Below are 485,757 nucleotides of genomic sequence, written 5' to 3'. Positions count from 1 at the left end.
GGTGGGGGGATGTGCCTGGGCTGTGGGATGGAAATCCTGTGAAATCAGATTGTTATGATCATTACACAACTACAGATGTGATAAATTCATTTGAGTAATAAAAAATTAAAAAAAAATCATTGATTAGTATTATCACAATAGAAATCGAATTCATATTCTCATGCATTTGTAGATAGAAGATAGATAGATAGATAGACAGACAGACAGACATGTATATGTAAGAGAGAAAGAGAAAAGCACACATCTGTGTTAGCATACATACCCATACAGAACAAGATAGGCTGTGGCATACATACCTTTTGATTGAAAGGTGATATAGAGATAACATATACTTAATGATACTCTCACTTCTCTACCTGTGAGGTTTGTTAAAACAATGATCTCCAAAGTTCCTCTTTCTACCTATTCCACTAAAAAAGTGTTTACAACTTTACCAACCTTATCAAAATGAGTGATTAACCCAAACTTAATAATGTGTCACATTATATAACAAGAGCTCAATTATGGATTTGTATATATGTCTGCATATTTACTTTCTCACTGCTCTAGTTTCATTTGGTTGTGACTTACTTCAAAGTTGAGCCAATGCTTTATACACATATTTGCATGCTATACAAGAGAGTGTCATCATTCTCTGGTGATGACTTTCCAGCATTCCTTCTTCCCAGGATACTATTTTCTTTTGAGGATGAAATTTATTCTAAATGACTTTCAGAAAATGTCTCACCATAAATAAAAATTTAAAAAAAAGGAAAAGTACTCGTTTCCAGCAGAGAATATATTTGTCATGTCCTATGTGATGAGATTGAATGCTATAACTGCAGCCCTTTCTCCAGCACCCAGCACTCCAGGGTAGTTTCCCATCTCAGTAAGTACCCTACTTGGTGTCTATTATTGTTAATTTTATACTAGCTTGGTTGGGCTGTGGTACCCAGATATGTGGCCAAACATTAGTCTAAATGTTTCTATGATGATTTTTCAAGATGAGAGAAACATAGAGTTCCCGTGAGGCTCAGTGGGTAAGACCCAACATAGTGTCCATGAGGATGTGGGTTTGATCCCTGGCCTTGCTCAGTGGGTTAAGGTCTGATATTGCCACAAGTTACAGCGGAGACTTGCAGATGTGGCTTAGATCAGGTGTTGCTGTGGCTGTGATGTAGGCTGGCAGCTGCAGCTCTGATTTGATCCCTGGCCCAGGAAATTCCACATGCCATAGGTGTGGCTGTAAAAAAACAAAAACAAAGCAAAACAAAACAAAAACAACAAAAAAAGATGAAATAATTAAATCAGTAGATTTTTAGGGGGATGGGAATAACATACATACACCTTTGTATGTAAAATAGATAATTAACAAGGACCTACTGTATAGTACAGGGAAATCTACTCAATAGTCTGGAATAACCTATAGGGGGAAAAAGAATGGAAATATGTATATATGTAACTAATTCACTTTACTGTACATCTGAAACTAACACAAGATTGTAAGTCAACTATACTCCCATAAAATCTTTTTAAACAAAAAAATAAGAAATAAATCAGTAGATTTTGAGTAAAGCAGATTGCCTTCCATAATGGGAATGGCCTCATCCAACCAGTTAAGGCCTTACAAGAAAAAGACAGACCTTCCCCAAAGAGGGAATTCTGACAGCAGACTACCTTTGGGCTCACCTTGCAGCATCACCTCCTCCCTGGGTCTCCAGCAAGCTGGCCCACACTGCTAACTTTGGACTTAACAGCCTCTGTGATCACAGGAAATAGTTTCTTAAATCTGTCTCTCTCTCTTCTCTCTATCTCTGTCTCTCTCCCTACCCCCCCACACACATTCTATTGCTTCTGTTTTTCCAACACCATTTCTGTCACCCAGCCATTTTAAATTTGCTTCCCATGTTTAAGAATAATGTCAAAGTGACTAACCAGACTGGGGCTCATTTTTTCCTGTTTCAAACTTTCACAGAGAGTAGGACTGGCTGTAATTTGGGTAAATGGAGAGACTGTTTCTCTGCAGTGAAGCACATCAGACTCTGTGGCCTCAAGACTCACCCTGATCACCGTTTTCACCAACTCAAAGGCATCAGATTCTGTCAATAATGTCATAGCAGAGAGCTCGGCAATGCAAGTTCTCTGCTCTCCGCTCCCCTATTGACCAGTCCTATTGACTTTGACCAGGTCAAGAGCTTTTCATTGCTTCAGTTTCCCTATCTGTTGGTGTAATGCTTATTTCTCCAATATTCTGAACTCCTTCTATAAGCAGGTGGCCCAGAAGAGCCAGTGTGGCTATTGATCCAGTCCTACTGTCACAGAAAGGCTCTGAATAACAATGGCTGAACCCATTACCCTGCTTAGTCACACATTAAAAGCCCAGAGATTACCAGAAGTATTTGGTTTGGGTTGTTCTTTGAAAGATATGACTGTTCCCACAAATATGCACAGAATACTTGTGGAGGACCCTTGAATCACAAAGGCCGGTCCTTCCCTCTTCTGGCCACAATCTTTGATGGTGATGAGGAATGTGTTTACTCAAGCCCACAAAGGAGAACTTGGTTTGCACTGTTGTAGCAACAGATTAGAATTTTCAAAGCAAGCCTGGCGTTAAGTCATTTTTTTGGAACACGCTTTGAAGCCATGCTGAAATCTTATCGGTGTGTCAAGATTTAAAAACTCCCACCTGTACATCTCCAGAGAGAGCTTCTGAGGGGCTGCCCCCTCCCTCTTTGTTTGTTGATTATGTGTGAACAGAAACAGAGCACACCCTCAGCTCTAGGCACTAGAAACCACTGTTAAGTCATTTCTATCTCCTTGTGGCCTGTCCAGTAGGCAGATTCAAAGCAAACATGAATTCCTAGGGATAGATTACAAATAGATTATGTGATTCAATTCTGCTGGCTCAGCTGCCAGGGATTGATACTCACTCCCTCGCTCAGAATCCCCAGTTTTCAAGCTGTAATTGTCCCAAAGGGAAAGCCTGCTCATTGGGCTCTTAGTAAAAGGTGCACAAAACCTCAACACCGCAACCATTTAATACCGCCAACGCAATGGTAAAGAGAGTGCAGCAGAATGGAAATATTGTCATTTCATTGCTCGTCAACAGAAAGCTCATGTGTAATATACCCATTGCAGGCAGGTCTAGAGGGTATTCATTTGTTCTGGAAAGCCATCAAATTGTTTCACTTAAAAAACTATGCAAAATACAGTCAAAAATGGGCCCCAAAGTACATTGCAAAGAAAAGATCTTCCAAAGGAGAATCAACAACCGCCTTCTCACTTTTGACCATCCCAGCTTTCTTCTCCTAGGCAACTTCTATGCCGACCAATAAAAGATCTCGGGTTTTTCCAACAATTCATCTCCTGTAGGATGATTCATTTTAGGGTGTTCATAGACCATGCTCTCATATTTTAACTTCAGCACCTTCTTTGGGCTGAATTGGATTCCTCCCACCATCTCTAACTGCATGCAACCCAAGCAAGCTGCTGAACTACAATCCACATTGCCGACACATGGAAACCAGAGAACTAAATCCAGAGAGTGTCTGACAGGGGGGCTGGTGGACGATGAAATCAAGTCACACCTCTGATCTAAACTAATGCTTATATGGATTTTGAAAAGGGAAGACTTAGAGCAAGCACAGCATAGATTTTACTTTCTAACCCACATGGCTATACTTCTCTTCCGCTCTTCAGGAAAGCTGGAGCAACATTTCTTCAACAAATAACACCCAAGAAGAACTTGCTGCCTAAGTGTTATGTTCCCAGCTCAATGTCACAATTATTTAGTGTGTTGGGCACTATACGTCTTTTAATTTCCTATAATCCCTACCCATAGTATAATGTGGAATTCCATTTATTCTATTTTAAAAGGGATGAAGTCATCCAGGATGGAAACTATGACCTGATTGAAAGCACTGAAACGCTGCTATGTCTCAGACTGGGCTCTGGCGCACGGAGAAGTATAAATTAAACTCTTCTGCAGACATTTGATCTCTTGCTATGAAAAGGGATACTGTGTTTCCTCTGTTTAACGGTATTCTCTGTCTACTGTGAAAAGAAGCCTGTTTGGTTAGAAAAAAAGTGTGGCATATTTTTTTCCACTATAAGTGGCACGGCAAATGAAATCACAGCATGCCCCGAATATAGTTCCAATAGTCTATATGAATTGTACATCTATCAAGAGAAGCCTATGTTGAAATTGTGGTCCCTTCAGATGAGAGGAATAATTTAATAACATGATGACTGATCACAGCCACATCTCTGGATGATAAGACTGGCAGCTTTTGTTGACGGCCCACCTGCAGACAGCTCTGTGCAAGGCGAGTTTAGCAGAAACAGCTATGCCTCCTAATTCCAGGGCATCTTGCTGCACCCCAGAGGCTGCCCACACACAAAGTTAGGATATCACCGTGACTGGTAGGACGTTATTCTGAAAGTGTATGCATGCTTTATCAATCAAGTAGAAACATTCTTCCATTTGCATCTGCAGAATCCTAAGTGCTTTATTAAAATCATAATCATTCCTTGTGAAAGGATGCAAACGCTGAGCATTTCTCTGAGAACATGCCATGAAAATGACCCCCCCCCCAATAAACCTCTAGTTACCATCTGGCATGTGGTAGGCTCTGTGTGGATTGAGCGAACACGGCTCTTAGCCTTGAGGAAAAACTCCAGTAGAGGTTTTCACTCTGTTCTGCCCTGGCTATGGAGGTGTTTCAGGACTTACCAAAAAACCATTTTTGATCAACTCTTTGTTATCCTAATGCCTAGAAATCTCCTTTCCTCCCACAGGGAAGATGGTAAGTTAACAAGGTGCTGCTTTAGAGCTGGGAAGACCCTTTAGATGTGCCCCCTCCCCCACTCCTCTAATCCCTGCTGAAAACATATCTGCTTCTGCTTGTTTTTATCCCGGGGTTTGGGGGAAAGTGTCCAGCTGCTTGACAGTTTGAAAACCATTCCTGGCAAGCCGGTTTTTGCCTTAAATACGTTTCATTTTTAATGGCTCGTATGGAGAGATGGTATAGATGAGGATGATGACATTGTAGGTACCACCAATCCAAAAGTTCACTTTCAGAATTCCCGTCTGGCACAGCAGAAACGAATCTGACTAGGAACCATGAGGATGTGGGTTCAATCCCTGGCCTTGCTCAGTGGGTTAAGGATCTGGCATTGCCGTGAGCTGTGGCGTAGGTCGCAGACACGGCTCAGATCTGGCGTTGCTGTGGCTGTGGCATAGGCCAGTGGCTGTAGCTCCAATTCAGCCCCTAGCCTGGGAACCTCCATATGCTGTGACTGTGGCCCTTAAAAAGCAAAAAAAAAAAAAAAAAAAAAAAAAAAAAAGGCACTTTCATGGTCATATAAGCACGTAATAAATAGTATTTGGAGTTCCCTTTTGGCACAGTGGGTTAAGGATCTGGTGTTGTCACTGTCACAGCTTCGGTTGCTGCTATGACTCCAGTTTGATCCCTTGCCCTGGGAAATTCCATGCAGTAGACATGGCCAAAAAACTTTTTTTAAAAAATTGTAGTTGGAAGAAACAAAGGATTTATTTTTCTTCACCAAAGCACCAATAACAAGTTTATTTCACTTAGTAATGATAGGAAAATAAAGCCTGACCCACATCTTTTTTTTTACCCCAACCTAATTGACAGTCCTGACTTTAGTAATCTGGAGACCCAATAAAACAATTTGGTACAGTTACTTTTCATATTGCTGTCATTCCTTCTACTAAAGTGGCTTGCAAAATTATAGAATGTGTAGCCTCAACTATTTCCTCATTATTTTGATGCTCAGTAACGTCCTATATTATGGTATTTCTCTGAAGCTTTTTTTTTTTTTTCTTATTAGGGCTGTACCTGCGGCATATGGAGGTTCCCAGCCTAGGGGTTGAATCAGAGCTGTAGCTGCCGGCCAGTACCACAGCCATAGCAATACCAGATCCGAGCCACATCTTCAACCTACACCACAGCTCAGGGCAATGCTGGATCCTTAACCCACTGAGCGAGGCCTGGGATCGAACCTGCATCCTCATGGATGCTAGTCAAATTCGTTTCCACTGAGCCATGGTGGGAACTCCTCTCTTAAGCTTAATACTACATTTATGGTGAGTTGAAGAATGATGTTTAACTTGATTTACTTAATCATTTTTGTAATGTTTCCTGAAGTTCCTTGAAGATCAGGAGCACCTGGTAAGCTTGACAAAAACACCCCTGGACCAACCCCAAACCAGACCTACTTAAGCCAAGATTATAGAGGCATGTCTAGTGATCTGCCTACCTAACAAACACCCAGGATGATTCTTATCCTCATGGAAGTGGCAAAATCTATGGGTAGAAGCTCATCTAGTTGAACCTCAATGAAAATGGCGATTTCTCTTCTCACCCTATACCTAGTTCTCCCACTGTGGAATGATTATTCAACTCGAGAGCATAAAACCTTGGAGTCTTGGCAAATGCACACAGCTGTCCCTCCAAGACCCTACCAGACTAGCTGAAGTGATCACTGGGGGATCAAAAGTTAAATACTTTACATCTGAATGACATACCAGATATGTAAAGAAAATGTGTCTTTCCAATACATTCTTACGTAACTGTAAGAGCATTTGCTTCACTCAAATATCCCTTCATCTGAATACATTTTAAAGGGAAAATAACTGCCAGAATATGGTGGCCGAGATGGAGAAAGCCAGACTGTGTTCATCTCGTTTCTGAAAAATTTTATTGTGCAATTTTGCATTACCCCCTGGCCGTGGAGATGCTTCTGAGATTCTTTTAAATTCCTCGAGACCACCGCTTCTCAGACACCAAGGAACTGGTGTTATTACCTATTTATCCTTTTGAAAGTCCTTCAACAAAATGATCGGTGTGTATCTTCGTGGGTGACGAATGACTTCTCTCAACGAATGATACATTAACTTTGCAAGAAAAGTGAAATATGGAGTGGCTGTCTGTGAATTCAAACCATGTAGACAATGAAGTGAGGAAAGGCAGGTCAAGAAAATATATATCACCAGGGTGATGAAATTCACTTTGGGACCCCAGATGCACAACTAACCAGTTCATCATTTTGGAGTTGGAACTGTGCAGACTGGCCAGTTTTATCTGCCTCCTTTCCCTTCAAAACACTTCAAAGGGAGTTCCCGTTGTGGCTCAGCAGGTTATGAACCTGACATAGTATCCATGAGAGTTCGTGTTTGATCCCTGGCATCACTCAGTGGGTGAAGGACCTGGCACTGCTGTGAGCTGTGGTGTAGGTCATAGATGTGGCTCCCGTCCAGTGTTGCTGTGGTTATGATGTAGGCTGACAGCTGCAGCTCCACAGCCGCAACTCTAATTCAACCCCTAGCCCGGGAACTACCATGTGCTGCAGGTGTGACCCTAGAACGACAAAAAAACAAAGCAAAAAACTTTTAAAGTCTCAGTCTTCTACAGGATCAAGGCCAAACTACTTAGCGTGGCACAGGACCGGGCTTTGGGGACCCAGCTTTCCTCTTCATCTTCTTTCCATCCTAACCTCTACTCATCATTCCGCATCAGTAATCTCTTGTAGATTCTTATACAGATCCTGGTATTTCCCACCCCCTCACTGGTGCAATCCCCTCTCTCTGGAGTTCCTGCCTGAGCCGCTGTCTTTAAGATCTACCTTAGGGTTCACCTTCTTAAAGAGGCCATCCCCTCTCTGTACTCTACCTTTGTCATTGAAATCATCAGTGTCATGATTCTAAGATCTGGAATATGAGTAGGGGAGAAAGGAGACCCACTGGCCTTTAAGCCTTCAACACCCAGCAGTACAGAGCCCATGGATGTTTTTTGTTTTTTTGTTTTTTTTTTTTTTTTGTCCTTGTTTGTGGCACCTGGAAGTTCCAGGGCCAGGGATCGAACCCTTGCAGCAGTGACAATGCCAGATCCTTAACCTCTAGGCCACCAGGGAATTCTGGAAGGTTCTTAAAAAGATGACTATTGATTAAAAGAATGGTAATCAATCCTGAGACTGTCTGTGAACGGTTCAAACGATGAGGCCAGATTATCCCTGCCAGTAGTGCTTTTCTGATATCCGATGTCCTTCAAAAATGACTACAATAATTTTTTTATTCCGGCCAGCAATACAAAAGACACTCCATGCACTTTTGATAGAATATATTGTTTGGTATGCAACGTGATTCTTTTTCTGCTCATTACGCCTACATTTAAAAAATTAGTTGCACCTTTTCCTTTCTAGGTGCTTAGTAACCACGTTGTTTCAGACACAAAGGCCTATAGAGCAATGCCCACTGCCCGTGAATGTGGCCTTTGTTCTCAGCGCTGTTTTGGTAGGAAATGGTTGCTATTTAGGTCTCCAAGAGGGAATATAAACTATGCTCACCTAATCAAACAGACCAGTAAATACAGCAGTTAATCTGACAACTTAAAATTCCTGAGTTGCATTCTGAGAAACAATTTAGCACCAGCGATCATTTAAAGCCTATGTAAATCATAAGCCTTTTGGATACTAAGAGGGTTATTGTATTTTATTTCATTTCATGTTATTAATTACTGCAAATGTATGGTTCTAAATCATATTTCAGCATGGAGATTTCTTGTGGGTGGAAAAGAAAAGACATCACATTGGAAAAGAGAGCATGAAAAGTAAAACCCAGATGTCCAGAGAGGGGGGAAAAGGATGGGTGAAGATCTGAAAGGGGAGCAGACCCTATCCTATTGGTGTGCTGGAAAGGAGAATTGATCCTGAGGACAGGAGAAACCCAAGGGCAGGTCTGCGATGCTTCCTGAGCTAGCCTGACCAGTGTTCTCTCTCTTCGGATAGTTACCTCAAACTAATCTGCCCTGTGGCTACGGAAGAAAAAGCAGTACCAGTTTGTTCAAGTTATTAACAGTTTTACAACGCCCTCACCAAGTCACCTTGAAGGTTTAGTCACCACTTGAAAAACAAAAGCACTGAAACAATACTTGCATTAAAAAAAAAAAAAAATCCACCCAGGTCTTAAATGCAATATACAATGATACTTTAAACCCAAGCAACAACAACAAAAAGATCTCTTTGTTCAAGGTGTGGAATATAAATATCACCATTTAGATCCTACCTGTTTGCTCACAATTACAACAGCCTCTTAAAACTATGTCCTTGCAATATATCAGGGAGCAGAGGCCAGCGTGCACACAGCACGTATTAAAAGCTCTATCTGAACTATTTCTTCTCTCTTGGAAAAAAAAAAAAAAAATCGAGTGTTTCTAGTTTTAAAGGAGCCATTGTTGCTTCTGGTTGAATGTTTATTTTACTGTCTCCTGCACAGCGGAGGGCATTTCACCTATAAAGAGTGATTATAGAGCACTGGGACAATTTGAATACTCTAATCAATGCTAGTTAAAGTAGGAATAAATAAACTTTTATGGCACCAGGGTTCCTACCCTTCATGGAAATTATTGTTAATTTATTGAATCAATAATCTTAAAACAATAAATTATGATGCCCTTTGTTTTACTAAGCCCTACTCATAGTGTGTTAAAAAGCCAGGGCTTTATAAATATTGCAACAGGCTGGGAGGAGGTTTTTTAACCAAGTCTTAGTATGTGGTCTGTTATGTAAGAGATTGGACTATAAAAGTTAAAAGTGTGTGTGTGCTGTGGGGGGTGGAGGGGAGTGAATTGAACATAAGTAGACACTAAAACAATAATAATAATAATAATAATAATAATAAATTCCTATGCCATTTAAAGTGACTGAGCAAGGAATTTGGATTCTTTCTGGTCATTAACCCATCACTGTTTAAGATAATTTGGTTTTGCTCTTCAGCTCTTTAGGAGTGATTACTTATAAGAGCATATTCATGACAAATCGGGGAGAAAGATGTGTCATAAATATGCTCTTGTCAGTAATCTGGAAGTTGCCTGTCCGGAAGGAATACTTGTCCCTGGTATTTTTCTCTTAGCCACATCCCCAGCTTTTCATCTGTTCTCTGCCAAAACCCTTTGGAAAAACAAAACTCTGCATTCATTTTGAATTTCACATCTCCTACTAGTCTGACTTCTTGAGGATAAGACAAAGTGCCTCACACCACTCCTGGCACCTGGCTGATTCTAAAACAAGTACAACGGTCCCTCTCTGGGGCCATCCTGGGGCTGCTTCTCCACCCTCCCTCCCCCCAAACACACAAGTTTAACAGGTCATGAGAATTGTATCCGTGCAATCTTTATTAGTTTTCTCATTATGTTTTTACCTTTCATAGCAATCAAAATATCTTTGGGGTACCTATTCATCCTGTTACAAAACTGTACCCAAATGCAAACTCTCTGGCTTTAAAAAAATAAAATATAATGGAGAAAAGTGCACATTTGGGGTAATATCTGCAGATGAGACATTACTGTAGAAGCGATGTCCCAGAAGCACCTAATATCCAAAGCTTTCTGTATAGATTAAGCTCCTCTAATGGCTCTACAGCTACTATAGACAATTATCTGTTCGCTAACAGCATCCCTTAAAACAGACGTAAGGGATCTTTGAAGCCAAGCTCTGCATACCTTAATTACGGAACCAATTTGGGACACTATTTGTTCCAACATTTTTTAAAGGCCTTCCCTAGATTATAAGAACACATCTAATTCAGGATTATTTTTTGTGCTTGGAGACTACAGACTTGAATGCAGAAGGTAGCAACGGCCCCCCAGGGTGCTGGTGTTTGCCACCACATTCTGCGGGGGGTTTTACAGTTTTTGTTGTAGGATTGACCTAAAACCAGAAATATTATTCCCCGGAGCTGAACTTGTGACAAAAGTTCCCACTCCTTGGGATCCAGCTCTGACTATAGGATTGTAATAATTTAGCACCTGAAGGGCCCAGCAGGGAAACTAGAAGCAGACAATTTATGGAATTTCCATTAATCCTTGGTAAACTGCTTTGAGGAACTCCCCGTGAGTTCAGTAAAATTTCAACAAAAATTCCTGGGATTCTGAAGAGTTCAAGAGACATACTTAGACCAAAGGTGGGAAAGGAAATCCAATATGTATTGAATACCTGCAACGAACCAAGAGTGATGCTAGTCCAATCAAATCCTTCAGAGCTGAGCTTTGGCAGAGGCCCTCAGTCTGATCCACTTGAAAGAGATGCTCCAGGCAAGGAAATTCCTGGACCAGGTGTGCTTTACGGGAAGGCCGTGGCTAAAGGAAAGAGTCTAGTCCAGTCCTGAATATATATACCCACAGCAGATCTAGGGCCCCTGGAATCTAGCTTGCAGGATAAGGGAGAATCAATTCCATGAGCATTAATTATGTTCAACTGCTAACAAGACTACTCAGTCAGTAAAGACTGGTTATGATAAACATAAAGGGATGCAGACTCTGTAGCCTGGCTACTGTGTGGCAAGCACTACCACAGGAGACATCCATGTGATGTCATTTACTTCTCACAACAACAGTTAAAAGTGTTGCAATCTCAGAGTTCCTGCTGTGGCACAACGGGATCAGTGGTATCTTGGGAGCGTTGGGATGCAGGTTCAATTCCCGGCCAGCACAATGGGTTAAGGATCCCGCATTGCTGCTGCTGCAGCTTAGGATATTCAGAAAGGTTGAGGGACTTGCCCCAGGTAACACAGTAGCAGAGTCAGAAGTCACATCTGGGCTTTCTTTGATCTAAAGGCCATCCTTAATGTCAAGAGGCTGTGTGGACAGACTTCTCCTAAAATTATTTTATCACCTCATTCTGTGTATCTTCAGGGACTTGGTCACTTTCTTGGAATTTTCTGTTTTACTCATAGAAATTAATTCAAACCTCATCTTCATAGATATTCCACACTCAAGTTCTTGTAAAGAATCAATATCCATTATGTAGTTACAGGATTCACAGATTTCAGTGAATTCATTCATAAATAGGAAGGTTCAATATTGATTTAACATGAGTGGGCCTATTAATATTGAAGATGATTAATTGTAGTCTTCTAGCATAGCCCTTTAATGTTTGTGTTCTTTCTCTTAGTGCTCAATGGAATGGATTTACCCCTCATGTCAAACTCAAACTCACTCAAGAAATGGGAGGAGAGGTTATATGGATATATACGTACATATGATATAATATAATATGCATATACTACATATATACATGTATATATAATAATATACACATTATATAATACACACATTTTATAATACACACTATAGGAGTTCCCTCCGTGGTGCAGCGGAAATGAATCTGACTAGGAACCGTGAGGTTGCAGATTCGATCCCTGGCTCTGCTCAGTGGGTTAAGGATCCAGCATTGCCGTGAGCTGTGGTGTAGGTCGCAGACACGGCTCAGATCTGGCTTTGCTGTGGCTGTGGCATAGGCCAGCAGCTGTAGCTCCGATTAGACCCCTAGCCTGGGAACCTCCATATGCTGCGGGTATGGCCCTAAAAAAATAAAAAATAAAAATAATACACACTATATATATTACACACTCAAAATACGTATTTTACAATATTTTACAAAAACTAAATCTTTGGGGGGAATCCAAGAACAGGCCATACATCTAGGCTTCATAGAGATGAAAGCATACTTTAAAAACAAGACATGTCTCAAAAGAACTTACAAAGCAGACTCAAAGTTTTTGGAACCAAACTTATGGTTACCATAGGGGAAATGTGGTCGTGGGGATAAATTAGGAGGTTGGGAATAACATACACACTACTATATATAAAATAGACACAAGGACCTACTGTCTAGCACAGGGAAAGCTACTCAATACTGTGTAATAACCTATATGGAAAAGAATCTGAAGAGGAATGGATATATGTCTGTGTATAACTGATAAACTTTGTTGTATGCCTGAAACTAACTTTGTAAGTCGATTATACTCAAAAAAAAAAAAAAGAAAGAAAGAAAAGATGTATCTGAGATAGCTCTGGAAATTGAGTTATTTTGTCACTTCGTGTTGGAGATACCAGCGCTCACTGCCCAACACCCCACCCGGAGAACTGAGGTTGTCACCCCCTGTCAATCTGTGTGGCTGGTGGCTGATAATTGGGTTCCTCTCCAGGAATCGCCCTTGGTGAAAGGGAGCCAACTTGCTCAAAGTTACTCTTCCTCCTGGGAGGCAACCCTCATGCAAGGAGTGGTCAGTGTGAGGGTACAAGGGCTTTCCCTCTGGCTCTCTTGGGCACAACTTTGATGCGCCATCCCAGCTCCAAAGCTCCCATTGGGTCAAATGAGGCCCTGTTGCCACTGCATCTGGGTTTTCTCTCCCTCAGCCCAATACTGCTTTTCTCTCTCCCTTTTAGCTGACTTCCTGGAGAACTGATCCCACTTAAACTCCTGCAGACAAATCTCCATCTCAGAGTCCATTTTCAGGGAACCCGACCTAAGATCCTTCCTAAGGTCTTTCTCAACTCCTCTCTGTCTTCGCTTCCACCTCTTTTGTCATAATCAACCAGTGTTGTCACCCTTGAGTGAATGCTATTTCTTTTTAATCTCATGGCTCCTATTTTTTTCCCTTCCTTCCTTCCTACCTTCCTTATTTATTTATTTGTCTTTTTAAGGGCCACACACATGGCATATGGAATTTCCCAGGCTAGGGGTTGAATTGGAACTGCCAGCCTACACCACAGTCACAGCATTGAGGGATCTGAGCCTTGTCTTTGAACTACATCACAGCTCATAGCAACACCAGATCCCTGACCCACTGAGCGAGGCCAGGGATCAAACCCGCATCCTCATGGATACTAGTTGGGATTCATTTCTGCTGTGCCACAATGGGAACTCTGTCATTATTTAAAGTTTTACTGAAGTATAGTTGATTTAGCATGTTGTGATAATTTCTGCTATACAACAAAGTGATTCAGTTATAAACATGCACACCTCCATTCTTTTTCAGATTATTTTCCCATATAGATTAATATAGAATATTGGGTAGGGTTCCCTGTGCTATACAGCAGGTCCCTGTGGACCATCCATTCCATATACAATAGGGTGCCCATTCATTGTTCCTATTTTTGATGGCTTCTGCATACACATAACTTTGGTTTACTCACAGCTTTAGTTTTCTCTTGGTCCTCATGATTTTCCCACCATCAACTTTCTTTTAGCAGTGTTTTTGTGCCAGATCACTATCTCATGTGTCACGGCCAATACTATAGATTTGGCCAGCTTTGGACCAAGGGGCTATCTTTGATCCATCTAGATGGAAGATGAAAGAGATCTCAGGTACAAAATATGGTGAGTCCTGCTTAAGGAAAAGCTCAAAACATGTTTCTTAGTAGAGGAAACCGCAGGTTTGATCATTTCTTTTAGAAGGGAAGGGGGGCTTGGCTCTCACTGTGGCTAGTATTTCCACTGCATATCTTATAGACTAAAAGTTTGTGTCCTCTCAAATTCATATATTGAAATCCTAATCCTCAATATGATTGTATGAGAAGATTGGGTCTTTGTGGGGTGATTAGTTCATGAGGGTGGAGCCCTCATGAATAGGATTAGTGGTCTTACAAGAAGAGCAGAAGCTGGCTCCTCTCTCTACTTTCTGCCCAGTGAGGATACAATGAGAAGACAGCCATCTGCAAACCAGGAATAAAGCCCTCATTAGCACCAGATCTGCTAGCACCTTCATTTTGGACTTGCCAGCCTCCAAAACTGTAAGCAATGAATGTCTGTTGTTTTAGTGACACAGGGTATGGTAATTTCTTATAGTGGCTGAAGCTAAGACCAAATCAAAAAGCAAATTGAAGTCTAGTCAACATACCAGTGATATGTAGGAATTCATCCAGCAAATATTTATTGAGCACCTATTAATTATGCTGTATTTTAGGTAAGGGAATAGAGCAGTAAACAAAATAATAAAAATTCCTGCCCTCATGGAGTTTCCACTTTAGTCTGAAGGACAGAAAAAAAGATAAGCAGTTGAAATGGAAAGAAACAACAAATATTCTCAATAAATTTTCACCTTTTCCCTGATAATATTTCATTCCAAATCCTCAAACAAAAAAGGCAAGGCAAGGTGACCTTTCACTGCCTTTCTCTATGCATCCTCTCCTGTTGGTATTTGTGGGCAGGGAACTGCCAAGAGAGATAGAAAGAAGAAGGGAAGAACCCAAATCCTTAAATAATCCACTTCAATAATAAAGTTAGCTTTACAAGGAAGCAATAAAAAATCTTAGCCTGAGAGAGAATTCCTTTTTCTCTATTCACATTGTTTCATCCAGTCATTTATAACTTTTAGCAACATATATATAGCATCTTTATGGTTTAAGCATTCCCATTTATTCATGTATTTAGTCACTCATACAGCAACATTCATTTTTTAATTATATATGTCAGGCCCTTGTATCATCGCCTATCTCCCAAATGCAACTCTGGAAGGAGAGTAAATGTTACTAGCATACCTGTTTACCAGATGAATTTGGGGGAAAATTAAGCCCAGAGGTCAACTATAAGCAGAATAGAAAAGCTTAGGCTTTAAACCCAAGCTGACTCAGGATTGTTTCAATATTTTTATATCTGTAGGAATATCTTTGCTAGAGCAAGAAGAAAAATTGAGGTGTTTTACAATAATACATGGAATACAATAGGAGGAAAAAATATACATGGATTGAAAGAAACTTAATGAAGGAACAAAAGGAGTAGCATAGAAAAATATAAGAAACAGTAAGTTAGAAAACATGTATGTATGTTAACTATGCTAACAAGATCTTCCATAATTACTAAAGTAGAGCCTCAAGACTTTCATGAGCTTTATAGCTGTTAGAGAAAAAATGGAAACACAGAAAAAAATTAATAGTGGTTTTCAATGAATAAATTCTGAGGGAGGATAAAAAGGAAAGAGGTAGAACGTACAGGGTTAAAAAAGAATTAAGAGACACATTATCAAAATGCAACATATGGACCTTACTGGATCCTGACTCAAAAAAATCAGCTGTAAAAAAAAAAAGGATTTATGAAACAATTGAAGAAATTGTGACTTTTTTGTGTATTAAGGAAAGGCTAATTGCTTTAGTTGTAATAATGGTATTGTGTTTATATTTTTAAAAGACATTACCTCTGAGATACGTACTGAATCATTTACAGTTGAACTGAAAAAAGAAGAGAAGAAAACACAATAGATATAACACTCTTGTTGTCCACATATTAACTTTGTGTCTTTGGCCAGTTAGCTCACTTTCTTCTCCTATAAACCAACGGAAATACAATATATTGCCCAGAGTTGTAGTGAAGATTAAATGAGATGTGTACAATCGATCCTCATTGTTTGTGAATTCCCTGCTTGCTAAAATTTATTTGTAGCTCCAAATTCAGTACGTTCGGTGCTTCTTGTGATCATTTACAGACAAACACATAGAAGCAAAATAAAATCTGAGTTGCCTGACACACATGTTCCCAGCTGAAGTCCAACAAGCCATACTCTGCCTTTTTGTTTCAGCTCTCATACTGTAAACAAGTGTCTTTTCTATGTTTTTAAGGCCATATGTTTTGCATTTTTGTGTTTTTTGGTTGGTAATTTCACTGTTGATAATGCCCCCAAGCCTAGGGCTGCAATGCTGTCTACTGTTCCTGAGTGCAAGAAGGTGCTGATGAAACTTACAAAGGAGATACGAGTGTTAGGTAAGCTTTGTTCAGGCATGAGTTATATTACTTTGAGTATAGCATTGTGAGTTCCATGTTAATGAATCAACAATATATAGCAAACAATATGTCTTTAAATATAAACACACATACAAAAATATTATTATGTATTTATAGGTTGAAAAAAAATGTTGCTATGACCAGAGTCTTGTAGGAACCTAAGCCTATATTTCAACCTAGGAGCAGTATTTGCTAATTCAGTGCTCATGGCAGCTATAAAATATAAGTACACCTAATAAAAAGAATTCATTGTATATAAAAGGCTTAGGCTAATGCCTTACTTAAAGCAGGAACTCAAAAACGTTTTTCCACTGCTCAAAGTGATAGTAATCATACCCGAACTCCCTTCTTCAGACTCATTTTCTGGATTCTTTATGCTTGACATAGCTCCCTAGACTGTGAGTGGATTACATTGTGTATAACATACTATTTGATCAAATAGACCATCATCGGGACCTAACTTTTCCAACTTTCCACCAATTTTGGTTTCTCTGGGGTTGCTGTGGTTAACAGAAAATGCACTGGGCTTGAATTAGAGAACCCTGGCCAGATTTTTCCTCTTGGATGAGCTGAGTGACCCACAATCATGTCTCATGCACCTAGCAGTTCTCAGCAATGACTACATAAAGAAAATCTAAGACTCCATTCTACATCAGGAGCTCAATAGAGAAATTAATTTAATCCAGAGCAGCTAAGGGAACAGATGAAAAACATGTTGGAAACTACCTCTCTTCTCTTGGGACATGGAGTGCTGCCCCACCACGCTGGAGAACTCCCAGACTAGTTGCACATCTCCCACTAGATTTGCATTTTATTCTGGGCTTCTAGATGGTTAGGCTAGAGCCACTCAACACGTTCCCCGAAGCATCAATTTTATAAGAATGTTCATTGAGGAAAATACGTAAAGCAAAATATATCCATAAGCTGTGGTTTAAAAGTCCTACATCTGAGGAGTTCCCTAGTGGCTCAGCAGGATCAGGCACTGTCACAGCTGAGGTGCAGGACATTACTGTGGTGTGGGTTCAATCCCCAGCCCTGAAAAAAAAAGTTCTACATCTGAGAATGAAGGCCATGCTTTTGGCATTCCATACTATCCCTCTCAATCACCTCGGATTTCGTCTGCACTAGTAAAGGACATTTCTCATATAAGTTCACATATTCCAGCCTGAGTGCTCACCATGTCTCTCATTTTTCTGTCTCAAGCTCCTTCCCCAAGTTTCCAGAGATTGATCAAGCTGCCAGAAAGGAAAATCTAGAAGTGCAGCAGAATTAATGCCCTTGGGTAGAATTTGCAACTAATGAAGGGTAAGTGCTCCAGCCCTCATCCTTCAGAGGAACAGTTCTGAGGAATAATACACATGGTTTTGCAGAGGGGTGACCCCCACTTGCCAGCAACAGCAAGCATTTCAGCTACGCATCCTCTACTGGCTTTCCTCCTTTCTTTCTCTCTTCCAACCCTCTCACCTTCCAAATAAACTACCTGTACCCAAGTCTTTGTCTCAGCTCTGCTTTTTTGGGCTTAAGGGCCGCCTTCTGGTTGAAAGAATGGACTTGAGCTACATTCGCACAGCACTTTACAGTAAACTAAAAAGGTGCAACCGTCTGTTTAAGGATATTGAATTGCCAATAAATATATGATAGACTGGAAGACATAATTCTCAACTACTAACTTTCAAGAGAAGTCAGAAAAGTTTCTCTCATGCACCCGCATGTTCATTGCAGCACTATTCACAATAGCCAAGACATGGAAACAACCCAAATGTCCATCAACAGATGATTGGATTAGGAAGATGTGGTATATATACACAATGGAATACTACTCAGCCATCAAAAAGAACGACATAATGCCATTTATAGCAACATGGATGGAACTAGAGACTCTCATACTGAGTGAAATGTCAGAAAGACAAAGACAAATACCATATTATATCACTTATAACTGGAATCTAATATACAGCACAAATGAACATTTCCACAGAAAAGAAAATCGTGGACTTGGAGAATAGACTCGTGGCCGCCCCGGGGGAGAGGGAGGGAGTGGGAGGGATCAGTAGCTTGGGGTTATTGGATACAACTTGGAATGGATTTACAATGCAATCCTGCTGAGTAGCATTGAGAACTATGTCTAGACACTTATATTGCAATAGAACAAAGGGTGGGGGAAAAAAATGTATACATGTAAGTGTAACTTGGCCCCCATGCTGCACAGAGGAAAAATAAATGAAAAAAAAAAAAAAGTTTGTCTCTTGGAATTTCCACTGAGGTGCAGCAGGTTAAGGTTCAGGGATTCTCTCTGCAGTAGCTTGGGTTGCTGCTGAGGCACAGGTTAAGGATCCGGTGTTGCAGCAGCAGTGGTGTAGGTCACCGATGCAACTTGTATTCAGTCCCTGGCCTGGCAACTTCCATATGATGTGGGTATAGCCAAAAAAAAAAAAAAAAAAAAAAAAAAAATCGATTTTATGGTAGCTGCTTTGGACCATGATCTAAACTTTATTCTTCTCTCTGAATAAGTATCTAGAGTGGAAAAAAATAAAATAATTCCAACCTTAATCATGAAGACTCCCCACTCATATGACTTCACAGGAGTAGATTATAGTGGACGGTCATTGCCAAGTTTATAAAACTGCATTTCAGCAGCTGGGGCTTGAGGATATTTAGTTCACTTTATCTCACTCACTGTGAGGCCGAAGGGGAAGCATGTTACAAGCAGACTCTGCCCTGTTTCTCAGGCAAAAGGAAATGCAAGGCTGATTCAGTAACCGGGACAACTGTGGCTATATAAGCCACATTATCATAAAATTAAATTCCCTGCAAATCTGACCAAAAAGCTATATACACAGGGCTTGTACAGCTCTTTCCTAGAAGATTGGAAGACCCACTGCATTAAAAAGAAACAAACAAACTACCATCACAATTAAGGCTCTTCCTAAATATAAAAAATACTCATTGCCTCCAAATTGCATAAATATATATATTTGAACACTCTTTTCCCTATTGATCATTTGTTCTGGGGAAAGGTGGGTATAAAAATTGTTGATGCTATTTCAAGGTGAAACTGAAGAAAGGAGGTGAAAGAAAGGAAATCAGTATCTGGTTTTTAACTCTTTGTCATGTAATAGAATTTCAATTTCTATCCATTAAGCTATTCCTAGTGACGTCCTGTGCCAGATTTTCTGATTCATCATCCTTCACCTAATCTTATAATCTGCATAGCATAAATTAGGGTCTTCTCTAAGTTTTATGGAGAGATTAAGTACTGACTTTGGCATGGACATTGAGGTTGCCTTTGCTTTACTGAAGTTCAAGAAAAACTGTACTGTTTGTACAAGACTTCCATCCTCATCCTCATTGGCTTGGATTTTGTTTTGTTTGGAGAGAAGTGATGAATAAACAAAACCCTTTATCAAAAGCATTGAGGAAGTCACAGTTTACGATATCCTCTCCTTTAAAAATTTAACATCGTTATTTTAATTCCTTTTATGGCCAGTGATGTGTGCATCCCAGCATCCTCTGAATGTGAAAGACTTAATGGTGAAATCAAATTGAGCCCCTGTTGCCCGACATCAGGGAACAACTTGATGGTCTGGTTATGATCACAGTGTGTGTGTTCTGTGAGTTTGTTGTAAATGAGGGCTAGATTGTTTTGGTCTTCTCTTTAAAAATACAGAGACTGGACCCAAACATTGCTATTTGATGACAAAAAAGAATCATAGGAGTTCCTGTGGTGGTGCAGTGGTAACTAGTGCCCAACTAGTATCCATGAGGACACGGGTTAAATCCCTGGCCTCGCTCAGTGGGTTAAGGATCCAGCATTGCTGTGAGCTGTGGTGTAGGTAGCAGATATGGCTCAGATCCTGAGCTGCTGTGGCTGTGGCGTGCTATAGCTCCACTTGGATCCCCTAGCTTGGGAACTTTCATATGCCATGGATGAAGCCCTAAAAAGACCAAAAAAAAAAAAAAAAAATAGCCCACACTACTGCTGTTCATCCATCTATTTATTCCAGTGGACCCTGATTTCATGCAGTATCCAAGTAATGATCCTTTTCAAACCTAGGGCATGGAACAAAATTGGTGACATGGTAAACTCTACTGAATCACATCTGTCCTATGCTCTAAGAGTCTGATTCCACCACCAGAATCCATGTGTTCTTGGCTTCTACTGCAACTCACTGGTCCAGGAAGAATTATACAAATTAGTTTGATTTTACTTTTTCTTCTTTGAAATGAAAGAGAAGCTATCAGGATATTAGTTTGAGTGCAAGACTGTGTCCATCATATTGACAGATATGCCTGAACATTTTTCTTTTGATAGAAAGCAGTTTGAAAATGTTCCATGTAAATGTTTCTGTACTATTTCTTCTGAAAATTTTCACTTCCTATTGTTCATTATGCATTAAAATGTCCCACTTGATGTGAATTGGTCTGAAGCTTATACCCTTCTTGTACCACCCTCCTCTAAAAGGCAGTACAGAGAGTTCCAAATCAAGCCACTGAGGGAGTAGTAAGAGTACATAATCCTGGTGGGTAGTGACAGATTATGTGATCTTTTAAAAAGCATAGGATTTAACATGGACTTCAATAAGAAGCACATTCTAGGAGTTTCCTTGTGGCTCAGTGAATTAAGAATACAACATAATGTCCATGAGGATGTGGGTTCAATCCCTGACCTTTATCAGTGGGTTAAGGATCCAGTGTTGCCCCAAACTGCAGCATAGGTCAAAGATGTGGCTCAGTTCTGGTGTTGTTATGGCTGTGGTTGCAGCTCCAAGCTGGGAACTTCCTTCCGTATGTCATAGGTTCAACTGCTAAAAAAAAAAAAAAAAAAAAAAAAAAAAAAAAAAAAAAAAAAAAAATTATATTCTAATATACTTATTATTATTCTAAAAATAATAAAAAAAAGTATATTCTAATATACTTATTATTATTCTAAGTATATTTACTGATTTATTCATTGCTCAAACATTTACTCATAACCTATCATGTGATCCACCTGTGTATGCCTGGGGAGTTTAAATGTAACTAAAACACATAACTCTTTTAAGAACTCATGATCTAGTGAGGAAGAAGAGTCAATAGTTACAACCAGAGAGATAAGGCTCATATAGGGTCACGAATGGCTAGATATATGGATGATGAATGCCAAGGCAGTTGTATTTTACAGTTGCATGAGAAAATGAACTTGATTTTCATTGCTTCAAATCCATATGGCCTTTCTTGGAAATGTTTTCTTGGTAAATTAAGAGGATTCAATAAAAATTTCTACCTTTTTAGACTCTGATGCCCAAGTATAGGGAAGAAAAGGAAAATGATCGATTTTTGCTCACATGGCTGCTTGATGGGCCATCATAATGGTCAGAGTCAACTCTGCAACATAACTCACAGTTCTTATCTCTGCAGCTGCACAAAGGGCTCCGAATGCTCACGCAGGAAAGTGCACAGATGATGGAAATCTCTTTCTAACAGAAATGTAGGCTAGATGTGCTTTCTGTTCCTTTAGATTTATTCTATTTTGTGGGGGCAAATTCTAAGAGGAATGGACTATAGGCTCCTTGAAAGCCTTCATTATGCAGAAAGAGCATTTGAGAAAGACTAGAATGGAGGGAAGAAGAGGAAAAGGAAGGGGAAAAGGAAGAGAAAGGGAGAGGAATGGAGGGAAGAAGGGAGGGATGACAGGAAGGAGAGAAAAATAAAGGCAAGACAGCTGTAGTATTTGGAATAAGAGGTTTTTTTTCTGCTACAAAAATAACTGTACGTCACACAACATCAATTAACACAGGGAGTAAAGAAATGCTGGGAAATAAAAGCTAGCCCACAATCCTTCTGTAAATGATTTTATCACTGGACAGTCATATATTATTAAATATACTGGGTCAATTCATACTTTGTCTACCCCAGTAGCAAAGGTTGCCTATTCATTTTTCTGAGACCAGTTCTGGTGTGTGGAGCATACCAGCCCCACTGGGAAATACCTGGGTCTTTGGAAATGAAAGCCTGATGACCAGAGCATATAGTTCTCCCCTTCTGGAGAGCGCAATACACATGAATGGGGGAGGTCACGCCCAACCACATGAACTCCTGGTAAGGATTAAGGGGGTCCAAAGGCTATCTCAGCAAGGACTTTCAGAAAGGAGAAAGTCCACTGTGTCTTGGGCCCAGACTCTGAGTGCACCTCCCCTCTTAGACATTCTTTTGCACTGCAGCTTTTCTTCCCTATAGTCAAGCAAAACAATAAAAAGACATTAACATGGTCTAAGGAGGGCGATCTAACGCCATTAAATGAGATTGTTCCCTTTTCTTTGCTTAATGTTGATTGAATGTTTCCTAGGACATGCAATTTGCCACAACTCTCTCACGTTTGTCACGGTGATGAATTAATATAGTTGTGAAGCGCATCAAATAAGATTTTTCTCCTGGAGGGAAATCACAGAAGAGAATTGTTAGGAAACAATTTTGGAAGCTGACACTAAATGGGAGTAGTCATTGTTGCTGTGCAGTTAGATAATGAAACTTCAAAAGGTTACAAATTTTCAGCATTTTTTTTTTTTCGGCCATTCTCATGGCATGTAGAAGTTTCCAGGTCCAGGGATCAAACCTGTACCACAGCAGTGACCCAAGCCACAGCAGTGACAATGCTGGGCAATGCTGGATCCTTAACTGCTAAACCTAACTCTAACCCTAATCCTCGACCACAGGGAACTCCAGTATTTTCTTTAAACTAGAATTTTATTTTGGCAAGTTATCTCTAACTAGAATAATTAGGATAATAATAATATTCACCGATATTTATTGAGGACCCACTATGTGGAAGGCACTGTTCTAGGATCTGAGGAAAAATAAGGAATAAGATTGCCCTTCTATATGGAGTCTGTTTCAACAGGGAAGACAATCAATGTGTAAACAAGCCAATAATTATATCAAATGATTGCAAATGTGTGCTTAGGAGATGATTTCAAAAAGTGCTTAGCAGAGATTAAAATACAGCCAGGGGATAGAGAATGACAGTCAGTGTGGAGAATGAGGGTCACTTCTGTGTTGTCAAAGAAGACTTTTGGAGGTGACACAACTGTGATTAAAAAGAAGGAAGATGTACAAAGGAGGGTAAAATCATTCCAAGCAGAGGAAAGAAGAAGTACAAAGGACTTGAGGCAGTTAATACTCTTGAGTATTAGAGTGTGTTCTAGGACTTGAGGCAGTTAATACTCTTGAGTATTAGAGTGTGTTCTATAAAGTTTATATAGCTTGGAGCGCTTCCACATATATGGTGCCATTTGATCCTTGCAATAACCCTGGAATAAGGACACTACAGGTAATGTTATTCTCGCCTTATAAATAATAAGTCACACACCCAGTGGAGGATCAGAGGAGGTCTTACGATCGTCTCTGTCCATGATTTTTCCAGCATGATGAACTGAAGGGAAAGAAGAGTTTATTGAGATAAGAGATGCTGCTGGCACAGCGGGATGACTTTCTGGTAATCAGGGAGAGTCAACTCTGAGCATGTGGTCATGTCTGTTTTTATAGCCCAGGGAGAGAAGAGAGGTCTTGCGATACACCTGCTGACCTGCTGATTGGTTGGGGGTGTATAAGTCCCCTATAGGGGCAGGATGAGGGGTGGGCTATTAGGGGGTAGAAAGGAGTAGACCAGGTTGCTCAAGCTGGGGGAGGGGGCACTACAACGAGACTGGTGGGGTGATGATAAGAGTCTGATAATTCTTGTCTTGGCCAGAGGCTTTGAGTTCTATCTCCTTGAAGGGGCCTTGAAATCCCACAGTGGTGCTCAGGCTTTCCATCACATCAAGATGCTTCTCTGGGTTTCACTGATCACGAAGCGTACATAGATCAACTGAGTGGGTGGATCACAATTCGTTCCATTTTTTTCTCCTCTTTTGTTCTTGCCTCGGTTACATATGCTACATTTCTGCCAGCTACTGTACGTGAACGGTCTGCTCTCCAATTAAAGCCTGACCCTCCACTTAGACCCTGGATTCCAGTCCCTCTAGCCGACCAAGGACGTCGCTGCAGAAATTTGCCCCTCCCTCCTGCATCATTAAATTTTCCCTCTGCTGTGGATCATCCCCACAGCCTATTAATATGCTATTTCTCTCATCTAAAATCATGTTCTCCTGCCCCCATTTCTCCTGTGATGGGCACTTCTTTTCTTTGCTTCTCTCTTTACTAATACTCCTTGAAAGAGTTGTTTATACTTACTGTCCTCAATTCTTTTCTTCCTATTTGCCATATTCTGCTTATTTCTGATGATCAGGATGAAAGCCTTAGCATTATCTTTAATGAATTCTCTCTCTCTCTCTCTCTCTGCCCTTATCTAATTTAGCAAGAAATCTTATTAGCTCTACCTTCAAAATAGACCCAGAATCCAAACACTTCTTAGAGTCTCCACCAGCTACTGCCCGGGTCCAAACCATCCTCCTCTCTCACCTGCATTACTAGCAGTCTCCTCACAAGCCTGCCTGCTGCTACAGGTTATGCCCAGTGCAGTAACCGGAAGAATCATTTTCAAAAGTAAGCCTTTGCTCAAAACCCTCCAGGAGCTCTCATCTCGCTTGGGGTTAAATCAAAGTCCTCACAAGGGCCTATGAGGCCCACATGATCTGTCCTGCCCCACCCCAAAAGCCCCTTTAACCTTATCTCTTGCTTTCCTCCCTCCTGCTCACCAGCTCTTGCATATGGGTTTCTAGACCCTCTCTCCTGTGCTAGAATGTGAGCCCCACAAAGACAGGGATCTTTGTGTGGTTCATTCATATGTCCCAAAAGCCTGAAACAGTGCCTGGCACAGAGTAAACATTCAATAGATTTTTGTCAAATGAATAGTCCATGCTTACCTGAAATTTTGGTGTAGATCTGCCTGGTTTTCACTAAATCTAATTAGTACATAGAACCCCACCAGATCACATTGCAATCCTAAAAATCGAATATCATTCTCTTGAAAATAAGGATATAATATGTAACACCTCATCTCACACAGACTCAGCCATTTATTAACATCTTTCTTATATGGGAAATCTGCTCCATTGACTGCTACTTTAGTTTAAGGATCTGACCTCCACATTGAGAGAATTATTTTCTCTCAATTAAAAAAAATTTTGCTTATTGTTTAAATCACTACTTGGGGACCTAGAAATAGTTAGGAAATAACTTCAAAATAAGCAATTTATCCCTCTCCAAACAGAATCAGATCTACTATTGAGGTTCTCTTCAAATCTATGAAAGTTGCTATGAGAATATATGATAGTTTTTAACTTGTTCATAAAAAATAGAAAAGGGTTACTTATGAAATAGAAACAAAACAAACATTTCCTTTCAACATGCTTTATGACTTAGTAACTGGATTAGAACTTATCTAGAACCTTTCTATATACCTCAGGTACTCAACTCATTGTGGTAATCATTTCACAGCATATACATATTTGAGTCACTATGTTGTACACCTGAAACTAACATAGTGTTATATGTCAATTACTTTCTAATTTAAAAAAGCCAAGGGTGCTCAAATACAGCCATGATAAAGGGGAAAAAAATAATGTGCCTTAGACAAACAAAAAGATGGAGAAAGTAAAGCATTTAGCATAATAAGTTACACCTCTGACTTTGATTTGAAAAATTACTGCATTGATGTCTCTATTACTTTTACCTCTACAACTGAAAATGGTTATGGTAATTTTATGGGGTTTTTGCTTTATGTTCTCAAACTGAGTTCACAATATGAGTACCTCCTTGTATTTCCTTCACTCACATTTCTAAGATTAAAAAAAAAATTATTTTCAGAATGTGTTTTACACTCTTCCAAAATTCTTCTGTGGAACTCTCTGAGCTTTGAAATCTGGTTATTAGTCCTGATACTTTCCCCATTTTCATTCTCCCTTAAAGAAGAAATCAGTAAGGAGATCCCAAACCCTCAACACATACCTGCTGCCTTCTTTGGCAGCCATGTGGTTCACAGCACAACATTCAAACACATCTGGGTGCAGGCCACCTAAACCAGGACTGTCCTTGCAGGGTTTGTCTTGCTTTTTCTTTTAAGAAATGAAACTCTCAATTTTCCACAAAGCTCTATTGAAGTCTTTACAATTGGGGATTGAAGGAAACCCAAAATTGATTGTGGAAGAGCTATTTTTGGAATATTTAGTCTTTTTTTTTTTTTGCTTGTTAGGCCTGCACCTGCAACATATGGAGGTTCCCAGGCTAGGCGTCAAATCAGAGCCACAGCCACAGCAATGCAGGATCCAAGTGCGTGGCTGTGACCTGCACCAAAGCTCACAGCAATGCTGGATCCTTAACCCATTGATAGAGGACAAGCACTGAACCCCCATCCTCATAGATCCTAGTCAGGTTCATTACTGCTGAGCCACAAAAGGAACTCCTATGGATTATCTAGTCTTAACGTATTTCAGTCCTACAGATATTTATCCAGCTTGCAAATTTGGTGCTAAGCATTAGACCAATAGGGCATGACCTTGCTTTTTTATTTTTTTTCCTTTTTAGGGCCTCACCTTTGACATATGGAAGTTCCCAAGCTAGGGGTTGAATCAGAGCTACAGCCGCCAGCCTACACCACAGCCACAGCAATGTAGAACCCTTTACCCACTGAGCGAGGCCAGGGATCAAACCTGCATCCTCATGGATCCTAGTCAGGTTCGTTAACCACTGAGCCACGAAGGGAACTCCCAGGTCCATATTTTAAATGCTTGATCTATATTGCCTTGCCAGGTATGAACTTCGTAAGAAAATGGGTTGCCTTGGTCTGAATTTTGAGAGGAAAATTAATATATTCTGGATTAAGTCTGAGTGCAAATACATTCTAATTCAGTTAAAAGATATTTACTTTGACAATTAGTTTAAAAATTTTGACTGACCATGTGAGATTTTTAAAAGACGTATTGAGTTTGATTTACCAATATTGGAAGAAATCCTAACTTAAAAAAAAAGAGGACTACATTCCAATTTTTCAATCCTTTGTTAGTTTTTCTTCCTTTGTGCACCCACTGTGCTTGTTTCTATAACATATGGGACTTCATACATTAAAGCAAAGCTGTGTTTGTTAAAAAAAAAAAAAAAATCTGCTGGTTTTAAATTCCACTTTTTATTCCATGTATGCTATACCCTGTTATAAAAAAGTTACAGATCATTGCTATTTTTGCCCAAATTTCACCCTACAGAAGTCTCTTTATTAAGAAATGAGAGTTAATGAAAAGAAAAGTAGGGCTACTGTTTATATGGCTGCAAATATCACTGGGGAAATATTTCATGTTTACATTTTGCTGGACTATTTATAGCGGGGACACATACTACAGTAAAGCTCTCTTTTCTCCATATAATGGATATCTTTGTGCCTGAATTCTATATACTTATATGGTTTACATTTTTATCCAGTCTGACCACATTTCAGTCCAGATTACTTTGTCTTCCAACCCCTGCGATATTATAGCAACACCTTCTGGCAGAACAGAGACACTGGAAATCTAGTGAAATAAAACAGCGCCTGGTAAACCGTGTCTTAGACTAAATTTAGCTATTTAACAAACCTCTCGTATCAATGATTAGAATCTGTTTTTAAAAATCCCCACTGGTGGTCTTTGAAAGCTCTCAATTTTAAGCATCAAAGTTTCTTCTTCAGAATGAATAGCTAATATCTATTGTATTTTATCCATATTTGAAATATCTAGCATGGTGTATTCACACCTCTAAATCCTCTAAAACATTTCTTGCTTCAAGTACAATATAACGTGTGACCTCTGGTGTCCCTCTGGTGGCTGTTTAAGTCAGTTTTAAAGGAGACCTTTTTCTGGTCAAGCTTCTTAGTCACCAGCCTCATCCACATGCCCTCTAACCTCTGTGACTCCCCCCCACCACCCATCCTGCGTCACCTCTATCCCTTGCCACACTCAATTTCTCACCCCATTCCTATGAAATATACAAGTAAACTGCCAATAATTTGATAAATTCCTAATACTAGGTTGTGAGAGCATTTCCCCCCTGACATTAGATTTATGATAAAATGCTCTCATGTTCTACGACACTGACAAAAGTTAAAATGCTTGCCAGTTCCCTAGTTCCACAGTTGGAAATCCTCGCTCTGGCTTCTTCCTTAAATACATTTTAGAAATTGATTTTAATTTTTAAAGAATACCTATCTTCATTTGCGTGGCCCTTGATGATTTATATTTCTTTTCCGCCCCTTGATTTAGTCCCTTTAAACATGTCTTTCATTTCACTCATTCAAGAGCTCAGGCTGAAAACAATTGTACTCAGAATACACAGTGGCTTGGGCTAATCAGTGCACATACGGTCTGTTTTTCCCCCGGCTCCTTACTCTTACCTACGCAGGAGCAAAATCTTCTCGGGATCGGCCCTTGAGTGATGGAGGAGGCTTTCAAACAGATAAAGTCTTGAATTGTGCTTAGAGAAGATTAAGAAGTTATTTACCTAAACAGAAATGAGATGTCTCCTTGACATTATATGCTGTCCCCTTGACATTTCTGTCATTATCTAGGTTTCTAGCTGATGGTCTCAGAATTTCAGAGCCTTCCGTGTTCAGTTCCCATGAGCTGGTGGGGTTTTTTTTTTAAGTGGCTATGTACTGCCTGCCTTCCCTCCCAGTTGAAAAATATTCATCCTTCAGGGCTGTTTGCTTTGATTCAGAAAATTAGTATATTTAATTTTCCGTTTAGAAAAGGAAAGGAGGGAAGCAGTGATTATATTGGTATAGAGATCGTAGAGTGCTCTTAGATCTTTCCACACACATGGCTCCCCAAACACCTCAGAATGCATCCTCTTTCCCTCTTATTATAAGAGGGCTTACCTGAGGGCCAAAATGATACATTCTACGACACTAGTCTTCAAATACAAGATGCCAACGAACCGTCTTATTAAATTGAAGAGAACTGAATATAGAGCTGTGGTTGAAAATATTAGCATAGCACAGACGATGCTTTTACAAATTATATCAAAAATCTCCATAAACAGATATTTTAGACTATTAAAAAAAAGAGTCAAATGATATAATCTTGCCCACTAGGATCTAAATATAGATTACATTGCCTTTGTTCAAAGCCAGTGCTAATAAGAAAACACATGGGGAGTGATTTGCAAGAAAAACGTGAAGGCCATTTTTCAGTGCCTTTCCTGAGTGTTGCATCACACCACAAATGAAAAAGCAAGCAACAACAGCATCACTGCTTTTGCAGAGGTCTTTTCCCTGTACTTTCTAATCTCCAATTCACTTTCATATACTGTCTGGCCTCAGGGTGTTCAGTGTTTTTGAAGGGGGGCTGGAGTTCATGTTTTAAAATTTTTAAGGAAGGTAAGCAATCCGATACAGCAAACAGAAAATAGGTTTTATTGTCGTTTGGGTTTTTAATAAGCAGTTACTCCTGAATTATAGCAACCCAATCCCCAACATCCTGGCGTTCATCACTGCTCTGATGAAGGTTTTCTGAATCCCAGACTATGCGATTTGTAGACTTTCAGGAGTAGTTATTTCAACTGTTGTCATATGGTCCTAATTATTTCAAACTGGAGGAGCTGGCTAACGACACTAGAAACATGGATGCCTAGCACCATCTATTGTTCAAGAACAAAACAACTCTACGATAAATAAAGGGGGAAATCCTTCTAGAGGTAGCAAGACTTCTGTTTATTTGTTTTGGCCGAACCTATGGCATGTGGAAGTTCTGGAGCCAGGGATTGAACCTGTGCCACAGAAGCGGTCTCAGCTGCTGCAGTGACAAAGCTGGATCCTTAACCTGCTGAACCACAAGGGAACTCCTAGAGGTAGGACTTTTAAAGGAAGTTTGGGTTTTTTTTTTTTTTTTCTTGTTACTACTGTAACAAATTCTCACAAACTTATTGACTCAAAACAACATAAATTTATTATTTTTGATTTCTGGAGGTTAAAAGTTGGCGACAGGTCTCACTGGGCTAAAATCAGGACAGCATTCCTTCCTAGAGGAGAGTCCTTGCATTTTCTAGTTTGTAGTAGACACAGCTTTTAGAGGCTATTCACACAACTTGGCTCATAGCTCCTTTCCTTCATCTTCAAAACCAGCCACATTGCAGCCCTCCAATTATTCTTACATGGTCACATCTTCCTCTCATTCTGACCTCAGCTGGGAAAGGTTCTCTGTTTTTAAGGTCTTGTGTGATTAGGTTGGTCCCACCCACCCAGCCTATCCAGAATAATCTCCCCATCTCAAATTCCTCAATGAGATCTGCAAATTTCCTTTTTTTCCACGTAAAATATCATATTCGCAAATCCCACGGTTTAGGACCCAGGCATATTTGGGGAGCCATTACTCTACATACCACAGGTCCTGTGAGTTAGAGCATTAATTAAAAACTTTGAGCAAATATCCAAAATTGAAGTCCTTCATGGAAGCAACAAAACTGTCCTTCAACAGAGGAATGGATAAAGATGTGGTACATATATACAATGGAATATTACTCGGCCATATAAAAGGATGAAATAATACCACTTGCGGCAGCATGGATGGACCTAGAAATTATCATACTAAGTGAGGTAAGTCAGACAGAGAAGGACAAATATCATATGAAATCACTAATATGTGGAATCTAATAGAAATTATATAATAAAACTAATGAAATAGAAACATATTCAAAGATTTCAAAATCAAATTTGTGTTTACCAAAGGGGAAACGTGGGCGGTGAGGTGGGGTAAACTATGGGGTTGGCTTTGATACATACACATTACTGTATATAGAATAAATGGGTAACGGGGACTTACCACAGAGCACAGGGAAATTTACTCAGTACTCTGGTAACCTATATGGGAAAAGATTTTAAAAGCAATGGATATATGTACATGTATAACTGATTTACCTTGCTGTACACCTGAAATTAACACAACTTTGTAAGTCAACTATAATCCAATAAAACATTTTTTTTAATTGAAGTCCTTGACTTTGGGTGGTGTCAATGTTGGCAGTGGTTTATTATCATTTGTGTTGGGGGCAGAGAAGAGGAAAGTTGTCTTCTATTGTTTGCAATACGTTGCATTTTTATCATTTTAGTTTTCATGAACTCAGGCTACAATGTATTAATTTCCTCTCACTAATGCATATTAGGTAGGTGTTCTTAAAATGACCATCTCTTGTGAAGATTTCCAACTACGTTTAATATTCCTTGGGGAAAGGGCCAGTCCTTATTTCTTCTTCCAATACCCAACCTTTGTCCCTCATCCTGTCCCACCATTCAGCCTGGCCACCAATGTGTGCCTGTGCACACACAGAAGCATGCGTATTTCTACAAATGATATTGGTGCACTCAATAATGTCATTTTTTTCTAATGTTAATTTCTTTGCTATGGAGGAATTCTGCTTTGAATGTCTCTTTTAGAACATATAGATAACTTTCCCATCTACCTTACAACACCAAAATGCCCTGTCTGATTAGTTATTTTTATCTCTTTTTCTATAGGAATGCCATTGTTAGATTAGTGAGGGACAAATTTGATGATCAGGACTCAATACCCAGTTTTGTTTTGTTTTTTCCTTTTTAGTGCCATACCCACAGCATATGGAAGTTCCCAGGCTAGGGGAGCTTGTGGCAATGGCAGATCTTTAACCCACTGAGTGAGGCTAAGGATCTAACCTGCATCCTCATGGATACTAGTTGGATTCTTAACCCACTGAGCCACAACAGTAACTCCTCAATCCACTTTTATGTATTTACAACAGTAATACAGACACATGAGCTGCCAGAGGCTCAGTATGCTGCTGGCATTTCATGACTAAGCTAGAAGAAGAAGCAAAGGGCAGGAGCGAGAGGGATTCTCAATAGACCTGCTCCATCCAAACCCAATTCCTATCTGACCAGAGACACTGGTGGTAGTTGAAAAAGGAAGGCAGCTTTTGTCTGAAAACATTTTTTATGTCCCTGCTACCTTATAACCAGTGCTCACCTCTTTAAGATCTATGGGGGAGGAGTTCCTGTTGTGGCTCCACATAGTGTCCCTGAGGATGCAGGTTTGATCCCTGGTCTTGCTCAGTGGCTTAAGGATCCAGGGTTGCCGCAAGCTGCCATGTAGATCTCAGATGCAGCTTGGATTCCGCATCACTGGGGCTGTGGTGTAGGCCGGCAACTGCAGCTCCAGTTCAACCCCTAGCCTGGGATCTTCCATATGCCATGGGAGTGGCAGTAAAAAGAAAAAGAAAAAAGAAAAGATCTATGGGGGGGAGAGGAAATACCTAGAATATAGTTTGCTCTGGCCACATTCACTCTGGGATGTGTTTGGTGTTTCTCACCTCAGGATGGGGAGAATCGACATTTTGGAAAGCAGCAGTCTTTTCAAGCAATTTCTCAAATTTGGTAATAAAAGAAAGGCCCTCAGTTTTTGAAAGGACTTAAAAATGAACATATCCTTTCAAGGTCAACTGGAACATGATTCTCAAAATAACTAGAAATCATACAGAGATTCAAATTTATAAATCATGTTCCCAACCATCTAACTTGATAATGACAGCAACCCTAAGGGATGGATATCATTTTAGTAGTTGAAGAAACTATTGCTCATGTCTAATTGACTAGGATTCTGTAAACACATACTTGCTGGCAAGAGTATGGAAGATGATTACTACTGTATAATTCTGGTGGAAAAGACTTTTTTTTCCCTTTTCCTCTGTGAAATAAAGTCAGTAACCCACCTTTAATTAGCATATAGATTCAGTTGCTATAGCTGAGACTCCAAATAACAGACTTTTGCAGGCTGGAGTCTATTTCTCTGACACATGTTGGTCCTGTTATGGATCCTTCTGGACGGCTATGCTGTTGGTAACAGAGGCCCCTTCAATGTTCTGCCCTGGAATCCATAAGGCAGTAGTTCTCAAACTCTGCTGCACATTGGAATCACTTGGAGATTTTTTAGGGGGCTGTGCCAGTGGCACACAGAAGGTCTGGGGCCAGGGATCGAACAGCTGTGACAATTCCTGATCCTTAACCCCCTGAGCCTCCAGGGAACTCCAGGGTCACTTGGCAATTTTTAAAAGCACTGATATCTGGCTCACAGTGTAACCTGGACATTGGGATTTTTTAAATCTCCCGGGTAATCCTAATGTGCAGCAAACTGATCCAAGTTTTCAAAGGGGCAGGTGACTCTATCAAATTGCTAAAATGTGTTTTAAAATCTTTGGCAAAATTTCCACTGTAAACAATGTATTTGAAGGAGAAGTTTAAGAATGTGAACAACAATTGAAATAAAGGGGTGTTCATCCCAGAGCTGCTTATGATAGCAGCAAATTGGAAATAACCTATGGTAGAGACTGCTGGATATTCAGCAAAATCTGTTTCCTAGATACAGCTGGACTATTTTATCAGCCTCTTCTGCTGGTATATAGGCCTGTGTTCTGGGTGATGGAATGTGGGCAGAAGTGATATGAAAATCTTCAAGTTCTTTTCCATAGGAGTTCCCGTTGTGGCTCAGCGGGTTAAGAACCTGACATTGTGTCCAGGAGGGTTCGGGTTTGATCCCTGGCCTCTCTCAGTGGGTTAAGAACATGGTGTTGTGAGCCACACGGGAAGTCCGAGTTCCCGTCGTGGCGCAGTGGTTAACGAATCCGACTAGGAACCATGAGGTTGCGAGTTTGATCCCTGCCCTTGCTCAGTGGGTTAACGATCCGGCGTTGCCGTGAGCTGTGGTGTAGGTTGCAGACGCGGCTCGGATCCCACGTTGCTGTGGCTCTGGCGTAGGCCGGTGGCTACGGCTCCGATTGGACCCCTAGCCTGGGAACCTCCATATGCCGTGGGAGCGGCCCAAGAAATAGCAAAAAAAAAAAAAAAAAAAAAAAAGAACATGGTGTTTCAGCAAGCCACGGCATAGGTTGCAGATGTGGCTCAGATCTGGCAGTGCTGTGGCTGTGGTGCAGGCCTGCAGCTGTAGCTTTGATTCAACCCCTAGCCCAGGAACTCCCATGTACCCCAGGGGTGGCCATAAAAAGAAGGAAAAAAAAAAAGTTCTTATCCATAAATACCTCCTGAGTGATCCTTCACACTCCCTTGTCCTTATGCTGGTGAAATACAAAGAATCCAGTGAAGAAACCCAAAGCCCCAGAAGATGATTAAACAAATGGCTAGAGGAAGGAACTTGGGTCCTTCCCTGGCATGACCATGGGGAAGACCATTCCTGACCAGAAACATCATGCTTCACGTGAGCAAGAAGAAACACTTACTGAAATTTTAGAGTACAGAAGCCAGAGCAGACTCTAATACAAAATTTAAAGGTCCAGTAGTAGAGATATTATTTAAAGAAACTTAAGTGAACTTTCTTAAAACCTAGATTTTGAACGACTTATTGATCACAATCTGGGCAGTAGCCAAACCAGAATAGATATAAAAGCATATACTTCCATTCTACTTTATTATCACCAATTTTAATACCAGGCTATTAAAAGAATGCACCACTGTTCATTTGACTGCAGTCTTTGTGTGGCTGAGCTAAAGTCATTCTCCTTTTGCTTTCTGACACTATAAGAGGTGACTAAAAAAGGGGCATGGGAGGAGTCACCTGTAATTAAATCCTTTAAAAATAAAATGAGGAGTTCCCGTCGTGGCGCAGTGGTTAACGAATCCGACTAGGAACCATGAGGTTGCGGGTTCGGTCCCTGCCCTCGCTCAGTGGGTTAACGATCCGGCGTTGCCGTGAGCTGTGGTGTAGGTTGCAGACGCGGCTCGGATCCCGCGTTGCTGTGGCTCTGGTGTAGGCCGGTGGCTACAGCTCCGATTCGACCCCTAGCCTGGGAACCTCCATATGCCGCGGGAGCGGCCCAAGAAATAGCAACAACAACAACAAAAAGACAAAAAGACAAAAAAAATAAAAATAAATAAATAAATAAATAAATAACATTTAAAAAAAAAAAAAATGACATGGAGTTCCCCCTGTGGCTCAGCAGAAACGAATCTGACTAGCATCCATGAGGATGAAGGTTCAATCCCTGTTCTCACTCAGTAGGTTAAGGATCTGGCTTTGCCATGAGCTGTGGTATAGGTCACAGACGCAGCTCAGATCTGATGTTGCACTGGCTGTGGTATAGGCCGGCAGCTGTAGCTCTGATTCGACCCCTAACCTGGGAAATTCCATATGCTGCAGGTGTAGCCCTAATAAATAAATATAAAATGACACATTCTGATCAGTGATTTGTCGTGGAATCATAGAAATGAAGAGTTAAGATGAATGAAGTGCTGGTTAAGCCAGTTACCCAGATGGCCTGGATTACAGCCACAATATTCCATCAAAGAAACATTCATTTTTCTCCTTGAATACCTTCCATTATGGGGACTCAAAGAACATAGAATGAAAAAAGCAGCCTAGGGTTTATGTGTCTGTTTTTGAAGCACTAATAACAAAGATAGAGGAAAGTAGACAAAAAACAAGCAAGCATTTATTGAACGTCAATTGACTGGGCCCTGGGCAAAGCACATCCAAACATATTATTTCACTTAATCTTCACAGCAACCCTGTAGTTTTGGTGTGCCATTTTTCAGAAGATCTGATGCTCAAAGAGTTGAAATAATTGATATGGTGGCCAAGTTCACATACTGCCAAAGTAACAGAGGCCCTGCTTAGCCCAGTAGAGCATACTGCCTCCTGAAGCTTGAATGGAGAAAGCAGGAAAAGGGAGGGGATAAAAGAGATTCTGCTGGAATTCCTGCTGTGGCACAGTGGGTTAATGATCCCGCTTTTCTCTGTAGAGGTGCTGGTCTGATCCCTGTCCAGGTGCAGTGGGCTAAGGATCCAGCATTGGTGCAGCTGTGCCATAGGTTGCAGCTGCAGCTCCGATTTCATCCCTGGCCACTCCCTCAGCATATGGAGGTTCCCAGGCTAGGGGTCTAATCGGAGCTGTAGCCACCGGCCTACACCAGAGCCACAGCAACTCGGGATCCGAGCCACGTCTGCGACCCACACCACAGCTCACGGCAACGCCAGATCCTTAACCCACTGAGCGAGGCCAGGGATCGAACCTGAAACTCCATGGTTCCCAGCCGGATTGGTCAACCACTGCACCAAGATGGGAACTCCTGGCCTGGGAACTTCTATATGCCACAGGTGTGGCAAAAAAAGCGGGGGGTGGGGGAGAGATTTGACTAATGATTGGTGAGGTGACATTTACATCTGTTTCACTGAAGCTCTGGGAAACAGCATCTTGGAAACATTTGGCCACTAGAATTAAACCGCTAGAATTTAAATCTAGCATTCTCTCTACTTTAGCAGTAGAGCCTTGGGAAATTTTTCCAACATCTCTAGACCTCAGATTCCCCATCTGTACAATGGAATCATATATGAGAGCTACCTCCTGTTATTATATTGAGGAAGGTTCAAGATAATGCACATAAAGTGTTTTGCATGTTTCACAGATAATGGGTAAAAGGTGCAGGGTTTGGTGTACAGAGAAGGGAAGAGTGGCAATAGCTGTATCAGCAGAGAAATTACAACACTTCAGGGTGTTCGTAGTTTTCTCAGAGATATAAGTCATACAAAAACGACACATACATGTTAAAGTTTTTAAATAGTATGCATTTTATTTCAAGTTCATGTAATTCTCATCAGGCAAAAATTCTGAAATAGCCTGTGCTTTGTATGTGAACATGGTATTACTGGCCTGTGCCTTGAAACCCATCTCTAGCCATCATTAGGAATCTGTACTTGGTATCATTCACGCTCCTCCCCTAGACACTCCTTAGTCAAGTGCTTAGACTCTCAACATAGACTCTTAGGTGTATGAATTATAGTCATTAAACACGGGGATGGGGAAGCTAATAGTTTCATTCAATGACAGAAACCATTATTTTGGCATAGTGAGCTTAGCTTTTAAGTGTACCTGACGCAGGTTTTGAATATTATGTCAAGCAAATTAAATCCTCCTTTTGCTTTCAGAACATATTAATACAAATGACAAACATAAACAAGGTCACATAGATATGTGGAAATCTGTTCAAAGAAAAACCCAGGAGCCTTTTCCCGTGTATCCTTTTGGTAATTATGTGCATGCCATGATTTCAGTGCCAAAAGAAAAGTAAAGGACTGTGTTTCTAATTGGGGATCTTTTCAGCTCAATTCCTGTTGTCTACGAGAATCAGGAAGAGATGGAATGCAACATGGAAAGAAGTGTCCTGGCGAGCTGGGAAAGAAAAGCAGTTGGAACTTTGTGCTAAACAGGAAAGCATGTAGAGTTGAGGAGAGTGTTCAACTGAGAGAATGAAGGCAGTCAAAGAAAAGCTGTGGAACTCTTTCAGGAAATAAAATCCAATGGAACTCCAATGTATAAACAAGCTAAAAATGGAATTTCTTTGCTTGAAGCAGGGTATGTAGAACTTCCTCTAATAAACCTCTTCTCTATGGAAATCTGAGTCTCTTCAAATTGCTGTTTGGGGATCAGTACTTACCTGAGTGCATGAAAATATCCTGGGAGGCTTGTTATAAAGGCAGATGTCCAGGTCCCAGCCTCAGAGGCTCTAATTCAGTAAGTCTGATGTGGGAACGACATGGCGATGCTTGTTACTGAAATGTACTCCTAGACACTGAAGTGTACAATGAGGTTTAGGAAGTGCTAATAAAGCAACCCACTATAGTCTCTCTAAGTTAAGGCTATTAAATAAGTTCTCCAAATAAGGAAGCGCTTCAGGCATTTAACAAAATGTTAGGTAGATGTGGCTAGCAAAAAAAATACTGTTGCTCTATTTTACCTTAACAGAACAGTGGAAGAAATGGAAAAGGTTAAAGTTACACAGTTAAAGGATGGTCAAAGCTTGGCCTGAGGATTTGTCAAAAATGAAAAGAAAATACAAGAGCACTTGAAGCCAGCAGAATAGCATCCCAGCTCCACTCTGCAGCAGTCGCCACCGAGAATAGCTAAAAGCATAGGCTCCAGAGTCCAATTCCTGAGCTTGAATTCATGCTTTTTTCCTTAGCTCTTTGACGTCGGCCAAGTTATTTAATCAGGACCTAAGGAAGTTCAGGGATCACAGGAAAGCTTCCACTGGAGATCTTCAGCCACCTGGAGCACCACAGTCCGTAACTCCCAGGAAGATCCCAGAAGCCAAAGAAGCCATTGCAGCTGCCACTGGAGAACAATGGCTCTCCTTTTCTGCACTTTTAAAGCCCTGTGGAAATGCCTACCATTCGGCTGAATCTAACTCAGAAACATATTGGAGAGGGATTCCGAGCATTGTATTTCTGGAGTTCTTCCCTGCAGGAGGAGAATATTTAAGGGGACATGGATAAAGCTGAGTTGCTAACAGACAATCTGGTGTACCCAGGTCTGTCTCCCATGCTTCAGTGTCCTCTGACTCTGCTGGCTCAGCCAACACGTTCTCTCCTGCTGGTTCCACCCAGGCTATTAACAGTCCAGAATTCGCCACAGCCAAATGTTTGGGCATCACCTACCACGAATATGAATGCCACCAAAGTCTGGCAAGAATACAACTGAAAGCAAGAAATTTATTAAGTTTCATGCGGGCTTACTACCTGATTTCTGCAGAGAGGACCTGATTTTTCTCAGGGCTCATGGTTATTTCCTCAGTTAACTTACACTATGTTATTTTACTCTTCTCAAGCAAAGAGAAGTGCATTTTGAGAAAATGTTATAGAAACAGTGCCTTGGGCTACTTGAAACATGTGAGTCGGTGGTTCCTTGATCATGAGTAATTGGTACTAACTTAACCCAGCCCCATCATTTCACAAATACACACCCATACAGTTATGTTTGGAAATGAAGAGACATTACTATTCCATAAAGTTTATTAATGTCCAGATCCTGATTTGTGTGCATGGTGGGGGCAGGGAGGGGGGTTATCCATTTCCTAAAATAAAATGGAGTTATAGGTTGCTTCTTCTATCTCAAAGTAGATCCCTCTTATGAAAGTTTTCCTATGCTGAAGTGGTATAAAGAAGCAATTCCCTTCGGACACATCTTGCTAATGGATGAGCAAAATGAACTGAGATAAAGCATGGATTCTCACAGACACAGTTCAAAGCTACAGTGGTAGAGGATGCCGAGATGCTGAGTGTGTTTCCCTCCAAAGGCACTTGGCCATTCAAGCTATTGGCCCTGGATGCCTCTAAAACAGCACCCTGCAAAACAAAACCTCATTGTTCTTTTCACTTTTTCCCCTTTTTTCTGAAAGTGGAAATCCTCTTCGGATTTCTGTCCATTAGTGAAAACAGGGACGAATGCAGGAATTCCCTACAAGCAAAATGGCGTAAAGCAAAGTTTGGAAATGCGGGGGATACCTGTGTGATTACATGTATAGCCCATCCCTTTTGGAAGAGGATAGATGTGCTTGGTGACACATGGTACCATGTAAGTTTTAGACATACCTCCAGGAACTCACAAAGCCATGTTAAATTTCTACTTAGGTAGTCAGTTGGCAATTAAGTCCTGGTAGGAAATAAATTCCTGGTAGGTAGTTTAGAGTATTGACACAACAAATAGTTAAACCAAACCACACTGGTATTAAAAGGAGTTTCAAATACACAATCATCCCTCAGAATCCACGAGGGACTGGTTCTAGAACCTGCCTGGACACCAGAATCTGCCCATACTCATCTTCTATATAAAATGGCAAGTACAGTCTGTCTTCCATTGTCGCAGATGCAGAGCCTGCAAATACAGAGGGACTGCACTCCTGAATGTACAAAGTGCCCATGTGAAAAACTTCCAAGATATATTTCTTTCTAAAATTTTCCACTAAATATTTGAAAAATAAAAGGCACTTCTAGAGACATGCATACATGGATCCTGCAAACTAAAACCACTAAAAAAAAAAATTGTCATAGGAGGTGTTTCAAATTACTACATCAAATTAAAAACACTTAATAACTTTTAAATGACTCAAATGCTGCATAACAGAACAACAAACAAGAATGCACCTATCTTGAAAATCAGCTAGCACAGAGTTCCAGTCCTGGCACAGTGGAAATCGATCCCTGGCCTCGCTCAGTGGGTTCAGGATCTGGTGTTGCTGTGAGCTGTGGTGTAGGTCACAGACGCAACTCTGATCTGATGTTGCTGTGGCTGTGGTGTAGGCTGGTAGCTGCAGTTCCAATTGGACCCCTAGCCTGGGAACCTCCATATGCCATGAATGTGGCCCTAAAACAAAAACAAACAAACAAACAAAAAGTCGACCCCCCCAATAAAAAAAAACCAGACAATCAGCTAGTGAGAGGAGGATTGAGAAGATATAATTCTTATTTGTGAGGCAACAGAGAATATATGTTAATTTTTAAATGTTTAGCTTCTTAGAAGAAGAGGAATTGCAGCGCTCTTCATTCAACTCAAAAAACACTGCTCCTTTGCATTTAATCACTGCTTGCTTCAAGGAGATTGGTGATGACATTTTCTTTGGTCAAGTTGTTCTTGTTTCCATCCCAAAGGTTAAGCATTATCAAATCACTTGAGAGGTGTGATTATACTTGTTTCAAATTTGCTTTTTTCCCCCCTCCCTTTTTTTTTTACAAGTGTAGTAATGTCATGCAAATTGGTATATATAATATCATCAAATTTTAGTTCACAAATGATCAAATATTGAATCTTATAACAAATCATTTCTTTAATAACAGCATTTCAGTTTTGAATGAATTTCTACTTATTTTTACATTCACTGGGGTAATGGCTATTACATAACAATGAACAAAATTAACACTTTGTAATCAAAGAGAAATCTCTAATCTTTTCTTAATAAAAAATAATCAAAGGGGTCTTGTTTATCAGCCTCCAGAAATTAATCAATGCTCCTAGTTTTTAGTTGAAATATTTCTAAAACTCACTTGTGTTCCAACTACTCATTAAAAAATTAGGAGTTCCCTGAGTTGTGGCTCAGTGGTTAATTAACCTGACTAGTATCCATGAGGATGTGGGTTCAATACTTGAGGATGTGGGTTCAATCCTTGGCATCGCTCAGTGGGTTAAGGATTGAGTGTTGCCGTGAGCTCTGGTGTATGTCACAGATGCACCTTGGATACATCACAGCTTGCTGTGGCTGTGGTGTAGGCTGGTGGCTACAGCTCTGATTGGACCCCTAGCCTGGGAAACTCCATATGCCATGGGGTGGGGGCGGGGGGGACACTAAAAAGACAAAAGACAAAAAAAAAAAAAATTAGGCAAAATTAAGGCCATTAGATGAGAGAGATCATATATTTGTAAACGGCTTGTTCATCCCTTGGTATTCAAGTCAAACTGTGAGTGAAGAAAATAGTGTGGGCCATAGAAGATGCAAGGAGAGAAGAACAATAAGGAGAGAATATTTTTAATTTCCATAGTATACCCTTATATATCTCAAACACTCTCTTAGTGAAAACCCTTCAGAGCTAATACTCCTGTTTTGAAATATTTGTCTACAAAAGTTGTGATTTATGAGCATTAGCCAGGCATTCTGCACCAGAACTTACCCTCTCATTTTGCATGGAAGTAAACAGTAATTAGGCTAACACTTAAACATAGCTAAACTAAGGAAAAATAAAAGTACATTCTCTTTGAAATCCATCAACCACCTTTTTGAAACATTCTTTTCACAGGTTTGGTGCTACCTCCGTATTCCCTTGTTTCATTTCTCTTCTGCCCACTGTGGCACCCTCTTATTCCTTCACAACGTCCATCTGTGTGACATGTGACACCTTCCTGTGTCCCCTGTTTACTCCTGAGAATTTCATGTGAATCATCTGTTGCTCAGGGTTCAGTTCCTTTCTGTCTTAATCACCTTTCATTCAAATCTCAGAATCAAGGGAATTCATTTTAACTAATCTGAAATTACAAAATAGTGTTGATACAACCAGATCTTCTGAACTTCTCTGCCTTTCCCAAGGGAGGAAAAAAATATGCATATACCTTAAATTAGAAAGTCCCTTTACCCCAGCCCACTATGATCATGTCAGTTATCTCCAATGCCACATTAAGGTTATAAAGTCAATACTGATAAACATAATAAATAAACGCAACAAAGAATTCCCTGGTGGCTCATTAGGTTAAGGACCCAATGTTGTCACTACTGTTGCTAGGGTGGCTGCTGTGATGTGGGTTTGATCCCTAGCTCAGGAACTTCTGCATGCCATGGGTGTGGCCATAAAAAGGAAGGGAGGAAAGAAAGAAAGAAAGAAGGAAAGAAAGAAAGAAAGAAAGAAAGAAAGAAAGAAAGAAAGAAAGAAAGAAAGAAAGAAAGAAAGAAAGAAAGGAAAGAAAGGAGCTCAACAAGTCTTCTAATATTCTGAGGAAGTCAGAAACCTCAGGGAACTTATCTATCCAGCTATACTTGTAGATTATAGCTGTAAATCTATGAAATCTAAGAAACATTTCCAAATTAATTCTACCCAATTCCAAAGAAGCTAAGGCAATATTTGACCCCCTTTTTCCATCTTCCCCATATTAAATAAGTTTCTTGAGGAAAGGACATATTTTGTGAATAGACTGTAAGAAGTCTCAGGGACTTGCAGTCAAGGACTAGATTCTAAAGCTAGGAAAAGAACTTTAGGAAAGTCACTGATTAAGGAATGTGAAAATATGAGCATATGCCTTTGCGTTGGGTAGAAACAAGTCAGACCTCAAAGCTAATTTAAGACAGGAAGAAGAGGCCTGCACAGATTTTGGAAAATAAAAATATAATGTGTCTACCTCAACAAAACCAATCCTGTGCAAAGTCTGATGTGAAGAATAATCTGTGGTGATTCTGGCAGCTCAGATCAACAAGGACCCCCAATCACTGGAGACAAGAGGAGTTTCAAGTGTTAAGTGAAGGAGGTAAAAGTTGGCAGGTGCATTTTATCAGGAAATGTGTGTTCAAACTATGCAAGCCATGAAAAAGATTAGATTATTTTAGGAAAACCAAAACAAAGACTAGATAAAAGTGAAAACAACAGGCGCCTGGAAAGATGGCAGAGTGAAACATTCATTTCAACTCTTATGGAGGAAGGTATAAAAACTATACTCCATAAAAGTATTTATCTCCCCTACACTGAAGATTGCAAATTTCTCCAATTAAAGGATTGATATTGTAGGAGGATAGATTTTGCTCTTTGCAGACAACAATGTCACTCTTTTACCTTTGAGAAGCCCAAAATATTGAGTGATGAGATAAGCTCCAGTACACTACACATGGTTTAGTACACTGCTTCAAGTTTAACCTTTTAGGATCTTACAACCAAAACCAAACTAAATGAATCTAGTAAAAGTGACACAATGGGGAAAAAAAAAAACCAAAATCTCCCTAATAATTCATACTTATGTACAGCTAACTTCAATAGAGCTATAACAACTAAAGACTAAATGAGAACAAAAGGTCCAATTAAAGCCATAAAAGGCTTTAGAGAGACAACTGGACCACTGATTTATTTACATTAAGGGATGGTTAACATGGTCCATATTTTTTAAACTATAAATGACAGTAGGAGATGGGATTAAGATAGTGGAATAGAAGGACTGGAGCTCAACTTCTCTCCTAAAAATAACAAAATTTACAGCCAAATGCTGAGCAATCTTCAACCAAATGGACAGGAAACTTTCAAAAAGATATCCTACTCCAGAAGACAAAGAGGAGGCCACATCAAGAGGTAGGAGGGGTGATTACATGATATAAGCAACCACACACCTCCCACGTGGGAAGCCCCACAGACTGGAAAGTAGCTGTTTCACAGAGACTCACCTACAGGAGTGAGAGTTCTGAGCCCCACACCAAACTTCTGCATGTGGGGATCTGGCACTGGGAGAAAGAGGCCCGGGAGCATCTGGCATTGAAGGCCAGTGGGGCTTGTCTGCAGGAGCTCCACTGGACTGGGGGAAAAGGAGACCCCATTCTTAAAAGGTGCACACAGACTTTCACATGTACTGGGTCCCAGGACAAAGCAAAGTCTCCATAGGCATCTGGGTCAAATTTGACTGCAGTTCTTGGAGGACCTGCTGGGAAAACAGGGGTGAATGTGGCTTGTTGTGGGGGAAGGACATTGGAAGCAAAGTTCTTGGGAATATTCAGCAGTGTGCCTCTCTCTGGAGGTGGCCATTTTGGGAAAATCTGGCCCCACCCATCTGCTCTGAGAAGCCCCAGGCAAAACAACAATCCAGGTAGGATCACAGCCCCACCCATCTGTAAACAGCAGCCTAAAGACCCCCCCCCCCCAGGCACACAGCTACCTCTAATCTCACCCAGAGACAAAGCCTCACCCACCAGAGGAATAGGAATCAGCTCCACCTACCAGTGTGCAGGCACCAGTCCCTCCCATCAGGAAGCCTACAGCAAGCCCCCCAATACCAACTTCAGCCACAAGGGAGGCAGACACCAGAAGTAAGAGAAGCTACAACTCTATTATCTGTAAAAAGGTCACCACTCCAAAATCCTATAAAAATGAAAAGACAGAACTAGAACTCAGATGAGGGAGAAAGAAAAAACTCCAAAAAAATAGCTAAGTATCAGGAGATTCTCAGCCTCTGGGAAAAAGACTTTAGACTGTTGATGCTGAAAATGATGCAAGACATCGGAAATAAACTGGAGGCAAAGATGGATAATTTACAGGAAACACTGAACAAAGACATACAAGATATAAAACTTAAACAACGAGAGATGCAAAATACAATAACTGAATAAAAAATTCACTGGAAGCAGCCAACAGCAGAACACAGGAGGCAAGAGAATGAATAAGCGAGGTGGAGGACAGATTAGTGGAAATTACAGATGTGGAACAGAAAAGAGATAAAAGATTGAGGAGAAATGAAGAGTGTCTCAGAGAACTCTGGGACAATGTTAAATGCACCAACATCCATATTATATGGGTGCCAGAAGGAGGAGAGAGAAGGGGACAGAAAAAATATTCCAAGAGATAATAGCCAAAAACTTCCCTAACATGGGAAAGGAACTACTCACTCAAATCCAAGAAGCGCAATGAGTACCATATAAAATAAACCCAAGGAGGAATACCCCAAGACACATACTAATCAAACTGACCAAAATTAAAGACAAAGAGAAAATCTTGAAAGAAGCTAGGGAAAAGAAACAAATAACATACAAGGGAACTATGATAAGGTTATTGGCAGATTTTTCAGCAGAAACTCTGCAGGACAGAAGGGAGTGGCATGATGTACTTAAAGTGATGAAAGGAAAAAACCTCCAACCAAGATTATTTTACACAGCAAAGCTCTCATTCAGATTTGAAGGAGAAATCAAAAGCTTCACAGATAAGCAAAAGCTAAGAGAATTCAGCAACTTTAAACCAGCTTTATGACAAATACTAAAGGAAATTCTCTAGGCAGAAGAGAAAAGGCTGCAACCAGAAACAAAAATACCACAAATGACAAGGCTCACCTGTAAAGGTATATATACTGTAAAGATACAAAATCATCCACACACAATTATGCCCCCAAAATCAGAAATCATGGGAAGAGGTGGATACAAATGCAGGACACTAGAGGTGCACTTGCAATTAAGAGACCAACAACTTAAAACAATCTCATATATATACACAGACTCTTATATCAAAACTTCAGAATAACTGCAAACCAAAAAATCTGCAATTGATACACAAACAAATAAGAAAAATCAATTCAAATACAACACTAAAGTTAGTCATCAAACCACAAGAGGAGAGAACAACAGAAGAAGGGAAGAAAAAAGAGCAACAAAAACAAATCCAAAGCAATTAATAAAATGGCACTAAGAACATACATATCAATAATTACCTTAAATGTTAATGGACTAAATGCCCCAACCAAAAGACATAGACTGGCTGAATGGATACAAAAACAAGATCCATATATATGCTGTCTTCAAGAGACCCACTTAAGGGAGTTCCCGTCATGGCGCAGGGTTAACGAATCTGACTAGGAACCATGAGGTTGCAGGTTTGATCCCTGGCCTTGCTCAGTGGGTTAAGGATACGGCATTGCTATGAGTTGTGGTGTAGGTTGCAGACATGGCTCAGATCTTGTGTTGCTGTGGCTCTGGTGTAGGCTGGCGGCTACAGCTCTGATTCGGCCCCTAGCCTGGGAGCATCCACATATCACGTAAGCGGCCCTAGAAAAGGCAAAAAGACAAAAAAAAAAAAAAAAAAAAAGAGAGAGAGAGAGACCCACTTCACTTCTAGGGACACATACACATTGAAAGTGAGGATAGAAGAGAATATTCCATGCAGCGAAAAAACACATGAAAAGATGTTCAACATCATTCCTTATTAGATAAATGCAAATCAAAACCACTATGAGGTACCACCTTACACCAGCCACAATGGCCATCATCAAAAAGTCAACAAACAATACGTGCTGGAGAGGGTGTGGAGAAAAAGGAAACCTATTATGCTGTTGGTGGGATTGTAAATTGGTGCAACCACTGTGGAAAACGTATGGAGATGGCTCAGAAAACTCAAAATAGAACTACCATTTGATGCAGCAATCCCACTCCTGAGCATCTATCCAGAGAAAATCATGACTTGCAAAGACACATGTATTCCAATGTTCATTGCAGCACTATTTGCAATAGTCAAGACATGGAAACAACCTAAATGTCCATCGACAGAGGAGTGGATCAAGAAGATGTGGTACATATACACAATGGAATATTACTCAGCCATTAAAAGGAAAGAAATAACAGCATTTTTAGCAACATGGATGGACCCAGAAATTATCACGCTAAGTGAAGTCAGTCAGACAATGAGACAGCAACATCAAGTGCTTTCACTGACATGTGGAATCTGAAAAAAGGACAGACTGAACTTCTTTGCAGAACAGACACTGACTCACAGACTTTGAAAAACTTATGGTTTCCAAAGGAGACAGTTTGGGGGGTGGGGGGATGCGCTGGGGTTGTGGGATGGAAATCATATAAAACTGGACTGTGATGATCATTGTACAACTATAAATGTAATAAATTCATTGAGTAATAAAATTTTTTTTAAAGAAAAAAAATGACACTGGGTTGCATCTAACTACCTATCTATGTATCTGCCTGTGTTTCTATGTATCTATCTATACATTTTAATCCAGGTATTTTCTAACTGATACTACACAAGGTGTGTGCGTGTGTGTGTATGTCTGCGTGTGTAGGGAAGACACTCAAATTAATAAGAGAAAACTCTAGTTATTCTACCTACTCTCCTCTTCCAAAGATAGATGTACCTTAAAGAGCCATATTTTTCTTCATATACCTAATGCTAGTACCATCACTAGTCAATTTATCAAAAACTTTGACTTAATATAGTTATAAATTCCACCCTTTCCATCTCTCAGAGTAATGTCACAGGTTCGTTGACTCAGAAGAAAAATCATTATTTTATTTATCATTTAAACTTCAATGGGTTTCAAGGCAAAGTAAGCTAAAATTTACCAAAATAGCTTTAACTTTGTGCCAGGAAAAAAATTTAACTCTGGGGAAAGCTAAACCAACTGGGACATTTCAAGTTGAGAAGAGTAGTTGAAAAGACAGAAAATTACCATTTTAAAATAGATATCAGGAGTTCCCGTTGTGGCTCAGTGGTTAACGAATCCGACTAGGAACCGTGAGGTTGCGGGTTCGATCCCTGGCCTTGCTCAGTGGGTTAAGGATCCGGCGTTGCCGTGAGCTGTGATGTAGGCCGAAGATGCAGCTCGGATCCCGAGTTGCTGTGGCTCTGGTGTAGGCTGGCGGCTACAGCTCCGATTAGACCCCTAGCCTGGGAATCTCCACATGCCACGGGAGCGGCCCTAGTAAAGGCAAAAAGACAAAAAAATAAATAAATAAAAATAATAAAATAAAATAAAATAGATATCAGATATCATGGCTTTATGATCCTTCTAAGCTGATAATGAGTTAAGTCATAGGATATGGAATCCAAATCTGCAGGGGACCTAGAAATTACTTTGTTAAAACTCCCATCGTCCCCCTTTTTTTTGCAAGAAGGAAAACTGTGATGTCTTAGACACCTAAACAAACACCTCCTTATTTTCAGAGTTAAAATAAAAACTACAACCTGGGAGTTAGCATTGTGGCACAGCAGAAATGAATCCAACTAGTATCCATGAGGACATGGGTTCTATCCCTGGCCTCACCCAGTGGGTTAAGCATCTGGCGTTGCTGTGACTATGGTGTAGGCTGGAAGCTGTAGCTCTGATTCAACCCGTAGCCTGGGAACTTTCATATGCCACAGAGACCGCCCTAAGAAGAAAAAACAAAAAAACATAACCCCCCAAAACTTTAGTGCATGAGACACTATTTTCACTGCAAACAAATGAGAACTAACTCAGAATACATGGGTAAAACTGCTGAAAGAAACAATACTAACCATGATAAAAACTAAATTTGGTAGTTTGGGTAACTCCTATATGATTTAACTTCTATTTAGTCTATTAAAAATAACTCCATGAGGAGTTCCCTGGTGGCTCAGCAGATTAAGGATCCAGCTGTTGTCTCTGCTGTGGCATGGGTTGCTGACTCTGGAACTTCCACATGCCTCAGGTGCAGCCAAAACAACAACAAAAATCACAGCAAAAAACAACTCCATGTGAGAATGAGGACAGTACTTGTCCTAAATGTCTGAGCTATGAAGCTTACACTTAAAACCACATTTTATAATTCAAAAAAATAGAAATATATATATTTTATACTCAGTAAGAATTCCCCACAGGAGCTTATTCTCACATATGAATTCAAAATACTTTCAAAATCTTGATCTAGCATAACAGTTCCAGGAATACCACAAACATGTTCATGCTGGTAAGTTTCTATCAAAAACGATCAGAGAGAGAGGAGCCTGGCTGACAAAAGGTCTTTTAGAGAAAGAAAAGAAAAATGCATATGTTATGACGATTCTTTGAAGCTAAGATAGAGCCAGCTCTTTATCTAAATCTTCTAAGCAATGTGACTATCTTCAATAGGTGAAAAGGCATTCCCCACCCTTTCACATTTGGAAATGCCCTCATCAATTGCAAGAACTGGAAAGTTCTGCAATAAGGAAATTCCCAAGATCTTGCTGTTTGTGTGAACAAAGTGCTTTACAAACAAGGACATTAAATGCCTCTGTTAAAGTCAAAAGTGTGCTGCCTAAAACATACAGGCCGTCGCTGTGCTGAGTAATAATCACTCTTTCATTTTTCTTGGTGGAAATACATCTGTGGCATTTAAATTCAAAGAAGCCGAATCCTCAGTAGAGCCTGTTGTCCTGTTCTATATCTGGGGAGTTTATTTGGGGAGGAAGACTGCACATCATCTGTGATCCCTTGTTGAGAATATGTCCTGTAAAGCTGGTGACCCTCTTAGGGAAAGACTTTTTGTTTGCAGTATTTGAAGGCTTAGGTCTTGGGCAAAAAGACAGCCTGCTGTGACTTACTGAGTCTCTCTTCCAGAAATTCGAAGCAGACAATGAGAATATGGTGGTGGTTATAACTCTGAAGAGCTATGTAGGGAAGTTTTCTAATAATCAATTTGGCACAGGTTTGCAGGTTCAGGCCACAGAGAGTTGTGGCACTAAATTAATTTTTCCCCCTTCTCTAACCACAATACCCAGGCCGATTCTAACAAAAATAAGGAAGGAAGTTCCCTAGGAAAACACAGTTTTCATTCCATATTCAAATTTCTCCAACTTTTCTCAAAGGACAGCTGAGTTTTAGGTCCCAAAGTGGGTCTGATCAAGGGTCCCACATTGCTGTTGGTCCATCTTTAATGGCCTTATAAATCTTAGGCAACCCTTCCAATATTGCCCCCCTCCAAATCCCTGCTTGAAGTATTTTTAAACTAAAATTATTATTGCAATCTTTGTAGATTCACATGCTATATGTAAGAAATAATACAGACATGCGCTATCTAATCCCTCCCAGTGAATATGTAATATTTTGCAATACTGTAGGATTTTATGCCAATCCGGATTTTGACACTGATACAATCCACTGAACTTACTCAGATTTGCCTCATTTAACTTGTAGTCATGTATGTGTGTGTGTGTGTTCAGTGCTACATCCATGTTTGAGTAATAATTTCAGCTAAAATATATGAAGGGCCTACTATCTGCCTGGCACCAAGTTCTTTACATGCATAATTTCACCTAATACTCACATTCAAAGTACTATACGTATCCTGGTTTTACAGATGAGAGAGGCTAAATGAATAGGCAGTGGCCAAGAGGGGCCAATTCACTTCACCACCACACCACACTTGTCTCATGGCTACGGAACATCTCTCAGTGACAACATACAGCCTTGTGGAGCTAGACAGTGTCCAGAGGCCCCGGAGGCTGGGAACACACTTCTGAAATAGCTATAAAAGTCAAGGTCTCTTACAGGGGATTTTTTTTTGGGGGGGGGTGAAATTATTCTATTGGATACTGTAGTGGGGGATACATGACAGTATGCATTTGTCAAAACCCATGAAACTGTACAACACAAAAAGTGAACCCCAAGTATGGGTTTTTATTAACAATAATGTATCAATATTGGCTCATCAGTTGTGAGAAGTGTACCACCCCACTGCAATCTGTTAATAAAGGGATGGGGAAAGGGGTGTATGGGAACTCTCTGTATCTTTGCTCATTTTCTACAAACCCAAACGAGCTCTAAGCAACAATTTATGAATTCAAAAAATAGTTCTTAAAAAAGTCAACTGCTCTTTCAGAAGGACCCAACTAACAGAGTAACTGCAAACACTTTTATCTTTGGAAAACTCCAAACTGTGGTCACTCAGCATTTGTATTTCGCCAGCTGCCTTACATTATCTGAAGTGGCAGGAAAATAGTGACAAAAACTCAGGCACTTAGAGAGTGCCCTGGGGATGTGTGTGGGTTTTTTCCCCTTCCACATCTTCCCCTGCACCAACCTCAGCGGCTGAGCAGAATGAGGGCAGTCAATGGAAAGTGTCTGTAATTCCCATCCATTCCTGGGCCCTCTGGAATTTGAACTTATGTTGACTGCATTGTCACTTGAACAGTAAATCTTAACTGTCAAAATATTCTTCAAGGCCGAGAGAGGACTTCAACATGGTCTCTTCAAATCTCTTTTCCATACTCTTTTTTGGCAGCTCTGAAAGAAAATGTTGCTACTGCATTCAAAATTATTGTTTTTAGGATTTTGTGGAAATTCACAAAGGGAATATTTTATTTCACTTTTTTTTTTTTTTTTTTTTTTTTTGGTCTTTTTATGGCCTCACCCGCAGCATATGGAAGTTCCCAGGCTAGGGGTCCAATCAGAGCTGCAGCTGCTGGCCTATACCAGAGCCACAGCAATTTGGGATCCAAGCCACCTCTGTGACCTACACCGCAGCTCACCGCAATGCTGGATCCTTAACCGACTGAGTGAGGCCAGGGATCGAACCCACATCATTATGGGTACTAGTCAGGTTTTTAACCCGCTGCGCCACAATGGACACTCTCATTTCATCTTTACCACAAGCAGAAATACTTATTTCTGATGGAAATAATAATAGACATGGGTATCATGGAAAAATATCATCTAAACTTTTAGATTAGGAAATCCGTCCTGTACCTCCAGAGTACTGCACACTTAGATCCATCAGGAAAATTGCCAGGGACTACCACTGTGGAATTTATCCCTTTGACAAACGTGCTATGCTCCCAGGCAAATTGTACCTCTACATGTTATTGTGTAAAACTGGAGAGATAAATTAATCTTAGCAGCTACTTGGAGGAAGATTATCTGAACATGCCTTACCCTCCTCCGCCCTGAATCAAAATCCAATATTAACTTGTAATCTTTTTCATTTTGCTTTGGTAATTGCACCCTTTGAAGACAATCTATGAATATGCATATGGACCTTAGGCACTTTAATTGCCATTTTGTCCAATTAACAGATAGTTAAAAATGCTTTGTGTGAGTACCTTCCCCCTTCCTTTCGTCACCAAAGAGTGAGCACTCCCGGTAAGGATGAAGGGCAGGAAGCTGTCCGCATCAATGGCAGATGTCAGAGGTGTCAAAAGCGAACACAGCCAACTTCTTCCATTCTGACTTTGTCACTTGACCCTCTAGGTTTGGCTTTTAATGATCAGCTCTTCTCCTTTAACTCATTAACCAGGTCTTGTGGAACTAGTCATGAGATGTTCCCAAAGTTTCAAAATGTTGCTAGAGTCATTTTCATGTGGAGTGTCTTGGGCAGATATTTTCAGGCAAATGAGGAGCAAATCATACCTTTGGCTAAGTTGGTGGTGAGATCCATCTACACTGCAACCCAGCCTTTCTCACATTCCATCAATAGGAGGAGAAGGGCATACCTAGCCTCAAGAAAAGGAAGCTGATTTCATAGAATAGTCAAATAAATACATTTTAAGGGATTTCTTTTTCTTATAACAACGAAAATGAGGAGTTCCTATGGTTAGCAAACCCAACTAGTATCCATAGGGATGTGGGTTCAATCCCTGGCCTCACTCAGTGGGTTGGATATCTGGTGTTTCTGTGAGCCGTGGCATAAGTCGCAGACATGGCTTGGATCTGGTGTTGCTGTGGCTGTGGTGTAGGCCAGTGGCTGCAGTACTAATTGGACTCCTAGACTGGGAACCTTAATATGCTGTGAGTATGGCCCTAAAAAGATAGAAAGAGAGAGAGAAAGAAAGAACGAAAGAAAGAAAGAAAGACAGGCAGACAGACAAAGATGATTATCAAGTTAACTTATGATAATGAACCACCCTTAAATTGTAATGACTCCATATGGGTTTATTTCTCAGTCGTGAAATACATTGTCCAACAGGGGTCAGCAGAAGAATCTTCTTCATTTAGTCTCTCAGGGCCCAGGGTGACAGAGGCTTTGTGCTAACTCATGACCCCATCATCACTGAAGCAGGGAAAGGAAGTGTGCACTCAGCACCACCAATGAAATTTTTCCACACGGAAGTGAAACCTGTCACCTCCCCTCATATTTCATTGGCTGCAGCAAGTCACTGGCCAACCTTAACTTCAAGGGAGCAGGAAATTGCAATCTTAACAGGGACCCCAAAGGGGGAAAACCAAAATATTTGTGAGTAGCTCTAATTATTACCACACTGCTTGTTCCCTGTGACTGACTCATAGGAGTTTAATAATACAACATAGTTTGATGAAGTTTGAGAATTCAGCATTGAGTGTTTTGACTCAGTGTGGGTGACCCTGAAGGTCCATGAGATGTTCTAATGCAGGAGGCAGCTATTTACCTAATGAGTAAGCTCTGTTGTTCCTCACTTGTCACACTCACTCTGATTCATGGAAGGTGATAAAAACTGTATCTCTTATAAGTACAGTTGTCTCTAATGAAAACTTGTTATTGTTTTAGGAACCAAGAAAGGCTTTGTCTTCCATTGAAGAGTTGGCATGCTTCCAGTTGTAAATTAATTAGAATCTGTTGACTCTGAAGAGAACTAGCTTATAAACTTTGAATTAGCCTCAAGAGTTGACCTGTTTTTATCTGCCTTTAACCTTGTTTTCTCCGTTTGTAATTAATTGTAAAACAATGGTATTATATTTGTCCTTATATAAACCCTCAAGCCCTTTTGTGAAAAAGATGGAGAATGAATAAAGAATTGGAGTCAGAGTTCCTGTTGTGGCTCAGTGGTAATGAACCTGACTAGTATCTATGAAGATGTGGGTTCGATCCCTGGCCCTGCTCAGTGGGTTAAGGATCTGGCGATACTGTGAACTGTGAGCTGAAGGTCACAGATGCAGCTTAGACCTTGGATAGCTATGGCTGTGATGTAGACCAGCAACTACAGCTCTGATTCAGCCCCTAGCCTGGGACTTGCATATGCTGCATATGGCTACTTGCATATGGTAACGACTGAGGGAAATGGGTGAAGGATATATGGGGCTCTTGTGAGTTATTTCTTACAGCTGCACGTGAGTCTACATTTATCTCAAAGTTAAAAAAATTTTTTTTTTTTAAATTTCAAGAGCCTCCCAAAGATGGTTGACTGCTAGTGCTGGTGTTTTAAGTCTTTTTAAAGAATTTGAAAATGTCAAGATTCTCTTTCAAACTAATTGTTTAATGAAGAGATATCCAATTTTCTATGTGGCAGAAGTCATTGTAGCAAAGACTCGGAACAAGAGTCAAGAAATATTTCCATGAATTACTAAAAAAAATAAAAAAAGAAGTTCCCATCGTGGCACAGTGGAAATGAATCTGACTAGGAACCATGGGGCTTTGGGTTTGATCCCTGGCCTGGCTCAGCAGGTTAAGGATCCGGCATTGCTGTGAGCTGCGGTATAGTTTGCAGACATGGCTCAGATCTGGCATTGCTGTGGCTGTGGCTGTGGTGTAGGCTGGCAGCAACAGCTCCAGTTAAACCCCTAGCCTGGGACCCTCCATATGTTGTGGGTGAGGCCCTAAAAAAGACCAAAAAAAAAAAAAAAAAAAGAAAAGACAAATAAAAATAAATAAAAAAGGCACAAAATTCATACATAAAGGGAGTCCTTTGACTTTTTCTTTCCTTTCCTTCCTCCTCCTCTGCCTCCTTCCCTTTTCTGCCTTCCTTCCTTCTTTCCCTTCTCTTTTTTTCTTTTAAATGATACAATGAAATCCCTTCTATAACTAAAGACTATGGTAAGCAACTGGTAAATAAGACAGAAAAGCTCTCTGTCCATATAGTGCTTATGTTTAAAGAAGGAGACAGTAAAATTGCAATGGTGAATCATGCCTTCAAGGAAAACCAAGAGAGGGCTGAGATGAGATAATGCAGGTGAAGAACCACTCTAGACAAAGGTGGTCACCTGAGGAGGTAAAGGAAGAGAAATAACTAGCACTGGGAAGGACAGGATAAGAGCACTCCAAGCAGAAGGCATAGCATGCACAAACAGCTTCAGAGAGAGATGGATCTGCATTTTTTTTTTTTTGGTCTTTTTTTGCTATTTCTTTGGCCGCTCCTGCAGCATATGAAGGTTCCCAGGCTAGGGGTCCAATTGGAGCTGTAGCCGCCGGCCTACACCAGAGCCACAGCAATGCGGGATCCGAGCCACGTCTGCAACCTACACCACAACTCAGGGCAACGCCGGATGGTCAACCCACTGAGCAAGGGCAGGGACGGAACCTGCAACCTCATGGTTCCTAGTCGGATTCATTAACCACTGCGCCATGACGGGAACTCCCGGATCTGAATATTTTTAAGAACCCGGAAGTCGACCGGTATGGCTGGAAGATGGTCAAAAGGAAAAAGCAAAATGATGTTGGAAACACTGTGGGCAGAGCAAAAGCAAAAGCCTAGTAACTCCAAGTGTTCTTACAGGTGACTGCCATCTAGGGTTGACATAACTACTGCTATTTGTTCTAAACTAAATGAGTTTGTCGTTGAACTAATGGAATTGAACTAATGACATATAGAGTTGTCATTCTTTGTCTCTCTGCTGTAGATATCACCACTGTTCCCACATTCTTCCATATTCAATTTCCAAAGAGAAAGCTAAAGAACAAGGAGGTTAATCGAATGCAAAATGGGAAAGAACAGTATTAGTACTGTTGCTAGAGCCTAACATATGTAAATAAAGCACCAGCAACAGGGAAAAATCCATTTGTTGATACACATGGACAAAATGTAAGTATATTATGATTCTCAGAGCCAGCCATTTCCACTGAGATGGACATGCTGCTCCCTGCAGCATGCTCCCTGCAGCATGTCCATCTGCCAAATATTCCACTAAATGTATTGATAACCCATTTATTTTATAATTAGAGGTTAGGCTTAAACACAGTAGTCCTTGCAGAGATAACTCTATGATTTCAATTTACATTAAAGACTAAGTGACTATATTAGAGACAGGTTACTGTCTAGATACAGAGAAGGAATCATAATTGATGAGATGATATCAAGAGGATTAAACTCTAATGGTAATATCTTATGGCAAAAGTTGGAGGGTGGGAGTTCCCATTGTGGATCAGTGGGTTAAGAACCTGAGTAGTATCCATGAAGATGCTGGTTTGATTCCCAGCCCTGCTCAGTGGGTTAAGGATCTGGCATTGCCACAAGCTGGGGTGTAGGCTGCAGATTCAGCTTGGATCCCACATTACTGTGGCTGTGGCATAGGCCTGCAGCTGCAGGTCCATTTCGACCCCTAGCCAGGGAACTTCCATATGCCACAGGTGTGGCCCTAAAAAGAAAAAAATAATAGTAATAAAAGATAACGTTGGGTGGTGGGTGCATGGGTGATGAAGGCATTAATTTTTGTAATGTTTTGGGAGTTCCCATTGTGGTTCAGTGGAAATGAATCTGACTAGTATCCATGAGGACACAGGTTTGATCCCTGACCTTACCTGACTGGTTAAGGATCCAGCATTGCCATGAGCTGTGGTGTAGGTTGCAGATGCAGCCCCGAGCTGGCATTGCTGTGGCTGTGGTGTAGGCTGGTGGCTATAGCTCCAATTTGAATGCTAGTCTAGGAAACTCCATGTGATGCAGGTGTGGCCCTAAAAAAAAAATAAATATATATATATATATATATATATATATATATATATATATATTGGATTTTTGTATATATTTCTTTTTTGGCCACATCAGAGGCATGCAGAAGTTTCTTGGGCCAAGCACTGCATCCCAGCCACAGCAGTGACAATGCCAGATCCTTAACTTGTGAGCCGCTAGGGAACTCCCTGTATATATTCCTGAATACCTCCTTTTAAAAAAACAGATGATTACCTTCAGATTCTTTCCTAAGAGTAATTTGTAATCAAGTGAGCTCTTAAAATAGAAAAATTTAAGGAGAGAGGAGGGATGGAAAAGACCATGGAAAAGACTGAGTTCACGCATGACAGATTTCTCAGAGTTGAGGAAGTTTAGAACAAGAAGAGACTTGAGTTAACTAATACAAGCCCTTCTTTTTGGAGCAGTTTCTTTGTTCAAGGTCATGGGGCCAGTTGACAGAGCTGGTGGAGAAGATAAGTGGTCAGAGCCTCACAGCCAGAACTCCTGACTTCAGTGGGTTTCTTAGCATCACAGTACAATTTTCTGGAGTTTTTTCCCCTTTGTTTCATCAGTAGTGACACCATATTTCATTTTAGTGACACAAGGACTATCTGGGAATTAGAAAGAGACCCCAGAGTGATATTTATTGACAAACTGGAGAAATTTTTTTTTTTTTTTTCTTTTTAGGGCTGTACCTACAGCACATGGAAGTTCCCAGGCTAGGGATAGAATCTGGAGCTGCACCTACAGGTCTATGGCATAGCCACAGCACCACTGAATCTGAGCTGCATCGCCTCCTATGCCACAGCTTGGGGCAACTCTGGATCCTTAAGCCACTGAGTGGGACCAGGGATTGAACCTGCATCCTCGTGGATACTAGTCTATTCTTACCCTGATGAGCCACAATGGGAACTCCTGCATTAAGTATTTTAAACAAGGAAGATGAGGGGCAAAAAGTCAACACCAATGGCTGAAAAGAAAAATTCACTGAAGAAATAACTACAGTTGAGTCTAAGAGGAGAAAAGCAATGTAGTAAAAAGAGCATCATATTGGAAAGTATAAAAGGAATGCTGCCACCTAAATGTCCATCAAAAGAGGACTGGATAAAGATGCGGTACATATACACAATGGAATACTACTCAGCCATAAAAAAGAACAAAATAATGCCATTTGTTGCAATGTGGATGGACCTAGAGATTATCATGATAAGTTAAGTAAGTCAAATGGAGAAAGACAAATATATGCTATCACTTAATGTGGAATTATAAAAAATGATACAAAAGAACTTATTAAATGTTCTTCATGGTGCAGTGGTCTGGCCATTGTCAGTGCAGCAGCTCTGATTGCTGCTGTGGCATGGGTTTGATCCCTGGCTTAAGAACTTCCACAAACTGGAGGTGTGGCAAAAACAAACCAAAAAAATAAACCGAAAAAAAAAAAAAAAAAGGACTTCCCGTGTGGCTCACAACATAACTACTTGGCGTTGCTTCTACAGTGGCTGTGGCTCGACCCCTAGCCTGGGAACCTCCATATGCCGCAGGTGCGGCCAAAAAAAAAAAAAAACAAAAAACTGAAAAAACCCCAAAAAACAAACAAACAAAAAAACTTATTATAAAACAGAAACAATTTCACAGATTTCAGAATCAAATTTTGGTTACCATAAGGAAAACTGTGCTGGGGAGGGATAAATTAGGAGGATGGGTATAACATACACATACAACTGTGTGTAAAATAGATAATTAACAAGAACCAACTATATAGCACAGGAAAATTTATTCAGTATTCTGTAATAACCTATAAGGGAAAAAAGAATGGATATTTGTTTATGTAACTGAATCATTTTCTGTACACCTGAAACTAATACAATATTGTAAGTTAACTATACTCCAATAAAAATTTAAAATAAAAATAAAATAAATATATAAAAGGAGTTCCCATTGTGGCTCAGCAGGTTAAGAACACCATATAGTGTCCGTGAGGATGTGGGTTCCATCCCTGGCCTTGCTCGGTGGGCTAAGGATCCACTGATGTGGCTTGGATCTGGTGTTGCTAAGGATCCACTGATGTGGCTGTGGTACAGGCTAGCAGCTGCAGCTCTGATTCTACCCCTGGCCCAGGAACTTGCATATGTCATATGTGTGGCCATAAAACAAAACAAAACAAAAAATTAAAAAGAATAAAAGGAATGCTCCCTGTAAGGACTCTGTCCTCTCCATTGACCAGAAGGTGACTAAAGCTCATTGTCCAAGTCTGGAGTCTAAAGGGTAAGAGACACAGAGAGTTTCAAAAGGCTTAATAGAAAAGGCACAAAAGTTAAAGAGAAAAAAATGGGACACCAAGAGGAGAACTGGAGTTTTGCCTAAAGGAGAATTATTTAACACTGAATAATAATATTCTATCGTATGTAAAGATATCATATAGGAAAAATTAGATTTTCTTCAGTTTGTAGATGTCTGTCTGTAGATATGAAAATGTCTTTGTTTGGCAGCAGAAAGGGTTTTAGACTTTAGAGAAAAAAAATCCCTAACACTTTAAACTTTAGAATGGTCTTACAGACCAGCTGTTTTTTTCTGTTCTGGTGATAGTTCAAGAGGAATATACCTATTGTATCTGTGTTGGTTTACATGTAGTCTGGCCGAGGTAAAAATTACTTGTGGTCTACAGTAGAACAAAGAACATTTCTGGTGGGAGCTAAATGTTGTAATCTATGCACATGGGTCAAAAAGAAGAATTTTCCAGCATAGCGAGGTGGAGAGAAAGAAAAGTTTATTGAGGAGTTCCCGTCGTGGCGCAGTGGTTAACGAATCCGACTGGGAACCATGAGGTTGTGGGTTCGGTCCCTGCCCTTGCTCAGTGGGTTAACGATCTGGCGTTGCCGTGAGCTGTGGTGTAGGTTGCAGACACGGCTTGGATCCCGCGTTGCTGTGGCTCTGGCGTAGGCCGGTGGCTACAGCTCCGATTCAACCCCTAGCCTGGGAACCTCCATATGCCGCAGGAGCGGCCCAAGAAATAGCAACAACAACAACAAAAGACAAAAAAAAAAAAAGTTTATTGAGATGAGAGATGCTGCTGGCACAGCTGGACCACTTCCTGATAATCGGGGAGAGCCAAGAATGAGTGTAAAAGAGTGGTCCTGTCTGTTTGTATAACCCAGGGAGAAAGGAGAGGTTTTGCAATATGCCTGCTGACTTGCTGATCAGTTGGAGAAAGAGGGGTCTTATGATAAACTTGTTGGTTGTTTGGGGGAATGAATATAAGGCCTCCATAGGGGCAGGGTGAGGTGTGGGTCTCATAACTTTACTTGTAGGGGACGGGGAAGGAGTAGGCCAATTTGCTCAAGGTTGGGGAAAGGGGCATTACAATGAGATGGGTGAGGTGATGATAAGGGTCTGCTAATTCTTAACTTAGCCAGAGGCTTTGAGTTCTATCTCCTCGAAGGGACCTTGAAGCCCAACACTAAACTCAACTGCCTTGTCTCCCAGCAGCCTAATTTCGGGTTCTAAGATACCTGCTACATTCAGAACCGGCAAAGGGCCCAGGGCACCTGCCCTACCTCGCAAAGTTACTTGAGTCCCTCCGGTTATCAGACAACCAAACGTCACTAGCAGAGAATTTCCTTTGATATAAAAGGAGGCACTTACCCAGGTTAGTGGTCCAAGAAACTTAAGAACAGCTGCAACTTGGCTAGGAATCTTGTTTATCTTAGTTGTGTATATATGCCCAGAGGCTTTCCAATGGCTCTAATATAAAGAATAAGTGGTGTGCAGGAATTCAGTAATTAAGAGTCTCCTGTTGTTTCCTGTGTGGTAATTTTCATGGAGACCACCATGATAATTTACTCACTTGAGACTGAGACCAAAAGGAAGTGCCAGAAGAAAACTCAGAAGGAATTAGCCATTCAGAAGCACATTTCATAATCAAACCTGCGTATGTTGGGTTTGGGGGAAACTCAAGGCTACCTTGAGTACGGTGATGTTAAAATCACTTCAACTTCAGAACAAATGCCCTTATTTATAAAATAGATTCTGCCTTTCAAATGAATATTTTTCTAACCTCACAAGAGTTTCTCAGTAGTACCTCTGTTTGATGTTTGCTGGGAAGTGTTCAGATCAGCTCGTACAAATGTGGGTGTGCAGATGAATTTGCTTTGCCAAACAGAAAATTCTGATTCGGTGGGTATGGGGGAGGAGGCTGAGATTCAGCATTTCTAACAAATGCCTAGGCAATGCCCAAGCTGCTTGGTCTGGTAATGATGCTCTGGGGGAAGTGAGGTTTTAGATAACTTCTAAACTCATCCAGCAGTTGCTGCTTTAGCTTTTAAAAGACACACTCTGAAAAAAAATTAATTAAATTAGGCCCAGGCAACAGGAAGCTAGGATGATTGTCAATGCTAAATGCTTCTGTCTTTTGGGCCAAGAAGGAGCTCCTGCAAATTGAGATCAAGAGCCAGCTGGCAGACAAAGCAGGCCAGGCAAGACGCCACCCAACGCTCAGCCTGAATCACCATGTCCATGAAGTATGGCGAACTCAGGTCTAATCAAGGCCATTTTTCAAGAATGAATTGTTACAGTCTGGTTGATGGGGTCCAGCCAGAGGCAGTGATTTTCTTCCAAAGGTGTCAATCTAGATGGAAACTTGATCTGTCTACGTCTGGGTGGGAAGAGCAATGTCCAGGCTTGATGTATTTGTGGGAGGAGATGAGTCCCAAGTCCTTCTAGTCCACCATCTTGATTGGACTCCCATCCGGACTTGAGAAGATGGCTGGGCTCCAGTCAGAGGGGCTGAGGCTATGAGCAGGATTACTCCTACAGAGAACTCTATCTGGGCAGAAATCCAGTCACTCAGGATGCATGGACATGTAGGTTGAGGGTTAGGGAGAAATGCAGTGGGATCCAAGGGCTCATCCAATAGACACAGATGTATGCTGGGATTAGGGCAGCAAAGTTGACTTCATGCCCCCCCAAACTTCAGCTGTTAATTCATTATCAGACCTGTTTCCAATTAACTCACGAATGAGGTGAGATGAAACTTGCAGATGAGATGACTCCAGTGGTGCTTCAAGAAAAATTTTGTATAGTGCTGTGCTGCGTGAGGTCAGCAGGGTCCAGATGACTCTGATGAGCATCTTAGCCTAGTAGATCTACGAAGCTGGTTTTTATCACCAGGAAGGCTGCTCACCTGACAATAACCTCACCCCATAATTATACCAAAAAGGGAATTCTTACCATCTACTTTCAGCTACATTGCATTCCCAGGGCATAGATTGCCGAGACCAGCTCAGCAGGATGGGGCTGAAGAACAGGTGCTGTGGAACTTAAGGAAAAAAGTTAACATGAAACAAGACACAGAGACGTTTATCTTAAGTAAAGGTGGGAACCGGGGGACTCAAGGTCTCAAGGACCAAGAGCCCTGCCTCAAGAAACCACACTGCTTTTATTGTGCTCTTGAGGATGACGTCAAGTGAAAAGTGGGTTGTAGGTGCAGGATATAGGGTTTTTTTGTTTTTTTTATTTTATAAGTTCTTTTATTATTTTAAAAGTCACTTAGCTGGTAGACGGTTAAACTTTTACTCTAAACTTTAGGCATTTAGGAATCATTAGCATTTGAGTTAGCTATCTATGCATAGCATTCCAGAGAATCCTCACTGTGCTTCCGCAAAGGCCATGCCTATTTGTGGCAACCCTGTGTGCCTAGGTTTGCACCTTGGTTCTCTTTGCTAATGCATATTCTGCTAACGACCATTCATAAACCACTTGGCCATGAGGTTCCTCTTTCTCTTATTCTTTAGAGGACATATCATGCTTGTGCAAATGGCGTGCCAATCTGCACAGGTCTGGTGTGCCCAGACCAATGTATTATGTCCTCATTCAGCTGACCCCACGAATAACCCATGCCTTTAGGTCTTTGTTCTTAAGCTTAAGTCATTTACCATCTCCGTGACTGTTTCTCAAGCAGGAAGATGAGACAAAGTAAGGAAGGACAAGACGGAGTTTTCAGCAAAGAGGCTAAGAAAATATTATAAAAACATGTCTCGCAACAATAGATCCAGGCCAGAAACACTAAGCTAACAATATTTTATGGAGTATTTAATGACTCAACATTAAAAAATATTTTTCTCAATGATGCCTGAAATTTCACTAGTGATGTCTGCCTTCATTTAATCAGCTTGGGTTGTATAATGTTGCTAGACCAGAAATTCTTATTTTCTCTTAAATGCTATGTTTGTAGTTATGTGTGCTAACTATCACTGGTGCCTTACGCAACAATTTTCTGAAAGCTACGCGTGCCTTTAGTTTAGATATTTGAGTCAAAAGGAAATAATAAAGTACATGGTTTCCTCCCTTAGAAGAGGGAGCCATAAGTTAAGGGTATTAAGAATATTGTTTATAGTCAGGGTTCTACAGAGAAATAGAGCCAACATATATGGAACTCATAAAATATTTATAATACATATCATTATTGGAGTTCCTGTCATGGATCAGCAGAAACAAATCTGACTAGTATCCATGAGGACGCAGGTTCAATCCCTGGCCTTGATCAGTGGGTTAATGATCCGGAGTTGCCATGAGCTGTGGTGTAGGTTGCAGATGTGGCTTGGATCTCACCTTGCTGTGACTGTGGTGTAGGCCAGCAGCTACACCTCTGATTCGACCCCTGGCCTGGGAACTTCCATATGCCATGGGTGCAGCCCTAAAAAGACAAAAAAACCCAACCATATATCATTATAATATATGACATGGCCTTCAACTGATTGGATGAGGCCCACCCACATTGTGGAGAGTAATATGCTTTATTCAAATTCTACTGATATAAATGTTAATCACCTTAAAAAAAAAACAAACACCTCTGCACAGCAACATCTAGGCCAGTGTTTTGCCTCGCAACTGGGCACCATAGTCTAGCCAAGTTGACATGTGAAATTAACCATCAGTTATATTCGTGGAACATGGAACATAACATGTATTTCTAAAAACTGAAAACACCTGATTTTTTCTCAGTAGTTTTATCAACTATTGCTTAATCTTGCCCTGGGCTTTTATATCCAGGCTTGAGTAGATCATGCATTTCTAACTCATCCTAAACGATTTGGGGAGCTGTATGTGCCACTTGTCCTGTGGCAAGTATTTCTACCCTGGGTCTAGAAATTACACCCCTCCACCAGGCCTAGAGGGAGGGGCTGATCACAGCATTTTCACCAGCATATTGTAAGGTATCAACCCCTCAATCTTTGGGTTTAATCACTTCTTTTTAATGATCTCATCAGATCACGCTTTGCACATGAAACTGTAAACTCTACAATACCAATTCAATCCTTATAACTCATGAGGTTAGTACTACTAGGATTTCCATTTTTTCCCACCAATTTCAGGAGCTCGTTGAAGATCACAGATCAGATAGTAGCTCGTAACCATTCTCTCCATTGTTAGGTAAGCTGCACGGTAAGAGGTTTTGTTACATCCAGCTATGTCTCCAAGCACCACCTCTGCTTATCATTATCGATACTGATGAGAAATGTCTACTAGATTATTGTAGTAACCTTGAAAACAAATGCGGTTTAATCTTTTTAATTAGCTCATTTAAAAAATAGGTGTACTGCATTTAGGAAACAATCAGCCTAAATCTTGCAAATCCAAAATGTTTTCATAAGTGAATCTCATAGGGTTTTCCAAATTCCTATTGACTTGATGAAGATAGACTTTGGTGATAATGAACCATGGTTTTTGTTGTTGTTGTTTTGGATTTTTTTTTTTTTTTTTTTTTTTTTTTTGCTTTTTTTAGGGCCGCACCTGTGGCACATGGAGGTTTCCAGACTGGGAGTCAAATGGAGCTACAGCCGCCAGTCTATGCCACAGCCATAGCAATGCAGGATGCGAGCCGTGTCTGTGACCTACACCACAGCTCATGGCAAACACAGATCCCTAACCCACTGAGCAATGGCCAGGGATCAAACTTGCAAGCCCATGGTTCCTAGTAGGATTTATTTTGGCTGTGCCACGATGGGAACTCCTGAACTATGGGTTTCAATCAACACTCTCCCAGCTAGAGAACAAGCCCAGTGATTATTCTACGCACACAGAAGAGTCTACATCTTGGCTGTGTGTTTTTCTGGTTATAGGAATGTAATCCTGTGACTTGTCACCACTTTAAATAAAGTCAAGCTACAATAGAATGTTTCTTCTAAAGATGTCATGGAATCAAGCAACTATGAAAAGCTATGTGTGTGGACTCAATTCTTGATTTAAAAACCATGCTTAAGATTAAATCAGATCAGCTTAACAGAAAAATAATTATAAAGGCTGAAAATTCCCCTCCCACCCCCATTTATTTTTACTTGTGAGTAAACTGATGTAGAAGAGACACTTTCTACCCTGAAGGAGACTGCTGTCTCATCTGATAAATCACACAAGCTCCAGTAAATATATGTCCTCACCCTCAGGAATGACAGGTCTATCTTTGTTACTCTTGTGGGATTTGAGCATTGACACTGTCAGAGAACTTGACTAATAACCTTCACCTGGACCTTCCAAACTCTGCACGTAACGTCCTGATAAAGATCTTGATAAAGGCCAATATTTTCACAGGCTGACAGGGTTGGGAGAAGAGGGTCACTGAGCACTTTGACACTTTTAAGTTCAGTTTATAGTGACTCCTTGAGAATCTTTGCTGCACTTGCAACTGTTGGGACAAATCACAAGAAAATCAATGAAATATGTGACCCTCAGATATACTGCGTTTGCCTTTATTCTCTCAAAGATATGTGCTCATGAGGGCAATTTATACACGTCATTGTTGGGCTGAAAGGACACATCTTTGTTGTGCTCTAAGTTTAAATCGAATGCCTTTCACTTTACATTGTGTGTTTTATTCTAAAGCCACTTTATGGATGTGTGTTGTTTCATCAGTGAGGAAGATTCATTTATGACAGTGAATGGAAAGAAGTAATCATTGCCTTTATTCTGTTCAAAATGCAAAAGACAAAGCTAAATTTTCCTAAAGACGGATCCATACCCAGGGGAAAGGACAATTCTTAAATGCCCATTGCATTTCTTATCCACATGTTCGAAAATATGAGACATATTTAGACTCTATCCAGATGTATGGTTCAGATCTTTCTGGCACGCTCAATTCCTTCTCTCAATGTTATTCCGGTTTAAAAATACCACAGCACATTCATATCCCATGACCGAAACCTTCAGAACATCACAAAAATGGTAATTATGCATTATTTTATGCCTTCAATAATGTCAATTTCAAGAAACTACACAAACAGGAATCCTTTAAATTGTTTTATTGATGACAGAAACAGTGTATAATTAAAGATTTGATGAGGAACCTGCAAACAATAAAGCACGTGTCTATTGCCAGCAAAATACAACTATTCCAAGTCCTTTAGACATTACAAATATAGAGTTCTTTCACACAGATGGTTCATGTGTAACAAAGCCATTTTAGAATGCTTAATTGTGCTTCTATAGAACCTTCAAAGAATGAGGTAGTTTCCTTTACCCACCATACTTTCCACATTTCCAATATTACACTTTCAGTGAGCTTGAATCCTTAACATTAACCTTTGAACAATTAATTTTTCATGAAAGCCAAGCCTGCTTTAATACAAAGTGTTTCTTTCTTTCTGCTTGATTATTCTTAATGATGATTTCAAGAATCACTACACAACTGGAGAAATTTGACATAAGCAATGGCTGGGGCTTTTTCATTACAATCTGACTTAAATGCAAGGGAACACAGTCTAAAAATTCCATAGTTAAGCTGAATCCCTCCCATTGCTGTTTATAAACTCTGATTTAAAACCTACTTCCTTGGGAGTTCCCTGATGGCCTATTGGGTTAAGGATGCAATGCTGTCACTGATGTGGTGAGGGTTTGATCCCTGGCCTTTGAACTTCTGCATGGTGCAGGAGTGGCCGAAAAAATACATTAAAAAAAAAAAAAATTACTTCCTCAAACTACTTGTTTTCTCTCTGCTACCATATCAAGTAAGCACACATTCTTCAGAATGGTGGGGTTTGGCTCCATGCATTGGCTAATTAGGTAAATTGCTGGATCTTTCACTACCGTATATCATGAGGGATCAGCTACAGAATTTCTAGATGCATATAGATTAGCTCGCTTATCTTTAAGACTTCATTCAAAATCTCCTTACAGCTGCAGAATTTCTAGATGCATACAGATTAGCTCGCTTATCTTTAAGACTTCATTCAAAATCTCCTTACAGCCATACTCTTGAGAGCATTCCAACACTCTTCAAAAACTTAGCAATGAAGCAGAAACTGAGGCAGCTTATGTACATCCTTTTCTTGCCCTGAGAATGACTTTGATGACCACTGCGAAATCAGCTTGAGGAAACTGCAACATGTTGTTGCACATTTTAGTTAAAAACGAAATGACAATGTTCAATTTCCAAATCTGCTAACCTTCGCCAAGGACAGGGGGAGGGTGGGAAATAGCATTTCCAAGAACAAAAAGCAATCACAATCTACTCTTTGCCACTTCCTTCTTTTCTTCAGCCTCAAGAAGCTCCCTACACTTTAAAAATGTTAAAGAAATGACATAATAGATCTTATAGACCATGCAATTATTAAAGTCTTAACCAAACTGGTAGCAATCTAAAGTGGTTTCCATGTAACATGACTGTCAGATCCTTATCTCAATCATGTCTGAATCCTAATATCTGATGAGTGGGCCACCATATCTAGTCACGTCCTAATTGGCATAATTTGGACTTGGCGCCTCTGTTGAAAGCTGAAGATCTCTATGGATGGCAGAATAAGGAGAAAAAAACACTCCCATGAACAACACAGAAGCAAGGTTGAATTTTTTCCTTCCTTTCCCTATTACCAGTTGTTCTTCCTCTGACGTCTTTTCTAATTAAAATCTTCTCCACTCAATTGGGTGACAAGGAACCAAGCCACTGTGCTAGTGGATAGGTAGAGAAATTTGTCAATGAAAATACATTTTAATTCACTCCCATATCATAGCTCATAATTTTTACCATCCCAAGAATGGATTCCACATTATGCCACACAAGCGTTAGGCCTTATTAATCATGCCTATTGTGGTACGAAAAATATACTTTCAGACAAAAAGTATACAGTGATTATTTAAAGCTTCAATATTTGTCTCTAGCAGATTTTAAAGCCCACTTCATTTTCTAAGACTGGATTTCATGCCTTTATCATTGCACTAGGGCAAATATGTTCACATATATCTAATCCCAGAGACTTATCAACAAACACTTTTATATCCTATTGATATGTTTCTTTATCAACTCCTGAAATTAATATCTGAGATGTCTTACTATGGTACGTATGGTGAAGATGAAAAATAAATCAATTTCCTCTACCTTTGTATTTTTAAAAGAGCTTTCTGGCAATGATAAAGAATCTCTTTGCAATACTTTCAATGGCCTTTCTTTTAAAAAACTCAAACTGTGAAAAACTCTCCTCCACCTGCTTTTTTCTGTGTAGCTGTATCCCATCATTTTCAAGCTAACAGTCTAAACAGTTTGTGATTCATAATAGACATTTTCCAGAAAAACTCACTCTAGGAACATTTTCTTTGTTTATTTCAATAATACCAGACTTTGAGAAGATCAGCAAGGATGCTGTAATTTGAGATGTTCTTTTGTTAGATGTACCAGGACAACTTCACATTGTTCCACAAGAATGCAGTTAATAAACATAACAGGTTGGCAGTAAGAAGTAAACCAGGAGGTAATCCACACCAATAACCCTAATCTACTGAGTAGCTTTGCACAAGAGGAAAGAAAGGAATTGAAAAAAGGACACCTTTCTTTCAAAAATGAGATGAGAATGTTCATTGTGATTTTTTGATGAGAGATGTGCTCTAACCTTTGTCTCCTTATGACCTAACTGTATTAAATACTACTTTTATACCTAAACTTGGTTTCACTAGGAGAGTATAAACTCCAGGAGGGTGATGTCTACATACTACTTACTTTTAACACTAACTTCCTAATCCCTACTGTGAGTTACGTGAGACACAGATCTGTGGGTTACTTGATCAACATTTATCAAGTTGACTGAGTTAATTATAATCGCTCTGATCTTTGTCAATTACTAAATCATACTTATTGAAAGGGTAATATTCCTTGCCTCCTTTTAGGAGATATCTGGAAAAGACAGGTGAACAAATTCTACTAGTGGCAAGACAATGTGATAGGTGTTATAAGGTATCTATTAAAATTACTTCTCAGGATTGCTTTTTATAACTTAAAAAGTTTTCCCACATCCACAGAAGAAATCCACAATACAAGGAATAATTCTTTGATCATATTTAGAATCAGGACATGAAATCAGGAATCCTTGTTAAAATGTTTCTCTAACCCCGTCTAAGCTTTAGTGCATCGCAGGAATATTTATTGCTCTAAATAGTCTAGAAAATATCATTCATTGAAAGTGAATGAATGCTGTTTTCTGCTTAAAATAGATTTTTTTTCCCAATCATAAGGGTAAACCAAACACATAATTTCAAAAATGAAAGTTTTAAAGAAAAGGAATACAGTGATTGAGCACCAAGTGAGACTGGGGAAAATAAGCATAAGCAGCTATAATTTTATAGCAAACTCCATAAAGCAGAGCTGAAACTGCAGCTTTAATAAAAGGTTCCTATGAGTCTTTTGATCAAGATAAACTCATTCATTTCCTTCAAGTCCCCAAATGTACTCCGATTTGAGGAACACTAGACCACTACTTTGGCTACAATTACACCAAGAAACAAAACTGATGTGATGAGGAATTACCACCCAGGGTACATCATGTAAGCTTCCCACATCTTCAGGATGGCTGACACTGCCAAGTCATATAGTCAGTTTAACACTGCACTGTCTTGCTGTTACCTCTGATCTTTTTTATTCTGGTGACAATCTTTTGAGAAAAGAATAGAGAGTATCTGGAGTTCCTGCTGTGGCACAGTGGCTCCTCAGATTGCTGCTGAGGCGTGGATACGATCCCTGGCCCAGCAGTGGGTTAAAGTATCTGGTGTTGCTATAGCTGTGGAGTAGGTTGCAGCTGTGGCTTGGATTCAATTCCTGGCCCAGGGACTTAGGTATTTTTCATATGTAGTCATTACAAAAAAAAGGGGGGGGGGGGTTGACCAGGTAGAAAAAAAGGGGATTCCCTAAAAAGGTTTCTCAGTCATTCATTGTTTGACTCTGTTCCTCTTCCTTGCACTTTTGCAAGCAAAGGTTAAAACAGGTTATTACTAGTTGAGTCATTCCTGTCAACTGCAAGTGTAGTGAGCACAGTACACAGCCCTGAAATGGACCTTTTGGTGTATTGTGAGTTAATCCTGGATAAATGACTGTCACAAAGAAAATTTCTACTAGCAAACAGCTTTAGGAAATATCTTTGTGAAATGCTCAGGTTTTGTCTAATGCCTGAATGCTTCGTTTGAAAATCTTGGTTTCTACTGATGTGTTTTGAAAAAGGCTGACAAACTTGGTCTGAAATGTAAAAACTGGAAAAAAAAAAAAAAAGTGGGAGGAAGAGAACATGCAAAATAAGTTAATCATTATCATTTTAAGTGCCACCAGTTCTGTTTATATTCATGCACATGTGAATTGCTGAATCTCATTTGATCAACCCAATTAAACATTAAATAATTGCAGCCAATTATGCAAATATCAGCAACAATATTAATTTGTTGATCTTTTTGAGCAGATTAGCCTCACATGTTCCTAATGCTAGACTATCTTACGCCTTAAATGATCAATTAGTGTTACGATAACTAAGTCTTGAAGAATGGATAATTGCCTAGTTATAATGTGTCACTCTTGCTGTATTAATTCACTGCAATTAAACAAATAGTGCACAAGGAAAAAAGATGTGCAGATGTTCCTTTTAAATCTATTTAACAAGTTAGTGTCAAGGTCAATTTCCTGTCTTATTACTTAAAGGAGAATGGCAGATTGTATGCTGTTTTAGAAGACCTTCAGTTTCTTTAAATGTATATCCTTCGTCTTCACTAAGTCAGGTAGGAAGGGCTTAAAATGCTAAGGTTTGATGAAAGAAATCACATGAACACCATGTCAGGACCTATTGTTCTCCACCTTTCATAAGGAACACGTCTCACCATACTAAATTTAGAGATGCAAAGGATAAAATGTATTTATGGCAAAAAAAATGATTTCCATTTCTCACAGGAATGCTGAGTCTGGTTATTATGTGCTGCTGGACAGGTCAGAATTACCTTAGGTCTTTTCTAGACTACAGTACTGAAAGTAAGGTCCCAGGATTTAGCCAAGGCATCGCATTGAGAATGCTACTTGGTGAACAAAGGTGTGTAGAGCACAGTGAAAGATTTTCAGTCCTGAAAAGAACAGACTCTCCCAACACATCAGATCACCAATTAAAAGCCCCCTAAAAGATATTTTTACCATTCCTTTTCATCTTGTACTTCCCTCATTTTCATTTTACCATTCCTATCTAAAAAGACCCTATGGCCAAAAGTCTTGGAAAAGAATCAAAGCCCCATTTGCTATGTGCTGCTAAATGCCTGAAGGAAAATTTTTCCAGCATGTCAAACTTTTAGAATTTTTTTCCTTGCTCTGAAAAGAGAATGAAATATGATCAGCAAGATGAAAGTTACTAAGACTGAAGGAAACCAAAACATAATGTCTGAGCGTTGACCTTTCAAGGGTAAATGTTTTCTATCAAGATTTGACTTTCCCCTAGATAAACCAGGATACAATTTTAACTCACAGCTCCTAAACAAGGAAAATATCACCTATCATTTTTCTCCCTGTACCCTAACCATTCAGCAGAAATGAGCACCTATAAAATCACAGCATAAAAACCAGAGTCTATACTTTGTTGCTGTCTACCAAAAAACTAAATATAATTTATTTTGTATTTAACACTTAACATATGTCATTTCCATTTGGTGGGTACAATATCATAACCTCTCAAGAGCTATTTCAATCCCAGACAGTCTTCAAATAAGAAATAATTCCTCCAACAAACTATGACTACCATTAGTCACTATCTCTAATGACTTTTAGCAGCCTATGGAAAATAAAGACGATATGAGGTAAATAGAAAGTCAGAAGAAAACAAACATTCTAATAAAGAGGTCACACAATATAGAAACAAAGAAGGTACACTTCTCGAGAAGGTAAATGCTCATTCATTCCTTATTATGTGCCAGGCAGGGAGATACAAAGATCTATAAGGCACAAGACCCTCAATCTTGTAGGGAAGCCTAGCAGCCAATTATAACGCAATGTGCAGAGGGCAGTGGTGGGGCTTGCTGATGCCCCAGAAGAGCTTGGCACAGACTATGACATCAGGAAGGGAGATTTTCCCTAAAATGGACATAAGGGGCCTGGAAAAAAATGTAAGGAGAAGAAATCCAGGTTCTCAAAGTCTTGATTTAAAAAAAAACAAACCAGGAGTTCCCACTGTGGCTCAGCAGTAACGAACCCAACTAGTAACCATGAGGACATGGGTTCAAATCCTGGCCCCGATCAGTGGGTTAAGGATCCAGCTTTGCTGTGAACAGTGGTGCAGGTCACAGACAAGGCTCAGATCCCACATGTCTGTGGCTGTGGCTGTGGCTGGCAGCTGCAGCTCCAATTAGACCCCTAGCCTGGGAACTTCCACACACTGAAAGTGCAGCCCTAAAAAGAAATAAAATAACCAAAACAACAGTAACAAAAAACTTTCTGAGGATAAAGATGTGTTGCAGGAGATGTTACCTATGAAATTTACTCAGCTCAGTTTTCTAACACAAACTTCATTTGGTTGAGGAGCAGAATATCTATGCTAAAGAATAACCATTTTATTTTTTAATCTGAGTGAGGTACTAAAGGAGGCACTAAGAATATGGAGGAAAAGTCTATGCTTATATGGCTTACATAATCATCTTTCTAGAGAAGGTAAGGTAAGCTTCTACGAGCCAGTTGGTAAAGTACCATTGGATGATTGTAATTTGTTTTCTCTGGCAGGAGGAAACAATCACCCTGGTGACACTGATAATACAAACCACATTGTGCACAACTAAAAACAAGTCGCTGAAGAAGTTTCTCATAATTCAAATGCAACAGTCTGTCCCAATAGCACACAGATGATGTCCTGTTATTTTCCACTCAGGACACTAGGATTGTCCAGTCGCTCTCTTCTCTTCCATACTACAACAAAAGCCAGAAAACATGCTTTAGTGTAAAAGCTAACGGTGCAGGCGTAGCTTAGAAACAAACTTAATGATATAACCACTGTTGTACAAAAAGTTTGCTACTATTTTGACCATGAAAATCATCCTCACATTAAAAACAAGATTCTGTATAGAGGAATAGTACCTGGAAATCACATTCTACCATTATTGCCGAGGTCAAATTTATAGGCTTTTTTCATTGCCATTCTGCACCGAGCTTCTCTGATGATGTCCCCTTTCACATGAATTCCCTCTTCAGTTCTAACATAACTTCAGTTGAAATGAATACAGAACATCAGAATTTCTGAATTGGAAAGAACATTAATGATCATCTAATGCAGGGGACGAGGCAAGTAAGTGGGACTGGCTCTGGATTTTACTTCAGAGTAATTCCACTTCTACTGGTTTTGTACTGTGGGATTCTTTTTCTTTTTGAAATTAAGGTAGTGTTGATTTACAATATGGCACCTGTTTCTGCTGTATAGCAAAGTGACTCAGTGACACCTATATATTGGATTGGACATCGTTCCCTGTGCTATACAGTAGGACCTTGTTGTGTATCCATTCTAAATGTAATAGTCTGCATTTACTAACCGCACAGGGAAGGTTTCTCTACTACTTAAAACTCAAGTGTGAAGAGCAATGAACTTGGAAGCCCCACCTCTCACTTAAAGACCCTAAGGCTCTAGGAAACTCTTAATCACAGCCCAGCTCCGTCTCTGTGCAAGGGTAGTCCACCTATGTCCTGCCGTCCATGTACTGTGTGCCCCTTCGAGAGCTTTAAGGACCTCAGAGGGCAGAATCGACCAAATTGGTAAAAATATGGAAGCCAAGAATGAGTCTACCTACAACCTTCTGGTTCACATGAAAAGGAGAACAAAGGAAGCCCAATAACTATAAGGGACTTACTCCACATCAGAAAGGGTTGCTGCAGAGTGTGGCCTCCTACTGTTGCCTCTGTTGGTTCATGATGACCACTGACTAAAATATTCCCAAATTCTGCCTGATTTACATAGGGTAGCAACACAACTTAAAGTCAGAGCAAAACCTTACCAAGTTTATTTTTCTTGGCTTCCTATGAATATATCACACTTTAGCCGTTAATAACTGAGCATCAGCATATTGACATTTTAGCAGATCTATAAAATTATGATTCACGACCACTGTAATTTCATCTTGAATCTCACCACTTAAAGTAAATTTGCTTTCAATTAGTCGTTTCAGTTTTAGAAACAGTCAAATTCAATTTTAACTACAATAACAATCATAGGCCATTTCCTTCTATGAACTTGTATAGTATGTATTAAGTTTTTATCTCTCTTATCCTGCAATTTGTGCTTTTATGGAAAATCAGAGCATTCAAGATGTACCCAAGAGATGTGATAATACAGGTTATTCATAATATCTAGACCTAGGTGGTTAACAGTCAAACTTCCCATTTCAATGATGGATAATGCAATTTAATTTTTCAAGGCAAAATAATTCAAAGTAGAGATGACAAATTTTAGCAGGGATAGAAATTATACGCTCTACTCAAGAGGTGTCCAGAGGAGGGGAAAGAAAACACTCGTCTGCACAGGCTAGGCTGTTGTACCTTCACCAGCGTCATTAACACAACTATAGCAACAACCCCACACCTTGAACATTTGCATCAGAGCAAATCAAACTGAGCCCGTGGGATGGTAATTTGAGTCCATGTGAAAGACTGTCAGTGTGACATGCAGAATTTGCAATCTTTTCACCAATTCCAGTGAGAACACTAAATTAACACATGACTAATGATTAACTTGTCACTTACCTTTAATGTACCTATGACAAATAATTTTACAAGGCCTAATATTTGGCTTAAAATTCTGAGCAACATAAAAGGCCAACCTGCATGTCATGTACTTTCCTCTCCACAATGCCAATAAAAATATACCCAGTGCTGCCCACCAGGTAACAATTTGGCATCTTGGTTCTAAATGGTATCCAATGGCCACACAGAGCTCTGAATGGTTCTAAATGGTATCCAATGGCCACACAGAGCTCTGAAATCCCATAACACGGGGAGAAGAGTGGATTAGGGAACAAGGAGGGGCTGGACAGCTGGTCAAGGGACTGAGTCATCAAGGTGATCTAGAATGTTCCCTGAGTAAGCATACAAGGAGAAGGACAGCTGAAGACCTTTCAGAGGAAAAGAGGTGGGGCTCTTTAACTTGAATAACTATAACCACCAAGCTGTTCCATCAAAAGCAAGAAAAATACAATAATTACTAATGGTTGTTTATTCTTACAAAGCTGTAGCCACTGGTGGGAAAACAGATTAACTCAGTCTGGTGATGTACAATCAATACAGATCCTGCTCCTATCCCATTTGGCTTCCTTTCTTACTTTATTCTTTTTTTTCTCTTTTTAGGGCCGCACCTATGGCATACAGAAGTTCCCAGTCTAGGGGTCAAATCAGAGCTGTAGCTTATGCCACAGCCACAGCAACACAAGATCCACCAAGCTATGTCTGTGACCTACACCACAGCTCAGGGCAATGCCAGATCCTTAACCTACTGAGCAAGGCCAGGGATCGAATCCACATCCTCATGGATACTAGTCGGGTTCATTACTGCCGAGCCATGATGGGAACTCCTCAGCTTTCCTTACTTTAAGCTATTTAAGATGCCCTCCTCTGGGTCTCTGCAATCACTCCTTCCCACCTTCTGAAACTACAAGAGCAGCATAGCAAGTACCTCAAACATGCTACCCTGATATTTAAGACCCGGGTTCCAGCTTTTATCTGGATCTTGACATCAGTCTTGATGAGGATCTCAATTTGAAAAGATCTAAGTCAGATTCTCTGAAGTTTTTTAAAAAATAATTTGACATTGGAGTTCCCATCATGGCGCATTGGTTAACGAGTCCGACTAGGAACCATGAGGTTGCAGGTTCATCTCTGGCCTTGCTTAGTGGGTTAAGGATCCAGCGTTGTTGTGAGCTGTGGTGTAGGTTGCAGATGCGGCTCAGGTCCCGCGTTGCTGTGGCTGTGGTGTAGGCTGGTGGTTACAGCTCCATTTAGACCCCTAGCCTGGGAACCTCCATATGCCGCAGGAGTGGCCCAAGAAAAGGCAAAAAGACAAAAACAAAAACAAAAAAATTAATTTGACATTATTCAAGACCTTCCTCCCATCTCTTCTCTGAATGTGTTAACGTAACAAACACGTTTTTGCTCTTTAGTGCCTGCTTGGTGTGTCACTCACCCATTCAATACCTTTTATTCATTTATTCAAGAGACATTACTAAGTATGTACTATGGCTCAGGCCCTGTCCTGAATACTGGGGTTACAAAAAGAGAATAAAACAACTGTAGCACACAGATAAATGAGTGTTTAATTAGAACTTAATTTACTTGTCATAAGTGATCATCACAGGCATAATGAAAGCTGGAAAAAGAAGCAGCTTTTAAGTGGGTGAATATATGTCTGTACTAAGGGGGAAAGGATGCTGTTCAAGAGAGATTTACATATTCCTGGAGTTCCTGTCGTGGCTCAGAGGCTAATAAACCCAACTAGCATCCGTGAGGATGTGGGTTCGATCCCTGGCCTCGCTCAGTGGGTAAAGGATCCAACATTGCCATGAGCTGTGATGGAGGTCGCAGACACGGCTCGGATCCCACGTTTGACAGCGGCAGTGGCTGTGGTGTAGGCGGCGGCTACAGCTCCAATTCGACTGCTAGTCTGGGAAGGTCCATATATGGCAGGTGCGGCCCTAAAAAGACAAAATAATAAATATATAAATAAAAATAAAAAGATTCCTAAAGGAGATGTGTCTTGAAGAAAAACCAACACTTTATCAAGTGGGCAAACTAGCGAAGGTACAGAAGGGTGGGAAGGAAGCAGCAGAGCATATTGGAGAACAGAGAAGACCTCAACAGCAAGAGCAAAGGTGAATGCCATGATAACTGGAATGGTAAAGAGTAATGGGGGAGCAAACAGTAAGAGTAAGAGGAAACAGGCAGCATGGTGTGTTCTCCAAGTTCAAGTTTGGTTAATTATGAACACAGAAGTGTTTTTCTTGTTCCATTAAAAAAAAAAAAAAAAAGAAAAGAAAAAAGAAAGAAAAGAAAAAGAAGAAGAGGAAGAGGAAAAGAAATTTTAAAAGGGGAAAACCCCCTCTGTCATTTCTTTCAAATGCAACCCCCTCCCCAAGAAATATTTGTAGGGCAATCTAGGACCCAGGGAACTATATGGATAATTAGCCAAAGGGGATGAACACTTAGTCTCAGAGGTCTTACGCATATACAGAAGTACAGAAGTTAAATGAAAATCAGATCTGTGATTAAGAAGGAATGTTCTCCCTAGAGAAAGAACGAGCAAGAACCTTGAGGATATTTGGTGGGTGATGTTGCGCCTCTTCAATTCCCCCAACACTTCTGAGGAAACACCACGTTTCCGTGGAACAGCAAAGAGAGCAAATGCAAAACATGATGCAATTCTATGCTTTTTCCTCCATAATTACTTAAATTATTTTTCTTGGAGAGAAACAGACAATTTAGCAGCTTGGCTGACAGCACCAATTTCCACCTCCCAAGAGAATTATTTTGTAACTATAGGTTCTATGCCCACAGGCACAAAATAATCAAAGAAGAAAGAGGTGGTCGTAGATTCCAGATAGTCCTTTTTTACTTAACAATTTGGAGCAGATTTGGTGCTTCTGGTTTGAGGTTTAATTCAGGATTGTATTATCTCATGTATCCCTTTGTTTCTTTGTTCAGTATGAAACTGAGTGTATCATTAGTTTTTAGTATTACTACCATTATACTTTACTACCAAGAGTAAAAAGAGAAATTATTAACTTCTTAACTATTTTTTTTTCTTTTGTCTGTTTAGGGCCGCACCCACCAGATATGGAGGTTCCCAGGCTAGGGGTCTAATCGGAGCGGTAGCTGCCGGCCTATGCCAGAACCATGGCAACGTGGGATCCGAGCTGCATCTGTGATCTATACCACAGCTCACGGTAATGCCGGATCCCCAACCTCCTGAGCAAGGCCAGGGATCGAACCTGCATCCTCATGGATATTAGTCGGGTTCGTTAATCACTGAGCCACGACGGGAACTCCCTAACTTCTTAATTACTAACTTCTTAGCTATAGACACTAAGTTACATAGAATATACAGAAGTAAGAGGAAAATGTTCTATTTCTTCTCATTTTCTGCTTCATATATAACTTTTATCTTTAAACTTTTTCATATGGTCTCACATTTACATTGAATAAATTTGGGAGTTCCCTTTATAGCACTTTGGGTTAAGAACCTGACTAGCATCCATGAGGACTTGTGTTCAATCCCTGGCCTCGCTCAATGGGTTAAGGATCCAGTGTTGCCATGAGCTGTGATGTAGTTCGCAGATGCGGCTCGGATCTGACATTGCTGTGGTTGTGGTATAGGCCAGCAGCTATGGTTCCAATTCGACCCCTAGCCTGGGAACTTCCATACATCACTGGTGCAGCCCTAAAAAGACCAAAAAAAAAAAAAAAAAAAAAAAACCCCAACAAAATAAGATGTACATATACACAGTGGAATACTACTCAGCTATTAAAAAGAACAAAATAATGCCATTTGCAGCAACATGGATGGAGATTCTCATACTAAGTGAAGTAAGTCAGAAAGAGAAAGACAAATACCATATGATATCACTTATATGTGAAATCCAAAATATGGCACAAATGAACCTATCTATAGAACAGAAACAAAGTCATGGACACGGAGAACAGACTTGTAGTTGCCAAGGGGAAAAGGGATGGACTGGGAGTTTGGGGTTAACAGACGCAAACTGGAGTAGATAAGCAGTGAGGTCCTGCTGTATAGCACAGGGAACTGTATCAAATCATTTGTGATAGAATGTGATGGAAGATATTATGAGGAAAAAGAATGTATACATATGTATAACTGGGTCACTTTGCTATACAGCAGAAATTGACAGAACATTGTAAATCAACTACAATAAAAAATTTTTAAAAAAGAAAAAGCGGAGTTCCCGTTGTGGCGCAGTGGTTAACGAATCTGACTAAGAACCATGAGGTTGCAGGTTCGGTCCCTGCCCTTGCTCAGTGGGTTAACGATCCGGTGTTGCCGTGAGCTGTGGTGTAGGTTGCAGACGCGGCTCGGATCCTTCGTTGCTGTGGCTCTGGTGTAGGCTGGTGGCTACAGCTCCGATTCGACCTCTAGCATGGGAACGTCCACATGCAGCGGGAGCGGCCCAAAGAAATAGCAAAAAGACAAAAAAAATAAAAAAATAAAAAATAAAAAAAAAATAAAAAAGAAAAAGCAAATGATTTGTTAAGTTAAAAAAGATTAACAATATTATGTATGACCCCATTTTGTTAGAAAAAATATTTATCTAAAAATATATAAATTCTGGAAGTTCCCACTGTGGCTCAGTTGTAACTAACCCAATTAGTATTCATAAGGATGCAAGTTCGATACCTGGCCTTGCTTAGTGGGTTAAGGATCTGGCGGTGCTGCGAGCTGTGGTGTAGGCTGCAGACATGGCTTGGATCCCACATTGCTGTGGCTGTGGCATAGCACTTCTATTTGACTCCAAGCCTTATATAAAAATTCTTACAAAATACGGAAAGTTGAGGTATCAAAAGCTAATAGTGTTTATTTTTTGGCTTGTTTTGTTTTTTTAATTTTTAAAATTTTTTGCTTTTTTGCTTTTAAGGGCTGCAGGTTTGGCATATGGAAGTTCCCAGATAAGGGGTCAAATTGGAGCTACAGCTGCCAGCCTGTACCACAGTCACAGCAACACTGGCTCCAAACCATGTCTGTGACCTACACCATAGCTCGCAGCAATGCCAGATCCTTAACCCACTGAGGGAGGCCAGAGGCTGAAGCCACCCACTCATGGATGCTAGTCAGATTCCTTTCTGCTGAGCCACAACAGGAACTCCCTTAACAGTGGTTATATCCGTGATGGAATCATAGGTAACTAGTTCTTTCTGTGCTTTCTTCTACTTTAAAGTCTTCTTTCATAAAAGTATATTTTTTCAATGAGATTTTTAAATAATCAAATGATTTTTTTAAAAAAACTTAAGTAATATACTCATGTATATTTTCCCCTTCTTTCCTTTCTTCCGCTTCCTTCTTAACATGTATCTTTTTTTTCTTATTTTTGCTTTGTGCCCATGCTAACTAGCAGGAATATTTTCCTTAAATTTAATGTGTTGACCTTGAATGGTCGTACTTACTCTCTTCTCACCATCAACATAGGATTTAGTTCTAGGCTCTCATTGAAATAAGATGGCATTTTCAATAAAGAAGCCCTTACCTGAATATCAGTCAGTTTTTCCAAGATACGGCTGGCAAGCTTAGGACCATTCTCCATAGTTGGAATGTGTATAGTCTATGAAAGAAAATCAGACAAGCAGTAATTTGAGGATATTCATGCACACGATGACTACAAATAAGACACTCGACAATTCTACTGAAATGCTATACAATTGTGTTGTGGCGTTGCTGTGGCTGTGATATAGGCCGGCAGCTATAGCTCCGATTCGACCCCTAACCTGGGAACTTCCATATGCCCCTGGAGCAGCCCTAAAACACAAAAAAATAAAATAAAATAAAATTGGGTTGTGATGATTGTTATACAGCTGTAAATGTAATAAAATTCATTGAGTAATTAAAAAAAACCACTTCTACCAAAATAAGTAATGACACTATGCTGACCTGGTTATGTATGCTACTCCTCTGTCAAAGACTTTTCTATTCTGAATTTAAATAAAAACTGAACTAGCCAATGATAGCTTGTTCATTCCCTACCAACTGATTTTAGGGCACAACTGGTTAATTTGCCATCTTCAGGCTGATTTGAGGAACCAAGGAGAAGCCAGGGGCATCTAAGATAGTGGCTAAGTGTAAAGAGCCCTACCTCTTTCAGCATCCAGAATCTACAAGGAAGAATGATTAACCCACATCTAACCCTCTTGGCAGGGAATGAGAACTCAACAGATATTTTGCCACAAATTAAAGCAAATCATTTCAGGGACATCAGTTTAAGCAAGTCTATGTATTCATAAAAGGGGCTGCGAAATCTGTCTGTTCTAAGCCAAACTTCCAAGGGCCACAGCCTCCACAAAGTTGGACAGCATGGTAAAATTCAGGGTAGACAAATTTCATGACTCGAATTTTTTTTTCTCCTTTTATGGCCACACCTGGGTCATATGGAATTTCCCAGGCTAGGGGTTGAATCAGAACTGCTGCTGCCAGCCTACACCACAGGCATAGCAACGCCAGATCCTAGCCGCGTCTGCAGCCTATGCCACAGCTTTCAGTAACACCAGATCCTTAATCCACTGACCGAAGCCAGGGATTGAACCTGCGTCCTCATGGATAGTAGTCAGGTTCTTAACTTGTTGAGCCACAATGGGAACTCTTCTAATTTATATTTTGAGTCATGCCCATTCATGCCTTGCTGCCTTGAGCAGCCAGGTACTCTTACTTTTTTTATTACATCGTTTAGGGATATAGGATAATCAAATGTAACTTTTGGTTGTGAATGCACCTGTATAACAAGACCATAAAAATGTGTTAAACTTTATCAAGTTATTTTGAGAGGTAAGGTTAATTGGCATTTAAAAATATGACCTGATGACAACTTTAGTCCATTTAAAAAGTGGACCAAGGAGTTTTGTGGTGCAGTGGGTTAAGGATCCAGTGTTGTCACCACAGCAGCTCAGGTCGCTGCTATGCCATGGGTTTGATCCCTGGCCCAGAAACTTCCATATGATGTGGGAGCAGCCAAAAAAAAGAGAAAGAAACAGTGGACCAATAATATACTACCTACATATTACCATGGTAAAATGTGGAACAGTAGCTTTATAATCAGTATGAGTATTGATATATAATAGAATAATTCTTTTCCTTGAAACAATCCATAAATGTAAAAATGTTAGGAGCCATTCCTTAAAAGCAAATTTGAAAATCTCAAGCAATGAAGCAACCATCATTAAAATCAGCAAGAAAAAAAGTCAATCCAACCTGCTGGGGAAAAATATTTATAAAAACCAACAGAGGAGTTCCCACTGTGGCATAGCAGAAATAAATTTGACCAGTATCCATGAGGATGCTGGTTTGACCCCTGGCCTCACTCAGTGGGTTGGGGATCCAGCGTTGCCATGAGCTGGATTGCAGACACGGCTGGGATCCCGAGTTGCTGTGGCTGTGGTGTAGGACGGCAGCTGTAGCTCCAATTTGATGCCTAGCCTAGGAATTTCCATGTGCTGCAGGTGTGGCCCCCCAAAATAAAATAAAAACCAATAGAATTTGTATTTAATGTGAGAAACTTAAGCCAATTCATAAATCAAAAATAAAGCCCACATGCCTTTAAGTTATGAGGTTAGATGAGGATGTTAATTATAAGTATTAAAAAGCTTTGTTATAAAGGGGAAAGCAAAATATCTAACAAGACAATGGAAGTGCAGCACATATAAACAAGACTCATTTACTAGGAGAAAGAAAATTTCTTCCCACTAAAAGCTTGAATTCCTTTTGGAAGATTTTAGTAAATGGATCAGATTTGCCAAATGAAAAATTTTTATAAAGTGGTCTAAATGATGATGATGATGAAGGAGGAAAATGTAGGAACTGATCATTCAAAAATGAATTTGCTCTCCCTGCTCCAGTAGTTTGGAAGTCCTTTTGGAAACCAGTGACTGATATTTAAGTTCTGGTAAATCTTTCCTTGGTGAGCTATAGGAAGAAATGAATATAAGTCTACTGGCACATCTCCAATCCCTAAGACAAGTGTGATAAGAAAGGACAAACTGTCGGAGCTCCTGGGAAGCCACTGGAAAGATGAGTAAGTCAGTCATTTGCTAAAAGGTTCATCAGGACCCACTGTCACAGTTAACCCAGTTAACCAAGTTATGAAAAAAATCCTTTGCATCCAAGGTCCGATTAGCATTTTTTTCGCACATTTATTTTCTTTTATTTTTTATTTTTTGTCTTTTTAGGGCTATACCTGTGGCATACGGAGGTTCCCAGGCCAGGGGTCAAATTGGAGCTGGAGCTGCCGGTCTATGCCAGAGCCACAGCAACGCAGGATCCGAGCCACGTCTGTGACACACACCACAGCTCATGGCAACACCAGATTCTTAACCCACTGAGCAAGGCCAGAGAGCAAACCCTCAACCTTATGGTTCCTAGTTGGATTCGTTTCCGCTGCGCCACGACAAGAACTCCCATTCACACATTTAAACACAGGCAAATGTTTGAAATGATAGGAGGTAAAGAAAGGCGGTCTTACCTCACCCTTGTACAGTATTTTCGAAACTGGGCAAACAACGCAGGCGGTACCCGAACCGAACATCTCCCTCACCCGGCTCTCCTCCAAGGCGGTGGTCAAGTCGTCCATGGTGAGGTACCTCTCTGACACCTTAAATTCACCCTGTTTGGAAAGAAAATAAAAGCAAAAATATTTTTAAGGAGAAAGCATGCCCCCAATGCCCTGTGGTACTGACCTTTCTACTTTACATTTTCACCGAACTCAGATAATATCACCATCCTCCTTGAAAGGAGAGCTGGAGAGAGTGGCATCATCTTATTGGGAAACACTGAGGTGCTAAGAAACCTACTCCAAGGTCACAGCATCTCTAAATAAGATGATCAGAATATAAAGTACAAGATCAGTACAAGAGAATACATGGTATCTTTGAATATAAGCCTGCTTTTCTGCCTTTCATTATCACGGCTAAAGCCTCAAAAGTTGATGTGCCCCAAGTAATTCTTAGTGTATGCTTTAAACCCTAATTTATCATAAGAGAGAATATATCATTATAATATTAATAATTGTACTTATTATAAAATATAATAATTATAGCTTGATTGTAATTTATCGAGCACCAGTAGCATGCCATGTTCTCTAATTTTTAAGATTAAGTATTTTCATCCCCATTTTACAGATGAGGAAATGAAGGTTCAAGGAAATTGAGTAACATTCCTAAAGCCACACAGCTAGAAAATGGTACAAACTGGATTTGAACTCAGGTCTGATCTGATTGGCTCCAAATTTGTCCTCTTTCTACTGTATTTTTTATGGAGGAAAAACAGAGACTGAATTTAAATAGCTGAAATATTTCATTATTTTCAAACATAAATATTATATTTGGATTTTGATAAATCACATTGTGCATTTTTTCTTCCTGAATTCACAGATTCAGCTGACCTTGTAGCGGCAATCCTCTTCCCTCTTTCTGAGGCCACATTGAGTTTCATCACAGAATTCTTGGTATAACCTCTCATCAGCTTCTGCTGAACTACTTGAACACTTTATTTGCTCATGGATAGGAAATAGAAAAAAAATTCTGATGCTTTTAAGCTATGTTTAAACTATCTGTTTAATACTTTTTCTTTAATCTGTTTAATTTCCCTTCTCCTGTGCTAGTGGTTAAAGTTCAAAGCTTGTCAAGAGGCTATTTAAATTAAGGGCAGCAAAGAATGGATACATTATCTTTAATAAGATGAGAGTGTTTTTTCAAATCTGAAAATCCACAGCAGATAAAAATGGAAATCACAGCCCTTGGCAAGACTGAAAATATTAGGAGAATGCATCAAGCTGTAAGTATGTTTGGAAGGAGAGGAAAATATGCCTGCAATAGAGGAATATAGCTTTTTGCAAGTCCCAATTGTTCTCAGATTGCAATTGCAAATATGTTGTAAAAAGGTAAATAAATAAATAAATAAACTCCAGAAAGATCAGCCAAGTTAACTGAAAACAAGCTCAGTTCTCTCTTCTAGAAAAGAGGGGGAAAAAAAATCTCTTGTAAATAAACAGAACTGTTTTTATGCTGCTCACCCTTACTGATCTTTGGACAGTTTCCCCTGTCTGGCAAATAATGGTAACCCCCCACATGCCTCTTGGCATTTATGTCTCACTGTTTTAAAAATAAATTATAGCTAAGGAGTCAAGGAAAAAAACTTCCTCCATAATCACCTATTTTTCATGCTAGCAAATCATTAGTGAGGGAAAGCATTTCCACTTGCAACTTGTCATCAAGCCTTCTGTACTTGGTGGTTTTTTCTCTTTAATAAAACAAAAATTACTGAGCTTGGAAAATACATCTCTCCAACCGCAAACATATTTAGGACAGGGCAAGCTGTTTGAAATTATACCAACAGTTTGTAAATGTCATGCCCAATGTGCCAGCCAGCATGTGGCAGTTGGGTCTTGTCTACTTCAGGGTTTTGTAGAATTATTTATAGCACAGTTTCTCTATTTCTAAAGCCTTTTCCAGAGAAACCGTACTCTCCTAGATGTGTATGTTTCTAAACATTTGTTCTGTTAGTACTGTTTGACCACAGGATGCTCAGAGCCTTATCTTGTTCCTTGGAGACCATGTCAGCACATGGGTCAAATGTTCCATCTAAGAACTTGTGCCAGATAACCAACTCATTCAATATTCATCTTGAATATGTCAAGTCATTTCCAATCCCCAATGGTTTAACACACGTGCCTGTGTCACGTGAATCAGAAAAGCTACTGCTTAGATTTTAAATTAAGCATGTGTGCGAATTTGGGATGATGGGGCAGAAAGGAGGAGGAAAGAAGGCAGCAAAATTAATAATGTTGTGTTAGTAAACATTTACACATCAGGAAAATTCTTTCATTTCTATGACAAGCATGTTCTGTAAATCAAGGATGGGAAGGACTGTGGATTATGGTCATTTAGAAACAACACACCCAGACTTGAGAAGTTAAAGGCTCCGGAGTTCCCATTGAGGCTTAGAACCCGATTAGTAACTAACTAGTAATGAACCCAACAAGTATCCATGAGGATGCAAGTTTGATCCCTGGCCCTGTTCATTGGGTTGGGGATCCAGTGTTGCTGAGAGCAGTGGGGTAGGTCGAAGACACAGCTCACATCTGGCATTGCTGTGACTGTGGTGCAGGCTGGCAGTTGCAGCTCTGATTCAACCCCTAGCCTGGGAACCTCCATATGCCACAAGTGTGGCCCTAAGAAAAAAAAAAAGTTAAAGGCTGGCAAAAAAGAAGCATGCAGAGTATAAACCAGGAGAGTTGGCAGGTGACACCTAGTAGAAAGTCTGAGACTAGTACTACAACACCTCTCCACCAGTACAACTTGCTAAACTGGTTTCTGCCTCCCCTTCCTATCAACAATAGTTATTTGATAGTCTTGCCAAGACAGTCCTTCTAGAAGAGTTCTTTCCACTCAAGATTTAAAGATAACACTGGTTGGAACTACAGGATATTATTTCAACAGAATAAGCAGAGCTTATTTTGATTACTTTTGGTTTCATGCTTATAGAAGTTGTTCATGTCAAAGGCACCCACCCAGTTGTGTGCCAGGTCCAGAATGCTCTGCCTCGTCACTCCTGGAAGAATGATGCCATCTAGCGGGGGAGTTGCCAGCTCTTCCTCTGTCAATTAGAAATTGGAATAGTTTCAAACTTTATTAGCCGAGCCTTTTATCAATAGCCATTTTAAAAAACCATTTCTCAAAACTTTATAGATAATAAGCATGAAAAGATGGCACTGTCCTGCATCGTCAAATTTCCCAAATCAACTCACACCTCAGGTAGATCCTTATGTCTAAAAAAAAAGAAGGAGCTCCCTGGTGGCCCAGCAGTTCAAGGATCTGGTGTGTGTTTTTAAGTGCTATGGCTCAGGCTGTTTCTGCGGCGTGGGTTCCATCCCTGGCCTGGGAACTTCGACACGCTATGGACACAGCCAAAAACATTAAAAAGTAAAAAATACAGGAGTTCCCGTCATGGCTCAGTGGTTAACAAATCCAACTAGGAACCATGAGGTTGTGGGTTCAATCCCTGGCCTCACTCAGTGGGTTAGGGATCTGGCATTGCCGTGAGCTGTGGTGTAGGTTTCAGACACGGCTCAGATTCCCGCGTTGCTGTGGCTCTGGCGTAGGCCAGTGGTTATAGCTCCAATTAGACCCCTAGCCTGGGAACCTCCATATGCTGAGGGAGCGGCCCAAGAAATGGCAAAAAGACCCCCAAAGAAAAAAGAAAGAAAGAAAGAAAGAACGAAATAAAAAATACATTTAAAAAATTTTAAAAAGAGAGAGTTCCCATTGTGGCTCAAGGGTTAATGAATCTGACTAGCATCCATGAGGATGCAGGTTCGATCCCTGGCCTCGCTCATAGGGTTAAGGATCTGGAGTTGCCGTGAGCTGTGGTGTAGGTCACAGATGTGGCTTAGATCCTGTGTTTCTGTGGCTGTGGTGCAGGTCGGCAGCTATAGCTCCAATTCCACCCCTAGCCTGGGAACCTCCACGTGCCGTAGGTGCGTCCCTAAAAAAGCAAAAAATAAAAAAAATTAAAAATAAATAAATAAATAAAATTTAAAAAAAGGAAATCAGTGGTCTACCATCTTCAATTTATCCTTAACCAGTAAAAAATGAGATACCTTCCCACTAACAAATGCTAAGTTATAAAATACTCTTAAGGGGAACATCCAAAGTCAAAATTTACCTTAGTGGATGAAAGCTGGTTAGTAATTAGCATAATGTAGATAGACCCTTGCTCAGAAACACTGGGTATTACCAAACCTTCTAAGAATACTGTGGAGAAATTCAGCCCTAAGAGGTGTGTGTGCCCACTCAGGCCAGTCACTGTTCCCATATCCCACAATGGCCTTTGATAAGTCTACCCAGAGTGATTTTTAAACCCGTGGAGGCACCTCAAATATAGAGATGCTGGCTTCACCCTCTGACATTCAGATGTAATGGGCTCAGGGTGGGCTCAAGCATGTATATGGCTAACAAAGAAAAAAAGAGGAAGAGGAAGAAGAAGAGGGGGGAGGAGGGGGGAGGGAGAGGAGGGGGAGGGGGAGGGGGAGGAGGAGAAGAAGGAGAAGAAGGAGAAGGAGAAGAAGAAGAAGAAGAAAATAAATCCCCAAAACAAAACAATACTCCATGGGTGTGATGCACAGCCAGCCAAGGCTGAGACACTAGTCTACTATGAGGGTGACCACAGGCATTCCTAACCATGGCCAGGGTTGGCCCGATGACTGTCTACAAGAGTCAAGGTGGCTCACCAACCACAAAGCCTCCTTGTACAAGGGTGCTCTGGTACTCCACACCCCTGTCAACCTCATATCTGGCACCCAGGAATTTGAATCTAGTGAGAAATTCAAACCTTAAACCATCACTTTATACTGATGTTGAACCTTGTAACAGATGTTGTGTGTGGTTCATCATGTGTCTGCAGAGGAATTCATAAGGTATCCTGGAAAGGATCACTGGGGAGAAAAAAAACCCCAGAAATCACACTATCTTTGAGCACCAAAGCTTTTTGTACAGCCAGAAAGGACTTTAGCAATCACCTAAGGCAATCCCTATGTTACAGAAGAAACTGAGGCCCTAAAAACATAAGTGGCTTGCTAAGGTTGATGACACTGGGGGACAGTCAGGACCAGAGCTTGGGCCACTGCCCTTTCCCTTTGTACACTGTGATCTGGGCTCAGCCATTTCACAGTGGGCACATCAGACATTCCCAGCCACCCAGCTCTCTGGAAGATCAAATCAAATCCATTCCTCCGTCCCCAAAACTCAGCAACATGCCTGGCCAAGAGTGGTATGTATTAAATGTTCATAAATTTAAAAAAAATTAATGAATAATCCTCTTTGCTAGAATAGCAGTGTGGTTTCTTTGAATTTTGTTTCTAAAAATCATCTGCTGAAAACCATGCTCTGGAAAGAAGAAAATTTGTTCTTGGCAGTGTTCTTAGGGCTACTTTTTGTAATGTTTAGAAGTGTTGATCTCAAAATAAACATGTTTCGCAAGAGTAAGCTAGCTGGATATACAAATATATGGATCTATATCTGTGTAAATACACACACACACACACATACTTACAGACAAACTCTTCTAGTGCCCCCAAACTGGACCTTCCTAAAGCTTGCTGAGCTTTAAGACTGCATAAAGTTAAATGAAAACAGCAGTCCTGCATGTGCAAATGCAGTTTCATGAAATATATTTAACACCCAAAACTGTAACCACTAGCCTGAGGTCAAGGAACAGAACATCTGCTTCTCTGCTTGCCAGACAGAGATGATGACATGACAACATTTGGGTGAGAAATATTCATTTTCCTCTGCAACCACAAACATGCTTACAAGAGCCAGAACAAGCTCCAGATTGCCCAACAGGAGGAAAGCAGAGCCTACAAACGCAGCTTGTTTTTGACAGAGAAATCATTTTCGGGAGATGAAGGCTTCAGCCGCAATAACAGCAGGATTCATCTGTGACTTCCCAAGTTCAAGCGCTAATGGGAACCAGGAATGGAAGTTTGTATTAAGTGCCTCCAACGCCCTTAGCACAATTATTCATTCATTCAACAACATACATGTCCACTGTGTGCCACTGGCTATTCTCAGCACTCAGGATATAGCAGTGAACAAATGCGATGTAACTCCCTACTTAAAAACAAATATGTTAGATGGTATGTTAGACCATAGAGGGGGGGAAAAAAAAAGAGAAGGTGATGGGGAATGCTGGGGAAGAAGTTTAAGATTTATATTAAGATGTCCAAGGAAACCTCACTGAGAATGGGGTATGCAGCAACAACTTGGAGGTGAGTGAGCATCCACTGAGGAAGAATGCTCCAAGCAGAGTTGGTATAAATGCCTCCCAAACAAACCGTGAACTCAATCACACAGCTCAGTCTTACTCTCAAGGTGGATAGCTTCAGTGTCCAATACGAGATAAAACTGTTTTTCTAACAATGAATAGCAAGTGTGTGTGATTAATTACTCATCAACAGAATGAAAAAAGAATATTTGGGACTGTGTGATCTTACAACCAGGACAACTGTTACTAGAATAAAAATTCACATGAGTTCCAGGCCAAGTGCCACAAAATAGTGCATAGCCCTGTAGCAGCCACCTTGTCCCAAAGGTACAGTGAGAATGGGTGCTCGTGGGAAGAGGGCAGCCACTTTGTCTCAGAAGAACAGTGAGTGGGTGTTCATGGGAAGATGAAAGGACTCTGCTTATACTTTCTGTTGGTAAAGTTCTGGGGGGAAAAAAAATCAGTATTTTGCTGACTTTCAACTCATTTTTCTTTGTATGTTTGTAGAGCCACATGGTATAACTCAAAGTTACTGGACTTGCTTCAATGTCTCTCTTTTTTTAAAGCCCAAAGGTTATTCCAAACATTCCACTTACTTCTCTCAGAGTACTGTTCAAACATTTATTCCATTTCCTTTCTCCTTACTTCAGATTTTTATCTGATCTGTCAGGTGAACACTCTCAAATTGAAGGAGCATGTTCACATAAAAACTAAAGTTATCTTGGGCAACTGTAACCTGAATAGTTACTCTAAAGGACGTGTATATTTTATAAGAGGCAGAAGACAAATTCATTCATTCCTAGTCTGACCTTGAACAGCCATGGTGGAAATGGTTCATGATGACTGTTTGTATAAGAGGTAATTTTTCACCAGGACAGTTTCTGGTGTTTCTGGTTAAATCATGTAATTCTGATTCAAACTGTGTTTAGATCCTGACATTCCCCAGCCATAAATAAAGATGGTGCCATTTCTGTATGATGTAACTGGTTTTGTTTGGGTTGTGTGGGTTTTTTGGCAGGGGTGGGGATGGCAGTGGGCAGGTGGAAAGAATGAGTTGAATCAATTTATTGTCTCCTAAGCGCAGAGTCCAAAACACTGGCTGTCATCTTTCAAGCACAGCTTTTGATATATGTCATACGTAATAACACAAATTTAGAAATCACAAATACTCACATTTTGTTTTAAAGAGTGCCAAGTCCTAACAGCGAGTATGGAAGAATGAGGATGACCAATATCTTGCTTTTCATATGCTCAAGGTTACCAATGGTCAACCCCAGGACAAAGTGTTCAACCCCAGGACAAAGTGTACTCACTCACCACACCTTCTATTTATTTCAACTCTGACCGGAATATAAGGCTCATCTTATAACTCTCTGCAAGTAATGCTCAAATTGGCTCAGAAGTCAGTCACATCTGAATCACTCTTTTCCTCTATTTGTAGCCAAATAATAAAAGAGTAACAGAGGCTACTATAGCTGCTCAAAAATTAAAATTTCATTTACCATTTTAACTAAAACCTATCCAAAACTTCCCAAGTTATTTGGAAACTTATCTTTTCATATTTCTAGTCTCTGCACTGAGTACTGTGAAATGAACAGCCTAAGAATGTAAACAAGCCTAAAAGTGTTTTGAAATTTTTTTGACAATTAAAATTCTAAGTAAAATAAATTCAAATATTTGTATTTTCCCTTCTACTATTGGGAAAAATACCATTTAATTCAATATCATGGACATTGCCAAAACATCACTGAATCCCTGCAGTATCTGCCAACTAATAAGAAAAAAAAGCAAAGAGAGAGAAAATGAGCATTCAGGATAGTAAAATTAAAGGTAATAAAGAAGTACTCGTTTTTAGGGTAGACATATAATAATATTCTTGAATAAACCAGAATCTAAATGCAATCCCCAAATAGACCAATTTATCCTTAAAAATAGCATCCTTTATTCAAACTGAGCACCACAGGAAATCTGGAAGGCTTCTAATGTATCATCAAAATCTGCAGAAAGGGCAATTGTTAAAGGAATTACAGAAAGAGAGTACACTAGGAGTTCCCATTGTGGCTCAGCAGTAACGAAACTGACTGGTATCCATGAGGACTTGGGTTCGATCCCTGGCCTCGGTCAGCGGGTTAAGGATCCATCAGTGCCGTGAGCTTCAGTGTAGGTCACAGATGCAAGCTCAGATCTGGGATGGCTGTGGCTGTGGTGTAGGAGGGCAGCAACAGCTCCGATTCAACCCACAGCCTAGGAACTTCCATATGCCACAGGTGTGGCCCTAAAAAGACCAAAAAAAAGAGAGAGAGAGAACATTAAATTTCCTGTCAGTAGAAAGAGTAGACTATTTTTATCACTACAGCATTTTATACATTGAATATGGTGAATGACCACAGAATTGATCTGAGACCCATCTGCAAATGCAAGGGATTTCACACAGGAAAAATGCTAAGAAGATGGCAAAGGAGATGAGGCAGCCTATCTTCAAATTGTGAATGAAGATTTAAATTCCCTAAGTTGACATCTCAATAGTACATACATCTAAAGCCAAAAAACAAAACCCAAACCCCAAATCTTTTATAAATTCTGTAAACTTCAACTCACGTTTACTGGGACAGCAAAGGACACAGATTTTGGAATTATGCTTCTTACTCTCTTGCTCTAAGGTTCTAGTTCTTTTCTTTCCAGTCCCACTGAAAATGACTGAAAAGTAACAAGGAGCTGAAATCTGAGTGAATTACCTCCATTTTCATTTATCCAGTAAAGAAAAAGATTCATAGTTCCAACTTCAGTTATCTGATTATCCTCTCCATAGAGCCACAGAACCTGCTGGCATGCATTCTCGATTGCTTCACATTGAGCAAAAAGCGATGAGCCATAATTCCTTTTAAGAAAGAGGAAACATGGGGATTAGGGATGTATTTCAGCCCCTACCACCCAGTAAGTCTTTCACGCACATGTGGATGTAGTCAATGTCCTATGGTCATAATATATACAGTCTCTAGTTAGCTGGATAATATTAAAGGAAACGCATTAGAGAACCTAAATGGTCTAACTGCACTCATTTGAGAGAGAGACAGAGCAAAGGAAAATCATGGAATCCTAACTTGAAAAGTTACAACACAGGCAAATAACCAAGGTAACAATAGTTAAAAACTAAGAGTATTTTCTTCACATACCAATTAATTTTATATGAATTATCTCATTGAAACCCCACAGCAACACTATGAGAGAGCCATGATCATTATTTCCATGGTTCAAATGAGAAACTGAGGCTTAGATTGGTACCATAGCACATTACGGCAGGGCACCAAGCCCGTGCTCTCCTGAGACCTTTTATTTATTTATATATTTATGTATTTACTTTTTATTTATTGGCTGTGCATACAGCATGTGGAAGTTCCTAGGCCAGGGACTGGACCCACACCATAATAGTAACCAGAGCCACAGCAGTGACAATGCTATATCCTTAACCCACTGAGCCAATAGGGAACTCTTGAGACCTTTTAATATAACCAAGAAATGCCTAGTACCCAATGTCTAAATTCTCTAAAAGATGAGGCAAGATGTTAAAAACCTTGATCTTAACCGAGAAGTGTTCCGAAATACTTTTTCTCTTTGATTTCTTTCAAAATCAAAGAAACATGGCATATCGCCCTGGAGTGACAAGGTTTAGTAATTCATTCATTCATTCATTCATCCATCCATTATCTGACTCTTAGGAGAAGTTTAAGTAAACTTGATATGGGAGCACTTTCCTCTGTGAATCAGAGGGTAAGATATAAGTGACATACTCCATATACACAGACACACACACACACACAGAAAAAAAACTCAAACTCAAGACAAGAAATTTAAATGTCTTGGAATTGGCTTATTTTTTTTGGCCGCAACTGCAGCATGCAAAAGTTCCTGAGCCAGGGATTGAACCCAAGTCATAACAGTAACAACACTGAATCTTTAACTGCTAGGCTACCAAGGAACTCTGGAACGGAGTTTTTAAGGAAGATATATTTTGACAAATGTCTGTCTTTTGGAAGAACTGCCTTCTAAATTAAACAGAAATATTACTGTTTTTTATAACTTAACATTTCATTTAGCATGGGTAGATTCACTCATAATGATGCCTGCCTCTCTCACTGTCCTCATTAATGAGTTCTCTAATCTTATGTTGCCTTAGGAGAAAAGGAATATAATTCTTTTTGCCTTTTTTTTTTTTTCTAGGGCCGCACTCGTGGCCTCTGGAGGTTCCCAGGATAAGGGTTGAATCGGAACTACTGCTGCTGGCCACAGCCACAGCCTTATCAGATCTGAGCCACATCTGTGACCTACGCCACAGCTCATGGCAACACTGGATCCTTAACCCACTGAACAAGGACAGGGATTGGACCTGCGTCCTCATGGATGCTAGTCAGATTTGTTTCTGCTGAGCCACGAAAGGAACTCTGAAAAGGAAGTAATATTTTTAAATTTATATTTTATTAAACTTAAATGGGAAAATTATGGAGTATAATACAAAATATGAACCAATATCCTATTTTATTTATTTATATATTTTTGGTCTTCTTAGTGCCACACCTGTGGCATATGGAGGTTCCCAGCCTAGGGATCAAATTAGAGCTCTAGCCGCTAGCCTACACCACAGCCACAGCAATACCAGATCAGAGCCTCGTCTTCGACCTACACCACAGCTCACGGCAATGCCCAATTATTAACCCACTAAGCAAAGCCTGGGATTGAACCTGAGTCTTCATGGATACTAGTCAGATTTGTTTCCACTGAGCCACAACGGGAACTCCTGAATCAATGTTTTAAATAAAATATGAGAATCCTCAAATAGATTTGATGCTTGGTAGCCTCCCTAAGCCCTTGGTTGCAGAATTCACTTTCCTCAGCTTTCAGAGGACATTAGCAAACCCATATGACAATCATTCCCTTAAGACAATCAGGGCTAGGAAATAAACCCTAGACTCATCATGAAGCCCCCAGAATTACACAGAATAACTACTAAAAAGCATTAATGTTACTTTCTACAAAATACCCACCTAGGCCTTTTAAATGATCTCTTTTACATCTGGGGAAGATTAAAATGTGTAGCATTGTCTAAGTTAAAGTGTAAGTTAAACACAAAAGCCAGAAATCAGAGTGGCTCCCTGCTAGTCTCATGTTCACAGCTCTTCTTCTCACTATACTCTCTTTGGCTCTTCCTAAGGAGCCAAGTCATCCTGTATGGGGCAACAATCAATAGCCTCTTGCTCCACCACAATTAAGGAGAAGGATGGGCATGGGACTAAGCTGCTCCTAAGTTCTTCTTTGCGTGAATTCATTCTTGTTTGCTATGACGTAAGCCTGGATCTATTGTATCCATGACTATGAGCCTTCAAAGGAGAAGGCATCTGAAGCAGGAGAGTCCTAAGCTAACACACAACCAGAAGCTTTGACAAGAGATGAGGGAAGGAGGGAAAGAGAGGGAAAGGGAAGGAAGGGAGAAATTGGGATGGAAGTGGCACAGGCAGGACACAGGCAAGGGCAGAAGAAACCTGAACAATGAGTTGAGCCCCTACTGGTCCACTGCTACCAACCTGCTTATAAGAACCAACCGTTCCCTCCTCTACTTAAGATGGTTTGAGCTGATTTTCTGACTTGTAACTCAGATTCTTGACTAATACCGAAATATTCTAGAACTATGGGAAATAGACATTATACCATGGGGCTATTGCAGTCTGGGGCATAATGAGGTTCACTCACATCAAGGTATTAAGATTCATTTAAAAGGCCCTCAGGGAGTTTCTGTGGTGGCTCAGTGGTAATGAACCTGATGAGTATCCATGAGGGTGCGGATTTGATCCCTTGAGGATCCAGCCCTGCATGAGCTGTGGTTCGGATCCCACATTGCTGTGGCTGTGGTATAGGCTGGCAGCTGCAGTTCTGATTCAACCCCTGGTCTGGGAGCTTCCAGGTGCCATGTGTGCTGCCCTAAAAAACAAAAACAAAACCAAAAACAAACAAAAAACAATAAAATAAAATTTAAAAGGCACTCAAAATGAATACTTCAAAACCCAGGTAATAAAATGTAAACTATTTTCACACAACATTGTAAATCAACTACACTTTAAGAAAAAAGATTTTTTAAATGTAAATTATTAGTCAATCTGGAGATGACACAATTCTGATATATAGGAGGCTTTCATTTTAGACCACCCATATACAGATTGATAGCAAACAGATAATAACTGGGTTAAATTATCAGAAGTTTTTAATAAGTACAACCAAAATAGCTTAAAGACTTAAACATAAGACAAGACACCATCAAACTCCTAGAAGAGAACATATGCAAAACATTCTCTGACATCAACCTTACAAATGATTTCTCAGGCCAGTCTCCCAAGGCAACAGAAATAAAAGCAAAAATAAACCAATGGGACCTAATCAAAATGACAAGCTTTTGTACGGCAAAGGAAACCAAAAAGAAAACCAAAAGACAACTTACAGAACGGGAGAAGATAATTTCAAATGATGTACCTGACTAGGACTTAATCTCTAAAATATACAAGCAACTTTTACAACTCAACAGCAAAAAAGCCAACAACCCAATGGAAAAATGGGCAAAAGACCTGAATAGACATTTCTCCAAAGAAGATATACAGATGGCCAAAAGGCACATGAAAAAATGCTCAACATCCATGATTATTAGAGAAATGCAAATCAAAACTACCATGATTCACTACCTCACACCAGTCAGAAGGGCCATCATTAATAAGTCCACAAATAACAAATGGTGGAGGGGGTGTGGAGGAAAGGGAACCCTTCTACACTGATAGTGGGAATGTAAGCTGGTATAACTGCTATGGAGAATAGTGTGGAGATACCTTAGAAAACTATCCATAGAACTACCACGTGACCCAGCAATCCCACTCTTGGGCATATATCTGGACAAAATTTTCCTTAAAAAAGACACATGCACCCGTATGTTCATTGCAGCACTATTTACAATAGCTAAGACATGGAAACAGTCCAAATGTCCATGGACAGATGATTGGATTAGGAAGATGTGGTATATATACACAATGGAATACTACTCAGCCATAAAAAAGAACAAAATAAGGCCATTTGCAGCAACATGGATGGAGCTAGAGACTCTCATACTGAGTGAAATTAAGTCAGAAAGAGAAAGACAAACACCAAATAATATCACTTATATCTGGAATCTAATATATGGCACAAATGAACCTCTCCACAGAAAAGAAAATCATGGACTTGGAGAATAGACTTGTGGTTGTCAGGGGAGAGTTGGAGGGAGTGGGATGGATTAGGAGCTTAGGGTTAATGGATGCAAACTATTGCCTCTGGAATGGATTAGCAATGAGATCCTGCTGTGTAGCACTGGGAACTATGTCTAGTCACTTATGATGGAGCATGATAATGTGAGAAAATAGAATGTACACATGTATGTGTAACTGGGTCACCATGCTGTACAGCAGAAAAAAAAAATTGTATTGGGGAAATAATAATTTTAAAAATTAAAAAAAAAAATAAGTTAAAAAAAAGTATAACCAGCCTGCAGGGAAGGTCTGGTAGAAAGAGCATGTGTTTGGGGCCAGCAGACCCAGATGCAGTTCTTTTATTTCTACTATTGGGTTATAAATGAACTTAAGCAAGTCAGTTTGTATTTTCGCTTCAGTGAATTCACCTGGCAAATAAAAATAACTTGCTTTATATACTGCAGAAGGTTGTTTGGCAAAAATAAAATAATGAAAGCCAAGAAATAGGTTATATAAGCCTGTTATATCCTAATGAAATCAAGGTTCTTTTTTTAGAATGACTGTTTTCATTGACTTTTCCCTAGCTCATAAAAAAAAAAAAAAAAATGTTGAGTTTTACCACATCTGAAAATTTCTCTCATAAATATAATGCCCTTTGGTCTATTCAAAAGCACATAGAGAATTTTCAGTTTGAGTATCTAGTCTTTCAAATAAAATTCTAAAAACAAACACATACTTTTGAGTATGGCTGAATTAAAACCATGGTTCCCTAGCATCATAGGCCTACTTGGGCAGGAAAAAGAGTTAAAGACTTCAAATGCTTCAGTGCATTGAAAGGAAAAGCGTTTTTATTTGTTCGGTGTTTGACTGATGGATCATTATATTGTATAGATGGTGTTTTTCCCCTGTACACAAGTGCATATCAAAATTCTTTCTCAGGTGTAAACTCGATTATTAATGTCTTCAGGGTAATTGACACCTCGGTAATAGATTTAGGTTTCCTCCCATGTGCTGCTAATAGTCAGAAGAGAAATACATGTCCTTGGAAGACAGAGAAAAATGAAAAAAGCGGGCAAACTGCCTACATGGGAATTTTTTAAAATATAATTTTAAATGTAATCTGGGAGATGGAAAATATTGAATACATCTCTCCAAAAGAGAAAATTTCTGTTGCATGAGCTCCAACTGATTGCTCCTAAGATAAAGAAAGTCCAAAGAATTCCCTGGTAACCCAGCAGGTAAAGGATCCAGTATTGTCACTGCAGTGGTTTGGGTGACTCTTATGGTGAGGGTTTGGTCCCTGGCCCAGGAACTTCCAAATGCAGCAGGTACAGCCAGAAAAAAAAAAAGAGAGCGAGCGAGAGAGAGAGAGAGAGAGAGAGAGAGAGAGAGAGTCCAGGACAGGAAACAAGAAAGAAAGAGAGCCTCATAATACAAATTCTTGTCTGTTGGGAGGGTACTACCGACTAGGCAGGGTACTAAGTACTTAACCCCATTATTTCATGGAATTGTTTCAACAGAAACCTAGCTTTTATTATACTTCAGAGGATTTGGAGGAAGAGAAAACTAACTGTACAAGATCACAGAGATACAAGTGCTTGACCCCCAGAAATCTGATTCCCAACCCCACATTGGTAACTGCTGGTTCTAACATCACACTTGCTGAAAGCTTCCTATATGCCAGCCAGGGTCTTAGGCTCTTCATATCATCTACCTTCATCCTTACAGGTAAAGTGCATTATTACCCTGACTTGATTTATTTATTATTTTTTGGCCATGACAACAGCATGTGGAAGTTCCCAGGACAGGAATCGAACCTGTGCCACAACAGTGACCTGAGCCACTACAGCGACAATGTCAGATCTTTAACCCACTGAGCCAGAAGAAAACTCCTACCTTGATTTTATAAATGAGGAAGGGGAGGTTTAGAAAAGGAACATGCTCAAGGCAGTTAGGTTTTTAAGCCAGGTCTTTCTGACTTCATAACTTACACTAAATGCAGAATGAAAACATAGGGGAAAAAAAGAGAAAAATTAAGATGGAGAGAGGTGGGAGTTCTCTGGTGGCTCAGTGAGTTAAGGATCCAATGTTGTTGCTGTTGTGGCGAAGGTTTGATCCCTGGCCTGGGAACTTCCACATGCCATACGTGTGGCCAAAAAAAAACCTGCCTGGGAATAAAGATCTTCCTATGAGGAAGAAGATTAGCTATAAAAAAAAAAAAAAAAATCCTAATGTCAGGCTATCTGCCAGGCCAACTAAACCAGAATCTCTACTGGGGGGGATCCAGACATCACTCAGTAGCAGAGCTCCCCCAGGTGACCTCAATTTGCAACCACAGCTGAGAACCACTGTGCCAATCCTGTTACTTTTCTTACTAATGAATATTTAGAAATAAAAGGATAATATTATCATCAGGTTCCTGGGACAGAAGTTGAACCCATGCCACAACAGCGACCTAAGCTGCAACAGTGACAATGCTGATCCTTAACTCACTGAGCCACCAGGGAACTCTAATGAGCTAATATTGATATACCAATTGTACATAGTAATACTGGGGCTCACTCTTTGTGTTGTACAGAAAGTATTATTATTATTATTATTTTTTTTTTGCTTTTTAGGGCCATACCCGTGGCATAAGGAAGTTCCCAAGCTAGGGGTCCAATTGGAGCTGCAGCTTCCAGCCTAGGCCACAGCTCACGGCAACATCTGATCCTTAACCCATGGATCGAGGCCAGGGATCAAACTTGCATCCTCATGGATTCTAGTCGGGTTTGTAACCCACTGAGCCACACGGGAACGCCCCAGTTTAATTTCCCTAAAATGATGATGTATTCTATGAGACTGCATTACACCCTCTTTATCACAAATAATAAAGAAAAACAAGAGAATTTATTTATATATTGATATATATAACAATCACTTTGCTATATAATAGAAATTAACACAACATTGTAAATCAACTCTACTTCAATAAAAAAATCAAAAACATAAAAAATAAAGAAAAAAAACTTTTAAGTTATCTCTTCATCAAGACTTGCTTATGGCAGTGTGCACTTTAAGAGTTCTAGCAGAGCAATACAGATAATACGTGGTGGTGCAGGTGCACATGCTCTGTAAAGTCTTAACGGTAAAAAACGACATCAAGAGAGCAAACAAAAGTAGTTTTCTTTCTTCTTCTTACTTTTGTCTTCTGTCTTTTTAGGTCTGCATATAGAGGTTCCCAGGCTAGGGGTTGAAGGTTGAATTGGAGATGGAGCTGCCGGCCTATGCCAGAGCCACAGCAACACAGCATCCCAGCCGAGTCTGCGACCTACACCATAGCTCACGGCAACGCTGGATCCTTAACTCACTGAGCAAGGCCAGGAATAGAACCTGCATCCTCGTGGATACTAGGCGGGATCATTAACCACTGATCCATGACGGGAACTCCCAAAAGTAGTTTTCGACCTGGCTAGCCTCAGACATAGTTAGGAAGCAGTGCTCTACTCACTACAAAAAATGATTTCTTAGTTTAATGGACTCCATCAGGATGTCTCTAACCCACCGAGGAAACGCAATTGCTGAAACTGCCCAGAGGGATAACAGGACATCGAATTTTATCACCATGCCTTTTTTATTTTATTTTTTTAATATGTTGTATTAGACTTACATGTTGTATTAGTTTCAGGTGCACAGCAAAGTGTCACCATGCTTTATTGGGGAGTTAAAAGAAGGAAATAGAGAAAGACACTGGAGGAGTCAAAGCCAGCTGTCAATGTCTCTCTCGCATCCCAGCAGCATATCCTTCAACTGTCCCAGGGCTCCGTGAATATGCATTTCGTATCAGGGCCCAGAAGACACCTCTGAGTCACCTTGAAGGCCTGCCGCTGCCCCAGGCGTGTGGTACACACAAAGGAAGAGCCACGCTGGTTAATCCAGCTATTCTTGCTTACCCATCGGGGCATTCCCGATTCATGGCCAAGTCCACCCCTGAAATTGTCTAACACTTTCAAATGCTCTTTTATTTCCAGCCAGCTACATATGGCCTATGAGACTGGCCTGACCCGAGCCAAAGCAGAGCTGTCCCTCAGCCAGCTGGCAGCAGGTACGGCTACAATGAAGACAGCACTTCACTGAAGCAGGAACCTTCCCCAGACAGGACTCCTTGGAGCCAACTGAGAGCAAGGGGCCCAGCACCAGATGCTCTTATGCCAACTGTCAGCCTGCAGCTAAGGACCTGCATCAGGGGACAGTGCATTCAAAGCATCAATGTTCCTCTCTTATAAGGGGCCACAGACGTTATCCTTTAAACAACTAACACATTTAAAACATGCAAACTAGGAGTTCCCGCTGTGGTGCGGTGGGTTAAGAACCTACTGCAGTGGCTTGAGGCACTGAGAAGCGTGGGTTCGATGCCCAGCATGGTGCAGTGAGCTAAAGGATCTGGTGTTGCCACAGCTATGATGTAGGTTGCAGCTGTGGCTTGGATTCAATCCCTGGTCTCGGAATTTCCACATGCCACAGATGTAGCTCAAATAAATAAATAAATAAATAATTTTAAAACAAATAAATATTTTGAAAAACTTATGGTTTCCAAAGGGCACAGGGTGGCGGGGGTAGGGGAGTGTGCTGGGGGTTTGGGATGGAAATGCTATAAAACTGGGTTGAGGAGTTGCTGTTGTGGCTCAGTGGTTAACGAATCCGACTAGGAACCATGAGGTTTCGGATTCTATCCCTGGCCTTGCTCAGTGGGTTAAGGATCCGGCGTTGCCGTGACCTGTGGTGTAGGTTGTAGACATGGCTGGGATCCCTCGTTGCTGTGGCTCTGGTATAGGCCGGCAGGCTACAGCTCCTATTAGACCCCTAGCCTGGGAACCTCCATGTGCCACAGAAGTGGCCCTAGAGGTGGCAAAAAGACAAAAAAAGTGGGTTGAGATGATTGTTTTACAACTATAAATGTAATAAAATGCACTGGGTTAAAAAAATTGACGCACGCAAAACAAGTAAGTAAAAACAATGAAAACTAAACACAGACCAAAAATGAGCATTACAATGTCAGTACTAATGGAGGAACTTATATTGTAGTGAAAAGGCAATACCTAAATGGTCAAAAGGGACTCTTTCCTGTAGACAGACTGACTTACCCTCCCATCTTGCAGTCCCCAGTCCCACCTTTCCAGGCTCTGACATACTTCGGATTGGCCCACAGGGACACTGGATTAAAGCTTCCACTTGAAAAATAAGGTCCCACTGGGCTCAAGATTACAAAGATCAGGGCTTTCGTAGGCTTCTTGACTCCCAGGGAAGGCTGCAATGAAGCAAAAGTACACAAACCTGTTAATTTAAAATGCAGGTCTAGAACAGATCTGTAACTATCCCAAGAAGGAGCTAAGGCTAGCTGTCAATTCTAAAGTTGAGCTACACAAAGCCTAAAGGTCTTCTCTTTTAAGAAGAAAACACCAAGAATGGGGAACTTCAGTTTCATTTTGCTCAGCTGAGTTATGATTTCAAAAGAAAAGCAAATTTGGGAGTTCCCATTGTGGCGCAACAGAAATGAATATGACTAGGAACCATGAGGTCGGGAGTTCCGATCCCTGGCCTCACTCAGTGGGTTAAGGATCTGGCGTCGCCATGAGCTGTGGTGTAGGTTGCAGACACAGCTCAGATCCTGCGTTGCTGTGGCTGTGGGGTAGGCCAGCAGCTGTAGCTCCAATTGGACCCCTAGCCTGGGAACCTCCATATGCCACACGTGCAGCCCTAAAAAGCAAAAGATAGATTAAAAGTGAATTTGTCAAATTTTTTTGGGGGGGGGAGGGGGTGGTTTTTCAAAGAGATGCTTTCTTGACCCACTTTTTAAAAATTTATATTCAGTGAGGAGAGGAGTTCCTGTTGTTGCTCAGCAGGTTAAGGACCTGACATTTTCTCTGTGAGGATATGAGTTCAATCCCTGACCTTGCTCAGTGGGTTAAGGATTCAGTGTTGCTGCAAGTTGCAGCACAGGTCACAGATGCAGCTTGGATCCAGTGTTGGCGTGGCTGTGGCATAGGCTGCAGCTGCAGCTCTGATTTGACTCCTAGCCCAGGAACTTCCATATGCTGCCAATGAGGCCATAAAAAGAAAAAAAAAATTATTTGTGGAAAAAAGTTGACACGGAAACAAAAATTATCTTAAAATCATCATTTTTTTTTAAAAAAAGCATCTGGGTTCCCACGTGAAGCTGAGGACCAAGCAAGGGATTTACCCTTTTATTAATGTAAAAATCTTTACATTTTTAGGCATTCCCATTGCAGCGCAGCGGGTTGTGAACCTGACTAGCATCAATCCCTGGCCTCACACAGTGTGTTAAGGATCCAGTGTTGCTGTATGCTGTGGTACAGTTTCCAGACGAGGCTTGGATCTGGCATTGCTGTGGATGTGGAGGAGGCCGGCAGCTGAAGCTCTGATTCAACCCCTAGCCTAGGAACTTCCATACACCACAGGTACAGGTCTGATAAGCAAAAAACAAAAATAAAATTAAAATTTTTACATTTTTGGCCACATCTACAGCATGCAGAAGTTCCCAGGCCAGGGATTAAACCCTTGCCACAGCAGTGACAATGCTGGATCCTTAACCCTCTGAGCTACCAGGGAACTCTTATCAATTTTTTCACTAGTAGGCTTTCTAACAACTAGCCATATCACACTCTTCAATGTTACATTGGTCGGGGACTGAGAAAGGGAAGAACCCAGACATGATTTCAGTCTTTGGGGGTGAAACCTAGCATTGCTTCTCTAATGCACCCTTCTGCTTCGCAGGCTGCTGGCTGCTTCAGGACATGGCAGGGCCTCCAGCAGGGGATGGACTTAGGGGAGTGTGCATTGGCACACCTGACTGCAACAGGTACCAGAGCAGAACGTGCCTTCACCACACCTGACCGTGACAGACACCAGACAGCAAGAGTGTCTTCACTAGAAGCAAAGACACCAGACAAGATCAATCCCCCACCCCAAAAGACAGAGGATGAGGTCTCAGGAATTCGTATCAGGAATGACAACAAAAGTGGCCTTTCCCCCAAACACTGGAAAGTCCTAAGTCAATGATGCAAAATCATACAAATTCCTCTAGCACAAAAGCAGTTATAAGTAATTACTGTCAGTTGTTTTTTAATGAGGAAAATTGAGAGACTGAAGAGTTTTTGAGGGCTATGTATTATAAAGGTAAAAAGGTCCCTGGGCTACCCTGTGCAATTCAAGACCACAGGAATAAGAAAACAGGTGTGCACTATTACATTTAAGTCCTGGGATATAAAATGTGTATGTCGGGAAGGTGGGAGAGAGTGGGACTGACTGAGGGAGTTTGATGCAAACTATTACATTTAGAATGGATAGCGTAGGCTGGCAACTGTAGACCCCTAGCCTGGGAATCTCCATATGCCGCAGATATGGCCCTAAAAAGACGAAAAAAAAAAAAAAATTGGAGTTTCTATCATGGTGCAGCGGAAATGAATCCGACTAGGAAACATGAGGTCCCAGGTTCGATCCCTGGCCTTGCTCAGTGGGTTAAAAATCTGGTGTTGCTCTGAGCTGTGGTGTAGGTTGCAGACCCTGCTTGGATCTGGCATTGCTGTGGCTGCGGTGTAGGCTGGCAGCTGTAGCTCGCCTAGCCTGGGAACCCCTATATGCCACGAGTGCGGCCCTAAAAAGCAAAAAAAAAAAAAAGAATGGATAATCAATGAGGTCCTACTGTACAGCCAGGGAACTATATCCATATATTCAGTCTCTTGGGATAGATCATGATGGAAGATAATAAATATAAGAAAGGAAATGTACATATATGTATGACTTTGCTGTACAGCAGAAATTGGCACAATATTGTAAATCAACTCACTTTAATATTAAAAATTTAAAAATCAAATTTAAGTAAATAAAACTATACCCAATTAACTGGAATTGTTTACAAATTATCTACATTCTGAGATTTTTATCAATGAATTTACATGAACAACTATCATGAAAAAAAACTTCTTTTTTTAAAAAGAAGGAGGGATAAATTAAGAGTTTGGAATTAGTAGATACAACTATTATATGTGAAACAGAAAAACAACAAGGTCCTACTATATACAGCAAGAGAACAACATTCAATATCTTATAATTAACTATAATGGAAAAGGAATGTGTGTAACTGAATCATTTTTATGTATACCAGAAACATAATATTGTAAATCAACTATACTTCAGTTTAAAAAAATCAAAATAAAATGTCTATGGCCAATCTTCAAATGAGCCTGGTCTGCCTGGTTGGGGATAGTGTTTGTCTTGCAGAAAATAAGAGGCTCAATTCCACCTGACTTTGTGGCTTTGGTAATATCTGATAAAACTGGCTAAAAATGACCTGGGGATATATATATATATATTTTTTTTTCCCTGAATTTCAATTAAATCTCCTCCCCCACTACCTATTAGCTCAAGGCCCCTAGCCCACTACTCATGTCCAGACCATCAAAGATCTGGTAAAATATTCATGAGCATAACAAGGTATGTTTGTATACGTGCACACTGATGCCATTGGAAAGGCTTGCAACCCTCAGAAAATGGGAAGCTGAGTTCATGGGAACACAAGGACCATGCATGGCTTGGCTGGCCACAGAGCAAATGCCTAATAGATAACCAGGTTAAAGAAATGAGGGAGGAGTACCCATCATGGCTCGACTGAAATGAATCTGAGGACGAAGGTTCAATCCCTGGCCTTGCTCAATGGGTTAAAGATCTGGCGTTGCCATGAGCTGTGGCGTAGGTCGCAGATGGGGCTCAGATCTGATGTTGCTCTACCTTCGGCTACAGCTCGGATCTGACCCCTAACCTGGGAACCTCCATATGCTGTGAGTGCAGCCCGAAAAAGGCTAAAAAAACATGAGTGAGCAAGTAACAGATTTTGGGTTTTTGCTCATTTGCGTCTGTTCTTTATCAGGGACACCCCTACAAATAAAGAGTAAGGAGCCTTAAACTCCATTTTTTTTTCTGGTTTCATTATTTGGAAAAGAAATCCTCAGAATATCACACCATCTGCCTTTTTTCCCAACTTTGGTAAAAATTGACTGTTTTATCTCTGCACTTTTATTTACCTATCAGTTAAGCAAGTACACTTCATATCGGCAGTGCTTCGATGCTTAAGACTTAAAAAAAAAATTATTGACCATTGGGATGAGGAATTAAGCGCTTCAGCATAATTTAGAAATACAACATGCAGGACACAGTCTCACTAATTTACATAGTTTCTAATGTTCTAAAATAAAATAGCTTATTTATGGACAAGCTGATAAGCATTTTATTAGATACCACATGAATACCTGGGTTTTTTTCACTCATGGATTTTTTGCAACCTACACTCTACTTTTAAAAAGTAGCAATAACTCATGATGATGGAAATTTTTTCCAGAGGTCAATTTCATGTTAATGATTTCCTTCCCGATTTTAATTGACAGGTAAGCCAGCATTTATTCCACTAGGTGGTGGTAGAGAGCAGAGATGGAAAACAGAATGCTATGCATTAAATCTATTTCTAGAAAATAGTATCTTGATAAACCTTTAAGTAATACTTTCATTCTTAGCACACAGGTAAATTATAGGCTAAATTTTTCAATGCTGAGAGAAAATGTGTTTATGTGTACTAACACTTTATTTTCTGAAATTTAAGCAAGGTCAGCTCATGTTTTACAAGCACTTGAGTACCGGTGTTGATCATAGTTGAGTCACCTTTATCCTTAAATGATTATTTATGTCAAATGTCTGCTCATGAAAAGAACTCTGATTTTACTAAAAATGGTCACACTGCTTCATGAGTGAGGATAAATAAAATGTAACTTTACAGATCAAGAAGGGAACTTGGTGGAGTTCCCGTTGTGGCTTATTGGTAACGAACCTGACTAGGATCCATGAGGACAAGGGTTCAATCCCTGGCCCGCTCGGTGGATTAGGGATCTGGCATTGCCACGAGCTGTGGTGTAGGTCACAGACGCGGCTTTCATGTGGCATTGCTGTGGCTGTGGTGTCAGCCAGCAGCTGTAGCTCTGATTCTCTCCCTAGCCTGGGAACTTCCATATGCCATGGGTGTGGCCCAAAAAAGAGGGAAAAAAAAATACATGAAGAAGAAGAAGAAGAAGGGAACTTAGTGATGTTTCTACCCTCAGGAACCATTATTTGATCCTTTGTCTTAATTCCTCCTTCTTTCCTGGAAAACAATCAAAATTCTGTGCTACTGCTAAAGTTAAAAGTTTATGACACTATAGTATTAATCAAATGGCAATGAACTAAATTCTATGATGACAAGGTCAGGCTTCTGATCAAATAAAACAGCCACAAGACATAAAGAGAAAATATGGACAATAACAGGTGATAAGTTATGTAGATCAGTTTCAATGTCCTATTTTGATTGCTTTTAAAGAATTAAAGAGAAAATATGGACAATAACAGGTGATAAGTTATGTAGATCAGTTTCAATGTCCTATTTTGATTGCTTTTAAAGAATTCTTCTCTACTAGTTTTTTTGATTATCTCAATCCATGAAGAATTGAAAGGAGCTTTTAAGAAACCTCACAGAAACATAACTCTCCCAGATTTCAGGCAGTATTACAAAGCCACAGTAATCAAGACAGTGTGGTACTGGTACCAAAACAGACATACAGACCAATGGAACAGAATAGAGAACCCAGAAATAATCCCAGACACCTATGGTCAATTAATCACTGACAAAGGAGGCAAGAATATAAAATGGGAAAAAGGCAGTCTTTTCAGCAGGTTGTGCTGGGAAAACTGGACAGCTGCATGCAAATCAATGAAACTAGAACACACTCTCACACCATGCACAAAAATAAACTCAAAATGGCTTAAAGACTTAAACGTAAAACAAGACACCATCAAACTCCTAGAAGAGAATATAGGCAAAACATTCTGACATCAACCTTTCAAATGTTTTCTTAGGTCAGTCTCCCAAGGCAACAGAAATAAAAGCAAAAATAAACCAATGGGACCTAACCAAACTGACAAGCTTTTGCATAGCAAAGAAAGCCATAAAAAAAAAAAAAAAAAAAAAGACAACCTATGGAATGGGAGAAAATAGTTTCAAATGCAACTGACAAGGGCTTAATCTCTAAAATATAAAAACAACTTATACAACTCAACAGCAAAAAACCAACAACCCATTAAAAAATGGACACAAGAACTGAGTAGACATTTCTCCAAAGAAGATATACAGATGGCCAACAGGCACATGAAAAAATGCTCAACATCCCTGATTATTAGAGAAATGCAAATCAAAACTACTATGAAGTAACACCTCATACCAGTCAAAATGGCCATTGTTAATAAGTCCACAAATAAATGCTGGAGGGGTGTGGAGAAAAGAGAACCCTGCTGCACTGTTGGTTGGAATGTAAATTGGTACAACCACTATGAAAAACAGTATGGAGGTACCTCAGAAAACTAAGTACAGAACTACCACACGACCCAGCAATCCCACTCTTGGGCATATATCTGGACAAAACTTTCCTTGAAAAAGATACATGCACCTGTATGTTCACTGCAGCACTATTCACAATAGCTAAGACATGGAAACAACCTAAATGTCCATCGACAGATGAAGGGGTTAAGAAAATGTGGTATATATACACAGTGGAATACTACTCAGCCATAAAAAGAATAAAATAATGCCATTTGCAGCAACATGGATGGAACTAGAGACCCTTGTATGAAGTGAAGTAAGTCAGAAAGACAAATACCAAATGATGTCACTTATATCTGAAATCTAATATATGCCACAAATGAACCTTTCCACAGAAAAGAAACCCAGGGACTTGGAGAACAGATTTGCGATGGCCAAGGAGGAGGGGGAGAGAGTGGGAGGCACTGGGAATCTGGGGTAAATAGATGCAAACTATTGCACATGGAATGGATAAGCAATGAGATCCTGCTGTATAGCACTGGGAATTATATCTAGTCATTGAGATGGAGCAGGATGGAGGATAATGTGAGAAAAAGAATGTATATATATATGTGTGTGTGTGACTGGGTCACTTTGCTGTACAGTAGAAAATTGGCAGAACACTGTAAACCAACTATAATGGAAAAAATAAAAATCATTAAAAAAAGAAAAAAAGAAACCCCCGTGGAAAATGAAGAATACAGAATCTCAGAGGTAAAGTTTTTAAGTTCTCACGGGACCATATTGACTCTGAAGTTGAAATTCTGATGAGTTCAAAAAAGTAAAGACTATTTTCACTTTATAAGTTATGCCTCACAAATAATAAATAAATATATATTTATTGGTATTAAATGTGCATATTTTGCAGAGAACAACAAGGACAGCTAGGGTGATGGACAATAAAGACATTTCACAATGGAAATTACCGCTTCTGTCTGTGTCTGTCAGAAAATTACTTTATAGAAAGGCAAGGTTTCGGAGGTGAGCTGATGGCAGTGAGCACTCAGCAAACTAAGAGAGGTGATATTCATCAGGCCATGTTTTGGCCTGGGAGGCAGAGAAGCACAGCAACCACGTAGACGCTAGAGAACAATTCTGCCAAGCAAGGCAAATAAGAGACAGAAGAAATAAGGTAATTGGGGATAACAGGGGAATATTTTTCTTATCTTCCCAATTTGCTTTTTTATTAAGGTATAGTTGATCTACAATGCTGTGCCAATTTCCCCTGCATAGCAGACCCAGCCATATATAAATATATATATATACGTGCACACACACACATATACATATATACATTCGCTTTCTTATACCATCTTCCTCATTGTCTATAGGGGAACATTTTTCAAAATGAACTATTTTTTGGATCCAAATGACTTTTTTTTTAATCCAAAAAACCGACTAATTAAAAAAAAAAAAAAAATCCTCAGGAGTTCCTGGCTCAGCGGTTATGAGTTATGGCTCACTGGTTTACGAATCCGACTAGGAACCATGAGGTTTCGAGTTCGATCCCCAGCCTTGCTCAGTGGGTTAAGGATCTGGCGTTGCTGTGAGCCGTGGTGTAGGTTGCAAACACAGCTCAGATCCCGCATTGCTGTGGCTCTGGCGTAGACCTGCAGCTATAGCTCCGACTTGACCCCTAGCCTGGGAATCTCCATATGCCGCGGGTGTGGCCCTAGAAAACACACTCACACACACACAAAATTCCTGCCAGTTCTTAAAAAAAGATTAGAGGGGATATGATAAAGAACATTGGACTGTTGGGACGCTGTAAGAGATACAGGACTGACTATTGGCCCACAGAGGGTGAGTCACAGAGGGGGTGAGTCACAGAGGGGAGGGACACCAATTCATGGAATATTTTTGTAGGAAAAACTAGTAGTTTTGGTTTAAGATTTAAAAAATATGCAATGGGATCGGTGATGTCTCTGCACCGGGACACAGGTTGAATCCCCGGCCCTCAAACAGTGGGTTAAAGGATTGCGCATTGCATCGTATCTGATCCCTGGCCTGGAAGCTGCCATAGGGCAGAGGAAAAAAAAAAAAAAAATTAACAGCCCTCAATAATTCCACAGTGCTTTTGATTTCCAAGCATTCCATAGTCATTATCGCATAAAATCCAACAATCCAGAAAGCAAAGGGTTAAAATTCTGATTGAGTTAGAGAAACAGGCACAAATGATTCACCCAAAGATTCAATTATTAAGTTCTAGATGGTCCACTCTTAGTCCAGAGGTCTGCTTTCAATACCAGGCTTCGAGAAAAAAAAAATCAGTGAAATTTCCTTACTCAGCCTTCACCACAGTCTTCCAGCTCTTCGCACCCAGTGCTCAAATCATTCCGTTTAGAACCCTTTCAATTCCTCCTCACTTCCCGACCTTGATGTTTTTCCTGTGCTACTTACTGCATCTGGAACAAACAGCTCCTTCCTCCCCTCTTTTTATGGTCTGAAATGTCTTCCTCAATATTTTTTTCTTTCTTTTTTTTTTCTTTTCTTTGCTTTTTAGGGCTGCACTCACAGCATATGGAGGTTCCCAGGCTAGGAGTCCAATCGCAGCTACAGCTGCCAGCCTACACCACAGCCACAGCAACGTCAGATCCCAGTCTCATCTGCAACCTACACCACAGCTCATGGCAACGCTGGATCCTTAACCCACAGAAAGGCCAGGGAACGAACCTGAAACCTTGTGGTTCCTAGTCTGATTCCCTTCAGCCGCACCACAACAGGAACTCCTCTTCCTCAAAATTTATACTGACTGCATCTGGAGATAAAGCTTTAAGTAGGTAATAAGGTTCAATGAGGTCAAAGGGTGGTGGCTGTAGGACTGGTGCCCTTAGAAGAAACACCAGAGCCTATGAGTGCCCCTCTCCCTTCAACCCCTCCCTTTCTCCCCCAGCACAGAAGGCCCTGTCAGGGCACAGTGACAAAGCAGACATCTACAGTCCAGGAAGTGTGGCTTCACCAGAAACCAACCCTGCTGGCACTTTGATCTCGGACTTCCAGCCCCTGGAGCCATGAGAAAACAAATTCTGGTGTTTAAGACATCTCATCTTTGATATTCTGTTATGGCAGCTCAAGCAGATGGAAACATCCCCTCTAATTAATACAAACCCTTCAATCTCAAATTAAATGTCACTTAAATGTCACATGAGGAAATGAGCCCCTTTTGACAAGGCTAGGTGCTTATATTACAGATTGCAGCATCTTGCACTTCTTCAAATTTATGTAAAACACTATCAAACTTTCTTATTAAAACTGCTTGTTTGTCTATCCCTTGTTAGTCTTTTTATTTGGCCATGCCCAAAGCACGTGAAGTTCCTGAGCCAGGGATGGAACCCGTGCCTCAGCAGCAACCCAAGCTGCTACAGTGACAACACGGGATCCTTAATCTGCACAACTCCATCTGTTCTTTGCTAATCTGTACACTCCATGAACTGTAAAGCCATCTTTGCCCCCTATGTTTTTATACGAGGTGTTAACTAGACATTTGTTGAAAATTTATCCATTTTGATAAGATATTGTTTATGGAAAGGGCTGTGAAAACCACCTAGATAACTACTTGCCAAACCCGAATTGGTCTTAAAAAAAAAAAAAAGAAAAAAGGCTAATCTTAATAAATTGAATGAACACTAACAGAGAAAATTTTCCTGATTTTTTGTAGTGCTGCCCTCTAGACTAACAGGGAATTAAGATGCAGACATTAAAAGAATCCTGCAGGGAGTTCCTGGCTGTGGCTCAGTGGATGAAGGTTTGATCCCTGGCCTCACTCAGTGAGTTAAGGATCCAGCATTGCCATGAGCTGTGTGTAGACTGCAGACAGATCTGATGTTGCTGTGGCTGTGGCGTAGGCTAGAGGCTACAGCTCCAATTCGACCCCTAGCCTGGGAACCTCCACATGCCGCGGATGTGGCCCTAAAAATAAAATAAAATAAAATAAAATAAAATAAAATAAAATAATCCTGGAGGAAGGCCAAGTCCAGAATTTTCTGAGGTTTGCTATACAACAGGCAGGGGTTAGGACTGAGTTTGTTTCTCTGTCCTGTTCAAAGAGAAAGATAATATACATTTAATGCTAGACAAAAAGAAAGCTAATCGCTCAATTCCTTTTTTGTTTTTAACTAAGAATAATGTAAAAACATAGTTTGGAGTTCCCTATGACTCCAGGTTAAGGATCCAGCATTGTCATTGCAGCAGCTTAGGCAGCAGCTGTGGCTCAGGTTTGATCCCTGGTCCTGGCCCGGGATCAAGGCATGGCTGAGAAAAAAAGAGAGAGAGAAAAAAAAAAAAAAAATGCTTAAAAGAAAACTAAAGCTATGGTGACAAAAACTAGAACGGTCCCGTTTAGCATTATGTAAAGGCAGTGATAATAACTGCTCAAAGGATTAGTATAAGGACTAAACTAGATAATCTGTAGAATGTTCCCAGGGCTTGATCATTTTTAAGCATCCAACAAATAGGAATTGCTATTATTTTTAATTAAATAATACTTGCTAATAGTAATAGTAATAAATAAATCCAACGTGTTCCAATACACAGAGCACTCAGATGACATTAAGATGATTTGACCAATGAACTAGTCAACATTCAACATGGGAATTGTGGAGAACGGGTATTTGGGGAAAAGACAAGGATTACTGTACTGCTGATGTGGGCAATACAGGTTGGTAAATTTGAAATCAATCATAAACAGAAATTTTATCATTAAAGCAAGTGGCCAAGAATACTTGATGAGGAAATTTTCAAGAGGAGTAAGAATTTGTCCCTCTTAGGAAATCCAGGCTTCATTTCCTTTCTGAAATAACTCAGGTACATATACACAATGGAATACAACTCAGCCATGAGAAAGAACAAAATAATGTCATTTGCAGCACTATGGAGGCAACCAGAGACTCTCATACTAAGTGAAGTAAGTTGGAAAGAGAAGGACAAATACCATATGATATTACTTCTATGTGGAATCTCAAATATGGCACAAATGAACGTATCTGTAAGACAGAAACAGACTCTCAGACTTGGAGAAAAGACTTGTAGTTGCCAAGGAGGAGAGGGGAGGAGGAGGGATATACAGGGAGTTTGGGGTTAGTAGATGCAAACTGTTACATTTAGAATGCATAAGCAATGAGGTCCTATTGTACAGCATAGGGAGCTATATCCAATGATCTCTTGGGATAGAACCCGATGGGAGACAGTATGAGAAAAGGAATGTATATTTATGTAAGACTGGGTCACTATGCTGTACAGCAGAAATTGGCATGTCATTGTAAGTCAACTGTACTTTAGTTAAAAAATAGATAATTTAAGGTTCAAAAAAATATGGTGGAGTTGTATAGATGTTGAGGGTCTATGAGGCATAACTGTTGCCTTTAACATAGATTTAATCTCGTTTAAAATCTAGGACTAACACATAAACTAATAAATAAGGAAAATAAATAAAATAGGAGTTCCCATCGGTGGCTCAGAGGAAGCCATGAGGATGCAGGTTCAATCCCTGGCCTCACTCAGTGGATTAAGGATCCGGCATTGCCATGAGCTGTGGTGTAAGTAGCAGACTTGGCTCAGATCTGGCATTGCTGTGGCTGTGGTGTAGCCAGGGATCCGATTTGACCCCTAACCTGGGAACCTCCATATGCTGCAGGTGTGGTCCTAAAAAGACAAAAAGAAAAGAAATAACTCGTGATCAGGGATCAGCAAACTTCAGCCTGCTGCCTGTCTGGGTTTTTTTTTGTGTTTTTTTTTTTTTTAAGTTTTACCAGAACACATTCTTTCACTCATGTGGGACCCATTGCTGATTTTGTGCTACAAAGGCAAAGATGAATAGCCCTTAAGGAATGCAAAGCCCAGATTTACTACTTGGCTCTTTACAGAAAAAGTTGGCCAGCCCCTTCTCTCAATGATGACGGGAAAATACCACAGGAGGGTTTGGCCTCAGACCCAAGGTCTCTTCACTGGCCTAGACTCAGCTCTCAAGCATGGACTCTGTGAGTCCATCCAGTTTGGTCCCATGAATGAGGCCAAGCATGGCACCGGGCCTGGAGCAGAACAACAAACAAAACCAACGTAGGGATGTGACAATTGTGATAGTCTTAGCCTGTGGGTTGGCTGATGGAGGGGGAGGAGCCCTCACGAAGACAGCGGTGTCACCAAAACAGTGCAGATGGGAAGCCACAAGGTGGGGTGCCTGGATGTCTCTCCATCCAGTCAATGTCACTGCCTGCTGACGCCGTCACCTTCAGACGCAGAAGCACGATCAAAGGAGAATCGGGGAGATCTTTTAACAATCAGTTTTCCCTTTCTTCTGGATCACTGCCATCAGCTTAGAAATATGCCATCACATCCCCCATCTAAAACAAACACTCCACGCAATAGTCTGTGATAACCTATTTGAGAAAAGAATCTGCAAAGAATGGATGTGTGTACATGTATAACTGAATCACTCTGCTGTACGGCAGAAATGAACACAACATTGTAAATCAACTCTACTTCAATAAAACTTTAGAAAATGAAAAAAATAAAACAAACACACACCCTTTACCACAGGCCCCACTCCAGGTATCCATTTCTCTGTTCCACTGCAGGGCAGAATTCCTCGTAAGATTTTTTTTCTTTTTTTTTTGTCTTTTTAGGGTCTCACCTGTGGCAAATGGAAGTTCCTAGGCTAGGGGTGGAATCAGCTACAGCTGCCGGCCTACACCACAGCCACAGCAACTTGGCTCTAATCCTTGTCGGGACCTACACCAGATCCTTAACTGAGCAAGGCTAGGGATCAAACCCATGTCATCATGGATACTAGTCGGGTTCGTTACCACTGAGTCACGACGGGAACTCCCCTCACATGATCTATCCACACTCAAGATCATAACCTCCCTCCTCTCACTCTTTCTTGAATCCATGACATTGAGGCTTTTAGCCCCATCATCCCACTGACAGGTGCTTATTAAGGTCACCAAGGACCTCCTGGTTGACAAACCCAATAATCAGTTCCCTAGCCTCCTCTCACTGGTCCTATGGGCAGGATTTACCACAGATCACACTGCTTTCATATTCCCCGCTTCGCTCCCAGGACACCAAGTCCTCTTGTTTCCCTTCCTACCCTACAGGCCCCGCTACTTCTCAGAACCCTTAGCCGATTCCTCCTCCTCCCCCCTCCTCTGAATACTGGCCTGCCCCCAGGGCTCAGTCCTGGCCTTCTTCTCATCTCTATCTACAGTTCCTCCCTTGACAACCTCTTCCAAGACACGGACTTTAGAGGACTTTATGCTAAAGAGCAGAATGTATCGCTTAAACTCCCAGATCTGCCCTGAATACCAGACTTGTACATCTACCCACGTACTTGACACCAACAGCTTAAATTCTTGTGTCCAGAACTGATCTCTTGATTCCACCCGTCATCATTCCAACAAATAAACACACAAAATCCTCTCCCTTGCTCTCTCTCCTCCCAACAAATGGTCCCTAACCAGCTGCAGTGGTCCAACGAGAAAACTTGCCATTCATTCTTCCTCTCACTCGCATACCCAATCCATCAGCAAAGTGTGAGCTGTAATAAACATCCTTGAATATCTGTCTTTCTGTGCACTAGGGATATGTCTCCAGCATGAAAGTTGTGAACAAAGTCCACGTTTTTTTAAAGATCCCAAATTACATTTTCATACTTTACTCAATTCACTAATTAATAACCGTTCTTAAGTCTGTTATATTGACGACATAATGGCTGATCAACAGGACACTAGTTACATAAATTATGCCACCATATCTCAGATTCTAAGATGAGCACTTTTCCACATTGAACATGCCTGAAATCTAGACTCGGCACTTTACTATTGCCAGACTTAGAAAGAGTTGTCACTACTAAACTTGGAAACAGCTGTCTATTTATTTGTTTATTTATTTTCTTTTTTGGGCCGCACCCGCATATAGAAGTTCCCTGGCCAGGGATCAACTCTGAACAGCAGCTGCAACGTACACTACAGCTATGGCAATGCCAGATCTTTAATCTACGCTGGGGGTCAAGCGTGTGCCTCAGCAGCACCTCAAGCCACTGCAGAGACAATACTGGGTCCTTAATCCACTGCGCCACAACAGGAACTCTAAACAGTTGTTTAAACTGACAGTACTTTCAATGGCTTATGGGCATTGGTGATGCTACAGACGGTGAGCTGGCCGTATAAAATGCCTTCAATATATTGCAGTCTGGGAGTTCCTATCATGGCTCAATGGTGACGAACACAACCAGTATCCATGAGGATGCAGGTCCGATCCCTGGCCTCACTCAGTGGGTTAAGAATCCAGCACTGCTGTGAGCTGTGATGCAGGTTGCAGACATGCCTGGGATCCCACATTGCTGTGGCTGTGGTGTAAGCCGGTGGTTACAGCTCCGATTCGACCCCTAGCCTGGAATTTCCGTATGCCACGGGTGCAGCCCTAAACAAACAAACAAACAAAAATGACAGTCTAATTGGTCACTGAAAAGTTATTGCACAGAAAGGTACAAAATCAAGAGCAGGGCGTGTATTTGGTTTAATGAAACAAATATTTGTAATAATATTGAACAAGTGCAATTCTTTTCTTGCAAAGCAACAATGTATTTCAAAAAATGAGGCAGGTACGACTAATTCATGAATCACTTAGAACTATCAGGAAAGTGCTGTGTCAAGAGTTTAACTGGCAATATCTCTCCATTTCAATGCACAAAACAATGCTGCCTCTTAAAATCTATGGTATCTGGGAGTTCCCGTCGTGGCGCAGTGGTTAACGAATCCGACTAGGAACCATGAGGTTTCGGGTTCGGTCCCTGCCCTTGCTCAGTGGGTTAACGATCCGGCGTTGCCGTGAGCTGTGGTGTAGGTTGCAGACGCGGCTCGGATCCCGCGTTGCTGTGCCTCTGGCGTGGGCTGGTGGCTACAGCTCCGATTCAACCCCTAGCCTGGGAACCTCCATATGCCGCGGGAGCGGCCCAAGAAATAGCAACAACAACAACAACAACAACAAAAAGACAAAAAAAAAAAAAAAAAAAAATCTATGGTATCCTATATTCAATTAAGTATGGCATAATGTACAATGGAATACCTTACAGCTAGGAAAATGGGAAAGAAAACAAGCCCATTTTTTAATGGCAAAAGACTTCCAAAGGCACTTTTCAAAAGAACTTCTGGGAGTTCCGTGGTGGCCCAGAAGAAACAAATCTGACTAGTATTCATGAGGATGCAGGTTTGATCCCTGGCCTTGCTCAGTGGGTTAAGGATCTGACGTTGCCGTGAGCTGTGTCGTAGGTCACAGATGTGGTTTGGATCCCAAGTTGCTGTGGCTTCGGTAGAGGACAGCAGCTAGAGCTCCAATCCGACCCTTGGCCTGGGACCCTCCATATGCCACGGATATGGCCCTAAAAAGACCAAAAAAAAAAAAAGGACTTCTAAGAGCCAGTCAGCAGGTGAAAATGTACGCAACAGGACCCTACTGTGCAGCACAGGGAAATGTGTTATTGGGTCACTTTGCTATACAACAGAACTTGACGAAACATTTTAAATCAACTAAACTTTAACAATAAAAATAAATAAATTTTTTTTAAGAAAGAAAAGGTACTCAAGATAATTTGCCCCCAGGGAAATGACAAGTAAAACCACAAGAAAATAAGACTGCGGAATGGGCAAAATGAATAAGACACCACCAATGTGAGCAAGATGATGAAGCGAATGGAACTTTCACACGTTGCTGGTGGACTAGTGAAATGCTACAAGCACTTCGGAAAGCAGTTTGGCAGTATTCAGGAAAGCAAAACATATCTCCCCCATTTGTCTCAGCAATTCAACTCCTAGGTAAACACCAAAGAGAAATATGTATGTCCACCTCTGCGACTCAGAGACACACAGAAGCTTTATTCAGAACTGTCAGGAGTTCCCGTCGTGGCGCAGTGGTTAACGAATCCGACTAGGAATCATGAGGTTGCGGGTTCGGTCCCTGCCCTTGCTCGGTGGGTTAAGGATCCGGCGTTGCCGTGAGCTGTGGTGTAGGTTGCAGACGTGGCTTGGATCCCGCGTTGCTGAGGCTCTGGCGTAGGCCGGTGGCTACAGCTCCGATTGGACCCCTAGCCTGGGAACCTCCACATGCCTCGGAAGCGGCCCAAGAAAGCAAAAAGACAAAACAAACAAACAAACAAACAAACAAAAAAAAGAATTGTCAAAAGCTGGAAACAACCCAAACGTCCATTTGTATGTAGCAAAATAGAATACCCCTGGGGCTCCGATGAGTGACTCTCCTGAGGGGACGGGAGGTGACACAGAAAGGTACAGCAAGGGGTAGCAACTGTACTAGCCGTGTTCTAAACTTAACTGGGGGTTGGGTCCACAGATTTTCATTCGAATTCTTTTAAAAACTGTGTGTGTAATTTTAAAAAATCCTGAGTATTGGCAAAAACTGGGCAAAAGAATTACTGCCATTTTTGTCAAAAGTAGCAATGTACAAATAAATACAGGTAAGCAGGCACGGGTGTGTGTATTTATCAATATACATCTCTGGGAGTTCCCTTCGTGGCTCAGCGGAAAAGAATCTGACTAAAATCCATGAGGATGTAGCTTCGATCCCTGGCCTCACTCACTGGGTTAAAGATCCAGTGTTGCCATGAGCTATGGGGTAGGTTGCAGATGTGGCTCGGATCCCGCGTTGCTATGGCTGTGGCATAGGCTGGCAGCTGCAGCTCCGATTAGACCCCTAACCTAGGAACATTCATATGCTGTGGGTGCAGCACTAAAAAAAACAAAACAAAAAAAATATATACATATACATATATATACACATACATATCTAGAAGGATGTAAGAAAAACTGGCAATAGGAATTCCTTGGAAGGAGGTAAACTGTAGACTCTGAATCAGAATAAGAGAAGGAAGGAAACTTCCTTTCCATTGTATACTTTTGGTACTATTTTGAACAAATTGTTCCTTCCCCTGAATCCCTCCTTTAAAATCCAAGAGATACACTGGCAAGTGTCATGTGAAAATGGCTATTTGTAAACTTGGAAGCATTATCAATGAACTTCAGACTTCGTGTTACCGTGCTTGTGTTATATAATACATATAATATAAAATATATAATATATACATCTAGAGTGATTATGTCAAATATAATTGAAAGCAGGAGAGCTGGAAGCTCAGAGAAGGAAAGGAAATAGGAAGGCGGATCTACATTAGAACAAGATGACTGACTGGCTCTGGTGTGAATTCCATTTCCACAATAAGCACTTACTGAACACACCCCTTTTTTCACAACACTGACTTCCATCTATCAGTGCATTCATTCCATGGGTCTGACATTCCCACAAGTTCCACGGTAGGAGGGAGGTGGGTTTTGCCCAGTCCTGCATCCCCAGACCAGTATAGTGACCAGGACCTAAGAGATACTACGGCATAGAGGCAAGAGCACAGGGTTTCTGATTTCACCTTTTTGGGCCTGATGGAGTTCTCTCATCTCTCAAATGATGCCAGTGGGTTGCTGTCAGTCAGTGCAGGAAAAGCATGGAGCATGGTGCCTGGCATTTAGGAGAGCTTCATGATGTCAGACCAGGCCGGGGGTTTCATCCAAGAGAACCAGGACCTCCCTGAAAGGCAGCAGGGCTTTCTTGGGATTGAAGAGTAAGATAATGGAGTTCTTGTTGAGGTTCAGTGGGTTGAGAGCCTGATACAGTCTCTGTGAGCATGTGGGTTCAATCCCTGGCCTCACTCAATGGGTCCCGTGTTGCCACAAGCTGCAGCTCTAATTCAATCCCTAGCCTGGGAACTTCCATAGGCTGCGGGTGTGGTCTTAAAAGAAAAATAAAACTTAAGTAAGATGGGCCTAGGGCATCATTCAGGGAATTATTTATTGTCTTGCTGTGTATTTTCAAACCACTCACTACAGTATCAAAAGGGGACAGGGAAATGGAATTCCAGTAAGGGAACTGGGACAAAGTGTGGTAAATGCCTACCTAATGCAGGGAACTCTGCAGGAGTTAGAAGTGAGACTGGGTATACACCTAGTGGTCTGGATAGAAATGAGAAACACAGCACTGAGGAAAACGCTGAGACACAATGAGATGTACAGGATAAAATCATTTTCATAAATTTAAATGACAGGCATCCAAGGTACTTAAAACACAAACAAACCAAAAGAATATTCATTCAATACATGAGAATGAATTCCCGCAGAGGAAGAGTAGATGAAAGTAGGGAAGGAAAAAGGAATTAAAAAAACAAAGAGGGACCACTTTCCGTCCCATGATGGTAAGTGCCAAGAACTGAAGGGTATAATTAACAAGGTGCACCAAGACCCTGAAGAATAAAAATAAAGGGAATAACAATTGTCCCTGTGATGATATTGAAATGCACAAGAACAGCCTCAAAAGGATGTCCACTGGAAGGGGTGACCTGGTAATAACAAGCTGATCATCACAGACTAGAATCAATGGAAATGAGCTATAGCACTAAAAACAGATCGCTGAGATTTGAAGAAGATGATAAAAAGGGGCTATTAATATGAAACATGTTAATAGTTATGCAAATGAAATTTTAAATTGTTTATAAACAGTGGAAAGGGATACATATATAATCTCTAATAGGACTGCAAAAGGATACATTAAATGTGTGGACAAAACCCAAGTTCACAATTACAAATTGCTGCTATAATGACTAGCTTTCAAATCTGTTTTTGTTCTTTCATTTATAGGAGCTCATTATGAAGGGAAAAGATGTATAAGCATAAATAAACAAAGGGTATAAATAAAGGAAATTCTTTTCACAGGATTTGTTATGATTAGAGGTAAAATTATATATGTAATATAAAGATTTTACAAGATAATAAAAGGAAAAGGAAGACAAGTCTATGAGATTTACATGTCCTTAAGCTCCAGGTGGAGTGAACCAGAAATCAAGGAGTGGGCCTTTGGCAGCAGGATTTTAAGAAGCAAGCTCTCGGAGTTCCCATCGTGGCTCAGCAGTAACAAACCCAACTAGTATCCATGAGGACGCAGGTTTGATCCCTGGCCTTGCTCAGTGGGTTAAGGATCCGGCATTGCCATGAGCTGTGGTGTAGGTCGCAGACCCACCTTGGATCTGGTGTGGCTGTGGCGTAGTCTGGCAGCTGTAGCTCTGATTTGACCCCTAGCCTGGGAACTTCCATATGCTCTCCATATGCTGCAGGTGTGAAAAAAGATTAAAAAAAAAAAAAAAAAAAGGGAGCGCTCATGAAAACTTCACGCTGAAAGTTTTCCAATGAAGTTGTGAATGGGGAAACTGTTTATGTGAAATGATTTAAAATGTTTTTTTGGTTTTTTTCTTTTTGTCTTTTTGCCATTTCTAGGGCCACTCCCTCGGCATGTGGAGGTTCCCAGGCTAGGGGTCTAACTGGAGCTGTAGCCACTGGCCTACCCCAGAACCACAGCAACATGGGATACGAGCCGCGTCTGCAACCCACACCACAGCTCACAGCAACACCGGATCCTTAACCCACTGAGCAAGGTCAGGGATCGAACCCGAAACCTCATGGTTCCTAGTTAGATTCGTTAACCACTGCGCCACGACAGGAACTCCTTAAAATGTTGTTCTGCAAGGTCCAAATTGTACTCTCTGCATGGGAGCCTGGTATTCACCAGAAGCAGACAGGTTCTCTACTTGAGTTCAACTCCAGAAATATATTCGGGGTGCTCCAAAGTAGAAGGGTGTGTTAGAGCCAAGGTCAGACTGTCTTGGGGTGCAGCTGGAAAAGTCAAATTCACTGGTAGCTTGCAGATGTGTGGTGGACAGCGTGGGATCTGGTCAGAGGGGCAGGCCCCAGCCAGCCAAGAGGATCGTCCCTGTCATCAGACTCGACCCTTCTAAGAACACTTATTCTCAGCCTGGTATTATTTAGCACCGTCTCACCACCCTCTCCCCAGTGGAGAGAGTGGGTAAAGGTGACACTGAGATAAATTGGAAAAGTGGAAATCCTGGAGCAATGATCAGGAGAGAATCTCAGAGTTTTGTGGTTGGGTATATTTTGCTACTGACCAAGGTCAAAGCACCTGTAAACTTATCAGAATCACCGAGGAAATAAAGGCCAGTGTATGTATGTGTTGTGTGTTTGCACCCTTGCATGCATGCACACTCATATAGCTGTACCTGCCCAGAGTTACCAAATAGGGTGAAGGTGGATAATGTAGATATTAAAACCAGCAAAATCCAGCTCCTTTAAATGTAGAGTTCTTAGGTATCCAAGACTGAACCTGTCATGTAACTTAGCTCCTTAGTTGATAAAGTGAAAACTAAGAAACTGTACACGTAACTAGATTTCTATGTTTTGTTTTTTTGTTTTTGCTTTTGGGGGGGTTTGTTTGTTTGTTGGCCAAGCTTATGGAATATGGAAGTTCCAGGCCAGAGATCAAACCTAAGCCACAGCAGTGACAGTGCCGGATCCTTAACCCACTACACCACAAGGGAACTCCTCATGTAAATCTTATTTAAATATTATGATCTCACGGTTCCCGTGATGGCTCAGTGGTTAACGAATCCAACTAAGAACCATGAGGTTGCAGGTTCGATCCCTAGCCTTGCTCAACGGGTTAAGGATCCGGCATTGTCGTGAGCTGCGGTGTGGGTCACAGATGCGGCTCAGATTGGGTGTTGCTGTGACTCTGGCATAGGCCAGCGGCTACAGCTCTGATTAGACCCCTAGTCTGGGACCCTCCATATGCCATGGGAGCAGCCCTAGAAAAGGCAAAATGACATAAATAAATAAATAAAATGATCTCATATTTTATCTAATTTCTTTTCTTTTTTTTTTTTTCTTTTGGCTTCTTAGGGCCACACCTGTGGTATATGGAAGTTCCCAGGCTAGGGGTTGAATTGGAGCTGCAGCTGCCAGCCTACACCACAGCCACAGCAATGCAGGATCTGAGCTGTGTGTGACCTATACCACAGCTCACAGCAATGCCAGATCCTTAACCCACTGAGCAAGGCCAGGGATCAAACCCGTGTCCTCATGAACATGAGTTGGATGGTTTCTGCTGCACCACAGGGGGAACTCCCAAATGTTATCTAATTTCTAACTGACAGTGAGCTGCACTTTGAAGCACTCTGGCTGTTAATTTTTCTTTCAGTTTTTAACTACCTATTTCAGAAGATATTGATTAAATTGATGCTGAAATTCTTTTTTGATATGAGAAATTGTTAGTTCCCTGGTGGTCTAGTGGTTACGTCTTAGTGCTTTCACCACAGTGACCTTGTCTGGAAAATGGGAGCCCACACTGAGAAACTACATGCCTTGGCAAACTAAAAAGAGAGAGAGAGAAATTGTTCAGTAATGTGAATGATTTTCTCCTCCAAATGTTTTACAAGAGGTTTACGTATTGAGTATTTTGTTTAATAATGTGAACTTAATAGAGAAATTCTCTATTCACTATTTAATTAGCTAATTAATTAGCTATTAATACACATTCCAAAAAAGTACTATTTATATTTATATAAATAAATATAGTAAATATAAATACTATTTTTTTTTTTTGTCTTTTTTGTTGTTGTTGTTGTTGTTGCTATTTCTTGGGCCGCTCCCGCGGCATATGGAGGTTCCCAGGCTAGGGGTTGAATCGGAGCTGTAGCCACCGGCCTACGCCAGAGCCACAGCAACGCGGGATCCGAGCCGCGTCTACAACCTACACCACAGCTAACGGCAACGCCAGATCGTTAACCCACTGAGCAAGGGCAGGGAACGAACCCGCAACCTCATGGTTCCTAGTCGGATTCGTTAACCACTGCGCCACGATGGGAACTCCTTTTTTTTTTTTTTGTCTTTTTTTTGTTGTTGTTGTTGTTGTTGCTAATAAATACTATTTATATTTATTACAATCCGAAATCTAAAAAGATTTTAATAATGGATCCAATTATTATCAAAGGCTGGAAGACATGAAGAATTGTACAAAAACATTGGAACACAGGTACTACCTATGTATAAATGTATATAATAAAAATGGATAAAGTAAATACAATGAATAATAATTTATAAATAACATTAATATATTAATAGTGATTTATTATTAATCATTCTATTATATTTGTATTTTTATATTTTATTTCATATATTATATATTTATATCATTTTATATTCACTTATATTATAAAAACCTAATTGTTAACAGTTATTAATGACTAAGATATACAGAAAATGAATAAAAATAATAATTAATGGAGAATCTATTGACTATAAAACATCTAAAGAGGCAGAGTACCTTTGCAAATATAATGAAATTCATAAGCTGGTGTCAGAGCCATTCTCTAATTATACGGCAGCTACTAAATCTTACTGAGTGTGAGAAGCAATAATTAATTTCAGATTGTTATATCACGGCTCATGAAAGTGAAAACAATGTCCTGCCCTGAGAATAATGTGTAGCTTTCAAAGATAAAAATACTTCCACCTTGGTGCTAGTTTGCAATCTCTGGAGTAAACAAAGCATTAAAGACTGTTAGATATATTTTTAATTCTTTCACAAGATCTGGGATGGTAATTCTCTTGCAAGTAGTTTATACACAAGTGAGTGCCCCATCAGAGAATAGAGACTGGGCACATGTGAGCAAGTAGGTGCTCATATCACTTAATAAATTACCCCACCATATATTTGTTCATTCGCAGAAAATGAAATACCTCTTGGATAAAAGATCCACTTAATCAGCTAATATAACCATGAAAAGAACATCAAAGAAAAATGGGGATGTTAGCCAGCAGCACACGAGTCCAAAATATCAGCCAAGTGATACAGAGATGAACTGCAATTCTTTTATGAAGGCAGAGATAGGAAAGCGCCATCAGGAGTTCCCGTAGTAGCTCAGCGGTAACGAACCCAACTAGTATCCATGAGGACGCAGGTTCGATCCCTGGCCTTGCTCAGTGGGTTAAGGATCTGGCATTGCCGTGAGCTGTGGCATAAGTCGGCAGCTGCAGCTCCAATTCAACCCCTAGCCTGGGAACTTCCATATGCCACCAGTACAGTCCTAAAAAGACCCCCCAACACCAAAAAAGAGGAAGAAAAAAAACCCAAAAAACAGCCATCAGAAAACCAAGTAACATAAAAAAGCAAGCCAAAGTCAGTCAGCCCTGATGAAAGAATCCTAATGACCTGGAACCCACTGGTACCAGTTCTCCACCCAGTATCTCACATATCAAATGTAGCCACCATGAAAAGGCAATGCCTGGTAACTGCCAGACTGGAGTACATAACATCTGTGTAGTATACATGTTTCAACCCATATGCTTCACTGAATGCTGTTTGCATCTTGCTCATTTCTGAATAACAGGTGATTTTTTTTTTTCTGCATATAACAATAATTAGAAGATTCTAGTTGACATAAATATACCAACCAGAAGTTCCTATCGTGCCTCAGTGCTTAACGCATCTGATTAGTATCCACGAGGATGCGGTTTCAATCCCTGGCCTCCCTCAGTGGGTTAAGGATCTGGTGTTGCCTTGAGCTGTGGTGTAGGTCAAAGATGCAGATCGGATCCCGCATTGCTGTGGCTGTGGTATAGGCTGGCAGCTATAACTCTGATTCAACCCCTAGCCTGAGAACTTCCATACACCAAGGGTAAGGCCCTAAAAAGACAATAAATAAATAAATATACTAACCAAATATAAATAATGTGCATCAGTTATTTCTTTCAGTTCTTTCAATTCTTACCCCACTACCTGGAAAGCTTATTTTTAAAAACTCCTGATTCTAAGGTCCAAAGCATGATCAAATGTGTAGTTGATAGAATACAGTAGGAGAACATTACTTTGGCGGGATTTTTGTCACTGAGGGTCTTAATATGGGCAGGCATTAGAATCACCATCCAAACCTACTCAACCAGGATCTCTGGGGATTAGGATAAATATGTGTATGTTATTTTACTTCATTTCATTTCATTTCATTTTGCTTTGCTTTTTAGGGCTACACCTGAGGCATATGGAAGTTCCCAGGATAGGGGTCGAATCGGAGCTGCAGCTGCCAGCCTAGGCCACAGCCACAGCAATGCAGGATCCGAGCAACATCTGTGACCTACACCACAGCTCATGGCAACACCGGATCCTTAACCCACTGAGCGAGGCCAGGGATTGAACTCACATCCTCATTGATCCTAGTCAGGTTTGTTCACTGCTGAGCCACAAAGGGAACTCCCAAATATGTGTATTTTGAACAACACCTAAGAGACTCAAACGCAAAAATCTGAGGACCACCAATACAGAGGATTATGGGGACTACAATTCAGACTATAAAATCAGATTTAAAAGCTTGTCTAACTCCAGTTATAGAATTCCAGGAGTCTAGAAAATTTATTAAGTCACAGAACTATGTATGTTAGAAAACTACAGACTAATAACCTTTCATGAGCATTGACACAAAAATGCTTAATGAAATATTTTCAAAGTGAACACAGCAAGATATAATATGAATTATTCACCACAATCAAGTAGGATTTAGCCCAAGAATACAAGGTTTTTTCAATATCCAAAAGTGAGTTAATAAAATACGCTATAGTAGAATAAAGTACAAAACCATATAATCATGTCAAGACATTTAGAAACAGCATTCAACAAAACCCGACCTCCATTTATGACAAAAACTCTCCACAAACTAGGACTAGGAGAATCAGTGGGAAAGTACCTAAGGATTACTAGTGGGTGTTGCTTTGAGACAAGTTTCAACAAAATTTAAAAATTGCTCTTTCTTCCTAAAGTTAACTAATAATAACTGAAAACTCAATAATATGAAAATGTCAGAAACTTGAGAAGATGACTTTTTAAAATTGTCCCTCCCTACAAATAAATAAATAAATAAATAAATAAAAATAAAATTGTCCCAATTCTTCAAAGCTTACTACGGAGACTAAATCATGAACTTCATTACCCAGGCTCTTAATAGTCTTTCAAAAGGCATCAAAAAGGCAGATCCTCCTTGCCTGCCTGCATGCATCTCTTATAAGCATCCTATCTCAATAAATCTATTTCTTGCCTATCAAAAAAAAAAAAAAAAAGGCATCAAAAGGATGTCAAAGGACCACGTAGGTACTTTTCCTATGGCCATGTATATAGACAGATACATAAATGCTTTCATTTGTATGACCTAGTAGAGAAACTGGTAACCATGCAGTCATCTCATACAGAGCAGAATGGCTGGGCTACAGCAGCAGCTCTGTCTCATTCTTTCCACCCCTAAAGATGCCACACCCTCCCATCTGCCACCCACATTCCATTTCCCCCCCACCCCTCATACATCCATTCTCCATAAAGGTGTATCTGCCCAGGAGAGGACGAGGACAAGGGACAGGGTCTTTGTATTTTACGTCACACACTCACCCACACAGATGGCCTTGGCCACTCCAGGCATGGCCTTCTTTTGCAAGGGCACCAACCAAAAGACTGCGACCTACCTGGAGATCTTGCCACCATGTGTTCAAACCTGCCCCTCTAGCTCTCAAGTGCCTGTGAACTTGATTTTCAACATTTTCTCTGTGGGAGGAGGGCCCTCCATTCCCAGTCATTACCAAGTAATCCCAAAACTTCGGGAAAATGAAGATAAAAAGCAGCTGATCTTTCTCCTCCAAGTTTCAAAACCTTGGAGGAGCACTGCCAAGGCAGGAGGCATTACACTGGTAAACTGAGGAGATCGTGGTTAGTGTTAATTAGGGGACAGCAAACAGCCTCACTCATTCCTTTCTCATTTCTTTTTCTTTTTTCTTTTTAGGGCCACCCCTGCAGCATATGGAAGTTCCTAGGCTTGGGCTGAACCAGAGCTGCAGCTGTGGCCTACACCACAGCCACAGCAACGCGGGATCCGAGCTGCGTCTGCAACCTACCCCACAGCTCAGGGCAATGCCAGATCCTTAACCCACAGAGCAAGGCCAGGGATCAAACCCACATCCTTATGGATACTAGTTGGATTCCTAACCTGCTGCACCACAACAGGAACTCCTCTTTTATCATATGTTGGTGTCTGTACCACAGTGGCAGAGCTGGGTAGCGAAAGGAACCCTCTGGCCTACACAGCTTAAACTATTTACTATCTGGCCCTTTAAAAGCAATGTTTATGGTCTTAATACTTAGGGGAAAGGAGCATCAATGATGCTACTGAGGGGCTACTTCAAACGACATACTAGAAATTTCACACAAGAATAAACAATGATAACTCGCCCACCAAAGTACCCCAAACAGGGAGTCAGTCTATACCTCAGTTCCAATGAACGTAGGACGAATATAGAGACTTGCAGATGTTGAATAGGGGACCCATTCTTGATCCAATTTCACAAGCTGTTGAATACACTCTAAAAGCTCTTCCTTGTCAAATGCCTGTAGGAATAAAAAACAGAATGAATAACGCAACTTTCCTCCACTGTAGCAGTAAGAAATGGCCCTCGAGCACGCTTTAGACTGTTAAAAAAGGAATAATAAAATGAAATGAGAATCTTTTTCTGTGACTTTTTCCCCACAGTTTGTGGTGGGATGATGGATTATGCACATGAGGAAGAAAAAAAGTGGTTCCCTACCTCTTACTATACCCAAGTATCAACCATAGTTGGATTATTAACTTAAATGTGACAAGACATTAAGACTTTTACAAAAAAAGAATACAGTGTCACTTTAAAGTAGAAAAGAATTCTTAAATAAGGGCCATAAAGGGAGTTCCCCTCGTGGCTCAGCAGAAATGAATCTGACTACCATCTATGAGGACGCAGGTTCAATCCCTAGGCCTTGCTCAGTGGGTTAAGGATCTGGCATTCCCATGAGCTGTGGTGTAGGTCGAAGACTCAGCTCAGATCTGGTGTTGCTGTGGCTATGGTGCAGGCCAGCGGCTACAGCTCCGATTTGACACCTAGCCTGGGAACCTCCATATGCCGCTGGTGCAGCCCCCAACAGACAAAAAAGAGCCATAAAGCACAAATCATAAGGGAGATAAAAAGATAGCTTTGAGTATTTAAAGCTTAAGAACTTCTGTCTTCAAAGCTGACAGAAGCAACAAACTGGGTGAACATATGTAACATAACCAACAAAGGATCATAACTGGAACATGTTGAGATAACCTGAAAATTAGTAGGAAAGTAAAGGGACAAATAACCCAACAGGAAATGGGCAAAAGCAAAGAGTAGTTTAATTCTAAAGTGAAAACGGTTTTCCTTTATTAGATGGGTGACAGTTTGCAAAATAAGTAGTTTCTAGTCACTTGGCAGGACAAAGAAACATACTTTCAAGAGGTGTGATAGGTTATCCAATGTAGAAATGAGTCAGAAACACACATCTGAATAGGGTTCATGATGTCAGGATTAGGCTATTTAAATACTAACTCATAATAGCAATCAGTGCTGTAATGGCACAGAAATCAAGATATGCCAATCATACAGGACACATCATCCCCCTGTTTCAACTGTGGAATCTCTGATTCTGCTGGCTAGAGGTATGATGAAATGGAAAGAAGTTGACTATGGATTTAAAAACTTGCACCCCATTTGTTGCCCTGTCCCCTTTCTCTGTGCGATTTTAGGAAAGGCGCTTAACCTCTCTGGACTCAATTTCTTCTCCGTGCAAAAGTGCTACTAAAATTCACAATGCATAACGACAATGGCTGTTATGATTAAAAAGGCAAGGAATGGAAAACAACTAACAATCTGTGGCAGAGTTGATGTCCCACAAATGTCACTTCCCTTTCCTTCTGTCCTTTTTTGAAAGGATATCCCAGTGATTTGTTGGTAATAGAAGAAGAATGCAATTAGGACCTGATCCAAAGAAATTACCTGACTTTCCCTTCTGCTCCTATGTGAGGGCCTCTGAAGGAAGGGAGTGAAGCATGGGTTACAAAAGTTAGGGAGAAGGAAGAGCCTGGCTAAAAAGGCGTCTTCTCTTGGGCTTCTTCAATGCACAGCTGAAGGTGAGGGACACAAAATATGTCAAAGGAGGAAAAGACTTCTTCTAGTTCAGAAAAGCAGCCTGGTCAAGTCTCAGGGAATGAAAGTAATCTAAGCCATCCCCTACTGAGATGTGAACTGTTAGGGTTGAAATCCGACCCTCCTTAAAATGAATTCTGCTCGTAACAATATTATAGCCAGTGTTACAGCCACTGTTATACCCAGTGGCCATAAGAAACCATTTTGATATCTTTTTAAAAAAATAAACAAATAAAACTTGGGGTAAAACATCAAAATCACTAATTAAATCACTGCATACTTGCTAATGTCTTAAGCAATTAGGCAGAACATCCCCAGATACCTGTGCGGTACACCATGTTTTCATATGGTTGTTAAATTTCATTTGTTTCAGTTGCAGGCATGAATTTCTTTTCTTCTTCTTTCTTTTTTCTTTTTTTTTTTTTCTGGCATATAGAGGTTCCCAGGCTAGAGATACGATCAGAGCTGTAGCTGCCAGCCTACACCACAGCCATAGCAACACGGGATATGAGCCTCATCTGCAACCTGCACCACAGCTCAAGGCAACGCTGGATCCTTAACCCACTGAGAGAGGCCAGGGACTGCTCCGTCACGGATACTAGTCAGGTTCATTAACCGCTGAGCCACGACGGGAACTCCCAGGCATATTTTTCTTCCTTATCCTGTTATCTCCCACATACACATTAAACCCCCACAGACACTCATAGAAACAGACTTTGGAATTGCCAAATGGTATTGGTTATTTCCTTGTATTTTTTCTTTCACTGATTAAAAACAGATCAGGAGTAACCTCAGTGCTCAAATGATTGGTACTGAATACTGATCTAAGTATTCAGAAATGATTTGCTTGGTGGGAACGTCACTGACCCACCACATCAAAAGAAACACACAAGAAACTAAGTGTACATACCGGCAGAGTTGCCCTCATAGCAGATCGGTACATTCTATCCATGTTGAGTTTTGGCCGAAACAACCGAATTTTATTATCTACTCCCCGAAAGGCCTTCAATCCTTCAAATAACTGAAGATAAGAGAAATCAATGTTAGAAGGTAACTCCATGAAAAGAACCTCTGTGTTCAAAGGACGGACTTTCCCACGGGTCCTCATCCTTCACCACGTAAAACTACTGACAGACTCTCTCAATCTTGAAAAGTCAGAGACTGGTGCTAGTAACTGGGATGAAAACATGGGGTCTTTATTAACAAAATCTGGGGGGAATTCAGAGTTACCCTTTGCTGAGCAAGAAATTGATGGGTAAATAACACAACAATGGAGGCTGGAAGAAAACATCTCCACACAAAATGGGCTGACAGTTTAGAATGTGGAAATGGGATCAGATTCCCCCATAGCACCCTTCCTCCCTCCACCCCTAAACAGCCATGTATCTTGTCATTTTATCCTGCTGACTCCAACTCCAGAAAGTGAATAATCTAGATGTGACCAGAGCTGGTTCAGCCGCCCAAATGGTAGAAACCAAGCAGGTCAAGACTATTCTATGGTAGGGCCATGTCACCTTCTCCGGCTGCTGTCACAGACAAAACACTGGGCAGGGATGGGAAAAGACTTTGAAGTTGTTGCGTACTAATAAATACAGAGGAAAATCAGTCATTTTCAAGGAACATTTTTACCACCGGTTCTCTAAGTAAATGATAGAACAAACAGGCGAAAACGAGATAAAGGTATGGAGGATTTGAACAACAGGAACAGCAAACTAACCGAATGGACACACACAACCCTGCACACACCACCTGCAGGAGGCATGTTCTTTTCACATGCTTTCCAATCTTAAGATAAGCCAGAAATCAAAACCAAAGATCCAGGTGTTGGAAAAGAAGAAACTCATTACTTAATATGACATGTAAGTCAAAGAAGAAAAATAATAGAAATTAGAAAATACTTTGAACTGAATGATAATGAAAAGCAGGGTCTTTAGATGCTTACAGCCTTAAAGCTTACAGGAGAAAAGAAATATAAATCGTGGAGCACATAACGAGGAGTTCCTGTTGGGGCTCAGTGGGTTAAGAACCCAACTAGGAACTTCTGAATACATCTTTACTCTTACAAAAATTTGTCACATCATGTAATAATCATTTGGGAAAATGTCAGTTCACTGAGTTCCACAGATCTTCCAACGGTTAACTCCTGTTAATATCACCACCAATATCTTAAAAAATAAAACATCTCTTTTCTTCAAAGAAGATATACAGATGGCCAAATAACACATGAAAAGATGCTCAACATCGGTAATTATTACAGAAATGCAAATAAAACCTACAATGAGGTATCACCTCACAAGTCAGAATGGCCATCATCAAAAAGTATACAAATGATAAATGCTGGCGAGGGTGTGGAGAAAAGGAAACCCTCCTACATTGCTGGTGGGAATGTAGGTCAGTGCAACCACGGTGGAGAGCAGTATGGAGGTTTCCTCAAAAAACTAAATATAAGAGTTCCCTGTGATGTAGTGTGTTAAGGATCTAGTGTTGTCACTACAACAGCTTGGGTTTGATCCCTGGCCTGGCAACTTCCATGTGCTGTGAGTATGGGAAAAAAACAAAAACAAAAACAAAAAATTAAATATAGAATTACCATATGATTTGGCAATTTGCCATTCTTGGGCATATACCCAGAGAAAACCATAATTTGAAAGAATATATGCCACCCAGTGTTCACTGCAGCACTACTTGCAATAGCCAAGACTTGGAAGCAACCTCAAGTCCATCAACAAATGACTGGATAAAGAAGATGTGGCACATAAATACAATGGAATACTACTCAACCATAAAAAAGAACAAAATAATGTCATTTGCAGCAACAAGGATGGATATAGAGATGATCATACTAAGTGAAGTAAGTCATACAAAGAAAGACAAACAGCATATTAGATCACTAATATGTGGAGTCTAACCAAAAAAGGATACGAAAGAACTTATTCACAAAATGGAAAAAGACTCAAACTTATGGTTACCAAAGAGTTAACAATGAGGGGCGGAATGGATTGGGAGGTTGGGATTGACATATACATACTACTATATACAAAATTGATGGGTAACAAGGATGTACAGGGAAATCTATTCAATATTCTGTGACAGCCTACATGGGGAAAGAATCTGAAAAAGAATTAATATATAGGGAGTTCCCATTGTGGTGGAGCAGAAACAAATCCAATAGTATCCATGAAGATGCAGGTTCGAGCCCTGTGGGTTAAGGATCCGGCATTGCCGTGAGTTGTAGTGTAGGTCACGGACGTGGCTCAGATCCCTCGTTGCAGTGGCTATGGTGTAGGTGGGTAGCTACAGCTCTGATTCGACCCTAACCTGGGAACTTCCATATGCCAGGGGTGTGGACCTAAAAAGCAAAAAAAAAAAAAAAGAATGGGTATATACATACGTATATTATAGCTAATTCTATTAACTATGCACCTGAAACTAACACAACATTGTATGTAAGTCAACTATACTCCAATTAATCCGTTTAAAAAATAAAAAAATAAAATAAAACCTTTTTGATAGCAGAAAGGGTCAAGCTCATGGTAGTGAACTGAATACAAGATTTCCAAAATTCCAATTTTCACTTGAGAGCTAGAATTGGCAACAAATACAGTTTGTTGTTTTGCTTGAGGTGACAGGTTCACTTCGTTCATTTTCAAAAAATCATCTGCCACATTCCCAAGTCTCAGTAACTTTACTTTGTTCTTTCAAGGACAAATGGTGCTAGATGAAAAGAGCTGCCAGTTCAACTCACAACACAAAACAGTTTCTCCTTGAAACAACCTTAGCAGTTCAGTATGACAGAAGTGCTTTATGCAAAGTTTTTGTTTTGTCACAAACACTAAAATGTTTTACGCAAGAGTCAAGATTTAATAAAATTAATCTTTATTACCACTTCATCAAGAACATTCCTGAGTAAAACCGACATTCTTTTCATACTATAACACATGGCAGTAAACAATGTAATGATGACTGACTGGCAGAGGGTTGGGTGTAAGAGTACAAATGTCAACACAGTGGGAAAAAAATAATATTTTGGTATTACTGTGAAGAGTTTTAACCTTGGCGATCTCTTGAAAGGGGAGCCCAGGGGGTCTGAGGACAATGCTTTGAGAATTGCTAACTTTTTTTTTTTTTTGCCTTTTCTGGGGCTGCTCCCGCGGCATATGGAGGTTCCCAGGCTAGGGGTCGAATCGGAGCTGGAGCTACCAGCCTATGTCAGAGCCACAGCAACATGGGATCCAAGCCTCATCTTCGACCTACACCACAGCTCATGGCAATGCCGGATCCTTAACCCACTGAGCAAGGCCAGGGATTGAACCTGAAACCTCATGGTTCCTAGTTGGATTCATTAACCACTGAGCCACGACAGGAACTTCCAAGAATTGCTAGCTTAAAGAAACATGTGAACAAGTGCACCAGCACACTATAAACAAGAATGTTCACAGAAGGAAATCACACAAATACTTGTCAACAATAGACCATTTAGGAGTGCCCCTTATGACTCAGTGGTAAGGAACCTGACCAGGAACCATGAGGATGCCAGTTTGATGCCGGCCTCACTCAGTGGTTTAAGGATCCAGCATTGCCATGAGCTATGGTGTAGGTTGCAGACTTGGCTCGGATCCTGCGTTGCTGGGGCTGTACTGTAGGCTGGCAGCTATAGCTCCAATTTGACCCCTAGCCTGGGAACTTCCATGTGCTTCTCATGAGGCCCTAAAATGCAAAAAAAAAAAAAAAAAAAAAGAAAAAAAAGACAATCTATTCACATTACAGAATGTTACTCATTCAAGAACACATGACGTGATGCCTACTGCCCTTAGACCCAGATAACCAGGACCCCTGTCCTGAGCCCCGCACTTTAGAGGGCTTCGAGCCCATCTTCCTCTAGCTGTGACCTTCTCCTTGGAACAAGTAGTTGGCTGGACCCTTTTCTAGACAGCCTCCAAATACCTGTTCCCAAGAATTCCCTGCCCGAATGGCCCTGGTCCTATTTTCAGGGCCTGAATGGGCCTCCTTAGGTTTATCCTCTTAAGAAGGATGCCCACAGCTAAGTCCAAGGGCTGGGCACAGGTCATCAGTTTGCAGAGGGTGTGGGCATCTATGTGTGTGCACAAGGCACCCTGTGGTACAGGATGGAGCCAGGACAGAAAGAGATAGAGAGGGGGGAATGATAGAATGTCTCTGTATTTGTGTCCCAGCCCTCACAGAGGTCAGTGCTGGTCCTGGCTGGATAGATCTTACATGACTTTGAGCTCAAACAAGAGCTGTGCACACGGAGTTTCTGTCGTGGTTCAGTGGCTAACAAACCCGACTAGTACCCATGTGAGGATGCGGGTACGATCCCTGGCCTCCCTCAGTGGGTTAAAGATCTGGCATTGCCGTGAGCTGTGGTCTAGGTTGTAGATGAGGCTCGGATCCAGCCATTGCTGTGGCTGTGGCATAGACAGGCAGCAGCAGCTTCGATTCAACCCCTAGCCTAGGAACCTGCAAGAGCACCCCTAAAAAGACAAAAAAAAAAAAAAAAAAAAAAAATATATATATATATATAATATAATTCCACTTACATGAAGTTCAAGAAGAGGCAAAACTGGGAATTACCACTGTGGCTCAGCGGATTAAGAACCTGATTAGTATCCCTGAGGATGAGGGTTCAATCCCTGGCCTCCCTTAGTGGGTTAAGGATCTGGCATTGCTGTGAGCTGTGGTGTAGGTCACAGACGCAGCTCGGATCTGGTGAAGGCCAGCAGCTACAGCTCCAAATTGACCTCTAGCCTTGGAACTTCCATATGGCACAGATGAGGCCCTAAAAAGCTAAATTAATTAATTAATTGATTAAAAAATAATGAAATTTAAAGAGACTACTTCAAAAACTGCTAAGTTTTATATTCATAAGACTGATGGTAGATTTGAAATGATTAATCCTTCCTCACTCTCCTAAATATTTAATATTTTATGTGTATCATTATTTCATTCTTGCCTGAAGGAGGTTATCTAATTATTTGTCCCTTAACATGCGTAACTATAACTTATTACCATCATAAAACCATGTAGTTAGCATTAAAATCTAAATGTAATATTGTATTTGATGACCCCTTCTCAATCATTAGAAGATCTAACAGGTAACTTAGTGAAATATTAACAGCGCTGGCTCTGATTGCTAATTTTCTTACCAGCTGTCCTTCCCATTTGCTCTAAGTAATTTTTTATATTGTAAGCCACGGTTACAAGTTTCATGCCAACATCATTATATTTCTAGGTCTGTATATCCTACAGCAGGCTTACTACCTAAATGATTTCTTTAAACTGACATTTTAAAAAATTCAAGATTATCTGAAAAGTTAGTTAAGACTTATATTCAGTCCACCTGTTTGCAGGTCATTTATGATTGCCTATACGTCCCTAAAGCTGTTTTAGCAGGAGGAGCTACTTAGCAAGCACATCAAGACCTAGCATGTCGCCATATAGCTTCCCATGTACTTACTTCCACTGCATAGTGGAAAGCCGACGAACCTGGATGCAAGGACAGGTTTTGAAGAGGCTTGATACGTGGTTTCTCCCATCCAGACTCTGAGGACCACTCCACAGTCAGCATGTGATCCGTAAAAACAGTTCCAAAAACCAGAGTATTGGGGTCTGGTTTTTCTTTTAAAACAGTGGCTGGTGTAATTATTAGATCTTTAGCCTGGGGAAGAAAAATAGCATCGTTAAAGAAAAGTCACTGAACGTCCACTGGCCAGATGACACAGAGGGTGTTTTGCTTTTTGTTTTTTAAATTATTCATTAATCTGTTTATTATGTACTAAATTATTCCTTTATTTGTGATGATGTAATTAACCGGGTGTCTACGTCATTATGTGAGAAGCTTCGTGAAGGCACAGATCAAGTCCTTTTTGCTCTCTTGCCCTCTCTCTCTTCCCTACCACTTCTCTTTATATGATTTTCACCACCTTTGAATCTCTTTTTCTCACTCTTGTCTCATTTACTCTCAACTTTGTCTGTGTAGTCAAATATTTAATACCTTCGTGTGGATGATCCATTTTCTTTATTAAAACCATAAACATTTGAAATTAGACCTTGGAGTGACAGATACAGTTTCAGGCATTGGCCATTAAGAAGTGAAATCATTTGTCTTTGACATGATGGCAACTACCTTAGAAATTTAACAACGCTGGGTGGGCCAAGCAAATTATGCCTACCTTCAGAATTTGGACTGTTGTTTGAAATCTCTGCAATGCGCACTATCTAACAAATATCAGACCCCAAAGTCAGTGACATTTAGAAACAGGGACAAAATAGTAGATGGAGTAAAATGATGCCAAAAGAACATCACTCTTCTTCTCCCCAATCAGAGGACCCATGTGGAACATTCTGGAAAGAACAAAGGCGGGGGTGAGGGGTCTTATTATAAAAACAGCAACACTCACAATGACTTGTGAAACTAAAATGAATGTCATTAAGAACTGAACCTCTTGGGACGGTTATACTCCAGCACCCCCAAAGAATTCTTGGCACAGCCTTTCAAAACCCTGTGGGTGCATTGTAGAAGAAAGGCAGCGGAGTGAAGCAAATGTTTTCCTCATTGAAAAGAGAAGTAGAGATGGAACACCAACATATAAATCCTCTATTCTGTGTTGAGGAAACAGTAAACAAAGGACCCTTTATTAAAAGAAAGATAAATAAGAGTAATAGGAAACAACTTCACACAGCTCCATTTCACCAGCTCTCCACAGCCGGCTTGCCCATGACAAAGGACCAACACGCAAGTGTCCAGGGCACAGACAATACCACTACTAACTTTACAAATGCTGACAAAAACCACAGGGGAAGGAGCTTTCAGACCACTTAAAACCAAAATTAACCAAGGACAGGTTTAAGCAGTTCACAGGTGGTAGGGAAGGTCAATCTTCACTTCTTTGAAAACACGAAAGCAATATTTCCCCACCAAAATTGAATATGGAGCTTCAGGAACTTCATGTTACATCATTAGCTCTTATGGATATTTTTCAAGTGATCTAATTGCTTCTGATTAATCCACTGCTGTATAGCTGCCTTAGTCATTTATTATGAATGATAATCAGTTTTTAGAATAATGTTCAGGCTAAAAATTCTAAAACAACCAGAAAGCTCACATTATGTGAAGTATAAGCATTAAGAACCACGTATTACTGTAATTTCCAGATCAGTCTGGTAATGCTAGTTTGGAATATGCCAGTAAAATGCAAAATTTGGGGAAAAAAAGAAGAAACAGATTTCCTTCTGTCAGCATTTAATCCAAGTAAGAAAGTTAACTTAAAACCCTTTACTGGAGTTCCCTTCTGATGCAGCAGGTTAAGGATCTAGCATTGTCACTGCAGTGGTTCAGGTGCTGCTATGGCTTGAGTTTGATCCCAGATGCAGAAAGAAAGGAAAAGAAAAAAGAACCCTTTACCAAGTGCAAGAAAATAAATTTATTTAAAGGGATACATTCCAGCTAAACTATTTCGAAATTTGAACCCTGTTTCTCTTCCTTTATCCTCTAAACTAGGTTGGATGTTGGGCAAATTTCTCCTGGTGGCAGAGTCCATTACCTGTGACAGAAACCTGATGACCCTCTGGTCAAAAATACTCATTCTGTGGTCTACTGAAAGTCTGTCAATCCAAAGAATTCTGGCTCAAGTATTTGCAGCTAAATCTCCAATCCTAGCCTAAAGGCCTGGCACACACAACAGCAAAGGTTTTCTTTCAGGTTTTCTTTTTTGGCAGGGGCACACCTGCAGCATATGGAAGTTCCCAGGTTAGGGTCGAAGTGGAGTTGCAGCTACAGGCCTCCACCACAGCTAAGCAATGCCAGATGTGAGCCATGTCTGTGACTTACACTGAAGCTTGCAGCAATGCCAGATCCTTAACCCACTGAGCAAGGCCAGGTATTGAACCTGTGTCCTTATGGATGCTATTTGGGTTCTTAACCTGCTGCGCCCAGTAAAGGTTTTCTTAAATGCTAAAAATAACATTTGGCTGATTTCAGATGCACTCCACAAGGAATAACAGACTCATTCACAGAAGACTGCAAGGATTTAAAGTGAGCGAAATTTTTTTTTTTAGGGCCGCACCTGTAGCACATGGAAGTTCCCAGGCTATGGGTGGAATCAGAGCTGTAGCTGCCGGCCTACACCACAGCCACAGCAACGCTGGATCAGAGCTGGGTCTGCGAACTACACCACAGCTCACAGCAACACCAGATCCTTAACCCACTGAGCTAGGCCAGAGATTGAACCCTCAACCTCATGGATACTAATTGGGTTTGTTTCTGCTGAGCCACGAAGGGAACTCCCTAAAGCGAATAAAACACTAATATGAACTTTTTATTACATGAATGGTTTCACAGTGTTCTTGCACAATGAAGCAAGAAATACTGTGATTTTGCTTTAATTAGGTGTTTGGTTTTTTTTTTAGTGGCTACGGGGATCCTTAGCTAAGAAAAATCTGAAACTATATAAATAGTTAAGACAAACTTAATGCAAATTTTCATCTATTAGATCTATTAATAAAAGTTTCTTAATAACAGGGAAGAGCAGTGAGATACAAAACAAAAACAGGAAGATCAAAGTAGGTAAAAATGAAGCTGAAAGAGTGTGAGAAGGGGTGAGTTTTTATCCATGAATTTGGGATACATCTTAAACATTGCAAACATACCTTGGCTTTTTTTTTCCAATGGAAAAAACCAATCATTTGCATGGTCCTTCAAAAGTAAAATACAGTTCAACTTCCCACCTGCTATTTCTTTCTTTTTTCTTTTTTTCTTTTTTGCTTTGTACGGCTGCACCTGTGGCACCCACTCGCTACTTCTAACATTAGCTAATCAATTCTATTAGTAGCTAATCAACAAGAAGCCAACCAAATATGATCCTCTACCTTTCAGGATTTCTAGGCTTTCTAATAACCCAACCTGCCATGAAACCAACAGGCAATGGAATATACAACTTTATTCCAATCATACATTCTGCACAACTGTGGTGGGAGTTCAGCCCCTGGCATGGGAAATTCTATACGCCAAGGGTAGGGCCAAAAACAAAAAAACAAAAAAAAGAACCACAAAAAACAAAGGAAAAAAAAAAAAAAAAAAACATGGCTCTGCCTCATATCAAACTGTAGGGTCGTCTTTGTTTTTCCTTCCCCTTTTCTTCTTTCTTCCTCATCTGCTTTATTATTCTTAGTATTTTGCCTTTTTATTCACTCAGTGGACACTGAGTGCACCAGCATAGTGGCTCAGGCACTGCACTAAATAAAGTACAGGAGACATCAAAATGCCTGCCCTGGTATATACCTAGTACATATTTTTTACTTTTCTGAATCCTATCCTTAAAATACCTTTTAAGGAGTTCCCATCATGGCTCAGTGGTTAACGAACCCAACTAGCATCCATGAATACGTGGGTTCGATCCCTGGCCTCGCTTAGTGGGTTAAGGATCTGGTGTTGCCGTGAGCTGTGGTGTAGGTCGCAGGTGGGGCTCGGATCTGATGTTGCTGTGGCTGTGGTGTAGGCTGCTGGCTACAGCTCCAATTCGACTCCTAGCCTGGGAACCTCCAAATGCCGCCAGTGCGGCCCTAAAAGACACACACACACACACACACACACACACAATACCTTTTAAGACTCACTAGCCCTGAAAGACTAAGTTAGTTAATGGCAAAGCATTTTTTATATTTTCATTCTCAACTTAGTGCTCTTGTACTAATAACTCGCTAATACTAGTTAAATTTCTGGAAATTGAATATAAATGATTATGTTACTAGGTATTAGTTCCATTTTGGTAAACTACCACATCCTCTTATAAGACATATAATTTCTTTTCTTTTTTTCTTTTTGGGGCAGCACCCACTGCATATGGAGGTTTCCAGGCTAGAGGTCCAGAGCTAAGCTGCCGGCCTACACCACAGCCACAGCAATGCCAGATCTGAGCCACATCTGTGGCCTATACCACAGCTCACAGCAATGCCAGATCCTTAACCCACTGAGTAAGGCCAGGGATTGAACCCTCAACCTCATGGTTCCTACTCGGATTGTTTCTGGTGCACCACAGCAGGAACTTGCAATCTTCCTTCATTTGACAAAAATTCCTCCAATTCTATAAAGTAAAAATAACAGCTTTTAATCTGAGTGCAAAACAAAATTACCTACAAAAACAAAATCTAAAAATGTAGGCACTGGAGTTCTTGTTGTGGTTCAGTGGTGATGATCCCACTAGGATCCATGAGGAAGCGGGTTCATCCATGGCCTCAATCAGTGGGTTAAGGATCTGATGTTGCTGTGGCTGTGGTGTAGGCTGGCAGCTGTAACTCCATTTCAATCCTTAGCCTGGGAACTTCCATATGCCGCCAGTGTGACCCTAAATGGCAAAAATAAAATAAATAAATAATTAGGTACTAGAGTCGAATAAAGTTCAAAAGTAAGGAAACAATATTAACTGAAGGTGTTTGACTACTTTTTTGGAGTAGTGCAGCTCCAAGGGGAAAAAAAGCACTGGCGTAAAAAAAAGTTTATAAGCAGTTTTAATCAATATTCTTTAAAAAACATTTTCTTTTCATTTTCCCTATTTCCTTTCAAAAGATTAATCAAAATGGCAGCATTTTTTTTTTTTTTTTTTTAAAGCAGCACCCTCGGCCTGGGGTTGGTTCCCAGGCTAGGAGTCAAATCAGAGCTGTAGCCACTGGCCTATGCCAAAGCCACAGCAACACGGGATCCAAAACGAGTCTGCAACCTACACCATGGTTCATGGCAACACCGGATCCTTAACCCACTGAGTGAGGCCAGAGATCGAACCTGCATCCCCAAGGATACTACTCAGATTCATTTCCACTGAGCCAAGACAGGAACTCCAAAATGGCAGCACTTGTAAATGATACTTCCTCCTGTGTAATTAATCTGTCTCTTCCCAATACTGCAATGTTCTCTGATGACTTCCAAGTCAGGATGTTTCATACTGTATGCTTGCGGAGGAATTTGGGAGGCCACAATGACTGGATTGTGAAATCACAAGAAATATTGACAAAAACAGGGCATATTAAAAACAACAATTTCCTGACTCAGAATGTGTGGTTGAGGAACCATTTGTTCTGAGATGAGGATGCCCCCAGCAGGCTATTCCAGTTGGATTGAGAACACCTGAGGGCTATAAGAGCCCACGTTTAAGGAACATCCAATATGGCATCAGGACTTCTCTGAATCACCACTTAAACTTACAGCTGCATCAGAAAATTGTATAACTCTGTTCTACAAGTACATTTGCCTTGCCCTGTTTTGGAAAGCCATGGATGCTATGTTTATTATCATTTAGAGACGCTTTTAAAAATTAAATAGAATATGGGCTTCGGAGCATCCTTCTCTGGAGGCAGGGGGCATGGGAAGAAATGGAAAGATAGCTGACCTCCTTGAAGAGGGCTCTGGAGTCCACAGAAAGATGCTGAAGGATTTCCCAGTAATAAGGCATCTCATTACTGGATTCTGTTGGAAAACCATTTCCTCACTTTAAAATGACTATATCAAGATAGGGGAGGGTGCAATATGAAAACTACCCAGGAAAGATGCAAAAGACAATTTTAAAGTTATAAATGGGGTTGATCAGGGAGACAGAACATGTCCAAAGCTAAGACGGTCCTATAAGAATTCACCACTTTTCTCCCCCCAGTTATCAATTTCATTTTTCATTTGCCCCATCGCACTTGTGCTATGAATTCAACTACCTTTACCATGCATGTTTTGATATGCAAATACATGAGTATAATCAATATTCTCCAACACCTAACCTATAGAAATCTAAATAAACTAAGAGAAGGTTATTTACATGATGAATTAACTTTTTACTTTGCAAACAATTCTTTGATGTATAAAAGTATAAAGGCCTTTAAGGAAAATTTCTATTTGTCTACACCCTTTGAGGAATTTACTATGACACTTAGCCAGGAGTCCCTTTTATCTCATTCTTTCAAAGACCTGTATCTCAACATCTAAGTCCCTAAAATGTATTAGAGTTTAGCCTTCCTAGTCTAGCAGAGTAGATTGACTAAAGGGTTATAGAAGACAGTGTTTTTCAAGGACAAGGAATAACATGAACAAATAAAATTTTCAAATTTATTTTAGTGAGGAAACTTATATTCTTTTATATTTTGGTTTTCAAAAAATACTGAGACCAGAGGTCTTATATTAAATTCATCTTTGGATTTCCAATGCTTCACACATAGGAAGAGCTGGGTGTGTATGAAATTGATGAGTCAAGCTGCACTCCCTCTCTGAACCCTGCCAGGATGTGAGGTCATTAGGACACTCAGTGCTATGGATGACAATTGACAGTGACTGAAACAGGCAGCAGAAGAGCAGAAGGCAGTGGAAAGGAAAAGCAAAAACCTCCCTGGTTTGGGGGTGGGGGGAGATGGAGACAATGAATTACAGAGAAAATAATAATACACCTTATATTTACGTTTTTATAATTTTTTAAAGCACTTTACAAGAGTCTCTTGCTTTTGCTCCTCACTATTCCTCTGCAAAACATGAGATTATTTAAAATATAAACCCCATGATTCAGCGATAAGGAAAGACAACAGTTTTTTTCTTTTTACTATTTAAAATGTTAGCAGCTGCTTAAAGAATAAATACATGAGTTTAACTTTTTCCACAAATAGAGGGGAAGGGTTACCCGTATTATATAATCAGATAAACCTCTTAGTTGGAATTCAAGAACTGATTATTCACCAAGAAAAATTCTGGTTCATGAAATGAAATAAGCAATTAGCTTAGCTGCCAGGTAATTTTAGCTATGACTGTACTACCTTCTCCCCAAATGACATTCCACCCCCGCTTCCGGAAAAAATGGAATTTAAAATGCATGGCAGCTTATCTAAATTACTGTATAAACACATGCAGAGAAAACTGCCCCCAATCTCAAGAAATGGCTGTATTCAATTGAATCGCTGGTTCACTTAGCCTCTGGCAAATAACTTACCTTAAAAGTGTCCACCACCTCTTTTGATCCTCCTTCTTCCGTATATTCTGCGGAGCATCCGTTATTGCAGTCCTTAAAGAAAAATTAAATCCATTAAGTAAAACTAGGCGGGTAGCTGGGGTCTGGGGTAATAATATCACTCACCATCACACCCTTCGCTCCGCTCCGGTCCCCAAGCAAACAGGAAAAGGAGGATCAAACACCCAGGCACGAGCCCTAAAGGAGAGCTCCCTGCGAGGGCTGCCCTTCTCTTTCTGCCCTGCCGGAGGTGGTGGCTGTTTTTGTCCTCCACCGCTGGCTTCGGGCTGACTGGTTAAATTCCAGGTTCGCCCTACAAGCCAGGGTTCGCGAACAAAGAACAAGAAGGTAATTGTCTCCCTTTTATCCGAGAAAATAGTCTGGACTAGAGCTTTAAGTCATTTACAGAAAATCTCCTGGGCGCGCTCAACCTCGTGGTCTTGTCGATCACGGGCGCACAATGGCAAGCCTGGAAAAGGGATGGGGACCAGAGTGAACCATTTTCTTCACGGGCAGGGTCCTCTGATACAGGCGCAATGACCCCAAACCCCTCACGTTAAGGACAAAATCTCATGGAACCAGGGGGTAAATTATAAAGATCGTTAAGGACACAATGAAATCGGGATTAAACTGGAACAGATGCAGACTTAAAAAAAAAAAAAAAGGAAGAAGAAGAAGCCTAATCTGCTACATCACTAGGGGAGGGAGGAAGAAAGGGATCAAGGAGGCAGGAGGCTGCGGTCAAAATATTTGGGGGCGGCGAAATCACGTAGGATGTGGCTGTCAGTTCTGGCAGCCCAGAAATTCCGCTTCCCCTGCCGCCTCCACCAAAGCGGCTTCCATGGCGACCCTCACGTTCGCGGTGGCTGTCCACGCTGCGCAGCGGGTCACCGGCGGGGCTTTAGACCTGGCTGGTGGGGACCTCTCCAAGGAAGAGTTCGCAGGCTGGGACTCTAGGTTTCGGGCAGGGCTCGGGAAAGAGGAGACGCCCAGATGAAGAACAGAAAGGTGGTGCAAAGCGAAGCAGGATGGTGCGGCACACAGCAGCAGCGCGCCGGGCCAGGCCCGTGGGCTTCCGAGACCCAAGCTACAATCCGCCCTACCCCCACCTCCACCCCCACCCCCTCGAACGCCTGGGGTTTGGGTACCTGGCGGGCGAAGACTGCCGCGGCGGCGGAGGCGACAGGGCGCGGGCTGGCCATGGAAAGGCTCTCCGAGCGCGCGGCTGCGGAGAGCCGCGGCGGCACGCAGCGCCCGGCTGAACGCGAAAGCCCGCGGCGCGGCCAAACCCCAGCGCATCGACCGCTCGGAGCCGGCCGCCACCGCCAGGGGCCCCCAGCCAGGGCCAGGCGCAGGGTAAAGGGCAGTCCTTCCAGCATCCCTGGGGCGAGAACCTTCAACCTCCAGGTCACTTGGTCCTTCACTCAAGAAACCCCAAGCCCAGGGCCAGAACATTCAGGAGCGCCTTTCCCGAGGCAGGTACTCCGCCAGCATCTTTATTTACCAAACAACCCTTGGGTGGGCCCGGGAACGCCCCTCCGCCCCAGGGAAGGCAACCTCGGGGAAATTAATCTACATTAGGGCAGATATTCCTTCTACGAACCCTGGAAAGGCAATTTCTGCTCCCCTCCACCCTCTGGCCCAGAGAGTTTGCAACCGGGATTGGCAGTTGTGCCTGGGCGTCTGTTGGCCACCAATCCCCACGCGCAAACTGAAGGAGAACGTGAATCCGGGTTTTAGATTTCTTTCTGACACCTACCCAAGTTGGACTTGTAACTCGGGGTGTTAACAATGCTGCTAGGCTCACATCTCCTAAGGTGCCGTTTCTGCCCGAAGACCTCGATATCACTGAGACCCACGCACCCACCCATTCATTGCTTTCAGGCAAAGTAGACCAAGAGCTTCCAATCGGGCGGCTTGGACAGTTTTCTGATGTAGGCCTGTGATAGCGACTTTTAGAAAGAAAGCTGGGAAAGTGTGACATTTGAAAGGGAAAAGGACTGTAGTGGCTGCTGGGTGCTCCTGGAACGATGTCAGCCTACATTATGAGACTTCCTAATTAATAGGAAGCATCTTTATTTACCAACATTAATATTTGGTAAATAGGAAGTGGTGACTAGTGCTGATTTGATCTTGGTAAGGGGGGAGGGCTGTTTATTTGGGGTCAAAGCAGTTAAATCCTGTCTGGTTTTTTAATTGATTTCATTCATACAGCTTTAAAGACAATATAGCTCTAATCTTCTCTCTCAGAAAACAGCATTCACTTCTCCCTTCCTCTCTCCCCTTCATACTAGGCAAAGAAAAGCCCCTTATGCTAGGGTGGGGTCCCAAGCTCCAAGACCCTGCAGACCAGGCGGGTCACATGTCACTGGAGACCAGTTTTGGGGGGTTTTTTTGGTTTTGTTTTTCTTTTAAGAAATTTAAAATCAAATGAAAAATGGGGAAAAAAATACAGATTAAGTAAACTTAGAGTTCTGTCATGGTGCAGAGGAAACGAATCCGACTAGGAATGATGAGGTTGCGGGTTCGATCCCTGACCTTGCTCAGTGGGGTAAGGATCCGGTGTTGCCATGAGCTGTGGTGTGGGTCGCAGATGTGGCTCGGATCTGGCATTGCTGTGGCTGTGATATAGGCCGGCAGCGGTAGCTTCGATTAGACCCCTAGCCTGGCAGTCTCCACCTGCCGAGGGTGGTTGCAAAGCAAAAAAAAAAAGAAGTAAACTCAAAAGCTGCCAGTTTTCAACTCCTGACCCAAGCCCCAAACTAAGAACCCTTAGCTGAAGAGTTATAAGCAATTTATTTGCATTCAGAAGGTTGGTTTAAATGTCTACACCATACTATTCATTCAAAGCCTGTTTTAAAGATAGACACTATACATCTGCAATTTTCTCGCCATTTTAAGTGTGACCTGTAAATCCCCCCTGTTCAGCCAAGAAAGCATATGCAATACAAGAATGGTGCTATTAAAGAATTGCTACAGGGTCACCCTCACCTTTCCTCCCCTCCAGAGCCAAACTCTGAAAGTGCCATTTGTATTAACTTTTCCTTCCCTTTCAAGTGACTATGATTTGACTTTTGTCCAAATATTCCACCTAAACAAGTTTCCTAGTAGCCTTCATTTTGTTCAACCCAGTGGTTTTGCTTCATGTGCATTTTCACAGTTACACCTATATGCTGATGACTCTTAAATATGTATTTTTTTTCAGCCCACCTCTCTTCTCTCTTCTGAGCAGAACTCAAAAAATCCATCTAAAACATTCATTATGTATGTAACATTTGTGCAGGCACTGGGCTAGGTGCTGGCTATGCAAGTTGAGCACACCTCCATCCCATTATTATGCATTGCCTCCAGCCAAATAGAAAAAATACCATTTGTGTTAATAAGTGTTACCTAATCCCACACATGTAAAATTGCAAATGTAGCTAATGCCACCTGTGTTTTGAGAGCCTCTAATAATGGAATGTAACTGATTCAGAAAGGTCTGGAAAGTCCAGCAAGGAATCCTTGAGCAAAGATCTGGAGGATAAAAACATTACTACAGGAAGAAAGAATGAAGAATGTCCAGGATGAAATTGAGTCCCAGGCAGAAAGGACATCTTACAAGTCCCAAAAGAAAGCAACGGCTGGAAGGTGTTCTGTGCATAGCCGACCTGGGAGCATAGACAAAGAGCCAACTAGGTAGTGCCTTAGGGAGAGAATTAAAGGTTAATTTTTCCCAAAATGTAAAAGCATTGGATGTTATATACAAATAAAATGAACCTGTAGTTTATCTAGCTCATTTAAAGAAGTTACCAGGCAGATGTTAAAACTGTTTCAAAGAACACTTTACCAGGTCAGGAAGAGTGAACGGAATTTGCTAATAGATGTGAAACTGGCTTTTTCGGATTAGAGAAGTCTGTAGAACCCTGGGCCTTTGGAATTGATTTGCAAGTCTATTGACAAGAATTATTTTGCATTTCTATGTTAGCCACTAACTCAAAAAAACAATGAAACAATGTAAAAACACACTGAAAAGGCCTGAGGAATCCGAAGGAGAAAAACTGTCAAAAGATTAGGATCTGGGAGGGAATGGGGGTGGGGAGTTGACAAGCTTGAAGTGCTCTCCGGTTGCAATGTGAAGATTAGTGGAGGGCCTGGGTGCAGTAGAAGGAAGCTATCAAGTGAACCTACGTAGGAGATGATGCTTTTAGGCAGGACTTGGCAGACGGTAGGCGATACAGATGGAGAGAAGCAGCCAGATCTCAGCATTTTGTTTTTTTTTTCTTTAGGGCTGCACCTGCAGCATATGGAAGTTCCTGAGCTAGGGGAGAACTGGAGCTGCAGCTGCTGGCCTAACACCAGCCACAGCAACACCAGATCTGAGCCACATCTGCCACCTCTGCTGTAATTTTCGGCCACGCCAGATACTTAACCCACTGAGCACGGCCAGGGATTGAACCTGCATCCTCATGGACACTATGTCTGATTCTTAACCCACTGAGCCACAGTGGGAACTCCTCAATCTTTAGACCAGATATGAGAAGAAACAAGGGAGACAGGGGGACCTAGAAGGGCTCCCTGGATTCTGGCTGCTTTCATGGTTAGCGACATTCACCAAGAAAAATGGAACACTGAAAGATGACGTGGTTTGAGAGAGTGTACAGGAGTCTGGCTGGGGGCACACTGAGCTCTGAGGTGCATCTGAGACTGGCTGTTAGAGAGATGCATGTCTGTGGCTCAAATGAGGTCTGGATTAGAAGTAAACATGTAATGAGGAGTTCCCATCGTGGCTCAGCAGGAGCGCATCTGACTAGCATCCTGTAGGACCCAAGGTTTGATTCCTGGCCAGGCCTCCCTCAGTGGGTCTGGGATGCAGCGTTGTCCTAAACTGTGGTATAGGTCGCAGATGCAGCTTGGATCCTACGTTGCTGTGGCTGTGGCATAGGCCCGCAGCTCTGGAATTCTACCCCTAGCCTGGGAACTTCCATATGCCGTGGGTGCAACCCTAAAAAGACAAAAAAAAAGAATGAATAAATAAATAAAATTGTATTAACAAAAATAGAACAGAGTGAATTTGGCCTGTAAGTTACTGACCCCCTACTCTGTGCAGTTTAATGGTCGTCTCCAGACACAACAAGGGATCATCAGCATCTACATTCTAGCTCCAAATATCCTGACAGTTGCCATTTCTCCAGCCACATTACTGTTTCTGATACCAAATCACTTCCAAGTAGCCTCTGCCTCCAGCCTTGCTTCCCATTAAGCCATTCTTAGCGTGGCAACCAGAAAAACTGTCTCAAAATGCAAATCTGAACATCTCTCTTCTTGGCTGAAAAATCTTCAGGGTCTACACCATCCTTGTGACAAAATCTTATAGCAAGCTCCCCCACTTGTCCCTGGCTCTTTGGCTCACCCTTCACCTCTTCCGCTCTACGGCCACACATGTAACTTAGTTCAATGCTTTTTGACATCAGGCCTTCTCACAGCTGGCCACCTGCCTCCAACACTCCCCTGCTACTGCCCAGAGCCTCTCTCATCCTTCCTTCCTCAAATTATTTAATAGCACTTCCTTGGGAAGACTAGGTAGGCTACATGGATCGCTCTGCTATTCCTTTCTTTCTTTCTTTTTTTTTTTTCCACTGCTATTTATTTCTATAGAATTCTTTCCACTACAAAATAACTGTCATGCTTTATTGTAATTATCTGACTGTCACTCTGATTTAAGTGATGGGAAATTGTGTCTATTCTTCACCTAAGCAATCCCGCCTTCCCAACTCCAGGCACACAACTGAGATTTTTCTGTTGGATTGTGGCTCTCTAATTTTTAAAAGGTACGTATTTAGGGAGTTCCTGTTGTGGCTCAGCGGGTTACAAACCCAACTAGAATCCACGAGGAAGCAGATTCTATCCCTGGCCTCGCTCAGTGAGTTAAGGATCCAGTATTGCTCTAAGCTGTGGTGTAGGTCGCAGATGAGGCTTGGATCCTGCATTGCTGTGGCTGTGGTGTAGGCTGGTAGCTGCAGCTCTAATTCGACCCTTAGCCTAGGAACTTCCATATGCCACAGATGCGGCACTAAAAACCAAAAATAAATAAATAAACATATATAAAGTATGTATTTAATATACTTCAGAATCTTGTTTCTTTCTTTCTTTCTTTTTTTTTTTTTTCCTGTCTTTTTAGGGCTGAACCCACAGCCTATGGTGGTTCCCAAGCGAGGGGTCAAACTGGAGCTGCAGCTGCCAGCTTATACCACAGCCACAGCAACTCAGGATCTGTGCCAAATCTGTGCGAACTACACCACAGCTCATGGCAATGCCGGATCCTTAACCCAATGAGTGAGGCCAGGGATGGAAACTGCATCCTCATAGGCACCAGTCGGTTTCATTAACTGCTGAGCCACGACAGGAACTCCTACTTTGGAGTCTTAACTGCCAAGGTTGACAAATATAAAAGACTAAAAATGTCCTCAGAGGCCACTCTATGGATGGATCTTGGCTTTTTTTTTTTTTAATGCCATGCTCGCAGCATGTGGAAGTTCCAGGGCCAGGGATTGAACCTACACCTCAGCAGAGACCTGAGCCACAGCAATGACAACACCAGATCCTTAACTGCTAGGCCACCAGAGAACTTTTGAATTTGAGGGAAGCAGGGGGAAGCAGTGACTATTTTGGGCAACAGAATATGGCAGAAATGCAAAAGTTAAGCTCTTCCAATTCAAGCCCTACACTTTAACTGGCCTGGCAGCTCATGCTCCCTTACTTTTGGAAGACTCTTGGGACTCCACCACTTAAAAGCCAGCCTCCAGGCTGTAAGAAGCCCCAGTGAGGAAGAGGCCATGTGCAGGCTCACCAGTCAACAGTCCCAGCAGTGTGAGCTGTCATCTGGAGCATCCAGCCCTGACGAGCTTTCAGATGACTCAGTGAAACTGCAGGTTAGAGCTACTCTGCTGGAATTCCCAGGTGGCTCAGCAGGTTAAGGATCCCGTGCTGTCACTGCTGTGACTCAGGTGGATGCCGTAGTGCATGTTTGATCCCTGGCCTGGAAACTTGCACATGCAGCTTTAAAAAAATAATAATAAATAAATAAATAAATAAATAAAAACTACCCTGATGAGCCCAGATAATCTAGTTCATGAGAGGTAATAATACATTGCTTTAAAATTACTACAGGAGTTCCCATTGTGGCTCAGTGGTTAACAAATCCGACTAGGAACCATGAGGCTGCAGGTTTGATCCCTGGCCTTGCTCAGTGGGTTAAGGATCCGGCATTGCCATGACCTGTGGTGTGGGTCACAGATGCGGCTCGGATCTGGCGTTGCTGTGGCTCTGGCATAGGGTGGTGGCTACAGCTCCAATTAGACCCCTAGCCTGGGAACCTCCATGTGCCACTGGAGCGGCCCTAGAAAAGGCAAAAAGACAAAAAAATAAAAAATAAAAAATAAAATAAAATAAATAAAATTACTCCAAAGTTTTGGGGGCAGCTGGTTATATGTTAACCAAAACAGCATGCAAGCCTAACATATGTATATATAGGTATTTATGAAAATAACCTAATACACAAGTCATACACAAAAATAGGAATAAAAAAGATGAGATGACTATGAAGTAATTTGCATTTTAACATATATTCCTAATTATGGTTGTTTTCTTCTACCATGCTTGGCTAAAGGCAAAATATACAGAAGGGCTAAGTAATCATTAATGACAGTAGATAGATATAAGTTTTATTCTCTTTCTTTCCTTTCTTTTTTGTTTCCTTTTTTTTTAATTTTTTATTTTGCTTTTTAGGGCCGGTCCTGAGACATATGGAGGTTCCCAGGCTAGGGGTCAAATTGGAGCTACAGCTGGCGGCCTACACCACAGCCACAGCAACACCAGATCCAAGGCATGTCTGCAACCTAACACCACAGCTCACAGTAATGCAAGATCCTTAACCCACTGAGCAAGGCCAGGGATCAAACCCACGTCCTCAGGGATACTAGTTGGGTTTGTAACCCCCTGAGCCACGACTAGAACTTCCCCATACTCCTAATTTATCTTTCCCCCTCCCCTTTACCCTTTGGTAACCATAGGTTGTATTCTATGTCTGTGAGTCTGTCTCTGGTTTGTAAATACATTGATTTATATATATACTTTTTTCTTTTTTTTTGGTCTTTTTGCCTTTTCTAGGGCCACTCCCGTGGCATAAGGAGATTCCCAGGCTAGGGGTCTAATCGGAGCTGTAGCCACCGGCCTATAGCAGAGCCACAGCAACTCAGGATCCGAGCCACATCTGCAACCTACCCCATAGCTCACCACAATGCCAGATCCTTAACCCACTGAGCAAGGGCAAGGATTGAACCCGCAACCTCATGGTTCCTAGTTGGATTCATTAACCACTGCGTCATGATGGGAACTCCAATGCTTAATATTCTTTTTTAGATTCCACATATGATATCATATAAAACTCGTCTTTGTTTGACTTACTTCACTTAGTATGGTATTCTCTAGGTCCATCCATGTTGCTACAAATGGCAATATTTCATTATTTTTCTGGCTGAGTAATATTCTATTTGAGTGCATGTGTGTACCACATCTTCCTTAATCATCTGTTAATGGGCACTTGGGTTTTTTCCATGTCTTGGCTACTGTAAAAATGCTGCTGTGAACACTGGGGTACACGTATCTTTTTAAATTAGAGTTTTCATCTCTTCTGCATATATGCCCAGGAATGGAATTGCTGGATCACACAGTAGCCCTATTTTCAGTTTTTTAAGGCAGCTCCATATTGTTTTCCATAGTGGCTGAACCAATTTACATTCCCACCAATAGCGTAGGAGGGTTCCCTTTTCTCTACACCCTCTCATTTGTTATTTGTAGACTTTTTGATGATGTATGCTTTGAATTTTGTTTGTGTCTGTTTTGTTCTGTTTACAGAAATCTTTTAAAGCTAGTTGTTCCTTTTGCAAGGATTATCAGTTAACACTAGCTGACATAATCTGCAAAACTCCTTAACCAGGCTCATATAAATTGCTGCAAACACAATCTGCTAAAAGAGGGCGAAGGCTGGAGGCTGCGCAAGAGACCCTTCCCACCCCTCAAGGCACTCACCGCTCAGGGCTGGAGACAGTGGACCACACAACAAGAATGACTAGAGGGTGCCCACATCAACCCATGTTGAGTTTCTGTAAGTACAATTTCATTTTTCCCTACATGTTAGAGAAAACATAAATATAATTGATGCTTCTGACACTCCAGGGGTTCCTGAGTGCACACCCACTTTGAAACATGTTAGAGAAAATATAAATATAATCAATGCTTCTGACACTCCAGGGGTCTCTATTGTGCATCCTGAGTGCACACACCCACTTTGAAACCACTGGGCTTGAAGACAAGGTGCAGAGTCCTGAGCCTGGTGTGTGGGCTTCTGCGCGTTCTGGAGCTCCTGCTTTCTCTCCCTTCCTGGACTTCCCTGGGCCCTTACTGGTGCTCTTCCTTTCCCTTCATACATAGAACACTGCTGTGGCAAGTCTCTACACTCGGATCATCCTGACATACCCTAAAAAGACTGACCAAGAGTTCCCGTCATGGCTCAGTGGTAATGAACCCAACTAGTATCCATGAGGACACAAGTACAATCCCTGACCTCAATAAATGGCCTAGGATACTGCATTGCCGCAACCCGAGGCATAGGTCACAGATGCCGCTCTGATCTGATATTGCTATGGCTGTGGCTCAGGCTGGGACAGAGAAACAGACTCCTGAAGATTCTAGTTAGAAAGATTACAGAAATTTCATTTCATGTTTGGAAACTTACTAAGCTTACACTTTTGCATTTTACAGAAATAGAACCACAGATCAGCTTCTGAAAGGGAGAAATTAATCCAAACTAAATGAAGCTTGTTTTTTAAAATCCAGACTATATCCTGGATTGTTTTAGAGAACATTTTGTTTTCCACCAAATGTAGCTGTTCCGCTTTTAAGAGTGGAAGTTAATCTACTTTGAGGAAATAGACAGGAAAAAAAAAAGACCTTAGGCCATGACCAAGGTAGATGCATTACGTTTTATTCATGATTGTTCACTATGTACAGTAGAATCCACACCATACTCCCATTAAGATAAACTAATTTGAATAAGTACATGGCAAATAGGAGAAAATGATAAGTGGTTGATGATTGGTAAGGAGCAAAAGATATACGGCAAAGGAAAATTAGGTGTTTTGGAATATAGTAATCTTTTGGGAAAAAGTTAATGAAAACGGTTTTCCTGTGAATGTACTCTGTATTCAAGAAAATGCAAATATTAACTTCTCTCTGATACGTCCCTGTTGCTCTAGGACTGTAAACAGGGCACTTATCACCACCTCCTCTTTGAGAAGATTCCAAGTATGATGCATAAGGGGTGAGAGAGGCCATCAGGCTTTCTTGAGGTGAAAAGGCCAAGAGCAAGCCTTGGGTATCTGTGATTTCTGTCAATTCGAATTCTGTTATAAACCTCAAATACTCTAATTTTTATATGGAGTGATAAGGCACAGAACAGTGCATGTGTCAGCCACCTGGCCTGCCTTTGTCACTGTCCCTCGCCAGTTGGGTTGATTCATAGACCAGTGTCAGGGGACAGAAGAGGTGAAGACTTTTCAACAAAAGTTGTCATTGCTCCCGCTTTCTCGATCTTTCACATAGTCTGAATCCAGACCATCCAAACACAAAGCAAAACTTCCTGTTTCTACACACGCCACACTGAGTGAGAAAGAAGCAGCAATAAGACAAAGAGGAGCCGGATATCGGGTTTATGGTGACTTCATTTGAAAAGGTTTTACTGACACAATCATCTGCACTGTCCATTTCTTTATGCTCTGGTGGCTTGCTGGGCAATTTGGAGTGAGTGGAAGAAAAGCTTTTCTTTTGCAGCGTGAGAGAAGGACTGTGGTGAAAAGGGAGATGGGAAGAGAGAACCAGCAAGATGCTCGCTCCTGGGATTGTTTTCCTGCAGGCAAGGCTTGGGAAAGATTTAAATGAAAGTAGAGAACCTGGAAGTTGATTGGCTTCCTAACACTTGTCTGTCCCCTGTATTACTTTGGAAAGTCTTCCTGTATCCCCAGGCCTATGAATTCTTTTTGAATAAATGGAATGAATATATAAATCCTCCATGTTTTTGTTTAACTTAAATTAAAAATAATATATTAGATGTTATGTAAACTTACTGTGGCAATAAAAAAATGGATATGCTGGTATGTTTTATACACACACGCATATATACATAGGGAGAGAGGATGAGGAGAACAGAAAACGGATACCTAGATAAACTCAATTGTTAGGTATAAAAGAATCAGAGATAGATTTCACAGTGGCTGTACAGGGTCTGTGTCATAGATGTGTTGAAACTCATTTACTAAAACCACATTTTGTCTTTTTTTTGTTCTTTTTTTTTTTTAGGGCTGCACCTGAGGCATATGGAAGCTCCCAGGCTAGGGGTTGAATTGGAGCCATAGCTGCTGGCCTATACAACAGCAACGTGGGATCCAAGCCGTATCTTCGACCTACACCACAGCTCATGGCAATGCCAGATCCCTGACCCACTGAGCGAGGCCAGGGATCAAACCCGCAACCTCATGGGTAATAATAGTCAGGTTCATTACTGCTGAGCCACAGCAGAACTCCCTAAAACTGCTTTTACCTATTTACAGGATATTTCCCCTAACTTCCACATATTTCTGGATAGAAATGACCCTTAGAACTTATTCTGAATCTTTCTAAGTCATGAGTTCCAAGTTCATTGAAAGATCTTGTTTCCAGGTCTAGCTCCTTTATCTAGGAGATCTAGAACCTTGGGCAAATCACCTTTATCTCTAAACCTCACATTAATATCTGAACCTCACCCACCTTCCCTACAGAGGTAAAAAAAGTAAATGTGTAAGTCAGAGCATTTTGCAAACTTATGAACAGAATATGTCATGGTTGTTCCTTTGTTTTAACTTAAGGTCATCAAGTTTGTACGGAGACCTTCTAATGCAGCGGTGAAGCTCATAGACTCTGGAGCGACATCGCCAGATTCAATGGCTTTGCAAGCTTCACCTAATTACTTAACTTTTTCTGTGCCTCAATTTTTCCACTTGTGGAATGCTACTAATAATAGAGTTTTCATGAGGACTAAATGAGGTCATTCACATAAAGCCTGTGCTGGCGCCCAGTAAACTCTCACTCTGTTAGTTATAATTATTGCAGGGAAGATTCATATTGAATCTTTGAGAAAATCTGGCATCTGTAAAACTTGAATTACTTATAATTTTGGAGGGATGAAAGGATCCACAGGACCTTCACCTCTCTGCACACAGACCTTGTGGCATGGCTTCCTTACAACCCTGCTGCCTGGCTGAAAAGTAGTGGTTTGCCCTTAGATGCCCCATTAAATCCTCTTGGCAAACTGACCACTCCATGGGGCCAACATTCCTACCATTGTAAGAAGAGGTCCACTGGCTTTTTAGCCTTTCCCCAGATTACCGGAGCAACATACAGAAAAATCGGTCTTCTACTGGGATGCCTTTGATGTTTGGATTTGGTGTTGTCCTCAAGTGAATTAAAACTCACTTCTTCAACAAGTCTGGTTAATTTATTTCTCTACTTTTCAAAATTGGTATGGAAACTCTTTCGCACTAATGATGACAGCGTACATTTTTTTCCCACTAAAGTAAGCCCCATGTATGAGAGTTTCAATTTACAAAACAGGTATATCATAGGGTTTCTACAATACAAAAGTTTTTGCAACGGATGGCTTTTAAATAGCAATTTACTGTGCAGATTTGAATATGATTCATTTACAAAATATAAGTAGATATTATGACTTTATAACCATGCAATCATCTACTGTTAAAAAAAAAAATAGGCTCAACAGCAAAGAACTGCGTTTCTCATACCAGTCTATCTTCTGCCATAGAAAAAGATGGTTTTAAAAGTATGAGCATGTGTTTTACACTTACATGCTTTTTAGAAATTGAGGTTTTGGAGTTCCTGTCATGGCTCAGTGGAAACGAATCTGACTAGCAATCATGAGGACACAGGTTCGATCCCTGGCCTCGCTCAGTGGGTTAAAGATCCGGCGTTGCTGTGAGCTGTGGTGTAGGTCGCAGATGCAGCTTGGATCTCGAGTTGCTATGGCTGAGGCAAAGGCTGGCAGCTATGGCTACAATTCAACCCCTAGCTTGGGAACCTCCATAGGGCGAGGGTGTGGCCCTTAAAAAAAAATTGAGGTTAGAATTGACATATAACATGATATTTGTTTCAAGTGTACAACATAATGATTTTATATCAGTATATATGTGAAATAATCACCATGATAAGTCTAGTTAACATCTGTCACCATATATAATTATAGAATTTTTTTTCTTGTGATGAGAAATTTTAAGATCTACTCTGCTAGCAACTTTCAAATACGCAAACAGTATTATTAACTACAGTCATCATGCTGTACATTACATTCCCAGGACTGACTTATTTTATAACTGGAAGTTTGTACTTCATTCATTTTGCTCAGCCCCCAACTCCACCTCTGGCAACCACCAACCTGTTCTCTGTGTTTATGAGCTTGGTTTTGTTTGGTTTTTAGATTCCATGTATGAGTGAGATTATACAGTATTTGTCTTTCTCTGTCTGACTTAATTTCACACAGCCTAATGCCCACAAGGTCTATCCATGTTGTTGCAAATAGAAATTTTTTTTTCTTATAGATGAATAATATTCCATTGCACACACACACATATTTTTTTCTCCTTTGTACATTCATCTGTTGATGGACACTTAGGTTGCTTCCGTATCTTGGCTGTTGTAAAGAATGCTGAAATGAACACAGTGGTACACACATCTTTTTGAGTTAGTGTTTTCATTTTCTTCAGATAAACAATTCAGTAGAATTTCTGGATCAAATGGTGGTTCTATTTTTAATTTTTTGAGAAGCCTCCATACTATTTTCATAATGGCTACACTAATTTGCATCCCTACTCCTTTCCTTGTCAACACTTGCAGTCTGTTGTCTTTTTTTTTTTTTATAATAGTCATTCTGACAGGTAGTGAGCTGATACCATTATAGGAGATATCCTCCCCAATAATGTATAGAATGGGTTGGAGCAGGAGGAACTGAAAGAGGGGAGCGCTTTGGGAAGTGCATTCTACCGACACGTGTTTAACCTAGAAAAAAAGTGCAGACAATGGATAGTACAAATTCCAGTGTCTACAGAATGAGCACGAACTGGATGGCAGACTAGCACTAAAGCCCTCATTCTCCCTCCACCATACTTTATACGGAAGGGTTAATGGGCAGTTCCCCAAGGATGGATGTTAAACACGAAACTTTTTTTTTTCTGCCTTTTTAGGGCCACACCCACGGCATAGGAGGTTCCCAGGAGAGGGGTCGAATCCGAGTTACAGCCTCTGCCCTATGCCACAGCTACAGTAACATGGCATCTGAGCCATGTCTACCACCTACACCGCAGCTCACAGCAACTCCAGATCCCCGACCCATTGAGTGAGACCAGGGGTCAAACATCCATCCTCATTGATACTAGTTGGATTTGTTTCCGCTGAGCCACGACGGGAACTCCTGAAATTTTCTTAGTCGGGAGCTGTGGAACCAAGAGCCAATACTGCCCTGACTGCTGCCTTTAATGAGTATGATCTGTACTCTTCCTGAGAGTCAGCATTGGTGCCGTGTGGTCCTTGTGGTGTTGAGGTGCATAATAGATGCAGTCAGTATGCATTCTCCCTGGTTTGCTCTCTTGATAGTGCAAGATATATCACACACCTTGGAGATCTTTGTGTTATTTAATGAGATATTCAGCAGAACTTCCTTCACCTCAAGTCGACCAAAGGACAAACTTTGGAAGAGTAACAGTTGCAGAGGGAGTGAAGATTTATGATGTACCCTTAGTACATTTTGTTTGAATAGCTTCCATTAGTCACAACTTGATAACTTGTGACTTTCCTCTCAAATCCATTCCATGTTCCTTCCTCACTTCTGTAATTTCTATTGTTAGAACACGCAAACACGCTTCCTCTGCGGATTGCCTGGTGCACCTCAAAAGAAAGGATTTAAAAAAAAAAATAAATAAATACAAGGAAAGGAAAACTGTCTTAGCCCATTTGGGCTGCTCTAACAAAATAACTAGACTGGACAACATTTAGGAGTTCCTGTTTTGGCACAGTGGAAACGAATCCGACTAGTATCCATGAGATCCGAGTTCGATCCCTGGCCTTGCTCAGTGGGTTGGGGATCCGGCATTGCCATGAACAGGTCGCAGATGAGGCTCAGGATCCTGCGTTGTTGTGGCTGTGGTATAGACCAGCAGCTGTAGCTCCGATTCGATCCCTAGCCTGGAACCTCCATATGCTTCGGGTGTGGCCCTAAAAAGCAAAAAAAAAAAGGGAGTTCCTGTTGTGGCTCAACGGTATCCATAAGGATTCGGGTTTGATCCCTGGCCTTGCTCAGTGGGTTAAGGATCTGGTGTTGTGCTGAGCTGTGGTATAGGTTGCAGACATGGCTCGGATCCCATGTTGCTATGGCTGTGGTGTAGGCCAGCAGCTGATGCTCTGATTTGACCCCCTAGCCTGGGAGCTTCCTTACGCCAATAAATCAAAAAATTTATTTCTCACAGTTCTGGATGCGAGAAGTCCAAGGTCATGGCACCAACATGGCCAGTAAATGAGAGTCCTCTTTGGGGACACAGACTTCTTGTTAGGTCCCATGAGGGAGAAGGGGCAAGGGATCCCTCTAGAGCCTCTTTTTAATTTATTTATTTACTTATATATTTTATTTTTTGGCCACCCCACAGCATATGGAGTTCCCGGGCCAGGGGTCTAATCGGAGCTGTAGCTGCCAGCCTACACCACAGCCACAGCAACGCGGGATCCGAGCCACGTCTTCGACCCACACCACGGCTCAGGGCAACGCCGGATCCTTAACCCACTGAATGGGGCCAGGGATCGAACCCGCATCCTCACAGAGACTATGCCAGGTTCTTAACCCTATGAACCCCTATAGGAACTCTTAAACTCCATTTTATAGATGAGAAAATTGTAAAAAGTGTGACCATTTGCCAGGATGGCACATGGGTCTCAGTGCTCACAGCTGTGATTTATTACAGGATGAAAAAGGACCAAAGAAAAATCAGCAAAGGGAAAAGGCACATAGACAAAGCTCAGAGGAAACCAGGTACAAGCTTCCCAGGGGTCTCTCCCAGTGGAGTCACACACGATGCACTTCATCCCCAGCAACACGTGGCAACAATATGTGTGAGATGTCATCCACCAGGCAAGCTCCTTAGGGACTCAGTGCCTGAGGTTTTTATCGGGGGCTGGCCATGTAGGGACCCTCTACCAGCACATACAAATTTCAGACTCCCAGAAGGAAACATGTCCAGCAGAAACCACACTGTACAAATTAAACAGAGTGAGCCATTCTTATCAGGAAGTTGGGGGAAGTCTCTGAAAATTCAAGTTCCCAGACACCAGCCTTGCCAGCAGATCTTTCCAAGACTAGAAATCCCAGGCCCACTTCATTAAGGCTTTTCTGCACAGGAGGAGACCGAGAGGCTTTGGTCAGCTCTGTGGAAGTTGGCTTTGAGCGCAAATAACATGAAGCATCCAAGTAAAGTTCTCCTGTTCACTTTATTTATTCATTCATTTATTCATTTTTGCTTTTTAGGCACGTGTCTGCGGCATACGGAAATTCCAAGGCTAGGGGGCGAATCGGAGTTGCAGCCACAACACCACCAGATCCTTAAGCCACTGAGCCAGGACGGGGATCAAATCACATCCTCACGGAGACAACAACAGGTCTTTAACCACAGGGCCACAACGGGAACTCCTCTGTGAGCATCTTTTACATTATGGAGAGTCTGAGAATTCCCAAACCCTTAAGACCTTTGGGCTTAACAGTCCTCCCCTCACTTCTTTTTCCTCTTCCAATTTTCTACAGTCAGAAAGAAGAAACCAGCCTGCAACTTTAATATTTGCTTGGAGACCTCAACTAAATATCTCAGTTCATAGCTTACAAGTTCTGCTTTCTTCCACTATGTAACATGAACATGTTCCCCAGTTTTTTCAGAGCCCTCATCAGCATTGTTTATGTTGTTGTTGTTTTGGCCGTACCCAGGGCATGTGGAAGCTCCCAGGCCAGGACCTGAGCCCATGCCGTAACAGTGACCCGAGCAGCTGCCATGACAACACTTAACTTGTTGTGCCACCAAGGGAACGCCAACAGTGCTTTTAACATCCATATTTCTATCCACAGTCAGTTTAAGATAATCTAGGCTTTTCCTTCTGTGCTCCTCAAGTTTTTTTTCCATTCTCTGCCACTTTCACATTTTCAGGTATTTGTTATAGCAGCACCCCATTTCTAGGTACCAAAGTCTATATTCACTGTCCATTGTTGCTATAACAAATTACCATAAATTCTGTGACTTAAAAATTACAGAAATTTATTATCTTGCAGTTCTGGAGGTCAGAAGCCCCAAGTCAAGGTATCAGCAGAATTACTTTCCTTCTGCAGGCTCTAGGGGGAGAATCTGTTTCCTTGCCTTTTCGAGCTTCTAGAAGCCACCTGCATCTCTTGACTCAGGGCCCCTTCCTCCATCTTCAAAGCAAGCAGAGTAGCATCTTCAAGTCTTCCTCTCTTTATGCCTACTTCCCTCATTCCTTCTCTCCTCTCTCATCTCTGCTCCACTGTCACATCACCTTCTCTGCCTGTGACCCTCCTATCTCCCTCTTATAAAGACCCTTGTGATTACATTGGGCCCAACCAGGAACTCAAGGATAATCTCCCCATCTCAAGATCCACAGGAGTTCCCAAGGTGGCTCAGCAGTAATGAATCTGACTACTATCCATGAGGACTCAGGTTTGATCCCTGGCCTCATTCAGTGGTGAATGATCCAGTGTTGCCCTGGTGTAGGTCGCAGATGAGGCTCGAGGCTCGGATCTGGCATTGCTGTGGCTCCCAGCCTGGGAACTTTCATATGCCATGGGTGCGGCCCTAAAGAGACAAAACAAACAAACACAAGCCACAAAAACAAACAAACAAACCTATAACTTAGTCATATCTGCAAAATCTCCTTCCATAAACGTTTTAGGAGATTAGGTCATGGACATCAATGGGAGTTCATTATTCAACCCACCACACTCATCAATCCCCTATCATAGGCCAGGCATCAGATTGCATACGTTTTGCATGGTGGCAAAAAACTAGATATACTCCCTGCTCTCAAGAAATGTCTGGTCGAGTGGGAGAGTCAGACATCTATCCCAAAGCCATACAGATAATCATGCCAATAAATAACTGTAAGGTGCAAGTGGTGACGTAAAGGACTGGGAATCTACAGGACAGGAGTTCATGAGGTTATCTTCATGACATTCAGCCTGAGGCTGGCAGGGTAATAAGGAGCCAGTTAGGTAGTGAGCAGGAAGGCCTTCGGGGCAGAAGAATCAGCAAGTGCACAGGCCCTGAAGGAAAAGTTTGGGGGATGAGTAGAAATGGATACGGTGGTAAAAAGGTGAGGATGCAAAGCCTAAAAGAGACCAGATCTTTGGGGGGCTCCTAGAGCCAGAGGGACTTTGGGTTTTTTGTTTTTGTTTTTTGTCTTTTTGCCATTTCTTGGGCCGCTCCCACAGCATATGGAGGTTCCCAGGCTAGGGGTCTAATCGGAGCTATAGCTGCCAGCCTACGCCAGAGCCAGAGCAACACAGGATCCAAGCTGCATTTGCGACCTACACCACAGCTCACAGCAACGCCAGATTGTTAACCCACTGAGCAAGGCCAGGGATCGAACCCACAACCTCATGGTTCCTAGTCCGGATTCGTTAACCACTGTGCCACGACGGGAGCTCCGGGACCTTGGGTTTTATTCAAAGCATAAGAGGAAGGGGTTGAGGTGTTTTTTAAGCAGGTGACAGCTGTGATCACTCTGCTTTGAGGAGCACAGGTTGGGGTGGGGAGGTGGGGATGAACAAGAGGTGAGCAAAATGAGAAATATTTATACCCACTGAGCAGAAGACAGTGGCATGAACTAGGCACACAGCAACAAAAATGGAGAGAATTGTACAGATATAAAATATGTCTTGGACCAAAAATAACCAATGATATTTGGTATAATTTGGTGGCATTCAAAAGCCTGGGGTACAAGCACAGGTGTGGGTGACATATGAGGAATGTAGTGCATTCATGGAGATGAGAAGTGAAAAGGACTGAGATAACAGAAGGGAGAATGGGCCATCCATGCCCCTTGAAATAAAGGGAGAAAACAGGAAGAGAGAATCAGGAACCACTAACATCTTCAGTGGACGATGGAGAAGAGAGAGAGATGTCTTTCAGTGATTTAAGAGGCAGAGAAAGGCTGGCCCATGGGAGCAGTGGAGAGGGGATTTCTAGGAGGAGTCTGATTTAAAGACAGCATTGGGCAGGAGACCAGCCCCCTCTAACCCTGGGATGGGAGAAGGTAGGGAAGATCCAGGGAATTGACCTCACCTGAGGGCGGCAGGAGCAGGAAACATTTAGAGAAGGAGAGGGAGATGGGCTAATATTGAGCTGCAAAGGCTACTGTGGTCAGATTTGGGTGGGAGGTTCTAGTGAGGGTTGAGGAAACATAGAGCATCAAGGGAGCAGGAAGGATGGAGGCACTATGAACAAAAGTGTGATGTGGCAAATTTAACAGGTTGGGTAACCAGGTGGCCAGTGCTATGAGCTCCAGTAGTTCATTCCTCAAGGGTGTTGGATACTCAGTCCTCCTTATTTATTTATTTATTTATTTAGTCTTATTAGGGCTGTACCCACGGCATATGGAAGTTTCCAGGGTAGGGGCTGAATTGGAACTGTAGCCACCGGTTGATGCCACAGCCATAGCAACACCAGATCCAAGCTGTGTCTGCGAACTACACCACAGCTCGTGGCAACGCTGGATCCTTAACCCACTGAGCAAGGCCAGGGATCGAACTTTCATCCTCATGGATGCTAGTCAGATTCATTTCCACTGAGTCACGACGCAAACTCCCAGGCCTCCTTATTTACCAGTGATCTGAAAGGGGGGCCAGGCAAGCTTTTCCTCATAGCCTTTTAAGTGGAATAGGAATGAGGAGCTCCCATCATGGCTCAGCGGAAACGAATCAGACTAGGAACCATGAGGTTGTAGGTTCGATCCCTGGCCTCGCTCAGTGGGTTAAGGATCTGGCATTACCGTGAGCTGTGGTGTAGACTGCTGATGCGGCTCGGATCTGGTGTGGCTGTGGCTGTGGTGTAGGCTGGTGGCTACAGCTCCGATTAGACCCCTATCCTGGGAACCTCCATATGCTGCAGGTGCGGCTCTAAAAAGACAACAACAACAACAAAAAAAGATAAATGCTGTGAATAGGAATGAGTGCCTGAATCTAGGTCCAGAGGTCTGGGGTTGGATGAAGTGGACCACGCATGCACCTAAACGCTCTTATTTCCTTATTCATCTGGCCTTATCTCATGCTTCTCCTCAAACATCACTTCCACTGTAAAGCCTTTCCTAATTTCTCTGACCCATCTTCTTCATGTACCACGATACCTTATGCAAAATTCTGTTGTAGCCCCTATTATACTTTAGTGTGTTGTTTTTTATTTCTCTCTCTCTTCCTGAACACAGTGATTTCTCGAGAATAAGAAAGCTTGAATTATTTCCATTTGTCTATTACCTAGTCTGAAGCCCAGTAATCTTAGTAAGAGCTACGTTCTTGCATAAATGAAACTTGAATCAATCATTGTTTGTTGGTTATTATAATATATAAATGTTAGGTTTGAAGAAGAGTGTGTATGCCCTTAATATAATAGTCACCGTAAAGTTTGTTGTATATACTATGTTTTTTTCTCTTTTCTGGTACATATTATGTTTAATCTGCTTTCTCAATAGATAATTTTTAGTTAGTTATAATTAAATAGTTTGGAGATTTCATCAAGAAATATATCCTTGGTCTTAATTGATTGGGCTGAACAGTGCAGTATTTCATATTTTCTTGATAATGGCTCTAGAGTCAAAGTAATTTCACTACAAATATTCTGCTTCTCTTGTTTTAATTTCAATTTTTTTTTTTTTTCTTTTTTGGCTACCCCACAGCATATAGAGTTCCCAGACCAGGGATCAGATCTGAGTAGCAGTTGCGACCTATGCCATAGCTGTGGCAACACCAGATCTTTAACCCCCTGTGCCAGTGGGCTGGTATGGGGAATCAAACCTGCGTCCTGCAGAGGCCGATGATCCCATTGCAGGAACTCCTAAATTTTTTTTTTTTTTTTTTTTTTGGTCTTTTTGCCATTTCTTGGGCTGCTCCCATGGCATATGGAGGTTCCCAGGCTGGGGGTCTAATCGGCCAGCAAAGTGGGATCCGAGCCGCATCTGCAACCTACACCACAACTCATGGCAACGCCGGATCCTTAACCCACTGAGCAAGGCCAGGGATCGAACCCATAACCTCATGGTTCCTAGTCGGATTCGTTAACCACTGCGCCACGACGGGAACTCCAGGAACTCCTAAATTTTTAATATAATAAACTCGCATGGTCAAAAATCAAATATATAAATGTACACAGTGAAAAAGGCTCACAGAAATTTTCCTCTAATCTTTCCTCTACCAGTTTCTTTCTTTCTTTGCTTGCTTTTTAGGGCTACCTATGCAGCATGTGGAAGCTCCCAGGCTAGGGGTCAAATTGTAGCTGCAGTGCCGGTCTACACCACAGCCACAGCAACGTGGGATCCTGGCCTTGTCTTCAACCCACACTGAAACTCATGGCAATGCCAGATCCTTAACCCACTGATTGGGGTCAAGGGATTAAACCTGCATACTCAGGGATACCAGGTGGGTTCTTTACCACTGAGCCATGATGGGAACTCCCTGGGTTTTTCGGTTTTTTTTAACCTCATTCTTTTTACGCTTGTTGAATATGTGGGTGATTTCTAATCTTTTGTTATTACAAACAATGCTGCAATGAATACTCTCTCATTTGAACGTCATTTCACACAAGTACAAGTAAATACAAGGCACTGCTAATTAAACTGTTAACAATGATGTTGAACTATTAAATCTATCTCAAACTATGGAGTTAAGTTCATGTGATTAGAAATGACCCCCTCATTCCCAGCATCAAAGTCTTTTAACATCAAAGGGTTGACTGACTGGCTACTGTAAATAAATGTTCTGAGAACATTAGTCAAGAAGAGGAAAGGTACCTGTTGACGAGCAGACAATGTTAATGTAAGAGGCATGCATGAAATTATTAAAGGAGCATAACCCTTACTGACAATCAGTATCTACATATTTACTGAATAACTGACATTATTAATTAGAGCAAATAAAATACATAACCAGACAAAAAAGAAGATAAGTTAATTATCGGGAAACTTTTAAACAGTGAATGTAGTAAGTGGCAAAATTTTGCACAGGAGATTTGAGAGGTCTTATTTCTTGAAGTATTTAAGTGGAATAGAATTGAAACTAGGAAGATAAACTCGAGAGAACAATCCTTCTTAGCAGAAGTAAATGCCTAAAATGACCTAATAGATTTTTTCTTTCAAAATTCCAGTATTCAATGAACACAGCCTCTAAGTGCCTCTTTTGTTGGGTTTGTTTGCCAGTGTATGCATTAATTAGTTTGCTTAAAAACTGCTTTGTTTGCAACAACAAGAAATCCCCATGTTTAACAGTATTGGAATTGGTTAACATTCCCAGACACGTGACTTTGTTCTATATTCTAAGTCAGTCCCTTGGGATGTGGCAGGCGCCCTTTCTCTTTACACGCTGCCTAAATCTGAAGACAGTAGTGATTTAATGGAATGGCATTGATGAGTTTGTTTCTTATGATTTTCTTGAGTTTATACTGCTATGCAGCATCTTTTTTTTTTTTTTTTTCTTTTTATAGCCACACCCATGGCAGGTGGAAGATCCCAGGTTAGGGGTTGAATCAGAGCTACAGTTGCCAGCCAACATCACAGCCACAGCAATACAGGATCCAGGCTGTATCTGCCACCTACACCATAGCTCACAGCAACACCAGATCCCCAACCCACTGAGCGAGGCCAAGGGTTGAAACCCCACGGATACTAGCTGGTTTCGTTTCGGCTGCACCACAATGGAAACTCCTGCAACACCTTTTGTATGAACTTTCCCAGAGGTATTTGTAATGGATAGTTAGAATCTATATACAGTTTCACCAGGGACGCTCTCTAAAAAAATTAATCAGGGAATAGTGGCAGGGAATGAGTTTGGTAATAGGCATCAAAACATGTAAGCACTTACCGTTGCCAGTCTTTATAGCCCTTATCTTTTTTTTTTTTTTTTTTTTTTTGTCTTTTTGCCATTTCTTGGGCTGCTCCCGCAGCATGTGGGAGGTTCCCAGGCTAGGGGTCTAATCGGAGCTGCAGCTGCCAGCCTACTCCAGAGCCACAGCAACGCTGGATCTGAGCCGTGTCTGCAACCTACACCACAGCTCACGGCAACGCCGGATCATTAACCCACTGAGCAAGGGCAGGGATCGAACCCGCAACCTCACGGTTCCTAGTCGGATTCGTTAACTACTGCGCCACGACGGGAACTCCCATAGCACTTATCTTTTGAGCATCAATTAAACCTTTGATTCCTAATAAATCCAGATGTGAAAAAATATATCTGCTGTTTGAAAACATAAAGAAGTATACAACACGATCAATTAATCTGGACCTAGGAAATCTAGAAATAGGTAGTTGATTGAACTCAACTAACATCTGTAAAGTACCAAAAATGGTACAAGGTTCATGCAAGTGAGCAGAGCTGAGTGCACAGAGATTAAATAATATGATCGGTATCTTATTTCCTGACTTCAAAAGGTGACTCTACTCTTACCATCTTCCACCCACTCTCATTCCACTGTAAAACATAGTCACTGTCCTCAAAAAGTAGCTGGGGAGTGAGCTGAATGGTGAGTGGCATGATGGAAGGCATAGATGTGGGGTAGTTAGAAATGGAGAAGAAGGAGTTATAAATGAATATATGAAAATATGAAAGCTCCTGTTGACGAACAGCAGATACTCCATTATGACTGGAGGAGTGCATACACATAGAAGAGAGAATAGACTAAAAAAAGACCTCATGCACTAATTAAGTTCAGTAGACAAAGGGGAAGTCATAGAGGTATTTTGAGTGGGTGAACGACATAAACTAATGCCTGCGAAATTAAGAAAAACCAGAGTTGGGAGTTCCTGTCGTGGCACAGTGGAAACGAATCCGATTAGGAACCATGAGGTTGCAGGTTCGATCTCTGGCCTCGCTCAGTGGGTTAAGGATCCGGTGTTGCCATGAGCTGTGGTGTAGGTCGTAGACACAGCTCAGATCGGGCATTTGCTGTGCCTGTGGTGTAGGCCGGCGGCTACAGCTCCAATTAGACCCCTAACCTGGAAACTTCTATATGCCGTGGGTGCAGCCCTAAAAGGACAAAAGACCAAAAAAAAAGAAAGAAAGAAAAAGAAAAAACAGAGTTCCTGTTGTGGCTCAGCAGGTTAAGAACCCAATATAGTGTCCTTGAGGATGCAGGTTCTATCCCTGGCCTTGCTTGGTGGGTTAAGGATCCGGCATTGCCACAAACTGCAGCATAGTAGGGAGGAAGAAAAGGAGGGAGGTGGGAGACAGGGAGGAAGGGAGGAATAAAAGATGGCCAGACTTGGGCCAAATATCCACTCTTGCTACAACCAGCTGTGGCTGAGACAGGGGCCCATCTGGTAGCAACAGAGCCATGTAGACCTGTCCCTTTGACAGTCCCTCTAGGTAGGGAAGTCATCAATGAAATGGGAAGGTAAGGCATCCAAACTACTAAACTCTAAGAAATTGTGTGTTAACCTAAAACAGCCATGCACACATTTCAAAATGAGATTAAGACCATGGAAATTAAGGCACATGTTCTGTGAATCAAGCTCTATTCTGTGGGAGTTCCCACTGTGGCTGAGCAGAAACAAATCTGACTATATCCATAAGGATGCACATTCAATCCCTGGCCTCACTCAGTGGGTTAAATATCCGGCATTGCCGTGAGCTGCATTGTAGGTCTCAGATGCAGCTTGGATCCTGTGTTGCTCTGGCTGTGGTGTAGGTCAGTGGCTACTGCTCCGATTCGACTTCTAGCCTGGGAACCTCCACATGCCGAGAGTGTGGCCCTAAAAAGATAAAGAAAAAAAAAAAAGGTCTATTCTGTGACTGTGGTACAAGATCAAAACATGACACCGTAAAATATGCCACTTTGGGATAAGGATTATTTTAAGCTGAAGGCATGAGAAAACCAACAGATGTAGCAGGAAGCTTTCCTAGAGCCTCCCTTCTCTGACTAAAAGCAGAAATTTCTGAGAAACGAGGGCTGCCAAAAGTTTTTCCTGCAGAAGCCCTACAGCCGTGAAAAAGACAGAAAGTCAATACTGAGATGGACCTGCCCAGACAAATCTTACCCCATTTGCACCCATATAGTTACCTTACCACAGCTTGCTACCCTCGGAAATCTAAAACATTTGCCCTTATCTTGTCACTTCCCTACAAATTTGTTTTTCTTTTCTTTTTTTTGTCTTTTCTAAGGGCTGCACGCACAGCATATGGATATTCCCAGGCTAGGGGTCTAATCGGAGCTGTAGTCACTGGCCTACACCACAGCCACAGCAACTCAGGATCTGAGCCACGTCTGCGACCTACACCACAGCTCACGGCAACACCAGATCCTTAACCCACTGAGCAAGGCCAGGGACTGAACCCGAAACCTCATGGTTCCTACTCGGATTCGTTAACCACTGAGCCACGATGGAAACTCCCAAATCTGTTTTTCTTTGTTAAGATAAACTCAAGTTCTAACCACCCCTAGGAGGAATCATAACTGAGTTTCCCCAGTGTGAACTGCTTTTAATCTGTCTTTTTTTGTCAATTTAATTTGCAGGATGCCAAGAAATGAACCTAAGAGGATAGTGGAAAATGTTTCTTTAATTCCCTACACTATACACCTTAGCTCTTTATGAGATAAGACAAAAAGAAGAAACCGATAGCTCCTGTCCTACTAAAACCAAAAAAATATTGGTTGTCTTTCTGTTTGGACTAAAGACAGGTATTTCCAATATTCAAAGGGCAGAATGGATCTCTTGCTTATATATTTGCATATTTCAGCTGATTGAAGGAGCAAGAGCCGGTAGCTCTCCACTGTTTCATTTTAAAAATTTTTTGGTTGTACCTACAGCATGCTAGTTCCCAGGCCACAGATTGAACCCTCACCACAGCAGCGACCCAAGCCACTGCAGTGACAATGCTAGATCCTTAACCCGTTGCACCACCAGGAAATTCCAATGATCCCATGTTTTAAATAACTGGATTATTTCAATATTTTCCACTAGTCTTCCATGCTGTATGGACTGCATTGCCCTGGTTTTAATGACAAGTGATTTAGGTATTAAATTGTGTCTAAGTGTGTTTTTACTTTTTTTTTTTTTTTTTTTTTTTTTGCTGGGCAGACTGTCCCTTTTTCTCCTAAGAGTCACAAAGTGATGTCAGACCAAAAAAGGGCGAGAACCACTGATAAGGTAAATAACACACTGGACTAGGAGTCGAAATTTCTAGTTTCTCAGAATGTTATACTATTTATGACCTTAAAAAAATGTGGTAAATTTTCTGTTCTTCATTTTCTTTGTCTGTAGAACAGGGTTAATAATAGCTGCCATTCTTTCCACATATGAGTGTTTTGAAGTTACAATTCAATGTTATATACTTGTACAGCATTTTTTTTTCACAGCCGAACCTGTGTCACATGAAAGTTCCCAGGTTAGGGGTCGAATTGGAGCTGCAGCTGCCAGCCTATACCACAGCCACTGCAATGCCGGATTCAACGCAAATCTGCAAACTACACCACAGCTTGCAGCAATGCCAGAACCTTAACCCGCTGAGCAAGGCCAGGGATTGAAGCCACATCCTCAAGGAGACCACATCAGATTCTTAACCCACTGAGCCACAACAGGAACTCCTGCTTCTATAGCATTTAAAAATATAAAGCACTCTACTTCTATTAAGCAAAGAAGTTCTTCTCAAAAGCTGGATGTGTTTCTACTATAAACAAACACCAACACCCAACCTTGCAAGTATACATGCCATTCGCCAACCCTGAAAACCATGGAATCCCTGAGTAATGCAAAATGCTTCCCCATGCAGACCTTACTGCTCCATTTTAACTCTACCTTTTATCTTTAAAGTTCAAAGAAACATTTATTGTGATCTCAGATTCTTGGACTAATATCTAGCACTAAATCAAAACAACATAACTTTGAATCTGAATCAGCTAAAATGAAATGAAATGTACTTGGCAAAATCACCCTTTAACCTAGTGATGGAGTGTTAACAACTGCTGAGTGACCATCCTGTGCAAATGCATCCGTGGCTTCATGCCAAACGCCACTGAAGTCTCTGGTGGTCACGTAAGGGACATTTGCAGCGTGTTTGGCCTAGAACATCCTGACAGGTGCTCCTTCTCTCTAGATGTGTAAGGAGTCAAATAAAATTTGAAGTCTGTAATTATGTCCTAGGATTCTTACTATCTCCAGTCAAAAAATCAAAAACATTTCCCAGACTAAGGGACAGATTGTAGATGCAATTGATCAAATATTGAGATCTACATGACAAAATAAAAAACTAATAAATTAGTTCTTCTAGATGAAATATAGGACTATTAATGGAATTAATTGAAATTGACAAGTATTTCACAATTACAAAGAGTCATGTGTTTTTCAGTATGACTTTCCTGGATTATTGCTTGTTGTAATTTCCTCTAAATTTTTAATTTTTTTTGCTTGTCTTCCTTTTTCCTCTTTTCTTGACCTTTTCCCTATATTTCTGGAGCATGATTATCTCTTTCCTCAAGATTTTCTTTCTCCCATTAATCACTAAACACGAGAGAAATATCTCGCAAAATAGCTTTTCCCACAAAAGGGGCATGGCCAATACAACAATAGGAAAATGTTTATAAGCTATGCTATGCTGTATTAATAAGGTGATCTAATTTCTGATTTATTTTAGGGATATAAGCAATCAATTTCTAGAGGTAGCATTACTCAGATTGTAGATTTGAGAAGACTAATTAGAAGCATAGGTGCAAGTGGCACTGAACGCTTTTGTGACAGAAATGATAGATTCTACTGGGCTTTCTGTTCTCCACTGACATCGTGAGTCATAGACTAGGTCTCATGATAAAAATGTTTGCAAAATTTGCAAAGTTATGTATGAATCAGAGCATTCCAAATGTTCCCTTTTGAAACATTTCAAACATTTGAGTTGCACCTCAAGTTGATGTACATGGAATTCAATTTTTGTGGCCTTAGTTGAATGGGCACTTGCATGTATTATCAAATGGGCTACAGAAATTAAAGAAAGCCAGTTGGCAGGAATGTTTACCATATGTCAAAATGTTTAGAGCATTTGGACAGCTGTTAAGGGGATAAAGTTACAACACAAAGACTGCCCACACTTAACAACTGTAAAGTGAGCAGACCAGCCAGTTTCCTTCTGTGCTCAAAAAGAATGACTATATCTATGCCACCAGTGTGGCCCTAAAAAGACAAAAGACAAAAAATAAAAAAAATTTAAAAAGTAATAATAATTAAAAAAAAAAAAAAAAAAAAGGAGTTCCTGTTGTGGCTCAGTGGAAACAATCTGACTAGAAACCATGAGGTTGCGGGTTTGATTCCTGGCCTCACTCAGTGGGTTAAGGATCCAGCGTTGCCGTGAGCTGTGGTATAGGTCACAGACAGGACTCGGATCTGGCGTTGCTGTGGCTGTGGTGTAGGCCGTCGGCTACAGCTCCAATTCGACCCCTAGCCTGGGAACCTCCATGTGCCGACGGTTCGGCCCTATAAAGACAAAAGACAAAAGACAAAAAATGAATAAATAAATAAAAAATAAAAATAAATAAATAAAAAAAGAATGACTGTATCATGTAGAAAGTGAAGTCTGCCTGGGATAATGATGTTTATCATAAAAGGTACCAGATTCTTATTCTAACACGGTAACTAAATCCACTCAGGCATAATAAGATAGAACATTCCACTGAGTGCTCCGACAGGAGCATCTGTTAGAGGAATTGTGGTTGCCAAGCCTAAAAGACAATAGAGAAAGCTCTTCATTTTCATCTTCCTACACCCATTGAGAAGAGGTCATTCCAAGAAGCAGACAATCTGAAACTCCAAAAATAGAAATGGAGTTCCCTTTGTGGCTCAGCAGTAATGAACCTGACTAGCATCCATGAGGATGTGGGTTTGATCCCTGGCCTGGCTCAGTGGGTTAAGAATCTGGTGTTGCTGTGGCTGTGGTGTAGGCCAGCAGTTACATCTCCGATTCGCCCCTAGCCTGGGAATTTCTGTATGCTATGCACAGCCCTAAAACAAATAGAGCAAAAATAGAATTAACTCAGACACTCAAGGTGTCCATAGTTTAGAAACAATTCTTCGTTTATGCACAGAAATAGTTTACTCCTAAGCCTAGACTTCTCAGGTTATACTATCCAGCTGTTCATTTTTGTAAAATGTTATGGAAACTTCAATTAAATAATCAGGACACCAGAAAGGGAGCTCTCCTGAGATGATAGAAGAGCCCAACCAGAAGGAAAAGACACCAAAAACAACTCTAGTGAAAAGCCATGGATTCTTTGTTTATTAAGGGCCTCCCAGTGTCCTTTTCCTCTCCTTCCCTTGCCATGTGGAGATACGCATATAGCTGGCCATGGTTGCAGACCCCAAATTGTAATGCTCTGCTGATTCCAAATAAACCCATCTTAGCTGGAGAAAAATTTGCTGCAGTCTATTTATTTTAGGTCAACCCTTCCCTAACATAGAAAATTTTATTTACATTTTATTTTTTAAATGTTAAATTATTTAAGTTTAATTGGAGTATATTCGACTTTCAATGTTGTGTTAGTTATAGCAAAGCCTGGATCTGTATTTCTTTTTTTTTTTTTTTTTTATGGCATATGGAAGTTCCCAGGCTAGGGGTCTAATCGGAGCTGCAGCTGCTGGCTGTGCCACAGCCACAGCACTTCCAGATCGGAGCCCCACCTGTGACCTACACCACAGCTCACGGCAATGCCAGATCCTCAACCCACTGAACAAGGCCAGGGATTGAACCCACATCCTCATGGTTACTAGTCCTGATTCGTTTCTGCTGAGCCACAGCAGTAACTCCTGGGGTATATATCTTGATATTAGAAATAATAAACTGGAGTTCCCTTTGTGGCTCAGCAGAAATGCATCTGATTAACATCCACAAGGATGAAAGTTCAATCCCTGGCCTCGCTCAGTGGGTTGAGGATCTGGCGTTTGCCATGAGATGTGGTGTAGGTCGCAGACATGGCTGGGATCTGGCATTGCTCTGGCTGTAGTGCAGGCCCGCAGCTCCAGTTCAACCCCCTAGCCTGGGAACTTCCATATGCTGTGGGTATGGCCCTGAAAAAAAAAAAAAAGAAAGAAATTAAAGAAATAATGAACTGAAGGGGAGCAGAATAGACTAGCCCCAAAATATGCCTCTTTGGCTCTTATTTAGGCTGATTATCTTAGTAAGCCTGCAAACACAAAACAACATTTGAAAACGGAGTAGAAGTTGCCCTTTTTGGAAGGAAACTTACCTATAAGGGAAATCTCCATTTGTAAGGACGTCTCCCTCTCTGTACCAGGGAAGAAGGATGACTAAATCTCTAGAAACTCTTACCAATGGAGAAGGTACAGACTGAAATCTGCAATGTACTCTTGTTAACTGTGCATTGCTGGATAACCTCCTGTAACTGCTTGTCCCACAGCCCCCAAATGTTTCTTTTGTCTTTGGCTGCGGGTGATATTAAAGGCTGTAGCTTGGGCCTTTTCAGAGAGTGACTCCGTTTTCCTGGATATCTTTCATGTATACAAGAGGCATACATGTTATTAAACTTCTGTTTGTTTTTTTCCTATTAATCTGTGTTTTATTACAGGAGTGTCTTAGCTAAGACTCTAGAAGAGTAGAGGGAAAATTACTTTTCCTCCCCTACAGAACTGAAAGTCCTGGCCTGAACTAGGGGATAAAATTGAAAATTATGAAAATAATTGGGTGATAAACAAAAACTGAAGGAAACCATTACTCAATTTTCATTCTTAGCATAAACCTCTGAAATAATCAAATGACTCTTTTCAGCTTTCTTTCACAAGGTTTTCAGCCCCTTTCAAATAATTAGACCTTCTCAGGTTTAATGAGCTGAGAAATTCTTGCATACAAATGGAAAATTTTCTTAACTCACCTTCCTTTCTCTTTGTAGTTCTCAAATGAAAGGAAGTTACTTATTATGGAAATTCACTAAATGAAATCTTGGCCAAAATTAAACTCTCTTTTGTTCTTTTTCTCACCACAGTAGGTTCTCCCAATGCTCTTTTGTTGGGCCTGCTTAACTAGCTACGCTTCTCCGAGCCTGGCCTCAGGGGCCACATCCTGTGTGCGGGAATAATCCCCTCTTCCCATCAGGCCTCTGTCTTGTCTGCTGCACACACACCAACAGCCCTGTCCCTTCCGTCACTTAACCATGCGTCCCTGACAATGACTTCTTTTTCGTTGCTTTTGCTTTTCAGGACCGCACCTGCAGCATATGGAAGTTCCCAGTATAGGGTCAAATCAGAGCTACAATTGCTAGCCTACCTACAGCCACAGCAACAACAGATCTGGGCCATCTCTTCGACCTACACCACAGCTCACAGCAACACCAGATCCTTAACCCACTGAGCAAGGCCAGGAATTGGATCTGCATCCTCATGGATGTTAATCAGATTCATAACCCACCGAGCTGCAACTGGAACTCCCATGGACTCTATACCCATGAATTTACAGAAATGCATAATCAACTACAGTTCCCCATAGGACAGGGAAAAACTGGAAAAGCACTACTTTTTTCCTCATAATTTTCTCCTTTTATTCACTAATTCCATACTCGATCAAAGCGTATTTTTCAGCTGAAATTAGACAGCTGTGAGCAAGCCAGATATAGAATCTCTAACTCTACAAGACGGTGGCTGCGGAATTTTTCAATGTGGCTCATTTACATGGTCTCTTTTTAATACAAAACTAGGTGTCCAGTCATTTACTGCTTAATCATACTGGAAATTTTTATTGGGTGAAAAAAAATTCGGTTTTATTTCTTCCTTCAAAGTTCAGACTATATGGAGGAATCTCCTATTTGCAAGAGGTTAGATGGCAGGACTAACTTGCCCATCCTTCACTTTCCTTCAAAAAAGCCACACTTCAGGTTTTAATGTCATTGCAATTTTCCAGTGTGTAAGACCAGGAAAACAGAACACTTCAAAACTTCATTGTTCTTGATAAGCATGAGAATAAAAGCCACAATGGTGCTCTTTACTAAAAGAATGCCCTTAGGCTTCTTTGATTTTCTAACTCCTAGACGTTTTAATTTCCACAAGAAACAAAATAAGAGGAGCCTTCTGTTTTTCAAGGCGTTGAGACAGCTTTCCCTGCCCTCTCCCACCCTCCTCACCTGGTTGGGCATCTCCCTCCTTTACAACTTAACACGCGGCAGAAAACCCCTGTTTACAGCCCGTGAACATCCCCAGACCTCTTCTCCAAAATCCCCCACCTCCTGGGCCTCTTAGAAGTTGAGAAGAGCTTCCTCTTCCTTTCCGAACTTCAAAACAAGCCAGGGGAAGGAATCGCGAGCTGCCCTGTTCACAAATGCAAGCTGTGAACAAGCTCGAGGCGGCACATCCTGTGCGCGGGATTAAGCAGAAGTCTGGAGAGAAAAGAACGGAAGGTCCTGTCCAAAGATGACCGATATGGAGGGCAGTGCCAACCTCTGCGTGGCAACAAACCATGTGGTCCTTCCTCCGTCTCCCTTCTGCCAACTGTCTTTGAGGAATCGCAGGCTCAATCCGTACACACAATTTGTAAAAATACAGTCAGAATCATAAGCGGTTACCTTCATTGTTCCGTCCGCGGTGAGGGCAGCTGGAGCTGAGTGGAGACAGAGGAGCTGCGTCCCAGGCGCTCTGGCTGCTGCGGGCGCCTCCCGGGAAGTGGCTGCAGTCGCGGCGGGCACACGTGGCGGGCGTGTTGCAGACTGGCCCTCGCAGCGGAGGTCGCTCGCTCTCCTGCAGATTGCATCAGCAGGAAGAGTCTTGAGGTTGTTTCCCCAGAACGCCCCCAGATGGTAGAGTCTCGTCCAGCACGAAAATTCTGTCCCGGCTCCGAGCCCTGACCGTCGTCACTCGCCGCTCACTCCTGGGGCTGGGGGATGCCACGGTTTCAAGCGCTTTACCTCTGAGCTAGTGCCCTAGAGTGTGTATTCGTGTGCGGCGACAACACGCAGTATCATTGATGTGGGGATGTGAAGGAGGAGGGAAAAAAAACAGATCACAAATCATGATCGCCAGTCCCTCCTTAGCTGGCTGCCAGCTCACCTCACTTCCCACTTTTCCCCTAAGTAACTTTCTTGCATGCCCTTGCTCAGAATTCTGTAGTAAATCCCATTACATCTAAAGCAGAAATTTAAAATGTATTTTTTGAATAGAAAAGAGCACTTGACTGGTTTTTAAGAGTTTGCCAATCTCTGTTTCTCCCACTTCCTTCCTCTAGTCCCACCATCCCCCCATCAGAGATAACCATTTTTGTTAGTTTCCTAGGTACTTGGGGAAATCATTGGAATCTTTTGACTGAGCATGTAAAATTTGAACATTGCCTGCAGCCCTGTTCATCCTTTCGTGGTCCTATCCCCATTTCTACACAAAAGCGCCAGCACTGCTACTTTTCAGTTCACAAGGGAAGCTCCATGATTTTGCTTAAAATCGTGCCCTTCTGGTTGACCCCAGCTCATGCACTGTCAATCTAGCAGCTTCCTGTTTTTGTAAAGCTCAACTGGAGTCTTTATGAAGTCATAGCTGAGTCCTTCAAACAGAATTGAGCCCTTGTCACTGCCCTTTGTCCATCCTTTATTAAAAATCAGTTTTCTTAATTTTACTTTAATTGTTTGCACCATCATCAGATTATGGGATTCCTAGGGGCAGATGCTTTGCAGTATTTATTTCCTGCAGCCAGTGGACTACCTTGGAGAGGGAGTATTCAGTACAAATGTGTGTGGGGGGGGGTGTTTAACTGATTTTGGTTAAGTGAATGAATGATTGGAATTCTTCATTAATATGTTGTTAGAGGACCATTGACTGAAACTGCCCACCTTGGCCAGGGAAGATAACAGCTGCTTGCGTGAGTTGTGTCACAGCAGGAGGCCCTGATAAGGCCCTGGTAAGACTAACTGGGAGGATTTGGGAGGGGCCAGGAGGAGGGAGATGACCAATCTCCCAGAGGCTTTGGTGCTGGAATCCCTTTTGGATAAGAGATGCACGCCTGACCGAGAAGGACCCTGAGCCAGACTAAATATGGGCTGAGAAAGATGATTGGGCAGAGACCATCCAGATACTAACTCCATTCATGTAAAACCTGAAAATACAAGCCACGTGGCAGAGCAGTTCTCCTATGTTCCTGTATCCTGCTGCTGTCCGCTCAGGCACCCCTTCCCAATAAAACCTTTTGCTTTCTCAGCATGGATGTCTCCTCGAACAATTCATTTCCAAGTATCAGACAAGAGCCCCTTCTCTGGCCCTGGAGGGGGTCCTCCTTCCTGCAACAAATTTATTGAGCTCTCATAAGGCCTGGGGCATGCTGCTAGGAACAGAGTGATAACAACGACATAATGTTACAGGCAAGGAGCATATATTTTAGTGTGGGAAACAGAAGATGCACATAAATCAGGTAACAAAATGTCCATCAACTGATGGATGGATAAATGAAATGTGGTATATTTACACAACAGAATACCATTTCGCAATAAAATGAAATGAACTGATACTTGCTACAAAATGAATTAAACTTGAAAACAGGAACAAAGCCAGTCACAAATAATCACATATTATGATTCCATTTATCTGAAACATCCAAAATAGGAAGGTTGATAGAGGCAGAAAACAGATGGCTGTTGCTAATCTGGGTGGGAGGAAGTGGACAGTTACTGCTAATGGGTATAGGGTTTCTTTGAGGTCAATTAAAATGTTCTAAAATTAGACTGTGGTAATGGTTGTATAACATTATGAATACCATAAAAAACATTGAATTGGGAATCCCCATTGTGTCTCAGTGGGTTTTGAATTAGACCAGTATCCATGAGGATATGTGTTCAATTCCCGGCCTCACTCAGTAGGTTAAGGATCTGGCATTGCCATGAGATGTGATGTAGGTCACTGACAGCTTGGATCCTGCCTTCCTGTGGCTGAGGTGTAGGCCAGCAGCTGCAGCTCTGATTTGACCCCTGGCCTGGGAACTTCCATATGCTGCAGGTGTGGCCCTAAAAAGCAAAAACAAATCCCCCCAAACCCAATGAAGGGTACTCTTTAAATAGGGAAATTTTATGACAAATTCTATCTCAATAAAGACATCATTTTTTAAAAATCAGGTAGCAAGAAGAAAATTATTTGAGGAGAAATAAAACATAAGGGGATAGAGAGACCTGAATGAATTAATGAGTAAATTCTTTTTTTTTTTTTTTCTTTGTCTTTTTCTTAGGGCCGCACCTGTGGCATATGGAGTTTCCCAGGCTTGGGGTCAAATCGCAGCTACAGCTGCCGGCCTACACCAGAGTCACAGCAATACCAGATCCGAGCTGTGTCTGCAACCTACACCACAGCTCACCACGATGAGAACTCTCTTAATGAGTGAATTCTAAAGCATGCCTATCTGCAACATCTAGATCCAAAGACCCTCTTTTGTAAAGACTCCTTCAACTTGAGCAACAAAGAAAGGGAGAAGGTGGGATAAAGACAAAGAGCTTGAAGAGAAGCTTGCAGTGAAGGAAAGAGGAATCGGAAGAATTAACATTTATGGAAGAATATGGCTGTGGCTGTGTCTGTTCTCCCACTTCCCTCCCGCTGAGAGGAGGGTCCCAAAGATCTCCCTCATTGCAACATGCAAACATCCCCCAAACTTTCCTCTAGACACCAAAAATGCTGTTCCCAAATGAAGGGGGCTCTCATCAGACAACATTGTTACTCCGTCAGTGGCTCTCAATTTCAAGAAAGTCACAGTTAAAAGATGTTAAAGGAAGTTGGATTCTTCGAATTGGTTGTATTTCATATCTTTATCTGTAGGCAGTGTTTTTCTTAGTGAACTTGAAGAAGAGATGGAGTTCCTTATACTCCCCCAAGACACTAACTTTGAGATTGACTTCAGAGCCCCAGACAGCCCAGCTCTGTCTTGTCATTACTGTTGTTCACAAAGTCTGTACTGTAATCATTATGAAAATTATATGCCAACTATGTCCTTGTAGAATTTCTCCCCTGTATCTTACCAACTCATCTCTAGAGGAAGGGTAAGTCACACATTTTCTCAATTCCTGACACAGGGTTAGGAGAATTAGCAGAAAGCAATGATGCTTTCTGTAATATAGAGAAGAGGAACATCTGCTCTAAAAGTCTACAAACTCAGAAGGAAGTTCCACTCTTCACTTGCCCTCTTTCTCAAAATGCAAATTATTGCAAGCGTTTATCTTCTCAGTATTCCTTGTAATAGCTACAACCAGTATATGTGTATACACACACCCAAGTTCAATACTCAAAATTCACTTATACTATGCTTTAAGGGAAGTTGAAAATATTTTTCAGAAAAAAAATTGAGTTCAAAGGATTTACCTTTAGGCTTGCTGTGCACACATGGTATCTAATTCCCATGCAAAATTGGACTTACTATGTCAGAGAGGGTCAGCTACCCCCATCAAAAGTGGGGGATACCAAGTCAGATGATCTCATGTGTCCAAGGGTGTTGATATCCAAAGACAGAAAGGGCTCCACAAGCACTCTTTTTTTTTCATGGTCATACTCGCAGCATATGAAAATTTCCGGGACCAGGGATTAAAACCGAGCCAGCGGAGCTGCAACCTGCACGACAGCTGCAGCAATGCAGGCTACTTTAACCCACCATGCCAGGCCAGGGATGGAACACACACCTCTGCAGTGACCCAAGCTGCTGCAGTCAGATTCTTAACCTGTCATGACACAGCAGGAACTCCTCAATAAGGATTTCTTGTCAAATACGGAGGATCTAGTAACCCCCACCTTCAGCAGTTTCTAAATATCCCAAATAAATCAATACTCTTTGGGTCACCTATCCTGGACAAGATGAAAAAATAGTAGAGTTTCTTCATATTTTCTTTTGATCTGATTCTTTATTTAAGTCCCTCAGAGAGCAAATAGACTCATGCCTAACCCTATAATAATCTCTAAGTTAAGAGAAGACTAAGGCACTATTTCATAAAGGATCTTCAAAGAGGTGGCACAAATTAGTGGATAGCACTGGTTTTAGAACCAGATCTGAATTTATATTCCCTGTGTCACTAAATTATAACATACAAACTTTCACAAATTATTTAATCTGTTGGAAACTAGGTTTCTTTCTTTCTTTATCTGGCCACCCCCAAGGTCATATGGAAGTTCCCAGGCCAGAGACTGAATCTGAGCCAAAGCTGCGACCTACGAGATCATTAACCACAGTGGAAATTTAGTTTATTTTTTTCATCACTAATATAAGGAAAGGTATGTAACTTGGAGTTATGAGTTAAGAGAAAAACGAGTCATTACATGTACAGTGCCCATCAATGGAGGCCAACTCTGTGTGCTCCACGTGCATCTCCCATGACTCCTTCAATCCCAATCACCTTATTTTTTATTTTTATTTTTTGCCTTTTTTTCCATTTCTTGGGCCACTCCCGCAGCATGTGGATGTTCCCAGGCTAGGAGTCTAATTGGAGCTGTAGCTGCCGGCCTACGCCACAGCCACAGAAACGTAGGATCCAAGCCGCGTCTGCAAGCTACACCACAGCTCAGGGCCACACCAGATCCTTAACCCATTGAGTGAGGCCAGGAATCAAACCCGCAACCTCATGGTTCCTAGTTGGATTCGTTAACCACTGAGCCACAACGGGAACTCCCCAATCACCTTAGAATAAGTACCAGCTCTTCATTTTCCATAAGGAATAGGCAAAGGATATGGACTGAAAGTGCAAGAAAAGAAATTCTAACATGTTAACACATCTTAGCCAAGAAAAGCATTCCAAGAGGAAATCTTGGAATCTTTCTTCTGAATTCTTTAAAAATAAGTTAACTCCCATCTGTCTTGAAAGGATGTTGTAAATCTTTCTGCTGGTTCTCTACAATCTTTCAGGGCACTTCCCACCTTGACTCACAAAGTTGGCTACTCTGCACTTGGAAACTTCCCTTCCCTGATACTGTGCCATTCTGGAATCCCTCCAGTCTCTCTGGTGGGTCTTTTTTTCCCTAATTATGGTCATACCTCTTTCTTCTCATGACTTCTATAGATGTAGGCAAGATAGTTGTCCCACCTGTACCTGTCCTTGATACTCTGTGCCTAGGTATCTCAACTCCCTTCATCAGTTGTCTGATCATCTCTAAGATTATGCTTTTAATTTTAATCCCTTTCCTGATCTCCAGACTTTATTTCCAAAGGCCCATATCTGGTTCTTCACTATTATTTCAAACCTAATTAGTCCAAATTCAAGCACATAATCTTCCCTCTTAAACCTGCTTGTCCTGCTGTTTTCCTTCTCTCCGCTGATGCCATCAACATTCTCCCAGTCATCCAGGCTCCAAACTTCAGTATAGTTCATGTCTTCATAGATGGCATTTAAAGTAGGAAAGAGAGACACAAACCTTTCACATGCAATTATCATCAAGTTTTCCCAATTCTATCTTCACTTGATCTTTCCTAGTCCTCCCCTTTCTCTTCCCAGTCTCACAGCCTTAGTTTCGTCATTTATCATACCTTTTCCCTGGATGACTGTTATTCTTGCCTTTAATCTCTCCTTGCTGAGAAAAGGAGAGAAAATCAATTTAACAGTGTTTCGCAAATGCGGCTGCTCTCACAAACATATGCTTGGGGAAGGGGGTTACAAGTTTTCCACGGTAACACTTAAATCTAAAGCAATTACTACCCTTGTCCAGGATGCCCCAACAACCATCTTACATAGCAGAGGGTTACCACATGACCACAGCACCTGCTCTTGTACCTGTGACCCCTGTAGCACCAAGTAAAGACCAGCCGTGCTTCACTTTTCATGTGGCATCTCTCACATTGGGTGCTCAGACCCTTCGCACCATTGTTGAACATTTCCTATGAGACCTGTGAGTTGCCAAGGTTCAGGACACTGGGTCACAGCAGTGTTTCTTAAGTGGGGTGGTATGGAGTATCGATGGTGGCCAAGGAGACACATGAAGTGTGAAAAGGCACATTCAACCTACCTATGACTTTATCATACAAAAGTCTGTAGTGTTAAATTTGACAGAATTTTCGGGCAGTAGCAGAAACCCAACTAGAGATTCACCTAAGGGGGCCTGGGGTAAATTTGGCTGAAAAACACTGGCGTAGAAGTAGAGGAGTCCCAGCACATGGAGAACACTTTAGTTAAGAACATGTGCCAGGAGTTCCCACTGTGGCTCAGTGAAAACAAACCAGACTAGTATCCATGAGGATGCAGGTTCAATCCCTGGTCTTGCTCGGTGGGTTAAGGATCAGGCCTTGCTGTGGTTGTGGCATAGACTCGCGGCTGGCTGCAGCTCCAGTTCTACCCCTAGGCTGGGACTTCCACATGTCGCAGGTTCAGCCCTAAAAAGCAAAAACAAAAAGCAAAATAAAAAACATTTGCCAAACATGTGTGTAAGAAACATCTTTGGGTTGAATGAGTGAATCCTAAACCATAACTTGTCATGGTCTTTTTGACCCAAAGGGCCAAGCCACAAGAAACCCAAGACATCCATCAAACTTCTCAGACCTGTTTGGGGTAAGTGGATCCACTTTTAATACGGAGTCAAAAGAAAAATCTGGTTTTGCCCCCCAAAATCCACCCCCTCCAATTATTTGGGTTAACACGTTTCAGAATTTTAAGTAAATAGTTGCTGCAGCTGTGTGAAGGTAGCCCCGGGTCCATCCATCAGGAAGCACTGTCATTATCTGCAGTGCCATCCAGCTCTCAAGGGGGCTATCAGCTTGGGGTCTGCTCTGTAATTATTTCAGAGCTCCAATTTGCTTCAGGTGAGTCAACAACTCCCCTCTCTCATGCATGCTTACTAGATCGGTGCATCCATCTATATAGTCTTTACCGATAAAGAACCGAGATACTGTTCTTGCTCCCATGAACTGTTGCATATAATCTTGAATCTCGTTGGTGTCACTGGTGGCTGTGATATCGACAAATTCCAGAAGCCCTTCTTTGAAGCGCAATTGGCTGAGGAGCTCCTGGGTTCTTCTGCAGTAAGGACAGGCAGTGGGGGGGCTTGATGAACACCACAACCTTCCCAGGCTGGATTTTGCTATTCACAACTGCTTGAGCCATGCTGACAGGCGGCTGCCTCCTGAGAGGAAACCTCAATTGCAGGTATCGCTCGGGTGTAAAAACTAGCCCTCCTTTCTGATTAGACTTTTCCCTATTCAAAAGGATGTTATTGGTACTCACATGCTCTCATGTGAGCCAGACTACTATATGGCAAGCACACCGGGAATCTCCCATCATTGTGTTTGCACCATGCTTCTTGAAAGTTTTCTCCTCCCAACTTTGCCTAAACATCCTAGATCCATTTTCAACATCCAAGATCCATTTCAATTGCTACTGCCCCTTTGTAGTCTTTCCAGAGGTGTGTCCTGGCTGCAGAGACCAGTGGCTCTCAACTAAGAATGGACATTTGGAATGTCTGAAGACATTCTTTATTATAACCCCGAGGGGAGGTAAGGAGAGTTGTTACTGGCATCTAGTGAGTAGAGACCAGGGATGCAGCCAAGCCTCTTACAACACACAAGACAACTCACCACAGGAAGGAATTATCTGGCCCAAAGTGTCAACGATGCCAAAGGTGAGAAATCCTGCTTATAAACCCATATCAATTCTTATGCTCTTAGCCATACTTCTCTAGGATACACTCTGTGAAGACAAGGAACTGGTACCTCTGTCATAACCATGGTGTCAGCCCAGTGACTACCTTTCAGACTATGCCTCCTTGATGCGTTTGTGTCCTTCTCTAGCTCTTAAAAGCCTTTCAGATAGTGTGTTTCCTCTGGGTTTCATTCTCTGTCCTCAACTTTTTTTCTCATTCATTTTCTTTTTTTTTTCTTTTTAGGGCTGCACCTGTGGCATATGGAAATTCCCGGACTAGAGGTTGAGTCAGAGCTGCACCTGCAGCCTACGCCACAGCCATGGCAATGCCAGATCTGAGCTGCCTCTGTGACCTGTGCTGCAGCTGTGGCAATGCCAGATGTTTAACCCACTGAAAAAGGCCAGGGATGAAACCCGAATCCTCACGGACACTATGTCAGTTCCTTAACTCGCTGGGCCACAATGGGAACTTCTCGTTTGTTTTAAATGCTCTCCCTGGGTGAGTTCATCTGCTCTTTGGCTGATACTGTTACTTACCTACCCAAAGGCCATTTTCCTTCCTTTTTTCTTCTAACAAAACCCTGATTTTTTTCCCCCTAGGGTGGGGGAGCAGAATATGCCTAGTCTGGGGGGTGGTGAATGACAATTAATCTCAGACAGTAATAACAATCTCATTTTATTTTGCGGTATACCTTTTTTACTCACTCTCTCTTGAGCTAGGGAGGTCCAAGAAATCAAGTTCTAACCAGTGAGACCTAAGGAGACGTCAGCTGAGGGTCTCCTAAGGATTTTGCCTTCTGACTGGAAAAAAAAAAAAAAACATCGAGCAAGGATGCCTTGCTGGTGCCATTCCCTTCTCTTCTTGTTTTTGTTTTTGTTTTTGTTTTTAGGGCTGAATCATGGCCTATGGACGTTCCCAGGCTAGGGGTCAAATTGGAGCTATAGCTGCCTGCCTACATCACAGCCACAGCAACACCAGATCCAAGCCATGTCTGCAGCTTGCACTGTAGTTTGCAGCAATGCTGTGTCCTTAACCCACTGAGCCGGGCCAGGGATCAAACCTGAATCCTAATGAATACTAGTTGGGTTCATTACTGCTAAGCCACAGTGGGAACTCCCTCTTCTTATTTTAAATGTTGTTAATAGAGCATGTTTCAGGGAGCTGCCAACAGCCATCCTGCAACCATGGTCAAGTCCAAGGTCAAAACCCAATATATTTAGGATGGTAAAGCAGAGAGAGAGACAGACTGGCAGATGAGAGGCCTGGGCGTTTGATAACATCATTGAGCCACCTTGCCAAATATGGAATTGCTTACCTTCAAAATTTTTGTTATATGAGATAATTAAATGTCTTTATTGCTTTGCCTCTATTAGTCAAGTATTTTATTACTATGGTTGAAAACATTCCTTGGCTTCAGTAACACCTATGCTCCAGTGCCACCTGCTTCAAGAACTCTTTACTCATATTTCCGATGTACATTCCCAAGTGTTTAACCTAAAGGTATCTCCAACTCAGTAGGAATTTTTTTTTTTTTTTTTTTTTTGGCTATGCCTGTGGTATGTGGAAGTTCCTGGGCCAGGGATTAAATTTATGACACAGCTGTAACCAGAGTCACAGTAGTGACAACGTTGGATTCTTATTGGATTCCTTTTATTTATTTATTTATTGGTCTTTTTGCCTTTTCTTTTTTTTTTTTTGCTATTTCTTTGGGCCACTCCCGTGGCATATGGAGGTTCCCAGGCTAGGGGTCGAATCGGAGCTGTAGCCACTGGCCTATGACAGAGCCACACCAATGCGGGATCCGAGCCGCATCTGCAACCTACACCACAGCTCACGGCAACGCCAGATCCTTAACCCACTGAGCAAGGGCAGGGACTGAACCCGAGAACCTCATGGTTCCTAGTCGGATTTGTTAACCACTGCGCCACGATGGGAACTCACTTTAACTTCATTTTAAAATGCTCACCCTGGGCCTCATCCCAGATCTACTGAATCCCAAATCCTGGGAAGGAAAATAAGATGCTTATGATGAATTATTTTAGGTTTTGCATGTCTCAAAAAATCTTTATTTTTCTCTTTGTTTTTGAAAGATATTGTCACTGGGTGTAGAATTTTGGTTGACAGCTTTTTTGCTTTTTTCTTTTAGTACTACTGTCTTCTGGCTTTCATTGTTTCCATTGAGAATCTGCTGTCATTCTTATTTTTGGCCTCTGTTGCAGTGTATTTTTATTTTATTTTTTTTGCTGCCTTTAACATTATATCACTAATTTTAAGCAATTTGATTATGATGTGTCAGTGTAGATTTCTTCATGTTTCTTCTGTGTGGAGTTTGATGAGCTTCTAGGTTTACAGTTTTCATCACATTTAGAATGTTTTCAGCATTTTTTTCTTCATTTTCCCCCTTCTCTCTTGAATCCCTCAGGGACTCTAAATTTGTATGTATTAGGTCACTATTAGATCAAGTGTCCCACTGATCAGCTGACTGATAGTCCATTTATTTTCTAATCTTTTCCTCCCTTTGTTTTATTTTCAATAGTTTCTATATCTTTAAGTTTACTAATATTTACTTAATCTTTTGTAGTGTTTAATCTGCTGTTAATAGAGTCTATATTTCACCCCAGATACTATATTTTTTATCTCTTATGGTTTTATTTGGGTCTTTTATATCTTCCATACTTAACAGGTTTATGTTTTCCTCTACCTTCATGAATATATGAAATACAATTTTAAATACAGTATAAACATACTTTATAATAACTGTTTAGAGGGTGAAGGGAGATTTCGTCCCATAGGCTCTTTGTTCTGCCTACTTCTTTCAAATGGTTCTTCCCCAGCCATGGGTACTCTCCTCACACAACTATGCTGAGCAGACTCAAGGAAGGGAGGGACTCATAGCAGATCTACAGAGCATCCTCTATTCTTCAATATCTGAAAACCAAAAATAAATAAATAAATAAATAAATCTGTAGTAAACAAAAGTCAAAAAAAAAAATCTGAAAACCACTCTTCCATGCATATTTTCCCTGTGTTTTACTTATTTAAGGCAGGAGAGTTAATCTGGTCCTACTGTTATTCTATCATCTTCCTTTATTAAAGACTGGTGGTGGGGAAAAGGTAAATAATTTAGAATTGCTTGTCACAATAATTATTTTAATATTACAGCAAACTAATGAGCATAAATAATATTATCCCTTATATCAGACATGGTGCTTTTATACTTTTTTAAAGTGCTAAAATTGAGCCATTTACATTAACACAAGCTTAATACAAGCTTAATACAAGCTTATAGCCACTCTATCTCACATAAAACTAAAATGCAAAAGTGTATATTGCTTTCCAAAATTATATTTTCTTTCTTTTTTTTGTCTTTTATCTTTTCAGGGCTGAACCTGCAGCCTATGGGGGGTTCCCAGGCTATGGATCTAATCAGAGCTTTAGCAACCGGCCTATGCCACAACCACAGCAACTTGGGATCTGATCTCTGTCTGCGACCTACAGCATAGCTTATGGTAATGCCATATCCTTAACCCACTGAGCAAGGGATGGAACCCTCAACCTCATGGTTCCTAGTCAGATTTGTTTCTGCTGCACCACATCAGGAACTCCCCAAAATTATATTTTCTGATTAATATTTCAGTATTTTATCTTACTTAGAAATCTTCCAGTTATTCAAAGATTATTTACTAGTTAACTCAATTTAGTATTAGTCTAGACATTATGTTAACTAAGAATTTTGGATATTATATTTAATCTAATACATTTCAAAATATAACTACCACTGATATGAAAGTATTTCTTGAAATTATAACTCAGTATCATTAATCACTTTTTACTTTTTTTTTTTGGCTGTACCCATGGCATGTGGAAGTTCCTGGGCCAGCGATGGACCCCATATCACAGCAGCAACCTGAACCACAGCAGTGATGATGCTGGGTCCTTAACCCTGTGTCACAAAGAAATTCCTATTAATCATATTATTTTATATTTTCAATATTCTTATGTATTATGTGGGAATAATGTTAATTTTTCTAATCCATAAATAGTGCAAGAATTTTAGAAAGTTCATATTAACTATTCTCTCTCTCTCTTTTTTTTTTTTTGGTCTTTTTAAGGCCATACCCATGACTTACGAGGGTTCCCAGGCTAGGGGTTAAATTGGAGCTGTAGCTGATGGCCTATACCAGAGCCACAGCAGCGTGGGATCCAAGCCGTTTCTTTGACCTACACCACAGCTCACATCAATGCTGGATCCTCGAACCCACTGAGGGAGGCCAGGGATTGAACCTGCATCCTCATGGTTGCTAGTCAGATTTGTTAATCACTGAGCCATGATGGGAATTCCTCAATCTTACTTTAAAAAATCATGCAGTTGCATTATATTCCACACTAATAAGATTGGAGAAAAGAGTTTGAGATATACAGCATGATTCAACTTACATAAATCATGAAATGATTATCATGCTAAGCTTTGTGAACATCATTATCTCATGTAGATGCAAAATTAAAGATATAGAAAAAATTTTTTTCCTTGTGATGAGAACTTTTAGGATTTCCTACTTTCATATATAACACTCAGCAGTGTTAATTATATTTATCACTATGTATATTATATCCCTAGTATTTATTTATCCTAAAACTGGAAGTTTGTACATTTTGACTGCCTTCATTCAATTTCCCCCTCCTCAACTTCTGCTTCTGATAACCACAAATCTGTCTTTTCCCATGGATTTGTTTGTTTGTTTGTTTGTTTTTCTTTTGAAATATAATTGACCCTATGATTGACACTATGGTAGTTCTTGTGACACAAAACAATGATTCAATATTTCTGTATATTTCAAAATGATCACATCAGTAAGTCTAATTACCATATGCTCCTGTGCAAAATATTACAGTTGTTGATTATATTCCCCACACTGTACATTTCACACTTGTGAATCATTTATTTTGCAACTAGATGTTTGTACCTCTTAATCTCACTCACATATTTCTTTCTTCCCCTGATTCCACTCCTCTCTGGCGACCACCCATTTGTTCTATTTATAACTGTTTCACTTGTATTTATTTATTTGTATTTGTTTATTTGTTAGGGATATGTTGAGTTTTAAATGTTCTTTGTTTATTTTGGATAAGTCCTTTGTTATGACTTTTGCAAGTATTCTTCCCAGACTGTGGTTTGCCTTCTCATTTTTTTTTTTTTTGGTATTTTTGTCTTTTTCTAGGGCCGCACCCACAGCATATGGAGGTTCCCAGGATTAGGGGCCCAATCAGATCCGAGCCGAGTCTGCGACCTATACCACAGCTCACAGCAACGCCAGATCCTTAACCCACTGAGCGAGGCCAGGGATTGAACCACAACCTCATGGTTCCTAGTCGGATTAGTTAACCACTGAGCCACGACAGGAACCCCCCCTTTTCATTTTCTTGACAGTTTTTTGTTTTTTGGATTTTTTTTTTTTTTTTTTTTGGTCTTTTTTGTCTTTTGTCTTTTGTTGTTGTTGCTATTTCTTGGGCCGCTCCCGCGGCATATGGAGGTTCCCAGGCTAGGGGTTGAATCGGAGCTGTAGCCACCGGCCTACGCCAGAGCCACAGCAACGCGGGATCCCAGCCGTGTCTGCAACCTACACCACAGCTCACGGCAACGCCGGATCGTTAACCCACTGAGCAAGGGCAGGGACTGAACCCGCAACCTCATGGTTCCTAGTCGGATTCGTTAACCACTGCGCCACGACGGGAACTCCGTTTTTTGGTTTGTTTTTTTTTTTTTTGTCTTTTTAGGGCAGCACCGAGGGCACATGGAGTTTCCCAGGCTAGGGGTTGAATCGGAGCTGTAGCTGCCAGCCTACATCATAGCCATAGCAATGCCAGATCCGAGCTGCATCTGTGACCTACACCACAGCTCACAGCAACGCTGGATCCTTAACGCACTGAGCGAGGCCAGGGATCCAACCCACATCCTCATGGACACTAGTCAGATTTGTTTCTTCTGAGCCATGAAGGGAAATCTGACAGTGTCTTTCATAGAGCGCAAGTTTTTAATTTTAATGATGTTTAGCTTATCAATTATTTCTCTTTTGGATTGTGCTTTCTCTATATTTAAAAAGTCATCGCCATACCCAAATAGAAATTATCATCAGATTTTCTCCTACATTATCTTCTAGGAGTTCTGTAGTTTTGTATTGTACATTCAGATCTAGGATCCATTTTGAGTTAATTTTTGTGAGGAGTGTAAGATCTCTGTCTAGATTCATTTTTTGGCACATGCATATCTGGTGAGTCCAGCACCATTTGTTGAAGAGACTGTTGTTGCTCCACTGTATTGCCTTTGTTCCTTTGTCAAAGATCAGCTGACTGTATTTATGGAGGTCTATTTCTGGCCTCTCTATTCTGCTCCACTGGTCTATTCTGCCAATATCACACTGTCTTAATTACTGTAACTTTACAGTGTCTTGAAGTTGGCTAGTATCAGTCTTCCAACTTATTCTTCTCTTTCAATATTATCTTGGCCCTTTAAGTCTTTTGCCTCTCCATATAATCTTTAGAATCAGGTTTTCAATACCTATAAAATAACTTGCTGGGATTTTGACTGGAATTGCACTGAATCTATAGATCAGATTGGGAAGAAGCGATAGCTTGACAGTACTGAATCTTCTGATCCCTGAACATGGAATATCTTAGTTCTTTGATTTTATTTAGTTCTTTGATTTTATTTATCGCAGTATTGTAGTCTTTCTTCTAAGGATTTTGTGTATATTTTGTTAGATTTCTATCGAAGTTCTTTTTTGGGGGGGATGCTAAGATAAATAGTATTATGATTTTAATTTCAAATTCCATTTGTTTATTGTTTGTATAAAGGAAAACAATTCACTTTTTACATTAACCTTAAGTCCTGAAACCTTGCTATAATCACTTACTCGTTCTAGGAATTTTTTTTTTTGGTAGATTCTTTGGATTTTGTATGTAGATGATCATGTCTTATGCAAAATAAGAGACAGACTTATGTCTTTGTTCCCAATCTATATACATTCTATTTCCTTCCTTCCTCCCTTCCTTTTCTCTCTATCCCTCTCTCTTTCTTTCTTTCTTTCTCTCTTTCTTTCTTGCTTGCTTGCGTGCTTGCTTCCTCCGTCCTCCTTTTCGGGCTGCACCTACAGCCTATGGAATTTCCCAGGCTAGGGGTCAAACCAGAGCTACAGCTGCTGACCTACACCACAACCACAGCAACAGAGGATCCAAGCTGCATCTGTGACCTACACCACAGCTCATGGCAATGCCCGATCCCGAACCCACTGAGCAAGGGCAGGGGTCGAACCCACATCCTCATGGATACTAGTCCAATTCGTTTCCACTGCACCACAACGGGAACTCCTATTTCCTTTTCTTGACTCATTACATTATCAAGAGCTTCCAGTAAAATGTTGAAAAGGAGTGGTGAGGAGAGGAATTCCCTTGTGGTGCAGTGGATTAAGGATCTGGCACTGTCACTGCAGCAGCTCAGGTTGATGCTGTGGTGTGGGTTTTTGATCCCTAACTGGAACTTCCACAAGCCATGGGCATGGCCAAAAAAAAAAAAAAGAAAAAAGAAAAAGAAAAAAAAAAAAAGAGCGATGAAAAGGGACATTCATGTGTGGTATTTGATCTTGGTTGGACAGCTTTCCTGATGAAAATTCAAGTTAAAAAGAAAAACTGAAGATTATAACCCGGGAAGCAGATTCTCAGAAAGCTCTGAGAACTGTTCTGCCTGTTAGAAGTGGAAAGCATAGTCACACACATTTTTGAGACAAAGGGTCATATATCATTTTTGAGACAAAGAGTCAGATAGTTTACATAAAATTCACCAAGGACACATAGTCCAGGTAAGCAGATACAGAGTGAGTGGCAAGTCACCATGACCCCACACAGAGCTGGGAAAGAACACTATTCTTTTTTTTTTTGGCTGCACATGTGGCTTGTGGAAGTTCCTGGGTCAGGGATCAAACCTGCGCCATAGCTGTAACCAGAATCACAGCAGTGACAATGCTGGGTTCTTAACCTGCTGAGCCACAAGGGAACTCCCAATTCTTTTAAGATGTTACACGGCTAGCTTCAGAGTAAAGGAAAAAAATTGATCTTTGTGGTTGAGCAGGCTCTCCCATCTTTGAGAAGCTCTGGTTAATGTGTGATGCAGATACACACTAACATTAGAGAGGGAAGAGGCCCAAACGAACACACAGAGAACATTTTACATGTAAGTTTTTCTTGTTCTGCCTTAAAATGCAGATTTTATTTCATCATCTTCATGTTTCTCACCATTAAGTACGATGTTATCTTGAGAGTTTGCGGATGGTCTTTGTCAAGTTGAGGACATTCCCGTCTCTTCCTTGTTACTGAGAGCTTTTATTGTGAATGGGTGTGGAATTTTGTCAAACAGTTTTTCTGCCTCCATTATATGATCATGTGATTTTTCTTTTTTAGTTTATTGATGTCATGTATCGCATTAATTACTTTTCAAATGTCGTACCAGCCAGGCACATCTGCAACAAATACTACTTGGTTGTGGTATGTAATTTTTTAATACTTTTTTGGATTTGATTTGCTGGCATTTTGTGAGGGTTTTTGCCTCTATTTCATGAGAGCTATTGGCCTAGAAATTGTTGTGTTTTTTTTTCGGGCCATACCTGAGGCATATGGAAGTTCCTAGGCTAGGGGTCGAATTGGAGCTCCAGCTACTGGCCTACACAACAGCCACAGCAACACTGGATCCTTAACCCCATGAGCAAGGCCAGGGAATCCTCATGGACACTATGTTGGGTTCTTAACCCGCTGAGCTGCAATGGGAACTCTGGCCTAGAAATTTCTTTTCTTGTAATGTTTTTGTCTTGTTTTGGTATTAGGGTAATATTGACCTCATAGAATGAGTTAAGAAATATCCCTCTGTTTCTATCCTCTGAAAGAGCTTGTAGATAATTGGTATAATTTCTTCCTTGAATGTTTGGTAGAATTAAACAATGAACACATCTGGGCCTGTTGCTTTCTATTTTGGAAGGTTATCTAATTTATTCAGCTTCTTTAATAGTTATAGACCTGTTCATACTGTTATTTTTTCTAGTATGAGTTTTGGCAGATTGAGTCTTTCAAGAAATTCATCTATACCCCTCTTAAAAATATTATAATTTAATGTATTAATAATTTATAATCTGACTTATCCATATTTCATCTTCTGTCAAAAAAAGGTAAAGGTTATTCTCAATGACACACAGGCATGAGAAGAAATTTTAGCTTCAATTTTCATTCACACAGAGGAGTTCCCATTGTGGTGCAGCAGAAACGAATCTGACTAGTAACCATGAGGTTGTAGGTTTGATCCCTGACCTCACTCAGTGGGTTAAGGATCCAGCATTGCCATAAGCTGTGGTGTAGGTCACAGGCAGGGCTTGGATCCAGTGTTGCTGTGGCAGTGGTGTAGGTCGGCAGCTGTAATTCTGATTTGACCCCTAGCCTGGGAACCTCCATATGCTGCAGGTGAGGCTCTAAAAGGCAAAAAAAAAAAAAAAAAAAAAAAAAAAAAAAAAAAGTCAACACAGAAGCACAAACACTCTCTGGTCATATCTCAAAGAGTTATTCTCCTTCTCAGTGGGCACAAAATATTTTCTTATTTGACTTGTGCTCATGAATAGAGAAATAGAGAAACAACAAAAGGCTAATAGACCCTATTCTCTGTCTGTCATGTTTCACCAAATGGAAAATTGATCCTCATCCTTCTCAGGTCATCAAGGGGGCAGATGATGAAATCTGTTCCTCAGTTACTGCAACGACTGCTGCCACCAAGAAGGAGTAAATCATTCACCATGTGCGTCATATGGACATGACGCCTGAAAGTTCCATTACACGCTACCTCCTGGACCACACTGTAGAAAAAAATGTGGCCCAACAACTATTTGCTAAGGACTCGGGGATTCGCAGGCTATTCTCCATCGTGAAGCCAAGACCAGGACCAGCTGTGTGTTGCGGCCCCTCCACTGGCCCACAAGATTGGATTGCACACCAACTGTCCTTTCTAACTTTGCAGTCAGAGATATCATATTGGCCGCCTTGGAAGTATTCAAACCACAAAAACCAGTAGATGCTGAAAACCAGCCCCTGAACCACCTCAAGGACCGGTTGTTAAACATTTACCAGCATGTCACTGTCCCTTTCTCACTAGTTCCTGGACCTAGTAAGGAAGAGAAATGGCTCAAATCACAAGACAGACTGTCAACAGAGTAATAGATTTGGCCTGGGGGGTGGGGTGGGGTGAGGGAACAAATTCACAAAATTAAAAGAAAAGGAAACCAAGAAAGAGAGTTAGCAGAGGGAAAATTCCATTGACACATGACTGGGCTTAAGCAGCCCAGGAGGTATACCTTTGAGGCAGATTAATTGGTCCTGGTAGGTGATCTTTGTGAGTCTCCCAAACTTTCAAATTATAAATTGCACCAACTGGTAACGTGACGTCATACAAATATAGAATGAATTTGTGTCAAAAACTTATTTAATTCATTAATTCAACAGGAGAATAAAGCTGATTCCAGAAAGTATAGGAGAGACAGAAGTATTTGTAGTCAAAGAACGAGGGAAAGCCAAAACAAGACGGCAAAGTTTAGAAACAAACTGGACTCTAGGGAAGGAAAGGAGGAAATTACACCTTGTGACATAGCCCCAAAAAAAAGAAAAAGAAGAAAAAAACAGTTTAAACTTAGGTTAGGGAGTTCCCTTCACGGCTCCGCATTTAACAAACCTGACTAGGATCCATGAGGAGTTCCCTGGCCTCGCTCAGTGGGTTAAGGATCCAGCATGGGCATGAGCTGTGGTGTACGTCACAGATATGGCTCAGATCCAGCATTGCTGTGACTGTGGCTGTGGCCAGCAGCTGTAGCTCCAATTCGACTCCTAGTCTGGGAACTTCCATATGCCTCAGGTGCAGCCCTAAAAAGCGAAAGAAAAAAAAGGTTAATATTGATTGGGATGTGATGAACAAAGATCAAGTCACAGTTATTTTTCCTCCTATCTGGTCTTTGTCATGCAGGCCTCTCTTATTAACAGTCACCAAAGTTACAGTAAAATATGGGAATAGACTAGTGGTTATCAAAGTTTGAACTCATGGAAAGAATGCATGAGTATTAGGACAATTTTTTTTTTTTTTTGGTAAAGCAAGAAATTTATTAAGGAATTAGTGGGGGACAGGCTGAGCTCAAGATGGCGCCAGCCTAGGACAACTTTATTAAAACTTAAAATATTGTCACTTTAGGTGACTCCTTGACTAATTTAATTATAAATACATACTCAAATGTGAGCATTGAAATTCATGATCATTTCTGGCCACAAGATGGTCTTCAGAAAATTTAGGGGTAGTGAGGAATACATATATATATAAATACATATATTTTTAATTGAAAACTCAAAATTAAAATTTTTCTTTACAGGAGCTCCTGCTGTGGTGCAGCAGTTTAAAGATCCAGCATTGTCTCTGCAGTGGCTTGGGTTGCTGCTAAGTTTCCAGTTCGATCCCCAGCCTGGCCCAGTGGGTTAAGGATCTGGCATTGCTTCACCTGTGGCATAGGTCACAGATGTGGCTTGGATTCAACCCCTGGCCTAGGAATTTCCATATGCCATGAGTGCGGCCATAAAATTAAAAAAAATTTCTTCACGAAATTTTGGCATCATTAGAAAATAACCACAGACCCCATGATCCTGTAGCCTAAGCGGAAACGGGGGAACTAAACTAAGCAACAGCTCTGTGGGGATGAAAACTCATAAAGAAGTGGAAGCAAATGAGAGCTTCTAAAGATGACCACGTGCTGGAGTGGTTGAAGTGAGAACCAGTAAATCCAGAGCAGGGGGTTGCAAGATGTTTAACCCCAAAGAATCCTTTTTATTGCAAATATTTGACAAAACTCCCTTTACTGTCCTAAAATGAAACCCATAGACAAGATGACCTAACTACACACATAACTTTATTTACGTACTTTATTTATTTACTTTTGGGCACAGGCCCCTGGCATACGGCAGTTCCCCGGGCCAGGGATTGAACCGGTGCCACAGCAGTGATCTGAGATGCCACAGCGAGAACATTGGACCCTCAACCCACTGTACCACAAGAGAACTCCCCTACACACATAATTTAAAGACACACATTATAAACATTATAAAGGAAAGCCAAAGGGAAACCAATTTATAAAAGAAGATTGTGTTTCACTATGTAAATGCATAAACATAACTCTTTAGGAAGGCACAAAGGAGCCAAATGCTTACATCTGCGTATTGGAATCAGCATGAATGAGATAGCCTCAAACGTAGCCTGGGCCAGAGATGTGGACTCATTCCCTAGAACTGCAAGTGTGATGTCTTTACTATTTTTCAATTTTTTTTTTTTTTTTTTTTTTTTGTCTTTTTGCTATTTCTTGGGCCGCTCCCGTGGCATATGGAGGTTCCCAGGCTAGGGGTCGAATCGGAGCTGTAGCCACCGGCCTACGCCAGAGCCACAGCAACGCGGGATCCGAGCCGCGTTTGCAACCTACACCACAGCTCACGGCAACGCCGGATTGTTAACCCACTGAGCAAGGGCAGGGACCAAACCCGCAACCTCATGGTTCCTAGTCGGATTCGTTAACCACTGCACCACGATGGGAACTCCCTATTTTTTAATTTAATTTAATTTAATTTTTGGGGGGCCACACCTGTGGTGTATGGAAGTCCCAGGTTAGGGGTTTAATCAGAGCTGCAGCTGCTGGCCACAGCCACAGCCACAGCAATGAGGGATCTGAGCTGTGCCTGTGAGCTACACCACAGCTCACAGCAACACCGGATCCTTAACTCACTGAGTGAGGCCAGGGATCCGCCCTGGGTCCTTATGGATACTAGTTGGGTTTGTTAACCACTGAGCCACGATGGGAACACACCTGGTGGGACATTTAAACCCAGAGGGGAAGCAGGCTGGCTCTCCTCTGCAGGCATGTAGTGCAGTGGGATCCATCCTAAAGGCCAGTGGCATCCTTCCCGCATCACTGTGACTATGCAAAATGTCTGCAGATAACTTCCAAAATGCTTCCTGGGGTTGGTGGGGGTATCGACTTGTTAAGAACTACTATGTAAGAGGAAGGACTGTTTATCAGGTGTCGCAAGACATGTTTCTTTGAAAACTCCATCTTGTCCTTCTTTACTTTATCCCATCTTCTTGTCTTACTTTATCCTATCTTCCTGCTTGGAAAAACAGTCACAGTGCTGGTAAATGACTTAAGCTTAAGAACAAAGACCTAAAGGCCTAAGTGACTTAAGCTTAAGAACTGTTCTGTGCCTAGAGGTCAGAGTAAGAGCTTAACCTTTTACCACCTAAGTGGCTTTTTAAATAGTAAAAGAACTTATATAATAGTAAACAAACCCTGTATCCTCCACCCATAGCCACTCCTCACTTGATCTCATCTAAAGAGCACAATAAAAGCAGTGTGGTTTCTTGAGGCAGGGCTCTTGGTCCCTGAGACCTTGAGTCCCCCGGTTCCCACCTTTACTTACTTTTTTTCCTTAAGTTACACAGCACCCGTTCTTCAGCCCCATCCTGCTGAGCTAGTCTCGGCCATCAGGTACTTAAACATCTAAGAGTCTTGGGAGTTCCCTGGTGGCCTAACAAGTTAAGGATCTAGAAGTTGTCACTGCTGTGGCGAGACTTTGATCCCTGGCCTAGGGAATTTCATATATTGCAGGTGCAGCTAAAAAAACCAGAAAAAAATCTAAGAAGCTAAATGCCAGTGTGTACTTGACCATCAGGGCAAACACGCACTCTCTGAAGACCCAGGTGAACATCAGGTTTTTTTTTTTTTTTTTTTTTGGCTGCTTGATTGGCCCCTGACCAGGGATCGAACACGCACCACAACAGTAACCAGAGCTATAGTGATTCTTAACCTCCTGAGCCGCCGTGGAACTCTGAAGACTCCTTGTAACTCACCGTCTTAGCCCTAAAGACATAGCAGCAGTCTAGGGATTTTGGAAAAGCCTAATGTTTGTGGAGGTGTGGTGTTGAGGGTGTTTTGGGAAGAGGGGAGTTGTTCCTATTTAACGAGGCAAGGATGGCCCAGGGGAAAATCTTTTTTTTTGTTTATTAACCTTTCATGTCATAATGTGCCAGTTCCTCAGGAAAGTCAATCCTGGTTCCATGTGAATGGTCAACATTCCAGTCAATATTCGTTGATGGTTATTTTCACGGTTGTAATTTAAATCATCACTGTGTAATTGTTTCATTGAAAGCTTGTCCCCTCCCCTCAACTAAAGGTAGCAGGCAGGGGAAGACCATCCCATAGTTCTTACATGGGAATAGTGCTTGTACAGTGCCTGGCACATAGATGTGATCAATACAATCTGGGGGAATGAATGAATATCAGAAGGACTATAAAACTAGAAAATAGCTAGATGGATTGCAAAAACCTATGTCTCTGTTTTGTGACAGCCTAAACCTACTGTTTCTGAGAAAGAAAATAAAAGCAAAGGTGGATAATGAGTGAAATTTTGTAAGAAAACCTGCTGTTACCACGTTCAACTTATTGGTGCTTTTTAAGATAGGCTCGGGTCATAATTAGACCACATAGACTGGGGAAATAACTGGAAATTTCAGTTCCTGGCGTTCTTTCAGGAAGCTTCCTATTCTAGGATTTATGCCCCCTGCGCATAGATATTTAAAGTTTAAACTAGCATGCCGAAATAATTTCTCAAATAGAAAGGGACCATTTTGAATTGACACCTTTGAAGATCTTTGTTATTATTCAGGAAGAAGTATGAGAGAGTTCCTGTTGTGGCTCAGTGGGTTAAGAATCTGACATAGTGTGCATGAGGATGTGGGTTCAATCCCTGGCCTCGCTCGGTGGGTTAAGGATCCAGCGTTGCCATGCGCTGTGGTGTAGGTCACAGATGCAGCTTGATTTGGTGTTGCTGTGGCTGTAGTGTAGGCTGGCAGCTGCAGCTCCGATTCGACCCCTAGCCTGGAAATTCCATTTGTCTATGCCTGCAGGTGTGGCCCTAAGAAGAAGAAAAAAAGGAATGTAGAAATTCTATGACACTTGATTTAACAGTTAATGAATGGTACTGTACCAGGACTAAAGGATGTAAAGACTAACTGCCCTCAGGAGCTTATTAGGTAGTCTCCACAGGTACCTGCAGAGATCCCGCTAATAGATTTGTTGGGAAAATATTTGAACAACTTAATTCCTGCTGACATTCCCTGAGTACTATCTCTGTGGCAGGTACCACTTTAAGCATTTTATATGTTTTGAATCTTGGAATGTTTGCAAAACTTCTTCATGTTGGTAGTACTATCACTGCTCTTTTACTGATGCTGCTGCTAAAGCACAGAGAGATTAAGCAACCTACTCAGGGTCACACAGCTAGTAAGCAGCATAGCTGGGATTTGAACCCAGGCGCTCTCCTCCATTGAGGACTTTTGGCCATCATGCTCTTTTGCCAAGGAAGGAAGGGAGTTACAGAAGGAAGTGCTGCTTCCTTTTTGATTTTTGTCTTTTTTTTTAGGGCCACACCCATATGGAGGTTCCCAGGCTAGGGGTTGTATTGGAGCTACAGCTGTGGGCCTTCACCACAGCCACAGCAACACAGTATCCAAGCCATGTCTGTGACCTACACCACAGCCGACGGCAATGCCCTGGGATCCTTAACCCACTGAGCGAGGCCAGGGATCGAACCTGTGTCATCGTGGATACTAGTCAGATTTGTTCCCGCTGCACCAGGATGGTAACTCCAGAAGGAAGTAGAATAAGGGAATTCTGCATGAAAGGGGTGGCCTTTAAACTAAGTCTTTCTACGAGAACAAAATCCTATATAAGAGAAGAATTTCTTTCTTTCTTTTTTTTTTTTTTTTTGCCCACACCCGTGGCATGCAGAAGTTCCTGGGCCAGGAATCAAACCTGTGCCACAGCAGTGACAACACCAGATCCTTAACCCGATGAGCCACCAGGAAACTTTGAGAATGATTTCCCTTTTCAAAAAAAGCAGGAATAGAGTTCCCATTGTGGCTCAGCAGTAACAAACCCAACTAGTATCTATGAGGATGCAGGTTTGATCCTTGGTCCCGCTCAGTGGATTAAGGATCCAGTGTTGCCCTGAGCTTCAGTGTAGGTTGCAGACGCTGCTTGGATCCCGAGTTGCTATGGTTGTGGTGTAGGCTGACAGCTGTAGCTCTGATTCAACCCCTAGCCTGGGAAATTCTATATGCCGTGGGTGAGGCCATAAAAAAAAAAAAAGTAGCAGGAATATGTCTGCATCATCAGACCTCCCATATCATTAGTATTTTTCGCTAGTGTCCAACTCCCATTGAGAGGGTTTATGGGAAATTTGGAAAGTCAGTCAGTGAAGGGCTTGATGACAGATTTCAGCAATTCATCATCACAGTTCTAGAGGGAGATCTGCTCGAAGGCAGTCCTAAGGTTCTATTCACTTTTGTACTTTCAGTCCCAGGAGATAAGAAAAACTTTCATATTATGTACACATCTGTGCTGGAAAGTAAGTAACCAGAGTTTTCTGATATCAGACAACTTTTCAGTAATCAAATGTGGCACTGTCAGTAGACCTTTTCTCTGATGGTGAATGTTCTTCTATATTCTGCTCTGTTTGATCTAGTCGCCACTTGTGGCTATGGAGCACTTGAAATGTATCTGGTGTGGCAAAGAAATGGAATTTTAAAAAGTTTTATTTTAATTAATTTAAATTTTTAAATAGCCACACACGGGCAGCGGAGTTCAATTTCTTCCAAAACCTCAGGTGTGGTTCCAGACAATGGGTGGTATGTTGGTTGGTCAATTGACAACCACAGCTTAATAACCACAGCTTGTGGGCCAGTGTATAATAGGCAGGATCTGCTTTCAAGCTGAAAGTGGCTTGCTATAGCAATTTCCTCAAGTTTAGGAAATATAAAGCTGGAATGATACACTTGTGATCATGTTTAATTCATATTTAATTACTTTTTCCCACTTGGGAAAACATTCTTAAAAAGAGGCAGCTTTTCAGATATTAGGGATCCACAGAAGACGTAGAAATCAATCCCAAACCTGGAAATCATATAGATTCTCAGGGATCTGAGCTGGACTGTGTATTTTGAGGGAGATTAAATTTCTACAATGTTTGTTCTGGAACAGAACATGCTGCCTATAAAATTTTGTGAAGGAAGTTTCTAGGTTTGGCTGGAATAGATTATTCAAGGATAACTGAATTTCAACTTCTTAGGTTTCTAGAATGGATTTCAGTTGTCCGTTGACATTGAAAATCCAACATGAAAAATCTCTATTTAAAACATTTAAACATGCACGTGTGTGTGTATATGTGTGCACACATGCACGTGCACACATATACCACACAGCTTTACTTTATTCGATATTTTTTTTTGGCCATGCCTGTAGCATGGGGATGTTCTCGGGCCAGGGATCCAACCCATGCCACAGCACTGATAGCCACAACAGTGGCAACACTACATCCTTACTCCACCGAGTTGCTAGGGAAATCTGACTTTATTTTGGGAATATTGGAAGTTGAAGAAAAGTAAAATTTTACTGTTCATAACTTCCATTGTTAATAATTTGGGTATAACTTTTCAGGCTTTTCCCCTCTTCTATCTATATATTTGAGATCCTAGTATATACAATTTGCTTTTATTTATTTAAACCTTCATTTTAAAATTTAAAGACGATTTTTGTATTATTCTCAGTTTTGTGTGTCCCCTGCCTTAGGTGTATTTGAGAATTAATGGAAGATCAGCCCCTCAGATCTCTGTGCAGCAGAAATGCCATCACAGCCTTTTGAGCTGCCAACGAGCTTTATTAAGTCAACAAAACACTTTCTCAGCTTTGAGCCGCTGTGCAGTGGGATTCAACACAGACATTCCACTTGTCTGGATTTTCCATTTTGAGACTTGTGTAAGTTAGAAAAATATGTAAGTCCTACCATTTTCTTTTTATTATTTCCTTTATTTATGCTTTTACTTACAGCCATATTTTCTAAAATAAGAGGTTTTCATAGATATAGGACTTTGGACTTACAGAAAATCTAAGAGGATGGTGTTATAAAATGTGTAATTAAAAACACTTCAGTGCAGTTGGCATAATATTACGTACATGCCAATTAGCTTAAGCTACATTTCCAGGGGTGACCAGCTGACTTGCTCTCCACCATATACTCCAGGGGTGTTATCTAACTCTGTACAGAAAAAGCCAGCTCTCTGCATCAACCTTGGCAAATTAGCATATTGGGTGTTAAATATATGGGGTTTTATCACCAAAACTCATGTCTATTTAGTAAGAGGGTAGACGTTAGAGGCTGGTTCTCACTGGTGAAGGTAATACTCTCTATATATGCACAGGCAAAATAATTTAGGGACTCTCTCCAAATCAGCTCACAGTTGATGGGACATAGTCTGTCCCTAGTAGTCCCAGCCTTTGTGTAATCTCTTATCCTAAGTGTGGGCCAGATTTACTGATTTGATTGTAATGAATAGAATATGGCAGGAGTTGAATAGAAGACTTGCAGCTGCATCTTCTATTTTACCCCATAGCCTCGGAACTTCCACACACCATGGGTATGGCCATAAGAAGAAAAAGAAGAATATGGCAACATGATGAGATATCCCTTCCAAAATTAGGCCACAGCTCCAATTCCATCCCTAGCCTGAGAACTTCCATATGCTGCAGGCATAGCCCTCAAAAGACAAAAATAAATAAATAAGTAAATAAAAAACTTTGATATTCTTGGTGTGTGTGTGTAAATTCTTCATTTTCTCTCTTTCTCTTGAATCAGTGACTGGGCGGGGGGAGCCATTCGCCAAGTTGTGAGGCAGCCGTGCTGGGAAGCCCTTGTGGTGAGGGTTCAAGGTCTGCCAATGATCACGGGAGTGACCTTGGAAGTATAACCACCAAGCCAAACAGTCCCAGATTCCTAACCCATACAAACTGTGAGGTAATTACCTGTTTATCGATCTGGGCCTCTACATCTCAGGGTCATTTGCTTCCCAGCAATAGATAATAAAGATGGAGAAGCTGAGAGAAACTCCTGGGGGTCTGATGTATTTGGGGTGATTATAGAGCTAGCACGTGGAGCACCTGCACTGTGCTAGGCTGTGTTCTGTGTATTTTCCATATAGAAATTCACTCCATCCTCACTTTGCTGCTGTGGTTACCACCATGGTACAGACAAAGAAACTGCCATGGAGAGGTTAAGCCACCTGTTCAAGAGGCAGAGTTCAGAGGAAAACTCGCAATCCAGATCTTGAGTCGAGGCTCTTAATTGTGATGCTGTACAGCTCCTCTTGTGGTTAATTATAGTGGAAAGAGAGAAGCGAGTTTGGTTGGAAGGCCATTATAGGCAGGAGTGGAGGGGTACATGAACAGAAACAGAAAGTTGGAAAGGCTCACCGAAGGCTGAATTTGACTTTATTAAGCCTACATCACAGGCATGAAATTACCCACCCCTTTCTCCCACTAAGAGTAACTAGCAGACGAGGAGGAAATCTGCGTCTTTTTTTTCTTTTCTTTTTCTTTTTAGGGGTGAACCAGCAGCATATGAAAGTTCCCAGGTTAGGGGTTGAATCAGACCTACAGCTGCCAGACTACACCACAGCCACAGCAATGCCAGATCTGAGCCATATCTGCGAATGACACCACAGCTCAAGACAATGCCGGACCCTTAACGTGCTGAGTGAGGCCATGGATTGAACCTGCATCCTCATGGATACTCGTTGGATTCATTTCCGCTGCACCACAATGGGAACTCCTGGAAATCTGCCTGTTTTGGGAATGGCAGCATTTTTCAAGTAATGCAGAAAGCCCAAGTAATAAGATAGATGTGACCATCAGTGCTGTTTTGTGATAATGTCTGTTTGCTCAAATAAGTTAACTGACCATCCCAACTGACTCACTCAGAGGAAATAAATTCATCCACAGATTGATCCATGTATCCTTTGCCCAAGATAAAATACATTGTGGTGATTTTTCACAAAAAATGAAAGTCCTAGGCTGTTGTTTTTTGGCCCCTCATTGGGCAAGTAGTTCTAAACAGTCTTAAGAAATCCTGTACATTCCCCCCAAACTGTTTTCACTTTCTCTCTTGGATGGCTTCAACTTAACTTTATTCACACTCTTTTCTTTTTCTGGTCACACCCACAGCATGCCGAAGTTCCCAGGCCAGATTGAGCCCTCGCCACAGCAGTGACCCTCGCCACATCAGTGACAAAGCCAGATTCTTAACCCACTGAGCCATCAGGGAACTCCCGTTTTGCTTCCTTTTTCCTCCTTTCCTCAGTGACTTTCATGCACCCGAAACTGGCACTTAAAACGGTGCAAAGTGTGTTTCAGCAGAGCCTTCGTTATACTTCATGCTGCTGGTCCTGTCCCTGAAGAGGACACCAAGAAATCCCCAGCATCTGTACAAAGAGGACTGTCTGATCTGATTGGTAAAAAAAAAAAAAAAAAAAAAAAAAAAAAAAAATCCCCAGCATGCTTTGCTTGTTGCTGATAAAAATGCTTTGTTGTAGTTCCAGTTGTGGTGCAGTGGAAACGAATCGACTAGTAACCATGAGGTTGCAGGTTGGATCCCTGGCCTTGCTCAGTGCGTTATAAAGATCTGACATTGCTGTGGCTGTGGTGTAGGCCGGCAGCTGTAGCTCTGATTCAACCGCTAGCCTGGAAACCTCCATATGCCTTGGGTGTGGCCCTAAAAAGCAAAAAAAAAAAAAAACCAAACAAAAAAAACCCCACAAAATGCTTTGTTGAATATGTAACAGCAATATGACATAAAAATCAAGGATGCCACTAAAATGTTTTATCAAAATCAAACATTTAATTGCCTCTGTTGGAACAACAAAAGAGAAAATTAATGAGCTCTCCATCCATTTTTTAAAAATAGTAAAAGGAGGGCAAAATAAATATAGACAGTGGTAAGAAAACAAAGTGAAATGAGAAAGTAATGTAACACGCAATACAGAGTATTAACAATACTTAAAATTGTTTTTATAAAAAGTGGTAATTTTAAAAAATTATCTTGTAAATAGACATAAAAGAGGGAAAGAAGGCAAATGCATAAATGTCACAAGTCATATAATGGTAATAATAAACATTATAGACTATTTATGCCCATAAACTTGAAATCTAAACAATAACAACAAAATGCTGGGAAATGAAGCCTGGTTGAGAATTTTAAAGAAGGCGTGAGAATTGACAACTCCCTTTTATGTCCTACTGCGGTGCTGACATTTATCAGGATCATTCAGTCCTGTCACACTTTCACACCTGGTTGCTGATTTTCAAGAATAGAAATTCTTGTCTGAGAAAATTCCTTTTTCCCATCAACACCAGGCTGAGTCTGTTGCTTTGGGTATGTGGGGAATGCCTAGGTTTTACGTAGAGTGATTTATTATTCAATTCTGTGTGCTAGTTACTTTGTGAGTACTTTTATGGGGGAAAAGTCATGGTGAGAAGGTGATTGCATTTTGCATGACATAAAAACAAAAAAATGGATGGAATATTTATGTAACACAACCCTAATTCTTACCTTCCAGGCAGAAAAAAATAAAAACATGTTTATCTTGCAAACTAAATGAGCTCTAGTTCAAGTATTTAGGATTGCACATTTGGAAGGAATGAAATTCCTCTTTCGTTTAAAATATACTGGTATGTGTTCAATTTGGTGTTCTAGTATATAATATGGAAACAAGAACCACTCGAGGGTTTGTTTTTGAAAGTACACCCAAGGCTGATGTATAAAATATAAATAGCTCAGTTGCTAGAGGCACATGAGACTTTCTCTTGGAGAAAGAACCTAAGCTTTGGGTTTACACAGTTGCTGGAACATTCTACCACAGCCACTCACTGCCACGGCCTTACCCTTGACCTTGTCATTACCAGCAGCCAGAGCCCTGTCATATTCCCAATTCTGGATTCCATGCTGCCATCTTCTTCCCAACTTCACTGTTCTTTTACCCCACCAGGATCTTCCACCGATTCAATTTCTGTGACATTGTCCTCCATCCTCACACTTACAGCTTATGCTTTCTCCCTGCCCAGCTTAAATCCCATGTCCATCAGCAGTTACTGCTTTGCAGTAACTCCTCATGTCTCTTAACTCCTCATGTCTCACATCAAACTTGCTTGGGTAAATCACAACCCTAGTTAACTCCAATTCTCCACCCACCCCGTGCCTGCATCTATGCAAGTAAAAATCATGAATCTGTGCTGGCTGGTCTCACATGAAATTTGGGACCATGAACCTTCGAGCTGACTCTCAGGATGCCCAGCAATGGTACCGTTTGTCCCTAATCCCGTGTCTCTCACACTTTCTCTTTAGTTCTGCTAGACTTTCCTCTTCTCTTCTCAAACTTCCAACACCATTTCCCTTTACTGAGGTAATTGAAACAATAAGAAGCAAACGTTCACTACCTTTCCCCTGAACCTACCCACTTATATCTGTGTCCAAACTTGGTCCCTTCCCTGTTCTATGGGTGGGCTGTCTCTGGGGCCATTTAAGCCCTAGCTCTTACCCTGGGTACCAGGCCTCCTCCTGGGACATGTGGTCACCCACATTTCTACCATTCCTGTTGCTCTCTCCTGCAACCTCAGTTTTTCCCTCTGGATGGAATCATTCCCCCAAATATGCAAGCAGGCTGTTATTTCTCCCAATTAAAAGAAACTCCAAAACCAAAGCACTAAACTCCCTTGACTCCATTTCCTTCTCTGCTATTGTCTATTTTTTTTCCTTTCACAGCAAACTCTTTTTTAAAACAGCTTCACTGAGGTATAATTAATACACAAAATTCCAGCATGTATTTATTCGATGTGTGCATTTTTATGAGTTTGGACATAGGCATATACCTGTGACACCATCACAATAATCACAATAATCAAAGCAACAATTATATCTTTTACCTCCAAAAGTTTCCTTATGTCTCTTGCTTGCTCTTTTTTTTTTTTGCTTAAAAATTTTTTTATTACTCAATGAATTTATTACATTTATAGTTGTACAATGATCATCACAATCCAGTTTTACAGGATTTCCATCCCACAACCCCAGTGCATCCCCCCACCCCCCAAACTGTCTCCTTTGGAAACCATAAGTTTTTCAAAGTCTGTATCTGTTCTGCAAAGAAGTTCAGTCTGTCCTTTTTTCAGATTCCACATGTCAGTGAGAGCACTTGATGTTGGTGTCTCATTGTCTGACTGACTTCACTTAGCATGATAATTTCTAGGTCCATCCATATTGCTAAAAATGCCAGTATTTCATTCCTTTTAATGGCTGAGTAATATTCCATTGTGTATATGTACCACATCTTCTTGATCCACTCCTCTGTCGATGGACATTTAGGTTGTTTCCATGTCTTGGCTATTGCAAATAGTGCTGCAATGAACATTGGAGTACATGTGTCTTTGCGAGTCGTGGTTTTCTCTGGATAGATGCCCAGGAGTGGGATTGCTGGATCAAATAGTAGTTCTATTTTGAGTTTTCTGAGGCATCTCCATACTGTTTTCCACAGTGGTTGCACCAATTTACAATCCTACCAACAGTGTAATGGGGTTCCTTTTTCTCCACACCCTCTCCAGTGCTTATTGTTTGTAGACTTTTTGATGATGGCCATTGTGGCTGGTGTAAGGTGGTACCTCATAGTGGTTTTGGTTTGCATTTCTCTAATAAGGAATGATGTTGAACATCTTTTCATGTGTTTTTTGGTCATCTGTATGTCTTCTTTGGAGAACTGTCTATTTAGATCTTCTGCCAATTTTTTTTGATGGGGTTGTTCATTTCATTGGTATTGAGCTGCAAAAGGTGTTTATAAATTTTGGAGATTGATTAATTAATTAACCCCTTGTCAGTCAATTCATTCACAAAGATTTTCTCCCATTCTGTGAGTTGTCTTTTCGTTTTGTTTAAGGTTTCCTTTGCTGTGCAGAAACTTTTAAGTTTAATTAGGTCCCATTTGTTTATTTTTGTTTTTGTCATTACTCTAAGAGGTGGATCTGAGAAGATATTGCTGTGGTTTATGTCAGAGAGTGTTTGGCCTGTTTTCCTCTAGGAGTTTTATAGTGTCTGGTCTTATAACTAGGTCTTTAATCCATTTGGAGTTTATTTTTGTGTATGGTGTTAGGGAGTGTTCTAATTTCATTCTTTTCCATGTGGCTGTCCAGTTTCCCCAGCACCACTTATTGAAGGGGCTGATCTTTCTCCATTGTATATTCTTGCCTCCTTTGTCATAGATGAGTTGGCTGTAGGTGCGTGGGTTGAATTCTGGGCTTTCTATCCTGTTTCACTGATCTATATGTCTATCTTTGTGCCAGTACCATATGGTTTTGATGATTGTTGCTTTGTAGTATAGTCTGAAGTCAGGGAACCTGATTCCTCCAGCTCCATTTTTCTTTTTCAGGACATCTTTGGGTCTTTTGTGCTTCCAAACAAACTTTAAAATATTTTGTTTGAGTTCTGTGAAAAATGTCCTTGGTAATTTGACCAGGATTGCATTGAATCTGTAGATTGCCTTGGGTGGTATAGTCATTTTGATAATATTGACTCTTCCAATCCAAGAGCATGGTATGTCTTTCCATCTATTTGTGTCACCTTTGATTTCTTTCATTGGTGTCTTACAGTTCAGAATACAGGTCTTTTGTCTCTTTAGGTAGAATTACTCCTGGGTATTTTGTTCTTTTGGATGTGATGGTAAAGGGACTGCTTCCCTAATTTCTCTTTCTGCTCTTTCATTGTTAGTGTATAGAAATGCCATTGATTTCTGTGTATTAATTTTGTATCCTGTGATTTTGCCAAATTCGTTCATGACCTCTAACAGTTTTCTGGCAGAGTTTTTAGGATTCTCTAGGTATTATGTTATCTGCAAATAGTGATAGTTTTACTTCTTCCAATTTTTAGTTTTTTGAGGAAACTCCATACTGTTTTCCATAGGGGCCATACTGATTTACATTCCCACCAACAGTGTAGGAGGGTTCCCTTTTCTCCATACCCTGTTCAGCATTTGTTCTTGTATCTATGACTTGTGATCATTTCTTCCCCTGAATTATAGCTTTAAGCATCTAACTAATCTCACTGTTTCTACTCTTGATTCCTTTCAGTTTATTCATTTATTTAGAACACATATCTGCTCTCCTTAAAATCCTCTAGTCGTTCCCTTTTGCTTAGAGTAAAAGCCAATGTTCCTTTATAATCGTAAGATCTTATATAACTATTTCTCTCCCATTAATGCTCTGACCTCATTTCCTATTATTCTTCTCTATTCTTATTCTTTTTGGTCCTTGCTGTTTCTCCTTTTTTTTCCCCATTTTTTATGGCTGCACACGTGGCACATGGAAGTTCCCTGGCTAGGGGTTTAAATCAGAGCTGTAGCTACAGGCCTACACCACTGTAACAACAATGCCAGATCCAAGCTGCATCTACAACCTACACTGGAGCTTGCAGCAATGCCAGATCCTTAACCCACTGAGCGAGGCCAGGGATCAAACCCACAACCTCATGGATACTAGTTAGATTCTTAACCTGCCAAGCCACAACAGGAACTCTTCCTTGTTGTTTCACAAACATTCCAGGTAAACTTGTACCTCAGGACCTTTGCACTTGCTCCTCTTCCTGGATGCATTTTCTCAGGTATCCCATGGCTGGGTTTTTCACTTCCTTCAGGTCTTTATTCAAATTCACCTTCTGGTGAGTCTTTCTTTGGCTCTCCTTTCTACAATTGCAACTCCCCCCCCAAACTCTCTTTACATTCTCTTTATTTTTCTTTCTTCAGCATTTATCAGAGTGTAACATACTATATATATATATATTTCTAAGTTATGTTAATTTTGTCTCCTTTGGTAGGAAACAAGCTCTATGCAAGCAGGAGTTTTGTGTGTTCACAGTGTATCTCAGCGAAGTCACCTGACAAAGTACTCAGTATGTGTTGTTGACTGAATGAATTATATATGATGAAAACATACAGTATGACCAGGAAAACATACACAATGTTGCTTACTTTTATACAAATTAGTGATAAATATTGTTAACAATCATTACTATTTTATTCTCAATATCCCCACATCATCAAAAGTAGAGTCCTGTATTCAGACAATAGTTAAAACTCCAGAATTGTGAACTGCTACAAAAATGTGTGGGTTGATTTATAAACTGTTTTTTAACCTTAGGAAACTCCCACCATGATTTTTTGAAATTATTCTGTAAAATATTGTCACTCAAATGATATACTGAGTACGTGATAATAATTTAAAAATAGAGCATAGGACAGGTTTATTAAGGATTTCTAGGTCATTGAATTTCAACTAGTTACCAGCAGAGGGTACTCCTGATCCACATTTCTTACACCTTTGTATTAAAAAGTGCTGGACTAAGGGGCAGGTTTCAATGCTGTAAATGGCATTATCCTACAGATCAACATAATAAGGTAACAAATTAGCCACCAAAATAGAGTGACTTGAGTTTAAAAAATATATTATTTTCTCTTTTTTATTCATTTATTTAAATTAATGATTTTGTACATGAGTTCAGTATAAAAAAATAGAAGAAAATAGTTAAATCTCTTTTTTACCTGTTTCTTAGTCCTCCAGAGTTCCTTCCCAAGATTATCTTTGTTTTTTTCTGTACCTGTGTATATGTGCATTTTGCTTTGGTTTCGGCTGCGCATATACTTTAAAATCAGAAATGGTGTAAATACTGTTCTTCATCTTTGGGTTGATTTATAAACTGACCACATAATTTGAGATTCCATATCAGTCCTTGGAGAATATTTTTCCTTCTTTCTTTCTTTCTTCCTTCCTTCCTTCCCTCCCTCCCTCCTTTCTTTCTTTCTTTCTTTCTGGCCATGCCTGAGGCAGGTGGAAGTTCCTGGGCCAGGAACAAACCCACGCCACAGCAGTGACCTGAGCCGCTGCAGTGACAATGTCAGATCCTTAATCCTGCACCACAAGGTAACTTCTGAGAACCTCTTTCTTTTAAATGGCTATATTTTATTGCAACAGGTGAATGAATGTGTAATTTATATAATCGATCCTTATTGAAGGATGCAAAAGTTGTTTTCAGTATTTTGTCATTCCAGGGAGTTCCTGTTGTGGCACAGCAGAAACAAACACAACTAGGAACCATGAGGTTTTGGGTTCAATCTCTGACCTCGCTCAGTGGGTTAAGGATCCGGCATTGCTGTCAGCTGTGGTGTAGGTCATAAACGCGGCTCGGATCCCACATTGCTGTGGCTGTGGTGTAGGCCAGTGGCTATAGCTCCAATTAGACCTCTAGCCTGGGAACCTCCATATGCTGTGGGTGCAGCCCTAAAAAGAAAAAAAAATGTGTCATTCCAAACAACACTATAATAAATATATTTTAACATTTATCTTTTGTAAATATGTGCAAGTATACCTGCAGGATAATTTCCTAGAAAAACTTGGTAACCATCTGAAAAATCCTATCTCCCTATACACCAAAATAAAGTCTAAATGTATTGAATCATAAAAGTACTAGAAAAGAACATGGGAGGATGTTTAATGTTTTGGAGTCAGGAAGGACTTTCTAAGGCAAATGTAAACCCAGAAACCACACAGAGAAGACTGAAATCTGACATTATTTTATTTTTAAAAATTTAATGAATGAATGAATGAATGAATTTTTAGGGCCTTACCTGTGGCATATGGAGGTTCCCAGCCTAGAGGTCAAATTGGAGGTGTAACTGCTGGCTTATGTCAGAGCCACAGCAACTTGGGATCCAAGCCACATCTGTGACCTACACCACAGCTCATGGCAATGCCAGATCCTTAACCCACTGAGTGAGGCCAGGGATAGAACCTGCATCCTCATGGATGTTAGTCAGATTAGTTTCCACTGAGCCACAATGGGAACTCCCAAATCTGACTTTATTTAAAAAAAAAAAAAAATGTATGGAAAATACCATAAACAAAAAATAGAAATGACAAATTATGCAAATACATTTCTAAGACATAAAATATAGAGTACTAGGAGTTCCCTATATATATATATATATACACACACACACACATATATATACACACACACACGTATATATATATATATATATACACACACACATATATATAGAGAGAGAGAGAGAGGGAGAGAGAGAACTAAATCAAGAGAGAACTAAATCTCTTCATATGTAAAGAGCTTTTGTAAACTGATCAAATCAAGCCCCTATTGAACAATAACCAAAGAATACAAACAAATAGAACACAGAAATGGAAATACAAATAGCTTTAAACACATGAAACAATATTCAAATGCAAATTAAAATGATGAGATGCCGTTTCACTTATCAGATTGGCAAAGATCAGCACATTGTGTTGATGAGGGTGTGGGGAACCAAGCAGGCTCACAGATTGTTGGTGAACTGATAAACTGATACAACCACTGTGGAAACAAATTTGGCAACAGCTGTCACAATTTTCAAAAGAAAGTTTGTGGAGTTTTTTTTTTTTTTTTTAAGTCAAATCTCTTTCTTTGAATTAGCTGCCTATGCTTAACAAGAAGGAAAGGCCACAGTGTTTAAAAATAAAAAGCAAAATACTTTAAGGAAGGTATTTTGCCCCTTGTCTAAAGTGGATGACAACCATATAGGGCTATGGAAATTAACATGACAACTAAAAGAATCTCTGAGTGTCTATCACTCAGGGTCTAAATTTTTTTTTTTTTTTTTTTTTAGGAGAGGCTGAAGAAAATTTCAATCACAAAGGTGTGGGCAGGATTTAAGGGAAGTGGTAAGGAGTAGGAGCACCCGGTGGTGCTGGCATTGTGGTGCAGCAAGGGCCAAAGGAGGAAAGATGTTCAGAACCAAGTGACAGTTGTCCTGTTAGGAGAGGGCTGCCTACAGGAGCCATGGGTGAGCCTGGACCACTGTCAGACAGGCCTGACAGGATGGGATCTAGAATACCATCCCAGGCTTTTCTTCTCATCTATTTCCTGCTGGTGCCTCCCAATGGCCAAGTTCAATGGGAAATCAGAGGGTAGGTGAGCCAGACTGATGCTGTCCATAGAGACCAGGCTGCTGGGCCAGCGGACAAGGATGGGTAGCTCTTGCTCTCCTTCAGGAGGGTAAGTCTGGGAGGGCAACATGTGATTGTCATTCAGCTCAGACATGTCTTGGTAAAGTCTTCAGGGCCTGACTTCGTTTTAACTTCTCTGCAAGGATATATTGCCAGTTTTTCTTCCAAAGTATTCACTTCTGTGTTCCTCCTTTTCAGAATGGAGCCCATATATCATGAACATTCCCAAGCTCTTTCTTTCTGGGACAGTATCTTGATGAAAATTGCCTTCTCGAAGACACATCCTCTGCTTATTAACGTTTAATTAACAGAAAACAACTTAAAAACATTGATTCTTGTTGTGGCTCAGTGGTAACAAGCCCAACTAGTATTCCCTAGGATGTGGGTTTGATCCCTGGCCTTGCTCAGTGGGTTAGGGATCCAGTGTTGCCATGAGCTGTGGTGTAGGTCACAGATGTGGCTCGGATTCCGCATTGCTGTGGCTGTGGCATAGGCTGGCAGCTGTAGCTCTGAGATTTGACCCCTAGCCAGGGAACTTCCATAAGCTGCAAGCTTGGCCCTAAAAAGGAGAAAAAAAAAATGATACCTAGAATCTAAGGGCACTCTAGAGTCCATTATAAGATATAGTGCATTAAAAACAATGGTGCATTTTACATACAGCAGGTTTTGGGGAAAAAATGTAGGTTATGTTTGGTCATGCCTCTCATGAAGGATGGTTTCACTGGTTTTCTTTCTTTGTTCTTTTCTTCTCATAATGCCCCATTTCCCCCTCCAATCCAGCTACTGGCCAATGTCTAACAACACTAAAGATGCCATTAGAGAGAAGGGGAATGTGTTATTTAAGGATTTTTTTTTGTTTGATTTTTTTTTTTTTTAATTTGCACCTGTGGCATGTGGAATTTCTGGGGCCAGGGATCGAACCCATGCCATAGCAGTGACCTGAGCCACAGTAGTGACAACTCTAGATCCTTAACCTGTGGCGCCACCAGGGAATTAGATTTTTTTTTGCCTATTTACACAAGATTTGATTTCCTTGAAATGTTATGTTGAAGAGGAGGAATGGCATTTCTTAGAGTTTCTCTAATTATAACAAGACAGACACTTGCTTTCAGGTCTGGCAATATCAGGGCCCCTGTCTGGTCACTGAACCTCAAGGGGAAATGACTCGTTAAGGAAAGAACATGTTATCAACCCTCCCTGCAGTATATCCACAAGCCAAAGCCCCATCTTGGCTCTTGAGGTAAAGCCTACATTTTATCCCTTTCTATTTCTTCCTGTGTTAACAAAGCAGGTTTTCGGGGCTGGAGAAGCTGTTTGGTTATACGCAACTACTTTGCCTTTTTTTTTGGCCACGCTGGTGGCATGTGGAAGTTCCAGGGCCAGGGATCGAATTTGTGCCACAGCAATGACTTGAGCTGCTGCAGTGACGCCTATTCTTAACCTGACACACCACCAGAGAATTCCACTATGCCATTTTATAGAGGGGACATATATCTACAAGATTTGGGTATCCGAGGGTGTCTGGGAAATAAGCTCCCATGGATATTGAGAGACAACTGTGCTCTGTTAGACTCAGCCAGAGGCAAACAATAATAAGTGGTGAAGTAAATAAGTGATAAATAGACAATAAGTGATGAAATAACATGTTCATTCAATGCATTGCAGAGCCATTGGAATTTATTCAGGTTATTCCTGAATAAGTTCGGGTTACTCGTTCACTGCTCTGAGAAACATCAGGTATGACAAACTCATGTGGCGCAGGAAGAAAAAGTGTAGTTTGCCAGACAGGCGATATAGTCTAGTGAATTCAGAATTTGAATATTATTTCTGGCTCTGCCACTGGCTTCCTTTATGACTAGGAGGAAAATCTCTCTGGGTGTCACTAGTTTCGGTATCTGTGGATTGATAAGAAGATCACAAGCATGGATGTTATGAGAGTTCATTTCTTGGGAGGTTTAACAGAGCAAGTCTAATGAGAGGAATGGGTCAATTGGCTCTTTCTGGGCACTGTTTTATGCTTTAAGAGGATATTTATATCTGATTAAATATATCAAGTTTCAGAAAATGTATCATACATATGTCATCTCATTTAACCCTTGCAGGAAAACCTGAAGGTGATTCATGCCATTGGTGCAATTTTGCAGAGGAAGAAACTGAGCCACAGAGTTAATTTGTCTAGTCACAAAACTAGTGAGCAGCAGGGCAGGGATTTCGCCCAGGTTTTTTGAATCCAGAGCCTCAATTCTTCTTCTGCTTCTTTTTGGCCTCACCTGCATCTCATAGAAATTCCTGGGCCAGGGATCAAACCCAAGCCACAGCAGTGACAATGCCGGATAATTAGCTGCAAGGCCACCAAAGAACTCACAGAGCCCCAGTTCTTAATTATTATAGTCCCTCTCCCTCTCACTGGTGACAGAAATAACGATGACCCACAGGAATAGGAGCATATATAAAAATCTTGATATTCCAGTAGTTCTCTTGTGACACAGTGTGTTAAGGATCCAGCCTTGTCACTGCAGTGGCTTGGGTGGCTGCCGTGGCATGGGTTCCATCCAAGGAACTTCCACGAGCCATGGCATGGCCAAAACAAGAGAAATCTCGATATGTCAAAATAGATTTTCAGAGCACCCCATGTAGAGCAGGGAAGAGAGTAAATAGAGGAGAAGTAGGAAATCACTGATGCTGGAGTCTGTGAAGTGTTGTGATAAGGGACTGTGGTGTCTGGCTAAAGAATCCCCATAAGCAAAACTACCAGTTTGAGAGAAAAATGTTCCAGTTATGAGACTTTGGGTTGCACATTTGGAGCCCTGATTCTGGTTTGCTTCTCTGTTTTGTGATGGGTTTGTTCTGTTTTTAAGCTTCTTGTCACAGCTGAGTATCATTTCCTTGGATAGGATATGGCATTATATGAGATTTCATTCATTGCTGAATTTGCCGGTATCCTCCCTATGGAAACTTACATTTTTTCCCCACCACTCCAACCCTCTCCCACCCATCTCCTGGTTCCATCGACTATCAGTGCTGCCACAACAATGAGCTTAGTCTCATCACTAGGCTTTCTTCTGTCTTTCCCCACCTCACAAGTGTGTCCAAGCTTCTTCCTGCCTTTTCGAAATACTCTATTACTTTAAGCCCAGCTTATGTCCTTTTATAATGGCTTCTCAACCCACATTGAACTCATCCTATCCCAACCTTCCATGAAGCTTAAGGTACCTCTTATGTACTTCTTTGCTTAATGGTTGCACTTTGCATAATTTATATTCTGTGTTTCCCAAACTAGGCAGGGTTCCATAAAAGACAATGATGCATAGCATTAATATTTTAGAAACCATCCAGTATTGGGCTCAAGAGAAACATGAAATTTAACTGAAAGAGTGACTTTTCCTTTGCAGATGAGAGAGCGTATAATCTGGGTGATCTCTATTTTGCACTAAGGTTGTGTTTACTTGGCGGCGAGTGCACCAATATGGCGCCCATCCTCTCCAAGTGCAGCCGCTCATTCCTCCCACGTGCCTTTCCTCACCCCTCTGCTGTGATCTTGGCTGAACTCAAGACGCAGGTGTAGCCGATGAGTAGCTTCCCTCTTCTCCAGAGTTTGTCTTTCATCTCACTCCACAGCACCCAGCAGAAGTTAGCTCCACTCAGTGCCTCAACTCTCCATTTCTAGCGCTCGGAAGAGGGTTCTAGCGCTGGTGAAGTGGAGTGGACATAAAGTGGTGAGTTTTCCCCAAGAAAATAATTAAACATTGGCTGGTGGTGGCTCTTAGGTATCAAAAGCCAAGAAAATCCTTCCCCAAACAGGGAAAAGCAATCCCACATGTACCTTCTCTGTTGTCTCCTAAACCTAACCCTAACCCCAAGTTCAACCTGTTGTGAGCGAGGCAAACCTCCAATACTGACTGATATTTGGAGGTTCAACAGACCTCGTTGAAAACCTGAAAACAAGTCTAGGAGAAAACCCCAAACACGAAAAAAAATCAGGGAAAAAGAGTTAAGTGGCTGAAAGTGATAAAACTAGATTCCCAGAAATGTTGTTTTCAAAACAAATCTCAGAATGGTTTTCAGAGGGTTTTGGAATCCATAAAGCACTGAATTGTTGTTGCCAGCCTTGGTCATTTGGCATGTGTGTTAGGAGAAAGTGGTTCTGTGGTTTTGCAGACTGTAATTCTTGGAGTTAACAGATTTATCATAGGTTTTTTTCCCTGGTTTCTGAGAAGAAAACCGGACTTCATACAATAAGAACTGAAACAGAAGAATATAGTCAGTTTTCAGAAGCATCATGTGTGATTGTGCTATTTTAGGAACTGTTCCAATGTGGGAGGTTTATAAGCTTGGTGTGACCCAGCCAAGGAGCTTAATAGAACGAGGTTAAATGAATGGTAGGAGATGGTTCCAGTCTTATCAGCTTGCAGATGACAGACTCACTGAAGATTTACTAAACCTGGGACTTGTGGTTTGCAAGTCGTTTTGATTAACAGTTGGTATCATCTATCTAGTGAAAGCAGGAAAAACTGTGATTATTTTATCACGTTAAATACTAGTCACCAAGAGACTAAAAACAGGGTAATTTGGCAAATGTAAAGTTTACTGGTTAAGTAGAAAACCTTGCTCTGCTCTTGCACTGGGCTCACTGAGGAGTTTCCTGGGAACATTTCAGTGAACAGATGTTTCTTCTTATGTGTTGTTGAAGAGTGAACAGGCCTCCAATTGTTTGTGAAGGATTCTTTTGCAAAAGGAACGCATTGTTTATCTACACATATACATATGTGTATATTTACATGTTTACATATATTAATTAAGGGCTTTGCCATAATTAAACCACCACACAGAACTCAGGTGAGTCATCAACTATTTGCCTGGATTTTGTAATTAGTAACAAATGTTAAAATAAGTCTATCTGATCTTAAGTTTGGAAGTTCGTTCTTCAAGCAATTGAAGTTCAAAAAATTTAAGTGGCTGGTAAAAGAAAGATAATTACATTGTCAACACAATCATTTTTGAGTCAAGAGTTTGATTTAAAAGGCTTTCTAAAGAGCTTTTCGGGAGTTCCTGTCGTGGCGCAGTGGTTAATGAATCCGACTAGGAACCATGAGGTTGCGGGTTCGGTCCCTGCCCTTGCTCAGTGGGTTAACGATCTCGCGTTGCCATGACCTGTGGTGTAGGTTGCAGACGTGGCTTGGATCCTGCGTTGCTGTGGCTCTGGTGTAGGCCGGTGGCTACAGCTCCGATTAGACCCCTAGCCTGGGAACCTCCATGTGCCACAGGAGCGGCCCAAGAAATAGCAAAAAGACAAAAATAAATAAATAAATAAAGAGCTTTTTGAATCACCCTGAAATCTTTTTCAAGGATACTATTTTGGTATCTTTCTTTTTGCAGAGAAATCCAACTGTTTCTTAGTGATTGAAGAATATGGAGACTGAGAAACACAAATTCTGCTCTAATATTGTTTGTAAATTTCTAAAGATATGAAATATTATCTATACTGTACCTACATGGCGAATTCATTCTAATCTATTGAAAACTCCTTTAGGAAGTCAGAACAAATGTAGATTTCTGTGACTCTCGCTCAGTGCAGATGTCTTAGAGCTTCATAATGAACTCGGTATTTATATCTAACCTTACTTTAGATAAGAAACAAATCACACTCATTTTATAGATGTTGCCATGCATCAGAGGCTTTTAAATTATTGCTTTATAGTTTTGGATCAGGATTTTTGAAAAGTGTTGATTCAAGAGCTCTAAATGGATACAAAAAGGCAATTCAGGCAATAATAATAATCAGACTCACTCAAGAAACAAGAACAAAGCAGCATAGCTCAAACAGTAGGAGAAATAAATAAAATTAGTGAAATAGCTTATTTGGTTAATCTCTAACATTTTGTTGTATTACATTTATCTAAAGCGAATTCAGGGAATTTCCACTGTGGCTCAGCAGTAAGGAACCCAACTAGTACCCACGTGGACATGGGTTTGTTTCCTTGCCTCGCTCAATGGGTTAAGGATTGGGCATTGCTGTGAGCTGTGGTGAAAGTCACAGTCTTGGCTCAGATCCTAAGTTGCTGTGGTGCAGGCCAGTGGCTGCAGCTCTGATTCAGCCCCTAGCCTGGGAACTTCCATATACCACAAGAGCGGCCTTAAAAAAAAAAAAAGTGAATTCAAATGGATATGGTTACAGTAGATTTACAATTCCACTTTTTAATTTTCTGTTTATAGCCATGAATTTAGCAAACAATATGTATCACATTATGCACAGTGCATGACGCATAATAGATGCCCCCAATTTTTCCCTGTCCTCACTCCCAAAATAGGATAATCCCTAATATATGCTCTCACAGCCCCTGTCACTCTTCTTTCCAAGTGTGTTATTATTTATTATCTGTAGGCTTTAGGGTTGCTAGATTTAGCTAGCTAGAAATGCTAGTTAGAAATGTAAGATGGGGGGAGTACCCACCGTGGCTCAGCAGAAATGAATCTGACTAGCATCCATGAGGATGCAGGTTTGATCCCTGGCCTTGCTCAGTGGGTTAAGGATATGGCGTTGCCTTGAGCTATGGTGTAGGTTGCAGATGCGGCTTGGATCCTGCATTGCTGTGGCTGTGATGTAGGGCAGCAGCCGTAACTCCAATTTGACCTCTAGCCTGGAAACCTCCATATGCCATGGGTGTGGCCCTAAAAAGTCAAAAAAAAAAAAAAAAAAAAAAAAAAAAGAAATGCAAGATGCCCAGAGAAATTTGAATTTTAGGTAAGTAACCAGTAATTCTTAGGTATAAGTTTTTCCTGTACAACTTTTCGATGCATGTGATACACTATACTAAAAAATTAGCCATTGTTTATCTGATACTCAAATTTTATTGGGCATCCTGGATTTAATCTGGCAGTCTTAGTAGCTTCCTTGTTTATATATGTATCTCTTACAGATACATATTTATCTTATGTATCTCACAGATATATTTAACTTAAGTTTTAGGAGAGAAGATATTCTGATTTGCTCATCATTGTAGCACCAGTGTCGGCACTGGGCTTAGTACATTTTAGGTACTTTTTTTCCCTTTTTTTTTTTTTTTCACAGCTATACCCTCGGCATATGGATGTTTCCAGGCTAGGGATCGAATCGGCACTATAGGCAAGGCCTACAGCACGGCAACACTGGATCCAAGCCACATCTACAACCTACATTGCAGCTTGTGACAATGGCAGATCTTTAACCCACTAAGCGAGGCCAGTGATGAAACCTATATCCTCACAGAGACAACATCAGGTCTTTAGCCCACTGAGCCACAATGGGAACTCCACATTTTAGGTGCTTAATAAATATTGATTGAATGCCTAAAAGGATGAATGATATGACATACAATGGGGGTTCAGAGAATTTAAAAACAAAAGACGCAGTGCTTTTTTTTTTTTTTTTTTTTTTTTTTTAAGGGTTGCACTTGCAGTGTGTGGAGGTTCCCAGGCTAGGAGTCTAATTGTAGGCACAGCTGCCAGCCTATGCCTCAGCCACAGCAACGCAGGATCTGAACCAAGTCTTCGACCTACACCACAGCTCACAGTGACACCAGATCCTTAACTCACTGAGTCAGGCCAGGGATCAAACCCGAAACATCCATGGTCTCCGCTGCGCCACAATGGGAAGTCCCAAGAAGTGGTTCTTCCCATTGGAATTTCTACAAGTGTATGTAAATACAGTAAATATTCAATCAACTTAAACAGATAAATAAGGAGGAAATTCCTCTTAAAAGAGAGACTCCAAGCAGCTGTTCTACTAGTACAATTAACCTTTAGTTCTTAATTTTCAGTCAGTACTTTTTCAAAGACAATTATTGCACAAAGCAAGTTAGACTTGTATTTTTAAGTGTAATGGCAGATTGCGTACAGCTCATCTTTCCTACCAGGATCTAAGACTAAAAAAGCAGTTTGGACAGGATGGACGGGAGATGTTTCCAGGCCATATATGGAGAAGGTGGCACAAATTTTGAAATCTTTATCATCACATCTTACTTATTGAACTCCCACAGATGTCCTGCTCTATATTAGAAAAACCAAAACAAGTTAATCTTGTGAAGTCTTGTTAGCTCATGGAGAAGCAGTCTCTTTTTTTTTTTTTTTTTTTTTTTCGGTCTTTTAGGGCTGTATCCATGGCATTTGAAAGTTCCCTGACTAGGGGTTGAATCAGAGTTGTAGCTGCTAGCCCACACCACAGCCACAGCAAGCAGGATCTGAGCCGAATCTGTGACCTATACTACGGCTCACGGCAATGCCAGATCCTTAACCCACTGAGCAAGGCCAGGGATCGAACCTGCATCCTCATGGATGCTAGTCAGATTCGTTCCCGCTGAGCCATGATGGAAACTCCGAGAATCAGTGTCTTAAGTGTACTCTTTGTTAGGTTTAGTTTATAAACCATGGAGCAGGGCTTACTGAGGTGAGTCGTGGAAGTTTAGAAAGCAGATAGTAGAAGGAGAAAAATGCCTTGGAAAAAGCAAATAGAAATGTGGTGACTTCTAGGCCAGGAACATTTATCTGGATCAGTCACCAATACCCACAAAGTGAGGCTTTTCCCTGTGGCTCGAACAGTATCCCACATCAATATTCACAGATGTTCACAGGCAGATGTGTCTGAGAATCTGAGGTGCAAGTTCTAGGGCTTCTGTTAGCCTCAAGCTCAACCTTTCCCCTGCTTCTCTGGCTCTAGAAGGGGAAAGCAGTCACCTCACATTGAGAACACTGACAGATACTTAACCAGGCTCTAAAGAGGTCTTTATTGACCTGGAGCAGATGGTTCCAGCCCTGTCACCACCACAGCCAGCCATGTGTTAGAAGGTAGAATTCTCTTCTGCCATTACCACTACTTCACTTCCAACCTCCCAGTTAAGCAATGAGAAGCTCCCAGTGGAGAAGCCAGGGGCTATTCTCTAGAAAAAAATGGTAGCTACAAGTAGTTGAGAGTCAACACACTGCAGCTGGGGGACAAGGTCACAAGCCTGGTAATTATATACACTATACACAATTGCAGGTTCTTAGTTGATGCCGACAACAATGTGTTTAGTATGTAAAAGAGAGTCACATCATGACTTTTGAATACAAGAATTAAATTGCATACACATGCGTACACATTTGATACATTCCAAGACAAAATCTAATTAAATAACTAAAATGTAGTGCAATTATACATCCTAGGAGAGAACAGAAAGCTTGAGTCCAGTGAGAATACATTGATTCCAGAATTTCAATAGGGGAATATGTTTTAGGCTTGCTGTTGAAAGATAAGCCTTGAATAGAAGGAAAGGAAGGTATTGTCAACTGAGAAAATGATTACTACCTTAAATAGTGAAGGATTCTGTTGATGGAGACTTCATTAGCTGGAGCTGATGGCCATCATCTTGAGCTAAAAATGAACCAGATTGAGAAGATGTTGAATATCTTCTCAGTTTTTCTAAATACCCCTTGGTTCATTTTTCTATTAGGAGACTTTTACAAAAGAGCTCTGAATGGAAATTTTTGTTAAGGTCCTAAATTGTAACTTTCAAGATCTTTGTAACTATTTATTTGCAACTACCCAAATTATTATAATTCTTTGCATAGATTAAATTTTACCAGTTTAGGCAAAATTTTGGATGTATTTCTTTTTTTTTTTTTTTTTTTTTTTGCTGCAGCATGTAATGGCTTGATGTGGGATCTCAGTTCCCAGACCAGGGATTGAACCCAGGCCATAGCAGTGAAAGTGCCAAGTCCTAACCACTAGATCACCAGGGAATTCCTCCCCAATTTTTTTTTTTTTTTTTTTTTTTTTTTTGCTTTTTAGAGCAGCACCTGTGGCATATGGAGATTCCCAGGCTAGGAGTCTAATTGTAGCTGCTGGCCTACACCACAGCCAGAGCAACACGGGATCCAAGCCTCATCTATGACCTACACCACAGTTCACGGCAATGCCAGATCCTTTCCTTAACCCACTGAATGAGGCCAGGGATTGAACCTGCAACCTCATGTTCCTAGTTGGATTCATTTCTGCTGCGCCACGACTGGACCTCCCTCCCAAATTTTTTTATTAGTATCTTATAAGAAGTGAGATGATGCTTTTTCTTTTTTAAAAAAAAATTTTTAAATTAAAAAAATTTTTTTTTCGGGCTGTACCAGTGGTATATAGAAATTTCCAGGCTAGGGGTCAAATCAGAGTTGTAGCTGCCAGCCTACACCACAGGCATAGCAATGCCAGATACAAGACGAGTCTGACTTATACCACAGCTCACGGCAATGCTGGATCCCAACCCACTGAACGAGGTCAGGGATTGAACCCACGTCCTCGTGGTTACTAGTCAGGTTCATTATGGCTGAGCCACAATGAGGACTCCCTGTTTTTTCTTTTTCAAGGTCACATATGCTGCCATCAGATAAAACTATGCTGGAGTCAGACACTCTTTGGCACAAATTTTAGAGATGTGACCATTAGCAAATTAATTGACCTCTTTAAGCCTCAGTTTTATCATTTGTAGAAGGGGGAATTTTCTACATATCTGACAGGGTTTGTGTGAAATTTAGACACAGTATATATAGGATGATTAATAAAGGGCATATATACTAAGCTTGCAATAGATGAAAATTGGAATGGTACTCAAATGGGAGCTTTCTTATTGTCACCATCGTCATATTTGACATATAAATGCAAAGCAATGTGGTTAGGAGTCCAGCTTCTGGAGCAGGACCACCTGGGTTCAAATCTGGACTCTGGCACTTATCTAAGGTGACTTTGGGTATGTCCTTTATTCTCTCTGAGCCTGAAAATGGAGCTAAGAATAATGCTTAGTCATCAAGTTATTTTGAGAATGAAATGAGTTGATATACCTAAAGAACTTAGTACCATGCTGGCCCTTGGGAAGTATTTTATATATGTTAGCTGTGATTGTTTTCTAGAAGTTTGAGTGCCAAAGTTAATCACATGGAAACTTGTTTAAAACGTCTATTTAAACAAGGACCTACTGTATAACACAGGGAACTATATTCAGCATTTTGTGATAACCTCAAATGGAAAAGAATCTGAAAAGAATATATAAATGTATTTATAATGAAGACACTTTGTTGTACACCTGAAACTAAGACCACATTGTAAATAAACTACTTCCATTTAAAAAAGCAATTGTTTAAAGATATCTTATATCTCAATTCCTAGGAATAAATCACATGTTTCTAAATTACTGTTACGACAATGCTAATTTTTTTGCCTGTACCTTAACCACTTCATCTGTCTCAGGAGGAAGGTCAGCAATGGCCTCTGCAAAGAAGACAACTGAGAAGCGACATGACCCAGTGGAAAGCATCCGCAGAAAAATCCAAGCTATCCGAAAGAGAGAAGAGATTTCAAATCCCATGCGACAGATTGTCAAATACCAGTCCAGCAGTTTTGACAGTCCACAGACTAACCCCAAGAAAGATTTTGAAGAGGTACTGAGGAAGATGACTGCTGCTCACGTTCCCAGGCCCAGCCTTCTCTTCTCAAATACAGAGAAAGAGGGTGCCTTCAATTCATCTCCTCAAGTAGTGTCTCCCAGAACTCCGTCCACCTCTTATCTCAGCTCTCCTGACAACGCAACATACTCCGTTATCCTCACCAGTTCTGAAAACACCTCAAGGCCGGAATCAAAGAGCTCCCAGAATTATACATCTTTGATATCACAGATCAGAAAACAGGAGCTCAGCTCTCACAAGGATTTGAATAGCTATTGTAGTAAAAATAATTTTAGCACCTCAACACGTGACTTTGATTCCACTTCTGATCAGAGCTCTGAATTTTTTAGCCCTCAGGATTCAGTGGTGAAAAAGTTATCTCTGAATGAAGAGGGTAAATATTCATCTTTTATTGTCTATTCTGATAAAGCAATGAGAATATCACTACAAGAAAACCAGAACTAAAATGAAATACCGGTGTACCTTATCAAAACTTAGATAGAAGCATCCATCTTTCCCGTAAATTTTTTTCTCTCTTAAAAAAGATCTTATGTAAGTATTTTTTCTGTTTTCAATTATAAACCTGATGGATATTCTTGATTGTGTTTATAGTGATAATCATTGGTATTTCTCTACTGACCTGAAAAAAGACTTTCTCCTGGGCAGAGTGTCATGATGGGAATAAATAGAAAATAGGGGAGTTAAATTTCATATAGTTTCAACGTGCCTTGCTGAAAACTACCATTTTAGCATTTGTATGTGTGTATGAGAGTAAAACGTGTAAGAAAAAATGGAGGCAATAAGATAGACCAGGAGAGAATGTCAATTTTGTAGGCCAATTTCAATGAAATTTCAGAATTCTATTTAGGGGATTGCTTACAGAGCCCCATATATGATAGGCACTGAAAAATGGAACAATGTAAAATATGCATTATTTCTTGTATAGCTAGTCTTTACTTGACCTCTGTTTTCTTTAAAACATTTCTCTTTGCCACAGGTGCTGGCCTACAATGACAAAAAAGAAAAAAAAAAAAGGAATTCCTGTCATGGCTTAGCAGTAACGAATGAGGATATGGATTCGATCCCTGGCCTCACTCAGTGGGTTAAGGATCCAGCGTGTCTGTGAGCTGTGGTGTAGGTTGCAGATGCAGCTTGCATCTGGTGTTGCTTTAGCTGTGGTGTAGGATGGTGGCTACAGCTCCAATTCGACCCCTAGCCTGGGAACTTCCATATGCCTCAGGTGCAGCCCTAAAAATAAAAAATTCTCTTTGTATTTTACTATTTGCTTTTTCCCAGCTGCACCCACAGCATGTGCAAGTTCCTAGACCAGAGATCAAACATCGAATTTATGCCACAGCAGCAACCCAAGCACTACAGTGACAACACTGAATCCTTAACCCACTGCACCACAGAAGAACTCCCCAGGATGCTTTTAAAAATTACAGAGCAGTAATGCTCACTTTCCTCTTCTTCATCTCTCCTTGCATTCTTCCTTTATTAAACTTATGTGGAAAGGAAAAATGAAATAGAGACCTTTCAAGACCACTTTTTGGCTTGGTCTAGTCAAGTCACTAGTATAGTAGGATGCTTTTTATTTAAATATGTTTTCTTTGCTATTTTTTGTTTTGTTTTAATTTTAACAAGTAAGTATTGGAGCTCAGAAGAGTACCTGGATTTGCAAACTTTTTCTTCTAATAGGGTTGAAGCTAGGGATCAATGACGGCGAGGAAGATGTAACCTACAGCATTAACAGGACCTGGGACGAAGAGTTGCTTACGAGTATTTTTAATGCATGTGACACCAAATGCAAAGGTTAGTCAAAAATCATCTGCTCAGATGTTTGGTGGTACTCAAGTCATCTGTATTTTCTATTGTGAGAAAAAGGGAAATGGTATGTGTGTCTACACATGTGGTGGGTGTAACCTAATTTGGGAGTGAGGATGGCTATTTAAATGTTGGGTATTTCTTTATACTTTCTTTGTACCTATTTGCATATTTTACCAGTGTCTTGAATTAGTTTACTGAACTTATCAACTGACTTACCAGCTGCAGCCACTGACTGGAACTCTTTACATCTCATAGGTGTTGCCTCACAAGAAATATATATTCATCAAACATATAAAGACACTATACAAGTTTAACTCAGTTTTTTTAAAGTTAATTTTAGATTTTCACTTCTGTTTTTCTTAGAGATGTGTTCTTTTAAAATTTTTCCGTGAATAATTTGTAGCATGTAAATGATTCGTGATCATTGTAATAAAATTAATAATACATAGAAAAGAAAAAAACACAAGTAATCCTATTTCCCTCAGTAACCATTATTAATGATTTGTTGTATAACTTTCCACAGTTTACTTGGTCAATATTTTTATTCTCTCTCTCTCTTTTTTAATGGTCATATTTGTGGCATATGGAAGCTCTTGGGCCAGGGATCGAACCTGAGCCTTTGCAGTGACCTGAGCTGCTGCACTGCAGTTGGATCCTTAAACCACTGTACCATAGCAGGAACTCCTGGGTTTTTTCTATTTGGTTTAAAACTTTTTTAAAAATTATACAACATTTCAAACATATGCTGAAGTAGAGAGATTAGCATGATGAACCCTTATATATGTGTCATAAATAATTGTGTCTTCTTTTTAGCTCCATCCATTTTCCTCTCCCCCACTCTGGATTAGCTTGAGACAAATCCAGCACATCACCAATTTCATCTGCAAATATTTCAGTACATTCAGAAGATAAAGACTGATTTCAAACACAACCATACACTATCATTATTATGACTAAAAATCTAATATAATTTCTTTTTTTTTTTTGGTAGGCAAGAAATAGATTTATTAAGGTAGGACGCTTGTGAGAGGTGCAAGCGGGCAGGCACAGAAGCTCTGCCACTATGTTTATTCTTGCATAATAGAATTTAATATCAAATATCTTGTCAGTATTCAAGTTTTCTCATTCGTGTGAGGAATTTATTTTTTCTTAAATAGTTTAATTGTTCAAATCAATATCCTAGAAAGGTTTCATCATAGTTATCGATTGTCTGGCTTACCTCTGTGTTCCCTTTTGATTCTCTCTCTCTTTTGTATTTTAAGTTATTTGTTAAGGAAACTGGTTCTTTTAGTTTCCCCCAATCTGAATTTTGGTGACCATGTGGCTGTAGAAACACAACCTGTTTATCCATCCCCTACATTTAGAGATTTGATCACATAAAAGTTTTATTTATTTTTTGGGTAAGAGTCTGTAGATGGTATATATATTTTTATCAGAAGATTAAAAACTATTTGAAGATGAAGTCCTTCATTAGGTGTTGCAAAAGGTGATAGTCTATCATTCTTTCTTATCTTATCAGCTGGAATATCTATAAAAAGAAACCCTACCTTGCTTATCAGTTACTTGGCTGTGGCTGAGTCTTGTTTCCCAAAGAAAACGCAAAATAAAACCTGACTGTGTTTCTGACAACTTGAGAGTAAATTGTAGATACTGTGTCTCTTTACTCCTAAGTGCATCAGTGTGTATTTCCTACAAAGGATGACATTTGCTTGTATGACCACAGAGTGATGATCAAAATTAGGATATTTAACACTGATACAATACTGTTATCTAATTAAAAAGTCTATATTCAAATGTTAATTTCCCCAATCATATTAATTATTGCTTTTTAATTTCCTGGTCCAGAATCCAGTTCAGAATCACATCTTCTACTTAGTTATCACATCTCTTTAGTCTCCTTAAATTTGGAGCAGTTTCTCAGATTCTTTGTCTTTTATGACCTTAAAAATTTTGAAGAATATATGCCAGTTACTTTGCAGAATGTCTGATATTTCCTCCTGAATACTCAGGTTCTTCTGAGTACAACAGGTCAGGATCTTTAACATCTATCACGTGGCTAGTGTGGTGTCTGCCAAATATCCCTATTGTAAAGTTCCTATTTTTCCTTTGTAATGTCGATAAGAAGTTATTCAGTCGTTCTAAGAAAGAAATGAAAATTTTATTCCAGCCAAATTGAGGATTATAACCTGGGAACAGCCTTTCAGAAAGCTCTAAGAACTTTTCTGCCTGTTAAAGTCAAAGCACATTTTTGAGACAGAGGGGCAGACATTAAATGACATATTATTGACAGTTTACACAATCCAGATCTAAGTGTACAGAGCAAGTACAAAGTGGGTCATGGGTCATTATGACCCCTTACAAGATTAAGAAGGAAGGTTATCCCCTAAGGAGTTGTCTTGTTGATGCTAGAAGAATGTTGTTCACTATGATTCAGCAGGTATTTCTGCCGAAGGGCGTGTTTGGTCCAGGCATAATGCAGATACACAAAAAGCAGTAGAGGGGAGAGAGGAGGCCAAAAAGCTACATTTTTATGTATAATATTCCTTGACTTGCCTTAGAATATGAATTTTTATTTCATCGTTAACTAGAAAGTTATTTATAGGAAGATACTTTGGTTTTTTTAAAAATGTTTTATTGAATTATATTTTATTTACAATGTCATGATCATTTCCTCTGTGCAAAGAAGTGACTCAGTTATACATGTACACACAGCCATACTTTTGCAGGTTTTTTTTTCCCAAATAGAGTATCACAGCACATTGGATAGAATTCCCTGTGTTATATAGCAGGTCCCCACTGGCCAGCCATTCCATATACCATAGTGCGCATATTTTAGCCTATGGGAAGATACTTTGAATCTACATAAACCTCCTGTTCCTCATCAAACTTTCACTCACTAGTTTTAGAATCTGTGAAATGACTTATCATTAGTATACATTTGTTCTCTGTCCCATTTCTGGCACAGAGATCCTAAAACCATTATAATTTCTTAAGTGACGAGAGCAGTAAAGGTGTCTTTTTTATGTGAATGAAGTAACTTTTGGACCGCAGCTAATGAAGAAGGCTAGTTACCAGGGGAGACAATCATGCGATTAGATGGTTGGAGCTTTCAGTCTCCAGGGAGGGGAGAAAGGCTGGAGATGGAGTTCAGTCACCAAAGGCCAATGATCTAATCAATCATGCCTCTATAACAAAGCCTCCATAAAAACCCCAAAGGAGAGGGTTTGGAAAGCTTCCAGGTTGGTGGACACATGGAGATCTGGAAAATGTGGTACGCCAGGGAGAGCATGGCAGCCCCACGCCCTTTCCCCCACACCTTGACCAGTGCTTCTCTTCCGTCTCGCTGTTCTGAAGCTATATCCTTAAACTGGTGGTCTAGCAAGTGAACAGTTTCTCTGAGTTCTATGAGCTGCTCTAGCAAATTAACTGAACCTAAGGAGGGGGTCTTGGGAACCTTCAGTCTAGAACTGGTTGATCAGAAGCATGGATAACGACCTTGAATTGGTCTCCAGAGTTGGGGGCGGGGACTCAGTTTTGTAGGACTTAGCTGTTAACCTGAGGATCTGACATGATCACCATATAGATCATGTCAGAATCGAGTTGAATTGTAGAACACCCAGTGTCTTGAGAATTGCTTGGATGTGTGCATGTTGAGGCAGGGGGAGCCCCACACATTGAAACTGGTGGTCAGTACATAGCATCCATTGATATTTCTTGCCTAAATCAACTCTTAACTTGATGGTTGCTAAATAGATTTTTTTTTCAATTCCCATTATTCATTCCATGCTTTTTACTTGTCCATCAGGGAACATTTCTTTCCCCTAATTAAATGAGTTAAGGAGTTCCCGTCATGGCGCAGTGGTTAACGAATCCAACTAGGAACCATGAGGTTGCGGGTTCGATCCCTGCCCTTGCTCAGTGGGTTAAGGTTCTGGCGTTGCCGTGAGCTGTGGTGTAGGTTGCAGACACAGCTTGGATCCCGTGTTGCTGTGGCTCTGGTGTAGGCTGGCAGCTACATCTCCGATTAGATCCCTAGCCTGGGAACCTCCATATGCCGTGGGAGTGGCCCAAGAAATGGCAAAAAGACAAAAAAAAAAAAAGAGTTAATATTACTAGGAGGTTTACAATCTGTTACTATTATTATTTATTTTGTTGCTCAGATTGACCCAGAACTGGCTGGCAGAATATTTTTTAGCTGACCCCTATGTCTGTGTTGTTCCCATCCTTCTTTGAGCATCTCATTATTTTCTGAAACAACCATATGTCCCAGGTACTAATGCTTTTGAGACACTCCCATCGTTTTTAATAGTTTCCTTGTTTTCTCTAGTACTAGAAAAGTCTTCAGGTTTATCTTCTACATTTCCTGCCCCAACCTTGGAATCTGTAGTTCCTTTTATATTTTATTTTGTTTTGTTTTGTTTTATTATTTTGCCACCCTGCAGCATATGAAATTCCTGGGCCAGGGATCAGATCCGAGCCACAGTTGTGACCTAGGCTGAAGCTGTGGCAATGCCGGATCCTTAACCCTCTGTGCTGGGCTGGGATCGGACCTGCATCCTAGTGCTTCCAAGACGCCAGAGATTCCATTGAGCCACAGCAGAAACTCCTTGAATTCATGGTTCCTTTTAATAGGAAATAATACAGAGTGACACAAACTGTGGACAAGGGATGGTGATTGTTTCTAGTCCTTTTCAGTGGGCAGACCTAGGAAGTACTCAAAACTTTTGAAGATAAATTATATTATGAAATCTAGTCTTCCTTCTCTTATATTCTGTGTGTTCTTTCTCAACCAGAGAAAATCTTGGTTCTCAACGACATCAACCTAGATGCTCCTTCGCTTTCTTCTACAGTACATCCACAATGGTTTCAAAATAGCAGTATCCAGCTACTTGTATTGTTTCCTGGTGCTGAATTACCACAAACTTGTTGGCTTAAAACAGCACAGATTTGTTACATGACAATTTCTGTGAATCAGGAGTTCACACACAGCTTAGCTGGGTCTCCTGTTAAGGAACTCATTCGAAACGCCACGGTCAGGATGTTGGCCAGGGCATCTGTCTCATGAGTGGCTCAACTAGGGAATGATCTGCTTTGGTGGCAGAGTTTCATTTCTTGCATTTGTAGGGCCAAGGGATTCAGTTTCTTGCTGCTGTCAGTTAGCTCGTTTCTTGCTAGCTGGACCTCTAAATATAGGCCACCTATAATATGGCAGTTTGCCTCTTTGAAGCCAGCCAGTGAGTGACTCCAGCAAGATAGGTGCTGTGATGTTATGTAACTTAATCATGCAATCACATACATGTATATCCTGTCCCCTTTGCCATGTTCTGCTGGTTAGAAACAAGTCCCAGGTCATGCCTATCCTCATGCTGGGTGTAAACATTAGGAGGCAAGGGAGTTCCCATTGTGGCTCATCAGTTAACAAACCTGACTAGTATCCTGAAGGAGGTGGGTTTGATCCCTGGCCTCGCTCAGTGTTGCTGTGGCCATGGTGTAGGCCGGCATCTACAGCTCTGATTCGACCCCTAGACTGGGAACTTCCATATGCCATGGGTGTGGCCCTAAAAAGACCAAAAAACAAAACAAAACAATTAGGAGGCAGGGACCATAAGGGGCACACTCCACAATACTTCAAGACTTTTTGGGTTTTTTTTGGATCATTCTTTTCCTCTTAAGCTATATACATGTTTTCTAAGTATGTATGGGAATGTTCCCAGACTTGCTTTATAATCTGCTTTTTTTCAGTAATTTTGAATACATGTTGTGTCAACAAACTTTCTTTGTATACCCTACTTTTGGTGAATGTAACATAATATATTTAACCAATATGTCTCCATTGGATATTTTTTCTCAAATGTAAACAGCAGCATCAACATTTTCATAGCAGAACATTTGCCTGCATTCTTAATTATATTGTTAGAATGGGTGGGACTTATTTGTTTCCAGAAGGTCTCTCTGTTTGGACAAGATTTAAGGAACTATTTCTTGGAAGAAAATAAGCTCAACTGAAGGAAGAAGGGAGGTGTGTTGTTCAAGGTTCTCCAGAGAAACAAAACCGAGTGTACATGTGTGTGTAATATATGTAAGGAGATTTACTATAAGGAATTGGCTCACGTGATTATAGAAGAAGGCAGGTCCCAAGAACTGTGGGGTGAACGGGCATTCACTGATGATGGTTTAATTCAGTCATTGTCCGAAGGCCTGAGAACCAGGAGGGCTGATGATGTAGTTCTTGTCCGAAGGTCAACAGACTGATGACTGAGGAAGAGCTGATGTTTCTGTTTGAGTCTAAAGTCAGGAAAACAGACAAGTCCCAGTTGAAAGGCAACCGTGCAGGCAGAGTTCTCTCTCTCTCTTTTTTTTTCATTTTTTAAAGTTTTATTGAAGTATGGTTGATTTGCGGGGTTGTGGTCATTTCTGCCATACAGCAAAGTGATTCAGTCACACATGTACACACATCCATTCTCTTTCAGATTCTTTTCCCACATGGATTATCACAGAATACTGGGTAGAGTTCTCTGTGTATACAGCAGGACCCCGCCGGCCAGTCATTCCATATACTTCAGTGTGCAAATGCCAATCCCAAACCCCTAGTCCATCCCTCCCTCCAACCCCATACTTGCGGAAGGGTCTACCTTTTTGTTCTGTTCAGGCCCACCTACTTAGGGCAGTCAGTGTTACCTAGTCTGCTGATTTAAATGCTAGTCTTATTCAAAAACACCCTCACAGAAACAACCAGAGTATTGTTTGACTGAATATCTGGGTACTCCGTGGCCCAGTTATTTTGACACATTAAAAATCTACCACAGGAGATCTTTCTAGTTTTGAGGTCTATGAGACAGGTTTTAGAGTTTTCATGGAGGGAAATGAGATCTAGATATTCTTTTTGACTTTCCAACTCACCAAGTCTACTGCAAACAGAAATAAAAATCATCTAAGAAACAATCCTAAAAAGAAAAAAAAAATGATGATTAATAATTTTATTTCCATTTCTTCAAGGCACAGCCAAATGACATTTTCCATTAAATCAATTCTCTCTTTAAAATTATTCAATCTCCTTTACAACTCTCCCTTCCTTCTAATTATGTACTAGATTTTAATTTAATTTAATTTTATATCAAGGTCTCTGCTTACCTCCTGGAGGGAAGAATCTTCACTCCTGCACTCATGCTATTAACTTTTTCCTTCCTTTTCCTTCTCCCCTTCAAGCAGCTAGCCTAAGGCAGGAGTTAATTAAGAGAAAAAGAAATGTCATGTGCTTCAAAAGGACTGGTGTGTTAATTACTAACAATCTGTGTGACTTTAATTTCTGAATGTGGCAGTAGGACTGACTGACATCTAAGAATGACTTTTCCACCCTACCCCGACAAATAAAAGTCAAACCACTTCCTTGAGGCAGAAGTTGCATCTAGCACAAGAGAAAAACTTCTTTCTCTGAATGCTTTTTAAGGAAAGAGTAAGAGACAAAATAAAGTGGCATTTTGATCACTTCCCTCAAGTGTTTGTTTGTTTGTTTTCCTTTTTCAGTGGCACGTGTGGCATATGGAGTTCCCAGGCCAGTCAGGGACTGAATCTGAGCTGTAGCTGTGACCTATAACACAACTGTGGCAATGCCAGATCCTCAGCCTGGTGTGCTATAGCAGGAAGTCCCACAAGTGATTTTTTCAAATTACAAATATCATTTTTCTTTACTTATTTACTTACTTACTTACTTATTTATTGTCTTTTTAGGGCCACACCCGCAGCATATGGAGGTTCCTAGGCTAGAGTCTAATTTGAGCTGTAGCTGCCGGCCTGCACCACAGCCACAGCAGCGCCAGATCCGAGCCGCCATCTGTGACCTACATCATAGCTCACGGCAGTGCCAGATCCTTAACCCATTGAGTGAGGCCAGGGTTCAAACCCATATCCTCATGGATAACAGTCGAGTTTGATAACCTCTGAGCCATGATGGGAACTCTTCCAATTTTTTTTTAAAAAATGAGAGTTGCACTGTTTATTTCAGGTTCTCTCTCTTTCTCTTTTTTTGCCACATCTGCAGCATGTGGAAGTTCCTGGGCGGGGGATCAAATCTGTGCCACAGCAGTGACCAGAGCCATGGCGGTGAAAACACAGAAGTCTTAACCCTCTAGGCCATTAGAGAATTCCCTATCATTCCTTTTAAATCTCACAACAGCTCTGTATGGTAGATATCACCCTAGCTCATAGATAAGAAAACTGAGGCTCAAGGAGATTAAATATTTTTCCCAAAGCCACACAGCTGATACACTCCAGAGCCCAAATTTGACCCTAGTCTGTTGGACCCCACCCAAGGCCAGTGTTCTTTCTATTTTATGACACCAGCTCAGCGGGTCTGCAGGGTTATGTGGCACCCAAGGTACCTGAAAGAGTTAAGCACCTCACTTTAAAAAAATTATCTTTCCTCATCCTTTAAAACTAACTTGGCTTTCTTCTTCCCAAGGCTTAGTAGGAGTCATCAAAGTAATAGATTACCTGAGACAAACAACTAGTCAAGGTTCTGAAGATGGTGGTCTTGAGGAGCTGTGGAATATGCTTGATTCTGGAAAGGGGGACCTGCCTGTGAATCTGGAAACCTTCCAGGTCGCCATGAAAGAATGGAGGGCTCGCTGCAGAAACAAATGGTAATCATTGTCCCTGGAGGATGTGTTTTCAGATTCTGTTTTAACAACTGGTTCAAATTAATGAAATCACTGTTTTTTTTCCTATATTATAATTTTTTATTATTTGATGAATTTTATTGCATTTGTAGTTGTACAATGATCATCACAACCAATTTTTTTTTTTATTAATCGGTGAATGTTATTACATTTATAGTTGTACAACAATCATTACAACCAAATTTTATAGCATTTCCATCCCAAACCCCCAGCGCATCACCCCACCCCCCAAACTGTCTCCTTTGGAAACCATAAGATTTTCAAAGTCTGTGAGTCAGTATCTGTTCTGCAAAGAAGTTCATTCTGTCCTTTTTTTAGGTTCCACATCTCAGTGACAGTGTTTGATGTTGGTGTCTCACTGTCTGACTGACTTCACTTAGCATGATAATTTCTAGGTCCATCCATGCTGCTGCAAAAGCCACTATTTCGTTCCTTTTAATGGCTGAGTAACATTCCGTTATGCATATGTACCACATCTTCTTTTTTTTTTTTTGTCTTTTTGTCTTTTTTTTTGTTGTTGTTGCTATGTACCACATCTTCTTGATCCATTCGTCTGTTGATGGACATTTAGGTTATTTCCATGTCTTGGCTATAGTATATAGTGCTGAAATGAACATTGGAGTACATGTATCTTTTCGAGTCATGGTTTTCTCAGGATTGATGCCCAGGAGTGGGATTGCTGGATCAAATAGTAATTCTATAGTTTTCTGAGGCATCTCCATACTGTTTTCCACAGTGGTTGCACCAATTTACATTCCCACCACGAGTGTGTAGTGTTCCCTTTTCTCCACACCCTCTTTGGCATTTACTGTTTGTAGACTTTTTGATGATGGCCATTGTGGCTGGTGCAAGGTGGTAGCTCATATTTGTTTTGATATGTATTTCTCTAATAATAAGTGATGTTGCACATCTTTGCATGTGTTTTTTGACCATCTGTATATCTTCTTTGGGGAATTGCCTGTTTATATCTTCTGCCCATTTTTTCTCGGATGGGGTTTGCTTTTTTGATATTGAGCTGCAGAAGGTGTTTATGAATTTTGGAGATTAATTACTTGTCAGTAGCTTCATTTGCAAATAATTTCTCCCATTCTGTGGGTTGTCTTTTTGTTTTGGTTAGGGTTTCCTTTTCAGTGAAAAACTTTTAAGTTTAATTAAGTCATATTTGTTTATTTTTGTTTTTATTGTCATTACTTTAGGAGGAGGATCTGAGAAGATATTGCTGTGGTTTATGTCAGAGAATGTTTGGCTTATGTTTTCTTCTAAAAGATTTATAGTATCTGGTCTTGTATTTAGGTCTTTAATCCATTTTGAGTTTATTTTTGTGTATGGTGTTAGGAAGTGTTCTAATTTCTCTTTTGCATGTGGCTGTCCAGTTTTCCCAACACCACTTATTGAAGGGGCTGTCTCTTCTCCATTATATATTTTTGCCTTCTTTGTCATAAACTAGTTGACTGTAGGTGTGTGGGTTTCATTCTGGGCTTTCTATCCTGTATCACTGATCTATATTTCTGTCTTTGTGCCAATACCATATGGTTTTGATGATTGTAGCTCTTTGGTATAATCCGAAGTCAGGGAGCCAGATTCCTCCAGCTCCATTTTTTCTTTCTCAGGATGGCTTTGGCTATTCTGGGTCTTTTGTGCTTCCAAATGAACTTTAAAATATTTTGTTCTAGGAGTTCCTGTCATGGCTTAGTGGTTAACGAAACCAACTAGGAACCATGAAGTTGCAGGTTTGATCCCTGGCTTCGTTCAGTGTGTTAAGGATCCGGCATTGCTGTGACCTGTGGTATAGGTCACAGATGTGGCTCGGATCTGCTGTTGCTGTGACTCTGGCATAGGCCAGCGGCTATAGCTCTGATTAGACCCCTAGCCTGGGAACCTCCATATGCCGCAGGAGCAGCCTTAGAAAAGGCAAAAAGACCAAAAAAATTTTTTTTGTTCTAGTTATGTGAAAAATGTCCTTGGTAATTTGATAAGGATTGCATTGAATCTGTAGACTGCCTTGGGTAGTATAGTCATTTTGATAATATTGACTATTCCAATCCAAGAGCATGATATGTCTTTCCATCTATTTGTGTCATCTTTGATTTCTTTCTTCAGTGTCTTATAGTTTTCAGAGTATAGGTCTTTTGTCTCTTTAGGTAGCTTTATTCCCAAGTATTTTATTCTTTTGGATGTGATGGTAAACGGGACTGCTTCCCTAATTTCTCTTTTTGATCATTCGTAGTTAGTATATAGAAATGCAGGCAATTTCTGTGTATTAACTTTATATCCTACAACTTTGCCAAGTTCATTGATGGGTTCTAATAGTTTTTTGGTAGTGTCTTTAGGATTTTCTAGGTATAGTATCATGTCTGCAAATAGTGATAGTTTTATTTCTTCCTTTCCAATTTGGATTCCTTTTATTTCTTTTTCTTCTCTGATTGCTGTGGGTAGCACTTCCAAAACTATGTTGAATAGTAGTGGTGAGAGCTGGCATCCTTGTCTTGTTCCTGATCTCAGCAGAAATTCCTTCAGCTTTTCCCCATTGAGAATGATGATAGCTCTGCCTTTATTAAGTTGAGGCAGTTTCCCTCTATGCCCACTTTCTGAAGGTTTTTTTTTTTTTTTTTGTCTTTTTGTCTTTTATCTTTTGTTGTTGTTGTTGCTATTTCTTGGGCCGCTCCCGCGGCATATGGAGGTTCCCAGGCCAGGGGTTGAATCGGAACTGTAGCCACTGGCCTACGCCAGAGCTACAGCAACGCGGGATCCGAGCCGCGTCTGCAACCTACACCACAGCTCACGGCAACGCCGGATCTTTAACCCACTGAGCAAGGGCAGGGATCGAACCCGCAACCTCATGGTTCCTAGTCGGATTCGTTAACCACTGCGCCACGACGGGAACTCCTCTGAAGGGTTTTTATCAGAAATGGGTGTTGGATTTTGTCAGAGGCTTTTTCTGCATCTATTGAGAAGATCATATGGTTTTTATTCTTCAGTTTGTTAATGTGATGTATCACACTGATTGATTTGCAGATATTGAAGAATCCCTGAATCCCTGGGATAAATCCCACTTGATCATGATGTACAATCCTTTTAATGTATTATTGGATTCAGTTTGCTAGTATTTGGTTGAGGATTTTTGCATCTATGTTCATCAGTGAAATTGGCCTGTTAATTTTCTCTTTTTTGTGCTATTTTTGTCTGGTTTTAGTATCAGGGTGATGGTGGCCTCATAGATAGAATGGGTTTGGGAGTGTTCCTTTCTCTGAAATTTTTTGAAATAGTTTCAGAAGGATAGGCATTATTTCTTCTCTAAATGTTTGATAGAATTTGTCTGTGAAGTCATCTGGTCCTCGACTTTTGTTTGTTGGAAGTTATTTAATCACAGTTTCAATTTCAGTAGTTGTGATTGGTCCATTCATCTTTTCTGTTTCATCTTGGTTTAGTCTTGGAAGATTGTTCTTCTAAGAACTGGGTTTTCTATTTTATTGACCTATAGTTGCATGTAGTAATCTCTTATGATCCTTTGTATTTCTGTGATGTCTGTTGTAATTTCTCCTTTTTCATTTCTAATTTTATTATTTGAGTCCTCTCTCTTTTTTTCTTGGTAAGTCTAAGGGTTTATTAATTTTGTTGATCTTTTCAAAGAACCAGCTTTTTCTTTCATTGGTCTTTTCTATGGTGTTCTTCATTTCTATTTCATTGATTTCTGCTCTAATCTTTATAATTTTTTTTCCTTCTGCTGACTTCTTGTCTGTACTTCTCTAACTGCTTTAGATGTAGAGTTAGGTCGTTTATTTGAGCTTTTTCTTGTTTCCTGGGGTAGGCTTGCATTGCTATTAATTTTTCTCTTAGAACTGCTTTTGCTGCATCCCATAGGTTTTGGAGGATTGTCATTTGCTTCTAGGTATTTTTTAATTTCCTCTTTGATTCCTTCAGTGATCCATTGGTTATTTAGTAGCATTTTTTTAAGTACCAACTCATCTTTATTTTTTTTCTTTTTATAGCCAATATTTTTTAATAGTTATTTCCCCAATACAATTTTTTTTTCTACTGTGCAGCATGGTGACCCAGTTACACATACATGTACACATTATATTTTTGTACATTATCATGCTCCATCATAAGTGACTAGACATAGTTCCCAGTGCTACACAGCAGGATCTCATTGCTGATCCATTCCAAAGGCAATAGTTTGCATCCATTAACCCCAAGTTCCCCAACCACCGCACTCCCTCCCCCTTCCCCTTGGCAACCACAAATCTATTCTGCAAGTCCATGATTTTCTTTTCTGTGGAAAGGTTCATTTGTGCCTTATATTAGATTCCAGATACAAGTGATATCATACAGTATTTCTCTTTCTGACTTACTTCACTCAGTACGAGAGTCTCTAGTTCCATCCATGTTGCTGCAAATGGCATTATTTTGTTCTTTTTTATGGCTGAGTAGTATTTCATTGTGTATATATCTTCCTAATCCAATCATCTGTCAATGGACATTTTGGTTGTTTCCATGTCTTGGCTATTGTGAATAGTGCTGCAATGAACATGTGGGTGCATGTGTCTGTTTTAAGGAAAGTTTTGTCTGGATATATAGTAGGATGTTTTTTAGTCTTCAAGTGTTTGTGTTTTTTGCAGTTTTTTTTCTTGTTGTTGATTTCTAGTTGTATAGCTTTGTGGTCAGAAAAGATGCTTGATATGATTTCAGTTTTCTTAAAGCTACAGAGGCTTGATTTGTGACCCAGAATGTGATTAATCTTAGAGAATGTTCCGTGTGCACTTGAGAAGAATGTGTATTCTGTTTCTTTTGGATGGAACGTCCTATAAATATCTTTTAAGTCCATCTGGTCTAACGCTTCATTTAGGGCCTGTGTTTCCTCATTGATTTTCTGTCTGGATGATCTGTCTAGTGCTGTAAGTAGGGTGTTAAATTCTCCCACTATTATTGTGTTATTGTCAATTTTTCCTTTTAAGGTTGTTAACAGTTGCCTTATATTTTGTTGTGATCCTATGTTGGGTGCATATATATTTACAATTGTTATATCTTCTTGGATTGATCCCTTAATCATTATGTAATGTCCTTTTTTCTCTCTTATAATATTCTTTATTTTAAGGTCTATTTTGTCTGATATGAATATTGCTATTCCAGCTTTCTTTTGATTACTACTTGCATGGAATATTTTCTTCCATCCTCTCACTTTCAATTTGTATGTGTCCCTAGAAGTGAAGTGGGTCTCTTGAAGACAGCATATATATATATAGATCTTGTTTTTGTATCTATTCAGCCAGTCTATGTCTTTTGGTTGTGGCATTTAGTCCATTAACATTTAAGGTAATTATTGATATGTATGTTTTTAGTGCCATTTTATTAACTGTTTTGGAATTGTTTTTGTTACTCTTTTTTTTCCCTCTTCTCTTGTTCTCTTCTCCATTTAAAGATGGTTTGATGACTATCTTTAGTGTTGTGTTTGAGTTGATGTTTCTTATTTGTTTGTGTATCAATTGTAAATTTTTGGTTTGCAGTTACCCTGAAGTTTTGATATAGGAGTCTATATATATATATATATACACGAGATCGTTTTAAGTTGTTGGTCTCTTAATTGCAAGTGCATCTCCAGTGTCCTGCATTTGTACCCTCCTCATGATTTCTGATTTTGGTAGCATAATTGTGCATGGATGATTTCCTACCTTTACTGTATATATGCCTTTACTGGTGAGCCTTGCCATTTGTGGTATGTATGTGTATATATATATATATATTGCCTTTTTGCCTTTTCTAGGGCTGCTCCCATGGCGTATGGAGGTTCCCAGGCTAGGGGTCTAATTGGAGCTGTAGCCACTGGCCTACGCCACAGCCACAGCAACGTGGGATCCGAGCTGCGTCTGTGACGTACACCACAGCTCACGGCAATGCCAGATCCTTAACCCACTGAGCAAGGCCAGGGATTGAACCTGCATTCTCATGGATACTAGTCCGATTCGTTAACCACTGAGCCATGACGGGAACTCTTCATTTGTGGTATTTTTGCTTCTAGTTGTGGTCTTTTCTTTTCCACCTAGAGAAGTTCCTTTAGTAGTTGTTGTAAAGCTGGCTTAGTGTTGCTGAATTCTCTTAGCTTTTGCTTATCTGTGAAGCTTTTGATTTCTCCTTCAGATCTGAATGAGAGCCTTGCTGGGTAAAGTAATCTTGGCTGGAGGTTTTTTCCTTTCATCATGTTAAGTATGTCATGCCACTCCCTTCTGGCCTGTAGAGTTTCTGCTGAAAAATCTGCTGATAACCTTATTGGGGTTACCTTATTATTTGTTTCCCTATTATTTGTTTCTTTTCCCTAGCTGCTTTCAAGATTTTCTCTTTGTCTTTAATTTTGGTCAGTTTGATTAGTATGTGTCTTGGGGTATTCCTCCTTGGGGTTATTTTACATGGTACTCGTTGCACTTCCTGGATTTGAGAGAGTGGTTCCTTTCCCATGTTAGGGAATTTTTTGGCTATTATCTCTTTGAATATTTTTTCTGTCCCCTTCTCTCTCTTCTCCTCTGGCACCCCTATCATATGGATGTTGCTGTGTTTAACGTTGTTCCAGAGTTCTCTGAGGCTCTCTTCATTTCTTTTCAATCTTTTTTCTCTTTTTTGTTCTGCATCAGTGATTTCCTCTAGTCTTATTTGTTCTTCTGCCTCCTGTATTCTGCTGTTGGTTGTTTCTAATTAATTTTTTTATTTCAGTTATTTTGTTTTGCATCTCTGCTTGTTTAAGTTTTAAATCTTGTATTTCTTTGCTCAGTGTTTGCTGTGAATTATCCATCTTTGCTTCCAGTTTACTTCCAATGTCTTGCATCATCCTCAGCATCATCAGCCTAAAATCTTTGTCCTAGATGCTGATAGTCTCCAGATCACTTAGCTGTTTTTGTGGGTTTTTTTTTTTTTCTTGCTCCCTTATTTGAGTTAGAGTTCTCTCCCTTTTTATTTTTATAGGTTTTTGGTGTCATCTCCTTTTTGCAGATGATAGAGTTGTAGCTTTTCTTCCTTCCGATGTCTGCCCCCTTTGTGACTGAAGTTGCTACAGGGCTTATTATAGGCTTCCTGATGGGAGGGACCGGTGCCTGCACACTGGTAGGTGGGGCTGATTCCTATCCCACTGGTGGGTGGGGCGTTGTCTCTGGGTGAGATTAGAGGCAGCTGTTTGCCTGGGGTTCTTTAGGCAGCCTGTATACTGATGGGTGGGGCTGTGATCCCACCTGGGTTATTGTTTCTCCTGGGGCTTCTCAGCACTGATTGGTATGGCCAGATTTTCCCAAAATGGCCACCTCTAGAGGAACACACACTGATGAATATTCCCGAGACTTTGCCTCCAATGTCCTTCCCCCCACATAAGCTGCAGTCACCCCCCTATTTTCCCAGGAGATTCTCCAAGAAATGCAGTCAGGTCTGACCCAGATTCCTGTGGAGCCTCTGCTGTGCCCTGGGACCCAGTGAACATGAAAGCCTGTATGTGCCTTTCAAGAATGGGGTCTCCATTTTCCCCAGTCCCATGGAACTCCTGCACATAAGCTTCACTGGCCTTCAATGCCAGATGCTCTGGGTCTCTTTCTTCCAATGCCAGATCCCCAGGCCTGGGGACTTGACTTAGGGCTCAGAACTCTCACTCCTGTAGGTGAGTCTCTGTGATACAGCTGCTTTCCAGTCTGTGGGCTTCTCACCCATGAGGTATGGGGTTGCTTATATCACGTAATTCCCCCCTCCTACCTCTTGATGTGGCCTCCTTTTTGTCTTCTGGAGTAGGATATCTTTTTGAAAGTCTCCAGTCCATTTGGCTGAAGGTTGTTCAGCATTTGGTTGTAGTTTTGTTTTTATGATAGAAGGTGAGCTTCAGTCCTTCTATTTCGCCATCTTAATCCTGTCTATAATCACTGTTTTCTGTGTTGATGGAAATACAATAATTTGGTTCTTCTCACATTTTAGCATTCATTGGAATTACTTAAAAGATATTATTGGGCATCATTAATGTGATTCAGGGGATCTGGTGTTAAGCCTGATCATTTGCATTTCTAGTGTGTTTCCAGGTGATAATGATACCAATAGGGGGTGGGCAGTGAAGAGCACACTTTGAGAATCTATTATGTTAATTATATTAACATTCACTGATTATGATGAGTGGCAGCACATGTTATCACATAGGAGTCAAGCAGACTATTAATACTGACCACCGGTTCTCCAAACGCATTTAAACTCAGCATGAACTCCCTTTTAAGGTCACTGGGGGAGATGTAGGCAGTGAGTGTAATTTAGACACCTAGAATCTAGGAAGGCAAAAAGGAAAGGATAGGGAACCTGAAAAAAGATGAAGAAGGAGAATGGTACCCATGAGTTCAGGTGCCTTTAGTGTATACTAGAGAAGCATTTTCTTCTTTCACAGGAAGCCTAATCATGTGACTTTTAGTCAACCACCAATGTCTAGCTATCAGCTGATACATCCTAGAAATTTTCTTAAGGAATGCTTCAAGCCCAAAGGGCAGCAAACTTGCTAGATTACATGTAGCATCAGTATGTACAGATGACTTGAAATTATATCTGAAATGTTGTTTGCGGCATGTGAAGCATGCATGCAAGTGTGAAGGCAAGATAAATTTTTAAAAATATCTAGTCCTACTAGTGATCAAATAAATGCAAATAATGAGAACATACCATTTTTGTCCTTTTTTTTTTTTTTTTGCCTTTTAGGGCTGTACCCCATGGCATGTGGAAATTCCCTGGCTAGGAGTCAAATTGGAGCTATAGCTGCCGGCCTACACCACAGCCACAGCAACTAGGGAATCTAAGTGGAGTCTACAACCTACAGCACAGCTAATGGCAATGCTGGATCCCTGAGCCACTGAGTGAGGCCAGGGATCAAACCCACATCTTCATGGATACTAGTTGGATTCATTTATGCTGAATCCTTTGTCCATCAGTTTAACAAAGATTTAGAATGACTCCATCCCTTGTTGTGTTGTCAGGATGGTTGGAGAAATAAGCCCTCTTGTGCCTTCTTAGTAGCAGAGCAAGTTGGTACAGTTTGTTTAAGTGCAGTTTAGGAATGTATATAAATCCTTAAAAATATGCAATGTGGTCAAGTAATATTACTTCAGGAAAAATAACCAATCATATACTCTAATATATATGCAGAGTGTTGTTTATGACAGGGATAAATATAAGAAAATTAAATATATATATATTTATTTATTTTCTTATTAGGGCCTCATCTGCAGCATATGGAAGTTCCCAGGTTAAGGGTCCAATCAGAGCTGCAGCTGCCAGCCTACACCACAGCCACAGCAATGCCAGATCCGAGCCCCGTTTGCAACCTACACTGCAGCTCACAGTAACACCAGATCCTTAACTCACTGAGCAGGGCCAAGGATCAAACCTGCATCCTCCTGGATGCTTGTCGGGTTCGTTACTCCTGAGCCACAACAGGAACTCCAAACTAAATATTTAAATGTAGATTGTTAGGCAAATAAATTGTAATACTTCCATACACTAGAATCCTAATTAGCCTCTCAAAATTATAATTAGATAAATATTTGATAAGAGAAGTATCATATGTAGTCAAATAATTGGCCATAGATCTGTATATGTAGTACAACCCCCAATTTGTCAAGAAATAAAAATATGCACAAGAAAAAGTTGAGAATAATGTACTCCAGGATAATCGTCTGTGCATAATGCCCTTTGCTTTTTGTTCTCTTGTTAATTTTCCGTTTTTCTCAAATATTTAGGTTTGATTATATAATAAAAATATCAGCAATTTGTGACACAGTGTGAGAGCAAAAGAGGAAATTTATTTTTATAACAAACAGGAGAAGAAAAAGACACGGGAGGAATAAATATGAAATGTAGGAACAGAAACTCAGAAATGGTGAAAGGTGTGTCTCTAGGAATAGTAAGAATGATGTGTGAGTTAATCTGTGAAGCCACCTCCTGAGAGACATCTCACGTTGAAACACAACAGGATAAAAGTACAAGTTTAGCGGATTTCATGACTGCTCCTGAGAAGTAATCTAAGGGTTTGGCATTTAGAAAATTAAGTAACAAAACTGAAAGATTCTTGGAAAAAAAATGGTTGAAATTGTAATGTTTGTTTTGAGGATTAGAGCTAGAGTCTGTGCCCTGGACAGAGGCCTGTAAAAAGGATTCTCCAAATTTCAGGAATAAAATGCTCCAAAGTACAATTAGTCTAGATTCAAGTTGGTTTTTCATGAGAAAGAGAAAATAACACCATCATTGTGTCTCAGAGTATTAGTTGTTCATGTCTTTTCCTTTTTTTTTTTCTACAGTAGCACCTGTAGCATATGGAAGTTCCCAGGCTAGGGATCTAATTTGAGCTGCAGCTGTAGCCACAGCCACAGCAACACCAGATCCAAGCCTCATCTGTGACCTATATCACAGTTTGTGGCAACATCGGATTCTTAGTCTACAGAGTGAGGCTAAGAGATGGAACCCACATCCTTACAGACACTATGTCAGTTCTTTACTCATTGAGCTGCATGGGGAGCTCCTGTCTTTTCCTTCCTAATTCTTTAAGGCCCAAGGTTTTGCTGCCTCCACAAGTGTTCACTTATCCCTCCAAACTACGTCAACTACCTGATTCATTGAGACCTCCCATCCCCTAATCATCACCTACCTATTACCGTGTGCTTTTTTTTTTTTTTTTTTTTTTTTTTTGGTCATGCCCACAGCATGCAGAAGTTCTCAGGCGAGGGATCAAATCCAAACCATAGCAGTGACAATGCTGAATTCTTAACTGCTAGGCCACCAGGAAACTCCTGTGTACACAGTTTCTTTTTCATGTTAGATTAAAAGATTATGGAAGGTGAAGGTAATGCCTTATGTTTCTTTACTATTACCCTATCTAAACACAGTGTCGGGCTCCAGATTGTTGCTGGGTGAATAGATTATTTTAAAATTCAGAAAGATGAGAATTCCTTGGTGGCCTAGCGGTCAGGACTTGTTGCTTTTACTGCTATGACCTGGGTTCTATCCCTGGTCCGGGAACTGAGATCCCACATCATGCTGCTGCATGCCGTGGTCAAAAATATAAATTAGGAGTTCCTATTGTGCTTAGTGGTTAATGAACCTGACTAGTATCTATGAAGATGCAGGTTCGATCCCTAGCCTTAGTGGGTCAGGGATTCAGTGTTGCCATGAGCTGTGGTGTAGGTCACAGATGTGAATGGGATCTGGCATTGCTGTGGCTGTGGTGTAGGCTGGCAGCTGTAGCTGCAATTAGCCCCCTAGCCTGGGAACCTCCATATGCCACAGGTGCAGCCCTAAGAAGACCAAAAAAAAAAAAAAAAAGTGTGTGTGTGTGTGTGTATATATATATATATATATGTATATATATATATATATAAATTTAAAAAAATTCAGAAAGAAACATCTGAATAAGAAAGTACCCAACATACCTAAAAACTTAGATAAGCTCAAGTTTGGCAAAGAATCCTAGCTCACTGGTTTTGTATTTTTGTTTTGTTTTGATTTTTTTTTTTTTTTTTTGCTTTTTCCCATTGTTTTTGTCTTTTGACTACAGGGAAGGAATGAATAGTGGATCAAGCAGCAGAATGGATGATTCTGCTTTTGAACAGGACAGCATAAAATCAGGTGGAGCAAGTATGTAGATGTTTCTTCAGATTGTTCTACCACTTTCTTGTGGTTTGGAGAGATGGATTTTTCATAAAATTCTCTTGTATGTGTTCCAGTTAAGATGACCACAAATATAACAGATTCTGCATCACCGAGCTTTGAGGTATTGGGTGGAGACTTGTCTAAAGGAGTCCTGTAAGCATCCTTACTTGTAATGCTTTCTCAAATGTCTCAACCTTTCTTATTATTTCCTAGAGGTACACATTTTATTTACAGTGAAGTCACTTAGCTCTTTGTGAGTGGTGGGCTACCATAATTTATTTTTAACTCCTAACTATTCTATCCCAATTGCACTAGAAGTAATTTCACTGGAAATACAAATTATAGAAGTTTAGTAGGAGTTAAACATTTTCTCACTTGTGAAATCATTCTCTTTCCTTGATTTCATGTGTTTTCCATGGAAAACAAGTTGCATTTGAAGCAGAGCGATGACATTGACCTTAAGGTCTTTGGGGTATTATTTTTAAAGCATTTCTACACTGGATATTTTTAGATATGAATGAGAAAAGCTGTTTTATGCTAAATGTGAGTTTTAGGTATTAAGGAGTGGTGAGTCTGTCCTTCCTTATTTTATCTTTGCCATTTCAGTTTTATCCATGCAAAAAATATGGCCGTGGGATCTAGGTAGCCAACCTGTGCTGAGTTCTAGTATAAGATAACAGAGAGGAAGAGGAGGCCCTGGGACTCCACAAAACATACAATCTGGACTCTCAAAGGGCTTCTGATCAAATGCTGGGGGCAAGAGTGACACCCACAAACATTAACAAGCTATAGAATATATTAGGAAAGATGAGTACTAAATTGTGAGCTACAGGCTGCAGTTATAAGACTCTAGGAATTGCCTCCTAGTTAAAGGCCTGTTCTAACCTGTCAAGATCTCTTGACTGAAAGACTACAGTGTCAGTTTATTTTGGGATTTTCTCACAGCCCAGAGAGAATTCAGAACTCTTTATTGTAGATGGAGGCCAATGTTGGGATTGAAGTGGAAAGGAAGAAACAAAAGCTGTAGAAGTCTATTTCACAAGTGGTAGATGCTAAATACCGGGCAATTCTTTCTTTAAAACTTTTTTTAAAATTAAAATATCATTGACTTACAATGTTCTGTCAATTTCTGCTGTAGAGCAAAGTGACTATATGGTAGTTCTGGAAAAAAATCTTTGATACTATTGTAATAAATTGCTTGAATAAATTTTGTGTAGATGAACTATGTTTATAAGGCTGAATGAAGATAAAGTAGAAAATCTCATAGGAATATTTAAGCCTGTTTGGGCTTAACCATATATCTTACTTTGACGGGAAGAGAATTAGAGATGTTGAAGATTATTCTCATTCTTTCACCAGCAGAGAGGTGCCTGATTTGATTACTTATGCAGCAGACCTGCATTTCAACAAGCAGAAATTGGAGGAGGAAAATAACAATTTGAAATTGGCATTAGAAACCTTGGAAGAAGCTAACACCCAGTTATCCGAGGACTGTACTGAATTGCGCCTTCAGATAAAAAGGTGAGCCATGGTGGGGGTGCTGAATGCTGGGATCTTTCATTTCTTTTTCCTTTTTTAAAAAATCTGCTTTTTAATTGAGATATAATGCACATAGCACAAAATTCACCATTTTAATGGATACAATTAATCATCAGTGTTTTTAGTATAGTCACAAGGTTGTGCAACCATCACCATGATCCAATTCCGGAACATTTCATCATTCTAAAAAAAAATCCAATATAAAATGAGAAAAAGTCTCTTCAGCAAGTGGTGCTGGGCAAACTGGACAGCTGCACGTAAATCAATGAAAGAGAACACAGAAATCCCATACTGACTAGCAGTCACTTCCCATTTTCTCCTCCCCTTAGCCCCAGGCAACTAATCTACTTTCTATCTCTATGAATTTGCCTACTCTAGGGTTTTGTTTTTTTGTTTTTTGTTTTTTTTGCTTTTTAGGGCCACACCTGTGGCATATGGAAGTTCCTAGGCTAGGGGTCAAATTGGAGCTATAGCTGCCAGCCTATGCCACAGCCACAGATCCCATGGATGCACCATTTTACCACCAGCAATGTTTATTAGTTCTTTTCTAGCAATGATGTTCTCTACGTCATTTAAAGTAGTGTTGTCTATGTATGCCATATGCCTATGGGTCAAGTGTGAACCCATCCAAACATTCTGTGGTTCAGTGGGAACTTTTACTTTATACAAAGTCCCATGCTAAGTATTATGGGTGATTTATTGATGAGTCAGGTTTAAAATGTGCCCAGAGAGCACCAATAGCCTAGAAGGATAAAAAAAGTTATGACCTTAGCTTAAGACAAAAAAAGGAACAACAGACCCAGGAGGCATACCAGATAAAGTGTCAAGACATGGGTAAAATAGGTTGCAGGGAGATGCTTGAGTATCAGGAAACAAGCAACAAGGTTCTCACAAAGTCTGTGTTTACTGACATTGCAGGTGCTAAAATTCTGAACAGGAAAGTTCTGAGTTAACTTGAAAAGACAGACATTCTGACCATGAACTCTTACCCTCCTAATTTTTGACCAGCCTCCAACCAATCTATAGATATTAAAAAAAAAAAAAAAAGTGTTGACTTCAAGATCTCTCCATCCCACAACTGGCTCGTTTATGATTTATTTAAAATATAAAAATTCAAAGTTTCTTTCAAAAAACCCACAACTATGTTTTAGATGAATGTGCCAGTCAGGGTTTTTGGTTGCAAGCACTAGATACTGACTCTGGTTCACTTAAGCAGTGAAGAAATGCCTTAGGAGGGAACTGGGTAACTGGAGGAATGGACAGAGAGCCTAGAGAACCTGGATGGGCAGCCAGAATACCAGTGTCTACAGAATTCAGCCTTTGTGTCCTTCTCTCCCCCAATCCCCCCAATCCTTAAGAAAGAGCTTGTTTCCTTTCTGCCCTCACAGTCTATTTTTGATACTGTGCCATCGTCACCTCATGGTGTAATTTGCCTTCTGTGTCGTGTCCTTGTTGATGGGAAGCGCCATGTCTTATTTCTCCTGGTTTTCCCAGTGCTTAGTAGCATATCTGCCAGAGAAGAGCAGTCCCTTCCACATGCCTGCAAACCAGAAATCTCTGTTTCCTTTTTCTTCCTCCGCCTGCACTTCAAAATCAAATAGCAAGTCCTGCTTTACCCACTTTATCGCTGGCAGACAGATGTAGTTCTTTCCATTCCCACAGCTGCCGTGTGGTTCAGGTCAACATCCCCCGCTCCTGCACCATCGCAGCGACCTTCTGATTAGGTGCCCTGCCTTTTCCAAAGCTGTGCCACCCCAGCAGGAAGCCTCCTCTTAATTGCTAGGCTGACCACATCATTCCGCCGGCTTTAAACACTCCAGTGGATCCCTTTCACATTCAGGATCAAATCCAAAGTCCTTCATCTGGTTTGCAAAGCCCTTCATGATGAGGCCTCTGATACCTTATCTCTAATTGTCATTTCCCCCTCTAGGCTCCAGCAGTATCTGACTGCTTGCAGTCCCTCAGGGAGCCATCTGTTCTCTGTTCCTCTGTCCCCCATTTCCTTCTCATTATCTCAGCTATATTCCTCTTACAGTGTCCACAGAACTTGAGTTCATGCCAACCAGTGTCTTCTTATACTGTATAACGATAAAGATGGTCTCTTTACCTTTCTAGGCTAAAAATTCCAGAAGGGCAGCATTCTCACCATTGGGTTCGCATTTATTCAGTACCTAGCAAATTGAGTGGCACAGAGTTAGAGCTGAATAAATACTGGTTGGGTGATCAATGTCATTTCTTAGTAAGGAAAAAACTGTACCTTCTTCCAGACCCTGCTCAGAAAACAGTTTATAATCTTTGGGGAGATTCTTTTTACAAATAGGTAATTTCATAGTATGGGTTACCAAGATACATTTAACAGGTTTCTTTTTGTTGGGTATTTAGTTTCCTTCTAAGGCTTTGTTATTGTAAACAATACTCTAATAAACTAGTTAGATAATCTATATCATGGAGTTCCCATCGTGGCTCAGTGGAAATGAATTTGACTGGTATCCATGAGGGCGCAGGTTTGATCTCTGGCCTTCCTCAATGGGTTAGGGATCTGGCATTGCTGGGATCTGTGGTGTATGTAGGTCGCACACGTGGCTCAGATCCCATGTTGCCGTGGCGTAGGCTGGCAGCTACAGCTCCGATTGGACCCCTAGCCTGGGAAACTCCATGTGCCACGGGTGTGGCCCTAAAAAGACAAAAGACAAAAAATAAAAAAATTTTAACAAATAAAAAAAATATATATCGTATGGAATACACATACTATATATAAAATAGGTTAACAAGGAAATCTACTCAATACTCTGTAATAACATATGTGTGAAAAGAATCTGAGAAAGAATGGATATATGTAGGTGTATAACTGATTCATTTTGATGTACACCTGAAACGCAACATGGTAAATCAACTATATTCCAATAAAATTAAAAAAATAGATCAGATAGAGATTATTTGTAACATTTTTTTGGTTTAGTTGTCATCTCCTTCACTAGTATGTAATTTCTCCAAGGGTAAGCTTCATATCTCTTTTGCCTAACATCACAGGTCTTCTTGCAGGGTACAGTATCTGATCATGGTATTATTCAGTAATATTTGTGGAATCGCATTAACTAACATTATATCTTAGTAGTAGAAGAAAAAAACGTGAGTCAGCCAATGATGGATTTTAAAGGGAGTTTCCAAATCTTTATCTTCAGGAATATGTTTGTTTCCTTCTGTCTTTTTTCTTCCACCATATCTCACCCAAATCCCTTCCTTTTCCAAGGGCTGTGAAAGATCTTGGGTATATTTTTACTATTGTTGGCATCTGGTTTGAGTTTTCAGTGGTTTTCAACTTGAGTCCAAAAATAGTCTGTGGCTTTACTTAGTATCTTTGACGGTTATATTTGAGGTTTTGCTCATTGCCTTCTCCCCCCGCCCCCACAGTGCCCACCAGGCTATTATGAGAACAAATCTGTTAAAAGAAGAACTGGAGGAACTGAAAATTAGTGTGAATGCTTCGGAAGAGCAGAAGACCAAGATTGTAGCCCAAAACAAACAATTAGTAAGTCACTCAAGTACTTGGACCTTGGCTTTTAATTTACATAACTGACACCTAAGAGGGTTTACATGGAGGCAAAGATCAGAAATCAGTAGGCTGATGAATGAATTGGTAACACCTTAGAGAAGTAAAGGCAGGCAGGATTTGAAAAATTGTGTTTTTCTTTTCAACCCAGGATAAAATTTCTTTTTTTGCTCTTCTGCTTTTTAGGGCCTCACCTGTGGCATATGAAGGTTCCCAGGCTAGGGGTCTAATTGGAGCTGTAGCTGCCGTCCTACACCACAGCCACAGCAACACCAGATCTGAGCCTCATCTGTGACCTACACCACGGCTCACAGCCACGCCAAATCCTTGACCCACTGTGAAAGGCCAGGGATTGAACCCGCAACCTCATGGTTCCTAGTTGGATTCGTTTCCACTGCGCCATGATGGGAACTCCCAGGATAAAAATTCTTTACAAATTAAATATACTTACAATGGTTTGTGAAGATCTAGAGTGCCTTCTTAAGTTAGTAAATGAATTCATAAATATCTGACACTAAACACCACTTAGATTTTTCCAAAATTTTTTTTCTGTGAAACTTTGATCTTTTCCTTAGGTTTTAGAACAAAATCCATTATCTCAATACATACAGGTTCCTAATAAGCTCCATAAATCAGTCCTTATACTAAATAAGCACAGGCTTGTAATTTTTATTTACCTTATTCTTTATTTTTATTTTATTTTTTTGGCTGCACCAGTGGCATGTGGGAGTTCAGGGGCCATGGCAGTGACCTGAGCCACAGCAGTGACAATGCCAAGTCCTTAACTGCTAGGCCACCAGGGAACTCCAGGGCTTATAACTTTTGGAGCAAAATATTATTTATCCTAAGCTTTAACTTAGCTGCCAGAGAAGTAATTGTTTTTATTGAGAATGTTTAAACAAATATCTAGAGCTTTAGTTATAATTTTCAGAATCCTGATATCTTTCAGCAGTATTCTAGCTTTGTGCACCACAGCAGGGTCAGCTGAAAGCCATTCAGACTGATTATTTTTAGGTCTGTAAGTCATCAGGAGCCTTTGATCCCAGGCCTGTGTCTTTCACTCGTGACCTCCTACAAACAACATAGCTTGGCTTAGGTCTTGCCTCAAAAGTGAAATACGGGGACTAGACTCATTGAGTGTCAGGTGGCCCTGCAAATCTCTGTGAATGCATTGCAAGAAAGAATCAATCTGGAACTGCTGAGGAGCTTCTAGGTTGAAGCCAGGTAGAGCAATGATCAAGAGCCCACCACTGGGAATCAGACTGCAGGCTTTCAAGTCCTGACTCTGAGGGCTGTGTAACTTTAGGCAAACTATGTAGCCTTATTAAGTCCTCTGTGAAAAATGGACATGGCCATCCTACTTACCTTAGACCTGGGAGGGTTAAATGAGTTAATACATGGAAAACAGTCAGTGTCCTTTTTCCTCCTAGGAATGGATGTTAGCTGCTTCTGTTAAAGTGCATAGTCTTGACAGATATCTCTGATCCTTTGCACTTGTACAATTCAATGTTTTACAATTTCAAAATAATTTTTTTTTTTGGTCTTTTTTTTGCTATTTCTTGGGCCGCTCCTGCAGCATATGGAGGTTCCCAGGCTAGAGGTTGAATCGGAGCTGCAGCCACCAGCCTACGCCAGAGCCACAGCAACGTTGGATTCGAGCCGCGTCTGCAACCTACACCACAGCTCACGGCAACACCGGATCGTTAACCCACTGAGAAAGCGCAGGGACCGAACTCGCAACCTCATGGTTCCTAGTCGGATTCGTTAACCACTGCGCCACGACGGGAACTCCTCAAAAGAATTTTTGATGTTTCCTCTCATTGGTCATCAAAGAAATTCTATGAGGTAGAAACAGAAGTTGCTGTTCTTCATTTCAAAAAATTAATAGAGTTATAGGTGAGGTTTAGAAAAGTTTTGGTTATTCAAAGTCATTTGTCTAATGGTAGAGTGAGAATTGAATTCACATCTTCTGGTTCCAACTCTGTGGTGGTGTATGTTCCTTTATTCTGGTACTAGTAACATCCTGGCCTAAGATGATCTCCCTTTTACTTTAATGTTATAAAAGTAATATCTGTTCACTCTACAAAAATAAGGAAATGCATATTAAGAAAGAAAACAGAAGTTCCCATTGTGGTTCAGCAGATTAAGAATTCAGATCTGTATCCATGAAGATGTGGGTTTCATCCCTGGCCTTGCTCAGTGGGTTAAGGATCTGGCACTGCTGTGAGCTCTGACATAGGTCTTGGATGCAGCTTGGACCCCATGCTGCTCTGGCTGTGGTGTATGCCTGCAGCTGTAGCTCTGATTCAACCCCTAGCCTGGGAATTTCCATATGCCTCCAGCATGGCCATAAAAAAAATAAATAAATAAAAAAGAGAGAAAGAAAACAAACCCATAAAATCCTTACCCTACCCTATCCACAAGATGTATTGTTAACACTTTGGCATAAATCCTGTCCTGGGATATTTTTTCTTCTGACGGTTCTGAATTTAGGGCTCCCACTTATAAAAGACTTTTTGATGTTCCCATATTCTGGTAACGTTGAATCTCGGAATACCCCTAGCTCTAAGCAGAAAGCTGGAACTCTGTTTTCAAGGTGCTGTGTAAATGGATGAGTTCATACATACTGTCCTAAGTGGATGAGAGTCAAATAGCAGAGGAAAAAGCCAGGCTATTCCTTTTTGTTTTTCATCTTTCCTGCCTTGTCATAGTTAGATTGAGTCAAAAAGAGTGACTTCTCAACAGATCCCAAGAAACTAGAAGCCAAAGGCTTCACCCCACGCTGAGGATATTTTCAGAGTAGTCTCATTTGTTGTCTATTAATACTGTTTTCGAGGTTGATAAAAGGAAAAAAATGTTGATAGCTTTGGAAGCAAATATTTGGTATTTTCATAAACTTATCAAATATTTTAAATGACTTTTCTCTTAATCAGGAGACAGAAAACCGGGCTCTGATTCTTAAGATTCGGATTCTCCAAGAAGAGGTACGATGAAATTGTTGAGCAGGCATAGGTAAACATATGGAAGTCATACAATCCTGGGTCCTGACCCTGGGTTAAATAGAAATCATGCGACTCTTCAGGCTCTTGGGGGCCACAGACCAGGTTGCTTTGACAAATGAGGAAGAACAGATAGGATTTTCCTGTTTGGACAGAAATGTGTTGTTACCTTTGTAATCATCCATGGAAGAAATGGAATTTAAGAAATTCAGATTTAAGATGAAATGTAATGAACCCATCTAAAAAGTATACAAATCAAGAGGGAAAGTATAGACATTATCTCATAATTTTCTTTTATTATTCCCCTGAACTAGGTGGCAAAGATCTTTTCAGTCTAAGACCCAGATCTTAGATTCGGTGAAAGTCTGACCTTAGATAAGCCATTTATCTTTTAGGGGGTTAATAGTACCTATTCCTTATAGTTATTTTAAAGATTAAGATAATGTATGTGTCTCCAGTCTGAACAATAACACAGACAGTGATTTTGAAGAGGAAGAGCTCCCAGCCCCTTTTGTACCTTTTCTTGTGGGGCATGGAGAACACAAGCCTGTGGGGACATGACACTGTCCATGAATAGTCATGGCTCCAGGAGACTGATGTGGGTGTCTGGTCATACATTTTTGGTTGGGAAAGAAGTGTCATTAGGAAAGTTAAGTCCTTCATTTACTGCTATCTTAGAGGGAGGACTCTTTTTTTTTTTTTTTTTTGCTTTTTAGGGCCACACCCACAGCAGATGGAGGTTCCCAGGCTAGGGGTTGAATCGAAGCTACAGCAGCCAGCCGATGTCACAGCCACAGGAACGCCAGATCCAAGCCACGTCTGTAACCTACACCACAGCTCACGGCAACACTTTAATCCACTGAACGAGGCCAGGGATTGAACCCTCAACCTCATGGTTCCTAGTCAGATTCATTTCCGCTGTGCCGTGATGGGAACTCCTACCTTTTTTTTTTTTTTTAAGTTTTATTGAAGTATAGTTAATTTACAAGGTTGTGATAATTTCTGCTGTACAACAAAGTGATCCGGTCATACATATACACATATTCATTCTTTCTCAGATGAGTGAGGACTGCTTTTGAGGAGGCAGATTCCCAAGCATGAAGAGTCGGTCATTGCTTTATTAAAGGGAAAAAACAGATCCCAAATGACCACTGCCAGTAGACAGCCACTATGTCTGCATCTTCCTAATAACCCACCTCTAAACCAGCCTCGTAACACAGTGTTGTGGCTGGGATCATTGTGACAGCAGGGTCCATGTTTCATTTTACCAGGGGACAGGCAAAGACCCTCTGATACTGCGGTTTTTCAACTTTTGAGAAGTTACAAGCATCCTTGTAAACATATTTCTTAATGCTACGGACCCTCTCCTCAGATATACACACAACACTATATATACCTCTGGGGTCATCATGGTTCACACGCCCCAGGTTAAGAAGCTGCGCTCTGATGGCCGGGGGTGAGCTGCACAGCAAGGAGGTTCCCGTGGCCCTTGCAGAAAGCCGCTGCCTCCAGCACTAAGTCTCCACTGGACATTTACTTAGTGAAACCGTGTTTGCACACTTTCGAGTGAACTGTCCCTTTTGAGTAACTGATGTCACTTTCTAGACTCAAATTGAAAAAGTCAGTTAAGAGAATGAGTGGATGGTGGTAGCTTGGAGTGATCAGGCAGCCAGCATCGACCGCCGTTCCCTCTCTGGGCACCAGGCATGATCTTATTCCAGACCCAAGTCATTGTCCCTGTGCAGCCAGCCTCACTGGAAAGCAGGGAGGGTAGGTACACACCTGACCTGTAAGATGCTCAGTCCTGCTTCGTCATCATTCTGGGAGAAAGCTGGAAACATTCCATTGCATGATGGGTCCTGTTGCATGTTCCTTCCTTTTGGGGAGGTTTCCTGTTCTGAGGACGCTCTCATATCCAAGAATGAGCTAAGGTGGGAATGGGCACTGCAGGCCTCATTCCTGAGGGAACTAGTTCTACTCTTAGAGGTGGATGGTTGCACAGCTTTTTAAACGCAACCATGTCAGCTTCTTTTGCTTCTCTCTGGGATAAATTGAAGATCTCTGAGGGTGAGAGTTTTTATCCACTGCTATATCATAAGCTTCTGAAAAACAGTGACTGGTATGTAATAGGCATTCTGTAAATATTTGAACAAATGAGCATGCCGTTATAATAAATCCTGGTTTGTTGGCAAAAAAAAAAAAAAAAGATGATGTATGTGAAGCCGTTTAGTCAACCATAATGCACCTCATTTATGTTAGAAAATATTAGTAAAATCTCTCTAAAAGAAAAAAATTCTATGCAATATATATGTTTTAAACAACAGAATTAAAGCATTGAAAGAACAGGTAGCAAAGCTACTAGTAAGTTACTATTTTGGAGGAAAATTCTCTATAGGTACCTTTTCAAAGTCAATCATTATGCATAGTTTTTTGTTAGGGCTTTCTATAGGTTTACTGGAAATACTTATTTTGTGTTCATCACAATACTGTGATGAACAGTCTGAAGAGTTATCTAGAACGTGGGCCAAGTGGACATTAAAAAAATCATAGTAGGTTGGAAAGAAATAATAAAAATTGGAAAGAAGCCCTACATTAGATTTAGCCATGCTAGAAGGCCAGGTTTCCATCAAACAAAATGCTTTACAAGTAAGTTCCTGATATAAAATATTTTTCTCATCATATTTAAGATGATTGGCATCAAGACTTGTACCACAGCCATTTAGAATTGAGATAGAAGGAAGAAAACCTAGAACCCATGAATAGCATGACACTTATTAACATTAGAAAAGGCACATAGATGTCACTACTAGCTAAGATTACTTTTAGGAGGTAAAAATCCCATGCGTCGAGTTCCCATTGTGGTGTAGCGTACACGAATCTGACTAGGAACCCTGAGGTTGCAGGTTCCATCCCTGGCCTCATTCAGTGGGTTCAGGATCTGGCATTGCCGTGAGCTGTGGTGTAGGTTGCAGAAGTGGTTTGGATCTGGCATTGCTGTGGCTGTGGTATAGGCTGGCAGCTGTAGCTCCAATTGGACCTCTAGCCTGGGAACCTCCATATGCTGCAGGTGCAGCCCTAAAAAGAAAAAAAAAAGTCTGATGTGTTGTGAAGATTAACAGTACAGTGGTTTGAATAGTTATTCACTTTCATTTATTTATTTATTATACGCACCTTCACTGGGAGATAGACCGTCGTAGGTGCAGAGGTTACAAGCTTAAGCAAAAGAGTCCATGTGGAATTAGCATGTTAGGTGGTGATTAGAAGAGCAGAAAATAGAATTGGGGGAGTGCAATTTAAACTAGGTTGGTTAAGGAAAGTAGAACTGTGAAATTAATTACTTGGTTAAAAACTGGAAAGGAGAAATTCCCTGGTGGCTCAGTAGGTTACAGATCTGACATTGTCTGTGGCATGGGTTCGATCCCTGGCCTGGGAATTTTCACATGCTGTAGGCAAGGCGAAAACTAAGCAAATAAACACACAAAAACTGGAAAGGAGATTCATCTGGAAGAGTGCTCCAGCAGAGGAAACATCAAGCCCAAAGTCCTCAGGCTTTAGCTTGCTTGCTCTTTTTGAGGGACAGCAAGGCCAGTGTGGCTGGAGCAAAGGGAACAAGTATCAGAGCTATGGGGACTTACACCTACGAGGGTCTCACACAGGCATTGTTTGGACTCTGGCTGTTTACACTGAGATGGGAGCTGCTGGCCAGTTTTGAGCAGAGGAGTAATATCATCTAATTCCTGTTTTACCCAGATAACTCTGGCTGCTGGGTTTAGAATCAGCTGTAGGGGGGCAAGGGAAGAAGCCAGGGGACCAATTAGGAAGCCCTTGTAATAATCCAGGCAAATGCTGGTGGAGGCTTAGACTGAAGCAGAAACAAAAGAGGTGGAGAAAGTGTTTAGGTCAGCAAATGCTTTATAATATATCCAAAGGTATTTATTATATATCTAAGTAATATGGAACTTTGCTTCTGATTGCTTGTGATGTCTTAGTGAAATACAGAGCAGGGTCATGGGCTGAGAGTGAAGGTGTTGGAGGAGGAATTTCAAGGAGAGAGAAGGAATAAAATGGGCCAGGAGCTGGCAGAATTTTTGTAAAGGACTGGAGAGCAAATATTTTTAGGCTTGCTTGGCTCGAAGGCCTTTGCAACATCCACTCCTACCATTGCGGTGTGAAAGCTGCCACGGACAATGTGAAAACAAGTGGGCTCAGCTATGTTCTAATAAAACTTTACAAAACCAGGTGGTCAGCTAGCATTGGCCTGCAGGGATGGAGTGGGGAAGTTGTTATAGTTAGCAACCCTCCCTGCTCCCACTTATTTTTTTTTATTTTTTTGCTTTTTAGAGCCGCACCAGCGGCATATGGAGATGCCCAGACTAGGGGTTGATTGAAGCTGTAGCTGCCGGACTATACCACAGCCACAGCAATGCGGGATCTGAGCTGAATCTGCGACCTACACCACAGCTTGCGGCAACACCGGACCCTTAACTCACTGAGCAAGGCCAGGGATTGAACCCAAGTGCTCATGGATACTGGTTTGTTTCATTACTGCTGAGACAGGATGGGAACTCCTAGCAAACCCTTGATTTAGGCATATAGCCATGTGAATGGACAAGGATTATATGATATGATCCCCAATAAACATTGAGGTCTATTTGTATTTTTCTTTAACAAAGTGTATCTGGAAGGATGCTGGTGTGGAGTGAGTGGCAAGCTGACATTAAAAAAATACCAAGTAGGGAAGGGCCAAAGGAATGAATGGAAGAGATGTGGAAGAGAGTGATTATAATGATTGACCATGGAAGAGTTTTTTTTTTTTTTAAACTATTCAATATTTATTGGAAGGCAAATCAATATGATAATGTGAGAACACTAAGTGTACAGACTATAAAAAGAAAATTGTTTTTAATTTGAAGATGTCATGATGCTCTACATAAACAAGAAAATAAATGGGCAAACTATTAATATCAATCAGAGCAACCTGACAAGATCAATATACAAACATAAGTATTTTTCTAAACCAGTAGCAACCACTTTAAAAATGAAATAGAAAAAAAAATCTTTCACACTAGAAATAGAAGTATTTAATAATATAATCCAATCAACTAAATCTATATAATACTTTTAAAAATTTTATTTTGATTAAAATATGGTTGATTCACAGTGCTGTGCTAGTTTCTGCTGTACAGCATAGTGTCCCAGTCATACCATATACAATCTTTTTCTCAAACTGTCTTCCATAGTGGACTCTCCCAAGAGACTGGACATAGTTCCTTGTGCTGTTCAGTAGGACCTCATTGCCTATCCATTCTAAATGTACCGTGGAAGAGTTTAAGCTGAGTCAAGAGGGGACTGAGTTCATGGGAAGGTGGAAGGATAATGAGAAGGTAGTAGAATCAATGGATTGCAGGCTCCAGTAGGGATTGAAGGTTTGTTGATGCTCAGAGAGGTAATCTGGAAAGACAAGAAGTGGTGGTTAAAGAGTGAGATGCTTTTGCAATTACAATAATGTAAGGGTCCCAGTTGCTGGTAATGACAGTTTGAAGGTATGACTATGGAGTGAGTGGTCAAGAGGTGGAATAGAAAATAAGATGGGATTACCAAGAGTATTCCGGATGATTTTGTTAACAGGATCATGTTATTTTTGGATAAAATCTAAAGTTTTGTCCCTTAGTTTAAAATGGATTACGATGTCAGTGATGAAAATACCACTTCCTAAAAAAGATTTTGTGATGTCCTTTGATTTTTTTTTTTCGGTCTGAATCTAAGAATACTATCTTATTTTACATTAGAATGCTAAGAACATGATGGATATATATAAATTGGAAAAGAAGATTGAGGAATTGTTTAAAACTGAGAGAGAGCACCAAGTAAGCACTTCTCAAATCCTGGTAAAATATTTTCTTATATCAAACTAATATTACTCTATGAAAGTATATATGACTCATTGACACAATAACCTTTGGTTATAAAATTTGGAATTTGTACTCCTCTAGATGTCTCAGTTATATAACAGACAGTTTCTGTTTTTTTAATGTAACATCTTTACTCATATATAATACACATGCCATTCAATTCACTCAAAGTATACAGGTCAGTGGTTTTTAGTATATTCAGAGTTGTGCAATCATCACCAAATCCAATTTTAAAATACTTTTATCACTCAAAAAGAAATCCCTTTAGCAGTCCCTTCCCTTTCCTTCCCACCCCAGACCACCACTCATCTGCTTTCTGTCTCCATAGATTTAATTTACAATTTTGGACATTTAATATAAATGGAATCATGTACATTATGTGGTCTTTTGTGATTGGCTTCCTTCACTGAGCAGAGTGTTTTCAAAGTTCATCCATGTTATAGCATATATTATTCCTTCATTTCCTTTTATTGCTGAATAATATTCTGTTGTGTAGATACAACAACATTTTGTATATCCATTTATCACTTGATGTCCATTTAGACATCAAATGATGTCCATTTGGACTATTCTGATTTTTTTACTATTATGAATAATGCAGCTATGAATATTCATGTACAAGTTTTTTTGTGTGTGTACATATGTTTTCCTTTCTCTCTCTCTCTCTCTCTCTTTTTTTTTTTTTGTCTTTTTGCCCTTTCTAGGGTTGCTTCTGCAGCATATGGAAGTTCCCAGGCTAGGGGTCTAAAAGGAGCCGCAGCCACCGACCTATGCCAGAGCCACAGCAATGCGGAATCCGAGCCGCATCTGCAACCTACACCACAGCTCATGGCAATGCGCTGGATCCTTAACCCACTGAGCAAGGCCAGGGATCAAACCTGCAACCTCATGGTTCCTAGTTGGATTCGTTCTTTTTTTTTTTTTTTTTTTTTCCTTGAGTATATACCTAGGAGTGGAATTACTGTATCATATGATAACTGTATGTTTAACCTTTTGAGGAACTACCTTTTGAGGAACTGCCAGACTTTTTTCCAAAGTGGCTATACCATTTTATTTTTACCAGCTGCATCTGAGCATTCAAATTTCTCCACATCCTTGGCAACACTTGTTATGGATATATGTGTGATATATATATATATATATATATATATATATATATATATATATATACACATACATATATATACTTTTATATATATATATATATCACATATATATATATGTGATATATATATATATATATACTTTTTTTTTTTTTTTTGGCTGCACCCTTGGCATGAGAAAGTTCTGGGGCTAGGGATTGAACCCATGCTGCAGTAGTTATCCGAGCTGCAGCAGTGACAAAGCTGGATCTTTAACCTGCTAGGCCACCAGGGAACTCCTTATATTTTTTTTACTATAGTGGCAATTTCTTTTCTCCTTCCTTCTTTCCTTCTTTCGTCTTTTTAGGACTGCACTTGCAGTGCATGGAAGTTCCTGGGCTAGGAGTTGAATCGGAGCTGCAGCTGCTGGCCTACGCTGCAGCCACAGCAACACCAGTTCTGGGCCAGGGATTGAATCCGCGTCCTCATGGATACTTGCTGGGTTTGCTACTGCTGAGCCACAAGGGGAACTACTATAATGGCAATTTCTTTTTTCTTTTCCTTTTTCTGTGTCTGCACCCATGGCATATGGAATTTCCCCAGGCTAGGAATTGAATCCAAGCTGCAGATTTGATCTATGCTACAGCTGCAGCAACACTGAATCCTTTTATCCACTTCACCAGGCTGGGATCAAACCTATGCCTCTGCAGTGACCTGAACCATTGTAGTTGATTCTTAACCCCCTGAACCACTGTGGGAACTCTGATAGTGGCAATTTTTAATTTCTAATTTATCTTAGGGATTTATAAAATAAACAAGGATGATTTCAGCTATTGTAATACAGAAAATAAGGACAGATTGGGGGGAAAATATCTGTCCTTGGTTGAATTAAGGAATGATATCTTATAAAAATGATTTTTATCTATATTGCATCTAAAGGTCTATATTTAATATATTTTTGTCAATCTGCCAAAAATTCTTATCAGGAGATAGAATACAGCTATTTTTAATTTCAGGAATTTGTGTTATGCTTGTCATAGCTAATGGTTTATTTGAACTACTTTGTTGTTGTATGTGTTTAAATTGATGATGTACTTAAAATTTCATGTCTATATGTGGAATTCTCAAGTTTCCTAATGGGTATCCACTTCTGTGTGTGCAGGAACAAAGGCATATGCGGTTATAATTTGGACATTAAAATGAATTTTATTCTAGGAATGACTGTTTTGGAAAACACAACTGACATAAACTAGTGGAAAGAGCCAGAAGACATGGATTCAAATCCTGTCTTCTCAACTTAAAAGCTTTATAACCTCAAGCAAGTAGTTAACGTCTTTAAATCTCAATTTTCTCCTCTCCTAAATGGGTGTGATATGTTTCTACCTAATCTACAAGCTTGTTGGAGACTCAAATGAGATGATTATATGAAAATCCCTTTAAAACTATAAAGGGGTATCAAATATATATGATTATGATGATGATTCTACTTCTGACTATGCTGATTATTTTTCCAGGTATTTCATCAATCAATATACATTTTTTATCAATTATATTCTATTTAGAAGCCTATGCCAACAAGCTTGCTTTCGGTTTGAGTAAACTGGTATATCCTTAATATTCGCTTTGCTAAAAGAAATCTTGAACAGTTTAAAACTATGTTTTTAAAAGAGGAAAACCTTCTCTTATGTCCATATAGAGTCTGTGTTTGTTTCCTATCTAGATTTTCATTTTCATCACACACAAAAAAAGAAGACTATGTTCTCATTATTCAAAGTGTGAAATAGTGGGAAGGGCCCTTGGCTGGAGCTGGAGATTCAGATTCCAGGCTCTGTCCTGTCACTTACTGGGTGTGATATTGGGCAGGTCTCTACATAGTCCTGAGCCTTCATTTCTTTCCTGGTAGAGGGAGGGCAATGACACCGGCCTCGAGGATTGTTTTGGGGCTAGTGTTGAATGTCTTTTATAAAGTAAAAAACATATGCACATTAAAGACGTACTTCAGAAACATGTCCCCCTGTGAGAATGATTTTGTGCCACTGTCCTTTACCAAAACAATGTCCCAATGGCCTTTCCTAAATTTGTTTCTTTTCAGATGAAGTTACACACATTTGAGGACACTTTGCTTAATAAAGATGCAAGTTTGCAGAAGGTTGGTACTGTCTCTTCCCCTGAAAGCCTGTGGAATTCTCTAGCTCTCTCCAAGTCATCAGGGAAGGAGATGGTCCTTTGTGGAACTTCCCCCCTATTAAAATATCTGATTCTAATATTCTGTCACGAGACCTTATTTATAAGAACAAAGATATTCTCATGAGGGAAGAATACTGCTCCATCTCCAGATGTTTTAACAGATTCTCCGGTAAATTCTGGTGATGTTCATGCCCTTATTCAACAAATATTAGTGTTCCAGTTTGTCAGTCTGGAGAGTGGTGATTGCTTGTGATTCACAGCAACATAAATGAATGTGCAATCATTCATTTTAGGGGAGAAGAAGAACATATCCCCAAGAATTTTCTACCTAGTCGATTGGTTGACTTGATAGATAGTTTTCGTTTGTTTGTTTTTTGTCTTTTTGTCTTTTCTAGGGCTGCACCCATAGCATATGGAGGTTCCCAGGCTAGGGGTCCAATTGGAGCTATAGCCACCGGCCTATACCAGAGCCACAGCAACACCAGATCCGAGCCGCATCTGTGACCTACACCACAGCTCACGGCAACATCAAATCCTTAACCCACTGAGCAAGGCCAGGGATCGAACCCACAACCTCATGGTTCCTAGTCGGATTCATTAACCACTGAGCCATGACGGGAACTCTGATAGATAGTATTTTATTTAATCCTCATATTCTGTGTTCATAGCCTATCTGGGAACAAAGTTTGACAGCTACAGAGAGGCTGGTTATGGTGCCTTTAAGAGACACAGGAAGGACACAGCCCAAGTTAAGTAAACTTCCATGTTCTAAGACAGGAAAGTGAAGGAGCAGTAGTTTGCTTCTTTTCCTTTCCCTGCAATTTATGAAGTTCCAAAGTAGTCATTCATGGCTTGTGGATGTTGATCAGGATACTAAACAGTGTCCCAAATGTATCTTGTCAGCGTGGGTGTTCTCTCTTCCCATGTAATGACATTGTAGTAGTGGTGATCGCTCACTTCCTCCAGCACTCTGACCTTTCTGCAGCTTTGCGCTTCTGCCCGGTGTTCATAAGGCACCTCTTATGTGCCAGGCACCATGATCATCATGGGATAAAACTATACGTCAGACCTTGACCGTACTCTGCTTTTTTTTTTTTTTTAAGGCCACATGTTCAGCATATGGAAATTCCCAGGCTAGGGGTCTAATCAGAGCTGTACCTGCTGGCCTATGCCACAGCCACAGCAACACAGGATCCAATCTGCATCTGTGACCTACACCATAGCTCACAGCAATGCTGGATCCTTAACCCACTGAGCAAGGTCAGGGATCTAACCTGCATCCTCATGGATGTTAGTCAGATTCATTAACCTCTGAGCCACGACAGGAACTCCTTGACTGTACTCTCTGGTCTTGCAATACAAAACTATGATTTTGACAGAGATATGGTTTGAACTGAATACAATTGGATGCCTTAATAACGCATTTGTTATTTTGCAGGTAAAAACTCTTTTTCCCCCCTTAAATGTACCATGGTAATATAATTTTGACATGGACTTAAGAATCCCCTTTCAGGGTGTGATTCCACTGGACCAGGAAAACACAGAATAACACTAGTCAGATACATCAGCCTTGCTGTCCCTTACTTTTTGTATGGTTTTAGTCACAAACACAGACTAGTTCAATTTTCAGATGATGAGATATCATAGAAGGTCTCATCATCATCAAACATTTCCTGTTCTTCTGTGACTCAGATTGATAGTCTAGAAATATGATTTGATGGACTCACACATGTATTTCTATTAATTTTCCATCCTCCTTTTCAGAAGGATTTCAGTATAGAAGAACTCAAGTCAACCATCAGAGAATATGGAAGCATTATAGAGGTATACCATAGTAATCTTGCAGCTTGCAAGTTGGGGTTATTAAATGTAGGCGTGAATGTCTCACCAGAGTAACCTGTGCAGCCTAATACTGTCTGTAATTCCAGAACTTACGAGGGGAGAAAGCCAAACTGGCTTGTGAGTTACAGCACTTGCAACAGGAACTCATCCTGTAAGTACAATGCAGCCCCTCACTGACCCTTTGTCAAATGCCTTCCCCCTCAACATGTTCACCTCTTGAGCAGTGTGCAGTTCTTGAATGTGCCACATGCTTTTCTTGTACGCCTTTGTGAGTGTTATTTTCTCTTTGGAGAATGAATTCCTTCACAAGTTTTCCATCACCCTCTCTTGCTTTTCTCACACCTTGAGATTAAGTAATCCTTCTGAATGCATGCATTACATATTGTTCTTACCTCTTTCCCAGCACACACTCTCTCATATTATAATCATTTGTTTCTGGTTATGTGGAACATGCTAGTCCAGGAGTCCTCAGGAGCCACTCAGATAGCAAAAATGAGTAAAGTCAGGGGGTAAGTGCACACGCTTATATGAGGGGAGTGGCAATGAGGAAAGTGCATTATCCAGGTAAAGGTAAGAGTCTACTCTGCTTAGCTCCAGATAATTGTTAAGTCAAGAATATATGGAGAGGAGTTCCTGTTGTGGCTCAGGGCATTAAGAACCCGACAAGTGGAGTTCCCGTCATGGCTCAGAGGTTTGGGAACCTGACTAGCATCCATGAGGACATGGGTTCGATCCCTAGCCTCACTCAGTGGGTTAAGGATCCAGCATTGCTGTGAGCTGTGGTGTAGGTTGCAGACGCAGCTCAGTTCCCGAGTTTCTGTGGCTGTGGCATAGGCCGGTGGCTATAGTTCCGGTGGGACCCCTAGCCTGGGAATCTCCATATGCTGGGGTACCTCCCTAAAAGACAAAAGAAAGACCCCCCAAAAAAAAGAACCCGATAAGTATCCATGAAGATGTGGATTTGATCCCTGGCCTCACTCAGTGGGTTAAGAACTTGACATTGCTGCGAGCTGCAGCTCCGATTCAACCCCTAGCCTGGGAACCTCCTTATGCCATAGTTGTGGCCCTAAAAGGTCAAAAAAAAAAAAAAAAGTTAAAAAAAGAATTTATGGAGAGTTTCTGCTGTAGCACAGTGGGTTAGGGATACAACTGCAGCAGCTGGGGTCACTGTGGAGGCACGGGTTCGATTCTCAGCCTAGCACAGTGGGTTAAAGGATGCAGCATTGCTGTGGCTGCCATGTATGTTGCAGCTGTGGCTCAGATTCAGTTCCTGGCCCAGGAACTTCCATATGCCATGGGTGTGGCCATTAAAAAAAAAAAAAAAGAATATATGGACCCAGGAGTTCCCTGGTGGCCTAGTGATTAAGGACCCAGGATTGTCACTGCTATATCTTGGTGTGGATTTGATCCCTGGCCTCGGAATTTTTTGTATGTCTTGGGTACAGGGAAAAAAAAAAAAAAGGAAAATATAGACCCAGATGGCTACGTGTTCTTTCTGATTTTTTTAAAGAAAAGCCAGAAATCTAGATTTTTAGTGAAAATTAAAAATTTTTAAACTATTGGCTCCAACTCTTAAAAAAAAAAAGAAAATAGGTAACTTATTTGTTTGTAAACACCTGGAGTTGCAAGTCTGCGCAGCTCCTAAAGGGCAGAGATTACCTCTTATTCCTCTCTGTCCCTAAGTGCCTTACACAGTCCTTGGTGCATGTCAGTGCTTACTGATTGTTTGGTGATCAATAAACCCTATTCTAGTGACTTAACACATAATGTTGGAGGTCTTCCCAATCAGACTGGACTATTTTTTTGTTTTATTTTTTCAAGAAATGGAATCCAGTTGAATGTTAGTGGAGAGCATAAGTGTGTCAACTCTGAAGGAGAAAAATCTCTGCTTTGTGAACTTGTTCTTGCTCAGTCTGCCAAGGTAGGTAATTATAATCAAATGGAAGTCTTTAAAAAATAATCACCCCATGTGATAGCTTACTGTTAAGTGAAGGTTCACAGCTTGCTGCAAAGCACCCAGGACATTTTGAGGGAATCTGTTGCTAGTTCATAGAACCTAAGTCTAAAGTCTCTTAATCTGGGAGAATGGCTGGCTCTTTTTCAGGTTATGGCTGAAAACTGCAGTGAGGCTCAAGCATGGGGTTATGAAAGTGTATAATCAGTGAATCTGGATTTTAGATATTTTTATATTTTTGATATTTTTCAGTGCATACTACCTGTATCAATCCCCAGCCTGGGGTGTGAAAAGTAGGAGTAGAGATCCACGAACTATTTTTCACATTCCCCCCAACCCCCCAAGTAAATGTATCCACCAAAAATAAAGATGCTCAAAAACATGAAATTTCTTTGCTTTAGGTCGTAATTGTACCGACGCAAAATTAATGACACCGATTATTGCATTTGGAACATAAATTAGCATATTATATAGTTTTGATTAATATTAAAATGGCAAAGTGAATTGTTGCTTTAAATTCTACAGTTAGTTATATGAACCCAGTTTTTTACGACAGGAGAGGAAACAGTTGAAAGCTTTCTTGGGGATGAAATGTTGGGACCTGCCTCCCTGCGATATTTTCATTCCTTTGTACTTTCCAGTTTTGTGCATCTTACATTAGGAAATATTTCATTAACAGATTGCTTTCTTTAGCCACTTTGATGGTCTTTCTGTGTCAGGTAGGTGATGGTTATGTCAGAATGTCCTGTTGACAGCTGTGCTATGACCTTGAAAGGAGAGAATGTCCTTTGGGCAAATGCTGTTTGAATTTCTCCTGCCAAGGACGCAGGGCGACATATGCTACCTTCACCTAAGGCTGTCTCAGGCAACCTTGAACATTATGCTGAGGGCTGTGCTTTCCTGACATTCTGTTTCAGATGCTTATCATTTTTACGGTGTTTTTGAAACCCAGCCAAACTGCCAGACTGAATGAGATGGTGGCAAGTCTGCCAAGGCAATGTGTTGTGATCCCCAGTCCTCTGAGATAGTAATGATGCCAAGATGCCAGCCTGTCAAGTTTTATAGTTCTGAACAGGGGTTAAACACCTGGCTCTGAAGTTTATCCCACACATGGGTTATGAGGTCTTTGCCTTCTAATTGGAATCTGGAATAAGAGCCCTATGACCTTTTTCCAACAGATAGCAAGTTAAGTGCGGTGTTGTCTCATATCTATAGTATGGCAGGACACAGAGACTTTGAGAGAAGTGTAAGAAATTTGCTTTGTGAAACATCATCTGAGAGTATTTTCTATGAGTGGAAAAGAGACAAAAGAAACCAGTCTCTTTTCAATGGGACTTACTGAGTGTCTTCCAACAGTTTTTTTTTTTTTTCCTGTGAATTTTTTTCCCTTCTTCTCTTTTCATAAAATTAGAGCCGTAGCATTTACATCACCTACATGTAAATGTTACCTATTGGATATATGAGCTTTCCTTAGGAATGAATAAATGTTGGCATTCCCTGGTGGCTTGGTGGTAAAAGGATCTGGTGTTGTCACTGCTGTGGTGCAGGTTTGATCCCTGGCATGGGAACCTCCCCATGCCTTGGGCATGGCGCGCCCCCCCGCCCCAAAAGTTAAGTTTAAGCCATCCAAGAGAAAATGAAAAAATTTGGGAGGGATATGAGAGGATTTCATAAGACTATTTAGAACTATTTGATGGAGATAACTACATTGACCCATGGGTATCATTTTCATAAAATAGAAGTGGATGTTCTTTATTAGGATGACGGAGTTTTGGACATGTTGCTAATTGTTCCAGAACAATGAAACAGAGTGGCAGTGTGGTTTAAACAGCTTATCATCTCTGGACACAATGATGGACCAAGAAATGCTGCTGTTACTGAGAGAACTTGAACAAAAGGGAGTGGAGTTCACAGCCAGGCTTCAGAGGCTGGTATTGTATAATATTGCATATCCTGCTATTTCACTAGCCAGGAACATCTGCAGATAACTGACCTACGGCCTATAAGCTGACCCTGAGTATATCTGTGTGTTGAGACCCTAATTTTTCTCAAATCTTTCTGAAGTGGATCTTCTAGTTCTGGGTCAATCAGGACCAGCAGGTTGACCATTAGATACAGATTGCTTAAACTTATTTTTCCTACAGGTTAATCTTTAGCATCAAGGAGCTGAACACATGGTATCTATGGAACAGTTTCCTTCTAGCTAATGGCTGGTACCTCTTTCTCCATTTTGATTTTTGACTGGAAACTCTCGATGGTCAGAGAAACCAGAGAGCCATATTTTCATGTTGGTATTTCCAGTCCGTTTCACAGTGCCTGGCATGTAGTAGGTAGTATTTAGTTTCATGAATGAAAAAAAATCTATGAAAATGCTAGTTTCCTCCTATTTGAGAGGGGAATGAAAATGGATAGGTTTGGTTCTGGAAAACAATTCTATCTGATATATTCAGTGTGTATAGAGCTCCTGACAAGAACATCTCCTCAAGGCAACATCCTGGGAGAAAGGAAAGTCACTGGGTGGCATTAGATGACAAGGAATGCTCTCTGGTGGCTTCCTGAGTTGCCTATATAAAACTTTGTCTACATCACGTCTTGTATAGTAGCATATGCCTTTCACTTCAATTCCTAGTTGAAGGTGTGGAACTCTTTTTTAGCATGAAGATGTTTCCGAAGTTGAAACGCTCATTGACAGTTCTTTACAGTGGGTAACTCATCCAGAAATTACTGTGAAAGAAAAGTGGGAGGACAAGCTTACTGTAAGTGTTCTATGTTTTGTGATTTTCCTGTTTTTTTTTTTCTCCTTAACTAACCCATGTAATACTTCTTATACATGATAACATCGCTAAGACTTTGTTGTAAGTGATCTGCCACCTCAGTCTGACGATGTGTATAGTGTGTGTGTGTGTGTGTGTGTGTGTGTGTGTGTGTGTGTGTCTGGGGATGGTCATGAGTGTGCATATGTGGGTGACAGTGTGGCACTAGGTTAAGTGCATGTGAGTGGGAGGGTGATGAAAGAGCCAATGAGGATGAAGATAGGTGATATGTGTTGGAGAGATGAAGAAGAATAAGATGATTTAATTAAAATTTAATTTAATTTATTTATTTTTTGCGTTTTAGGGCTACACTTGTGGCATATGGAGGTTCCCAGGCTAGGGGTCTAATCGCAGCAGTAGCTGCCGGCCTATGCCAGAACCATGGCAATGTGGGATCTGAGCTGCCTCTTTGATCTACACCACAGCTCACGGCAATGCCGGATGCTTAACCCACTGAGCAAGGCCAGGGATCGAACCCGCAACGTCATGGTTCCTAGTCAGATTCGTTTCTGCTGCACCACGACAGGAACTCCAAAATTGTATTTTATTTGAATCTTTGTGAGAAATGGCACTTCTAGGCTTGTTTTTTTTCCCTAATTTTGGTAAAATTATTATTGTGCAAAAAAAAAAAATCTTATTACAGTGTTCCCTTGTGGCCTAGTGGTTAAGGATTCAGCATTGTCACTGCTTTGGTGCAGGTTCAATCCCTGTCCCAGGAACTTCCACATGCCCCAGTCACAGCCAAAAAAAAAAAAAAAAAAAAAAAAAGAAATTACCAGAACATTAGAAAAATGAGAACGTCTTAGGTAGCTATTCCAGTTTTATTAGAAAGTAAAAATTTAAAAAGAAATCTCTTTGGTTTGTCCCTCACCTTATTAGCTCTACTTCTTGACTGCTGGATGACTTCCTAATGTCTGTCAGACCCCTGAGTTAAGCTAAAGTGAGAAGTAACTCTGAAAACTCTGGAATATGAATTTCAACTTCTTTGCCAACCTAACCTTTTAAAAAGTTGCTTTTGAGTATGGTAATCAGCAAATACTGATTTTATTGCATTTCCTAGTCCCATTCTATTCTTCTTCTTTTTTTTTTTTGTCTCTTTATTTTTAGGGCTATACCCATGGCATATGGAGGTTCCCAGGCTAAGGGTCCAATCAGAACTGTGGCCGCTGGCCTATGCCATTCTATTCCTAAGCCGTTTTGATTATTGATATCACTTATTTTAAGAAAAAGAAAACAAAGCTCAATTTTAGGCACACTGTGATATCCAGTATGCACTTGTCAAAATGAGATAATCAACCCACAGGATAATCAATCTTTAGGCAACTGAGAATTGTTATCTGTTCAACTATAATTTTAGGGTCCATAACAGTGAATGCTGTTGAGATGGGCATGGACACAGCATGTTATATTGCCTATTATTTCTTTATATTTAACATTGGAGCAGTGGCGTTTGTTTTTGTCTCTTATAGGAATTCAAATATATCATGGAAAAGAAGCTAAATCTTTGCATATTACTGCTGAACAGCTTGAGAAACCACAAAGAATCCCTTGATGAGGAGTTTGTCAAATTGATAGAGATTTTGAAGAGATTCAGGCTGGAATATTTTTATTTCAGAAAAGAATTTCTTTCCAGGTGATGATCATTTGTATATAAGAAACCCATGCTTTCCATACATAACATGTTTATGCTTGTGCCATGGCATTCACTTTATTTTTTTCAAGTTGTATATATTAATTTCAGATGACACTTTTTTGGGAAAGATGTTTCAGCTGACAATTTTGAATTGTGAAATAGTTTGAAAATGACTCATATATTCAAGATTGCAAGTAGTAAACTTGAAATCTATGGAAACCCATGTAATGAGTTATTTTTCCATAGCGAAGGAGTTTGGAATCACAGAATGTAGAAATCTTTTAATCAGAAAGGGCCTTAGAGATCATTTAGTAAAACCTCATAATTTATAGAGGATTGAGGCAAAAGGATGTAAAGTGAATTGATCAAGACCTGAGAGTTATTAATGGAAAATCTATGAATAGATCTACTAATGGAAGGACTTGAAGCTAGGTCTATAGATTCCTATCCCACTGAGCTTTATGTTCCATCTCACTTTATAAATGTATTGCATTGGGCCCTAGTCAAGTAAATTTCAAGTAAAAGAAGGCATAGGGAATAGAAAACTCTAAATGGAAAGTGATTTAGAATCTTATCCTTCCTCTCACCTTAATTCTGAAGTTGTTTTTTGGAAAAACTTGGAACTTGTACCCTCTGTAAACCACCTGCTAAAGAAGGGCGGGATTTAGATCTTTTATAATCACTATCTATATACTGCTAACGCTGGACTGAACATTCTGTAAGAAATGTCTTTGAAGGAATGAATGAATGAATATGGGTATATTTTGAATTTGAATAAAATCAAAGAAAAAAAAGGTACTTGGAGACCAAGGTTGCTGAAAGAAAATAGAAGAAATGATTTTATTTCTCTTCAATAAGGAAACTAGATATCAGAGAGAGGTTAATACCGTAGGAACTATCAAAAAAATGATCTTCTGCTTTCCCTAAGAAGCTGGGAGCCCAGACTTCCCCATAGTGGTAAAAGTGTGGGTTAAGTAGCTTCCTTACACAGATACCATCTTCACAAAAGGGAGCCTTGAAATTCTTGTGTTTAGCAACAAAGAACTATTTGGAGAGAGTCCTGTGCTAGAGTCATCTCAGAGTAAATGAATCTTCTGGGTTATCCTATTAGATACATGAACAGCCCACTTAAATAATAGTAGGTGTGATTTGTCAAGAGCTCACTGTGTTGCATGTAGTGCTAAGAATTTGACGTTTATCTCTAGAGACATTGAGTAACTTACCCACCTGGGTGGGAGTAAGTGACAGCTGGGATCAGACCTAGATACCTTCTACTTCAAAACCTATCTATGTCCCTTCCACTATTAATCTGCCACCTGCTACTTGTTAAAATCTAATCTAATATTTATTAATAATATCCTGGGAACCTAGGAATGGGCAAAAAATAATACTCAGCAATGTAAAGATGGCTTAGCCCTTGCCTTCTAAACATGATTTAAAAGAGATAGTCAGAGAGAGGCTACACACAGAATAATTTGGCTATGTGTCTTAAATGAATAAGGAAATGAGTGAAGTATTTTGTGGTGATGAGAAAGAATTCTGTGTTTAGATGAAGTCAGAAATATTTATTAAAGGTAACTTTTAGGAGCTGGCTGTTTGCTGAGAAGAAAGCTTCCATTCTAGTGCAAGATAAATAGGCTCCAATGCTGAGGAATGGAAAAAATTGAGTGAGTCAACGAAAGACAGTGAAAGGAAAAAAAATATGCTCTTGGAGGACTTGGTGAGAAAAACATGTCATCATTTGTACATGCTTTTTTACATCCAAACGCCAGCTCTTTGCCAGGCCTCTTTTCTTCCTAAATGCTAGGGTATTATAGAAAACAGGACAAAAATCTGTACCTCCATAAAACCAACATCTATTAAGGGACACAGATAATGAACAAACATAGAAGTATATAATGTAATTCCATCGAGTAGTATGTGATATGAAGAAAATTAAGGCAGGATAAGAAGACAGAATGACCAGGGATAGGGGTACCTCATTTTAGAAAGGTCAGGAAAGGCCTGTCTGAGGAATGATAAATTGAATAGGTAGCTTAATGAAGTGAGAGAATGAGCTATGTGATGATCTGGGGAGTGTTCTAGGCAGAGGAAATAGCTAGTGCAAAGGCCCTGGGGTTATAATGAGCTTGGTATGTTTGAACGGCAGCAAGAGCACAAGCATGGCCAGGGTGGAGTGGGTGCTAGGCAGTGGTAGGAGATGAGGTCAGAAAGATAGGCAGGAGTCAAGTCCACAGCCTAGCAATCCCTCTTTGGGAATTGGGATTTTATTCTGAGTGAATGGGAAGCAATTGGGGGATTATAAACAGAGAAACAATATGACTTGTGCTTTGAAAAATCATTCTAGCTGCCAGGTAGAAATAGTCTATTGGGGTAACAGTGAAAGCAGTGAGACCAGTGTGAAGATTTTTTTTTTCCTGTAACAGAACAGCAGTTAGAGATCCTGGAAACAATTTACTGGATTATGTCCCATTTAAAAAAATATATCAGAATACGTTGCATATAGTAAGTAGTATTTCATAAATTTTTGTTTCAACTATATGTGGGTATACTTGGTTACTTGGTCATGGTCAAAAAAGCCACTGAGTTACATGCTATTGTAATAGTCCTGATGATGGGTGTAATGTGAGCCAGAGTGATAGTTGAGATTTTGAATATAAATCATATCTGACATACCAATGAATTTGATGTGGGAATGCAAGAAAAAGAGAGTTATCCTTGACTTAGATGTTTTGGGTCTAAAAACTAAGTGCATGACATGCTAGATGGAAAAGTCTGGGGGAGACGCAGACTTGGCAGGAATAAAAATCAAGATTTAGCATTAGGACATGTTAGCAAGGAGAATTGTTGAATTTAAATACACACACTCACACACCCAAAGCTAGTACTATACCTCTTAACATTATAATGAAAATCTCTACAGAGGAAAAATCTTCAAAGTTTCAACATTTGTTGAATATTTTTAAGAAATATTTAATTTTTAAAAGCTATTCCTTTTTTTTTTCTTTTTTATGGCCATACCTATGACATATGGAAGTTCCTAGGGTAGGGATTGAACTGGAGCTGCGGCTGCCAGCCTATACCATAACCACAGCAATGCTGGATCCTTCATCCATTAGTGAAGCCAGAGATCAAACCTGAATTCTCACGGACACCATGCAGGGTTCTTAACCAGCTGAGCCACAACAGGAATTCCTAAAAGCTATTTCTTAAACTGCTGTGACTCATAAAGTATATAAATGTTATTATTGTCTTATAACTAGGGACAAATACACACATAAGTGATTAAAAGCTTTAGTATTATGGATTTCTGTTGGTCCTTACAGTTCTTTTGCTTGCCCTTGAAAGATAATGGGCACTCTAGTGAGGTTAGACTATTCCTGGAAAAAAGAAAAGTAGATAAAATTAATGTCTTAAAAAACAGAGGAGATGATGTTAGCAAGAAGGTAGAATGGGAAGCCTTGGACCCTCCTTCCCATAAGGATATACTGATTCAATAGTAATACATGGACAGATTCCTTTTGTGAGAAATCCAGAAACTAGGGAAGAGCCTCCTGTACCCTGGGTAAGCACAAAACCAGCCATCAATGCTGGTAGGAAAATTCTAGATACTATGTTGCCATAATTCCTGCTCCTGACGTAGTGTCATATGATCAGAAGGAACCTCTCAGCTCCCAGCTTCTCCCTGCATAGGGAAAGAGTTGGATTGTTGTGCCCAACATTCCAACTTTGCTGAGGACTGCCCAAAATACTAGTTCCTGTCTCACTTGTCTCAGAGTGCAGACAGAACTGGGTATACTATAGACACCTGGGGGACATTGAGAACAAAGATTGTGGTTTGAATTAGCTCACAAGTACTAATCATAGTCCCTCCCCCTGGCTCAGCACAGAGTAAACAGATAAAAATCCCAGACCACAGCTTCTCCCTAGGGAAGGAAAGAGTTGGATCACACATACAACATCCGAAATTTTATGGGAGCTGTAAGAGACTGTCTCCTGTCACACCCATATTAGAGCAATGATGGGACCTTTATACCCGAGATGCCTAGATGCCACTAAGAACAAAAATGGTGAGTCTAATCAACATAAAAATTTTATAGGCTCCTAGAATCTCTGCTCAGAATGATTGGTAAGGAATTTTTCCCATCTGAAAATACTTGGAGAGGTGGCTCTTTTTTCTAAGGTGATGATACCAACACAAAGAGTCAAGAAAAATGAAGACACAGAGAACTACGTCTCAAACAAAGGAACAAAATAAATCTCCAGAGACTGCACTTAATAAAACAGAGATAAATTACTTACTTCACAGAGAACTCAAAATAACTGTCATAAAGCTGTTTAATGAAATTAGAAGAGCAATGCATGAACAAGGTGAAAATATCGAGACGAAAATATTTTAAAAGTGTCAAACACATTTTTCTTTTGTGGTTCTCTACAAAAAAGTTCTCTTTTGTGGTCAGTGGATTAAGGATCTGGCATTGTCATTGCAGCAGCTTGGGTCACTGCGGTAGAACAGGTTGGTTCCTTGGCCCAGGAACTTCTACATGCCATGGGCATAGCGGAGAAAAAAAAAAAAATAAAAGATAAAGAAAAAATAAACAAATCTTGTAGCAGAAGAATATAGTAACTGAACTGAAAATTTTACCAGAGGTATTCAATAGCAAACTAGATTAAGCAGAAGAAAAGATCAGTGAGGTCACTGAAGAGGTCACTGGAAATTATCCAAGCAGAAGAGCAAAAAGAAAAAAGAATGAAAAAGAGTGAAGACGGCACATAGGGAGTTCCCATGTGGCTCAGCAAGTTGAGGACCCAATGTTGCCTCTATGAGGTTGTGGATTTCATCTATGGTCTTGCTTAGTGGGTTAAGGATCTGGCATCACCACAAGCTGAGGAATAGCTTGCAGATGCAGCTCAGATTCAGTGTTGCTATGGCATAGGCTTCAGCTGCAGCTCTGATTCAACCCCTAGCCTGAGAACTTACATATGTCTCAAGCGCGACTGTAAAAGGAAAATGAAAAGGAAAAAGAAGATGTAAGAGACTTACAGGACATCATCAAGTAAACCAATGTATATATGGTGGGAGTTCCAGAAGGAGATGAGAGAAAGAAAGGGGCAGAATGGTTATTCAAATAGGTAATGACTGAAAATCTCCAAAATCTAGGGAAGGACATTCAGATCTAGGAGGCCTAATGGGCCTCAAATAAGATGAACCCATAAGGATCTGGCATTGCTGTGAGCTGTGGTGTAGGTCACAGACACAGCTCAGATCTGATGTTGTTGTGACTGTGGGGTAGGCTGGCACCTGTAGCTGTGATTGAACCCCTAGCCTGGGAACCTCCATATGCTGTGGATGTGGCCCTAAAAAGCAAAAAAAAAAAAAAAAAAAAAAAAAAAAGCTACAGAGAGTCCTTCAGGTTGAACCAAAAGGAACTTAAACAGCAATATGAAAATATTAATTATAACTTTGCTTTTAAAGGCAGATATATAGACAGAGTAAATCACTTTTAATTATAGGATAAAAGTTAAAAGTATTATAAATAAAACTATAAACTATGTTAATAGGCACATTATATAAAAAGATGTAAATTGTGACATTAATACCAAAATGGGGTGGGGAGAAGTAAAAATGTAGTTTTTGTATGTGATTGAGGTTAAGTTATTATCTTAAAATATACTGCTATAAGATGTTTTATGTAAGCCCAATGGTAATCATAAAGCAATTACTTGTGAAATATACACAAAAGAAAAAGGAATCAAAACATATCAGTACAAAAAAAAAATCAATGAAATACAAAAGAAGATAGGAAAAGAGGGACAAAGCTACAAGACAGAAAACAACAAAATGGCAGTAGTACTCCCCATCCATAATTACTTTAAATGTAGATAGATTAAACAAAAGACAGAGAGTGAATTGAATGGATGAAAAAACAAAATCCAACTCTGTGTTGTCTACAAGAGGCTCATTTTAGATTTAAAGAGACATACAAGCTCAAAGTGGAGGAGTAGAAAAAGATATCACATGCAAGTGCTAACCAGAAGAGAACAGGGGTGGCTATATTTATATCCAACAAAATAGACCCAAGTCAAAAAGTGCCAAAAGAGACAAGTTATATATTGATAGGAGTTATACGGTAATGAGTCAATTCACCAGGAAGATATATATGCACCTAATATCAGAGCACCTAAATATATAAAGCAAACATTGACAAAATGAAAGGGAGAAATAGGTAGCAATATAATAATAGGAGACTTCAATACCCCACTTTCAATAATGGAAAGAACATTGAGATAGAAGATCAATAAGGACACAGCACACTCGAACAATACAATACATCCAGTGAATCTAAAAGACATATACAGAACATTCTACCAACTAGTTACAGAATATACATTCCCCTCAGGTGCATATGGAACAGTCTCCAGGGTAGCACATATTGGGTCACAAATCAAGTCTTAACAATTTAGGAAGATTGAAATTATACTAAATATTTTTTTTCTACCCACAATAGAACTAAAAATCAGTAGAAAAAGGAAAACTGGAAAATTCACAGATATGTAGAAATTGGACAATATATTGCTGAAAAACCACAAAAAAGAAAGTAAGGAAAATTAGAAAATATCTTGAGACAAACAAGAAGAGATCAACATATCAAAACTTATGGCAAAAGCAGTACTAAGAGGGAAATTAAGTGATAAATGTCCATGTTAAAAAGAAGATCTCAACCTTACTTATGCCTCAAGAAACTATAAAAAAAAAAAGGAAGGAAATAAGATTAGAGCATAAATAAAATTGATAATAGAAAAACATTTTTAAAAAATCAATGAAACTAAGTTTTTTTTTTGAAAGATAAATATAATTGACAAACCTTTTTCTATGTTAAGGAAAAGAGAAGACTCAGAAATGAAAGAAGAGTCATTATAACTGATGTCACAGGGGGAAAATGGGATTATAAAATACTATGAATAATTTTACAGCAATAAATTGGAAAACCTTGAAGAAATGGATAGATTCCTAGAAACATACAACCTACCAAGACTTAATCAGGAAGAAACTGAAAATCTGAGCAGACTAATAACTAGTAAGGAGGTTGGAGCAGTATTCCAAAAACTCTCAATAAATGCCCAGGACAAAATGTCTTTACTGGTGAATTCTAGCAAACATTTATTTATTTATTTATTTATTTATTTATTTATTTTATTTTATTTATTTTTTTTTAGCTATTTCTTGGGCCGCTCCCACGGCATATGGAGGTTCCCAGGCTAGGGGTTGAATCGGAGCTGTAGCCACCGGCCTATGCCAGAGCCACAGCAACGCAGGATCCAAGCCGCATCTGCAACCTACACCACAGCTCACGGCAACATCGGATCCTTAACCCACTGAGCAAGGGCAGGGACCGAACCCGCAACCTCATGGTTCCTAGTCGGATTCGTTAACCACTGCTCCATGACGGGAACTCCAGTTCTAGCAAACATTTAAAGAAGAACAATGCCAATCCTTTTGAAAGTCTTTCAAAAAATTGAAGATAGGGCACCATTCTCAATTCATTTCATGAGGCCAGCATTATCCTGACACCAAAGCCAGAGCCACTACAAGAAAATTTACATATGAATGTAGATTTGAAAATCCTTAACAAAATACTAGTAAGCCAATTTCAACAGCACATTAAAATGATCATATACCGTGACCAAGTGAAATTTATTCTTGGGATGCAAGATGGTTCAGTGTACACAAATCAATTAATGTGGTACACCACGGTAATAGAATGACCGTTAAATTACATATGATCATCTAAATTGATGCAGAAAAGCATTGACAAGATTCAGTAGCTTTCATAATAAAAATATGCAAAAAAAATAGAAATAGAATGAAACTATCATAACATAATAGAAGCCATATATAAAAAGCCCACAGCTAACATCATACTCACTGGTGAAAGACTGAACTTTTGCTCTAAGATCAGAAAAAAAGGCAAGCATGCTCACTCGCACCACTTCTATGCAACATAGTACTGGAAGTCCTAGCCTGAGCAATTAGTCAAGAAAAAGAAATAAAAGGCATTGACATTGGAAAGGAAGAAGTAAAATCATCTCTGTTTGCAGATGTAATAATCTTATATAGAGAGAACAATAAAGAATCCACAAAAAGCAGTTAAAACTAATAAATTCAGAAAAGTTGTAACAAGCAAAATCAACATACAAAAATCAGTTCCATTTCTATATCCTAACAATAAACTCTCTGAAAAGGAAACTGAGAAAACAATCCTATTGAAACAGTATCAAGAAATTCCCATCATGGCTCAGTGGTTAATGAATCTGACTAGGAACCATGAGGTTGTAGGTTTGATCCCTAGCCTCACTCAGTGGGTTAAGGATCTAGCATTGCTGTGAGCTATAGTGTAGGTCTCAGATCCTGCATTGCTGTGGCTGTGGCATAGGTCGGCAGCTACAGCTCCAATTAGACCCCTAGCCTGGGAACCTCCATATGCTGTGGGTGCAGCCCTGGAAGAGACAAAAAGACAAAAGACCAAAAACAAACAAACAAAAAAACAACCAAAAAAAAAAAAAAAAAAAAGGATCAAAGGAATAAAATAGGAATACATTTTAAGGAGATGAAGACTTGTATACTGAAAACTATAAAACATTGCTGAAAGAAGTGAAAGATGCAAATTAATGGAAACACATCTTGTGTTCATGAGTTGGAAGACTTAATATTGTTAAAATATACTACCCACAGTAATCTATACAGATTCAATGTAATCTCTATCAAAATAAAAATGGCATTTTGTTATAGCAATAGAAAAGAACAATCCTAATATTCAGGTGGAACTCAAAGGACCAGAACAATCTTGAGAAAGGAGAACAAAGCTTGAGATATCACACGTTATAATTTTAAAATATATTACAAAGCTATGGTAATTAAAACAGTATGATACTAACCTAAAGACAAACATATGCACCAATGGAATAGAATGCCCAGAAATAAACCCATGCACATATGGTTAACCGATCTTGAGTAGGGTGCCAAGAATACACAATGGGGAATGGATAGTCTTTTTGACAAATGATACTGGGAAAACTGGATATCCACATGCAGAGGAATCAAGTTGAACACTATTATACACCATACACAAAAATCAACTCAAAATGGGTTGAAAACATAAGGCTTAAAACTGTAAAACTCCTAGAAAAAAACTTAGGGGAAAAGTTTCATGAAATTGGTCTTGGCAATCCTTTCTTGGATATGACACCAAAAGCACAAGCAGCAGAAGAAAAAATATGCAAGTGGGTCTACATCAGACTAAAAAGCTTAAACACAGCAAAGGATTTAACAGAGTCAAAAAGGCAACCTATTGAATGGAAGAAAATATTTGCAAACCATATATCTGAAAAAAGGTTGCTATTCAAAATATAAGAGGAACTTCTATAACTTAATAGTAAAAAAAAAAAAAAAACCCAGCTTAAAAATAGGCAAAGGAATTGAATAGACATTTTTCCAAACTAGATATAAAATTGGCCAACAAGTATATGAAAAGATGTTCAACATCACTAGTCACCAGAGAAATGCAAATAAAAACCACAATGAGTCATTCACAATGATGAATGAATCACACCTGTTTGGAAGGCTATTATAGAAAAAAAAACAAAACCAAAAGATACCAAGTGTTGGCAAAGGAGAGAAATTGAAAGGTAGATAAATTGAAACCCTTAGATACTGCTGGTGGGGATGTAAAATGGTGCAACAGCTATGGAAAACAGTTTGAAGGTTCTCAACAAATTAAAAATAGAAGTACCATATGATCCAGCATCCCACTTCTGGGTATATCCAAAAGAATTCAAAGCAAAATCTCAAAAAGATAATTGCACACTCATGTTCATTGCATCATTATTCACAATAGCCAAGATATGGAAACAATCTAAATGTTTATCAAGGATGAATACATAAAACTTGGTATTTATATACAATGAAATATTATTCAGATTTTTTTTTTTAAAGAAAGCTTTTTGAAAAAGAAGCAAATTTTGCCGCATGCGATGACATGGATGAATCTTGAGGACACTGTGATAAGTGAAATAAACCAGTCACAGAAGAGCAAATGCTGCATGATTCTACTTACATGAGGCTTCTAAAATAATCAAACTTGCAGAAGCAGAGAGTAGAATGGTGGTTTCCAGGGGCTTGGGAAGGGGAAATGGGGAGTTGTAATTCAACGGGTATAAGGTTTCAGTTAATGCAAGATGAATTAAATTCTAGACATCTGCTGTACAGCATTATGCTTATAGTTAACAATACTGTCTTGTACACTTAAAAATGTATTAAGAGGGTAGACCTCATGTTACATGTTCTTAGCACAATTAAAAAAAAAAAAAAAGAGTAAAAATTGACTATATGCTGTTGACCTGTGCTCATTAGAATGTGTGTTTAGGTAGTTTCTATTTTGGGTTAGGGTTTTGTTTGCTGGTTTACCCTGGTGGTAAAGCATTCTCTGAGACCATCTTTGTCTCTCATGTGATCATTTTTGTAGTCAGGGCTGGATTTATGCCAATGTACTATGGGATTCAGACTATGTATTAACATTTACACGAAGGCCTAAACCTGACCATGTCTTCCTCTCTGCCTTGAAACTTGCAAAGCTTGTTATCCCTTTGAGCAAAGGTCCTTATTCAGGTCCAGTTGTTTCTAGATGGCATTGATAGGTCAATACATAGCATAGTTTAAATAATCTTATCTGCTAACAGATGTATAGATTTATATATTTGGGGATAAGGGTTGGATCCAAAAGAAAAGTAGTATAACTATACTACAAAAGAGATTTGAGGTGAGGAAGAGAGAGAAAAGTCTTTAGAAAAGAGAGGACTGCAGTGGAAATACTAATAGCTAACTTTTACCTGTTCTTGGGAGCAGCCATTCCTGTGCTTATGGCACATATTTATACCAGGATTGACAATTCTTAAGGAGAAAGCTAAGGTCATGAAATAAAGCACTTTATTTCCCCCCCCCCTTTATTTTCCATGCCTCCCCTTTCCTTACCCTTCTTTTCTTTCTTTTTTTTTAAAAGAAGCAAACTGTGAAGGGTAGATATCACACCTGTCCCAGTGACCTCATTATAGTGTCACTGTAGTTAAGGACTATGAGTGTGGCTGAATATTCCAGTGTAGAATAGGAAACTAGATGTCTTTATTTGTAAGGTGAGATTATCAGGGGAAATGATCAATATGATTGCTTTAATTAAAATTCTATATTTGTGAAACATTTATCTCTCTGTAAGTACTTTCACTTTTTCCTCTCATCTCTGAGGAAGTGTATCAAGTTTGAATTTGTCATAACTTCCCAGGAGTGACTCTTAGTTGAAATGTCACTGACAGCTTGTGGTTTGTACTTTTTTTTTAAATTTTTAACTCCAGGCAGAAACAACCAGAAGCCATCACACAACTGCAAGAAGATGCTGTCAACCAGGAAGCCATCCTCAGGAAGAAGGTCCAAGAAGCCAGCCAATGGTTGGAGGAGGCAGAGAGGCAGGTAAGGTGGCCTGTGACTACACTGTAGGCACAGGCAGTCTCCTCAGTTGTCTTTAAAACCATGAAGTAAAAATGGAGGAGGAACAAAAAAAACAAAGAGGAACTGCGAAGTTCAGTCCCTCTCGGCTAGCAGTGAGCGGAGGAAGTAAAGGGGGGAGTTGTAAGAGGCGGTGTCAACAGCCTGCTGATGAAAGAGGCAACTTTGCAGAAAGAAGCAACTTGACATATCAGGACTTCTACCGCTGTAGAAATAGCTCAGGCATACGAAGCCCATGCAAACACAGAATTGCAGAAGTTCAGTGGAAGCTTATCGCTTCCCTGAGAAGAAAAGCACATTTTCAGTTTCGTATGCCTAATAAGAGTGAACACTCAATTGCCCTCTCTTCGGGCCACCCTGCTAAAATCCAGCGTTAATTGTATGTATCCAGGTGGAGGATAGAAATCAGGCAGCCCACTCTGCCAGGGAAGAAGCCAAGCCTTGGCTGCATAAATTAAAGGAGGCAATTTCGGCACAACGGAATCTCCAGACTATAAATACTGAGTTAGTGAACACTTGCCAGACATTGGAGCAGAAAACAAGAAAACCGAAAAGTAAGTAGCAAATATTTGTTCTGTCTGAATTCAGCCCACTCTGAGGTGGGGCAGAAGGACTACAGCCATTTTTCTAGATTAAAGCTTCTGTATTATTACTGCATTCATGGCGATGAAATGGTTCCAGAGGCAGCGTTGTGAGCATTCGGGGAGGTCTGCCTGGTGACTAGGTGGATGGATTTAACCATTAACTTTCCCTTTTGGGTGTTTATCATAAGCTGGAGGTTTTCTATAACTGTTATTTCTTTAAAAATTAAACAAAACTTTTCAATATCTATAAAAGTAAACATGGGAAAAAATCTTGAATGCATGAGATAGGTGAGCTTGCAAATTGTTTACATATTCTACCCTGATTTTATTAGCTGGTTTGTACCCATCATATGGTAGAAAAGGCCCTACCTCTCTATTTTCTTAAATTATTTAAGCAGTAATTTAAGGGTTGAGCTAACGCTTTATGAATTCAACCTGTATCAAAACATTAAATGTGTGAAAATTCTTTTAAAATTTTAATGCATTCTTTACATATATAATTTACTTTAGAATATTTGCCGTTTTTTGGTATTACCTAAAAGTGGGTGTTTACCGAGGATTTAGGTGAGAAGATAATTGTCAAATTACAGATGTCAGATGATTTTTAAGCTTATTTTATTCTAGAAACATAGCTTCGTAAAAATAAAGCTTGTGTATATGACCATTTATCAGACAACTGCTTTTGTTCAGCCAGCTTCCTGTTCTAACAGTATAAATGTTCTTTTTAATAACAAGTTATTGGTTTGGGTAATAACTAAGTATAAGCTTGAGATAAGCTAGAGATGGAAATTTTCCGACTTGTGTTTGTTTTGGATTTATTATACCCTTTCTGCTGTTATCTGAGAAAGCTGTTTAAGAGTTTAAAGGAATTGGCTAGTTCTAAAATAGCAGTGGTTTTTCAATATTTTTATTATTATTATTTTTAAGTCTCGCAGAACTTGCTAATTTTTAATAACACTATCGTTTTATTTTGCTTCCTTCTGTCAGACAGTGTAAGCCATGCTTTAAATTATATAATCTATGTGTTATTTTTTGTATTGCTCAGAGGGTATTGGAAAAGCTTCCCTTGCGAATAGAATTGTTCATTTTGAGGAATGAACATGCCTTCATTAAGGCATTCCAAATTTGGTTTCTGGTGCTTTGGACACTGTGCTTAGAGGCCTAATCTTTTCATCCAGTTATATTTATTCTTTGATTAAATCAATATTATACCCCATAGTTTTATAAAACTAAGGATTTACCCACTCCTCTAATCCACTGTGCTTTTTAAAACCTTCTTAGGAAAGTCAACTTTTGTAATTTATCCCAAAATACCCATTCTTGATATTTATGAACTCACTGTTGTCTTAGTTTATCCTCAGGGAATAATTAATCCAAATATCATTTAAATCAGAGTATGAAAGCTGTGCTAGGTTGAATGCATGTATTTTTTTCTGGCTGATAAAATGGGGTGGATGCCTCCTTTCTATCTTGAATTTCTCACAGTCTGCTTGGCTTTATGAGCTCCTTGTTTGCATCCTAGGAAGGCATGCACATCAAGATTTGGCTCTTAGGATCCTTTGCTTATGAAGATCTTTCTAGTAATGCCCTTAAAAATCAACCATTGAAAGAAGAGGGGAATTTAGTTAGCACATATTTTGGAAAAGTCTATAAAGCAGATTTTCCGTAGAGACTGTGAACAAACGTCAACGAGGTGGGACAGTTGTCACACAAACACATCCTCACACACTCCTCCATGACCGCTGCCACCACATACTGTTTGAATTCTGAGTCAGACATTGAATTCTGAGTCAGACTATTTAAATCCGTAGTTCTTGTGAAACTTTCTGGTTAGCTTAATAAATTCATTAAGTGTTATGACAATTGCTTTCTGCTGCATCTAAGAGAGGTTCTTTAGCAAATTGTGTGAGGATGCAGCTGTTTGGTCCAAATGTTTAGGTCAATGACAATGATTGGAAGGAGGCAGTTGTTTATGACATTTGGTTAGATACCCTAAATGTGATGTTGAATGAATGAAATTGTTCAAGCTTTCAATTGCCCCCAGGACTGGACTGATTTATGGGGCAATTAGTGTAGTGTCCATGCTTGCCCCCATGAAGTGTGCCATTAGAATACTGAATTTCTTGAATGGTAACATATTTTCTTTCCTCTGCTTCTTCCTATGTATCTATGTATCTTGGTAACAAGGGCAATATGGGATATATAAATGGATATTTGCTTTGAAAAGGAAATAACTCTTTAAATCTAGGATATCCCCTACAACATATCAGGATGAGTCTAATGTGCAGGAAACATAGACTAAATAATCCAATCCAAGCCATCACCTCTTTGTCATTCATCCTCTTTTTGCCCCTATCTACATAAAATCTTTATTGAGTCACTCATTCAATAGACAATGAGTGAAACCATAAATATTTCCTTTAGAAACCATGAACATTTCTTTGGGAGAGAGCCTGAGAAGCTTCTGTATATTGTAATTCCTTATCTGAGCATAGTATCTGACATGAACTTTATAGCTTAGAGAAGGCTTTCTCCTAGATGAGCTCATTGGAAACTCTCTTCTAGCTTTGCTATTCTTAGCATGAAGAGCAGTCAGTACACAAGAGGGAAATGAGACAGGAAGGGGGATTCAGGTGATGCAGACACTTAAAGACAGGTGTTGGAGTAAGGACCAAGAAGAGAACCAAATTCAAATACAGCTTGCTTGATAGCGCTGATGGGATTGGGGCCTACATTTTTCCAAATGAAAGATATAGGTATGGAAGAAATAACCTTGGAGAAAGTATTACATAATGATAAAGAGCATAGGATTTGAAGTGAAACAAACCTATGTTTGGATTCTAAGTCTACAAAAGACTTTGATAAAGTCGGGCACATTTCTTTCTGCTCTGAACCTCAGTATCCTCTTCCAGAAAATGCCATAGTTGTTCATTTGTAAACAACATAACAAAAGCAAAACAGTAGCTAGTGCTTGGCCATACTGGATATAGTTTGTTCTACTAGAGCATTTTTTAAATTTTGTAAACTACCTCATTCGCGGTTGGCAAATGGGTAAAGATGTTGAGAATAAATATTGTTTCATTCACAATTTTTGTGGGAATAGGATCTGGATTGGTTAGAATGGAACTCTAACCTTCAGCAGGAAATGGAAAAGCCCTCAGTTTGGCTACAGGCAGCAGGAGCCTTTCAGCTTTATTTTAAGAAAATTTAAAACAAGTGCTCCCCTGACCCCCCTCCCTGAGATGGGCCATTCCAGCCTTGTAGAGCTCTGGTTTGTGGCAAGTTGCCTTCCCTCCTGCATTTGCTTTAGTGGCCCCACTGTCACAGAGTTCCACTTCCACCTGCATTTTCTCAGCACCCCACCAGCACTGTGCTGTTCAGAGTGTCACCAGCATTTCCATTCTATTGTTTTTGCACATTTCCAAGATTCTGGGAGTCAACCTCTAGCTATGTTTTTTTTTTTTTTTAAATTAAAGTATAGTTCATTTATAATGTTCTGCTTATTTCTGTTGTACAGCAAAGTGACTTAGTTACACACATGTATACATTCTTTTAAAAAATATTCCTTTCTGTTATGGTTTATCCCAGGAGATTAGATATGGTTCCCTGTGCTGTACAGCAGGACCTCATTGTCTGTCCATCCTAAATGTAATGGTTTGCATCTACTAACCCCAAACTCCCAGTCCATCCCTCCTTTGGTCATTTTAATTTGCATGTCTCAGTGATCCAAATTATCTTCCAAGGTACTACTACTAATAATTGTGTTTGTTAGTGCTCTAGTTACAGCATTACATGTACATTTTGAGTGGTCTCTTCCTAACCCTATTCATCTCATAAGCCCTGTTATTTATTTATTTTGCTTTTTAGGGCTGCACCCATGGCATGTGGAAGTTCCCAGGCTAGGGGTCGAATCAGAGCTGTAGCCACCAACCTATGCCACAGCAACAACTGGGGATCCGAACTGTGTCTGTGATCTACACCACAGCTCACAGCAACACCAGATCCCCAACCCACTGACTGAGGCCAGGGATTGAACCCACAACCTCGTGGTTACTAGTTGGATTTGTTTCTGCTGCGCCACAGCAGGAACTCCAAGCCCTGTTATTTTTGTTCTCCTTGTAGTTTTAAAATTCTTTATTATTGGTGCATAATTAATATATCATAAAGCATTCCCATCTTAAGTATTCTTGAACCAGTTTGACAAATGCACATCGAAACACAGAACTTCTGTAACCCCAGAAAGTTCCCTTGTGCTACTACTCCCCACCTCTATCTTCACCACCACAAGAAGCGACCACTGATCTGATTACCAATGGGTTGGTTTAGGCTGTTCTAGAATTGAGTTGTACAGTATGCGCTTTTGTGTATGTCTATCTGTCTTGCCTTGAGTGTGTATTTCTCTATGTTGTATTTATCAATGAGATGCCCTTTCATGGTTGAGTCACATTCCTTTGTATGAACATTCCACAGTTGTCTTCTATTACTGAACATCTAAATTATTTACAGTTTTGGGTTGTGGGTTGTTAGGGGAAAAGCTACTATGAACGTCCATGTGTGGGGCTGGGTCTGGCCCTGTGTTTTATTATTGTTGTTGTTGTTTTGTTTTTTGTTTTTTGTTGCTTTTTAGGGCCACAGGTATGGCATATGGAAGTTCCCAGGCTAAGGGTCAAACTGGAGCTACAGCTGCTGGCCTACACCACAGCCACAGCAATGTCAGATCCAGATCCAAGCTGCATCTGTGACCTACACTACAGCTCCTGGAAATGCCAGATCCTTAACCCTGAGGCCAGAGATCAAACCTACGTCCTCATGGATGCTAGTTGGGTTTGTTTCTGCTGAGCCACAGGGGGAACTCCTGGACCTGCATTTTTATGTAACCTAGGATAAATATGTAGGAGAAGAGATATTAGATCATAGTATATTTGTAACTCTAACTTTTTCAGAAATGGCCAAATAGTTTTCCATGGTATTTGTAGCATTTCACACTCTTACCAGCAATGTGTGGGAGTTCCAGGTCCTCCACAGCCCCAACATTTTGGTGGTGTCAGTCTTTTTCCTTTTCCCTACATGACTGGGTATCTCATTGTGATTTTAATTTGTTGGGCTGATTGGCCATTTTAGATCTTTGTGAAGTACTTAAGTCTTTTGCCCTTTTGCAAATTAGGTCCTTTGTCCTTTTGTTATTGAGTTGTAGGATTTCTTTTTTGTATATATTTTGGATGCAAGAACTTTGACAGGTATATGTGTTGTGAATTATTTTCTTCTAGTCTGTGGTTTTCAATGAGCTTTATAATCTCTGATGCAGAGTTTAATAGAAGAGTGAGTAACACATACATTGTGTTATGAAGTCCATAATCTAAAATATCAACTATCATTGACAGCTAAGATTGCAGCTCTGCTGTCATGGTTTTGATTTTAAGTAGCCAATTAATCATGGGGTCTTTGACAGAAAGCCTTATAGCATAATCATTTAGAAAGTTGTTTTATCTCAGCCTCCTTCAAAGGCAATGTATCCAAGACACCTGGTCTCATCCTACATCACAGATGGCAACAGCAGGGGACGCAGTGGCCATTGTTTTACTTGCTTCCCCGTGAAACCTAAATGTCCTGGAGACATGGCAGATCCAACTCCAAACATGTAAAGAAGAATGCAAAGGTGCATGCAAATTAGGATCATAAGCCAGAGATTGCTTTGCCTTATGAAACATATGAAAATAGTTGCTACGCATTGCACAAAACATCTGTTTTTTTTTTTTTTTTTTTTTTCTGGCCACACCCAAGGCATGTGGGAATTTCCAGGCCAGAGATCGAACCCAAGCCTTAGCAGGGACCTGAGCCACCACAGAGACAGTGCTGGATCCTTAACCTGCTGCACCACAGCAGAAACTCTAGCACAAGACATCTGTTGAAATGAGGTTTGCAATTTGAATGTTTTAAGATGGACTATTTCTAAAACCCAAGATTGCCTGGTGGGAAAGCAGATGGGCATTTTAGACCGTCTTATACCAACTCATTATTTCTTCTGAAACAGAAGCTTAATTTGGAAATTCAAAGACAGTGTTTTGAGATACAAACTTCAGAAACATAATGTTGGCCACTTCTGAAAACTTTGGTTGCTGTTGCTTTAGATATAGGTCAGGAAAAGGACAGAGCCTTATTTCTTAATACACTTAACACAGAGAACTTAAAAAATTGAATCTTTACTAGAGTTCTAAGTATTAAGAATTTATTTATTTATTTGTTTGTTTGTTTATTTATTTATTTTTTGCTGCACCTGTGGCATGTAGAAGTTCTGGGGCCAGGGATTGAACCTGTGCCACAGTGTGACAATGCCAGATCCTTAATCCACTGAGCCACCAAGGAACTCCCAAGAATTTAATTTTTTAATTACTTAAATATGTTAGAAATATTTGAAAAATATGTTTTCCTCCTTGTGGGCCTAAGAAACCCTATGTCAGGCTTAGTTGAGAAATTTTATTTTAACAGAAAATATTCTTACAAAATTCTTAAATTTTACGTGGGTACTCTTCCACATAATTGAAGCTTTCAAGCCTTTCTCCCCCAAAATATGTAAAATTAAATGATGTACTTTTCACATTCATTAGCATTATTTTCATAGCTCAGAATTTCTTCAGTCTATTAAGATGCAAAATTATTGTTCTTTAAAATGAAAAGCACCAGATTTCTATGTGTTTTAAACACCAGAGTATCTGCTGTTAATTTTCCTGGCTGTTAGTGATTTAAAAAAAAAAAAAAAAAGTGGCAGCTATTAATATGCCTCCATCCAGCAGAGCTTCCTACCCTCATTTAATTTTTGTTTTTAATCATCTGTGGGCTGAGAAAACAGTCAAGCTTGTGAGAACTCTGTATAAATTCAGAGCCCGCTGTCTGAGTGAAGTGTTAGGATTTGCCACATGAATAAAGGGCATGAATATCAACATCTATTTTGGTTGTTCCAAAGATTTCAGCCTCTTTTCTGGTTCTTGGCTATATGTCAGAGTATGGGTGGTCAAATAAGTCTTGTGTTACTATTTAACTCAAAAAGTCAAATGGGTATTTTTCCCACTTTTGCTAATGCAGATATGAGAATTTGCAAGTTATTGGGAAGGTGATTTCAGTTAAGTAGAAAGACAAAGAGTTTTAATTTCACAGAAGCATGATGGAGCAATTGAGAACTGTTCTGTGTGTCTCGTCTCAGCTCTATGAGTAACCAGTTAGCACTTAAATCCTCTGGCCATCAGTGTTCTCAGGATCTCAGATCTGTGTAAGATTTTGAGATTCCAGGGCTGTGTTTCCATCATGCCCACTGCTCGCAACTCCAGCAGAGGCTTATTGAAGAGAGGATTTCCTCCTGGGTAGAAGGTTGGACTGAGTGACCTCTGAGGTGTATTCCCATTTTTTTTTTTTTTTTTGGTCTTTTGAGGGCTGCACCCACAGCATATGGAGGTTCCCAGGCTAGGGGTTGAATTGGAGCTGTTGCTGCCCACCTCCGCCACAGCCACAGCCCCATCAACGCCAGATCCGAGCCACCTCTGCGACCTACACCACAGCTCACGGCAACGCTGGATCCTTAACCCACTGAGTGAGGCCAGGGATCGAACCCGCAACCTCATGGTTCCTAGTCGGATTCGTTTCTGCTGAGCCACAGCGGGACCTCCTGTATTCCCATTTTAAGAGGACTAATTCTGTGATTCACTTCTAGGAGATAATTCACTTGTGTCTATCAAGGTAATTTCCAATACTCAAAGGTAACTTTTAAAAAGCACTCCCACCCATTTTTTTCTCCTGCTCTCCCCCTTCTCACAAGGCATGTGTTGATAATGCCATTTTCAGAAGCCACTGTTTTCTCTCTCCCTTTCCTCAGGCTCTGAGGCTGTTCAAAGTTGATGAAATGAAATAAGGGAAAAGGCAAATTGTCATACTAAGCTTGGTTATAAATTCTCTTTATAGCAACAGTTGAGTCACTGAGAACAAAGTTAATTCAAGGACAACTCCATGGCTTGCTGTTTCAGGTAAAAAACAAACAAAATGACCCAAACCTCTGTGACGTGTGTTTATCATGGGGAAGATGTCCAATTTGCATAATATGTTGAAGCTAATTGATAATATTTAATACTTTTAATCATAAAATTAAATAGCCAACTTAGAAGAAAATGCTCTGGTAGACTTTGTTCTCTTATGCACTGAAAGCATTTAGCGAAACAGAGAGTGAGTGGCTGGTAATAACATCTAAGAGGAAGCATTTCACAGTTTACTGTATCTATTAGCAAAGGGCTAGTTTTCTAATCTTAGGCACCTCTTTCTGAGGCTCTTGAATGGACTTTGAAGGTTGCTGTCTCCTTTCTCTCCTATTTGAATTGAATTCCTTTCTTTCTGGATATCTCAAGATATCCATGGTAGAATTTCCGTCATGACACTTGGTGAGTTTCTCCTTTCTGTTCATAAGTGAAGAACATAAGGAATAGCAGGGTTGGCACTGGAGGGAAGGGGCTGGAGGAGGAAAGAGAGAAGGGTGATATTTGCATGCATCTGTTTCCAGGGCATAACGCAGGCACATCTGTTTAAGCAGGGGAAAAAAAAAATTCGTGTAGGAGATTAAGCTAGGCAAAGTGCCTAAAAAGCCCTCTGCAGTAAATTGAACTGGAAACATGTCCATATCTAAATATACTTTAATCATTCCAAGAACGCCAGTTTTCTATTCTAATGTAACTTTGATAGATACGTAGCTACCTACTCTTGGACAAAAGTCACAATTTTGTTGCTGTAAAATTTTCAGACACCATTTTCTGAGTCCCGTCTCCAGTAAGATTCTTTGGCCTCTGCTTGAAGCGTTCAGTGACAGGGACATTCAGTTTTCTGTTCCTGGTCTTTGGATTTCATTCATAGAACGAGTAATGGGGGAAATACAGTGAGAGGTTTACCCCTTTAAACTTGTTCCCTTAACATGAAATACAAGATAAAGAACTAGTCAGTTTTGTCCCCCTCAGTAGCATCCCATCTTCCCTTGCTTGAGTCTAATGTGTTTTGTATCCATGCCTCTTTCATCATTCCGTCTTTGAATACTCTCCACCGTTTCCTCATGACAGAGCTCTTTAGACGAGGAATTTCCTCCTTACTATTCCTTGTGCTGCACAGATAGAATTCCTCACCTGCTCCAGGAACAGTTGGTAAGTTGAAGCCTTTTGAAATGATTTAAGTGCCACTTATGAATCAGCTGCTATGAGCAAAATGGAAAGTGAAGTCTAGTGTGTTTGAGTATATTACAACTCTAACCTGTCCTGATTTTCTTGAGATATTATCAGATAAAGCAAGATAACTTTTCTTTCTCTCTTTCTTTTTTTTCTTTCTTCCTCCTTTCCCTTTCTTCCTTCCTTCCTTTCTTTCTTTCTCTTTCTTTCTTTTCTTTTCTCCTTCCTTCCTTCCTTCCTTCCTTCCTTCTTTCCTTCTTTCCTTCTTTCCTTCTTTTCTTTGTCTTTTTAGGGCCGCACCCGCAGCATATATAGATTCCCAGGCTAGGGGTCGAATTGGAGCCGTAGCTGCCAACCTATGCCACAGCCACAGCAACGCCAGAACTGAGCTGCGTCTGCAAGCTACACCACAACTCATGGCAATGCTGGATCCTTAAACCACTGAGGGAGACCAGGGATTGAACCTGTGTCCTCATGGATGCTAGTCAGATTTGTTTCCACTGAGCCACACGGAAACTCCCTATTTTTTTCTTTTCTTCTTCTTCTTTTTTTTTTTTTTTTGTCTTTTTGCCTTTTCTAGGGCCGCTCCTGCAGCATATGGAGGTTCCCAGGCTAGGGGTCGAATTGGAACTGTAGCTGCCAGCCTACGCCAGAGCCACAGCAACGCAGGATCCAAGCTGTGTCTGCAACCTACACCACAGCTCACAGCAACGCTGGATCGTTAACCCACTGAGCAAGGCCAGGGACCGAACCCGCAACCTCATGGTTCCTAGTTGGATTCGTTAACCACTGCACCACAACGGGAACTCCCCCTATTTTTTTCTTTATTACATGCATACGCACAGTTCTGATAGGCCGTAAGATATGGTAATGTGTTAAAACTTTTGGATTGCAGTGCCATGAAGAAGAATTATGTAACTAAACTTGTCCCTCACCCATATCCTTTTCTTCAAAGCCTTTGTTTTTATGAAAAGTATGGATTATTGGGAATTGATGTGCTCATAATTCTGTTAAATTATTGAAGAGTGAATTTAACAAGAATTATATTTTCCTCATAGGGTATATCTTTTGATCCAAAGTGTGACAGCTTTGTCACTTGGTGTCATTAATTTTTTTCCTCGATCTTTCTTGTGGAGTTATTTGAGAACAGTGATATTTTTTCTCCTTTTGGAGATGAAGAGAGTAGGTTATGAAATGTGTTATACCCTTTAGAAAGCTAACAGCATTTGATTTTCTGTTCAGAAGCAGTGTGGCCCAAAACGATATAGTGGTCAAGAAGCAAGAATACATCAGCGACCCCTGACCTTCAAACACACATGCTGGTACACACCTCTGCTGGGTAAGCATGGATAGCCCCTCTCCTACACCCTAACAGGCATAGCTAGAGGTGGGATTCTTTTATTTTTTTATTTTTTTTCTTTTTTTTGTGGCATATGGAAGTTCCAGGGCCAGGGATTGAATCTGAGCTATGCCACAGCTACAGCAAGGCCAGATCCTTAACAAACTGCACCACAGCAGAAACTCCTGGGAGTCTTTTTGAAAGGAGAAATAGTTGATCACAATCATGTTATATAGCAAAAGTTGTTGAATATATGGACCTTTATCCCTAAATTCAACTTATATTTGAGCCCCTACTCTGTGAAAAGGTGCTATATTATGTATAATAGAGAATAAGTCCTAAAATAGCTCACAGGTTATAAGAGAAGTAAGACCTGAGTTCAGAGAAGGCTCCGTAGAAGAAATGAGAATTGAACTGGGCATGGAAAGACGGGTTGCATTTGGAAAAGCAAAAAGCATGGAAAAAGTATTCCAACTGGGGAGACTGACATGTGTGGGGGCTCGGGGTGGGGAAGAAGAATGCAAAAGGCTTAAGTATTTGAAGAAGAGTCCACGCTGAGCAAGTCACTTTGGAAATAAGAGGACGTGAGTCAGGAGACAAGAATATTGGTCTGGAGCAGACTGTGTGTCACTTTGTGGACTATTACTCAGTGCCAGGCTAAGGGGAATGAACTTTATCTTAGGAAGCACTCAGGCATCTCTCATCACAGCCTGCATGTGGTTGAAAGAAAAAGTCAATGGCTGCTTCCAATATGACCAAAGGGGAGTGCCCGTCACGGCACAGTGGAAACAAATATAGGAAACAGGTTCTATCCCTGCGGTCTCAATCATTGGGTTAAGGATCTGGCGTTGCCATGAACTGTAGTGTAGGTTGTAGATGTGTCTCAGATCCTGTGTTGCTGTGGCCATGGCATAGGCCAGCAACTACAGCTCTGATTCGACCCCTAGCCTGGGAACCTCCATATGCCTTGGGTATGGCCCTAAAAAGAAAAAAAAAAAAAAAAAAAAAACCCAAAACAAAACACAAACCAAAATGACCAAAGAAATGGCATGATTATCAGAATAAATTTAAGAAGGAATAAAAAGGAGGTAGAGTGATTTGTGGTTCATTTCACTGAGAGGAGGAAAAACTACTACCACTACTGACAGAGTGGCCATTTCATGTCAGAGAATAGACGAGTGCTGCATAGAGATGATCTTACCCACACTAAGCCAGCAATAGTAACAATACAACATGACGGCAGCACTTAAAGAGTGCCTGCTGTGTGCTAGGCACAGTTCTCTGCTCTGAACACACCCACTAACTCGTTTAATCCTCACTGCATCTGAAGAGGTAGATGCTAATGTCATTCCCATTTGAAATATCGGGAAACAGGAACCTTGATCAGTAATTTGACTAAGGTCATATGGTGCTTTGTATGTAAGTAAACTGAGGCTCAGAGTGGTTATTTTCTCAAGATGACACATTCCAAACCCTATGTTTTTTATATTAAACTCTGCTGTTTCCTCTACTCAGAAAAACATAACAAGACAGTTTCCTTAAAAAAGAAGAAAAATTGTCACACTATTTCCTGCTCCCCCCCGCCCCGGCCCAAATGTGTGACATATGGAAGTTTCTAGGCTAGGGGTTGAATTGGAGCTGCAGCTGCCAGCCTATACCACAGTCACAGCAACGCCAGATCCAAGCCATGTCTGTGACCTACACCACAGCTTATGGTAATGCTGGATCCCTGACCCACTGAGCAAGGTCAGGGATCAAACGTGTATCCTCATGGATACTAGTTGGATTTGTTTTCCACTGAGCCACAACGGGAAATCCCTCTCCTGCATTCTTTAATGTGTTCTGACCAGTGTTGAACTGTTTTCTCTTTAGGAGCTGCTAAACTTTTTCTGTAAAGGGCCAGATAGTAAATATTGGCACTTTTGCTGGCCATTTGGTTTCTACAGCAACTATTCAGCTTTGCTCTTGTAACACATTAGCAGCCATGGACTATACTGAATGAATGGCTGTGGCTGTGTGCCAATAAAACTATTTATAAAACTTCCGGCAGCAGATTATTGTTAACCCCTTTAATTGCTTACTAGTAGGCAAGGGTTGTTTCCCTTCCTCTACCCCACCCCCTGCTTTATAAAACAATAGCATTTCCACCTTCTTATAACTCTGCATCAAGGTTTAGGGGGTGGGGGGGTTGTTAGGTTAAAAACTTAGTAGAATTTAATTGACTTTTGCTTTTTCAAAAATGGTCTAATCCCCCAAGAGGGAAAGAATTCATATACATATATATATGTGTGAATATATATATGTATATATGTAATTTGAACCATTAATACATTTCTCTTTTTATTATTTTCTGTTCTACTGCAGATGCCTTGCATCTGGATAGTTTTACAGCAGTTCCAAGACTGGAATTGACACCTTTCTCCTGTGTAGCCAACCAAATCCATGCTTCCTGTGAAAGGCCCAAAGATGGAGAAATAGAGGATGGCAATTTGGATGTGACTAGAACACACAAGTAAGTGAAAAGGGCAAAATATACTCAGCCTTAGTCTTCAGGGTAGCCTATTCTTATTGCCTAACTTTTTAATCAGTTAGATTTTCATAACTTGAGATCATAACTTCTTTATTGTGGAATTTTTATTGTGTCACTTTTCTAACTTTATGAAAATTGACAGGTTTTTTTTTCTTTTTCTTTTATTATTTATTTATTTATTTTATTTTTTTGTCTTTTTGCTATTTCTTTGGGCCGCTCCCACGGCATATGGAGGTTCCCAGGCTAGGGGCTGAATCGGAGCTGTAGCTGCCAGCCTACGCCGGAGCCACAGCAACACGGGATCCGAGCCGCGTCTGCAACCTACACCACAGCTCACGGCAACGCCGGATCGTTAACCCACTGAGCAAGGGCAGGGATCGAACCCGCAGCCTCATGGTTCCTAGTCGGATTCGTTAACCACTGCGCCACGACGGGAACTCCTCTTTTATTATTATTATTGTCTTTTTAAAATTTTTTTTTTTGGAGGGGGCTGTACCTACAGCATATGGAGGTTCCCAGGCTAGGTGTCCAATCGGAGCTATAGCCACCAGCCTATGCCACAGCCACAGCAACATGGGATCCAAGCCGTGTCTGTGACCTACACCACAGCTCAAGGCAACACTGGATCCTTAACCCACTGAGCGAGGCCAGGGATCAAACCCACAACCTCATGGGATCAAACCCACAACCTCATGGTTCTTAGAATTGATTCCGCTGTGCCATGATGGGAACACCTTTTCTTCTTTTTAAAATTTTATTGAAGTATAATTGATTTACAGTGTTTTTTTGGAGTTGCCATTGTGGTTCAGTAGAAACAAATCCAACTGACAACCATGAGGTTGCAGGTTCGATCCCTGGCCTTGGTCAGTGGGTCAAGGATCCAGCATTCCTGTGTTATAGGTCACAGACACAGGCTCAGATCCCAAGTTGCTATGGCTGTGGCATAGGCCAGCAGTTGTAGCTCCAATTTGACCCCTCGCCTGGGAACCTCCATATGCCTCGAGTGTGGCCCTTTAAAAAAAACCCTACTGTTGTGTTAATTTCTTCTGTACTAGCAAAGAATATATATATATATATATATATATATATATATATATATATATTCTTTTTCATTACACTTTATCATAGGATATCGAATATAGTTCCCTGTGCTATACAGTAGGACCTTGTTGTTTATCTATCCTGTATATACTCGTTCACCTCTGCTAATCCCAACTTCCCAATTTTCCCCTCCCCAGCCCCTTTGGCAACCACAAGTCTGTTCTCAATGTCTGTGAGTTTGTCTTTGTTTCAATTTATGTCATATTTTAGCTTCTACATATAAGTGATATCATATGGTATTTGTGAAAACTGACAATTTTAAAACAAAGATACCTGTATAGTTTTCTCTAAAGCTCTTTTGAGTTTCGCAATAGCCATTCTAAAATGTAAAAGACAAATTTGGCTACCTACAATGTTTTTCAGTTTGGGGGAATATACTAGTTATTGCTCAGTTAACTTATTCAGTTCAGTTTGACCCTCTTTTTATTCCTTCTCAGTCCAGGTGAACAAGTCTTTGGGACTCTACCCCTGTCCCCACACCCACCCTCTCCTGAAGCTCATCTGAGCTCACTCACCTTTCTAAGTACACAGACTGATCTTCCTTAGGAAAAGTTCAGCACTGTCAGTGGAATTTGTGAGCTCTGTCCATCCCAATGAACTTTCCTTTCTGTGTTGAGGGTTAGGAAGCAAGACTTTGAATTGCAAATACCTTATTTTCATTTTGGGCTAGATTCTCTGTGGTTATAACCTGTCTCTGATGGAACTTGGAGCTCTTCCTTATGATCCCTTGAGACATGAGCTTAATTAGAAATTTGGTAAAACTGGGATGGGGAAGGGGAACTATGTGATAGATTGCTATCTGCTGCAATTTGCAGTTTTCCCACCTGTAGTGAGGAACTTTACTTTCTGTTGCCAGGTGCCCAGGCCCTACAGCCGGCCCCCCCCCAGGAACAGATTTTCCAGGTTGCATCAGGATGAGTAATGACCCAAGTATGGAAGTGAGTATTGGACTATATTTCAACTTCGTTTTTAGCACTCCTGTTTCCTAGTCTTCCTCGATATTTTTGTTTCATTTTGTTTTGTTTTTTGTTTGTTTTTTGTTTGTTTAAGTATCATGAAGACTCTTATGGCAAGCATAAGCCTTAACAATTCAGATACGTGATGAAATGTCAACCTTACATGGCATTCAGGGGGGCTTTCTACCCTTTCTATATTATAAACTCAAGGATCTAGAAGCAAAAAGAGACTTTGGTGAAGTGTGCTGAACTTTTTGTTTGAGAGGCAAATTGCTTTGGGACTTAAATTCACCACGTGCTGTTAAGCAGTCTCAGGTCTCCTTGACTCTCTATGAATCAAGATTAAGTCTAGATAATCTTTGAGGTTCTGCTACTTTGCTGTACAAAGTAGAGCGATGCCCAAGGAGCACCCATTGCTGCATTTAGGTGCTAAAGGTTCTTCTTTCCCCAAGAAGAGCGTATTGAGTAACTGAAGCCACTTAGGCGAACTTCCCAGATCAGGGAGATGTATCTGGAGGGCCTTCCTTGGTTAGCAGTCTGTGCCTGAGCGACATGTGCTTCTCAGTCAAATGGAGCAGATAGTTCTGTTCCAGAATCTAGAATTCCGTCATTCTTCCTTTTTTTTCCAAAAAGGTTTTTTATGATACAATTCACATACCAAACAATTCATCGATTTAAATGGTTCAATTACATGTTTTAAAAAAATATTCACAGGGTTGTGCAACCATCACCACAATCAACTTTAGAACATTTTGATCACCCTAGAAAGACACCTCATACCTATTAGCAGTTTGTCCCTAGTCCCCTCTACTTCCCGCCTCCGTCCCCCCGCCCCCCATTCTTGCCCTAGACAGCTACTAATCTACTTTCTGCCTCTATATATTTGCCTATTCTGGAAATCTCATATAACTGAATAATACAATGTGTGATCTCTTGTGACTGGCTTCTTTCACTTAGTATAGTGTTTTCAAGGTTCATCTGTGTTGTAGCATGTTATCAGTACTTCATTCCTTTTTATGACTGAATAACATTGCAGTGTGTGAGTATACCACATTTTCTTTATCCATTCACCATTGATAAGTGCTTGGGTTGTTTCTGATTTTTGCCTATTGTGAATGATGCCACTTTGAACATTAGTGCAAAAGTTTTTGTGTGAACATACACTTCTGGTTCTTTGGGGTATATGCCTAGGAGTAGAATTGCTGCACTACATGGTAACTCTGACTGACATTTTGAGAAACTGCAAAATAGATTTCTGAAGTGGCTACACTATTTTATATTCCTACCAGTAATGTTTGAGGATTTCAGTTTCTCCACATCCTTGTCAACACTGGTCTGTCTTTTTGATTATAGCCATCCTAGTGGATTTGAAGTGGTATCTCTATGTAGTTTTGATATGCATTTCCTTAATGACAACTAATATTGAACATCTTTTTATGTACTTGTTGGCCATATGTGTATCTTCTTTAGAGATAGGTCAACCCAGAACTGTCGCCAATTTAAAAATATGAGGTTATCTTTAAAATTGAGTTATATGAGTTATATATTATGAGTTACATGAGTTACATACATTATGAGTTATATTGAGTTATATGAGTTATATTGAGTTATATGAGTTCTTCCTTTTAAGTGTATCTGACATTTTTCTGTTCTTTTATCCAATGTAGCTAAGAAAAGGAAAGAAAAAGGAAATGAATCTATTTTGTTATTACTTAGCAGTTCTTATAAAGTTTTAATAAAGGAAGTTGCACTTGGAAGCTTACAGGATGTTTTCTTATTAGTAATTTCCTTTTTATCTGGTACGGATTTTACCAAGAAGGGAGAAGGAAGAAACATCAGTTATGCACCAGGTATTGGTAGGAAAACATTTCTATAGGCCATGTTATTAAATCTCTCCACAACTCTGAATGGTTAAGTATTCTTTGCTCTTACGGATGAGGCAACTGAAGTTCAGAGAGCTTAAACAACTTAACCAGGAGAGTTCAACTAATAAGTAGCAGACCTGGGATTTAAATTCAGGTTTGTGGAGTTCCCGTCGTGGCGCAGTGGTTAACGAATCCGACTAGGAACCATGAGGTTGCGGGTTCGGTCCCTGCCCTTGCTCAGTGGGTTAACGATCCGGCGTTGCCGTGAGCTGTGGTGTAGGTTGCAGACGCGGCTCGGATCACACGTTGCTGTGGCTCTGGTGTAGGCCGGTGACTACAGCTCCGATTCAACCCCTAGCCTGGGAACCTCCATATGCCGCGGGAGCGGCCCAAGAAATAGCAACAACAACAACAACAACAAAAAAGACAAAAAAAAAAAAAAAAAAAAGACAAAAAAAAATAATTTCAGGTTTGTCTAGCTTCAGAGGTTAATCCCATCTTTCAGTTCCTCTTAGAACATGAACTTAGACATTTCAATCATAATGCTTACTCACTGGTACCTTGAAAGTAGTGTCTTGACTAAGAAATGTCTGCCTTATGTGTCTAAAAGGACCTTCTAATCCATTCTCATCAGGGTGTGTGACTGAGTTATTTTGTCTATGGTCTTGACACTCATTAAGAGGTAGGAGCAAACAGATCACAAGACAAGCTCCTGTCAAAAGCTCCTGTGGAAATGCAGGGGTATGCTGAAGGTTTTCCTGCTGTGGATGTCTTCCATTGTCCCCAGGAACTGCTCAGTTAGCTCCACTCTGTGGGGTTCCCAACACTTCCCACTGTTCCTGGCCCATTGAGGAATCCATGCAATGCCCGCTCACTCCCTCATGCCTGTCTCTTGAGTAGACCCCCATCTTCTACCCCTTCACGCCCCCCATGCCCATCTCTTAAACCAGTAGAATGCTTTCCATAGATAATGCGTATCTAAGCACTCTCTTTTATAACAAGTACAGGGAATTAGAATGAAATACGAAATTAAGATGACAAAACACATAATCCATGTTTATCCCAGTGACCCATAAATCATTGTGTTTTCTTAACTCTTCAGCTTCAGACTACCAGAATTTTTTCACTCTTGAGAGCCATCATAACAAACAACTGGATTGAGTATGCAAGCTACTCTCTAGTCTGGTTGAAACCTAACGTTCCATCCTTTCCCATCACTACCTTCATTGTTGTCCCTAAATGTCAGCCAAACCAGGTGGTCTGCATTGTCAGAAGATATCATACCTGGCTCTTGATGCTGTGTTCTCTGCCCAGAACCCTGTACAATTCTCTATTTGTCAAATTCTATTTGACTGTCAAGGTCCATTTCAAAAACCAGATATTCCATAAAGGTTTTCTTATGGTAGCAAGAAATGTTTAGCGTCAAGCATCTCTAGTTCTTCTTGAGATGGAAATCATGATGGATTAGAAGTCAAAAGATAAGGTTTTTCTCCCTGGTTCTACCTCTCTGCAACTATGCAAAAGTCTTATCTTTCTGGCCTCAGCTTCATTTCTCAACTATCCCATTCAGGAGAAAGTAAGTTCACTCTTTTCTTTTAGACCCCAATAACTCTGTCCTCTTTTCGTTGTCACCTATATTTTGGTTACATTATAGTTCTTTGTTTTCTTATATGTGTTCCAGATTATAAACTTGGTGAAGAGTGCCTTTGTTTGGCCATTAACCAATGTGCCTCTAGCACCTGGATGACGGTCTACAGTTGCTGCTCTATTACTCTTTGTTCAGTGCCTGTTTACTTATTTATTTTTGTACTCTCTGCAGGGTTCTATTTAGAACGTTGAAAGTGAATACTCAGTGAATGTGTTGAATTGACAGTCTTGCCCTATTGCCTTCTGACTCGTGTTCCTGAGAACCCAAGATTTATTTTTTATCCTCATAGAAGAAGCTATATTCTAGCTTCATTTTCAGAAAGCACAGTATGAGATAAGAGTGAACATCAGTATTCATAAAAGGATTTGGGACTAAGCAAAGGACTCTTAGCAAGATTAATAGCTCAAAAAGCATATATCCCTTAATAAAATAATTTGGGGTCCAGTTTGGGATATTCTTGGGGAGAAGAGAGCTACTTTACTGACCCAGTGAAATCTATTTATTTGGGATATTTTAGTGTAAAAAAGGAAAAAAGGAAAAAAATTATTTCCAGCCCTTGTCTTTTAGAGACTCAGCCTAAGATATTTATGAAAGAAATGTATGTAGTATCTGGGGACGGCTTCAAAACAATGCTGGGGTAGGTTTAGTGGACAGTATAGGTGAAACGAGTTGGGCCATGGGTTGATAATTGTTGAATCTGCATAATGGGCACACAAAGGGTAATTATTCTATTCTGTCTACTTTTGTATTTGAAATAGTTCCCAGTAATGACTTAGAATTTTTAGCTGCATAGCATAGACTTTGGAATTAAGCAGGTCTGGGTTTAAGCTGGTTTTCTTACTTAATAGCTGTGTGAACTTTGCCACATAGCCTAATCTCTTTCAGTTTGCTTGTTTCCCTTGTGAAACAGAGATACTCCTTTGCAGAGTTCTTTTGAAAATTCACATACACATATACGTATATTATGTATACGCATATACTTATATATATCTGCATCGGCTAAGTTCTAGCCTAATCAGTCCATGGAAACAAACCAAGTAGGTCATACTTAGAGGAAAGACAAATCTCAGGGCTCTGGTTTCCCCACTTGGTGATGAATAGGAAGGCCTTTTTGTTTCATGGGGTTCTTTCTCAATATTCCAAGAGTCTCTAGATGCATACCAGTATTTCCCAGTGTCCTCCCGGCCCCACCAACGAGTGGATTCTAGGGAAGGATACTTAACCTCCTGAGAGACTGCGGGGGAAGGCAATCGGTTTCAGCACTCACATCTCTGCAGGCCTTGTCTTCACGGCCCGCAGGTCCTGCCTGTTCCACTGCTGACCTTCCGGGATCTCTTTGTCAAGACCCTTGGTGATTTCCCCCCAGCACTCTGTCAGCAGGGAGATGACTCTGCCTTCTTGTTTCAGCCCTTTCAGAGCAGGATCCTACTGTGGTGTTGGGTGGACTCCTTGTGATGCGGTTGTTAAGATTCTCCTCTACTTTTCAAGGCAAATGCATAATCCAGCGGGGCTGGATGGTGCACAGGCTCCCACAGGTGCATTGAATGGGGTCTTACTGCTCCCTTTGGTAGCTGGACCCAGCTGTTCACTTGGCCCAGCCTCCTCACTTCTTCCTCACTTTTGGCAGTTTCTCTCTGGGGCTCAGTTGTCTTGCCATATAATCTATCTTTTTCTCTTTATTCGCTGCAACTGAAGGGCTTCTGGGCCTTTGGAAAACTGGACATGTGATTAGGTACCTGTGTGTGTCTGCAAGCATCCCAAGAATTAAAGCTTTTTGTGAGCATTCTACGACAATGAAACTGATTCTCCCCACCACCTACTCCAATCTCATTTCTAACCCTGACAGTATACTTTATAACACCTGTAAATTACCTGGTTCACAGTAAACAATCAGAAAATAACAGCCATGGCTATCACCCAGCATTAGAATTCTTAGCAGTGTGGGAGTTCCTGTTGTGGCTCAGCGGGTATCCATGAGGATGTGGTTCAATCCCTGGCCGTGGTCAGTAGGTTAAGGATCCGGCATTGCCACAATCTGCTGTGTAGGTCACGAATGCAAGCTTGGATCTGACGTTGTTGTGGCTGTGGTGCAGGCTGGCAGCTACAGCTCTGATTCGACCCCTGGTCTGGGAACTTCCATGCGCTTTGGGTGTGTCCCTAAAAAGACCAAAAAAAAAAAAAAAAAAATTGCTTAGCAGTGTGAAATGCAGAAGATATAGTCAGGGCACATGCAGATGAATTTCTGCTTTCCCTTTGGCTGTTACCAAAAAATCACATATGCTAAATATTAAGTGTCTTTTCATCCCTTTGCGGTCACCTTCATGTTATTACACATTTTTGCCTAAGATATACTATCACTAGGAAAAGGTGATTTATGAAGCAAAGGACAGAATCAATTTTAAAGTATCTCAGAAGATTTTCTGGCCTTTGTCTGTCCTGTTCTCTCAAGCTGTGTATGGGTACAGCTTAAATAACCTTGGAGAATAAATAACATTGCCATTTGCAAAATTGGGACATGTAGACATTGGCTGATAACTGTGTTACAAATGAACCTCAAAGTGGTGGGTGTGTCTGAAGGTGTGGTGTCCTTTTAGTTAGAGGTTGAAAAAAAAAAAAAAACTTGTGAAGAAATCTAGGTTTATTTAGGTTACAGCAATTATCATCTTTTGACTTAAAATTTTACTTTCTTTTCTTTTTAGAACATTGAAACCAACTCCAAGTTAGAGGTTTGTTTTTTTTTTTTTTAAGTTGGAGTGAAATAAGTTTATATAGACTCCCTTTGTTCAGTTTTTCTTCTTTTCTCAGAAAATCATATTCATTTATTTGAGTAGCGTCAATTATCTAAAATGGATCTAAAAATAATGCATTTGTAACATGAATGTTTATTAATGGAAGAGTTTCTGGTCGTAAAAATCTATGGATAAAATAAACTTTCACCTAAAAGAGTAATCCTGGGAGATTATCTAGGCCTAGTCATTACCCTTATTAATATCCTAGAAGTTATTTCATATTGTCCTTCGTATTTTTCTATCTAAATATTAAAATAACACTGCTGGGAGTGTGTGTGTGTGTGTGTGTGTGTGTGTGTGTGTTCTGCATTTGCTGACCCAGCCCGTGGGAGAATGTTTCACTTTGTTCCGTGAGTACATTGGCTACCCCACCCTACTTTTGACTTTTACTGTCAAAAGCAAATGGGCCGGACCACGGATTTTCATGTAAATGTTATGCAGGTCGATATTTGAATGGCTCAAACAGGAAGAACATGCTTCCTGCTCTGTGCTGCAGCATGTGGTACATGCATTGACTTGAGCCAAGCTTCTCTCAAGTAAGTCTCTCTTCTGAACTTTCTTTGTCTTGCTTTTAGTCAGTTTCTTGATTTTCCTTGATTCAAAAATAACATCCAGTAGATGATCCTTTTAATGACCTGCCCAGGTCCTCCAGTTGTTGTATGTATTCAGTTCTGTGGATTTGGGATGCTGGTTTGAATAGGGGTGACTTTTCAAACTGGAGGAAAAGAGCCCATTCGTAGGAAGTAATTGCTGAATTATCTCCCACGTCCACTTCACACGCACAGACACCCTGAGGAGCTATATTTCTGAATTTCATTAACTATGATCCTAAATTTGGGGAAAAAAAAGAACCCTCTTCTTTTGTCTGATTCTTCTTGTAAAGAAGGAAAAAACTATTAGACCGATATAAGATTGAGACATGTGGTATATCGTGTTGATTTTTGATCATTATAAAAGATTAATGAACTGGGAATAGTATCTAAGAATATTCATTATCCTTACATCTGTTCCAGAACAATGTAATAATGTATAGATACTAAGTATAGGACATTTCTCCATAATCACAGAACTGTTAATTAAGAAATGTTTTGTGTTTACCAAAAGGTTTCACACATAAAGTATAGGACAAAAGAAGGGCTTTACATAGAGCTTTATGGCAAATGAGACTCATTTTTAATATAATGGGGGCAAAACTGTATTTTTACTCTATTTATTATTTTGACTTTCAATAATAGTCAGACTTTTAAAAAAAGTTTACAGAAATAATGTTTCCTTTTCTCTTACCAGTTTAATGGAATAGAAATGGAAATCAGTTTAATGGAATAGAAAATAACTGTGTGTTCTTTCATACTTCTTAAATTCAAGTAAAAGTATCCATGACTCTGGTATAAGAAGAAATCTTTTTCTGACAAAATTAACTTTTTAGTTAATGCAATATAATTATTATATACATTATTAATTATAGCACACTAACAAGTGTTATTTCAAGCCATACATAATAACAAACTTTTACGTTGTGGAGTGTTAAAATAGGCCTGATTTTTCTATTTAAAGAATCAATCCTTTTTGACTTTTACAAAGTAGGATATTCAATGAAACTGAGGGATGTTTAATTTTTTCCTCTTTTCATACCTTCATTTCATATATGTATACATACATGGGGAACAGATAGTTAAATAAGCATATAATAATTATGAATAAACTGTATTTAAATATTTTAAGAATAGGGCCAATATTATTTAGAGTGTAAGGTACAATTTCTCTTCAAAATTTAATTCAGACATTACCCCACCCTGTTCTGTGCATATGACTTTTCCTGTGGAGTGCTGCCTATAATATATAAAGTATGTGTTTGATGTATTTGTCTTCTCTTCTGGCCTCTGAGCTCCTCTAGGACAAGGACTGTGTTTTTGGTGTCTTCAGTCTTTCTGTTTGGGGCCGGAAAGAGCCTCTTGCTGTTTCTGGCACAATCTGGGCCTTTGATGAAAGTTGTTGAATTAAACTGATGTACAAGGGGCTTCAGTCCCATGTAGTCTGACATAGAAACATTTAAAGCAGAGACAAAATGAAATAAATGAGAAGATTGTCCCACATTTACATACAGGAGGATTAGGTGTCAATATTTGCCGTGCAAGTATGTAGACTTTTTGAAACATTTGAGGTGAGCATTTTAAAAGTTTAATATTTAAAACAACTACCCGAGGAAATAATTGGGAAGTCTTTGGCTCTCCAAAAGCCAGAGGGTAGCTTAGCAACAGTTCTGTTTACAGTGAAGAGGACACTATATTTAGTCTGATTGGGGTTTAGAGGCTGACACCATCATTCTGAATACTCTGGGGAAATTGCTTTATTCACTGGCTTTTTTTCTTTTTTTTTTTTAGGGCCGCATCAGAGATGTGTGGAAGTTTTCAGACCAGGGGTCAAATCCAAGCTGCAGCTGTTGGCCCACACCACAGCCATAGCAATGTGGGATCCAAGCCACATCTGCAACCTACTCTGCAGCTCATGGCAATGCCAGATCCTTAACCCACTGAGCACAGCTAGTGATCGAACCTGCATCCTCACGGATCCTAGTTGTGTTCTTAACCCACTGAGCCACAACAGGAACTTTACTTTGCTTACCTGAAATAAATAACTCCCCCGCTTTTTTTCCCCGAAACCCATTCCATAAAGTTATTGGGAGAATTAGATGAGATGATACATGAAAGAGCTTTTGTACTTTTTTTTTTTTTGTCTTTTTGCCATTTCTTGGGCCGCTCCCACAGCACTTGGAGGTTCCCAGGCTAGGGGTCGAATCAGAGCTGTAGCCATGGGCCTACGCCAGAGCCACAGCAATGCGTCTGCAACCTACACCACAGCTCAGACAATGCCGGATCATTAACCCACTGAGCAAAGGCAGGGATTGAACCTACAACCTCTTGGTTCCTAGTCGGATTCGTTAACCACTGAGCCATGACGGGAACTCCGGCTTTTGTAAATTTTATGCTGAACAGATGTAAGCTGTTTCGTTTTGTTGGACAACTACATGGTCAGCAAACTCTTGCTAAGCCTTTACCTTTCTGTAACTAGAGTCAGTATTATTTTGGATATATGCTAAATATTCTATGATACACAGCATCCCTTCATTGAGACCTGTTGCTGGTTGTGGCAGTTAAGTTCTACGTTTGATTATGTAATATTTAAATGTCTTCATTTTTGCATGGTCTGTGGAAGTTTTTGACATGTACAAAACTTTCATTCATTAAATTTTAATTCATTTTCCTAAATAAACCAAATAATTATTAAAATAGACTTATTAGAAAAGCTTTTTATTCAAGACAAATCTATGTATCAACTATATTTTTGAAAGAGAATAAGTGAACTAATCAAGCCTAATGCTTTCAAGTTCCCCCCAAGTTAGGAACTCTTGGTAGAGGTTAAGAAGCTCAAATGAGACTTTGAAATACCTGCCTTGGCAGGCTGGGACCACAATTTTGTTAAGCTCTTTTTGAGCCCTAAGTAACAGGGGCTGACATAGATGTAAATCCCTCAGATCCTTGAGAATTGGATTAAGCTTAAAATGGATTATGTGTCTAGCTCAAAAATTGAGAACCATTTTAAAATCCACAGGTCAAAAGTTTTAGGTTGAGTAGTATTTCCATAAATAGAAATGTCATTTTATGCCACCTAGAATCTTCTGTTTAAAGAAGACTTAAGTTCATGATATAATCTCTATCTGCCCTTTAAGTTTAAAATTTGTTTTACCCAAGAACTTATCAGGTTTTCTTTAAATATTGGACTTGTAAGTATACTTAAACTTGGATTTTGGTACAAGTACAGCTTTGAGAAAGTATGTATGTCAATCTGCCCTATACCATCCCATTCCTGTATCCTCCCCAAAAAGAGCAAAGTAAATATGGTTCATTTAAAATTGTAGAAAACTATTTACTTAGCAAAACATCTCTGGAATGGAAAATATCAAATTGTTAAACTTGTGTCTCCTTTTTTTCCTTAAGGAGGATGGTGTTGAACGCTTGTATTCCGAGAGCCTGCCGCAGCCCAGGTTTGCTTGTTTGTTTGTGTGTGTGAATTTGGGTGCATGTTCAGTTAATTTCTAAGATAATTCTTTGGAACTGACACTCTAAAAATTTTCTTTTACGCTTTTAACAGGGATTGTTCTACCCTACCATCTCCTGCACACACTTCATCCACAGAGAGTACTGTAACTTCAAGTGGTGAGTATTGGAAATGATATAAAAATAGACTGCTAGTGTTATAATTACAAGCTTGCTGTTTTGTGACCTGGTGAGGTGTGTGCAAATGAAAAGAACATAAGCAAATAATCCTTTTGCATAGTATTCATGATATTCGTTCCTTCCTGATGCTAGATTCTGGATCGGAAATGTTGAGTATGGCTTCTGGTGACCTTGACTGCAAACCGCTCTGTGAGAAAGAGGAGGAAAGATCAGCTTCTGCTGTGATAAAGACCGAAGGTAAGCTGTTAGAGGGTTCAAGCATAGTTTCCGTTCTAAAAGACTAAGCAAACCTGCAAGCTAGTGTAGTAACTATCCTCAGGGGCTCAGTAATATTGTTTTTATAAAGGAATTTTGAAGACATAGTCTGGAAAAAAGAAGTCCAAGAGGTGACCCTGGCCTTCATACATAACAAGTAACCAACTTTTCCCTACTTCTGTTTAGAATAAAAATTACAGTATCTTTTAATGGAACTTAAATATTTCATTATGGCGAGGACTGATCAGACACAGCTGAGTCTCAACTGTGACACAGATGTGGCATCACCTATTAGGAAATTCTCAGAATCCTAATTAGAATCTACTAGGTTCAAAGGATGGACTGATTGGAGTTCCCGTCATGGCTCAATGGAAACAAATCTGACTAGCGTCCATGAGGACACAGGTTTGATCCCTGGCCTTGATCAATGGGTTAAGGATCCAGTGTTGCTGTGGCTGTGGTGTAGGCCGGCAGCTGTAGCTCCAATTTGACCCCTAGCCTGGGAACTTCCATATGCCATGGGTGCAGCCCTAAAAAGACTGGAAAAAGAAAAAAGGATGGACCAATTAGTGATGGTCTGCTTAGGAGGCAGAAATTAACTACATAATATATTAGATCCTTTTCTGTGGTTTGAATCTGAAAATAAAGTGGTTATTCTTAACCATTCCCTGGGAGATATCACTGAGGTTGACACTCATGAGAAGCATAAGCTTCCATTCTCACCAAAAAAAAAAAAAAAAAAAAAATCAAGGAAAATTCATCTTGAGATATGGGTGCCACATTAGGAGAACTATAAAAGTGTAGAAATGGAATCAATTTCTTAGGTGAACTGAAGAACATATTCTATTCTACCTTACATCAAATAAGAAAAAATTAATTAAAACTGCACCAAGATAACCATTTTCCACCTATCAGACACAAAAATATTTTTAAAAAATTTTTAAAGTATAGTTGATTTACAGTATTGTGCCAATTTCTGCTGTACAGCAAAGTGACCCAGTCATACATGTAGATACATTATTTTTTTTCATACTGTTTTCCATCATGTTCCATCCCAAGAGACTGGATTCCCTGTGCTGCAACAGCATGATCTCATTGCTTATCCATTCTAAACGTATAGTTTGCATCTACCAACCCCCAAATCCCAGTCCATCCCACTCCCTTTCCCCCTTCTTGGCAGCCACAAGTCTGTTCTCTGTGTCTGTGAGTCAGTTTCTTTTCTGTAGATAGGTTCATCTGTGCCGCATTTTAGATTCCACATGTAAGTGATATCCCTTTCTCTTTCTGATTTACTTCACTTAATATGAGAATCTCTAGTTGCATCATGTTGCTGCAAATAAAAATTTTTGGTTATATTCTGTTGCTAAAGTTATTGGACAGAAAAGGAATTCCTTATACATTGCTGCAGGGAATGCAAATTATTGTAATTAATATGGAAAGGAATTTGCCAATATCTACCAAAATTTTAAATATGCATAACCCATGATAAAACAGTTTGGTTTCTGACAATTTATCGTGTAGATCTAAGTACACACATACAATATAATATATATACATAGAAGTGTATTACTGCAGCATTAGTTTGTAATAAAATATTCAAAACAAGTTAACTGTCAGAAGACTAGTTAACATTTTGGCATATCCATGTAATGGAATACTAATATACATCTGTAAAACATATATATAAGGAAATTTTTTTTTCTTGGAGCAATATTGAAGAACTGTTGTTTCTTAGGGAAAGATCCAAAGTATGAAATATTATGTATTGCATGTAAAGATTTGAGGAAAAAATAGGAAATAGTTTTTGTGTCCATATAAAATATCTTTGGAAGGCTAGACAAAAAGTAACATTGTCCATCAGGAGGGAAAATAGGTTTCTGGCAGGCATGGATTGGAGGGAAAATCTTCACTGAAAAACACTTAAACCTTTTCATTTATGGACCATAAGAATCTATTATCTGTTTTAAAAAATGTTTAAACTAAAATAAAATTTCCATAGAGAAAAAATTTTATATCTCTGAAGAAAGTGGTTACCATTTTGTTCTTATTTCCATATAAATTTTAAACATTTAATGATCCTTTATTCTTATTTCTTAAAAAGAAAGAAACAAAATCTAACTATAGCTGCTGACCTTTGTGCCTGCCTTGAACTAAATTCAGGACAATGGATCTTGTGAAGAGGAAAATCATTATCAAGTACATTATGGTACAAATAAAGGGAAATTATAAAAAGGAATGGCATAAATTAAAAGTGCATATTTTCTTCTTACTTGGATTACATTTTATTTAGAAAGATTCTGTGTTTGGGAAAGATACCATACTTTGTTATCAGTTTTGCATATGTAATTTTACAAAACGTGTTTGTCAAACTATAAAAAAGCTACTAAGTTACTAATTGTTCATCCTTCTTTCATTCAGTTTCTGTAATTACACTAGTAATATGTTTGATTTAAAAAGCAGCATCAGCCTTAAAAAAATTTTAAAAACCCTGCTAATTGAGGGCCATTTATACAAGTATTCATTTATGTTAAGTCAGTTATGCAACTATTCATTTCTGTTAAGAAATCTTATATGTCTAGCTTCCTTGGGAACTTTAGCTGGTCCAATCCTGATTCTGAATCAATGGATACATTTAAAGTTTTTTCTAGGACAGAATTTGTCTCATGTGTTAAGCTCTTTGCCACTTACTAGTCTATCACTCTCACTATTTCTTTTTTTTTTTTTTTCTTCTAGGGCTGCACCTGCGCATATGGAGGTTCCCAGGTTAGGAGTCTAATTGGAGCTGTAGCCGCCAGCCTTTGCCAGAGCCACAACAACACGGGATCCAAGCCACGTCTGCGACCTACACCACAGCCCATGGCAATGCCAGATCCTTAACTCACTGAGCGAGGCCAGGGAACATACCCGCAACCTCATGGTTCCTAGTCAGATTCGTTAACCACTGGGCCACAACGGGAACTCACTGTTTCTTCCTCTTTTACTTGTTACTACCTCCCCTACCCCCATACACCCAATATTTGGTGTGTTTCTTCCTTCTCATAGGTGAAAGTCCAGCTCCCAAAAATACTGCACTCCAGGTCTCTGTGAGTGAAGAAAAAACCATGTCAAATCAGGTAAGGAAATATACACGTGTTAACAATGAAATTAATGATATATTACAATGGTAGAACTGTCCCTTTAGTTTGCAAAGTTTTCTTAAAAGCACCATTTCATTTGATTTCATTTCATTTCAAAATATTATGACGTTAATAGAATTTAATTACACTAGCTTTTTATAGATAAAGAAGTTGAAGCCAAGCATCCTAGTGATTTGTCCAGGGCTACACAGTAGAATCAGAGATAGGACCTCCTGACTTCCCACTGATTTTTTTCTTTCACTCATTCATTCACTCATTTATTCATCAAAGATCTAGTAGAAACAAGCTAAATATATATCAGTAGAGTACTCTTAAAATAAATGCCTTAAAAATAAGGGTAGATAAAGCAGTGATATCTAAAAGATATGTTGTAATTAAGGGCCAAAATGTGTAATTATTCGGTAATTAGACTGTGGCTCCTGATATGAAAGAGAAATGGTTGATGTGAGAGTACAGAAAAAGTGTCATGGGAGAGGTACCTTGTGAGCTGTATCAAGTTATACAGGCAGATGGCTATAAAACATTATAAGGATGAATATTTAAATGTTTGTAGAAAAAGAGTTAAATTCTTTCCCTTAAAAAGGTAGCTTATTGCCACTGGTATGAATTTATAATTATTGAAGAGTAACTGGCAGACTATGGATCCAATTCTAGGTTTCTTCAAGAGTCTTAGTTCCTCTTTGTATTCTGCGTGTGTGTAATATTGTTGTTTTCCCCTTGGTGTATAAACATTGTTTTAGTTAGGTCTGTTTGGTTATGAGAAACAGAGACTCCTGCAACTAACTCAAGTTAAGAGAAGGTTGTGGCATGTATACATTTGAGGTAATAAGATAGATAAAAATCTTATACTGTTCTTCTCTAAAAGGAGTACAAGATTAGATATGTGATTTGGGATGATTCTTTGTAGTGTAAAGTATTCAGAGAGTGCAGTGTTAGCTAGCACATATACCGAAAGTGGTTGTCCCTTGTAAAAAATGGGCAGAAGAAAATTCAAGTCCTCCAGGCTTTCATAGTAGTTTTCAGAGAAAACACTTTTTTTTTCCCTCATCCCAGAAAAAGAAAGAAATAAAAAAAAACTTTTCAAAATGATAGACTAGAAAATGTACTAATGGAGGTGGAGGACTTGTTAGAATGCTATTGTAATGATTCAGGCAAGAGATGAAGAGAGTATGAATTTAGTGATGAGGGAGAAAAGGAGACCAATCTGAGAGCTATTTAAGGGGTAGCATTCACAGTACACTGTGACCAATAATCAGGGCCATAGGAAAAGGCAGATACCCAGGTTTATGGCTTAACCTGCACAATGAATAGAATAATATGAGAATAGGAGAGAGGAAGAAGAATATAATTTGTGGGGTAAATTTAATTTAATTTGAGAGAAGTCAAGTTTCAGGTGAATGTGAGACATCATTACCCTGTAAGAAGATGTCACGGATAGCTATATTCCCATATTCATAAACAAGGGATGAAAAATCTTCAAGCAGGATCATTTAGGTACTACAGAGAGGACAAGTAAGATAAAGACTGAAAATTACCCATTGGGTTTGTCAGTAGGGAGTTGATGATAATTGGGAAGGGCAGTTTCCTAGGAGTGTTGGGTATAGGGGCAGAGTGGTTTATTGATCATAAATGAGAGATGAGGAACTAGAAGCAGCAACTGTGGACAGCTCTTCCCAGAAGAAGCATGGCCAGGAAGCTCAGAAGAGGAAGAAAACGCCATAGCCAGAGACTTCATGGGGTTGAGGGAGGATTCAGAAAACATCAAAGACTGTGCAAATGTTAATTAGCATGATCCAGCGTTTTACCTGCATTATGGCATCTGTTAACATTTTATCAAATCTTAGTTTCAGTTGTTCAAAAAACTACATGGCATGGTATCAAGGGCTCTACCAGGGGAATTTGTCTTGGGCTTATTTTCTATGGACACCTTCTGAGACTGTTGATTAATAATTATCCTAAATGACTGTATACCAATAGCTTTTCCTTTAGATTTCTCCAGGCAGTAGAGTACAATTCTCTTATGGTGATTCTTGTTGTATAGACACATTTGTAAGACAGTTGATCAGTGACCTTAAAATTCACTCATATGGAGTAAAGCTAATCTTAATAATCTTAGCAGCTATTTTGCCATAATTTCCCTAACAGCCCATTTGGAAAGTTGTGTGATAGTCCTAGATCACCGCTATCCCTTGAGCCATCCATTCCTACTTCTCTCTCAAGCTCCAGCTTATTCCTCGTTTGCAGAGATTTTCTATGCTTCTCAAGCCATGGTGTGGCTCCCTTTCTTTAAGATATTTATCTATATTTTTTTATTTGGCAATTCTAGTTTGCTTTTTGGTGACTTGTATCATGTTTGCAGCTTTTCATATATTTCTATTCTTTTTTCGTCAAATAGATTAGAAATCCCTATGGAGCCAGCCCTCTTCTTCATCCCTAGCACAGCTCCTACAGAGTGTTTTTGACACGGTAGGGCAGGAAAGGACAGGAACTTGGGAAAATAATTGGTTATGAAGGATTTCCACTCTATGCACAGCAATAAAATCTCTTTATGATTTTAGGAAGCTACAGGGGAACCAGAAACAATAGATAAGCACAGAAAAGAATGTATTGCAGGAGGTAAGGAATGTTCTCTTCTAACCCTCATGTGAATTTTTATTCCCTGCTGATATGTTTTATGCGTGAGATCTTTCTGAGTAAAGCTATGGCATCTGCAACTCTGCATCTGTGGATAAAAGCAGCCAAATAGTGCTGATTTGGATTTAATGTGTATCCTTTTCAAAAGGCCATATTTATGTTGCATTGCTTGTGAAGCCCAGAGGTCTTGGAATGAGTGCCCTGTTGTGAACTAAGAACCATGCCAATGTTTGTAGTGAATTCTACACTCTACTCTGAGATCTTCTTCATTTTCTCATTTAAAAGTAAATAAGCTAGTATTTAAAGAATGAGTGCTAATATTCCCCTCCACCCTCATCATGATGAATAGTGGAAAAAGTTTCAGCTTTGGAGTCACAGGATGCTCAGTCACTCTCTGACTTGCTGTGACTTTGAAATGTTATTTAACCTTGAGTCTTAACTTCTTCATCTTCAAAATGGAAATAATGAGTGGAAAAAAAAGGACCTTTGGAATTCCTGCTGTGGTGCAGCAGATTAAGGATCTGGCATTACCACGGCTGTGGCATAGGTCACAGCTGCAGCTTGGCTTTGATTCCTGGCCCAAGAACTTCCATATGCCACAGGTGTGGCCAAAAAAAAAAAAAAAAAAAAAAAAAATACCCTTTATGAAGAATATACTGTGCTAAGTACTAGGCTAAATTCTTCATATGCATAGTTTTACTTAGTTCTGCCCAGTAGCTATGAGAGATAAGCAAACTGTGGTTCAGTTTCCTAGCCTGTAAACTGTACATAAGAACAGTACCTATCACAGAAGGTTGGCTCTGAGGATTGAATCAATTATGCAGAAAGAAAGTGCTGAAAAAAGTTCTCATAAAAATTGGCTACTATAAAAAAATTGAAAAATCATCCTCATTTTGGGGATTTGATGAAGTTGTGATTTGTTCCAGGTCACATAGTTATCAGGATCAAACTGTCAAGTGGGAAAAAAAAAAAACACAACCTAAAAGTTGAGAATTATGTTTTATTTGGCAGATTTACTGAGGACATAAGCCTAGGATATTACCTCTCAGAGAGTTCTGAGGGGGTTAAGGGAGGAAATAGAATATATAGGAGTTTTGGCAAAACACAAAATAAAAAAACCACCAGGTAGCCGAACATCAAAAGATTACTACTAATCATTAAAAAAAAAATACTGCTAATTATAAAAAAACCCAGGCATCTCAAGTTAATGACTTTCGTTCTTTTCTATGTATGGGAAGATGCAAGAGTCTGGGCTTACTGAAATTATTCCTTTGCTAGGCACCTTAACAATCTAGGGCCAGTATCCTGCTTTTCTCTATCTTAAATTCCCTCAGGGTGCACCACGGCTATGTGGATGGTGGCTTGATGACCACAACATCCTTTGTTTACTACAATGGCAGGCAACATTCTCTATCCATGACTCTAAATCTCATGCTTTTAATACCTAATATTGTCCTCTTTGTGAAGTAGTTGTGAAGTATAATTAATATGTGTAAAGAGTCTTGTTCTGGGACTGGCATATAGTAAACCTATGGTAAATGATTGATCTCATGTTTATTATTGCTGTTATCATTGTGAGTATTATCATTATTATATTCATTACTGCAAGAATACTACTACTAATATATAATATAATAAAATATTATCATTATACTCTTATCACTACTACTTCTACCTTAAACTCTTGGTCCACAAGAGGACCGTGGTACCAGAGGAAGGTATGCACTTAACCATGGGATCAAGTCAAATAAACGTTCAAATGCAAAGAGGACAATTTGGGCTGTCCCTTGACTCTGAGACACCTTCAGGTTTCAAAGACTATTTGCTTGTAGCTGAAGTGTGAGCCAATGATGGTAGCATCATTGTGATCCCGACAGCATGGCATAACATTATCTTATGTATAAGCAAATGCATTATTTAGCTGCCTATCTTCTCAGACATAGTTAAATGAAATGCCTTTGTTTTGTGGAGAAAGGACCTAACAACCTTTGGCTGAATGTGCCTTTAGCTGGTAAGTTTTTTTAACCAAGTCATATTTTATTGTCTTTTAACAGATGCTGCTATTTCTTCCCTTCCTGCGACCACTGTGAAGTCTGTTAACTTTAGACAAAGCGACAAGTAAGCTCTTCTTCATGCAGCATGCTCCTCTTAGTTTTTGCTTTTCTGTTGAATTATGTGTGAATAAGTTTTTTCTCTTATCCTACAGCACTTCTGCTAATGAGAAGGAGGTAGAGGTAAGCTTAAAGCAAATGTTTCTCTTTTAATAAAAAATAAAAAAAAGAAGAAGAAGAAGTGTTTCAAACTCACTTCAAGCGTTTGGATAAGATGTTATATGTTTGGTGTCTGTTTGGCCATGACAAAGCGCAAGTTAAGTCTCTGCATGCCAGCGTTATATTATGTCAGTGGGAGGAGAAAGAAATGCTTCGAAACAAATTGGCGTTAAGCTGAAATATTTGAACATCCAGTATTCTCCTCTTACCCTCCCATTATTCTGACAACAGGCCGAATTTCTCAGATTATCTTTGGGATTTAAATGTGACTTGTTCACCTTGGAGAAAAGGGTGAAGCTTGAAGAAAGATCCCGGGACTTGGCAGAAGAAAATTTGAAGAAAGAAATTACTAACTGTTTAAAACTGTTAGAGGTGAGCATCATAACGTTTGGGGGCTACACATTTGGTTGTATTATTACTAAAGTTTTCAAAATTACATATGAATTGACTTGTGTGACTAAAACCAACACCATGGGAGATAAGAATTCAGAATCAGGCTAAGCTAAACCATCATAATAGGAGGGAATAAGCAATAAAACAAATAAATGTCTGTTAAATAGTTATATGAATCATCTGCCATCTCTCAGGATCTTCCAGGAGATATCAGGCAGAAGAGTAATTACGCATAAAACTGAGCAATAGGAGATGACATAAATTTTAAGCTTCCAAGGAGAGAATCAAAAAACTATTTCCATTTAATTAACTGAAAAAAGAGACTTGTAACTGATTTCAGCCTGGTCAGGTAATGGCAAACTGTAAAGTATATTCAAAGTGTTGTAACAACTACTACTTTTCTATCTTTTTTTTTTTTTTTTTTTTTAACGGCTGCACCTGCGGCATATGGAAGTTCCAAGGCCAAGAGTCAAATTGGAGCTGAAGCTGCTGGCTACGCCACAGCCACAGCAACACTGGATCCAAGCCACGTTTGTGACCTATGCCTCATCTTGAGGCAACTCCAGATCCTTAACCGACTGAGTGAAGCCAGGGGTGAAACCCGCCTCCTTGCAGGCACTGTATCAGGTTCTTCTTCTTTTTTTTTTTTTTTTTTTTTTTTTTTTTTTTTGCCTTTTTCAGGGCCGCACCTGTGGCATATGGAAGTTCCCAAACTAGGGGTTGAATTGGAGCTACAGCTGCTAGCCTATGCCACAACCCACAGCAATGTGGGATCCAAGCCTCGTTTGAGACCTACACCACAGCTCATGGCAACACTGGGTCCTTAACACACTGAGAGAGGGCAGGGATCGAACCCGAATCCTCAGGGATACTTGTCTGGTTCGTAACCCACTGAGCCACAAAGGAAACTCCCTATATCAGGTTCTAATCTGCTGAGCCACAATGGAAACCCCTATCCTTCTGTCTTGTGAGGTTAGACAGATGGGTTAGAAAATTAAGTGGGCTAATTTTAGAAAAAGAAAATAAAAACATAGAGACCATATTTTGTTTTTTATTGTGGTTAGAAAACATAATGTAAAACTTAACATATTAACTATTTTAAGTGTACTTCAGTAGTTTTGAGTATATTCACCTTATTGTGAAACAGATCCCCAGAATGTTTTTATCTCACTTACTGAACCTCTATATCCATTAAACTATTCCCCTTTCCCCTTCTCTCAGCCCCTGGTAATCACCGTTCTACTTTTTGTTTCTATGAATTGACTACTTTAGATAACTCATATAGTGGAATTATATAGTATTTGTCTTTTTGTAACTGGCTTATTTCACTTAGCATAATGTCTTCAGAGCTCATCAATGTCATAGCACGTGGCAGGATTTCCTTTCTTTAAGCCTGAATAATATATTCCATTGCATGTATATACCACATTTTGTTGACCCATCCATTCATTCCTTTTCTCTCTCCTCTTTTTTTTTTTGAGAGTTATGTTTTATTTAAAGGACAAAACTGAGGACTTAAGCTTAGGAAGCAGCATCTCAAGTAACCCCGAGAAAACTGCTCTGAGGAGGCGAGGGGGGAGCTGGGATATATAGGAGTTTTGCAACAAAGGGCAGGTAGCAGGAACAAAAGATTACTGCTAATACAAGAAAACTAGATTTCTCAAGTTAAGGAATATAGCACTTTTCCATGTATGGGAAGATGCAAAGTTTGCAGCTCACAGAAATCATTCCTTTGATATGTACCTCAGCTATATGGTACCAGTATCCTATATTTTCACATCCTGAGTTCCCTCAGGGCACACTGCCTCATCCTAAAGATGGCTGCAAATGCTGCTGACTGTGACATCTTTTGTTTACTGATATTAGCCATTTCTTAAATTTTTTTTTTTTTTTTTTTTTGCTTTTATAGGGCTGTGCCACCACATATAGAAGTTCCTGGGATAGGGGTCGAATCAGAGCTACAGCTGCTGGCCTACACCACAGCCATAGCATTGTGAGATCTGAGCTGCGTATGCAAACTACACCACAGTACACTACACTACACGGCAACACTGGATCCCTGACCCACTGATTGAGGCCAGAGACTGAACCCGCATCCTCATGGATACTAGTCGTATTTGTTTCCACTGCACTACAACAGGAACTCCTGGACATATTTCTAAAAGAACTGAAACAGGGTCTTGAAGAGATATATCTGCACACACATACTCATAGCAATAGGTTCACAATAGCCAAGAGGTGGAAGCAACTCAAATGTCCATCAAGAAATAAATGGCTAGAATTCCCATTGTGGTGCAATGGAAATGAATCCGACTAGTATCCCTGAGGATGCTGGTTCAATCCCTGGCCTTGCTCAGTGGGTTAAGGATCTGGTATTGCTGTGAGCTGTGGTGTAGGTTGTAGACATGGCTCAGATCTGGCATTGCTTTGGCCGTGGTGTAGGCCAGAGGCTACAGCTTGGGTTTGACCCCTAGCCTGGGAACTTCCGTATGCAGTAGGTATGGCTCTGAAAGACAAAAAAAAAAAAAAAAAAAAAAAAAAAAAGTCCAGATGTTGAATTGTGGAACATATGGAGTTCTATTTTTAAGCATTTGAGGAACTACCATACTGTTTTGCACAGCGGTTACCCCACTTTATAATCTCACCAAGTGCAGCAGAGTTCCAGTTTCTCTACATCTAGCTAAAGTATTATTTTCTGGTTTTGATAGTAGCCATTTCATAGGTACAAGATGATATCTCCTTGTGGATTTGATTTGTATTTCTCTGATGACTAGTATTGTTGAGAATTTTATTATTGGCCAGCCATTTGTCTATCATCTTTGGAAAATGTTTATTCAAGTCCTTTGCCAATTTTAAAATGGGATTTATGGTTTGCAAATATCTTCTTCCATCCCACAGGTGGCCTTTTCATTCTGTTGATCATGTGCTTTGATGCACAAACATCTTAAAGTTTGATGTAGCACTATTTGTCTGTTTTTGCTTATACTTTGGTGTCATATCCAAGAAATCATTGCCAAATCCAATATCATGAAGATTTCCCCCTATGTTTTCTTCTGGAGTTACCTTCTAGTTATACAGTTTTGGGTTCTCTAGGTCTTTAATCTATTTTGAGTTGATTTTTGTATATGGTGTAAAATAAAAGTTCAACTTCTCTCTTTTGCATGTGGATATCCAGTTTTTCCAGCATCATTTGTTAAAGAGGCTATAATTTTCCTATTTCTTTAAGTCTTAGAACCCTTGACCATATATGTGTAGGTTTATTTCTGAGCACTCTATTTTGTTCTATTGGTCTGTCTGAATGCTAGTAATACTATTTTGATTACTGTAGCTTAGTAATATGTTTTGAAACCAAGAAGTGGGATACCTTTAGCTTTAATCTTTTTCAAAATTATTTGACTCTTCAGGGTCCTTTGAGATTGCATGTGAATTTTAGGATGAATTTTTCTATTTCTGTAGGAAAAAAAGATGGGATTTTGATAGAGGTTACATTGAGTCTGCATATACCATAGTATAGACATCTTAATGAGTCTTCCCACCTATGAATACAGGATGCCTTTCCCTTTGTGTCTTCCTTAATTTCTTTCTTTTTTAAAATTTTTTTTCTTTTTAGGACCACACTCATAGCACATGGAAGTTCCCAGGCAAGGGGTCATATCAGAGCTACAGCTGCTGGGCTACGCCATAGAAACGCAGGATCACAGCTGAGTCTGCAACCTATACTACAGCTCATAGCAATGTTGGATCCTTAACCCAGGGATTGAACCAGGGAGGTGAGGCCAGGGATTGAACCTGCAGTTTCATGGATGGTAGTTGGGTTCATACCGCTGATCCACAGCAGAAACTCCCTTTAATTTCTTTTAGCAATGTTTTGTAGTTTTCAGTGTACAAGTCCTTCATCTCCTTGGTTAGGTTTTTTCTATTTTATTCTTTTTGATGCCATTATAAATTGAATTGTTTTCTTAATTTCCTTTTTAGAATGTTCATTTTTAGTGTATAGAAATGCAACTAATTTTTGTATGTTGATTTTGTATCCTTAAATTTTGCTAAATTTGTTTATTAATCCTAACAGTGTTTTTGTGGAATCTTTAGGGTTCCCTTTGTGTGAGGTAGTGTCATCTGTGAACAGAGATCATTTTACTTTTTTTCCTTTTTTTTGGTAGGGCTGCATTCATGGCATATGGAGGTTCCCAGGCTATGGGTCTAGTCACAGCTACTGCTGCCAGCCTAAGCCACGGCCACAGCAACACCAGATCCGAGCCTCGAAAGTGACCTACACTACAGCTCATGGCAACACCAGATCCTTAACCTGCTGAGCGAGGCCAGAGATTAAACCCATTCCTAGTGGGATTCGTTTCCACCGAGCCACGATGGGAACTCTAAACAGAGACCATTTTACTTCATCCTTTCCAATGTGTATTTTTGAGTATTTTTTAACTTGCCTTATTGCTCTGGGTAGGACTTCCAGTACTAAGTTGCACAGAAGTGGTAAGGGTGGGCATCTGTGCCTTGTTTCTGATCTTAGAGGAAAAGCTTTTAGTCTTTCAGCCTTGAGTATAATTTTAGCTGTGGGCTTTTCCTATACAGTCTTTTTTTTTTTATTTTTTTTATTTTCCCACTGTACAGCAAGGGGATCAGGTCATCCTTAGATGTATACATTGCAGTTACAGTTTTTTCCCCCACCCTTTCTTCTGTTGCGACATGAGTATCTAGACATAGTTCTCAATGCTATTCAGCAGGATCTCCTTATAAATCTATTCTAGGTTGTGTCTGATAAGCCCAAGCTCCCGATCCCTCCCACTCCCTCCCCCTCCCATCAGGCAACCACAAGTCTCTTCTCCAAGTCCATGATTTTCTTTTCTGAGGAGATGTTCATTTGTGCTGGATATTAGATTCCAGTTATAAGTGATATCATATGGTATTTGTCTTTGTCTTTCTGGCTCATTTCACTCAGTATGAGATTCTCTAGTTCCATCCATGTTGCTGCAAATGGCATTATGTCATCCTTTTTTATGGCTGAGTAGTATTCCATTGTGTATATATACCACCTCTTCCGAATCCAATCATCTGTCGATGGACATTTGGATTGTTTCCATGTCCTGGCTATTGTGAATAGGGCTGCAATGAACATGCGGGTGCATGTGTCTCTTTTAAGTAGAGCTTTGTCCGGATAGATGCCCAAGAGTGGGATTGCAGGGTCATATGGAAGGTCTATGTATAGATTTCTAAGGTATCTCCAAACTGTTCTCCATAGTGGCTGTACCAGTTTACATTCCCACCAGCAGTGCAGGAGGGTTCCCTTTTCTCCACAGCCCCTCCAGCACTTGTTATTTGTGGATTTATTAATGATGGCCATTCTGACTGGTGTGAGGTGGTATCTCATGGTAGTTTTGATTTGCATTTCTCTTATAATCAGCGATGTTGAGCATTTTTTCATGTGTTTGTTGGCCATCTGTATATCTTCCTTGGAGAAATGTCTATTCAGGTCTTTTGCCCATTTTTCCATTGATTGATTGGCTTTTTTGCTGTTGAGTTGTATAAGTTGCTTGTATATTCTAGAGATTAAGCCCTTGTCAGTTGCATCATTTGAAACTATTTTCTCCCATTCTGTAAGTTGTCTTTTTGTTTTCTTTTGGGTTTCCTTTGCTGTGCAAAAGCTTTTCAGTTTGATGAGGTCCCATGGGTTTATTTTTGCTCTAATTTCTATTGCTTTGGGAGACTGACCTGAGAAAATATTCATGATGTTGATGTCAGAGAGTGTTTTGCCTATGTTTTCTTCTAGGAGTTTGATGGTGTCCTGTCGTATATTTAAGTCTTTCAGCCATTTGGAGTTTATTTTTGTGCATGGTGTGAGGGTGTGTTCTAGTTTCATTGCTTTGCATACAGCTGTCCAGGTTTCCCAGCAATGCTTGCTGAATAGACTTTCCTTTTCCCATTTGATGTTCCTGCCTCCCTTGTCAAAGATTAATTGACCATAGGTGTCAGGGTTTATTTCCGGATTCTCTATTCTGTTCCATTGGTCTGTCTGTCTGTTTTGATACCAGTACCACACTGTTTTGATGACTGTGGCTTTGTAGTATTTCTTGAAGTCTGGGAAAGTTATGCCTCCTGCTTGGTTTTTGTTTCTCAGGATTGCTTTGGCGATTCTGGGTCTTTTGTGGTTTCCTATACAGTCTTTATTATGTTTGGATAGTTTCCTTGTATTTCTGTTTTTTTTGAGAATTTTTTACCATGAAAGGATGTTGAATCTTGTAAAATGCTTCTCATCGACTTAGATGGTCGTGTGATATTTATCCTTTATTCCGTTAATGTCTGTATTGCATTGATTGATTTTCTTTTTTTTTTTTTTTGGTCTTTTTGCCATTTCTTGGGCTGCTCCCACGGCATATGGAGGTTCCCAGGCTAGGGGTCTAATCGGAGCTGTAGCTCCCAGCCTACACCAGAGCCACAGCAACGTGGGATCCGAGCCGAGTCTGCAACCTACACCATAGCTCACGGCAACGCCGGATCCTTAACCCACTGAGCAAGGGCAGGGATGGAACCCACAACCTTATGGTTCCTAGTCGAATTCGTTAACCACTGCGCCATGACGGGAACTCCATTGATTGATTTTCATATGTTAAATCATCCTTGCATTCCAGGAATAAATCTTATTTGGTCATGGTGTATAATCCTTTAATGTACTATTAAATTCAACTTGCTAGTATTTTGTTGAGGGTTTTTGTATCACTATTCATAAGAAATGTTGGTATGTAGTTTTCTTGTAGTGTCTTTTTCTGACTTTGGTATCAGGGTAATGCTGGTTTCAAAGAATAAACTTGGAAATATTCACTCCTCTTCAAATTTTTTGCAAGAGTTTCAGGAGGACTGGTGTTAATTCTTTAGATGTTTGGTAGAATTCTCCAGTGAAACCATCAGAAACTGGACTTTTCCTTGTTAGAGTTTTGTTGTTGTTTTTTATAACTGTTTCAGTCTGCATACTAATTATTGGTCTATTCAAATTTTCTATTTCTTCATGACTCAGTTTTGGTAAACCATACTCTATTTGACTAACTAACATACGCTCTTCCCTTTCTAACTGAAGGTGGTTATTTAAACTACAGTAGGAAACTGTGTGTCTGACAATGGTCATTCCATCTGTTTAGCAACTTTCCAGTTGCAATTAATATATATCTGTCTGTTTCAAAAGTGGCTGCCATTCATTGAGCATCTACTGTGTGACCAACAATTGGAATCTGTTACTCTCATGTCATAGTATTCCCGGAAAGAAGATATAATGGTTTCCATCTGACAGATGAGGAAAAAGCAAATCAGGAAGGTTTTGGTTTTTTTTTTTTTTTTTTTTTTTTTTTGCCATTTCTTGGGCCGCTCTCATGGCGTATGGAGGTTCCCAGGCTAGGGGTTGAATCGGAGCTGTAGCCACTGGCCTACGCCAGGGCCACAGCAACGTGGGATCCGAGCTGTGTCTGCAACCTACACCACAGCTTATGGCAAAGCCAGATCGTTAACCCACTGAGCAAGGGCAGGGATTGAACCCGCAACCTCATGGTTCCTAGTTGGATTCGTTAACCACTGCGCCATGACAGGAACTCCCAAATATTTGTTTTTTGTTTTTTGGGTCTTTTTTTGTTTTTTGTTTTTGTCTTTTTGCCATTTCTTGGGCTGCTGCCGCAGCATATGGAGGTTCCCAGGCTAGGGGTCGAATCGGAGCTGTAGCTGCCAGCCTATGCCAGAGCCACAGCAATGTGCGATCCGAGCCGCGTCTACAACCTACACCATAGCTCATGGCAAAGCCGGATGGATCCTTAACCCATTGAGCAAGGGCAGGGATCGAACCTGCAACCTCATGGTTCCTAGTCGGATTCATTAACCACTGTGCCAAAACGGGAACTCTCAGAAAGTTTGATATTATAACATTTGTAGAATTAGGGTGCAATTTACAGTCAGTGATGCCCTATAGTTTTATTGAAAGAATGTGTTCTTTCTAATGATATGCAAAATTTGTGGTATTTTAGATTTGAGCAAGTTTTAGAATTTGCTCTTGATCACACAGCTAATGAGTAATGGTTTTCTTCCTTTCAAAACTTCTGTTCTCAATTCTTTTCCACTGAAATGAGAAGGGCGGCCTTCCATCAGGAAACCCGTTATCTTGGATCAAGGGCACAGGTTTGAAATAAATATTCATAAGGCAATGAAGGCCTACCTGCCTAACGTGCCCAGTCTCACATTGTCATCAGTGAAAGAGCAAGTATAGTAGTCAGAGTCATATCTATGTCTAGTATATTTTCACTACTTTTTTAAAAAAAGTTCAAACTGTGCTTTTCATATAGTGCATTTGATTCATTTTGGGCATAATTACTTTTTACCATAGCCAATTAATTATATCCCATCCCATTAATTGTAGAAGAAAGATATAAATACACATGAAGGGGTGGCAAATTTGGGAAGTAAAGAAGAAAGGGATTCAAAATAGCATAAAAAGTTTTGTGAGCTCCTATGTAGGTGGTACTTGATAGCTAACAAAGATATTAATATTTCAGTATCATTCATTATTGGTCTTTGCTGCTACTTTTCACCTTCCACAAAAATAACTGAGTCAACTGTATACAGATGTCATTTACAACATAGTGTTAGAATCACCTGCTGAATACTTTCTAATACTTTACTTTCTGTGCAGTCTTTAACACCTCTTTGTGAGGATGACAGCCAAGCCCAGGAAATCATTAAGAAGCTGGAGAAGAGTATAACATTTCTTAGCCAGTGTACAGCACGAGTGGCCAGTAGGGCTGAGATGCTGGGCGCCATTAATCAGGTAATTTGTCTCCATTTCTCTAGTTACAATGAAATTACTAAAAAGATTTATTTTCCTTAACATTATGGATTATATTTCTAGGAAAAACTATATTTGATCATTTCCAAATGTTCTTTTTTGTGGTAACAAATATCCTTGTTTATGCATCTTTGCACACTTATTCATAGAGAAATAGATTTTCAACATTTCTGTGTGGGGAATCTGGGGAGAGTTTAGATTTTTGAATCTATACCTAAAAATCTTGTTAAAATATATTTTTCTAAGAGACATTTCATTGTGATGATAGTTTTAGTTTGAACATTTGTTATACACTTTTAAAATTCTAGTTCCTTTTAAACCCCTCGCTAGAGAATAACAATTTTGATTTATTTTTATTAAATTTATATGTGCTCATGGGTTTTTAGGTTGCTGTTGTTTAAATCCAAGTAGTCCTATAAGGCTTATTATTCTGTTTTCCATGTTCTAAAGCTACAACTTTCAAGTCTTTTGGGTGTTTTTTTATTACAGTTTATCTCCAAATAACATGCTTATACTGTCAGTTAGTGACTTATTTTCAGATTTAGATATTTATTGGTTTCCTACCACAAAGATGAGTATTTAGTTCTTTTATCAGTCTCTTCTATCTCACACCTTCTTCACTGTCTTTCATCTTTCTGTTGCTATTTTCTTTCCTAATCTTAAATTCCATGGTCACACAGTATTTGCTCCCTTGCACGAACCCTCAACACTTTTCTCCCTCTCTTGTTTTGTTTTACACATTTGGAAAATCTACAACCTTGTTTCGAATCCACTTCTTCACTGCTCATACCTTCATATCTGGGAAACCTCACACCTCTGTGCTGACTGAGTTATCTTGAAATTCATCACAAACCTCAAGTGGTCCTTGGGGCTTCCCATCATTTACCCTTTCTCTCTTCTAAGCATCAATTTCATGCTTTCTCCTCAAACTACTATCATATCCTCCCCTGTCTTCTCTGTCAAATAATGACTTTACCTCTTGGACTTTATCTCCTATGACTATCTTCCTGGATTATTAAACCCCAACCACACTGGTTTGCTCTCTTCTCTCTGCATACCGCCACCCTGGGCCCCAGTTCTAGCAGTTAATCCTGCCTAGAATACTCCTCCTCCACATTTTAGCCCTCACCTCCATTAAGTCTTGTTCAAATGTCACCTTCATAGAACAGCCTACCTGACTGCATGACATCTATGTAAAATTTCACCTTCTCCTACCTAGAGTTTCTCATCCTCACCTTTCCTTTTTTTCATCATGCTGATCACTTTCTAACATACTGTTATGTTTTACTGACATCTTGTGTACTATCTCTTCTCATGAGAATATAAACTCTAGGAAGGCAGTAATGTTTATCTGTATGGGTCACTGCTCATACCCCCAAGCCTAAAACATGCTTAATGCATAGAAGGTGCTCAAAAAAATACTTGTTAAATGAGGGAGTATGACCTCAAAAGCAAAAGCAATAGCATAAAAAAAAGATAAACTGGACTTCCTCAAAATTAAGAACTTTGGGGTATCATAGGACATTATCAAGAAGTTGAAAAAATCATCTAAAAAATGGGAGAAAATATTTGAAGATTGTATAACTAATAAGGGTCTGGTATCCAAAGTATATAAAGAATAGTTATCATTTAACAGAAAGAAAAATAACCCAATTAAAAAATGGGAATAAGACTTGAACATTTTTCCAAAAAAGTATAGAAAGGCCGGTAAACATATGAAAAGATGCTTAATCATTAGGGAAATGCAAATCAAAACCATATGGACACACCCACTAGGATACCTACAATTTAAAAAGAAAAAGGAAGGAAGAAGAAAAATACTATTGACAAGGATGTGGAGAAATTACAATATTCTTATCATATTATTAATATATTAGCCATTAAAAACAATGATGTGCTGGAGTTCCCGTCATGGCTTAGTGGTTAGCGAACCTGACTAGCATCCATGAGGACACAGGTTCGATCCCTGGCCTTGCTCAGTGGATTAAGGATCCAGCATTGCTGTGAGCTATGCTGTAGGTTGCAGATGTGGCTTGGAATCCGGCATTACTGTGGCGTAAGCCGGCAGCTGTAGCTCCGATTAGATCCCTAGCCTGGGAACCTCCATATGCTGCAGGTGTGGCCCTAAAAAGACAGAACAAAACAAAACAAACCCCCTCCCCCAAAACAATGATGTGCTGATACATGTTGCAAGGTAGATGCATCTGGAAAACTAAGTATAGGTGCTCAATACAAAGGTTACATATTGTATGATTCCATTTGTATGTAGTATCTAGAATGGGTAAATATTTACAGAAAGGTAGAAGATTGGTGGTTCCTAGGTTCTGGGGTGTAGGGACAAATAGAAAGTAATTGCTTAATGGGTATGGAGTTTTGTTTTGGGGTGACGAAAATGTTTTGGAACTAGATAGAAGTGGTGGTTGTACAACATTGTGAATGTACTAAATGCCACTGGATTTTTCACTTTACAATCATTAATTTTACATTGTAAATTACACATCATTATTAAAAAAGGAAAAAATTCAGTGAACATACTTTGTCAGGTTCTAATTCAAACAAAACTGTGAGACAATTGGAGAAATTTGAATATGGACTAGATGATGGTAAGAGGTCTCTGCTAGATGTGATCATGGCATTGCTGTTATTTAAGGAAATACACTCCTCCTTTATTTATTTATTTATTTTGATACTTGTTAAAATGTTCAAAAGTGAGGGGTTCCCATCGTGGCACAGTGAAAGAGAGACAGACTAATAATCATGAGGATACAGGCTCAATCCTTGGCCTCGCTCAGTGGGTCAGGGATCTAACCTTGCTGTGAGCTGCGGTGTAGGTCGCAGACACGGCTCGGATCCTGCGTTGCTGTGGCTATAGCTTAGGCTGGCAGCTACAACTCTGATTTGATGCCCATCCTGGAAACTTCCATATGCTGTGGGTGTGGCCTTAAAAAGCAAAAAAAAAAAAAAAAAAAAAAGTGGATGAATAATATTAGATCTGTATTACCTGTAAACATTTTTATGCCCATGTAAATTCTATTCATAGCAGAGACAGTGGTCCATTATGATTTTTCTTTCTTTGTACAATGTTCATGTTCTTTGTGGAATTAATCATTTTCCCTTACCTTGATTGTTATGCTTAGTTTTCTATTTACTTTAATTTATTCTCAGCCTCTTCCAGGGAGTCTAGATCTCACAATACATTCAAACTCATCAGGTACTTGTCGATTTCTTCTTTGAGATATTGTTTCCGGAGATTTTTTGACCTTGTTGATTTCAACTGACTGTTCTTTGGGCTTACCACAAAATTCTTAGGAATTCTTAAATGAACATTTCTTTCACTTCTCTGAGTTGAATCCCATGTCTCTTTCTTTGCTGGTTTACTTTATTTTTTGGTGGAACATCTCACTTACTAACTTCCTCAGGAAAAGAATGCCTGGGAGGTAAACTTTTTGAGCTGTTCTATAACTGATAATATCTTTGTTCTTTTATGTCTTTCTGTTAGATAGATGAAGAAAATTAATTTCTTTCTTAATTTTTCTTGTGTTACTTCATTTTCTTCTTAGCTTCCGGGGTTGCTGTCAATCTCTGATGCCATTCTGACTCTTGAGTCTTGGTTTATAACCTCTTCTTGCTTTCCAGAAGCTTTTATACGGTCCTTCTTTGCAAGGGCTTATTTTCAACCACTGCTTTAGGCCCTGAGTGGGTATAAGCTGGAAAGTTATTTCTTCAGTTTAGAAATTTTCTTTTCTACATTTTCTAGACTTCTTGAATTCCTATTCTTTGGATGTTGGAGCTCCTGAATTGCTTCTTTCTTGTCTCTTTTCTATCTCTTAGTTATTTTGCTCTAGTTTCAGAGATTTCCTCAACCTTATCTTGAAACTCTTCTATTGTGTTACATATTTTTGTCATCCTTTTAATTTCCAGACTTTCAAATTCTCAGAGGAGTTCCCATTGTGGCTCAGTGAGTTAAGAACCTGACTAGTATCCATGAGCATGTGGGTTTGATCCCTGATGTTGCTCAGTGGGTTAAGGATCTGGTGTTGCTGCAAGCTGTGGCATAGGTTGCAGATGCGGCTCCAATTTGACCCCTAGCCTGGGAATTTCCATATGCCATGGGTGTGGCCTTAAAAAGATAAAATTCTGGACTTCCCATTCCTAGGCAAATCCGACTAGGAACCACGAGGTTACAGGTTCCATCCCTGGCCTTGCTCAGTGGGTTAAGGATCTGGCGTTGCTGTGAGCTATGGTGTGGGTCGCAGACACGGCTCAGATCTGGCGTGGCTGTGGCTGTGGTGTAGGTTGGTGGCTATAGCTCTGGTTAGACCCCTAGCCTGGGAACCTCCATATGCTGCGGGCGTGGCCCTAGAAAAGACAAAAAAAAAAAAAAAAAAAAAAAAAAAAAGATAAAATTCTCAGAATGTTGCTTTTCCATTGTATCTTTTTCTTATTTCATAGATGCAATACTTAGTCTTACATCTTTGAAGGCATTGATACTTTTCTTGAAGTTTTAGTTTTTCTGCAGTTCATTTCTTTCAGCTTGCTTCTTTCTGCATGTTCATTTTCTTTTCTCAGGCTAGAGATTTTCCTCTGACTAGTGATGATCCACCCTTGGGAAGGAGCTGAGTGGGAACCCTGTATATTGGATGGGGAAGTTGCTTGCTGGCTCTGAGCTTCTCACAAGCTGGGCTGTTTCACTGGGATACTCTAAATGTTGGTAGTTTTAAGACTTTCATCTTACAGTGTTAGATTCCTCAGACAAAAATTATCTAACTGAATACCTTGAGAATATAAACCCAGCTACCAGTGTTTGGCAGAATAAGGCTGCGTATCTCAATATTCAATATGTATACAGACTTTTGCTTAAATCTGTTTTGTTGTTGTTGTTTGCTTTTTAGGGCTGTACCTGCAGCATACGGAAGTTCCCAGGTTAGGGGTTGAGGTGGATCTGCAGCTGCCAGCCTACATCACAGCCACAGCAACGTGGGATCCAAGCCGTGTCTGTGACCTACACCACAGCTCATGGCAACACCGGATCCTTAACCGAGGATCAGGGATCAAACCTGCGTCTTCATGGTTACTAGTTGGGTTTGTTATTGCTGAGCCACAATAGGAATTCCCTGTTCTTTTCTATATGATCCACTCACTGTCAACCATGTGTTCCAGTCCACAGACCCTCTGTTTCAATCTCTCCAGATTAGACAGCTTTGAACCAAAATGGTAGAGAAGTTGCTCAGCTGACATGAGTAAGGGAGGGAATCTGTGGAACTAATCAGTTTTTACAGATTTTCAACCATTTCTTCTGTTCGATGTCTACCTTCAAGCTTAATTCCAAAGGCAGCACTGATTCCTGACCATTTGCAGCTTTTTGTGGTACAACCCAGGTTGCTTCTAGGCTTTTCTTACTGCCTTTCTTAGGGTTCAGCTTTTCAGGTCTTGTTCATTTACTACCAGTCCTACCTGGAAGTGTTAAAAATTTTGTTGCTGTTATATCCTCTTCCATTCTGTTTACCCTTGTGTACTCATGCCTTATTAGGAAAACAAACCTTTTATTGTCATTTTAGCAGGATTTAGGGATGAAGTGAAGTGCATGTTTCTAATTCATCATCTTTTAACGAGGTATCAAGGATAGTATTTTCAATGTAAACGTGTTCTTTTTTTTTTCCTGCCAGGAAAGCCGGGTTAGTAAAGCAGTTGAAGTGATGATTCAGCATGTAGAAAATCTAAAGAGAATGTATACCAAAGAGCACGCTGAATTAGAAGAACTGAAACAGGTTCTTCTGCAAAATGAAAGGTCTTATAACCCTCTTGAAGATGAAGGTAATAAAAGTTTGTGTCAGTTATGTTGTCCTAACATTCTCCTCTTTCATTCTCTCTTATTAATTCTTATTATTTAATATATTTTAGTATAAGACCTTTATGTTAAGGTTATATTAGAATATAAGAAGGGTATAATTTCTAGAATATAAAAAGTAACTCATTCCTGTTATATACCCCAAACTAAGATGTCAGGAAACAAATTAGGAGGCAGGGATTTTATGCTAGATACCTCAAATTCATTAAATTGCTGCCATGAGAGAATATATTTAATCCAACCCATTGAGTCAACCTCAGTGTTGACCTACTTAGGGTATGTTAGAATTGGTTCTTTCTCCACACATAAAGCAAGGCGCAATAATGTAAATGAACCACTCTCATCCACAATGGTTTTATATTCCTCAAAGAAATGATTACGGCAGAGTAAGCTGATCAATGGATTGGAAAACAGGGAGACATCTGTGATCATGGAAAACATGTTTCTTTTTTTTTTTTTTTTTGGTGGTGGCATACAGCAGCTCGATTGAGATCTCAGTTACTAGACCAGAGATTGAACCTGGGGCACAGCAGTAAAAGCACTGATTCCTAACCACTAGGCCACCAGGGAACTCCCCCAAAATAACATAAGGTTTATATAAATCTTATAATAGCTTTATTTTAAATAGACAGTATGAATGTTTCTAAGCAGAATTTTCATTTTAATGATCTGTCCCCTCTTCTAGAAAAGTAATAATATCTGCTGACCTCCTAATCTATAATTTTGGACTCATTTACTCAGCGGGCATTCATTCAGTGCCCTTTCTGTGCTAGGCAGGCATCGTGGACATTGGCAGTGACACAGAGTACTGTCTTCCATTGGTCAGACTACTGATGTGATGAATCATCAAAAGATGATGACCAGATATTTATATTGCTCAGTTGTCTCTAGGATCATAAATAAATATTTTTTGACCGCTTTTCTTCGTAAAGAATTAAGACATTTGCATTAAATTGCATATGTAATTCCCTAAAATGTGCAAATGTGTCTTCCCTTTCAGATGACTGCCAAATTAAAAAACGGTCAGCGTCTCTAAACTCCAAGGTAATTACTAATTCACTTAAGCAATGTCTATGAAATGTGATTGGTGAGATGGTTTTAAAATATTATTTGAAGCTACATAGCTTTAAGTGTAAATCATAAAATTGATTTTAGTTCATATGTATGTGTTATGTATATATGCACATGTGTTTAGGTATATTATGGTATATACCATATATATGTGAATATGGTATACATACATGGGCTTTTATACTTCTTGCTATATTTGTATATCAACTAAGTTTGCCTGGCAGCCTGAGGAAAGACAGTATAACAGTAGTTTCTCTCTAGCATAAAGCCAAAGTTAGGAGTCAGCAGACCAACAATGGCAGGACAGCTGAACAGAATCCACAGGGCCCAGTTGCCATGCATCTTGCTGTGTCTTCACCTTAGCACTTTGCTTTCACTTTAAGGTTTAAATGGCTTTGTCAGTTCTGGGCACCAAGTCCTGGTCATTACATTGAGTCATGTTCCAAGAAAAAGGAAGAGGCAAAACAGGTGCTCTCTTTTTCTCTGAAGACAGTTCCCAGAAGTCTCAGATAAAATTTCTCTTTTCATTCTTGGTTGGAAATAAGAAGACGCGGCTTTTCTTCTGGAAGCTGTATGCATAACTGAAAATCAAGGGGCCTGTTACTAAATAAGAAGGGGAGAATGGGGACTTGAAAGTCACCAGAAGTTTTTGTGTTTGAAAATTGGGATTTTGCAGACTTTCTGAGCAAGTGACTTTAAAGTCATTCCATCCAAATCTCTTTTTCACAGATGAGGAAAACCACTTTCACAGAAATTAACTGATTCATTATAATCATATAGTGATAGAACCATGATTAGAACCCAGGTTTCTGAACCACTGTTTGATATTCTTGATGTTCAACTAACCTATAAAATTAAATTAACGATGGTGGTTTAAGAAAAGAATTTACATAAAACTTCTTTGGTTTATTCTACATTTAACATATTTTTATTTCCTAAAGTTCTACTTATTTAAACTTGAAGAGCCACAAAATATAATATTTTCTTGTACAAATCTCAAGGCAAATATATAAATACATCCATTCATTAAAGTGTCATGCTTATCCTTAAATGTGTTAAATGGAAAAAAACCATGGAAAAAAAGCTCTAAAACAGATGCATATTTCTCTCTTCTTGAGCTGGGGAAAACCTTTCCTGGCATAGGAGAAATGGTAGCAGAGAGAGGAAGGGATGAAAAGATATGGCTGCATTCACATTAAAAAAAATTCTGCCAGAAATATCATTAACAAAATTAATACAGGCAAAAATCATAAATAGGGGCCTCATAGAGCAGATATACACATGGTTATTTGGCATAGAAAAACTGTTCAATATTCCTAGAAACCAAAACAGAAAACCTTATGTTCCTTATTTGATTGGCAAAAATTATACTCATCCAGTATTAGAAAAGGTGAAATAGAAATTGATAAGCTATTTCTGGAAGGCAGTTTGGCCATTGGAAAATATGTCTTGAAAATATGTCCACTGCTTTTTTTTTGCTTTTTAGGGCCACACCAGCGGCATATGGAGGTTCCCAGGCGAGGGGTGTAATTGGAGCTACAGCTGCCAGATCTGAGCCACGTCTGCAACCTACACCACAGCTCACAGCAACACCAGATCCTTAACCCGGATTTGGATTAAAGTCGGATTCATTTCTGCTGCATCATGATGGGAACTCCTATGTCCACTGTTTTTACAGTGGTCAAGTGTATAGATGTACACATGAGAGTATTCATCAGTGTTTCATACAAGGATAAAGTATTGAGAGTTTTCAAAACATACATTTTCCCCCTTTGGGTAGCCATCTTCTCTTCGAAGAGTGACCATTGCCTCTTTGCCCAGAAATATTGGAAATGCAGGAATGGTAAGATTCTACGTGTTCTTAGAAGTAAATTTATTTTTCATATGACAAAGATATAAACTTACTTTACTAAATCCATTTTATTATTTCTTTACCATCTGAACTTTAAAGGTGGCTGGGATGGAAAATAATGACCGATTTGGTAGGAGGTCAAGCAGTTGGTAAGTATAAATTTATGGTGGCTCTTTGGGAACTTTAGTATTTTATAATTGGGCTAAAGGAGATATTTGAAATAAATGATAGAATGACATTTAATTTGTACAGAGCAGATGCAGAGTAATTATGAAAATAGGCATGTGATCATGAAATTTTCTTATGAAATAAGTCTGGCATGAATATGCCAAGGAGAAATGAGAATGTATAATTTTTGTATTGATTAAGGTAGTGGGAAATAAATTGGTAATGGCTACAGAAGTATTTGATTTGACAAGTGGATATAATCATCTTTATTTAGGCGTATTTTGGGGTCAAAGCAGAGTGAACACCGTCCCTCATTACATCGATTTATTAGCACCTATTCCTGGGCAGATGCTGAAGAAGAAAAATGTGAACTAAAGTAGGTGAAGCTTGATGTGTTTATTAACCTGACGTGATGGGGGCATAAACAGGGGGGATCACTTTTACTTTATGGACTTGAGAACCAAGCTGTATCATCCAAAAGATCATTCACTGTTTAAGACGTTTATCAACTACAAAGCTCTATATCAATGTTACTTGAGAGCACATTCACTCCCGTAGCACTTAGTCCTGCATGGTTTCAGGTCTTAAGTGAGAAAAGACTCTGGGATTTGCAGGATTTGTGAAGATAGGTATTGGCCTGTGTCGGTATCTTGCCATCAGGGGAAAGGGGAATAAAAAGTCCCCCAAATAAAATGTCCATTTACTTAGATGAATTATATACCACATGTATGTATATCTAACACATGGGCACATAGGTGATATATGTGCATGTTATATACATCTGTCTTGTCTTTAAGTAAATGAAGCATATGGGAAACATAAAAGTCTAAATTGCTGTCTCAAAAATCTAGCAAGTTAAATATATTTCTTTAGTGAAAGGTAGAGGGAAAGAGGGAAGGGTATGAAGAAATACTGCCTCTAAATCCTTGGGTGACACTGGACAAATTGGTTAACCTTGTTTGGTCCCTGTTTCCCCATCTGTAGAGTTCTTAAGTGATTTTAGGTTCATTTTATACACATTTATTGCATGCCTATTATGCGAGGATGAGTGAGACAGTGTGTACCTTCAAGGCCTTTTTTTTTTTTTTTTCTTTTTTTCCCCTTTAAATAATCCTGGGAGCCTATTGCATGTGTTGAAAACCCTTTTTAGATTTGGCATTAACACAACGGATGTTTTCTGATTTGGGATAAAAAAGATCCAGGGTTTCCTTGAGTGATTATAATCTATTTTAAAATTTTTGTTAGTATGGTATGATTCCCCCTGAGATTTTGCAAACAAAAGCCTGAAACCTTGAGAATCTTGCTGGCTTTAGGGCCTTGTTCCCTTTAAAAACTGAACTCGGAGTTCGTGTCATGGCTCAGCAGAAACGAATCCAACTAGGAATCATGAGGGTGTGGGTTGGATCCCTGGCCTCACTCAATGGGTTAAGGATCCAGCGTTGCCCTGAGCTGTGGTGTAGGTCCCAGATGTGGCTTGGATCTGGCATTGCTGTGGCTCTGGTGTAGGCCGGCAGCAAGAGCTCCGATTAGACCCCTAGCCTGGGAAGCTCCATGTGCCACGGGTGCAGCCCTAAAAAGACAAAAAGACAAAAAATAAATAAATAAATAAAAACTAAAATATACCATGTACATTCTGTATAGATGTTTAACTGAAAAACAAAACCAAAAACTTTGAGACAAAGTTCCACTTGGCAATTGTGAGGGGATTAGGAGTTTAGGATTTCAAAAGTCAAATCCAATCAGGAACTCACTAGGGAACATGAAACATGGAACATCAGTAAGGAAGCAATTAAGTTTTGTTCAGGTAATATGATTATGTTTAGATAATATAATTTTATTCAAAATATAGTCAGCCCAATTGCTATTTCCAAACTCACTGGATACTAGTTTACTTTAGGCAGTTTTACACTCAACATATTCTCATAAACACTAAAAAAAAAAAATTTATTTTTTAGGGCGGCATCTGAGGCATAGAAGTTCCCAGGCTAGGGGTTGAATGGCAGCTCCAGCTGTCAGCCTCCACCACAGCCACAGCGACACGGGATCCAAGCCATGTCTGCAACCTATACCACAGCTCGTGGCAACAATGGATCCTTAACCCACTGAGTGAGGCCAGGGATAGAACTCACATCCTCATGGATACTAGTCGGGTTCGTAACCCACTGAGTCCCAATGGGAACTCCCCACTTTTAAAATTATTAAGATTTTTTTAGAGAAAGAAATGACACTTTGATGTTATTCCAATTTAGCATTGCTCAAAAGACAGAAAAGAGCAAAGTAAATTGTTCCTATGGGATATAAAAAACATGTAGTGAAGTTCCCTTCATGGCTCAGTGGTTAACAGACCTGATTACGGTTCATGAAGATTTGGGTTCAATCACTGGCCTTGCTCAGTGGGTTAAGGATCCATTGTTGCCGTGAGCTGTGGTGTAGGTTGCAGACATGGCTTGGATCCCGTGTTGCTGTGGCTCTTGTGTAGGCCAGCAGCTTAGCTCCGATTCAACCCATAGCCTGGGAATCTCCACATGCTGCAGGTGGGGCCATAAAAAGGAAGAAAAAAAAAAGTGGTGAAAGAATACATATTGAGAAAAATTTTGCTATATGTTGAATAAAAAACATATAGTAGAGGAAGAAATATGGCATCAACATTTAATTTTTAAAGCACAGTTACCCACACATGCAGAGAAAGAAATCACAGTGATTGGATATTTATCAAAACTTCCTAAAGCAAAAGAAATATGTGTACCTCCTTAGTAATATAGTAAAATTTAGCAATATTTTATAAGTAATTATAGCATATTATCCATAGTTTAATATTTAAAAACAATACTTATTTACAGAACTAAAGATGACTTGGGACCACCTGAAGAAGAAATAGTCGAAAGGACAAGAAAGCCAAGTCTTTCTGAAAAGAAAAACAATCCATCAAAATGGGACGTCTCTTCAATGTGAGTTGTCTACTTGCTAAAAGATACCATTTTGGTAGAAAGGGGAAAAGAAAGGCAGGGTTAGCAGTATCTGTCTTAATCACATTACTAAAAAAACACTTCATTATTTATTGATTTATTTTTATTTTTTGGCCACCTCGTGACATGTGGAGTTCCCAGGGATCAGATCTAAGCTGCGGCAACACAGATCCTTAACCCACTCTACCACTGAGCCTCTGTCCCAGTGCTCCAGAGATGCCTCCGATCCCTTTGGACCACAGCAGGAGCTCCTATTTATTTATTTTTATTTTATCCTGTTTTGTTTTTGGCTGCACTCATGGCATATGAAAATTCCTGGGGAAGGGATCGACTTAGAGCCACAGCAGTGATGACACCAGATCTTTAACTGCTAGGCCACCAGGGAACTCCTAAAAGACCTTTTAAATTGTTAAATTTCAGGTGAATGACAAACTCCATGTGGTCTTCAAGAATTATCCCCGAACCTATGAGCTACAAGAGGCAAGAAAGTTCACAGTGTTAAGAACGTGGTCTTGGAGCCAGATGGCCCAGGCTCAATTCTAGCTCTCTAACCAGCTCTGTGACCTGGGCAAGTTCATCCATTTTCTCTTTCTCTTTAGGGTCGCAGCCATGGCACATGCAAGTTCCCAGGCTGGGGGTCGAATGGGAGGCCTACTCCACAGCCATCACAACGCCAGATCCAAGCCACATATCTATACCACAGCTTGTGGCTATGCCGGATCTTTAACCCACTGAGTAAGGCCAGGGATCGAATTTGAATCCTCATGGGTACTAGTTGGGTTTGTTACAGCTGAGCCATGACATGAGCTCTAAGATGAGCACCAACTTCTTCATTTATAAAATATGGATGATAATACTCCCTGTGCCATTGTTTCACTCTCATGACTAGATGAATGAGCACATGTAAAATCCTTAGAACAGGGTCTAACACAGAGTTAACTATTTTCAAAGGCTTATAATGATGCTGTAATAAGCTTTTTTGGTGGGTGTTTCTAAAAGAAAGAGTTTGAATTTCAGTACAGTAAAAGTCCGGGTTGTGGTGGGAAATAAGTGGCATGTTTCTATGCACATAAATACGTACATACACATACATCCTGCTCTACCCAGTAACACTGTTTCCACCATGAGAAGGTAAGAGGCCTTACCTGATGGAAAGAATGACATTAATACTCAAATACGCTTGTTAGAAGTTAAATTATATGTAAATCCCATAATTTTCAGATTCTTAACCAGCAAATCATTTCTTTAATTCTAAAAATTATGGGGTGGGGAGGGTAGGTAGCTTGTGACCAAAGCCAAGAGGATAGATCACATAAGGCTGCTGGTTATGAGGTCGTGTGGGTGGGATTATGTGGGGCAGATGGGTAACCTGATGATTGCTGGTAAAAGTAGTGTTGTTTCTAATAGCAGATCATTGTGCTTACCGAATTCTGCTTTTGCATTTTCCTTGTAGGTACCACACAATAGCTTCCTGGGCCACCAATCTCACGACTTTCATCAGGGAGGCCAATAAGGCCCTCTGGCTTTCTGTGGCTTTCATTGTACTGTTTGCAGCACTGATGAGCTTCTTCACAGGCCGATTTTTCCAAAAGTCCGTGGATGCTGCTCCCACACAGGATGGGGACTCCTGGATGACTCTGGAACGTATCTTGTGGCCATTTGCCAGACTCCGACACAATGGGCCTCCGCCAGTGTGACATCCTAACGTGTGTATCTTGATTTTTAAAGTTTCAGTATCTGAACTTTGTAAACTAGTAACTTTTAGCTGGGAGATTAGAGCATGGAACCACAGGTTCTTAGAATGATTTGTAAGATATTTTATAGTCCCCCTTTTTGTGATGACCTTCCAAACTAAAATACAATGGGGAGGAAGCCTGCCTATAAGATTTTTTAATGGGCTTTTTGAGGAGGCGCTGTTATTGTTTGTTAAAATTTATTGAAATAAAGAACGATTCAAATTTTTGTACAGTGAACGTTGGATGTCATAGTAGGCTGGGTATAAGGAGGAAAAAGACTTTAAACAATACATTTTGAGTATTAAATGCCGATTATATATCATTTAAGTGCTCTACTTGAAAGATATTCACTCATGACACTTTGTTGAAGAAATACCTGATTTTTTTCCTCCAAGGTGCTGGATTGTTCCTACTGAATAAAATTTACCAGTGGAGATTAGGAATAGCTGAGTAATCTAGTAGAGAGAAGCATATGGCACACAGAGTCAATAAACTGGCAGTTGGAACACCTAATGTACCTCATCGCTTCTTTAGAAGCAAAATCCTTAACCATGTGGTATAAAGTGGAGTGAAACTCAGTTTCTTCTTTAAGGGCCTCAGAGAATGCCTCACTGTTTTCGTTGATCCTGAGACTTTGTGCCCTGTCACCGCTAAACATTAAAAGTGTCCAATTGGGATTCTGAATGGGTTCTTCCTTGGGAAGGTATTCCCTCACCTAAAGAAAAAGAAAATTAATCTGTTAATAGTTTCCTCTTTCATTAGGTATTTTGACAGTAGAGTATTATATGTGAAGGGCTTAATTTAATTCCCCAAATTGCTAACATAAAAAAAAACATTCTTACTGTCCCCCCCCCCTTTTTTTTTTTTTGGTTTTTTTAGGGCCGCACCCAGAGCCTATGGAGTTTCCCAGGCTAGGCTTCAAGTCAGAGCTGCAGCTGCTGGCCTACACCACAGCCATAGCCATGCCAGATCCTAGCCATGTCTGTGACCTACACCATAGCTCACGGCAATGCCGGATGCTTTTTTTTTTTTTTTTTTTTTTAATTTTATACTGATTTTTATTTTTTTCCATTATAGTTGGTTTACAGTGTTCTGTCAGGTTTTCTACTATACAGCAAGGTGATCCAGTTACACATACATGTATAGATTCTTTTTTCTCACATTATCATGCTCCATCGTTAAGTGACTAGATATAGTTCCCAGTGCTACACAGCAGGATCTCACTGCTTATCCATTTCAAAAAAAGTCCCCCCTGAGCAAGGCCAGGGATCAAACCCACATCTTCATGGATACTAGTAGGGTTCATAATCGCTGAGCCACAATAGAAGGTCCTTGGGATACCTTTATTAGGCATTTGTAAATGTGCCAGAAGGTTAAGTTGGAGGCCTCTCAGAGAAGAGAATCATTTGTTTATGAATCATTTGTTCTTCAGGTGCTATGCAATATTGCCTGAAATCAAGAGCATTTGATACCATAGTGGACAATGTGCTTTGGTTTTATATTTTTGACAGAATTAAAGAAAAACTAAGTTTTAAAACTACATTTTGAATGTTAATTTTTTCACCTTTTAAAGAGGAGAAAACAAGGTCTACATTCATTTAGTTTTTGAGTACTTTATCTTCTTTTGGAGGACAAAGTAGTATAATGGGGTCTTGCATACTTTACCTGAAATACAACTTTTTTAGAATCACATACTGCATTCCACTTGCTCCAGCCGAATGCAAAAGCAGAACTCAGCAGGGCCATCTGTCGATAAGCTTTTATTTCTACCAAAGGAAGCTGTCGACAGAAAAATAAATAGAATTGACTGCAGAGCCTCTCAGGTCTCCCTTCCATCCCTGGCCTCCCATAGTCTAGTCTGTTCTCAACACAGAGAGACTTAAAATGTAAGTCCTATTACCTGGGCTTCTTTCTCAGAATGGGCAATGACTTTCTCTTCCTCTCCAAGTAGCAGCTGCAGTCATATACAATGCTCCACAAGGGCGTCTGTGGTCTGACACCCCCCAACACCCACCATTATCATTCTGGCCTTCTCCCCTTTTCTTCTCCCTTCATGCTCTGGCTCTGGGCACCCCATCCTTGCTGCTTCTCCATTCTCAAATCCATCCAGCCAGTGCCTCAGGGCTCTCCCCAGCTCTTCTCTCCACCTGGAAGCTGATATCCTTCCAAATATAACTCAGCTAAATTCCCTACCTTGAATTTTTGCTCAGATCTTACCTTCTCATTGTTCAAATCTTACCTTCTCATTGAGGGAGAGGTGTGCCCTGCCCCCTCCACCCTGTTTTATATTGTTTGCTGCCCTAATTCCTGATCTACCTTTTCTTTTTTTCAGACCACTTATCACCTTTTGACATGCAATATATTTTATTATGTTTATTATTTATTTTTGCTTCCCTCTACTAGAATGTCAGCTCCACAAGGGGCAGGGACCTTTGTTTTATTTGCTAATGTTATATCTAGGGTATAAATGTTCAGGAAAAAAGTTCTTGACTACAATATTCTGAATAGTATAAGAAATTCTAAATAGTATATGACATTCAGTATTTGTGAGTCACTGGCAATTTGAGTTACTAAAACCAAGGTGTTTTTTTTTTCCCTATGCAAATATATATGAAAACTTCTAATTTCTATATATAGAAATTTTCATATATATGTGTAAATATACACACACACTTATCAATATTATTTTCAATGTTATATGTGTCTACCTATATTGCCATTTTCTGGTATATTATAAACTTGTTCTTAAGTGTAGAACTTTACTGCCCAAAACACCTTTCATAATTAGAAGCCACTTTGTCTTCATTCATGTATCATAAATGTTTGGTAAACATCTACTGTATTCTAGAAATAGGCTAGGTGCTAAAAAAGTCACAGCTGATTAAGAAATGGTCACAGCCTTTAAGGAGCTCACTATTTAACATGGAAGGCTCTCATTGAACTAAAGCCTGATGAGTTACCTGAAGCAGTGTCAGACAGAGAGGCTCTGCCAAGAAACAGATGGGTTTTGTATATTGGTGGTCCTGGGATCTGTTTAATTTTGCCTGACTTATCATGTTTGAGAAACTGCTGAGTCATTTACCCTTTTAAGAAATCTTACATATATCCAGTCTGGTAGAAGAAAGAAAGTATACAAATAACGCAAAGGTGCTCAGACTTTGCACTAAACCAACCAGATGTGGTTATTTATTCTCCATTTGTCAATGCAAAGATCATACTGCAGGCTTACTTTCTTGGGGAGGACTATTAAATTTGAGCGAACCCTGGATTTCTGGGTTTTGCCCTTTATTCCTTCCTTGCCAACTATAATCTTCTATCAGTGATTACAGAAAACCTATCATGTACCATTTAAGATTTATATAAGGTTTAATACCTGCTAACATTCTAAATGTCCATCACATTAAATTTGGAAAGATTCATTCTTACCTTATAGTTTGTAGCAACATAAAAATGAGAGTGTCTGGTAGGGAAGATATTCAGTCCAGCTTCTTTCAAAGCAAGAATGAAAGAAATAGGAGTCATCCACTTTTCTTCCAAAATAGAGTAATGCTTTTTGTTATTTAGTTTTATTGAAGCTAACATGCAGAAGTTTTCCTAGTTTCAACAGAAAAAAAAAGAAGAAGCTTTTATATAAGTTAAAGAATTTATTACCTCATTATCCTTCCAGCTTTAGCCATTAGGTTCTTTATATTACTGTTATTTTATTTTTGTCCATGCACATGGCATGCAAAGTTGTGACATGTGACCAGAGCCACACACAGCAGTGATAGTGCCAGATCCTTAACCTGCTGTCCCATCAGGGAACTCCCTCTTTATACCATTTTTTTAAAATCTTCTATTATCCTATATTAAAAAGTATGCAGAAGAAATATGTTTTGGGTCTGATCCAAAAGCACCACCACAAAGTCTTCATGGTACCTTTGGCAGATGAAACTCTTTGGGAGCTTATCTGAGCAATCCAAGGACTGAACTAAAGGATCTCGCAAATCTCCTGCTTTATAACTTATGATCTAAGAATACTGAAGGTGTTTGGATGCATAATAGCTATTTGACAGAAATCATGTTGCAACTTTTAAGGATCATAATTTTTTTTTTTTTTAAATTTAGGGCCGCACCCACGGCATATGGAGGTTCCCAGGCTAGGGGTCAATCAGAGCTTCAGCTGCTGGCCTACACCACAGCCACAGCAACGCCAGATCCAAGCAGTGTCTGTGACCTACACCACAGCTCACGGCAATGCTGGATCCTTAACCCACTGAGCAGGGCCAGGGATCAAACCCGCAACCTCATGGAGCCTAGTCAGGTTCATTACCACTGAGCCACAACGGACACTCTGAAGATCATAATTTTTTTAGACATGCAAAGTTTTAACATAATACAAAATTATTATCCACTTTTAAAGTTTTCAAAGTGGCAAATTGAAGGTATACAGAGTTCACATTGCTCATCTGATTTTAAAAGCAAAGTTTGATGATATTTTAGCCTTCCTACCACATTCATAAGGATGATATTTTTAGCCTTCCTACCACATTCATGAGGAATTTCAGGTTACCTCTTTTTTAAAAACAACTTTCACAAGGTATACTTGACATGTCATAAAATTCACCCATTTCAAGTGCACAGGCCAATGATCTTTTGTAACTTTACTGAATGGTGCACAACTGTCACCATAAATCAGTTTCAGGACATCTGCAGCCTCCTCAATAAAATCTCTTACGCCCATTTACAGTGACTCCCCATCCCCACCCTCAGCTTCAGACAAGCACTAAATCTACTTTTTGTCTCTCTAAACTTCAGACTGTGTAACTTTTCCCCTTTTCCTTTCTCCCTCCCTTCCTTTTTTTCCTGTACTCATGGCATGCAGACGTTCTCAGGCCTAGGATCAAACCCAAAGCAGTGACAACACCGAATTCTTAACCCCAAGGCCACCAGGGAAATCCCAGCAGACTGTGTAATTTCTTTTTTTTTTTTTTTGTCTTTTTTGTTGTTGTTGTTGCTATTTCTTGGGCCGCTCCAGCGGCATATGGAGGTTCCCAGGCTAGGGGTCTAATTGGAGCTGGAGCCACCGGCCTACGCTAGAGCCACAGCAACGCGGGATCCGAGCCGCGTCTGCAACCTACACCACAGCTCACGGCAACGCCGGATCGTTAACCCACTGAGCAAGGGCAGGGATCGAACCCGCAACCTCATGGTTCCTAGTCGGATTCGTTAACCACTGCGCCACGACGGGAACTCCAGCAGACTGTGTAATTTCTGATGAGGCATGAAGACGCATTAAGAGACAGCCTCGAAAGGGACTGCAAATGGCTGGGTGATAAGATTAAGAAGCCTCTTTAGGAGTTACCGTCATGGCTCAGCAGAAATGAATCTGACTAGTAACCATGAGGACACAGGTTCAATCCCTGGCCTCGCTCAGTGGATTAAGGATCTGGCATTGCCATAAGTTGTGGTGTAAGTCTGAGTTGTGGTGTAAGTTGCAGATGCAGCTCAGAATCTGCTCTGCATTGCTGTTGCTGTAGCATAGCCTGTCAGCTGTAGCTCCGATTCAACCCCTAGCCTAGGAACTTCCATATGCCTAAAAAGACCAAAAAAAAAAAAAAAAAAAAAAAGCCTATCTAGAGTGGATCAAAAAACTCTGAAAAAAGACAAATACTGGCATTCCCACTGTGACACAGTGGGTTAAGAATCCGACTGCAGCTGCTTGGGTCCCTGTGGCGCTGCGGATTTGTTCCCCGGCCTTGTGCAGTGGGTTTCTGCAGCTATGGTTTGGATTCAATCCCTGGCCCAGGAACTTTCATATTTCATGTGTGGCCATAAAAGGAAGAAAAAAGACAAATATCCATATGAAATCACTTACATGTGGAATTTAAAAAAAAATGATACAAAAGAACTTAGAAACAAACAGATTTCAAAACCAATCTTATGGTTACCATAGGTGAAACCCTTGGGGAGAGAGAAGAATTGATTGGGAGGATGGGAATAACATATACATACTATTGCACAAAATAGATGATTAACCAGAACCTACTGTATAACACAGGGAAATCAACTCAAATAGTTTATAATAACCTATATGGGAAAAAAGAATGGATATATTTATATGTATGACTGATTCACTTTGCTGTACACCTGGAACTAATACAGCACTATAAATCAACCATACTCAAAAAAAATTTTTTTAATTAAAAAACAACTCTCTGAAAGTTATACTGTAGCCAGGCTTTTAGCTTCATCAATCACTATTCTTTCATTTTAATCCTACATTTGCCAATTTTTCTTGCACAGAAGAGAGTCAGAGAGACACAGAGACAGAGACAGCAATCGCTCTATTCTTAGTAAATTTGGGTACAGATTTTCACCTCACTTGTTACATGTTTTTACTGATCTATTCAATTAATATTTAATTTAGAAATTTTAGCTCAGTGTTTTAAATACATTTATAAAACACATATTTCAATATGTAAATCACCAGTGATTGACTGCTTTGGCACACTCTCAAAGAAGCTTCTCTCTTTGATATGACTTGCTATAACAGGACTTTACCTTAATTTGTATTTGAATCTCCATAAATACTGTAGTCACCGTCAAAAGTACTTTATTCACATCAAGTGGTCTTAGCTCCCATGACTGGTATGGCATATTAACATGAGCATCTTGAATCAAGGTAACAGGGCCAAAAGTTTCCAGACTGAAGGTTATAAGTCTCTCTTCTGACTTGTGAGAGACATTGCTGATGCCATCAGTTTTCCAGTGTTTAGCTTTATAATTGGGAAGAACATGACATTTAATTTTTTCCTTAACGAAAATAAGATGAATGAAACCACCCCAATAACTGTAATGTGTATAAACTGATTTTTCACATTTAGAACAGAACCTCAACAAAAGCCAGCTCTGCTGAGGTTTCTTCCTGTCTACAGGATCAAGTCCAAACTCCTGAGCATGGTTGTGAGACCTTTGGAATGAAGCTCTGACTCTTGTTTCTGGCCTGATCCTTTGCCACTTCTCACACCTCCTTCCAGCCACACTTTTTTTTTCCCCAACAACATCATATACTTCTGCACCTGCAGTTCTTACTTACTGGAAGACTCTTCCTTCATCTTTTAGAGAACCTCTCTTCATCTTTCTTTTTAAAACAACTTTAATATTCACCTGTTTTGAGTATATGGTTATTTTAGTAAACTTACCCAGCTGTGCGACCATCACCACCATCCAGTTTTAGAACATTATCTTCCTGATAAGACCTCTTATGTCCATTTATAGTTCATTCCCATTCCTATCTCCAGCCCTAAGCAATCATTAAAACACTTCCTATCCATGGAGTTCCCGTCATGGCACAGTGGTTAACGAATCCGACTAAGAACCATGAGGTAGGTGGCAGGTTCGGTCCCTGGCCTTGCTCAGTGGGTTAACGATCCAGGGTTGCCATGAGCTGTGGTGTAGGTTGCAGATGCGGCTTGGATCCTGTGTTGCTGTGACTCTGGTGTAGGCCGGTGGCTACAGCTCTGATTCGACCCCTAGCCTGGGAACCTCCATATGCCACTGGAAGCGGCCCTAGAAAAGGCAAAAGGACAAAAACAAACAAACAAAAACTTCCTATCCCTAAAGCTTTGCCTTTTCTGGACTTTTCATTAAATCCAATCATATAATAGGTGGTCTTTTGTGTCTCTTACAACCCAGTAATAAAACACAACCCAACATACATATGCACAAAAGATTTGAACAAGCAGGAGTTCCCATTGTAGCTCAGCAGTAATGAACCCAACTAGTAACCACGAAGATGTGGCCTCGCTCAGTGGGTTAAGGACTTGGTGTTGCTGAGAGCTATGGTGTAGGTCGCAAATGCAGATCAGAGCCAGCATTGCTGTGGCTCTGGCGTAGGCCGGCAGCTGTAGCTCTGATTCAACCCTAGTTTGGAAACTTCCATATGCCGTGGGTGTAGCCTTAAAATGCAAAAAAAAAAAAAAAAAGAAAAAAGAAAAGAAAAAAAAAAGATTTGAATAAATACTTCATCAAAGAAGATACACAAAACTATAATAAATGCAATAAAAAAGATGCTCAACATTACCAGTCATTAGGGAAATACAAATTAAAACCATGAGGTACCATTTCATACCCACTAGAGTGGCTATAATAATACAGGTAACAACAAATGTTGGCGAGGGTGTGGAGAAATAGGAAACCTCATAGACTGCCGATACAGCTACTATGAAAAACAATTTGGCTGTTTCTTAAATAGCCAAAGCATCGATTAACAATCCAACCCAGCAACCCCACTCCTAGGGATATACTCAAGCGAACGAAGACATATTTCCAACAAAGACTCACATGTGAATGTTCTCTTCGTCTCTTAAGGACCTGTTCAATATGCCACCCTAGGAGAAGCCTTCCTTAACTCTCCCGATGGGATCCAGTCACTGTTCTGCTCCACAGCTCCTCACTGTATTGTACTATGAGGTTTTCTCCTGTCTGCCTCTCCTACAACTTTGAAAACTCCTGGAAAAAGGAACTCTATCTCATTTGTCTCTACCTGTCTTATTGTTTTGCATATTTATGGAACAAAATGAATGAATCATTCTCTTCCTCGAATACTGTCCCCTCTTCCTTTCTACTTGGCTTTCTCCTCTTCTCACATGGAGGAAGGCACTGACTATTTTCAACACTCAAATTCAACACAGTAAATTCAATTATATTGGAAAACTAAGTTATTTATAATTCTTTTTGTTTTTACATTAACAAGAATAATTTGTAAATGTAAAAAGTATTGCCTATAAATAAGTTCTCCAAATTTCTAATATTTCCTGGCAAAATGTTTCCCCATGGTTTAAAAATTACTGGAGTTGTAGGGTACTGCCGTATAAGTACTTCAGTTTGAGTCGGATTTTATATATTTCCTTGAATAATGTGGGATAACTTACCTTGTCTAATTCCAATTTAGTGTGAATACATTTTAAATATTAAATTTAATATTTAATGTGATGAATATTTAGGAACATTATCATTAAATAAGGAAAAATGAAACCTCTAAAGCAACATGAAAGGAAAAAGTTACCTAATGCTCATTTTGATATATTTTACAGTTTAATATGTTGATAGAAATACACTGTTTTGTTTTTTTGCCATTTCTGGGACCACTCCCGTGGCATATGAAGGTTCTCAGGCTAGGGGTCTAATCGGAGCTGTAGTTGCCAGCCTACGCCAGAGCCACAGCAACACAGGATCGGAGCCGCGTCTGCAACCTACACCATAGCTCATGGCAACACCGGATCCTTAACCCACTGAGCAAGGCCAGGGACCGAACCCGCCACCTCATGGTTCCTAGTCGTATTCGTTAACCACTGCGCCATGATGGGAACTCCAGAAATACACTGTTTTTAATACATAAATTGTTTCTGGAATAATATCTTGTGGCTATGTCTACACAAACAAAAAAGTTGTGTATTCCAGCAATTATAAAAAAAAAGTTCAAAGTATAAAATATTCTCTAAATTCTTTGCCCTATGACTAAATAAATAAAATAATAGCTAGGTGCCTTAATGATCTTACCTATTCCAAACCTATCTCCTAGGATGTATAGCCTTTAACAAATAGATGTATGCAAAATAATTCACCTACATTAAAAGCAAAGCTATTGGAGTTCCTGTTGTGGCGCAGCAGAAACGAATATGACTAGTAAGCTTTCCCTCCCTGTGAAGTTGTGGGTTCGGTCCCTGGCCTCCCTCAGTGGGTTAAGGATCTGGGGTTGCCGTGATCTGTGGTGTAAGTCACAGATGCAGCTCAGACCCTGTGTTGCTGTGGCTGTGGCACTGGCCGACAGCTGTAGCTCTGATTGAACCCCTAGCCTGAGAACCGACATATGCCGCGCATACGGCCCTAAAAAGCAAAACAAAACAATGCCATTTCGCAGCAACGTGGATGGAACCAGAGATTCTCATACTAAGTGAAGTAAGTCAGAAAGAGAAAGACAAATACATATGATATCACTTATATCTGGAGTCCAATATATGGCACAAATGAACCTTTGCATAGAAAAGAAAATCATGGACTTGGAGAATAGACTTGTGGTTGCCAAGGGGATGGGAGGAGGGAGTGGGATGGATTGGGAATTTGGGGTTAATGGATGCAAACTATTGCCTTTGGAATGGATAAGCAATGAGATCCTGCTGGGTAGGTGACTATGTCTAGTCACTTATGATGGAGCATGATAATGTGAGAAAAAAGAATCTATACATGTATGTGTAACTGGGTCACCATGCTGTACAGTAGAAAATTGACAGAACACTGTAAACCAGCTATAGTAGAAAAAACTCATTATAAATAAAAAACCCCAGCAAAAGAAGCTATTCAGCTTTCATCTAAGAGCCTCAAAACTGCACACATTAATTTACAAGACTGAGACCTTTCAAAGTTTAGTCAGCCAACACCAAATAAGGTATTTGTTAATGATTGTTGAATTATTAACTTGTATCTCTGTCAGTACTTCTGATTTTATTGATATTTATCTAACATTTTGAATAAGCAATACTTTCCCATGGTTCTGCAGTCCAAAGTTGTAAGGAGGCATACAGTGGCTAATTTTCCTCCTTCTCTGGTTTCCCATTTACCCACTTCCCATCCTCAGTATCTGGTGTTAATATGATTTGCAGTTTATAAATCAGTAAAATTAAAATAATCAAATTTTAATCACCCCAATCTGCATTAGTTGGCTACTTCAAGAGAGAGTAGGCTTTTCCTTTGTTTGCTTTTGATTTGCTATACTCTCTTGATATTTTTATTTCCTTCTTTTTAAAAACATAATTATATAACCATAAAGTAATTGTTTGGAGAATATGACAGATATAAACACTTCAGGAACTAATATTTATAAAAATCAGTAAAATTTTAAACTCTAATCCCTATTCATTTCCATTAAGAGCAAACAAAGCAAAGACTCTAGAACTGACATAGAAATATATTAGATGAGAAACTCAGTTTACATGCTGCATTTCCTGTTTTAAGGATTTGTATTATTATACCTCTTTTTATTACATAATTATCAAAGCCGGTTAAGGCATCACTGTACCTTCAGCATCCCACCTTGCAACCATAGGATCCTCAAAAAAGATGACATTCTCATGAACTTCAAGCATGACCTCTATGGGTGGGAAAGCATTTTCTGTTTCAAAGTCTTCTGTGGTTTCTGGAGGATATACATATTTCTGTAATCCTTCTTTGAGTATCTTTTTAAGATAACGAAAATAACACCAAATTAGAAGCTGACTAGGAACAGTTAAGGATATAAATATTGCTGAATAAGCTATATAGTTATTTTTAATAAGCACTGCATTTTTTTTTTAGGGCCACACCCATGGCACATGGAAGTTCCCAGGCTAGGAGTCGAATAGGAGTTGCAGCTGCCGGCCTATGCCACAGACACAGCAACTCGGGACCTGAGCCACGCCTGTGACCTATACCTCAGCTCACGCAACGCCAGATCCTTAACCCACTGAGTGAGGCCAGGGATCAAACCTGCATCCTCATGAATACTGGTAGGTTTCGTAAGGCGCTGAGCCACAACAGGATCCCCAAGCACTGCATTTTGATCACATTTAACTATAGATTGACTGACAAAATGTCACAACAAAATTAAAGATAAATGATTGAGGGGGAAAAAAAAATCACTACATTTGAATGTAATTCAGAACTTCCCATGGGCCAGGTTCTATGCTGGCTGGGACTTAACTATTCATTTTACACCTCCAAGTAATTTTACAAGGCATATAATATATTTAACAGAGAAGATAATTAGGACTTAGAGAAATCAATTAAAATGCTAAAGATTACAAAATGACTTCAAGAAGTCACCAGAAGTTAAAAGTGAATCTACAGGGCCCCCAAATCCCATGTTCCAATACCTTGGTTAGGGTGTTTAGGTGAAGAGAGATAGAGTGTAGGCAACCTTTTGAGAAGTGTAGAAACAAATGAAGTAAATAAAAAGTCATCACATTGCATACCTTAAACTTACACCATGTTCTATGTCAATTTTATCTCAAAAAGGCTGGGGGCGGGGGGGCAGGAAGGAGAAACAATGAAGCCAAGAGCTGATGTCTCTGGGATAAAGGAGATTTGTCCATTATCAGAATTTAGCAGAGAAGGATCTAGCAAAGGGGGGCATGAAGATTAAAAAGGTTACAAAATTGAGGGAAAAATCAGATGGGGAAAATTTCTAGAGGAGGTGTGAGATTATTAAAAAGAGAAAAGGAGGAAGGCCTCTTTGTTGCAGGAGAGAAAAACAGATGAGAAGGAGGATACTTTGGACTCAGAGAGGATGGCATGGTAGTATCAGGAAATCCTGACAAAATTGCCAAGAACAACAGATCTTTGGATGGATCCTTGAAATTCCCAGTTCAGGCTGGGACCTTCCTCTGGATAAAGAGTTTCGAAGGCCTACCTCCACCAAAGGGTGTCTTTCTTCGACTCCCCCACCCCCATCCTTCAAAAATTCCTAGGGTAGGGAAGGCTGATTCGAAGAGATTCTCCAAAGTGCGTACAGACCAGACTGGCTCCCCTAGGCTCGCTCTAATAATTGCATTCCCCTTTGTGGGGAGAGGGGGAAAGGAACGGCCCTATCACCCCTAAGAGGGTGAAAATTAATTTGGGGTTTCATGAAAAATTGCACTGTTTTAGGTATACAACACACACACACACACACACACACACACACACACACACACACACAGTACAAATGAAGATATATGATGTACCTGCAGTCTTAATATTTCATGCAGGGGGGCCGTTAGCCAAAAAAAAAAAAAATTACAAAATGTCCTTTAGAGGGGTAATAATGGAAAAAATAAAAATTGAGAAATATTGCTCTAATATAAGAATGAATGAAGATCCTTAATGGATGGATCTGTGGGGAAGAAATGCCTGGCAATCTATGTACTTGATGTGTTAGAGCAGAGAGACAAGGGTGGGAGGGAGGTAGGAGGGAGGGGGGAGAAAGAAAAGAAGGGCAAGGAAGGAAGAAGGAAGGGGCTATGATAACATAACTGGGTATATCTGGGATTAGGCCAAGAGCTAAACCACATCAATAGCAGTGCAAGTGTTACTTATTGAAAGAGGAGTGAGAAACTCCTTGAAACATGATGAACAACTGCTGCCATCAGTAGCCTTACTACTCAAAACGTGGTTTATCTGTGCATCAGTAGCAGTGGCATGCCCTGGATCAGTGCTTCTCAAACTTTAATGTTCATTTGAATCACGTAAGGATCCTGTTAAAATCCAGATTAAGTAGATCTGAGGCCAAGACCCAAATTATGCAAGTTCCAGGTGATGCTGATGCTGCAGGTTCATGGACCACATTTTGTCTATCAAGGATCCAGACCAGTGGTTCTCTTCGGGGTATGTTTTGCTAAAACACAGACTGCTGAGTGCCATCTCCAGAGTTTCTGATTCAGCAGGACTGAGGTGGGGCCTATGAATTTTCATTTCTCGCAAATCCCAGATGATGCCAAATGGTGCTGATGCTTCTGGTCAAGGGCCCATATGCTTGGAACCACTGATTTAGACCAGAGTCCACAAACTACAGGCTCTGGAAAACCCAGCCCACCAGTACTCTGTGTAACTAAAGCTGGGGAACACAGCCATGCCCATTCATTTACATATGGCTGTTTTATGTTACAATGGCAGAGTTGAGAAGTTGCACCTTGGCCCAAAAAGCTGAAAATATTTACCATCCGGCCCTTTATAGAAAAAGTTTGCCAGACTTTGAAACAAAAATGTCACAACTTGGCACAATATAAACCTAGTGCAATACATTTACAATTAGTTAACATGTATGAATTCTAGTTTCAAAAATCCTATTATTTCAGATTCCTCTCCTTTAGCATCTAATTCAAAGTCCATGAGTTCAAGACAGTTTAAAATTACATATTTGCCTTTGTGCTTGGTTAAAAGGATTAAAGTTCATTAGATGTTAGATCATATGAAATAAAGTGTAAGAAATTACTTATTCATAAATTGTGATTCAAGAATTAACCTACTTCCACAATCATCCAGCCCTTCATTGATTTATACTGTGGGGGAAGCTCCAAAATATCCAAATGGTACACTCCACCCAGAGTTGTGAATTGGCATAAATCAATCTCATCATCTTCAAAGAAACGTGGCTTTTCTTGAGCATTCTCTAGCAGCAACAACTGGGCTAAAATTAATCAAATTAATCATAACATTTCTGCATTTTCTTAGTAGGGAAATGAAAAACTTCTAACCCTGGTAAAGGACGTTTTTACTTAGCTACTAAAATTTTTCAGAATGTGGTTAATTCAAAATGATTCACAAAACGAAGCTTGAAAGTGGGAATAGGCACGCATCATGGTAGGGAGCAGGGGAGAGCTCCATTTATATTTCATATTACTAACATTTAGGAATTTGTATATAATAAGCATATGTTGCTATTAAAATTAAAACTTTAAAAATATAGTTTACTGTATGGGAAGAAAAATACTTTCCCCCTACCCTTCTGAGTTCTTGGCTGAGACTCCTGTGATAAAAGACAGATTACCAAGAGAAAAACAAATAGAAGTTTATTAATATGTACACCTCATGTATACACAGGAGATAACCCAGGAAAAATGAGTAACTCAAAGAGGTGGTTTAGAACTCTGGCTTATATAGCATCTACTACAAAGAACAATAAATTTGTGAAGAAATAACAGGACAGTGAAAGCAGTTTTAGGCTTCCAAGGGCAGAGACAGAGTTTGTTACGTAGGTTCCTCTGGTGCCCTCTGCAGGCTGATAGGGTCTATTGTCTCTGAGAATTAATCTTTGTCCCTCCTGGTAGAGAGGGGAGGAAGAACATGAAAACTTTATGTTCTGCTTTTAGGCAAGTAGGAGAGTAAGGACCTTTTCTTGCAACTGCATCTGTTTTTTTATTATTTTCAGCTCAAAATAATTCTTATGCCAAAGTAGCATATTCTGAGGTAACAGCCAAAGTATGATTATTATTTTTCTTTTGGCCCTGCCCTCAACATGCAGAAATTCCTGTGCCAGGGATCAAACCTGAACCACAGCAGTGACAGTGTGAAATGAATCCTTAACCACTAGGCCACCAAGAAACTCCCCAAATTGATTTTTTTTAATTGGGATATTCTGGAGCTAGAGATTTGAAGGAAGAAAGTAAAATAGTAAAAATAAATAAATAAATAAATAAATAAATTTTGATCCTTACATGAACTAAAAGCTAATTTGTTTTCAAGAAAAATAGGCCCAGCTCATGGAAAAACAGAAATGGAGGTTTGAAAGTGAAGAAACTGGATGGGATAATCTCTTGTGTTTAGAAAATTTAAGGGGAAATTCTATGATCCCATAATTCTCAGGGCACAAGCAGGGGATATCTGATGTCACATATCATTATTCCCAACTTTCACCAAAATTCTTTGGAAATGAGACCACTTAGAGATTCCACACTTTACTAGCGGTGTGACCTTATACCAGATATGCTAATTAACATCTCCAGTCTCAGTTCCTTCCTCTACAAAATGGATATAATAGTAATATCTGTCCTCTAGAATTTGGGGGAGTTGTGGTTTAATGCAAGAAAAGAGTTCTCTTAGAACTGATGCCAGACACGTGGTAAAAACTGAGGAACTGTTTATCATTACACTTTTTCTCCTCCATAAAAAGAGCACTGAATTTAACCCATGGAGATCAGGTGCTGAAAATAAATGGAAATATCCAGAGAAAACTGCAATTAAGCAATTGCCCTTTTTTCCCCCTGTGTACAGGTAATAAAATGTAGACCTTAAGTAATTTTCAAATGTATCTGGCAATCCATTTACCTGAAAAGAAAGTGAAAAAGAAAGTATTCTTTCTGTGTCCCAATTTAGACTACTTGGGACACATATTATTTGGGGATCACCATGTAGAAAACCTTGGAATTATTGCCAGAAACTCACGAATTGACAATAGCATCATATTTCTAACAGGAAAATTACCTCATAAGGTTTAAAGAAAAATTATAAAGATATAAACCTAGTTGACTGTGATATAAAAGTGTGTTGGAAAAAGTGAAGGAGACAAGAGGCATGTTATAAAAAATATGCTAAGAATTATATGGAAAATAGATTCCTTGGAAGTTACTAGGAAAGAAACCTAATGATAAATTTAATGGAGAAGATGTACATAAACCTTGAACTAAAAGATTTGCCAATTAGACCCCACTATCATTTTGACATTTTTCATCTGTATCCAACTGTTACTTGCCAGGATAAGACTGAATCCAAAAGTGTTGAGAAATTTCCGATTTTGTGTGTGTGTGCTTGTGAATGTTCAATGCAATGTTGGTTGTAAAAATAAAAAAAAAAATTAGAGGAGTTCCCATCATGGCTCAGTGGAAACAAATCCGACTAGCATCCATGAAGACGCGAGTTCAATCCCTGGCCTTGCTCAGTGGGTTAAGGATCTGGCGTTGCCATGAGCTGTGGTATAGGTCACAGGCGTGGCTTGGATCCTGCATTGCCGTGGCCATGGTGTAGGCCAGCAGCTACAGCTCCAATCTGACCCCTAGCCTGAGAACCTCCACATACTGTGGGTGCGGCCCTAAAAAAAAAGACAAAAAATAAAAAATTTAAAAATTTAAAAAAATTAAAAATAACCTAATTATCTACTAGTAAGGATTTAAATAATGTTCCACTATCAGATGACATTATACAGATACTTTAAAAACTAAGATAACCAATGTGTTCTGACAGAATAATGTTGAATATTATCCATTTAGGTAGAATGTATGTTGTGTTCTATATATGTATGTACAATAACAAATATTGTTAGGTGAAAAAAATAATTTCCGGCAAAAATATTTGTATGATATGATCCCATGGTTTTAGAAGAGACACAGAGAGAGTGCACAAATTTAAAAGAATTTTTAACACGGGTTATCTCAAAAGAGGGATTATCAAGAATTTTTACTTTAAATACACTTCTGCTGAATCTGAGTTTTTTTTTTTTAAATAATGTCGCTGCATTTTGTAAGCAAAAAAGAAAAAAAGAAAAATCCCAATAAAGTTAGGTTCTAAAAATGTCATTTAGAAGAATACCTGCTAAAACAGTTTCACTTAATAATTTCATCTCCAGGTCATGTTGTTTGACTTCGGGTTCTTCTTGGACAGAATTCTAGACAGAAAACACAAGGACAAATGGGTGTGATCATCAGTATCTGCTGCAGCCCCAATTCCTTCTCTTTTTGCTCAAGTTCCCACTTCAGATTTCTCCTACTTTAATGCTGGTGACACTTGCTCTGGACTAAAACTAGATTCAAAAATAATGATTTAAAAAATTAATTTAGGGAGTTCCCATCATGGCTGAGTGGTTAACGAACCTGACTAGGATCCACGAAGATGCGAGAAAGTGAGAATAGGTTTGGGGGAAAAAGTAGTGAGTTTGTGGATATGCTGAATCTGAGGTGCCCATAGGACATCTCGGTGGCCTTTCATATTACCTACCACGAAAAAGCCAGTTTCTTTCTTACAGAAAGTGCTTTCATCAACAATAATACCAAGATATTAAACCAGGAAGTGAGTCAGCCTTTCCAATTCACATCTTCAAAAAGTTGAGAATTCTTCCACATCTAGATCAAACTGGCTTTCCACCTTGCAGGGAGACTAAATATTTAGACTTTCTCAATAGGACTTTCCCCTTGATAACCACAGCACGCAGTAATAGGAAATGATCAACTTCCATATTATCACAAATAAAGTAATCTTGTATTTAACTCAACACATTGCCTTTCCATAATTCACAATTTTTACAATTTTATGTTAATCTTTAGCTCAATGGCCTCTTGTTTGAAGTTAGACTTCTTGAAGAAGGAAACAATGGGTCAATTTACATTCTGGTACAAGCTCTTTTTTTTTTTTTTTGTCTTTTTGTCTTTTGTTGTTGTTGTTGTTGCTATTTCTTGGGCCGCTCCCGCGGCATATGGAGGTTCCCAGGCCAGGGGTTGAATTGGAGCTGTAGCCACCGGCCTACGCCAGAGCCACAGCAACGCGGGATCCAAGCCGCGTCTGCAACCTACACCACAGCTCATGGCAACGCCGGATCGTTAACCCACTGAGCAAGGGCAGGGACCGAACCCGCAACCTCATGGTTCCTAGTCGGATTCGTTAACCACTGCGCCACGACGGGAACTCCTGGTACAAGCTCTTTAATCTTGATAACTATTCTAGAATGTTTTCCTTTCATCGCAGCTAGAACATACTCCTGCACAAATACTAAACCTCAAACCACATTTACAGATACTTCATAGTTTTACACATTCTAAAGTTCCTTGTGATGGAGTTCCCGTCTTGGTGCAGCAGAAACAAATCTGACTAGGAACCATGAGGTTGCGGGTTTGATCCCTGGCCTCACTCAGTGGGTTAAGGATCTGACGTTGCCATGAGCCGTGGTATAGATCACAGACACAGCTCAGATCTGGCATTGCTGTGGCTCTGGCATAGGCTGGCAGCAACAGCTCCAATTAGACCCCTAGCCTGGGAACCTCCATATGCCGCAGGTGCAGCCCTAAAAAGACAAAAAAATAAATAAATAAACAAAGTTCCTTGTGTTTATTGGCAACGAAGCTGAAAAAATGCTTCTTTCCTCATATTATTATGCTTATATCTGGTAATGAAAAGTTCTCTTTCATCATAACTGTTTTAGAAAATTGGCTATTTTCCATGTGTGTTTTTCTTCTACATAAACCCTTTTCTTTCTTTCTCCCCCCCCCCGTTTTTTTTTTTTTTTTTTTTTGTCTTTTTAGGGCTACACCCACAGCATATGGAGGTTCCGAGGCTAGGGGTCTAACCAGAGCTATAGCCACCAGCCTACACCACAGCCACAGCCACGCCAGATCTGAGCCGTGTCTGCGACGCACACCACAGCCTTAACCCACTGATCGAGGCCAGGGATTGAACCTACACCCTCATGGATGCTAGTCAGATTTGTTTCCACTGAGCCAAAATGGGAACTCTGGCCTTATATATAAACTTTAATGGTTTTTGTCAAGTTGCAATGATTGCCAACTGAAATTTTTATTTGAATTGCACCAAATTTATAGGTTTACAATAAATCTATAAAAAATAGTATTTTCAAAAAGCTGTTTGCCTGGAAATGTTGACAGAACATGAAGCGGAGAAGTAGCTAAAGTATAACTTTTCAATGACACCTTGTTTCAACAGATATGGGAATTGGTTTCTAACATGAAGAGCTTCATGGAACACCAGCCAAGTACTTTTCATTGTAACTTGATAAACGTGCAGATATTGTAACATGGAAATTCTTTTAATACGTATGTATTTGAGTTTGATATAAAATATATAACCTGGCCCATGAATAAGGAAACAGACTAGAAATGCCAGAAATAGATCTCAAGATGCACTTGGGAATTGGCATATGCATTTCAGGTTAATAGGAAAGGCCTAGGTTTATAGGGTAAGTGTTTTGAGACAGCTGGCTAAGATTTGGGAAAAAAAAAATTAGATTCTCCCCACTTTATACTAAAATAAATTCCAGATGGATAAAAGATTTAAATGTGAAAACATAACTAAAGCAACCAAAAGCCACAAAAACCATGAAAGCATTTTAAGAGGACATAGGAGACCTGATAGCAACAATTATCAGTGAAATACGTGATCCTGACATTGGGCAGTTACAAAATGCCACGACTGAGTACTGCACACATTTGATAAAATGTCCCAAATTTTATTGTCCATTGAGAGAAAAATCTGTACACAGAAAGTTCACAGATCTGAAATCCAATTTTTTCATCATCAAAAGACAATTTAATTACAGCTTCAGAATAAATTGTTGGAAATGGCTCTGGATAAGGAATGGAAGATACATTTTGAAAATACAACATCATATGCTTCATTTTGGATAAAAGATAAGAATGATTACACTGGGAGTTACTGCTGTTGTTCAGTGGTTAACAAATCTGACTAGCATCCTTGAGGATGCAGGTTTGATCCCTGGCCTCGCTCAGTAGGTTGAGGATCATGCATTGCCGTGGCTGTGGCATAGGCTGGCAGCTACAGCTCCGACTTGACCCCACGCCTGGGAACTTCCACATGCTGTGGGCCCTAAAAAAGTAAAAAAAAGATGAAGCTGACTATGACAAAGTCTCACTCATTCCTGTAGCTTTGATATCATCTCGGCCTGTGGGTCTCAAGCCCATGCTAGTGACACTCGTCAGGCCACACACTCTGCTCAGCCCTGGAAAAGGACAGTCTATACATGCACAGGGTGGCTGGGTCTGACTTGCCTCAGAACCCCAGGTTCACATTTGCCTACTTTTTCCATTTGTGCATCCTAGGCTTAGCATGCCCCACCCCCACCCCCCTCAGCTCCTCTGGTTTCACTGTCACCCTTAACCAATGGTAACCATTTGTCCATCTCAGTAAAACTGCACCACCATATGCTTAGTTTCCCCAAATCAAAACTCAGCAGGATTTATTTTACGCCAAAACATATCCCAAACACATTCACCTTACCTTCATCCAAGCCACCATGATCTTCCATGCCTTCCTACTGCTACTGCACTCTATACCATGCTTCTACCATGGCCCCTCACAATTTGCTCTCTATATGGTGGCCAGAATGACCTGTCAAGGCTATCCATCATGCCACTCTTCCACTTACAGCCCTCTGATGGCGTCCCACTATAGCGATTTTACCTTCAGACCAGAATGTTTTTATCCTTGTCATTACAGAGCTGATTGCCTCTGGTCATCGGGGTCGCAGGTTAAATAACAACTCATCATACACGCCCTCCCTAACCAGCCAATCTAGTCACCACCAGGCACACCCTGGCACATCATCCTGTTTTACTCTGTGCATGGCATCTGTTAACATCTGCTATTTTCCAGTTTTTTCTTATTTATTGTTGGTTTCACCTGACATGCACGTAAGTCATGGGAGCAGGACTCTCGTTTGTCCATCACCATTGTCCCCTGAGGGCCAAAGGGTGCCTAGCATGTACAGGTAGGCATTCAATAAACATCTGCTGAATGAGAAAAGAAAGAAAAACAAGGTCCAAGGTATGATTATGAAAATGGGCTGCCGAAGTAAACTTATGGGAAGTTAAATGGTATTGCTAGGTTTTTCACGTGGACTATTTTCACAGATACACACACACACACACACACACATATATTTTTTTTTTGGCTGCACCCATGACATGTGGAAGTTCCTGGGTCAAGGCTCAAACCCGAGCTGCAGCAGCAACCCAAGCCAGGAAAGTGACAATACCCGATCCTTAACTGCTGTACCACAGCAGAGATTCCTATTCTCACAGATTTTTAATACATCCATGATGATGCCAAGAAGTCCCCAAATCTCTAAGGCTATTTATTTCATATCTCCACATCTTCCCCTCTAATAAGAATAATTTCCTTTCCTTCCCATCTGAACATCTCCATGCCTATCAAAAAGATTTAGTGCAAATGTTACCTCATCATAGAAGACTTCCAATCTGTTCACTCTGGGTTTTTCGGTTTTTTTTTTTTTTTTTTGGATTCACTTAGATCTTTTAACTCCCATGCCCAACCTCTCTCATTGCACATAACAGAACGTACAGTGACTGTTAACTTCTCCACAATCATGTCAAATTCCTTACAGAGGTACTTAAGAAATTTTATATTCCATGTATGTATGTGACATATTATAAATACTCATATTTGCATTAAATATATATAATACATATACACTCATATTTATGTTAAATCTGGTATCTGTTGCTATTAGGTTTTTTTGGAGATGCCCACAGCATGTGGAAGTTCCCAGGCCAGGCATCCAACCTGTGCCACAGCAGCAGCTCAAGCCATAGCAGTGACAATGCTGTCCTTAACAAGAGTATCTTAAGGACAAAGACTGTTTTTAACTTGAACTTTAAAAAGCTCAAAGGGAGAGTTCCTGTTGTGGCTCAATGGGTTAAGGACTCATTGTTTCTGTGATGATGTGGGTTTGAGCCCTCTCCTTACTCAGTGAGTTAAGGATCCAGCCTTGTGGCAAGCTGCAGCATAGGCTGTAGATGTGGCTCGGATTCAGTGTTGCAGTGGCCCTGGGAACTTCCATTCCATACGCTGCAAGTGATGTAGCCATAAAAAGAAAAAAAAAAAAAAAGCTCGAAGGCCACTTATGCCGAAATATTTCTGAAGATAACTACTGTTTTTTAAAAGAAACATTTATAATAATTATGCTACATTTAAATTAGGCTTTTAAAAAATTTTTTTAAGATATATTGATTGGGGGAAGATGGTATTAACCAATACCTTATTGCAACACATTTAAATTAACTAAAATATGGCATAAAGAGCCCTCTAGTGGCAAAATTCTTAACAGACCCATGAAAAAAGAAGACAATTTGGACCATCTTCTAAATCTAAGAGATTTAATCTTTTAACTAACAAAATATTAAATACTTATTATTTGTAATCATATCTCATATCAAGCATAATTCAGGTACTTTGGGCCACAAACTCCTGCCTTATTATACTAATATTTGCATTGCAATCAGCCTCCAAATTTATTTAAAACATATAAGAAATATACTTATATTAAAATATGCCAACCTAGGAGTTCTCGTTGTGGAACAGTGGAAACAAACCCATGAGGTTTGTGGGTTCAATCCCTGGCCTCGCTCAGTGGGTTAAGGAGCCGACATTGCTGTGAGTTGTGGTGTAGGTTATAAAAATAACCAGCTTATCCTAAAAACAAACTTTAAAAACAGAGAAATCTCTTCCTCTAAAGACAAGACATAATAAGTTTGCCTACTGATCTTACAGATAGCCCCTAATTTACATACACTCACACATGGACACCTACATGTACAAGTTAAAATTCCATAAATTTATATGCCAGTTAAAAAAATAATAATTTTGGCTAGGCCCATGGCGTGTAGAAGTTCCCAGGCCAAGGATCAAACCTGAACCACAGGAAAGAGTCAAGCCTCTGCAGTGACAACCCTGGATTTTTAACATGCTGTGCCACAAGAGAACTCTATTTTTTTTTCTTTCCAGTTTAAAAAATGTTTAACAGAGAGTTCCCCTTGTGGCACAGTGGAAACAAATCTGACTAGTATCAATGAGGATGTGAGTTTGACCCTCGGCTTCACTCGGAGGTTCGGGGATCTGGTGTTGCTGTGAGTCGTGGTGTAGGTTGCAGAAGTGGCTCAGATATCCCATTGCTGTGGCTGTGACATAGGCCGGCAACTGTAGTTCCAATTCAACCCGAGCCTGGGAACTTCCACATGTCGCAGATATGCCCCTAAAAAAGTTTTTTAAAAAAGAAAAGTATAACGTATTTTGCCACACCAAAAACAGTGCTATGAATGACATTTAGGGCTATGATAGACCCTATATGGCTGTGATTATGAAGGAAGACAAACCTCCCTACCAGCCACTAATACTGCTTTCAATTCACTGTGAGTTCCAGCTGGGGTGTGAGGAGCACCCCTTTCCCGAGGCTGCAGCAGTGATGGCCATCCTCTTGCCACCTGCATTGCCCCAGATCACTCCAGGGCTCACATCTGCTGCAGAGAGGGCCCCAAGAATCCCTGGTGATAAGCCTGTAGACTCCCTAAGCCAAAATGGCTCCCAGCACATCCAAGAGTAACTGAGAGAGTCTTAAGTGTTAAAAAAACACAATGCTTTTAATGTGGGTAGTGGTTGTGTTCTTTGATATGAGTGACTGTTCTTCCATAGGTTGTTCACAATGAATCAGACTCAAGTTAGGGCCCTCTTTCTCATCACTTAACCATCCGTCCATTCACTCATTCCTTCCTTCATTCATAAACATTCATTGAGCCCCTCACATACCAGGCCCTGTATATGGAGTTCCCAGAAAACCACCCCAAACCTCTGCGTGCTTGCTGTGGGTTCTGCCCAAAACACCATCAACCCCAACTCTGAGCCTGGATCTGCAGCCTTGGAGGTGCACCTGGGTCCAGAAGGTACTCTGGCGCCATCTTGTGGACATCTGCTCTAACAGCAACTCTCAAGTTTTCCTCCTCTCTGGCTCAGCAGCCCCTGAGGCTGCAAAGGCCTTGGGCAATATTCTGGTTGGATTTCATTCCTCCACTTTCTTGAAATACCAAGAAGTGCCCTTCCAAATGGGCTATTTCTTTCTCAAAGGCCTTCAGAGCCCTGAGGCCAACCTTCCCCATGCCAATCCAGTCAAACACTCAGCTCCTGACCCATTATGTCATGACAGCCTTCTTCCTTTTTTATATATTCCTGCACTTATGTATTTATGATGATAGGTGTGTATAAATGTAACTATTGATTTTTTCTTAATTTTACAAGTTGTTATTCCTTCATTTGCACAATAAAATCTTGCTTCTTTTCTTCTTGTGTCATTAAGATCATAATTCGGTGTTTAAAAATCCCAATAATTAAACAGAATGATAAGAATGTAGTGGAGAGACATCAAATTTAGCCTGAAGATAAAAGGGAGAACTTTGTGAAGGTAAAATTGAAGGTGATGGAATAAAGTTTATAGTTTAAATGTATTTGGGAGTTCCCTTCGTGGCTCAGCATTTAACGAACGTGAGAAGGATTCATGAGGATGCGGGTCGAATCCCTGGCCTCGCTCAGTGGGTTAAGGATCAGGTGTTGCTGTGAGCTGTGGCTGCAGATCCCTCATTGCTGTGGGTGTGGTGTAGGCCAGCAGCTGTAGCTCCGATTCAAACCCTAGCCTGGGAACTTCCATATGCCTTGGGGGAGGCCCTAAAAATAAAAATATATATAAATAAAATAAATGTACTGCCGTACTGGGCTCTCCTTCATGTACTGTACCTGCCAGTATTGGGCCTCCCTCATGTGTGATGTGCACCCACATTACACATTAAGCAGACCTCCTGGAAGGTGGGTATGTCTGCCTTGAAGATCAGTGTGCTTTTCCTTTCTTCTGATGTTGACAATGTAACTTAGAAGATTAGCAATTCTTTCCCAGCCCTGTAAGAAGTCATGGTGATTTACTGCTCCCTCTGTACACGTTTACCTGCACTGTGTATCTCTGGTGAACTTTAGGTTTGATCCCTGGCCCTTGCTCAGGGGGTTAGGGATCCAGCATTGCGGTAAGTTATGGTGTAGGTTGCACATGTGTCTTGGATTTGGTGTTGCTGTGGCTGTGGTGTAGGCCGGCAGCTGCAGCTCCGATTTGACCCCTAGCCTGGGAACTTCCATATGCTTTGGGTGTGGCCCTAAAAAGAAAAGGAAAAAAAAAAGTATCTGACTCTGCCTTTGATTTCTAACAAGTGGATCCATTCTCAGAGCGTTTGAGAGTCTGTTTCCCAAGTTATCATTCTCAGTTTGGCTCACATGAAGAGCTCTTCTTTTCATCTTAACCTGATCATTAACTAAATCTTCGCATTGTGGCTCAGTGGGTTAAGAACCTGACATAATGTCTGTGAGGATGCGGGTTTGACCCCTGGCCTTGATCAGTGGGTTAAGAATCCCATGTTGCGGTGGCTGTGGTGTAGGCCAGCAGCTTCAGCTCCGCTTCCACTCCAGCTCTGGGAACTTCCATATGCCACAAGTGCAGCTGTAAAAAAAAAAAAAAAGACAAGCAGATGTCAGGTACAGTGGATGAGGATGATGGGAGGAAGGAAATTCCACAATGAAAGAATAGCAAGGGGAGGGAGTTCCCGTCATGGCTCAGTAGTTAATGAATCCAACTAGGAACCATGAGGTTACGGGTTCAACCCCTGGCCTTGCTCAGTGGGTTAGGATCCAGTTGCCATGAGCTGTGGTGTAGGTCACAGATGCGGCTTGGATCCCATGTTGCTGTGGCTGTGGTATAGGCCGGAGGCTACAGTTCCAATTAGACCCCTAACCTGGGAACCTCCATATGCTGTGCGTGCAGCCTTAGAAAAGACAAAAAGACAAAAAAGAAAAGAAAAAAAAAGAATAGCAAGGGGAGTGTCATAGAGGCTTATCATGAACTTTCCCCCTTTAGCCCCCCCGCCAAAAGGAACTATATTGTTTCACTTTCTACTAGGAAAGTAATGTGTGTTCAGTATTTATTTACTGAAAACTCAAACAACACAGAAGTATAAAGAGAATAAAAAAATCACTGATAGTGTAACACCATCCTACCTTTCTCATACTCTCTCCCCCACCACCAAGACACGGTTTGGGTAAAGAGGCTGCCAGATTTTTTTTCCAATGATTCCACAAAAAAGTATTTTACCCCTCTCAGAAAACCAGAACCCTATTGCATATATAGTTTTGTATCTTTTTTTTTTTCCTGCTTTTTAGGGCCACACCTGCAGCACATGGAAGTTTCCAGGCTTGGGGTCAAATCAGCTGCAGCTGCCAGCCTACACCACAGCCACAGCCACGCAGGATCCAAGTTGCATTTGTGACCTACACCACAGCTCAGGACAATGCCGGATCCTTAACCCACTGACAGAGGCCAGGGATTGCACCCACATCCTCATGGAGACTAGTTGGGTTTGAAACTTGCTGAGCCACAGCGGGAACTCCCAGTTTTGTATTTTGAAAAAAATGTCTTAACAATACGGCTTAGGTATTTTTCCATATAAAAGCATATAAGTTCTAGTCAAAGATGGCAATGTAGGAGGATTCTGAAGCCATCTCCTCCCACAGACACACTGAATCTACAGCTACATATGGAACAGTTTTCTCTGGAAAAAAACCCCAAACCAGCTGAGTGACTCCTACACAGTCAATGAATGGGGAAAAGACTACACTGAAGCCAGTAGGACAGGCTGAGTCACAATCTCACCATAAACCCGGCCCCCTGTGGCAACCCACAATCAGGAGGGAATCACAAACACAGGCTTCTCCCCGAGAGACAAGGGGTTTGAACCCCAATTCAGGCCTCAGCTTTCAAGACTTGCACCTGAGAAACTAGCCCCCGAAATATCTAGCTCCAAAAGCTGACACAGCTTGTTTCTACAAGACCCACAAGGCTATGCAAACTGAGAAGCAGTTCTTAAAGGGCTCCAGTGCTAGACTTGCCAGCCCCAGGGCCCAGGGCAGAGGCAGGAACTTGCTGTGAAAGAGGCTTATTTGCTTTTGTGTGTGTGTGTGTGTGTGTGTGTGTGTGTGCGTGCGTGCTTTTTAGGGCAGCACCTATGGCAAGTGGATGTTCCCAGGCTAGGGGTCAAATCAGAGCTGCAGCTGCCAGCCTACATCCCAGCCACAGCAAGAAGGGATCCAAGCCAAGTCTCTGACCTACATCACAACTCATGGCAACACCAGATCTTTAACCAATGAATTGGGCCAGGGATTGAACCAGCATCCTCATAAATACTAGTCAGGTTTGTTACTGCTGAGTCACAATGGGAACTCCCTATTTGCTTGTCTTAAAGCACAGGCCTGAAGGGCAGGCATCTAAGGCCTACTGACTTACTCTCCAAAAACAGGCCAGTAGGCATCATGTCTTTGTGTTCTCCTATTTTGCTCCAGATGGCATGTATCTCCTAAAAAGGAGCTTGTAGTATTCAGGGTACACCTCTCAATCATCTGCCTCTGATGGCTGGCAGGGTTTGCATTCATGGCTCCAACAGGACTAAAACAAATAAAGAATTCTTAACTGGCTACTACCCCCAGGGCATAGCAGAGAGGCAGCAGAGCCAGGAGCTGTCTTTTTGTGAAAGGGGCCTATTAGCTTATCTTCAGAATATGGCCTGAGAGGCAGGCTTCTAATTGAACGCACAACTAAGAGCCCACTGTAATTCTGCCCCAGAGAACTCAAAAATCAGGCACTATCTTTCTTGAGCACCAGTATTTCCCAGGGGAAGTTCATACATGTGCCTGGTGCCCTGGTCTTTATGTTTGGTAATCTGTTTTTTGTTCATTTGTTTGTGTTGTTTCGTTTTGTTTGCTGCTTCCCAGGGAATGTTCCTTTGACTGCCTGGTTCTGGTGGCCAAGAGAGCTTGTATTCATGAGTTCCATAGGATGGTAGCAAGGAAAGAAACAGTTCTTAACTGGCTATGACCTCAGGGATCAGCTCAGAAGTAGAAGAAACTCCCAGAAGAACATCTCCCAATCCTCCCCTGAAAGGCACATATTTGTATATTTTAAGTTATTTCTCAAGGAGTTCCCACTGTAGTGCAGTGGAAACAAATCCGACTAGTATCCATGAGGATACAGGTTCGATCCCTGGCCTCACTCAGTGGGTCAGGGATCCGGTGTTGCTGTGAGCTTTGGTGTAGGTTGCAGACATGGCTCGGATCCTGCATTGCTGTGGCTGTGTCATAGGCTGGCAGCTATAGTTCCAATTCAACCTTAGCCCGGGAACTTCCATATGCTGCAGGTGCAACCCTAAAAAAAAAAAAATTGTTTCTTGACATCCATATATATGCTGTTTTCAAGAGACCCACTTCAGATCTAGGGACACATACAGACTTAAAGTGAGGGGGTGGAAGAAGGTATTCCATGCAAGTGGAAATCACAAGGAGGCTGGAGTAGCAGTACTCATATCAGACAAAATGACTTTGAAATAAAGATGGTTACAAGAGACAAAGAAGAAGACTGCATAATGACCAAAGGATCAATCCAAGAAGAAATAACAAGTGTAAATATGTATGCACCCAACATAGGAGCACCTCAATAAATAAGGCAACTACTAATAGTATAAAAGGAGAAATCAACAACAACACAAAAATAATGAGGGATGTTAACACCCTACTTTAGTCAATGGACAAATCATCCAACAGAAAAAAATCAATAAGGAAACACAGGACTTAAAGGACACACTAGACCAGACAGATTTAATTGATAGTTATAGAATATTCCATACAAAACAGTAGAATAAACATTCTTCTCAAGCGCACATAGAACTTTCTCCAGGATAGATCACATCTTGGGCCACAAATCAAGCCTTGGTAAATCTAAGAAAACTAAAATTATATCAAGCATCTTTTCCAACCACAATGCTATAAGACTAGAACTCAACTACAAGAAAAAAAAAAAAAAAACCTGGAGGTTAAACAATATGCTGCTAAACAACCAATGGATCACTGAAGAAATCAAAGAGGAAATTAAAACATACCTAGAGACAAATGACAATGAAAACATGACAATCCAAAACCTATGGGACACAGAGAAAGCAATTCTAAGAGGTTTTTAGCAATACGAGCCTACCTCGGGAAACAAGAAAAATCTCAAATAACCTAAGCTTACACCTAAAGCAATGAGAGAAAGAAGAACAAATAAAACCCAAAGTTAGTAAAAGGAATCATAAAGATCAGAGCAGAAATAAATGAAATAGAGATGAAGAAAACAATAGAGAAGATCAATGATACCAAAATTTGTTTCTTTGAAAACATCAAGAAACTCGTCAAGAAAAAAAAAAAAGGGGGAGAGGAATTCCTGTCCTGGCACAACAGAAACGAATCTGACTAGGAACCACGAGATTGCAGGTTTGATTCCTGGCCTCGCTCAGTGGGTTGGGGGTCTGGTGTTGCTGTGAGCTGTAGTGTGGGTCACAGACAAGGCTTGGATCCTGTGTTGCTGTGGCATAGGCTGGCAGCTGTAGCTCGGATTGACATGGGAACCTCCACATGCCTCAGGTGCAGCCCTAAAAAGAAAATAAATAAAGATGAAAGCAGAAATTAAAAAAAAAAAAGAAAGAAAAGGGAGAGGGTTCAAATCAATAAAATTCTAAGTTAAAAAGAAGTTACAATGGACAGCATAGAAATACAAAGGATCATAAGAGACTACTACAAGCAACAATACATCAATAAAATGAACAATCTAGAAGAAATGGACAAATTCTTATAAAGATAGAACTTTCCAAGACAGAACCAGAAATAAATAAAAAACATGAATAGACCAATCACAAGTACTAAAATTGAAACTGTGATTTAAAAGCTTCCAAAAAACAAAAGTCCAGGACCAGATGGCTTCACAGGTGAATTCTATCAAATATTGATTGAAGCGTTAACACCCCTGTCTACTGAAACCCTTCCAAAATGCTGCAGAGCAAAGAACACTCCCAAGCTCAGTCTATAAGGCCACTATCATCCTCATACCAAAGCCAGACAAAGATATACACACACACACACACACACACACACACACCAAAAACAAAACAGAAAGAAAGAAAGGAAAGAAAGAAAATTACAGGTCAATATCATTGATGAACAGATGCAAAAACCATCAACAAAATATGAGAAAACTGAATCCAACAATATATTAAAAAGATCATACACTATAATCAAGTGGGATTTATCCCAGGGATGCAATGATTCTTCAATATCTGCAAATCAATCAGTGTGATATATCACATTAACAAACTGATGAATGAAAAGCATATGATCCTCTCAATAGATGCAGAAAAGCTTTCAACAAAATCCAACACCCATCTATGATTAAAAAAAAACAAATCCTCCAGAAAGTGGGCTTAGAGGAAACCTACCTCAACATAATAAAGGCCATATATGACAAACCCACAGCTAACATGATTCTCAATGGTGAAAAGCTGAAAACTTTTCCATTAAGATCAGGAACAAGACATGGATGTCAACTCTCAGCACTGTTATTCAACAGTTTTGCAAGTCCTAGCTATGGCAATCAGAGAAGAATAAGAAATAAAGGAATCCAAATTGGGAAAGAAGAAGTAAAACTGTCACTGTTTGCAGATGACATGATACCATACATAGAAAATCCTAAAGATGCTACTATAAAACTATTAGAGCTAATAAATGAATTCAGTAAAGTTGCAGGATACAAAATTAATGCACAGAAATTTCTTGCATTCCTATACACTAACAACAAAAGATCAGAAAGAGAAATTAGGGAAACCATCCCATTTACTGTCATAGTAAAAAGAATAAAATACCTAGGAATAAACCTACCTAAAGAGGCAAAAGACTTGCACCCTGAAAACTACAAGACCCTGATGAAAGAAATCAAAGATGACACAAACATATGGAAAGATATACCATACTCTTGGATTGGAAGACTCAATATTGTCAAAATGACTATACTACCCAAGGCAATCTATAGATTCAATGTAATCCCTATCAAATTACCAATTGTAATTTTGTTCACAGAACTAGAACAAAATTTTTTTAAATTTGTATGGAGACAAAAGACCTCAAATAGCCAAAGTAATCCTCAAAAAGAAAAATGGAGCTGGAGAAATCAGGCTCCCTGACTTCAGACTGTATTACAAAGTAAAAGTCACCAAAACAGTGTGGTACTAGAACAAAAACAGAAATATAGATCAGTGGAACAGGATAGAAAGCCCAGAGATAAATTCATGGTCAACTAAACTATGACAAAAGAGGCAGGAATATACAATGGAGAAGGAGAAGAAACTTAAAACCTTCTGGACAGCAAAGGAAACCATTTAAAAAAAAAAAGACAACCCACAGAATGGGATGAAAATCTTTGCAAATAAACAAAAGTGACCAACAAGGATTTGTGTCCAATATATACAAACATCTCATACAGATTTATACCAAAAAAACAAACAACCCAACCAAAAAATGGTTGGGGAGTTCCTTCTGAAGCTCAGTGATTAACAAATCCAACTAGGAACCATGAGGTTGCGGGTTTGATTCTTGGCCTTGCTTGGTGGGTTAAGGATCTGGTACTGCCATGAGCTGTGGTGTAGGTTGCAGACGTGGCTCGGATCCCATGTTGCTGTGGCTCTGGGGTAGGTTGGTGGCTACAGCTCTGATTGGACCCCTAGCGTGGGAACCTCCATATGCCACAGGAGTGGCCCTAGGAAAGGCAAAAAGCCAAAAAAAAAAAAAAAGTCAGAAGATCTAAGATCTAAGTAGACATTTCGCCAAAGAAGACTGATGGATGGCCAAAAATCACATGAAAAGATGCTTGACATCACTAATTATTAGGGAAGGAGGAAGTGGGGGAGGAAGGAAAGAAGAAAGAAACATTTTGAAATCAAACTTATGGTTAACAAAGGGGAAACTATAAGAGGGAGGGATAAATTTGGAGGATGGGATTAACACATACACACTACTATATAAAAATAGATAACTAACAAAGACCTACTGTATAGCACAGGGAGCTCTACTCAATGTTCTGTTATAACCTATATGGGAAAAAAATAATTGATATATGTACAACTGATTCACTTTGCCGTACATCTGAAAGTAATACAACATTGTAAATCAATTATACTCTAATAAAGTTTTTTAAAAACCCACAAAATCAGGAGTTCCCTTTGTGGCTCAGTGGTAATGAGGCTGAGTAGTATTCATGAGGATGCAGGTTCGATCTTTGGCCTCACTTAGTGGGCCAGGGATCTGGCATTGCTGTGAGCTGTGGTGTAGGTCACAGATGCAGGTCAGATCCTGCATTGCTATGGCTGTGGCGTAGGCCATCAGCTGTAGTTCCAATTTGACCCCTAGCCTGGGAACTTCCATATGCCATGAGTACAACCCTAAAAAGCAAGCTAGCAAGCAAGCAAACAAATAATCAACCCAAAAAGTTGTTGCTTGAAGGTCTGACTTCCAGACAGCTTAAACTTAGGTGCTGACTGAGCTCCTCCCTTTTGGGACATTGGCAGGTTTTGGCATACCTTGAATTACTGGGAGCCACTAAATATAAAGTATGTGCTTGGGCAAACACAAAAAATTGAGAGAAAATCAAGACAGCATTGAAGGATAAATTTCATCTCCTACAGAAAGCCATACCTGCAATACTGGGAGAGGTGGCTGTTTTAACTAACAAATAAAGAGAGTAAAGTAAAGTGAAGAAACTGAGGAATATATTCCAAACAAAACAAAATAAAACCACAGAAAAAGACCTTAATGAAATAGATGAGTGATTTACCTGATAAAGGTCTCAGAATAATGATCATAAAGATGCTCACTGAGCTTGAGAGAAGAATAAAGGAACACAACAAAGAATTCAAAAGAGAGAAAGTATAGGAAAGTACCAAATGGAAGTCAAAGAGTTGAAGAATACAAAAATCAAACTGAAAAATACAACAGGGAGGTTCAACAGAAGACTAAACAAAGCAGAAAAAAGGGATCAGAGAATTTGCAGACAGGGCAGTAGAACTCACCCAAGCAAAGACAAAGAAGAATGAGAAAAAGTGAAGATAGCTTAAGAGACTCGTTGAACAACATCAAGAGACCTTGATTTGCTTTATAGGTCCCAGAAGGAAAAAAGAGAGAAAAGGGAGTAGAACATTTATTTGAAGAAATAATGTCTTTTTTTTTCCTCTTTTTCTTTCTTTCTTTCTTTCTTTTTTTTTTTTTTTTTAGGGCCTCGCCTGTGGCATATGGAAGTTCCCAGACCAGGGGTTGAATCAGAGCTGTAGCTGTCAGCCTACACCACAGACACAGCAATGCCAGATCCTTAATGAACCCGCATCTTCAAAGATACCAGTGGGGTTCATTACCATTGAATCACTATGGGAACTCCAATTTGAAGAAATAATTAATGAAAACTTCCCAACCTAGTGAAGGAAACAGACATCCAGATCCAGGCAGCCCAGAAAGTTAAAAAAAAAATTCAAAGAAGCCCACATGAAGCTGTATTACAATTAAAGTGTCTAAAGTTAAAAGACAAGTAGACAAGGAAGAATCTTAAAAGCAGTAGGAGAAAAACAACTTGTTACATAGAGGAGAATCCCCATAAGACTACCAGCATATTTTTCAGCAGAAAATTTGCAGGCCAGAAGGGTGTGATATAATATATTCAATGAGCTAACAGGAAAAAAAAAAAAAACTTATACAAGAATACTCTACCTGGCAACATTTTCATTCAGAATCGAAGAACAGTTTTCCAGACAAGCAAAAGCTAAAGGCATTCATCATCACTTACAAAAAATTTAAAAGTACTTCTTTAAGTTGAAATGAAAGGGTGCTAATTAGTAATAGGAAAACATGAAAGTATAAATCTCACTGGTAATGAAAAATACACAGTAAAATTCAGAATAATGTTGTACAAATGGTGGATTAATCACTTAAAAAGCTAGTATGAATGCTAAAAGGTAAAGCAGTAAAAGTAAATATAACTACAATAATTAGTTAAGAAATACATAAGATAGGGAGTTCCCATCATGGCTCAGTGGGTTAGGAACCCTACTAGTATCTGAGGGTGTTGGTTTGATCCCTGGTCTCACTCAGTTAAAGATCTGGCATTGCCACACGCTGTGGCATAGGTCACAGATGCAGCTCAGATCTAGTGTTTCTGTGGCTGTGACATAGGCTGGCAGCCACAGCTCCTATTCAATCCCTAGCCTGGGAAAGCCCATATGCCACAGGTGCATACACCCTCCCCCCCAAAAATAAATACACAAGATAAAAATATGTAAATTGTGACATCAAAAACATAAAATGTGGTGGGGGAAGTAAAAATGCAGAGCTTTAGAATGTGTTCAAACTGAAGTTGTTATCAACTTAGCATAGATTGATAAAAATACAAATTGTTTTATTTAAGTTTCATGGTAACCACAAAGCAAAAACCTACTGTAAATATACAAAGGATAAAAATAAAAAACTCAAAGCACACCAGTATAGAAAAATCATCATATCAAAAAGAAAGAAAACAAGAAAATAAGAAAGGAACAGAGGAGTTATAGAATAGCCAGAAAACAATTACCACAAAGGCAGTAGATACATACTTATCAATAATTATCTTAAATGTAAATGGGCTAAAAAAGTTGCTAATTTTTTTAGGAACATGCAAATGCCAATTACCTTGGGTGGGGTAAAAACTCAGGGCTTGTGAACAGTAAAAATAATTTTAGGGAAACATTACCGAGGTAAATAGTCTTCACTCTCTTCTGCTGTACCCCATGTGAGACTATCCAGGAATCATTTAATGATGCTGAACCTCCCCACCAGTAGGCAGTGAACTAGGTTTTGTCCTGGAGGTCCTGGTGTTTAGCACAGCATCTCAGATAAAATACTAAGTGAATGTAGGAGAAAATAAGAAAACTGCAATGCTGTGGTAGTGGTAGCATTTGAGCACCTATCATGTCCCAGGCACTGAGCCACATTCTACAAGGAACATTTAATCCTCACACAGCATAAGATGTGACATCACTTCTCTAATGCTTCAATCAGCCTGGGAAGAGTCTTCTCATTATTGATATCCAAAATTTCACAGGATAGTAAATGTACTATAGTAAACCACTTCTGTAACCAGTGGTTCTGTGTTGAATTATTAAAAATAATAAAAAGTTACACATGAAAAAATGTAAATTGGCTAAATTCTCCAATCAAAAGATGAAGAGTAGCTGAATAGACAAAAACCCACACAATGTGCTGCCTGTAAGAGACTCACTTAAGATATAAAGACAAACACAGACTGAAAGTGAAAGGATGAGAAGAGATAGTCAATGCAAACAGAAACCAAAAGAAACCTGGGGTAACTATATTTCATCAGAAAAAAAATAGACTTTACAACAAAGACTGTAATAAAAAATGAAGAAGCTCACTATGTAATGATGAAGGAGCTGGAGATGGGATTAAGATGGTGGAGTAGAAGGCCTGGAGCTCACCTGCTCTCATGAAAACAACAAATTTACAACAAACTTCTCAACAACCTTCAGCAAAATAGACTGGAAACTATCAAAAAAAGATACCCTACTCCACAAGACAAAGAGGAGGGCGCATCAAGAAGGTAGGAGGGTAATTACATGATATAAGTAACACAATACCCACTGGGTGGGCGGCCCACAGGCTGGAAAGTAACTATATCACAGAGACTCACCCACAGGAGTTAGAGTTCTGAACCCCAACCGGAAATGTAAAATACAATGACTGAAATAAAAAAATTCACTAGAAGCGACCAACACCAGAATACAGGAGGCAGAAGACAGAATAAGCAAAGTGGAAGACAGACTAGTGGATATCACTGACATAGAACAGAAAAGAGAAAAAACATTAAAAAGAAATGAAGACAGTCTAAGAGAACTCTGGGATACCATTAAACACACCAACATTCATATTGCAGGGGTGACAGAAGGTGGAGAAAGAGAGAAACAGACAGAGCAAATATTTGAAGAGATAATAGTTGAAAACTTTGCTAACATGGGAAAAGAATCAACTCACTCAAATCCAGGAAATGCAATGAGTATCATATAAAATAAGCCCAAGGAAGAACATGCTGAGACACATGTTAATCAAACTGACCAAAATTAAAGAGAAAATATTGAAAGCAGCTAGGGAAAAGAAACAAATAACATACAAGGGAACCCTGATAAGGTTATTGGCAGATTTTTCAGCAGAAACTCTGCAGGCCAGAAGGGAGTGGCATGATGTACTTAAAGCAATGAAAGGAAAAAAAAAAAAAACCCTCCAATCAAGATGACTCTATCCGGCAAGATTCTCATTAAGATTTAAAGGATAAATCAAAAGCTTTTTGAAGGAGATAGAAAAAGCTAAGAGAATTCAGCACCACTAAACCAGCTTTACAACAAATACTAAGGGAACTTCTCTTAGTGGAAAAGACCAAAACTGGAAACAAAAATATTACAAATGACAAGGCTCACCAGTAAAGGCATACATATAGTAAACGTAGGAAATCATCCACACACAAATATGCTACCAAGAAATTGTGAGAAGAGGAGCATACAAATGCAGGATACTGGAGATGCACTTGCAATTAAGAGATCAACAACTTAAAAACAATCTTGTATATATATATTGACTCCTATATCAAAACTTCATGGTAACTACAAACCAAAAATCTACAACAGATGCACACAAAAATAAGAAAAAGCAATCTAAACACAACACTAAAGACAGTGATCAAAGCACAAGAGAAGAGAACAAGACAAAAAAGGAAGAAAAAAGAGCAACAAAAATAAATCCAAAACAATAAACAAAATGGCAATAAGAACACACGTATCAATAATTACCTTGAACGTAAATGGACTGAATGCACCAGCTTAAAGACATAGACTGGCTGAATGGATACAAAAACAAGACCTGTATATACATGCTGTCTTCAAGAGACCCATTTCAGTCTCAGGGACACATACAAATTGAAAATGAGAGGATAGTCTGGTCACTTGTGATGGAGCACGATAATGTGAGAAAAAACAATGTGTACTTATGTGTGACTGGGTAACCTCGCTGTGCAGCAGAAAATTGATAGAACACTATAAATCAGCTATAATGGAAAAAATAAAAATCATTACAAAAAAAAGAAAAGAAAAGAAAACGAGAGGATAGAAGAAAATATTCCATAATCAAAAGAAAGCCAGAGTAGCAATACTCATATCAGACAAAATAGACCTTAAAATAAATATTATAAGAGACAAAGAAGGACATTACATAATGATTAAAGGAGCAATCCAAGAAGAAGATACAACAACTGTAAATATATATGCACCCCAACATAGGATCACCACAATATATAAGGTATCTGCTAACAACCTTAAAAGGAGAAATTGATAACAACACAAAAATTGTGGGTAATTTAACACCCCACTTACAGCAATGGACAGATGATCCATACAGGAAATCAACACACATAGGCATTAAATGATGCATTAGACCAGATGGACTTAAAAGATTTATATTCCATCCAAAGACAGCAGAATGCACAAGGAACATTCTCTGGGACTGATCACATTCATAAATCAAGCCTTGGTAAATTTAAGAAAACTGAAGTCATATCAAGCCTCTTTTCTGACCACAACACTATGTGACTGGAAATCAATCACAAGAACAAAATTGCAAAAACCACAAACACAACAGATGCAGAAAAAGCCTTTGACAAAACCCAACCCTCCAGAAAGTGGGCTTGGAGGGAACCTACCTCAACATAATAAAGGCTATATACGACAAACCCAGAGCTAACATCATTCTCAATGGTGAAAAGCTAAAAGAATTCCTGCTAAGATCAGGAACAAGACAAGGATGTCCACTCTTGCCACTACTATTCAACATAGTCTTGGAAGTCCTAGTCATGACAACCAGAGAAGATAAATAAATCAATGGAATCCAAATTGGAAAGGAAGAAGTAAAACTATTGCTGTTTGCAGATGACATGATTCTAGACTTAGAAAATCCTAAAGATACTACCAGAAAACCATTAGAGCTCATCAGTGAATTTGGTAAAGTTGCAGGGTACAAAATTAACACACAGATTTCTACTCCATTTCTATATACTAACAATGAAAGATCAGAAAGAGAAATCAGAGAAACCATCCCATCTACCATCACATTGAAAAGAATAAAATACTTAGGAATAAACCTACACACAGAGACAAAAGACCTGTACTGTGAAAACTGTAAGATGCTGATAAAAGAAATCAACAATGACACAAACAGATGGAAAGATATACCATGCTCTTAGCTTGGAAGACTCTATATTGTCAAAATGACTATACTAGCCAAGGCAATCTGCAGATTCAATGCAATCCTTATCAAATTACCAATGAGATTTCTCCAGAACTAGAACAAAAAATTTAAAATTTGTTTGGAGGCACAAAAGACCCAGAATAGCCAAAGCCATCCTGAGAGAGAAAAATGGAGCTGAGAAATCAGGCGCCCTGACTTCAGACTACACTACAAAGCTACAGTCATCAAAATAGTATGGTACGGGCACAAAAACAGAAATATAGATCAGTGGAACAGGATATAAAGCCCAGAGATAAACCCATGCACCTACAGTCAACTAATCTATGACAAGGGAGGCAAGAATATACAATGGAGGAGACAGTCTTTTCAACAAGTGGTGCTGGGAAAACTGAATAGCTACCTGTAAAAGAATGAAATTAGAACATGCCCTAATACTATATACATTTAAGTTTGAGAAATAAACTCAAAATGGGGTACAGACCTAAATATAAGACCAGATACTATAAAACTCTTAGAGGAAAACATAGGCTGAACACTCTCTGACACAAACCTCAGTAGTATCATCTTAGATCCACCTCCTAGGGTAATGACAATAAAACCAAAAATAAACAAATGGGACCTAATTAAATGTAAAAGTTTCTTCACAGCAAAGGAAACCCTAAACGAAATGAAAAGACAACCCACAGAATGGGAGAAAATATTTGCAAATGAAGTGGCTGACAAGGGATTAATCTCCAATACATATAAACATCACCAGCAGCTTGGTACCAAAAAACAACAAACAACCCCATCGAAAATGGGCAGAAGGTCTAAACAGACAATTATCCAAAGAAGATATACAGATGGCCAAAAAAAACACATGAAAAGATGCTCAACATCTATAATTATTAGAGAATTGCAAATCAAAAGTACAAATCAAAACTAAAATGCAAATCAAAACTACGAATCACCTTACACCAGCCAGAATGGCCACCATCAAAAAGTTTACAGACAATAAGTGCTGGAGAGGGTGTGGAGAGAAGGGAATTATTTTACACTGTAAGAGGAATGTAAATCGGTGCAACCGCTACAGAGATTCCTCAAAAAACTAAAAATGGAATTACCATATGATCCAGCAATCCCACTCCTTTGGAATCTATCCAGAGAAAACCATGACTCGAATAGATACATGCCCCCCAATGTTCACTGCAGCACTATTACAATAGCCGAGACATGGAACTGACACAAATGTCCATCAACAGAGAAGTCGATAAAGAAGATGTGATACATATACACAATGGAATATTACTTAGCCATAAAAAAGAATGAAATAATGGCATTTGCAGCAACATGGACGGATCTAGAAGTTATCATGCTAAGTGAAGGTAGCCAGACAGTGAAACATAAATGTCTTATGCTATCATTTATATGTGAAATCTAAAGCAAGAATACAATGAACTTCTTTGCAGAACAGAAACTGATTCGCAGACTCTGAAAATTATGGTTACCAAAGGAGACAGACTGGGGGGAGGCATGGGCTAGGGTATTGGGATGGAAATATAAAATTGGGTTGTTATGATGGTTGTACAACTATAAATATAATGAAATTCACTGAGTTAAAAAATGATAAAGGAGTCAATCTAATAAAAGAATATTAACATTTGTAAATATTTATACACCCAACATAAAAGCACCTAATACATGTAGTAAATGTCAACAGATATAAAAGGAGAAATGTAAAGCATACAATAATAGTAGGATATTTTAATATTCTGTTTTCACCAATGGATAGATTATCTGGACAGAAACCAGTAAGACAACACGAGCCTTAAACAACATGTTAGACAAGATAGCCTTAACAGACATATACAGAATATTCCATCCAAAAGCAACAGAATACACATTCTTCTCAATATCCTGGAATATCCTTCAGGAAAAATCATATATCAAGGCATGAAACAAATCTTAATAAATTTAAGAAGACTGAAATCATTTCTAGCATCTTCTCTGAGCACAATGGTATGAAATTAGAAATCAATTATAAGAAGAAAATTAGAAAATTTCACAAATGTGTGGAGATCAAACAACCTGCTACTGAAAAACCAATGGACCAAAGAAGAAATCAAAAGAGAAATAAAAAAACTTGAGACAAATGAAAACATAAATACAACATATCATAACTTATGGGATAAAGCAAAAGCAGTTGTAAGAGAGAATTTCATAGAGATAAACTCCTACATCAAGAAACAAGAGAGATCTCAAATAAACAACCTAACTTAACCTCAAGAAACTAGAAGAAGAACAAATGAAGCCCCAAATTAGTAAAAGGCAGGAAATAACAAGATCAGAGCAGAAATAAGTGAAACAGAGACTAAAAAGACAGTAGAAAAGATCAACTGAGAGCTGTTTTCTTAAAAGATGAACAAAATTGACAAACTCTAACCCTTAAAGTCATCAACATGAATCCAAACCCCAGACCCTAACCTCTAAACCTCAACCCCCAGTCCATACCTGTACCCTTACTATAAACCCTAACTTAAACTTAACCAAAAAAACCCATAAAATCATCTATCATATAGCAGTGTAATTATAATCATAAACGTTAACCATTAACCATAAGCTTAACCATAACCAGAAACTGAAACCAGAACTATAAACCATAATTTATGATCAGAAACAATATACCATAACCAGAAACCTTATCCATAAGCCATCAATCATAACCATTAACCATAACCTTAACAAAATGTAGACCTCTTTTTTTTTTTTTTTTTAGCTTTTTAGGGCCGAACTTGCGGCATATGGAAGTTCCCAGGCTAGGGGTCGAATCAGAGCTGAAGCTGCCAGCCTACACCACAGCCACAGCAATGCCAGATCCAAACTGCCATCTGTGACCTGCACCACAGTTCACATCAATGCTGGATCCTTAACCCACTGAGCGAGGCCAGGGATTGAACCTGCCTCCTCCTGGATAACTAGTCATGTTCTTAACCCACTGAGCCACAGTGGGAACTCCACAAAATGTAAACTTTAACAAAACATACACCATAACCATAAACTCTAAACATAATGCAGCCCCTGATCAGCTCCCATACCTCCTCCAGACATAGCCTTAGCCCTCTAAACCACTAACACCAGCTCCATCCTAATCAATCATACAAACACGTCATAAAAAGAAAACTACAGATGACATTCCTTCTAAGTTTAGATGTAAGAATGCTTCATCATACAATAGCAACATAAAACCAACAGCATATTAAAAAGATTATGCACAATAAGCAAGTGTCTATAGGCCAGAAATTCCAGGTTGTTAACATATTAAACCAAGCAATGTAATACAAGATAATTACTGCATGATCATACAACTTGATTCAGTAAAAACTCTAAACAAATTCCAGTGCTATTTCATCATATAAACACTCATAAAAACAGGAGGAAAAGGAGATTCATTCAATATTATATAGAATATTAAGCAAAACATATGGCACATATCATGCTCAGTATTGAGGATGATAGGTTTTCAGGAAGAAGGCCAGGATGCTGGCTTTCACCATTGTTATAATACTGTACTGGAAGTTCTACCCAGAGCAATAAGGAAAGACATAAAAGATACATATGAAAAGAGAAAGTAAAAGGAAGTCTACTCATAGACACAGATGGCAGTATCTTTTATATACATATCTTCCCAAAGAATCAACAAAAATTATTTGAGGTGATCAACTAATTCAGCAAAGGTAGAGGACAAAATTATCAATACACAAAAATCTATTTATTCGTATATACTAGCAATGAATAATCTCAAAAGGAATTTAAGAAGATGGTTCCATTTTAAATAATGTCAACAAATAAAATACTTAGGATAGATTTAATCAAGGTATAAGACTCATACACTTAAAATCATAAAACACAGCTGAAAGAAGTGAAAGGAAACCTAAATAACATGAGGATGTCCTGCGGTGATGGAAAGACTTGATATTGTTAAAATGGCAATAGTACATAATGTGATCTACAGATTCACTGTGATTCCTATGAAAATTCTCAAAGGCTTCTGGGAGGAAACACAAAAGCATATCCAAACATTCATATGAAATTTCAAGGGACTCCAAGGAGCCAAAACAATTTTGAAAAAGAAAATCCAAGTTGGAGGCTCACTCTTCCCAATTTCACATCTTAGTACAAAATAACAGTAAGCAAAACATTTGACATGGTCCAGTCACTTATGATGGAGCATGATAATGTGAGAAAAAAGAATCTATAGGTGTATGTGTAACTGGATCACCATGCTGTACAGTAGAAAGTTGACAGAACACTGTAAACCAGCTATAATGAAAAAAATAAACATAATTATATAAAAAAAAACATTGTGAAACTGGCATAAAGATATACATAAAGGTCATTGGAATTGAATGGAGAACGAAGAAACAAACACATCCATATATAGTCAACTGATTTTTGACAAGGGTAAACAATATTAAATTGGGGAAAGAACGCTCCTTTCAACAGATGGTGCTAGGCAACTGGCTACTTATGTGCAGAGAAATAAAATTGGACTCTTACACAATTTACACAAATTAACTCAAAATAGATAACAGGCTTAGTCAAACCCCTGTATCTGTGGGTTCTGCACCCACAAATTCAACCCACTGTGAATCAAGAATATCCCCTCTCAAATTCTAGAAGTTTCCAAAGTGAAAAACTTGAATTTGTCTTGCTGGTGACTATTTACATAACATTTACATTGTATTTACAATCATCTATATAGTGCTTCATTGTATTAAGTATTATAAGTAATCTAGAGATGATTTAAAGTACACGGGAATATGTGCATAGGATACACGCAAATACTATGCCATTTTATATGAGGGACTTGACCATCTGTGGATTTTGGTTTCCACAGGGTGGTCCTCGAACTTCCATGGATACTAAGGGATGGCTGCATCAACTCTAGAAGAAAACATGGGAATGAATCTTCATGAACTTGGATTTAGCAATGGTTTCTTAGATCTGACACCAAGGCATAGTCCATGAGAGAAAAAAATGGATAAATTGGATTTCCTCAAAATCAAAAATTTTTGTGCATCAAAAGATGCTATCCAGAAAGTGGAAAGACAGTCCAAGAATGGAAGAAAAGATAAGAGTCTGCTATCTAGAATTTATCAAGAACTTTTACAATTTTTTTTTAACTTTTTTTTTTTTTTTGTCTTTTTGCTATTTCTTTGGGCCACTCCCGCGGCATATGGAGGTTCCCAGGCTAGGGGTCTTATCGGAGCTGTAGCCGCTGGCCTACGCCAGAGCCACAGCAGCTCGGGATCCGAGCCGCGTCTGCAACCTACACCACAGCTCACGGCAACGCCGGATCGTTAACCCACTGAGCAAGGGCAGGGACCGAACCCGCAACCTCATGCTTCCTAGTCGGATTCGTTGACCACTATGCCACGACGGGAACTCCCCAAGAACTTTTAAAATTTATTAACAAAAGACAAGCCAATTTTTTAAATGAACAAAAGGACTTGAGTAGACTCTCCCCCAGATAAGATACATGAATGGTCCACAAGCACATGAAAAAATGTTGAACATTTTGCCCAGCAAAATAGTATAAATGATGGGAGGTCATGGGCAAGGTGTTTAGATGAGGACAGCTGTGCTGATAAGTGCCATGTGGCTGACGGACGAGTATGCGATGAGTGATTTTAAGTCTGTCTGGTGCAGGTTACTCTTCATAAGGATAGTTATAAGGAATGGACACATTGCATAGTTCAAGGGTTTAGGATTATTATGACTCGTAGTATCTACAACTAGCATGTTTGAGTAGTACGGCTGCAAGAACTACAGATCCAGCAATGGGGATTCCACATGCCCCTCTGGCAGTCAGAGGTGTAACCTGGGAAGGAGCATTTTTACTATGAAAGCCAGTATGCATGCTAATCAACATGAAAATATTTGATCAAGAGTTAGATATGGTTTGAGCTCAGTATTGGATTATTAAATTAAATTTTAAAAGTTTGGTGAACCTATAATACTTTATTAAATTAAAAAAGTTAAAATCTTTATTAAATTTAAAAAGCTTAGTGCCCCTATAATACTTTGGATATACACTAGAGCGACTAGAAGTGGAAGAGCTCTTACCAGTGTGAAAAATAAAAAGTAAATCCCTCCATTGCACAGTTCTGTTCGGTTTCCTCAGCGAGAAATAGAAATTAATGTTGGAACTAGTATTATTCCCAATAAGATGTAGAATAGAATCCGTGGCAGTGAAAGTTACAATTAGGAGTATCTGTAGCATAACTAGTATAGTGATATAGAGAGGGGTTTTGAGCTAGTGATTCTTTAGATAGAAGGAACTGGCTGACCAGAATACTAGTGATAAGAGTCACCTTGTTAGAGTTAGTAAAAGTGCCGATAGAGGGTCAGAGAAGATTAATGAGAAGTTAAGGGTGTTATCATTACATTGATTAAAAAAGAATAAGCTAATAAATTAGCATATTGAAAGCTGTGGTTAAATTCAAATTGCACCATTTTTAATAACCAAGTTAGTGGTATTAATATAATGGTGGAATAATAATTTTTAAAATTGGAGTAGGCAGAGATTTTGTTTATAATGAATGCTATAGCTGTTTGATACTATTACTAGCAGTGCAGATTTGCAGGCTCTGAAAACTGGTAAAATGATTGGTATTATGCTAATTAGAGTGAGATGGGTGTTTAGACTTATGAGGATTGCCATATGATAATGATAATATTATTCCTTTCCAGCCATAGCAGGAAATATATGAAGTGGGATTGATATATTAGTAGCCCATTAGGGAAACTGTAAATGCTAGAATAGTATTTATGTATACTAGAGGAACTTGATAATTATGAATTCAATCACAATTTAATGAGTCAAAATAACTTTTTTTTTTTTTTTTTGGTCTTTTTGCCATTTCTTGGGCCGCTCCTGCGGCATATGGAGGTTCCCAGGCTAGGGGTCGAATCGGAGCTGTAGCTGCCAGCCTACGCCAGAGCCACAGCAACGCAGGATCCGAGCCGAGTCTGCGACCTACACCACAGCCCACGGCAACGCCGGAACCTTGACCCACTGAGCAAGGGCAGGGATCGAACCCGCAACCTCATGGTTCCTAGTCGGATTCGTTAACCACTGCGCCACGACGGGAACTCCCAAAATAACTTTTTTAATTCAAACTAATCATCATATTTGGTGCACTCTAAACCCTTTTGGTTCACTTTTAGGGTAAATTTATGGTAGGTGAAATTAGGATTAATGCTATAATGAGTACTGTTCTTAGGGTGTTTAGGATGCTCTGGGTAGGGACAAAAGGAGGGTAATTTCTAGATTAAAGAGAATAAACATAATGGCCTCTATGAAAAATTTTATAGAAAAAGGCAAACATGCTGATCCTATAGTGTCATATCCACAATTTGTAAGGACTTGATTTTTCTGTGTTTAAGTCAGAATTGATAAATACAAGGGATGAAGCTAGGCATATATTTGTGAATAGCACTTGTGAATAAGCTTACTATTCTTTTTCAGATTGCAGTGAGAGTAATTAATTCTAAGTCTATTGCACTAATTAATACTAAAAGAATAAAAGGCTTATCAATAAATGGAGACATATAGGAGAAGCCAAACTACATCTATGAAGTGCCAGCTTCAAAACCACAATGATGGTTAGAGGTAAAGCGAAATTAGGCAAGTAGAGCCAGTGATCACGTGTAGACCATGGAAGCCTGTGGCCATGAAGAATGCTAACCCATATACTCTATCTGAGATTATAAAAGGTGTTTTGTAATATTCCGAGGCTTGTGGTTGTGTAAAATCCTAGAGATATTATAATAAAAAAGGCTTGAGGTATATGCTTAAAATTTCCTGCTGCCAAGCTGTGGTGAGTTCAGGTAACAGATACCCCAGGGGTCGGAAAGAGAGAGGTGCTGAGAAGTGGTACTTCTAATGGATTTAGGTGGCAAATGCCTGTCAGTGGTCAGTAACTGCTGCGTTCAGGTGTTGGGGCAAGACTTGAGTGATGATTAAAAAAAAAAAAAGCCAGTAAAAAAGAGAAACTCTGAAATAACAAATAGGATTTTTCCATATCAGAGTCCTTTTTGAACGACTGGTGTATGACGGCCTTGAAAAGTGCTGTTTGGCAAAAAAGCCAATCAATCAATGGAAAAATGGGCAAAAGACCTGAATAGACATTTCTCCAAAGAAGATATACAGATGGCCAACAAACACATGAAAAAATGCTCAACATCGTTGATTATAAGAGAAATGCAAATCAAAACTACCATGAGATACCACCTCACACCAGTCAGAATGGCCATCATTAATAAATCCACAAATAACAAGTGCTGGAGGGGCTATGGAGAAAAGGGAACCCTCCTGCACTGTTGGTGGGAATGTCAACTGGTACAGCCACTATGGAGAACAGTTTGGAGATACCTTAGAAATCTATACATAGAACTTCCATATGACCCCGCAATCCCACTCTTGGGCATCTATCCGGACAAAACTCTACTTAAAAGAGACACATGCACCCGCATGTTCATTGCAGCACTATTCACAATAGCCAGGACATGGAAACAACCCAAATGTCCATCGACAGATGATTGGATTCGGAAGATGTGGTATATATACACAATGGAATACTACTCAGCCATAAAAAAGAATGACATAATGCCATTTGCAGCAACATGGATGGAACTAGAGAATCTCATACTGAGTGAAATGAGCCAGAAAGACAAAGACAAATACCATATGATATCACTTATAACTGGAATCTAATATCTAGCACAAATGAACATCTCCACAGAAAAGAAAATCATGGACTTGGAGAAGAGACTTGTGGCTGCCTGATGGGAGGGAGAGGGAGTGGGAGGGATCGGGAGCTTGGGCTTATCAGACACAATTTAGAATAGATTTACAAGGAGATCCTGCTGAATAGCATTGAGAACTTTGTCTAGATACTCACGTTGCAATAGAAGAAAGGCTGGGGGAAAAATGTAATTGTAATGTATACATGTAAGGATAACCTGACCCCCTTGCTGTACAGTGGGAAAATAAAAAATAAAAAATAAAAAAGAGAAGTGCTGTTTGGGATGATATCTTGTCATCATTGACATATTGTTAAGATGATGGTTAAGCCAAGCAAAATAAAAATGTTGAGATTAAATGGAATCACATGACTAACCAGATGCTCTGAGAAGGGCTGAGAGGGCTCCTAGAAGAGGTCAGGGGCTGGGGTTGGGTTTACTGTACGGAATGCATGGGTTTGGTGTTATCACGTAAGTAGAGGCTTACTAGCAGGATGCATAAGTAAGCTTGAATAAGGGCTACTGCAAATTCAATGATAGTAGAGTAAGAATAACAAATGCAATGAAGGCTGTGGGTAGGACTAATGGTTATTACGGTCAGGGTTGTCCTACTCATTAAGTAAATTAACAGGTGGCCAGCTATTCGTCATAAGGCTAGGGGTATTGGTTGGATAAATAAACTAATAGTTTCAATAATTACTAACAGAGGGATAAGAGAGATTGGAGTTCCTTGCAGTAGAAAGTGGGCTTTTGTTTTATGATGGAAGCCAGTAATTTCAGTTCCTGCCCATAAGGGGATTGCTATTTCCAAATATGTTGAAAGTTGTGTGGTAGCTGTAAATGAATGTGGTAAGAGACCATTATCTTATACCATACACAAAAATTAACTCAAACTGGATTAGAGACTTGAACATATAAGATGAAACTATAAAACTGCTAAAGGAAAACATAGTAGGTGAACTCCTTGACATCAATCTTGGCGATGTTTTGGAATTTGACACCAAAAATAAAAACAAGTGGGACTACATCCAACTCAAAGCTTATGCACGGCAAAAGAAACAACTAACAAAATGAAAAGGCAACCTACCAAATGTGGAAAATATTTGCAAATCAAATATCTGACAAGGGGTTAATATCCAAAATACATAAAGAACTCACACCACTCAAAAACAAAAAAAAAAAAAACTATAGCATTCCAAGAGAAAAAAAATGGGCAAAGGGTCTGAATAGACATTTTTCAAAAGAAGACATATGGATGGCCAAAGGCACATGAAACGGTGCTCAGCATCACTAGTCATCAGGGAAATGCCAATCAAACCACAGTAAAATATCACCTGTTAGAACAGTTATTATCAAAAAGGTAAGAAATAAGTGCTGTTAAAAAAAAAAAAAAAAGAAGTGCTGGCAAGAATGTGGAGAAAAAGGAATCCATTTGCACTGTTGATGGGAATGCAAACTGGTGCAACCACTATGGAAAACATTATGGAAATGAAAAATAAAACTACTGTATGATCTAGAAATTCCACTTTTGAGTATTTAACTGAAGGAAACAAAAACACCAACTCAAAATGCACCATGTTCACTGCAGCACTGTTCACAATAGGCAAGACCTAGAAACAATGTTAAGAGTTCATCAATGGATGAACAGATAAAGAATATGCGATATATACACACAATGGAAAAAAACCCAGCATTAAAAATAAGGAAATCCTGCTATTGGTGACAACAGGGATGGACCCTGAAGGCGTCATGCTAAATGAAATAAGTCAGACAGAGAAAGACAAATACCACATCATTTTGCTTTTATGTGTAATCTAGAAAAAAATGAACTCAGATACAAAGAACAGATTGGTTGTTGCCAGAGGTCAAAGATGAGTATGGGCAAAATGGGTGAAGGTGGCCAAAAAGTACAGACTTCTGGTTATAAATAAATAAACCCTTGAGATGAAACGTACAACATGGTGACTATAGTTAATAATACTGTATTTCCCATTTGAGGGTTGGTGAAAGAGATCTTAAAAGTTCTCATCACAAGAAAAGAATTGTAGCTATGTGTGGTGTTAACTAGACTTATGATGGAAATTATTTCACAGCATATAGAAATGCCAGATCATTGTGTTGTACACCTGAAACTAATAATAATGCCATATATCAAGAATATCTCAAGAAAAAGATTTTTAATTAAAAAAGTATATAAAACCTGGAGTTCCCGTCGTGGCGCAGTGGTTAACAAATCTGACTAGGAACCAGAAGGTTGCGGGTTCGATCCCTGCCCTTGCTCAGCGGGTTAACGATCTGGCGTTGCCGTGAGCTGTGGTGTAGGTCGCAGACGCGGCTCGGATCCCAAGTTGCCGTGGCTCTGGTGTAGGCCAGTGGCTACAGCTCCGATTGGACCCCCAGCCTGGGAACCTCCATATGCCGCGAGAGCGGCCCAAGAAATGGTAAAAAGACAAAAAAAAAAAAAAGTATATAAAACCTATATCATTATTCTGAGTGGCTACTACTTGACTGAATATTATACAATTAACTTAATCTGTGAACTATATTTGCTACTATAAAACTTCAATGAATACTGCAGCACATTCATTTTTATTTACTTGTCCTATTATTTCATAATAATAAATCACTAAAATTAAAATCACTAATAGGTATATTTACACGGTGCCAAATTTCCCTTGAGTACAAATTTTACACTTCTAACAACAGTACGTAAAAATATCTGCAAAGCCCTCACACTCAGTCTGATGAGAACTGATACAATGTTGGTTCTAATTTGATTGATTATAGTTATCTTTTCGTATTTTTATTGGCTAGTTGTGTTTCTCTTCTCATCTGTTTACTCAAGTTCTTTTCCTAATTTTATATTTGGAAATTGTCTTCTTACCAATTTGTATGAGTTCTTCACATGAGGATACTAACCGTTTGTTTTATATGTTTAAATATTCTTCTCAATATATCATTTTTCAACTTTTTTTTTCTTTTTAGGGCTGCACTTGTGGCATATGGAAGTTCCCAGGCTAGGGGTCCAATTGGAGCTGCAGCTGCAGGCCTATGCCACAGCCACACCAAATCTGATCTGTGACCTATGCCTCAGCTTGCGACAATGAAGGATTCTTAACCCACTTGGGGAGGCCAGGGATCAAACCTGTATCCTCATGTAGGTTCTTAACTTGCTGAGCCACAATGGGAACTCCTCGCCTTTTTTTTTTTATAATGAGGTTTATATGGCTATATTTGAATCTATATTCTCCTTTTCTCATGTATATATTTTTTCTGTCTTTTGAGGGCCACACCTGCAGCATGTGGAAGTTAGGCCAGGGGTCAAATTGGAGCTGCATTTGCCAGCCTAAGCCACAGCCACAGCCACAGCCACACAGGATACAAGCCACGTATGCTCCATATACCACAGCTCATGGCAACAATGGATCATTAACCCACTGAACCAGGCCAGAGAATGAACCTGCATCCTCATGGATCCTCATTGGGTTTGTTACCACTGAACCATCATGGGAACTCAGTGTATGGTTTTGATTTTGATGAACTGATAAGAAAGACTTTATAAAAGTGATAAAATAACTTCCCTACCTTCTCTTAAAATACTTTTATTATTTTATGAGTTTTGATTAGTTTTTTATATTTAAACCTTTGATCTGTTTTTTCTTAGTCTATAGATTGAAGTATGAATGGAAATTTATTTCGAATCTTAGCTAGCCATTTCAGTGCCAATTATTATCTTAAACTCATCCTTTCCCTTCCTGAGTTCTAGAACTTCTTTTTTTTATTTAGCTTCTGGATCTCCTACTTCTTTCCATCAGTTATTTTACTTTTTTCCTCCATAAATTCCATCAAATTATCTTGTCCCCCTCTTTTGAGTTGCTCTCTTTATAAATTTTTGCCCCCTGCAGGCCACTCGCACTTAGAGAAAGGTGTTCTATACTGTTCAGAATTAGTGGCTAGTGTGGGCCCAGCTGACTCTTGTTTTGACCCGGGAGCTCTCCTTTCCTCACCAGCTTCACATGGCAAGACGTTCCGAGTTGGGAGATTCCTATGCAGTTACTGCTCTCCCCCGGCCCCCGACAAGCCTCCTTCAGCACAGGAGATGCTTGTCCCACCTGCCTCAGTCCACTTAAAACTGCTATGGGATGCTTCTGCTTCTGTGGAAATCATACATACTTCAGCATTCCTTATATTAACTTTTCAGAGTTTTAAAAGGGTAATAGAGTTCACGTGCATAAGCATAAGCAGTTACACACATGCTTGTTTGGTGTGATGAGAGGACCGGTTTCTGGAAACAGGGATGCCAACTAAATCAATGTCAGTTTCTTCTTCTGGGCAATTTCCTCTTTTTCAATCCCCTGATAACAAGTTCCACCTCACAGCTTCCTCCATCTCCCACTCACACAACTCTTGGTCAAGCTTCCCAGGCTGTGGAAGTTTCATACGGTGAAACTATTTCTGCCATATTACTAATTGTCTTCTGATTTTTACTCTGGGTTACCTAGACTATTTACTTGAAAACAACCTCAATATTCCATAAACACACATCACCATAGAGTAGAATCCTTTTTCTTGATGTGCTTTTGTGACATTTGTGGCATTATCATCATCATTGCTCTACCTTTAGTCATCATTATAAATAGGAATGGTTCAATAAAGCATTAAAGAATAATAGAAAAAAAAGATATAGTTAAACATTTCGGTAAGGGCCATTCAAACTGAGGAAAACTTAGTCTGAGCTCATTGGATGAGGGTAAAGGAAATGACTTCTTACTCCAATAGATGACCAGGCCTTGAAAAATATATATAACTGCACTATTACAGTGAATTCATAAGCTTATACTTTTAATATTTTTAAATGGTTCTATATACAGAACTGTACTAAATCATCACTGCATGAGCCTGCTTTAACTGAAATATATATGCATAAAGAAGAATTGCTTTAGCCATCTAAATTCAGTATTTCAGGAGTTCCTATTGTGGCGCAGCGGAAACCAATCTGAGTAGGAACCATGAGGTTGTGGGTTTGATCCCTGGCCTTTCTCAGTGGGTTGAGGATCCAGAGTTGCCATGAGCTGTGGTGTAGGTCACAGAGGTGGGTCGGATCTGGCGTTGCTGGGGCTGTGGTGTAGGCCAGCAGCCATAGCTCCGATTTGACCCCTAACCTGGGAACCTCTATATGCCATGGGTGTGGGCCCAAAAAGCAAAAAAAATTGAAAAATAAAAATAAAAAATAAATTCAATATTTCAAACTATATGCCTTCTAATTATTATTTCATAATTTTAAAATTAATAATGCAAAATTCTTGGGTAAACAGTTGATGGGTTTTTCATAAAATATGATCAAGGAACTCGAAGAAGGAGTTCCCGTCATGGCGCAGTGGTTAACGAATCCGACTGGGAACCATGAGGTTGCGGGTTCGGTCCCTGCCCTTGCTCAGTGGGTTGACGATCCGGCGTTGCCGTGAGCTGTGGTGTAGGCTGCAGACGCGGCTCGGATCCCGCATTGCTGTGGCTCTGGTGTAGGCCGGTGGCTACAGCTCTGATTCAACCCCCAGCCTGGGAACCTCCATATGCCGCGGGAGGGGCCCAAGAAATAGCAACAACAACAACAAAAAGACAAAAGACAAAAAAAAAAAAAAAAAAAAAAAAAAAAAGGAACTCGAAGAAGAGGAGCCAGCTAATATTTTTACCAGATCAAGACCATTTTCAGATACTCTTTTCAAACAACAATTCTGATACCTTTTTATTTGTTCTTTATTTTCATGAACTTTTAATCACAAATCCTACCAAATTTTATGGTAAGTTTGTGTCTTCATTTTGTTTTTTTACAGTACATTTAAATAATGTGATATCCCACTTACTCATTCTTTATCCCCCCTCACCTTAGAAATCGGTGTGTCACTTCCACTCACACCTTATTAGCTAAAGCAAGTCTCATGGTCACACCTAATTTCAAGGGGGCAAGGATTGCAATCTTCCCATATGTCCAGGAAAGGAAAGAAACCCAGAAATACCGTTGAACTCTAGTAAAGCTACTATGCTACCTAGGAGGTAAAAGGAAATTTTATATTTTAAAAGCTACCAGATTGCTCAAAAAACATTTATTTAAAAAGTGACCAATTTTAAAAGAACAAATTCCTTATTTCCCACCTCTCTAAAATATCAGCTATGTACAGGTTTCTGGCCACTCCTCCCCCATGCCATTTTAATTTTTACATAGTTGTAATCATATTTTAAATACTATTTTTGTACTGACCACCACACATTACCCACTTTTTATATTGCTATAGAATCATTAATTTAAAAAAATTTATTGGAATATAGTTGACTTGCAATGTTGCATGAGTTTCAGGTGTTCAGCAAAGTTAACTGGTTATATATACACACACACATATACTCATTCTTTTTTTTTTTTTTTTAGGATGGGAATAACATATACACACTACTATATAAAATAGGTTATTAACAAGAACCTACGTTATAGCTCAGAGAAATCTATACAATAGTTTGTAATAACCTACATGGGGAAAAAAAAGAATGGATATACACAATCATTATAATTTTTGATTCTGGTGTAATCAAATGGAATTTTTAATTAAATATCTTCTTAGAATATCTAATAATACTTATTCTGATTTTCAAAATTGTATTCAATTTAATTCTTAACCCTTAACTTGGTTAAAGAAAATAAACCGAAAATTGATACACTTCATATCTTAAGCACTTGTAGGAAAACCTGGTTCTTCCTAAAAGGCAAATTGTCTATGGCCAAACAAAACAGCTGCTCAGTTCTGAGAACATATTACTAATTACAAAGAGACAATTTATTCCGTCCTAATAAGTAAGTAGATTGAAAATCTGGAAATAGAAAAAAAAAGAACAGAAACTAATATAATATGATTATTAAATTGCTCAAGTAATATATTATTATATCTGAAGATGTCAAGTTTTAAGACAGGAGTGCAGTGGTTGAAAAAAAATCAACTTTTACTTCATAAAATTCTTTCTCACAAAAGCTGAGTAAGAGTAATGTAAAATAATCCTTCAGTTTGTGAAAGTATTTACTGTGAGTTTGAAATATAATAAATACACAAAAAGGAAATTGTTTCAAAGCTTTTTGGGGTGTTAACCTAAAATAAAAATGTGTAGTTCCCTGTGCTCAACTTTAGGGTATTGAAGTAACAGGCTCAACCATGAACAGAAAACAGAAAAGAAAAAACTACACATTCAAAACTGAGCCACTGGCAAGAAGTGGCTTTCAGTTTCTAGTTGTTCAGGAAAAAATCTTGAGAACACTTCAAGGAAATCTAATAAAATTTGTTACATGAAGAAAAAAAAGTACATTTAATGTATCCTACCTTTTGTTCTTCAGGGTCCCCTGGTTCCTCAACTTTTGTTTCTTCCTCATGAACTGAGTTAGACTCATTTTCTTGTTGTTTACTCTCTTCTTGGAGAACTTTGCTGACTGCTGCTTCTATACCCTTGGCTTCATCTTTGACTAAATGAGTCACCGTGGAAGTGGGTTCTTGCGATGCTGCTGGAGCAGGGCCCAGGGGTGTGACATGATCATAATGAGTGTGGAGGAGTCGTAGAGCAATGTCAGATGTTGCTAATATCCTTGGGATTTCAAAGCCAACTTGTGTCTCAGAGAATGTGACACTTTTGTACCTGTTAATTTAACAAAAAGGTTGAGGCTCGAGGAAATTCTAGGTCTGTTGTGAATTATACCTAAGCAGTGTTTTTCTCCACTTCAGTTTTGTTTGTTTGATTGTTTAGGGCCACACCCGTAGCATACAGAGGTTCCCAGGCTAGGGCTCAAATCAGATTCACTCCAGTTTGGCCACAGTTTTGCGTCCCGACCCATACTTACTTTCTTTGCAGCATTTGGACCCAGTTGCTGATATTATCTTTCTCAAAATCATCTTGGGATCCATGACTCCATGCTTGTCTCCTCCTCCCCTGGCAGCTCTTTGTTTCCTTGTATGGCCTCCTTCCCAACCATCCCTTAAACGTTGATATTACTCAGCTGTCCATTCTAGGCCCTCTTTTCTTCTCCCTCTACATACTCTCCTGGATGTTATTATTTCCATGGCTTCAACTATTCTTTACATCATCAAGAGTTTTTAATCTGAGTTGTATGTTTCCTAGGGGACAAGGCATCCCCGAACGAATTTTAAAAGGTCCAAAAATGCTCTGACATATGTGTGAGCATATGTAAGAACTTAAAGTTCATAAGAGTCTATGACTCCCCAAATGTTAAGAACTATTGAGTATGCTAATGACTCTTCTAAATATGTCAACTCAGATTTCTCTCAATGCCTTTAGACAGTTGTACTTTGATGTCTCATAGGTCCTTTAAGTTCAACAAGCCCAACACCAAACTCATCATTCCAACCACCCCCCCACCATGACTATCACAGTAAAACAAAACTTGTTCTGCCTCCACTAATTCTTTACCTTAGTAAAAGATACCACGTAATTCTCTTCTTAAACCTGGGTGGTTAATACAGAGCTATTCAGGAGTTCCTATCATGGCTCAGTGGTAACAAACCCGACTAGGATCCATGAGGACATAGGTTTGATCCCTGGCCTCACTCAGTGGGTTAAGAATCTGGTATTGCTGTGAGCTGTGGTGGTGGTCACAGACAGGGCTCAGATCCCACATTGTGTGGCTGTGGCATAGGCTGGCAGCTGTAGCTCCCCCTTGACCCCTAGCCTGGGAACTTCCATATGCCACACCTGTGGCCATAAAAATTAAAAAAAATACAGAGCTATTCATTCATTTTCCTTTCATACTCTTAAAATTATAGATTAATTTTCTTCACTTTTCTCTATGGAACATATTTTACAATGGAAGAGGTTATATTAATATGCTGACTCTGATCAGATTTAAACCACTGAGTGTTCTGTAGCAAACAGAACTTGGAAAGTATTTTGTTCCTTCCTTTTACTAGATATCGAAAATAAAATCCTCCAAATTTTCTCATTGTCATATGACTAATCTTTTCAGAGCTAAGATGAGAACTTTTATTCTAGTCATTTTTCCCTAAAACTCACTGCCATGCTGAATTAATTTGAAGTGTTTGAGATTAAAGCAGCAACCAAGTGATCATGAATTTATCATTATCTCTACCACTTCTTAGAATGGTATTACTTTGTTGAAAATAATTGGGGAAACGTCATTTAAATATCTAAAAAATAATAAATATTTAAGTTTTATTTTTGAAAGTATTATTTTTGAAAAAAATTCACAAAGAAATTTTGTTAAAGCTTCAGATTACCATGTTGAAAGCACCTACCTACCACTTCTACTCTTGGGTGGGGAGGAAGGTTAAGTGGGTGAAAAGAAGAGGTTTTAGTTTATATAGATGTTTAGTGTGTATTTGTAATAGACACCACATTATGATTTTTACATGTATTAACTTTTAATCCTCAGCCCAATCCTATTAAGCGTTATAATCATCATTTTACTGTTCATAAAATGAAGCATAACAAGGCTAAGTAACTTGCCTAAGATAGATAGCAGTTCTATGAGTCAAAGCCTAGTTGGCTGACCTCCTAACATGAGGTTTTTTGTTTTGTTTTTTTTTGGCCACACCCATGGCATGCGGAAGTTCCTGGGCCAGGGATAAAACCCCTGCCAGAGCAGTGACCCAAGCCACAGCAGTGACAACAATGGATCCTTAACCTGCTGAGCCACCAGGGAACACCATAACAAGGGTTTTAAAAGTATGCCATGCTGTAACGCCTGGTCGTTTCAATGCAACCCTAATGTCTCCAGACCCACAGCATCACCCATGGGAATACCTTGGATTCTTCTTGAGGTTTGCCCATACATATAGAGTAACATTTTCATCTCGAATGACTTTTTCCATATTTCCGCTATCCACGTCTGCTAAAGTACTTGCTTGCTGTAAAAGAAAAATAAAACATTATATAAGATTAGAGACCTCAAGGAGTTCCTGTTGCAGTGCAGTGGTTAAAAAATCAACTAGTATCCATGAGGATGCGAGTTTGATCCTTGGCTTTGCTCAGTGGTTTAAGGATCCAGCGTTGCCGCAAGCTGTGGTGTGGGTCTCAGACGCACTCAGATCCCCAGTTGCTGTGGCTGTGGTGTAGGCCAGCAGCTTTAGCTCCAGTATGACCCCTAGCCTGGGAACCTCCACATCCTGCAGGTGGGGCCATGAAGAAAAAAAAAAAAAAAGATTATTAGCCTCACAAATTATGCAAGTTATGTAAATTATTTCACCACTTGGATTCCCTTCAATACTTAAAAAGAGGAGTTCCCGTCGTGGCGCAGTGGTTAACGAATCCGACTAGGAACCAAGAGGTTGCAGGTTCGGTCCCTGCCCTTGCTCAGTGGGTTAACGATCCAGCAGACGTGGCTCGGATCCTGCGATGCTGTGGCTCTGGTATAGGCTGGTGGCTACAGCTCCGATTCGACCCCTAGCCTGGGAACCTCCATATGCCGTGAGAGTGGCTCAAGAAAAAGGCAAAAAGACAAAAAAAAAAAAAAAAAAAAAAAAAAAAAACTTAAAAGTAATTTGGATAAAAATAAGGTTCAATCAAATTAACATGGAATTTTTTTTAATTCTTTAAAACTTTTTAAAAAATGTTATTGAAGTAGAATTGATTTATAATGCATTAATTTCTGCTGTATGGCAAAGTGACTCAGTTATACATACATATGTTCTTGTTCATATTCTTTTCCATTTTGGTTTATCACAGGAAATTGAATATAGTTCCCTATGCTCTACAGTAGGACCTTGTTGTTTATCGGTCCTATACACACTAGTTTGCATCTGCTAATCCCAAACTCCCAATCCTTCCCTCCCTCTATGACATTAACTTTTTGAAGTCTCCAGGATGTTGCCTTGTAGAATTTTTCCAAATTGTGGATGTATCTTGTTTCCCCATAGTTTAACTTGCTCCTCTATCCTCTTTATTTTTTTATTGTTTTGTCTTTTGTCTTTCTAACGCCGAACTCATGACATATGGAGGTTCCCAGGCTAGGGGTCGAATTGGAGCTACACGCTGCTGGCCTACACCACAGCTCACAGCAATGCCGGATCCTTAACCTACTGAGAGAGGCCAGCACTTGAACCCGCAACCTTATGGTCCCTAGTCTGATTCCTTTCCACTGCACCACGGTGGGAACTCCGACCCTCTTTATTTTTGTACACTGGAGTTAGGATTAGGTAGGTTTAAACAGATTAGATGAACCATTTTTGGCAGGAAGTCACCATATGTAACGTGTTCTTCATATTACATCAAGGAATATTATGTCCCACTATTGAACGTGGGCTTGATCACTTGCTTAAGGAGGTGGCAACCTATTCCTTCCCATTGCAGAATGTATTTTTCCAGTCAGTAAGTAATCTGTGGTCTAATACTTTTTGCTATAAGAATAATTTGTTCCTTAAACTTTTCACCTAATTATTTAAAGTCATTGATGACCTTTATCAATTATTACACTAGGGATTGAAAAATGGTGATTTTCTTACTGATCATTCCTTCCATATTCATCAGATGAATTATTTTGTAAAGAACTGTTCTCTCTCTTTCCCACCCCATTTCCCTCTTCCTTTTTGGAGTATCACTATAGACTCGTCGATTTTTATTTCTTCAATGTGCTGTAATCAACTATAGTCATTATTCTTTCTGATATTCAAATTATCCCCAACTAGGCCAGTGAGAGCTTCTTGAAGCTAGTCCTGTCCCTTTAATGATGACTACACTAGTCTTTGAGTATTTACTCTCTTTCCAGTAAAAGATAATTCAAACTTAGAGTTCCCATTGTGGTGCAGTGGAAACAAATCCGACTACTAACCATGAGGTTTCGGGTTCCATCCCTGGCCCTGCTTAGTGGGTTAAGGATCTGGCATTGTGGTGAGCTGTGGTGTAGGTCGCAGATGTGGCTCAGATCTGGTGTTTCTGTGGCTGTAGTGTAGGCCTGGGAACCTCCATATGCTGCGGGTGTGGCCCTAAAAGCAAAAAAAAAAAAAAAAAAAAAAGATAATTCAAACTCTTCTTTCGCTAACCTCATCTTTCACTTTCCCTGCCCCAAACCTGAATCAGCCATTTACCACAATTAGACCTGGTTCCTTTTTGTGGAATAAAAAGTAATCTGGTTCACACTGATATTTCCACTACAAATTTAACATTACGGTATTTTTTTTTCTAATCTTGTTTTCTTCCATATCATGTATCTTTTATTTCTTCAAATAAAAGTCTTGATTATTAATAATTATAATACATTTCCTTACTGGCTTTTTTTTTACAATATAAATAATTGCAGATTATAAAATGAATGTTACTGCTAACAATAAACTTAGGGTGATGTTTAAGTCTTCTTTGCATTTCTTTTTGTAATTAGAAAATATTCCATCAAGGCCTTAAAGCTGTGTTCCAGACAAAAAAAAAAAAAAATGAAAAAACCAAGAGACAAAATAGCCAAAAGCAAGGTGTGACCTTAGATTGTTTTCAGATTTAAAAAACATAAACAGTTATATAAGATAGTTATGAAATATTAGGGGAAATTTATATATGGACTATATATTGGAATATGTTACGGAATTATTATTAATTTTCCTAGGTATAATAATGGCACTATGATTATTTGGATATTCTCATCAGTGCAAAGACATCTGGGAAAAAGAGAAAGACTACCAATAATTGTAATTTTGTGTCAACTGATGTACCTAGAGTGATAGCTAATACATAAGGCTTTATGAATTTATTTTTATAATGGTCCTAGTAAACCTTAGCAGGTCTAAGAATAAAAAAATCCCAGACTTCAGCTATACTGATAATGTTTTCCTTTAAGATAAAATATTTACAGTCGTTAAATCTGGATAAATACAGGTGCCTTATTCTACCATTTCTATAGACTTAATTCTTTAAAAAATACTGGATTTTTAAAATTATATAACATAAAATTTTAATGTTTACAAAAGTTATTAACAACATATAAAGCAAAATACTGCACTTACTCTGAGAAGTAGTTCTGTGGCCATGTTGAATTTAAGATGAAGGAGCTCCTGCAGTTCTAGAATTGATCCTTGGTACTGTATTATATTTTTCTCTTGCAAATCATATGGTGGAGTTTCCAATAAAATTAGCTTTAATTTCCCAATTAACTATAAAGTATAAATAAAAACATAAAGTCAAAGATTTACTAAAAAGTGAAACGGGGGATGTTTTATCACTTTTGAATTGAGGAATACACCACCAGTAAAACATATAACAATACTTTCCTATATTTATTATACTATTTAAGATCTTAGAAAAATTAATTCCTTTATAAGAATTCTCCATATGATCCAGCAATCCCACTCCTGTGCATATATCTGGACAAAAACATCATTCAAAAAGATACATGCAGAGTTCCCATTGTGGTGCAGCGGAAACTAGGAACCATGAGGTTGCGGGTTTGATTCCTGGCCTCACTCAGTGGGTTATGGATCTGGTGTTGCCATAAACCATAGTGTAAGTTGCAGACAAGGCCCAAATCCTCTCTTGCTGTGGCTATGGCTGTGGCACAGGCTGGCAGCTGTAGCTCTGATTCTACCCCTAGCCTGGGAACTTCCATATGCTGCAGGTGCGGCCCTAAAAAGCAGAAAAAAAAAAAAAGATATATGCACTCATATGTTCTTAGCAGCGCTATTCACAATAGTCAAGACATGGAAACAACCTAAATGCCCATCAGCAGATGAATGGATTAAGAAGATGTGGCACATATACATGATGGAATACTACTCAGCCATAAAAAATTAAATAATGCCATTTATGGCAACATGGATGCAACTAGAGATTCTCATACTAAGTGAAGAAGGTCAAAAAGAGAAAGAAAAATAATCTATGATTTTACTTAGATGTGGAATCTAAAATACGGCACAAATGAACCTATCTACAAAACAGAAACAGGCCCACAGACATGGAGAACAGACTTGAGGTCGTTAAGGGAAGGGGAGAGAGTGGGATGGACTGGGGGTTTGGGGTTAGTAGGTGTAAACAATTACATTTACAATGGATAAGCAATGAGGTCCTGCTGTACAATACAGGGAACTGTATCCAGTCTCTGTGATAGAACATGATGGAAGATAATATGAGAAAAAGAATGTATATATATGTATGACTTGGTCACTTTGCTTTACAGTAGAAATTGACACAACATTGTAAATCGACTATACTCTCATAAATTTCTTTAAAAAAAAAAAATTCTCCACTGTGTGTAACAAAACTCTCATTAGCAAGCCATTAGAGGTGGCACAGCTTGTCATTACCTAAGACTGTGGGACAACAGAAACAATATGATGACAATGAGGAGAGTGGGGGAAAAAAAGGAAGAGGAAGAGGAGGAGCAGAGTAACATGAACTGAAGGCTTACTATGTGCCAGGAGCTGTTCCAAATGTATTTTATGTTTTAATCCATTCACTACTCATCACAACTCTATGGCCCGTAGAATCAATTTACTGCGCCTATTTCATAGATGAAGAAATTGAGGTGATCTGGTTCCACCAGTAAGGAGCTTAGAAGATGTCACTCCATTTCAACAAGTGAGTCTTTTAGTAAGCCTGTGCCTTGGGACAGTGAACTTCACAAGTGTCTTTAATTTCTCTTATCCCCTCTAAGGTGGGTGGGGATGACAGGAGTCAGCTGGAGTTGGGTATTTCCTTTCCCCCAGGTGAGTGGCTCTGATAAAATTCTGGCAGGTTAGACCCTGGTTAACTAATTTCCCCTGGGATCAAGGCTTGTTAAGAAGAACAGCATGCTCTGACATATTTCAAATGGTTCCTTTTCCCCTTCCTCCTGCTGGAAACACTGGGAAATTTCCCTTTCATTTTTATTGTGGGAACCTGGTTGAGCTCCTACAGGTGAGTCTCAGGATACTGTGGGCTCTCAGCCTCCAATGATGGCATCCTCCCGAAGTTAACTCTCAAGAGTTGTCCACGATGAACCCCCAGCAATATATCATTTAGAGTTCAGGTTTTCCTACCTGGAACTGGTAGGAAAAACCTGATTCATAAGAGGGGAGGAAACAGTAAATCCCTGTCCCCAAGATTGGAGAGACCTACCGGTGAATATAGGGAGTTGGTTTATTGAGGTCAGGGTAGACAACTTTTTTTTTTTTTTTTTTTTTTTGCTTTTTTGCTTTTTAGGGCCACACCCAAGGCATATGGAGGTTCCCAGGCTAGGGGTTGAGTTGGAGCTGCAGCTGACAGCCTACACCACAGCCACAGCCATGCTAGATCTGAGCTGTGTCTGTGACCTATACCACAGCTCACAGCAATGCTGGATCCTTAACCCACTGAGCGGGGCCAGGTATAGAACCCACCTCATGGTTCCTAGTTGGATTTGTTTCCACTGTGCCATAACAGGAACTACCGGCCGACTCTTGAGAGTCGTTAAAAACTCCATAAGGATTCAGTCATGGGAGGCTGAGAGCCCACAGTATTCTGAGACTCACCTGCAGGAATTCAACCAGGTTCCCACAAGAAAATTTAGGGGGAAATTCCTTAGCGCTTCCAGCAGGAGAGGAAAAGAAACCATTTGAAATATATCAGAGCAGGCTCTTCTTCTTAACAAGGCTTGATCCCAGGGGAAATTAATTAACTAGAGCCTAACCTGCTGGAATTTTATCAGAGCCTAACTCACCTGGGGGAAAGGAAATACTCAACTCCAGCTGGCTCTAGTCATTCCCTCTGGTCTAAGAGGGGATAAGAGAAATTAAAGACACTTGTGAAGTTCACTGTCCTGAGGCACAGGCTTATAAGACTCAGCCCTAATTGCAGGACTACAGAACTCTTCCCCTCCCCCACCCTTCCTTGCCACCACATTACTTACAGTCTTATTTATAGCAGTTCCTTTTATCTAGTACCTCATGTCTGACTATCAAGAAAAAAATTACAAGGCGAAGCCAAAGGCAAAAACCACGATTTGAAGAGACAGAGCAAGTATCAGAACCAGACATGGCAGGGATGTTATAACTATCAGATCAGGAATTTAAAACACCTGTGATTAATATGCTACCGGATCTAATGGATAAACTAGACAGCAGCCAAGAATAGATGGGCAATATAAAGCAGAGAGATGGGAAATCTTAAGAAAGAACAAAAAGAAAAGCTAGAGATCATAAATACTGCAACTGAAAAGAAGAATGCCTTTGATGGGCTTATTCCTCCACTGGAGAGAGCTGAAGAAAGAAATCTCTGGGCTAGAGGAAATATCAACAGAATCCTTGAGAACCAAAAGGCAAAAAGAACAAAGAATGAAAAAAAAAAAAAAAAACAATATCCAATGACCATGGGAAAACCACACACAAAAAAAGTAATAGAAATGACAGAAAAAGAAAGAAGGTAGGAACAGAAGAAATATCTAAATAATATGGACTGCAAAGTTTCCCAAACTAATGTCAGACACCAAACCACAGATCCAGGAAGCTCAGAGACCACGAAGCAGGTTAAACGCCTCCTCCCACCCCCAGCAAAAAAACTTTTTTTAATGCACATCATTTTCAAAATACAGAAAATCACAGATGAAGAAAAATTCCTGACAGCAGCCAAACAGGGGAAAAAAAACTTACCTTTAGAGGAACAAAGAATTAAATCCAACCTCTCAGGACCCACACAGCAAGAAGAAAATGGAGAGATATTTAAAATGTTGAGAGAAATTGAGGCACAGCATGATAAAGGAACAACTAAGAAGGGGAAGAATTTAATTTTTTTTCCTTTTTTAATTGTTATTTCCCCAATACAATTTTTTTTTTTACTGTACAGAATTTAATTTTGAACACTGACATGGATAATATATAGAACATTTCTAAATCAAGAGAGAGAGAATAGTAGTGCTGGCTGGTATGGGCTCAAGCCAGAAAGCTGGGTTTCCCTCCTCACCACCTCTTATCAGTGGTGTGTTTGGGGTAAGTTATTTAACCCATCTGTGCATCATCTTCTTCATTGATAAAATGGGGATAATGATACCTACCTCCCAGGGTTATGAGGGGAATTCTGCAACAACATGAATAACTTGAACCAGGCTGAGAAAGCCAGGCAGAGTGTTATATAAAAGTTTGTCAAACAAATAAATTCCATAATTTGGAACTTGGTGTTTACCATGGGATCATTGCTATCTGATTCTTTCTGTTGCTCTTGTGGCTTCCTGCTTTAGTTTCCTATTGCTATTGATTACTCACCTCTTCTGCCTCCTGTTTTGCTTTAATTATCCTTTTCTCATCTTCCCTACTATTTATTACTTCTGCTTCTGTACCCCACATTCATAACAGGAAAATGTCACAGCCAGCTCATCACAGTGAACTCTAGTGCTGCTTCCTGCCGCCTCCTTGCTAATTACAGAGCAGCAGATGCCTGGAGCAGCATCATGCTATGGCGGACCCTCCCTGGTAGCGAGGATATGCAATGCAAGAACTCCACATGATTAACTGATTAGCGTCCAAACATCTCACAATGCATGGAAGGCTCTTTTGCCTCCTTGGAAAGTCAGAGTAAGGTCCATCTAAGGTCTCACAAGGGACTGTAAGCAAGTCAAAAGCTGTTTCTTCATATGTAAAATGAATCTCATAAGTAAGTTTGCCACATTAAATTAGGCAATTAGGCAATGTTATAACCTTAACAGAACCTGGAGATATCCCATTTTATAGCAACATGGAGAAGTAACCCACAGTGACAAGAAGTACCAGACGTGATAAGGAATTAAAACAAAAAGCATTTGAGGATATGGAGTTCCATTGTGGCTCAGTGGGTTAAGAACCTGACTAGTATCCATGAAGATACAGGTTCGATCCCCGGCCCCTGCTCAGTGGGTTAAGGATCTGGCATTACTGCGAGCTGCCGTGTAGGTCATATACAGGCTTGGATCTGGCATTGCTGTGGTTGTGACATAGGCAGCAGCTGCACCTCCGATTCAACCCCTAGCCCGGGAAAACCCCTATGCCACAGGTGTGGCCATGAAAAAGGAGAAAAAAAAAAAAAGCATTTAAGGATAAAAGGCACAAGAGGAGTGAATTCCTTCTTGTTTCTACTATTATATAGGTGTGTCTAAGTGTGGATTCCTCTGTTTATCCTGAATAAGGATTGTTGGGTTTCCGATGATTCTGGAAAATTCTCAGCCATTATCTCTTTGAATATTGTCTCTTTCTCATTCTGCCATATCTTCTTCTGGTACTCCTTTTCTTTTTCTTTCTTTCTTTTTTTTAATTGGCTTTACCCACAGCGTGTGGAAGTTCCCAGGCCAGGCATCAAATTTGAGCTACAGTTGTAACCTGCGTCAGGGCAGTGGCAACACCAGATCCTTAACCTAATGTACCACAGCAGGAACTCCTGGTACTCCTTTTCAATATATGTTTCGTCCTCTTTGCTCCATCAGCCGTGTTTATTAACTACTCTTTGATATTTTTCATCTGTTATCTCCCTGTGCTGTATGCTGATCAATTATTTCAGTCTAACTTCTGACTCATTCATTATTAAGAGTTCTAAATAGAGGTATTTCCATTTTCCCTACACTAAGCTAAAAGCAGCCAATCAAATTCTTAACATCTCCCTTTACAGAGGAGGTTTTCCCCTATTATCCACGTTACCTTTTTGAGGCTCCCAGCCATAAAAGGGTCTCTAATCCAACTTTGCCTCCTTGCTTGATCCCAAGGCTTTGCCACCTGATGGCCCTTTAAACCAGTGGTTACAGATGCAATCTGGGAAGCCACTGACTTTGAGATTGCTTCACTTTTCTAAATTGATTATGGCCTCCAAGATTTTCCTTTACTTTTTTTTTTTTTTTTGAGGCAGGCCATGTATTTAAACGCCATTAAAAATTTTTTCCCTAGCATTTTTAGTTCATTGTAAAGTGGTAGCTTTTCCCACTAGCCTATCCATCCTATTTCCTGAAATAGAAGGTAGGATATTCTCATTCATCTTTGTATTTCCAGTGCTTAAAAGAGGTGCCTGGCACATAGTTAATATTTAAAAAACATGTGTACTGAATCAATGAATAGTGGACAGCTATTTCAGCTGAGGATAAAATCATACACTTTTCCACTCAAGTTATCTACATAAACAGTTGCAAACTTGATTTTTCTTTTCTTGAATTAGACACATATGCAGTTAATGTTTCAGATTTATGTTAGGTTGTCTTACCTAAGGTGACAAGACATTTTTAGGAATTGTAAAAATAAAAAAAGAAAACAAAAAGATGAGCAAATATTTTTCTCCATAGCCAAGGAGATAGCAGTGTTATTAATTGGCAAACACTATATTTATTAAATTTATTTCTATTTTTAGAGTTAATATCAGACAATTTGTAAGTTCTATAATTTAAAATTACAGAATAAGGGAGTTTCCATTGTAGCTCGGGGGTTAAGAACTTCATCTAGTCTCAGTGGGTTACAGATTGGCATTGCCACAAGCTGTGGCATAGGTCACAGATGCAGCTCAGATCTGGTGTTGCTGTGGCAGTGGTGCAGGCTGGCAGCTGCAGCTCCAATTTGACGTTAGCCAGGGAACTTCCACATGCTGCAGATGTGGCCGTAAAAACAAAATAAATAAACAAATAAATTTATAAAACCAAAATACCTACATTTAGCACCAGTTTACTCTTCGCAATCACTGCCTCTAAGGTCTCATTGGTTTCCTCTTTCCACAAGCTAATAAAAGTATTAATTTCTTGGGATATTGAAGGATCAGGGCTCCCATCACATTGAATGTAGTGTTTCCACTGTAGAATAAAAATGTTTGAAGGTTTGCGCTGGTGAAAATTCAACCAAAGATTATATTACTTATTTTTCAAAGTATGGGTCCTTATAACCTAGTTTTCCCAATTTAGGCCAAAAACAAACAAAAAACAACAAAAAAAAGTGTTATGACTTCAGTTACTTGAGATACCACTAAAACAACCAATTTCCTCTTTATCAGAATAATTTATAAACCTCACTAACTCAAATAGAAATTCTATTTACTGTCATATTTTTATTTTTAAAATAGTATTTATGAGTTGATTTTGTTTTGCTTTCCTCTCTAGCCATAAAGCTCCTGTATTTACAAAAGCCAATACTTGGCCTAATTTGTACTTCTCAAATTATTACTAAGTGTTAATTGCCACTGTCATTTTGGCTCGAGTCCTTTCATTCATTTTGCAGACTATGTAAATTCTACATTTGTAATCATATTGTACTTACAATTTTTTGCTTTAAATTATACTATAATGTTTTGCCATATTGTCATAATTTTCCCTTTTCATTCTGATAAACATCTACATTGTTTCTAAAGTTAGGCTGTTTTGAGCAACACTAGATTGCCTTAAGCTCAACATTTTTTATTTTAATTTAGGACAATTTCCTCAGTACAGTTTTCCCCAAATTAAATCAGAGTCAAAGGATATAAAAATTTCAAGGATCTTATTACTGACAAATAGTTTTCTACAAAGCTATATGAATTTACTTTTGGTACAGCAATGAGAGAAAGATTTGTCGGATCAGAGATTTCTTATAGACAGATTTAAAGTTTCTTGTTATTAAAATGGACATTGAATTATAACTCCCTCTTGTGGTACAAAAGTATTAGCTAAAAAAGTAAATAAAATCAGTCTTACCTGAGAAAGCAATCTATCATCTCGTTTCAATTTCTCTGCCTTAGGAAAACACCCCTCTAATAAATAAAGTTCTTCAAGCTCTTCATTTCTCCTTTCTAGATCCTGTGTCATGGGAATAGATACATCGATCTGCTCTTTAATTTCAGTTTTGTGTTCCATAAGGAGTATTTAAAATTTACTAGAAAGTATACAGCTTCAAGCTGAATACTACAATTAGTTTAAATGCAAGTGATATCTCTAAGAGGTTTCATCTGAAACAGTGGTTCTCAAAGTGTGATCTGTAGACCCCTAGTGGGTCCCTTAAACTCTTACAGGATCTGTGAAGTCAAATCTATTTTCATAGACATACTAAGATATTATTTGCTTTTTTTTTTTTTTTTTTTTTTTTTGCAGTGTATACATTTGCACCCATGGTGCAAGATTGGAGTAAAACTGCTGGCACCTTAGCACACATGGGCACAAGCTGTACTAGTAGTCATGTTCATTGGGGGAGAGGGGTGGTAAGCAGCCAGTTTCACATGAGAATGACCTGATGGAGTTCCTACTGTGGCAAATTCGACTAATATCCATGAGGATGCAGGTTCGATCCCTGCCCTTGCTTAGTGGGTCGGCATCCGGCATTGCTATGAACTGTAGTGTAGGTGGAAGAGGCTGCCCAGATCTCAAGTTGCTGTGGCAGTGGCCAGCAGCTGTAGCTCTGATTCGACCCCTAGGCTGGGAACTTCCATATGCCTCAGGTACAGCCCTAAAAAAAGCAAAAAGCAAAAATAAAAATAAAAGAATGACCTGATAAAGAAACAAAAATTACAAATTTTATTAAATGTGAAAACTTAAGTATATGTCTGTTTAACATTCTGAGTGATAAAATAGGAAGTATGCATAAATTATAGAACAATACTATCTTGAGAAATTAATACTTGTGCAACTATTTGACTATTTTGGCATTCTGTCAAAAATAAATGAATGGAGCACGTATGTCACTTTCAGGAAACAACTCAAAGTATTTGTTGCCAGTGATAAAATTTAAGCTTTCAAATAAAAATCTGAATTTTAGAAAACTTGTAACCACCACTAGTGAACCTGATAGATTCCCAAACCTTAAAAACTTTTTTTGATTTGATTGTAGATGATACTAATGCATGTGATTTTTTTTTTTTTCTTTTTAGGGCTCCATCCGCAGCATATGGAAGTTCCCAGGCTAGGGGTCAAATAAGAGCCACAGCAACTACAGATCCAAGCTGCATCTTCAATCTATGCAGCAGCTTGTGGCAATGCCAGAACCGTAACCCACTAAGCAAGGCCAGGGATTAAACCTGCACCTTCATGGATACTAATCAGGTTCTTAACCCACTGAGCCACAACAGGAACTCCCTGAATGTGATTTTTTAAGATAATAAATAATAAAATTGTGTCAACCTTTGGGAGCAAAAAATTCAGTGTATCAATTTTTCTTAAGCAATCAATGCAAATATTGGCTAATCATATGTATATACAAGTGTAAGAACAGATCAATGTTTTAGTGTAATCAAGTGTATAAGTTTCATTGACATGGTTTCAGATTCTGCATTAAGGTGCTACCATCTATTGAGTTTCAATATCAAAGAATATCCGGAATTATCTGAAAAGCTGTTAACAATATTCCTCCTTTTTCCAACTACCTATCTGTGTGAGGCTAGATTTTCTTCATATACTTCAATCAAAACAAAACATGGTAGGAGTTCCCACTGTGGTGCAGTAGGTTAAGGATCTGGAATTGCTGCACCGATGGCATAGATCACAGATACAGCTTGGATTCAATCCCTGGCCTGGGAACTTCCACATGTGCTGGGTGTGGCCACCCCAAAAAACAAAGAAACGAAAAACAAGCAAGCAAACAAACAAAAAAAACCCAAAAAACCCACAAATGAAAACAACACATGGTAACAGATGGAATAATAAAGTAGACACCAGATCCAGTTGTCTTTTGTTAAGTGAGACATTAAAAAGATTTTACAAATATAAAAAAATGCCATTAATCTCATCTAAAAAAATACAATGTGGTGATGGATGTTAACTAGGCTTACTGTGGGATCATTTTACAATATATACAACTATCAAATCATTATGTTGGATACCCAAAACTAATACAATTTTTTATGTCAATTATATCTCAATAAATATATATATACTGTAATTGTCTTTTAAAAAATGTTAATGTATTTACTTTTTAATTTACATTTAACAATGTTTAATCTCTACTAATAAATGTTTTTAAATTTCTGTTTTAATTTCTAACATAGTTAATATTGATAGATATAACCCATACAAACAAAAGTTTCTTGAATCTTCAATTTTTTTTTTTTTTTGCCACACCCACAACATATGGAAGTTCCTGGGCTAGGGATTGAATCTGAGCCGCAGCTATGACCTACTCCACAGCTGTGGCAACACCGGATCCTTAGCCCACTGTGCCACAGCAGGAACTCTGGATCTTCAGTTTTTAATAGTAATGAAGTTTTGTCCTGAGACTTAAATATTTCAGAACCTACTGGTCCAATAATGAAAAATTCTGTTAAAAAAGAGAAGAAAATTTTAAGGGAGAGGTAGAATTTAAACATTTTTTGGCCCCTATTTATCAATTTTAAAACAGATCGAGAATAATAACTTAATGGTTACAAGCACGGTCTCTGAAGCAAGACTACTTCTAAGTCCCGGCTCTACAATTTATTAGCTGCTTAATCTCTCAATTCCTCAATTACCTGATCTGTGAAATGAGGGTAATAATTTGCCCACTATTACTTTATGGTAGGATTAAATGAGTAAAATCAGTTCATGTAAGCGTAAATATTACTGGTAGTTATGGGGGAGAATGACTGTAAATGGCCAAATAGATCTGAAAGCCACATAGTTTGTCTTAAGTAATAGCATCATTAATATTTATTTACTTTTGCTTCAAGTTTTCGCCATTTTTCTTTCTCAACACGTTGTTTTTCAAGTCTTTCCATTTCTTCTTTTGCATATTTCACACGGGCTTCCTCTAAGGAACAATAACAAAAAATTTTTAGTCTGTTTTTAAGCCCTTAAAGTTACTTCAAAGACTTTCAAGATATAGTGGTAGTGGAATATTTGATAGAAGTCACAAGCTTTATCATGGGGTAGACATAAAACTGCTAGATTCCTTTCAAAAAAGTATCATGACTCTCAAACTCCCTGGCTTACAATGGTATTTCTCATCTTCAAAAAGTTTATAGCAATCCAATAATGATTTTAATCAATGAAAAATGACAGACTTATCATAGGTAATTAAGAAGAGGTAAAATCTTCAGAAGGTTTCCATAATCTTGTAACATGAACATCATCAGAAGTAATTACCTTAATCTCCTCTCACTTTCACTATTAAAAAAACAAAATGTAAAATATATATTGAAGAGTATGAGCTTAACCCACTATAATAAAACATTCCCCAAGGTGTAGATCTTGATACTGTATTTTTATCATGAGTCACCTAAAAAGGATTTATATGATTATACATAAAGAAATCAACATGGAAACTGAGGACAGACTTTTAAAAACTGAATCTGAATCAACAAATGTTCTTCATGCTAAAAGACGGACTATTCAGATTTTTGGTATTTTAAATAACCAGTATTTTTATTAATTTTTAATTGACATTCTTTAACAAAAATGAAAGTCCATTTTAAACTTGCCAAGTAAGTATTAAGCTATAAGAACTTAGCTGCTCTGTGTGTTTCTTGCTAGTGTCTATTTCCCATATTTAATTTCAGTTTTAGAATTCTTCCTGCACAATCAGCACCAATGCCCTTGATTTATACAGTAAATATAAACACTTTCAGATAGGACTGCCATTTTTAGCAAATAAAAAACAGAGAATGCTCAGCTGAATTTGAATTTCAGACAAACCGCAGACTCTTTTTTTGGTTTAAGTATATCCTAAATATTGCACGGGCAAAATTATCCCAAATTATCCATTGTTTATCTGAAAGTCAGATTTGACTGGGCATCCTGCATTTCATTCGGCAAGTCTACTTCAAGATAGATCTGAAAGTAACTGGTATGTACTAACAGAATTTTCTGGGTGCTCTTTAAATAGTAAATAGCTATCACAAAACAGATTAAACTCAAAAAATTAAAATATTTGAAAACTGTTTTTAAAAAAGTACTGACTAGATTAAAGAAATACTAACCTAACGTTACCTGCATATGAAAATAGTATCACTGTTTTATACCTTCTTCTTTTTGTCGTCTCTCCTCCTCCTCTTGTAGCTGCTTCAACCGTTCAGCTTTGGTGATTTTCTTTTTCTTACTGCCAGCCTTAACAAAACCCACAACTTTTAAAAAGGTTATTATTAACACGCACCCAAATTACTTATGAACACCTATCCCTCAAGTAGAAATTATGAAAAAACACTTTGCTTTCTCGAATCTACTCTTCTATTCATTCAAATAAGACTGCCTATTGACTGCAAAGCCTTGAATCAGTGCCTTGAGGACAAAGTATGGAAACAAGTAAAAAAATAAGCATATAAATTATTCAAAGGCAAGTGTGACAGTGAAAAGTATATACAATTTAATTCTCTCATTCCCAAGTTTTTGCACCTTTAAAATGGTGCCAAATAAAACTTCGTTTCAGTTTTGTAAGGATTAAAATAAAATGTATGTAAAAATATACATAACACTGCTACATGTCTATAAAAATTAAAGATATTTTTAGGACTGACAGATACAGAATTATTTTGCAAGCTTGGAATAAGGAGAAATTATTTTCGACAGTTGGGATCAAGTAAAATTTTTATAGTGTAGCTAGCATTTAAGTTTATACCCCAAAGATTTAACATTCAGATACAAGGGGGAGATGCCCCGAGAAAAGGGAAATGCAGGCATAAGACATGGAGTTGGGAGAACACTGGATTGGCCCTGGGAAGTCTCCAAGAAGTAACAATGGACTCAGGAATAGGAAAGAAGGCTGGACCTATGCTCTAGAATTTGGACATTGTCCTAAAAGGACTGGAAACCCCCTAAAAGTTTTTAAGAAGGTCTGGCTACTAAAGATTACCTTGAAAACTAACCTAGTATTAGGGAAAAATGATTATAAAGATGATACCATTTTAGTGATATTAACAATGGTTAATAAAGTTATAACAATGGAAATGCAGATGGGAAAATGGATCCAATAAATATCTTATAAGCGAACTTACTTGATAATTAAATTCAGGGCAAGAAGAGGAATGAGTCAGAGAAGAGTCAAAAAAAGAATTGTAGTCCAGAAGATGCAAATTTGAAAAAGAAACTGTTTAAAGTAATATGATTAGTATGACGCAGCTGGTGGAGCATCCAGGCAATGCTTGCAGGCATTGAAATTGGAGAACAGAGGTGTAGCAAGGAGATGAGGGCTTCGGCATTTGGATTTGAAAACTATCTTGGTCACGAGCCCCCCCTCTCCATTTTTCCTATGGGAGAGCATAGAAAGAGAAGCACACCAGAGTTCCTGCTGTGGCTCAGCGGGTTAAGTAGCCAACTGGTATTCATGAGGGAGCGGGTTCAATCCCTGGCCTCGCTCAGTGGGTTAAGGATCTGGCATGGCTGTGAGCTGTGGTGTAGGTCACAGATGCAGCTTGGATCCAAGTTGCCAGTGGCTGTGGTGTAGGCCAGCAGCTGCAGCAGCTCTGATTTGACCCCTAGCCTGGGAACTTCCATATACTGCAGGTGTGGCCCTAAAGAGGAAAAAAAAGAGAGAGAGAGAGAAGCACACCATATGAATTCAGGAATCAATAGAGTGGTTAATCCCTGGGCTATACAGACTCTCGGATGGCCACCTCCTCTTTTTGGCTTACCTGCTGCAGGATGCTCCATCGCCATCTGCAATCCCGTTAGCTCTACTGCTTTTCACCATTCATCACACACCCCCACCCCCACCCCCTGACTCTGCACACCTTAACTTCTTCCTTACCTGGGTTGAATTTCACAGTTCATCACCATAATCACTAACTAATCTCCACCTTCCCTATTTTCCTCTCCCTCTGAGAAGCCCAGCTGGAAAATTCCTAGTTCTAATTAAACCCATCCCCACTTATTCTGTGCTAGCCAGAGGAGTCATTGAACCTTGCAAGAGAAACATACATGAACTCAAATTTGTGAGCACAAATTTTAAACAGGCTCTAAGCACCACCCTGTATTCCTACTACTAGTTCATTCTCCTCAATCTTCCAAACTTCCTCACTTCTCAAACTTCCAAAATCCACTCCTCTTTCCTACTCTCAGCTGCTGACTTTACATTACTAGACACTTTAAGAATACTCTCCTTTACACACCAAATCTTTGAACTTACCGCTATCTTTGCCTTTATTCCTGTTACAGTGGATGAACTGTATGTGCATCTGCTGTTTAAGGCTGAATCTACCACTTTTACACTAGACCCTAACCCTTATTGCCTATTTAAGACTTGCAATTAACCTCTAGGTATTCATGTTTTTCCCTCTCTGGGTTTCACATCCTTCTCTGTCTTTTGCTCCAGTGCTGCTGTTACAGAGTCTAAGCTGGTACTGCCCGCCTCAGGACAGGCCAACAAATCGAGAGATGAGTTGTTGGGGCAAGCAGCAGTGACTTTATTCAGAAAGCCAGCGCACCAAGAAGTGGTGAACTCGTATCCCAAAAAATTATCTTGTCAGAGCTAGAACTCAGGCCTCTTTTATACTGGGGGTGGAGTGGGGGTGGGGGGGGGCAGGAAGTAAAGTCAAAACATTTCCTGCTTCAGTCTATACAGCCTCCAGAGGGGATGTGTTAATTTCTTTTTTTTTTTTTTTTTTTTGTCTTTTTGCTATTTCTTTGGCCGCTCCTGCGGCATATGGAGGTTCCCAGGCTAGGGGTTGAATTGGAGCTGTAGCCACTAGCCTACGCCAGAGCCACAGCAACGCAGGATCCGAGCCGCGTCTGCAACCTACACCACAGCTCACGGCAAGGCCGGATCGTTAACCCACTGAGCAAGGGCAGGGACCGAACCCGCAACCTCATGGTTCCTAGTCGGATTTGTTAACCACTGCGCCACGATGGGAACTCTGGGATGTGTTAATTTCTTCCTGCCTGCAGACATTCACAAGTGGGCCTGGTCAGGATGTTTCCTGTGAGCTAAACAAAGGTATTTTAGCTTAATGCTCATTTACCTGGGAGGCAGGGTTCTCAGAGATGGGCCATTAGGTACAATTTAAGTTGATAGGCAACATCCCTTTAGTGATTAACCCATAATAGAGTACGAAGTTTCTTCCCTATTGCTCCATTAAACACTCTCATCACAAAAACTGGAGACACCTGCATTTCCAGTGGCAATGGCCAATTTTCGGTCCTCACTTTACTTATCTGTTGTCATCATTTGACAAAGCTTTCCTCATTAGGCCTTCAGGTTGGTACTGTGTGATTTTTTTTTTTTTTTTTTTTTGGCCTTTTTAAGGTTGCACTCACTGCACATGGAGGTTCCAGGCTAGGGGTCGAATTGAGCTGTAGCTGCCAGCCTACACCACAGCCACAGCAACTCAGGATCCAAGCTGAATCTGTGACCTACACCACAGCTCACGGCAATGCCGGAGCCTGAACCAATGAGCAGGCCAAGGGTCGAACTTGCGTCTTCATAGATACTAGTTGGGTTCCTTACCCACGGAGCCATGATAGGAACTCCAGTACCGTGTGATTTTGCTGCTTCTCTCCTAGGTCCCACCGTCTTAGAGTTCTTTTCTGGCTTCTCCCCACCTCAGATGCAGTTGATCAATTTTAAAATTAATTGTTCAAGGAAGTTTCCACTGTGGCTCAGCAGTAACGAGCCTGACTGGCATCCATGAGGATGTGTGGGTTTGATCCCTGGCCTTGGTTAAGGATCTGGCGTTGCCTTGGTATAGGTCGCAGACATGGCTCAGATCCCATGTTGCTGTGGCTGTGATGAAGGCTGGCAGCTACAGCTCTGATTCGACCCCTGGCCTGGGAATTTCCACATGGCCTACACCACAGCCATGGCAACACTGGATCTGAGTCACCCTATTGCTCCATTAAACACTCTCATCACAAAAACTGAAGATACCTGCATTTCCAATGACAATGGCCAGTTTTCGGTCACTGGCCTAAAAAGCAATACAAAAAATTATTTGTTCAAGACAGAAACTACTGCACAGCCAACCTGCCAGGCCTCAGTGGTTTTTATTTGCATCCAGTGCCTCTGCTCATGCCAGGCACTTTGTCAAGAATGATCCTTCCAAGATTCTTTTGTATAAGCAGCACCAGCTCCCTCTTCATTATTGAAGCAGAGAGAACACTACCTTTGCCCTATGACTTAGGAGAGAGTGGGTCCTGGGGCCCATAACTGACATCTCATACCCTTGGAGACCACATGTCTGTGAATGTCATGACTATTCTGGGTCTAAAACTGTTCCAAAGAAAAGCTCATAGACTGGGTGACCACGTGCAAAAGATGGAGGGCACCAAATGACAAAGCAGTAATGACAAAGCAGCAATGGCCCGGGGCAGCAGGGCAGGCTTGGGGGCCCATCAGCAGGTGAGAGGCTCTCTGGGCCCTCAGAACAATGTGCTTCTGGACATGGGAACAGGGGTCTGGACTCTCCCAAGGGGCAAAATGTGCCTTCTGTGTTCACCTCAGGACCCTATGCTGTGCCCGTATCTTCAAGGCAATTTTAACTTTACACACAATTTTTTTTTTTTTTACCCAAAAACAGCCTCTTAAATGACATTTCCTGTGACCCAAGAGGCCTTGTCAATGAGCCAGAGTTCTGGACCCATGTTTTGGGCATTTTGTAACCTTTATTCTCTTGCATATGAATCTCCTAACCTGAAAAAAGCCATAATGGATTAAACCAGACTGGCTCCTCCCACTGCCCCCCAAATAAACAAATATAATAATTTGTTCATATATTCCCTAAAAGAATTTTGAAAAGTGATGTGATGTACCCCTTCACACATTAAGTTGAAAACTTTTTACCACAAGTTTAAATAGCTGCAAGTGTTGTACTTTACAGTATAAGATACATAAAAGAAAGCTTTTACATCACTCTTTAAAATATATCCATCCCTGGGGAGTTGCCTTGTGGCTCAGCAGTAACGCCCAACTAATATTCACGAGCATGTGAGGTTGATCCCTGACCTTGCTCATTGGGTTAAGGATCTGGTGCTGCTGTGAACTGTGGTATAGGCTGCAGACTTGGATCCTGTGTTGGTGTGGCTGTGGTGTAGACCAGCAGCTGCAGCTCTAATTCGACCCCTAGCCTGGGAACTCCCATATGCTGCACTTGTGGCCTTAAAAAGAAATTTTTTTTTTTTTTTTTTTTTTGGTCTTTTTGCCATTTCTTGGGCTGCTCCCTCGGCATATGGAGGTTCCCAGGCTAGGGGTCGAATCGGAGCTGTAGCCACCAGCCTACGCCAGAGCCACAGCAACGCGGGATCTGAGCCATGTCTGCAACCTACACCACAGCTCACGGCAACGCCGGATCGTTAACCCACTGAGCAAGGGCAGGGACCGAACCCGCAACCTCATGGTTCCTAGTCGGATTTGTTAACCACTGCGCCACGACGGGAACTCCCAGCAAATTATTTTTAAAAATAAATAAAATATATCCACCACTATTTAAAAATATATCCAGTGGCTCCACATACTGCCTTGGTTTAGTCGCCAATATCAATTTAAAAAATTGGAACAAGCTTTTAATTTGTTGTTGCTGTTGTTGTTGTTTCTTGTCTTTTTGCCATTTTCCTGGGCCGCTCCCACGGCACTTGGAGGTTCCCAGGCTAGGGGTCTAATTGGAGCTGTAGCTGCTGGCCTACACCAGAGCCACAGCAATGCGGGATCCAAGCCGCGTCTGCAACCTACACCACAGCTCATGGCAATGCCAGATCCTTAACACACCGAGCAAGGCCAGGGATCGAATCTGCAACCTCATGGTTCCTAGTTGGATTCGTTAACCACTGAGCCACGACGGGAACTCCAACAAGCTTTTCTTTAATAAAAATTTTAATCCTTTTCTCCTTGAATTCATATTTCCATTCCACTTCCCCCACAGAAACTTATCCTAATGTAATACACTTGAAAAACTTTTGCTGATCTTCCTATCATATTTATCTTATACAAAATAGGTATTAAAATTTTAATTTTCATGTCTAAATTTCTGGGCAATACAAATTTTGCTCTGGATTGAATTAATTTTATAATTATTTTCAATGTACAATTGAACAAAAAACATTTTATATTACAAATTTTGGTAAGTAAACATAAAAAGTAAAATTTTATTAGATACGCATATTTTGATGAAATGGTATTTTTCTTTTTTCTGGTTAGTTCATGATCCAAGGATAAATGTTAGCTATTGCTGAATGAAACAGGATTCAGATAGATTCTATTTTACTTTTTACAAATATAAGAAATGAAAAATCTTGGAGTTCCCATCATGGCTCAGCAGTTAATGAACCTGACTGGCATCTATGAGGACACAGGTTCGATCCTTGGCCTTGCTCAGTGGGTTAAGGATCCAGCATTGCTGTGAGCTGTGCTGTAGGTCGAAGACACGGCTCAACTCCAGCATTGCTGTGGCCCTGGCATAGGCTGGTGGCTACAGCTCCAATTGGACCCCTAGCCTGGGAACCTCCATATGCCATGGGTATGGACCTAAAAAGAGACAAAGACAAAAAGAAAAAAGAAAAAAAGAAAAATCTGGCTTATGCTAAAAAGCCAATGGGAATATGTTTGTTACACATGTATCATACAGTTCTTTAAATTCTTTCCATAACATATGCCAAAAATTATATTGAGTTACCAAAATTACTCCTAATGATAATTGCTAATATTTGTGATGACTTTCTCTTTAATGTTTTATTACATATGTATATATTCCCAAACAGTATGGTTTTCTTTTTTTTCTCTTTTTTTAAACATGGAATGCTTCACGAATTTGAATTTCACGTCATCCTTGCGCATGGGCCATGCTAATCTTCTCTGTATCGCTCCAATTTTAGTATATGTGCTGCTGAAGCAAGCACAGTATAGTTTTCTTACTTTTGAATTTTACATAAATCCAATTATACTTTCTGTATACAACTGCAGTTAACTTACTTAGTCATAAAGTATACATAAAATTGACCACTTTAGCCATTTTTTAGTGTTAATAGCATTAATACATTCACATTATTGTACAACCATAACCACAGCCCATCTCCAGACCTTTTTCATCATCCCAAACTGAAATTCGGTATCATATTAACACATGAACTTCCCTCTCCAACCCCTATCAATCATCATCCTACTTTCTATCTTTATGAATTTGACTATTCTAGGTATTTCCTATAAGTAGAATAATACAGTACTTGTCCTTTTGTGTGACCTCTTTAGATACAAATTATGGTCTGTAAGATTCATCCATGCTTATGCATATAGCTGTAGCTGCATATTTTCACGGCTGAGTGGTATCATTAATTTATCCATTTTTTTACGGATTAACACTGGATGGTTTCTAGATTTCTACTGTCATGAATAACGCTGCTATAAAACCTTTGAGTATCCTGGTGTCCATAAAAGAATTTCTCTACAGTGTACACCTGGAAGTAGAACTGATGGGTATGTGCATTTTCTATGTTGTTGAAGTGTAATTTTCCAAAGTAATTATTCCAATTTATATTCCCACAGTTATTATCCAAATAACTATCTGTTAATTTCAATATTTTGCTTCTCTGGCAGTTTTTTTAATTTAAAATACAGATAACTTTATCAGGCTAAGAAAGAACGCTTTAATCTATTAAATGATAAGGTACATAACTGACTTTCTTAATCTAATCGTATTCACTTAATTTCTCATATTAAACCAATTCTGCCTCCCTGGGATAACTGAGCTAGGTCATGATTTATTATCATTCTGTATTATTCCAATTGAGCTTACTAATATTTTGTTTAGAAATTTTGCATTTATGTTCATGAATGGGCTTCATTTTCTTTCCCACATGATTCTCAGGTTACCCAGGTAACTCAAAATGAAGCAGTAATGTTTCCTCTTTTTCCATGCTCTGGAAGAATTTGTAAAAATATGAAATAATTTATCTTTGAATGAAGAACTAGCTAACAAAGACCTAGAATTTTCTTTCTGGGAAAAAGTTTAACCACTGATATAATTTCTTAAATAATTACAGGACTATTCAGGTTTTCTTCTGCTTCTGTGGAAATAATACATACTTCAGCATTCCTTGTATTAATTTTTCAGTTTTTTTTCTTTTGTCTTTTTAGGGCCACACCTGCAGCACATGGAGGTTCCCAGGGTAGGGGTCGAATTGGAGCTGAAGCCGCTGGCCTACACCACAGCCACAATAACATCAGATCCAAGCCATGTCTGTGACCTACACCATAGCTCAGGGCAACGCTAGATCCTTAATTCACTGAGCGAGGCCAGGGATCAAACCTGCATCCTTGTGGATGCTAGTCAGATTTGTTTCCACTGAGCCACGACAGGTACTCCTTTTCAGGGTTTTGAAAGGGTGATAGAGCACACGTACATGAGCATAAGCATCTATACACATGCTTTCTTGATGTGATGAGAGGACTGGTCCTGAAATAGGGATGCCAATTAATTAATGTCAGTCTCATCTTCTAGGCAATTTTCTCTTTTTTTCCCCCATTTGTCTAATTCACCTAAATTTTCTAATTTATTGAGACATAAAGCTGTTCAAATTATGTCATTTATTGTTAAAGTCATCTCTCTCTTTTCTTTCTTAATACAGGCATACCTTGGAGATACTGCAGGTTTCATTCCTCAGCATTGCAATAAAGTGAGTATCACAATATTGCAAGTCGCAAATTTTTTGGTTTTCCAGTGCATAGAAAAGTTATGTTTACATTATACTGTAGTCTATTAAGTGGGCAATAGCACTCTTCTACAAAAATCTGCACACTTTAAGTTAAAAATACTTTATTACTAAAAAATGCTAACCATCATCTGAGCCTTTAGCAAATCATGACTTTATGCTGGTAGAGGGTTTGAGATACTGCAAGAATTACCAAAATGTGACACAGAGACACAAAGTGAGCAAGTATTGGGAAAATGGCACCAATAGATTTGCTTGACACAGGGTTGCCACAAAGCTTTTGTAAAAAATGCAATATCTGGGAGTTCCCTTCGTGGTGCAGTGGTTAACGAATCCGACTAGGAACCATGAGGTTGCGGGTTCGATCCCTGCCGTTGCTCAGTGGGTTAACGATCCGGCGTTGCCATGAGCTGTGGTGTAGGTCGCAGATGCGGCTCGGATCCCGCGTTGCTGTGGCTCTGGCATAGGCCAGCAGCAACAGCTCTGGTTAGACCCCTAGCCTGGGAACCTCCCATATGCCTCGGGAACAGCCCAAGAAATGGAAAAAAGACAAAAAAGAAAAAAAAAAAGCAATATCTGTAAAGAGCAGTAAAGCAAAGCACAATAAATTAAGGAATGCCTTCATTGATTATTTATTCCATTTGTTCTTCATAAAATTTACCAGAGAATTGGTCATTTCATTGATATTTGCAAGAAATAAATTATAGCCTGTTTATTCATTCAATTATTTTAAGAAATACTGAGTCTGTAACACAGGTTGCAGCTGTGGCTCAGATTCAATCCCTGGCTTGGGAACTTCCACATGCCATGGAAGCAACCAAAAAAAAAAAAAAAAAAAAAAAAAGATTACTGTTGGATTTTATTTTTTATCCAATCTAACAATCTTTCTCTTTTGATTTTGGGTTTGTCTTGCTTTCTTTTTGCATTCTTTCTCGGTATCTTCAATTGATTATTTTTTGTTAGTACATTATTTTCCCTCTACCAGTTTGGAAGTCATATACTCTACTTGTATCATTTTAGTGGGTGTCCTAGCAAGTCAACCTATATACCTGATATATGAATACATTTATCACACTACCAAGAAGTACAAGGACTTTAAAACATCTTAACCCAATTAGCCCTTCCTCTATGCAAATTATATATCATTGTTATCATAAATCTTTTTATAACAGTTTTACTGAGATAAAACTTAGATACCATATAGTTCACCCATTTAAAGTATATAATCCAATGGCTTTTTGTGTATTCAGAGTTGTGCAACCACGACCATAATCAATTTTAGAATATTTTCATCAACCACCCAAAGAAATCCCATACCCAAATATTCTAATCAATTTTAGAATATTTTCACCAACCCCCTCCAACTTCTCACAACCTTCCAGCTCTATGAAACTACTAATCTATTCTCTCCACAGCTTTGCCTTTTCTGGACATTTCATATAACTGGAATCATACAATCTTTTACGATCAGCTTTATTCACTCAAAAAAATGGTTTCAGGGTTCTTTCATGCTATGGCATGTATCAATACTTACATTTCATGGCTGAAAAGTTATTCATTGTATGGCTATACCACATTTTGTTTATCAATTAATGATTACTATGGGTTGTCTGCTGTCATGTATCTCAGTTTATTTTTTTTAAACTTACATATTATTATAATTACTGGTTTTTATGTTATGCATATAATCTGCCTTTACTGGTTAAAAAAACACAGTTTTTATTTCACCTTTATTTTTTTGAAAACTATTTGAGCTGATACGGAATTGTAAGGTGGCAGTTATTTACTTTTAGCACACTGAAAACATCACTCCACTGTCTTTGGCTTCCATTGTTGCTGTTAACCACAAGTTTCAAGTTTTGCCCAGTATTGCAAATGCCCACATGAGAGAGTTTTAGGGCTTCCATTACTTCCATTACTTCTTCGGTTCCTGCCTTAATTTAGGTTTCTCCTGATAATTTCTTACAATCTTATCAGCTTTTAATTTTTTTTAGGATGATAGTTTTGATCTATATGTATATATTATAGTTTACATTATTACTACTTTCAGCAGAAAGTTTGATCCAAAAAATCTTAAGCCCAATATTACTGGAAATGGGAAAATCAAAATAATATTTTTGAAAAAAATATTTTATCTTACCCCTTGCTTTGCTTTTAAATTTTTTTTTTTTTTGTCTTTTTTGTCTTTTTTGTTGTTGTTGTTGCTATTTCTTGGGCCGCTCCCGCGGCATATGGAGGTTCCCAGGCTAGGGGTTGAATCGGAGCTGTAGCCACCGGCCTACACCAGAGCCACAGCAGCGCGGGATCCGAGCCGCGTCTGCAACCTACACCACAGCTCACGGCAAGGCCGGATCGTTAACCCACTGAGCAAGGGCAGGGACCGAACCCGCAACCTCATGGTTCCCAGTCGGATTCGTTAACCACTGCGCCACGACACGGGAACTCCTGCTTTTAAATTGATCAAAAGTTTAAAGCCGCAGATTTCACTCTTTCCAACTTTAAAAAAAATGTCTATTCACCTAATTAGCAAAGCCCAACTTTCAAGGTTAAACCAATTGGCTGTACCATACTTAATATCAGAGACAGCTTGACTTCATGTTTCAGTACAAATAAATGTGTTAATATGTATCCCATGATAAGCTCTCTTGTTTTTTATTATAAGCCAAGGATGAGTTGGTTCCATTTCCCCACACATTGTTTTAAAAGATACAATTATTCAATGTCCTGAACTTAACACCATTTTTAAGGGTCGGCACTGAATATTCTATAGAAACCAGGAGTCAAACTTTAGGCAACCAAAACCTGTTTGTGAATATGGTGTCCCTAAATGAAAATAGGATATAAGGACAGATATGAGTGAAAAGGCTCTCCTTTGGCCCATTATTTACAGTTCCAAGCCTGGAGGTACTTGAGCACCATTCTCCATCTATGCAAAGAAAATCAACTCCAAATAAAAGTATTCCTAGATCATCTATGCATTCATCAATTTGTAAGGCAGTTTTCCTCTAGAATCTAATCAATGTCTTCTGCTATTTCACGTATTCTATAAAGTACAATGGTTTCTAAAGAAAACAGATCGATGTAAATGCAGTGATGGATATTTTAACCGTGCACCAGGTGTTATAACCTTTTCTGTAGTCTTGTACAATTTCCTAGCTTTTGCAATGAATAATATTAATTTAAATTATATAAAATTTCAAAGGCAACTTTAAGGTCTATGTAAAAATATTAAGCTCCTTTTACATTTACTGATACCTTTACTCTTTCTTCGTTAAACATTAATGTTACTATTTTTGATATCTGAATGTTTATCAGGAAATTAATTGTGAGAGGTTTTTTTTAACATGATAATTTAATAATAACCTCTTTTTTTTTTTTTTTTTTTTTTTTTTCTTTCCCTGCACCTGTGACATATGGAAGTTCCCAGGCCAGGAGATCAAACACATACCACAGCAGTGACAATGCTGGATCCTTAACCCGCTAGGCCACCAGGGAACTCCAATTTGACAATAATCTTATAAGCAATGTCACTAAATAAAAATTATTACCAGTCTCCACAATATAATATATAGGAAATTTAGAATATCTCAATATTTCAAATGCCACGTTTACCACTTACCTGTAAGACAGACAAAAACAAGAAGTCCTTGGTGGTTGATTAAAGAAAGCTTGGCCAACATTATGTTTTGAACTGTTCCTTAGTGTCATAGCCCAGGCTCCAGGCGATGAAGCACAGTAAGATTTAGAATGGATGAGAGACATACCTTTGTTTTGTAAAGCAGAAGGGTAATTGTGAAAGAAGATACAATGGAAAAAGGGCAGGACTTCAAGACAGTAGATTTTTTCCAGGAAAGTTTTAGTTCTAGAAGTAGGTTCACCTTGGTGTAAAGAATTCTGACCTACACTGACTCAATGCTTCGTAACTGGTCCTCCTGCTTCTATTCTTGCTTCCCTACAGTGGATTTTCCATTGACCATTGGGAGATGTAAACCCCATCATGTCTCTTTCCTGCTTACAACTCTCTCACATTCAGAACAACACCCATGTTGCCATGGCTTACTTGGCTGTGAACTGGCTCCTGCTTGTCTCCCCCACTCCCTCCCATCCTCGCCTCCACACCCACCATCCCTCACTGCTTTATCTTTCACTTTCTCCTTTGCTTGCTCTAATCGCACTGGCATTCTCCCCAAGGTCATTCTCAAATTTGAATCTTTGCAATAACTGCTTCTTCTACCAAGAATGCTCTTTTCATTCAGGTCTCTTCTCAAACTTTAGTTCTTTAAACAGCCTATATGAAACAGCATCACCATTACACCCTACATCTCTCACTGACCCCCTTTCTTGGTTTTCTGCACAAAACTACTTGAAATTATGTTTTCTTTACCTCCCCTCCCCAGGCAGAATGAAATGAAACCACTACCCTGAAGAGATATCTGTGCCCCCATGTGCACTGCAACATTATACACAATAGCCAGGACAGGAAAACAACCTCAGTGGTGTGTATCCACAGACAAATGGAAAATGTGCGATTATCATCTATCTGCCTATCTGTCTACCTACCCATCTATCTATCATGGAATATTATTCAGCCACAAAGAAAGAAGAAAACAACACAGATGAACGTGAAGGGCATTATGCTAAGTGAAATAAGTTAGAGAAAGACAAACACTGCATGATCTCACTTATATATGGAATCTAAAAAAGTCTAAATCTTTTTTTCACAGAAACAGTCAATTGGCAACTGCCAGGGCCTGGGAGTGAGGGAAATGGGGAGATGTTGGTTAAAGGGTACAAACTTCCAAATATTAAAGTGAGTAAGTTCTGAAAATCGAATGCATGGCAACTACAGTTAACAATACTATATCATATACTTGTAAGTTGCTAAGACAGTACATCTTAATCAACACACATACACACATAATAGAAAATGGTAATTTTGTGAGGTGATGGATGTGTCAACTAACTTTATTTTTGTAATCATTTCATCAATACATATGTCAAATCATCACAATGAAGGAGTTCCTGCTGTGGTGCAATGGGATTGGTAGCATCTCTGCTGCACCAGGACACAGGTTCTATCTCCAGCCTGACACAAGTGGGGGGCATCCAGGGTTGCCACAGCTGCAGTATAGGTTGCAACCGTGGCTTGGATCTGATTCCTGGCCTGGATCTGATTCCTGGCCTTGGAATTCCATATGCTGCCAGGTGGCCAAAAAAAAAATCATCACAATGAAACTTACACCATGTTAAAGGTCAATTGTATCTTTAGCTGGGGAAGAAAAGCATGTAAGTTTCATAAGGCAGGGATTCTGTCTTGCTGCTGTACTCTTACACTGCTAAATTAAGGAAACAACTATTTTTCCATACATTTGCAAGGCCCTATATACAAGGATCTTCATTTCTACCTTGTTTGTGTTTGCAAAAAACAATATAAAAATCATAGGAGTTCCTGTTGTAGCTCAGCGGTTCATGAACCTGACTAGCATCCATGAGGACTCAGGTTTGATCCCTGGTTTTGCTCAGTGGGTTAAAGAATCCAGCGTTGCCATGAGCTGTAGTGTAGGTCAAGGATGCGGCTCGGATTCCATTGTGGCTGTGGCTCTGGCGTAGGCTGGCAGCTATAGCCTCTATTGAACCCCTAGCCTGGGAACCTCCATATACCCTGGGTGCGGCACTTAAAAAAAAAAAAAAAAAGATGAAAAAATAAATAAAAATCATAGACACACTTTCAATAGAAAGTGATTCAGCTGTGAAAAGAAGTGATGTAATCTTAATGTGCTGAAACAAAAGAAAGGTCCCAAGACATATTCCTCCATAGAATCTATGAGGCTATCAGATGAAGACTACCTTTAAATTATTATACCAAAAGAGGAAATGCCCAAGATGGGAATGTAAAAGGAGATGTCTGTATACAGCTGAATATGAGGTAAACACAAATGCACCCATGATACAGAAAAATGCAAGGAAACTTGCATATCTCAATCCTGAAAATGAATAGAAAGGCCAAAAAAAAAATCTGAAAATTTAAACAATAAGCCAGTTCATGCGAATGTGCAGTCTGACTCATACCATCAGTGTGGTCCAAAAACTCTCAAGAAGAGAATTTAAAGTTTTATCAGGTTGGTATTAAGCACAAGTGACTGACAGAAGCAAACATCTTCTCTGTAAGATGTCGATTCAGGACTCCATGATTTTAAGTCATTATTAACCAGAAGACATATCTCAATTGCAGTCATGTTAAAATGTAAAAAGATGAGTATCTTAGAATCAATAAAATCCAATATCAAGTGAAAACAGAAGGTGCTGAATGCACATGTGGGGAGAAAAGGGATGTGTGTGTATAGTCTTTAATGAAAAGATACGCACTGGTTCTTTTTAGTCTTAGATAGGAGGAACTTTTAACATTTTTATGTTACTTCGATTTTGTACCATGTGTGTTTATTACTTTTTCCCTTTAAAAACTTTAAGAAATCAGAAGGAATAAAATACATCTTTCCATGTTTTCCTAACTATACTATGAATTCCCTTTACAAACTCAGCTCATCCCCAAACCATAATCTTTAAGAACAGAAATAATTATAAAGAGAGTAATTTCCTCCTTACGTTTGGTTTCAAATTGCATAGGACCAATCTCACATTCACTAAGAGCAACAACATTATGAACAAAATAATCCAAAAGGGGAGTTCCTGCTATGGCATAACGGAAACGAATCTGACTAGTATCCATGAGGATGCAGGTTTGATCCCTGGCCTTGCTCACTGGGTTAAGGATCTGGTGTTGCTGTGGCTGTGGCTGTGGTGTAGGCCAGCAGCTGCAGCTCTGATTCGACGCCTAGCCTGGGAACTTCCATATGCCTTGGGTGTAGCCCTTAAAAAGCAAAAATAAATAAATAAATAAATAAATAAATAAATAATCCAATACTATTTATTTAGCATCCATACATACACAATTAAGTAACAAAGTCATTAGAACAATGAGTGCAGATTTAAAAGAATGCCTCTAAGATTTTAGAATTTAAAGGTGAATATGAGTATTTACACAAATTAGTTAAGTTCTTGCAGACTGACATACAAATGACTGTTGCAGAACACTTCCCCGTAAGAATGTATCCAGAGCCCCTAAAAGAGTATCGAGTTGGTAGTGGGTTCAAGTGAATGAGAAAAGCAAAGAAGCCTCTCAACAGTATTTTTTTGAAGAAAGGTTTCACTATAAATAAATATTGAATACACATTTATATAAACACTTAGCAATCAGGGGCCCAAGTGTTTTTTCAGTAGGGGAAGAATGAGTAGGGTTTCACATTTTTGTTCAACAAATACTGATTGAATTTCTATGTGCCAGACACTGTGCTAAATGCCATGGACACAAAAATAAATATGACATGCTCTTGACCTTGAACAGCTCACAATGATAAAATACTACAATAAAAGGTCAGGAGTTAAAATTGAGGTACGTACAAATGTTAATGTATAAGAACTAAGCTTAGTATACTCTACAAACCATAATAAAACTAGAAAATGTTTAAAAATTGTACAATGTCACAAACAATGTCACTGCATATAAAACTATTTTAAGAAAATAGTATCTACCTACCTTTTTTGGTTTGGGAGCCTAAAAGTTGGAAAAACAAAAGAATTGATCAATTTAAAAAATAATTCAGACATGTTTAACAAAAGTATCATGATTACATAAGATGTTAAAATTAGAAGAAGCTAGGTAAAGAGTATAAGGGACCCTCTTTGTAACTTTGTAACCCTCTGTACCCTCTTTGTAACTTTTCTGTATTATCACAGTTTTCTGTATGATAATCTAAAATTATCTCAAAGTAAAAAGTTTTTTTTAGAAAGATTTCAGACAAAACTACAAACAAGTCTAGGAAAAACTAAGATAGTTTACTCACTGAAGCATCTTCTGTAAGTAAATTTAATACTCCTTTTTTATGACAATCAATCAATGATCCATGTTTAATGAAATGTCCAATCACAAAACAGAGTAGCAGTCAAGAAGGCACTAGTTTAAAGGGTTCTAAAGAACAAGAAATGACTGACTATGGAGTTCCTATCGTGGCTCAGTGGTTAACGAATCCTACTAAGAACCATGAGGTTGCAGGTTCAATCCCTGACCTTGCTCAGTGGGTTAAGGATCTGGCATTGCTGTGAGCTGTGGTGTATGTTGCAGACGCGGCTCAGATCCTGCCTTGCTGTGGCTTTGGAGTAGGCTGGCGGCTACAGCTCCAATTAGACCCCCTAGCCTGGGAACCTCCATATTCCACGGGAGAGGCCCCAGAAAAGACAAAAAGACAAAAAAAAAAAAAAAAAAAAAAAAAAGAAAGAAATGACCAAATATAGGTATTAAGGTCAAGTTTGAAAGTATGGGAATGATCTCATAAGGAAATAATCTGAGTTCCTATTGTGGTTCAGCAGGTTAAGGACCTGACAATAGTATCCATGAGGATGCAGGACTGATTCCTGGCCCTGTTCAGTGGGTTAAGAATCTGGTGTGGCCACAAAGCTACGGTATAGGTCACAGATGTTGCTGAGAGCCAGTGTTGCTATCTATGGCTGTGGTATAGGCCAGCACCTGCAGCTCTGATTTGACCCCAAGCCTGGGAACTTCCATATTCTGAGGTGTGGCCCTAAAAAGAAAAAAATAAAGAAGTAATCTTTCTGTTAAGTTAGATTGCTGATTTTATACAAAGAAATTACTAATTTAAAGCGGGCAAAACTATGACAAAATGATTCCATTCAGCAATGTGTCCTAAAGCAAATCTATGCTTTTTAGGAATTTGTCAAGTACAGTATTCCAGGAAATATTTATAATTACAAGTATTTTTTCAGCAACACTATTTGTAACTTCCTGATTTGGTCCATGTGTCCATTCAGTTTTAAAACTGACACAAAGCAGTAGATTATACCTTCTTGAAAAGTGCACATATTTAATTTGTTCAGCAGATATTTATTAACGAATTACACACAAAGCACTCTGAGATGCTAGAGATGCTTTAAATAAGAAGAATAGAGTCTTGGCTCTCATTTTAATTTTTGCATATGGGTTTTATTTTATTATTAAATATGATAATATTTGCTATCAATACTTAACATACTTCCATCTTGAAATGAGTGCTATAACAGCAGAATACGTAAATAGCATTGCCCCTGTTTCCAAGTAGCGACATTTTAAAGGTGGGCAAATTGTCATCTTCACTAGTGCTTTTAATGTGATGCAGGTTTGGGATAAGTACCTATCCTCACCCCTCTTGCAAATCATAAGAGCATCATGTAGTGGAGTATTTCTCAAAGTTCAGAGGGCATAAGAATCATGTGAGATGCTTGTGAAAAATACATATTCCTGGGCTAAAAGTATACACACTCACTTCCCTCTCCCAATTATAATTCAGTTCATGTTATGGGTTGAATTGCAACCTCTTAAAATTCATACATTCAAGTCCCATATCCCAGTATCTCTGAATTTTACCTTATTTGGAAAGAGGGTTGTTGCTGATGTAATTAAGATGAGGTGGATCTCTAACCCAATATGACTGAGGTCTTCACAAAAAGGGGAAATTTGGGCACAGACACATAGATACAGGGAGAATGCCAGCGAAGAATGGAATAAGCTGCCACAAGTCAAGGAAGTACCAGAAGGTAGGAAAGGGGTCTGAACAGATCCCTCCTCAGCACCTGCAGGGGGAGCAGAGCCCTGACAGCACCTTGATCTTGGACTTCTAGACTTTAGAATTGTGAAACGTTAAGTTTCTCTTGTTTAAGCCACTTAGCTGGTGATATTTTGTTACTTGGCAGCCCTAGGAAACTAATACTGTAGATCTGGAGTCTGGTCTGTTCCTGTAATCTGCATTTTAATAGATATTCCAGGTGTATTAGAAGCACATTTTCCATAAACCACATTTTGAGAAACATCTAAGAATAAAAAAACTTACGCACCCGCTGGGAAATAATAAATAGGTGCTTACGGTTCTCTCAAGTTATCAGTAGCTTTAAGTCTGCTTAAAATCCCTTTCCATTTCTCCCTGACATGAATGGTCTCCTCACCCTATTTCTTCTCATCACTTCTGAAAAACTCATAATCATACTTTAAAATACTCCTTGAAAAGCACTGCTCTTCCCTTTCATGTTCCCCTCCCCTCTCCAGACCCAATTTCAACATTTCCAACTTTGTGTTACTCCAATGTAGTCACTTTGATAATTACAGTAATAAAACTGTATTGTAATTAATTTGCTGAGTCTGTTTTCCATACCAGGGAGTGGATGGAATATTCATCTTTGTGTCCTAGGCACAATGACCATTCCCCGTTTACGGAAATTGGTTTGGGCTCCCACCTGTCTGCGAAGGCCACAAATCAGGGGAATGCCCACTCCCACCAAGAGTATAAGCTCTCTCTTAAGTCGACTCGCTCCCCTCTAATAAAATATGATAGGCTCTTATTACATCATTTAATACAGTGCAAGAGAATCCACGCTCGCCCCTTCACGCGGTTCCCCACTTTCTCTGCTCACCATGCCGAGGAAAGCACCACCTCCGCAGCCTGCCAAGTGGTGTGAGCTCCTGGAGCTCACAGTGGTGTGGACTGAGGTCTTGGGTTGTCAGAACGACAAGCCCCGCCCCCTGGCGCCCCAGGGGAGGGGCGCGGAGCCGCTAGTCTGGGTCCGCGCAGTCGCGCTGGGGTTCTTCCGGACGGCGTCCCGCCCCCTTCCCCCACAGATCGCCCCATCTTCCCAACGCCCCGCCCCCGTGAGCGGCCAGAGGAGTCAGAGCGGCCAGAGAGTTTTACGGCAGTGACGAGCCGGAAAGCGTGTGAGTGCAGCGCAGGGGCGTTTAATTCTGTTTTCCGGATTCTGAGGTCTGGAGGCGAAGTAAGCTCTGGGCAAGACAGCCGGTGTGGGAAAGGGTTTCTGAACGCCTTTTGACTTTGACAGTCACTCTGTTTACGTGGAGCTGAGGCGTATCTTTCTGTACGGGTGTTTTGAGAAGGAAGGGAGCTGCCAGCTATACGCAGCTGGATCGAGTGGTTGACACGGGTCGGCTGCCTGGGCCGCCACCGCTTAGACCTGCGGGGCGGGGCTCTATTGACAGTTTAGATAAGAAGGTAGATAAATTGGCTCCCAGAGTGTTGGTTAATTCCAGAGTGTTGGTTAATTCGAAGTTAATGAGCTTTGGATTCTTCTTTCTTCCCTGCACATGGTTCTCTTTACTTCCTGGGCAAGGTATATGCCGTTTTGGGGTTTGTTTTTTCCCTAAGAGGAGCTCTGAGCAAGAGCTGGAAATGATTTAAAGCTGGTTCTGGGTAAAGTATTCCTTACAAGTGAAGTTCTCTAAGACCAGCAAGACTCGCAGTTATGTGCGCCCAAGGTCAAGGTCACAGATTTGTACAAACCGGTGGCACAACCCTTCGATTATCAGTCTACTGCCGCATGAAGAAACTCTTGGCAGCAAAGACCAACAGGAAAACTAGAAGAAATCAAGTTATTGAGAAATTAAGCTTCTTCCAAAGCCTATCTGAATTGTCTATGATTTTAGACCTAAATGCTGTTTTAGTGCATTGAAAGTATTGCCGTGTCTCATCTCTAAATTCTAATTTTATTAGGGCTATCCCTTCGTTGACGAAATATATTATTATACTTATTATTAATAAATAAGTATTGCTGACTGAGTTGGTCTTTGTGGGTTAAAGTGTTCATGCTTCCCAGATTGTGTAATAGTGATGACATCTCACCTCCAAATCCCTGGTGGCAAAAACATCTTAATGTTGGAGTTCCCAGTTGTGGGTCATTGGTTAACGAATCTGACTAGTATCCAAGAGGACCCAGCTTAGATCCCTGGCCTGGCTCTGTGGGCGGGTTAAAGATCCGGCCTTGTGGTGAGCTGTGGTTATATATAGATCGCAGACTGCGCTGGAATCCCGCCTTGCTGTGGCTGTGGCATAGGCCAGCGGCTACAACTCCCATTGGATCCCTAGCCTGGGAACCTGTTGTGTGCGGCCCTAAATTAAAAAAAAAAAAAAAAAAAAAAAAAATCTTGATGTCGACATCACAGGGTTCTGAGGCTTTTTGGTATGGAACTAAGTTTTTCTCTTCGTATTTCAACCCAGCTACTAATGTGTATGATACAAAACCTCAGTCAACTCTAATGGGGGTAAGGAGGTGTTGGAGGAGGTGTTGTGGTGATCACAAAAAACTTTTAAATGGTGGGCCTCCAGGAGAGCCTTGCTCAAGTTCCCTTTCCACCGACTTCCCTCCCAGGGAGGAGGATTTGCTATGGATGTGTTAGAACGTTTTGGACTGTGTTCTCAGGAATCACCATGCTATGAAATTATACCAGTGAGCTTAGTTCTCTACTACTCTTACAAGCTGCATAAGAAGGTCTATTTCCTGTTTTTTTAGCTTCAGACACTTGCAGTACTTACCCCTTCTGAACATACATAGCCATCTCTGTTCAACTCACTTCTATAATCGGGCTTCTAGGTGGGCCTAGACAAAGCAAGTATACCAGCTTTTGGAGGCAAAAATCTCTTGCCACCTCCCTCTTGGATTACGTATCTTTTGGTGCTGGCAAGTGTGTTGGGATAAATTTTTGTGTTAAGTTTTTTAGGCTTAACTACTTTAGGGAAATATGCTCATCTGTTTGAGTCAAGTCTGAGCTTCAGGGAGAAGAGTGGTTAACAGCTTTGGCACCATAACCCCTAGTAAAATGAGAATTCCCATTTAACCCAGACCTGGAGTTGGTTGTCTTAAATCCTTAGCCCACAATCATTAGGAAAGAGCTATCAGTGTAGATTGTACACCCACCCCATCCAAGTTCTCAGAACAATGGTGGACCTCCCTCAGTCCCTAATGCGATTGGCTCTTTACAATGAACAGTAACCTCGGTGACTTTATGCAGGGTTAAGGAGCAGCCCCAGGTCCCGGCTTCATTAAAATTGTTCACTAATTCTGAATTCTAGGAAACCTATTTCTCCCAAAGGCTAAAATAAACTTAACTGCCTGGAAATCAGCATGCACTAGTAAAAGCTTCTTTAATTCCTATAAATTAACATATCAAAGAGTGGGACAAATTTACCTTAGTCACAGCACCTACTTTTTTGCTGGGAAGGTCCTTTATTAGGCCTAATTTGTAAAAAGGGAAACAGCCAAAGAGGACAATTTAATCCACATCTCTAAAAGCTTTTACAAATTACAAATTATGAATTAAGTAGAGCCATGCTCTTTGCCAGGAGTTTAACAGGCTATAATTTGCAATTTGAAATTACATCTAATGTGGATTTAATTTATAATTATCTTAACTAACCCACAGTCTCATGGTTTAGATTATCTACTTCCATGTGTACCACAGTATCTCCCAGCCCTACTCTTAGCATCTTGCTAGCCTAGCCACACTGTTTTTTAAAGTTTTACTAAAGTATAGTTGACATACAATCACTACACTTACTAAGTATAAATACAATTTGATAAATTTGATACATGCCCACACCTATGAAACCCTCAAGCAATCATAATAAAGATATCCATCATCCCCATGAATTTCCTCCTGCCTCTTCATTCCTCCTTCCTGGTGTCTAGCCCTTGACTCCCATTCACAGGCTGCTCTATTATTTTAGAGCATTTTAAGCTTCTTGGTGTTATTCTCCATCTATGCTGAGAGCAATCTGAGTGGCCCAAATTAGCTCTCCAGGTACCAATTTCTGTTTTGTTTTGTTTTTTTTTTTATTAGTGCTCTGTTTATGACTGCATAGGATTTGAGTGGTATGCCCTAAACCTATTTCCCCCCCATAAGTCCTGTTATTTTTAACGTGTTTTTGCAAAATGAAAGGTTTTTTTTTTTGGACTACATACACTTATGTCTCAACACACCTCCCACAGAATGCTAACTTCAAAGGGAAAAAAGTAAACTTTACAGTGGAGAGTCCTGACAAACACCACCTTAATCAAGTGATCAAAACAACCATAACAGCAACCATAATGGAACAAACTGTAATTGAATCCTGATAGGATGCAATGATAGGAACAAAACATCATGTCTGTACTATTTTGCCCAGACTACATAAGCTGAATCTAGCTATGAGTTAACATCAATATGAGACACATTTCTATAAAATAAATGGCCTTTGATCTTCATAAATGTCAAGTTCATGAAGATCAAGGAAATTCAAAGGAATTCTTTCAGAATGAAGAAGGCTAGAGATGTGGAAATGAAATGCAGTGTGCGATCATGGATTGGATCCTTTTGCTATAAAGGGCATTTTTGAGACAACTGCCAAAACTTGCGGATTTGATGGTAATAATAGAGCAACGTTAATTTCCTGATTCTGACAGTTGTACTGTTTTGTAGAAAAACGTCCTTGTTCATAGGAAATACATTCTAAAGCTGTACTGTCCAGTATGGTAGCAACTTAAGCCATTGGTAAGTGCTTAAGCCATAGCACTTCTAGCATAACACATTGAAATATTCTGGATATTAAAATATATTAAAATAATTTCATGTTTTATTTTTTAATATGGACTACCAAAAAAACAAAATTACATGGGTAGCATGGAATGTATTTCTGTTGGATGGCACTGCAAAATATTCAGGCTGATTGGATATCATGTTAGCAACTTATTCTCAAATAGTTCAGGAAGAAAATGTTATTAGTACCAATTTGCAACTTTTCTGCAAGATTGAATGAAATTCTTTTAAAATAAAAATTATGTTAATGATACACGTAAAAGCATACAAAAGTTTTCATAGATCAATGGGGAAAAAATGGCCATTATAGAATTTTAAGGAAAGTTATAAATGATTAACATTTATTTGGGGCCTATCATGAACTAAAGGGTTATGGGAATTAATCTGGGATTATTTTCGATGTTTAGGCCATCATGGTGCCTTTAAAAACCCGACTCTCTCTAGTAGCACTAACAAAGTACCCATAGAGAAGCTTATCTATCCAGATATTGCCTGCTCCTCACATAACCCATTATGGATTGTTGGCTTGGCCTCTTCACCACTGATCTTATTGCCCATCTACCATTAGTTGTGAACCTGCTTACCCTCACAGCTCCTGGTTTCTCCTGCTCTTTAACCTTTCTTAGGATGGCACTCTTGGTTTGATCAGGCCTCTTCCCCATGTCCTTCAACAGTTTTTGCCTTGCCTTGAGAGCAGAGTAAAGACAATTCTTTTGACAAAGAAGCTAACGCTCAGAAAGGTTAAGTATCTTGTGTAACACTATGCACCTGGGATTCAAATCTGGTTCCAATTCATTCCACTCTAGTATAAAAGTACACCTACATATCTGTCTTTGACAATCCATTTTCTCTGATTATCCCATGTCTTCATAGGAATTAGCACAGTTCATCATGATCTTGTTTACTTATTATGTCCTCCTCAGGAAATGTTAGTTCTGTGAGGGCAGTTCTTAGCTGACATGTTCATAGCTACATCTCAGTGCCTGGAACATAAAGTGCTCAGTATCTATTTAATTAAAAAAAAAAAAAAAGGCACCATTTTCCCAATGTGTTGTCTTTTTTCTTTGGTTCTTTTCTAAGACTACAATGCAGTTATTTGTAAAAATTTTTCCTTTTTCTTTAGGCATATTATATGTAAAAGTGGATCCATGATAAATGAAAATGGCCAATTCTTTAAGAGGAGAAGTATTGAATCTTTATAAAAATGTAAGTAATTATGTTGCCAATTTTATAAATGTTTTATGACATAGATTGCTTAGAAATATATAATCTTTCTTTTTTAAGCTGCTGTATCTTGGACGAGACTATCCAAAAGGAGCAGACTATTTTAAAAGGCGTCTGAAGAATGTTTTCCTTAAAAACAAAGATGTGAAGGACCCAGAGAAGATCAAAGAACTTATTGCACGGGGCAAATTTGTAATGAAAGAACTAGAAGCATTATACTTCCTTAGGAAATACAGGGCTATGAAACAACGCTATTATTCAGATACCAACACAACTAACTGATCACTATTACTGTAATTTGGATGAAAGTCAGTGCCAGCTGCTTATGTATACCAGATATTACAAAAGTAATTCTAACTTAAAATGTCAAGAAATATACATTGTGGTAAGAAAAAAAACGTGAGCTGCCTTACTGAACTAAAATGGATTTCAACTTCTATTCATACTAAGAGTTTTATCAGAAACTTTTATGCTCAATTTTTATACTAAAATAGCAATTTAACTATGTATTATTTCCAATTACCCATTAAAAATTGATGAGCACCCAATTTTGAATAGACATATAATGTACTGAATTTTTAATTGATAAATTTTTGCCAATTATCCTTAGCCCATTCCTACATTTTCTTGAAAAGAGAATGCTTTTTAATGCACATTTAAGTAATAAGCAAAATCATTTCTTGCAAATTTACTCCCCTGAACTTTTGAAGGAGTTCCTTATTTTTGACCCCACTTGGTACATAAACAGTACATATTCAAGGTTCATTGCAAAAGAAATAGCATCTGTTAGTGATTTAAGTGCAGTTAGAAATAATATTGAGCAAGATTACTCCTGAACTTGAAAGAGCCTACCAGCAATTGGCATTACATATATACTTATTTAATTATTTCCATTATTACATTAATTTTTGTCACTAGCTGCCTTAGGGCCTTAAAAAAAAAAAAAAAACCCTGTTGTGTATCACTTACCTTCTTCAATAAAAATAATGTTACTCTTTTGTCATAAAGGCAGATTTGTTTTGCATCCACCTCTGAGTTAACATCTTTTCAAGTAAAGACTCAAACCTTTACATAATGTTCACAGTACCTTTCATAAATAAAGAATATATCTAACTTACAAACTGCAAAAAAGATTTACTAATACACTGTAGCATCTGTGGCTTAGAAGCTATCTCCTATCAGTTGTGGGGCAAATGTTTCAAATCTCTATCAAGAAATACACACTGTCATAGTCACCATAACTATTTTTATTACATTACAATAATTAGGAGCAGTACAGTTCATGACAAAAATATTACAAATTTCAGATCACTTCACAGCACGTACTCCTATAAACATTTAAAAGTTAATTTTAATTAAAAGAGTGGTCATTTTTAAATTTAATGTTTGATATGACCAACATTCCTAGGTCAGCGCAACCAAATGATGGAAAACAACTGGATCACACTGCATTTGTCCCACGGAAAAAAAGCACAATGTACAAAATGTGCATGTTTCAGTTTACACTATACAAAAATAGTTAAAATACATTCCAGGTAAACATGTTACATTAAGAAATAGTACTAGTAAGAAATTGGCACTCAAAGGAAAAATGCAAAAGTATTTTCAACATGAAAACACAAGACAGTGGAATTGGAAACTTTTGGATAAAACATTACATAACCCATTTAACGCTATAGGGAAGGGGACCTTCTGTAACTGACATTTCTGCAGGTAATAATTTTTCCCTAAATTCATCTAAAATTGCCTATTATCATCTCAAACAGGCACTTAAAACTATTAAACTAAAACAAGTATTAATCTAGTTACGACTATTCTTTAAGAACTGATGTGAATGTATCTTTAAAGAAATTTCATTTTCTGAAGGAATTTACAGCTACCAAGTTGTATGCTGTTCAGTTTCTCAATGCAGATTTCATGCTACCCAATATTAACACCAAAGTGAATAAATATAAATTGAGCTTTAAAGTAACTAATGGGTTATTAAAAATCATTAATATGTAATCAGTCATCAAGAAATTATTACTTTTTGACAAATGGAAATGGCAGACAGTTTTTACTGCCTATCAAAAAAACCCCTAAATGTGTACATATTTAGAAAAACATGGGTAGAAGAAAAAAAATTACTGGAATACAAATGAGATGAACTTGTGCAAACTGCAACTTAACATGCCTCACAAAGTTTCAATATATTTTAGGACAAAATTGTGCAATGGTGGCCAAGATTTTGATAACCTGTAAATTTGGTTCTAATTCCTATGCAGTGTGACTCAGTTTAAATGGAGCCTAGAATTCCTAATTGGAGATATTCACTCAGATTATACTAAATACTTCTGCTACATTCTTCCACAAACATGTCTAAAACTATGTAATTTAGCAATATTTTTCAACTTCGACAAGGATTTTTATCATTAAGGCTGTAATAATCTGGTAACATTTATGTTATTTCTAGGATTCTCTCTCCCCTTTTAAAATCTCTACAAAAACAAACCTTTTATTAAACCATTCAAAATTCACATAATAAAGGATAATAACCACTTCCATAAAAAAAATTGCCCGGCTACATCAAAAATTCAGGAGTCCTAAAAATCCCCTCAGTTACGCACTGCAATTCCTGAAGTATGGCCATTTCTTTCTCTTGTGTATAAACAAGAGGAGGTACTACGTAAGTCTTAACACCTTACCTAGATAATGTTCCATAAACATGTAGTTTAGTACTGCATTTTAGAAATCATACTGATTTTACACAGAAGTTGCCTTTTCTGTGAATTAGTGCAGGCATCTGTTTATTTTTACCCAGATAAACTATTTTAGAATTCAATGTTTAATTTTTAAAGTTTATTTTAATTACTCATACAAAGAGACTATATTACACATAAGGGAATTTTAATATTATCTGACATACAACTTAATTTGTACTATAATTGTCCCAATAGAATCACATGATTATGCCAAATATATCAAATTTATTTCTTTAAAACAATGAAGTAAACTGATTTAATAAAAAGATGTAGCTTCTTTAAACAGTTACATGAGAATCAGAGCAAAACAATTATTTTAGAACCGGAAGAAACCTTAGAGACTAGATCCCTTCTTTGCAAAACCACAATATGCATTATGTTATATCTGGGTCATCTGCCAAATGCCTAAGATGTTATAGCCCACTCTAGAACCAAAGAACTACTTAAGGATAAGGATCACGTCCCTTTCTTGGGGATACTATAATATCCCCAGAGCCTTGCGTAGTGCCTGGCATCTAGTAGGCACTCAAATATTTGTTGAATAAATGAACTCTGCCAAAAGATTAAACTTTATTAAATTTTAAAGTATCTTTCATTATAAGATTTTAGTTTTTAAAACAATGGAATGTATCACTATTAGCAGGACTAGTCCTAGTTATAGACTATGTAAGGAATTCTTTCAGCAAGACCTTTATTAAATTCTTCCACCGGACAGGGTTCTGTCTACTCCCAGCAGATATGAAAATTCCCACTTAGTCACTGATAGGCCTGGTAGCAAAGAGATGACATTCAGAAGATCAAGATTAAATTGCTACAGCCACCACCTAAAAATGAGCTATCAGGTCAAATCCCATGAGAGTATCTGTGAGATTATGTTGAGCCTGAGGAAGTCAGATGTAGGCTATTCGATGTGACTTGATGGGAAGCCTTCATGGAGATAACCAAAGCAGCAATAAATCTTGAGGTTGGGGGAATCAGAAATATTAAAAGAAAAAGCATCTAGTCATGGGGTATGTAGAAGGGTAGGCAGGCAAGACAACACTAATGTGGAAGAAGTCCTCAAACCAGAGAATGAATATTCAAAAATACACTTCACCTCTTGCACAATTTTGCCTAAGGCTGGCACTGAAGGTGATGACACAGGTGAAAAGTTACAGATTGTGCTGAGACTGACAAATAGGTATAGCCTTATGTAAAGTAAATGTAAATCACATAGTTGTAATGCTAGATACAGCCTTTGAGATGCCTTTTAAGCATGAAAAAATGGAGAGTAAGTGATTTGCCCCAAATTGTAAAAGACACAAAACTAGAATCTAAGTCACCTTCCTCCTTGTCCAGTGATATTTTCACCTCAACACAACCATCTCACTTCAAATATTTTAAAATAAGTTAACATGTTAAATGCACTGAAAGAATCATTTTGTTACCATTAATTATTATCTATTTTATAAGCATCAGGTATTCTTAAATATGGACCAGACTTGTAAAGTGTTTATGAAATGTTACTTTAGCCAGTGTTAAGAGAACTAGCCAATACTCAAGATTTTGAAACTTTTTCATTTCATTTAAAAAAAATTAAAATCTTGCTACCCCACCCTAAAATCTCATTAAAAATAATGTTTTTTTTTAAAGTTCTTTTTTTTTTTTTTTTTTTTTTAATTTCAACAAAAGTGATGTTCCTGAGTAGGACTACCACATGGTGACAATGTACCTTGCTGAGCTAACCAAACTCTCTCCTAGTCGCCATTCCTGACCAGCCCAGGCATAACAACACTGGAGGATCACAGGAATGCAGTCCACCTGTGAAGCTCTCAGTGGCGCTCAAAGGTTCACACAAAGCCTGGCCTTTGTAACCTACTAAGCTAACTGGCCCAAATAATCTTTAACATCACTATCAGTAGAATTAAAACTACTTTCAAAGACTGAAGTTCAAGAAAAGATTTAAAGTTATGCTAAGAAAGAGCAATCTGACACAGGGAGACTATATTTAATTCCTATGAAAATTTTTTATACATGTTAAATTTTTTTCAATCATTACAAAAATTTAGTAGCATGTAAATATAGCCCCAAAATGGTTATTATAATCCTCATTACATACTGGGTCTTCCTTAACAGGAGAAGCTATTCAGAGTATTATAGGAATTTATCTAATGCAGAAAGTAAATGGCCTTTTAGTATTTTCCATTGCCTTGTATTTTTTTCCATTTTTTCCCTTTTTATAGAAAAAATATAATATTTTTGGAAACATGACCATGACAAATAGCAGTGGAAAGAAGAAAACCTTTGTGAACAGTGTAACCTTACATTCATACAAGGGTAACTGAAACTACAGGACATGATGCATACGAGATGAATCTATAGGAAGTCCATAAATTCGTGTTCCCTCAATGTTTCAATAAAACCAATCTTGAAATTCCAAGTGAAGTTATAATTAGTAATTGATCCATGTATGTGACCAGATAAAACATAGACTAGGGATGATTTGAAAGGTTCATTAATTTGTTTCACACTAAAGTCCACAATTGGTAAGAAAAATAGGAAGTAATTGACTGCATGCACCAAAAACCCCAAGACAGAAATCTCAGGTGTTCAGTTTCTTTTTCACAGGCATTGCTAGTTCAAAAACCAAAACTCAGGGAATACTGGCACTTAGAGGAAAAAAAGTTTCCACTGTCATTTTAAAATAAGCATTCAAGATAAAAGCTAACAGTATGGATGGAGCAGAAAGAAAATTAGGTAATGCTAAAACAAATGCTAATAATTTAGTGTAATGTACAAAAATTACCACTTTTACTTAAGTATGCCTTAAGAAAAAAGTACAAATTGTATTTACATAATTATACACTTTGTCTTTGACTTCTTTTTCTTCTTTTTACCATCTTTGCTCATCTTTTCTTTATGTTTTCGAATTTCTCGAACTAATGTATAGAAGGCATCGTCAACACCCTGAAACACAAAACAAGTATTAAAATGTGCATGTATGTGATAGTTTGAGGTATACAGATAACAGAAAGGATATATTACTAATAGAAACATTAATACTTGAAAAGAATAAGGATACTTAATATATCTCTTCAGGCAACTAAATATATATCAGACTTATAGGATTCTTAAATGTCTTCGTGGGTATTTTGTTAACATAAATGGGAACACTGATTTTCACAAAAGGCACTGAAAATTAATAGCACAGAATCTTACATATGCTTAACACATGACCTTTTCCCAGAATTTAATTTGTACCGATCTTTCCATACTGGCACACCTCATCACCAAAATTCAAATGTAATTGTGTATATGCGTGAATATGTATTTATACTTAATCATCCCTGAGTGTTTAGACATCTGATAGAAGCCATGCAGTATATACTGTTTTCACTGTGATATTTGAGCTCTTGGCTTAACACTTAAATCCATTAGATTTAAATAACTACCAAGAAGTAAACAGTAGCAGAATATACTTTCAGTTTTCAAATAATATTAAGGCATTAGTTTCAATTCATATACTTATGAGAAGGAAACTGAAAGTGACCACAACACAAGGCACACTACTTTGAAGAATGTAATACCTCGATTTGTGCATAAATAAGCTAAATCATTTAAATGGTGCTGTAGTCTGCTGATTTGGAGAAGATATTTTAAATATACTGGTTTTTAGTTTCTGTTTAAAGTTTGCCATTTAAGTCAAAACACTGTCTCTTCAGAGAAATTTCTACTTGGTCATTTTAGCCTATATCTATTTGTGATCAAAGCAAAGTAACCAAGTCAATAAAAGCTGAAAGTGATTTCAAGTCAGAATAATTTTCAACCTAATCATTCAAACAGAACATGAAAATTGGCACTCTGAAAATGGCAGCAGGACATAAGATTTTAACCCTGAAATACTGAATTACACAAGATCTATACAGAAGTCAATTCTTGTCATATCTCTATTAAAAAGCAAATTAAATATAAAAGTAAAAAATTAAAGAAAAAATACGATCATCTGTGTATTTTAAAATCCGTTCAACTGAGTGGTACTATCAAAAGAAGCCTGTTAACCTAATGTTTTCAAACCTAGACACTAGAGGGAGTCTTAGAAATAAATACACAACAAAGTTGTATAAATCAAGCCACTTTAAGAACAATGAAAACTGGGTTTTTATCCATTTTTTAACCTCTGTTAAATATTAATATAACCACACTTGTTATTATCTTGAGGGTAGTTTAAAATTTGAAAATTCAACAGCAATATGATTTCTCCTTCACTGTACTGCTAAGATCTTCTATAATTAATATTTCACAATAGTAGCAAAATTAATTCAGGCCATTTTCATTCAAGCAATTTAAGTTATTTTCACAACAGATCTAAAATTTAGAAAAGTATTGCCAATATTTTAAAAGAGTTAAACAGTGGGAATGAGAAGCTTGCTAACATTTAAACAACAGCAGTAGTAGGATAAAAACTAGCATTACTGGTCTAAATGCTAGTGGCTAAAAGTCCCCAGTAAAGCCCCCAAACTGCACTCACTGATGTTCCCACTTTGTGATATTACTGGTATAACATATGCTTCTGTTTCACCCAAATGAGAGAGGAAAAGTGTAAGACAGTCTATCAGCAATACAATTAAGGCTTAATATATATATAAACCTTCATGCTAACCTTCTTAACAGATAAAGAACAAAAAACTTCCAATGATATATTAAATAATAATTTTGTAACTCATCAAACTTTGATTAATTTATAATCATAACTCTCAGAATGGGATGGAATCTTACAAGAGAATCTACTCCAATTCCCCTACCCTTCACAAATTCCCTTTGATCACAAATGCTTACGTAGGCTACTCCATTTCGACTGCTTTTATAATGAAGAAGCATGTCAATGATACTAAAATGGTAAAGCAGATAAAATGAAAAACCATGAGATGGATAAAGAGAAGACACATCCTAAGGTGAAAACCATTTAGGAGATAATGAAGACAGAATTTGATAACATCCCCTTCTTCTAAGATTCTGTCAAAATACTTTGTTTATATTGCACTGAACTCTTTTCTATATCATCTTATTAAAATTAATTGTAATGATTAGGAAAATGTCAAAATTAATTAAAACAGGGCAGTGAATGCCTTTTTTCACGTGGGAACTAATCATTCTCATACACACATATAAAAAGACAAATAGGAAACCCATTATTTTAGGACAAAGAAATACTAATTTGTATATATATATCATTGTCAAATTAATTTCATAAAAATATTTTTGTTAACAATGTTAAGTATTACCAAGTACATTTTTCTCTTTATATATATGCTATCCACGACCACTGAAAAAATGATTCATCATGCCCAACAATCTGACATTGAGACTACAGTCACTGAAAATAGTTTGCACAAATTTGTTTTAGAAAAGTATATGCTTTCATCATTTTAAATAAAAATTAAAGCATAAAACTGACTTTAAATGGTTCTACATTTAAAATGATCAAATAGTAAGACAATAGGAAGAGAAAAAAAGTATCACTTAAATCTTGTTGTGACTGTTGTTTAAAAAAATTTTACGCTTCGAGTAGCAGGAGATGTTAAATTTTTTTGTTTTTTGTTTTGTCTTTTTAGGGCTGCACCCATGGCATATGGAGGTTTCCAGAATAGGGGTCCAATGGGAGCTACAGCTGCCAGCCTACCCCACAGCTACAGCAACGCAGGATCCGAGCCATGTCTATGACTTATACCTCAGCTCACAGCAAAGCCGGGGATTGAACCCATGTCCTCATGGATATTAGTCGATTAACTGTTGCGCCACGATGGGACCTCTGTGATGTTAAGTTTTATCACAACTTGTAAATATTGCTTTACACAATGGTAATCAAAAAATACTGAGTTCATAAACCTCAAAAAAAATTAATGCCAGTCATTTTGTTTCTTCCTCTGAGTTTTAGTTCATTGGTATACCATGTATTATCTTTTGGAATTTAATGTACTATTCAGATGTATGTTTACATTTTGGGGAGATAAATTATTTCAGAACTTAAATTCATATAATAATAATACCAACTTTAGCATAATCAGCATAGTAAAGAATATCCTAAAAGTTTATGTTCTCATAGAACATTATATATATTACAAATAATACATATCAAAATCTTAGGCTTTGGCATGAACTTTATGGCATCTATTGAGTAAAATGCCTTCTGAGCAAGACCAAATTGAATATGAGCTGGTGTAGAAAGGAAATACAGAAATCCCAGTCAATAAATCCAACTGGGCAGCTACTGTGAGACAGGAACCTGGTTAAGCCATGGACATGCAAAGATTAAAAATATATGATACTGGCTCTCTAAGATTCTTACTGTATAGGAATCAAATATAAAGGAAGTTATTTCATTTTAACATGGTAAGCATGTAACAGTTAAGAACAATATACTGAGAATATACAGAAGGGCATTATGCCCAGTCTAAGGGATTAAAGAAAGATTCTTAGAGAATAGGAGATTAAGACTAGGTGATAAGCACAATGGCACAGTGGCACTCCAAACAAGACCAAGAGCCAAGATTCAAGGGAAGGTAAGAAATAACATGGTATTGATTTACATAAGGACAAACAAATTTCAGGCAGGGAGTTTTTGGAGATAAGGGCAAAGGTCAGTGGGGTAGGAAGGTGTTAAGAGTCATATATATGCAATGAGATTTTTTTCTCTATAGGTAAGGAGAAGTTAGTGACTAGATTTAAAGATAAGGAAATGACATTTAAGTATGTTCTTTCACATTGCACTGTGAATGAAGGCAGCAAAAAGTAAACCAAGTTAAAGGTTGCAGAAGTCCCAGCAAGAAATGATAGGGGCCTGAATTAATTGATAAGAGAGTGTAACATCGTAATCGGAATTTGTGGTTGCCTCCAAAGAGGGGTGAAAAAGAGAGATTGAGAAGTTATCCCAAGACTTCCAGGCTTCTCACTTGGATAAAAGTGATGTTGATGCCACTGAGTTAAGAGAGCACAGACAGAACAAGTATTTGCTTATGGAATGTCCAAAAGAAAAAAAATACACTGCAAGAGTGACCCTTTCCCACCTTCTGGGCCATTCAACTTACTCCTCTATATGGTTCCTCAAATTTTTTCTCTCTAGACCCTATGACAAATGTAGAGTAGTCTATAGCCGTCAAAACTGCCTCAATGATAATTAACATCCATTAGATTAAAAATAAATGTTATTAACTGTAGGAACTACCAGTTTATTTTTTAATATTTCAAATTAGAATCCCACACCTACATAGTTCTAAAGTGGTTGCTACTTTGTTACCTTTAAAAGATAACCTCTTTCTGCCAGAATTAATATGCTGAACTTACCAGATTACATTATAATGCATTTTTTAATTTTCACACAGCCAGGAGTCTTTTCTTCTTTGCTGATTTTTTTCAATCTGTATTGTCGGATCTCTCTCACCAATGTATAAAAAGCATCCTCCACTCTCTGCATTGTAAAACACAACTTCTTTAAAGTCTGTTTCATTGGTAATAGTAATTTATTGGGATAGCCGTGTGCAAGAAGTTTGAAATCATGAGCTTTACTTGAGAATTTTTTTTAAACAGACATCGATTATTTGAATAAAACTGGGGATTCAATTTTAAAATATGGGCTTCAATCCTGGTTTGTTCTTTAAAGTCAGTTTTGTCTTATAATGGGATTAGGATTTTTTTAAATTTATAGGAATTAGGAGAAATTATGAAAAACTTAAAGTACATGTATTATTAGTACCTGGGTATTGATTAATGTGATCATTTAGTGTGCCTGTCATGGAATTAATCAAAGCCTTAAATGAAGTTAAGATTTAAATCCTATCTTTGACTTAGGGAAAACAAGTGATTTATGTATTACTGATCCTCACCCATGCTTTAAGTGGGGAGTGAGGAGAAAAATGTATACAAAAGGGATATTTAACCTTTGTTTAAACCACCTCAAAATATAGTTGGGTCAAAAGACTGGACTCTTGAGTTTTATCTTTAATTACTACTGTCCAGTCAATTTCTAGGGCCCAAAACAGGAACTGAGACTGGGACTTTTGTGGGTGGAGACTATTATTTAAATAAAAATGCTAATAAATGAGGGCTAAATGAAAATATTTTGAATTTTTTAAAAAACACAAAATAGCAGCAATGCATTTTGTCCTTATTACAAGTCTTAAAAATAATTTTTAGAACAATAGCCAACTATACTGGCTTCAAACTGCCTATTTTAAAGGGGCAAAAGGGGCTTCTCCTGTTTCAGGCTATGGTAAGAAAGCTATGACAACAAACACAATCATGTATGGCCATATGGAGATCACTGTTTTTTAATGTCTTTCCTAGTCTAGAAAATTACGCAGTAGCCAAAAGGACAACATGTTTAGATGTACTGCTAGTTTGTCCAGAAAAACATTACCACCAAAGCAAAAAGCTTATATATTATAAGAGAAATGCACACAAATACTAATCTACATGTGGTATAAATTAAAAGATATGAGTGTTCATTCTTCTAAAAGAAAGATGTGTTTAGGAAAATATGTTAGTGGTATATTTTAAGCTTAATCTGTTCTTTTAAGAATGAATTACTCACTATGAGGATTGGGATATTTTAATTCTCTGGGGTTGGTAACATCAGTCTATGAACCAAATGTGACAAACTGGACCCAGTACCTATAAAGCTAATATGTATCAGAAGAATGAGCTATTGTTTAAAATTCAATCAGGCACAAGGGAATCAGCCATTTAAATATTAGCTTTTAAGTAAATCAATAGCTAAGGCTTAAATTTTACATGCAGAAATCACTGCATATCCACTGCTTTAAGTTACCAAAAAAAGGGCACCTCAATTCTTTAGGGTAATTTTTTTTTTAATCTTAAGAATACATAAAGAACTGATTCAGTGGAACTCCTCAATCTACCTTTAGTGGAAAACTTTAATTTAAAATTCATAAAGTAAGTTTTGTTAAGAAGTAGATGTACTCTGCTGTACATCTGAAACTAACACCATATTATAAATAGCTATACTCCAATATAAAATAAAAATTAAATTTGAAAAGAAAGTAGGGATTTAAATACACTGATAAAATGTACCTAAGTTATTTATATCATCTTGTGATATATTTCTATTCAACTATGTAGTACAAAACTCATTATACTCAAAGAAAATTGTATATCTCATTTTTAATGAAATCAATTAAATTAATCAATTTAACTAGCTAGCTAAGCCAGCTACAAAATAAAAATTTCAAACTACTTTTTGAAGTCATTATATATGTTGGTACTTTAAATTGGATAGCCACTTGTATCCATATATCAAATTTTTAATATTTTATATTTATCATTAATCCTCAAGAGGAGAGGGTCTGTTTTTATTTGTAAGTACTTAAAAATTACATATTGAAAATTATCATTACTAAATTAGATATATAATTTAAGGCATTAAAATAACTCTAGTAAAGCATGTAAAATAAAAAGCATAAGCTGGCATTTAAAATATTTTCACAAATTCTGAATTTGAAAATCATTGCAAGAAATATATATACATACATATATATAAATAAACAAACCAGGTAAAGCTCATATTTTTTAAGAATATAAACTTTTCTTCCTGCCTAAAAAAAGTTACTGTCGAAGTACTGAAACAGTATGACGGGGAAGGGGGAGAAACAAAGTTTTGCTTCTCTACTAATTTAGCAGAATCAAATTTTGATTATGACTTATTTCTAGAATTAGTTTGAATGTGTCTACTTTTAAGTATGCACATCCCCATCACCAACAGCAGAATCGATGATTACAGTTTCCAGCAATGCAGAGAGAGAATTGGAAGCCAATAATTAAAAAGAAGAGATTACTACCCACCACCAAGATCAGTATTAGGACCTTAGAGGCTAAGATAATTAGCACTGAGAAATAGTGTTTCAAGAGTGATTTTTTTCATTTCTTATTTTTACTAATAGGAAATTTAAATTAGATTTAAAGAATCAGGTATTTACTATATTTTCTCAAGACTTTAATTACTTATTTCTTGATAATATGCTTTAAAGTCATGCTGACATTAAGAGATTATAGATCCTTAAACCACTGGCACAGGACACTGGTTTCATATTCCAAAATTAGTAGGTAATTTTAAAAGATTAAGTCTGGCCAAAACAGATGTTCAGCACCTAACTGTGGCTAGTTGCTAAGGTCTTAACTGTCACGCAATGATTTATTCTTGAGAATATGGCTTGTTGCCACATATACCTATTTTCAGATGTCACATTAAAGTTTAAGAACAACCAAAACAAAAGTGCATGTGGGAAAAGTGCAAATGTTTACATATGTAAAATTTAAAAGAAGTTTTAAAAGATATATCTGTATTTTTTTTTTTTAAATCAAGAGATTTGACAATATTTTCAGCTCAGCCATTATCTGAAAACATACTATGAGACTATGGAAATAGAGCACTTGCAACACGGAAGAGAGAACTGTTAACAAATAACATCATTCTACATCCTGGTCCCTATGTTTTCACTAAGTGATTTAATTTTAAACAAGCATTTGTTCTAGTTGAATGGCTTATTATCTGCAAAAACTCCTTCAAGGAAATAACACTTCAAATACCCTAACTATAGGCAGATGCAGGAATACTAGTCTTCTTGCAGGAGTGGGAGGAACGAGATGTATGCTTAAAAGCAACTCTGCATCCCTAAATTTGAAAGAAACCTTGCCAAGTGACAGTCCAGCTCAGGAATTACTGAAATGTAGCAGCACCACTACTTGGGAGGCTATGGTGCACAGCAGGTGCTCAGCAATTGTTCTGTCTAGGTTAAACTCATAAAAATGTAAAGTTCAAAATATTGATCTTATGTACACAAACGCAACTACTATTAAATAGAGAAATATGGCACATAAGGAAGCTTTTTGTTTGGCTTGCTTTATCAAAACACATTGATAAGTTCTCTTTAATGGAGGTTTTTTTGTTGTTTTTTTTTTTTTTGTTTTGTTTTGTTTTGTTTTGTTTTGTTTTTGGGGCTACACCTGTGGCATATACAAGGTCCCAGGCTAGGGGTAGACTCAGAGCTGTAGCTGCCTACCCCACAGCCACAGCAACACCCAATCCAAGCCACATCTGCAACCTACACCATGGCTCAAGGCAACAATGGATCATTAACTCACTGAGCAAGGCAAGGGATTGAACCCACATCCTCATGAATACTGGTTGGATTTATTACCACTGAGCCACAAGGGTAACTCCTAATGGAGGTCTTCTAACAGCTAATTTTAAGTATCTTGAAATTAACAACAACCCCCCAGAAAACTAATCATTCAATAGTTTATGAACTTCAATAAAACAAATTTTCACATTCTTTTCAAACTGAGACCTCCAGAAAGCAAAAAAGCTGAATAGAGAGTAGCAGATACTCAAAGAATTCTACTTTTGTCATCTACTTTACGGAATGCTCCCCCCCTCTGATTTTGGCAGACTGGAAAACACACAGCTGATAACCATGGCGTCAATGTTTTGGTTTCACCTGCCTTTGCCAACACTGCCATACACTGCCCGAAGAGGCCACAAAAATAGGTGAATTACCAACTGCCCCAATAAGTGTGAACTAGGTCTTTATACACTAGGAACATAGGGACCACATACAGCATACCTGCAGAAAACAAAAGCTACTTTGGTCTTTCAGATGTGGAGTAAAATGATTGTAAAAAAATGCAACTCATTATACTCTTTTTCCTTTTTTAAAATAGGAAAATAATTAAGTTGGTAAAATATAGTCTGCAATTCTTATCTTAAAAAGACCAGAGTAAAACACCTATTTCTCTTTCACAGGATACATATGTTTTACCTAAAATTACTCGTGTTAGCCTATAAAATTTAAGTTGAAAGTCTGACTTAACTTCTCATGTCTAGTCAAAGAATACAGTTCCTCAGAGAATCAAGGATCAGCAGAACTTCAACTGCAAGCCCAATTCAGCCACAGCCTGTATTTTTGTACTGCCCATAAGCTAGGAATGATTTTTGCATTTTTAAAGGGTTATAAGAAAAAAAAAATGCAATAGATACCACTTGTGGCCCACAAAGCCTAAAATACTTATTTATCTAGCCCTTTGCAGAAAGAGTTTGCCAGCCCCTTCTATCTATGAAAAGTTTTAAATGAATGTCCTGTTCCTATTAACTTGAATATAATTTTCTGTTGTCTGTGTTTTAGGTTCATGCTCAAGACCAAAACTTAGGGCATGAAGCAAGTAGCTGCTGATAAAATAAAAGGATATGCATATTTATTTTGTTCAAATAATAAATAAATGATAGCAGATGAGTAACAAAACACTCTGCAGAAAACAGGGCTTCAAATTTTCCCAAAAGCTGGAGATGTAAAATTTATAAAAATATACGTATTTCATTTTCTCAATTAGTTTGAATAGCTCTTTAAAGTCTTCCAAAGGCATGCAATTATCAAATTAATTTCAACAGAGAAAGATGAATAAACTTTTGACAGGCAAATCAACAAGTCCATGTAATAAAGAGAAATCAAAGATCAGCAACTAAATATCTAAATTATAGTTTAGCAACATAAATTACATAACATCAATAAAACTGATATAAATATAAGAAAAGTTGAGTGCTAGAAAGTTAAGAAATAAAGTACAAGTATTCCTTTATATCACTGTATATTTTAACTGGATGATCCATAAAAATGTCTACAAAACAAATTTAAGTTAATCCACTTGGTATCACACACTACATTCCCTTCCCTACACCTACCCCCCCCCAACAGTATAAAACCTAAAAATCTGTATTAAAAGGAAACTAGGTAGTTTTCTGATTAGTTATGAATGCTATGGTATATTAAAGCATTAAGGGCAAACAGAGTCAATGGTATTCTGAGGTAGTAACCATACAAGAAGAAGACAACATAGCTATTTTCGGCTCTTATCAAATAAGTGGAGGGCAACACTGTAACAAGACTTCCTTTCACTATCCTTCATTGCTTTTCTTCTCCAAATGTGGTCCATATATTAAAGTCAGCATCCCCTAAGAGCTTGTTAAAAATGAAGAATAATCACAAGTTCCAACCTTGACCCTAATTCTAACTCAGAATTAAAATCAGCTCTGAATAAGAAGCCCAGTTGATTCTTACACATATTAAAGTATAAGAACCACTGCTATATTTTGCACCTTTACAACATTAGACAGAGTCTCTTGGATTTTTTTTTCTTTGTAAAGTGTAAACCAATATGTCTGCTAGTCTAAAATGTATCTTTTAAGTTACAAATAATGTAAGTTAATAAAATTTAATGGTATAATCTAGATAGTGGGTTTGCAAATGTTTTCAATAAAATTCCTTTAATTTTATATCTGAAAAATTTTCATCTGAAAATGGGAGGCAAAGATACATATTATGTATATTATAATATTATAATCAGGTTTTCTGAGTACCTTCTAAAGGAAATCAAGGAGTCTGGTCAGTACGAAGAAGACAAAAATCAAACCTCTTGCCAGTCTTTGGGACCCAGGAATGATATGAATGAAATCTTAATTCTTCCAAGGTAAACTGAAGTGGTGACACAGTACATCTTTAACTTACAGATCAGGTTTTAGACTGAGATATCTGTACTATGGTCAGAAACTTTAGAAATTCAGGTTTTAATCCCAAAGTGAAGACTTAAAATAGGATTCATTGTTCTATTTTTTTCACTGTGTACCAAGTTTATACAGCTAGAGAGTGATCATAGTACATGATCTTCCCCTAGGGAAATAAACATATACACTAGCTGAATGATAGCTTACTTTTAAATTTTTACCCCTTTACAAAATTCAATGAAAGGTCTAAAACGTATTTTCCTAAGTTTTAACCATGTAATGAACTGTTCATCAATTTTTAAATTTTATTTATTTATTTGTTTATTTGTCTTTTTGCCTTTTCTAGGGCCACTCCGGCATATGGAGGTTACCAGGCTAGGGTCTAATCAGGAGCTGTAGCCGCTGGCCTATGCCAGAGCCACAGGAACTCGACCTACACCACAGCTCACAGCAACGCTGGATCCTACCCCACTGAGCAAGGCCAGGGATTGAACCTGAAATCTCATGGTTCTTAGTCGGATTCATTAACCACTGAGCCACAACGGGAACTCATCAATTTTTTTTAACTTCAAGCATTATAAAGTTAAATTCCATGAAATTGGTTTCCTGGACTCATAGGTACATATAATTAGATAAGGCCCCAAACATACATTCGTCTTGTATAGCACTTATTAGTATTCTATGATAACCTTATATATTCCTGTCTAAGGTTTTTTTTCTATGTTGAACTCTTATTTCATACAAATCATACAAATAGGTTAAACAATTACCAATTATTTTATTTTACTTAGAGAAAAAGTTAACTTTTAAAATAAAGATAATTTTTGGAGTTCCTGTTGTGGCACAGCGGAAATGAATCCAACTAGGAACCATGAGGTTACGGGTTCAATCCCTGGCCTTGCTCAGTGGGTTAAGGATCCGGCGTCGCCATGAGCTGTGGTGTAAGTCACAGATACAGCTAGGATCTGAAGTTGCTGTCGCTGTCACGTAAGCCAGGAGCAACAGCTCCGATTGGACCCCTAGCCTGGGAAACTCCATATGCTGCAGGTGCGGCCCTAAAAAAAGGCAAAAGACAAAAAATAAATAAATAAATAAATAAAGATAATTTTTGAAACAAAATTCAGGATCAATCTGGCATTTTTTGTTAGAACACAGTATATGAACAACTGAGAATTTCTATTTGCTTTCTATTCTCTTGCTTTAATGAAAATTTTTTTCAAGAATACCTTCTTTAAAAAATTCTACTAAAATAAAATTCTTCAAATACAACAAAATTTAATCTAGAAACATATGACATAATACTCTTAAAAGCACTTCCAAATTGGAAACTCAAAATTTGTTTCCCTGTTCCTGAGCTGTATAAATAAAACAAAAAAAACTCCCACGTTTCTTGAATCCTGAATATAAGATGTGCTGAATTGAAAAGTTTAATGTAGAAAGAAACCAAAGCCAAAAATAATACCATGGACATTGGAATTAAGAAGCGCTGCCTTCTCATATCCTCAAGAGAACATGTACCAAATAAACATTGTTTTATTTCCTATTTTAGTATAATGGGAAAATGTTGATAAATTATATCAACTGATATCACAGTTATGCTACCACATATGTACATTTTATTAATATTAGTAAATTTTAATAACTAAAATTACTTGAGATAGTTTGCAGAGAATAGATTTGCATTTATTACAATTTTACTTACCTGTCTTGTCTTTGCTGATGTTTCAATAAAAGGAATTCCATAACTTCTTGCTAAGTCCTGAGCCTGTTTTGTGTCTACTGTTCTAGAAGGCAAATCACATTTATTTCCTACTAGGACCATAGGTACATCTTCAGAGTCTTTAACTCTTTTTATTTGTTCTCTGGGGAGGAAGAAAAAGTTACAGCAGAGGAATTAGTTAACAAAAAAATCTTTCAAAAATTGTTCACAACTTTGTCTCATAAAATATGGCCACAAGACTCTTAATGTAATTCCTAGTTCCCATCACCCAAATTTTCCTTTCTCCTCCTTGTAGCTATTTTCCTCTATTCTAAACAGAGAATTTTTATGTCTCTTAAAAGATCAAACCACTAGAAATACAGTAAAACTACAATCTAGTAGGTTCATATGCAGGTAGGTCACAATGATGAAACAGAGACACTGAAAAATTCTAGGTCAAAAAAGTGCTATGCCTAATTTTTAAAATTATAATCTTAGAAACATATACTATATCATTAAATATGTCTGTGTGTGTGTATATATATGTACTTAATTTAAATATATATAAATTAAAATTCGGAATTCTCTTTTTTCAGCTTTTCAGGGCCCCACCTGTGGCAGATAGAAGTTCCCAGGATAGGATTCAGAGAGCCTAAGCTATAGCCACAGCAACGCAGGATCCAAGCTGCATCTGCAACCTACACCATGGCTCATGGCAACTCCAGATCCTTAACCCACTGTGCAAGGCCAGGGATCGAATCTGCATCCTCATGGATACTACTCAGGTTTGTAACCCACTGAGCCACAAAGGGAACACCCAAAATCAGAGTTTTCTCGTGGAGCAGCAGGGTAAGGATCCAGCGTTGTCACTGCAGCGGCTCAGGAAGCTGCTGTGGTGCAGGTTCAATCCCTGGTCCCAGGAACTTCCATATTTGGGGGGCAGGAGGAAGGTGTAGCCAAAACAAAATAAAGTTTTCATAAAAACATGAATACAACACTAACATAATTTTCACATTCCATTCTTTAAAAAGAGAACACCAAGTGAAAAGATTCTGACTTCTGTATGGATAATTCTTTTAACAAACTAGTCAGTTTTATACAAATTTGTCAGATTCTTTAAAACTGTACTGTTCTAACACTTCAATCTTACAACTTCAGAATTATGGTTTTTCTTAATTATGGAAGGCCAACATTTATCTAATTCCAAGAAATTCTACACTAAATATAGCTGATTATTTTTAAGGCTAATTAAGTGACACTATCTCAATTACCTTTCACATTTTTGTTCATGGTTTTCCTTTTGATGATGGATCTAGCTTAAAGCCTTGTTTCTCCAGTACAGAGTGGTTCAGAGCATAGGTTTTGGAGTCAAACAGGCCTACCTTTCAATTCCAGCACTACTACTATTTATGTGACCTTGAACAAGTTGCTCAACTGCCCTAAACCTTAAGAACTTCATTTGCTAAACAGGGATATTACTAACCTCACAAACATTATTTTAAAATTTAAATTAGATAATTTGTGCATGGGAGTTAGCAAAGAGTCAATAAATGGAAGATACAATTACTCCTTGACTTATTTTATTCAACTTAAACCCACCTATAATGGTGAATATCTTCAAATGACTTAGTATTATTTATGGCAAATACACAAAGAAAGCCCTCCCCAGTCCTCATGTACTGGTCCCTCATTGCACTGTACTCCTCTTGACCTGCTGTGTCGAGAATATCCAAGAGACAGGTTTCTCCATCAATTACTACTTGTTTCCTGTAGGAATCCTGAGAAGGGAGAAACACAGTCTGGATTATTACGGTGCATCTTTTACTTCTAAAAAGTGTTAGACACAACTCAACAAAAAATCAACCCAATTCAAAATTGGGCAAAGTACTTCAACTGGACATTTCTCTAAAGAAGATACACAAATGGCCAATAAGCACATGAAAAGATGCTCATCATCATTCAGGAAATGTAAATCAAAACCACGATAAGCTACGACTTAGCACCCATTAGGATGGCTATTTTTTTTTTTTTAAAGGAAAATAACAAGTACTAGTGAGGATGCAGAGAAACTAGATCTAGCAATTCCATTTCTAGGTAGCTAAACAAAAGGACTGAAAGCAGGTATCTGTATGCCAATGGCCATAGAAACATTATTTACAATAGCTAAAATCGAGAAACAACCCACGTATTTATTAAACGAATGGATAAACAAAATGTGATGCGTGTGTGCGCATGTGCACACACACACACAGGAATATTATTTAGCCATAAAAAGGAATGAAATTCTGATATATGCTGAACTTTGAAAACATTATGCTAAGTGAATTAAGTCTGACACAAATTATATTGAGATACCTAGAATAGATAAAGTCACAGATACAAAAAAATAGAAGAGAGGTTACCTGCGGCTGGGGGAGAGGGGAATTGGAGAGTTATTGTTTCATGGGCACAGAGTTTCAGTTTGGAATGATGAAAAAGTTCTGGAAACAGAGAGAGCTAATGGTTGTCCAATTCTATGAATTTAATGCCACTAAATTGTACACTTAGAAATGGCTGCAGGGTGTTCCCATTGTGGCTCAGTGGTAACGAACCCAACTAGTATCCATGAGGATGTGGGTTCAATCCCTGGACTCGCTCAGTGGGTTAAAGATCCGGCATTACTATGAGCTGTGGTGTGGGCCTGTGGGTCGCAGACGCTGTTCAGATCTCATGTTGCTGTGGCTGTGGCATAGGCCAGCAGCTGCAGCTCTGATTCAAACCCTTGCCTGGGAACTTCCATATGCCATGGATGCAGTCTTAAAAAGCAAAAAAGAAAAATTTTTCAATGGCTGCAGTGATAAATTTTATGTATATCTTACCACAAATTTTAAAAAAAGTTTTTAAAAAAGGTGATACAAGAGATTTGCAATGCAAGTGCACACAGATTAATAACGAAAAGACCCAGAGTCTCTATAAAAGAAAATAATTATTACAAAATGGGATAGCTCCACAAACTCTTATTATTCTGGATTATTCGGATGGCAAGAAAAATCAAGCAATTTACAAATAACTGTCATGCATCTATTTTACTTATAGTCAAGGAAATACATAAAAAATATTATGTATTATATATAATGAAAATTTTGATGCCCTTACTTATATACTTCTGAGTCCTGGGAATATTTAATAGCCAGATGGATACTATGATAATGCTAAAGAGAGTTACTTTTTTATTTGCAGATTCTGTGAGATCTCTAATAAAAACAGGGGGGGTGGACAAGGATAGGGTAAAAGATGAGTATCTTAGACACCCTGCAAAGGAAAGAGAGTGGGTAACATAATAGATTCTTGAAATGAAAATCCAATTTTCTTCTGGCTTTTGATTAAGAACTCATGCCTAAAAGATTTTACACACTCTGCCAAAACAGGCTTCAAAAAATAAGAGTAAGGGCTGGTGCAAGGTGAAGTCATGGAGTCAGAGGCAGGGCTCATAAGAGGTATAAAGTATAAGCCTGGGGATACTGTTTTTTGTTGCTCCACCCTTAGTTCATAAATTACTTTATGGACCAATCAATTATTTAAAAAGTGGTTATTAAAAATCACATTTTTTGTAAAATGTCTGAAAAATGTTTACAGCACATGGAGAATACAAAGATACACATGCAGCATGATCTCAATAAAATACCTCTACACATCCATATAAAGGTATCCGTATGTATACTGAAAAACTGGTAGTGGAGTTCCCATTGTGGTTCAGTGGGTTAAGAACCCAACTAGTATCCACGAGGACGTGGGTTTGATCCCTGGCCTCACTCGGTGGGTTAAGGATCTGGTGTTGCTGCGAGCTATGGGCTAGGTTGCAGATGTGGCTCGGATCTGGAGTTGCCGTGGCTTCAGTGTCGGCCAGTGGCTGCAATCCTGATTCGATCCCTAGCCTGGGAAATTCCACATGCTGTGGGTGCAGCCCTAAAAAGACAAAAAACTCGTGGTATATATATCAAAATGTTAACAAAGAGTATGTCTATGTTGGAGATAATTTATCTATGAAGTATTTGATCTCTTGCTTATCTTTTTTTTTTGGTAATAGATATTACGTTAAATGTATTTCTTTGGCTTTTAATTTTAAAAAGTATGAAAGATTACCACATTAGACTATGAACTTGTGCTTATCTTTTAAAGTAAACTTTATTTTCCAAATTGTGTATAATGAAAATTGATTATCTCACCAGTCAGAAAAAAAAAGGATGAATAAAATTTCTAAATGAGAAGCTCTTGCCTAAAGATTTGAATATTTGGTTGGCATTTTATTTTAGCCTATTCTTAATGAATTACATGAAAAAACTCTTGTGTATTATAAACTGAAAACCAGTGTTCTTGAAATATAATGAAAAAGCAAGAATTGAGAGCAAAGTACAGTCTTGGAACCAATCTGTTCATTACCCAGGTGTGGCCACTGCACAGGTAAAACAAACCAAAGACTTTTCCTTACATGTTGCTGTCATTTCACATTCTTCATTTACCAATATTCATTTACAGTTGACAGTTCCCTTAGTCTCTAACATTTTCTATCAACAATGTAATTAACCACATATATAGTTTCTGGAGCCAGAGAAATCTATACCTAAGGCATGGCTGGGGGATTACCCACATCTATTGCCTTTAAGATGTACACCTCAATAAACCCCCATTTACAAAATTTTTTTTTAACTTTTTTTTTTTTTTTTTTTTTTTTGGTCTTTTTGCTATTTCTTGGGCCGCTCCCATGGCGTATGGAGGTTCCCAGGCTAGGGGTCTAATCGGAGCCACAGCCACCAGCCTACGCCAGAGCCACAGCAACGCAGGATCCAAGCCGCGTCTGCAACCTACACCACAGCTCATGGCAACGCCGGATCGTTAACCCACTGAGCAAGGGCAGGGACCGAACCCGCAACCTCATGGTTCCTAGTCGGATTCGTTAACCACTGCGCCACGACGGGAACTCCCCATTTACAAAATTTTGACACGCTTTGTGTTTCAAAAGTATATAATGTGGAGTATCAGTATTTCAAAAGTATATAATGTGGAATATCAGTATTTCTGCATGCACTGCAGAACCTGTTCCCATGATGAACACTCCATCAAAGGGACTGAGAACTTAGGAAGGCCAGTCCCTACTCATTCCTGTTATCTTTTTCCTTCTAAACCCTAAAGATACTGACAGCGAAGTTCTGAGTCACATTCTGTGGTTGAAAAATGTAACCTACAACCTACCTATAAACAATGAGGAATCTGCTGATTACAAATAATAGGTTTAGGTTAAAAATTTAGTACAATTTCTCAAGTCAAATTTAACTAGTCATCCTCAGAAGCATAATTAGTCACTAAGCTATAGAAGGCAGTGCAACTTGGTAAAAAACTTAAGAACAAAAGTGTTAAATGGCAAGGTCTGATCTGAAAAGAACTGACAAGTTTTAAAACAAAGCAGACAGCACAACAAAATGATTTGGAAATACTAAAGATTTTGTTTTAACTTCAGGTTAACCATAAGAAAAGAAGCATTCGGAGGTAGAAAAAAATGTATGCATCACTGTAAAATCTTTCCCAAAAGAAGAATCTATGTAGGGTATACAGCAAACTATTGCCCATAGGCCAAATGTGGCCCACTGTTTTTGTATGGCTTATGAGCCAAGAATAGTTTTTACATTTTTAAATGGTTTAAACACAAACACACACACACACAAAGATTATGTGACAAAGACCCAAGTGCCCCTTCACAGAGAAGTCTGCCAACCTCTGCTCTAAGCTAATAAAATACCTTTTCACAAACCTGAAATATTCAACACATATTATTCCTTTCATACTTAAAAAAAAAAAAAAACACTGCAAAAATACAGGTTATCAAGGCCTAACCAGTTTAAAACCAAGATTCTACAATGAAACTAAAGATAGAATAAGAAAAGGATCAAGACTTTACGTTTTTAATTAGTACTATTTCCAGCCTCTCAAACGGAATAAACTTTTAGATCAGGTACATATTAACATCCTTTGGAAATGAAGATAAAAATAAAGCCACTTAAAAACTAATACAACCTAATAAAATATTAAATGAAGGAAAGTTATCCATTTATTTTCCCTTACTCCCAGCTAAAGTATTATATTTTTTATTTGCTGCAGTAATATTAAAAAAACAACAAAACCTTTTCTAAATGAAATATACTATGCCGGCAAAAGTTAAGCATAGAAAAAGTCAAACTTTTCTGATGATACAATAAACCGGTACAGTCCTTTTAGAAAGCAAGTACAGTATCTGCAACTGCTTCCTAGAAGTTGTTATTCTTACAACACATTCTCCACAGAGCAGCTAGTGATCCTATTATAATTTGTAACTATGTATTTATGCATAACTGTTCCATAACCCTACTAGGCTCTCAAACTCCATGACCACTGGGCTCACATCTGTTTTACTCAGTACTATGCATCCTTTGTGTGACAGTCTCGAACACAATATATAATCAGTACTGTCTGCTGAACAAATAAATAAATCCATTCAATGTAAATATATGCAGACGTGCTATAAACAGTCTTATAAAAATAAATATTTTATAAATCATATTAAAACAATGAAGCTATAAATCTTTAAGTTATATTCAGAGTATTTTAATAAATGTTTTACAATAATATGAAAAAATGTACATTACTTTTATAAAAATATAAACAAAACAATATATACAGAGATTTCAAACATTTTGGAGAGGGAAGAGAATAAAATTACAGAGAACACAGGGGCCTTCAACTGCATTAAGTTTTAAACCTCAAAAACAAAAAAGGGGAGTTCCCTTCATGGTTCAGTGATTAACGAACCTGACTACGATCCATGAGGATGCAGGTTCAATCCCTGGCCTCTCTCAGTGGGTAGGGAATTGGGCATTGCCAGGAGCTGTGGTGTAGGTCGAAGACTCGGCTCAGATTCCACCTTGCTGTGGCTGTGGCATAGGCTGGCAGCTGCAGCTCTGGTTCAACCTCTAGCCTGGCAACTTACACATGCCTCGAACAGACGCAGCCCTTAAAAAAAAAAAAAGAAAGAAAACCAAGAAGGAACTAAACAAAATGTGGCAGAATGTTAAGACAGGAAAAAGCTGGTTGGGGTGCACAGGATGCTCATGATATTACTTTTCCACTCAGCACTAAGAGTGTACTCATCTCATCACCACTCACTCAACAATGACTTTTTTCTTTTGCTCTTTTTAGGGCTGGACTTGCGGCATATAGAGGTCCCCAGGTTGGCGGTTCAATTGGAGTTGCAGCTGCTGGCCTACACCACAGCCACAGCAACGCCAGATCCAAGCCACGTCTGCAACCTACATCACAGCTCATGGCAACACTGGATCCTTAAAACACTGAGCGAGGCCAGAGATGGAACCCGCAACCTCATGGTTCCTAGTTGGATTTGCTTTCACTGTGCCACGATGGGAACTCTGAATTTTTTATATTTTTTATTTTTGTCAGCAGGTTAGACCAAAAACTCTACCATTTTAATATCTATTTCTTTGAGGACTAGTAATGTTACATAGTTTTTATTATTTTCTTTTCTTTTTTTTTTTTTTTTTTTTTTTTTTGTCTTTTTGCCATCTCTTGGGCCGCTCCCACGGCATACGGAGGTTCCCAGGCTAGGGGTTGAATCGGAGCTGTAGCTGCCAGCGTATGCCAGAGCCACAGCAACGCAGGATCCGAGCCGCGTCTGCGACCTACACCACAGCTCATGGCAACGCCGGACTATTAACCCACTGAGCAAGGCCAGGGATCGAACCCGCAACCCCATGGTTCCTAGTCGGATTCCTTAACCACTGTTCCACGATGGGAACTCCTATTTTCAAATTTATTCCTATTACCTGTGTCCTTTGCCTATTTAATATTTTTGTCTATTTTGCACTGACTTGTATAATTTTAAAAAGTGTTTTCCAGTTTATTAACATGCCTTCAAGCTTCATTTTATGTAGACCCATCAGAGTATATGAAAGTTAAGACTAAATCTTTCAAGATATAATTCACTGATGAGGACATCATTTTGTCATTATAATTCACAGTAACCAAGTTACTTAGTATGTTCATCTTTTAACATACTCAACTTAGTTTTCCTACTCAGGCAGTTAACCCTGACATGTGAAGACATACTACAGTAAACAAAAAATCTAAAGAAATTACTAACTTTTACTAAAGGTAATCATATTACTATTAATAGTAATTATGACAGCCAAGGTTTACTGAGGCCCTTATTTATGTCAAATACTGTAACAAGCATATTACAAGCCTTATCCCATTTAACATCCATCTCCATGCTGATGCTACATTTGATGCTCTTGTAAATAAATATGAATAGGACTACTAAAAATTTCAGCTAAAGTATTATTTGAGGATATACTCTTTAAATGCTTGTAAGATGTTCTTAATGTGTTAAGAATTATAAGTATTTTTCACGTACTGCTAAATAACACTATAGGAAAAAATGAGAAATTTTATTTTCATTCTCTTAATGCTCAGGTATTTTGCTGCTCTTCTAAAACATTACTGAATCTATCATAGAATGATGTGTTCCACACAATTGGTTATAAATCATCAAAAGTTGTTGTACACAGCTAGTTCTCAAAGTCAGCTAGAAACATGTACAACAGCCTGGTATGTTGGAATTCTAATAGGAAAGAAAGAAGGAATTTGGGATGTATAAACAGGCTTATTTATCAGTTCATTTGCACCTACCTAACTCCATCCCCCTTGTGTCCTAGGGACACTTACTAAAAATCTACTAAGTGTCATATAAAGTTTCTGACCTCAAAGAGCCAGGTCTGGTGGAAGAGATATAAATGTAAACAAGTAATTACAACAGAGTGAAATAAATCCAACACCTTAAGTAAAACAAAGTACAATGATCGCAAACAGGAAGATGAGATCAACTCTACTTTTGCGAATTAAGAAAGACAGAAGGGCTACTCCAGGCAGGCAGAAGCAAAGAGAATATATCAAAACATGAAATATACATGTTGAGGACATAGAACCAATAAGTTCAATACAATTTTAGCTGAGAGGGATTACAGGTTAAGTAGAAGCAAAAGTAGACAATCGAGCAGAGGTCAGCTCTGGAGGGTCTAACATGCCACATTAGGGGAGTTCTGAACTTCACCTTATATGAAATCACTGTAGGACAGAGGATCAAGACAAGGTTCACTGTTAGCATTATTATGACAAATTATAGAAAGAAACCAGACTGGAGGCTGGGAGATAAGTTTAGGAAACTTTTATAAGAAATGACAGAACCTGAACTAAGGCAGTAACAGCAGTAAAATGGAGATTATAAATAGTTTTGAGAAATATTTAATGGGTAAAATTGACAGGAAAGTCCTCATACGTCACTTGCAGTAATGTTTACAGCAGCATTTTTCAAAATAGCCAAAAAGAGGAAACAATTTATATGCCCATCAACTGATGAATACATAAACAAATATTCATACAAGAGAATATTATTCAGCCACAAAAAGGAATGAAATATTGAAACATGTGACAATATGGATGAACCTTGAAAATATTACCCTACATGAAAGAAGCCACACACACAAAAAGGCCACATATTGTATGATTCCAATTAATGAAATATTCAGAATATGCAAATCCACAGAGAGAGAAATTAGAAAATGGTTGCCAGGGGCTGGCAGAAGAAGGGACTGGGGTGTGACTGTTAACTGGTATAGGCTGATAAAAATACTATAGAATTAGATGGGGTGATGGTCACGTAACTTTGTGAATATACTAAAAACCACTGAACTGTACACTTTAAGAGGATGAATTTTATGTTATGTGAATTATATCCCAATTTCTTAAATAGCCAAGCTTACTGTTTATAGATGGGAACAAAAGGGGAAGGTGAGAGGAAAAGGTGAGTTCAATTTGGAGCTTACTGAATTCCATATGCTCATAGGTTGCTCTGGTGCTCTGACCTGTAGGCAGCTTTGATATGCAGGTCTGATTCTCAGGGCTGAAGTCTAGGCTGGAGATACACTTCTCCTAAAGCTTCAATCTATGGGCCACCACAGAACTCCACTTGTTGTGTAAGCATGGGCAAGCTATTTAATCTCTTGTCTACTCTATGCTACTGTTCCTTTAGCTATAAAAAGGTGTAAATAACAATGCACAGGACTTTGTATACAGGTTAGAATTAAAGAACATGAAAATCCCTTTATGAAATGAAAAGTGCTATCAAAAGTTTAACTGCATTATTTGGTATTTTACATTATACATGCTATTATAGGCCAAAAAGATAGGGGGCAGATTACTGGCTACTAAGAACTGTACAGCAACATCAGTATCTTGTCCTTACAAAAATCACTGGACATCTACAGTTGGACTACTTTTTCTAAACCTACTTATTTAAATACACTCATACTCTACACAAAGTGCTATGATGCAGCTCCTCTTATATAACAGTCTTTCAATGTCAGTACATATAGATCTTCCTAATCCTTTTTGACAACTATATAATATGTATAAATATACCATACCTTACTTTAGCCATTCCCTACTGGTAGATGTGTAGATTATTTCCACCTTTAAAAATTATAAACAAGCAATAAACACTCCTGGGTATATACATCTTAAACATTTATCCAACTGAATCTTTCAGATAAATTTCTGTAAGTGGAATTACTTGGTCACAGGGCATGTAGTTTCGTTTTGATACATACTGCCAAACTGATGACCTCCAGAAAGTTTGTAAGAATATATACTCCCACTATAGCATAAAGAGTACACATTTTTCCAAACCTTTTCAGGCCTTTCTTGGCAAAAATGAAAATTAAAAATGTTATTTTTGAACTTGCATTTCTATATTAATTGTCTTTTAATATGTTTCAACATTACTTTGTGTGTGGGTTGGGGGGGATAGGTTGGCTATTTATATCCTTAGCCTCTATTTTTTTTTTTTTCTATTTGGATGTTTTCTTTTTTCTAACTCAGATACAGAAGAGCTTTTCCCAGGTTTCCATCTGTCTTGTATTTTTGTTAAAGATGTCTTAATTTTCACATAGCCAAAGAGCTCAATCTTTTCTTAAATGTTTTCTTCAATGTTTTAAAAAATACTTGGAAAATGAAAAGGGTTCCTACTTTTCTCAGTGGAGAAAACTATTTAATCCCAATTCTACAAATGACCTAACCTAACCTAATGTTAAATTATTCAGTCTATGTTGACTGATATTATCATTTTTGTTTCAATAGTTGTCTAATTTTTTTTTTTTTTTTTTTTGGTCTTTTGTCCTTTTAGGGCTGCACCCTCAGCATACAGAGGTTCCCAGGCTAGGGGTCTAAGTGGAGCTACAGCTGCTGGCCTACATCACAGCCGCAGCAACACCAGATCCAAGTCGCGTCTGTGACCTACACCACAGCTCACGGCAACGCCAGATCCTTAACCCACTGAGCGAGGCCAGGGATCGAACCTGCAACCTCATGGTTCCTAGTCAGATTCGTTTCCGATGGGAATTCCAATAGTTGTCTAATCTTTAACATTAAAATTCACACAAGGCAGAACTAGTGTTCTCATCATGGGAGGAAAAAAAGGCATGGGAAGAAGGGGAGGAAGAATGAACTCATGATTTTTATTTTTTATTTTTTTCTTTCTATGGCAGCACCTGTGGCATATGGAAGTTCCTGGGCCAGAGGCTGAATCACTGCCAGCCTACACCATGGCCATAGCAATGCCAGATCCAAGCTGCATCTGTGACCTATGCTGCAGCTTGTGGCCAGGCCAGATTCTAACCCACGGAGCATGGCCAGGGATCAAACCTGCATCCTCATGGATAGTAATCGGGTTCTTAACACAACGGGAACTCGGAACTCATGATTTTTAAATGAAATCTATTTCTTGGCTCTGTTAAAAATGATCCAGAAGCAGTGACACCCCAGGAGCAACAAACACACCTAACATCCAGGTCTTAATTCTAAACACCATTTCCTAGTAAAAGGAATTAGGGTTCTTTGGACAAATGGATGAATGGAGGGTAAGGATGGGGAAAGAGGAGGTGAACCTGGAACACACTGTGCCAGAAAGTAAGGAAGAGCCCCAAAACTGATGGGGACATGTCAAAAGATTCAGGGGCCAGTGAAAGGGATTCCACTGGCCATATCAAAAATAAATTTGACCATCAAAATGAGTAATTACAGGAATAGACTTCAACACACTCAACAGAAAAAGAATCCATGAGTTCATACTGATACAAATAAGACAAACCAAATAAATAAGGGGAGGGAAGAGAAAAGAGAGAAACCTTATTTATGGTAGATGTCAACCAATAAATGTAGAAGTAACACCAGAGTTAGATTACCTACCACTTTCCAAACACTACGGTAATAGTTCATCCTGGTGAGAATTACCAGTAGATATTACATCGCACTGGGTGCAAATATGTTGGAGAACAGGATATCTACAGTCTCAAAGAATCTCCCCACAGAGTACATATTAGTTATGAATGAACTAAAGATACCTTTATAGAGAGAAAATGGATAGATATGACCTTAACCGAATAATCAATGTTAACATAACATCATCAATAATGGGACAAGCCAGCATCTTACGCCTCCTGATGTGATACACCAAGGAGGGCATAACATCACTTACATGGCATTTCTATCAAAAATGTTTACTCTGAATCTGACCATGACAAAACAGTCAGACAAAACTAAATGAAAAGACATTTTATAAAACTGGCCTGAATTCTTCAAAAAGTGACACTGTCATGAATGACTAAGAAAAACTAAGAAACTGTTCTAGATTGTGAGACATGAAAACTGATTTTTGATCCTGGGATTGGGAAAAAAAAAATTGCTAAAATGCTAAAAGCATATTCTGGGAACTGATAAAATTTCAATATGGAATATATATTAGATAAACTATTACATCAATGTTGAATTTCCTAAATTTTGCCATTGCACTGTAGTTACTCAAAGAATTATTCTTGCTGTTAGAACAGGGTGGGCAAAACCTGTTCTGTAAAGGATTAGACAGTAATTGGTCTTTGTTGCAACCCCTCAACTCTCCCACTGCAGTGCAAAGGCAGCCAGAGACAACATGTAAACACTCAAGCACAACTGTGCTTGAAGAAAACTTTACAAAAACAAAGGCTGTATGTGGTCAGCAAGCAGGCCAGTTTACAGACCCCTGTGTTTAGAGAACAATATGCAACTTATTCTCAACAACTTCTGCAAAAAATAAATAATATGAATTCAAGTTCTACAGCAAGCACATGTAATCTAAAGATAAGAGGTTTTCTTCATACTATTTTTATTACTTTTCTATAGTTTAAAATTTTTCAAAATAAAAAAGTTCAGGAGTTCCCGTCGTGGCGCAGTGGTTAACGAATCCGACTGGGAACCATGAGGTTGCGGGTTCGGTCCCTGCCCTTGCTCAGTGGGTTAACGATCCGGCGTTGCCGTGAGCTGTGGTGTAGGTTGCAGACGCGGGTCGGATCCTGAGTTGCTGTGGCTCTGGCGTAGGCCGGTGGCTATGCCTCCGATTAGACCCCTAGCCTGGGAAACCTCCACATGCCGCAGGGGCGGCCCAAGAAATAGCAAAAAGACAAAAAAATTTTTAAAAAAATTAAAAAAAAAAAAGTTCAAAAATTACCTAAGGTAAGCAATATATCCCTACTTAATCTCCTCAAATATTTTATTTTTACTACCCATTTCTAGTTTTATTTTTTTTAAGACCACAATAATGTAACTTTCCATAAACCTAGGTACATGAGACAATATAATTAAGAGCTATAAGAAATCTACTGCCTTCTGAAAGCATAAAGCCTCTAAGTTATATATAATTAGGATCACTATCTAAAAACAGTGCTCTGCCAAATATATCTAAAATAAGCTCAGTGAAGGCAAGGATCTGGTCCCTTTTACTCCTCAAAGTATGTCTAGACCCTAGGAAGGCTGCATGGTACAGATCTGGCACTGAATAACATTTATGGAATTAAGGAAATAGTTGCATTGCTAAAACCAGAATCTTAAGAGATGTCAAACAACAGATAAGTTTTTTTTTCTTTCATTTCTATGCTTTTAAAGCTTTATATTCATAAAAACCCAAATTAGAATAAAACATATCCAATAATTTTTAATGTTCAAGTCTCAATAAGTTATGATTAATACTTATTCTTAAATTAACCTAAATACAGTGACTAAATTTTATATTAGTTTATTCTAAAAATCAGGTACTGTCAACTATTTATAGTCCTATAAACATTTATAATGTGAACTTTCACAATTTGCCACTTTTGAATAGGTTCTTCCTAACACCCTACGTAACACATCACTAAGCTTTGAACTCTGTAAGGTACCTCCTTGAGTGCCTGAAAAGAAATTCAGGAGTTCCCATCGTGGCACAGTGGAAATGAATCCAACTAGGACCTATGAGGGTGCAGGTTCGGTCCCTGGCCTTGCTTGGTGGGTTAATAAGGATCTGGAGTTTCTGTGCACTGTGGTGTAGGCTGCAAACTTGGCTCGGATCTGATGTTGCTGTGGCGGTGGTGTAGGCCAGCAGCTGTAGCTCTGACTGGACCCCTAGCCTGGGAAGCTCCATATGCTACAGGTGTGGCCCTAAAAAGCAAAAGAAAGAAAGAAAGAAATTCAGAGAGCCACAATGCCATGTTTTATTCCCTCAAAGTAACCTCAATCAATGTTAACAAGGGCAAACTCTATTTTCTCCTACACTGCCACATTTCCTTTCTTAGTTAAAAATATTCACCCATGTATTTAATTAGTTAGGCCTAACTGGTTCATGGAGTAATCTTAATATTAGCAGAGCAAAAGAATACTTTAGCTTGTTATAACATTAATTATATAAAGTAAGACTTAAATAAAATTTATTTATTTATAAATTGATTATATCCACGGTTTAAACAGGAAAAATATCCAAACTTAGGATTCCATTTTTTTTATTATAAAAGCAAATAAGTTGACCAGTAGAGGGCACTCCCTTGAAAGAGGGGGAAGAGCTGACCATACAGCCTTGAAGAGAAATGCATTCTTATTTTAAAAACAGAACGTTTCAGTAAAACAGTAGAGTAAGCTAATATAACATGTTAGTTTAGAAAAATGTAAAGTTTAAATCTATGCTATGTTAAAAAATACAACATAAACTATATTCAGGGACTTGAATTTCAGAATTTATGGGATGTTTAAGGCTGTACGTAATACACAAGAGCATCTCAACCTTACCACCACTGACACATTGGGCCATGCCATTTGTTGTGAGGCCTGTCATTTGTTGTGAGGGCTTCTCCTGTGCAGGAAGTTTAATAGACTCCCTGGCCTCTCTCACTAGAAACGCCAGGAGAAGTCACCCTCAAGTTGTAATCAAAAATACCTCCAGATTATTGCCAGATGTCCCCTGAGGCGCAAAGTCACCACTCATCCCTCATTAGTAACTACTGATACACATATGAAAAAAAAAAAAAACAAAAAAACAGAAAAATAGCAGCTTACAACATTAAATGGTACTTTTCATACACCATTCTTCAATACTGGTTTAATATTACAAATTTTCTCTCCATAATTTAATACTTTAATCAGCAAGTACATTCCATAATTAACATGGAAAAATTTTTTTACAGAGAAACGCATAGATCTTGGTGAATAAACACTCCACAGCAAAGAGCACTAAAGATGGAACAAATCAATCCAATTATGAATCCACTTTTCCTTACTGAGTAGAAAACTGTTTCATCTAAGACAGGCTTAATGTTTGGACTGAATTATAAGTGTCACATTAACAGAACTATGCAGATGTCAAGGAATTGGAGCCTGGGAAAAATATTTTTCAATATCTATTTTTACATTATATCCAATAGATAACTGTTATATGTTTGCTAAGTGACCAACTGATCATTCTGATTTCTACTTTAATTTTTTTAAGACAAGATTTTCCTGCTTCCCCCAAATTTTACTTTAGAAAACACATTTCAGAGAACATATTTTTATAGTAACAAGTGATCTCCAAACGGTAAAATCATTTACTATGGGACTGCTTTGAGTTTTTAGTTACCATGTACCACTAACAAGGTATTTCATTATCTCTTGGAATTCTTTGATAGGTTTCATAAAAGATAAAGGTAAAATCTTTTCAGAATAGAAGTAAAGGTGATTATCATGTGAAAATACAAACATGCTCCATCTATGCATCTAAATCTATGTCATAACTCTGCCATTAGACAGTATGCGAAGTTCAAATTTTGATATATTGGTAAATCTGAATCAGCCTCTAATATTATATATTTTCTTAAGGCTAATTTTTCATTTTTATAAAGCTATACAAGGGTACAGTGGAAACCCCACTTAACTTGGTCTCAGAATATTTAAAATTCCACCACTTACTAGCGAAGCATCCTAAGACAAGCTACAACCTCTTAGAGATAATTTTTACACTTGATCTTAGCCAAAAGGCCGAGAAGCGATTAGAGATCATTTTTAACCTAAATGAAAGAAACAATAACCATCTTCCTTACCTGTCTCACAGTATAAATCTCTGCAATCCTAAATCACTAGAAAAAACAGTATTACTTAATTTAAATTTTTTTTCTAAATTTCTTTCCATTTGTTTTAATGCAGGAAAACTGATGAGAATTCCAAATGTGCAAAGTCTACAACCTCTCTCATTTTCTCTCTGACCTACACTATTCACAATCAAAACCTTACAGCAGTAGTGATAGCCCCCATCCTTTCTTTTACAAAAACGTCATGCCAATATTTTTGTTTTATTTATTAAAATAAACTACTGCATTCTCTTGCCTTTCTTCTAGTTGAACTATACCAAGAATTTAATGTGTCAGTTCTCTCAGAGACTCACTGTAACTTGGGAGATAAGAAACAATCTCTGATACCTTTTCCCAGATGGCTACACTAGTGAGGGAACGTCAGTTTCAAAGTTCACAGATAATCAATGCTTCCCCAGGTCAGTCTTCTGATTTGGCAGAAATCATAACCAGAGTTAATGGGTTTGAGTTTATAAACTTTTTCAACCTTCCCCCCAAATAAAGGATTGACTTTTAGCTTAAATTTTTTAAGATTTATATTGCATTTTAACAATTTTGACCAAAAGGTTTCTTAACACATTATTATATGTCACTCTTGACCTCGGATAAGAAACATAGTATAAAGGAATTCCTCAGAAGATGGGGGGCACTTCTGCTAAAATCATATGCCAGAATTCTAGGAAAACTTCCATGCTTAACTTTAATTACAACTTCCTTTTACCTCCAATTTAAATGGTGGAGTATGCCTAGTAACCTTGGCTTTAGAAATAGGAGTTCCTGTTGTGGTGCAGTGGTTAACGAACCCGACTAGGAACCATGAGGTTGTGGGTTCGATCCCTGGCCTGGCCTGGCTCAGTGGGTTAAGGATCCGGTGTTGCCATGAGCTGAGGTGTACGTTGCAGACGTGGCTTGGATCCCGAGTTGTGGTGGCTGTGGCTTAGGCTGGCGGCTACACCTCCGATTAGACCCCTAGCCTGGGAACCTCCATATGCCACAGGTGTGGCCCTAGAAATGCCAAAAAAAAAAAAAAAAAAAAAAAAAAAAAAAAGAAGAAAAGACAAGAAATAGGTGAACTATTTAATCTTCCTCAAAGGAAAAAAATAAAACCATCAGCACTGAAGTGACTTGCCAAGAAGAAATATAGAGACTATTACATATGTGGTCCACTTAGTTAGACTCTTTCCATTTGCTACTGCAAATTATTAAACCTGGAAGCCAAATAAAAGCTGTTTCTATGTTTAAATCAGATCTTTGCAAATACGGGTTATTTTCCATTTTCTTCCCCTGCAGTACCAAAAATATTTGACATTTCCTTATGAGCAGTTATCTAATCAATCCTCAAAGTTCTACCCTGCATAAACGTCTTAAAAGGCTAACCATGCCCTTTGAATCTACCTCAGTGTGGTCAAGGTGTTTCTTGAAGACTTTATACAACATCCTAACAGGGCATTCTGACCTGTTCTACAATCTGTAGCTTGAGACTCAGAGAAAATTCTGGGACATTTTTCAGAGCTGATTTAAAAAACTGGTATATCAGATCTAGAATAAAAAGTAAGGGATTAATTAGGATTACTTAAGCTGGGGTAAAGAAGTTTTTGGAAATAATTTAACAGCATAAATCTATTTCAAAGACAAACTGATGCTATGTTAAACTTAACAGGAAGATTCACATTATGCATAAAATATGCTAATTACATTTCGGAAATTAGTTAACACAGTTAGGTGCCGTTCCCTCCTTGCAGGTCTCTAGGATTAAATAAATCCCTATCTGCTTGAGATCATTTGACCTCTCAAGATCTCTGCCAGGCCTTTATTCTATCATTATGCTGTTGGCCTTGCTTTTGGTACATTCTCATGAAACTGAAAAAGCCTGAAAATTACAGTAATTGATTTGTAATAAAAACAATTCTAATATTTCCTTCAGTACACTGAAAAAGGACTGCACAGGAAAGGTAAGGACTAGTGTGGTACCTACCCTTATACATCACCCAACATACACATACATAAAAGAATGAGCTTTTCTAAAACACACAGGTAGCTGCAGGTTCTCCAGTACTTCAATGTGAAGAGAAAACTTGAAAATACTACTAATTAAGTGTTTTTAATTCCATCATCAAATGATTCCACTTTACCAGTACCCATCAATTCAACATGTGACATCAAAATATACCCCCAAAACACCAAAACCCCATACGGACAATAGCCACATTTTTAGGAAAATAACTGTTAGATATGTCTCTTTTTACAAATAGGATGTAAGTTCACATTTTCACCCTCTGCTAAACTCACAAGTACACTTTCAATCAAAATGCACATATACTAGCTCAGAGTGAACATTGCAGATGGTATTATTCTCCCCAGAGAAGACTGAAGACTCAACACTGGGCTCTCCATGTCTGTGGTTACATATAACATCAGAGTAAAGCCTTGAAACCCAAGTGCATTGCAGATAACTTAGGTATTATCAGAATAACTGTCTTGTAATGCGTAGTTTTAGAAAATGACCAGAGAAACCTTTTTTGTACCCAAAGGATGGGCCTGCACAAGTCAATATGCATAACAGTAAAACAAGATTTACCTCTATCGTAGGATCATATTCATCCACAAAGTGATTCTGAATTAGCTGTATCGTCAAGGCACTCTTGCCTACGCCACCAGCTCCAACTACCACAAGTTTATATTCAGTCATTTTCAGCAGGCCTTATAATAAAAATAATGAAAATGTGACTAAATTAGAACATGTGCCACATATGAGGTTAATATAACCCAAACGCTATCAAGCCCTCTTAACACAAATTGACCTGTATATGAAAAATTGTTTCAAAATACCTCACAAAGTTTAGCGATGAAAACGCCCGTTGACCACAGATGTGCAATATATTGAACTGTACTTCATTTATGAATGCCCCCATCAGCATTTGAGAAAAATGCTTTCAGAGTACACAGTTCTTTTACCTTAGATTCAGGTTGCTCTGTTTTTGTTTTTTTGTTTGTTTTTGCCTTTTCTAGAGCCATTCCCAGGATAGGGGTCTAATCAGAGCTGTAGCCGCCGGCCTACACCAGAGCCATAGCAATGTGGGATCCAAGCCGTGTCTGCAGCCTACATCACAGCTCATGGCAACGCCAGATCCTTAACCCACTGAGCAAGGTCAGGGACCGAACCCACAACCTCATGGTTCCTAGTCGGATTCGTTAACCACTGTGCCACGACGGGAACTCCAGGTTGCTCTATCTGAAGAGCCAATCTGCTGATCTGCAGCAGCTAATGGCTCTCAAAGGAGTGGGCCATGACTTCACTCAGAACAAGTGAGGAGCAAGCTGCGCTATATCCTGTGAACACACCCACACAAAATTTGGCTACTTTAGCCACAGTAATCCTCATTGACTTGGGCCCCAAGAGTTACAAGTGGATATGCTGAGTGTCTCTGCTGGAGTCAAGAGCTACAGAAAACTTTTTTGAAAGCATCATCAAAGTTCTCTTGAAGAGTTAGCAAGAATCTGAATGGAGCGGGGAGAGGACTGTCAAAGCTGGATGGTGCGCTGGGAAACTAAAAACTGAGACGCCAAAGCAGATAAGGACAATAATTTTTGACATTTTAATCTGTAAAGTATCTGCTGAGGAAAAGAACAGTGCAAAAACTAAAAGAACTTTGAGAATTTTGAACTAACTATTCAGTACAGATGATATGATCATCGATCACATATATAATTCTGTATTAGTGCTGAAAAATAGAACTTTGCACAAAAATGTAATTGTATAATATTAAAGGCAAGTACCGCTTTTAATGAAAGAATTTTTAAAAGATATAAGTGAATATTTCTCAGTAATGCACATGACTTTAATTCTCCGCTTCTCATCCATCATCTCCCAACAGTAGCAATAAATATTGCCAACTTGTAAGGTTAACAATGCAAGACAGAAAATATTCTTTTAGTCAGCTATTTCAAACTTTTTGAGATAAAAATGAACTTACTTACTTTAATCTCCTATCACTCAATAACTACATGGTACTATTACAAACAAGTAGTGAATTGCGGAGAGAATGGAAGTCGATGCACAATAATTAATACAGCATAAGCTGGTTCTAAATTAATGAATGTACAGATGTTGTATATAAGCACTAGATACAAAGGCAGCATCCAATTTACTGAAGACCAAGAATTATCCAAATACGCACTCCACCCTCTACCCTCAAAAAAGTTACATGGTTTTCCACATGATAACATATTAAACACCTCCTCACCCTCTTCTTGAACCCACTCACAAAGAGACAGGCCAAACAACTGTTGTATTACATTAGTGGCACCCTAGCCTGCTCTGTGCCACCTAGCCTTGTCTAGGGCCATTACAAACATGTATCATAATCTGTTTGCTCCCCCATTTTATTCCAAATATTGGCCACAGCAAATGGGATAGGTGAGGATAATCACACCAAAATGTATCCTCTAGCTCCCTGCCTACCTCACCCCACCCCACCTCCATAAGCAAGGATAACCTAGAACAGCAGTTTTCAAAATGTGGTCCAGGAACCCATTAGGGTTCCTAAAACTTCGGGGGAGGGTCCAAGAGGTCAAAAACTGGTTTCCTAATAATGCTATGATGTGATTTACCCTTTCCACTCTTAATCTTTCACAAGCATACCGGAGAATTTTCAAGACGTGTGATCACCACGGACCGTATACAGAAGCAGCTATGAGGATCCAGATGTCTTCTATTAAGCCATATAATTAGAGAGATTTGGAAAGTGTGAAACAATGCCACTCTTTTAATTTTTGTGTTTTGGAAAACAGTTATTTGTCATAAGAAATTCTATTTATGTTATCAAGTAATAGGCTTGTTATTTCCTTTTTAAAAAAATGAATTAATATTTCTTTAATTCTCAATTTTAATTTCTATTATGGTAAATACTGACATATTTCACACTGGGATCCTTCAATAATTTTTAAAAGTGTAAAGGGGTCCAGGTCCTTACAACCAATAAGTTTCCTAGCCTAGGAGAGACAGCAGGCAAATGCTCGGATTAGCGCTTAGCTGTACATACATGTGTGATTTCTGAAAGACACACACACCTTCTGTCACTTCTTCATGCAGTGGTTATTTCTAAAAAGAATCTTTGCTTGGATTTTAAAAATCAGGCAATATTTAAATCCACTAGAGGAGTTCTGTTGTGGCTTAGCTGGTTAAGAATCTAACTAGTATCCATGAGGATGTAGGTCTGATCTCTGGCCTCACTCAGTGGGTTAAGGATCCGGCGTTGTCGTGAGTTGTGGTATAGGTCACATACGTGGCTTGGATCTCTGGCATTGCTGTGGCTGTGGAGTAAGTCAGCAGCTGCAGCTCCAATTTGACCCTTAGCCTGGTAAGTTCCATACGCCATGGGTGCGGCCCTAAAAAGACAATAAATAAATAAGTGAATACATGCATACATACATACATAAATCCACTAGAGACAACTGGGTTCCCATGGAGTTGTACCGAAGACCACAGGCCAGAAGGAGCCCCATCACCCAAAGCTACAAAAGCTAGCACTGGGGAGAACTGGGATCAGAACTGAAAATTTTGTTCAGAAAAAAAATTTCCACTCTTTTCTGTCATAAAACTGAATTATCATTTCATCTATCTTCTAAAACCAAGAACGCCGTGGATGGATACAGTCCCAAAGTAAGCAGTATTGATATTTACCATACTTAATGTCTATAGTCTATTATATATTCAAGTCAGCATTTTGGACCTTAGTCACCTAAGAATGACATCACTCAGAGGGTTGATTCTGAGATGATGATTGCGAACAGACTTTTTCCCTTTGCAATTTCTTTTTTAATGATGTTTTTCCATTACAGATGTAACATACATTGTGTAAAAATTAGAAAATAACTTTCTGTTCTTGACTCCTTGTTTTGACCATATCAAGGTTTGAGAAAGCTAGTTTAGGACTTCAACTATCATGCACATGTCTATAAGTATTTCAGACAGTTAGCTGGCAGATTGCTACAATTAACTCCTCTTGTTAAAAAAAAAAATTGTGAGTGCTGTTTTGGAGGGCTGTAATAACTCCTGAGATGCGGATCAAATTTATAAGCATGAGGTAATCCAGAAGAGATGGGGGAAAGGACAACAACGGGCAAATTAAACTTCAGGTACGATTTTAGCTATCGCTGTCTACACTCCACTAGTAAAGAAAAAGCCCTGCTTCTGCTTTGCGGGTTTTCTGCGTGTGTTTTAACTTGACAAAGCAAATAGACCTTCTGGGATTAACTTTTTCGTTTTCACTAAGTCACAAGCTTTACGTTGTAGGGTGTTGGCCACCTGTTCTTCCACCACCATCACTACCTCCACCTCCTCCTTTGTGGCCACAGCAATGTCACAGCCCATACATGGGGGAGGGGAGCAGTCAGGAACTCAGCTGCAGATGCATTTTTCCAAACACAATAACCTCAAACAGTGGTCTCTAAGCACTTTTCTTTGCGCTTCCAAAACGTGACCTCCCCTATTACTCCCATATCCCCCTACACACGGAAAGGGGCCACTAGCCATCCAGTCTGCGCTCGAGGGAGAAGTTTATACCTCCGTCCGAGAGATGCTAGATGCAGCAGAGAAGGCAGTAACCGAAGCAGCCGAGTGCTGGGAAGGGAGGAAGAGGTGCGGGAGCGAAGGGAGAGACAGAGAGGGAAGGACGACGAGGGGGAGGGGAGGCCGGAGCGCAGCGGGAGTAACCTCCACCGCACCCGACCGCCCCGAGGGGCAGCCCGCCCGGCCCGCGAGTTTCTCCCCGGCCGCCTCCAGCCGCGGCTCTCGGGGAGGAGGAAGGAAGGGGTTCCCCGTCCAGGAAGCAGCACCAGCAGCGGCCGCCTCCAGCCTCACCCTCCTCAGCCCCGCACCGCCCATTCCTCATTCCCCGCGTCGCCGCGTCCCCGCGCCTCCCCCTGCAGACCCCCCCACCCTGCCGGCCCGCCCGCCAGGGCCCCGCGCCCGAGCCCCCTCCCCGCCCCTCCCGGGACCCCTAATTCATTCACTCGCCGCCGGCCCCGCCCGGCGCCGGCGAGGAGGGTCGGGACCCCGGCAGGGGCCAGGAGGGGTGGTCCGCTCCGTACCTCTCTCCCGCACCTGGGAGCCGCCGAGCCTTTGGCCCCCGCCGCCGCCTTCAGTGCCTGCGCCGCGCTAGCTCCCAGTCCGAAATGGCGGGGGCCGGGAGTACTGGCCGAGCCGCCGCCACCGCTGCCGCCGCCGCCACCGCCGCCGCTGCCGCTGTGCCTCCGCCGCCGCGGCCGCCGCCTAGGGAAATCGAGCTCCGAGCTCACCGATGAGTTCGGGGCCAGGCGGCCGCAGAGGGCAGAACTATCGATGCTCTCGGCGCTCGATTCCTCTCCAGACGGGCGTGCGGGGAGGGAGCGGCTGAGGGCGGTGTGGAAAGAGGGTAGAGAGAGTGCCGCCGGGGAGAGGGAGGAGGCGGGGCCCGGCTGGGGAGGGGACGGACCCGGCTGGCGGAGGTGGGGCGGGGGCCCGGCCCGCTGAAGAAGCGGGCGGCAGGGGCGGTGCTGGGTGGCTGCGCGCGGCCGGCGGAGCAAGGTTGTGGGGAGATCTGGGCGGCGCCTGGGCGGGCGAGCGGGCGCGCGTGAGGGGGCACTGGTGGCCCCACGCGGGGCCCGCCCCCAGGCTCCCGCCGCAGCTCATAGCCCGCAGCTGCGGACTCAAGACTCGCGCACCCGGGAGACGCCACGGGGACCCCTGCCGCGCCCCTGTGGGGTCCACTCGGAGAAGCTGCGAAAATCCCACCTCGCCTGGGGTCGGCCTACGCTTGGGCACATTCATTCACTATCATTTACTGCAAGTAAATAAACAAGCAGTATTCGAAAGTGGGAGGCGACGTGGGTGACTTAGAGAGAGACTGGGCCCCCAGTTCCCCAGCCCCCGGCTGTGCGAGCACGCCTTGGAGATTACCATTCTGCACTCTCTGGGACCAGGAACGTACTAGCCCCAGGTCCCAACAAAGCAGCACGTCCTTTCATCACTGTTAAGGGGAGGGGGTCTGATCTTTGTCGCTTTATGAACCTTCTGAAGCCATTACGGGGCACCCTAAACGGCGACCTCAGAGGTACCTATTGCCCCTGATGGCACAAGCAGGAGACAGACTGTTTTTAAATAGAAGTGCCCTTAATAGTCTAGACCTGAGGAGAATCATTCAAACATTAATTAGAAGACAGATTAATAAGTTAACGTTCAGGGAGTTAACACATTAAACAATGGAACAATTAAAACTGCTAGTATGCCCAGTGTCTGCATTGATAAACTACCAAGAAAGGTTTGAGAGGTTGATATACTACCTAGAAAGGTTTGGGAGAGTTTTAAAGACAGAGGCCTGGCAGACCAGCACCTAGACCTAATAGGACCACCCATCTGAATCTCTCTCTGCAGTTCTGTCCCTCTAATCCACATCATAAAACATGAATAAAAGTGTTTTTTTGGGGTGTGGGGGGTTGTCTTTTTAGGGCCAAACCTGTGGCATATGGAAGTTCCCAGGCTAGGGGTAGAATCGCAGCTGTAGCTGCCAGCCTACACCACAGCCACAGCAACAAGAGATCAGAGCTGTGTCTGCCACCTACAGAGCAACACAGGGCAACACTAGATCCCTCAATCGGGGTCAGGGATCAAACCTGGATCCTCATGGATACTAGTTGGGTTCTTAACCTGCTGAGGCACAATGGGAACTCCAAAACAGTTATTTTAAATCCCTACTATTATGTCTGTTAACCTAGGCCTTATACCAACTGCCTCTCTTTTCTTCCTACCCCTTCTGTGGGCTGTACTCTGCAAGGCTGTTTCCTTCCTGGCTCCCTCTCCTAACACCTGGTACCAGGTGGAAGAGGCAGAAGAGAAGTGGAAAACCAGGAAGGGAAAAGAATGCCGCTCTTGGTCTGGTAATTGCTAAATGTTTTGCACAAATCGTCTTATTTAATCATCACAACAGTCTCATGAGGTCAAATATTTTACAGAAGAGGAAACAAATCTAGAAATTGGGCCCAGATTGACACAACTGAAAGGAAGAATCCTTCATGTCAGATTGTGTTCATGCCTCTGTTCCCCCACTGATAGTGGCTCCCATCCTGCTGAACATAAAAGCAAAAATGTTCTCCAGGCCCTATGTAGCCTTCGGTTATTTGACATCCTCTACCCTCTTTCCAGTCTGAGCTTGCATCCTATAGTCCATCTTCCTCACTTCCAGGCATACATGCTGGTTCCAGGCTGACCTTTGAAAATGCATGCAGGCTTCTCCAGGGAATTTGCACTTGTTGCCCCTTTATCTGGGAAAAACTATATATCTACAGAGCTTCCTTCCACACTTATAAATCTCTATTCAGGTGTCTTCTAATGAGTTTCCCAATGGATCATTTGATGTGCATCTCTCCCTTCTCCTCCCAAATCCTATCTCTTCCTGCTTTATTTTCCTCCAGAGCACTTATCACCTTCTAATACACCATATAACTTACTTTGTTATCTTGTCTCTCTCCCACCAGAATATATGCTCCATGAGGTCAAGGATTTGGGTCTGTTTTACTTACTGCTATAAACACAATAAGCACTCAGTGAATGTATGGAATGTTGAATGAATGAAGTTATGTACCCTGTTTCTGAACTGTGTAAATCTAAATCCTTACTTACACAGAATGCCTTAAAGACTCTGTAATCTCTGTTTTCACCAAATCTGCCTTTATACTCACCCATGACATCTTCTGATACTCACCCACGACACCCTATGGAGTCTAGAAAATTTTGTCTGCATATAATGGACACTAGGAGTTTTTGTTAAGGGAATTCATTTATGCTCATTTGTATGTTGCTTTGGAGTCACTCTTCAAATGTAAATCACAGATTTATTTTGTCCAACTTCAAGGACATGATGAGCTCTTGTTTTCTCAGACAGCTGCTAATACAATGCTCTCCCTGTAGTTGGTGCTCCATAAATCTAAAAAGGACTATAATACAGAGGAGGGAAAAGCTTTACATAGCACTTCTGTGCTGACTATGAGGATTCTGGCATTAGCAGAAACCTAATCTCATGCACATGTCTCAATTACCATCTAGACTCAGGATTTCCAGAGCAGTTCAGCATCCCACTCTGTGTTCTGTGCACCCTACACTCCTGCCTCACCTCTCACACTTTCTTTCTCCTTCCTGTTCACACCTACGCTAATGTTTACATATGCATGGTAAGCCTTTCCCCATCCCCTCCTGGTCCTGGGTGCTTTCTCAGAGCCAGCAGCCTCCTCCACAACACTCTTTCCCTGACTTAGAGCAGTGAGTCTCAAAGGAAAGCAATTTCTGAATCATCAGGCATACTTTAAAAAATGCAAGTTCCTAGGCCTCTCATCCAGATATTCCATTCAGTTGATTTAAGGTGAACCAGAAATCTTCATTTTTAACAAACTGGTGGTTGGCAGTCTGGACACTGAGAAACTCTGGTCTAGATACTCAAATTCGTCTCTTTTTGGCAATTGCACTTTCCACTAGCTTTGAGGGTTTTTCTTCCTCAAGGCCGGTGGCTGCCCGGCTCTCCCTTTCTGTGTCCATCTCATGGACAAGCACACGGGCCCACACTGTGATCACGATGGGAAAAGAGAGGGAATGGCAAAAAGTATAAATTCAGGGCTTTCAGACTTGTTCTAAGATGTAACTGAAGTTTTTACTCGCTACTGTTCTGTTCTTCTGGGAAGGTAGCCATGTCCACACGTGCACACATCCTTGTGATCTTGCTTAATGATGACCCTTAACTGACCCTTCCCTTCCAGGGATGCCCTCGTCTCAGATATAATCAAAGCCAAACCAACAAGAATGCCCTTGGGTTAATTTGGGCTTTTACAGGATATAAAATGGCAGGACATGTTCAGAACACTGCAAATGCTGAGGGTTTATTTAAAGGAAATAAAGAAACTTTAGAAATCCATATCATATCAGCAGAACTCCTGTTCCTGCCAGGAATCAACTGCAGTTCTTGCGATCCAGCAACAGGCGCTGGTGCTGGCTCAGCCCCGCATTAACAAACATCTATCACCCTTACTCTAGTAATGTTGCCATCCTCCTGAATAGCGTCCCCCTGATTTTTTCTCATATGTAGCCTCAGCTTCTACTGCTGTCTCTGTTTCTAGTGACCAGTCCCTGTGACTAGTGTTTAAAACATCCCGAGAGAAAGATCTGAATGCATCTGTCATTCATTATTCAATAGAAAGGGACTTTATGGGACACAGTTTTCCAGATGGGCCACCTGATTGGTGGCTGGCCTTCTTTATGTCTGCTCGGGGACCATTGCCTTTATTTAGGTGCAAATCCTGGGTCCAGACAGTAGTGGCCAAGCAGCAGGACACAGGGTTAGGAAGGTTAAGCAGGAGGAGCCACCTATGGATGCTCTCATGGACCCTCAGTCTGTTTTCTCATGTGTGAAATTTGTACCGCTATTAGCTGCTATTTCATTCATTTACCCAGCATGTACCCTCCTTTGGACACTGATTTTCATTAGACTTTGTATTCCTTTTTGGCATATCTATTTTCTCCACTAGGTTAATTTCTCAAAGTCCCTGTTCCATCTAACTATATCTTCTAGCACACAGTAGGGCCTCTGTGAATATTTTTTTTTCCTTTTTTTAGATTTTTGGCTCCACTCAGGGCACGCAGAAGTTCCTGGTCTAGGGATAGAACCAGAGCCACAGCAGCGACCAGAGCCACTTCAGTGACAATGCCAGAACCTTAACCCACTGAGCCACAAGAGAACGCCTATGAATATTTAGTGAATGAAATTATAACAAAACTTTAGCTCTGTCTCTACAGTCACTTCTTCTCCTCTAGCTAATTTCCCAGACCATTTCTTATTCTTTTTTTCCTTTTTGGCCATGTCCATGGCATGTGGAAGTTCCCAGGCCAGGGATCAAACTCTTACTGTAACAGTGACCTGGGCTATGGCAGTGACGACACTGGATCCCTAACCTGCTAGACCACCAGGGAACTTCCACAGACCATTTGAAAATGAATATTCTGTCATCATCTTGAATGCCTGTGCAAACCCAAATTGCTCATCTTATTCCCCCAAACGAATTCCCTCTCCCAATTTCTTTTTTCCATCCCAACTGTATGACTTCATGATGCTTCAAAACATTTAGATTTGAAAATTGAATTTTTGAGAGATGGACTGGGAGTTTGGAGCAGTAGATGCAAACTATTATATTTAGAATGGATAGACAATGAGGTCCTACTGTATAGCCCAAGAAACTATATTCAATCTCCTGGGTTAAACCATAATGGAAGGGAGTATTAAAAAAAAATAGTATATGGCTTTTATGGCTCAGGGGTTAAGAACCCAACTAGTATCCATGAGGTTTCAGGTTCGATCCCTGGGCTCGATCAGTGGGTTAAGGATCCCAGGTTGCTGCAAGCTGCAGTGTGGGTTACAGATGCAGCTCAGATCTCCTGGCTTGGACCCCAAGTTGCTGTGGCTATGGCATAGGCCGGCAGCTGCAGCTCCAATTAGACCCCTAGCCTGGGAACTTCCATATGTTGCAGGCAGGACCCTAAAAAGAAAAAAGAAAAAAAAAGAATATGTGTATAACTAAGTGACTTTGCTTTACAGCAGAAATTAGCACAATTAATTGCAAGTAAATTATACTAAAAAAAAAAAAAAGAAGAAAAAAACCCTGAATGTTTAACCTACTCCGCATTCAAGCACCTTTTAATAATACTTCCTATGTATTTTCTTATATCTGCCTCTTCTACATTCCTTCCTTCACACGTGCATTTCTGGAAAAGCTTCCTTAGGACTTTCCTGCCTCCTAGTTTTCTTTTCTCCTTC

At 39.5% G+C, this 485,757-nt stretch overlaps 5 protein-coding genes, 3 long non-coding RNA genes, 1 other non-coding gene and 2 pseudogenes across 81 annotated transcripts; 5 read left to right on the top strand and 6 right to left on the bottom strand.

Moving 5' to 3' along the window:
* Positions 1-66,160: 66,160 nt before the first annotated feature.
* Positions 66,161-177,309, bottom strand: BCAT1 (branched chain amino acid transaminase 1). 6 transcript variants are annotated; one of them, XM_021092209.2, is made up of 11 exons: positions 177,167-177,309; positions 144,219-144,290; positions 136,724-136,924; positions 131,159-131,269; positions 128,540-128,659; positions 102,033-102,196; positions 92,389-92,531; positions 86,400-86,485; positions 83,355-83,495; positions 80,376-80,450; positions 66,161-73,053 (listed from the first exon to the last, which is right to left on the bottom strand). In XM_021092209.2, exons 1-11 carry the CDS (start codon positions 177,170-177,172, stop codon positions 73,012-73,014), a joined length of 1,161 nt encoding a protein of 386 aa, XP_020947868.2. In that variant the 5' UTR covers positions 177,173-177,309; the 3' UTR covers positions 66,161-73,011. The 6 variants fall into 6 exon arrangements, with proteins under 6 accessions (XP_020947868.2, XP_020947867.2, XP_020947869.2 ...); XM_021092208.2 differs by lacking the exon at positions 177,167-177,309 and adding an exon at positions 145,385-145,706; XM_021092210.2 differs by lacking the exon at positions 177,167-177,309 and adding an exon at positions 144,363-145,496.
* LOC146403378 (uncharacterized) lies at positions 105,281-110,022 on the top strand. The gene is made up of 2 exons (XR_014803723.1): positions 105,281-107,256; positions 107,338-110,022. It is a non-coding gene; the product is annotated as an uncharacterized LOC146403378 (long non-coding RNA).
* A 6,996-nt stretch (positions 177,310-184,305) lies between the features above and the next one.
* Positions 184,306-184,648, bottom strand: LOC110260857 (glutaredoxin-1 pseudogene; annotated as a pseudogene).
* A 33,134-nt stretch (positions 184,649-217,782) lies between these two features.
* Positions 217,783-342,456, top strand: IRAG2 (inositol 1,4,5-triphosphate receptor associated 2). Of its 28 annotated transcripts, none has more exons than XM_084956518.1 (41): positions 217,783-217,908; positions 225,438-226,025; positions 227,330-227,443; positions 235,917-236,097; positions 247,679-247,758; positions 247,848-247,926; positions 249,136-249,294; positions 252,724-252,841; positions 255,796-255,846; positions 261,651-261,728; positions 264,948-265,004; positions 266,807-266,866; positions 266,971-267,035; positions 268,706-268,805; positions 270,635-270,769; positions 271,493-271,594; positions 273,121-273,284; positions 284,688-284,802; positions 285,230-285,392; positions 293,373-293,434; positions 294,509-294,589; positions 295,853-295,949; positions 298,314-298,461; positions 300,437-300,518; positions 306,749-306,775; positions 310,834-310,880; positions 310,988-311,052; positions 311,206-311,310; positions 314,371-314,441; positions 317,024-317,081; positions 319,154-319,217; positions 319,306-319,333; positions 319,601-319,741; positions 328,437-328,571; positions 334,256-334,403; positions 335,438-335,481; positions 337,289-337,351; positions 337,460-337,509; positions 337,803-337,904; positions 340,369-340,476; positions 341,948-342,456. In XM_084956518.1, exons 2-41 carry the CDS (start codon positions 225,452-225,454, stop codon positions 342,189-342,191), a joined length of 4,365 nt encoding a protein of 1,454 aa, XP_084812644.1. In that variant the 5' UTR covers positions 217,783-217,908; positions 225,438-225,451; the 3' UTR covers positions 342,192-342,456. The 28 variants fall into 28 exon arrangements, 25 of the variants coding, with proteins under 25 accessions (XP_084812644.1, XP_084812641.1, XP_084812643.1 ...); XM_084956515.1 differs by having other exon boundaries at positions 261,651-261,749; XM_084956517.1 differs by having other exon boundaries at positions 249,133-249,294.
* DNAI7 (dynein axonemal intermediate chain 7) lies at positions 340,164-433,353 on the bottom strand. Of its 38 annotated transcripts, XR_014803697.1 has the most exons (17): positions 433,252-433,353; positions 430,331-430,348; positions 414,132-414,216; positions 412,830-412,921; positions 409,906-410,007; positions 408,895-409,032; positions 402,299-402,445; positions 399,114-399,217; positions 396,665-396,974; positions 359,307-359,382; positions 356,252-356,412; positions 353,290-353,446; positions 348,774-348,988; positions 345,657-345,824; positions 343,896-344,009; positions 341,919-342,945; positions 340,164-340,492 (listed from the first exon to the last, which is right to left on the bottom strand). XR_014803697.1 is itself a non-coding variant. In XM_084956539.1 (16 exons), the coding sequence occupies exons 4-16, from the start codon at positions 412,887-412,889 to the stop codon at positions 342,667-342,669; spliced, it is 2,031 nt and encodes a 676-aa protein (XP_084812665.1). In that variant the 5' UTR covers positions 412,890-412,921; positions 414,100-414,216; positions 430,331-430,348; positions 433,252-433,353; the 3' UTR covers positions 340,164-342,666. The 38 variants fall into 38 exon arrangements, 16 of the variants coding, with proteins under 16 accessions (XP_084812665.1, XP_020947850.2, XP_084812662.1 ...); XR_014803704.1 differs by lacking the exon at positions 430,331-430,348 and having other exon boundaries at positions 353,304-353,446; positions 414,090-414,216; positions 433,239-433,353; XR_014803698.1 differs by lacking the exon at positions 430,331-430,348 and having other exon boundaries at positions 433,239-433,353.
* LOC146403377 (uncharacterized) lies at positions 409,030-417,608 on the top strand. The gene is made up of 3 exons (XR_014803721.1): positions 409,030-411,094; positions 412,274-415,503; positions 416,923-417,608. It is a non-coding gene; the product is annotated as an uncharacterized LOC146403377 (long non-coding RNA).
* LOC146403376 (U6 spliceosomal RNA) lies at positions 420,816-420,927 on the bottom strand. Its single transcript, XR_014804702.1, has one exon. It is a non-coding gene; the product is annotated as a U6 spliceosomal RNA (small nuclear RNA).
* A 135-nt stretch (positions 433,354-433,488) lies between the features above and the next one.
* On the top strand, positions 433,489-439,428 carry ETFRF1 (electron transfer flavoprotein regulatory factor 1). 2 transcript variants are annotated; one of them, XM_003126426.6, is made up of 3 exons: positions 433,489-433,549; positions 438,321-438,403; positions 438,482-439,428. In XM_003126426.6, exons 2-3 carry the CDS (start codon positions 438,353-438,355, stop codon positions 438,701-438,703), a joined length of 273 nt encoding a protein of 90 aa, XP_003126474.1. In that variant the 5' UTR covers positions 433,489-433,549; positions 438,321-438,352; the 3' UTR covers positions 438,704-439,428. The 2 variants fall into 2 exon arrangements, with proteins under 2 accessions (XP_003126474.1, XP_003126473.1); XM_003126425.6 differs by having other exon boundaries at positions 433,527-433,608.
* Positions 439,429-439,650: 222 nt separating this feature from the next.
* KRAS (KRAS proto-oncogene, GTPase) lies at positions 439,651-480,192 on the bottom strand. Of its 3 annotated transcripts, XM_005653151.4 has the most exons (6): positions 480,017-480,053; positions 475,503-475,624; positions 458,007-458,185; positions 456,411-456,570; positions 448,483-448,606; positions 439,656-444,108 (listed from the first exon to the last, which is right to left on the bottom strand). In XM_005653151.4, the coding sequence occupies exons 2-5, from the start codon at positions 475,611-475,613 to the stop codon at positions 448,487-448,489; spliced, it is 570 nt and encodes a 189-aa protein (XP_005653208.1). In that variant the 5' UTR covers positions 475,614-475,624; positions 480,017-480,053; the 3' UTR covers positions 439,656-444,108; positions 448,483-448,486. The 3 variants fall into 3 exon arrangements, with proteins under 3 accessions (XP_003126475.1, XP_005653209.1, XP_005653208.1); XM_003126427.6 differs by lacking the exon at positions 448,483-448,606 and having other exon boundaries at positions 439,651-444,108; positions 480,017-480,192; XM_005653152.4 differs by lacking the exon at positions 448,483-448,606 and having other exon boundaries at positions 439,651-444,108; positions 480,030-480,192.
* On the top strand, positions 467,323-473,989 carry LOC146403374 (uncharacterized). The gene is made up of 2 exons (XR_014803724.1): positions 467,323-467,708; positions 469,953-473,989. It is a non-coding gene; the product is annotated as an uncharacterized LOC146403374 (long non-coding RNA).
* LOC146403375 (U2 spliceosomal RNA) lies at positions 472,690-472,847 on the bottom strand (annotated as a pseudogene).
* Positions 480,193-485,757: the final 5,565 nt, after the last annotated feature.

The sequence above is a fragment of the Sus scrofa genome, chromosome 5 (assembly GCF_054392235.1).
Source record: "Sus scrofa isolate SSC_HxYL_T2T_F1_AM1 chromosome 5, Sscrofa_HxYL_maternal_Yorkshire_Landrace_v2.0, whole genome shotgun sequence".
NCBI classification, from domain to species: Eukaryota; Metazoa; Chordata; class Mammalia; order Artiodactyla; family Suidae; genus Sus; species Sus scrofa.
Note: the sequence above shows the minus strand (reverse complement) of the source record. Positions and strands in the feature narration are given on the sequence as shown.

Bases quoted from the DNA above. Each gene is read 5' to 3' on its own strand.
- BCAT1 (XM_021092208.2), bottom strand. From the start codon at position 145,615: ATGCTGGAAGGACTGCCCTTTACCCTGCGCCTGGCCCTGGCTGGGGGC. The intron at 144,291-145,384 runs GTACCCAAACCC...TTTTTCTTTAAG, and splicing joins CGGCAGTCTTCGCCCGCCAG to GACTGCAATAACGGATGCTC. The intron at 73,054-80,375 runs GTAAGGGCTTCT...CTTTTGTTGTAG, and splicing joins AAAAACTGACTGATATTCAG to TATGGAAGAGAAGAGAGCGA.
- ETFRF1 (XM_003126426.6), top strand. From the start codon at position 438,353: ATGAAAATGGCCAATTCTTTAAGAGGAGAAGTATTGAATCTTTATAAA. The intron at 438,404-438,481 runs GTAAGTAATTAT...TTCTTTTTTAAG, and splicing joins TATTGAATCTTTATAAAAAT to CTGCTGTATCTTGGACGAGA.
- IRAG2 (XM_021092202.2), top strand. From the start codon at position 225,452: ATGGCCTCTGCAAAGAAGACAACTGAGAAGCGACATGACCCAGTGGAA. The intron at 273,285-284,687 runs GTGATGATCATT...TTTTAACTCCAG, and splicing joins AGAAAAGAATTTCTTTCCAG to GCAGAAACAACCAGAAGCCA. The intron at 293,435-294,508 runs GTAAAAAACAAA...TCCTCATGACAG, and splicing joins TCCATGGCTTGCTGTTTCAG to AGCTCTTTAGACGAGGAATT.
- DNAI7 (XM_021092191.2), bottom strand. The intron at 402,446-408,894 runs GTAGGTATTTTG...TATACTTTATAG, and splicing joins AGAGTAAACTGGTGCTAAAT to TTAATTGGGAAATTAAAGCT. The intron at 359,383-396,664 runs GTAGGATACATT...TTTTCTGTCTAG, and splicing joins GGGACCCTGAAGAACAAAAG to AATTCTGTCCAAGAAGAACC.
- KRAS (XM_005653151.4), bottom strand. From the start codon at position 475,613: ATGACTGAATATAAACTTGTGGTAGTTGGAGCTGGTGGCGTAGGCAAG. The intron at 456,571-458,006 runs GTGGGTTTAAGT...CTTCCTCCCCAG, and splicing joins GAAGATATTCACCATTATAG to AGAACAAATAAAAAGAGTTA. The intron at 448,607-456,410 runs GTAAGTAAAATT...TTTACAATGCAG, and splicing joins CATCAGCAAAGACAAGACAG to AGAGTGGAGGATGCTTTTTA.